Below are 555,639 nucleotides of genomic sequence, written 5' to 3' on the forward strand. Positions count from 1 at the left end.
CTGTCTGCTTTCCTTGATTCATGGGCTCCTTCCTCCCTTCTCAAAGCCAGCAATGCCACGCCAAGTCCTTCGCATGCTACAACTCTCTGATTGTCCTTCTTCCACTTTAAAGGACCCTTGTGATTATACTGGGCTCACCTGAATTATCTAGGCTGCTTCCCTATTTTAATGTCATCTGATTAGCAACCTTAATCGCATGTGTAACCTTAATTTCCTTTTGCCATTTAACCTATTCACAGGTCCTGGGGATTAGGATTTGGAGAATATTCCACCTATCACATGTTCTCTCCCGTCCTTTGCCCCCAAGATGGTGAGCAATGCTTTTTAATGCTTTTAATTTTCTATTCCATATTTCACAGTTAATCTTAGCACAACTAACTGAACATTGTTACCAAATCCTTATGTTTATATTTTAATCAAGAAGATTGATCTAAAAATTACATATGCAGGGGTTTGAATTTATATTTTTAGAAACAAACTCTATAGTGCTGCATGGCTTTATCTAAACTCAGTCTGTATTTTAAATCATATAGGTAATGGCTCTGGGGATCCTAATAAAACAAAGCATTTTAACATCCAATTGGCTTATGCTAACTCTACTAATGATAATACATACTATCAATCATATTTCACAATCTTTGAAAGAAATGTTTCAAATAAGTATTTGAAAAGACTAGTGCCAGAACCTAATGTGAATAATAAAATAATTATTTACCTATTTATTTTTGGTGCATTACAACTATATATTATAGTGGGATTGTTACGCATTTGTACATGCACACAATAGAACAATAAAATTTGGTCAATTTTGTTCCCCAGTACCTCCCTCTAAAATATTTGTACAATTTTAGAAAACCTCTAGCAGGTAAAGGGGTCTGTTTTCTATTTTCTTAAGCTCAAAGAAGGAAGGTAGGCACTGATGGAGAAAAGTAAGCTACTTTCTTGATGTGAAACCTACTGCGAACAGAAATTATAGTTTTAGGGTGTTACATCAGGGGCTGAAGCCTGTGGTGTGATAGAGTCACTCTAGGTACATGGCTAGTGTTCTTTCCAATATCATGCCCTTAACTGTTAGGACAATGAAGACAAAAGGAAAACTCAAAGTTCTCATGAGGTCACCAGAGGCGAGCTGACTTTTGGTTCTTAAATGTGTCATGCTAGTTTTATTAGAGCAAGTTCAGGTGTTCAGGTTTCACCAAAGCAGATTACAGAATCTTTTTCTCCCTTCCTCGGACCATCCCCTAGATCAGGAGAGATATCAAAGGTATCTGCTATCATGGAAGTCTTACAGTTCTCCTTGATGCCTGTGAACACATTACAGATATCTTTGTGAACGTTTAATGTGTCTTCGTTGTACCTGCCTTGCTTGGCACTGCATCCACACCCTTAGCTTCCACCACAGCCACATCAGACACTTAAAATATTTGTTGAATTGAATGAAGCACTGGGGAATTGAATGAAGCTACGGTCTTGGGTATTATATAGCCCTTCAAGCACAGGGATGGTCTCAGCACTGTGGTGACAGGACCTGAATCATCATCTTTAGGAACCGTGCACAATGTAGTAGCTGAAGTCACCTCAAAGTCTCCTTCCAGTGCTATGAACTCGGTGAGGGGAGCACCAAACAGATTTTCTTTGATGCTACTTGTGGAGGGCTTTTAGGTTAACCTTTTAAAACCGTGAAGCTAGAACCATCTCCATTTTGACTCCTCCTTAACTGTACTTGAAAGCAGTGCTTCTCAAAGGGTGGCCCCTGGACGACGTCATCATCACCACTTGGCAGCTTATTAGAAACCCAAACACTTGGATCTCATTTCTGACCCAGCGATCCGTTTTTAAAGAGGTCCCCCAGGAGATTCGGATGCACACCTAACCTTGAGGACGACTCTTAAACTAGGTCCACTTTACCCTACTCAGAACCTCTGTGCGCGCTCTGCGGGTTTGTCCAGTCCCCAAGAACTGCCTGCCCTCCTCCATCTGCATGTCCCTCCAGCAGTGTATTTTGCTATGAAAGACTCAATGACACAGGTATTTAACCTTTTAAAAATAGCCTCCTTTGTGAACAACGAACTTCCTCACACTATTAGCATAAAAACACGTAAAAGAGCAACTTGTCCATCAAATGCCCAGAGACAGAGTTATCTGATGGACAACCACAGGAGGCCGAGTCTCGCGTCCGGGCTTTGGGGTGAGAACTGAGGCCCCTGTGAACACCTAGCTGTTATTTTCTCCTCTTGGAGGTTCGCGTATTACACCTTGGTAGCGGAGCCCCGTATTCGGGTGCAGAAAAAGCACAGCCTTTTCGCTGCAAATGAGACCGGAATTGTGCAAGTGCGGCGGGGAGCGCAGAGAGAGGACCGGGTCAGCCCGCGCAGTCCTCATCCGTGCCTCGGGACACGGGGCTTCTCTCCGGGGTGCTCCTGCAGCGCTCGGAGCGCGCAAAGACCCGAGTAAGTAAGACGCGGGCGGGCTGCTGCGGCGGCGGCACAGGTTCCGGACGCGATTGGCTGGGGCAGCCGCCCTTCCGCCCCGGCCCGGCCCGCGGTCCCGCCCCCTCGGCCTTGTTCCCAGGGAGCGAAGGGCGCCCGCGCCTCAGCCAATGGGGCGTCAGAGATGAAAAGCCGTGACCAATGAGTTGCCGGGTCGGTCCGGGAGGCCGGCCAATCAGGAGGCCTCGCACTCGGAAGTGGTTGCTGGGTTCGGAGCGCTGCTGGGAGAGAGTGTGAGGGGCTCCCCACGTGGGCGGCGCGGAGGGCGCCTGGAAGGGTGGCGCGTGTTCGGTTCGGCCTCTCGTGCGTGCTTTGCCGAGTAGGCGTCATCCCTTTGGGTTTGGAGTCGGGGAAACAAGTCCGTGTGGCGGTTCGTCGGTGGAGAGAACTGCCACTGCCGGGTCCCGGGCCGGCCTGGAGGGGAGCCCCTCAGATGGTACCTCGCAGGGAGTAAGCGGCCTTCCGGACGCCGCTCGGGCAGTGGGAACATGAATCTCTTGCCTAAGAGCTCCAAGGAGTTTGGCTCTGTAGACTATTGGGAGAAGTTCTTCCAGCAGCGGGGAAAGAAAGCGTTCGAGTGGTATGGAACCTACCTGGAACTGTGCGGGGTGCTACACAAATACATCAAGCCCAGGGAAAGGGTAAGGAGCGCGGCCTGCAGCGCTGTGTGTGCACTCGGAAAGGTGGGAGCTGATGACAGCAGTCCTGCTCTGGGCGGACAGGCGTGAGGACCCTGCGTGGACCACACTTTCAGGATTCCGTGCATCATTCTAGCTAAAAGATAACTTTACAAATAGTCTCTGAAAGGTTTTCGTTGAAAAGGCCTCCCATCCCAGCGCATCCTTTAATTAACAATCCCTATTGGAATAGTGTCTTTTAGTAGTCAGACACTGAGTGTGCCCCGCTGTCTCTGCGTCCCTGTGGAATAGGCAACACGTGTGGCTTCAATGATGTCTCCTTATAGTAGTTGTCCAGTGCTCACTGAGTTCCAGGCGCTGTGCTCAGCCCTTAAACTACAAGACCTTTAGGACACAAACCTTGCACATATTCCAGCAGTGAAAAGTGATAGGTAAATAATAGGCGGTTTGGTAGAGATGGAGTTGTATTGGACGTAGGGAAGAAGACTACAAAATTTGTGGAGGAAGCTTTACATGCAGGTGCTATGTCCCTCCATGTGCAGTCTTTTAGATCTCATGAATGGTCATGCACTGATTTTATGGACTAGGATGTCAGAGATCATGTATGTGCTAAGTGGTCACAAGGAGGTTTGAACCAAGTCTGTCTGACTCCAAAGCTTGTGCATTTCTCATTGAACTGGTCTTTGCCAGAGATGATGACATTGGAGCAGAATTTGAAGGATAAATGAGAAATTGATCCACGGAGAGGGAGGCAATGATCTGTATTTAAGTTTGGCTGCAGACAAATAGCCAAGTATCATGAGGTGGAATCGCTGATGGGAGAAAGATTTGAATCTGCACAAACTATAGTTTATTGTTTGGTGAAGCCAAAGGCATGAGTGGATGGAGAAAATTTATACACTGTTGCTTCCTCCTGACAAGAGCATTTCTGTCTTCTGAAAATAAGAAAACAGCCAGGGCAAGACTTGCTTCCTTGAGGTACCCGAAGCACATTCCTTTGCCTTAATCACCTCCATCATGATTTCCCCCCAGGTGCTGGTGATTGGGTGTGGCAACTCAGAGTTAAGTGAGCAGCTGTATGACGTGGGCTATCAGGATATAGTGAACATCGACATCAGCGAGGCTGTCATCAAGCAAATGAAGGAACGCAATGCCAGCCGGCGGCCCCAGATGAGCTTCCTGAAGATGGACATGACCCAGATGGAATTTCCTGATGCCTCATTTCAGGTGGTGTTGGACAAGGGCACCCTGGATGCTGTTCTGACGGATGAGGAGGAGAAGACTCTGCAGCAGGTGGACAGGATGCTGGCTGAGGTTGGCCGGGTCCTGCAGGTGGGCGGTCGCTACCTCTGCATCTCCCTGGCTCAGGCTCACATCCTGAAGAAAGCAGTGGGTCACTTCTCTCGGGAGGGGTGGATGGTGAGGGTGCACCAAGTGGCCAGCAGCCAGGACCAGGTGTTGGAAGCAGAGTCTCGGTTCTCCCTGCCTGTCTTTGCCTTCGTCATGACCAAGTTCAGGCCAGTCCCTGGCTCGGCCCTTCAGATCTTTGAGCTGTGTGCTCAGGAGCAGGGCAAGCCTGTGCGGCTGGAAAGTGCCGAGCGGCTGGCCGAGGCGGTGCGGGAGCGGCAGCAGTATGCCTGGCTGTGCAGCCAGCTGCGCCGCAAGGCCGGGCTGGGGAGTGTGTCCCTGGACTTGTGCAGTGGGGACACGGGGGAGCCACGCTACACCCTGCACGTGGTGGACAGCCCCGCTGTGAAACCTTCGCGGGACAATCATTTTGCCATTTTCATCAGTGAGTTGGGATTGCTCCCTCTCTTCTTCTGGAGGGCTGGCTCACAGGGGCTGGGGCTGGGCTTTGGTGGATGGGTGTGTGTGTCTTGGCCCTTTTTATCTATAGAGGGTGATGTTTTCGAGGGTTAGGGTAGTGGAGGCATGATAAAGGAGGAGAGAGCGCTCTCTATCAACTGCTTCAATGTGAGGCTTATCGTTTCTCATTTTTGATTGCAGAGGCTTGATGAAGGGCAAGGATGGGGTCGGTAGGAGCAGAGAAAGTGGTGGTGAATTTAGATAGGTTACCAGAGTGTGGAGTAATGGAAGCACCACTGGCCCGATGACCCCAGCCATAGGTTTCAGGCCCAGCTTTATGGGTGTGGACTGTTGGACCTGGGAAGGTCACTGTGCCTCTCTGCAGAATCCAGGAGCAGTGCAAGGTCAGCTCTGGAACCATACTCTTTGGCTTCTAGTTGTGGCTTGGTCAATTCCTGGTGGTGTGACATTGAACAAGTTACCTTTCTTTTTGTGCTTCAGTTTCCTCATCTGTAAAATGAGATTGTAACTCTGGTGTAGTTGTGAGAAGTGTAAAAACTCTTAGAAATGGTACCTGGCATGTGATAACTACATTATCAATGGTGTCTGTAAACACTGAGAGGAGTGGTGGATCCCACATTTAATAAGACTCAAGAAATGGGATAAGGAAGTGCTTTCAGAAAGTAAAAAAATCTATACAAACAAGGCTTTATGGCCCTGCTGGATGGTTTCCGTACTACTGAGCCATTTTTCCAAGCTTTCCATAACCCTCACTGTCCACCTGTGGGAGTGAGTTGTCCAGTGGATATGAGTGTGAAGGCTGGGGCTAGACTGCCTGGGTCTGAGTCTCCTAGTTTTGTCATTTACTGGCCATGTGAACCTGAGCAAATGATGTCACTTTTGTGCCTTGATTTCCTCATTTGCAAAAATGAGAATAATAGTGCTACCTGCACCTAGGGCCGTTGAGAGGACTCATTAGTGTGTGTTTGTAACTGCTTGGCATGGCCTGCGGTCAGCGTTGGTGTTACTGCTGTTGTCTTGCGCTAGGTGCCTGCCTCCCTTCCCCTTACAGACATGCCCAACTCTTAGCCACCCTTGGTCTTGCTTCCTGACTGATGGGCTTTGCCCTGGTGTTGGGCACCAGGGAATTGACTGTGCCTCAGTGGGTCATAGGAAGGGTGCTGTTTTGGGCAGGGACTGGCGCTCTGCCATGTGGGCCATGTTGGTTGTGGGGGTTGAAATAGTCTTCCCAGGACACCTTCTAACCAAGTCCTTCTTTTCTAGTCCCCCAGGGCCGGGAGACTGAGTGGCTCTTTGGCATGGAGGAGGGCCGGAAGCAGCTGGCAGCCAGCGCAGGCTTCAGGAGGCTGGTCACAGTGGCTCTTCATCGAGGTCAGCAGTACGACGGCATGGACAGTGTTCAGGCTGAGCTGTCCTCCAGAGTCATGGAGCTGGCTCCGGCCGGGATGCCCCCCCAGCAGCAGGTACCAAAGCTTTGGCAGTGGCTTTCATTGGTCCCTAGTCAGATTAGCAGCCAAGAAGGCAGAGGGAGCCTTGGAAGGAGCTAGGACCAGAGTCTGTGACCCCATTTCTGATCTTAAGAGTTAAATGGGCAGAAAAACACTCTCCCTTGCCCCAGGCAGAGGGGAGGGTGAGCAGTTGCCCTGACTGAGAGCCACAGTGGCCTTATAGGGGCCGCACTTCACAGAGAGGCCTGAAGGGAATGCTCTTGTCTTTGCAGGCTCCAGCGTTAGAGCAGATTGCTCTGACCACATGCTTCTCTGTTCCCACTTCCGAAAAGAACTACCTTGGCCATTTGGCTTCTCATTACATCATTATCTGAGGGTGTAAGAAGGAAAGGGCCAGAACAGCTTAGTCTAATTTTCAGGATATGAGCACTGCTGCTTTGGTGTTTTGCTGGGAAGGAAACTATTATCTGTAAGATGACACCTTCTGACTTGTGCCATCCTGGTCACCATCAGCAATTGATGGGTGACTTTATTATGAGAACTTTTCCCTTCTTGATAGGTGGGAAAGCTGTGGTACTTGGATGCAACGGTAACAGATCTAAAAAAGAAAAACAAATCCCAGGTCCTGGGTGGGATCCATCCTGTGTTCCTGCCACTGGCCAACTTGGGCTGCTTTCCATCAGACTTATTTCAGGAAGGCCCAGATCCTCTGGGAGTTTCACCTGTGACTTTGTGTCACCAGTGCTGCACTCTGAGAGGTCAGGAATTCCTGTGATGATTAAACACTCTGACAGGTTTTTAAAAAAGAATAGATGAAAAGTAGTGGGAGCCGGGACTAGTTTGGGAGAAAATGTATTTTTCTCTTAAGGTTTAGAAAAGTGGAGACGAAATATGGGAATAACTTGGAGAAGGGAGAAAGATCTTCAAATTTCGAATGGTTGTTTCCTCTTGGATTTCATTGTCTTTATCCTTGTCTAGATTCCTCTTTAGAATTAAAGCTTCTTTCTGCAGCTTGGGATGTAGCTCAGTTGTAAAGCACATGACTGGCATGTGTGAAGTCCTGGGTTCAATCTCCAGCCTGCATTTAAAAAAAAATAAAATAAAATAACTACAGCTCCTTCCTAAGGGTTTCTGGTAGCTTTCATTATCCTGGACTATGGAGGGTTCTTTTAGGTTAGATGAGAAATTCTTATATTTTTCTTTGAAAAAACCAACTGCTTCTCGCTAGTGGTTTAGGAGATTTTATATGTTCAGATGATTTTTGAAAGGTGAATTAGATCTTTTGAGGTCTGTGAAAGGCTCCCCAAAGTACCTTAACTGAGTGGCACATCTTGGGAGTTGTTGCTGGCCAGAACCTTGATCTGTGGATTCCTTACATTCACACATGGGAGGGATTCTCACGTCTCGTGTTTTGACCACATCTCTGGCTGTACCTTCAGGTGCCCTTCCTGTCTGTAGGTGGGGACATCGGGGTCCGGACTGTTCAGCACCAGGACTGCAGCCCCTTGAGTGGCGACTATGTCATCGAGGATGTGCAAGGGGATGACAGGCGGTACTTTCGGCGACTGATCTTCCTCAGCAACAGGAATGTGGTGCAGTCGGAAGCCAGGTTGCTGAAGGATGTGTCTCACCACCGAGGTGAGGCATTGTGGGCACGGTGGTGGGAGGGACCTCGGGGGCATGGCATGGATTCTCACTTTGGGAGCTTGATGAGGTGTAGGACAGCTTGGGTGCCTGTGATCAGAGGCACATGGCCCTGTGGGCTGTCCTCTCCTGCCTCTTGGCTTATAAGGTGCTGCTAGGGATAAGTAGAATAGAGGTATTTATTTTGTTCTTGAGCAAAGCCTGATTCTGAAGTGATGAGCAGAGGTGGTGAAAAAAATAAATGTGAGAATTGCTTTAGTGCCTTAGTTTAAAGGACATCTGTTTTGCAAGTGGCTGCATACATATCCGTATGTTGTCTCAGTAGACCTCCTTGAGGTTAGCCAGAACTGTGGAGGTTGCAGGTGAGCCTTCCTCTATAGTGTGACCCTGAAACGTGCTCCAGAGGGTTTTAGAGTTGACTGGTGCCTTAGAAGCCATCTAGTCCAGTGCTGTTCAGAAGAACAGTATATGATGAAGGAAATGGTTCTTACCACTAAGCTTCCAGTATGGTGGCCACTAGCGGTAAATGGTTTCTGAGCATGCAGTGTGGCTGGTGTGACTAAGTACTCAAATTTAATTTTAATTAATTTGCATTTAAATTAAAGCTACCATAAATAGCGTGGCTACAGTGCTGGGCAGAATGATCTGGACTTCTTCCACTGCCTGAGTGGGCTCCCAGATACCGGGCAGACGCACTCCCTGATGGGGAGGTCATGATAGTTTGTTTGCCTGTTTTCTTCTCTGGGTGTGCATATTGGTATTATCGTGAACAACTTAGAAATCAACTGTATATAGTAGAAGGTGAATGCTCCTGTCCTCCCCGCTCTGGGACAGCTTCTCTTTGAGTCCCAGATGTTCAGGCGAGGGTCCTCAGCCGCTCCCTTTGCATGACATGCTGTCCTGGCAGCAGAGCCATTTGGAAGAGGGTGGAGTGAACGCACGGTCTTGAGGCCATGGACAGAAGAATGGCTTTTCTTTAGGGTGTGCCTTGGTCAAGTGCACATGTTTTTTGGGCTTCTGCCTCTCATTTGGTCATTGGGATCTAGTGGTGTGTGTTGAATGTTAAAATAACCATCTTTCAGTGGGAGGAGAGATGCCTGATTTGTAGTTCTCCAATTTTTGTGATTTAAATGCTCTGTCCATGGCCAATTTCAGACTATCTGTATGGAATCAGCCAGTTTGCACAGTTCTTGCATATTTGGCAATTGGCTGTCCGGTCTGTTCAAGCCAGCTGCTGCATACTGCTGCCGGGATCCCTTGCTTTCCAAGGACTAGTGGAAGAAGCTTAGAACTTCATTAATCCAAATCTCTCACTTAGCCCAGAAGAAAAGGAAAAAGGACAAGAAGAAGCAGCGGCCTGCTGATACTCCTGAGGACCTCCCTCCAGCCCCGGGGCAGTCCGTTGACAAGAGTTACCTCTGTTGTGAACACCATAAAGCCATGATCGCCGGCCTTGCCCTGCTGAGAAACCCAGAGCTGCTCCTAGGTGAGCGGTGGTACTGCTTGCCACAGGAGAGAGCATGTGAGATCACACAAGCCAGTGAGCTCCCTTGTTGCTCAGGACATGATGACAGACAAGTGCACGTGTGCTCACATCCTCCTTCTTCCCTTCCATCTTCTGAGTTAATGAGCATCCAGCTAGCTCTGCCTCAGACTCCGCCTGTACTGTGTCAGTGGCTACGTGCATTGTGGTCTACATTTTGTTTTATTTTGTTTATTTCTTTTTAAAATTAGTGAAATATGTTCAATGAGGTATGTACACAGATTTTAAGTTATTCAGCTTAGACATTTCCATATGTATATACCCATGTAACTAGATAGACATTGAAAAATCACATCTTCGATGCCCTTGGATAATGTGTGGCTTCTCAGTGCAGTGATGGCCTTATCACTAATAACAGGTTGGGATCTGGCCACCTTGGCAAACATGTTCCTGTTTCTTTCTACCTGTGTGACCGTCTTACCCCAAACCCCAAGTGTGCCAGTGCTTTTGGCTCTTCTTGGTGTTAACGTGTGTCCCTAAGATTGTAGTTCTTAGAATCAATCCCAGGGTCTGTCTCCTTTTAGCAATTCTTTCGTTTCTTGTCTTTCCTCCTCCCTCCTGTGGATTCTCTCCTTAGGGTCAGGATTTGGGCCTTTGATTGCCTGGGAACTGGAATGGGTTACCCTTGCTTGGTTGGGATGTCTGAGAAGGCAGTTATAATGGCCTCTTTTTTTTTTGGTATTGGGGATTGAACTCGGGCATTCGACCATTGAACCACTTCCCCAGCCGTAATTTGTATTTTATTTAGAGACAGGGTCTCATTGAGTTGCTTAGTGCCTCACCATTGCTGAGGCTGGCTTTGAGCTCATGATCCATCCCAAGCTGCTGGGATTGCAGGTGTACTGCACCTGGCTTATAATGGCCTTTTTGAGTCAAGAGCCAGGTGAAGGGCATGGTGCCTGTGCTGCCTTATGATTGTGAGCAAGATTGGCCATTATCCCTCCATTTCATGGGTCTCAGGGTTGTCCTCTGATGGGACTTGTGATACAGTGTCAGCTTAGCACTTAGGGATCTTTAAGGGACTATAGCATCATACTGGTTCTTCTGGATCTAGGTCAGTAAAATTAAAGGTGACTTTTTGAATGTCAGTTGGCTCCTGAATCCCTGGGATGAGATGGGGGGCCAGGTCTTTGAATCTTGTATCCCTAGGCAGAGCCAACAGTGTGACTTCCTCTTGTCTCCCCCAAGCTGGTTCAGAACTTGGCAATGAGCAGATGGCAAAGTGATGCTCTCTTCTTTGATTACAGAGACTCCACTGGCGCTACTGGTGGTAGGCCTGGGTGGGGGCAGCCTCCCCCTGTTTGTTCATGATCATTTCCCGAAATCTTGCATTGACGCTGTGGAGATTGACCCCTCCATGTTGGAAGTGGCCACCCGATGGTTTGGCTTTGCCCAGAGTGAACGGATGAAGGTGCACATCGCCGATGGCCTGGACTACATCACCAGCCTGGCGGGAGGAGAAGGTGCTGCTGGGGAGCTGTGGAGGGGGTGGGGAATGTGGCCTCGGGGGTTCATCTCTGCCAGGTAGCGACAGCCTCGCTCCAGCTTTTTTGTTACATCTGTTCCATGACTATGAAGTGCCAGCTGTGTCCTCACATGGTGTTAGGCGTTGGGTTCAGCAGCAAGACAGATGGACCATTTCTGTTTTTAGGTCGTTAACAGACCAGTTGGCCTCTCTTCTGACCCTGTGCCCTTGCCACTTCTTCACCAGTCCAAGGAAGCTGGTTGAAGAAAGAGGGAAGAAAAGATAGGGTGTGTTTTGGAGGTGTTTCATATAATCCTTCAGGAGGAGGCAGAATCAGAAAGAAAGACAAAGAGTACTAATGTAGGTCAGATCCAGGGGACATTTGGCAATGATTTCTTGGTTGTCACAAATTGGGGGGCTGTTGGTGCTACTGGCACCTCATGGGTAGGAGCCAAAGATGCTGCTAAACATCCCACTTTGCATACGACAGCCACTCATGATGAATTGTCATGGTCAAACTGTCCATAGTGTGGAGGCTCGGAAACGGATCCAGGTGTCGGTTAGCGGGAATTTTCTTGTTCTCCTGCTGCCGTGATTAAGATTCCATTTTGCTCCAATGATTTGCACCCTAAGCTTAAGGTGAAGGTCATACTAATTTTATGCAGGATACTGGAGACAGTAGCTCCTCGTCTCTGGGAGCTCAGGCTGCCTTTCCCTGGTCTGCTTGTTCAGTGGCAGAACTCTGGTTCTTCCTGGATTGGAATGTCTTCCGGGAAGGGTGTAGAATCCTGGAGGGAGTATTTGGGGACTAGGATGTACAAGTGACATCACTGATTTTAATTGCAGACTGAACCTAATCCCAACAGTTTTATGGGTTCCCTTGCAAGGTCAGTTTGTGGGCCAGCCCAGGATGGCCAACCGTGAAGCATTTACCATGGTGCCAGGCACGTGGTGATGGTGCCTCTGATATCTACAAATCAGTTTGGAACAGTCCTTTAGTTGTTTCCTTTAGTTACCCACAACCTTTCAAATTATTGGGGGGCTTGAGGTGGCATCCCTTTCCTTAGACGTTGCTAAGCCAAGATGTTCTTGGAAAGAAACCAAAATCAGGAGTGGTGGTACAGCTCAGTGGCAGAGTGCTTGCCTAGCACGCGTGAGGCCCTGGAATCAGTGTCCAGCACAAACAAAAGGCAACAAAACAAAATCGGTCTGTGCTGTAAGTAGGGATAGGCACGCAGTGGTCCTAAGCAAATAGTTGCTAATTACTGCAAGACTGATAGTGCAGTCTTAGGATTTGCTAGAAGCACATCAGAAGCATTGCAGGCCTTCCCCATGTAAAAACTACTTAGCACAGTGGGAGGCAGCAGACCGTTCATTGCCAGTTCTTCCTCCCCCATTTAGTCAGGTCATCTCTTTCTTGAGCCAGCTCATGTTCAGAAAGATAAACTCAAATTTCGGAGACTTGTTCTCCTGCCAGGACACTCGTGCTGTTTCCAGAGTTTGTCAGCTGTAGTTTGCTGGTTAGCCCTCACAGCCTGCTCAGCCGCTTCGTCTCGGTCAGTGCTTCTTGGCTCTGACTGCTGTCAGGATTACCTGGGAGGCTGGTGGGAAAGGAGAGGCTTCCTGCCTCGCAGGGTTTAGACCCAGCTGGCCTGCAGCGAAGCCCACGTTCTCCTAAGTATCAAGACACTTCCCAGGGTGTGCGGCTAACCAAGTAGTCTTCATCCTGGAGCGGGCCTGCTCTGGGTGTTTCTTTAGAAGGGCTCATCTGCACTGTGGGGTTTATACCCTCGGCACAGACATCTGCTGACAATATGGTGGCGTCAGTGCCCTCGGCAGGCAGACCCACTTAGCCACCGCTCTCACTATACTTCTAGAAGCACATCAGAAGCATTGCAGGCGTGGTGCAGGGACTACGTGATGCTTTTTCCAGCAAAGCCAAGGGTTCACTTGCTTTTCTTTCTCAGCACGGCCTCTCTACGACGTCATCATGTTTGATGTAGACAGTAAGGACCCAACACTGGGCATGAGTTGTCCACCCCCAGCGTTTGTGGACCAACCCTTTCTGCAGAAGGTCAAAAGCATCCTGACTCATGAAGGTAGGAGAATGAATTATTGCACCTAAGTGTGTAGTTTGATCAGTTTCCCTGAATTGAATAGTCCAGTTACCAGTACTAAACACATTTCTAGCACCTTGGAAGTCCACCTGTTACCTGCTTTCAGTAATTTGTCCATTCTCTAAAGGTAACCAGTGTACTGACTGTCCCCTCAGCTTGTTCTGCCAGTTTTTGTTTGGTGTGTAGCTGTAATCAGGTCATAATCTCTGTCTGCTTTCCTTCTCTCAACACATCTTTCTGAGATTCAGCCACAGTGTTGTGTCTACACTGTCCGTTTTTATTCCTCTTTGTATCGTGTGACTATGCCTCAGTTCATTTCTCCATGACCACTGCTGGTTTGGGGGGCTCCTGTTTTGGGAGTCTTTCAAATAGCGCTGCCATTAACGTTCCAGTATGTGCTGCTTGATGGACTCATTTGTAAGCCTCTTGGGTACACAGAGCTGCAGCCGCGGCGTCATGATCATGTGGTGGTTGGCTCTCGTGGGCCCCTCCACACATTCTGTTTTGTTTTGTTTTTCCACATTTTTATTGGTGCATTTTAGTTGTGTGTATTGATGGGATTTGTTGCTACATGTTCATACATGCCCACAGTATAACAATATAATTTGGCCAGTGTCACTCCCTAGCACTCCCCCTCCCTCTCCTCCCCCCTCCTGGGTCCCTTTCCTCTGCTGATCTCCCTTTGACTGAGATTCTCCCCAGCCCATCCCCATGTTTCTTTCCTTTTTCCTCTCAACCTTCTACACTTGAGAGAAAGCATATAACCCCTCACCTTCTGAATTTGGCTTATTTCACTTAACATAAGGTTCTCAAAGTTTCATCTATTTTCCTGCAAATGACGATCATTTCAGTCTTTTTTTTTATGGCCAAATAAAACTCCACTGGGTATGTACACCACATTTTCTTCATGCATTTTTCTGCTGATGGGTACCTAGACTGGTTCCTCTGTGAATGGTGCTGCTGTAAACATGGGTATGCATGCATCGCTGTAGTAAGATGACTTTAATTCTTCAGGGTAATATTGAGAAGTGGTATAGCTGGATCATATGGTGGTTCCATGCCTAGTCTTTTGAGAAACCTCATACTGATTTTCATAGTGGTTATACTAACTTACGATACCATGAACAGTATAAAAGTGTTTTTTCTCCACATCTCCCCAGCATTTATTATTATTTGTATTTTTTAATATATATTTTCATTTGTTCTAACTAGTTATTTGTATTCTTGATGACTGCCATTCTGACTGCGGTGAGATGAGATTTCAGTGTCGTTTTGATTTGCATTTCCCTAATTGGTAATGATATTGGACATTTTAAATATTTTTTGCCACTTATATTTCTTCTTTTGGGAAGTGTCTGTTTGTTTGCCCATTTATTAATTGGGCTATTTGATTTTTTTAGTGCTGAGTTCTTTATTTATTCTGGATATTCTCTGTCAGAAGAGTAGCAAAGATTTTCTCCCATTCTGTAGGTCCCCTCTTCAGTTCCTAATTGTTTCCTTTGCTGTGCAGAAGCTTTTTAATTTGGTGCTGTCCCATTTATTAACTCTTGGCATTATTTCCTCTAGGTGATCCCATTCAGAAAGATATTGCCTTTACCTAAAAGCTGGAGTGTTGACCCTGTAGTTGCATAGTTTCTAATCTGATTCTGAGGTCTTGGTCCATTTTGAATGGATTTTTGTGCAGAATTAGAGATAAGTGTCTGGTTGCATTCTTCTATATATGGATAACCAGTTGTCCCAGCACCATTTGTTAAGAGGCTGTCTTTTCTTCAGTGTTTGCCCTCTTTTCAAGACCAGATGACTGCAGATGTGCTGCCACGGGTCTTGCCTGCCTGCGGTTGTAGCCGTTTGTACTCCCCCTGGCACGGAGGTGCTTCTCTTACGCCCTGGACTTGGCATTGTGTCATTTAATCTCCAGAGCAGCCCCGGGTCAGATGAGGAAACTGAAGTTGAGAGACTTGCTTAGGTGACAGTAACAGTGGGGCACCAGCCCACGTCCTTGTCACTTGAAAGCCCCCAGGTGTTCTGCTTGGAGTAGGGTTCTCTGGCTAAGTGGGTTGATTTAGAACCTTAATTGTCAGAATCCTGGCCTTCTCGTTAATAAATATGATGGATAGATCAAGAACAAAATGTCCCTGTGGAGTTGGTTAAGTTTTTTCCTTGGGGATATCACTTCCTTATTCCTTCTTTGGGAAACTGAGGCACGGCCAATGGTGATGTGTAGCCCCCAGAAGAACCCATGGTTCACAGGCCCCTTGCTTTTCTTTGTGCCGTTGTGTGCTGCGTCTTCAGCAGGTTGACTGCTGTCCTGAGTGTGTTTGCCGAGTCCATGGGCCTCTCTGGAACAGAACGTGGCCTTCCCCTTGGAGCTGGTCCTTGTGTCCAGCGTGCCTCAGGATCTGCACCTCTCTGACCCTTTCCTTCCCCTGCAGGTGTCTTTATCCTCAACCTCGTGTGCAGAGACTTGGCTCTGAAGGACTCCGTGCTGGCTGGGCTCAAGGCAGTGTTCCCCGTGCTGTACGTCAGGCGGATCGAGGGAGAAGTGAACGAGATCCTGTTCTGTCAGCTGCACCCTGGGCAGAAACTTGCCACACCGGAGCTCCTGGAAATGGCTCAAGCCTTGGAGCGGACCCTGAGGAGGCCTGGGAGGGGTTGGGATGACACTTATGTCCTATCTGATATGCTCAAGACGGTGAAGATTGTCTGACAGCTGAGGCCAAGGAGTCCTTTCGGCTTTCTGTCCCGATGGCCTTGGATTTCTAACTTGCCAGAGGTTGAAGAAACACAGTGCACTGTACTTTAAAGCCTTGTACTTTTCTTGGTTTCATACTTAGCCTCGTGCAGCTCCAGCTTGCTGAGGTTTCCTGAGGATCTGGAAAAATAAAGTCCTTCCCATCCTGTTCTCTTAATTATCGCCAGGTACAGTCTGTTTCCACAAGGTGTCCTTGTGCAGGACTCCTTGGAGCTCCTAGCACGTGTGACACCCTGAGGGTTGTGTGTGTCCAGCTCTGGGAGTGACTGAGCATTACTGAGGGGCGTGTTACCGGCTCCGTGGTGATGATCATCACATCTGAGTGCATCCCTGCTGGAGTGGTTGTTTACTTTGCCCCCTCAGCTCTCAAGTGGGACAGCAGAGCACTCTGAGCAGTGGGAGCCCTGTGGATGTGAGACAGATGGAGAGCATCATCTCCCTGCAGATGGGGCTGTCACCACACTTGTCCCAGTATAGTAATCCGCTCAGCTACTTCACTGTCTAACAGCTTTCCTTGACTATCCAGACCTTGTAGCTGAAGCCATGTTTCTTCTGTTCTCGTTGGACCGAGTGTGTGTAGCAGGCCCCATGACCCTGTGTGCCAGAGACCCAGCATTTGGTATTTGTTCATCACAGCATTTACTGAGTGACAGCTACATGCCAGACCGTGGGTAAGGAGCTGTAGTGGAAGTGAAGATGTTTAATGGCCAAAAAACACAGTTCAGTAGTAAAGGTCAGCGTGTTCCAGGCGCTCTTCTCAGTCGTCTGCAGGTACTCATTTAATCTGAGATAAAGGACATTTCAACCAAAATTGCATCTAGACCAAATCTCATTTGAGCCAGGAGCATGGATCTTACTTAATACACTGTTATACCAACTGTTCCAATATTGGCTTGAATTTCATCTCCTAATTAAATTATCCCAGGGCTGATTTTCAACGAGCAGTATCACGTAGACGTAGTCACCACCTACCACCTGCTCTAGCCCTTCAGATGGACTCCAGTCTCTAGGTGAAGCATGTTTCAGTGCTAGCTTCCCTCACAAAACAGTGCCAATAAGGAGAGTGCAGAGCGAGCGGCTAGGCCTTCTCTGTTGGAAATTCCTGGTGCTCTTCAGGGGCCCCAAAGGCTGCAGCTCGGCTTCCTAATCGCTAGGGTCGCGTGCTGGGTTGGGCTGGGTTCTGGCCCAGGTCTGCCCTTCTGTGGTCAGATCACCCTCTGGTGCTGGGTGGATCTGGGGCAGAGACTACAGGCACAGCCACGTTAGGGAATCACCAAAAGGAAAGAATCCTCAAGCTTCTCGGGAGGCACTGCTGGCCCAAGGAATCAGGAGTGTGCACATGTGCACCTCCCACCTTTTGGGGTGGGAAGAGGCACTCGGGTGATGATGATTTAAAAAAATTTTTTAAAGACTGAAAGAAAGTAGAGTTGGTAGTCTGCCTCTGAAGTCTGAAGAAGGGGAGGGTTCCAGTTTGATAGTGCTGCACTTCAGCTTTTAAATGTCCCCCAAGGACCATGTGTTAAAGGCTTGGTTTCAGCCGGCACAGTGGTGCACACCTGTAACCCCAGAGACTGGGGCTGAGGCAGGAGGATCACAAGTTCGAGACCAGCCTGGGTAACTTGGCAAGACCTTGTCTCAATGAAAAGAGCTGGACAGCTCAGTGCTGGGGCTCCCAGGCTCAATCCCTGGTACTGCTAAAAAACAAAACAAAAACTTGGCCTCTGTGTTGCTATGGAGAAGTAGGAACTAAGAGGTGGGGAAACTCTTAAGAGGTTCAGCGAATGAGGCACTGGGGTTGTGCCCTAGAAGGGGGTGCCAGCATTCCCGCCAACCTGTCCTCTTTATCTGCTTGCTTCCCAGCTGCCCTGAGGGGAGCAGCTTGCTCCACGATGTGCTTCTGCTGTGAGTGCCGCCTCACTGTAGCCCCAGAGCAACGAGTCCACTCTCCCATGAAACCTTTGGCACCAACCAACCTTTCCCCCTTATAAACTGCTTTCTCCCAGGTGTTTGTCATAGTAACTGCTAACACAGTCGAAAGCTTAATTTCCTACTTAAGTGAAATTTACCAGTACCGGCCAGTATGTTCACCAACTGCAGGTGGTTTACTCACCCCAAGTCATTGAACTCTTCAGGGACTCCCGGTGTGAGGAAAGGTACATTGGCCTGTACCCTAGCTTTCTCCCCAGAGAATGATTCACCTTAGCACCAATGCCAGGCAAATGGGTTTTATGAGAATTTTGCCCAACTTGAGGCATGCAAACACTGCAGGAGGCGATTGTTATAAACTTAAATTCCTCCCAGGCAAGTGAGAAAGTGACCCGTGAGCCAGGTGAAAAATATGCTAGGGTGAGACCCGAGGCAGACCAGAGAATCCACACGCCATCCAAAGGCCACAGCTGAGGGCCTGTCCTGGGGAGGCGTTCCTTGTTGCTGGGGTGAAGTACCTGCAGTGATTGTTAAGATGAGCTGGAAAGCCCAGGTGTGTGTGGGCGTAAAGTACTAGCCAATTCATCCTCCACCAGAGAAGACCGCCACTACAGAGCTGCAGAGTGCTGGGCAGCTGGCAGGCACAGGCCCCAGTGAGCTTGGGCCAGGAGCCAGCACATAGCCACAGTTCATAAAAGTCTGGAAAAGTCTCTTGTTACGACTTCCATCTCCTATAACGGGTAACAGCAGGTGGGGATGGACTGTGTTCTCGGGGCGTGTTGGTTAACTTCCCAGCACTGTCAGGGAACAGAATGAGGTTGGCACCCACAAACAAGGTCCGCAGCAATGTGAAGTTGATAAGGCTGATTCTTGCCTCTTCTCCTTGCCCCAACTCCACGTGGGTTTTTCCGTGTGCTTCCCGTCTTCTGCCGAGCTGGCTGGGCCACTTCTCTAGTCTGTTGTCCGGTGCGGAGACAAGCACTTTTCATCCTTAGCTGCATGTTGGAGTCATTTAGGGTCAGCAAGGTAAGATGTCCCCCAAAGATGTCCATTTCCTAATCCCAGCCACCTGTGAATAGGTTACCTTCTGTGGCAAAGGGGAATTACTGGAGCAGATGGCTTTGATGATGCTCATCAGCTGACTTTAAAATAGATTATCCTGGGCTACTGGTTGGGCCCAATCTGAGGGAGTCTATGGAGGAGGGCAGCAGAAGCATCGGAGTGGAGCAGCGTGGGGAAGACTCCACCAGCCATTGCTGGCTTTGGCGGTCACTAGCTAAGGAACATGGTCAGCCTCTAGGAGCTGGAAAAGGTAAGAAAACTCAGCTTCTCTGGGGAAAAGGCTCTCCCTGGAGCCTCCAGCGAGGATGCAGCTCTGCCGACAATTTGATTTTAGTACAGTGAGACTCACTTTGGGCTGCAGACCTACAGCATAATACACTTGTGCTGTTTTACACCAACGTGTTTGTGCTAACATGACAGAACAACCCCAGGAAACATTTAAAATGTGGGAAACTCGAAAGCATGGTGAGGCCTGAGCCCCATTCTCAGAGAAAATGATTCATTGGTTTGGGGCGCAGCCCATGCATCAGAATCTTAAAAAAAAAAAAAAAGGTTTCCAGGTGCTGCTGCTGTGCAGCCAAAGCAGAGGACTCCTGGGGCTATGGGACTGGATTAATTTTGAGGGAATAAGGAAGGAGTAGCCATTCCCATCACTGACTACCAGCCTAACTCAGAGAGAAGCCGCAGCGTCCCGGGTAGCTGGGAGATGCGCCCTCCCCACGCACATGTCGGGCTCACCTCCATCTTCCTCCTTGAGTAGTGCTAGGAGGAACCACACAGAATGACTTCCTTGGTGGAGCACAGGTGCCCTCCTCCGCACAGTCCAGAGTGTGCGTCCTCAGGCCAACTTAAGGAAGCCCAAACACTCTGGAAACTCAGTTTTCTTTAGCTCCTTTTCCCATTTGATTCCTGTGAATTTGTTGACAGCTAGTGGTCACTAATGAATGGGGTTTTCTTTCTCCATGTGCAACTGGCGGTTTTTGGAGAGGCTGTCCTGTAAGGGGCCCTGCGCTCGGGGAGGTGAAAGCCGCGGCTCCCGCTCAGCCGCCGCGGGGTGCCGGCCCAACAGGCACCCCGCGGCCGTGCAGGAAGGAGAGGGAGCCCGGAACGCGGGCAGACACTCGCCTAGAGCCCACCCAGATCCTGGCTAGGACAGGCAGCAAGCCCTCCAGCCTCCACAGAACAAAACAAAACAAAAAACCAAGCAAAACCCGCGCCCCTGCTGGCTGCGGGCTGGATTCTGCTGCTGTTCTAGCTCGGCTCTGCGCTGGTTTCCAGCCTCCCGGTAGGTGGCGCTGGAGATCCCACTGAGGCTCCGCGGAGGCCCAGCACCCGCGGGAGAGCAGAAGGGGCCGTTTCAGCTGCTGATGGCACCTGCCCACTCTGCGCTCTCCCTCCAATCTGCTTTCCTTCCCGTGTGCGTGGAGAGAGCCCTGTTTTCCCCACCAGAGGTGGATCTCCGCGGGGGGCCACAGTGCCTTTGCTCCCCGTCCTGGATTTTGGAGATGACAGCTGGAAATGAGCAGAGGAGTGATGCTAGTTAGATACGATGGAGCTTAAAGCTAGAGCAAATAAAAGCCTGACAGCGCACACCTGGGCCAGAGCTGGCGTGCCTCCTGTTTTCTGCCAAGATATGTCAACTTTTTCTTGACTTGAGTCATAATATTTGTACATCTTTAGGGGGTACAGGGTGGCAACTCAATGCAAGTACACAACGTGGAATAATCAGGGTGACACGCACTTCCGTCTCCTCAAACGTTAGTCATGAGGATGTGCTGGGATTTCATGCTCTTGTAATCATTTTGAAATAGTTTCACCCAGTCCTTCCCTGCTGTGCCATGAAAACCAGAGCAAAGTCCTTCTGCGTTTTAGTGCCCCTTATCCAACATTTTCTGCCTCTGCTTCTCAGTCCCTAGTGACCATTGTTCCACCCAATTCTCCCATAAGGTCGACTTTCCAGTCTCAACAAAAGCGTGACAACATGTAGTTTTTGTCTTCCTCTCTCTGGCACATTTCACTTAACATAATAGTCTCCAGTCCCATCCATTTGCTGACAGAATTCCATTCATTTTTATGGCTAAATAATATTCCCTGTGTATGCATACCATAATTTCTTTATCCACTAATGACTGTTGGGCATCTAATTTGATTCTATAGCATTGTGGAATAATACTCCAATAAAAATGAATGTGCAGGTATCTCTTGGTGTAAAGCCTTCATCTTTGGGTATAGAGCCAGTTGAGGAATTGCTGGATCATGCAGTAGATTGGTTTTGTTTTTGTTTTGGTTGTAGTTGGACACAGTACCTTGATTTTTATGTGTTTGTGAGGGTCGAATCCAGGGCCTTGCACGTGCTAGCTGAATGTCTTCGGCTGAGCCACAACCCCAGACCTAGATTATGGTTTTTAAAGGGAACTCCATGCCATGTTCCATCACGGCTGCCCTAATTTACATTCCCACCAACCCTCTGTGAAATCCCCCTCTCCGCTGCCTGGCCAGCACTCATCATTGTCTCTTTCTAATGAGAGCCATTCTAGCTGGTGTGAGATGGTATCTTGGTGTAGTTCTGATTTGCATCCTCCTCAGTAAGGGAAATGAGGGAGCTTCCAAGTGAGAGTAAACATTTTTTCATACACTTGTTGGCCATTTTTATGTTTTTTCCCCACCTGTTTTTTTAAATTGAATTATCTAATGTTTTGGTGTTCAGATTTTTGAGTTCCGTATACATCTGGGTAGTGATCCTCTGTTGGTGATTGGCTTGCAAATATTTTCTCCCATTCTATAGGTTATTTCTTATATATATATATATATATATATATATATATATATATATATAAATTTTAGTTTTCGGCAGACACAACATCTTTGTTTGTATGTGGTGCTGAGGATCGAACCCGGGCCGCACGCATGCCAGGCCAGCGCCCTACTGCTTGAGCCACATCCCCAGCCCATGTAGGTTCTTTCTTAAATGTCAATTATTTTCTTTGCTCTGTGGAAGCTTAACTTGATATAATTCCATTGTCTATTTTTACTCTTGTGGCCTATTCCCTCAGGGTCCTTAAGAAAAAAAAAAAACCTAAATAATCACCGTTTTCACCAATGTCTTGAAATGCGTCTCCTGTGTTCTTGACCTAAGAGCATCAGGTTTATGTTGAGCTCTCTGGTCCACCGTGAACTGACTTTTGTGTACAAGGAGAGAAAAAGATGGGGTCTCGTCTGCATGTGTTACCCAGTTCTCCCAGCACCGCTTCCTGAAGAGACTGTCCTTCTCCACGGTACATTCTTGGCAACTCTGTCAGAAATCATTTGGCTGTACATATGTGGATTAGTTTCTGGGTTCTGTAGTCCTTTGGCCTGTGTTGGTTTTTATACTAGGGCCAACTGTTGTGGTTACTATGGATTTGTAGTGTGTTTTGAGATTGGGTATTTTGATGTTTTCAGATTTAATTTTTTTTTCTCTTGAGCGATTTGGCTGTTGTGGGTATTTTGTGCTTCCATAGGAACTTCACAATTTTTTTTTCCAATTTCTGTAAAGAAAGACATTGGTATTTTGTTGGGAATCACATTGAATCTATAGACCACTTAGTGGTCATCTTAACAAGACTAATTCTTCCAACCCAAGAACATGGGATAACTCCAATTTTTTGTGCCTTCTGTGATTTCTTTCACTAGTGTTTTATAATTTTCAATGTAGAGATCATTTGCTTCCTCAGTTTATTTTTAAATATTTTTTATAGCTGTTGTAAATAGAATTGGTTTCTTAATTTCCTTTTCAACAAATTCATTATTGATGTTTAAAAAGGCTACTGCTTTTCTTTTTTCTTTTTTTTGTATCCTGAAAGTTTACTGAATTTATCAGTTGTGACAGCTTTTTGATGGAGTGTTCAGGTTTTTCTATATAAAATAATGTCAGTTGCAATTATGGACATCTTGATGTCTTCCTTTCCCATTCCGTTCTTTCTTTAACGGCCTCATGGCTCTTGCTGGGACTTCCCATGTCACAGAAACCGTAGAAGCGCTTTCCGTTTTCCTCCACTCACTGTGAGGTTGGCACGGGCTTCTCCTGTGTAAGGCCTCTGGGGTTTTGGGTGTGTTCCTTCTGTAGGTAATTTGTTGACAGGTTTATAACAAAGGGATGCTTTATCTTAATACTTTCTCTACCCATTGAGAGGATCATGCCTTTTGTCCTTCCTTCTGTTGACGTGCTGTGGTATGTTGAGTGACTTGCATTTTTTGAACCGTACTTACCTCCCTGGGATGGTCCCCCTCAATCATGGTGTATGACTTCTTTGATATTTTGCTGTTGAATTTGGTTAGGGTTTGCTAGCATTTTATTGAGAAATTTGGCATCCATGCTCACTAGGAATATGGGTCTAGAGTTTTTTCTTTCATATCTTTGATTATTTTGGTTTTGTAAAGAGTTTGATGGGGCTCCTTCCACTTATTTTCTTGGAATAGTTTAAGAAGATTCAGAATTAGTTGTTATCTTCTGTAAAATTCAACTTTTTTTTTTGGTACTGAGGATCGAACCCAGGGGTGCACTATCACTGAGCTACACCCCTAGCCCTTTTGATTTTTTATTTTGAGACAGGGTCTGGCTGAGTTGTTGAGGTTGTTCTCAAACTTGAGATCCTCTATCTTGACCTTCCCAATTGCTGGGATCATGAGATTTTTGATGAGACTTTTCTGCTTTTTGATGTGTGCATTTGTTGCTGTACCATCGAGCCTGGCCTTGGGCTTTGTTTAGACGAGTTTTAATTACTACTTCAATCTTATTGGTCATTATTGGTCTGTTTAGATTTTCTATTTCTTGAGGTTGGGGTTGCAGCTCAGTGGTAGAGCATGTGTGGGGCCCTGGGTTCAATCCTCAGTACCACATAAAATAAATAAAAATAGTGTCCATCTACTACTAAAATATATTAAGAAAAGATTTTCTATTTCTTCCTGATTAAACTTTTATAACTTGAATAGGTTCAGGAATTTATCTATTTCTTCCAGATTTTCCAGTTTTTTTTTTAAGCCTGTAATTGTTCATAGTAATTTCTTAGGAAACTTTGTATTTCTGTGATATCAGTAATAATATCTCCTTTTTCACTTCTGATTTTATTTATTTGGGTCTTTTGTCTTTTGGCTAGTCTGGCTAAAGATTTATAGATTTGATCTTTTCAAAAAATCAATCCTTTGTTTCATCTTTATTGCTTTTTAGTTTTTTTTAATGCTCTGATCTTTACTATGTCTTCTACTAATTTAGGATTTTGTTCTTTCGAAGTCCTTGAGGTACATTGTTAGGTTATTTATTGGAGATTTTCCTACTTTTTGGTGTGCCTTTATTGATATAGATTTCCCTCAATTCTGCTTTTGTAAGATATGTAGAAAGCAATTAACAAAATGACAGAAGTTTATACCTATCAATAATAACCTTGAATGGATTAGATTCATCCATCAAAAGACAGAGGATGGATGCATGGATTGGGAAAAAAAAACCTAACTATATTCTGCTTATGAAATTCACATAAATATATAAACAGACTGAAAGTGAAGCGTTGGAAAAGGGTACCATGCCAATGGGAACCAAAAGCCAACAGGAGTACCTATATTCGTATTACAAAAAGAAGACTTTAAGTCAAAAAGTATAAAAAGAGATTTAAAAAGGCCATTATATAGTGACAAAAAGATCAATTCAGCAAGAAGATATAGCAATTATAAGTATATAAGCACACAACACTGAAAAACCCAGATATATAAGGCAAATACAATTAGAAATAAACAGATATACAGTAATAGTGGGGAACTTGAATATGCTATTTCCTCAATGACAGAACATCCAAATAGAAAACCAACATAGAAACATCTGAGTTCAGCCATTATATACATCAAATGCATCTAAAAGATATTTACAGAATATTTCATCCAACAATGGCATATACATTCTTACCATTAGCAGACAGAATATGTTAGATCACAAATCGAGTTTTAATAAATAAAAAAATTGTAACCACATTGTATATCTTCTCGGGCTACAACAGAATAAAACTACAATCAAATCAACAATAAGAATAGAAAATATACAAATACATAGAAGTTGAGCATTCCAAAATGACCAATGGGTATTAAGAGAAGTTAAAAGGGAAATATGGATTTTTTTCTAAAAACTTATCAAAATTTGTGGGCATTCCTTTAAATCTGGTTTGATGCTTTTCTATTAATATTTTTAGAATTTTATCTTCATACTTTTGGCGTTTTGATTATAATATGCCTTGGAGAAGATCTGTTTGCGTTTAATCCAGTTTGGGATACTTTGAGCTTCTTGTCCATATCTTTCTGAAGATTGGGAAGTTTTCAGCTACTTCATGAAATAAGTTTTTCATATCTTTCCACCTTTCCTCACATTTTGGAATTTCCATAATGTGAATTATTTGTTAACTTAATAGTGTCCCATAAGTCTCAAAGTCTTTATTCTTTTAAAAACTTATTGATTTTTTTTTTTTTTCCTGACTGGGTTAATTCAAAAGACCTCAAATTAGAGAATCTTTCTTGTTCTGGTTTGTTGTGGAAGCTTTCAATTTTATTTTTTATTTTATTTATTTGAATTTTTAGCTCCAAGATTTCTGATGGGTTCTTTTTCATGATTTCTGTCTCTTTTGTTAATTTCTCATTAACATCCTGGATTGTTTTTTTTTTTTTTTCATTTTTTTGTAATACATATTTGTATTCTATCTCACTGAGTTTCCTAAGGACCATTATTCTGAATTCTTTTTCAGTCAACTCATAGATCTCCTTCAAATATTTGTGGGCAGTCATCATTTTCCCTGGAGGAGTGTTTCTTTTCACATTTCCTGTGTCTGGACATGAGGGTTTGTGCGTCTGGAGTGATCATCACTACGATTTTATGGAGTAGCTTTGGTAGGAAAAGTTAATTTGGATGGGCTGCAGGGTGTCGGTGGGTGGGTGCTCTGTTAGCTCAAAGGTGTAACCTGTCTTCTCTCTTTGCTGTGGTTCTCGTCAGCCGTGTCTGTGAATGCCTCAACAGCCCACACTGTGGCCGTTCATGAAAGTGGTCATGTGACTTTAAGGTACCGTAAGCTTTCCCTGAGGTCCCCCAGGGTCAAGCACTAATAGCCCCTAGGACCTGCTGACCTCAGAGGGGACCTACAGTGTTCCGTCTCGTGGGCATAACGTAGTTACGTTGAGATTTCATCTCAGAAATAACAATTTCCAACTTTTCGTCCTCAAAATGAGGCCCGGATCTCTACCAGCCTCCTGAGGATACTAGGGGACTACCTGAAGAAACCAAGGGCAGGTCAGGGTGTTTTTATCAAGTTTGGTTTCTAGAAGTCTTTTTTTATAAAGTTGGCCTTTACTTTGGTTAAGGAAGTTTATAATTTGAATCTATAAAGCACTGCATACAAATTCGATTTCTAAGGGCCTGACTGCACAGTTCTTTTCTGTGGTAAGCATTTGAGAATCGACTGTTGTGTCGTGTTCTGTTGCACTAGAGATGCTGCCATTAATGAAAATAAAATAAAGGTCTCAATCTCACGACCCTTAAATTTGACGAAAAGGGTAAGAATGATTTCATTATTGTGTGGCAGGTGCTTTTCATAGAAAGTATGCCTGTTACATGGTATAAATTTATTGATTTAAAGGTACCTATACCAACATTTTCCATAGCGATCCAGGCTGACTCTCCATTGAATGCTTTTAGTTCACAGAATCGATGAGGTACAATTTTGAAGTCGTGTGTCAGGGGTATCACTGACAATATGTTTGGATACCCAGTGATCTCCTTACAAGAACTATTTTCCCAGCCTTGGGTCATTTAGAAACTGAACAATAGGAAAATTTCCTACAAAGGCCCCTTTGGTTACTGTGAAGGCACTGAGCCTTCTGTTATCACAAGGCAGATGCAGGTCTTGCTCCCCACCCAGTGCTGGTGACGTGCTCCCCTGGCACAGCACAGTCTAGGTGACAAAGGCTGCCCAAGGTGTGCCAAGTACACAGTGGATGGATTCCAGATCATTCACTCTCAGAAAAGGCGTTCTGGTTCCAAAGCCAGCACAGGAACATGTGTGTCTAGGTGTGTCCATCCCAGTTCTTTCCCCCTCTCGTGCCAACCCACTTCTCTGGACATAAGAGTTGGGAACCCCAGCAAAATCCATGTCCTAAGTGTAATTGCTGTTTTGCTGTCCAGGTGAGGTCAAGGCCTGGGAGTGGTGGTGGTGCTTCAGCAGAGAGCCTGGGAAGTCCAAGAAGCTGAGCAGTCACGGAGATGGGCCGGCGTGACGTTGTGGGTGTCAGCAAGACCCAGATGCCAGTCACAAGGGTCCAGCCCCGGGAGCCAAGGCCTCCACATGGCCTGTCGGGGCGTCCTTTGTTCCCATTCAAAGCCAGGCCTTCGGGGTTTTCCTGAGGACCACAGTCGGATGGTTGGGATGGACTTCTCCACTGTGCTCATGGGATCTCTTAGTCTTTGGAGCCTTTTTGTAATTCAGGGGTTAGAGAAACGCCAAGACCCCATAGATGATGTTACTTTCTGTGCGTCTGAAAGTGACGAATAGAGAGGGCGACACTCAGAAAGTCTTGTGAGGAGCCATCAGCTCCCAAGATAACTTTTGTATTTTCCTAACACAGGGTCTGAGACTCTCAGAGATAAGAATGTTTAGGGATAATTGTTCAGTTTACTTCTGGTGATGAGATTTTTTTTCTCATGGATATATTCTAGATTTCCTTTCCTACTCCTCGGTGGGTCCAGACAAATGAGGTCACATCAATGATGCATTTCCTAACTTTTGCTCCTAGTTGCTTAGTAACTCCCCCCGGCCCCACCCGTCAGTCTTGGTGTCCAGCAGCCTTCTGCCCTGGCCCCTGTCTTGTCCATGGATGATGGCCTGTGTCCCTGCTCCTGCTGTCTCCCTGAGAGAACTGGTTCCATCTCTTGATGCTCCATGAAGCTGCAAAACACTCCAGACACCAAATTAGAAATGCATTACCTCCTGTCCTCTCTGGCCCAGCCTCTGGGCTGGGTAGACCTGTGGAGGAGTCCCAGCTCCCTCCTGTCCCGAGCTGTGCCTCATCGTCTTCTATGAGAAAGCTTGGGGATGAGACCAGGACCGTCTTCTCGGGGTCTCCCGCTTCTGCCTGACCCTGCCCCAGCTCTGCCCTCGAGGATCTTCCCCCTCCCCTGACAAGCGAAGCAGTGTCTCCAGTCCTGTGCTTCATGACTTTATCAGGTGCGTTTTGGCTCAGAATCCTTTATTGAGACCGAGCTGTGCCTGCACTACTTGCAGGGGCTGGAGGTTGCCTTGCGGGCACAGAGGTACAAAGGTAGAAACTTTGATCCTTTCTTTCATGCTTACCCTCTTTCAGCCTTTATTCAGCACTAGTCACATTTATACTGACTGCACAGTATAAAAATAATTATGCCTTCTGATGAGCCAACCAGTTGGGTTGCGATGAGAAGATGAATGCTGTGGGGGACGAGAATGGAGAGGGATGACCAGGCTGGTCTTCTCACGGTGCCCTTTGGGACACTGCTGATACAGAAGGCTGCCAGGCTTGGGAACGCAGAGAAGCAGGGGAGACTAAGCACTGAATCCTTTCAATAAATGTCACCTACACTTTTCTGGCAAGAAAGAGTTCTCCAAGTTAGGAGTTGAGATCCTACAGTTTATGGTTGTGGAAAATAGCTGTTAACAGGACCTACTATGTGAGGGGACTATAGAGATACGTAATTCTTAAAAGCAACTTTATTGAGTTATAAGTGACCCATCACAAGCACATGTTTAATAATGCCATTTGAGAAGTTTTAACATGTGAGTACATCCATGAAATCATCAGCTCAGCCAAGATCACTCGCCAAAGGTTCCCTGCTAATCCTTTTGTCTCATTTATCTCACCCTCTTGTCCTTAGGCAACCAGTACCTTGCTTTCTGACACTAGAGATTAATTTACACTTTCTAGGATGTTTTAATTACAAGTATGTACTCTTTATTGTACTGTTTTCACTCCATATAATTTTGTGATTTGCCATGTTGTATATATCAATGGCTCATTGATTTTCATTGCTAGGAATATTCCATGGTTTGGATATACCACAGGTTCTTTATCCATTCACATTTTGGTGAAAATAATTCATTTTCTCGTTTTCAGATTTTAGTTATCATAAGTAGATCTGCTATGAACATTAATGGCCAAGTTTGAGTGGACATATGCTTTCATTTCTCATGGGTAGGGACCTAACCATGGCGTGAATGTGTCTATGGTAGGCATACATTTAACTTTTCAAGACGTTGCCAAACTGTTTTCCAAAGGGGTTGTATCCTGTTACCTTGCCCCAGTTGCCAATACTTGGTGTGGCCCGCCTTTTTGGGTGTCCCATAGGTTGTGTAGTCATGATAACTAATGGTCTCGAGCATCTTCTCATGTGTTTATTTGCCACATGCATTTCTCGTTTGGCAAAATGTGTGTTTAAATCTGCCGTCCATTATAAAATCAGGTTTACTTTCTTGTTGAATTTTATGAGTTCCTTGTATCAGCTAAACTTGTCTTTAGCACACATAATATTTGCATATTTTCTCTTGGCTTGTGGCCTTTTAATTTTCTTAACAGTGTATTTTTTTTCTTTTTAAATATTATTTTTTAGAAGTAGTTGGACACAATACCTTTATTTTGTTTATTTATTTTTATGTGGTGCTGAGGATCGAACCCGTGGCCTCACGCGTGCTAGATGAGCGCTCTGCCACTGAGCCACAATCCCAGCCCCATTAACAGTGTCTTATGAAGAGTAGACCTATATTTATTTTGATAAAATCCGGATTATCAGTTTTTTTTTTTTAATGGATCTTGCTTTTGATCCACATCCAGGATCCAAGGCCAACCCAAAGTCACATAGAATAAATGCAGAGAAAGTATTTGACAAGATGCAACACCCATTTTTGATATAAAAAGAAGAGAAATTCTTAGTAGGTTTGGAATAGAAGGCCCAGAAATGATATGGTCACTTATGAAAAGTCTAAGCTGCAGTCACCCTAAGATTCTAGGGCACCTCTTTAGCTTCAGCCCATTCTCAAGTGACATTGCAGCACTTCATGTGTGGTGTTGGAAGCCATCAGTGAGTTGACCGCCCCCTACCCCCAGCCTTCACGCTCCTGTGTTTTTTCTGACACTCGTTATTGACACTTTAAAAATATCAGTTTCTCTTTAAATAGCAATTTACTTTTAAATAGATTTAAATAGAAAAAGTTTATTGCCCACATAGTCACCATTTCTAATGCTCTCTACTCTTGTGTGGATTGCGTCTTCAATGTATCTGCTGTCATTTTCTGACATCATTCATCTGCTTGAAGGACTGTCACATATTTTTGTAGCATGTTTTCCTTAAATGACATCAGCTTTTTTTTTTTTTTTTTTTTGGTACCAGGAATTGAACTAGGGGGCACTCGCCCACTGAGCCCCATCCCCAGCCCTATTTTGTATTTTATTTAGAGACAAGGTCTCGCTGAGTTGCTTAGTACCTCACCATTGCAGAGGCTGGCTTTGAACTTGTGATCCTCCTGCCTCAGCCTCCTGAGCCACTAGAATTCCAGGCATGTGCCACTGTGCCTGGCAACTTCAGCTTTTTAATGTGTAAAACAATATTGATTTTGCTTTTGTTTTTTGAAGATATTTTCACTGGGTATAGAATTCTAAGTTACTTGCTTCTATTTCAATATTTTTAGAGATTTCACTCTATTGTCTTTTGGTTTATGTTGTTTCTAACCAGAATGTAATCTCTATTTTTTTTTATGGGATCTTTTTCCCTTTGCTAATTTTAAGATTTTCTTTACCACTATTCTGAGCAATGTGATTATAATGTGCTTTAGCCTAGTTTTGTTTGGGAATATTGAGCTTTTTAGATAGTCCCTGCCTTATGGAGGTTCAGCTTATAATTTTTGTACTTTACAATTAATGCAAAAGCAATATACATTCAATAGGAACCATACTTCAGAGTTTGCATTTTGACTTTTTTCCCTGGCTAGTGATAAACAGTAACATGCTCTTTAGTGCTGGTTCTTGTCAGCCACACAATGGAAGAGTCAACTACCAATACTTGCAGTTACGGTGTTTCTAAACTAGGTTGTTATTGGGTGTGGTAGGTGTGTGAGATGCATTTTCAATTCACAATAATTTTTCAAATTGTGGGATTACCAGGTTGTGACCCTATCGTAAATTGAGGAGCATCTGTCTAAGCCTTGATAATTTTCATCTGGTTTGAAATGTTTTGCTATTTTTTTCAAATATTCTCTGTTCTTTCTCCTGACCTTCTCCTTGCCACACACATCTTGGGGTTCTTGAGCTTGTCTCACCGTTCATCTCGATTGGGCTGCATTCATTTTTTTTTTTTTTACTCATTCTCTTTTTTTCCACCAAATTTAACTTCAGATACTTTCTGTTATGCTTTTAAAGTTACTCATATTTTCTTCTGCAATTTTTTTGAGAGAATTTTTTAATATTTTTTTAGTTTTTGGCGGACACAACATCTTTGTATGTGGTGCTGAGGATCGAACCCCAGCCACACGCATGCCAGGCGAGCGCACTACCGCTTGAGCCACATCCCCAGCCCCTTCTGCAATTTTTAATCCGTCATTAATTCCATCAATTGTATTTTTTATCTCGGGCATGATAGTTTTCATATTTAGAAGTTTGATTTGGGTCTTTATGTCATATAAATCTCACTTTGCCTTTAACTTCTTAAACATGTGTGAATTTAGTTCTAACAATGTCCTTTTTCTATAATTCTGTTTTGTGTTGGCTTTTGTTTTGTCATGAATGATCGTTTCGGTCTTGGCATGCTTGCTATTTGTTTGGATGTTACATATTGTGATTTTTGCATCTTTGGATAATGGATATGGGTGTGTACACAATGTTGCTCCATGAGGCATATATCACATACCTAGAATGAAGTTAACACCATAAAATATATTGATCTAAGACCTACTCCAATGTCCCCCTGAAGTTTCCAATGTAGTCAGGGACTGAGGATTCAAACAATATATAGCTCATTGTTAAATTAGACATCAGAAGTGAATAACGAAGTAATTTAGAGAAAAGGTAGATTCAGGATGTCTGATGTAAGGGAAGCTTTTATGGAGAGGAGCCTCAAGTGGAATGAGAAACGATGGGATCTGTCTGACTAGTAGTGGAAGCCCCCGTGTATTTTGTGTGCTGGGCATTTACGCACATGATTCATCTGATCTTCAAAAGAACAGCCCTGAAAGGCAGACTCTTGGGTTGTCAGGTCATGGATAAAGAAACTAGGGGTCAGAGAGGCTAAGGAGTCTGCCCAAAGTCACAGATATTGTAAGTGATCAATCCAGGATTCAAAATAAGGTTTTTATTATGACAGAATTGGAGTGTGTTCTGAACCTGTGCTGCTGACTATGGACAGGTAAAGACAAAAGCTCAGACAAATGTTACTGGCCTGTAGAGGGGAGAAGAGCACTGGAACCAGGTAAGCAGACCAAGGTTAACTGGCTAGTTTCATTAGTTTCTAAGGTATTTGGTAATTTTCTTAATTCTTTTCAGTTTCCTCATCTGAGGAAAAGGGAGAAAATGCATCTGTCTCAGGTAACTATTACAAAGATGAAATGAGTAAACGTGAATATGGTGAATGCCTACTAACAGCCCTTGCAAGTGTGAGTTTTAATAGTCCATTAGAATGCATATTAAAGCACCTACATTATTCTATCTGTTTCACTGGTCACACTGGAGCTCAGTTCTAACCACTGTGGCATCTTTGAGACTTGGATCCAGAGTGGGGGAGGGTTAGAAGGCACCCAAAAAGTTGGTGTTGTGGCCTCCAAAGTTCATGTATTGGGAACAAAATCCCAAATTCCTATGTGAGTGGCATTGGGTGGTGGGGATCAGGTGAAATCCAGACAGTGGGGCCTCCGAGGAGGAAATCCTGCTGTCTTCACCTTCCTGGGAAGCCGTTGGAATCCTGGAGGAGGAAGCCGTCACAAGATGGACCTTGTCCTGCCTCACGGGGGCTCTGGGTTTCAGCCACTAGACCCCGTACTCTGGAACCTTGTGCATTTGTGTCTCCACTTAGTTTGTGCCTCCACTCCACATCCCCTGTGCACTTTGGAGTGAAAATTAACTTGTGTCTGTGACTAAACCCGGGGCCGTAGTGACGGTGGCCCAGTTAGGGAGGTGGGGCTCTAGAGAAGTGTGGTAGAGAGGCCACAATTTCAGAGAGACGCTCGTTTGAGAACGCCCCCACTCCATTTTCTTTGATTCTCTGGGTCATGGCAGCAAACGCTTACCAAAGATAGTGATGGGAACACAGATGGGCAGACAGTGGAGGGAAAGGGGTAAGTTTTGGGCTGGAGAGGGCCCTGCAGGAGTCCTGTTTCTTCTCAGCCTGTGGGACAAGAGCACAAGCCACTCTGAAGCACACGCGCTTCTCCCTGATCAGTGCTTATTCCCAGGGCTCTGCAGGGCTCATGCATCCTGACCGTCTCCTGGGATGTGACCCTGATATTTCACTTTTCATGCTGCTTATTAATTGAACACAACAGCCCAGTTGAATGGGATGGGCCCAGGAAAGAGAGATTTTTTTAATGGCCAGAAGAATCATTTAATCTCAGTGTGTGTTTGTGTGTGAGTGTGGGGATTTTCTCCATTGATTGCTTGAACCTTTTCTTGAGTTATTCTGTTCCAGGTATAGAGATAAATGACAGTCCCAGTCCTAAACAGCTACAGTAAAAATGTCCACGATATATGTAGCAATTATTATAGAAGAGAAATTTCAACAAGGAAAGCCTCTTTCAAGTGGAGTCCAATGATGAGCATCCCCTGCGCTGTAGTTTCCATCATGTTCTGGTAAAGCTCCTGGTCATGGTGGGGTAGGCTGGGTTCCTGCCTTGCATGGGGATCCAGGCATTCTGACTTGGGGAGGTGAAGACTGTCAGTTCCAACAGCGGCCTCCACGTGTGGCTGAGGCTTGCTCGTGCTGGGGAGGCCGAAGTGCTGTGGCAGGTGTCCTTGGGCCTCCCCACACCCATCTTCTTTCTTAAGAGAAATCCCGACCCCCACTTTAAGGTACATGGCCTGCAACTACAGGAGGCCAGTGGCACAGTTTTTCAGCCAATGAGAGGCAGGATCAAGTCCCCAGGTGGCTGGAGCGGGGCCGAGTCTGGGAAGGTCCTATTGGCTTTTATGTTTGGTCTTTTGTACTTTCTCCCATTTTTATTTTCTGCCAGGAATGTGGCTGTGATGCTTGGAGGTTGGGTGGTCATTTCATGATGAAAGCCTCTTGCTAAAGATGGTGGGTCAGAAAAAGAGAAGGGATCTGTGTCCCCAGAGACACAGGGACTTTGTAAGCCTGAATTTCATACACGGGATTTTTTTTTGTTGTTGTTGTTATATGAAACAAATAAGCCACTATTTAGTTAGATCACTGTAATTGGATTTCTGTCGCTTGCAGTCAAAATCTACTCTTGTTTTCAATATAGTAAAAAACAAAGGAGCCAGATTCAAATTCCTTCTTCCTCACTCGTTGTCTGAGACATTGGGTTACGCAGCTGTAGGTTTCACGAATCTCATTTGCTAGAGCAGGAAGTGCTTGGCACAGGTTGCTGCCTGGAGTGTGGAGGAAATGGTTGCTCCGAGAACCTGCCGGGCAGCTGGAGTGATGCTGGGCTTTTGGAAACTCTTCTTATTTCAAACGTTTCTCTTTTAAAAAAGTAGGGCCAATGTACTGATGCTTCCCCTTTTTTTCCCCTAAAATATTCACACAAATGTTCTCTTATTCTCAGTTACAGCTCTTGAATAAGAAGCAGAAGCCCCTCAACCTTGATGTTGTCATTAAAGGTAAAAATTCATTTTTACAAGGCCAAAGAGAATCCAGGATCCTTGGAAGAAGTTCAGAAACTGCTCCTCTAATTAGATTGGAAACTCTTTGAAAGTGGAGACTATCTTTTCTACCTTTGTGCCCCAGGACCTTTCATTATACTTAGGGCATAGTATGTGTTCAATAAGTGAATGCTAAACTTTACTGTAAAAAAATAATAGGGCATATTTTGCTATCTTGGGAATTTTTTCCTTGGAGTTGAAGAATTCTGAATTATGAAAAGTGATTAAATATGTACAGAAGTAGGATGAAGGTTCAAAGTAGAGAGTTGGGGGACAGGTAGACTTGGCTTTTTATTACCTTTTTTATTACCTGTGTGATCATAGCTAATCACTTATCTGAGCCTGTCCTCATTTGTAAAAAGATAAACAAAAACAGACCTGCCCCGACCTACCCTGGTTATGCAGGTGTTGAATGGAGTAGCGGAGGTGAAGGCCTGGACCGGGTTGGCACCTGGAATTGCTCCAGGTTCTCACTGAACGTGTTAAAACGCTCTCAAGACCAGGTCAGCGGTACAGGCCTCAAACTTGCAAAAGCCGAAGGAGCCTCAACCAAGAAAGGAAGGAATGAGGGAGAGAGTGGCCCAACGCCAGCCAGCGGAGGGCACCGGCCTCTCAAATTCAATTTCTTGATGCAGCTAGAACTGGAAGTCGGGAGAAGCAGGGCTCTGGCATCGTGGACGCCGAGACCAGAGTGATTAAAGCGGAGTGCACTGCTGGCTGGTGGCCTGGCTGTCATGTCAGAGTGCAGCCTCATGCACCTGGGTCTACTTCATTTTCCGCAATATTTTATTTATTTTTTGGTGGGGTAGGGAGAGGGATCACAAAGGGGACTCGGAGGACTTGTGGGGAGTGATTGAGTGGAGACTAGGCCAGAATTTCAGTGCCTTTTAACTCCTCGGTGGCCAGGGTCTCGGGAGGCAAAGCATTGGTTTATTCTGTTTTTATTGAGCTCAGTGCCCTGTTGACAGCAAAGTCTGTCTGAGTCACGGGGGGTCAAGTGACTGCAGCTTCTCTGATGAGTCATTGTCTCGCTTCCACGCAAGTCCCGGCAGCTGGAGCTGACTTGTTTACCAGAGAAGGCTCCAGCTGCTGCAGGTACAGACTCCTAAGTGCCAGCCTCGCCAGCAAGGCCGAGCCGGCTGGATGGAGCCTTGGCACTCACAGGAGGGCCTCACGTGGAACGGGCGGCGGATGCCTGAGGAGGATGCTCCCTCCTCTGATGTGGACTTGGGATGAGCCAGTGTTCAGGGCTGGAGCCCAAGGGAGGAGTGAATGAGAAGGTGGCACGGGGACTGACATGTCACTGGGGATCCCAGCCGGACACCTGGTGCCTTCACCAGGGACAGTTGAGGGGCACTTAGTGGAATGACCCTTCACCAAGGTGTGGGCGGGGTTCTGGGAAAGCAAGATGGAGAGCCAGGTGTGCATTGGAGGAGCCAGGAGAGGTCCCTCCACTGGATCACTCTAACTGGAAGCCAGAGAGCGGGGCAGGCCAGGCTCCTGGGGAGGATGGAGGATGGAAGAGCGGTGCCAGGGGACCACAGAGGGTAAGGAGTACCAGTGACTGGTGGCAGGTCCGTTACCAGGGTGGGTCTCGGTGTTGCTCGCCACCGACGTGGGAAAGCCACTGTACCTGTCTGCTGTGGAGGGCTGAGGATGGAATGGGCTCACGTGCAGCTCCAGGGGGCTTTCAAGCGTGGAGGCTGAAGTGGCTGAATGGCCACTGCTTCTCAAGAAGGGACGTGTGCCGTCACCAGGAGACATCGCTTCCTTCCCATTGGGCTCATCTCCTTGAGACCTTCCCAAGTAGTCAGGCCAGGCCTGATGGTGAGTTAGCCTGGGCACAGATGGGGGCTGTGCAAAGTGAGATGGCGGGTCCAAGGCCAGGTCATGACTCCCTCAAATCCTGGCAGTACAGAGAAAGAGATGAAGCCGCGAATGTCCCTGTTGGCAGGCTCCTTTATCAATACGAGTGGAAAGTAAGAGAGGAAAACACTGGATCAATAGGACTGCAGCCACTTACGCAAAATGAGACTGTGCAGGTAGGAATGATTGGAGACGGACAGGGACCAGCGGAAAGGGTGTTCAAAAGAATGCACTTCGCCCTGGGAACTGGGCCTTGAGGTGCTCATCTACTGACCTGATTGGGTTCTTGTTCCTGGGTTTAGAAGGAGACATTTTCAGAAAGAAAGTAAGATAGTTGAGTTCTTGAATTTCTATCTTCTCTGTGTTCATTGCTGGGCATTGTGTTCTGCAGGTCCTCAGAAGTGTGTGTGAGTGAATCAGTTAAAAAGTATTTGTGTCACTGTTAAGTGAGAGAAGAGAATGTAACGCAGCCTGCCTGTGGCAGTGGTCTCTGAGGATTTTTCTAGTGGTATTTGATTGAAAAAAGGAAGTACAGTGAGTGAGCTTAGCTTGTGCTTTGATACGATTTACATGAGCTTAGTGGGTGCATGGACTGCAGCCTCAGACATTTCAAGACAGAAAATGACTGCTCTGGAGAAGATGTGCGTTTATTAGGAGCCTACGGCATGCCAGGCTTGCCGCTGTGCTTCATTTCTGGAGCTCGGCCAAAGGAGAGGATGAGTAGACAGGCTCGTCAGACGATTGTTGGGTTACTGCAAAGCGTAGAAATGGTGCTCGGCACCCAAGCACATGTTGCACGGATGTTTAGTCTAGGACTTGGGATGTGACAACGAAAGCGGGAGGAACATCATCCAAACGTCTTTGGGTGACATCAGCAGCAATGATACCCCATGGTCATGCTCAGAAACACTGCGACGACAACGCGGAAAGCTCTGGCCCTGAGCCCACAGGCGCTGCAAGAGGAGAACCGTGGAGCAACCTCCAGGCTACTTGTTCTGGAGATCAGCCTGTGGGCGGTAGAAGCTCTGAGACCAATTGAAGGAAAACATGGCCCACATCACCCTCTGCTCCCTGCGGAAGAGAGGAGGGAACATGGCCTTTCAGAAGAACGGCTCAGAGGGCGTTTCTCCCAGTCGACTCTATCCCCAGCTGCTGCAGTCCGGCTGCAGCAAAATAACGGTGTGTGTGTGTGTGTGAGACGAAGAACTTGTGTACATTGATACAGCAGGAGTGGGAGCCGTTTATTGTAGGACAGGAGGGGTATATATACATTCCACACAGCTTACCTTAATTAGCATAAACTCGATACAGCAGTCAACCAATAAGGAATCTCCACACTTAATGGCTCGATGGCGCCACCTCACAAACCACTCCCTCTGGCAAAATGCCAGGCGCCATCCTGGCTTGTTTACAGACTCTGACACCCAGCCTCAGGACTGCAGGCTCACAAGGCTGAACGCAGACTTGGGTGACCGCGGAGCATCCGTGCCCTAAGGCCACCTCCCTGCAACCCAGAGCAAAGGGCTGCCCAGCCTGGTCAGGGGCTGCGGAGGATGTGCTATGCTTGCCCAGCTGGGCCCTCTCTGTTGGACGACTTCCCCCATTTGTGTGTTTTTTGAGGTAGATTACAAAGCAGAATGGACCATTTTAAAGGGTGTGACTCAGTGGCAGGTAGTGTGTCACAGTGTGCTGCAGCTGTCACCCTCATCTAGTCTCAGGATGTTTCCATCCCCAAGACGAAATCCCCACTCACACTGAGTAGTCATTCCCCATCCCGCCCTGCTCAGTTACCTGTTTTGGATATCTCGTATGAACGGAATCGTACAGTGTCTGATACTATGTCTTTTTTATTTTTACTTAGCATAATGTTTTCAATATTTACCCATGTGGTTGCATGTGTTGGTACTTCCTTCCTTTTTTAATAGCTGAATGATATTCTATTGCACAAATATCCCATTCTGTGTATCCATTCATTGTTGATGGAAATTTGGGTGGTTTCTACCTTTTGGCTATTGTAAATAGTACTACTATGACCATTTGTGAACAAGATTTTTTGGGTCCTGGTTCACAATTCTTTTGGGGATAAACCTAATCCAACATGATGGTAATACCATGCTTGTAATCCCAGCTTCTTGGGAGCCTGAGGCAGCGAGATTGCAAGTTTGAGGCCAGTCTGGGCAACTTAGACCCTGCATCAAGGAATAAATAGAAGACCTATCTCCTTGGGTGTATGCCTAGGAGTAGAATTGCTGGGTTGTATGATGATATTTTACCTTGTTGAGAACACCAAAGCGTACCTCACAGTGAGAGTATTATAGTTCATTTCTACCAGCAATGTAGGAGGATCTCAATTTCTCCAGAGTGTCACTAACACTCATTTTGCATTTTTAGAATACTTTTAGCCCTCCTGGCCTATGTGAAAGGGTATCTCATCATAGTTTTGATTTGCATTTCCTTGGAGGCTGAACATGTGGAGTGTCTTTTCATTCCCGTTGCATTTTTACCCGACTGACATCCTCTTGCCTTTGAGTAGGTCTGTAGTAGTATTTAAATGGTGAATTCTCATAAGCAGGTTTTGTTCCCAGTCACGTGTGGCAGGCTACCATTTGCAAACAGAAAATGAAAATAAAACTGTTCCAGGTGATGGTGCGGGTATGGATACAGAGGAAGGATTTCTTTTTCAGAGGAAGTATTTATTAAAACAATGCTATTTAATGAAACTTTTTTTTTGCACTGAGATTTTATTTTAAAATCTGCCCACAGCTGGGGTTGTGGCTCAGTGGTAGAGCACTCACTTAGCACGTGTGAGGCGCTGGGTTCGATCCTCAGCACCGCATAAAAATAGATTGTGCCAACTACAACTAAAAACACATTTAAAAAAAATCTGCCCACAAACAAAAAAACAAAACAACTGGGACAAATAGTAAATCCCCCACCTGGTGGGCTTGAGTGTCTCTGGAACTCAAATGACCCAGGCCCATGAGTTTGGGTCCTGCCTTGGTTGCTGAGTGACCTCTGTCCTCTAGTTGGGACATCTGCCTGGGCTTCATTCCCATCAGCTCAAGTGTACGGTGAGGATAAGCTCTTCAAAAGAAAGCCCAGGTGGACTCTTCCCAGTGAGCTCCTGAGGATCCTACCAGGGAGCCGTCGAGGTCGGTGTCTCTGGCCTGGACGGATGGCTCTTTTGTTAGGGCCAATGATCTTTCTGATGACGACTTCTCAAGGCAAGGGGTCAGGGAAATATGTATCCTGTTGGAGGAGGACATGATGGAGCATCCCCCGAGTAGCCTCACATCACAGTTGGGTTTTTTTTTTCCTTCAAAAATATTTATATTTAAAAGGAGAAATGTGGAAAATGATGTGAAACTGAAGCCACATTATGTGCTACCTGTTAAAGTAGTTTAGCTCCTAAAATGTTATAGAAGAGTTAAGAAATTAATGCAAAATCCGGTGTTCACATGCCCTGGGTTGGCTCTGTTACCTGGGAGGGGTCGCTCTGCAATTGGGCCCTGATTAGATTTTCATGCTGGTGATTTTTTTTTTTCCCCTATTACTGGTAGAATTCAACCTCCCTTCCCTAATACTTAACCTTTCCTCTGAAGATTTGGAACATACTGAAATGTATTTGAGAGCTGAGACTAAATCTCTATACAAAAAATTTCAGTCCTGTTCTCAAAAATGATACTTTTCTCGCTCTGCCATTCATCCTCAGAGTTTAATCACCTAGTTACTGGGGCCTAGTGGGAAGCCTCTGGTAGGCTGGGAGGTACACGCATGAATGGAAACTGTCAGAGTAACTGTTCTTCCTGGAGGTAGTTTTGCTGAAACTATTCTCTAGGCAGGGGGAGAAGACAGTGAGGAAGGGTTGGCAGTTTCCGGGTGGAAGTCCTGAGAAGGTTCCTAAAATCTGCCATTGCCCTTCCACCATCTTCTATCTCCTGTTAGCAACATATAAAATCCAACGTTTTGCCGGAGAAATAAATGAAGTCAATGAGTGTTCACTTGATAAATCTGCTTCCATGATTTGTGGGTCTTTTCCAGATGTGGGCCTGGTCTTCAGCTGAACTGGAGAGTTCATCTTCCCCTTTCTCTGTAGCTTCCTGCCTTTGTGATCTCACAGGTGGACGTTACCACCCCTTGGTCCAGCCGTGCAATCCACAGTCATGCTGACTTTGAGCTGTTGCAAGCTGGTCTTGAGCTTTCTTAACCTGCGTGTCTGTAAGCAGCATATCACAGCCTGGGTGATACACAAACAATAGAAATTCATTTCTTGGTTCTGCAGGCTCGGAAGTCCAATATCAAGGTGCCGTCATCTGGCAAGGACCTTTGGGCTACATCACCCTAAGGCGGGAGGTGTGGTGACACAGGGCCCACTGGCTTTCATAACACACTCAGGATGAAAATCCCACTCCCCTGACAGTGAATTTAATCCATTCACCAGGCTCTGCCTGCAGGACAGCCACCTACTGAGTCTCACCTCTCAACATTGTTGCACTGAGGATTAACATATGAACCCTGTTTCCATCACAGGATCTCTGGGGGACACACTGAAACCAACCAGCCACCATGAAAGGACAGGAGTATAGGAAGACAATGTGTGAAATCTCATTTCTCCTCATCTGGATAGCTCTCTTCTACAGAAGCATTATCTTATTCTTTCTGGTAGGATTCCTGGATAATGCAGGGTGTCCTTCCTGTTTTATATTTTCCCTAACTTTGGCAACCCTACATCCTGGCATTTAGCTAGACGATGGCTCCCAGCGTCCCTTGCAGGTGGTTGTGGCCAAGTGACTAAGTTCTACCTGTGGAATGAGTATCAGAGTGAGGGGCTGCTTCTAGGACGCTGTGCTTCTGCATGGTCTTTCCCCTTTTGGTGAGAGTGGGGTGGACTTTCAGGGTGATGTTGGAAGCTGCATGTTGAAGACAGGAACATATCCGTTAGACATGATGGCCTGAGGAAGCCCACTCCACCAATCCAATAACTCTCCCTGTACTGGTACATGGGCAAATGTACATTTTATTGCCTTTGAGTTGTTATGCATTTGGGGATGTATACATTTGTTAAGTAACCTACTTAATAAAGATATGCAGTAAGATTAAGAGAATCTACTGGTAGCTAAACTACTAGAGGGAGAAAACTTAGTTTGGGACAGCTAACTTAAGAAGGAAATTATAGGCTTTTACTGTGTAACGACTTTAAAACCTAGTGTTTTAAAACAACATTTTATTATCTCAGGTTTTGTGGGTCAGGAATTTGGGGAGGGCTAGGTGATCAGGATGATATTTATAACACAGCAATCTAATAGGTTTTCAATATGGAAGGCCATCTTTCCAAATCATGCTGTAGAGGGGAGTTGGGAAAGTAGGCGGCATGATTCTGGTCATCAGGAAGCTGGTCTTGAGCTTTCTTAGCCTGCGTGTGACACTAGACTTATACACCTGGCACTGTAGCTTCGACCTGGAATGCTCCCCAAAGGCTCATCAGTGAAGGCTTGGCTCCCAGAGCCTCAGTGTTCAGAGGTGGGGCTCTTGGAAACTGATGGGATCATGGGGGCTCTGACCTCATCTGACCTCATCCTGGGGTCAGAGCCCCCATCCCATCTATTGGAGGTGACGGACATGTAGGAAGTGAAGGAAGAAAGTCCTTGGGATAGGCCCTTGAGGACTGCATCTAGTCCCCTGTCCCTTCCTGGGCCCTCGAGGTCTCCGTCTTGTCCCTAGCTCCTTCCCTCTCCTGTATGCTTCTCCACTGCCCTGAGGTGAGCTGCTCTGCTGCACCATGCTCTTTATGCCTACCCCGGGGGGTCTAAGACGGGCCACCACTGGAGAGCGTTAGGGGCTTATGATTACAAGGATCGCTTTAGCTGCTTCACTGGGAATAGTTACTATCAGGATATGGTAGATGTTGGAAGACCAGACAGGAGGCCACTGGGATACTCTTGACATTGTTTGCCTAGACCAGGGTATAATAGCAGAAAGGGCAAAAAGTAACCAGATTTTGCAGATGGCCCCAGCAGGATTTTTTGGTGGGCTGTACATGTGTGAGAGAAGTCAAGAATGACCATGTGTTTTGCTTGAACAACTGGAAAAATGGTTTCTATTGATGGGGACACAGAAAAAAAAATGATAGAACAAGTGCTGGGGGCTAAATAGCGTGCATGCTGATGCAGTGGTGCAATAGGGAGGAAAAATGCAGTAAAGAGTGCATCACTGCAGTTGAATAGAGAGGGCTGGGTCCTATGTGGAGCTGGGTGGTTCATCTTAGAAACGCCAGGGAAATGAGAATGTGATGAAGAAGCTGTTAAGTTAGCATCTGGATGGCGGGATAACAGAATTCCTCTCCTGATTTCTCTATTCTATTTGAGGATAAGATAAAGGAAGAGAGACTGACCTTCTGAGGAAAGAGTAGGAAATAATCATCTACAAGAACGAGAGGGAGTGGACTCTGAAAATACCAGATCCTCTGGAGGTTCAGAGGTATGTGGAACGATTCCCGATTCCCGTCAGCATGCATGGTGGTGCATTGGGGCCGAGGAGGGCTAAGCAAGTGGGGTGAACTGAGACAGAAACAGGATAGAGGAGGTTTCATGCGAGAGTTTTCGCAGTGATGGCTGGTACTGTGGAGCAGGAAGTGAGGACGTGAAGGGAAAGGACAGCGAGAAGACAACATGAATGGTTGGGGTCACTGGGGGCTGAGGGGCCTGCCGACGGCACCGTAGGGAGAAAACTGAAAGAGGATGGAAGGTTGAGGGGGAGGGGCTTGGACCGAGGTGATGACTGCTTAAGGCTTTGGTAACCACAAGGACTAGGGATTGACCCTGGACGACGAGCTGAGGCAGGAGGGGACGAGGTCACTGGAATCGGGGGGAGCAAAGAACAATGCAAGTGCCATCAACATGGCATTGGAATTTCCAGGAATTGGGCATGTCGCTAGAGGCGTGAGCCAGGAGCTAAACCTGAGGGGGAACGGCCAAGGGCTTGGTAGGTGTCTGCAGAAGGAGGAGGGGCCATGACACACTGACTACAGACTCAAAGCTGGAACGTTTTAGGGAAAGGGGGGGAGAGGATTAGAATCAGCAAGAGGAACGTGTTACACACCCACTGTTGGTCCTAGCAGCTTAGAAGGATGAGAGATGACGGCTCCACTTCAGCCTTCTCTGACAGAGCAGGGTCTTGGGAGAACCAGTTTTCACTGCTGACTTTTGGTAAGAGTTGATGACAGAGATCTTACTTTGGATGGGCTGCGGGGTGCAGAGAGCACGATGGAGAGATTTCAGTGGTAGGGATGGGGGGAGAGACAGATCCTCACGACAGACCCTCAGCAGAGCCTTAACATAAGGTCCCACCTGTGTGGTGCAGGCTGTTAATGATGGTGTGGGAGAATTCATCCTTTGCCCTCTTCTGATGCCTGTCTTCCCTAAGTCAGGCCTCTGCCTGGGGCAGGTCCTGGGTCCCAGTTCTCTCCTCTCTGAAATGGAGCTGGCTCCTGGGACAAACAGGAGGAGGAGGTAAGAAAGGATCCCTCACGATGCTGCAGGAGTAAACCTAGCCATCATCAGCTCTCTAGCTGACCGCCCAGAAACAGAATCCTGATTTTCCTCCTTCTCTTGGGGTGAAGACATGTGGCACCTTTGGAGTAGGCAAAATCCTTGAAGAGCGCTCTCAACTGGATGAGAGACTGGGAATAGGCAACTTGCCTCCCCATGCAGTGCCCGGCCCCTTGTCAGTGGATGGGGCCGACACCAACACTCCAGCTAGACCCCCCTCTAACCAGCTGCCCTGGACGCTAGTTTTAAAAGGAAAAAGAAAAAATGAATTCTTATTAGAAGACAAACTGCTCATCAGACAGGTGTGCATTAAACTCAGAAAACAGCTGTCTTCTTGCTGCTTTCATGGTCTGCATTGGGGGGCTGTCATTTTGCTGATGTCAGGGACTTGAAGGGGGACTGTCCACTGTTGTGTGCGGGAGTGTGTTACGGTGTTAGGGTTTGAGTGTGCAGTGTCCCCTGACACCTCGTGTGTTAATGCAGGAATATTCAGAGGGAAGATGACTGAAGACTCTGACCTCGACAAGGATTAATCCATTTGATGGATTAACCTGAATGGACTAGGGTGGGGACTACAGGCAGGTGGGCCCGAGGCAGTGGGTCTCTGGGTGTGCTCTTGGGGATTATATCTTGCTCCTGACTCTCCTTCCCACCTCTTTCTGTTTCCTGGCTGCCTTCCTCCGCCATGCCCTTCCACCAGGAGGTTTCTGCCCTGGGCCAGCTGACCATGGACTGAACCTCTGAAACTGTGAGCTCAAAACAAGCTCCTTCTCCTTTAAGCTGTTCACATCAGGTATTTTGGTCAGAGACGAAAAGCTGGCTCCCCCTGCCATGACACAGGTGTGGGGAATCTGGTCGCCAGGGTGGTGGCAATGGGAGGTAGTGTGGGCCTTGACGGGGTGGTTGGAGGTGTGAAGTAGTGATCAGGTGACCCCTTGGTAGTCTTGAGAGAAGATGGTTGTAAAAGAAGCAAGACAGGCCTCTCCCATCTTCTTCCTGTTGGAGATGTGACCACTTCTGCCCCCATGAGCCAACGTCCACCACCTTCACCAGGGGCAGACTCCATGGGATCCCACCCGGTCTTGGACTTTGAACCTCTAAAACTTGTGAGCCCAATAAATCACCTTTTCTCTGTAGGTAAGCGGTGCCAGGTATTTTATTATAGTGATGAGAAGCTGACTGGTGTAGTGTGTCTAGATGGCAAATACTCATCTGCCGCAGGACGCCCTCGTGAACTGGAGGTGTCCCCCCCACCCTGCCCCGGCGTTGAGAGCGGTCTTCCCAGTTGGCTTTTTGTTTTTCAGAACATATTTCTTCAGTCACAGGGTTTTCTTTCTTTTTTTCTTTCTTTGACAATTTTAACCAATAAAAAAAAATACTGTGTAAGAGGAAGATGGAGTCAAACTGGCCCGTTACCTTTTATGTGAATTTTCTTTCCGTTCTCTGGGCACATATCTGCCAACATTTATACTCCTAAAACAAAGCGATATGGAGACGGAGGGGAAAAAGAGAGAATAATTTCTTCAAGCTACTCGAGAATGAGGAGCTTTTGAGGGCCATAAAGGGAGCATGAGGCTACTGTCTGAAACACAGGGCAGGCGCACCGTGTGGGCGTGTGGTTCATGGCCTCCAGGTGGAGGGTTTCCAGGTTCAGCTCCGAGGCCTTCCCACCGTGAGCTGCTCGCTGGACCTTCTTGGACCTGCCAGGCCTCTCCTAGGTGAGGGAGGGCAGGTGAGGGGGACGGGCCTGGGAGAGCTCAAGAGGGCTCCGGGAGGAGTGGGCACCTTGGAGATCCCCGGCTCCAGGGTACTGTGCTCCTGTAACAGTTTGCCGGAGAATCTGGAAGTTACACTGTCACTGGCCACCGCTTTAAGCTTCTTGAACCTCTTTTCTGCCAGGCGCGAACAAAAACAAAAGCCATAAAGGAATCCATTTTAATTATAATTTTCCCCTCAGAGTTAGTCTTCGCCCCTTTCTGCCTCATAACTCAGCACTTCTGGACGTGACTTTGCATCATCGTATCCTGCCTGACTCCTGGAGAATTGTTACTTTCAGTAGCCCTCTGGTCTTTCTGGGGCTCTACCTCCCAGTGAAATATTGCACAATTCTAATTTACCAGGTGAAGAATTCTGAAATTTAGATACATGGACAGTAAGTTACTTGGAAATATTTTTGCTACATAGGTCTTAGCATGTAAGTCACTTAAAAATCATATTCAATCTAGAAAAAAATATTTTTGCAATTAGTAATATATGTTTCCAGTCCCTGTGTATGTCTGGATACTTTTCATCAGTCAATACCATGCAGTAAATGGAATATTTTAGTATTCACTGTTTGATTTCACAACAGCTCCTCCATGAGTTGAGACATTCATGCACCCATTTTACAGATTAAACCGAGGCCTGTGAGGGTGAAGCATACCGGTGGTGGGAACTGGAGTCTGCTGAGTCTGTCAGGGCCAATGAAACAGTTCATAAAGATAAAGCTGCTCTTGTTCATAAACATCTTCAGGACAGTCATTTCCCATTTCCCGGTCTCCATAGGACAGGCTGGCAGCGTAGGTACTGTGTGCCACCGTGGTTTTCCGGGACGTGAGCCTGGAAGGGACCACTGAAGCCCGTCAGAGGCCATCTCTGGGGTTCTCAGCTGCGTGACTCGTCCTCTAGTCGGATTAGTCAGTGGGACAGAAATGCTCGTGCCCACCTCCTGTGGGTCACTTCAGAGGTGGCCGTGGTGATCTGGTGAAATGGCTGGCCTGGAAGTGGTCTGTGGATGTCGGGAGCATCCGAAAGCTGCTCTTGGGCATCACCACCATCCCTGGCCCAAAGTGCAGGAGAAGGACAGTGGGGACCCCCCGCGTGCTCGAGGCGAGCTGCTCTTGGTTTGTGTTGCTCCTGTAAAAGGCAGTAGGGGACCTTGCGAAAGGCAAGGCTGGTCCTGGGACGCTCTCCCTTGGGGGTCACATCCTCCTGCTCAGCCCCAGGCCCTTCTTCCAAAGCTGGAAAAGCTGAAAAGTCCTTTCTGAGATGGCTGATCATGTCCTGAGGTCTTCTCCCTCGTGCTCCAAATTGTTTTCCCATCAACACGACGCTCCGAGAGCCCATTAGGAGGACTCTTCTGCAAGAATTTTGGAGTCACTGCAATCTCCTTGGAGGATAGGTGTTTTTCATTTTAGACTCTCAAAACACAGGATCATCATGGCTCCTGTGACAGTTTGTCCCTACCCTGAGACTGTAACACTCTGTATCACCATTTATATGACCTAGGAGAATCATATTTATTTTAAAGCATAATCTATACAGAACAAATGTTCCATTTAAAGTGTACAGTTCCATGAGTTTGGACAAACGCGTTCAATCATGCCACCACCATGTGATATAGCTTCCCATGTCCCTCTGCGTTCATCCCCTGTCCCTACTCTTGGCCCCAGACTGCTTTCTGTTATCATAAACCAGCTCTGCTTTTTCTAGAATGTCATAAAAGATTGTAAGTTATAGGAACCTATTTGTGCCTGGCTTATTGGTGTTCTAGGTTATGACATATGCTTAAACAAAATTCAGCTCCCGAGCCCACTCTCTGTACAAGCCGTTTGTGGCTAGTCTGCAGTTTAGCATGCTGAATGGACTCTTGGCTAACAATAGTCCATGTGACCATGGTGGCTTAGGCATGTGGCATTTCTGCTCTTTGAGTCAGAAAGAAATGTTTCTCATTTAAAAATCTTGATTATCTTTAGGCAGTTGTCAACCGCTAGTGAGTGGCTAAGGCTTGTGGGCAGGGGACCCTGTAGACCCTCTGTTCCTATCCCAAAGTTATTTGCACTTCACCCCATCGACACTTTTGTTGTTGATAAGCTGGTATGTAAACGGATCGCAGTTCAATCAAATGGCATCTATTCAGTTTTGCAAATTATAAAAGTAACACATGCTTCTTGTAGAATGTTTGAGGAATAAAAGGAAAAATGTTAAAACTCCATATTACCTCATGGGAAACATTAATTTTTTTGTACATTGACTTCCATTTTTTTTCTGAACATTTTTTTACATAAAGATACTATATGGAAAATGTATCTTTTAAAATATTCATGGCATTTCTCTGTCATTGAGAATTTCATAAACATAATTTTAAACGGGCATTTATTTACCTAATATAAAGGTATCATATGTAGAGATGTGTGTTATATATTTGTGTGCATATGTAGTTTAATAATTTAACAAATGAGATTTAGAAAGCACTAGGGAATCTTCCCTCTGAAAGGGACTATGTGCTTCCTGATTTCCTTCGGTGTGTATGGATGATGCTCAGAGCAGAACACAGCTCTACCTATTTGATGGCAGGAAGCACAAATCCGCTGCTAAACCAGACATGAGTGATGGAGGGTTCTTCCTGGCCCTCTTTTCTCAGCACCTTAAGCTTGCCTACACTGTTTTCTGCCATGCATGTGTGTCAATCTAGCTTTGCTGAGACTACCGGTGGGTTTCCATCTGTCACAGCTCAAATGGACAGAAGTGATTGGATTAGGAGACTGGAGAGGTTCTTCCAGAGTTACTTGCTGCCTTACGGCAACAGATGAAGAATGTGGGCTCACACCCTCTGTTATACACATCCTCAGAGATGAAGTTGGTCTTCCCATCAGAATTTTCCTTCGGATTGTCCTTTTCTGTTCATCTGGATCAATCAATGATCCCTGAGGACGTCAGGTGGAAGGTTTCTCTGGGTTGTGTGTTGCTGCAGGACTGATTCTGGAAATGGGAAGTCAAGAAGGAAAGCAATTGGCAGGAGTAATTCAGAATGGCTTTGAGAAACAAGTGGAGGGGATTGATCAGGTTCTGGAGACAAGAGATGGCGTGCATTGCTTCAGTGACTGTGAACTTTAATGGTTAGGTTTTCTGCCTAATGCGCAGTAGCATTGTCTTCTATATTAGGATGCAAAATACCCAGGCAAGGGCTAGTCTCTCAGCTTTTGCATCCCCCAGAGCAGGTAGCTAAGAACAGGACCCATTCATTAAGCTCCTCTTAATGTGACCCTCTCCAGACAGAATTTTTATCCTGGATATCCATGTGGTGTTCCTTATAAAAAGTCCTGCATCTTAGTTTGGGCTGCTATAACAAAATACCATTCACTGGGTGGTTTAAAGAACATTCATTTCTCATAGTTCTGGAGGCTAGGATGTTTAGGATCAAGGCTCCCCCTGATTTGGTTCCTAGTGAGGACTCTTTCTGGCTTATGACTCCATTGAACCTTACTTTCTTACTCCAAATATAGCCCCATTGGGAGTCAGCACTTCAATCTCTGAAGTGCTTTTGAGGAGACACAATTCAGTAGATTGCACCCTGGAACACATTGTGTTGTAAACAAATGTCAGTTTTCTAACTGAGGCACTGGCACTATATAACTAAGGATGGAATGAAGGAGATGGGTTCCAGGAGGTAGATCAGGCCTGAATTTGGGACCAACTTGGCATACAGGGGATGAGGGAGAAGCAGAAGCAATTAGGATAATTTCCAGATTCTGGTTTGGAATTGAGCAGTTCTTTTGCTGGGATGGGGAGTGCACTGGAAGAAGTGCTTACTAGGATTCTTTGGTGGCAAGTAAAAAATCAGAATTAGGTTAGGCAAAGGGGAATTTGTAAGTTTAGGGGGAAGTTCTGACTCATGGTACTTGGGACAGGGTTGTAGATGGGATCAGAAATGAACTTGAACAGTGATACAAGTACCATCAAGACTTCTCTCTGCTTCTCTCTTTGTGTTTCTTTATTTTTTCACTGAAGACCAGTATCTTCTGCGTCTCCTTTCTTTTGGTGAAAATATTACTAATAGTAGTTGCAGATTTTATTCCTCATCTGCAGTCCTCTCAAAGACCAATTCTCTCAATTCCACATTCCCAGGAAAGGGCTTGGATGGCTGCAGCTTGTCAGTTGCCCATCCTGGTGTACAGCTGTGGCCACAGCCCAGTTTTCATGCCCTTCTACTTTCATGACCACTTGGCTGCAGCTACATGGTGGATTGAGGGGTGACTCTTAGAAAAGGAGTGCTGGGCCGATGTCCCGTCTCAGTAAAGATGATGCTTTTGGTTTTGTTTGTCTTCATCTCATGCCTTTCAAAAACTGTATGGTGCATATAATTTATAGTGAAGTTCAGAGTTTAAATGGTTTGATGTTTTTGCACAAAAATACCCACACCCCAACCAAGATCTAGAATAGTTCTGTTATTCCAGAAAGTTTCCTCCCGACTCCTATAGTCTTCCCTCTTCAAAGGCAACCACAGTTCTGATTTTTACAGTTTCGCCTGTTGTAAAATTTCATATAGATGGAATTAAACAACAGGTACTCTGTCTGCCTTTTTCATTCTATACAATGTATCTGATTCAACCATGGTGCTGCTTTATGTAAAGTCCATTTTGTGTGTGTGTGCTGTGAACACTGTATGTATCACATTTGATTATATTTGTTCACCTGTTGATGGGCATGTGGGTTATTTGCTGTTTGAGAAATTATTGACCTCTTTTAAACAAGTCTTTTGCAGGTTAGAGAGTAATTTACAGCATTAAATGCTGAGATTAGAAAAGGCAAGTTCGGTTTTGAATAAGCTGAGCCTGAGATTCTTGTAGTGAGGTCTGGGATCCAGATGGAATACAGTCTGCAGTGCAGGAAAGGGTCATCGTCTTGCAATTTAGATTTCTTTAATCTCTAACCTTTATATTGAGTTGAAGTCATGGGAAAGTCTTCAGGCAGAACATGAAGGGCGAGGCAAGAAAACGCTAGTATACTAAATCCTGAGGGATATCCATAGTGGAAGAGGAACTTGCCATTTATCTTTGTGTCTCAGTTACTAGGGACAGGACCTAACACAGGGTAATTTCTCGGATGTGCTAAATTTAACAGAAGGGGTGCGGAGTACATGGTCATTGATAGACTCCATAATCTATCTCCTTATCCTACCCAGAAATGCATTGGGAGGACAAATCCCATAGGAATCTCCAAGGCCAGAATGAATGTGGTAGATAGCAGCGTTGGGGAAGGGAATACCCAAGGAACCCCACCTTTGCTTCCATGAGGATGGGGAGGACAAGTCGGTAAAAATGAATAGTGGGGTAAGGTCAGACTACTCAGGGCTTCAAGTGGGGTCAGACTGAAGACTCTGGCCTGCACCAGGCCAGCTATGCCCAGGAGCCATCGCGTTTCTGGAGCTGGGCGTGACCCTTGAGATTTTCCCCGGGGAACTGTATTCCCGAGGCAGCGGGCGGGGGATGGGCTGCCGCTTCTGCTGTTGCGGCTGGTGACGATGCTGGATGTTGTGCCCTTCCACTGGGCTTTGTCACAAGAGCTGCTAGAAAAGGAACTGAGCTGCCGGCTGAGGATTTCGGGCCATTCCCGACCAGTGCTGAAGGTTCGCCTCTTGGCCGTGGCTGGGGGCGGGTGGGGGCAGCGGTGGTGGCATCTGGCCGCAGCTGGGCGGCAGTGCTGGCGCGCACTGGGAGCACTGAGCGGAGCGCAGAGGGGCGGGGCGGGGCCGTCGCCGAGTCGGGCCACGCCCCTTTCGCCTGCGCAGGCGCGCTGCGGGGCCGTTAGCTGTCAGGAACCGGCCGGCGGGCAACCGGACCCCGCGTCTGCGCCAGCATCCGCCGTCCGATCCCAGCGCAGCAACATCGGCGAGGGCGCTGTGCCTCGGCTCCAGGCCAGGTCGCAGAGGCAAGCAGGGACCAGAGGGCAGCGGGGCGCGCCGGCAAGATGGGGAACCGGGAGATGGAGGAGCTGATCCCGCTGGTGAACCGACTGCAGGACGCCTTCTCGGCGCTGGGACAGAGCTGCCTGCTGGAGCTGCCGCAGATCGCCGTGGTGGGCGGCCAGAGCGCAGGCAAGAGCTCGGTGCTCGAGAACTTCGTGGGCAGGTGAGCGCGCAGGGCGCTGGGTGGGGGCACGGCCGGGGCGACCCCGCTCGAGGCGGTGGGAACACCGACGGGCAGCGGGAGCCAGAGGGTGGACCAGGGGCTGTGGCGGAAAAGGGGACTGAACCTTGCTGTCGGTGGGGCGGGTGGGGTTCCCTGGCTCCGGGCATCCTCCGTCCCCGCCCCCTGTGTGGTGGCCCGTCTGCCTTTCATCCTGCCATACAAAGCTGTTTCCTCCCCGTCCTCGCGCTGGGAGTCGGGCGGGGGTCCGCCCCTGGATCGACTCCCCCTGCGTGGCGCGCCAGCCCCGGGCGCAGCCTGGATGCAGAGTGCTCCCGGCGCTTCCCGGGCTCCGCGTCCTCCTCCTCTCCCTGCCACCCTCTCGGAAGCGCTCTGAGGCTTCAGAAGCCGCCCACCCCGAGATGCTTTGGCTCTCCCTCTGGTTCTCCTGTCCTCTCGGCTGTCCACAGTTGGAGAGAACCTCGCCTGTCCCTAGCTGGGAAGGCGGGGTGCGAGGAGAAAGAAATCCTTCCCTGGGTTGAAGCTTTATCCGGAGACAGACGCTTCCCCACCATTCCCCTCCCTGGGAGTCAAAGAATAAAAGGTGGTGTGCTTGCGTGTGCACCTATTCAGGGCTCCAGGCTGAGACTCTGCTGGGGGCGGAGGCAACAACAACTCGTGTTGTCCAGGTGCCATGTCATGCCTGCATCATCTCAGAACTGACCAGCATCTTTCTCGCACTCTCTGTGCCTCCTCCCCCAGCATCGTCGTCCTTTCCTTAAGCTCTGATTTGTCCTGCCAGTCTTCAGGATAACATTCGGAATCCTAATTGTTATGCTTTTCGTGACTCTTAATACAGAAAAAGCGAAATATTTTTTGAATCCAGAATCAATATTTCTTCCGCTGAGCCATTCATGAGGGATTGAGTTACCTTAATGGCCTGGCCTGAGGAGTGCAGACATTTGCTTAGAAAAGCCCATTGGGGTCCTTGGGAGAGCTGAAATCTGTTTTCTAGTAGTAATCAGGTAGCAATGTATGTAACACAAAAGAGTGGGCTGGAGAGGGACAACCCAGAGGTTGGACTTTATTCTGCTTATTTGGCTCATGAGTGACTTGCAACTCAGAAGGTTCCTGTTGGTGGATGTTTGTTTATTAATTTTTTGTTAGTGCTTGATGATGTGTAAAATGAAGATCTGGTTATGACCACATCTCCTTTGGGGTGTTAGTATTTATGAAGTGCACGTTCTTTTCTCTCAGGTGATGCTCCCTCTCTCAGATGATGCTCTTCATTTTTTTTTTCTTTTTATGTGAACTAGAAAGATAAGAAACCCAACAGAAAAGTAAATTTGCTGACAATTGGCTGCTATCCTTGTGTATCAACCTAATCACTTTGCCACAATTTTAGAATTTATTTTGATTAATGAGAGAAGTGGTAAAGCATATTGCCTACGTCATTTTAGATTTTTGGTGAAGCAGTGGAGTCGTTCAATTATACTTGTTTCTTGAACAAATACTTTAAAGACTAAAATTATGTCAAATTCAATTACCACATTTATATGCATCTTTCATGTATTTACTAGGATGAGCATGTATTTTATAAGTGCATTGTTTGTGGCCAGAGCTTTTGAACTTTAAATTTTATGCACATATCTCAATTCTACTGTCTAGGTTTGCAGATCCCAATGTCTTAATGCCATGATAAAATTGTGCACATTTCCCCACACTAGCTGTATTCTTTTATAACAAGAATTTAAAGATACAGAAGAGTGAAATATCTAAGTTTAAAATATTTTTCATGATAAAATGAAAAATAGGGACATCATAAATATTTAACAAATCAGAGCACTTATCAGAATGCAATAGTAATTTGTTGTATTTTTAAGTTTAACCAATAATTACTGTTAAAATGATAAAAATAAAAGGTTGAATGCAGAGGAAAAAGCTCATTTAACAAATACATAAAATCTTTTTTATATGTAGAGGTGCCAACTGCCTAACAGAGACTAAAAAGAAAACTTAATTAGAAAGGTCATTTGACTTTAATAAAGATTTCGGTCATTGAATTATTGAGGAATCTAGTTTCTAATTATAACCCAACCTTAGGGAAAAATGAAGTTCTCCATTTCAATAAGAAATTCAGCCTAGACAGAATAGTATTCAGATTCCATTGTAACCATTATTTTTTTATTATTCAGAAATTTTGCAATTAATATAAGATCCTTAACTTTAAAAATTCAACTTCTCTTTTTTAGATGTAACTTCTCATTTTAAGATCCTGACCAAATGTATAGTTATTAAATATAGTCATAATCCAGGGTCATCCCTTGTACAAATTGTTTTGCTCAAGATTTCAGCTTGTTTTCTTCAAAATAATGATGTATCTTCTCAATATCTAACAATTCACATTTAGTGGACTAACCATATCTTTTCCTCTCTGTTTATACTAATTTCTTGGATACAATGGAATGAATTTGGATGTGAATGTGTTTATTTCACTGTAGCTGTAAAAGCTGATTTTTGGGTGGCAAGTTTGAGACTGTTATGAATAAAATGAGTCATGAATGAACTGCTTGTTTGTGATTTCTTGCTGAAGTGATGAATTTACATATTAATGTGATATAGTGTGAGTAACCAGATTGTTCTTGGGGTTGTGCAGGATGAGCTATATGCTGGCAGTGAGAAGCCGCTTAAGGACTAATGAAAGAAGCTGAGCCCCATGGTTTGAATGTAGGGGTTCACTAGTTGACAGCCCATTGTCTGGTTAGTGTCTGGAAGAGCTGAGTTAATTCAACTGCTTTCTTAATACCCCTGTGTACCACACATACACACATGCATATATTTGTAGGGCCATGATGATAACGAGGACTAACCTTTATAGAGTGTTTGCTGCAGACAGGGGCTGTTCTGAATCCTTTTACATGGATGATCTCACTTAACCCTCATAAAACTACAGAGACGTAGTTACTCCTACAGTTGCATTTTACTGAAAAGAAAATGAAATTGTAGGGAGTTTGAGAACTTAGTCATGGTTAACACAGAGAACAGTGGGTTGAGAATTCACGTGAAGGGCTGAGCTCCTGGATCCACTCTTTCTTGCTGCCTGTATAAAACAGACACTGCTCTAGTAATAATTCTGTTTGTATTTATTTATGTATGTCCACCTTGCCTCATTTTGCAGAAGATTTGAGGTGGCCCTTTAGGCAGAATCACTAAAGATGAGTATTTTTCTTGACTTCTATTAGATGTTCCTGAAGAGAGTTTTATAATGTGATTGGACTGTTTATTTAGCTATCTGTTTGTAGCTCACATAACTTATTGATAGAAGGGCTAAGTGGAAACTCAACCAGTTTCTAATGTGAAAAAAGTTATAATGATATATTTGCTAGAAACATTAGTTCTTCAATGATTACATAAGTAGAAGTTTCCACATTATTCTAGCCTGATTGGTAAGTAAACTTTCAATCTGCACAAACTGATATGGCTTTAAGGTTAATGGGGACCAAATGAAAGATTTTTAAACAAGGATTATACTGATGGGAAGTTTTCAATGTGCAGATGTTCAAATGCATGTCCATTATCAAATTAAGGTTGTTTAGAGGAAGAACCTTAAAGTGAGCCATTTGATGCTGCTGCTGCTCATGCTCAGATAATTTTTGAAAATCTGCAAGTCATGTATAGTCTTAAATCCTTTGGTTTCAAGAAAATATTTAAAAATTGAGTAGGTAAGAGGCCTCTAATTGCAAATGAAATTAGGCACAGAAATATTCCTATCAGTGAAACTTCTTATTTCAGAAATAGATTTGTACTGAGAAGGATTTTGTTAAACTATAAAAACATCTAAAATTAGTGATTTTTTTCAATATATAGTTTCCAAGTGTTATTACTTTAATGGATGCTAACAATTAAAGTATGGTAATTATTGAAAATCATGCTTTGTAATTCCCAAGGGTCTATTGAATGAAGTATCAAAAACACAAACTATTCTTCACCCAACAATGAATTGGCAGAATATGAAACTAGGAAGATATTTCTGTGGAATAAACATTATGTAATTTATTTTTAGGTTATCACAAATTCACAATTGGTAGAATTTAATTAGCATAATCGGCTTAATTATTTTCTCAATGTCTGTAAAGCAGTACAACTAGGTGAACTGCATTGGATAGGATATCTCTGTTTTGGAATTTACTTCTGATTAATATCAAAAAAATTCACTTCTTTAAGAATGAACTTGAGCAAGCAGCTTTACAGAATCTCAGAAATGGAACTTGTTACCTGTTATCACGTAGGTTACTGAGTTCTCTGTTAATGGAACATACATTGTGTGTGCGTGCATGTGTGTGCATGCATGCGTGTGCATATATTCCTGTTTTCCGTTACTATAACAAAATACTGGAGGCTGAGTATTTTATTTAGCTCACAGTTTTAGAGACCACATTTTCAAGCAACATTCTATAGTTGGTGAGAGCCTCATGGCAGATAGCATCATGGTGGCAGCAAGTGAGAGAGAGATCACACGACAAGACAGGAAGCAAGAGAGAGAAGGGGCACCAGCCTTGTTCTTCTTTTCATAACACTCCAGAGAAGTAACTAAGGTCCCATGAGAACGATATCAATTCCTTTTAGGGGCAGAGCCCCAGATGACCCCAACCAGCTCCTCCTAGGTCCCACCTCTTAAAGGTCCCACGGCCTCTTAGCATTGCCACACTGAGGGCCCAGCTTCCAGGACACGAGCCTCAAGGCACAAACCACATCCAGTCTGTAGCGGTATGTTGGTGTTTGTCTTCCTTTCCTTCCTTTTGCCAGGGCTAATAGGTAGAGTTAAATTATGAGGTTTTACTTAAAACTGATTAAGATCATAATTGTAAGAGGACTACCAGCGGCTAGAAAGAGAAGATTTCCCCCCTTCTCCTGTCAAAGCTAAGAGAGCCCCAAACTAGTGTAATGGATAGAATAATCCAATTTAAGTTTCCATATACTCAAAATTTTGCCATTTCCCTAATTTCTTACACTATCAGCATTGATTTTTTTTTTTAATCATAAAAGATTATGCTCCGTCAAACACACCTCTATGTAGTGGAGGGAAGCAGGGGGCCCTCGTAGCCCACCCTTCCTGGGTGGTGGGCATAGGTTCTGTGTCCCATGGTCCCTGTCTGCCATTCCTGACTTCTGTACATTCCCGTGCCAGTAGGGTGGTAAACTCAGACGTGTCATTTGCCCAGGATCACATGGCCTGCAAGTGACTGAGCTGGGATGTCGTCTTGGACGTGACTCTTATTGGAACTCGTGAAGTAGGGGCACGTAGCCACCGTGAACACGTGTTCATGTAAGTGTGTGGGTAAGACCACAAGGAAGGATGCAGCCAGAGAAGCTGACGTCTGCGTGAAGAGAACCCACAGGACAAGGGTGTGAGGCCACAGCTTTCAGAGGGACGTGGACGTGTAAGATGAAGACTGAGTTTGCTGCAAATTAACCAGGATGAAAATCGACAGCATATCGATTTTTTTTTTTATAAAACAAAAAACCCCGAAAACTACAGTTCTGAAATTGAATAGGATATAAGAAGAGAGTAGACAATATGAGTTTCCAGTGTCATTTGGCAGCTGGCATCATTTTGGCTCAAGGCTACCCGTACTGAAGTATCAATGTCAGGGCAGGGAGGTGGTGATCTGTGTCTCAGTGTCTGCCTTGACAATGCGCCATTGAACTGAGACTGTCACTTTATCACAAAGAGATACTATATGTTGAAAAGGGCCTCAGAAAAGAGGAGCAAGAAGGAAGAGAGACTGGAGAGATGAAAAATACAATGTGGGCCTGAATGTGGCTCAGGGGTAGAGCACTTGCCTTGCAGGCTTGGGGCCCTGCGTTCGGGGCCCAGCACTGCAAAAATGGGTTTCTTTTAATTTTTCTTGTCTCTCACTAGGTGCAGTGGAGATTGAGAGTGGGGTGGATGAACTACTTTATCAGCACCTCAAGGCACTGAGATTTCAGGGCGGTGGACTCTACTTTCTTTGTGAGGAACAAGGCAGTTGGTTCAAGGGATGGAATAAATTGAAGACAAATATCTGGGAAAAATGTTCTAAAATACAAACCTGGAAACAGAATGTGTTACTTAGGAGGCAGAAGAACAAGACAGAGGGATTGACACTAACTGTAGTGCGTTTCATAAATGAAAAGCAACTTGTAACGCGTCTCGAGGGTCGGGTGGTAGCATGTTGTGATTTTTGTTGTCTGTAGTGGCTTCAGCGGCTTCTGTCAGAAGCCCCGACTGTGCGGGAAACTTCCCCCTGGCTTAATTGTTGCCAACATCCTGGAGCTGCATCAGGATACAGAGAAGCCAGAGACCCGTCCAAGGTCAGAGAGCTGGCTGGGCTGGGAACTCGCTGTTCAGGACTGGGAGCCCCCGTGGGTCCATGTCTTCCCTTCCTCCTCCGGGTGTTTCCGGGCGCCTCCCTCTGGCCTCACCTCCGCAGCCTCTTCCCATCCTCTGTGCTGTGAGACTGTCTTTTCCTGAAGACTCCCCTGCTTCCCTCCTGGTGCCAGACCAGCAGTGACACTGCCCGGCTCTTTCTATACAAAATATCGGGTGGGGACAGGGAGCAGAATTTTTCTCAGACTGGATCAGGTGATCTTCTGAGATGATGTCCCCTTGAAGTGCGAGTTGTAGGGACCAGATGGGCCCAGGAAAAGACCAAATGAGAAGGTGAATGCTTTTACACATTACTGCTGTTTATCTGCCAGGTGGCAGTCTGTGCTGGTCATGGGTGGGCTTTGCTTAGACTGGGGCCAGCAGCTGAAAAGCTGTATGCAAATAAATGACAGAAAGGGAAAGGTCACTATTTTCTGTAAAATAAAAGACATGTCTGTGTAGCAAATCCACATCCTTTCCTTGGCCTGTTTCATAGTGTTTGTTTTTCATGTTTGTGCTCTGAAACTGAGGGGCACTGAGGTCCATCCATGCCAGAGGAATTACTCTGGCATTTAACTTTCACAATCATTGTGCTAAATGCATATTGCTAACCAGAAATAAAGGTGGGAGTTGTTGGGAGGAGAAGGATGACGTATTTAATTCCTGAATCATATGAATGGTACAGTTAATTTAGATCTTGTTTTTTTTTTTTTCCTAGCATCCCTGCTGAAAGTTCATTTCCAGGGACCTTGGAGTGTGCTCGGTGCCTCTTTGTGACAGCTTGTCATTTTCACTTCCCACTGCTTCCGTTAGGATATAGCCATGAGCAGATCTGCATCCACGTTGGAGGCAGGCAGAGCTACGAGGACCCTTTGTCCATTGTCTCCTGGCTTGGGATTGAAAAGCCCAATCCATCTCAAGTCACTGGTCTTCATGATTTCTTACCCCCTCCTTTGAGAAGGTGCCACCTGGTTGTGAGGATTGAGTGCAGGCCTGGCTGTCTGGTGTTGGAGTCCCACCTCTGACTTTTGCAGTAAGGGATCTGGTGGCACTGGGCCTTGGTTTCCTCATCTGCGAAACGGGGATAAAAGACTTCATTTAAAAAAAATGCTGTGTGAGTTCTAAAGCAAGATAGCAAATGTCTGGTCCAAATTGGGCATTCAGCATAATGATCATTACTTTAAATCTTCCATTGAGACTGGATATTTTCTGAAAATTTCAAAAACAAACTTTGGAACAACAATAGATGGTCATGTGTATTTGCAAAGTATTCTTTCTATGAATGTTGGGAAATAACAGTTGCTTTAAAATATTAACTTATTTTTTATTTTTATTTTTTTTAAAGAGAGTGAGGGGGGGAGAGAGAGAGAGAGAGAGAGAGAGAGAGAGAGAGAGAGAGAGAGAGAATTTTAACATTTATTTTTTCTTAGTTCTTGGCGGACACAACATCTTCGTTGGTATGTGGTGCTGCTGAGGATCGAACCTGGGCCGCACGCATGCTAGGCGAGCGCGCTACTGCTTGAGCCACATCCCCAGCCCCCCTTAACTTATTTTTATGTAGTACTGAGGATCAAACTCTGCGCCTTGCATGTGTTAGGTGAGCGCTTTACCACTGAGCTACAACCCCAGCCCTAAAATACTAATTTTTAGATCAGGCCAACGTCTTCAAAGACTGCCCATATTTAGCATTATCACTATGTGTTTTTTTTTCTTTAAATATATACACAACATAAATCCAGTTTTCATATTCTTCCCTCCCAGGAGTTCCAAAGCAATTTTTCATTTCATTAATCCTCACAATTTCCTTGAGAGGATAGTAAAAGCATATCTGAAATTTTTCCAGTTTAACATTTTTCATTTTTAAATTAAGTGACAAGTTAGGAGTCACATGGTCAATACTAGAGAAAATGATCATAATGGAGTTGACAATATGGACAGAAAAGGATGAATGTATTTTGCTGACATTATTTTCAGAGAGTCTAGAGAATAGATCTAGAGGAGGCATTTATTTGATTCTGTGATACAAAGTAAACCATGCTCAGCATCTCTCTTCCTTTTGGATATGTAAGATGATGGGATGGAAGAGGGACTCAGCAGAGGGAGTCCGGCTGGGGCAGGGTTGCTTGGTGAGTATGGGCTCAGCCCAAGGAGCATAAGAGAGGGTTGGCCCTGGGAGCAAGAGGCAAAATATTATTATTCTGTGGAAGTACCAAAATTTTTATAGTGGATGTGGGAATGATACTCAACGATTCTATTTTCAATGGGAAGATTCCTATTTGGTCTTGATTGACATTCCTACAATGTATTAACTATCAATTTTAGCTCCAGGCTACTTAACTGGCTCCGCCTCGGCACCTTTGTGGTTACTAGGTGTGCCCCAAGAGCTTGGTAGAGCATCAGCTTTGGGTATCTCACCTGGATGAGGTTAGGCCTTCACATGCGTCTGTGTTTCCTGGTTAATAAAGTGGGGAGAAAGCCTTGCATGGGTCCTACTACCTGGGCAACAACCGCCGAGTTTTCTTGTCTAGAATGACTGATAGAACTCTCTGAGAATGGCAGTCCTTGGTTCAATTTAAGAAATGTCACCTAGTCTGTTTACTTACTCTGAAAAAAATTCCACGAGAAATCGAGGGGAGATGGCTGTATTTGAGTTATGTACTTTGAAAGTATATTTTTCTCAAGAATTTCTTCACTGAGTTGGTGAGTGGCAGAAGGATCATGATTGTCCTGTTTGAAATGCGAGATGGGAGAGCAAGGGACGGAGAGCTCCGCTCACTGGACAGCGAGGCTCTGGGGAGACGTGGCATGAGGACCAGAGCATGGAGTCTGCGCTTTGTGAGAGTCAGGCTGCTGGGGGTGAGTAGGGGGTGGTCTGTCCACTCCCGGGTATGTGCTGCCTGGGCACTGGGGAGGAAGCCTCTGGTGAACCAGGCCCTGTGGTGGGGCAGAGCTGGGGGAGTCCAGTCTCTGCCATCGCTGGTCCTCCTGGGCCCTGTGTCTTCAAGGCCCGTCCTCAGTCGCCCTTGTCCTTGCTTCGCTGCTCGGGGACCTGCTGTAGAGTTGGCCTTGCCCTTCTGCACAGCTATCAGCAGCTTCCATGAGGTTGGGAGACGTGCCACCACCTCTGTCACGTTCCGTAGCACGGAGCTGGCCTACAGCAGGAGCAAAATGAACGAATTTGCAATGTGATTCTGCCCAAGCCATTTGTCGGAGCCCATCGTACCTTCATCAGTAGGTGGTTGAGATTGGGTGTGTGTGGGACGAGATCAGTGCTCTGCGAGCTGTGTGTCGTGTCCTGACATCAGTTTTGTTGGTTGTGACAGCCTTGGCAGGGGTGGGGGGGTGTCGCACTACATTCCAGGGAGAAATGACAAGCCATGACTTGTGAAGTCTAGTTGTGGACTTGTATATGAATAGTATGCTGCAATGTAAAGTGTGTTCTTACGATGGGTTATCCTTAAATCGTTGAATATATTTCTAATCATTTATTTGATTCTACCTTTAAATGGTAGGGCATATCTTTTCATCATGGCAGGCACAGGTCATACTATCAATGGGTTAAAATAGAGATTATTTTCCTTTGTTGAATTAACTGTCTTTTAATTCAAAGTAATATGTATATGTGATAAAAATTGAGACTGTAATAGCCTATAATACTCTCCCCCGCCTGAGTTTTCCTAAGGTGTTTCCTTTACCTGCTTGCCTGCCAGATGACTTCTGGGCATGCATTTTCATTATATGCCATTTATTTGATCTCTGAGAGCAGAGAGTTTAATGAACTTGTTTGGAGATAGATGATAAAATCAATTACAAAAGATGAGGTTTGAAAATTCTTTTCGCAGTTGGGTTTATTTGTTTGCTGAGACCTTTACGAAGAATCATTCTGAGGGTCCACTGTATGCCAGGAACCGAGGCTCAGTGCGCGCAGCCACTCCTTCTGAGTCTGGTGACCCGAGGGATCTGCTGTGCCCGCCGCTGCTGCTATCAGGGTGACTTGGCCTCAGTGCTGACGAGGGACGTTTGTTAGAGAGCAGGTGGCAGGGCCGTGGTGCCGTCTCCAAGGTTAGTTGGAGAGGGCGTCTGACGGTGTCCCCAGAAGACACAGCAAGTGGGTGAATGTCACGTGAGACAGACTTGACCTTCACGTTAGGTGGCTGTGCGGGGCCCTGTGAGATGGGACGTGCTCTAGACGAACGCGGAGGGTCCCAGGTGTCTGGTGCTTGGTGTGGACCAGTGGGAAGGGGTCGAGGGGAAGCCCTTGAGGGCTCTCTGACCTGAGGGTCTGTGATGTGGCACTTCTTCCACTTGAACCTGTCCACGTGTGCGCTGCCGCTCTCCAGGGAGTCTTCCAGAACAACTCAATGTCTGCCTTCAGGAGCCTGCAGTCACACCCTCCTCCACGCCTCTGCCGTCCAGCCTCAGCTCCCCCTCTCCTGAGCTGCTTTGTGCCTCACTGTGCTCATCTTTTCTGCCCATGCGGTGGTCCTTTCTGGGGACCTAGGGACAAGCAGAGGCCAAGCAGAGCATGCTCTCTTGTGACCCGATGGAGCGCCAGCTATCAACCCATATGTGAATGCCTGCTTTGTGAAAGACCATTTGGAGATGAAACGGCCGCTAAAAGTATTTTCCCTCAACGGAGTCTGATGAAGACCCACCTAGAGTGTTCTCCAGGTCCTGAAGAGTGTTGATAAGAACAGGGACTCTGGAGCCAGAGGGCCCGAGTTCACTTCCTAGCCCTGCCTCTTCAGAGCTCCGTGGTCTTGGAAAATCACCTGACCTCTCTGTGCCTTCGCTTCCCATACTGGGGTGGCTCTGAGAATTAGCGAATACACATAATGCACTCGGGACAGTGTCACGTAGCAAGGGTTACATGTTGATCGTTCCTGAGACGGGCCTTTAGAGCTACAGTGTGTTCTGGATCATCAAAGGAAAAGAGCACATCTCTTTGGAGAGTCCAAAGTAGATTCTATGAAAATCCTGAAGTGGACTTTAAGGAGTAAGATTGTGAGAGCTCGAGGTGTCTTAGCAGAGAATCTTCCATTTGGCCGAGGACCTGGAAGAGGAGTGAAGGGGGGTAAAGCCAGGAGAGTGAATTGGGCCCACGTGGAACTGCCAAGATGAGGAACTGGGGCCTAATCCATGAAGCTGCGGGGAGTTTCACAGGTTTGTACGCTGTTTTGGCACGCTCAGAGTGAGGTGTAAGGGGGACACACACTCACTCTAACGTAGGTACGTAGACGAAGGGAGATGCCTGATACCGTTGGGAAAAGACCCAGTAGCTACAGGTCTCGATCCAGTCGTGTTGCTGATGGAAGTGGAAGAAGGGCATTGCAGAGATGCAGTCCATTTTTTACCAACGGTGGGCAAGGGAGGCAGAGAAAGAAGCCCCAAATAATTCCAAACTAAGTGGGCCCCTGGAGAAACAGCAGTGAAATTCACAGAAATAAGTAAACTTGGAGTGGCAGGGAATCCATCTTCCCTTCATGTCCACTCCACCATGGCTCCCGGTCGTCCATGAAGCCCCCACCTGGCACCCTCTCTCTGCCGACCGTGACCTTCTGCAATGTCCTTGGGATTTGTGGCCAGCTCCTCTCTGTTTAGCACTTGAATGTTTCTGGCTGATTCGTATTCGTTTTTGACCCCTAAGGTGAACTGCGATCTTTTTATTAGTATTCTCCACAGGATCTTGAGCAATATTATTTTGAGAGCAATATTACTCTTAGACTGAATGTCTCTATCTCTCCAAAGTGAATTGGTTGAAACACTAATCCCCGGTGTGACCCTGTTTGGAAATAGGGCCCATAGAAAGTAAGATCAACAGAGGCCATATGGGTGGGGCCCTCATCCAACAGGATGAGTGTCCTGGTAAGGAGAGAGACGGAGCTCCCTTTTCTGTGGACCTAAGAGGAAAAGCAGTGTTTTATGAGCCAGGAAGAAAATCCCCAGCAGAAAGACTTGGCTGGAGCTTGATCTTGGATTTCTAGATTCCAAAACTGTGAGAAATAAATTTCTGTTGTTTAAGGCTCCGGGTCTGTGGTATTTTGCTATGGGAGCCTGAGCAGACCAACACAGGCACTTAATTTTTATTGAGTTTTCACTGATTAAATTGTGGATCTGACTAGGTGGTTTGACACACTGGGGTTCTGGGTATTAAGTGACTTATTTTTTCACTTCCCAGAAAAAACGGACTGTCTGACACACTCATGCTCTTGATCAACTACTGTCCCCTCACCCCTGCGCCTTAGGTGTCTTCCTTCTCTGGCCCCTACTTCTCTGTCCAGTGTCACAATGAAGCCAATCTCCTCTGGGGTCTCCTGCCGTGGCCCCTGCCTGCTTCAGCAGTTGGCTTAGCTTTCCTTCACACCACTCTGTCAGCGTGGGAGCCAAAGAGATTTGAATTACTAGGGACAATGGTACCTGAGACTGGTCCATCCCTGTGTCTCCCAAAGCAGGTGACTGACGACCTACATTAGCCACCTGAGGAAGTCGAGGGTCCCGAGCTGTGCTCCTGGGGGCCGGTTCCTGGGCCTGGAGTCTACCCACAGGGAGCCGTTTCTCCAGAGCCCTCCTTGTCCTGCTCTGATAAGCAGCAGACACGGGAGCGACTGATCGCCACTTCCGCAATTCCCATTATTTCTGCAGCTGTGGACGTGTCTTCGTCCCCCCTGGTTCTTGGAACTGCCCTGGCCAGGGTCATTGGTCTCCAATCGGCTCCACTTGCTTTCCATGTGTGCCTGAAATTGATCACCCGTGTCCTTGGGATTTAGCTGAATTCCTAATTCCTACAACCCCCAAGTTCAAGTTACCACTCACCTTCTGGACCCCGGGGTGACTTCCCTCCATCTATAGTATGGCTGATACTTGCCACAGTTGGGATCTGTGTCCCCGAGACTCTGCATCAACAATGGCTTGGTTGCCAGCCTGGGACGATATTGGGAGGCAGTGAAGCCGTTAGGAGTGGGGCGTAGGGAAGGAGGCTGTCATTGGGGGCATCCCTTGGCGGGCACGTTGGGATCCCCTTCCTTTCTCTCTTGCTTCCTGGTCACCAGGAGGTGAAGGTTTCCTCTACCTTGTGCTTCTGCCATGACACACTGTCCTGCCACGGGCCCAAAATCAGTGGGTCCAAGGGACCATGGACTGAAGCTCTGAAACCATGAGCCAAAGTGAGCCAGCCCTCCTGAAGCCGACGTCTGGGGCATCTTGTCCGGTGATGGGAACTCGGTCACCAAATACGAAGTTCAAGTTAAACCATGTCATTGTTACAGTGAAAGTTTCTCAGCTCCTAATGCCAACGGCACAAAACCTAGGCTTCTTGTGGCCTGATGTTTCCAGGGTACCTGTTCATCCCAGCCGCCTGTCACACTCTGCATACTCGCCACAGTTTTGCTGCCCCTGTTCACGTGGACTCTGGTCTGCTGTCCTCTGGGAAGCCTCTCTGCCTCCCACAGGCTCATCTCTCCAGGATTATTTGTGTCTCTTCAGGCACCCATAATTCTCTGAGCATTCCTCTAACGTTACACTGGCTAAACTGTATTCAGTTATCTTATCTGCTTCTACAACTCGGCTGCAGCTTTAAGGGCAGAGTCTGTTGTTTACCTTCATAAACTTCTGAGCAAACATTGAATTGATCAAGTTAGTGGACAGTGTTCAGCCTTTGTCATGCCTGATGATGCTCATTGCCCAAAACCGAGTGCCAGGCACTGTCTTGGGCACCAGAAAGGAAGGAGTCTGTCCTTGTCATCAGGGAACTTGCTGTCCAGTGGAGACCTACAGTTGGCAAACAACAAGAGTGGAATTATGAATCGGCCTAGATGCACGACAGAGATGGGCAGGGGTAACAGTGGAGCACGATGAAGAGGGACGTATTTATAGGTGGACGTGGTGACATTGATCGGATGGGCGATTGCTGTTTTAGGTGATCTGTCCATGGAAAGAGCTAGGGCAAGCATTCCTCTTCCATGTGGTAGGGCTCCGGGGTGTCCTAGAGCTGTGTATTGGTGGAATTAAAGTCAGAGACTGTCACTAGAGCCTGGTGGGGAGATGTGTGGGCAGCAGAGGGGAGTTAGGCAGACTTTTGCTGTTTCCAAAAATCCAGAGTGCCATGGTCAGCAAAGGAAGGAAGGACTTCAATTGGGGTGTGACAAAATCTGATTGACATTTTAGATCTCCCTAGGTCAGTGCTATTTAAGACAGTGGTCACCCCATACAGCTATTGTGCATTATGTTTCAAGAAATGGGATTTTTTTCAACTTCGCGTGATTTTAATTACTTGAAACATATTAAAATAACGGATTCAGTTGAGGAACAAGTGTGATCTGGTACACGAAGATACTTTTTTTTTTTTGACAACATCTGATGAAAAGTTAGCTCACATCTCAATTTGGCTGCTAAGTACAAAATGTATACCATGTTTCAAAGATTTGCTTTGAAAAGAACATCAACTGTCTTAATAGTCTTTATATTGCTGACGTATTATGTTACGTTTTGGAGAAGTACGGGTCAGAGTGCACGACTTCCTCAGGTGGCTAATGTAGGTCGTCACTCACCTGCTTTGGGAGACACAGGGATGGACCAGTCTCGGGTACCGGTGGACGTGGTGACATTGATCGGATGGGCGATTGCTGTTTTAGGTGATCTGTCCATGGAAAGAGCTAGGGCAAGCATTCCTCTTCCATGTGGTAGGGCTCCGGGGTGTCCTAGAGCTGTGTATTGGTGGAATTAAAGTCAGAGACTGTCACTAGAGCCTGGTGGGGAGATGTGTGGGCAGCAGAGGGGAGTTAGGCAGACTTTTGCTGTTTCCAGATTTGTAGTTCAAATCTCTTTGGCTCCCACGCTGACAGAGTGGGGTGATGCCCATGAAGGAAGGAAAGCTAAGCCAACTGCTGAGGCAGGCAGGGTTCCATGGCAGGAGACCCCGGAGGAGACTGGTATCATTGAGAGACTGGAGAGAGAAGGACGGGCCAGAGGAGATCTGCCCCCTCAAGCTGCAATGTGTAGGTGGGTGATGGCCCTCTTCAGCCTGAGAATGGAGGGAAAGAGTCTGCACACATTTTGGAAATACGGTAATCATGACTTGCTGCGGATTAGGCAGGGAAGGGGGCAGTGAAGAATGGCTCTCGGCTTCTTAATGTGTGGTGGGTGGCATTTCCTACTGTAGGAAGGGTTGGGGAAAGTTGGGAACTGGATAGTAAGAATATGGATTTGGACATGTCAGACACACAGCTGGTTAGATATGAGAGGGCACAGAGGAGAGTTTAACTGAAGATAGGAGTTGCTAATATGTCATGGATAGTTACCACCTTAGGACTATGATTCTCAAACTACAAAATATATATATATATTTTTTGGGTGGGGGTGGTATTGATCCCTGGGACACTATATTACCAGCTATATCCCCAGTCTTTATTTCTCCTGCCTCAGCCCCCTGAGTCACTGGGATTACAGAAGTGTACAATTGTAACCAGATCAAAACATTATTGAAAGAAATGAAAGAAAACTAAATTTCATGGACAGACCTCCTGCATTCATATACTGGAAGACACAAAGATTTATAAGATGGTGATATAGCTCAAATCATCTGCAGACTCAATGCAATGACTCTCAAAATTCAGAATGCCATTTTTGCAGAAATTGATGAGCTGACTTTAAAGTTCTTACAGAATTTCCAGAGACTCAGAATAGCCAGAAATATGTTGAAATATAGCAGCAACAACAAAGTCAGGATTCACACTTCCTAGTTCTAAATTTTGGTATAAAACAGTGTCATAGGGCTAGGGGTATAACTCAGTGATAGAGCATGTTCTTGGCATGCATAAGGCTCTGGATTCCATCAACACAAAAGACCCCCAAACAACAAAAAACACTATAATACTGCCATAAGAATAGACAGATGAATGGCATAGACTTAATATGAACGGCTACATTAATAGTGAATTGATTTTTTTTTTCTTCTTCTTTTTTGACAAGAGTACCAAGACAATGCAGTGAGGGAAAGAGTAGTCTTGTCAATAAATGGTGCGGGGAGAACAGGATGTCCTCATGCAGAAGAATGCATTTGGACCAATCCCTACCTCACACCACAGTCAGAAGCTTACTCAAAATACACCAAAGACCTAAATAGACATTTTTTTGTTTTAGTTTCTCTAAGAAGAAAGCACAGGGTATAAATACTAGTGACTTTGCCTTAGGCAATGATTTTTGCTCTGGTACCAAAAGCGCAAGTGACAAAAGAAAAGTAGTTATTGGACTTCATCAAAATTAATATTAGTGTCTTATAAAGTCTTTGTGCTTTACAAGGCACTATGAAGAACTTGAAGAGACAAGGCAGCTGGAGGAGAAAAATTCTCAAATCATGTACCTAATAAGAGATGAGTATCCAGAAAATGTAAGAACTCTTATAACTCAACAGTAAAAGAGAACACAATTTAAAAATAGGCAAAGGACTTGATTAGACATTTCATCAAGGAATATATATATAAATGGCTAATGCGCACGTGAAAAGATGCATCATCGTCATGGGAAAACAAACTCAGACCACAGTGCGCTCCCACTGCACACCAACGAGGATGGCTGTAATGAAGGGTGGACAAGAAGAGGGGTTGGCAAGGACGCGAGGAAATTGGGACTGCTGTGCTTTGCTGGTGAAAATGTAAAATCGTTCAGTTACTTCAGAAAACAGTTTGGCAGTTGCTCGACAAGTTAAATGTAATTGCTATAGTATTCATTCCAACTTCCAGGTATGTACTAAGAAACAAAAACGAAAACAAATGTGTATACACAAAAGCTTGTCCAGATGTGTTCCTAGCCGCATTCTTCATTACAGCCCCAAGGTGGAAATAGAAACCCATTGACTGAATGATCATCCTGTGGAGTATCATTCAGTCATCAGAAGGATTGCAGTAGGGATTCCTGCTACAATCTAAATGAACCTGTTAAAAGATCTGAGTGAAAGAAGTCGGACACAGGGCATATAATGTATGAATCAATTTTTATGAAATGTCTGGAATATGCAAACCCATACAGAAAGTGGTATCTAGGGCTGGGAGAGGCTGGGATGGAGAAGAACTGCTAATGAGTGCTGGGTTTCTTTTAGGGATGATGGAAATGTTCGGGAATTGGATAGTGCTGATGGTTGTACAGTATCACAAATATACTAAAAACCACTGAATTGTATGTTTCTCAAGGGTAAGTTTTATGGCATTTGAATTATATCTCAATTGAAAGCAAACCTTAGGACTGGATTAAATTGCTTGAAGAGAATATGTGAAAGGAAGGGAAGAGAAGAGAAGCGGGAAAATCAGCCGAGAGGAGAGGGCAGTTTTACTGCAGTGGTGGGAGCCGAGGAATTGGGAGGGGGTTAATGGGACAGTAAGTGGGCAGCTCTTCTGAAGAGAAGTTGGAGGAGTGTCTAGGGCAAAGGGAGGGGCTGACCCCCCACCCCAGGAGATGTTAGTGTTTTTGTTGCTAGTAGGAGCGACCTAGGAGGAGATGGGATAAGAACAGGACACACTTGCTGAAGTGCGGTGGAAGGTGTCTGAGAAAGGAGGGACACTCACCCAGGCACCCGAGGGGCTCAGAGGCTGGTGCAGATGTGGGTGTGTTGACTGTGGTGGAGAGGAAAGGGGAGTTCTGGTTTGAGCGGCATAGTGTCAGCTGGTGGCAGGATAATGTGGAGAGGGAGGGCTAGAACAGAAAAGGCTGCAAAGAATATCTGGGGAAATGAGAAACATATTCAAGGTACATGAGAAGTTGCCTTTTCACACGTCAACAGCAGTCAAATGGACCTTTTGAAACAGCTTTAGTCAAACTGCTCTACAGCTAACCTGCCCTTCGCCCAGCTTCTTGGCTGCCCTGCTGTCTCCCCCTCCATCTATTCTCCGCTCCTCCTCCTCCTCCCCTCCACTGATGGTTGGCCCTGCTGAGCTCCTGTAGTTCCAAGAATGCTACAAGCCCTTTCAGGTCTCCATGGTGCAACACGGGTGTCCCTGTACCCCAAAGGCTCTTTGGGGTCTCCTTCACCCTGCTAACTCAACTTCTAAGAAGTAGCTATCGACTGATCCCCAGGTCAACAGGTGGAAGGTCTTCACTAACTGCATGTTAAAAGAGTGCAGATATTTAGAGTCCTGTGAACCAGTAAACTTTTTAGATGCAGAATTATCCAGAGGCAGCACTGTATGTGCAAAATGCCGAGGCTTTTGAACTTGTGTGGTTTTCCGAGTTTATCTCCATTCAGCAGATAAGGAAATCATGTACATTATCTTAATTCCCTTTGCAGAGTCTAAAAACTGGTGTCTAGTACATACAGTCCTAAAGTGATAATTTAAAAATTTGTGCTGGAGCAAAGATCTGCACATAGCAAAACATGCCTGAGAGATTGTCTCCATTGCAGAGTTACAGGGACACCTGCTCTGTTTGAAAGGCTGCATTTTTTTTCTCAACATATTTAAGACAAATTATGAGACGCTATGATGAAAGGCTTTTTTTCTTCTGAAAGGCAATATTTTTTCAGAATGATCTGCAGATTTCCTGGTTTGGACCTGTGGGTGCTGAAGGCAGGGACCCATTTGGTATAGAAGGAAATATGTGTCTTAGGAGCCACTTTCCATTAGGGTCTCCAGCTGCTTGAGCGTAGAGGAGCGGTGCCAGAGAAGAGGACGCGACCTGGTCCCTGGTTAAAGGGAGCCAGCAGAGCTTGGGATGAGGCCTGCCAGGCCAGAGCACAAGCTCTCAGTTGTGTGCAGAACAGACAGGACTTGTGGCGGCATGGGGCGTTGAGTGGAAGCCCCCGACTTAGAGAAGGGCTTCACTATGAGGCTGCGACCAAGAGAAGCACAAAGAAATCAGTCTATATACGTTGAACAGACACCTCTGTTTGGAAGGGGGCACAACGTTTATTGTCATTGTGTGGCTTGCTTGTTCAGTTGCTTCTCTCGGTTAAAAATCGTATATAAACCAAATATTTATAAACAGCATTTTCTTATTGATTTGTATTATATTAGAGATGCATTAATTTTCAGTTTTGCTTGCCAAGAGTTTCTAATTCTTAAATTTCTTTTTTAATCAGATAGCCTGATTTAGAGTGAGAATCTTTTTGTGAGGCTAAATTGTTTTGTGATGAAATTAATCGTTCCCTGATTTGCCTTTTAAAATACTTATTTAAAATCTAGCAGGTTTTCTTAATTGGCAAGAAACATTCTTACAATTCATAAGAAGTTAGCTGTCTTCTCTACAAAGGAATTTAATTTTAATTTTACCTCTCTTTTTTTTTTTTTGACAAGGTTTTGAGGTGGTTTCCTACAAATTCTATCCATTCATTTTTTTTTTTTTTAACAACTACTCGAGGTACTGGGTGCAAAAAAATGAAACAAAGAGGAAGAGGCAGGACCAAGACAAAGAAGTAACTAAGACAAGGCCAAGAAAAGGGGCTTACAAAATTTCCAGACCCAAAGATAACAGGGTTGGGCACACGTGAGCACCCTGGTGGGAGTGGCCAGAGTGAAATACAGTGGGTCATCAGTTTCACCAGAAAGGAGTAAGAAACACTTGTCTCCACACCCTTCCTTTCTCTGTGATCTCCCCCAGTATTGGGGCTCCATGGGGCACAGTGACTTGGAGACCTTGGGCTGGAACCCTTTCCCACAATTGCAGATGCATGTAGAGATTTCAATTTAAATACCCATAGTTTTGACTAAGAGATTCATCGTCTTCCCTGGAGAGATGGTCCCCAGCTTCCCATCGTGTGCTGGCTCTGCTGTCCCCAGCTCAGCCAGCCTTGACGTGTCACCTTGTTTTGGTGTTGCCTCTCACGTCTCCTAGATGCTGTGTGCTCGGCTTGAGCGGAGCCCTGGCACTCTGCTGGTGCCTTTCCATGATCCTTCTGTTCTAATTCAGAGCTGGCCTTCCTCATGCCTGGCAAGAGCTAATGAAACAGTGTCCAAGTAGACACATGTGCAGAGTTCTCTAAGGCACGACCCGAATCACTTCCTTTCCAACAGAACCCTAACTTCTGGGCATGGCGTCAAAAGCTGTCCTTGACTCCACCTCCAACTTCCTGCTAATGTAATCTTCCCCTCCTCTCCCTCTTGCTTTGTAGGTGCCATTCTCTGGAATGTTCCCTGTCCTTTCTCTTCCTTGTGTCATTACCAGTACTGCTTCTCTCCCATCTGGAATGCTCCGACTCTTGTCCCTCCCATTTTAATTCAATCCATCAAGTCTTACTGCTTTCCTCTTGCCTGGTTGACTGCCATGGATGGTTGGGCAGCCCCATGTGCCTCAGGATCATTCTCCCTGCTGGGCGCAAGGGCGAGAGTGCTTACCCCTTCAACCATCTCCCCAATGTATTTGGAGGAATTCGTGAGTTGAAGTTCACGTGTTGTTTCCTCTTCTAATTTCCCCGTTTACATTGCTTTTCATTTCTTTCATTTACGAAGAAAAAATCCTCACTTGCCTTTTCCAGTGGCCATAATGCACAGTCCCTTTGCTCACGCCCCCCAGGATTGTTGTTCGATGTGTCTATTATGTTGGGTTTCTAGGCCCACATCACGCGTGTTACTTTTGCAACATCTGCAGTGATTTTGCAGGGCTATCTGCATACATGGTTAATTCATGAGAAGTGGATGTTAAGATATCCACATGGACTTTTGTTTGTTGCTGTAAAAGCTGCTTTTAGGTCTTCTTTCAAAAGCTTAGGTGCATGTAAGATTCCAGGAAGGGCCTGCTGATTTCCGTGATGTATGTAACTGCAGTGGAGTGCGGCCTCTGAGGTCAGGAGAAGCTCACAGCTTGAGAGAGGGGCTGGCGTGATGTGGGAGGCACCTCTGGGGAGCCCCCACCCCGAAGGGCAGAGGAGTGGAAGGGGGCTTTGAGTGGGTTTGGAGCACTCACGTCCACATGAGAGGTCATTGTTTGTCAATGTGATGATTCTGGTTAGTCCATTCTGGAAATGGCTGTTGGTTAAGCATCGACCAATGCTCCCTCCTTGTACCTACCAAGATTGTCCTAGTTCACTAAAAGCTTGTGTTTTGATGTGCTTCACGTCTCAAAGCAGCAGGTTACATCCTTGGTTTATCCAGCCCATGAACTAAGCCAGGTGACATGCCACAGGGAAACGTGGCCCATGGTTTTCTTTCCATATATTTATCGGTAGACACTAATTCTATGCTAAGATACACCCAAACTACTTTTCATATATTCATAGTATTGCCACTCAATTTTTTTACATACTTAGATCTACTTTTATTTAAACCTAATCTTGGAATAGTGTGTAGGTCATATATATATTTTTTAATCCTCTTTGGAAATGATCAATTGACCTTGCATTTAGAGGCTTGGGTATTAGAGCATCCTTGTCATCCTGGTATTTGCCCCTGGTGAGCTTTACTTCCATGATACCTCTGGCTCTGTATATCACATCCCTGTGTTCTTCTGTCTGTACTTTCCATAACCTACCATGTTCTATCAGATGCCACAATTTTAAGGTGCAGCATTACTTTATACAGGTACAAAAGAAAATCACTGTCAATGAAACTGACTCTTGGTTTCCTTATTACTTAGAATTTTTGTTTTAAATTTTTTTGAAAAGCTCTTAGACTTTAAAAACATTTTAAAATCATATGCTACTCATATGCTTACATAAGAGCTATATGATGTAAATGAAACCCATTAGTGAATTATTCCCTGAAAATCTTCACTTTGAGTCCAACTCTTAGGAATTATCCTTCAACTCACAATTGATATGTTTTTCTACCCAGTATGATTCCCTGTGCTATTAACAATGTTGTTGGTGAATTGCTTCTTTAAAAGACCACTTCCTGCCTGAGCAAGAGTTGTGTTGTTTTCTAAAGAGCTGGGTTTTGTAGAGCTGACCAGTTTGGGCATTCCTGGTCATGCTCTGGGTCCCACCTTCCCTGGCGTGGGTGTCAAGTGGCACCCTGAGCGCGGTCCCTGGCATGCCAGGCATCCATCTTCTCTGAAGTCTGCTCAGGCAAAGGGGCAGAAACTGAACTGCCCTGAAAATATTTGGTGTCAAGCCAAATGATTTTTTTCCTGTTTTCATCTTTGAGACAGAAATGTGTGCATTGCATGAATGAATGGAAATTTTAGAGCAAGAAATAGCTTCATACCAGACCTATTCAAAATGCTCAAATCCACACCTATTTCATGGTATCTTACAGCCATGCATAACTGATTTGGAGATGTCACGACCCTGGCAAATTTTCAGGCAGAAAGAAGGAAGAATCAGTTCTCTTCTGAGTTAGTGCTTCTTGGCAACTCGGGCTTGCTTTATTGACCAAGGAATAGCTACTCTCCATTGAAGAAATTAATTTTTGATTTCCTCTCTTACACTGATGGATGAATGGCAGTGTGAGAAGGAACAAAAGATGCTTGTTGGTGTCCTCTGTAGGGCTTCTTCAACTGCAGTTGCAGGGAAATTGTACTTGCATGAGCTTCTTTCTCCGAGCTGTGCTTTCCTGAACTTGGTGTGCTTGCTTGGTCTTCTGGGGATCAGCGTCTTGTGCATGCTTTTGGGCAGAGGCCATTGTTTTTCCGTTGAATTAAGGTGTGTGCAAACACCTGGCATGTAGCCCAGCTGCCATTTCCTTTGCCTTCCCATCTGGTGCCACCCTCTGCGTTCCTGAAGAGGTGTCATCTGCTTGCTCACAGCTTGGGCACGTAGATGATTAGCAGAGTTCAAATGTGATTTCCACTCCTGTTTGTCCAGAGGCACGGGAGGCAGGCCCTCTGTCGGTTAGCTGACATGTTGAGTTGCTTTTACCCTAGAATTCCTCCTCATCTGTACTCACAGCCACTTAGAAACTTAAACTCCTGACCCGAATTTTCTGATTGTTGATTTCCTTTTTTTCCATTTATTTAACTACCAATGGATTAAGGTTATGACTGAGAATCATTAGTTCATTGAGGTAGGATGCCAGGTTATTGCTGCTAAAATATTTCACTGCCTTGCTTTATTGTTATTGATTGAAAATTAAAAGTAATGCTTGTGGGCAGTAAGTGCTCATGCTACCTCAATAGAGAAATGAGGTTATTACCAATTGCTTTCAGCTTAATTTAGCCTCCATCTGCTTAAGGTGGAGACTGATAAATCTTTTTGCGGATTCAAGTTAGTTTCTAAGTATAGGAACCTCTAACATTTCCTACCACTTTAATTACTGTGGCCCATGTGGCTCATATTTGACACTGGGTTTTCTTATTCATTTGGTTCGTAAGCCATAGTTAGACAGCATTAGTGGGAGCTACTACCAGTGCAGAATGCAATGGCTAGGGGACATGAAAACCCACTGAAGAACTAGCCATTGAAGAACGAGCCTTGCTCACCTAAGAATGGTCTTTATCTGGGTCTGATGGCTTGCTTTAAGACCTGTTGAAATGCTGGTTCATCTTCTAGTATGTTTTCCTTTCTGAAAATATTACTAAATAACCGTCTGTTTGACATGAATGACCCTTTATATTTAAAATAAAATTGGTTTAAAATAAATCTGGTTACTAGTATTATTTTTATGGAAGGTCACCATATCCTCATCAAGAAAACATTACTGAACATAAGTTTTAGGTGAGAACAGTTACGAGCTAATATGTTGATATTTTCATTGGGATCGAATTGCTAGGAAGTCTTTCTCATTTGGGACCTCTGAATTCTCTCAAGTACTATTTCATGCTCTGGAAATCGGATCCTAGTTTGCTGAAATAAAAAGTAAATAAGTAAAAAATAAAAAAGAGTCACTCTTTAGTCAAATAGCTTTATATTGAGCCCTTACATGCCTGTCACTTTGCAAAATAGATTATGCATCAAACAGAAGTGTTGAATGTTCCTTGCACTCAAAATCATTCTTTTGAGGAAAGATGGAAAACAACAAAAGATAACAAAAGTACAGTTCTACACTGAACATCATCAGGTGCCAAACTTGGTCTGTCCTTGTCACGGGAAATACCAAGGGAAATAATCCACCTTGGAAGATGGCACCCAGGGAGAGTTTGTGAAGGGAGAAGTGTCGCTTGCCGGCAGGGACGACGAAAGGTGGAAGGTGTGTCGGGGAGGAGGGGCCTGAAGAGAAGGGCGCTTGGAGCATCCGAGGAATGTGTTGGTCCAGTGGTGGGGGGAGCATTAAGGAGGTGGGATTCCAGATGGCGTCAGATGTTGAAGTCAAGAGTTCAAAAAAGACGTTGTCAGAGGTGCTGGGGCACAGGAGGACCCAGCACGTGTGGTTTAGAATGAGTAAGTTATATAAACTTTCAAACAAAATACACTACAGTTTTCTCTTGGCTTATATGATTGTTGCATTCCTAGAAAATTCATTGTATTGCCCAAATCTTGGGTGTTTATAAATAAAATAGAATCAGGTTACTACTCAGGTAACTTCTACACAAATGTGCAACCAAGGGCTGGAAAATCATGCAGGTTGTGGAATGGTTGAGTACACAGGGCTCTCCTGAGAACTGCAGGACATTCAGCATTTCTAGTCTCCAAGTCACTGTGAACATCCCATGAACTTCTAAGTTGCCCCCGGCAAACTCTCCTGTTGCTCTATCAGTGGCTGTGTAAGTTATATACCCTAACTTCCTTTTTTTATTGTTAAAACTTCTGTTTGGTTGGTTTTTTTTTTTTTTAAATCTGCCCAATAGAACATTTCAAATGTAGAAGCCGTGCATCATTTTCTCCAGGAAGATGGATTTGGTGGGCTTTAGAGTTAGTAAATTCTTTATTTCTTTTTGTTTAGCTCCAAATTGCTAACCCCCTGCCAACTGCCAGGCACCACTCGGGTGCAAACCGTGCCTCTGGGTCACATAGCTGATCAGGAAAGGCGTCTAATGAGATGTGTGACAAAGCATAGCGGAGGGCTAGGGGAAATGGCAGGGTCATATTTAAGTTAGATCTTACAGAATAATTGTAACTGGATTTGGGGAGTCCACTATTTTATAACAAAATTGAATTTAAAAGACTTAACTCAGAGCAAAGCCAATATAATTAATATGATTTATCAAATGTCTGGTATTTCTTGAGATTTTTTTGGGGGGGGAGGGAGGGCCTATTCTCTGCCCCAAAACTGTTTCTCTTTTCTCAGTTAATTTATTTTTTATCTTTACATATTTACATCTGGTCTTCCAACTAGTTTAGGAGGTAGGAATTAAGCTTGCAGGTCACTGGATCTCCTGTGGTGTGCTGAGCCTGTTGGACCTTAGATACCCTCAAATACTGTACATAGGAATGAATGTCCGTTTCACATTGTTTCTATTTCTTTCTTTCTCTGTTAACATTTCCTAGGAAAAATGAAGTCAGGGCATTGGTAATGAGGACACCCCGGGGGATGGCCTCTGCGAGTCTCTTGGAAAACTGGCCGGACCCCAGTTGTGCCATCTCAGTGCATAGGATTAATGTTGGTGTTCTCTGGTTGGTTACTTTAGGTTAGACAGTATGGGAAGTGAGTATCTTCTCTGGAAGATACAGAAATCTCCACTCTGGAGGTCCCTCTTTCTAAATGTTTCTCATTTGGGTCCAATTTGGTTAAGATATTTTTTACATTTTTGGAATCAGATGAAGAGCAAGATTATAGATGCATTTTTAAAATAGTTGCAATTCAATTTGTTAGTATTTTAAGAATGTCATTAACTATACAACATTACAGAAATTATTACTTGCTTGTTATCAAGATCTAGAGGGGAGTGTAATCACAGCAGGTGGGAGCAGGAATCGTCCTGTTACTCGTGGGATTTGTGTGCTTGACGTCGATGGCAAAGGCACCAGATCAGACTTGAGGGCTCACCTTTTACTGATGCAGTTATGAGACGGGTTTGGAACATGTAATAGTGTCAGCCCTTGGAGTCGATGCAAATCACAGAAGATGAAGAGATATCCACTTGCTGTGAAGTTACCTAACGTATCGTATCGAGACACCTTTCTCATCAGCAGAGCGGCCTGTGTTTCCAGGTGGTTATGGGTTTCTTCAGAGGGTTTGAAGGGCACAGCATGGTAGGTGCTCTAGCTCCGTATGTGTTAGCCTTCATAAAGAACTGCTGTCATTTAAGAGGTTACTTAAAACCTTGAATGCAGCAGATTTTTACTGAACACCTATTATGGGCCAGATCTATTCTCAGTGGTAGAGAACAAAATCCATAAAAGCAAACAAAGACCTACTCATGAGGGACTCCCATTCTAACTAGGAAGATGAGGAAACACTAAATGTAACGAATCAGTAAGTTCTATGGGAGGTTGCAGGGCGAATACGGCTGGGGAACAAAGGAGAGGGTCATGGGCTAAGGGAGCTCAGGATGTCCCTAGGGAAGAGGTGAGACTTGAGCAAGGACTTAAAGGAGACCCAATGTGTCTCCTCTCCTTAGTGGAGACTTGGCATTTCAGAGGGTGAGATAAATGACGTGGGTGGGGGGGGGTGTGTTGGTTGGTCTCAGATGCAGGTCATGCAGCTTTCAGAGGGCAAAGCCGCCATCTGGTAAAGAAGTGGTCAGCCTCTGTGTTCTGTGATGAGCTCTAGGAAGTGTGGAAACTGAGAAACTAATGTGACTCCATCTTTGAGAAACCAGCCCCTACCTCAGAGCAAAACCTGCCAAGGAAGGGGGCGTGACCCTTGTCCTTGGAAAAACCCACAGAGCACTCCTAGGCACATACCCACCCTGCTGAGTTGTTTGTCTGCAAATAACAGGAGAGGTCCCAGGCGCCAGGTGTCCCTGACTCAGTCAGGCGAGGTGAGGACCCATAGCAACCCCCTAGCAACCTCCAATCAGCATGAGACAGGGAAATACCTGGGATGCCAGATGACCCCCCAGTAGTTCATGGTGGTTGATAACATGTTGGGGAACCATGGAGTTCAGCACTACACCCCTCATGGCCTAAACCAATCAGTTCAAACGAATCCCCCTCTTACATTAACCAATCACCCCTACCCAACTTGTTCCCGTTAGTGAATGTGCTAATCAATGTTAAGAGTTGTTGTTTGACTTTCCCACGGTGAGTGAGGATTTGCTGTGTGATGTTGTGACACGTAGAGTATCCCCCAAAACCTATAAAATCTCACTGAACAAAGGACCAGGGCTCACTCCCTGGGACCGCTGCGTCGGGAACGGTTGTGAGTCCAGGCTCGAGCTTGCAATAGAGACTCTTGTGTGCTTGCGTCGGATTTGGCTCCTGGAGGTCTATTGGGGTCCCAGGAATCTGGCATAGCAGGAACGCCTGATGTTTTTCATTGTGAGTCTATAAACGTGAAGAGTTGCTTGTGTTTTGTTTTCTCCAGAGAAGTAAGAAACGATCATCTTTTACCTCTCCTGTCAAGGACAGTAAAATCAGCCTTCCTAATGACAGGGCCGCAAACTTTCTTAGGAGCACTTTCCTGACTTCCTGATGAACGGCTCTGACCCAAACAGAGGCTCACTCACCTGAGCCTTTCCCTGTGTGACGTCATAACTGTAACTGGTTTTGAAAGTTGGGCCGTTTCTCTTCTGAGTGACGCTGACTGCAGGGAAGGAATGTGAGAGGGCCTCTTGTCACGGCTGAGTGTCTCTCAGAGGACAGTACTTCGCAAATGGTGGATGGTTCTTCTCCTAGAAACTGACGTCATATGAACTAAGTTTTTAAAATTCCCAGTCAGAGATGGTAATTTTTCTATATTTTTAAATGGGATGTTACATCTATCTATATAGCCATTGCATATACACACACACACGTGTGTGTGCATATTTTTCAGATATTGGATGTCATTAGTATATGTATATACATCTATTTATAGAAGTATTTATGCACACATGCATATTTTAGAGATTAATGATCTTATTTGAGAAATTGAGGAAACCTAGACATGATTAGTTAAAAATTCCCTAATATTAAATTATTTGTGGCATTGAGTAAGCCAAAAATACTTCAGCGTTTAATGGTGGTTATGATAGTTCTTATGTTTAGATGTCGTAGGGGAAGGTTAACTGTGGGAGGTTGATGAAATTGGATTCCTGCTTTGTCAGAGTACGGTGTCCACGTGGTCGACTACCTGACAAACGCACATGGGTGATCAGTGAGCCTGGATGACTTGCTATTTAGCTTCTCCTTGAGTTTCTTGTTGCTTTGTCTGAACCGTCTACTCCAGCTACTTCAAAGGCCAGTTTTGTTTCCCTTGGATAAGTGCACAATTGAACCATTTTTCTTGACTGAAGGATCACTGGCATCTCTTTTGAAGACAAGTTGCAATATTCAACATAAAAATGACAGGTAAGCTATGCTTTGCCTCCGAAGGAGTGAACCAAATATTTACTTGCAGAACAGTATACAGTAGTATTCAGAAGCACTGACCTGAGCCTAAATACCCGGTTCCCATTCTGCCTTGCCACTTCCTGGCTGGGCAAACTTGGGGGCAAATAATACAGCTTCTAGGTGTTTGTCTCCTCACTTGTGAAACAATGAGAATAATAGTACCTACCTCATGGATTGTTTTGAGGATTAAATGAGCTGATATTTGTAAAGCACTTAGGGCAGTGTTTATTACCATGGAAGTCTAAAAAAGAGTTTTATGTTTCACAGATACATACTTAAATTTTTACTGATTAAATGATGGGACATCTGGGATTTGTTGGAAAATAGACTAGCAGGAGAGGGGAATGTGGGAGTGGGTGGGAGGAGAGGGATCAAGGTGCTCCTGCCTGGGCTGGCAAGGTGTGAAGCTGTACATAGGAACATGTAGATTTCTTATACCATTGTCTTTCCCTTTAGAAGCCTGAATATTTCCAGATAAAAAGCCAAAACAAAAAGACAGTTCACCCCTAATTTTCTTTCCTTCTTTTTGTTCCTCCCCCCACCCGAGTCTCTGATAGCATTTCTGTCCTTTGGTCTAGTTGGGATGTGCCTGTCAAGAAGCCCTCCTTGACAGCCCAGCTGCCTCCCATCTCCTTCCTCTGACGGGGAGCCGCTGCCCCTCTCTGGGGCTGTGTGCACACCATGTGACCTTGTGGTTTTCCCATGAGAGTCGTCCTCTGGCGTAAACTCCACATAGACTTGAGTCATTTTTATAATTCTCAGAGTAAACACCTTGCACATTGTAGGTGCTCATCAAACCTTTGTAGATCAAATAACATTTACTGACTATAATCTGGAAAAGAAAAAAACCTTCCTTTGCATCATAGTTATCACTAATGTACAGTGGTTTGGGATGAAAGATTGTTTTATAGTGGTGCTTCTAAATACAGAACTTCCTAAGCTTTATTTTGAAATATTTTTGCCATTTGAAGCATTTCTTACCTTTTCAAGGATTTCATTTAGAAAGTTAATATTGTTCCAGGTTAGTAGCTAAATTACAGAAATATACATCTAATTGGCATATTGAGGATTTGAATAGGTATAAATACTTGTTTTTTATCTTATGATTACATAAACTAAGATTTTAAAAAAAATATGTGAACCCACATTTTTTTCCCCACTAACAGTTTCATGATGCAAAGGAGCATCGTAGTACGTTGTAATGTTGTTAACCTGAATCACAGAACTTTGCTTTACCTTAGGATAGGGCCTGGACCATGGGATACATGAGAATCACTGTAATTGTAGTCATTCTACTCTCCCATAACTTAGATGAGCTTTTATTTGTACATTCTTGAAACCTCACTCGTGATCACTTTTGGGCATGTTAAGGAATGTTTTAAACCTGAGGACTTTTTGCGAGTCACACATATTTCTAAGCGGAATACTTAATAAAGCAAAGACGAGTTTGAAGCAATCTTGTCTAGCTGACTTGCAGGTCTGCATGTTTATAAACTGAACTCGCCCAAGGTGAGGATTCTAATCTTTTAGTCTTTTCTCCTTGACAAATCTGTTCTGCTGCACCTACAGCCAAGAGGGGAGATGGGGCCACCTTGAGGGAGTTTCCTTCTCCTCCCATTTCCTTCAGCTGTAGAGGTGCCAATCACAGGAAGACAGGTGAAGGATGGTGCTAGAAGCCAATAGCTGTCAGAGGAGCTGGGCGAGGTCCTCGGGAGTCGATGACGTGCCCAAGTGGAGCACAGAGCTGTGTAGCCTGAGGCCTGACAGGTAGCACAGGAGCACAGGGGAGCAGAGAAGGCCTCTGCCTTGGGTTTTCTGCACAGCCTGTCCCACTGCCCCCCAGGTCATGTCTTGATGGACCCAGCTCCTTGACCTTTAGCCACTACACTGAAGAATTCAGATTCGCAGGGAGTGAATCGCCACCTTTGCATCTGCAAGGCTGGACTCCTGGTTAAGTTCCGGGCAGGACACGTGCGTGAGCAGGCTGCAGGGGGGTGGGGTGCTTGCAGGGTGAGCGATGCCAAGCTCCATGGTGTGACCTTCCTGCAGTTTCCTTAGCACCTGGGACAGAGACTCTGAGCACAGTCATGGCGACACGTCCTGCTTAGTCTTGGGCTGACGAACATGGTTCTGAGAGAATTTAGAAATAAAGTGAATTTTTTTCATTTAAAGGTATGACACTAGATCATTCAGAAGAACGAAGGAGTTGGGAGTAAAGGTGAAATGTCCAACAACTTCCCCAAATGAAAATGGCTAAGTTTGCAAAAGCCATAATGAAATTCTCTTTTGATATACATTTAAAATAAAGGGGCGTGAGGTCTTTTCTCCTTTTACTTAATTTTTTAGTTGTAGATGGACACAATACCTTTACTTATGTATTTTTACGTGGTGCTGAGGATGGAACCCAGTGGCTTACACGTGCAAGGCGGGTGCTCTAACACTGAGTCACAAGGCCAGCCCTCATTTCTCCTTTCAAATCACAGCTCCTTAGGGGCAGGAGCCTTGTTTTGTATTCTGTTCTGTTTCTATTTGAGTCATTAATGAAGTGCTGCACACAAATAGTATAATCGAGAAACATCAACTTAAAATTCATTTCTTTTGGAAGTTGAGGGAAAACTCAAATCTGCTGGGAAATTGACCTTTTATCTCTTGGACTTTGGGAATTTATTCATACGTGAGCAGACTTTCCTCCCACACCACGTGTGTTTGTGGTAGGACCGTCTGCTGAGCTCCTCTGTCCCCCATGAGCTGGAGAGCAGGCAGTGCTGAGTGACCCAGGGAAGAGCACGCTGTGGTCTGTCCCCTGCGGTTCTGTGTGGGTCAGAACCAGACTGTTCTGTCTGTCCTACACGTTTTTACGTTTCTGAGAAGGTCCTCCTGTACTCCAGGGGGCAGAGCATCACGTTGGTCCCCAGAGCTTCGTGGGTACTATGGGACCCTGAAGAGAATCCATTGCCTCCATAGTTCAGACTCTTGAGATCAAGTTTCTTTTTCCATCTTTATCATAAAAAGCATAAATATATGAAAAAACAGAAATATGCTGAGGAAATGACCCAGGTGATCAGATCCTCTGTTCTTGTGAGAATTTGCTTCATTATTCCAACCTTTATAGAAATTTTCTAAAATTCCGACGAGTCCCCTGTCTTCTGTCAGCGTGTCTGGAGCTGTGAAATGAAGTACATTTGTGTTACCACAGTTAACATCCTCGTGATTCAACCTGCTCTTCCCTGTTTAAAACTAGCGTACTTTTGGCTTGCCTGCTGCCTTGAGCCATCTGTCATTCTGCCACAGCGCCGTCCCGCTAATGCACAGTGCAGAGGGGAAGGTGGTGTTTTGCCTGTTGCAGGAAGCAGGGGCTGGATGGAAGTAGTTAGAAGATTCTTCCTTTGCTGCCATTTTCAAATACCCAGTTATCATGAGTTTGAGTGAAAAATGACTTTCTCTGTTGAGGGCTGCTTTTGAAGTCCATGGTTCTTTCTGTTAATGCTCAGGGAAAAGAACTGAGAATTATATAATGTACTTTAGTCAGTGACGTCGGCAGAAAATCGAGGCCACTCGAGATGACTTGGAGTGTCTAAAAGCACGGAAGTGCCCAGGTCATTGAATGTTTCTAGTAATTATCTGAATGTTCTATCAGATAATGGACATTGCTATAGCAATGTCAGAAAACGGAACAATAAAACCTACAGTTTACCGTCAGGGATTAGGTGCTTATGAACCTAGTGTTTGGAAAGGTCAGAGGGTTAGGCTCTAGGCTGGGCCTCCAAAAACAGCTCCCACAAGCACACGGTGGAGCTGACTGCCAGAGGGACAGGAGCTTTGGTCACCTTGGGGCTCTGGGGGACTAGGACCTCTGCATCTAGTGCTCGCTTCAGAGTCATGCCCCTGATCCAGGGCCAGGAGTCTGGAAGCAGCTGTTGTCTTCTGGAACATTCTGCCTGAGCTGTGGCGCGTTGTGGCACCTGCTGGCTCTGCATCAGCAGCCCCTCAGTGGCTGCTTGGTGGCTCTGAACTCCAGTTCTGGGGAAGTGGCTGCGAGGGTGGACCCTCAGTCGCACCAGCAAAGCTGCTTACCAGGAGGCTGGGAAATGAGGCCTTGAGCCGCAGGAGGGCAGACCAAGAGGCTGGAGGACGCGCCGCTGGCTGGTTGGCCCTGCTGTCCTCCCTGCGATGGCTGCAAAATAAAAATAGTGAAGGAAACGATTTTCAGATACGAGACTTCCATATTCCACGTAGGTCTCCACGTAGGTTTTCAGGTAGATTTCATGTTGACATCATCTGAGCCTCCAGAGTCGCATCTCGTCATCAGTGATGACGGTCAGGTGTGCCCGCGGCAGTACTTCAGGTGTCTGTGTGTTCTTAGTGTGAATTCCATATGTCTTCTCTTTAAAACTTGGCTGTTTTGAAATCAAACTTTTCCCACTGGTGATTATGTCTGTGCGTTTAATTGAGATGGTTTCTTGGCGCGCGAGCATGAAGCAGAGCCAGCGGCGCACCAGCAACGTGAGTTGAGGAAATAGTGAATCTACCAGGTGCTGGAAGGTGGGCTCTCAGGCTTGCACATGCTCAGTGAGGCGGGTTTTCCCTTCTGCACTATGCACCGTGAGGACCAGGAGCCTGTGGTGGGACAGACACGGGCCCAGGCCTGGCTGTTGCCGGTCCCAGCTTCTGCGGCTGGGTGCTGAAGATCTCGCCCACTAGCTACATGTCCCTAGTGGGGGCCGCCAGGCCTGCCTTCCCTAAAGGTGCCTCTCCTCTCCCCCGGGACCTGTTCTGCCCACTGTACTTAACTACTCTCCGAGTGCGCATCAGAATCTTATTTCTTCCCGAGTTTTTAGAACTCTAAGAGTTTCCTACAGTCTGTTCAGAAATATGCTGAGGAAATGACCCAAATAATCATTCCATTATTTCACTCATTTTAAGGATTAAAAATTTCCTTAATTCAGGAAAGTTGGAATCAACAATATGTGTGTAATGATGGGAACCATGTGTCCATGAGCCAATGGTTTATTTTTCTCTATAAACAAAATTTGTTACTTAGCATTATATTCTCCAGTCCCATCCATTTACCTGCAAATGCCATGATTTTATTCTTTAATTGTTGAGTAAAATTCCATTGTGTAAGTGTGCCACATGTTCTTTATCCATTCACCTACTGAAGGGTATCTAGGTTGGATCCACAATTTAGCTATTATGAATTTTGCTGCTACAAACATTGAGGTGTCTCTGTCCCTGTAGTATGCTAAAACCCTGGATTCTTTTTTTAAAAATTATTTATTTATTCTAATATGTTATACATGATGGCAGAATGCAGTTCATTCCATATCACATTATAGAGCACAATTTTTCAAGTCACATACAATGCTAAGTAAAGTAAGCCAATCCCCCCAAACCAAATGTCCAAAGTCTTCTCTGATACGAGGAGGCTGGTTCATAATGGGGATGGAGTGGGGGAACATGGGAGGAATAGACGAACTCTAGATAGGGCAAAGGGCAGGGAGAGGAACGGGGGCACGGGGGTAGGAAAGACAGTGGAATGAGATGGACATCATTACCCTAAGTACATATATGAAAACATGAATGGTGTGGCTCCACTTTGTGTTCATCCAGAGACATGAAAAATTGTGCTCTATTTGTGTAGTATGAATTGAATTGCATTCGGCAGTTATATAAGAGTAAAATAAAAAAAAATTTAAAAACCCCAAATTTATTAAATTTATTAAAATTGAGCTTGTTCATCTACTTTTTTTTTGGTGCTGCTGGGGGTTGAACCCAGGGCCTGTGCGTGTGTGGCAAGCTCTCTACCCACTGAGCTGAATGCCCAGCTCTCATCTTGTACTTCCCATAAAACTTCCTAGGAAAAAGAATCACAAATCAGAGGGGAAAAGGCTTTGAAAGGCCCCGGGCTCCATGTTGTATCCTAAGAAATAAGGTCCCTGTTGCCTGTGGCCCACTGGAGCTGCTGACGATGGCTGCCTAATGATCCCAGAGTGACCGTCGGTGGGCAGCGGGGCCCGTGCTCCTGCTGTGGGGGTGCTGTGACTCTGGGAGGGCCCTTCCCCCTCGGACTGGCCCTGACAATGATCAGTGACGTCGTGTTGCGTCTGTAGGAAGGAGTGGGAACGGCTCCAGGTGGACCCTCACAGGCTGCGTCCTGAAGAGGGGGGTTTATTACCAGGAAACGGCATCACTAAGCCAAAACGTGAGTCACAGAACCAGCTGTGAAGCCTGGCAATGTCTTCCTGAAAAATGTGAGTGTCTGGAAATACCAAGATCAGACACTAACACCTACTTCCGTGCCACTAGAGTTGACTCTAGGGTTTATTAAGTTTTTGTTTTTTTTTTTAAATCTCATGAAAACACAGCACTTGTGTTATAAAGAAATGCTCACCAAACCTTTCTCCTGTGTTTTGCCCACCAGAGAAACATCCAGAACAATTTTGTTGATAATCTATTGAAATATCTTCTGGTTGTGAGTAAATATATTTCGCTGGTGTTTGCTCAAGGGCATAGGAATAATCATTTTTGTGAGGACAGTTGTGAAATCATCCCACAGCTTTTCTTAGTTGTGTAACAATAAAGTTCACATTAAATTAGTCTACGTACCTTGATGATTAATTCCATATAAAACAGTTGTTTAATCCACTGAGATGTCAAATCAACGGCAAATAACCATTCGGAGATAGGATGGAATTCTTTCTTTCTTCTTTTTCTTTCTTTCACTGGGAATTGAGCCCAGGGGTGCTTTTCCACTGATCTATACCTTAGTCCTTTTTAATTTTTTATTTCAAGACAGTTTCACTAAGTTGCTTAGGGCCTCAGAGTTGCTGACGTTGGCCTTGAATTTTCAAACCTCCTGCCTTAGCTTCGAGTCCCTGGGATTACAGGCATGTGCTGCCATGCCTAGCTAAAATGGAATTAATCCTTGGTCATGTGGCCTCTTCAGGATATAGCTGCAGTTCTTCACGTGGCCACCATATTGAATATACAGCAAGTATAATGTAGAATACACTTAAGATATTGCCTCATCTTTCAATAACTTGAACTTTAAGGAAGTGGATGGTGTATGATGCCAATTAATAGGAAAATTCTTCTGTCCAGTTTTATCTTTTCCTCTTAGACCTCTGCAGAGAGCCTGGGGGTGTCTGTTAGTTAGACTTGGGAAAATGTAAAGGACTGGGGAGATTTTCAGATGAGATAATAGAAACCGGAGGCTGAGGGCCAGGCTGAGCCACAGGTGGCACCACAGGTGGGGGTGGGGTGGGGACAGAGTGCTGGAGAGTCGGGAAGAAGGTCCTGGGTAGAATATTAATCCGGGTATTCTGCTGAAATGGCAGACTCCTCCGTCCAGTATAGATATGCAAATGCCACACGCTGAGCCGCCTCTGAGGCTGGGCCAAGCACCTTGGCCTTCACTGGGTGCTGAGTGGTGGAGATTGCAACCCAGGCCAAGAAAGACCTCTTAGCAGAGAGCAGGGTTCAGGAGGGATTTGCCCCTTCCCAACCTCCGTTTCCTCAATCGACATGAATATGTCACGTCACATTTTCAGAACAAAATCTTTAAATTTCCTTTAAAAACAGTTGATTTATAATAATTACTGAAGACTCTTCTTTTCAAAATGGAGTTTTCCCAGGTGTAGGATTACTTTTTTTTTTTAAAAAATAATTTTTTAGTTATAGTTGGGCACAATACTTAAATCTGATTTTTATGTGGTGCTGAGAATCGAACCCAGTGCCTCACACGTGCCAGGCAAGCGCTCTGCTACCGACCTACAACCCCAGCTCCTAGGATTACTAATTTTGACTTTATTTTGACATAATTTCCAATTTACAGAAGAGTTGCAAGAATATTATTTAAAAAAAAAAAAAAGAAAAAGCCTGCCTAGAAATGGTTGATGGGAGGCTGGGTTTGTTGCCTCCTGTGTCATCTGCCTCTCCTCCAGTTTTCTCTGCAAACATGTGGGCACCATGTGAGAATGGGGTCCACATCGACCCCTTTGCCACCGAACCTTTCAGCGTGTTTCCTGAGAACGAGGACCTTGCCTTACACAACCACGCAGGAACACGGTGCACGTTCAAAACGTGCCTGTTTCCCAGTACTCTTCTCCAGAGACCATTGCCCTTGGCTGAGCAACTCAAGGTAACACATTCCAGTTAGCTGCCACAGCCTCCAGTCTCCTTCCCTCTGGAGCAATCCCCCAACCTCTCGTTTTCTCTCAGGACGTTGGTATTGTTAAAGAGTACGTACGGGCCCCTTGTTTTATAGACTAACACCTGATTTTGGTTTGTCTCATTAAATCTTTTTTGTTTGTTTTAAATAAATGATAAACTTTTAAGTTGAAAAATAGGGAAATCCATCATGAAGAAAGCATTCACTTTTGATCAGGTTGCCCAAGGATACTGTGGACATTAAGACCTATTTCCATTTTTTTTCCTATAAATGTATTTTCTTACATAATTGGGATCATCCTGTATATGCAATTTTTATCTAATTTTATAAGAATTTTTTATTTCATTAAATACTCTCATTTTTTTGTAATTCCTTCATATTCTTTGTTGGAGTTCCAGTGCCCTATGTGTAAATATTCTCTTACTGTTGGACAACTATTTTCTGTTTAAAGGCATTCATTCACAGTCTTTTAAAAAAATTCTTTTTAATCCACAAATTGCACTTTGGTTCCCCTTTTTCCCCTTACAATTAAGCACATGTGGCTGGGCATAGTGGCACATGCCTGTAATACCAACAGCTCCGGAGGCTGAGGCAGGAGGATCGCAAGTTCAAAGCCAGCCTCAGCAAAAGTGAGGCACTAAGCAACTCGGTGAGACCCTGTCTCTAAATGAAATACTAAACAGGGTTGAGGATGTGGCTCAGTGGGTGAGTTCCCCTGAGTTCAATCCCAGCTACACCCCCACCCCGCAAAAAGCACATGTACATTAAACAAGTTGACCACTTTTCAGGGTACACCTGATGATAAATGAGTAATTAGGTGTGTGTGCAGCCGTGAAAGGTGCTCCCCATTTGACCTCTGGGTCTCTTGCCACATGAGTTTGATTCCCCTGGTTCCCCCCTGCTCTGTGTGCCCATCACAGCACTGTGGTGTCTCTGGGCTGACCTCAGCTTGACTGCTGGGGATCACAGGGAGCAGGGCACCTTGGGTGCATGCTCAAGTCTTGGCTGGTTCCCCTGCTGACGAAACTTCTTGGGCTCTGGGAAGGAAGCTCTGGTTGAAGGAATGTTTATTCCATAGTTTCCCAGTAGGAACAGCAGGCTGTAGGTGCAGACTTGGTTCTGCTCTTCCCTTTGGAGATGGGTAGCAGCGATGGAAGCAGCGGAGGTTGGTTGTCTGTTTCTTTTTGTTTTCTCCCAAATAAAAACTGCACCGCCCCTTCTTTGGTTTCCCTGACACGCTGGTCCATCCCCCCATCCTCGACTGAGCAGGGTGGATCACCCTCTCTGGGCAGTTCCTGTTATTATCACCCTCATGCTGGTTGCACACATTAACTGTATGTGAGTCTAGCTTCCGTGTCAGGCTTTCAGTTTTCTATCTGTTGGAGCTGTTTGCTCTGCAGCAAATTACCCCAAAATGTTGTGGCTTAGAACAGCAGCCATGCAGTTGGCTCGGGCTCTGTGGAATCAGCAGTTTGGGCTGGGCTCAGCAGGGCTCAGCTGATTCTGCTGGAACTCACTCACACGGGAGCTGCTGGGTCAGGGGGGTGGCTGATGGATGGCTGTGGCACCTCAGTTATCCCCCTGTGGTCTCCCGTCCTTCAACAGGCTGGCCCAGACGTGTTCACGGGATGTCAGCAGAGTTTTAAGAGCAACAGGAGGGCAAATCCTCAGATGTGTAAGAGCTTTTTGAATTTCTGCTTCTGTCGCACTGTCCAGAGCAGATCCCGTGGCGAGGCCCAGAGCCAGTGTGAGAGGGCACTGCCAAGGGGTGTGGGAACAAATGAGGCCCTGACGGCTATCCATCCACTTCAGGTCAGCGGGTCAGGGTCTCGGGGTCGTATCCTCCCTTCCTTTCTATGCCAGCTCCTCTGTGGTGTCTGCAACAATGTGGGGGCTTGAGCTGTACGATCACGTGGCCCCTTTAGCACCCCTAAACTTGGGCACAGAGAGGCCTTAAGAGAGTGCCCCAGGATGCTGAGCTCTAGGACACTCCGCCGCCGGCTGCTGACGGGCAAGCCCACAGAGTGTGGGTCTGACCTTAGTAAAGACCACCAGGAGGTGGCTTGAGGAAGCCCTTAGCTCCTGGCAAACACACTCACACTTCCACTTCTGTCCCTTGGCTTTTCTTTGAAGTGATGCCCTGGTATAATGTGGTTTTATTCTGTGAAGAAAAGGAGAACACAGAGGCTTGTGTGGTCTGGAACCCATATTCTTAGCATCAAAGACCTCTGAAGACTTCTTTGAAATTTCTCATGACCAGGAACAAGACTACCGTAGACCTGGGCAATGTGGGCCTCCGTCCTGGGACTCCATCCTGGGACTCCATCCTGGGCCTCCAAGTTTAGAAGGCCTCACACTATCTTTCCTCTGGCTTCACCCCTCATGTGGTGAGGTCCTGGGGTGGGGCACAGATATGCCCATCTAGAGTTCACACCCTCCCTCCCTCTAAACCGTGGGTCCCAAGTAGTTTTCCACCTGAGTGGTCTGGAGGTGGTTTCGGGACCTGTGCAGATCTCTGCTCTTCTCCTAAAGGCAGACCTTCCAAAGTGCACCATTCTAGGGGTGGCCAAGGGATAGCTCGTGCACAGCAGGGGGTGGGGAATGGATGGATCTGGGAGCTTGGGTTGGAGTGCCCATAACCTCCTGGAGGGCCCTGCGTGTGGCATGGAGCTGGAAGTGGCATGAGATGTTGAGAGACCATGACCGTAAGTCAGAGGCCACTCTGCCCCAGAATGCAAAGGTTGGGGCCCACCTGGTTAGGAAGCTCACAAGCTGGTGTTTTTCCTGGAATCTTCTAGAGGAGCAGTGGCCAATTTGTCTCAACTTGAATTCTCGGAGTTTTGCTGAATAAGAGTGACTTCTGGAATGTAATGGGCTAAAAACTAGTGAATGTGCATTTATCTTACTCCATTTTAGGGCAGCAAATCGATGTGGTGCCTTTCTTGGAGATTATAAACTGAAATATTGGTAAAATGTAAACTGAAATATTGATGAAACAGATTGTTATCTCTTAGGAAACCTGTCGAGTTGTTAAGCTCTCCAAACACAGTAGTATCTTTGATTTGTGGTCTTAGTGATTTTTCTAAAGACCCTCACAGATAGAAAATTCAGCCTTGTGAATGTGACGGTAATACCTGTCTATAAATCAGCAATTTAATTGGGTGTAGAACAAGATATGATAATAGATGTTAATAATAGGCATTTAAAATAGTTTTAAGAGTCAGATGGGAATCTCAAGGGCAAAGAAAATATAAGTAAAATTTGAGAGATCCTGGTGTTACCGAGGCTAAAACACATCATCATGATTATTTTCTGGTATCCACCCCAACTGCTGACGTTTTTTAGAAGAATCTCTCTAGACAGTCACTGCCAGACCCGGAAAATTGCCTTTGCCTTTGTTATTTCCATTATGCTTTTAGGAGTTTGAGAATGATGTGGGAGTCCTTACGAGACAGGATTAAAGTTCATTGTTTGCTGGCTAGGGCTTGAATTTGTAATAGGGAAGAGCAGAAACGCAAGCTTCGGTGTTTCTAATCAGGGATTAGGTTAAGACGTCATTAGTGATAGATGTGTCTAGCAATTCCATTTACAAGCATATGATCCCTCTGCAAACATTACTTCAGGTGCATGCAACTCTTTTAAACCCTATTTTTTTTTTCTTTTGAGAGTTGGCTGCAGAATCATCTCCATCTTTTCTAGTTTAATGTTTGAAAGAACCATTACGCATCTCCTTTCTAGAATGCTATTTCCCTTTTGTTGTAGAATTATATTTTAATGTGATATGATTAGATAATAACGTATTATCATAAAACACAAAGGCAGAAGAAGGTAGCTTTATCAGGCAATTGAATTACTATAGATGCCACTACCATGCAGGAAAACCAATTACCTGTGGGTTGTGGACAAGGAACTTCCTAGTCCCTTAGGAGATTCAGGCCAGAAGTCTTCTGCTCTTTCTTATAGACTCAAAGGATGAAAGAAATAGAAAAACTATTTAAAAAGTAACGATGTTGAGGTGAAAGTTCTCCCGTCCAGGGTCACCCTGGAGTTGTTGCTGGGACCAGAACCCAAGACATAGTCTGAATAGTGACCATCACTTATCAAAAGAGACACAGTCTCTTCTTTGTTCATAGTGTTGATGTCCCGAGGGCAGAGTTACATGGAAGGTTTTCCACAGTTTTCAGGGATGCATAAGCTGTAAAGCCAATTCTTGACCTGTTTACAGATTAGGTGACTTGCTTTTGTTATTGCCAAAGTGTTTCAGAGTAACAATATTTTTGGTACCAGGGACTGAACCCAGGGAACTTAATACTGAGCCACATCCCCAGCAAGCCCCTTTCCCTGCTTTCTTTTTCTGAGACAGGTCTCACTAAGTCACTGAGACTGGTCTTGAACTTGAAATCCTCCTGCCTCAGCCTCCCACTAGGGTTACAGGTGTGTGCCACCATGCCCAGCACAATCACCTCATTCTTCATGGATCTTTTCTGATGATTTGTGGAAACCTTAAAATAAAATCTGTTTTGTTTTGTTTACTTTAATAGGCAACTCTTTCACAAAATTAAAAAGTCTCTGCTGTGTCATAACATTTCTTTACTAATTTATAAACATATTTATGCAACCTGCCTTTGTACAAATGCGCATACACCTGTCAGCATGGGTCGAGATTAGGGACTTACTTATTCATTGCTAATTCAACAATTGGGGTAAAATACATTAATTATTTTAAGGTATTATCTGACACGTAGTTTCTTTCCCACTGAGTTTTTTTTTTTTCTTAGTACAAATGGATAGGATCTTCAGGATATATGCAAAACAATCCTTATTTGTGAAAATTTCACTAATTTTTTTTGAAAGTCAGAAAAGATTGTGATTCCATTATTCTCTCTGCAACCTGTTTTGCATCTTAATATACAGTTAGTCAAAGAAGTGTTTGGTTTTCTCCTATAGATTTCTTTTTTTCTTCATTTTTTCCTCGGCCTTTTTCTCTTTCCAACCTGTGATTGGAGATCAGCTCATCATTGCCTTTAGGCACTAAGAATCTAGGAAATGATAAGTGATTGGAATTTTTGTTTTTCTTTATCTTGTGAGGTATGAAATAGAAAGGTAATGTTATATTTATAGTAGAGTTTTGAAGACAGATCTCAGGGCCAGACAATGAAAAGATAAAAGTGGAACTGGGAATAAAACCAGAGTCAAATGGGATTCATTCTTGAGAATGGGGAACTCACATCACTTCCCTAGAGAATAAACTCAAGGCATTAGGAACACTTAAAAGAGCTCCTAATATAGATAAACATAAAACTGGCGTAGATATCAGAATGGCAATGAGAGCACATTGCATCTGATACGGCCTGGAAGTCTCATTCTGCTAGAAGAAGGCAGTATATTGGAAAGATGGCAAAATATATTCCAATTTCCATTCACTTGACTTCCTTCCCTGAGTAAGTCATTTCCCTGTTTTCAGCCTTGGGATAATACGACTTTCCAAACTTGGGAGGTTACTGTGAGAGCCAGTGGTGGTGGTTCAGTGGTGCCGTGTAGACATGGGTTAGCTCAGAGCCAGAGCACCTATCATTCCTGTGTCATGGCGCCTGCAGGGTTGTTTTTCAAGGGTGGAAGAAGCAGAGGCGAGAGCTGCAAGTCTATGTTTTCACTACCAGACACCTTGGTGATATGGTCTTCAGAGAAATTCTGGGAAAGGGTGACTGTATGGAGTCTATATTGAGAATCTGTCCGGAAAAGTCAGACCTATTTATCTAATAAGCTTAGAGTAGACATTCTAGTAGGCTGTGACTCACAAGGATGGTAGATAACGACAAATGGAGTTCTGGTTATTAACTTATGAATGGACTAAACAGGAGAGAAAGGCATATGGGCAATGTGGTTTTATCTCCAGCAAGTAGCGTTAGATATACAAAATATCAAGGAGGGGGCATGTTACTAAGGAAAAATGCAAGAGTAGCATTTATTTTAAATGGAGTGGGTGACTTTCCAGTGGAATAAATTGGCTTTAATAGATTTATTGGAACATAGTTCAAAATTAGAAGAATGACTGCTAGGTACTCTGTCTCCCTTTGACAGAAAAAATAAATCATCTGGGGGCTGGGGTTGTGGCTCAGTGGTAGAGTGCTCGCCTGGCATGCGTGAAGCCCTGGATTCCATTCCCACCTCCACATAAAAATAAAGGTATTGCATCATCTAAAACTTAAAAACAAAAAAAAGTAGATCATCTGAAGGTTTAGGAGGGTTGAAACAGAATTAGCTAAGTGTATAAAAAGGTGAAGCAAGTAAATCAAGAACAGGCTACAGTAGGCTGAAGGGGGCTTTTTTTCCTTTCCTCTTCAATTTGAAAAATTAAAGTTCTTCCTGGAAGATAGAGGAGATAGGCCATTGGTTAAGGAAGATGGAAAGGCATCCTCAAAATGATTCTTTGCTGGAAACCCATCAGTCTCTGCTAATTATAGAAGGCGAAGGACTGGGCTTCAGGTGTCTCTTTCTTGTGTTAGTATTTAAGGTATTTAATGCACCTGCTGCGTGTGCATGGAGTCCAGGTGTGGCGTAGCCATCCCGATCTTGAGTTCAAGCCTCATTTTGTGTTGCTCTGATCGGGACTTAGCAGCCAGATTTTGCAGATTTGTAGACATGGAATGCTGAGAATTAGGATACAAGGAAAAATAAGGGTATGGGCCTCCCTTCTTAATCTCCTTATTCTAGTTATCTCTAGCAGGATCAATGTATCAGAAGGAGGACTTGGGTATTGTTCAGATATCTGCTCACAAACGTGGGGGTCTACCAAGTAGAGGGCCAGGGAAAAAGGTGGTTGAACCTTAAAGGCACCTTTGAGCTTGCCTGGGACCCCTCATCAAACCTTTCTTCCAAGCAGAGGCTGTGCCTTAAAGTGAGCCGTCTCTAGCTGAACACTCTCCCTTCTGTCTCATGTTCAAATCCTTTACAGCTCACATAAAGAATTGGGCCTGGACACAGCAAGTCTTTTGTGATGACATATTTAAATCTTCATTTGTTAATTGTACTATAAGAAGGGTGCTAAGAATAATACTCATAGTGAATCTGTTTTCTGGTTTCATTTTAAGACTTGTCTTTTTAAAGCTCTCTCCATCCCTGCGTGGAAGCACTCATTCTGTGAGTTTATATAGAAGCAGCATTTCTGGCCAAGTAGAAACAAATGACTAGTTGGTTCATTTTCCTAGAAAACGACCAGATGGTTTCCTAGAGATAAAGCATAATTAAATTTATTTAAAATTGAGTCAGCGACTTCCCTGTGTAAAGTGGATTTTAAAATATGAACTTAACATATTTCAGAGGTAGGGCTACTAGCTACTCCCTCTCTGAATGAGAAAGAATTCACATGAAGTTTTAGAAGTTAATCGAACTAAGTTATAAGCAATTTCCATTGGGAAAAGATACAGACTTGTTCCTTTTAAACAATCCTTTGATACTGTTCCTACAAATGTATTTGAGAATTGTTGTAGTTCATGGCAGTGTCATGATAATGCTGAGTTCCGCGTGGCGTGGGGGCACAGGGAGCTTGTATGGTCTAGCAGAGGATATCTCTTCTTCTTCTTTTTTTTTTTTTTTTTTTTTGGATTGATTATATTAGAGACCAATCACAGCAGCAAAAAAGCAAACAGTCCCACACCCTGAACTGAAGGCAAGATGACACTGGACGTGGTTCCTTAGTGTGGCTCCACACAGTTATTGGAAAGTTTGTTCTTAAAAATAGTTGATTCCTGAGCGTCTTTCCGTGTAAGTGCCTTTGAGGATTTTGCAGCCAAATTGTTGATGGGAGTGGGTTAGTACAGCCCACCTGGGAGGGGAAGAGCACCACGTTGCAAAGGCAGCGACCACCAGCACATCTGGTCTGAGCCCTCGCCCGACCGCCATGAGGAAGCCGCAGCAGTGGGTGCCTGTGATGGTGCTGCCGATGGGGCTGGTGACAGAACTTGGCGCCATCATATGCTGGAAGCAGCTCGGCTCTTCCTCGATCAGTGTTTGAATAAACACTTTCTTTTAGAATGGCTTTAGATTTGCAAAATTGAGAAGCTCCCGCAGGTAGTCCCACGTACCCTCCTAAATAGTTTCACCTATTATTGGAATCTCATGTTGGAATGGCAGGTTGGTTGCAGTGAATGAGCCACTGTGGGTCCATTTCATCAATGGAAGGACGCGTTTTATTCGGGCTCCGTTAGTTTCAGCCTGCTGGCCCTTTCCTGTCCCAGGATCAAGTCCAGGGTGCTGGTTACATCTCGTCATCTTGTCTCTTCAGGGTACTCCCCTCTGTGACAGTTTGCCAGCCTTACCTTGTCTGGGAAGATATTTTGGAAGTTTCCAGGAGCCCTGATCAGGTGTTTTGTGGACTGCCTCTTTACTGAGATTTGTTTGATGTTTTCCTCGTGGGGTAACACACTGTCGGCATGACTTCTCCTTGTTGACGCTGACCATCCTCCATGGCTGGGGAGTGTCTGCCAGGTTTCCTGTGTACTCTATCTGTGCAAAGAAGTCACACTTCAGGAGTGGAGTTACGCTTCCTCCCTGAAGGTACATTATCTGCGTGCATTATTTGGCATCTGTACGCCAGGGAGACTTGTCTGTTCTTTTCTGTTTATTCAATAATTCACCAATCAGTGTAGACTCATGAATATTTAATTTGTACTTGGGGTTAGAAACCATGATGATTAGTGATGTTGCTTCAGCCATCCCCTGGGACTCCTTTCCATTGGCTTCTGTGACCCTATGACCTAGTGCCATAATTTTGTGCATGTCTTTTTGAGCTCTTCCCAACCTTCTGTCAGCAGAGGTGCTCCAGGATCACCTTTTCTATTTTCTGTCCTAGTTCTACAATCAGCTATGTGCATGTGTGATGTTCTGCATGTGGGATGTGGTGTGAGGGGCAGAATTCCAAGTTCACCACCTTGGATCAGCCAACTTTTGGGTGGCTGGGATGCTCTTGGCACAGGCACTCCTACACTGCTGGATTTTATGGGCCAGTTGAAAAAATGATAATGGATATCACGTTGTCACCTTTGGATTTTTGTATGGACTATAAATATGAACAGCCAAACAAAGTTTCTATCAGGTAAGATTTGTCTCGACTCCTCCAAATGTGCAGTCTAAGTTTTGTACTATGTACTTTAAGTAGTATGGTTTACCTATTTTTTCTTAATTCACTTTTATTTGAAGCTGTTTTCCTTATCCACCTTCACAGATGTCAGGGGCAGACCTTTAGCGAGTGCAAGGGGTGCTGGGGTCGGCAGTAGAGAGAGGACATGTCTTTCTCTTGTCAGTCTTCTGATTTGAGCTAAGCGACCTGCTGCGTGGAATTGCTTCTTTGGTTAATCAGTATGTGTCATGTCATGGTGAATGCTTAATGAATACCTGCTAAATTAAAAGATAAAAAAGCTTCTCGCTGTCTTATTTCTTTCCTGTGAAGATGAAGCACCATCATGTCGATTGCATTACACTTGAAACAATCCCGTGAAGGGCTCTCCCTTGTGGTTATTTCCCTTTGTCTCTAAGCCTGGATTTTTAATATTGTCTCTGTTCATATTGGTTTATGAAACCAATTACAGTAATTAGAAAAACCACAGTTAAATGTTGAAGTTTCCATCAAGTTGTTTTTGTCTGATACGGCTGTGGGAAAAGACTAATGAAGCTTCCAGGTTTGAAGCTCATTTCTTTGGATTATTGTTTGTATTTGTGCAGAAACTTTCCTCCTGAGGAGACTGTTCTGTCCATGATGTTTTCAGGATTAAGTAGCAGAGAAGTGTCCTGTCCAGCAGGGTCTAGCTCAGGGCATGAGGCTACAACTTGAGGAATATATCCTGGAATTACATTGTCTCTGGTGAGAACTGCATTTAATATTAATAATTTGGCATTATCTATGTTTTGTAGATGAAAATAATGAATATGTGAACTTTGCATTCATTGGCCAGTAGTTAAATTTAATCTTGGCCTTCTGACTTTGTCTTAAGAAATTTGTTTAAAATTGGCATAGCTCTTACTATGTTCATTTTAACCTAGTTTCCCAAGGAAGAATCTTACTGAGCAGCCCAAGATACCACTTCGCTGACCTAGTGATTCTGCAAATCTTGTTCCATCTTCTGTGAGAATCAGTAAGACTGATAAAATATTATTTTAAAATGGGTTATGAATAAAAATTGAATATATTTCTGAAGACTTAGAGATCTGTGGAGTTTAACCAAGAGGGAACCATTTCATTTTTTTTTTTTAAAAACGATTTTTCCTTTCTCTTAAAGAAACACATGTTCATTAAAGAATATTTTGAAAACATGGGTAAAACTAGCTAGAAAAAGAAAATCGCCTATTATCTAGAGAGCAGAAGCAGCCTGGGGTGTGCATAGGGCCTGGCCGCTCATCTGGGCCTCGCCCCTGGGTGCTGGGTGCTTTCCACTCTGCTGGGTGCTCGGGAGGAAGCCGCACAGGGTCGACCCAGCATAGGGTCGACTCCCTTGCACGGAGCGGTGGTGAGACGCTGCTGCGCATCAGGGCAGGGTTCGCTAGCACGTGGCTTGGGGCAGAGTCTTAGCCAAGGTTCTTGGAGGCAACTAAAGGATGGATTAAATTACCCTTTCCTTCGTGTGTCCCAGAGTAGAACAGTGGTAGCACAGAAAGGTGGTACTTGGGTTTCCTTGTCCATAGTCCATGGGGGTGGGATGGGGTGGGGTGGAGGGGGAGCCACGAGAGCCATGAGAGCTGGGCGGGGTCGCATCTGAACAATGGGATGGACGATGACATTGGACGGCAGGAAGCACAGAAACGGTCTGTTGGTTCATACATTCAAGAAGCATTAGTCAAGGTCTGTGAGGTGTCAGGAATCGTACCAGGTAGACCCCGCATCCAGGGATGAATGACTCAGTCCTGCTTTGGGGAGTTGTCAGTCTGGCTGGGAAGATGGAAGATAGACGGGCATGCATAGTGGATGTTACAGTGAAGGTTTCCACGAACAGTGTCTGAGCTCGCAGCAGACTCCTGAGCCCAGTCTTGAAGGACCAGCGGGCGGGGGAGAAGGGCCTGCGGCCGAGGAGGCGGTGCGTGCAGAGGCGCGGAGGGAGAAGGTGGCACAGCTCTGCGCGCGGTGTGCACAGCTCAGGAGGGGCTGCGCAGTGCCAGGGTCAGCAGCAGGTACTGGACGAGGGCTAGACGCAGGGCAGCAAGGGTGGGGAGACTGGTGCTTGATTGATGGGTTGGTGGTGCCATTCACAACTACAGCAAACAAGGAGGAGCAGATCCAAAGAGGACAATGGTGGGTTCAGTTTAGGACACGATGCGTTTGGGACGCCTGTGATGATGTATGACTTGGCACGTAGACGTCTGGAGCTCAGAGGAGAGACTGCGGCTGCTGCTTCACAAATGGAGCCCTACCAGGGAGTATGGGGTGGGTGGTGGGGGGTGTTGTGTGCAGGATGCCGGGAAACAGAAAAAACCCCAGAAGGAGCCGACGGCTGAAGAGAGGAGGAGGAAGAGCCCCAGGAACGGAGAGGAGGAGATAGGGTAGCAACACCAAGCTTTGTTTCAAGGAGAAATAAGATAATTCTGTGATAAGGAGAGATGAGAAGGTCACTAGCGATCTGGGTGACGGTGGCTCCAGGGTGAAGTAGGACAGTGACCTGATTCCCCTCCTCGGAAGTGTTGGGGTCGGGAAGGCGCAGGTGGAGAACCCTCCTGGAGGAGCCTGGCCTGTGGAGGAGGTGGGGAGTGTGAGAGGAAGCACGGAGCGGTGCTGAGGGCCCCCCTCTCATTCCCGAGGTGGGAAGGCGGGAGCGCTCCCATAAGAGCCTCTGGAGGGAGGAGCTGAGGATGGGTGCCCTCTGAGCGATGCTGCCTCCACACACACAGCACTCAGACTGCATCCTAAATGAGGCTTGAGCTCGTTTGGAATAGACCAGTTTAACCAGTGACCTGAGCACATGCTTCCCCTATGTCAAGGGATGGGCCTCAGTGGCAGGCTGTTGGCAGCAGTGGGGATCCCGGAGAGGGGACTTCAGGTGCAGGCGATTTCTGTGGGAGGCAGTTCTTTCTTTCCTTTGAAGAGGTAAGGACTAGAAATGAGAATGTCAGAACCTCACCTGGCCAGAGAGGAGAGGTTCCCCCAATTTAATGATCCCCTGTAATTTTGACAGTAAGAATATCACACGTTGCATTGTGGAAAGCCTTTTCACATTCTCCTGTACGACCCAAGAAGACAGCTCTGAGAGATGAGACAGGGAGGTGACAAGCTCTGAGCACTGAGGCGGTGGGGCAGAGAGTGTGTAGCTCACCCTTGGGTAAGGGACGGTTGGTCCAGGAAGGTTCTGCCAGGGACTGCTAGGTACTTGGTATACTTTGCCTGAAGAACACCAATAGGAAATATGAGCTGCCTTTCTTAGTGTTAGCTCAAGTGCCAGCTCCAGCCTTTCCCAAAGTGTCACCATTGTTTTTGTTGGTAAGATGCCCAAGAGTTAGTGCTTCTTGCATACTGGTATGGTGTGGATGTGAGGTGTCCCCCAAAAGCTCATGTGTGAGACAATGCAGGAAGGTTTATAGGAGAAATGAGAGGGTTATGAGTGCCTTAACCCAATCAGTGAATTAATCCCCTGATGGGATTAACCGAGTGGAAAGGGAGGCTGGGTAGGGAGTGGCTGGAGGAGGTGGGTCCCTGGGGGCGTGCCCGTGGGGTATACATTTTGTATCTGGCAAGTGGAATCTCTCTGTCTCCTTCCTGATCATCACTGAGCTGCATCCCTTCACCACACTCTTCCTCCATGATGTTCTACCCCACCTGGGGCCCTGAGAAATGAAGTGGCTGAGACCTCTGAGACTGTGAGCTCCCAGATAAACTTTTCTTTAAAGTTGTTCTTCTCGGGTCTTTTAGTCACAGCAGCAAAAAACAGACTAAAACTTACATTGCTGAGATATAGACCTATGATGAATAGAAAGACTAGAAAACCTCGTTATAGATGGAGCCCGAGCTTTCCATATCAGCCCAAGCTTTTGTTCCCATGGCACATTTTAAAAATAATCATTTTCAGTCTGTATTGGCCTGTGGGATCATAAAAAGGTTAATAAAGTGAGATTTTTCAATAACAAGAAAACACTATCCCAGACTACATTCTGACCCTACAGACTACAACTCAAGTTGTCAGAGTAGCAAATATTCCTCTTTTGTGTTCTAAGGAAGAGTATTATTTTCTTTCAACGTCTTTAATTGAAATAGTAGCCTAGAGTAAAAATTATTAAAAATGAAATACGAATGATTCATTTTCCAGCTAAAGGCAGTGATTATTTTAATTGTTTTTTGAGAATTGCCAATGTACAAAAGCAGAGTTCCGGAAAATGAAAGTAAAATGCTCAGGATTGAATTGAGGCAGTCCTGCTGACACTCAGAAGGGTAAGCCTTGAAACCTCATAGGACCCCAAATCCCTGACTTGAGAAGTGTTTCTGTCCCAGACAATCAAGAGTCTGATATCTAGACAATGGCTTAAAATCAAAATGGTGGCCAGAGTGGCGTTGATGGTGCAGAAGTGTGTTTGGGAGTGATAATCTTTGATAGTTTTTTTTTTTTAACTGATCAAAGGCTTAACTCTGAATTATTATTTTACTTCCAGTGGGCTCAGGGGATTCTTGCCACTGTCTTTAGTGCTGAAATTTTCTTGAAACCAAGTCCTTATGGCAGAAGCCACACAGTCTGGTGGCTGACTCACGTAGGGTGGGAACAGATTGTCAGGTGCTTGTTAGGACACACTGGAGTTCCTGATCCCTATCAAAGTATAGGCACTGGTTGAAAACCATTGTGTTATTTTGTGCTCTACAACAGCTACTCAAGGAAAAGGCTTTTAAAAGCATGAATGACGGTGTGGGGTGGGAAACGGGTGAGGGTGTGAGGAAAATTTCTGAGAAATAAGATAAAATAAAATGTGTGGGGCTGGGGTTGTGGCTCAGTGGTAGAGCGCTTGCCTAGCATGTGTGAGGCACTGGGTTCAATCAGTACCACACAAAAAATAAATAAAATAAAAGGCATTGTGTTCATCTACAACTAAAAGAAAAAAAAGTGTGTGATTTTTTTTGGAAAATATTTTATGAGTATAATCTGATGTCATAAAATGGAGAGTAGCAAATACTATAATTTTAAAAATGACTTTATTATAGACCTCTGTTTTGAATTTGGTGCTACCATTTGGATTTTATTTTCCTGAATGAAACTTTTATCTATTAATTTAGACTCCAAGCTCCAAGATGCACATGACCATTGATAGTGCCTAGATGTTTTTTCATAATGTAGTTTTTAGAGGCCTTTCCCAAGGGCTGTATGATTTATTATACAGAATACAGTACATAGGAGGGAGGTAAGTATGTTGTTGCTGTTTTACAATGAGAGAACATGTAAGAGGTTCAGTAGCAGTCACGTAAGTCCCCAAAGCTGGTGTCAGGACCGAAATTTCTTGTAATCTGTTGTCCTTTAATGACCACACATGGTTCATATGAGAACTGATTGAAAAAGATTTGCTGAAGGTCTTAACTAAGCTTGGAACTTGAAAATTTAACTTGTAGACATGTTACTCTTACAAAAGAGTGTAACAGGAAAGAGGTAATAGCTGGAAATTCTGTATAGACCTTTACATTTACATTTTGGCTTAAAAACTATTTAAAATGTTCTGTTATGGGCAAAATGAGCACATTGCTTGAATTCATTCAGTGCTAGCCATGAGCACTGCATTCTTCATAGACAACTGGTGCTGAATTGGGGAGAATATTGTTGAAGCTTTGCATGCCTGTAATCCTGTGTGTGTGTGTGTGTGTGTGTGTATGATACATAATATATGTGTGTGTATGTGTATATATATATATATATATATATATATATATGTAAAAAATACTTTTGTGGTGTGGGGATTGAACCCAGGGCCTCACACATACTAGGCACGTGCTGTACTTTATTTTGAGACAGGGTCTTGCTAAGTTACCCAGGCTGATCTTGGTCTTATGATCCTTCTACAGCAACCTCCTGAAGAGCTGAGATTATAGGTGTGTGCCACCGTGGTTCACCAAGCTATATTTGAAGGCACAGTTTGGTTTGCAGGATGTCAAGAGCATGAGTTTATATAATCAGCTAAAATACATCATGAACATATGTTAGTGCCTGCTATGACTGTTTTCCGGAGCCACCTGTGGTCTAGCTGGAGAAGGAAGACTTAAAGTTGCTTACATGTGTAATGGGGTGGCATCTTCAGAATTTGCTGTAGCAAAATAAGAAACTGCACCTTAATTAAGGGATGCATGCAGCCCATCCATGTTTCCAGGTTCTTGGTTCAGTCAAGAACCAATCCCTTTAGGGTTGGTGTACATCTAAAGCCTTTGGGAGGGCAGCTAAGCCCATCACTGTGGGAAGAGACTGGGGAAGAAAGGCCGGTTGTCTTCAGAAGATTGGCCAGTCTTTCTCAGAGAAGTTTACCAGGGAGAAGAAATTGAAGATGGTATAATTTTTTTCCACTAAAAACTGTTTTTATTATTTTTGTACTTATTTATGGGATACAGTGTGATAATATGGTATACATATACAATCTGTAGGGATTGGATCAGGATACTTGGCATTTCACTCTCTAAACATTTATCATTTCTTAGTGATAGGATCCTTTGAATTCCTTTCTTTCTTTTTTTTTTTTAAATAAAATATGTAATAGCTGGGTGTGGTGGCACATGCCTGTAATCCTAGTTGCTCGGGGGACTGAGGCAGAAGGATCACAAGTTTGAGGCCAGTCTCAGCAACTCGGGCCCTAAGTAATTTAGCAAAACCTTGTCTTAAAATAAAGAAGGGCTGGGGATGTGGCTCAGAGGTTAAGAGCCCCTGGCTGATACCAAAAATATATATTATTAATAATAAGAAGAAAAACTGCTGTAAACTATAGTTACCCTCCTGTAGTGCTGTAGGACACTAGTACTCATTCCTCCAGCTAATTGGATTCTGGTTCCTGCTATCTGCTGTCTGGTCTGCCTCTATTCTCCCTCCCTGCTCCCTTCCTACCCTCTAGCAACCATTGGTCTTCTCTCTACTTTATTGGATCAGCTTTCTTAGGCTCCACATATGAATGAGAACACACGGCACTTGTTTTTCTGTGCCTGGCTCATTCCACCTGACAGCGTGTCCTCTGGTCCCAGGATGGTCTGTTTTGGGGGTAGCTGAAGTTGGTACTCTACTGAAGCAGTGCCCTGGAGGTTCTGAAATGGGTGGGATCATGTGAGTGCTAGAGAGGATTGAGCAGATGGTGACTCTGACATCCATGATGAAGATCCTCATTGCTAACTTGGCAGAGGCTGCATAGAGGTCTCAGCAGTGGAGTTCCCAATGGAACTGTCACCTTCAGCAGGATCATGGGGTATAGACCAGGAGTCTCCAGGGAGTTGCCATGGGCCGGGAACTTTTTTTGTTGTTTTGTTTTTAATTGCACCACCTTTGGGTCTTGATGCAACTCAAGGGGTGAGAGAGAGCCTTTATTGGTGTCTGATGTTACTTATGTGGCTCAAGTTTTACCTTTGAAGTGTGAAGGGAATTGAATTTGAGAAACAAAAAGACGTGGCTTGCATGTCAGCTCTGGGGAGCTGTTCATAGCTTTATGGGCACACATTCCTCCCTGAACACACAGGGATTTAATTTCTCTTCCCTACCTCCCTGGCCGGTGTGCATCCATCCTTAAATATCTTTGTCTTCATTTGACAACCTGGAAAATGCTACTCATCATTCAAAATTCATGTCAGATATCATTTCTCCTTTTTGAATAAGCAGAGATTAGGGAGTCTAAAAATAATTCTTGGCTTCCTAATTAGCAATATAGAAAAATGCCTGCCTTGCTTAAATCACTGGCTGGTTAGGGACAGAATGAAATGACTTACATTGAGGGAGAGCTGAGCTGTAGTAGGAAAATCACGGAAGAGAGGGCTTTGGCCTGCATGGGGGAGGGCCTGGAAGTTCTGTCCCAGCTCTGAGGTATTTACGAATGTCGTGAGGAGAAAGCTGGGAAGTGAAAAGAAGCTTACCTTGTGTAAGATTGGACTTATGGAGGGTCTCAAATGGGGAAGAGGACTTTCTATGCAAAGAAGTGATTATCAGGAAACGGTTTGTTAATGGTCAAGGGAGGTATTTTGAGTGGATTTGAGCCCCGCATACAGAATTATTTTTACAGAAGGATGAACAAGCCAGACAGGAACGTCAACTTGGAGTTAGGACACTAACGGTGAAATCCAGGAGCAGGCTCAGAACCACAGCTCAAGACCGAAGCCATTTTCAGTTCTAAGAGGTGGCCCACAGCTGACGGGTGGAGACAAAGGCCTGTGGATGTGAGTTGTGCAAGGAGGGGACCGGGACTGGATTATTGGATGTCGTCTCAATCCCTGTACATTGTTGCTTTCAAAGATAAGATGAGGAAGTGAATGAAGTAGCTTGTAAGATATTAGTGTTTTTAATCGTAGTTGAATTTCACTTTGTTAAAAACATCTCAATTCCTTCCTCCCGCCAGTTTCTTTGTGGCCATTACAAAGGCCCACAGACTCTTGCACCTGAGAGCCCATCTTCATGGGCCCTGCCCCCACTAACTAGTCTTCTGACATGCAATGAACCACGTTAAGGATGTTTTGCACAGAATCTTGATAATGTACTTTAACTTGAAAAATCTGACATAATTCTCAATCTACTTTTTGGAATTAAAATATATCCATCTTTTCTATTTTATAGATACCTACTTTGTTTTGGAAACTAGGTTATTTTCATCAAAGAGTCCTAACTTCCACGGAATGTCTGTTAACTATGATTTCCTGGGCCTTTTATATTTCACTTAAGTCTCTAACAAATGATCCTAGGGGAGGAAAAGAAGGTGACGTTGATGGAAGTCTTGCTGTGTGCTTAATGCGTATTGTTGAGTGACAAGGTCAATAAACCTTAGAGTAAGTGACACTACTTTTATTTCACAGATCTGGACCATGAGATTTAGAGAGAGGATGTAAAATGTAGCCAAGGTAACATGAGAGGTGGACCCAGGCCATTCTGGAACCCCGTGTCGTGTCCTTGTCCTACTACATTGTGCTGCAAGGCAGAAATAATTCCAGGTGGGATTCATTTTTAAAGAAACCCCAGACCTGACCACCTGTGCAGCCCCTACCCTGGTCCAAGGCTCTGATGTTCTGCCTAGATTGCCCTCGCCTCTCCCACTTGTTTTACCCTCTTCTGTCTGCGACACCAAGAGCTCATTTTTAACAGCTGATGTGATCCTTTACAAATGCAAGTCAGGTCGTGTGACATCTCTGCTCAGAATCAGCCTCCCCCACGACCCCCATTTCATACAGAGAAAGCCAGAGTCCCTGTGATATCCTTTGAGACCGCCCATTGCGCTGTCTCAGTGCCTTCCTCTTGCGAATTCCTCTCTCGAGGGCTGAGCACCATCTCCCTGGCACCTGCGTGGCCAGTGCACTCACTCCTCCACGCCTGCTCAAATCACGTTTTCTCCACCAGTCTTGCCTTGACCCACTGCTTTAAACTGCAGCCCCAGGGGGAACCTACGTGCAATCATTCAGGATTTCTAAGCCTCTGATAAAATGCTTTGAATCTCTCAAATTCTCTCTATGTTCAATGATGACTTTTTTTCTTTTAATGTTGAAGTACACAATTGGAGTCCATCTAAAACATATATCTATATCTATCTATCTATCTATCTATCTATCTATCTACATATATTTTCACATGAAATAAAGACTTGGTGTTTTCCAGTCACTGACTGTACCTTACTGTAAGAACTGCACTCCACACTGGGACCCAGGGTATGTATGCAAAACAGAAGATGGAGTGTTTTGGAATACTTCTGTGTGTGATACATTCAGGTATTTTCTGTCCAGTTTCATTCCTTTCAAGTTCTTTTTTTTTTAAAGTGTAAGTCATGATCTATAAAATTGTTATCAGACTCACTTATTGGTTATAGCCCATGATTTTAAAATTATCAAACCATGACTCTTTAAATAGTCGGGAGATGAGATAAGAATCTTACATGTTAACTTCTTGAAAACAGACCATGGGAGAGATGAATGGAACTCATTTATACATCGGAGTTATTGGCGTCTGACTTAGTGAAGCGTGAACATTCACACTCGTAATAAGAGATGGTATAGATTATGTAATGATTTATTCACAGTATTTGTTGATGTTGGGATTCTTGCATTAGAAATGCCTTTTTTAATCCAATGGGCCAGGAGGTTTCTTTCCCTTTTTTCTTTCCTGCCAAATTTCAGTGTTTTGATTGTCAGTCAATTGTTCATTTTCCTGTCTACATTGAGATTAGATGCTGACGGTGAAGAAAACATTTAATTAAAAAAAAAATTCGTGGTTCATTGTTTCAAAGCATCAAAATGTTCATATTCTATGTAGACTGTTGTACACTTAAATATTTTCAGTGTCTTCATTTCCCAGCACAGAAGATACTGAGTTGCTGTCTCTGTCATAACTCTAATACGGCAGAGTCTGTGAATGTGAAATTCCCTAATGTGGTCTTCCTACCAGTGTCCGCTGTGCCCTGCTTCAGCTGTAGGACAGGATCCCGCTGGTCCGGCCTCCCTTCCTCTTGCCCCTCTTCCTTCCTCCCTGTTTCCTGCCTCCCTCTTCCTCCTCCCTGCTAAGGAATTCTGTTGGGCACCTGCCGTGGGCCTGGCCGCGGGGAGAAAGCGATGGAGGTCATCCTGCACTCGCGGGACCCAGCCTGGGCGCTGGCCTTGCGGTTGTGGAGGAGACACCAGGACGCTGCTCAGTGGCCAGCCGGAGGCGAGAGCAGGTTCTGTGCAGCGTCGGGCTGAGAGACCGTGAGGATTCACAGGGGCGTTGGAGGACATTTGTGTTGTCCTCGCCCTCTCAAGACGTGGACACGGAGTCTCTCGAGGAGGAGGCGAGTGGCAGCTGAACCTCAGCTGCCGCGTGGCCAGGGTCTCGGGCCCCTGCTCCCTCTTTACGGTCAGGCTGCGGCCCAGACCCCACGTCGTCAGGGCTTCATTACAGGGTTGTGCAGTTAAAGACCTCTTTTCAGAAAGCACACACTGGACTGAAGACTTCCACCATGACTGGTTCTGTGACTTGAAATCACAGTTGGAACAATTAGCGATGCGTCAGTGGGGAGGCCATGAAAGGGGGCCATTAAGGGCTCATAAAGGCCTCTCCTCGGGGAATGCAGACCTTTTCTTCTCTAAGTATTTGAGTTCTTCTCACTGGTGCTGTTAAGTGGCTAGAAATGACACTTGCCACACGCGTGTGGAATGCTCTGGATGCCAGGGGTTCACTCGGCTCTGGGTCTGAATGGAGCGCACTGTGGCTGGAATGTGTGTTGACTCTTGGCTGGTTGAAGAGTTTGTTCCATGATGAGCGTTAGCCTTCTGTGGGAGGCGGAAGCACAGCAGCCAGAGCTCCCGGATGGAAAGGTCAGAGCCACATGTGTCCATGTTGAGGCGTGTTCCTTGTCACACCCCCACAATCTAGACAGTGTGGCAAGACGGACATAGCTATGGGTAAGCTTGCAAAAGATTACTTCTGCTTCCTTATAGAGGCCTGTGAGTTTGAGGAACAAATTCGAGTAAATAATCTACTTAGTAATTATTTACTCAAATTCAAGATAACATACCAATACTTCTAAAAGTGATGACGATGGTACTGATCATCTTGGGGGTAGCCTTGACCCCTGCTCTGTGCTGGGCCTAACTGGAAACATTTCAGACCTTCCCTACAGTTGCAAAGCGCTTTGAAAACCAATGATAACTCATCCGGCAAAACTTAATTTCACTCAGCACTTGTTAACCAGCAAACTTGACCTCAACTGATGTGAGGCGGTTCACCGTTGGCGTTTTCTCACTCAATACTCAATTTGTTTTGATAGCGAAATGCTAGTGAGTTTGATTCCAGATGCTTCTGCGGACTCTGGTGATGGTGCGCATCATTTTACTTCTCTAAAATCAGAAAGTCTTGAGTTTCCTTGGACATCTGTCCACAGCAGAGAGACTTCTATTATTCCTCCCCCTCCTTCCAGGTTACGGCTGAGGTAGTGCACCCTGCATTCAAACCCTGGCATTTTAGTGCTAGAATCTGCTCTAAGCCACCACCACACTACACAGTCTTAAAAAGTGTTTTAAAACATTCCACAGAAATTGAAATCTTTAGCTAATAAAACTCTAGTCATGATAGAAAAATTCTGACTTGGGTAGAATCATTCCCCTGGTATCACTCTGCTCTCGATTTCCCCTGTTACACAATGTCTTGAACACAAGTGGACATGGATTTATCAGCGGATTTTGCCAGAACTGATTGTTCCATCTTTGACCCAATGGTCTGTTCTCCTTTGGATTTAAGTGTTCAAAGCTTTTGTGGTGAATTCTGAAGTGTGCTCTTGGGTCTCGGGAGAAAGAACCGACAACACTACTAAGGCTCTCAACGAAAGTGCTCCCAGCACCAGGGGAGGCCACCCGTCAGACTAGCCCTTCCATCCCGGGACTGTCACAGAACTGTCACTTTCATCACACGTCGGTGTACTGACTACCAGTGGACACGTAGTGTAAATATCATCCCTGATACATACAAGTTTGTCATATAGCCTACAGTGAACACTCGGAGAAAATAGTTCTTAGGTTGACTCATTCATATGCCTTCTTTAGTCAGCAGAACTTATTGAATGGGCAGCAAGAATTTAGTGAGTTCTGTTATTCTGTTTTTCTACCAGCAACTGTTAGTACATTTTGGGACTTAAAGCTATTAAAAATATTTTCCCTAAACTGTCACTGAGAACATAGTTTCGGGAGTAACTTAGAAGTTGAGAATTAGCTATGTACTTGTAACATGTGTGTATCTAGTTTTGTGTGTGTGTGTGTGTGTGTGTGTGTGTGAGAGAGAGAGAGAGAGAGAGAGAGAGAGAATTAAATAGAGTGCTTTTTCTTCTTTACCTCTTTGTTGTCTAAAATATGAAACTCAGCAATATAAGACCCTGAGAGAAAATCAAGTAAATATGCAAGGAAAATGGTTTTTTTAGGTAAGAAAGTAATAGATCACATACATGATACTTCTATTTTTAATTAAGAATTTACATACTTAAAGAATTATCCCATAGAATTTACCAAAAAATTGGCAATTTTAATTCTAGGGTGCCAAATTTGCTTTTTTAGTAAGTTGTCATTGAGCACCGCCTTTGTATATCCTACCAGGACGTGCCCTCCGGACCCACTTCTTGTGATTAGGTCACACCTCATAAGCCTCCATGACGTTTTAATAGTGCCATAAAATTATGACTCCATCAATGGATTAATCCACTTATGAGGTCAGAGCCCTACTGATCCACAGTTGTCACGGCCACATGGTTCCACCTTGGACATTGCTGCACTGGGGACCAAGGCTTCAACACATGGGCCTTCGGTGGGCACTTCATACCCAAACCATAACAGGAGGCCTTTCAGCCTCTGGCTACCAGGTCGTAGGGCTGTGACTTATTTTTTTTTCTTTTTTAAAATTTATTTCTTACATAGATGACAATAGTGGAGTGCATTACATTCATAAGAATAAGATTGGGGCTGGGGATGTGGCTCAGGCGGTAGCGCGCTCACCTGGCGGGGCGCTAGGTTTGATCCTCAGCACCACATAAAAATAAAAGATGTTGTGTCCACCGATAACTAAAAAATAAATATTAAAAAATTCTCTTTTTAAAAGAATATGATCACGGCATTTGCAGGGAAATGGATGGCATTAGGGCTGCGTCTTATGCAGGCCTGCCCGGGTTTCCAGGCTGGAAAGTGTGGGAGTTAACTGGGATTGAGGCGGAAGCCCTCTGACTTTGTCTTTTCCACCCGTATCTCTTTAGAAACTCCACAGGAAGGTGTGGCTGATGGGACAGAATATCTAGCCTTCTGAGTGTTCTTTCTCAGTGGGACAACTAGTGCCCCAGTGTCACACAACCTGGTTCTTGGGGACAAAAAGCATCTTTTCAGGTTTAAACCCAAACACAAAACACACACACTGGTAGGCAATGCATCTGATACTGTATTTAATAGAGGACAATTTTAATGTAGAATGTGAAATAAAGCTCATCGAGAGGACAATAAGGAGAAGGAGGTGGAGACGCACCAGCCTGGGGCAGGGTCCCTCTGCTCCCTCCCACGCCCCTGGTAGAACAGGGTCACCTGCAGTGACTCAGTGTGGGCTCCTCGGAGGCTCCTGTCTTCTCTTTTCCCTGCCGTCTCTTGCCCGTAGCTTCATTCCCACGATTGCCTTGTGGCCTAAGGTGGTCAGGCCACAGGTGACCAGCAGGGAGAAGAGGAAGGAGAAAGGTACTCACCAGATTAGACTCTTTGGAGGAACTGTGTGGACGGCACTCGGCGGCCTGTAATGACACCTTTCTGTCTAGAAGTTAGTCACGTGGACATCCCGTTTACAAGGGAGGCTGGGAAATGGGGTTGGTTTATTTATCTATGACAGGTGGGCACACTGCCATTCCTAATAACAGCTGGATTCTGTCAATAAGAAAGGGGGAAAGGATATTGGGAAGACGACTGGTGGTCCTTATGGTGGTCTCCTTTGCCATTCATCTTCATGGCAGCCAGCCAGGGTAAGGTGTAACCTGTGATTTGGAATAAAGTGAGAGCTAAGTGCCTGTGTTTTGTACCCAGACTTAGTAATCCGGTGGCTTTAGATTCCTGAACAAATTGACTTTTGTGAAAAAGCAAATAAAATGGATGAAACCTCAAGGCCCAGAGTTCTTGACAGTGTTCCCTGGCAGGGTGAGGGCATGGTGTTTGTGAACCGAGAAATGTCTTTATTTTGTTTATACATCTCTGATAGAGGAACTTTGCATTCTAAATGTCTTAGTGGGAACCATCGATTATTGATCAACTAGATTTAAGAAGAGTATATTGCTTAGGATGTTAAAGTTTTGTGAGTAAAAACTGAGTATTGAAATCTTTTAGATGGTAATAAACAAAGAGCATTCTTTCCTGCAATGGGTCCTGTAACTACGTTTTCCAAAACCTGCTGACGTCGGTATTGAGTGCTTTAAATGATGGAGTAACGGGTAGCAAAGCTGTGACCTTTTACAAGTCTCCGTGTGATAATATCTCACTGTGTGCCAGTAATTTAGGGAGGAAAAAGGGAACTGCAGTGGAAAATTTCCAATTAAATCTGTGGATTTTGGCATAATGACTTCCTTCAGCAATGACAGTGGCCTTGCGGTGGTTGGCAGGCTCTCGGTCAGGGAGCACAAGCTCAGGGCCACTGTGACAGCGCCATTGTGTTGGGGATGGAATCAAAGCAGGACCTCAGCACCTCTTGGGGAGGGGTGGCAGCATTTGGGAGTGATCTTTCTCTCTCTCTCCTCCTTCCTTTCTGTCTCCCATCTCCCCTGCTCTTTTTTTTTTTTTTGGATTATCATTTTGAAGTGTTAGGAGAAGGTCATTCCAAGGGGATTTTGGGGGTACAAAAAATTATATTTTTAAAATGAAGTTTTAAAAGCCTATTCTGTTGGTAAGGACTACTTTTTAAAAATACGTTGCTCACTACTCATTTGGTCTGTAGCTTCAACTTTCTGCTCTGTGACTGCAAGTTATCCCCACACAGGACTTTTATTCTGAGTTCCAACCCTTCAGTTTAACCCCATCTGGATCTTCCCAGGCACCAAAAGATCAACAAGTCTAGCGTGTCCCCTTCCGTTCTTCCCATACAGCTCTGAAAACATACCAGAGTCTAAAGATCACCAGCGAGTGCAATGGCTATACTCTCTAGGTTTGAGTCCCGGATATCACTTACTAGCTTTGTGACCCTGTGCAAATTATGTGACTTTTCTGTGCCTGTTTCCTCATCTGTGAAGTGATAATAGTAATAGTGATTACCTCATAGGATGGTTATGAGGTCAAATTTTCTCTCTCCCTCCCTCTCGGCCTCTTGGTGAAATAGATTGTGCTGGCGCATGGTAGGCACCACATAAAAATCAGCTAAGGTAGGGCTGGGGATGTGGCTCAAGCGGTAGCGCGCTCGCCTGGCATGCGTGCGGCCCGGGTTTGATCCCCAGCACCACATACAAAGATGGTGTGTCTGCCGAAAACTAAAAAATAAACATTAAAAAATTCTCTCCCTCTCTCACTCTCTCTTTTTAGAAAAAAAAAAATCAGCTAAGGTAGAACTTCCTTTATTTCCTGTCCTGGTAGTGGGCCACATCCATCCAGCTACTCCAACCAGGAATGTGAGCCTCACCCTAACTCTTCCATATCCAATTCCACAACAAGGCAACCATTGAGTCCTTCCTGTTTCTTTCCACCTGCATCCATTTCTGCCCTGGATTGGACCTTTGTTTTGTTCTTCTTCCTGAGCAACCTGATGGATTAGTGACTGGTTTAAGTCTTCTCCTTTTCCTGTTCTCTATTTAGCCCCCAGTAAGTTTTCTAAAATGCAAACCTCATCACTTAACCCTCCTGAGTGCCTTTCAGATCTCACAGGAGGAACATCAGCGCCAAGCGAGGGCTTCAGGGTCTGCCTGCTCCCTTTCCTCCCCGGTCTTTCTGACCGTCCTCCATATCTGCATTTCCTCTGCTGCAGATTCTCTGTCCAGTGCCTCCCACCTCGGGTTCCTTCTCTACAGTCCTGCTGGCAGGTCACCCGGACAGAAGCTCCTTGCTCTGTCCACTGCTCCTATGGGGTGCTTATTTGCGGTCCCTGTCCTGCTTGATAGTCGCCTACTGGCATTCTCCGCCCAGCCCACGCTTGTTCTCCGGTGATGAATCAGTCCCTCGAATCGGCTTCTGGAAGAGCAGCGCTGGGCTCCCATCTTGGTTGCAGGCGGTTCTTGGCTTTTGCTGCACCACGATCACTTACATTTAGAGTGAAGAAAGCCGTCTCCGAAGTTACTGGATTTGCTGCGAGAGGGCCAGGTTCCTCTTGGCTTTGTCGACACAGCCAGTGTGTTCACCCTTTCCTGGCTTCCAGAGTTTGGTCATTTCCTAGTGGAGCAAAACAATCTCTCTTCGTAACAAAGTTTCTGGAAGAGCCGATAAGAAACGTTACCGAGACTGTTCTCAGACCATAGTGTGAGAATTGCTCTCTGCCTTTTGTCCACGAGTCCAGCAGTCATGAGGGGACACGAACTTACTGCCTGAAGCAGAGCTGTTAGGACGGCAGGCTTGACCTTCATTTGGTGGGTTCAGAGACGAGGGCATTTGAGTTGCAGCTCTTGGTGGCACAGAGAGGGAGGCTCTCCCTCTGCCCTATGCAGACCTGCCACGGTGAGGTCCTGGGCAGGCCTGGAGCCAGCTCGACGCCGTCCAGTCTCCAGATGACTCAGGAAAGTGGCTCTCATGTGCACGGTTCAAACGGGACTCTGTGGCTCTCGTTGTGTGCATATTTTTTAGGCCACAAATTTAAAGAAAAGGTGCAGTCTAAAGTAACACTAAAGGTATGATCATCATTTTCCCTAAACGAACATGTGGATAAGCCATTCAGCTTTCTGGAGGAAACCAAGCACCGACTGCACAGCTAATGAACCACTCAGATTGCTTGTGCCAGTGCCTTGGCTCAGTGTGGGTGGGGGCAGCGGTGAGGAACTGAGTTCTCCAAAGCATGGCGGCTGGTCAACACCAAGAAGGAGGTTCAGGTGGAGTTGGTGGCTCCTCACATCCAAATTCCATTCGCAAAACATGAATCTACCCTGCCTGGCAATTCAAGGGTTTTTAGGCAAGAGAATTCTTCAGTGTCAGGAGAAGCACTCTGTGGCCGTATCACGCCAACCATCAGAGAACATTAACCCCTTGTTCTGTGGCTCTTGGGTTTTAAAATGCGGTCAGATGTTGGGCTTCATTTGAGCCACACAACTTGAACTATCGTTAGTAGTAAAAACCCTGAGGTTCAGGGAGGGTTTTGCCCAGTCAGGGGTTCAAAGCAAGGGTCTCCCTCTCCCCCATGAGGGTTCTTCGTGACCTTAGCTCACAGCAGGAGTGTGCTGGGCAGGGGGTTTTATTTTGCTGGGTCGATATAACGAGATGTACATTCAGGATGCCCAACTAGCTGCTCACTCTGTGTTGGGGAGAGATTCCTCTCTGTGCTTCATTGCATTTTTGAGACTCCCATGAAGGAGCAGAGACTTTCACATGGCAAGGTTTGGTCACCCGATCTTTCTGGTGAAAGTGTGTGTGTTAGGAGCAGGACTGGAGAGCCCCCCCCCCCCCCAGGCAGCCTGGAGGTGAGTTGGCAGGAGCAGGGGTGGGTGCCTGGGACCATTCATTACTCTCAATGCAAAGTTCTGCTTGCTTAATTTTTTTTAAAAAATAGGGAAAACTATTGACTGGATTTGTGGGTTTGCTTTTCATCCAAATACAGGGTAATTATTTGATAAATAAAACGACAGATGCATTCTGTTTTGCTTTTATGTAGTTAACAGGGTTGAGCTGAAATAGTCCCAGAGTAAAGGTTGAAAGGGTCTAAATCTCCTTTTTCCTCGCTGCTGCCACCTCCTCCTCTTTCTTCTTCTTTCTCTCCATCTCCTCAGAAAACATTTTATGGTTCTGTTCAACGGCGTCACTCGGGCACCTACGACCTGCACGCTTCTCTTTGGCCTCTGTAAGTTCTAAAACCTCATTCCTGGCCCTCCCAGCTCAAATCAAGGCCCTCCACTCTTTACCCTGCAGATGTGTGTTTCCTTCCTTCACCTTATTTTTCCAGTTAGCCTCTTCCTTCTGGCTCGAGGCCAGAGTAGATGCCCTGTTCCTTGGGATCCAATTATAAATGGTTATTGAAACCATCCAAACTTGCATTATCTTAGTGTACTCCCTGGAGAATATTGAAAGGAGGAGGGCTCAGTTATGTGTGTTCTAAACGTCACAAGGGGCACATTGGTCTCTCCCACCTGAGCGCCAGTGTGGCCCACTGTTCTGTGGACCTGCCTCGTCTTTCCTTTGCATTTTAAGCTCCAGCCGTTCCCACAGTATCTCCCTAGCATTGCTCAGTCTCTCAGTGATTTTTTTTAAAAAAAATTATGAATAAATCATACTGTTTATTTCAGGTGGCATTTTTTTTTTTGTTGTTGTTGTTTTATTTTTGAGTGCAAACAAATTTTGTTCTATTCCCATACAGCGACATTCTAAATGAACCCTGGCCCATGGAGTTGAGGAAGTCAAGAGCTTCGTTTGAGGCTGTGCAGTACTCCTTCTTCTCCCAACATATTCACTAACGTATTGGCCAGGGGGGATTCGCTTAATGCTCTCTGTAGCTCTCCCTTCAGAGCCTGCCCTGGATGGTGGTCACCCTGCCTGACGCCCTTGGCTCTCAACCCCCTGGAGCTTGTTAGGAGGACAGATGACACATCTTCTGCAGAATATCATGCATCAGCATGTTCAGAATGGGTCCTGGTGTCTGGGTTGCAGCACCATCCTGCAGGCTGGGAACCACTTTTCAAGACATATCGAGTCAAAAGTGTATTTTGAATGGAATTCTGTGATGGTCCTTCTAAAAGTTGTGAGGCATTGTATGTGTGTTGAAATACTATTGTAAGGGTGTGTGTGGGGGGGTATGTGTCTCTGTGTGTGTATGTATACAAACACATATACATATGATTCACGGATGTTGTAGAATCAGTAATTATGTCTGTGGCACTGTTGATATGATTTTGCATGATGCTTTGTTTGCTGCTATTTTATAGGTTTAGGGTATTTTAACATGCCCATTTTCAACATGATATTCATTTGTCATGAACTCCTATTTATCAGGAATGAATGAGAAGAAACAAAACTCAAGTTGCAATATTTTTTCTGGTGTTTTTACTTCTGTAGAAACAATATTTGCCTTCATTTGATTCCACAATTTGTATGTCCTTTTATTGTAGAAAAATTTAAGGATATTTAGAAGACGGTCTATTCTACCTTTTTAGTCATGGCCAGAGTTCAATGATGCTAATTGATTTTCAAGCCAGAGAGAGTCCTGATTTCTTTTTAATCATCAAAATGAGTTTAAGGAATAATTTTAGCTTCAAATGTTCTTATTAATGCTAATTCTCTGAAAATGAAAGTGAATTGCTAACACACTAAAATTTAATGCAAGCTTTGATTAATTTCAGGCTCAAAGTATGAATGACACTTTCCAGTGAGGTCATTATGGTAATAGATTAATATTCCTTATATTCTTATATTAATATAAGACCTTTCCCCTCTTTAACTTTTAAAATGCTTCTTTTTTCCATATTTTAATCAGTATCTTAGGGCTGTACATATGGTGGGATTTCCTGTTATATACTCATACACGCACTCAATATAACAATATAATTTGGCCAATATCACTCCCCACTATTTCCCCCTTCCCTCCCCTCCTCCCTCCCTTCTTTAGGTGATTGACACATTGAAAGGTTGGGAATTGGAAGGATTAATGTGGAACTTATCAGTGTACAGGTGATCAGAATTCCTGAATGCCTTAATCTATTTTTTTTTCTTACTTCTTTAGGGACTTTCTCCCTCGAGGGTCGGGCATTGTAACGAGACGACCTCTGGTGCTGCAGCTGGTCACTTCCAAAGCAGGTAATGAGTGGGTTGTTGGCTGCACCCACAGGGGATGCCTTGGCCCCTGCCACCTTCATTGCTGGGTTGGACAATGGAAATGTTCTTGGGACCACCCTGCTGTGGGCAGCTGCCTGCCTTTCTCTCCAGAATGCTCCCTTCCTCATTGCTCTTATTCCTCTGGTGACATTAAAGGGAAAGTCCTGTTTACATATAGATTTTGTTTGTTGTTTTGCTTTTCCAGACTGGACCTTGCTTTGTTGTTTGGGCTGACCTTGAACTTCTGGGCTCAAGCTGTCTTCCTGCTTCAGCCCCCTCCTATTTCAGGGGACTGTTGTTTCACTTGATAGTGTCCTTTGAAGCACAAAGTTTTTCATTTTGGTGAATTCCAATTATCGTCTTTTTTAAATTCATTGCTCATGCTTTTGATGTGATATCTAAGAATCGAATCCTTTGCCAAAATCAAGGTCCTGTTTTCTTCTAAGAGTTTTATGATTTTGCTTTTACATTTAGGCCTTTGATCCATTTTGAGTGATTTTTTAAAAACTGTTACATTGTTGCATTGTAGTTATAGATATTAGTGGGGTTCACTTTGACATAGCTGGGTGTGCGTGGAATGTAATGTGCTCCACTTCAGCCCCCGTCCTTCCTCGTTCCTCACCTCCCTCCTGATGTTCATTTTTAATTCACTGTGAGGTAATGGTCCACTTCATCTTCTGCTTAGGGACACACAAGCAAAATTTATTGAAAAGATACTCTTTTTACATTGCATAATCTCAGCACCCTTGTCAAAAATCTGTTGACCATAGCTACTTGGGTATGCATCTGGACTCTAAATTCTGTTCAGTTGATCTTTGTCTGTCCTGTGCCTGTCCCACACTGTCCTCATTACCCTTGCTAAGTTGAGAAGTAGGAGTCCTTCTGCCTACACCGCACCCCAACCAAGAGTGTTTTGGCTATTCTGGGTCCCCCAAAATTCTACATGAATTGTAGAAATACCTTGTTTTATCCCATAAACACAAGGCTGGTTTAGCATCTGAAAGTCAATTAACTTAAGATGTCATTGCTAGGGTTTGGATATGAGGTGTTCCCCCAAAGCTCCTGTGTTAATGAAGGAACATTCAGAGGTGAGATGATTAGGCCACGGCTCTCTTAACCCAATCAGCCCACCCTAGTTCCAATGGACTGACTGCGTGGTAACTGCAGGCAGGTGGGACATGGCTGGTCACTGGGGTGTGTCCTGGAAGGGGTCTCTTTCCCTGTAGGCCCCCAGCCCTCCTTGCTTCCTGGCGGCCACTAATGGAGTGGTTTTCCTGCCCCATGCCCTTGCTGATGAAAACTTGTAGTGCACTTGGAATGAGGGAGAAGGTCCTCAACCTGATAAAGGGCAATGTGACAAGTCGCCAGCTAAGGTGCTGGGTGGTGAGAGGCTGGATGCTTTCCCACCAAGATCAGGAGCAGAACAAGCGTCTCGGCTCTTGTCAATGTGTTCCCACCGTCCTGGAGGTGTCTGTTGCAGATAGTATGATCATGTAGACAGAAAATCTGAAGGCATTCACTAAAATACTATTAGAACTAATAAATGGTTTCAGAAAGATGGCAGGGTACAAGAAAATGTATAAAAATCAATTGTATTTCTATGCACTTGCAATGAACAATCCAAACATGGAATTAAGAAAACTATTCCATCTGTACCGCATCAAAAAGAATGCACTGGTTAGGAATAAATTTAACCAAAGAAATGCAAAATGGACTATAAAGTATTATTGAAAGAAATTAGAGGAGATCTAAATTAATTGGGAAAACACCCCTTGTTCATTTATGGGAAGACTTAACAATGTTAAGGCGGAAATATTCCCCCAATAGACTAATGAATTCAATGCAATTCTGTCAGAATCCCAAATGCTGATCTATGTAAAATCTGATGCTTTTCTGATTTCAGATTTTAAACCAGTCATCTCAGTCTACATTTGGCTATAGATGAAATATTTTTAATTGAGCCTCTTGGGTATGTTGGTTGTATAGTCATGTGATCTTCATTTTGAAATTCAGTACTTAACATGCACATCCTGGAGGGCTGAGAAGAGAGACCTGTGATCAGAATATCAAGCTTCCCTACCTCTGGGGTCTTCTGTGCGCATCGACCAGGGGGAAATAACCTCACACCTGAGCGCCTTTGAGGGTAACACGGGCCTTTCACTCCCCCTTCTGCTGCCCACACCCGTGTCCTGTCCAGGTTCTGATGCTCTCCCCTTGCTCCCTGCTGTTCAGCAAGGGCCATACCACACCACCCTCTCCGTGTCTCTGTTCATGCAAAATGGACTGGAAATTGCTCCCTTCACATACCCCGAGTGGAGCTTTAGTGCTGCAGCACCCTTTTCCGCTGGTGCCGGCTGAGAACCAGGCTCCATTTTTTATTTTGCCCTAAGTGTTCATGGGGTGATCTTGTGTGACCGTAGGCTTCCATGGATGAGGCTAATCGGAGCTGGGAAGCAGCAGCTTTTTGGTCAGCTTTCTTTTCTTTTTAAATCACTATAGCCAACAGACCTGATAGGAACAATTAGAGGAGGAAAACTTGATTTGGTGCTCAGAGGTCTGACCTTGGACGTCTGGCTCCATTGCTCCAGGCCCAAGGTGAGGCAGGTCATCATGGTGGAAGGGTGTGGAAGAGCAGCTGAGATCACAACAATCAGGAATCTGGGATGGCTCTGCTCACCAGGGCCAAAATCTATACCCCGAAGGCACACCTGCAGTGACCTGCCCCTCCAGCGTACCCTCCCTGCCTCCATCCCACCCTCCCTGCCTCCATCCCTCTCAGTTCATGCATCTAAGGATTAATGCACTGATTAGGTGAAGATGCTCATAGTCCAATCACTTCACCTCTAAACTCTTTTTGTCTCACGTGAGCTTCTGGGGGACCCTGATATTAAAGCAGAACACCTGCCCACTGCTCATGAGGTCCACTGGTGCCCTCAGGTCCTAATTGGGGCCAGTTCCAAAAATCCAGCTTTCTCTTCACTGATTGAGTCAGCAGATATTTATTAAGGAACTATTTCCTGGGTGCTAGGCAGACGGCAGTCACTGGGGAGGCTCCTCTGTAATTGCAACCACAAAAGAAGCCAAATCAGCCCAGCCATGTTAGGGGATGAGGAAGGTGGGCATGCGGCAGGCTGGTGGGCCTGTAGGAAGAGGGACGGAGAAGGCGGGACGGTGGGAGATGCTTCGGTCAGCTCTGAAGTCGGACTAGGAGGCTGCAGGGCTGGGGGAGCAGCGAGGGGAGGGGAAGGAGAGGAGATGGTAGACGGCTGGTGCTGCCCACAGCACTGGTCAGCAGGTGGTGTGGGTCGGGGAGCTCACCAGGGACCACGATAGTGGGTTGGAGCCTTAATGTAGGTCCCACTGGACGGAGAGAAAGGACTCTTTCCCCTGCCTGAGGCAGGGGAGCCTTGCCTTGGTTCAGCCAGCAGCCACAGCAGCCTAGAGAAGGTGGACTCGGGGCTCTGCTGGTCCTGGGCCCAGAGCATGGGGCGGCAGAGCACTCGAGGAGCGTCCCAAACCTCTGGCTCCCTGGTGTCCGGTCAGCAGTCTTCCCCTCCAGCTGTGGAAACCCTCGTGGAGGGAAGCCTGGGCCCAGCACAGGTGCTGTGTGGAAAACTGGAAGGACGAGCAGGGACTGTGTTTTGATCATTAATCCGCATTATCGGCATTTAATCCTTATGAGAACCTTCGTAGATACAAAGTAGGGTTCTCACTTTGGAAAAAGAGACCAAGGAAAGTGGTGCAATTTGTCCAAAGCCACCCACACTGTGGCAGGAGTGGAGATTGATCCTGGTGTGTGTATGATCCTGTCAATGTAGATTTAAAATAGGCAAGTCTTTGTGCTTGCTTTTATATTTGCAGAGCACAATGAACATTTTTATAGGATATTTTTAATGTCAAGAAGCATAAAGGTGGGAATAGTAAATCTAGAAGTTAGCGGGCTAGTTCATAATTAACCGACCAATTTCCAGCATAATGTCCATTAAGTAAAGCTTAATTGGTTGTCTTCACCTGCTGCTGTATTAGTTGCTTAACCAAGCAGCTGATCAGAGGCCCTAAGCCTTAATCTGTATGATTCATTTTTAGGACATTTGGTGCTTAACACAAAGGGACATTCCAAGAAACCATGTCGCATTGGGAGGAAGGTGAGAAAAATCACTACCTCTCTTGTCAGCAGAGGAAAACAATTAAAGTGATAGGCTTGTGGGTTCCTGCGGATGTGGCGTGGGAGGACAGGAGCTGGACAAAGCCCTGCAGAGGTGTTGGGCCAGGTCTGCAGGGCGTGGAGCAAGGGAGCAGGCAGAGGGTCATTGTGAGACATGGGACGATTTGGTGGCTTCTTTCAGTGTCCTGCTGAACTGCCTGACGCCAACTCCCGAGGTCTGACTGTGTGCTGCTTTTCTCCAGTTTGTGTTCAGCGATGCTGGGTGGCAGCTGGAAGGTGGTCTTGCTGGGAGCATTTACACTATGGAAATTGGCCAGTGCTGCATTCTGGGCTTTCCCCCAACTAGGGAACCAGTTTCTAATCTCTAACTGGTGCCCCACTAATCTCCTCCTCAACACTCGCTTTGTTTACTGGTTAAATCAAATGTCAAACAGGAAGGAAATGTATCTGGGTATAATAATTTTTTATCAACCTAGTAAAGTATCATTGCTTTAAAAAATGATTAATTTGGAAGTTGATATGCCCTCTGAAAGAGAAGGTTTTTTTAAAAAGATTTTGGAACTCAAATCATTCTGCATTAAAAATTACTTTTTTTTTTTGGTACTAGGGATTGAACCCAGGGGCGTTCAACCACTGGGCCAATCCCCAGCCCTTTTATATTTTATTTTGAGTCAGGATCTCGCTAAGTTGCTGAGGCTGGCTTGAGCTTGGGGTCCTTCTGCCTCAGCCTCCTGAACCACTGGGATTATAGGCCTGTGCCACTGTGCCTGACTAAAAGGACTTAGAAAACAAATCCGTAGGTCATGGTTGAAGATGAATGATCTTGTCTCCTGGAGAACTTTTCTATTTTAAAATGTTTCTCGAAATGCTCTTATATTGTTTACTCTGCTCTATTTCAATGACATTAATGTAAGAAAGGAAGACATTTAAAATAAGAAATTGCAAACTGGTTAAGAGCAGTGGTTCAAAGTACAGAACATTCTGTTTTGTGAAAGATTTCCTTGCTGCTTCCTGCTTTCCTCCATGCCAAGTATTATTAATCCATCAGAATTTACCAGCCTTCATGTTGCATAAAATGCATGGTGTCAAGTGTCTATATTTGAAAAAATTGTATATGACTTGTAATTTATTAGTATTTATTGTTCAGTATTTTGGATTCTTGGTGAGAATTGCTATAAATGATCATTTTAATAAAGAGAGATATCTAGCAACAGAAATCACAAAGTTGTTTTGGAGGCACTAGTTGACTAACAAGCTGATGTGGAGACAGAGTTCAGGCAGCAGGTCTGCGGTACCCTGGAAGGAGTGTCAAGGTGGAATCTGCCCTGAGAGAAGGGCGGTTGCCCAGTGAGGCCCATCTGCAGGCTGGGCCTCGGGACCACTGAGTGTCAAATGGAACAGCGCCAAAGCAAGATTGAAGAGGGCGCTTCCTACTGCAATAGTCAGGGAATAGTGAAGTCCAGAGAAAAAGCTCAGTCTTTTTTTTTTTTTTTATCTTTCCTAAGAACAAATACTCCATTGCACTGATCCTGGGTATTTTTTTTATTTTCAGTTTTATTACTTTCAGTTCTGATCTTAATCATTTCCTGTCTTCTAATTTTGGAGTTAGTTTGTCCTTTTTTGTCAAAGGCCTTGAGGTGGAGCATAAGCTTATTTATTTGGGATCTCTCTAATATTTTAATGCAGGCCTCAGTGCTATAAATTTTCCTTAGAATAATTTCATACCATCCCAGAGATTTTGACAAGTTGTATCTCTTCTCCTTCTATTCTCATTTCTCTTTTGACCCATTCTTCATTTGAGAGTATAATTCATCTCTATGTGGTTATGTGGTTTCTATTAATTTTCTTGATGTTGAATTCTAGTTTCATTACATTATGATCTTACAGGATACATGGGATTATATCATTTTTTTGTATTTGCTAAGATTTACTTTGTGACCTAGAATATGGTCTATTTTGGAAAAAGTTCCATGAAGTGCTGAGAAGAAGATAAGTGCAGCTGTTTTGGGGTGAAATATTCTGTAGTTATCTATTAGGTTCATTTGATTTATAATATTTTTAGATTGGAGTAGTCTTGATTTTATGTTTTGATGACCTGTCTATTGGTGATAAGGTTGTGTTAAAATCACCTAGTATCATTGTGTTGGGGTCTATCTGGGATTTAATGTCATGGAGTATCTTTTTTAAACATAATTGGGTATGCTAAGATTTGGAGCATAAATATTTACTTTCATTATATTTTCTCATTGTATTATTTCCTTTATAAGGATGTAGTAGCATCCTTTGTCTCTTCTGATTAATTTTTGCTTGAAATCTGCTTTGTCAGATAGGAAACATAGCTACCCATGCTTGTTTTTGGAGTCCACTTGAAATCTGCTTTGTCAGATAGGAAACATAGCTACCCATGCTTGTTTTTGGAGTCCACTTGGAGTCATTTTCACCACTCATGGAAATGTTGCAAGGGTCATTTGTGTGGAATATTTTTTCCATCCATTTGCCTTCAGCTTGCAGGTGTCTTTGCCTATAAGATGGGTCTCTTGGAAACAGCAAATGGTGAATCTTATTTTTTGACCCATTCTGCTAATCTGTCTTTTAAAACACTTTTTTTTTTAGTTGTAGATGGACAAGGTGCTTTTATTTTATTTGTTTATTCTTATGTAGTACTGAGAATTAACCCAGGTCCTCACAGGTGCTAGGCAAGTGCTCTACTGCTGAGCACAACCCCAGTCCATAATGTATGTCTTTTAATTGGAGAATTGAAATCATTAAATCTCAATGTTAGGATGGATATGTGTTTGTAGTTCCCTGCCATTTTGAATTTTTGCTAAATTTAATACCACCTTGATTCTTGTTTAGTGAATTCTTTTTCTATTTATCTTCCTCTGTTTGGGAGCTTTGGGATTTCTTAGTTCTCTGCATACAGTTTATCTTTGAGTATTCTTTGTAGTGAAGTCTTGGTGGCCAGTGAATTCTTTTAGTTTATTCTTGTCATTGAAAAATTTTCATTTCCCCCTTGAATTTCAAACTGAGCTTTTTTGGGTACAGTAAACTTGGTTGGGAGAAAGAGCTCCACATTTTACAGATGAGGTATTTTAAAGACATTTGGAGACTAGACTTGAAATCCTGACTTCTGTTCAATAAACTTGTTTTCTGGCTTCATAAACTAGACTGCTGCATGCTAGAAATAGTCAGATATTGTTTTCGATATATAATTTTCATTTTTATCTTGTAGAAGATTTTTTTTTAATTGGTACTGGGGATTTAATCCAGGGTGCTTTACTACTGAGCTACATCCTCAGTCTTATTTTTTATTTTGAGACATGGTCTCACTAAGTTGCTGAGGGCCTTTCCAAATTGCTGAGACTGGCCTTGAACTTCTTGAGTTCTATTCTCAATTGAATGAACTCCTATCTCAGCCTCCTGAGTCACTGATGCACCACTGCACCCAGCTCAGGAGATTTTTAAAATATAAATTTCAAAATATAAATTCTTTCTTTTTAAAAAATGTTTTACGAGTGCATCATAGTTATACATAATAATGGAGTCCATTTTTATGTATTCATACATGCATGAAATGTAATTTGCTGCATTTCAATCCCCAGTACTGCCTTCCCCTATTATTTTGCATAACAACACTGAAAAAATTTTAAAACTGCATTTTGTTTTACATTTAAATATCTGAAGTTAATAAAATTTGTTTTTCATTGCAGTCTGCTTTTGCAATGGATTAAATGTTTGATTTCTTTTCACTCTAATGAAGTATGCTCATGGCAAAAACAAAACATTTCTTCTTAGCTGCAGCTTTGATCTTTTCTGCTTCAGTGTGGGTTCCCTATTGTTTTCTGTGTAAAGTGCAGGTTATAGATTCATAGTTTCAAGTCCCTTGGATATAGTTACTCTTAAATCTCAATGTGAGTGGATACTCTGTTATTACTGTTCTCTTTAATGGCAGTACTAATTTATATTACCATCCATAATGAAGAAGAGTTCCTTCTTCTCCAAATCCTCATCAGCATTTTTAAAATAATAGCCATTTTTACTGGAGTAAGATAGTATTGTGATTTTGATGTGATTATCCTGATGGCTAAATTATATTGAGCATTTTTTTTTCATATATCTTTTGACCACTTGCATTCCTTCTTTTGAGAAATGTCTATTCAGGTCATTTGCCCATTTTTAATTGAATTACTTTATCATTGTTATTAATTTTTTTATTTCTTTATTTACTCTATTTTGTTTGTTATACATTGTTCTTTTGTGTATCCTGTCTTGTAGTTGTTTAGGATGAGAGGGTAAGTCCCATTTCTGATAATTCGTCATGTTGGAAGTATCAGTGATACTCAGTTAAGTAACCTTTATCACTGTTCATGATCAACGTTGAGGAACACAGTGATTTTCACCACTCATGAAAAAGTTGCCAGGATCATTTTTGGGCATTGCTTTGTGGCTGATATGATGAAGAAAATAATTTGATCATTCTTCTCAGGTAAAGAGTTTACTTTGAATTATTTGTTACTTCTCCTCTGCCTGTTTTTTTTCCCCTGCGTATGTGGGGGGTAATACATTCATTTGTAGATGCTTCCAAAGTGCCACAGAAGGCCAAATGTGTGAGGCATTTTCTCCAAGTTTAAAACATCAGATTAGCCAGCTCTCAGGGGGCCTTCTGAGCTGCACGGGGGAGTGAAGCCCAGACATCTTTAGGTGACAGAGGTACAAGGTGGATGATGAGCAGAGGCTTTGGGTTGAGAGAGGACCTGGGTTTGTAGCTGTCGAGTGTGGAGCCCCACCGTAGGTTCTACCTCACTAGTCCCGGGGTGGTTACCGGGTGGTGGGAGATGGGGTTGGAGGACTTGGTCAGGACTATCAATCGTTGTGTTGTCATTTTGGGACTGTTGAAGAGATCATTCAGATTGGTCTCCTTGGGAACAATGGCAGAGGTGGAAGAACCCCCTACCTGAGTGGACTATTCCATCTTCTGGCTGTAGGGGTGCGTATTCCTGGAGTGAGTGCCTTGCCCTCAGTTGTTCTAACGGGAGCGGGTGTTTCCTGTCCGACAGCGTCAGGGCTGAGCGTCTCACAGGAGTAGTTGTTAAAAGGTGCGAACTCTTCACATGGATCTGTGGATTAGATCTAGAATTTTTGGTTTTACATTAAATCACTTTAAATACCTTTAACCACTAGCCAAGGCGAGGGTTAGTTGGTAGCCAGGGAGTGAGTGGGTGGCCTTTGGGCCTGACGAGAGCTATTGTGAGCGTTACTGAGGCCTGAGGCTCCCGCCTTTGAATCTCCGCAAGAACGAGGGGGCCTGGGGGCTGCGCTGGCCTGGGCTGACTGTCCCTGGTGGCTGGCAACCGTCTGGGTGATGGAGATTCTGAGCTTGAGGCTAACGTGGTGTTAATCATGCCCAGCACTGTGCAGCTTGGTGGGCTGTTGACACACGTCCACTTCAGTTGGTGGCAGGGTGAGATGACACACAGCGGCAGCTGTTGAAGGGAGACCAACAGGCCTGTTGCTCTGGTGGCCGAATGGCGGTGGGCGGGGGAGTGCGGGCCCTGTGAGGGGGTCGTGTGTGGATCCAGGCTCGATTTCCCCTTTGTGCCTCTAGACTCACCTCCGGTTCCCGAGGAGTGGCCATCAGGAGGACCGTGGGGGAGCTGTCCCTTGGTGGCTTTTCTCCGCAGTTTCATGTGTCTGTATGTGGATTTTCTCTGCAGTTTCATGTGTCTGTACGTGGAGGAAGGCGAGGTGCAGTGTTCATCAAGGTTTCTCATTAGACAAGACTCGGATATATTTTAAGAACACGACTCGTAGTTTACAGTTTTAAAATTTCATCCTTAAGAGGCTGAGGGGGGAAAAGAGTCTTTCACAGCAAATACTGAAATTATTTTATTTTACTTCACTCTCAAAAGTTTATCGATCATAATTTTAGGAATATTAACGGCAGCAGCAGCCCTTAGTTACTGACGGAGAAGTTCAGGATCTCTCTGATAACAAAGTCATCAAGCAGATGAGATGCGTTTCCTGGGACCCCAGCCTGCTGTTTCTGTTCCCACTTTTCCTCTCTCTCCTCTCTGCAGCGCCCAGGGTGTCATGTTCCCTAGGCACCTCTCCTACCTGCTCCTCCCTCTTGGCGTGGCCTTCGCCAAAGCATCTGATAAGTCCCTTCACACTCGGATACAAGTAACCGATACAGTTTAAAGTGTTTCTATCCCAACGCTCTTTGCATTTTAGCAGAGGCATATGAGAAGCCTTGCACGCTGCAGAGCTTACTCTCCACCAGTGGAGTTCTCGGTTGGAATGGGGGATTCGAGGTGTCGCTCATTTGTTCTTAATTTGGGGAGTCTTTTTCATGCTCTTAAAATCACACACCTAGATGGCTGGAGTTCTGCTTCTGCCCAAGGTTGGCGCCCCTGGTAATTCCATCTTGTGTAAGCTCAGTGTGCTTTATAAATTATTTCTGATCTTTAAAGCACTCTGCTTGCATTGAACAGACAGCAACTCAATCTGTTTGACAGTCAATGAGACAAATACAACATTTAGAGAAGAAAAATAACAAATGTGAAAACACTTTGAAAAGTATCAGTGCATTACACAAATGAAAGTTTTGTTTTGTTTTTTTTTTGGTAAATTGCTTAAGATCTGATCATTTGAGTAGTTTCACTAAATTTTTCATCAAGAACCTAATTTATAATGGATAAGGAAAGCAGGAGGAGCTAGTACTGAGATGTCTGAAGAACGAGCTGGGTTAGGAATGCTGGCATTTGAGTGTCAGAGTTAAACCGTTGCTTCTAACGTCCAGGTCTGTGTGCTTGAGCAGTGAGGGGGATCTGAGAGACCGTGGCCTGACCAAGGCCAGTCTGCACATTTTTGCAGATGAGTGAGCTCCTCGTTGATCTGATCACCTTGGAGAGAGAGAGGAAGGGCAGCTCTTCACTGATAAGATGCGGTGGAAAGAAGCTCTGCCAAGGAAAACAAGTGGCACGTAGCTGGCCCCTCTGGGACCCCTGCCGACACGCTTCCTCACGCAGCAGTTTCCTGAAGGAGCCGACTCCTTAGTGCAACCTGGGCAAAGGACTCTCGCAGCTGAACAGCATCCAGATAGAGGAAGTCCCAAGGTCGAGTTCTGTAGGCTCTAATTAAATCATGAAAACCATTCTATTTCCTAGTATTCAGATATTCAAGAGTTCTGAAAAAAAAAAGTGCAGTTATGGGACTTCCTCAATTATGTAAATTGTTTAGATATATTGGCTAGGAAATGGAGATATGGCTGGCTTAGATCTCGCCCGATTTTTATGTTAAAAGAATATCCTTATCATGATTTTTTTTTCAAAAAAGCATAAACATTATTAAACTAAATTATACAGATTTTTGAATTACAGTGAAGCCTTAGAAATTTACTGATCATGGAATAAAAATCTTCCTTATTGTTAAAATAATGTTGTTAACATGGGAAAATGTGGAGCATATTTTAAATATTTTAGGTAAAATATTATTAATTAATGTACCAGAAATGGAGACATCTCATCCTACCAGTATCAGCTTCTAGTTTTAGCTACACGTATGAATGGGGATGTTAGAAATATTCTCTACGGTCGGGAGGGCACCGGGAGTACTGTGGGGAGAGCGGAGCTGGGGTACGGGATGAGGGAGGATAGCAACTGAGCACAGTAAATGATGTTCGAGGGACTGGGGCTGTGGCTCAGTGGCAGAGCGCTTGCCCTGCATGCGTGAGGCACTGGGTTTGATCCTCAGCACCACGTAAAAATGAATAAATATATTGTGTCCATTTACAACTAGAAAATATTAAAAAAAGATATTCGACATTGGTGGGCTTTAGGGAAATACAACCACAGCGTGCTCTTACTGAATCCCCGCTGGACCGTATAAGGTTAAGAAGGCTGATCACAAGTTTGGGCTAGAACACGGAGGAATTGGGGCTCAGACACAGTTGGTATGACGTGCACAATGGCACAAACACTTTGGAAAATAGCTTGGCATGACCACCTGGCCCAGCCAGTCTATTCCCAGGTATTTACCCACGAGAAATGGATGCATTTGCCCTTACAAAGCCTTATACACAAATAGCCCCAAATTGGGAACAACCCAAATGATCATTAACAGGGGGATGAGCAACAAACTGTGAAACATCCACACCATGGAACACGCCTTGGTAATAAAGAATGAGCAGGTGCCATCATGCACACCTAGAATACCCAGCCACTGGGAGGTCCAGGCAGGAGAATCACTAGTTTGACGTCAGCCTGGGCAGTTAAGTTGAGACTCTCTCAAAATAAAAACAGGGCAGGGGATGTTGGTCTAACATTCATGAGGCCTGGAGTTCAATCCTCAGTGCTGCAAAAAGAGAAAAATTAAAAACAAATAAAAAACATAAAAAAGGAATGATTGTGCAGATTAAAAGAAGCCAGGTTTTAAAAACAAAGTGCATGTGATCTGCTTGGTTTCATATAGAATTCTAGAAAATGAAATTTGCATGACGAGAGCATATTAGTGGTTTTGGGGGGAGATGGAGTGCTTCTGAGGGAGGGGCATGCTGTGTCATCCACTTGGTGATGTTTTGGGGTCTACAGTCTGGGTTTGCCAAAGATGTTAGGTCATAAACACACATAACAAGTCGCATAACTTTTTCCTAACCTTAAGTTCTCCCAAAGATATTGTCAACCACTGGCTGCTGTTTTGTAGAGTCCTTAGTTCAAATAAGGAAACCTCGTGGTTGAATGATCAGTTCTAAGCGATCCCTGTTCTCTTGTTCTTACTTACAGCATGATATCATAACTTTGATCTCAAGGCGGGAAAATACTGCAAATCTCCTATTCTACCTCTTGGTGAATGTAGGACTTGGTTCCTGCATGGTTATTCAGTAGGATGAAGGCCCCACTTGGAAATATGTTACATGTGTTGCTTTGCACAATAAAAACTTTATTTGTTGTACACTTACTTTTCTGTTCCTAACTGTGCTTTATTTGGCAAACAGATTTCCATTTTCTAAAGATTTAATTTATTTGTAAAGAAATCTATCTCTGAATAATGTTCCCAAAAAGGCAGATCTGCTCTAACTCTCAACTGAGTACAAGGATTCAGTACTGTTGGTTGATGGGGCAGCTTCCGCCAGTACCTGGCTTACTTGGTGTTTTCTCTTCTTTGAAGTCTAGGTAACAGAAGACTAAGTAAAGCACCGTGATTTGACATTTTGACCCCATAGGCAGTGGTTTTTCCCAAAGACTCCTCCAACTTGTTTCTTGCTGGACCATGCACCCAGTTGACCCTTTACCTTAGCGGCAGTGAATGTGGCACGTCTCGGGTTTGTCTTTTTGTCTGGAATTCCTTATGTCCCCTTGTCCCCCAGTGCACTTCTGTTGTGGACTGAAGGCCCCCTTCTACCCCCTTCTGTCTTCCCACTTGGTGTCCTCTTTGGTGCTCCTTGGTACTTGGTACGGGCTTCTCTGCTAACTCCTGTCACACTGCGCCATCCCGTGGTATGTAGGTGTTAGCTGATCATTTTGTCCACAAGTTGGTGAGCTGCTTGAGGGCAGAGGCCGTCCATATTTGTACTTTAGATACGTAAGTACAGCTTGGGAGAAATGGTAAGCATTTGTAGAGATATTTCTTGCTTGAATGGATGGGTCCCTCCCCAGCCCCAGTGAATGCCGAGTTTGAGATCTTTTGAAATCCTGCCCTTTTTGAGCTTTACTGAGTGCAAGTTTAGCAGAAACTTATATTCCATGCAAATTGAATGACACGAAGATTTTATGTAGAGCTTTAAGGGATGGAGTAGTAAATTTATTGGCTATTTTTAAAACTGTTATTTTACAATGTGAATCATCAAATAACTTACACAGTCGCTTCTTTGCTGCTGTAGGAATCAAAGGACTTTCTACGAGTAGAAAAAGTAGTGTTGCTCTTTTCTTAGGAAGCTGGTAATTTGTATTTCTCTATTAATAGCATTGATTTTAATGCCAAAATATGAATAAAACACTCTCCCTTTTACATTGTTTTAATATCTCAATTAAGAGAGGTAGTTATTATATCACGGCTTTTGCTAAGAGAGGACGATGATTCTAGGCATCTACATAATAACTTTTTTGGGTGTCGGGGTGGGGGAAAGGATTTCAGAGCTTTAAAGTCCTCAAATTCTAATCAACCAAAAATTTTCACATGGGGGTGGGACAGAAGGATGTTGGATAATGGGCACTAAAATCCAGTTGGATAGGAATAAGAGCTCATGTCACACAGCGCCTTAGGGTGGCTGTAGTTCACAACAACTTGTTATGTATTTTATGAAGAGCTAAAGGGGAGAGTTTGAGGTTTCTCAACACAAAGAACTGATTTAAGGAGCTGGAAATGCCAATTACCCTTTCTGGATCATTATACGTTGTACATGTACCAAACTGTGGCTCTGTATCCTAGAAATAATGTACAATTATTATATAAACTAAAAATATTATTAGATTTTTTTTCACATAAAATATGGCCTTATTCTGTATTAGATGAAGGTATCTAGAGGAATCAATATTTATGTCCTCTTGCTTAGGTCTCATCCCTGCAGATTTGTTTTCCTTCGAACGTCCTGTGCTCGCTGAATGTGGTATTTGCTGTCATCTACGGGTCACAAACTTGGCTGTTAGGCGTCCTTTGGTAATTAAATGCCACATGCACACATTCAGTTGTGATGCTCATCCGTGGTTTTAGAAAGCTGGGCAAGAACGTCTTGCCCTTTCAATGCTGCCAGGTATCGGAGCTCTGGATAGAGGAGGCTTCGGGAGGCCCCCGGATGCGCTGTGCTCAGGTCTGTATTTCTTTTGACAGCACCTTGCTGTGTCATTTTTCTCACTAGGCATTTTCAACTAGGGGATTGCCAACGGTCAGGAATGAAGAGAAAGTTTAATCCTGAAGCAAATGTCTTCAGTATAAAGCAGCATCGGGTCCCTGTTAGGCTCTTACTTTGCTTTAGCCAAGTGTGGGACGTGGACGATGACACTGTTGTCATCAGTGTCCTTTTCCACATGCTCCAGGTTTGCCAGTAAAGCCTCAAAGCCTGACCTCCAAAACTGCATGCCAGCCATGTGGGCTGCCCCCAGTACACAACTCAGAGGGACATCGTCCCTCTCATTCTGACATTAACCTGCAGTTAATGAGGTCTCAGATCCCATTACTTTGCAGTGATTAGCTGCTTATTGGTTTATAACAAACTCGAAGTCAACTGTGGCCGCCAGATCTTTTCTTCATTTGTAGTTTGCCTAGACCCTTTGCTAGTTTTATTAAGGGTGGTACTTTTATGAGCATAGTAAATGCTACATTTACCTAAATTTGTTAAATTTGAGTGATTTTCCACCCTGTTGAGATAATTGTAGGTCCTGATTCTCTTTTCCCACTTGTTTGGAATTCCTCCTTTGTAGTTAGTTATAATAAACTGGGGCTGTGTGGGCACTCCGTCAGACAGGGGCAGGGACTTCCTGGAGCAGCAAGAAGATGGTCTCCATTCCCCCCTTCTTTGTTTGCTGGGTGCGTGGTATATTGATGTCAAGATGAAAATGAAAGCTAGCATGCCTGCTCATTCCGCAAGGGGAGGATGAGTCCTTTGTGTTGAGCCCAGAGAATGCCAAACCACACCAAGAAAACACCCCCAGAGGGGGGGTACTTCCCACGGAAGCATGTTGGCCTTGTGACATTTCACGTGGGGTGACCAGAGCGAGGAAATTGGGACGAGGCTTCGTTACACAAGCTTTCCTGGGAAAGCTAAAAATATGTCCTCAGCAGAGAATCAGTGAATCACTGTGGTTGACGCTAAGCAGTTCTGTCTTAATTAGGGATATTTACTTACTAATGTCACCACAGTCTTGAAGGTAGAGAAGTGCTATCAGAGCAGCTTCAATTGATATTCCCTCTTTAAAAACCACCTGCTCAGCAAGTCAAGATGGGAATCTGAGGCCATTCCACGGGAGGCACCACAGCGTGACGGCAGCCTCAGCCCCGAGGTTCCAGATGGGGGGCTCGGACCTCTCCTGCTCTTGTGAATCGGTGTAACCGGATGACTGTCATCTCCAGCAGAGAGTGGCCACCGTAAATGCGCTGCCTGCATGGGTGCCTCGGCTGATGGACTGCGGAGAGGCACGAACGCTGTGTGCAGCTGCGCACCCCCAGGGGTGATGAGTGTCCATTTATAAACCCAAGTCTGATGGTTTCAGAAAACATGATTTCCCAAGATAAGATGCAACCTTTCATGGTCACCTAGGACAATGATGGAGTGATTTTTTTTTTTTTTCCCCGAGTACTCGTTGAGTGCATTCTGTGTCTCGGGTGCTGGACAGGGGAGGGGCAGGGGAGTTGGATGAACGTGAGCTCCTGTTGGCCCCGCAGGAGCCGACAGGCCAGAGCGGGAGTCGACACACTAAGAGTCAAACACTGGAGTTCCTACGCCATCCACACGCCCACCCAGGTCCCTTCCCATGGCCACAAACATAACAACCACAGCTGGCTGCATCTCTGATGTCTGCGGAGGGAGAGCAGGGCTGAGGGAGGGCGACGGGCAGCAGGAATGGAGAGTTTTGTGTTGAGCTCTGTAGGTCGAATCTTAATGAGTAGAGTTAGCCAGCTCAGGATGTGGTGCCTGTGTGTGCAAGTGTGGGTGTGCTTGTGTCTCTGTGTTTGGGAGAAGGAGAAAAATGGAAGGGATAGTCCTGGAAGTCAGTTGGGGTACAAACTTGCAGGTGAGGCACCTGCAGCGTGTGGTTTGTCTGGTGGGTGTGCAGTGGGGGAGGCAAACCCCAGGGCCTAGGAGCCACCCAGGTTGTTGGCACAGTCGCCTTCACATGCTGGAGGATGGCTGTGATGGCAGTGGGGAGGACAGGTGGGACAGAGCAAGACCCAGGATGTGACTGCAGGGTGAGTGGCCTCAGGAGAGCAGCACAGCCCGGGGGGAGATTCAGAGGGGAGTTGAAGTTTTTAGAAAGCAAAATCAAGATAAATAAAAAACCCATCTTATATATTGTTTTTTCATGTTTGTTTCTAGGTACTACATAGTTTCTCTTAATATCTTAGATTATATTTTTAAATAAGTGTTTTCTAATGAATTCTCAGGGTGGAATGCTATATAGCAGTGAAGCCTGTGAGCTGTAGCCACGTGCACCAACACAAGTGAATCTTACAAGGGAAATGTGAGCCGTCAGAGCAAGGCTCAGGAGAAGGAGTTCATTTTTACAAAGCTCAGAAACAAGCAAATGGGGCTGGGGTGTAACTCAGGTGGTGGAGCTTGCCTTGCATGCAAAAGGCCCTGGGTTCAATTGCCAGCACCACCCTCCAAAAAAAGAAAAAAAAAAGAGGCAACATAGATGATGTGTCGTGTGGAGATGTGTGTAATAAACCAGCGCTGGAACAGTGGACCAGGTTAGGGCTGGTGGCTGGCTACGTGGAAGGGAGGTGAGGGAGAGAACAGAAGAGGAGGTATGGGAACAGGTGGGACTCACTGGCCATCCGGTTCTTGTATTTGCAGTGTGTTCCTGGGACCTGATTTCACCATGAGTCATAGGGTATGCCGATGTATTTCTTCATATTGTTAAGTATAAAGGAAAACACATATACAAGTGGAAATGAGCCATGTTACTCCTCAGTTTCTAGCTGGGTTACTCAATTGTGGTGTTGATATTAAAAAGAGAGAACTGGAGGTTTATTTGGGGATGAGGATGAGTTGAGGTGCTTGAAGTGCATCCAAGCAGATGGTTATGCAAGTCTGCAACTTGCAGGGAAATCTAGGCTAGATATGCAGATTGGTAAGTCATGAATATACAATTGTCTTTCAAACCTAAAAGTGCATAAAGATACCCAGGAATGCACACAAATAAAGGAGCAGAGAAGGGAATCTTGGGTAGAAATGGCATTGAAGTGAAGGAGAGGAACCTGTGAGAGGAAGGATGGGTGGACAGGTCGAGGGAAAACCTGGAGCAGCAGCGTAGTGAAGAAGGAGGGTGAACTTTCTCGAAGGAGCATTGGTTATCGTGTCAGACACAGCTGGGCCATTAGCCAGGTGAGGCTTGGAGTTAGGAGGTTCGTCCTGACCTTCGTGAACTCTTGTGCTGTGCAGTGGGAAAGCAGGACCCCATCTACAGAGAGGGTAAGGGAATGTTTGTGGATTGAGTGAGCCGGGGGAATAGTGCTCCCCAATGACTGTCCTCCTGGTGCATCAGAGTATGGCCTCGTTTGGAAACGGGCTTTGAAGAGACATCAGGTTAATATGGCTGGGAACGAATGCACTGACAGGTGTCCTCACAACACAGGGAGATGGGGCACATACACTCAGGGAATGCCGTGTGACAGCGAGGCAGGAGTGGGAGTGCCGCAGTCACCAGCCACAGGACACCAGGAACGGCTGGCAACCACCCAGAGGTGAGAGGACGGCACGGAGCAGCTGGTTCCCCAAAGCCTTCAGAGAGCGTGGCCCAGCGGCACCTTGATTTTGGGCTTCTGGACGCAGAGCTGTGGGAGAACACACTTCCTGACTTAAGCCACCTAGATTGTGACATTTTGTGAGGCAGACCCAGGGAACAGTGGTGAGTGGCAGCGAGCGTGTGATCAGGTAGAGGGGAGCTCCGCTCTTGCAGGGAAGCCGAGACGGAGCACATTCCAGATGAGGGAAGGAGTTGGGAGAACCAAGGTCCTTCATCTTCCCAGGATGAAGAGGAAGGAGAAAGTTTGGAGCACGATCCTGGAGGTCCCAAGAGGACAAGGACTCAGAAGCCCAGTCAGTTACTTGGCTTGAAACAGAAATCGGGGAACCTGTGACGGGAAGAGATGAGACTGGGGTGAGACAGTAGTAGGTTTGTAGGTAAGAGAACAGAAGTTAAGAAAGAGCGTCTCATATGACTTTAATTTTCTTTAAACGGTAAGTTCTGCTGAGGATGAGAGCAGGCGGAAAGTTGAGATAGAAGCAGTAGCAAAGGTTTGGAATGGTCATTGAGAATCGGGAAGCTGGCCAGAAGCCACCCATAATTGGCATCTGGTGCCCTGGACCCAGATGGGTTGGAATGGAAACCATTAATTTGTTTGAAAATTGGCTGCACTGATGTGAGCCGTCTCTAGATGGCGCTCAGGATCCAGAGTGTCACAGCAAGAGAAGAGGCTTCTACCGTTGGGGTTTTGTTAGGAGGATGCGATGGAGAGATAATGGTGCTGAGGAGGAGAGATGAAGACGCTGGAGAGAGGATGGGTCACATGACCAGCCATGCTCTCCAGGTCAGCTAGAGAGACAGAGCGGGAGGGCAGAAGGGAGTGACTTTGAAGAATGCAGTAACCGTGGCAGTCGTGAGAAGACCCTGAAACACTCTTGATCCTTGTGTTCTTGACAGGGTATGGTACTGAATATCTGAATATCATATACTATCTCTGAATATCGTATACACTAGAGCACAGTAAGATAACAAGTGTGGCAAGGATGTGGAGAAATTGGAACCCTTGTGTATTACTAGTGAAAATCTCAAATGTGCCAACCGCCATGCAAAACCATGGGGCAGTACTTTGAGAAGAACACAGAACTGCCATATGACACGCAAATTCTTTTTCTTGGTATACACTCGAACAAATTGGAAGCAGGGACTCAAATAGATATCTGTATACCTATGTTTATATAAACATTATTTACAGTAGCTGAATGGTTGAAATAACCCAAGCATCCATCCACAGAAGAATGGATTAACAAAATGTGGAACATTCATACAATAGATTATCATTCAGTCATTAAAAGGAATTAGTCCTGACATGTGGTGCAACGTAGCTGAACCTTAAAACGTTATGCTAAATGAAAAAACATGATCTCACTTATGTGAGGTACTAATAATAGTTAGATTCATAGAATGGAAAGTAGAGTCGAGATCCCCAGACATGGGGGAGGGAGAGGATGGTAGTCTCTGTTCAGTAGGTTCAGAGTTTTGTTTGGAATGATGAGAGGGTTCTGAAGATGGGTGGGGGTGATGATTTCCATCTTGTCTTTCTCAAGAGCAGACTTGTTAGAAAAGTGAGCTTGGCCCTCTCTAACCTCCTCACGCATGCTCTCTGGCCTGGATCCATGCAGCCAGAAGGCCCTCACATCCAAACATGACACCCGGTCTGTGGGATTCCGTGTCAGCAGCGCAGCCCACCAAGGCTGCTATGAAGAAGTTCCAACACCAGGTGGCAGAGTTCTTGAGGGGCCATCTGGGTGAGTTCCTGGCTCAGACCGACGTCATCTTGCTGTGTTCTCACACGGTGGAGAGTGGTTGGGGGGTTAGGTTGGGGGAGGGAAGGGAAGAGGGATTCTTTGTTTTTACAAGATCAGTGTCCCATGATAAGGACCCCACCCTCATGTTCTTATCTAACCCTAACTATCTCCCAACAGAAACACTCATGGCAGTTACATGCCTTGTGCGTGTGCTTAATGCCACTGATGGCTTCATGCCACACTTAAAAGTGATTGAAATCTCGACTTTCAGAATGGTGATGATCCCAAATACAGTACCAAACGCTGGTAAGAATGGGGAGCAGGGAACACAGGTAGCACAGCCACTCGGGAGCTGGGGGAGTAATATTGTATTTTTAGAGCACTTGCAGGTTCATAGAGAACTGAACGTCCCCTTACCTTGTGATACAGCAGTTGTGCTCCTTGGTATTTATCCAGATGAGTTGGCAGTTACATCCACACAGAAACCTGCACAGAAACCTGCACATAAACGTTAACAGCAGCGTCGTTCATAATTGCCAGAACCAAAAATAACCAAAATGTCCTGTAGTAGGTGAGTGGGTAAGTCACCAGTGGTGCGACCAGACAGCACAGTGTGCCTTGGCACAGAGAGGAGGTGAGCTGTCGAGCCACGGGGAGACGTGGAGGAAACACTGATGCACATGACTGAGTGACAGAGGGCAAGCTGGCAGGAAAGTCACGTGCTGCATGGTTCCAATGGCCTGGCATTCTGGAAAAGGTGAGGCAGTGGAGATGGTGAAGGGACCAGCTGTCACCAGGGGCAGGGGAGAGGGAGGCTGCAGAGGCAGAACTCGGGATTTTTAGGGCAGAGAAACTATTCCGTGTGATGCCCCAAGGGTAGGTGCGGGCCGTCCACCACCCACCTGTCCAGGCACTCGGAAGGTACAACGGCAAGCGTGAACCCTGATGTGGACTGTGGACTCTGGATGACAGTGACGTGTCGCACTCTGGCCTGTGCTGAGCAGGAGTAGAGGAAATCCGGACTCCCACTGTGTCTCTGTGAACTTACAAGGTCTCTAAAAATACAATATCACTTTCCTGTGAACTTCCTTATGCTCACATGTGACTACACACCAGTGAACTCCACATCCTGTGCCACCACAGGATGGGACCCTAATTAGACTAAGTTACACTCCATGTATGTGGATGATACGTCAGAAAACACTCCTGTACATCTAAAAAGAACAAAAATAAAATATATTAAAAGTGGTTAAGGGCTGGGGTTGTGGCCAGCGGTAGTACACTCATCTGGCATGTGTGAGGCACTGGGTTCGATCCTCAGCACCCCATAAAAATAAATAAATAAATAAAGGTATTGTGTCCAGAATTTAAAAATATTTTTAAAGTGATACATTTTATTATGTATACACATACACACATATTTTTTATCACAGACAAAAATCCCTAAAATACGAAAGAGATTTTTTTTCAGTTGTCGCCTCTATCCAGAACATTGGGATTCATGGCAGTACACCAAACAACTAAGAATTGTCCTTGGCATTTTTGAGTGTTCTAGATACAATCAGTGAGTTGAATAAGTAGGCCTCAAGGGGCAGCAAGGCCTCTGTCCCCTGGGGACCCCCACCGTGGCACTGTGGGCAGGGCCAGCTTGCTGGTACTCTGAGTGGTGGAAAGCTTTCTCTCCTCACCCTACCTCCTGACACCGTCTGTCTGTGTTTCTCACCAAGCCGTCCTCCAGTTCTCTGTGGACACCAGTTCTTGTCCTGTGGTTCAATTCGGTGGTGGCACTAGCTATCTGGAATTAGCTGCCAGCCCGGGGTTATGGGCTCCTTCTCGTAGACCTGCCCCCACGTCAGAGTCTCCTGTGGTGGGTCCCAGGTGACCCTCGTGCCTGGGTGACTTGGCTACCATTGGGGGTTCACGCAGCCCCTCGGGTTCAGGAATTTGCTGTCACTGTTCCAGGAATTCAGGGAGACACTGGCATTTAATGGCTATTACGAAAGCTGTTATCAAGAATCGAGACTTACAGCCTGAAGAGGTGTGGAGTCCGACGTCCAGAGGGGTCCCCAGCACGGGCGCTTCAGTCCCTGTGGAGCCTGGTGACCCTCCCTGCATGTGGATGCATCCACCCATCTGGAAGCCCCCGGACCCCTTCTGTTGCGGTTATTATGGAAATTCCGGGACAGACGGGGTTGGTTACGTCACTGGCCATGGGTGATCAAGTTCTGAAGCATTTGGGGGTCCACCACAGGTGCCCTCAGGAGCACTGACTCGGGTATGCAAGAGGGGGGGCGTATACACACTCCTTGCTCCCAGGGCTCAGGAAATTCCAAGGATCTTAGATGCTCCATGCCGGGAGCGATGAGCAGAGACCAAGCACATCTTCTCACTGTGGCGCGCTGAGCACCTGCACTACTGGGTTACTCCCTGTGGAGGGCCTGGGTCTCCCGGGGGGCACTCCTGAACAAGGCTCAGATGTCTGTTCCCACATGGCTCGGGAACACTCGGGCACTCTGTCCTTCGCCCTGTGTTCACGTAGGCTGGACAGTCCACCCACAGGTGCACCCAGGGTCTCTCAGGGGCAGGATGTCGGGCCAAGGCCTTCTAAGCTGGAGGATGGACGAGGACGTCTCCCTCCCCTCATGTGCAGGGCGTGGGGTGCACTCTTGCCCAGGTCCCACACAGGTGATGGCTTTTGGGGTTCCCCAGCATGAGGCAGGCTGTCTGTGAGATAAAGCTAAGAGGCAGCAGAGAAAAGCACACACAGAAAGCCATTTTGGAAATCGAGGGCCTGACGGCTCTTCAGCCTTGGGGGTTGACGTCCATCCCTGAAGGAGCGCGTGAGCCCGCGTTTGCTTTATTTATATGGGGGAACTTCAGAGGCTTCTACAAAATGTTCCTCACCAAATAAGGTCGTGGATGGGCTCTTCAGTTCCCAACAGGCCACACCCCCTCTGGAGCAAGGGGATCAGTCTTCCTCGTGAAGCGACAACAGAGGTCATGTGCACTGTGCCATCCGTTAAGTGAGAGGAGCCACAAAATAGCTTGCAAAGACAAACCAAAATCTCCTTGGCTTAAGGCTGAGTGAAGACTTCTCAAATAGCTCAGGGGTGGCTCCCCAAGTGCACAGGTGCTCACGGGTGCTGAGCCTTTCACTGCCCGGCAGTGTCGAAGGGTCCAGGAGGAGAAGAGGATGGGTTTGGAGGCATTTCCTGTGCTGATTCTGTACATGGCAGTGGCAAGGCACCTCCTGACTCATGGTTCCATGAGGAGGCCGGTTGGTATGGTGCAGCGACCTGAGCTCTCATACTGCCACCGTTTGGCCTGTGCCTTTATCAAGAAATCACTTATTCTCTTTGATCATCGCTTTCCCTGAAGTGGTTTTGAAAACAGTCATGTCCTTTACAATAGGCTGGAGGTCCTGGAGCAGAACTATGACCAGCACGTACAGGGAGTGACCAGCAAACCTTTGCTGTTGTCAAAACAAGAACAGGAGCGCAGTAGTGCAAATGAAGGCGCTCTGCCCGAGCGGAGCCGAGAGCAGTGTCTTGGACGCTGCCTCTGCTGCGACAGCTCCGAGGAGTGTGATTGTGACCACAGAAGCTCAGAGCTTGTCCTGACACTACAGATGTTGGTCTCCAGGGATTTTTATAGCAGGAGCGGAAGGAAGTCTGTTCTTCTATCACGTCTGTTTCCTAAGCTGTACTGAGTTAAAAATGGGAGTAAGTTTCTTGTAGTTGACCCCCCACCCCACCCCCCAGAACAAATAAAAGATCACTACAGTGAGGCAAACTTCAAAGAGCACATGCAGGTAGGCTGCTGTCCTGTTGTCTGCACGTGAGCTCTGCTGCTCGCGCTGGTGGCAATGTCTCCAGTCTGCCTTCGTTTGAGTGCATTTGCTTCTTTGCAGCTGGAAAAGCTGTTTCTGTTGCTGTCATAGTAGTTGACTCCAGGCAGGCACTTGTTTAAGGCTCTGTGTACATTGACTCTCCAAAACCTCACAACGGTCCTATAAGGGAGATGACCTTACCCTCGTTGCTGTTAGTCTCATTTTACACAAAGAAACAGGCAAAGTGAATTACTGTTTACTTGGGATAATAAACAACATCTTTCAGGGTTTCTGTGGGTTCTGGCATGAGATAATGTGTCTGTGAATAAAAGCTTGGTGTATGACAGATTTTAAGTCATTTGAAATTTACTCTAAAGGTTAAGAGTTAGTAATTATAGAAGTCAGTATGACTTTGGAACTTATATTTGGACAAAGTCACATGCTTTGCATGGAAACAGATGAAACTATCTCTGCTAAGTGCTTATTTTTTTCCTGTATCCTCCTGTCTTCATATTGATGAACTATTGTAAAGCACAAAAGAAATCTTATCTTAAAATATTTTTTAAAACAATCCAGTAACAAACTTAGAATTATTATTAAAGAGCAATAAAGGTAAGGCTGTATCTGTTCAAAATTTTACAGATAAAGTCAAAGTTTCCTTAAAGTATTATTAGCTACTTGAGATATTATTAAGGATTCCCATTTTATGCAGAAACTGGGGCACAGAGAAGTTATAGGTTAACTAGAACAATAATAACTATTTTCTAAGGTTTTGGTGAGTATTGATAGGAGTTAATATGTGTTTATTTATATTCTGACTTATGCCACAAAATATGTCACAAAAAGAGTATGCATATAAAATGTTTTTGGATTTCAGTTCACTGGAAATGTGATAAATGAAAAGACTTTTTGGTAAGAAAAATAATTACCCTCAAAGTGATCTTTTGTTTGAGAATAAATTTTTACATACATACAGTTTTATCTTAGGTAGGCTGTATTTTAAAATCAGAGGTATAGTCACATTCCACATTGGGATCACAAGGGCAATATTGCATATATGATTTTGTGTCATTCTTCTGACTTTTCACTGGTCATGGTTTGACAGTAGCCTTCAGTTAGCTTTTCCTTTCTTCCTTTCTTAAGCTTTGAACCCAGGGCCTCCTACATGTTGGCAAGCACTATACCACTGAGCTATACCCGCAACCCCTAATTAGCTCTTTAATGCTGATAGAGAATAATCAAGTAGCTGTCATCGGAATTCAGTTTTAATTTTTGTGGAAATCTTTTTCATAACGGGTTATAAGCATGAAATGAAGTGCTTGTCCAATTTCAGCCATTTCTTTTATGTCGATAATTTTAAAACAAAAATCTACTGTTTATATTCTTCCTATGAGAAGAACACTGTGCTAATTATGTATATGCATTATCTCATATAATCTTCACCCATTTCTCATGTAATATTCAGGGTGTGTTTGCCTATATCCCTCTATTAGTGTTTTATGCATTCAGTCATTCATTCCCCAAACACATTTTTTTAAAGTTGGATATTGCTATTTACCTGGTTGATTTGTACCCAGTTCCCCTTTTGCTATTTCTTTTTGGTGCTTTTGTTAATCTCTTGTTTGTAGTTTAAATGCTCTGTCTTCTTGGCTTTCCCCCAATTCTGTGTATCCTCCTAAATCTCAGATTATTCCCTTTCCATAAATCCTTTACAGCTCACCCCAACCTGAAATGACTTTTCCCTTTGAGAAATTCACTTAGAACCCAGGTGCATGATTCAACTGTCAGTTACTCATGACAGTGTTTTCTATCCTGAAGTCTTATGTAAGAATCTTGCTTAATTTTCACAAATTTATCTTCTCCAACTTGGGTAAGTTCTTCAAGACTGAAATAAAGCATAGCCCATCTATCTCTGTGGTAGTAGTTCCTTGGTAATAGATTTGCCTCTGGCCAGAAAACTTGACTGTCTCTTAAGAGGATGCTTGAGATCACAGAATGGAGACTGGTCTGGATTCTGTGCCCTGCAATGTGTGATTGAAGGATTGGTCACCAGGGAAAGAGGAGACCTTATCACAAAAGCCAGGGCAGGTTTGGGAAGACTGACAAGGAGAGATTTTTTTGTGGCATTAAGCTTTTTACTAAAATGAGGTCCAGAGAGAGGTGATATGTGAGAGCCTTGTCCCGAGCTAGTCTCTATAGCTGATTAGACCTGGAGTTCAGATGAGGGATCAGTGCCTGGGACGTGGATTTGAGGATATTAAAAAAAAATTGAAGGTCATGAGATCACCTAGAGTGAGGATAGAGATGACAAAGAATAGAAGAAGTTCTGGGGGCATCCTGGGGTGCCTGTGCTTGGTGTGGAAGATGAGGTGTAGTGGGTGAAGGGAAGGAGGAGGAAAGACAGGAATGTGGAAAAATGAAGGTCAGTGGAGAACGTCTCAAGGAAGAGGAGGAAGATCTTGTTGGATGCGGCTGAGGCTTAGAACAACTCTCTAGTTTGTGATTTGGGGCCAACTCTTGGCACTTATTTGGTTTCTGTGTTTGGAATGTAGTTTACCTTTTTTTTTTTTTTTACATGAATACCGAGAGCCTGAAATACAGTTGATTTTTGCTGTCGGCTTTAAGCTCCTTTGGAAAATATAGAACTTAACTGAGCTAGAGGGTGTAGCCTGCCCATGACCTGAGGGATCTGATTGTCCTTTGTTCCAGCCCCACTCCGACTCCAGGACAGCCAGCCCGCAGAGCACTGAGGCCCCTTTTAGCAGAGCTGTCAAGGCAGCGTTGAGATCAATTCCTCTTGATCCTGAGCACCTTGCAGCTGGCTTTGTATCTTGGGAGAAAAGCTTCGCCTTCCCCATCTTGACTGAGTCCTGCATCTTGGTCTTCTGCCCCCCACCATCTGGGCTCTATTTCCTCCTCTGCCTCTGAGAGTGCTGAAGCTGGACCTCAAACCCGAGTCTCTGTGTCTGCTCCGTGATGGCAGCTGGCCCCTCCTTACCCACCCTAGCCCATTGCCTCCAGCATCTGCTGAGACCTCTGCCTTCCCCACCGAGGGACTCTGAGATGGTTTGCTTTTTTAAAAAATTATGTATTCATTCTAATTTGTTATCCATGATGGCAGAATGCATTTCACTTCCTATTACACATACAGAGCACAATTTCTCAAGTCACTGATTGTACACAAAGTATTTCCCCACCATTCGTGTCTTCATACACAGACTTAGGGTAGTGATGTCTCACTCATTCCACCATCATTCCTACCCCCTTGCCCCATCCTTTCCCCTCCCTCCCCTTTGCCCTATCTAAAGTTCCTCCATTTTGCTTTTTGATTTCTTTTTTCCTGTTTTGCTAGACTTTCCCTGACTGCCTTAACAATACAATTGAGTCCTGCTTCATTTCTGGGTCCTGTATAAATCCATATCTAACTAAACCACCACTCTAGGATCTTGCCTTCAATTTGGAATTACTTCAAGCCTAGATGGAAGCGATGCTTTTTAAACTGGCATTACTCAATGGTATATGCAAAGTAGATTGCTTAAAGAAGAAAGAGACCCACAGATATTCTGCACTCTAAATATCCCAGGCATTGGAGAAACACAGAGGTATGAAATGCAGCCTCTGGCTTTGAGGAAATCTGAAGACACGTGAAGATGCTCTTTACAACCAGCAGATTCAGCTGGTTGCATCGAAAACTGTTCCTTGCTTCTATGATTCTTGTGCCTATTTTCACTGGAGTCCTGTATCCACAAAATATCACTATTGAGACATTTTAGAACAAGACTCCAGCTAAACTATCGAGGGCCACAGACCTTCGGATAAAGATTGACAAACGGCTATAGGCTAGTGTTCCATAATTCTTGCTTTCTACTTGACCTCAATTACTTGAAACATATGCATCTTTTCCCCATGGAAGGAGCATATCGGAAATATTTAAATTCTTATGGTCATGCTTGCTTTTCACAGATGATTGGACGGTTGCCCAGGCATATGCCATCTCATCCTTCCCCCGAACAATTTGTCATTTGTTTAACCTAGCATAATTTGTTTTTCATGACCAGTAGAAATGACAGTGCTAAAATGTTTTACAGGGAAATGCAAATAAAGTGGCTATAAGTTCTGTCATCTTAATATTCTTTCCCCCCAATCACTGTTTAACATAAAAACGTATCTTAACCTTTGCTTCACATGTAGGTTATTTTTTAACATTGAGAAAACAGGAAAGATATTTTAAACTAGGAGTTTTTATTTTGTGAAACTGAAAACACACATGAATGTCAGCGAGACAGGTTATACTGCCAGGAAGTGGAGTTTCCTGGATTCCTTGTCGGGGTCCGACGCTTGCATCTATGCACAGGTAGCCTTGGTCCCCAATGGGAGCTCGTGGCTAGGAGCTTGAATGTGCTCTCTGTCCCGATTGATCCTAGGCTAGAGCCTGGCTTTGAGGAAGAGATGGTTTCATGGAACCGCATTTGGAATGAAAGGAACACTGAGAACATGTCAAGAGCTCCTGTCACTGGAAATTGTTTCTCAAAACCCTTAGGTGAGCTCGGTAGGGCTTCAGGTACAGTATGAAAGTCTCAGAAGATGCAGATCCTGCCTCTAGGCAGCTTGGCTTGGATGCCTGGACTCAGGCAGTGCCTCTGTCTCAGAGGTGAGTGTGGTCAGAAACCCATGGATTCGTGATGGTTCTGTCCAAGTCTCTCACCTGTACCATAACACCGGGAGGCGAAGATGGGATCTTTTGAACTTAGCCTCACTAACAAGGGCTTATTCAGGATGGTGTGATGTAAGCCAATTGATGATCCTTTTCAGCAACTGTGGTCCACTGTATGAAAACAGCATTGCCACCTGTGCCATCCACCTGTCCACATCTGTTCTCGAGGTTACAGACGTGCAGCCCACAGCAGGACCCAAGGGCTGACCTGTGGCCAGTGTAATCCTGTGGCTATGAATTGCAGTTATGGGTGCCATGTTTTTGTAAGAAGAAGGATGTCTGGCCTGACGATCATCACCATGCGGTTAGATGGGGGGGACACAGACCTGTAAGGCTCTGGGGTGGGTGCAGGATAGATCCTAGGAAGCCCCTCTCTGACAATGCAAGTCGTCTGGTCTTCCTGAGTATTCCACCCTGTAGCATCATTCCTTGGGCCCCCTAAGAAAAAGCACATTGTGGTCCCTTCCCCGTGAGTTTGCCTGATGGGCCGGGCAGTCTGTGTCCCAGCAGTGGAAACAAATTAAACCCAAGTTGACATCCCTGCTGTGGCCACTCTTGGGTCACTCACTCAGGGTCACTCTGTGTCTGGGGATTGAGCCCCGGGTGCTTTACCACTGAGCTACATTCCCAGCCCCCTTTGTAAGGCATTTTTAAGACAGGGTGTCGAGACAGGGTGCTGCCAAGCTGACCAGGCTTGCCTTGAACTTGCTCCTCCGGCCTCGGGGTCCCTGGGAGCATTTTCATGTTTTGTACAGTGGGGACGTACACAGAAGTGCTTTTGAGGTATTAAGGGACTTCAGACAAACCTGCTAAACCCCCTGTCCCTGGTGGCCCCCCTCACTCTGCCCCCCTCCGCCCTGTTTGTCACATCCCCTCTTGCTGTTCTGGCCCCTGCCACTCCTGTGGGTGCTCCAGCTCATTTTCCCTGCTCCCCAGGCCCTCCCTCTGCTCTGCGCCCCGGATCCTTCGCGTCAGCAGGTGAATCTGCCACCTCCCTGACCTGCATCCCTCCCCAGCCGCCCCCCTCCCCTTTCCCGTCCTATACCATGGGATCCCTCAGAAGGCTTGTCCACGACCAGACTGCTTCCCCTCCCCTCTCCGCCTTGGCCACCTGTCTCAGTCTGGCTCTGGCCCCACTCCAGTGCAGCTGCCGGCCCCCGAGGTCACTGGGCTCCGATCCATCCTCAGACCTCTGGGGCCACCCCCTCCTGGGTTCTGCACCTCGTCAGTCTGGTCTTCTGCCTCTGCACCCAGGGCCCTCTGCCCTGAGCCGTCCCCATCTAACTCACAATCGTGGGATTTCAGAGAACCTCTGCGGTGGTTTCTCTGGCTTGGACTCCCCCCTGGGTGAAAGGCTCCCATGAAGCCCACCCGCACTTTGGGGCCCCTTTGTGCAGGCACTTGGCTGCCACCTTCTGGGAGGTTTCCAGAGCGAACAGACAGCTTTCAGATGACACTGAACTGAGGTGTCAGCAGCAGCCTGCAGTCCTCAGTGTGAGCAGCCCAGGGTCCTCCACTGGGCATCACAAGCACTATGGTGCCCAACCAAACCCCTGTTCCCAGCCCCCATCCCATCCTGCCCCAGTTTTATTTCAGGTTTCTTCTGTTGAATGAAGTGTCAGACTCCTTAAATTTATCCTTGGCGCCTCTCTCCCACACTCCGGTTTGAATCCATCACAAACCCTGTGTTTTTTTCCTTCAAAATACATTAGAATCTGGGAGCTGGGAATATAGCGCAGGGGTAGAGCGCTTGCCTCGCCTGTGCGAGGCCCTGGGTTCCGTCCCCAGCACCGCAAGTGAACAGACACGATGAATTCACTTCTCGGTAACTCAGTGTGGCCACCAGGTACAAGTCCCCGCACCTCCTGCCTAGATGATTCCCGTGTCAGTCTTCCTCCCCTCTCCATTGCCTGTCCCCAACACAGTAGCCAGGATTACGCATTGCCTGTGGTCTGGGTCCCCTCTCCAGCCACGTTGGTGGTCTTGCTCTTCCTTAGCGTGTGCGTGGGTGCCCTGCCTGGCTGCAGTGACAGTAAGCAGAGCTCCCTCCTTCCCTTGCCCGAGTCTGCTCAGCTGTCACTTCAGTGCATCAGAGATGCCTTCAACAAACTCATAAGACCACCCTCCCCCAGCATCTGACCCCCATTCTACCGTCTCCATCACCCTGTGATGGGCATACACGGCTTTCTGTATCACCTCATTAGAGCTTAATCTTGCGAGGCTAGGGACTTCTGTCTTTCCCTCGATTACATCCCAATTTTTGAAACAGTCCTTGACAAATGGTGAGATCTCAATAAATACCAGTAGAATACCAGATGGATACAGGCATCCCTGAATCTCGTCTAGGGAACCCCGTCCTTGAAAAGACCCAAAAGTTTGAAATGGTCCTGCAGAGTTACAAGCTCTCACTTCCACCGTGGAAGCATTTCCCGGAGTCTAGGAACTAAATTAAACCTGTATGAAGATGGTGTTGATGTTTCAACCTTCAGGAAGGACATTGTCTCCTACAGGAAAAGCAGCCAGGCGCCACCTAGTGGTAGCAGAAGCCCACATTGGTGTTCCTGGAATGTACTGAGGGCTCTCGAAGACCAGCCTGTCCAGGAGCTGGGGCTTGGAGACAGTCGTGGTTACGAGAGTCAAGTCCATCAGAGGAATGAGCGCAGGAGACTTAGCTTGCTGTTTTCCAAAAAGGGGGCACAGGTCATCATGGGGACAAACTAAGATAGAAATGTCCACGTCCACGCCTGCTGGCAGGAAAGGCAGTAGTCGGTCCTAGGCCTGCTCTTCTAAACTTGGAAAAGCGTGGTCATTTCCGTACTTGAGTGAATTAAAGCGGAAACTCACAGGTCCACCTCGGGGGCCTGTGACCTTTCCAGTCCCCAGCAGCCACGTGGAGACCTGAGTGGTGACCGGGTGAGCAAGCAAAGGTGGGGAGAAGGTCCACGAGGAGATGAACTCCGGTGCCCATGTGCAGGTTGGGCAGAAGACTGTGAGCAGTACCAGAGGGCAATGGCTGGGGGTGTAAGAGGAGAAAGCAGACCTCACACCAACATGGAGTGTTTCCCAAGGAGAGTTCCCCACGGGGGGACAATGGCAGCAGACAGAGGCTGGGTGTTGAGCTGCCAGGGTTTGTGGGAGTTACTGGCACCCTCGGGTTCTCGCCGAGACCTGCCTGTCTCCCCTTGGCTCGGTACACCTCTGCACTTCTCTCCCCTTTGGCCCTGGGGGCTCCATACCACCTTCCTGTCCCCTCCGTTCCTGTCAAGTGCAGATTAGCGCTTACTTCATGCTGCCTGGGTTAACTTTTCCCCTGTGAAACATCTGCAGTGCCTCAGTTAATGCCAAGCTCCTTGAAGACAGGGCTGCATCTTGGGCCTGCCCCCTCTTGGCCTTGCCATCGAACATCTTCATGGGTGGAGACCGTCTTGGTGGGGGAGGTACAAAGGCCACTGAGAGTCACTTCAGCTGGCATCTTGGCCCAAGGGTTTGGTGTAGCAGTTGGATACGAGAGGAACCAAAATATCTGTTCCACTTTGTTCCCTTGTCAAAACTGTCATCTTTTAAACAATCTAATAGTAACTAGATTCCCCTTTTGAGTTGTGTTGTTTTTCACTTACCTGATATCTCGGGAAATTGGTCTGGAAACTGATAGTACAAGAGTTGAAATTTTTAAAAAGTAGTTTTCTATTAGTTATTTTAGGGTTTGTCCTTCTTGATATCTGATTTCTTAATTTGGTGCTGGTTTTTGTGTTGTCATTGAGACAGCCACAGATGTGCTGAATGGTTTAAGGGTTTATAATACTTGATTGCTTACCAAACATGAGCACATTCAGCAACCACAGCATGTGTACGATTTGATATTTCTAGAATCTTCTCTGTGATTTGATTGTTTGTCACGCAGTGTTCTCTCATGTATAATGACCAAGGAGACATTGAATATTTTGACTTGTAATTGAAGAGATATTTCCTTATAATTGTGGCCAAGAATGTATACTCTGAGGTTGGATTAATTGGTGGGTGTTTTTTTCTTTCTTTAGAATATGCTGAATTTCTACATTGCAAAGGAAAAAAGTTTATAGATTTTGATGAAGTCCGCCATGAAATTGAAGCAGAAACAGATCGAGTGACTGGAATGAATAAAGGCATTTCTTCCATACCTATTAATTTGCGAGTCTATTCTCCACATGGTAAGTAAAATATTAAAATTTCAAATTCTTCTCCTCAAACAATTTTTACTGTGTTCATGAACATGCATTATTTGTGTAGAAGATGCACAGGGTGCTGAGTTTCTAGAATTTCAGATGCTGGAATGGAATGGCTCAGAGAGCTCAGAAGATTCATTGAGAGGCAAGGCGAGGTGACCTTTTGCAGATCAGAATGGAGCTCAGTGTTGACACTTTTTATTTTCATGATGAAATTTCAGAATTTGAGAGAGGTATATGTGAAAACTCTCGTTTTTCTTATCTTCAATGATTTTAGAAATCTTAGGAGCAGGTGGCTGAGGCTTCCCCTGCTGATTTCCATGGGGCTCTATGAATTTCTCTTTTCCTCCTAAGGAATCAGCTGTGATCTGTATCCCTAGACTGTCAGCTTGTAAAGTGGGTAGCCAGTTCCTGGTACATGATGGGAAATAGCCTCTGAGTGGGACAGATTTTCACTTCTCCTTCTCTACCTAGCTCTGCTGCCTTTGGAGCAGAGCATGAATGACAGAAGCTCAGTTATGACTTCCCACGGGGACTTGGTGCCAGCACCCAGCTTGGGCTGGAGTCACGTGGCCACTGATGGCTCGCTTGCCCAGCCCGCTGGAGGCACGCCGGGCCCCAGAGATGGCTGACCGCTTCCCTGCAGGTGAAGAGGCCGACCTTCTGTGAAGAACCTCGGAGGCTCTTGAGGGGAAGGGCCAGCCTCACCCCGGGAGTTCCTGTACAGCGCGTAGGCCATGTGCCAGACTGGCAGACAGCACACGCATTATCGTTCAGTGTTTTAATTACAACCCCCTAGTTACACAGCTAGGCAGCGACAGCTCTCTGAGCAAACTGTTAGGCCTGCAGATCAGTGCCTTTCAAATTATGTGAAAATGATCATTTGGCAGAGCACAATCATATAAAAATAGAGAAAACTAGCAAAACCATTTTCCTTTCTGTGCTTTTCTTCCTACGCCTGGGCTGGAGTCATTCAAATGCAGAAAGCTGAGCTCAGCCCCAGCTGACTCTGCACGGTGGGTGGATGTCAGCACTGAAGGTGCACGCACGACTCTCTCCCCTTCCCCACACAGTGTTGAATCTGACCCTTATCGACCTGCCTGGAATAACCAAGGTGCCCGTGGGAGATCAGCCACCAGATATCGAGTATCAGATCAGAGAAATGATCATGCAGTTCATCACCAGGGAGAATTGCCTGGTTCTGGCCGTCACTCCAGCCAACACTGATCTGGCCAACTCAGACGCACTGAAGCTGGCTAAAGAAGTTGACCCTCAAGGTGAGCGTGGACAGGGATTATTTTAAGATGTCAGCAGTGTGGGTGTATTTAAAGGTGACAAATTCTCTTGACTTGATTTCATTGTTGATAAAATTCAACATGATTAATGTTGGTAAATCTTTTAATTTAAGCCATTAAAAGAAAAAAATCATCGAGGAATAGAGCAAAATTCCATATACATAAATGTGAGATAACTGAGATCTAAGAAAAGGCGCATTGCTAAGCCTCATAGACTACTTTTTTATAAAGTCAATGAAATAAACTTTTGCTGTAGCAGAATTCAGGTACTCTACTTAGTTATGTAAGAGTTAACTGAAGGGCTGGGAGTTGTAGCTTAGTGGTAGAGTGCTTGCCTAGCTTGTGAGAGCCAGTGGGTTTGATCTCGGCACTGCATACAATAAATAAATAAATAATATAAAAATAAAGATCCATTGACCACTAAAAAAAAAAAAAAGTGAGCCTTTCTGTGTTTTTTGTTTTATTTCTTTATATTTTTAAAACTGTCTTTTAATGCCTTGAAGATATTATTTAGCTTATAATCATTTCATATACATATGGGGGGTGGGAGAGATGAGCATGGATTTATCTGTCAGTGGCACGGCAGAAACCAGAAAAGCCTCCTCCCCCTGCAGAGACCCCAGTCATGGCCTCATGAGTCTGTCGAGGTAATTCAGGAGGGGCGCTCAGTGATTCCTTCTTTCGATATGGAAATGCATGCTCTCCAATTCACGTTTTTACTTCACGGAGTTCTTCGGACCCACTTTTCTTCTCTTTGTTTGTAATTTTTGTGTTGCATGTTGTCACTCTTAGATGAATTCTCTTTTTGTGTTGAGTTATTGATGTGTTTGCTTGCAAGGCTGGGGACTGAACCCAGGGTCTTGCTCAGGCTCGTTGGAGCTACATTCCTAGCCCTAATTTTCCATTTTTGATATAATTTTCACAAGTGCCAACAGAATTTTAAAAACTATTTGTGAATGTGAAAATTCCATTTTTTAAGATTGCATATGGCCCTCGGCTTCACAACTGCAGAGTCTTCTCTGAGATCTTAATGAGGGCTTTTGGCAGCTTCCCCTTCATAATGCACATTGTTTCTGAGCGTATTCCTTACTGGTCGGTTGTTTTGCCTGCGTCTTTGATGGTAGAGGCCTTTTTCCCAACGTTTGGTGACCTTTCACTGCTTGTTTCTAGAGGTAAGGAATGCCCTAAAAGTCCGCGTATGTTGTGTCTGGGGTTCGCTGGCGAGTGGGCTTCCCCCCGGGGCGACTGGGCTGGGACCTGGCCGTCTTGTCAGTGTTCCTCGGCTGCTGTATTCTCTGAACTTTTCTTCTTGAGCTTCTCTGGTAGAATTCTGATGTCCAGTGTTCTTGGAGCCAAGAGGAAGGATGGATTTTGTGGGGGTAGGGAGGGGCCGTTCTCAGTCTTCAGTAGATAGACTTTTAATTGATGTCATGATGGTGTCCCCCAACGTTTTCTTGAGTCTAAAGTTCCTGTAGTCTGTCTGCTTCTGAGGGCAAATCGTCGGCACTCCATCAGAGTTGAAGAAGGGTAGCTGTATGGTAATGCAAGAGGGAGAAAAGGTTTGGAGATCTGTGTCCTGTACCAGCCTTCCTCTGGTCCTCCCATTTTCTACCCTCTGCTCCCTGGCCTTGAAGCTCTAATTGTCTGGCTTTCCCAGAGTTCTGCAATGGAAATTGGTTAGTTTCTTCTTGGCTTCCTTTAGCATCCCTGCATTAGGGCTTGGGATAAACTCTCATTAAAAACTGGAGTCCATTATAAAACCGGTAGCCACTAACCCCTGTCTCCACAGCCTTCATGTCTCTCAGAGGCCAAGCCACAGTTGCCTGAGATAATCAGCAAATTCTAGTGAGCACCACAGCCTCCATCCTGAAAAGTCCATGCTGAATTCAGAGGAAGCTCCGTGGAGGGGGGCAGATGATATCACCCAGTCCTTGAGTTCTCTTTGGTTCTGCCTTGGTTCTGCCTCCTTGGAACTGGTCCTTTTCTCAGACTCTCCTCACAGGTGGCAAGACGTCTGCAGTAGCTCCTGCCTCGGATCCTCACAACTTCAAATCCTGTAGAGGAAAATATGAAAGAGAAATCTTTTATTTGCATGAACTATGAATTTTGTAAGAGATACAAGAGACAATAGAATTGGCCCACTAATATACCTTGTAAAAATACCTGCAATTAATTCTTAAGATTGATTTAACATATCCTATTGTATTCCTTTTGTATAGATAGAGAATATTAATAGCCAGTGATTATACCTCATTCCTCAGGCTCTTCAAAAGAAGATTAAGTTGTAACCTAAAATAGCAGCTCTAGTGAGATCCAGCAGATGGTTAGGTGGGAACAATTCATGTTGATGTAGGTGTCATCAGGTTGCCAGCGGAGAACTGATGTGCACCGTCTCACTGCCGGTGTTTCCAAAGTGTTTTTGTAGCTTATGTGAAACACAGCATTAGCTTTCAGTCATGGACATGTGTTCCACAAATCTGCCTCCAGAAAGAAATATTAAATTCCACCCCCCATCATTATCTGGCTCATTTACAAGATGCCACTTAGAAATTTCCATGTGAATGTTCATGAATGTACCTAAAATTTACCTCATTTCTTGTGGATCATTAGAACTGCTGCTCTATCCAAAGCAACCCTCAGCAAGAAAAGTGAAGTAGAAGGCATCACAATATCAAACTTCGATTAGAACCTTCTCTCTCACCCTATCCAAAACTCAACTCAAAGTGGATCAAGGGCCTAGGCATTAGACCAGAGACCCTGTGCTTGCTAGAAGAAAAAGTAGGCCCAGATCTCCATCATGTCAGCTTAGGAACTGAATTCCTCAACAAGACCTTAAAGCACAAGAAGTAAAATCAAGAATCAATAAACGGAATGGGCTCAAACTAAAAAGCTTCTTCATGGCAAAGGAAACAATCAAGAGCATAAAGAGAGAGCCTACAGAATGGGAGAAAATCTTTGCCACATGCACCTCAGATAGAGCATTAATCTCCAGGATACATAAAGAACTCAAAAAACTTCATACCATGAAAACAACCCAATCAATAAATGGGCAAAGGAACTGAACAGACACTTCACAGAAAAATATGAATGGTTAACAAATATATGAAAAAATGTTCAACACCACTAACTATTAGAGAAACGCAAATTAAAACCACACAGAGGTTTCATCTCGCTCCAGTCAGAATGGCAGTTATGAAGAATGCAGACAACAATAAATGTTGGTGGGGCTGTGTGGAAAAAGGCACACTCATACATTACTGGTGGGACTGCAAATTGGTGCAATCACTCTGGAGAGCACTATGGAACCACCATTTGACCCAGCTGTCCCACTCCTCGGCATATACTCAAAGGACTTCAGATCAGCATCCTATAGTGATGTGATCACATCAATGTTCAGAGCAGCTCAGTTCACCATAGCTAAACTATGGAACAACTTAGGTGCCCTTCAACAGATGAATGGATAAAGAAAATGTGTTGCATACACACAATGGAATATTCCTCGGTCTGAAATTATGGCATTTGCCAGTAAATGGTTGGAACTGGAGACTATCATACTAAGTGAAATAAGCAACTCCCCCCAATCCAAAGGCCAAATGTTCTGTCTGTTTGCGGTGCTGACTCACAGTAGGCATGGGGTGGGGGAGTGGACCTTCACTGGATTGGACAGGGAAGAATGGAGGGAGATGGGAATGGGAAAGACAGCAGGGTGAATCAGACAGCACTTTCCTATGTTCATACGTGAAACTCCACATCGTGTACAACCAGAAGAATGGGAAGTGACACTCCACATGTGATGTGTGGATGGGGGTCAGAATACATTCTAGTGTCATGCATAACTCAAAAAAAAAAAAGAACTGCAGCTGTGTCATAGACGACCCTCTTTACCTAATTTTTTCTTTTATATCACATAAATGGTAATCCTGAGAGCAGATTCTTTTTAAGTTTTGGAAGAATATTTTGGCAGAAGCACAGAAACCTCTAGTGCCACCTCCCTGTCTACCACCCCTGGAGGGAGATGGCCAAGGACAAACACCTGTTGAGGGCTCCCATCAAGCCAGATTCTCTGGTTGGTTACTGAAAGTTCCTTGCTAATCCTAAGGGTTACGATTTTTTTTCAAATCTGTTTCAATTCTAAAACCCGAGAACCCCCAAAACTACCTGAAGCATTTCCATGGAGATCTGTCCTGAGGCTTCAGCTGGTCCTGGATGTCACTGAGGATCTGAAAGAAGCACTGCTTATGCCCATGGGGCTCGCATTGTGCGCTGTCTTCAGTGGCGATAAAAAAACAAATGAGGGAAAACAAGGAGATAAGGGTATATAGAGATACCGTGTTTTGGGTGGACAAGCAAATACATTCATGTACCTTCTTGTATTTCCCTAGATATTCTGTGAATAGGTCTCTCCACGTCTGATTTGAAAATCTAGTTTTCCTTATACTTTTAGTTTTGATTATTAAAAAAAAAAAGAGTGGCATCAACTTTGATTGTTTAGGAATGTCTTGCTTAATTCTACATATTTATGAATTTCCTGAATTCCCTTCTGTTATTGATTTCTAATTTCATTCCATTGGGGTTGGAGAACATACTTTGCATTATTTCAATGCTTTTCAATTTATAATTCTTAGGGCGAGATTGTAATAAATCACCAAGTCGATCTTAAAGCAAGAGACAGAACATTTATTCACCAGCTGGCGGGCCAGGGGGCAGGCTGCAAGTGTACACCTTTCAACCTCCTCCAGGGGTTTGAGTACGTCTTTTATACCATAAGTAAAGCATGTCAGTACATTAATTATAAATGGCTGTTGCTATAATTCAAAACCATAAACAAACATCATGAGATCTAAAATCATAAGCGTCAGGGCAAGTGGGTCAAAATGACCCTAGTTGAGTACAATTAAAAGAACGGTTATTAACATCTAGATAATCAATCTCTGACAGGGTACATTGCCCAAGGAAAATGGCAGCCAAAAAGAGAACAGTTTTACGTTGTATAAGAACTGCCATTTTGCGTCGCCAAACATGCTGTGCTAAGCAACTGTCGGTGGGCACCGAGGTGGGTGCTCCCATGGGAGAAGCGTTTCTTACAGGACGTGGAGTCCCAGGGCAAAGTGGAGTCTGTTTGGTCATTGCCCGCGTAGCCTGGCCCATAACATGGAGATCTGTTCTTGGGAGTAACAAATGGTTTATTCTGGAGAATGTTCCATGTCAATTTGAGAACACGGTATTCTGCTGCAGTTGGTAGCGTGTTCTGTGGATGTTTGTCAAGCTGGTTTATAGTTGTTGTTCAGATCTTCTATATCCTTGTTCATGCTTAATATGGCTAGACTATCTCTTACTGGAAATGGGGTATTGAAATCCCCAACTATTATTGATGAATTATCTGTTTCTCCCCTTAGTTAGGCCAGTTTTTGTGTGTTTTGGGGCTCTGTTTTTAGGTGCATTTGTATTTATAGTTGTTTATTATTTCTTCTAGATGGATTGAGTTTTTTATCATTATCTTTGTCTCTAGAAGTCAATATTTTTGCTTAGAGAGTACTTTGTGTGATATTGGTATTTACTCCAGCTTTCATTTGGTTACATTATGTGTGTGTGTGGGTGTGGGGGGGTAATTGCTCTAGGATTACAGCTAACAATTTATAACAACCTAGTTTGGATCAAGGTCTAATTTCAATAGTACCCCAAAGTCTGCTCTGACTGAGCTCCGTTCCCCTTTCCTATGAGCTGTCATTGTCTTGCAAGTTGTGTGTTTATAAGGTACACAACCCTCCACACAGATTTTCATCACTGCCTTATGTGGTTGTCTTTTAAATCCATATGAGAAAAAGTGACAGGCAAACAGCAGTTTGTGCAGTTCCCGTTACCAGTGCCATTTCTTTCCTTTCGTGGATTTGAGTTTCCATCTCGGGTCCTCTCCCCTGACCCTCGTGTTTCCTGTGGCCAGTTCTGCTATTAAGGGATTCTCTGTTTTTGTTTATCTGGGAATGTCTCTATTTCTCCTTAATTTTTGAAACAGGATTCTGAGTGGCGGTGTGTTTCTTTCTCACTCTGTGCATGTGTCCCTCTGTCCTCTCTCCTCTGGGCTTGAGTGACGGCTGTCACCGCAGAGGAGCCCTTGGACACCAGGACTCTCTTCTCTTGGCCGTTGGACGGTTTGATTTTTTTGTTGAGTTTATCCTACTTGGAGTTTCCTGAGTTTGTTGAGTGTGTAGATTTAATACTTTTCATCAAATTTGGGAAAATTTAAATCATTCTCTCTTCAACTATTTTTTCCTTTTTCTTTCTGTTTGATAGACTCCCGCTGTGGGTACGTGGGATGGCCAATGGGTCTGCAGGTCTCTGAGGCTCTGTTTAATGTTCTTCATTCCATTTTCTCTCTCCTCCTCAGACTGGGAAGAACACTTTCATCTGACCTATCTTCACATCTGCTGATTCTTTCTGCCTGCTCACATCTGCCATTGAATCTTTGCAGTAATTTTTTACATTTCAATTATTTAAATTTCATATCTAGAGTTAAAGAGATTCAGGGTTTCAGTTGAGTAGCAGAGCGCTTGCCTGTCACGTGCTAGGCTCTGCGTTTGATCCCCAGGACCATACATGAACAAATTTCTATATATTCGACATTTGGCAAAATATTATTCTCATACTTTCTTTTAGTTCTTTAGATATAAATTCCCTTCATTCTTTGAACATTTTAAAAATAGCCTCGTCTACAAATTTTAATGCCTTGGCTTCTTCAGGGATAATGTCTGTGGATTGCTTATTTTCTTTGTGTTTGGGTGGTAATTTCTTCACATGTCTTGTAATTTTTTTTGTGTGGAGAATGAAACATTCAAGCAATGTAACATGTCAACACTAGAAATCAGATTCTGTTCCCCCCGACAAAGTTTGTTTTGCTACTGTTTATAGTTGCCACTACTATTGGATTAGTAGTTTTTCTGATCTAATTCTATAAAGTCTGTATTCTCTGTTGTGTCACTAAGGTGTTTGCTCAGTTTTCTTAATGGTTGATTAACAACTAGACAGATTTCCTTCAATACCAGAGTGTTTTTATCTCCCAGCAATAACTTAGTCTCCCAGTGCATCTGGGTCATGGCTTCTATGCTCAGGTCGGGCAGATGATCTGCACTTCTGCCTTAAGCTTCACTTTTTGTGTATGCTGAACCTTGGGGTTATCCAGAGGTGGAAATCTGAGGTTCTCCCTGATCTTTTCTGAGCGTATACAAAGCTCGGAATGTGGGTTTTAAGATCCCAGACTGGGACTGCAAATTGGTGCAGCCAATATGGAAAGCAGTATGGAGATTCCTTGGAAAACTAGGAATGGAGCCACCATTTGACCCAGCTATCTCTCTCCTGATCTATACCCAAAGGACTTAAAAACAGCATACTACAGGGACACAGCCACACCAATGTTTATAGCAGCACAATTCACAATAGCTAAACTGTGGAACCAACCTAGATGCCCTTCAGTAGATAAATGGATAAAAAACATGTAGCATATATACACAATGGAATGTTACTCAGCAATAAAAGAGAATAAAATGATGGCATTTCCAGGTAAATGGATGGAGTTAGAGAAGATAAAGCTAAGTGAAGTTAGCCAATCCCCAAAAACCAAATACAAATACCAAATGTTTTCTCTGATATAAGGAGGCTGATTCATAGTGCAGTAGGGAGGGGGAGCATGGGAAAATTAGACAAACTGTAGATAGGGCAGAGGGGTGGTAGGGGAAGGGAGGGGGCATGGGGTTAGCAATGATGGTGGAATGTGATGGACATCATTTTCCAAAGTACATGTATGAAGACATGAATTGTTGTGAATATACTTTGTATACAACCAGAGATATGAAAAATTGTGCTCTATATGTGTAATATGAATTATAATGCATTCTGCTATCATATATAAATAAAAAGTTAATTTAAAAGATTCTGGATTTTACATACATACAAAATTTTGAAAGGTTCTTGTGGTTAGTCCCAAGCTTTTCTTTTTAAGTTTTATTTTAGTCAACTTCTGTTTTTGTCCCAATTGTTCTCATTGCCTGAGGTAGCAGCAATGTTAAACAATTGCCACTGATTGTTTCTGACAAATGCTTTCTCCAGAATGAGGCTATTCACACCAAGTCAGTTCTGTCAGGTCAAATCAAGAAAAGCTCCGTGAATAGGGGCTTTTAGGAAACTACTTGACAGGTTAAATAATTCTCTGGAAATGGTAGTTTTGGTGTTCCCCAACCTCATCCTATCCTCTTTGAGTGTTGCTAGGTTGATGGCTTTCACCACGATTGTGGGGTTTTTAGTTTTTGAGACTACTGTGGAGCTGGGGGATGGAAATAGGGCAAATTCAAACACCATATAACTTATTGTCCCAAGTTTTTCTTGGAAAAATTCCCTTAAGATCATTGCAAGCTCTGGTTAATTCCACAGCTCTGAAAAGGTTGATTTTGACTATTTTTTTTTTGCCAGTGTTCTTTCTTAAATGCTTTATGGAGAAGAGACCCTTTTCTAGGTGCTTATTATAGCATGATCACTGATGTTTCTCATTCTGATCTCACACCGTTGAAATAACCAGGGACTTTCCATGTGGAAGTCATTTGAATCGGGATGGTGAGGACAGTCTGGCGGTGACATCTGTTACCCTGTTGGTCTTCAGGATTGATTTGGCTGGCTACGTAAGTGGCTCTTCTCACCTTGTCACGTACATTTTTCCTAAAGTATTGCCCTTGGCTAAAGAAGATGTCCTATTTAGATCACAGAGGGCTATTCTTTATTTAAGGTATCTGAATTAGAATCTTATATCCAAGGTTCATAATTATACAGTTTTCTGAGGGGTAGTCTATTTTAGGCAGTAGCTACTTTATACTAAATTAAGCCTATTTGAAATAGGCAGCCCATTTTTACCAAAGCAGGACTGGGAGGAAGTTTATGTTGATGAGTTAATTACAAACACTGTGCATAATGATTCAAACACTATTACTATTAGGTTAGGATATATTCATTTATGTTTTATATTAACATTAGTTTCATGATGCAACTACTTTTCCAGTACATGTACAATGTTTCAACCTTAAGGCTAGACAAGGCTCAAGCTTCTGTATCATTTGTGAAGATTGTTTTTACTGATAAATGAAGATTTCTAGTTAAGTGTCAATGGCTGTACCATTGAAAGTCAAACATCAAGGCATCAGAATTGTATAATGTTTTACAGATATTTTTCTCTATATCATGATTTTTTTTTCAAAATGCTCTCACACACTCTGGCTTCAGTTTCACCACAATACTGGAGGTTGTTTTGGGGTGGGAAGTTTACCCAGATGATATAAATACAGTAACATGCCTGCAAACACAGTGGGTATGGTAGTGTTATCCTTGGGGCTGGGAATGCATGTCCAGAGACTCCTCCACCAATAAGGACACAAGTTACCCTGACCTGGGTCCTATCAGGATGAAAAGGGGACCCTTGTGACCTGTATGCAGACCAAAGATTCCAAGATTTAGAAAAATGGGATAATTCATAGCAAAGGCCACCGAACATAAAATCTGTAAAAACAAGTCCCAATGAGAACCAGTCAGTAGGGGCCAGGTGACCAAGAGTTACCTTTAGATCTTAAGCATGTCATTTAACTCTCATTGTTTTTGTAAATTTTCTCCTCCCGCGGGTTGTGTTTGGGTGCCTCTGGGTAAAATCATGCTCGGCAGAGGCTTGAAATCTGGTGTGATCCTACTGTCTATCCAAAGTTAAGAGGTAGTACCTGGATGGAACTCTCTAGAAACTTCCCCCAAACCCCAATAAACCCTGGGACAAAAGGAGTGCAGGGCCAGTCTCCTCTTTGAGATGAGACACTCTCTTCCTTGAGTATTTTCCTCTCTCCTCTAACAAACTTTGCCCTACTTTTACTATATTTTGTGTCTTGCTTGAATTCTTCTCTCATAAGGACACAGGAGCTGAGAGACGTAATACAAACTCTGGTAATGGTAGCCCATCCCCTCCCCATCTGGTGCTTTTGCTGCATCAGCAGGCCCCTCCTCTGATTTAGATGAAAGAATACAGGCTTGGGAGGCACATATTTTACATCCTGGTTGTGAGTCAACTTTGTTGAGCCTTATTACCTTATCTCTAAAAGTAAGTGAAATTGTAGTAAAACTTACTAATTAACCTGTGTTCATTAAATAAGATAAATCTTTACAAATATAAGAATAAAGATAACTCTAATTATAACTGGCAAATGCTAGCAATTATTTTTCCTCTTGAAAATATTCAAAGGGAATTCTACGAGGTTATATTTTACTTATCATACATAATTCATAGTTTGCTAAACTTGTGTTTAAAATAATCAGTAACATTCTGTAATCCAAATTCCTGCCCACGCCAATTCAAATTAATAAGACTTGATAACATTTTCAAGTAGAACTGTAATGGAATTGTTTTGAATGTTTTAATAACATGTCATAAAAATTAAAATGATTTCGGATTCACCTGCAAATTGTAGATTAACTGCCTCAGGTGGGTTGGGACTGATGTACGCTGGAAGGAAGTGTCCTTATCTTGGCTTAATGGGCTTCAGGGCTTGTGCCAGTGGCTGGTCAGAGGTTGGGAGTGAGGGAGGCCTAGTTTCACCATGGTGATGGCGTGGAGGGCTTTGTCAAAGAAGAAGTCCTGCAGCCATTTAGAATTCATACTCCTATACAGGAACAATTCAGCCACTCCCTTTGTGAGCCAGTTCATTAATTTGCTGTTCATGTTGAACCAGCAAAACGTTCGTGGTCAGTAACATAAATCCCGTGTGCTGAACCACCGAGGAAGAGCCTAGATTAAGTGGGAGCTCAGTACATGTTTGATCATTTTCTTGACAATTCACGACTGAAAACATCAGCTCTTTGTTTAGATGTCATCTTTTCTTACACGGGGGTCTGTGGAAGACCCCAGAAGACCCCTTTATAAGATGAACATTTTCATTCCATTCTGCCACGAGGCGGGAGGCAGAGCCAGGTTGTGTGGAGTCTTCCAGGTCACGACAGAGGCTTGTCTTTGTTCAAAGTGGGATGCGACGCTTCAGAAGGGTTCTGCGTGCAGAGAGACGAGACCTGAGTTCGGTTTCCACAGGAGGACGCCATGAAGAGAGACATAAGTAGAAGCAAGGAGACCCACAGGTGGTTGCGCCAGAGGCCCTGTGGGGAGGGGACGTGTTCTGACTGAGAGTGAAGCTGTGAGGGAGGTGTCGGGCTCAGGGGGTTTTGAGAGTGGAGCTGACGGAGTGTGATGCCGAGGGTCTGAGCCAGAGGAGCAGGCCGCGTGGGCCGCGTGGTGATGTCGGTGACTGCGATCTGGAGTAGTGGGAGAAGCAAATGCTTAGCGGGGCTCCTGAGTTCTATTTTAAACAGGTAAAACTTGAGATGCTGGTTAAACAACAGGGTGGTGGAGTTAGGTATGAGGCTGGAGTCCAGGGAGAGTTTCAGGCTGGAGTTTTGAATCTGGGTGCTGTCAGTCTTCGTGGTTTAGCGAGAAGAATTGTATTTCCTGAAAAGCTAAGTCTAAGGCCTCCGCCCTGCCGCTGGACCTGTGAATATGTCCTTATTTGGAAAAGCGGTCTTTGCAGATGGAATTGAGGGTCTTGAGACGAGGAGATCTTGGGTTGGAGTGGGCCCTGGAATCCAATGACTCTATCTTGATGGGAGAAGGGGGAGGGCTCACGAGGCCCAGAGGGACATGGAGGAAGGCCATGTGAAGATGGGGGAGAGACTGGAGTCGGGGTGCCACAGAGCAGAGCGCCAGGAGCACCAGAGCCCTCGGGGGGAGCCGGGGGGCACTGCTGACACCATGAGTGTAGACATCTGGCTTCTGAAGCTGCTGGACGACTCATTCCCGTTGCTTTAAGCCACCAGCGTGTTACACTAGCCCTAGAGAATGGCTTCAGGTGGTATCCACAGGCGTGAGTTCAAGTTGCCTAGGAGATGGGTGTGGATAGGAAAGAGAAGGCGGCCGAGAAGGAGGCTGGGGGCCGTCCAGGGAGTAGGGGGAGAGAAACAGAAGGGATGGAGCAGCGGGGGAGAGCAGGCGAGGATGGTGTTCCGGAAGCCCAGGGGGACGCTGTGTCGGCTCTGCCAAGTGCTGCTGAGAGCCGAAGAGGGGGCGCGTGGAGGGCCGTCCAGGCTGCTGCTCAGAAACTGCCGGGGCCCACACAGTCGCGGGCCGTGGGGGCTGGTGACCGCTGGGAGGTGAAGCTGCTCTTCCTCCCGATGACGGCGCCGTCTTTCTTGGCTCCTAAGGGTTGATGACTCTCTCTCTTCTCATGGGCTCTGCTCGGTTTCAAGCTTGAGGTGTTCCTCTGTGAGGATCCAAGAAGGGAAGCCGTGTGCGTTCCGTCCCTGTCACTCCCCCGGGGGCCCTCTGGTGGGCGATCCGGTGGTGAGGAGGAGACTGACAGAGTACTGGGTTCGAGTCGCCGTCAGCCCCCATCTTTATATCCTCACCGGACTCTGAGGTCCTCATCCGGTGGGGACAAGGGTGACGAGGAGGAGGGTCTGGCAGGGAAGTCCCCTTAGAGTTCACGAGAACCCGGCTGGGAGCAGACAGGGGAGCGTCGGGTTCCCCACAGACGGGCGGAGATGGGGTCCACTAGGATCGTAAGGTTCGGAAGACCTTTTGAAAGATGGTGGCCAGCATGTTTGTGGTCTGAGGGGATGACGCAGCAGGGAGACGACGTTCCTGATGGATGGCAGAGGAGGGGTGAGGGCAGAAGGGATGAAGATGGAAGAAATAGACGAGAACCTCCTTGACTGTGGGTCAGAGGGACTACTGTGCGAGCCCAGGCCACGGACAGGATGATCTATTCTCGATTTCAACAACAGAAACCAGAGGAAATGGGCAGCGATGGGTTGGCCAGCGACGGGCTGGCAGGGAAATGCCTTTCTCCTCCTGAGTTTGCTTGTGACGGCTTCATGCCCACTTTCCCGCAGGTCCACTGTCTGCTCATGTTCAGGGTCACGGGCGCCCGCGTGCCCTGTGGACGTGCTCTCCCTTGGCGGAGCAGGCACAGGTGTGGCGGTGGCGGCCTGGGACCTGCCTGGGCCTTTCCTCTCAGGCCTGGCTGTGTTTTGCGTCACCATTGAACTCGGCTGACACAGAGGGCCCTTCAAAGGCCTCACCGGGGAGGCACATGTGTCTGGAAATTCCTTTCACGGTGATTTATTTCACAGCAAACGGATTTCATTTCCAAAGCCAGCGGGACTGGAGGCCTTCCTGGAGGACGGAATCGCCCCCAGAGGGACGCGAGACCTCTGGCTGGGAAGGGGCACCGGCCTCCTCTGGAGTCGCAGCCTGTGAGGGACAGAAGCCGGAGGGGACTTGAGTTGTTCCGTGGTGGGTGCCTCCTGCGGCCTCAAGGTTGGCCCTTTGATGTGTCCCTCTTTAATCTGGAAAAGTCGGCGTCCCGGAGTGACGCTCCCTGACCCTTGGCGGCATCCAGCCCACTTCAGGCCTCTGTCTGGCCATTGAGAGGCTGAGGGGCTGCTCAGCTGAAGGGAAGTTTCCAGCATCCATTCGGCCACCGCTCAGGAAGGGACGAATGAGCTCCAACCTGCAAACAGCAGCAGTCCCTGGAGGACACTTTCCCTGGCACTGCGTGAGCTTCCGTGCCTTCCTTCACCCCAGGGGGTTCATTCCCATGTTTCCTTGAAATCATTAGCTTAAGTATGTGACCAGATTGAGAAATGTCATAGGTGTTAAATGATTTCATTTAGTGTGCATCGTTAGTGTGCTCGATGTTCGCTGCATCAGCAGAGATGCCAACACCCTGTTTAAGAACAGCTTAGTGTGCAGCTCACGGAAGCCGTGTTGCGACTCCTTGTTACAGGTTTTTGAGCTCATTGCTGGTATGCATGAGACCCATAAAAGCAGCCGTGTTTTTTCTTTTTCAAAAGATCAGTAGCTAATGTGAAGAGAGTCGTGGTCCTTGAAAAAATTGTTTTCATGAGTTCTGTCCAGCTCCTCATTATAATTCTTACATCGAGCATTGACTCTTTACTGTGCTTGGGCAGGGAAAGAGGAAGGTGTGCACTGTAAAGAAAGGGTCACGGCTGCACTTGACCCTTCAGTCCTGTGTGACTGCAACTTGACAGGAGGCGTGTGATTTCCACCATCTGGGACTTACACACACGTTTCAGATGCACACTGTTTGTGTATTTCTGTTCTCACATTTTAAGATTTCTGTGCACATACAACTTAAGTAAGTTAGTTATCTTGTATGTTATAAATCAGCCCATCTGCCAAGAGGGTAGCTTATCCAAATGTGGATAAGCAGGTTTGCTCAAGGGTAGAGAAGAACTTCCATTTCAAGCTTTAAGAGAGAAAGTTGAGTCTTATTTAAACCTGAAAATATTAAAAGTAAAATAAAATATTCACCTGAAAAAGTCTGTACTAAAAGCATGTGCTCTTGGCTCTGCAGCTTTAACTGGAAGGTGAGGTCTTGGTTGTGACTATGAAAGAACAAAGAGAATTTTTAGAGTGTGAACGTGGATGTGTGTGTCTGCGGGCATGAGATTTGGATCATTGTTTAAGTAGAAATGGAAGAGAAGTGTAGAGGCAGTTTGACACAGTAAACGGCTGTTGGGATGGAACTTGGAAGGCCCTGGTGCTACCAAAACACATTCTTTCCTTTTGCCACTGGGGGTCACTGTGAAGACGCCGCTCGAATAAATTTAACCCTTCCTGGAGTCGCTTTTTGTGGAGTTTGGGATAAAAATTTAATGTAGAAGAGAAACACTATTCATGAAGAAATTTTATTTATTTATTATTTTTAAATTTATTTACTCTAATTTGTTATTAGAAATGCAGATTGCATTTCAATTCGTAGTACACGTATAGAGCACAGTTTTTCATTTCTCTGATTGTACATAAAGTGGAGTGACACCATTTGTGTCTTCATACATGCACCTAGGGTAATGATGTCCATCTCCTTCCACCATCTTTCCTACCCCCATGCCCTCTCCCTTCCCCTCCCTCCCCTTTGCCCTATCCAAAGTTCCTTCATTCCTCCCATGCTCCCTGCCACCCCAAAGGGAAATTTTTAAAAGAAAGCATAAAATACTTCTTGCTCTGTGAATTGCTATGAATGTTTTCTCAGGAACTAAGTGTATTCATGTGAGTAAGCATGGCTTCACTATTCAAGGTCAAAGTGGTTCTTTAAAATGACTTTATTAGAGTAATTGTGTTCTCATTTCTTTTCAAACTTCAAATCTAAAACATAATTAATAGCTATCTATGCAATTAAATCTTGCTGTTAGATTCCAACACAACATCAGCTCCCACATTTGCTATCAAAACCTCTGCAGGCCGTCTCCAGAGTATATAACCAAACTGGATCCATATAGTTATTTTGCGGGCAGTTTAAATAAAGCATGACTATTAAAAAAGCATCACAAAACTCTTCTAAATGTCTGAATTTTCCCAACTGGCCTTCAGGATCCCTTTCCTTCTCTCCCTCCTCCTGTCCTCCTCCCTCCCTCTCTCCTCTTTCCTCTCTTTCTGCCTGACCCGTCCGTCTTGAGAGCTTGCCTGGTCCTGTGGATGGAAGCGAAACGGTTTCTTCCATAGAATCAGGAGTAAAGGAAGAAAGAGAAAGCATGGGCAGAGGCCTCTTTGCAGCTACCCAACCTGGAGAGGTCTTGGAAGATTTTACTGCCTGTCGATGCACATTTTTTTCTTGGTAACTGAGCAAGGCTACCTGTTGAGAGAGAACTGGGGGTGGAAGGGAGGAGGGAGGAGGCGAGAAGGGGTCCTGTGGATGTTTGAAGAGCCAATGTGGAGGGAGGCGGGGAAGCAGTGCTGGAGGGCCGTTGGCAGAGCCCCGCTGCACGATTGTGCGACTCCCAGGAATACTGATGTGTGTGTGTGTGTGTGTGTGTGTGTGTGTGTAGGATGGGGTCAGGGAGGCCAAGAGCTGGATTGCCTTTGTGGCAGGATTTTGCATGACAGGTTGGATGGAAGACTAAGTGGGCAAAAGAGTTGAGGATATTGGCAAAATAACTAAGAAGGTGGCCTGTGAAGTCCTCAGAAGAAGGGAAGAAAGCAGAGACAGAAAGAACCTGTATGTTTTGGGGAAGTGGGATGCCTCAGGGCCGGGGTTCTAGATGAGGCTGAAGAATGGAATGTATTTGTAGAGAACAGAAGAATTGGAGAGTAGGTGTTTGTGGTAGAAAGGAGCATCTGTATTCTGCAGCTTGAACAAGCAAGTCTGCGTTCTAAATGTCCAGCATGGGGCCATGGGAGGAAGTTGCTAAAAGGGCATGCGGGTGGAAAGCCCCTGGGTGGAAGGGAGAGGAACCGAAGACAGAAAACCAGGTCCCGCGTCGTCTTTCACACCAATGCCGCCTGCTAACGGTGGAACTCGGGGAGCTGAGGGTACGGAGATGCCCCAGACCTTCAGTGAGTCGTGGTGTGTGTGGGTGGGCGTTTGGTAGAGGGCAGCATGGAAGAGGAACACAGGAGGCTTAAGCCGATGACGTCAGGCTCCAGAGCAAGTTTTTCCTGTGAAGGTAGAAGGTTTGGGTTTGGAGGAGCGCTGGGGTACAGACAGTCTGTGGGTGAAGAACATGTAGTCTCCACCCACGGGGCATAAAGAAGAGAACTGGGTTTAAATGAAGGCAAGGAAGTGAGCGTCGTTATGTAGAGCAGAGCAAGGGCCTGTTGGAGTGATGTGGTGACAACAGGGTGGTTCCAGATGGCACAGTAGAAATGACTGGCAGACGGGCAAGAGGGGAGGCAGGCAGCACGGTGGGTTGAAGTACAAGCTGTTCTGCTAAAACGACAGGGAAACATTCCCAAGTAACACTGCCTTTGTAAAAATTTGCAGTAATAAAACCCAAAACATAAATATTACATTTTAAAATAGTATGGCCTAGTGATTAATAGTGCAAACACTGGAGCCACACTGCCAGAGTTTGAAGTTTGTCTGTACCACTCACTAGCTATGTGATCTCCAGCACATTTCTAAGTCTTTCTGTACCTCAGTTTCCCCATCTATAAAATGAGGGTAGAGTAATAACCTTCCTTCTAGGATTATTTATGATATTAAATAAACTAATGTTTGCAAGGTACTTAGAAAAGTGCTCAGCACTTGAGCTATGTAAAAGTGTTACATAAAAATAATTTGCTCCCTTGGGTAGAAAGTGGGTTTGTGGCTGGTGGGTTTTATACTTGTGAAGTTATTTTTCCAATGAGGATTTCTGTTACAAAGACTTTAAAAACCTAGTAATTATAGCAGTTTCAGGAGGCACATAGCTATCAAACTTCAGTCTCGGCAAACCTTTGTTCTATGTTTCCTTCTCTCTCAGGGATGCCAGCCCCATCACTAGTCCAAAGCTCTTTGCACATTGACGGGTGTCCTCTACGTAACCCATTCTGAGGCACCAAGCCAGAGCCGCCCTTTCGGAAGGCAGTTGCATACCTGAGCAAGCGTGTGTGTGTGTGTGTGTGTGTGTGTGTGAATTTCTTAAAAGCCACAGCTTCTGGTCATGGGGCCTGTAGTGGTCTGCATGGTGCAAATCATGTCCTCTGTTTGGCAGGTTCCCCCAGAGCCAGGCTTGATGGAAACTTCTGCTGTCAGGGAAATTCCTCTTTGGGAAGTGCAGGTGACCCGGGAGCTTGGATATGGTTGGGAAGTGAAGAATGATATTGAAAGAACGATCTGGTGGCATCAGCTCGTCTCCAGTTAACCAGCTGGAACTAGTTAGACGAGTTTGCCTGCTGTTTCTGACCGAGTCCTGCCTGGTGTTCCGGGCCAGGACATTTTGTGGTCAGCAGGCAGGAGTCTGGGCTATCTGTTCCGGATTCCAAACAGATTGCAGTGTGTGGAGAGGGCTGAGTTACCGTCTGCAGGGTGAACCTCTGTGGGGGAAGAGTCGGTGTGGGAAGCCCTTGGCAGCTCCAGGTCCCAGCACTGGTGGCTCTGCACGTGGTGAAGGCTGCCCGCCCTGGAGCCAGAGGAGTTTCTCTGCTCGAGCCTAAGGGTGCTGCTCGCTGGGAGGTATGCCCCTGACCCTGTTCTTCCTGAGCCCCAGCTTCCGGAGGAGTCTCCCTTGAACACGATCTTCTACGCCACATCTGAAGGAGAGGCGGGGGACCGCGGCCTTTTGGAGAGGAACAGCTTTCAAAGCCTGCTTTCTTCTTGTAAAAACTCAGGGTCCCGAAAGTGGTTGTAAGACTCAAAGGCTTTTCCAGGCCAGGCTTTTTGTTTCTTTGCAAATTCAATTACTTTAGGAACTCCACAAGCTTCTCAGCTATCTGCTCGTTGCTTCCATGTATGAACAACTGCACCCAGAGACTTTTCCTAGACGTAGGACTAAGTCTGTTTTATTTCCTTGCTTCCTCGCCACCAGCACCTTCCTCCTTCCCTGTTCCGTTCTGACTTATGGTGGTCATGTCGAGGCCGCTGGAAACCGGAGCCTGGGACTGGGGCACACATCATCATCAGAGTTTGACGAGTTTGGACAACTGTACGTCCACGTACCATCCCCCCCACAAAACCAGAGCGTCTGCATCACCCATAAAGGGCCCCTTGTGTTATTCCCAGGCAGTCCCTACCCCCGTACCCCACTCCTGGCTCCAGGAAAACACGGACATGTTTTCTGTCATGATAAATTAGATTTGTCTTTTCTAGAGTTTCATGGAAGTGGAGTCCTACACAAGCACTCTCTGTGCCTGGATTCCTTTGCTGGGCGTGCTTTCGAGCTCTGTGGATGCTGCTGTGAACTTCACTGGCACGTTCTTTTAAATTGGTGGCCTTTGTTTCACTGTATGACTAGGCTGTTTTATGTTGATCCCTTCACCTCAGGATGGATCTTGAGTTTATTTCCAGTTTGGGTTTGTTACAAACAAAGGTGCCATGTGTAATGATGGACAGGTTTTCTATACTCATGTTGCATTCCCCTTGGGAAGGTAACCACAGAGTGAGATTGCTGGATAAACGCACATGGAAAATTTTAAAGAAATTATTAAACTATTCTCCAAAGTGGTGGCATGAGTTTATTCCCAGAAGGAACATGTGAGTGCTTCGGTTGTGTGCTTGCTCCCCAGCACTTGGCATGTTGGTTTATCTTGTCTGTGTGGTGGTGGTCATTTGCATTTCTGGTGAGTAGTGATGCCCAGTGTCATTTCATGTCCTTGCGGGCCACACACATGTCTTCCTCTTTGAAATATCTACTATAACCTTTTGCCTACTTCTTCTTTTTCTTCATCGTCATCATCGTCATTACTATTTGTGTGTGTGTGTGTGTGTGTGTGTGTGTGTGTGTGTGTGTGGTGTGCTGGGGATCAAACCTAGGGCCTTGAATGTGCTAAGCCTGCTCTCTTCCACTGAGCCACACCCAACCCCTTTGCTTCTTTTAAATTGAGTTGATGAAGGTACAAGTCTTTAAAAAATACATTCCTGTGTAAGTCTTTCATGAAATACTGCTAATATTTTCTACCAGTTTATAGCTTACTTTCTCATATTCTTTAACCATATCTTTTAAAGAACAAGTTTTGATTTCAGTGATGTCCAATTTATCAATTTTGCTTACATACTTCATCTTTTTAAAAATTCTCTCTTAGAAGTCTTTGCCTAACCAAGTTGGCAAGATATTTTGTTTTCATCCAGGAGTTTTGTGGTTTTAGCTCTACATTTAGGTCTGCGATGCTTTTTGGCATGTGCTGAAGGGGCAGAATTTACTGTTTTCCATTTGGAGATACAGTTGTTCCTAAACCATTTATTTTGGATGGATTATCCTCTCTTCATTGAATTACATGGGCGTCTTTATCTAGAACCAGCTATATAGGAATGGGCATGCATGTTTATTGTGTTTATATTATATCTATACTTATGATTTTAGACCCAGCATTTTGTTCCTTTGTTCTATACAGCTTTCCCTATGCCTATAACATATTGTCTTTCTTACTGTAGCTTTATAATAAGCCTTGAAACACATAGCATATTTATTTTTTCATTATTGCCTTGCTTATAATAGATACTTTGTCTTTTTATTTAAAAATTTTAATCAGCTTGTAAAGCTGATTAGAATTTTGTTTGGAATTAGATTAAATCTACAGCTTTCATTGCCAGCATGCAGACCTCTATCCACATGTGGCTATTAAAATTTGAATTAATTAAATTTGATTTAATTAAAAGATCTCCCAGTCATACTCACCATATTAATCTCATGCCTTCTGTATGGGAAAACTCATGTGCATCGGATTGTCATTATCGCATTAAGTTTTATTGGATAGTACTACTGTAGATCAGTTTGCAGAACTGACTTTATACTGTTAAATGAATGAGTCAATGAACATGGTATTTCTTTCCATTTCCAGTGTATTTTAAGTTTTCAGTTTATATATCTTGCATATACTTTATTAAATATATTCCTATGTATTTTACATTTTTGGATGTGATATAATATTATCGTAGGAAAAATTTTCATTTCTATTTGATTGTGCCAGTATGTGGACTTATTTTTGTATTTTGGCCTTGTATTCTGTGACCTTAATAAAATCACATATTAGTTCTGGTAGCTTTTTGTAGGTTATTTGAAATACCCTACACACAATCATGTGTTCTGTGTATAGAAAGTTTTACTATTTTCTTTATAATATCCATTTGACTTATTCTTCTTGCTTTGACAAAGATTTCCAGTATAAAGTTGAGTTAAAGAGTAAGAATAGATAATTATATCAGTCTTTTCAGAGAATTAGCACTTGGCTTAATTTTTGTAACCATTACTTATTTGTATTCTATCTTATTCGTGTCTACTCTTTGTTATTTATACAACTTTGGATCTGATTTGTTATTCTCTTTCTAGTTCTTAAGATGGAAGCTTAAATAGTTGGTTTTAACCCTTTATTATTTGGTAACAGCATAACAGCATTTTAAAGCCATACCTTTCCTCCTCCTCCTTATTTTTATTTATTTATTTATTTTTGGGGGGTGGTACTAGGTATTGAACCCAGGGACCCTTAATCACTGAGCCAAAACATCCCCAGTCCTTTTTTATGTGTTTTTGAGACAAGGTCTCACTAAGTTGCTTTAGGGCCTTGCTAAGTTGCTGAGGCTGGCCACAAACTTGTGACCCTCCTGCCGCAGCCTTCCAAGTTCCTGGGATTACGGACATGACCACCATACCCAGCCTATACCTTTCATTCCAAACTGTTGGTTTAGCTGCATACCACAAAGTTTTGATATGGTGAGCTTTTATTTTATTCAGATTAAAATGATGTATATTGGTGTTATGTCCTGATAAGCCTACTGCAAATTGAAAATATATCAAATTGGAACTGCATTTAATACACCAGCCAACCAGCATCATAGCTTAGCAGCACCCTATGCTGTGGAGTATCTGTTTACTCCTGGGATTGTGTGGCTCACCTGGGGCTGTGGCTTGCTGCTGCTGTCCAGCACCATGAGTGAGTATATTGGACCATATTTTTTCTAGTCCAAGAAAAGGTCAAATTTCAAGGGTGTGGTTTCAACTGACTGAATATTGCTTTCCCACTGTCATAAAGTTGAAAAATCATAGGTTGAACCACAGTAAGTTGAGGACTATTTATGTTTTAAAATTTTCCCCTGACTTCCTTTTGATCCATGGTTATTTAGATATATGTTCTTTGATTTCCAAATATTTTCATATTTTACAGGTAACTTTGTGATATTAATTTTTGTGTGATTTTACTCTTTTGAAATTATTGAGATTTATTTGGTGGCCCCATATATTTTCCACCTTGATGAATGACCAATAAGTATTTGGAAAGAATGAATATTCTATTGTTATTGGGAGATATCTTCTATAAGTATATTTTTAGGTCTCATTTGTTGATTTTATTATTTAAATCCTGTATATCTCTTGTTTCTTTCAATGTATTTGCCTTTTCAATAACTGATACCTCCCATGGTATTTGTGGATTTGTCAATTTCTCCCTTTAGTTCTAGTAACTTGCGTAAGCGTTTTGTTTTGTTTTGATATACATTTCTAATCTCTGCCTTTTAATTATATTATCCAGGCCATTTTTATACAATATAACTGCCAATGTTATCGAATTTAAGTCTGTCATCTTGCTATTTGTTGTCTACACAGTATAAACTATCTATACGTTATAAATGATACCCAGAGTGCATTCATCATTATTTTAGCTGATTATTTTTTCTTTCTTTTTTATTCTATTTATACATGACAGCAGAATATGTTTTGGTTTGATTATTTTTTAAAGATATAAAAATGAGAAAGAAATATTCTGTATTTAACATTTCCAGAGATTCTTATGCCTTTGTGTAGATCTGAGTTTCTAGCTTCTATTATTTTTCTTCAGTTCTTCAAGTAGAAGAACTTAAGTTCTTAAGTTTTTCAAACTGAACTTCATTTACATTTCTTGCAGTACCGTTCTCCTGATAATAAATTATCTGGGCTTTTGTTTCTTTGACAAATTTATCATTTGAAAGATTTTTACTGGGTGTAGATTTTCGGGTGACAGTTTTTATTATTTCTGTTAGCACTAAAACTTATCTCCTTATGTTCTCTTTATTTCATAGTTTTAGATGAGAAGTCTACAGTTGTTGTTTGTATCTTGTTTTTTATTGATCTCACTCTACTTGCCTGTCTTTTGTCACTGGAATCAGCAGTTTAATGTGACTTCATGTGATCTTCATGGGATTGATGATATTTGAGCTTTTAGATATGTGAGTTATAGTTTTCAACAACTACTCTTTAGTTACTTTTTATTTACTTCCTATGTTCACGTTTTCTTTTGTATATCCTTGGCCATTATGTGCATTTTTCTGGTACCTGAGTTTGAACTTGGGGTCACTCAATCACTGAGCCACATCCCCAGCCCTATTTTATTTAGAGACAGGGTCTCACTGAGTTGCTCACTTGGTGTTGCTGAGGCTGGCTTTGAAATTGTGATCCTCCTGTCTTACCTCCTGAGCTGCTGGGGCATATTTTTTTTATAATGTATTAATGCTATTTTTGAATTTTATTGATTCTAAGTGAGAGTCTATTAACAGATTTCTTCTTTTTAATCAATTGTGAATCTGATTTTATTTGTACTTCATGCTTCTGGTGGTTTTTGTTTAAACATTGGATATTTTGAATTTTACTGAGTACAGAATTTTACTATATTCTTCGAAAATGTGTCGACTTTTGTCTTTGCACCTAGTAACATTATTTGAAGGTCAGTTTGATTTTTTTTATGCACTTTTTTTTTCTTTTCCTTTTTTTTTAAAGGGTGTGTTTGCAGTAGGGTTTATTCAGATTTGAGTCTCCTGGTGTCTCTACTAATTATTCCATGTTCAGTGACATCTCTCCATTCTAGTTGGTGGGAACTTAAATGATTCCCATTACTGTCTGAGCTTTGGCAATTATTTGGCTTAAAGAAACCTTGAAGTTGTCTTTTGTCTACTTGTGTGGAGTTTTATCTTATGTGAGGATGTATTCAAAGACTCACAGGACCCCTAGGAAAATTTCTGGAGCTCGCTCTTGGCACCCTTTTATCCGGTACATTATTCTGAAAAATCTAGTGCCTTGGTTTCCTAATCTTTTTTTTTTTTTTTTTTGTACTGGAGATTGAACCCAGGGACACCTAACCTGAATATTGCTTTCCCACTGTCATAAAGTTGAAAAATTATAGGTTGAATCACAGTAAGTTGAGGACTATTTATATTTTAAATTTTTCCCCTGACTTCCTTTTTGATCCATGGTTATTTAGATATATGTTCTTTGATTTCCAAATATTTTCATATTTTACAATAAACCTTAACAATAAATAAATGAGCAACATCCCCAGACCTTTTTTATATTTTATTTTGAGCCAAGGTCTCACTGAGTTGCTTAGGGGCTTGCTAAGTTGCTGAGGCTGGCTTTGAACTCACAATCCTCCTGCCTCAACCTCCCAAGCTGCTGGGATTACAAGCATGCACCACTGCACCCGGCTCAACTCTAATTTTTTTCTCCTCAATTCAGCATGGCTGGTGTTATCTCCTTGGAATTTTCCTCCTTACGCTGTAGTTCCGAAATATGTCTCCAAACAGAAAGTGGGTAATTGTATGGCTTACTTCATTCATTCTCTTCTTTCACTTTTCACAGTCCTGTGTGACCTGGTGTTTAATGTCAGAAAACAATTGTTCCATATTTTACATCCAGTTTTTTAGTAGCTTATGGAAGAAATTTATATGCAAATTATGTTATTCTCTTATTGCCTAAAGCAGAAATTACTGAACCCTTTGCCACCGGGAGAAAATTATCAGTGGACTTTGGTTGTTTAGAGCCTTTTCAAGTCTTTTCTATAGTTTGAGTCATAGGAATGGTTGGCTATTTCAAACTTAATAGACTCAAATCTCTTCTAAAATAGTAAGTTTTTTGTATGAACTCCCATCCTTTTGAACTACTTTGCTTTAAGCAGCAAGGAACAATTATAACAAACTAAAATTGTGGCTCTTAACAGATTCTCCTTTTAGCAGGTACTTAGTTTACCTTAAAATTTTTCATACATATCAGGTTTACAAAATGAGCAACTGCTGTGTTACATGAATCCTCTTTCCAACTCACAGTATTTGTTTTCTTGCTAATTCATCTTCCTATGCCAGGTTCTCGCTCCGGCTCTCAAATCACCACTGTCTGTTAGTGTAGTAATAAGTGGACTCAGACACGCAGTGGTGCAAACAGTAGTCCTAGGAGGATGTCCCATGTCCCATGTTGCTTCTCCGTGATGTCATTCCGAAGACCTGGCTTCTTCCCCATCCCCTGAGGGACTTACTATGGTCAATCCAGCAAGTGGAAGGCCAGAGTACACAGGGGCAGACGTGGGAAGTCGCTTAGACCAACCCGGGGAGTGGCGCGTGTCCTTTGTGCTCACATTCCGCTTGCTGTCACTCAGCCACAGACACCATGTTAGTGAGACCAACTCAGTTGTCAGCAAGACCCGGAACATGATTTAGCCATGTGCCAAAAGAGAGGGAAACCGCTCAGGCAACAAGCTGTGGACTTCTTCCTTTTGTGTCCTCATACTTCAGTCTAATTTGGAGAACAATTTTTTAGTAAAGAATCACTCTGTGCCTAGATTTTTCTTATTTTTGAAGTAATTCTTAATTTTCTTACCTCCTCCTCCTTTCTTTCTCTTTTCTTCCTCCCCCTCCCTTTCACAAATATTAGTGACAGTCACTTTTACATTTTCTATTATTTACTTAATATTTTACTTAGTATCACAGGAAAGTATACTACCTGATGTTCAGGATGAAAACTGTGTTACTCAGAATAGGTGGAGGTAACAAGTTAGCAATATTCATGGGAAACCTATAGGAAAAAAAAGATGAGACTCTTTGAATTCATCACTGATTGCTTTTAGAAATAAAATATTCCATAATCTTTGCCAAGCTGAAAGAACAACATTTATTTCAAATCCCCCATCTCACCAGAACCCGAAACAACAACAACAAAAAAACGCATTAGCTGAAGGACATCTAATTTCCTCAGTCTGTTTTTAATTCCGCTGTATATATTTTCACATTAAGTCTACATTGATTTTTTTTTTTTCATTGCTGTTGTTTTAGTGTACACAGTGTTCCAGATTACTTTTCTGGCAACTGCTAATGTGGTTCGTGGCTTGGATTTGTCTCACTTCTTAATCAGATGAAAAAACACACTACTTATAATTTAGTTGCACATATAAATGGAAGAAATGGCAGTGTTCTTATGAGAAAATCACTGTGTGCTGACAGAAGACCTAGGTATCATGGAAGAGCGAGATCATGTATCTCCCCTGGAATTTGCATTCCAAAGTCTTGTGAGAGCCTAAGAAAAATACATAAGCTTATATTTTTCATTAATTTATTCACTTAATAAATAAACATTTATTGAATTCCCACTGTGTTTGGCACCTACATGAATGGCTTAGAATAAGTAGATTACAGGTAGCTCCTGTCCCTAAGACGTCATGCCTAGTGGGCAAGATAGACGTCTAAGCAAATTCCCGGTGTGGGGTAAGAACTTGGGTTTCGGTGTACGTATGGAGCTTTGGGGGTGCAGAGAAAGGGCCCTGGTCAAGTACCTGTAGGAGGGCCTGACGTGAATTCCTAAGGATGGATAGAAGTCAACCAAGAAAAGAAAAGAGGGTCAGGATACGCGAAGCTGAAGGGGTGCATGGTGAAGATGGGGAGGTGGGGATAGAGGTCCCACGGAAACTGAGAGGCGTGGGCTTGGCTGGGCTTGGAGCCGAGGGACGTTATAGGGACTGGTGAGATAACAGCCTTCACTTACTGAGCGGTTTTATGCTGTATACTTTACAGGTGCTGTTATTTAATTTTAAATTAACAAACTTGCAGTTCTAGGTACACCACAAAATTAAACAAAAGGTACAGAGAGTGTCCACACTCTCCCATCCCCCTCTCGGTACTTCTGTTACAGTTGAACTTGCACTGATGTCACTGTCACCCAAAGTCCATGGTTCACATTAGGATCCCCTCTTGGTTACACATTCCGTGGATTTGAGCAAGTGTGGCATGACATATCTACCCTTGTAGTGTGTATAGGATAGTTGTATTGCCTTAAAAATTCTCAGGTATTCTGCCTGTGCATCCCCGCTTCTCACCCCTGGTGGACACTGATCTTACTGTTGCCATGGTTGGAGTTTTCTAGAATGATGTACAGTTGAAACCAAACAGTAGCTAGCCTTTTTGAGAATGGCTTCTTTCACTTAGTAATATAAGTTTGCTCCATGTATTTTTGTGGTTTGCTAGCTCATTTCTTCTTAGAATAATAGCCCACTGTCTCCATGTACCATAGTCCATCCATTCACCTATGATGAACGTCTTGATTGCTTCCACATTTATCTGCTGTAAACAGTCCAACATTTTCAACTCACTTGGGTAAATACAAAGGATCACAACTGCCAAATCATGTGATATGACATGTTTAGTTTTGTTGGGAACCACCAAACCATCTTCCATTGTTCCATTCCCACACTGATGGATGAGGGCTCCGGTCCTGCATTTGCCAATGTTTGGTGGGGTCAGTTTTGTGGATTTCGGGCAGTCTGGTAGGTAGGTAGGGTGCCTCACTGTGCGGCTGTTTCCTAATGACACGTGATAGTGAACATCTTTCCATATGCTCATTGCTATCTGCTTATCTCCATCACCAGGGTATCTGTTCAGGTGTTTTTCCAGTTTTTTTAATTGAGTTGTTTTCCTATTGTTGAGTTTTAAGAGTTCTTCCTATATTTTGGATAACAGTCCTTTATCAGATGTGCATGTGTGAGAAATATTTTTTTTTCATTTCTCTGCTTGTCTTTCTAAAAAATATTGTTTTCTTTGAACCAATGAATATCTTGTTGTTGTTGTTGTTGTTGACCTTTATTTTATTCATATGTGGTGCTGAGAATCGAACCCAGTGCCTCATACATGTGAGGCAAGTGCTCTACCACTGAGCCACTACCCCAGTCTCTCTTAGTATTCTTTTTTGCTGAGCAGAACTTTTATACATGTGTGAAATTAATGCTAGCATGATCCATGTCTATTATTTAAATCTATGTGTGTTCTTACATTTCAAATAGAATCTTTGTAGGTAGCATATTATTGGATCATTTTTATGGGTCTTTTTATAATCCACTCTGACCATCTCTGTCTTTTAATAGTTGCATTGACCATTGACTTTCAAAGTGATTACTATTATAATTAGGTTAATATATATCATTTTTATTATTTTCTATTTCTTCTTTGTTCTTTGTTCATTTTTAAATATTTGGTGAGTTGTTGATAGATATTTATTTATTTTATGTGGTGCTGAGGATTGAGCCCAGTGCCTCGCCTGTGCTAGGCAAGTGCTCCACCACTGAGCCCCAGCCCAGCCTCTTTCTTGTATTTTTGCCTTCCACTCTTTTTCTGACATTTTTGCCTCCAGTTCAGAATTTTATGATCTGATTTTTGGTCTTCTTTTAATGTATGAATTGTACTCTTTTTTTTAAACCTTTTAAGTGCTTGCTTTAGAGTTTGCAATGTACTCTTATAACTAATTCATATCCATTTTCAAATATACAGCTGTACTGCTTTATGAGTAGTGTGAGTACCTTATAATAACGTAACAATCCTAATTCTTCTCTATCTCTCGTTTCATTGTTATTCATGTCATTACACAAGCATTTGAATAAGAATACTAATCAAATATATTGTTGCTATTATTTTGCACAAACTGTTATCTGTTAGATCATTAAGAATAAACAAGGCCAGGCATGGTGGCAATACACATGCAACTTGGGAGGCTGAGGCAGGAGGATTGCCAAGTTCAAAGCCAGCCTCAGCAACTTAGTGAGGCCTTTAGCAACTCAGCCAGACCCTGTCTCTAAATAAAACACAAAAAAGGGCTAGGGACGCATCTCAGTGGTCATGTGCCCCTGGGATCAATAGCTGGTACCAAATAATAATAATAATCAAGATAAAATGTTTCCACCTTTTTCCCCAGTGCTATTCCTTTCTTCATGTAAATGAAAGTTTCTGACTTATATCATTTTTTCCTCTCTAAAGAATTTATTTAAACATTTCTTGAATAGCAGTTTACTGGGCCACACATTCCCTCAATTCTTGTTAGTCTGAGAAAGTCTTTATTTCTCCTAACTTTCAAGGGTTGCTTTCACAGGGTACATAATTCTAGGTTGATGTCCTCTCTGTCTCTCTCATCACTTTGACTATATCACTCCACTGTTATCTTGCATGCATGGTTTTTGAGGAGAAATTGGATGTATTTCTTATCTTTAAAAATCTATAGTTTGGGTTTTTTTTTTTAACCTCTCTCTGTCCCTTTTCAAGAATTTTCTCTCTTATATATTGGACAGAATCCGTCTAGGTGTAGGTTTCTGGTGTACTTATACCACTAAGTGTCTTCCACGCTTTCTGGGTCTGTGGTTTGGTTCAGACATTCATTTTGGGACAAATCTCGGTCATTACTGCCTCGTTATCTGTTCCTTTCTCCCTTTCCTCTTCTTTTGGTATTCCTGTTATGCAGATAGTGTACCTATATAGATGTCCTAAAGCTCTGGTGTAGTCTGTATTCTGCTTTTTTAAATTTTTTTTATTTGGTGGTGCTGGGGATTGAACTCAGGGCCTTGTGCATTGAGACAAGCTCTCTACCAACTGAACTATGTCCCCAGCCCTGATTTTTTTTTTTTAAATTCAAATTTTCCTTTGTTTTACCATTTGGGGAAGTTTCTGTTGAGATAGCCTGAAGCTCAGTTATTCTCTCCTCAGCTGTGTCCAGTCTCCTAATGAATCTGTCAGAGGCATTCTTTATTTCTGTTACGGTGGTTTTGATGTTTAGCACTTCTCATGTTTTTCTTAGCATTTGTGCCTCCCTGTTGCATATATATTCATTACAGCCCTTAGGATATTAATCACAGTTGTTCTAAATTTCCAGTCTGATAATTTCAACACCCCAGTGAGATCTGGCTTTCTTCCATTTTTATTTGTTTATTTATTGCCTTTTAATATACCTTGTAAATTTTTTTGTCACTATATGATGTACCGTATGTAAGGAACTATGGAAAATGGGCCTTCACTGATGTGTGGTAATGTGTGGAGTGAGAGGCAGCGTTCTGTGATCCTATGATCAGGTCACGTATCTCGTGAGCCTGTGCCTCAGAGGCATGGACCTCCTAAGTGCTCCTTGGTCTCCACCTCACTCTGTCCCCTTCAGGCAGGACAGAGTGGCTAGAATGGGCTGGAGTGGGTATTTCTCCTCCTTGCTGTGGAAGTCCGGAGGAGACTAAAAGGTGAATATCCTCCTTCCCTCAGATACGTTTAGCCGTGGAGAGGCCTCGTAAATGAGGGCCTGGTTAAAGAGTTTCTCCGAGTGCTGACCATATTCCGAGGAACGGAGGCGTTGGCGTGTTTCCCGCTGGTTACTGTTCTCAGGGCCAGAAACATGAGGGGGTTCTTTTCTCTAGCATTCACCGAGAACCTGCTTGAGCTTCTGGATGCGAAACTCGGAACAATGTGCAGACTCCCAAAGAAACCTGGGTTCAGCTCTGACGGTTGCTCACACTGAGTCTTTGGCTGTTTTCTCAGCAACCGTGGTTTAGATCTTCCCACCCACACCCAGGCATTCGCGCTCTCATCAGGAGGAAGCCGCACCTCGGAGACCACCATCTCCTACAGGGGTTTGCTGACCTGAGGTGATGATGAGCAACTCCCTTGAATCTCAGAAGATCGCCTTTGTGTCGGACAGGTGGCCTCTAGCAATTCCTACTTACATTTTTCTACTTCAGCATTGACGCGGACGTTTCTGGGCATGGACTTCTGCTCCGGTAGATTGCGATCCTCTCTACTCACTTGCTTCTCCGGATCAGGTTTGGTAGCTGTTTACCCTCTGAGCTCATATGTCTGCTGACCTACCAAGAGTTGTGGCTTTTCAGTTTGTCTCTTTACCTGTGGTTGAGATGGAGTGGTGACATCCAAGCTCCTTCCACGCCAGACTAGAGTCCTGCTGCTCAAGTTGAAATCCAAGGGTGGTTATTCTCCTAATGAGTTGGAGTGAGCATGTGATTTGTCCTTCAGAAGGGCGTTCTTTAGAAGGTCGTTAGTCATTCTCCCAGGACAGCAAGCATGACCGTGGTGTGTGGTCACCCTGTGGAGGCCGTTTCCTACTGGGAGGAAACTAGCTTTAGAGCTTACGGTGGGGCTCAGTCTGCGCTTGACCTCTGCAGTGTGGTGTCTGCTGTTGGAAGTGGCTTGTGTGTCTTACGGAGGTCTTCGTCAGGAGTCACTGGTACTCATCATCATGGTCATTCTTCACTGAAGAGAAACACAAACCACATTATCACAATTTTAGTCAGCTTTTCATTGATGGCTTTTATTTTCTCTTTAGTAGGGAGACAAGAATCGTGTGTAATTCTTCCTTACTTAATGGGGTTCATAACCACCTTTGAATCTGGACGTTGTTCCCCTTCCCAAATTCTGGATTGGAAAGAGACGCCCAGCCCAACTTTTGGTTCTGTGGATGGACAGGCCCAGATGATAGGGCTAGCTGCCATGCAGCCCAGATGATCACCTGTAGGATCTAGGAGCGGGGGGGGGGGGGGGGGGCTGGCTGGAGAATACAGGATTGAAGATGGAGTGTCCCTGGCTGGACGCCAGCTCGGGCTGGACAGGCTGTCTCCCCTTAGGCAAGTGTATTTTTCCTCTCCAACACTCACTTTTCTCCATCTGCATAACTGAGAAAATAAAAGTACCTACCTCATATGGTTTTCGTTTTGGGTCCTTAATGAGGGCTGGCACCCAGTCAGGGCTCTGTGATGTACTGTTTTGTCCAGGTCTTTCGGTTTCCAGGGCGCTCTTAAAGCCTTTGCGATCTCTTCTGACAGTGACTTTCTGAGACCGTTAAAGCAGGTCTCGAGGGTGCCAGCAGGGAGTCATTGGTCATTATAAGCTGCCTATTTGTGCAAGGAAATGTGAAAAGAACATAGTCCTCTGCCCATTTCTGGTGTCCCACTAAGCGTGGACTCAGATGCCTTCTCAGGAGTGAGGGAGTGGTAAGGAAAACACATCCACAGTCCGCTTTCATTTGTATTAGAGCTATAAACACATACAGCCTTTAAAAGGCCCATCCCAAAGCCTTTCAATAAAGACCGCAGGCCCTTGCCCATCCCTCCTGCTCCGATGACTGATTCCAGAACCAGCTACTTTCAACCCTGTTAGCTCTTTCTTTTGGGGTCTACGGCTCGCGCTCTCTCTCTCTCTCTCTCTCTCTCTCTCTCTCTCTCTCTCTCTCTCTCTCTCTCTCTCTCTCTCCATGTAATGTGTCACTCTTTCTTGATTTTCTTTGTTTTATTTGACTTCCTGATGTGGAGGGGAATTGGCTGTCCTGCTTCCCTCTCCTGTACCTACCTACCTACACACACACACACACACACACACACACACACACGCACACACACGCACACACACGCACACACACGCACACAGGCATTTATCATCCAGCATTTTGATAAGATGACATAATCGTATTTAGAGAATGATTTTTTTTTAATTCTGAAAATGTAAGTCACGGCTGAGCCAGGGGGTGAATTATGATTAGTCCCCCTTTCTTGCGTGGTGCTGTCTTGGGTTAGGTAATTGTGTCTTCTTGTCTGTGGACTCTCTATGAATCTAGCTTTTCCAGCCTCGCCTGAAGCAGTCTGGGTCTCTGGATTTATTAGGCATCCTGTGCGTGTGCTAGTGTGCGTGTGCGTTTGGAAGAAGTCTGCCCCAGGCTCTGTGTCCTCTCCTTACCCTCTGGGCTTCGTCCTGGGGTCTGCACCATCCTGAACATTGCCTTCTTTTCTCAGTTTGGTCCCTGCTTCCTCTTTGGTCATTCTTCCTCTTGATGATTGACTCCCTTGTTTGGTGGACACATTGTTCAATCTCAACCTAAGAAAATTAGAAAGGTGGGTAAGACCTTTTGGGAGTTTGCAGATCTGAAAGTCTCTTTTTCTCTACCGTCGCATCTATCGACAATTTAGAATTCTAAGTTGGAAATTGCTTTTTCCCCTTGGAGTTCTGAAAACATTGATGGATTGATTTTGCATTTCTGGCTTGCGGCTGGGAGGACCTGGGGCAGCCCAGTGATTCTCAGTCCTTTTTTTGTGACCTTTTAAAATTTGTCGGGCAGCTCTTTAGCACCTCTCATCTGTTCCTGGTGTTGGTATTGTATCTGAGGCCTGGTGAGCTCACTCAGTTTACAAATTCATATCCTTGACTTATAGCATATTTCTAAAGAGGATCTCTCCCTCCCTCTCGCTTTTCCAATTTGATCTTTTTTTTCCCTGCTATGCCAGGGACTCAGATATTGGAGCTTCAAGATCATCTCTCTAGCTTTTAAGGATGTTTTGTTCGATTATTTACTTCTTTTTCTTTTGTTTTTCTGGAAGGTTCCTCACCTTCATCTTGCATTTCTAATCACTGGGACTTCTTGTATGCACCTTCTTTTGATGGCCTTTTCTTCTTGTTCCATGAAAGCAATGATTTCTCCTTCCTCTCTGAGGGTATTAATAAAAATGACAGAAATTCCTTCTCTCTTTTGCATTACCTATGCTTAGTTATTGGTACAATATTGCCCACAGCCCCTTGTGGGTGAGCTGACTTGCTAGGTGGTCTCCTTCATGACAGGGTAATCGATTGGCTGTTTAGTTCAGGCTCCTCTGAATGTCGCAGTTGGGTTTTTCTCTTGGGATGGTTAGTCTCCCCATGCCCAGTTCTCCCACCTCTTGCTAGGGTGGGTCGGGTGATAGTCTGCCAGCCGCCCTTTGTGGAAGTCAGACTAGAGAACTGCACTGGGGAGAGCAGATCTGGCCATTTAGTATGTAGAGACTCGATTAATCACCTTCTTTCAATACCTGACCCCCAGGAGCCGTGTGCCTCGCATGCAGAGGTTTCTCTCGGTCAGTCTTCCCAGAGGACAAACCTACACGGTCCTGCCAGCACAGACCAGGGGCAGCTTCCTGCTTCGTCAGCCACGGAAACCCGCCCACTGTCAACCGTGGCTCCTGTTCTCAGCTCCCCTGACCCCGTCGGGGCCCTCTCCACTGTCTTCAGAGTTACCACCTCTCAAGTCTTGGGCCTTTCTGATAGGCTCTAAATTAAAGGATCACCTCTGGGCTCCTACTCTTGGTTTTCTTGAATTCAGTTTTCTGCTTTTGCTGGTCTATTGAGCTAGCAGTCACACTCTGGGCTTCCATTTTTAATTTTTGTCTGCAGTCCTCTGCCATGTCTTTTACCTGTCCCAAACTGTACCCCCCAAGTCATGCCATGTACTCCCACCCCGCCCCAGTAAACTGGCTAAAAGCGGGGGCTCCTGACCTCCACCACCCGACTCACTGCCCAGTTAGTTGCTCTCTGCCTTCGTCTCCTCATCTTCAAAAGTCAGTAGAATTGGATGATTTAAGATAAATGAGCCATTTAAGTCCATAGCTGGCTTAAAACATACCAGCCATTATTATTTTGGAGTAGTTTCAAGTGAAAGATGAGTCTGTGTGTTCCAGTAACCACGTGCAACTGGAAATCCAGAGACATGAACTTCATACGAATCATGAGGCAAGCAGTGTCCACATGATGAAGAAGACCGAGGACAAACTCCACCCATCTGATGTGCTAGGAAAATCTGAGTTCTTACTCTTTGATAACTGGAAGGAACCTTAGGGATCTCGGTCTCCAAGTCTGTATTTTGCAGATGAGGGAAACCAAGACCCTGAGGGGTAGGTGACTTGCCTTCAGGCTAAACCCCAAGCTCATTCCTAGTTCAGTCTTCTTTCCATTAAATCAGATTTCCTCTTCTAAGAAATAGCGCTGTGAGACCAATGAGTGTGTTTCTGGTGGTGGCACTGTTCTGTACCCTATTCTTAGCCCTTTTAGTTTTTATTTCTTTAACTTCAAGTGCTCAGGATCGGGTCAGGGGTGACCCTGGTTTGCAGCTCACTTTCGTCATTGGTTCGTGCATAGCCTATTTGTTTATTAATAAGGTAAAAAAATTTTTAAAAATCCATATCAGGTGGGATACTTGGGCAGAAAGTTAAAATGTATGGTTTCCATTCATGTGTGGTTCAAAAATAAATTCATATATGATCATGTGCAGCGTGACAACTTTGGTCAGTGACAGACGGCATACATCTCGGCGGCCCCATAAGGTCGTAATGGAATTGGAAATTCACATTGCCTGGTGACATCACAGCTATCGTGACGCGATTGGCCGTGTGTGCTCCTGTGTTGTTGTGATGTCGGTGTAAACAAACCTCCTGTACTGTTGTGGTCAGAAAGTGAAGCAGTGCAATTATGTGATCACATAATACTTGACAATAAATGCGTTACTAGCTTATTTACCGTACTGTTTTTAGAGTATATCACACCCATAAGGGTTGGCTGTGATTCAGTCTGCCGTCTTCCACTGGTGCCTGCTGTATCTCCCATTCTCCTACATCTCACCTGGTAGCATCAGAGATCACACTCGGAGTCACCTACACGATTCAGGTTGAAGGAGATCCACTCTCTGGTGTTTGCACGGTGATGAGACCCATGAGGGTGTGTTTCTCAGGAAACAGCCCCCTGGTTAGGTGATGTGTGACTGTTTGGAGGATTTTTGTGGCGCATCCGTTTTTCTCTCTTCCATGGAAAGTCATCTAATGAATATAGATGGGTGGTTTCCAAACCTTCCTCCTGGTGTAGAAATTGGCCAGACTGGGGTGGCAGTGGATAGAGGCACAGTCAGAGAGAGGAACAGGAAAAGGACAAGCTGCACAGTTAGCCCGGAGACGCGTGGCCTCTGGAGTTCGTGAGTCCCCTCCGGATGGTGTCCTAACGGGTTGGTTTATGATGCAGGCCTGAGAACCATCGGCGTCATCACCAAACTGGATCTCATGGACGAAGGGACCGATGCCAGGGACGTGCTGGAGAACAAGCTGCTGCCTCTTCGCAGGGGTACGTCCTGGGTCTGCAGAGGGCCTTCTTGGTACTATGTCAGAGACAACTGCAAGTCATGGGGAGGCACGGGCTTAATGATCTCCCTGTCCTCAGGCTTGGATTTATTATCAGCTACACTCTTTATGGAATGGCACTGTATTCCCATATGAGGTGTTAAAAATGATCCAAAAGGAGAACTATTCCTTAAAATAACAGTGGTAAGAAAACAGGAAAAAGAAGGGGTTTGAAGGAGGGTATAGATATTCACCATAGATCACACAAATATGGATACCATTCTGTTGTAAGTGTGGTCTTGACGATCCTGCAACACAACTGCCAAGAGACATTCTCTCTTAAAATGCATACGGCTTTTAAATGTGAGGGGTATTATCCCTAGGCAAGTCTGTGGCCTTGGTTAAAATATCATTGTCTCAGTGGAGTTTTGTAAAGGGGCCCCGTCCTCAGGCCCCCAGACCCACTTGCCTACCTCACTCAGTCTGTTGCAGAGCCCTGAAATTTCCCCAGAACCCTGAAATCTCCACAGGAGAGTGCCAAGCCCCATGGGGCCGTGTGGTGGTGTGTTTGTTGTTTCAGGTTACGTGGGGGTGGTCAACAGGAGCCAGAAGGACATAGACGGAAAGAAGGACATTAAAGCAGCCATGTTGGCAGAGAGGAAATTTTTTCTTTCACATCCGGCCTACAGACACATTGCTGACCGGATGGGGACCCCACACCTTCAGAAGGTCCTGAATCAGGTAAAGAAATTCTTTAAAGCCACAAGAACAGCTACAAAATGTGTATAGGCCATTGGGATTTAAATATGTTATTTTTGAATTTCTCTTTGCTGAAGCAAGACGTCCAGCTTAAATGAAAGGGGTTAAACAGTGACTGTGGGTGCTCGGCTGGTGCTGTCCCGGGAGCTGAGTTGGCCTTAGCGGAGGGGGCCGTCAGGGGGCCATGCTCACAGCACAGACAAGTGTCTCCTTAGGAGGTGAAGCCCGTGTACATTTGAGCATGCATTCTCTTGCCACACGTCCTAGTTCTCCTCAGCATCTAAACTCGTGTAGCTCTGAAACGAGGATCACTCGGGATCTGTTTGTAATGGTTAGGTTAGACTTTCTGTTAAAATTTTTTTTTTCTGGTTTTGTTTAGGATTGATTTGTCCCTTTATTTAAATTTTTCAAAACAACAAATCCCAATGAAGTCACCATTGATTGCCACTAATCTCAACACTTTCCCAGAGAACCCATTTTCCCCCAGTAAATAGAATCAGATTGGGCCCTCTGTCTCCCTGCCCCGCCACACGCCGCACACGCTTCTGTCACAAGGCCTCAGCACACGTTCCCTGGTACACCCGTGCTTCCCCTGTTGTGGTCAAGCATCGTGACAAATGCCCTGGTTCCTGGGTCACCCTTCCTGAGTTTTGATGACAGTGACATTTATGGAGAGCAGTTTTCCCTACAGACATCCCCATTCGTTAAGCTTTCCCCCTTCCTCCGTGAGCCTGGTCAGGTGGTCACGGACGCTCTGACATCAGGTCCTGGAAGGGTGAGTAGAGGTGGTCACAGTTAAGGACATTATATCTGAACCATGGAGATAAGACAGCGGAGGTTTTAGAAAATAGGAAGGAGAGGTGACTTTGGTGACGTTCATATTCTTAATTAGGCTAAAAGAGAATTTGGAATCTCAGAGGCAGCCCTTGGTTGTATCACTTTTAAAATACGAATAACCTTGAGGAGGAGCACTGTTTTGTCGTGCAGGAACCGTGACATCCTTACCCTGTAGTCAGTAGTGGTAAAGCTTGTGTCAGACCACCGCTTTCAACCCTACATTGGCCTAAGAAAATGACAGATAACCTGAAAAAAATCCTATAGGAAAATCACTAATACCATTGGAAAGAGTTGTAAATAAGTTAGATTTTACATATTTAAAAAATAGGAGATGATTGCAATTATATCATGCAGATGATCCCCCACTTTTGACACAATCGGCTTGTGTTGATTGAAAGTTGAACGCATTTTACCCTGAACATCTCTTCTGTATAACTGCTGTTTCAAAGGTTTTCATATTGTATTCGAAACTAGAACAACTTTCTTGCTAATTCTACGTGTGCCAGTCCTTCTGATTCGGAGGCACCATTTCTGTAGACAATCTGGACAAAGGTGTGATGATTGTGAGGAACTGAAGGAAACGCCACCAGACTAGGGGGAGAAGAAGGAAGGGGCCAATTGTGAGAGGGGCACGTGGAGACGTGGACGGTGGCAGGGTCCTGGGATGTTCTTAGACCAAAGTAAAGACTGGGCTCTCACCCAGGGAGCAGTAGGGAGCTATTTAGGAGGTCTGAGGGAGGGTATGGACAGGCTCGGGTCCGACAGTTAAAAAGAACATGGTATTGCCATAAGAAGACCAAGAGTCGGCCAGTTAGGAGTAAAACCAGGAAGGGCAGGTGGCTGAAAACGGTAAAAGTTCCAGTAGCTCAGTCTCACGTAGGGCCAGTGGGAAGTGACACAGGAGATCTGAGGAATGTTTAGGAAAATTGAGAACTTGGTGACAGATGAGCTCTATTGGGTGACAGATAGAGAGTCAAGGACATTCCTAGCTTCTATGCTGATCTGCAGGCAGCACTAGGAGCCCAGTGAGGGGCAGATGAGGTACTTGTTTGGGACAAGTTGAGGCTGAGGTGTCATGGACACACCCAGGAGGAGAAGCCATGCAGGGGCCAGGCACACATGCCCGCAGCAGAGCTGAAGCCCTGTCTGGACATTGACATTTTAGCAGCAGCGGGTGTTTGTGTGTTTGCTGAAGCCCTGGGTGGAATGAGAAGAGGCCTCAGACCAGATCTGAGAAATTGGAAATTCCCAGTCTGGCGAGGAGCATGCATTGTTAAAGGAGACGGAGAAGGTGCATCCAGAATGGCTAGGAGAAGAGTCAGAGGAACCCAGGTGATGCGAGCCAAGGCAAGACGTGCTCCAGAGAGCAAGGATAGCCACAGTGTCGCTTTACTGTGGAGAAGTCTGGGGAGCAAAGCGTGGAAACCCAGTGTGTTCATCATTTCCAGCTCCAGGCCCATTTGGCAGTTGCTGGTTTTTCATGGTGGCTGCTCCTCTTAGATTTGGGTCTTTGTCTCTTTGGACACTGCTCCTGGAGATCCAGTCCTCTGTTCTGTTTTTTTCCTGATTCATACCCACAGCAGAAATCCACACTGTGGGCAGAGGAATGATAGAGAATAGTGACAGTTAATCAACTGTGGATTTATTGGCTGCATATATTCGTTTAACTTGGATGCACATAAATCATCTTTATGATGAGTTAAAATCATTCCTTCCATCAATCTGGGGATGTTTACTTTCCTTTTAAATTATTTTTGCTGCATTTCTGTGAAGTTCATCTCTTTCTCTCAATTCTTATTACTTAAGCAGATCAAGACGATCATCATCATTTTCAGAATTTTCTGTCACTACATTGCAGAAAGAAAACAATGCAGAGAACTGAACCATCTTTTTTTTCCTCCCATGTTGGCGATTGAATGCAGGGGTGGTCTACCTGTGAGCCGCATCCCTGGCCCTTTTTATTTTGAGACAGGGTGTCTCTAAGTTGCTGAGATCCCATTGAGTTGTCAGGGTGGCCTCCAGCTTGCAATTCTGCCTCGGCCTCCCGAGTCACTGGGATTTACAGGTGTGCACTACCCCACCCTTTCCCAACTTTGTTCTGAGTTGTCTTCACTGTATTGAGTTTGAGGTGGCAGCCGACCTCAGAGGAAATGCCCCCGGCCAGGTCAGGTGGCGTCATCAATAGCAGAGAGAGCTTTCTCTCCCTTAGTCACACGGCGGTTTTCTATTCAGTCTCTCGAAGGCACCAGCTGGTGACCAGCCAGGCCTGCCCTGGGGTCTAGAGGTAGAGGGGCCAGGAAGCACTGCCTGCAGAGGGCCGAGAAAGCGAGGGGCTGGCAGGTGCTGGTGGCAGCCCTGGCCACCTGAGCTCCCCTCGCACTGGTCCATTTGGCCTTAGAAACTTGGAGCAGCACCTCCAGCTCTTGACGTCCTTCATTTCCACCCGGGTCTCGGGTCAGGTTCCTTCCTGTGTATGATCAGATGTGTCGTCCACACTGCAGCGCTCCTGGGCAGCCCACCCGTGACATTGTGTGTTAACCAAAGGAGAGACTGTCAGCGGAGCATCTCCAGGGCAGTGGAGACTGTCTACCTCATGGCCTCTGATGTCCCTGTCATTTCTAAGGTTGTGAATGACCAGGAACACAGTGGAGGCTGGTTCTTGTCGCGTGAGTTCATCTTTAATCTACTGTAGACACGTGTGTGATTTTGTTTTGTTCTATTTAGCAACTTACGAACCACATTCGAGACACCCTGCCAAACTTCAGGAACAAACTGCAGGGGCAGCTGCTGTCCATCGAGCACGAAGTAGAAGCCTTCAGGAACTTCAAGCCCGAGGACCCCACCCGGAAGACCAAGGCCCTGCTGCAGTAGGTGGCTTCCTCCCCCCCTGCTCACCTGAAGCTCCTGTCCTTGTCCTTGGCTGCGGCCTATTTGTCACGTTGTTTTTTAAGCTTCACAGAAGCCACAAAGTGGACGAGGCTCAGTGATACACAGTGACCCTTGAGTTTTCGTGTCTTCTGGAAGCAATTTTTAATCTGATGCTGTTATTATGTATTTAACCAGCTGCTCCTCCCGTGTTCAATAATTGTCTTTCCAAAATTGTCTTCAGTGAGTAAAGTCAGGAGTGATAACACAGGAGGCTACTGTTTGTCCTTAGTCTTAGAAGTGAGTAATACATGAAAACATCCGTCTTTCTTTTACAACCGTTGACATTGATGTCCCTTGTCCATATGATCTTTTTATTTCCCTTATTTCATGTGATTTATCTAGGTGCGTTTTTCAATGGAACAAGACCCTGGAATTTAGCTAAAAAAATAATAATAACATACAGATAATCAGGCCATGTTTTAATTTATTTTCCTTTCTGGTAATGATTTTAATGTAGCACCATAAAAATACAAATGTGAAAATTGCCAAGCATCTTCTCCCTCCTACCCTGGGGCTGGTAGACTCACACCGGTGGCCTTGGGGCAGGATGTCAGTTGCTGGGAATCCGCAGCCACCAGGTCTCCCACATCACCCTCCCTCTGACTGCTTAGGCCTCCTTTGTTCCCCAACCCTGTGCGCAATGTGCCCAGGTCCACCTCCAAGACAGTGTTGGTCCCCTCTGTGGCACCTTCACCACTGCAGGCTCTCAGTGGAAACACCCTTAGTTTGGTGTTAGCATTCCTTTCTCAGTGGGGAGGTTCTCAACCATGTGAATGATTTAAACGCCGTCTTCAATGCATCCCATTTCCTCATTTAAGAGCTCTGTAGCTCTTCCCTGTTACTCTTTCTTGCTGTTCTTGGGTGTGGCTAAGCACTTGTGAAAACAGTTGAAGACACAGGGGAAGGAGGCGGGTTCTGCCCAGGCCCTAGTCATTATCTTATCGTCCACCTGAACCTGGGATGCAGAGACCCGTCTCGACTTCCTTCATGGGGCTCAGATGACAGAACTTGCCCCGGAACTGTCACTTGGGAAGGCTGACTCGGCTCCCCTCGGAGGCCTCTCCTCTCTGGCCTATTTCTTCCCTCCCTCCTGCCTTCCTCTCCTTTTCCCCCTCCCTCCTCTGATCTCTGTGTGTGCTGTCCTCGGGGCTGGCTCTGTGTTGTCCTCCAGGGAGTCCATGATGAATCCCTCTGTTGCTCCAGGAAGGGGTCAGGGTGGAGCAGGGGGTGCAGATAGAGAAGCTATTAATTGTTTAGACACAGAGCTGATAAATGCCGGGTTTCTGGGAAGTGTGAGATGGTAGGAGCCCAGATGACGAGGAGTTACACTGAGGAAAGGCGTTGAGTCAGAGAGAAAATAACCCTTGAGACCCTGAAGTAGGAGAGGAGTTGTCCCGGGAAGGAGGAGGCTAGGGAATATGTGACCTTCAGCACAACTTGGTCTAGGCTCAGTCGGGGGTCCAGGTGGGGAAAGAGCAGCCAAAATTGGATTTTCTAATCTTCTCCAGTGTTTGAAAGTATGTGTCCCGTTATCGCCTTTCTAGGTGTTTAAAAGTAACGGCACACGCACGAAACGGAGCTGAGCCCAGTCACACTCTAGTTTTTCTGGCCTAAGAATTTGTGATTATTTAATTGGCCCACAATCTTGATGAAAGAGAATTTTAAAAAAATATTTTAGGTGGTCTGGATTTTTTTTTTCCTCATAGATTTTGAATTTTTACCTTAAGAGAATTGATCCCTTCATTGAACAAATATTTAGTGAATATGGATAATGTGCCGAATTAGGGGAGATGGCTAAAAGGCATGGCCCTTGTCCTTGGGGACAGGCAGCGGCCATGTGGACTGCTACGTGCTGGGCTGGGGGCAGAGGAGGGGCCTGATCTGGGCGGCCCTCAGGAATGGTGGTGGGTGAGGGGGGGCCATGACAGTGTCCTCCCCAGGTGAGCTGGTGAGCCTGGAGGAGTGCTTAGAGGTGGGCTCAGGGGCCGCCAGGGTCAGACCATGAAGAACCTGGGGTGTCAGGAACCCCAGGAAGAGTTGTTGAGGGCTGAACCCAGGCAGCATCCAGGGTGAAAAAGAAGAGTCTCTTGTCTGTGGGACAAAAGGAGGCGGAGGATCAACAGGTGGTGGCTACCTGGAAATGCCAGGCAGGAGCAGCCCAGGTGCCCTGGGGTCCCTGCCTTGAGGGCGAAGCCTTCCACCCTGGGGGGAAAGTGGGGAGAGCAGGAGAAGGGGCAGGTTGGGAGTAGGAGACGTCAGCGATTCAGGTTCTAGGTGCAAGGAGTTCAGAGAAAATCACTGTCCAGCAGGCAGCTGGGTACATGGCCAACAACTCCCAGGAAGCAGGGGCTAGCACTGAAGGTCAGAAAAACTAGTTCTTGATGACCCTTAAAGCTCTGGCCACCCTCAGATCACCTGGGGCAAATTTATAGCGTGAGGAGAGATTGAGGCATTGGTACCGGAGGAACCAAGAGTGATCCCCAAGTGCAAGGAGGTTCACGTGGAGCAGCGGGGACTGTGGACCAGGGTGGGGTCACAGGAGCTGAGCTCCATTTGACAATTTTACAAGTTTTATTGTGACACTTGAATTTTTATGTCAGGTATTCTTTAAACACCATTTCATGATTGCAGCCAGGTGAACAGAATGCAATGAAAGACAAAGATATTGAAGGTATTTACTCTAGTAATTGTCTGAAATAAATCTTAACCATGTGTGTTTCTCATAATAATGTTCTGAAAGCGGAACAAAGCACAGTGTCAACTCCACCAGTAGGTGCCACTAGGAACCCCAGGAAAGGATAGCAAGGCGAGGAGGCAGAGTCAAGCCAGCCACCTCTAACTCGACCGTCTCAATTCTAGGATGGTTCAGCAATTCGCGGTGGACTTTGAGAAGAGAATCGAAGGGTCAGGGGACCAAGTGGACACTCTGGAGCTCTCCGGCGGTGCTAAAATCAATCGCATTTTCCACGAGCGCTTTCCTTTTGAGATAGTGAAGGTTCGTACTGAATGACGTCTCCCCCTGCTTCATTTCCATGTTCTGTCTTACCAGCCTCTTGCCCCGACGCTACCTGAATGGTTTGGGTCAGTGATGGTCCTTTGAACGAAATCCTCTGTACTCGGGGAATGACATTCAGGAGAGAAATTTTCTTTTCTGATTTTTACTTAGTGGAAATTTCACAACATTCCAAATCGTTTCAACAAAAACGAGTTGAGATGTTGTCCAGTTAAATATTTCCCAGGCCCTTCTATGACTCAGAGCTCCAGGGGCCACTGAGGAAGACTGGGAGGTTTTAACTGGTCTAATAAAGAAGCACAGAAAGTGAACAAATGTGAACATAAAAAAGTGGTATTTTGGAAACGGGAAGTGACCGCCACTTTTCATGGGATGTCGGGCCAGTTCTCTGTGAGCAAGGGACATTCAAGCCCCAGCCAGAAGAGCACGGAGAAGGTCTTCAGGGAGGGAGCACCTAGTGGGCAAGGCCCCAGGGCAGGTGAAGAGCCACGGGCTGGTGCAGAGCTGAGAAGGCAGAGGCGCCCGGGGATCCAGACGGGAAGGACCTGCTCGGTTCACATGGGCTTCCGAGGTCGGGGGTGAGGTGTTCACACTTAACAGTGGGGGGTTTTAAGCAGGGGTGTGACCACTTTGGCTAAATGCTAGAAAACACGGGGCCTGCTGGCCCCTAAAGAGCGAGAGAAGGGTAAGGTAAGGAAGAGAGTGAGGTCAGGCCCAAGGCACGTCCACTGTCTGCAACCTCAGAGCTCTCCAGAAGAAAGTAAAATATAAATCTAAACACACAGCGAGGCCTGGGGTCTTGAAAGGGATCTTGTGCTCAGGAGAGACCTAAAACTTAAATTTCTGTGGTGTCCCACTAAATGACCTGGCGAGAGAGAGAGAGAGAGAGAGAGAGAGAGAGGGAGGGAGGGAGGGAGGGAGAGGGAGGGGGAGGGAGGGGTGCCTTTTGGGATTTGAGAGGTGAGGTCAGCAGGGCTTGGATTGACATGGGTGGGGGTGGAAGACGAGACTAGATAGGACACCCACGGTTTGGGCTTTGAGCTGAGCGGTGGTGCCCATCAGATGAGGAGAATGAGGAGGAGCCGTGACTGTCTGGAGGTGTGAGTGGGGCTCTGTTGTGCACTCGCCAAGTGCGAAACAAAGGCAGCTGAGTCGTTCCGGGGACTGCTACTTGCTGCTCTTGCTGTGGGCAGCAGGCGGGTAAGTGGGTTGTTTTATTAAAGTGCGATGAGTGATGAGCTTCAGGGTGCTCTGAAGACAGCCCCCAGATGTGGATCCCAGCCCAAGTCCTCCAGGCAGCCAGGCTGCTGAGCTGAGCAGGCAGGACGGGAAGCCAGAAGAGCAGGAAGAAGTGGCAGAGGGGAGAAGGACAAAGTCTCCGAACTGTGTGGCCACAGGGTTTGGTAGAGACGGAGGCAAGTCAAGGTTCTGGGGCATAAAGCACGAGGGAGGAATCGACAAGAAGTGGGACTGGAGCAGCCGAGTCCCGAGTCAGGTGAACCCGCGTTCGCGGGATCGCCCTCCCAGGACTCGGCTCTGTGACACTTTGATCCTTCTTCCAAATAGATGTATGGTACCCAGGGCTTCGGGGAGACGTGTACCCAGCATTCTATCCTGTATTGGTTTGGCGAAATATTATTCATTTCCTTTTATAAAGAGCCTTGAACGCAGGTGGTAGAAGTGGCCAGGGAGAAAAGACAGCCATCGGTAACCTCAGGACGGCGTGCTGCTGCCTGGCAGGTGACACTCTCACTTACACAGGTTCATTGATATGCAGCAAAAGAATCAGCGAGTGGTCAGCTTAATGTCTAGAAGTCATCCTTTATGCCCAGCACCTCTTAAATATAATAAAGTTAAAATCTGCTGCACTATGACTCCCAGAAATCCCTCGGGTCCTACGTTGCCTTGAACTTCATATAAGCAGATGTTTTGACCATCTGGGTTTAGCTTTGGAGAGACATGAGTATCCGTTTATTAATAACCCAGTCAAGTTATTTTTATTCTGCAATATTCAACAACATTATTATTCAAAGGCATTAAGTGTCATAACCGTGGCTCATTTTGCATCTGCAGATGGAGTTCAATGAGAAAGAACTGCGAAGAGAAATCAGCTATGCCATCAAAAACATCCATGGGATCAGGCAAGTTTCTGGTGTTTTCCTGTGTTCGGTTCAAGCGACCAAAGAAAGGGAATGTTGGCTAGAGAAGTAGCCTTCTCCTCCTCCGGACAGAGGCGGGTGCAGAGGCAGGAGGAAGAAATGGGACCCGTTAGTCTGGGCTCTTTGGTAACTTACTACAGTGCTACAGTCAGGTTTTTTTTTTTTTTTTTTTTTTTTTCCCAATGAAAACAAAATAAAACCAAGCTACTTTCTGCACAGTGGGAGACACAGAGAAGGGCGAGACCCTGCTCCCCACAGCCTGGGTTTCAGGGAGGGAGGCCCCAGCTGCTCCTGAGCACATCACTCGCACAGAGGAGACACTGGTTCCTTTTAACCGAGTTGTGGAACGAGACTGGGAAAGGGAGCGACGGAGGTTACTTAGGAGTGGAACTCCGTCTGTTGATAGGACGCTGTCAGACCGCCAAGGGTGCTGTGTGCGGACATACGCTTGTGTGCTTATGAGAGCCGGATGTGTGCTTGTCTGTGTGTGTTCAGGTGAGGTGAATGTGTGCTTGTCTGTGCGTGTGTGCGAGGTGGGTATGTGCTTGTGAGTGCGTGTGTGAGGCGGGCATGTGCTTGTGAGTGCGTGTGCGAGGCTGGAGGGCGGGAAGGGCTCCCGGAAGGAGGCAGGCTGAGCCCAGGGTAGAGGTGGGAAGGTGCGGCAGGTTTTGTGGGGAGAGGAAGGTGGATGGGAGAGCAGAGGGCCAGGGTGGACGGGGTGAATGGGGCCCGGATTTCCCCTGGGTAGAGTGAGAATGTTCTAAGTTACTTTCTTTAGTCTTTTCAGGCTGATACAACAAATGATCGTAGATGAGTGACTAAAACCAGCGACATGATGTCTCACCGTTCTGTAGGGTGGAAGGCCAAGCTCAGGGTTCCAGCACAGGGCGCTCTGGGGAGGACCTTCCTCTGATTTGCTGGCTGCTGGCTTTCCTGTGTCCTCCCTGGCAGACAGAGCTGGCTGATCAATGCCTCTATAGGGCATGATCCTGCCCACTAGGGCTCCACCCTTAATGGCCTACTGCCTCCCCAAAGCCCCACCTCCCGACACCGTCACACTGGGGAGAATTTCTAGGGGACACATACGTTGTGTCCACAGCAAGTTCTTCAAAGAACTAGGATAATATTTTGAAACACGTTTCTGGAGTCTATGTACAAAGGCCAAACATAACTTAACAAGTGAAAGTTACATAGAAGCAACCTGAATGCAAGGTAACACAGCACATCCTCCCTGTACTTTAGCTTCAGATGACTTACAATATCCAGTTCTATGTAAATGCTCTGTAAATAGTTGTGTTTTTAGACTGTATTTTTCAGACAGTGACAAGAAATAAGTCTGTACGTGCTCAGTAGAGATACAGTTTTTCTCTGGATATTTTCAGTTAGTAATGGCTGAATCCACAGAGGTGTAGCCCAACAATATGAAGGGCCCCCTGCATTTCCTTCTATTGATTTGGAGTAGTGAAGTGACAGTTAAATATTAGTTAAAACTTACATCACAAGTCAAGAAAATATATTGGGCGTTTGTGTGGGAATGGTGGGCAAGGGAGGGAGGTCCTGGACGTGGAATGTAAGACCTTGCACATGCTGGGCAAGTGCTGTCCCACTGAGCTGCATCCCCAGCCCTTGAGCATCGTTTGTAACCTCCCGTAGATTGGCACTGACTGTGGAGCAGCACTGTTAAAGGTGTTATTGTAGTAGCATTGTGGGTAGAAACATGCTACATAACTTTTGGTGCTTACCTTAAGTGACAACTTAAACAATTTTCAGAGTACTGGGTGCCACTCCATGGTTTATGTCTAACACAGTCCTTTCTCTCCTACATCCAGGACGGGGCTGTTTACTCCGGACATGGCATTTGAAGCGATAGTCAAAAAGCAGATCGTAAAGCTGAAAGGGCCTTCCCTGAAGAGCGTGGACCTGGTGATGCAGGAGCTGATCAACACTGTCAAGAAGTGCACCAAGAAGGTGAGCCGCACCACTTGACCTCCCAGCAGGTGGCCTGGGGCCCAGCCACCACTCCTGTTCCATTGCATGATCTCACTCCCTGACCCCTGGCCTTGTCACAGACATTTTGTGTTTGTCCAGGGAGGGACTGTGGAAGTGTTGGGTGGGAAGGGCTGTCCTGATGGGCAGATGGATTCCTTCTCTTAGCCCATTCCAAAGGTTGGCTGGGCCAGAGGGAGGGCCTGGGCTGAGCGTCCATTAGTGGATAAATGCCCCAAGGTCATGTTTCCTATAAAATGTGTGGATGAAGGTGATTTCAATGAGAATCATTGATATTGTGTGTATTGATAAGAAAACCCTTGTATATTATCAATGATTCCACTTGAGCTGCGGCATTTTGAGAAGAGCAGTGTATAAGGGTTTGGAGCCCAGCCTTGGAGGCCCACTTACCTAGATTCTGTGTGACCTCAGGCATCATTCTTAACCCCTCTGGTCTTGCTCATTTATGTGTGGATTGGGTTTATGTGGATCATGTCACCTCAGTGAAAACTAAAGGAGATGATGCCCAAAGCCTATGGACACCCATGGCTGATTGACTGAGGCAGTGGAACTCCTAGGAGGATGAAAGGAGTACCTCCTACAAGGAGCAGAAGAAGATTGCTTAGGAAGATGGTGCCTGGGTAGGGTGGGCCTAAGCTTATGATAGCTGCCACAGGCACCAGCACCATCTCTCCGTGTCCAGATAGTTATGGTTTTGTTAGCTTTTTTATTTATTTATTTTTTTGGTAGCAGGGTTGAATCCAGGAGCATTTAGCATTTAACCACTGAGCAACATCCCCAGGCCTTTTTTGTATTTTATTTAGAGACAGGGTCTCGGTGAATTGCTTGGGTGAATTGCTGAGGCTGGCTTTGAACTCGCTATCCTCCTGCCTCAGCCTCCTGAGCCGCTGGGATTACAGGATGCACCACCTCTCCCAGCTGTTTTTGTTAGTTTGTTGTTAACTTCCCTTACACAGAGTTACTCACCTCCCTGAAAAAACAGTGGGAAGAAGAGGAAGAGAACAAATGATGGCATGAATGCGAATACTGGTCCCATGACCGGTCAGAAAGGCTCAGCTGAAGGAGAGGGGTAGGTAGTAGAGGCTGGCAGGCTACCTTCCCAGGTGGAGGCTGAAGGAGGACGGCATGGCGGGAGCCTGGGATCCAGATGTAATTCTGGAGGTTCAGATTCCTCCCGGAGAGCTCTAACTGCATTCCCCTTTCCAACCTCTCTTCCAACAAAACGGGAAAAGCCCCAGGAGATGAGGGAGGGAGGGAGGAAGAAGGCAGGAGAGAGCACACGGGGAAAAAGCTCTCTATCCAGCGCTCCTACGGAAACGTGAAGCCAGTCACGCGCATCGCTCCCTGCTGTCTTTGTCCACTCTGCAGAATGCAGCCTGTCCTGTCACCTGTGTCTTTAAAGCTCTTTCACTTGATCTCTCAACCCATTTACAGGGTTGACCGGTGCTGCTTTCCCTGTGACCACGGGGACGGTCACTGTGGCCACAGATGAGCTCGGAGGGAAGCCTCTCCTGAGATGGCCCCTGTACTCTGGCCTCCAGCAGTGAAGCTGCCTTCTTCCCGAGGGTCCATCGCCTTGAGCTTGTCTCAGACCTAGCTAGCCGACTGTCCTTATGTCAGTCGTGTGCCTTAAATGAACAGTGAATAAACTCATGAAATACAGGAAGGGCTGAGCTTTGTTTCTGTGCAAACAAAGCCAAATGCTTTGGAAAGTCTTGATAGATGTTAGCTACAAAACTTCCCTATTAACCGGGCAGAGGCAGGAGAATGGTAAAATCATGTGTGTGGTGGGGGCTTATAAGAGTCTAGGTAGTTTTGCATTCAGATTATTTCACCGGTTCGATCAGGTCCTGCTCCTGCTTTAAAGAAAGCAGAACTGGGCATCACAGATGAAGGCTGTGGCTTATGTAAGACAGAAGATGCATAACTCCAAACAGCGGCACCATGTGCAGAGAGCAGGCCCTGGCCTTACATCAAAAGATTGGCACATGTGTGTACTTTTATGTTTTAAGTTATATAAAGTGTTTATGGTATGTATGAATCTTTTTTTTTTTTATCATTTCCTATTTTATCCGACTTACTGGAAATCACCAGTCGGCCTGGTCCTGACAGCCTGTTCCTGGACCCTCACGGCTTTGTTCTTGCTCTCCAGCCTTTGAACTCCCCTTTCCATTATTCTCTCTGGATCAACATCCTGAATATTTTTACTGTCTTCTCAAAACATTCTATAGTCTGCGTTACATAAAGTAAAACCTAGCTTTCTCCCTGAGATGATTGTTGACCCTGTAGCTTCCTTCATCAAAGGCCCGACCCTAAAACATTTAAGGGCCTGAGTCGGGCAGGACATTTGCCTACTTCTCTTTTGTGGGTTCCAAACGCGATTTCATCACCTTCTTGACAAAGTCTTCCTTATGGTCCGGGTGGTACCTGTCCCTCCACCCTCAGATGCAATTTCTCCATCAATCCTGGCTGTTCCGTGTGTCCATCGGGATGTTTGGGACCTGGCTGACATTTTCCCTCTCCATCCCAAGTTCGCCTTCAGTGGGGAAGACGTCGGTGCCCATGTAGTCATCATGCCCGGCACCACTCTTCTTGAGATCTCCGACTCCTGTGTTCCCTCCTCAGTCCCTACTGGCAGGGCACTTCCGTGACCTCTGGTGGCCCTCGTCCTCATCAGCACATGTTTGACCGAGAGGTGGCAGACTCCGACTCGAGGGCTTGCAGGTTGCTCACCGCTCCTCCCTGACTTCTTTGGAGCTGAGCTAACTGGAGAATTGATGGAAGAACTCAGCAGAGGTTTGGAATTCAGTGTCCACTTGACACTGCTGGGTGTAGATGGGAAAGCCGGCCTGGGGTCTGCTGCTTCCAGCAGTGAACCTTGGAGCCCACCACGGTGGAGAGGGTTGGAGGGGACCACCTTTACTTTCCTGGCCTGGCGGTTCAACCTGCTGGAATCAACTTTGCAACCTGATGAAACTCCAAGAGGGGGGAAATTTCTCATTTCATTTTCTCGCTCCCCCAGATTGCTGAGGAATCAAAGATAATTATCCCATTTGTGTGGTTGGTGCCACAGTATGCCCACAGTCTACCTTAGTGTAGTCTTAAGGGCTCTCAGTGGTGCTTCAGGGTGTTGTTTTGGGGTGCACCGTGATCATCCTTAACAGTGGGGTCCATCATGCCGTGTTTGTACATGCACACATCCACAGATCAGTCTCGTTCCCGGGTACCTTCCCTCCCGCCCCCCGGGTCTGCCCTCTCTACTGTCCAGGGTATTCTTCATCACTGACTTCCTCTGTTCTTCAGGGTGGTGAGGCTGGACTTTCCTTTTCTCTCGAGGTCACTTCCCTTGTAACTTTCCTCCTCACGTTCACTCGTGACTTCATTGCCTGGACGTGGGGCCGTTAATGTCTTGTCCTCTGATCCCTAAGCTTCCTTATCCCTGACCAAGGCTGGACTCGCGCCCGTATCCCCACTTCCTTAGAGAACTGGCTCTTCTGGTTCTTCCGTTTCCTGCGCTGCTGCCTCCTCCATCCCGTGTGTGGCCTCGTGTGTGCCAGGCAAGCGCTGCACCAGCCCCTCCACATTTAAAAAATCAGCACTTAAGTTTTTTATGACTCCACTTATTTAAAAAAAATAGTGCCCATAAACCCATGGTCAGCCATGCCTTTCCTATTCAAGGACAAACTTCTTGGGGACCAAAGTAGTTTATGCTGTGTCAGTCAGCTGTTCTTCACTGAGACAAAATACCTGAGAAAAGCAACAGTTGAGGAAAAATCTATTTTGCCTCCCGTGTTTAGAGGTTGCAGTCCATGGTTGGCTGGCTCCAAGGCAGGAACTCCATGGTGGGTGGGTGTGGCCGAGGAAAGCTGCTCAATCCGTGGCAGCCATAGAACAGAGAGAGACAGAAAGGACTGGGGACAGGAAATACCCTTCCAGGACATGCCCCAGGGAGCTGCTTCCTCCGATCTTGCCCCAACACCTCCCAGTAGATCATTCCGCTCTCAATGGATCCATCCTGACAGGTGAGAGCCCTGGCCATCCAGCTGCTTCCCAGAGCCCCACCCTGAACGTCACTGCACTGGGAACAAGCCCACACGTGAGCCTTTGGGGGCAGTCCACAGCCAATCCATAGCGCTTGCCGCCTAATGGTCCCTTCTCAGTTAACTCCCCAGCGGTCACCTGGTTTCCAGTCCGTCTGTCAGTTCACGGAATTATTTCTGGCTGCGGCTGATCTGTTCCTGAGGTGCACCTCCATGGGGAGCGCTGTGGCCTTGGTCTGTCCTCTTTTCCCTGACCACTCCTCCACTTTCTCCGACAGGGTGTCCACACAGACCTGCCTATAAACTGGCCTCCCCCGTTTCCATGCGTTGGCCTCCCCCTTGGAGGGCCTCCCTGCCCCTCCTTTGTCACCCGCCATCCTTCTGGGTTTTAAAGATGCAAGCTCTTCCTAGAGGCCCTCTGTGTGTCCGTGCCTCTTCTCTGCTCCATGTCCTTTGTCCGTGATCCATCTGCACCTTCTCTTTCTCCCTCCCTCTCCCTCTCTTCCTCCCTCTCTCCCTCCCTCCCTCTCTCCCTCCCTCCCTCTCTCTCTCTCTCTCTCTCTCTCTCTCTCTCTCTGTGTCCGGGCATCTCTGACACTGTGGGGCCTCATTGTGTGGGCACCTCCTCCGGCTGATTCTAAGCTCTTTTTAAAGAAGAGCCGTGTCTTCTCCCTTCCTCTCCCCAGACCTGGCGCAGTGACCAGCCCAGGTGAGGAGCCTTCTGTCAATACCTAGTAACATGATGTCCTCAGCTACCCTGACGCCAAAGCAGCGCCTGCTTGATTTTAAAGAGGACTTCAGTCACTCAGTAACGATGACACTGGGGCAGATTCTCCTTTAAGCTTGTGCCATTTATTATTGCTCCTTTTGATGGTCTTGGTCTGGGCCTCCTCAGAGCCACCCTGAACCGCTGAATCTGGTCTCATGAAAATCTTCTGCAGAGCAAAATATTCCGATTCGTGCTGAGTATGGTGAGGCTTTATTATTTGACATTTTCTGAACACAATCCATAGAGAAGGAGATGATACAATTTATCGTCCAACATAACATATTTTTGAGACATAAAGAGGACGTTATTAATACTTTCACTGGCATAAGAAGAATGATTATGCCAGCCTGCCCGGGACAAAGGGAAAATGTATAACTATTCCAGCTATATTGTAATCCCCCCTCCTCCACACACACACACACACACACACACACACACACACTCTTACACTTGAAACCTTGTTTTGATTTACAACTCATGTTGAATGCCTTATGTGTAAAATCTTTAAATGTTTTTTTCCTTAAGCCACATAAATAAACATCAGGGAAAACATATGGGATTTATGTGCGTTCAAATAACAAAGCACAAAGCTAGACTTCTAACCCCGGAGAATGCATTTCTTCTCAGATATTTTCTCACTGCTGCCTCTGGGGCCCTGGAGGGCAGACATGGACGCTGGAGCTTTATGAGCTGTTTGGCTTCACTTCAGGGACATCTCAACTTGGAATTGCTCTGATGGGCATGGATTTTCAGCTGCTTTTCTTTACCTCCTCTTCTCCAGGACAGCATCACAGGGTCCTGAGGTTCCTTTAAGGAAACACAGAAAGGAACATCTTGTTATTTTTTTTTTAACCACAGTTTAGCAACTGTGCCATTTATTGGCCTTTTGGGAAACCACATTCTTGGATTGCCATAATACCAATTAATTAATCCCCCCACCCCCTAATAGGAAAAAAAAAACAGTCTTGCAAGGGGGAAAAAAATACCTTAGTTGGCTCTTAGAAATAGAGGCAAGGATTTTCTATTAAAAAGAGCTGCTAGAAGAAATGCGTTTTGCAGCATGTTGGCCCTGAAGCCACACAACCAAGCAGTGGATCCCAGGTCCCTGGCCGGCTTGTATGCCTGCAGATGGCGCCTCTTCTCATCTATAAGCGCTCTCCTTTTCTGTGCCTTACAACTGGGCTGCGTCCCCATTTCTTCAGCAGGCGAGTACACAGCAGGAGAAATGTGCCCTCCTCATTTGTAGTGGTGCAAGCTATCTGCACGGTCACACCCTGGCTTCCTTCGGGTCTCTGCCCAAAGGTGCCCTCCTCCAAGTCTGACTTCTATCCATAACCGCACGCCCTCTCCCTGAACGCACATCTGCACACCACTCTTCATCTACCTGCCAAGCTGTATTCTTCTTCTTGGCACATTGGACTCTCTGAACGACCCTACTCGGGTCTCTTGCTGCCCTTGTTGCTGGACAGGTCAGGGAGTTGGAGGCTGTCAGCTCCGTGGCAGCAGGGGTTGGCCGGACAAGCTCATGGCTCTCCCTGCAACTCCTGGAACAGCCCGGTGTTCGAGAGCAATTATCGAATGAACAGTTGAGAGTGTAAGTGGCCCTTGTCTCATTGATCTGGCAGGTGGGTGTCCGTTGGGCTGAAGCAGGAAAGAGATGGCCACATAGCACCACTCCAATAGGCTCTGTTGGGAGGTCTGGTTGACGTGCTGGCTTTCCACTATGAAGTGACTCGTGTTGTACACCCCCAGCCCGTGCCGCCCGTCCAACTGGCTGGGGCTTGCTTGCCTTGTATGTAGTCAGTGCCTCATGTACTAGCCTGCAAATCAGGCTGGTTTGAGCCTTTTATTGAGTACTGCCGGGAATTCAGGCCTGGGACTTGATTTTAAAGGGACGTTCAAGTGTCACCTTTTAATCTCACAGTTCATTAAAGGGCTGTATAATGAATCCTTAATTTATAATTTACCGTGGTCTCTGTTTTTCTTCCTACCCTCTGATTTTTCCTTTTCCATTCTAACTGCTCATTAATGTGTCTACCAGAGGTAACTTGGGAAGAGAGGAGATGGAAACCTTGCAAGACCTCCAGGTGCCGTTTTGACATGGTGTCGAGCCATCCTGACCTACTGAATGTTTTCTGGATTACCTAAGAGGAGACTATGCCTCTTCTGACTGCTGAACAGTTTTATTTCACCCAAAGTTGGACTTTCTGTTTTTCTTTCTTAGCACGTGCTAAGTAACACTGAAGTCCTCCTCACGGCCCTGTTTAAAAGTTTTTCCATCCTCGGCCTCCTCATTCCTTCAGCAGTTGTAGAAAATATTTGAGGTTTGGAGCTTGGGGATTTGCCTGCTTGGAGGAGGAGGAATAACCCTTTTTCTCTCTCCGCCTGCTTTACCCAAGCCCGTCTACCTGGGACCTGGCTCCCTTCCCCTCTCTGCCACCGGCACCCAGGTCTTCCGGACACCCCATCATGCCACCCCTGTGTGATTCAGAACGTCGCCCTGTGGCTGGCTCCTGGCCGAGCGAGCTGCTCCTTGCCTGTGGTCCCCCACCCCCCACTGTGGACATGGTGCACCCGTGTTTCCCATATCTTGGCCGACGTTCTGTGGCGGACAGTTTTCTCATCTCCTGAATAAATCCAGTGTTACACCCCGACACAGACGATTCCCGGGGGGAGCCTGGTGGGAAGGTCCAGTTCATGGAAAGAGGAATAAATTGACTCGTGTGCCTTCATGAGTATTGTAAGCGTTAGTGCTCAGTTTGCAGCAAGTGGGCGACACTTGAAGACTCACAGCTTTTTGATAAACCGAGCCCCCGTCTCCAGTTGTGCTAGGTCTGGCGAACGCGGAGGTTTGGTCCTGTTTGAGTCTCGCCTCTCAGTGACGTCTGGTGTGGACCTGAGAGCGGGGGTGACCTGTTAGCCCGAATGGCTGCTTGGGGCACTGAACTAGTTACTCTGGAAGCTGAGGAAATCTTTCCTGGGCTCAGGCCTGTTCCAGGAGCAACCTAATAGCTTGGCTCTTAAGATCCAATTAATAGTATAAGTGTGTGAATTTTGTTTTATTGGATAGAAATATCTTTGAAGTAACTGTTTTTTCTCTAAAGGAAAATGTGGTCCATGCTTAAATTTTTATATTGAAGTCCCGCAAAAATAATGATATACTACCCTAAATAACTTAAAATCTTGAACACAGTTAACGTTTGTTACAGGGCTACTTTCTTTCAGAATACACATCGTTAAATTCTTCTCCCAGAATTCCATATTTAGGGTCGTGATTCCAAAAGTCATACAGGTGACATGGCTTCGCCACTGAATCTTCCTTATTGTTTAAGAACAGTCAAGTGATTGGAACAATAAGCTTTTTAGAAGTTATTTGCCATTTAACCGACGTACGTGGCAGGTTTAGGCCTTCACGTCCTCAGTTTTCTCTTTCTGAAATTGACTTCTGGTGTAGGACTGTTGATCGGGATGATCCACCTGCTGGTCCACCCTGTAAGGTTTTAATGTCGGGTTCTATGACACACACTGAGCCTAGCTGCCCAGTGAAGGACTGGTGGGATATAAATTTAGGAATAAAAATCTTTTTAACCAACAGTAAAGTCGCACAAGCTGGGCAGGGCCTCCTGTCCATGGACGAATGAGATAGTGGCAGGTAGCCTGACGGGAGACCACTGCGGGTCAGCAGGACCCTCACCCCTCTTCCTATCTTAAGACCTGGGCTTTGCTGGACAGCCAGCTGTCCAAACCAGCGTTTCTGAATTCTACCCGTCCCCGACCCTTTCCAGACCAGCCGGCCAGGGCCCGTAGCTCGGGGGCTGCCTTTCAGCGAAGCCTGGTGTCGTCTTCAGTGTTCCTCCTCTGTGAGGGCAGTTCTTGTCATCTGTTTTCTCTTTCTTTGGTTCCTCTTAGGATTTAGGTTTGCTGACTTCAGGTGGATCACGGGAGGTACAGAGTCATGGACTTGGGCAGATTTCTCTCCTGGAAAGCCTGAACCCCTGGGTTGTAGAGAAGAGGTGTGCGTGTACACACAGTCACACATGCAGACAAGATGCACACAGGTGTACACACATGTGAGTGCACACACATGCATACACACCTACGCACGCTCACAAACCAGTCCTCTGCGGGGGCTCGTGGCTGGAGGCCTTCTTGGAGACTGTACTCTCGTCATTTTGGCCTTAATGAGGTTCATGTTCGGGCCCTGGGTCCTTCAGTTGTCAACCACTGAGTTTCTTTTATATTGCCGTATTTAGTGGTTTGATAGTGACCTCTGTAATCCATTTCCTCAATGTTGAAGGCACTGCTCTTCCTTGGTGGATGGTGATCCTTGCGTACTTACTTCTCCATGACCCTGGAACAGTGGAGCTGTTACCCAAGACCAGGTGTCCCAGGAAGACCTGGAACGCCTGAGTGCAGAGGAGCAGCCGCTGGCCGTTGGTGCCAGGTGTGCCACCCAGGTCTGCACTCAGTGAGGAGGACTAGTGTGGATCCGTTGCCTCCCTCACCAGAAGGGCTTTCCTAAGCCCCACAGAAGATCATCTGCAGGATGCTCAGAGCACCAAAAGGGGTCTGGGGTGGCAGAGCTTTTCTGGGGTGTGTTTCCAGAATGGGAATGGATTTCCATTTGCATTTTGTAATAGTTCATGAAATAAACTCCCCGATGAGCACACGTGGCAGGGTTCGGCTACCAGAGAGCTGTTCCTTCTTAAGGTGAGGAGCTGGGCCTTCTGATGAGATGCTGGACTATGACTTTGAGGTGAGAAAGACAGCTGGGTTTCTATGTGTGTGTAGTATTACTACAGAGGAACTCGATATCCACTTTAGAAAATACCAAGGACTTGAAGTATGGAGGACTAAGAGTGTGCATAGTACAAAGATAACCTTTTGTGGAACTTGTGCAGATATTTTTCTGTGCACAGACAGCAGATTTGCTGCACTAGTAGGTCAGGAGATCTTACAACTTTTCTGTGAAGTTCTGCAGTTTGTGGTCATGCCGAGAGGCCTGGTTCTAACCTTTTGAAATTTGAGGAAATAATCCGTGCTCAACACCTTTGGGACTGTCAGGTTCTTGGGCTGGATTTTTTAAGGAGATGAGGGTGCATGGTGGGGTGTGTGTGTGTAATCACGTTATATATGTGATAGCCTGATTTTTCTTAGTGTTGTAAATACTGTCATTAGAGATCATTCAAAATGTGAGTTGAAATGGCCACATCCCACTTCATACATGGATCTACCTTAGTTTATTTAAGGTCACTAGGTATGTAGGTGGTTCATAGTTTTTGTCTGTCTTATTGCTGTTCTAACTAATGCTGTAATAAACGTCATTATCAATTTAGCTCCAATCCTGTGAAAAAAATTGAAGTGTGTGTGTGTGTGTAGGATTCAAGATCTTTTTTTTTTTTTTAATTAGAAGTTTAAGTCTCTCTGCTCCTTGAAGTTAATAGAAAAATATAAAACCCCTGTGACTTGAGTGGAAACCCTGGACCCACCGTTTTGGTCTTGGCAAGTTATGTAACCTCTTGTGCTTCATTTTCCTCCTCTATAAAATGGACTTAAGAACTAGATCCACTTCTTAGGCTTGTTGTGAATATTGCACACATGCCTAGCACAGAGCCTGGTGTGTGGTGCGCAGTAGGTGGATGTTAGCCTCGATCCTTTTCCTCATCTCTTCCATCCTCTTCATCCGGAAATCCTGCTAAGCGTCACCTCTGCAGGGCATAGTGTGAGGTAGGGTCTAGGTTTCTGCTTTCCTTCCAGGAAATTGCTGCACTGGTTTTGAAGTATCCGTCTCCTCTCTGATGACAAGGTTGCCACCCATTATGGTTTGGGGGGCTTCTTCGATGACTCTGCCGCTCTTCTGCAGGAGTTCACGATATGTCACCTTTGCTTCCAGAAGCCTATTGAGCGTCCCTCTTTCAGAAGGCGTAATTGGCCTCCGCTTCTTTTCTGGTAGTACAACTTCTTGAGTTCTGTATCAACACTGAGACCTGTTTTTCTTCACAGCTGGCCAACTTCCCCAGACTTTGTGAGGAAACGGAAAGGATCGTTGCCAACCACATTCGTGAGCGAGAAGGGAAGACGAAGGACCAGGTGAGAGGGAGCCTTCTGTGGTGGGCAGGGCCCTGTGGGGTTCAGGCCCTCTGCAGAGTTGTCGGGGGTCTCCAGCAGCTGGTCTAGCCTGTCATGGAGAAGTACACAAAGCCACATAATAGTTATTTCTATTTTGAAATGCATACAAGCTTTAACTCTACTAGTATCTTAAGCACATTAAAAATATAAGCAAAAATATAAGCTAATATAATGACTGCAGAAGGAAGAAATTTACAAACAGCATCAGGAGCTGCTGTTTTTTTGTCCTCAACACTCAGTGATTATCATGTGCGCCCCCGGGACATACACATCCCACTTTGAAAACCGCTGGTCCAGAGACATACCAAGTTTTTTTCTTTTGAGACAGGGGTTCTTAATTTTGAATGGGCCCACATATGGGCTCCAGGATATTCATAAATGTCTAAAATATTATGCCAAGAAACCAAGAATAGCCATAGCTTTTCATCAACTTAGCTATGGAAACTATGATTGGAAAAAAAAAAACATTTAAGAACTGCACTTTTAAACATTTCTAACTATTTGTAAATGTCTATGTCAGGCGTGACCTTGAAATTGTCTTCTAATCTGAGCTCTGTGATTTGGAAAAGTTGTTTTTAAGCAAGGATAATAACATTAAGATAGTGAAAGACTATAGTAAAATAACAAGTTCTGTTTTTTTAAAAATAGAATTATTAACTATCTCTACTCAGGAAGTTTGTGGGGTTCTTGTGTGAATTGCCAAGATCATTGTAATGTCATATGTAGCTGATAAGAAAATTAAATTAAAAATAAGTAAAATCAAGGTATTATGTCCATCTGCAACTAAAAAATATTTTTAAAGTAAAATACAATGTAACAAGCTTTAAAAATAGTGACAACACAGTCAATAAACCTAGATGGTGGTGTTTAAAAAAATTAAATGAATTCTTGGTAATTTATAAAATGATATAAAGGGAAATCAAAGATTTCCAACGCCCGTTCCCCGCACGCGCAGTGGTGGGTGCTCAGCTGGGCCCAGTCTCCTGCCTCCCACGAAGGACGCTGGGCGCTGGTCTTCGGTCTCTGGAAACCAATGCAAGTTAGTAGTGCAAGGCTTTTCGACTCTTAGGGACTCTTGGGCGAGTTGGGAGGAGGAGGGGAGGGATGGGGAGAAGGAAGCAGGCAAAACAGGAAGGAGAGCCAGGGGGCACAGGCGCAGCCTGGGGCGCGGGAAGGAGGGGAAGGGGCTGCCCCTCCAAGGGGTGACCTTGAGACACTGTGACTTGGGACTCACTGCAGCTCCTCTTTATCCTCGTGCTTTGAAAGTTACTTGAGGAGTACTGGTAGTTTCCACTTGTTTCCCAGCTTTCCCGCTGTTAGGTAGCGCAGTAGCCCAGGGGCACAGGATGGGCAGTCCACTTACTGGAGGCGATCAAGGCACTGTTAACTCAGGAGTCGGTGACGTCAAGCACGGGACCTGGCTTCTAGCCCCAAGCTGGAGATCCTTGGCCACTGTGGGACCAAGAAAACTTGAGTTCTTCAAAAGCCACTCTCTACCTGACCTTAAGTAAATAAGCCTCTTTTCCTATCTTTAGTCCACAATATTCAAATTATAATATACCCTGCGTGAAGGCACATTATAATTTGGAGACCTTATGTCAAAGGAGTTTTGAGGAAAGACTATGCAGTTATTATTTTAACCATCTTCAGGGTCACGGCCAAGTCCATTGTTGACTTCTTCATGTGTCATGTTTCCGAGGTTTAGTTTTACTAAATCAACATCCTCAAATTTAGCATTTTTCTGGAACAGCCAGATCCCAGGGCATGAGAAGCGGTTCCCAGGCACCATGAGAAGGGAGAGAGAGGTGGCAGATCCAGGACTCCCCCCGAGAGCAGCCCAGTGGGGACTTGGTAGCGGCAGGACCCGGGAGTCCCTGTGAGTTGGGCCAGGGGAAGAGCTTATGAAGTCATAGGCGACTTCCAGTCAAGTCAGGGGCTGCCTGCGTGGTCTGAAGCTAGCATTCAAAGCCAGGCAACGGGACTTCTATTTGAATGTGGGACTCTATGTGGCTTGGGCCATGTGGTGCTTTTGAAGTATGTGGACACAGAGTGGCCTGTCTTCTCCAGCCTCTGCACCTGGACTATGCTGAGGCACTATTACAGTTTTCTTTCTTTCTTTTTTTTTTTTTTTTTTAAATAGAACTGTTAACTACCTCCATTCAGGAAACTTGGTGTGTGTTTGTGGGAAATCTTTAAAAGCAAGCAGATGGAAACCATGAGTTTGTCTATGAGGTGTTTTCTTTCTTTCTTTTTAAAAAATATTTATTTTTTTGGTTGTAGTTGGACACAATACCTCTATTTTATTTATTTGTTTTTATGTGGTGCTGAGGATCGAACCCAGGGCCTCGCACATGCTAGGTGAGCGCTCTACCACTGAGCCACAACCCCAGCCCCATAGGAGGTGTTTTCTAAGCAAAGGTTTTTGGAACATGTACTGTGCCAGCCATGCTGAGGGTTTTCATGCAAAAACTGCCCGTTGAAGTGCTGGAGTTTGTGGGTGACCGCTTCTACCAGGAGTAACTTTACGGTTCTTCAACAACTGTGGGTGGAAGCACAGTGAAAAACTTTGAGAAAGTGAAAAAATGCTGTTTTCCTTTTCATCCCCCACATGCGACCTGGCCCTCTTCCTGGGGTGAACTCAGACTCCCAATTTCCAGGAATATGAATGAGAACAGCCATGGCTTTCATGTTTTCCGTTCTTTTCCTACACTGCAGTCCAAGTGAGTGTGTGTGAAAGTCCAAGGTGCACACGGCAGCCTTTGGTTATGTTGAGAATTGTGCGGATGTTTGCTCCTTATGGTGGCAGCAACTTATTTGCACTTACTACCTCTTACAGGTACAGAATCCCTGCCAAACAGGTTTGGGAATATGATATGTCACAGACCCCGAGGCAGGACTACACTTAATGTGATAACCGCTCCTTCTCACTCTAGAGTTCTCTTTAAGAGATAAAACAAAACTGTATCCAAGGATATGAAGCTTTTTTTTTTTTTTTTTTTGCAGGTGTAATGTTATTGATCAATAGCCCATATGCCTTGACTTTGTTTTTGGTAGTGGGAGTGGATTCAGAGTGATCTTTTCATCTGTTTCTGGCAGCTCCCTTACGACTCTAGTAGGATTTGGTCAGATGGCCAGCTGAGATTCATTACAAAAGCAAAGCCTCAGAGCCCAGAGCACTGGGTACAGAGTCAGAAGCAATAATAAGTAGCCACAAACTAATTATATGGGAATAAATTGCTCCTTTCAAAACAAAGTGTTCTTCAAACTTGGTAGATAGCTATGAAACTAAAGCCACAAACATTTATTGGGCACCTATTGCATATATCATGCTAGGTCTGGGATTAAAATAGTGAACAAGACCAACATAATCCCTGTTTGTATAGAGCCTACGATCTTGTGGAGCAGATATGCACTGAACCAAAAGGTGTGTGAATAATTAATCACATTTGTGGTGCAGCCTACGTGTGTGTTATTTAACCGTGGTGTGGGATGGAGAGGCAGAGGTCTAAGGAGCAGGGAAGACTCCCAGAGCATTCATTCTGTCTGAACCTTGAGAACTGAGAGCTGTTACCTTGATGCCTGCAGGGGGCGCCCTGCAGGAAAGCAGCCAGCTTGTAAGCTCCCAGAGGCTCTTAGGTCTTTTCCCTGTTTACAGGTGCACCCTCTTGCTAACAGTTTCCAGTTCCTACATTCTCCTCTTCTTCTCTCTTGGTTCCTTGTCTGCCCTCAGAGACCTTTCACACCTCTGAGAATTTATGTGTCTCATGATCCGAGCGTGTTCACGTTCCCTGGGTCATCCTTCGGTAGGTTCCTCACACATGTTGACTGATGGCACCCGATGTTGCAGGCACTGACCTAGGCTCTGGGGATGTCGCAGCAGCCACAGCAGCTGAGGTCTGCCTGCCAAATACCGAAAGAAACGCTGTCACTGGTAGTAATGCTACGAAGGAAAATAATACGGGGCACAGCAGGGACAGGAAGAATGCAGTTCAGAGGAAGGGCAGAGGAGACTTCCATGGGGAGACAGTGTGGCAGGGGCCTGGCTGGCGTTTGGATTTGATCATGAAGCCTCTTGGCCTCCAAGAGGCTCTGTATTTATTTGGATATTAGAGTCCTTCTGATGGCCTAGGGGGAGCTCAAGAAAGAGGAAAACCCAGAGATGGTGTAGTGTCTACACCTTGCCTCTCTTTTGTACATTGTGCCTGCATCAGGGAATAGAATAGTTCCAGTCTGCTAAGGCAGCAGATGGCACGTGTCTGTAGACTCTAATGTCATTCTCCTCAAGTGCGACTCAGACTTTCCTTTCAGGTAGAGCCCACACGGTGCATGTGGCGGGATTCATGGGGCGGGCGGCACTCCTACATGCACAGAGCACAGTTTGCGAGTCTCACTCCCCAAGACTCTCTTTTCTTCCCCTCCTCCCACCTCTGACCTGCTTGTTCTCCTCTACTGATCTCCCTTCCCTTATTAGTATTTCAGATGTGCATCATGATTATATGTAAGTAGGGTTCATTGTGACGTATTCATACATTTATGCAGCAACTTTGGTCGACTTCTTTCCCCATGTCCCTCCCCCACCCAACAACCCCTTCCTCTACTCTGTTGGTCTCTCTTCTATTTCCTTAATATAGATTATTACCTTGCAAAATTATGAGTCAAGTGAAAAAAAAATTAATATTACCTTTTCTAATTGAAAGTTCCCTTTAAAAACTCAGTACAGAAAAATAATTGATAAGCGATAATTGAATTTAATATATGAGAATTTTTTGAGATGGGTTCCCGCTGAAGTGTTTCCCTTTGACTTGCAGGTACTGCTATTAATTGACATTCAAGTCTCCTACATCAACACCAACCACGAGGACTTCATCGGCTTCGCAAAGTACGTGAGTGAAACACGTGATTGTCACGTGATCTTCCTGCTGGTTTGTCCACATCACCCACTGTGAATTTCCACTGCAGCTCCCCACCTTTGAGAGCATAGTCTGTATCAAGATGACCACTGGGTCTATCTGCTTAGGAGGGCTGAGGTCTGAAACCATGGGCAGGGTGTTTACTCTTCTCCCTATCAGGTACCGCAGTTGGCTCTGTTATGCAGAATCAGAATTCATGTGTATTTTAGTTGCTTATTATTTTTGGATGACAACCTGAAGTTTTCTTTGAATTCCCATAGACAAGCAGTAACAGATGCACGTTTAAAATTTGGGAACACTTCCTCACATTAGTTTGAAATATCAACTAAAATTCACATGATGCAAACTATTAGGAGTTCCCTAAGTCAAAAACATAGAGGTCTTTTTAAAACAAAGCAAACAAATAAAAAAACCCACCCACGCAACTGTTCTTTTGGAACTTAGACATGATCTGAGTTGGATGAACATTCTCTTTTTCTTTTTATACAATGTATATAATTTACATATGTGTGTCTGCAAATTGCTGTCCTCTGGACAGTATGGTTAATTATCCAGGGCTGAATATTCATCATGCAAGACTCTGAATTCACTATTTTTCTTGCTTATTAATGGATTCAGTTTCTGTTTAATTTAAAAAAACTTTGATTCTAACTCTAAAATGTGTTCAGACATCAAGTGTTTGCAACTTCAAGTATATAAAACAGTCCATTTTGGGGCTGGGGCTGTAGCTCAGTGATAGAGCACTTGCCTAACATGGGTGAGGCACTGGGTTCAATCCTCAGCACCAAATAAATAAATAAATAAATAAATAAAATAAAGTTATAAAAAATATGTTTAAAAACACAATCCATTTTATATAAAATATAAAATAAAAGTCTCTGTCCTTTTACTTTAACTGCACGTTCAAGAACAGGGACAAATAAAAAGTAAATTAGTTTGACATTATGTTGTTTTATTTTATTACACCCAGACTCAGAAGACATAGACCATGTGACCTGGACTACACAGGGGCCTGAGAAATTTACAGGCATGTTTCAGGGAGAAAATTCTCAATTACCCAACAGGAAATTACCCCATTCTAATCCAGGCTGCAGTGAGGCTGCTCTAGCTAGCATGTAAATGTATTTTGCATCCAGCAGCTGTGACTGGAGGGTGGATGAGTTTCCCTGCCTGTGTAATGTGGGTGAACTTGCTAGCACATGGCAGCAAGTGCGTTTTCTGGTTCAGAGGGCCTTCCTGCCACACTGCCCACCCAGCTCTGAGTGGTCATTTCCTGCCCAGGCACTTCACACAGCATCCCCCCTCCCCTCCCTCCCTCCAAGCCCCTCCCCCTTACACCCCCACTGCAGTAAGCATCCCGGCCTCCAGGTCTGGAAGGTGCAGCTGAGAATTCCCCCCAGGTCTCCTCAAGGTCAGCGGACTCCAGGTGACCTGGGCTGTGCTCCACTCTAGTTTGTATGGGGAGAAAGTAAAGAAAAAAAAAAAAAGTTTTTGCTTTTCAGGAGCTAGGCTGAATGCATGTGAAATTTTCAACCGGCACATTCTCCATTTACTTTACTTGCTTCTTGGAGGAGTTTAAAAGACAAGTCCTCAAGTCGTTTGGAATAAGAGGAGTGTTACCTTTAATGTTGATTTTTATGGACGACAAATGCCAGCTAGGTTCATACAAAAACGTAGCAACGTGAATGCAAACTTGACCAGGTAACTTCAAAGTGGAAAGGATGTGGCAGCGCACCCTGGTGGTAGCCGTCTCCAAGGGGGAATATAATGCCTTAGAAAGATTCAAGTTTTGAACATATTAAGCAACCATTGGTATAATTTAAATTTCACCCCTATATTCTTCTTGAAACTCCCCACCAGATTATCTTTTCTTTTTCCTTTCTCTTTTTTTCTTTATTTCAAAAGAGATGGGTCAGAGTGTTATTTTTTCCCATTGATTTTTTTGGTATTACTACCTCAGAGACTGTTGTATTTCAATGTTATGTTGATTTCTAGGTTACCAAAGGCATATAACTTTTAAAATTTAATACTTTCAAGCACAGTCTTTTGATGCAGCCTCTCTGCATTTCAGGGGATTTTTTTTTTTTCCAGCAATGAGATGACTGTGAACCTTTATAATATTGGTGAGGGAAAAAGCTGCTTTGTTAAAACCACTCTAGAAATCCCGCGACTTTGCGTAGTTTCTTGTCTCACCTAGACCCTCTTTACAGAGTGGATCTGGGAGTCAGCAACCCTGGCTACGTTTCCAGGGTTTGCCAAGGCGCCTTGGAGCCTTTCTGTATCTGAGTTCACTGACCTGTTAGATGGAATAATAAACAATCCCTGTGTTGTATACCTTTCAGGATTGTTAGGAAGTCAAATTAATGAGTTATGTAGTGGTTCTTTAGAAAACCGTGGTAAGCTATGTGAGAGTGAGTCTGTCCCTTCACTCAGAGAGCCGTGCATGTGCACACACACCTGCACGCACCGCACACACACTCACCCCACATGAATCCCGTCACTGGATCTTCATTTCACATTGTGCTGAACTCTATGATGACTTAGGTATGGTCACTCTGAAATATTTTCCAGTTGCTAATACCATTGTCTCCAAAGACAGTGTTTTGTTTTTAATTAACATGCATCGAAAAGTTGTGTATTTTGGTGGGGTTCAGGGTGGCATTTCTGCCTTTGCATACAGCAGGTGCTGATGAAATACAGACCCACACCTCCTGGTGGTCCCTACCCACGGCAGTGTTGTGCCCTAAGACTCAGAGATGAATGTTCTTTTCATTTGTGCACTGACTTGGCGTACGTTTCAGTGTGACGTGGGATAATTACAAAGATGAAGAAATGTTCATTTCAAAATCACTTTGAGGGGTTGTGGTATTTTCTGGGCTTTTAAAAATTAAGAAAATATGGTTGTAGCTATAAATTTTAAAGTTGGCAGAGGTGCTGTTTTCACCAAGGAAGAGAAGTCAAGCCATATTTGAAGACAATTATGTAAGTATTTTTAAGTTCCAAAGATAGAAAATTAAAGTCTGGGGTTGAGAAAACTTAGCATTTGTTTCATGAGATTTTTAAGGAGTTGCCAAAGAAGAGGGGGGCCACCTCTCAGATTTATTTATAGAATGGCGGCATACAGAGTATTTCACAAATGTGATTTTTTTTCAACTGAATAACTTTGTCTTTGTACTAAATTATTTCGGAAGGAAAACAAGTTTCTAAACTTAGGTTAATAGAATATTTAGCTTCCTCGGTAGTGTTCAGAGTATCTCAAAAATTCTTCTTGCTACTGTAGAATTAATTCTGCCATGTTGAATATGTGGAACTTCTTTTTCCATCTCCCTGTAGTTTGTTAAACATGAACCGTAAAATAGGTACCATGTGTACAGTGTCCAAGCAGGGTCTGGTGTAGGCTTGCTTTGGAATTTCCTGCTTTCTAAACTTGACCTTTCACCTGTAGTATGGATGTAAATACGTTCATGATTTCAGGGGAAAAAAATGAACTTTCTGTCATTCTTATAGGGGAAAAACCCTAAATTATATTTTCTTACACAATAGAATATTTGCTATTTAAGAAAATAAGAAGTGGTCCAATCATTCCTTCATTCACTTCCCAGAATTCTCAGTAGTTTGGCAGAGCTTACTAGCTAAGTGCCTTGGGAAGTGAAATTTCGAATCCCGATGCTCTTCTTCATTTGTGCATGATCCAGTTTGCCTCCTGAATTACCAAGTGTGTGCCATCCATGGTTTAGGAGCAAGAGGGGCTTAACATAAATCTCTCCCCCGAGAGCGTGAGCAGCAGGCGGAGGTCTGCTGAGTAGGTCTCCACACCTGTTTTCTCACAGTGGAAATGATACAGGGTACATGTTTCAACTCTTGTTATGTGAGCACCATGGAAATTCCGTGGGTTACAGTGTTCATTACCTCTCGTCCCTGATCCCCTGGAAGGCTTCTGCCGCCCTTGCACCAAAGGGCATGTATTTGAACCTTGCCACCAAATTCCAGAGCAAGCTTGGTTTCCCTCTTTCCATTCTTCTTTGATGTTTCCCTGACACAAAATGATATTCGATCATAACGGCATTGCTGGTTCTTATTTGTACGTGAGGCTGTTCTCTCTTATGGAATCAGAACTTGGGCATTGGAGTCTACGGGATCCTTCTTTTGAGCCGTTCGCATTTAGGGCTTACATGCACGGTTGCTTAGCAGGATCCCCACCAGGTAGCAGTGCAGGCGCCAGCAGCCTGAGAGGACATTGCAGTGTCACTCGTTGAAATCAGTCACAAATTCCAGAGTTCCAAGCACCATTCTAAAATACAGACCCCCTTCTTCGCGTCTGTTGTTTCAACGGCATCTTCAAAAGGAGTCTGCAGAGATGAGGGATCCTTTTCACAGGCCTCGAGCTCTGTGAGAGTCTCTCCCATCGTGTTTGGCCGGAGACTTCACGAATTTCTCCCCTCTGTTTCCGTTGGATTGGGTGGGGGCCGACCTGCCTGTGGTGGGTTGTGTTCTTGGGATCCCCAAGCGTCCATCATCTTTCTTGGGGTAATAAAAGAGAATCTTCCCAAAGATTCCTGTCCTCTAATCAACTTTACCCAATAGAACACATAAGGGAAATGATTCCGAACCCGTGGCACAAACCGCATTTGGCTAGTGGTTGAGTGAAATGTGGCTGGTGAGATGGAGGAGACGAATCTACAGTTTAGGTTAATGAAAGTCTTGCCTTGGCCGCTGACCTGACTGCCCGCTGCTGTGTTGGACGGCCCAGCTCTGCAGAATGGGAGTGCAGGTGGCCGCGCTTTCATCAGGGCCCCACTTCTCTGATGGCTTGGTGGTGACCTACAACGTGGCTCCTAGAAGAGAGAAAGGAGATGAGTCTCTTGGCTTCTGCTGAAGGGGCCCCGGCACTCAGGGAGCGCAGTCAGCTTTCACCACACAGAAGAGAGGCTGGCCCTTTCCTCCCTTTGCCCTACCCCTGAGGCTGCCTGCTGCTGTTTTGCTAGTATTTTCTCCATTGTGGCTTCTCCTGAAGTTTCTTCTGTTTCCAGGTCTCCTGTCCAAGAGAAGCCTAGTGGCAGAGAGAGGCAAACACTGCGTCTCTCGGGGACTCTGTCTGTGACCCATCGGAGACCCTCAGAGTTGGCTAAAGTCTCTGCTCCTTTCTTCTTTCCACCTCCCCCACTTTTGGCCTATATAGTCCAGTGTCTCCCATGCCACTCGACCGAGATGCTTTTGTCCAGAGAAAAGAGTCGACCAACAGACAACCGAGCCCTTCGTTGGCATCGTCAGCCACACTTGTTGGAGAGACGTGGGACCTTGTGTCTGCAGCCTCCGCTCTTCCTGGGCCTCCGCTCTTCCCGAGTCTCCTCTTTGTGCTGTGGCCTCTGCTTTGCAGCCTTCTTCAGGAGCCATACACCTCTGCCCACACTAAAGGGCGGTGTTGATTGGCATCCTTCCCTGGCCCTCTTACCTCACTCACGGCCTCTGCCGGACCAGTCTCACCACTCCAGCGCTGGCGTCGCCCACTTCCTTGGGTGACTCTGGGGCTGGCTGTCCATCCCAGACCTTGCTTCTGGACTCTGCACCACCTTGAGCTGCCCATGGGCCTCTCCACTTGTGCACATGGAGAAGCCTCGACCAGCATTCCCAAACCAAACTGGCCACCTGTCTTGGTAACTCCCCCCGACCCCGTTTCCACTCCACAGCGGGTGACTCCCATCGCTCAGAGCAAGAGCCCGGTTGTCACTCTGTGTCCTTTTCTCCTTCATCGTCACTGGTCTGTTTGATTCTCCCTCCATAACCTTTCTTGAGTTTGTCTGTTTTTTTATGTCATCATGGCCACTCCCAGAGTCGGTCCTCTGTGGCTCCGGCTGCCACAGTCTTTCTTTGCTGCTGCCTCCTCTTCCACCTGTTCTTCTCTACTCCACTGTCCATTTCCTACCTCAGCCAGTTTGGGCCGCTTTGAGACCCTTAGATGTACCATACTCTTGCCCCAGCACCCGCCTGCGATGTCCCTCATCACATCCTTGACCTTTCCCATTGCACGTGAGCATTGGTAGTCTGGCTTTAAACAGCCCTGGCCAGATTCTCTGCTAATTGGCCCTAGTACACCGTTATTGTGCGATGGCTCTTGACATCAGAGGCAGCCCTGTCTACTGTTACATGGTTCTGCCTTGATAGTTTTGATCTCCAGAAATTCACTGCATGCCTCATCTTTCTACTTCCTGGCTGTGCTAATATCATCTTTTTTTTTTCTCTTAATGCAGTTGCTTGTTGTCTTCTATTAAAATTTATCTTGCGATTTTTCTGCAAAAATATCAGGTCACATCAAACTGAAATGGTATTTCTTGTCTTTGAGCATTCAGAGCAATCACTTCTGTACTATGTATAGGACTTGTTGATAAATGACCACACACCTCCTTGGCACACTTTATTATCTGTGCCTTTTCTTGCACAAGATAATAAAGGATAGAAGAGAATAGGCAGAAACAATTGAGCAGAGTTAGCGCTCTGGCTTTCTCTTAGAGTGTCTATTAGTGTACTCTTACTTTTATAAAAATTTTGAACTTCCTGTTATATACTTTTAGAATCCCAATGTCCCAAGCATAAACCTACTTTGGGTTTTATGATCTATTGTTTATCACAGTCTCTTCCATGGTGACTTATGCTTAATAGGAACTTATACACTTACACATACTACCCCGCCACACACACACACAAAGAGATAACTGTAATCCTTCATTTGAAACAAAGTACTTTTTTCTTTCTATTACATCTTCATTTTTGTTTCAATAGGTTTAACTTTTATGTGTACTTGTGTTTGGTGTCTGTCTTTACCTGTACTAGATGCATTGTGGACCTCTGATCATAAGGGCTACATCTTGTTCATGTTTCCTCCATCTTCTAAGTTGTTGCACTAAGATTTTGGGCTTACTTCAAATTAAAACATTATTGCTTGGTATTTTTTATAATGTTGCTGAGATTAACTAGTTAATTACCTACATCCAAGAATATGTCCAAGGCCTTAAATTGAAAATTTTCTCGTGAACACATTCTTAAATAAGTATTTCAAAATACTTTTAGTTCAGTCATCATAGCATACAGAAGAATCATAATAAAGGATATTTTCCAAGTAGACAGTTCATTATTAAGGGATTTATAAAATAATTCTAAAGAACCTAAATACATCATTAACAACAGTGTATTTGAATACAAGGGCCGGTTGTTGCAAAAAAGATGATTCTTTAGGTGGAAAATAATGGCAGTTTAACGTTTGCTTTAATATTTGAGATTGGCCCACGAAATAAATCAGTTTCTCTTTCTGCACGGCCTTACAAGTGGTGGGTCACGGAGTCTTGGATCCGAAAGGGACCTGAGGGGCTGGGAGCAGCTCAGGGGCAGGTCTCCCCACCCGCGAGGCCCTGGGTTTTATCCTCAGTTTTGAAGAAAACATCCAAACAACTAGTCCAGCCCCCTCCCCTTCTTTCTGTGTTTCTGTCTCTCTCACCCCTCCCCCATTTTAGCTAAGAAACGGGGTCCCTCGACTCTGCCTCTGCACACAGGGTCCTCGGCTTGCTCCGGGCCTGTGCTCAGCTTCTTTTCCCTTATGTGTCCAAGGTAAAGATGCTGAGTCCATGAAACCTTTTGGATTTACCGTCCCCAATCAGAGATTTCTTCAAGATATGTCCCCCCCAGAGGAAACCCTAAAACACAACACGGTGCTAGGAAGAGGCCAGGTGGCCCTGGAGGAGCCGGTCACATGATCAAGTCATTTTCCCAGTTATCCCTAGGAGAGAGCAGGCCTGGAGCGCTTTGGGAAGAGACCCAGGGCCAGGAGAGGGGCCGCCGCGCCTCTGGCTGTGCCTGGGCAGCCAGGGCCGTGTGGGCAAACTGGAGCCTGGCCAGGCAGAAGCTTCCCACCTACCCACCCTCACCTGCAAAACCCCAAAGCTGTAGAATTAGATGATTAGAGGAGTGGCGGGAGAGAGAGGGATTTCATAGTGTCGCAGGGAATTAAAAACTTGGAAATGTAACAAGTATCGAGGAAGGAAGAAGGTGGCATTAGTAAATCAGAATCTGAAAAACCAAATACACACAAAACATCTCTAGCAGCCACATAGAGGGAGGCTTCACGGCCACCCCGCCCACCCCTACCCGAGCGCAGCTGCGGTTTTCTGGAGGTGGAGTGAAGGCAGGCAGCGCGTCAGGGGAGAGAAGAGACGCGCTCTCCGACAGCTGAGTGTGGTGTGGCCTGCTGTCCTCGACATCCGGCCACTGCAGACATGTGCCCACGGCTGGAATCCACCTCTTCTCATTTTAGATGCTCCCTGCCCCTTGTTCTCCAAAAATGGCTACTATAAACCCCGAAGCCAGAGGGTCCGCCGAGGCCTGCTGGCGAGTCCCAATGTGTCGGGTTTTGTGACATCCTCAGGTGGATCCGTGGATCTACCAAAGAAAGCCTTCATTCTTTTGAGGGATGAAATGATGAACTTAACTGTGAGCTCAGGGGTAAACTGACCAAGTCCCGAGTCCTGTCTGGCCCGGGTGTGAGGTGTTGTCATGGCCGCAGCCTCCCTGGCTTTCCTCTCATTAGGTATTTGTAGCCTGGGGACATAGCAGTGGATCAAATGGAGCTGATGGAGGCAGGTGGACAGATAAGCCCCCAAAGAAACTGCAGAGCCGGCTTGGAGGTGACCATGTGTCATGTTTGAGAAAAACAGCAGAGAGAGGGATGAAGGTCCTGCAGGAGAGGGTGGCTGCCTGGGAAGCAGCCCTATCGTGGGAGGCCAGCCACAGGCTGGAGGCCGGAGTGTGCTGGGCAGGCTCAAGACACAGCAGAGACCAGCGGGGAGGGAGGAGATGAGTCAGCGTTGGGGCCAGGGGTTAGGCCTCCTGTCTGCACAACAAGGATAGCAGTAGTGCCTACCTGCAGGGTCGCTGTAAGACTTTAAATCACTAGTGTCTGTAAAGTACTCAGGACACGGTATGTCACTTCATGACGACTCTTCTTCGTACCTGTGGATGTCGCACATCAACTCGTGTTGTCATCAACCCGATGATGAAGGTTTTTTCAGCTGGAGTTATTAGAGTTTGGATCCATGATGGTTAATTGCTATTAGCAATCCTATTGATTTGGTTCTGCTTCCAGAATGAAACTGACCTGGATATTTTACACCAGCCCCGCCTCAGTTGCCGTGCTTATTTCGCAGTCTGTGTTTACTGTAGTATCGTTACTTGTTCAGAACAACACGAGTTTCTTCAGCGCTACTTTCCTTTGCTTTTCTCAGTGCTCAGCAGAGGAGCAGTCAGGTCCACAAGAAAACCACAATTGGGAATCAGGTAGGAATCATGCAAGATAATCAGTGCATGCATACCCCAAGGAGTTTGAACTAAATCGCTTGATTGACGATTTTTTAAATGCAAATTAATCATGTGCAAGTTTTGCTTGAAATGCAGCTTTTTTTTTTTTTATTTCTGCTTCTAAAATTTCTGGAGTGAATTGCACTTCTCTTTGGCTATTGTATGCAGTTAACCATATTGATTTATTTTAAATAACTTTTCTGCTACTTGCTCTGCGTTTCAATTTTGACTCCTCCTGTCCTCCTCTTGCTTGCTTACGTTACCCCTGAACTTAACCTTGAGTTTGTGGGTCGGTTCAAGGTTGGCACATGGTGGATAATTGCATGAGCTTTCTTGGTGCTGCCGACTAGTTCACACGTTTGCACAGCTTGGTAACAGTGAAGGGACAGCTCATAAGGAAGGCAGTTGTTGGGTTTAATCTCTGCCACCCTAAATTCCTGTTGGTAAATGAAGACGTGAATTCCTAAGGAGATCTGATCTTCTGAGTTTTTGTGTTTGGGGGCTGACCAGCTGTCTCTGACTAATGGCGCTCTGCAGAGATCGTATTAACTCCCACAGTTTGCTGTTTCTTTTATGTTTTATGTGATAATGAATATTTGCATTGTTATTTCTTTTCAAGTCAAAACAATGATGATTTTTTTTAGTAGTGTTTTTTTTAAATTCAGAGGTACAATTATTGAACAAATTGAAACCTCTGCTCTAGATTGTTTTTTTTTTCATTGTTTTGAACAGAGAAGAGGTAATAACAGACTTTATTTTAAAAACTTTTTTTCTGAACTAAAGCATATAATTCTTTGCTATTTCAGGGAACCAATCTTCCGCCTTCAAGGCAAATTGTACGAGCTAAGTTCTGTAAGCTTTACTGTTGCTTTTTCATTTAGCTTTCTAAGGGCACAGTTTGTCTTTAACTGATTAACTAAACTAGCGCTTGCTACTAATTTTTTTAAAACTCAGGTTGTCTTGTTCATAACACCCTACCACTGAGATAAAAATCCTCTTCAGAGGGTTCATCCCTTCACTGCTAATGACTTGCTGTGATTGAAAGGTATGAACTAGTAGACTCTAAAATGCCGTAATAATAAACCCTTAACACCGTGGGTGCTTTGATATTTCTCTAATTTTAATGGGCCTTAAAATGATTAAAATCATTAATGATCTTCACCTCTGTCCTTCTGTGCTTTTGTTGTTTGGGGCGCAAGCCTTGCTCCATCCCTGTGTGATCATATTTTCAATAAATATAGATGATGCTTCTAAAAGGTGGGTGAAAATTGAACATCTGATTTTTGCTGTATCGCTGATAAACCTTTCTGATGCCATATTATTTGTTTTTTTATTAATAACAAAATGAAAGCTACACTGATATTTTATATGGCTCTAGGGTTGAAAACAGTTCTCTATCTTTTTTTTTCTGGAATTACGAAGATGCTTTCAAATGATTAGCACAGGGATTTAGAATAAAATTACCTCCTATTTCTACTGACTTACCCGCCCACCGTGCACAGTTAAGAACAAGATTGGAACATGGGTCAACTATTTGCCCCTTGATGTTTTAGAAGACACAAGCTTTGGACATAGACATTCCTGGGTTCAACTTCCGTTCTGCTCCTTAGGAGCCATGTGGCTTTGGAAAAATTGAGCCTGAGTTTGTTCACTGTGTGATAGGAAGAGTAGAAAATACCTCTGCAGGGTGATTGTGAGAATCAGAAATAATACATGCAATGAAGTTGTAGTCTTTACCGGCTCTGCCCAAAAAGACTGGAAAATTTGTTCCCCGGAGGTAGGTACTCCTTCTTGAAGCTTCCAGGAGAAAAAATATTAAATATAAAAAAAAAATGAGAAAAATGGAATACTGAGAAAAATGAGAGGGTATGGCAAATTATTCTACTGCCCACAGTTCCTGGATTGTGGCTGGGTAGGTTATAGAGGGTTTGCCTGTAAAGGTCTCCTTGTGGTCAGAAGCATCTCTAGCTCATGAATGATGCACATGTGTAGGAAGAGCAGCAGTGTAACAGCCCATGTGCACTTTAAATCAGATCTGCAAGGGACCTCAGAGCAGCTTTCTGTCATGGGACTTCCGAATGCTAAACTCACATGAACTGTGTGTCTGTGATTCTGCTTTTGCTGAGTATTTCACACATTATGGAAGCTTTCTAACCCAAGATAGTAGAATTGGGAGAGTGTTAGCACAGAAAATAGATCCCTTTTCTGAAACCCTCGGGGCCAGAGAGGGCTTGAAGATCAGAATTATTTGCATTTTCTAAAAACAATGCATTTTCTATGTCGTACACTATCCAGCACCCCTGTGGGGTCAAAGACAGTGCCCTGAAGTCAAACCTGGGTCGCCCCTTTCCCAGTCTTACACTATTGCATTTTATCACTTGGAACCGTCTTACTTATTTTTTGTCTTCCTCCATGAGGATTTGGTTCCATTAAAGCTACTTTGTGTTGCTGGAGGCAGTGGAGTATCATTGTAAGATTTCAAGCTCCATCCTGTCAACATTTTAGAAGGGTCATTCTGCCTGTGAAATGGGGAGAGGCTTTGAAGGGCAGAGAAGACTGAACAGGAGACTGAAGAGGGGCACGGGGGGCATCCTGCTTCAGTCACAGACTCAGAGAGAAGCCCGTTTGCATTCCCTTGACCAGAGCCCCGTCATAGGGACTTCCCAGCTGCCAGGCCAACAGGACAGAGATGAGAGGTGACGGTGACTGGAAGCTGGAGTAGGTGAGCCAGGGCCCTGGGGTGTGGGTGAAATCCGAGGAAACGTGTGCCAGGATTCAGGGAAGGGAGCCTGGGCCGGTGAGCGGACGTGGTCTTGGAAGGTTGAAGAGGCGAGAGAAGCCACCTGGAGGCCAGCGGTGAGGCGGGAATGACGCAGGCCTTGGGCAGCAGGCGCAGGTGTCTTGTGGGTGGCCAGAGGGAAACGGGGCCCTGGGCTGGCAAGGAGAGTCCCTGTGGTGTTCTTGGCTGCAGTCTGGTAAGCGAGGAGGAGCTGGCGGGAGCCCCTGGCGGGCGCCTGGGTGGCAGGCATAAGTCTGTACCTTGCCGGCTGTGCCCCGGCTGTCCAGAGCGGGCAACCTGCTTTCCCAACCTGCAGAGTCTGGGCTGCCAGCAGGAAAGGCCCCTCCTGTGGGAGCAGCTTCTTTCCTCCTTCCTCCCTGAAAAATCACGTTAGAGGAGACGGACGCTCCCTCAGGTCTCAGAAAACCACCAGTGCCCGCCGCGTCCTGCAGACTCCTACCATGTCCCCTGCTCTTCACTGTGAGTGCGAGGCCCGGGTCCAGTGGTGAGGGTCTAATGGGTTTTTTGAAAGGGAACGAGGGGTTGGAAGCCTGCCACCTCCCACCTGGAGGCCCTGGCGCCTCCTCTCCCCTGACTTCCTGGTGACAGTATCCTTCAGACAAAAGTTTCAGAAAACCCCAACGACCTTGGGGACAGAAGGGGAACTTGTTGGATGATGTCATTGCCTGCTTGAGGGGTGGAGTGACCACTGGGAATCCACGACTCCAGCTGCCACACTGCGCCGGTCCCTCCCTCGCACACTTTTGTCCCTGCTGCTTTGCAGGACAGCGGCCGGCCGTCCCCAGGGGCTGTCCTTCCCTGTTGGAACCCAGTGGAAATAAAAGAGCCTTTGTGCCCTGGACTTTCAGGAAAGTTCCCAGGCCCTTCCCATTGGCCTGCTCGGCTCACATGCTCCTCCTGCCCCGCCCCGCCCGCTGGAGGATGAGGCACACCCACGGGCTTGGGCCAGATCTCCGTGGGCAGGGCTGGCCCCTCACCAGCTCACGTGGCCCACAAGTGGGGGTGGGCTGCCTGTCCACCTGCTAGTCAGAGTTGTGGCTAGGAGTCGGGATAGACGCTAGAAGAGAGAACCACCAAATTCGACAATAGGATTCTTTTCCATGTTGCTTTCTTAAAAGAATGTAAAACATTGTGGTTGATTTATTTCACAGCCTCCATTACGGCAAGTCACATCATTCAAACTCACTCGCTGCTGCTTCTTAAAATTTTCCTTACGCTCTCAGGTCCTGAAAAGAGTGAACTTGGGCTTATTGGTATCATTCTGCTAACAGCACAAGCTGATAATAGCTGGTTGCATCTTTCTCTTTGATCCCTTAATTCTATGACGGCATCTCCAGAGGGGCCAATGAGTAGCTTATAAAACACAAAAATCATTATTTCATAAAAATAGAGAATGGAGTCCAGAAAAGCCACACTTAGGGAAGGTATATCCTGTCGATTTGGTCTGCATCTTAGAAATCTGGGGTTTTACTTGGAATAGCACTTCATGTCTGCCACTTCTGTTTTGTTTTTTTTTTCCCAGAAATTATACAGATGTATGTGCTATTTTTGTAGCCAAGTTGCATCTTAATTGATAGGTTAGAGTTCATGAATCAGCAAGAAGGAAAATCCTGTGTCTTCAAGATTCCTTGAAAAATCTCTCTGCTAGACAGAGCCCAGCCCCACTCCTCGGCTGTGGGCTTTCGCAGAGCAGTAGAGGCCTGGTCTCCTCCCACCGGGGGAAAGAGCCACTGGTTTGGCCCAGGGTCCTGTGTCTGCCACGTCCCTTCCCGCCTCTGTTGTCCTCTTTGACAGTATCTTTATTTCCAGAAGTGTGTTTCTGTTTGACCCCAGGAAGTGAAATGCTGGCGGTTCAAAAACTCCCCGGAATTTTTATACCGTTTTTAACTGCTAACATCTCTCACTAGAAAAACTATTATTTTATTGATCTCTGTGATTTGAGACCCGAATGTGTCCCGAAATCGGTAGGCCAGTGACATTCTGATACCTGTTTGTGACTGTGGTCGGTGACTGTGGACCTTGAGACTTATCTGTCCACCTGTCCATGGTAGGTGCCTTCTCCCTCTGGGCAGGCTCCTCCAGCCTTACCCGCTCCCAACTGCTCGGTCCAGGAGAGTGCTGCTGGCCACCCAGGCTCCCCGCAGCCTCTTTGTGGGATTGCTCGCATTCCCACCCATCACCTGTCCTCCAGTTGCCGTTTTGTCTACAGAGACTTGTTATGAGGTTTGAGACCCTAGAAAAAGCAGAAGTTGTACTGCACCCTTCAGGGCAAGGTGTCGCTCCTTTCAGCACAGATTATCACTGCAACCTACAATTTTGATCCTGTAATTTTCATTTAAGTTACACAATAAATATATGAATACACTTTCTTTTGAAAAATATTTGTAGTTGTAGATGGACATGATACCTTTATTTTATTTATTTATTTTATGTGGTGCTGAGGATCGAACTCGGTGCCTCGAGTGTGCTAGGTGAGTACTCTTCCGCTGAGCCCCAGCCCCAGCCACTAGGAACACATTTTCATCGAAGAACAATAACGCAGACAAACAAAGCCTTGACCCCCCGCCCAGTCCCACTCACCCCTTGGGTACCACCACTGTTATCAGTTTGTAATGTATATGCGTGCGCGCACGCGCACACACACACACATACACACACACACACACACACAAACACACACAGACACATATACATACAGACATGCAAATATACAACCTTTTGGGATTTAAAAAAACTACAAATGGACACCTGTTGTGCATGTTTTATGCAGAGTGGGAAGCTCCACAGAAGCAAGGATTTCACGTCTTTTGTTTATTGATTTATCCCTAACACAATGTTCAGTAGGAGCTCAGTAAATATACCTGAGGACAACTCACTCTGTCCACCTAATGCTGCATCTTAGAGATCTTTCCCTGAAAAACACACAGAAGATGAACAAGCCTCTTCCGTGGCTGCAGTGTGACAGTGTCCCACGGAGTGATGTTCCTCATGCATCACATCCCTCTGCTCATTGATGTCTCCTTCCTTTCCGCATGGCTGAGCCAGTCAGTGCACAGGCCCCGGGAGCTACATGTCTAAGTACCTCAGTTCCCAGCGTGGAGAGTTGGATCTTACATAACTCGGATAATCTGATGCAGAGAATATCCATTGTTGTTGTTATTTGCATTTAACTTACTGCAAGTTATGGAGCAGCATCGCATGAATTTACAGAAGAGTATATTCCCTCTCCTGTGGACAGTCCAATGTGCCCATTTTTGGGGAACTATTGTTATCTTATGCATTTTTAGGATTTTTTAGTATCCTAAATTTTGTGGGTATTATATATAAAATGAACATTTTTCTGCTTATCTGTTACTCAACTTTTTTGTATATCATAAGACAAAAGCTTCTAATTTTGATTTAGACAATTAAAAATGATGGCATTTATGCTTTTTTCCAGTCATTTTTATGGATTTTAAAAATTACCGATATGAAAATAAAGTTGTTTTGCTGCCTTTCACATACTTCTACCCTTTTCAACTGTGGTCACTTATAATTTTCTAGTAAGGAGAAGCTTACTAAAAGTTGACAACTTTTCTGAATGAACTATTCATCTCTTTATCTATATTCTTCTGAAATTTTTCCTTTTGTTGATCCATAGCAGAATTTTGATGTAATGATGTTATTGATCTTTTGTCATATTTACCAACAAGTCTTTTCCTCACTTTCTTGTGTATAATTTTATTTACAAGGTTTTTGAGGTAAATTTTAAAGTGTTCTGTATTGGTAATTGTTAGGTAGTAATGACACCCATTTTGGGGCATGGTGTGGCATGGCAGAACAGGTCTACAGTGTATGATGATCAGACCACTGCAAGGGGGGCGTATTTATCACCTCAGACCTAGATGTTGCTTTGTCTTAGGAACACTCAAAACACTCGCCATTAGCTGTGTTGAAATAATGACTTGTTCTCAACCGAAGTTATCCTCCTCTGCTGCAGAACATTGTTCCTCTTGCCCAGCTGTGACCCTGCCCCACTGACCATTGTCCCTCCCTCCTTCCCTCACACCCTTTGTGGACTCTGGCGACTACTGTTCTGTCCTCTCCTTTGAGATGGACTTTAGTATTGTTCCTTTCCTCTAACTTCTTCTACTACATTTGCATTTTTTTAAAAAATATTTTTTTAGGGCTGGGGATGTGGCTCAAGCGGTAGCGCGCTCGCCTGGCATGCGTGCGGCCCGGGTTCGAACCTCAGCACCACATACAAACAAAGATGTTGTGTCCGCCGAAAACTAAAAAATAAATATTAAAATTCTCTCTCTGTCTCTCTCACTCTCTCTTTAAAAAAATATTTTTTCAGTTGTAGATGTACCCAATATCTTTATTTATTTATTTTTATGTGGTGCTGAGGATGGAACCCAGTGCCTCCCACTTGCAAGGCAAATGCTCTACCACTGAGCTACCGCCCCAGCCCCCTACACTTGCATTTTAAAAGGCAGTTAAATACCCACCCTTAGGTTTGGGGCATGTCTATGAAGCCATCATTGACTCCCTCTCCAGGGTCCCCCTGGGAGTGAGGCAGGATTTGGGAAGTGGAGCATGAAGGTTAGGAGCGTGGATTCTGCACCCTTCCTGCCAGCCTGCAGCATCCGGCTCTGCCACTTGCCAGCCACGGGCAAGCTGCTTGGCACCTCTCTTCTACCATTTCTTTATTTGCAGAAGGGACGTGGTGATAGTGTCTGTGTGATAGATTGTTGTGAGGATTGCACACCTTGGGTTATGAAGGTACAGAGCGCTGTGCTGCACACACACAGCAGCGCTGTTTCCATTGGCCATTCTTCTCCCCTTCACCTCTTCCTCCTCCTCCTCCTCTCCTCCTCCTCCTCCTCCTCCTCCTCCTCCTCCTCCTCCTCCTCCTCCTCCTCCTCTCCTCCTCCTCCTCCTCCTCCTTCTCCTCCTCCCCCCTTCCCCTTCTCCTCTTCCTCCTCCTCCTCTTCCTCTTCATTCCCCTCCATCATCCTCCTCCTCCAAAGGAGCAAATGTCTAAGTGCAGTCATACACATGCTTTGCAATACTTTCCCATCGTACAGTAAGTAATTCCAGCTGTGAGAGGGTAATGATCGCTGCCACTCACCTTCCTTAAAGTCTTGCACTGTGGCCTGCTGCTGCCCCAGGTTCCACACCAACCCTGTGAATCACTCCAATGTTTCTCCTGCTTTGTTAGTGATGTAACTGCAGCTTGGTGGAGCTAAGCAGTTCACCCTTGGTGGCATGGTGTGGAGGTGGCAGGGTCTGGCCCAGTCTGTCCGGCTGAGCTCTGACCTGAGCGGCTGTGCTGAGGTGGTCTGCCCTCTTGCTCTCCTGCTGGTTTCTGTACCGTGGCACACTGTTAATTATTGTGCTGTCTAATACATTTGAATGTCTGCTAGGCTGTTTTCTTTCATAACCCTTCTTTTTAAAAAATGCCTTTTGCATTTATAGATCATTCCTTCTTTTTTTGAAGATTACAATCTTGTCATTTTCCAGTGAGTTTTATTTGAATTTCAGTTGATGAGATATTTGTAAAGCCTGTACATCAACCTGGAAAGATGTCTCATTTTTTCATATTCTGCTTTCTCATTGAATCAGATAAAATTGTTCATTTCATTTATTATGATTTCCTAGATGGTCACCTTGACTTATGTAAAATTCACATTTCTTGTTTAAATATAAAACAAAAATACCCTTATAATTATAAATTGAATGTCTTTTTCAAATATGTTTTCCAATTACTTATTGCTATGTGAAAACTACTGGTTTTAGGGATTTGTTTTATGTTATTAAAATTTACTGGATTCTTTAGTAGTTTTCTGTTTATAATTTTTTTCTTAACTCTTGGTATAGTTGTATCTTCTATTTCTACTTTCACATATTGCTCCTTTTTGAATGATCTAAAAGAGAAATGGATTTCTATAGCTGCTTTTTATTTTAATGAAAATGTCTAGCCTACTCCATTAGGTTTGATGTTAGAATGTGAGTTAAAATGTATTTGATAAGCTATTCTTCACATGAGACCCCCAGCTAATTGCTTGAACACTGAATTTCACCGACTGAGCAGACTGAGTAATTGCTTGTTGTGTTTATTAACCATCCTTGCTTTTCTGGCATAAGCCCTCCTTGGCTACTGGCGGTCAATGTTTTATCATTGAATTAGTTTTCTAATTATTCAACTTCAGATTCATTTACTTTGCCTTTGAAATGAAGTTATTCTTTGTAAGTAAAAGAATAAATGTGAGATGCTATTAAAATTCTGACTAGAAGAGAAATGTCACCAACACTGGGGAGAGACGCATGCTGTGCACTCCATGCCCGATTATCTTCCTGGGCTAGCTGAGATGGGCTGGTTGGTTGGTGGAGGGAAGTGGGTATTGTGTGGGGGCCCTGGGAAGACACCTGGGGTGGCGTCCAGGGGAGTGGGAGGAAGCAGGAGGGCTTTCAGGTGCGGGCCACCAGGGCACAGGCAGATTCCCCCACGGGGGGCCAGTTTCTTTCATTATTGTCCTCCGAGGACCCCAGGCCCTTTCAATTCAGCAGTGTGTGGGGCTGATGGGACAAGTTGTAAGACCTCATTGTTCATAGAGGTGCCAAGCAGTCTCTTTCAGGGACAATGTCCATACCCTGTCAGAAAGTCCTTCCAGAAGGATGACACTAGTCCATCATCATAGTGAAAATAAATGCCATTTGGAGCTGAGAAATTCTCCTATCTATCTCCTGTAGAGCCTTTATATTGATTTTGTTTATTGCTACCCACATTGAAATCAAATCCACTGAGCGTTAGAATGTCCCAAATCCACCATGACCAAGGCCAATTGCAGTTTCTGTCCCTGGAGCACGAATGTCTTCGCACCCGGTAAAGTGACATGATAGAAATTTCTCCTGAGTGGGAACGTTTAACTCAGAACCCTCAAAACAGAGACATCTTTATATACCCTTCAGGCTTTAATGAGAGTCCTGCAAATATTAAGACTAAATACAGCCACCATCAGAACTTGAATCATTCTTAATGCTCACAGAAGAAAGCTCGCGCTGAGCGTCCAGATCTGGAGGTTAGTGCTGAGGGCTTAGCTTCGCTGGGGCCCAGCGCTCTGCACTGTCTCAGGGTCAAGGTCCCTAGATGTCAGTGCACTAATGCTGGCATTAGTGTAAGTCATCTGTGCACTTAGTCATACGTTTTAGAATGTTGTTTCTACTCTGATAATCCCATTTGAGAGCAATGTAATTTTTTACCCTCAGACAGGTATGCATATTCTAATGTGAGGGCTTCGATGCCCCAGAGAGTAGCTCTGCATGTCAGCTGAAAATCCTGTGTGCTGTAAGCTCCCACCCCTTTGCGTAGGCCCTCTTCTCTTCTTGCTTCTGATACACAAGCCCCTCATAGTTTCTAGGAAATCATTTTTACTTTTTCTTGGGAGTAGTTTGCAAGATTTTTTTTTTGGATGAATTTGCAAGATTTTTTATTTAATTGGAGTAGTCTTCATAGAGTAAAAGAGATAATGCTCTACTCAGATTTATCTGAAACGTTCTGGTAAGATCAAAGTGGCTTATTCGCCTAAAAGTATGTCTTGCCCAATTATGTAAGTACAGAAGACAAAAACCTAAAGATAACCTTCAGAACAAAATGTGAACGTGCAGAGCTGTAGCTGGACTAAGGAAAGATCCCTAAGGTTACTATGAAACTTATCCCTAAAGTTACTACAAAATTTCTTGGACTCAGCAACCAGACCCTTCCCTACCGCAGGGAATTCCATTAGGCTGAATGCTACAGGATGAATGTTTCCCATCCAGGAAATGAGTGTCCTGGTTTCATAATCGAGTCTCAGTTCCTTAAAGCTTTGTGCCGTGCTCCTTCTTACCAAATAATTGGCTGAGGTTGGTGCCCTGGCTCCCAGTGAGGTTATTTACACACAGCCTGTGATGGATGGCCCCGTGGGCAGGGTGTTAGATGTACTGCCTGAATGGATGGAGGGACACTTTGAAAACGGTGCACATAAATATGAGCTTGAAAAATGCAAATATTAAGACTAAATACAGCCACCATCAGCACTCAAATTATTTTTAATGCTCATGATTTTTCTTGTTTGCAATATAATTCTTTCACCATGGGATTCTACCATCTCCAACCACTTTTATAAATTTTCATTTGAGTCTCTAATGACACATATCTTTTATGAAAAAGCCCAAACATAAGTAAAACATTAGTTTAATAGCAAGTCATTCTCTTGCCTCCTTCCCTAGTTCACTAAAAATGATCCTCTTCATTAAGGTAAAGAATTTTTGGCGTTCGTCGGTGTCTCACTTTTTCCTCCCCCTCTTCAAAAGCCTTTTCCTTTTCCGGCGCTCTGGTCTTCTGTTGACCCGCTGGAAAGTGGAGGAGGGGGAGGGGACAGGAGGGTTTGTTTTTGAGAACCCAACTGTCTATAAATGACTTCCTCTTGTTTGGTACAGCCCCTGGCAGGGTCTTGTTTTCGAGGGTCTGGTGGCAGGCCCATGTCCTGGAGGAAGACCTGTGTCATCCTTCGGCCGTCCTGTGCACAGAGCCGTCTGAACATTATCTCCCATCACGTCTGCATTTCTTGGGCTTCTCCTCTTCCTGACGCTCATAATTCATGTCACTGATTTCCGGTGCATGCGGAGTCAGGTTTGGAAATATGAGACATTTTTAAAATGACAGATGCAAAGCCTAGCCGTTGGAGCCAACATCTGCAACTAGTTTAGGAGATTAACAAAATAGCTGCTCTGGATGATGGATATTTACCAGGGCCTCTCCATTTCCCAGAGAAATCAGAATGCCTGTTACTTATATGGTCTTCAGTCTTCGGTGGGAATCAAGACTTCATCTGTTACATACGTGGTTAAGATTCCTCACGGAGTCTCTTGAGTTACAGCCAATTTTCAATTAGCAATGATTAAGGAGGTCAGGAAGGATATGGGTGATTAAAATCCTCAAGTAATTGAAAGACTGACTTTAACCAGAAGTTCCAACACTCTCCCCTAAAAGTTTTTTGCTAAAATTACAAATGAGGGGAACATTGGATGCAGTTTGCTTTCTTTAGATACAAACAGAAATCTCAATGTGGTACTCCTCGGCTTACAATCATCCAGAAACATTTCTTTAATTTTGGGGTAAAGTCAAATTCTTAACATCCCCCACCCATTCTTTCCCGGTGGCTTCCTGTTCCTTCCCGTATCCCTGGCACTCCTGAGTTCTGCACTGCAGCGGCTGGCTGCTTCAGGGTTGCAAGCCTTTTCCGTGCTCTGTGTGTGTATGTGTGTGTGTGTGTGTGTCTGTCTGTCTGTCTGTCTCTCTCTCTCAAGTTATTTTTTTGCAGTACTGGGGATGGTTCCCAGGGTTTCACACATGCGAGACATGTGCTCTGCCACTGAGCTACACCTCTACACCCTTTATATTTTTATTTTATTTTGAGACAGAGTCTTGCTGAGTTGCTGAGGCTGGGTTGGAACTCAGGAACTTCCTGCCTCAGCCTCCCAAGTTGCTGGGGTTGCAGGTGTGGACCACTGTGCCCACCCCTGCGAGATTTTTGGGTGCTCTTTCCTAAAGCGTTCATTTCTGTTTTCCCCCCTGAATAGCATCTCAGTCACCTCAGCTGAAATAGCACATCCTCAGGAGTCCTTTCCCGACGTCTGCACTATTCTCAGCCCTCCCCCGAGTTCCCATAGAATCTTGTACCTTCTTCACTCCAGTGTTATGCAACTCCTCGCTTTGAACTTTCTGTGTGCTCTGTTAGATCAGGAGCAGCAGAGGCCACATCCACCACTATCTTCTCCATGCTCATAACCGATATCCGACAAGAAGCTGTGCAGTGAATAGATGAGGTAAGGATTTCAAAATCTGGAGCTAAGTGGCCAGATGTATAACCTGTCTGTAAGATAACGACACGATGCCAGCATCCACAGGGAAAGTCGACAGTGTGTCAAAACTGCTTGTGAGTTTTGAACATTAGGTTTTGTCATCCAGAGGAAACAAATTGACTCTTCAGATTGATGGTTACCCACAGTCGTCATTTTGGTTATAGTGACTGAGTTTCCCACCTATATAGGTCACGACAACAGTGTGGCTCTGAAATGTGGTTCTGAGTCTAGTAGATGCCAGTGTTCCAAAGAGAATGGTTTGAGCTTGGTTATCAGTTAGGATGCGTCATATCTGAACTCCAGCTGGTGCTATGTCATTTTAGATGGGAGGGTTGGTCTCCACTGGGACATGGTGACAGTGCTGCTAAGCCTGCTACACCTTCACCAGTAGCCCTTGGTGTTGCTCCTGGTTTAGAACCATCGTACCAACAAGTCCGTGGTCACCCTGAGAACTAGGGAAGATATAAGAATTCCCAAGGAGCATGAAGCACAGGACGTCTCTGCCTGACAATGATATCTCTGATTTGTTTGTATTTACCAGATGCCGGGCATTTTACTGAGTATGTCATGTACATCCATTGCACTGTGTGCTGGGAACATCTATTTGAAGACAGGATTATTAGCCCCAATTCTCAGATTAAAAAACAAAACAAAAAAAAGCTTGCCTAGGTAACCTAATTTCCCCAAGTTCACTGAGCTAGGAAATAGCAGAGCTGCTTGTCAGACACAGAACGTCCTGCTTCTAACGAGGTGAGTGGGGGCCACAACACACGGCTGCTAGTAAGTTAGAACAAGATGACCTAGGAGCAAAGAGCAGTGGGCTCGGTAAGTACCAGGGGAGAGAAGGAGCCATGCAGGCCCCGGAGCACCTTTGTAATGCCATCCCTGGCGACGGCCCCGGAAAGTGCTGGCCATGTTTACATCACTCTCTGGTGTGTTTGGCCTTCGTCATGATCATAATAACAGCCACACGAGTGTTTCATATCACACAGGGTGCTAGGTGCTTGGCCCTTCAAAACTGCCTTGCAAAGTGTACACCACTTCCCCATTTTGATGGACAGCGTTGAAAATCATTAATTCGTATCAAGAGTTTCTTTCACACACTTTACGTTTGTTATTTCTTTAATCCTCACCGTGTCCTTATGGTCTGGGAGCAACAGTTCTGGGTTGTCATTTTAGATGGGAGGGTTGGTAGGCCTGCTACACCTTCACCAGTGACCCTTGGTGTTGCTGTGCTCCTGGTTTAGAACCATCGTACCAACACGTCCGTGGTCACAACAAGTCTGAGGCACAGAGAGGTCCGGTCACCTGTGCCAGGTGACACATCTAGCCCAGGTGAACCCACAAAGGCCAGCCCTGGAGCCGGGCGCCCAGCTCTTTGCTCCCCACAAACAGGCCCAGAGGCTTTGCCGTTCTGCAAGTCTCGTGTGGACCTAGGAGTCAGCTGGGAAGTCCTGGTCCTTGCACTCGTTGGATTTCAAGTCTGAGTGGCTCCTCACAGTAACTCTGGCCCTGAAATCCTGCAAGGCTTCCTGTGTCCTAAGCAGTGTAAGAAAATGTGACAGATGCTGAAGATCCGTTTTTATCCAGCAAGAAAGCAGATTGACAGCAACCTCTGTCTTTTTGTCCCCGAATACAAAGATTAAGAGCCTCGACCTGGACCCCAAGAGGAGTTTGGGTCCCCACTTGGTAGCTGAAAGAATTATGTCGTAAAACGCAGTGTGTCTGTGTCTCATGCAAAGATGGAATAGGAAGAAGGCTGGTGGGTATCCCTTAGGGTCATTGGGAAGACTGGTGAGACGACTCCCCTAAAGTGCACTGTTCACAGTGAATATTAATGAAGGATCAGCAGTCATTTTTATTATCTTTAGTAAAGTTGTTCTTTTGAAATCCTAAAATTTTACCACAAAACCTTTTTACTCAACCAGTGGCTCTGGTGGCTCCTCTGATTTCATAACACTCGCTGGGTGAAGTGGTGCTCTGGGTATGGATTCACAGAATGTGAATTCTGTGAACAAGACACCAGTTTCTCTCAGGGACGTGGGCCTCCTTCCTCCATAGGTTGGGCCATTGGAGCCTGTGCAAATGGCGCCCAGTCGGCGCTCTTCCTGTTTCCCTCCAGCAGGCGGCGCTGCTGTTCCCACTCAGGCCTAAGGGATCTGGTGTCCTCTGGCATCTCTGACCCCACGTCCTCACTGTGGCTCAGGCAACAGGCTTCCTTAGGATTCTGGTACCTGTTCCCTCCTCCTGGAATCGTTCCCCACCTCCCTGCCTTCCCCCTCCCCAATATTATCCACAGAGTCTCCTCTGGTCTCTACTGAAATAGGACTTTATCAGAGGAAATTTCTGATTGAATGAAAAATCTCCCTCCCCCCACACACCATGGCACTCACAATCCCACTTAGATTTAATTATGTTCCGTGTCTGTTTCTGACTTCCACACCCACCCACAACCCACCCCAACACACGGATGTACGTTCTAGCATTTGGAAACATTTAATAGGTACTCAATTAACACAGTGAGCAGTATCCACCTGGCCGTCCAGTGGACAGTGAGTGGATGGCTCTGTTGCCTGTAGCTGAGTCTAGACTCAGCTAGTCTTTGGCTCTGAAAAGTTAGCACTTGTTGTGTGAATAAATTTTTAATACTGTTAATTAACGATCAGTTGTTTGAGGTTGGACTGTTTTTGTTAAATGTTATGAAACATTTACCTTAGCTTTATTTATTTATTTATTTATTTGGTACCATGGATTGAACCCAAGGGTGCTTAACCACTTAGCCACATCCCCAGACCTTTTTATATTTCACTTAGAGACAGGGTCTCACTGAATTGCTCAGGGCCTCGCTAAGTTGCTGAGGCTGGCTTTGAAGTCTCTATCCTTCTGCTTCAGCATCCTGAGCTTCTAGGGTTATAGGTCCAGCCCACCTTAGCATTTTTTTAAAAAATATTTTTTAGTTGTTAATGGATCTTTATTTATTTGTATGTGGTGCTGAGAATGGAACCCAGTGTCTCTCACATGCTACGCAAGCGCTCTACCCCTGAGCCACAACCCCAGCCCCTCACTTAGCATTTTTAAGATAAGAATGCCTTGTCCTTGAGAAGATGAGCCATTGCAGGAACCCCAGGGCCCTTCTGGTTGTACAAACCATCGTGGTGGGCGCCTGCCTGCACAGTGTTTCTGGGAACGCACTTTGGGAAGCCCTGCCGTAACCCTTGGTCCTCCGCTTCCGAGTCTTCCTGAGGCCTTCGCGCTCTCTTTTTATAGCACTGGAATGGTGACGTTTTCCTCGATCCCTCCATGACTTTTATGTTTAGTTTTTGTGCCTTGGAGTCCCACGAGTATCGTCTTGGTCTTTCTTGGAGCCCCACGAGTATCATCTTTGGTATTTCTGGGGAAGCCACAGTGTCTCTGGAGTGGAGGAGGGGGAAGAGGTTGTTCATAGGAACGTGGCCTTTAATTCTGTCCCCTCATAGTCATTAGCAGGAAAATCCTTACAAATGCTGAAGAGAGTTCTGAGAAGCAAAGCAGGGAGGCACGAGACATTCTCTGCCCTGCAGGCCAGGCAGGACATTTGGAGGTGGACAGACAGGTGGTCAGAGTAAGAGCCCGGCCCTGAAGAAGGGTGGTGAGGCCCTTGAGACCCGGGGCTGGGGGCTGGGGTGGCCGGGCTGACTGGTTCTGCACCAGCAGGAATCCCTGCTCACTGACAGCTGTTCATTTATGGTGGCTGATGTGCCCCCAGCCTGCACTGCCCAAATCCACAGACCCATCAGTCACCCCAAATGAGAAGAAGGAATCTGCCTGATCCCCTTACGTCAGAAGAGGTTCCAACCTGGATTTCCACATTGGATCCGTGAATGCATTTTTTCTCAGGAAACATTTATTTAGCAGCTGCGGTACTTTGAGCATTTCCTTAGTGACACCATTGACACTCTGCTTCAGAGGCCTTGTAGGGTAAATAGATTTTTCCAGACTCTCAAAACCTAGAAATGTGTCGGTAAGTCTTTTGGGGCATTGGTAAATTGATTGACAGGTAGAGCCTGAATGATTGGCAGCACATCTTGTCGCTTGCCTTTCGGGGCCTAAATTTCCAGAACTTCTTTAAAACAGGTCCTGTCTTATATGTCGTCTTCACTGACAGTTGGTGATTTTCTTTGGGAATTTTTTTTTTTTTTTTAAATCTAGAAGAGATTTGGGGAAAGAATTGATTCATTGTAGGAAATCGGAGCAGCAGAGAAACTTCAGCTCTGTTCCCCTCGTCGTCGGGACGCAGAAGTGACCCTGGAGGGCTGCTGAGCCAGCTGGTGGGGGCTGGACACGGGGAGGCTCTGATACTTGAGGTTTCTCGGCAGCTGCATCTGGCCGTCCACTGGCTTCTGTGCCCTCAGCATGAGGCCCACCTGCCACCTTCCCGCCAGCCCTGTCTCCCGACAGGATCGCTCCCGCCACCCAGCCGGGCCACAGGCTTCTCCTCCAGGCTCAGTGCTGGGTCCTCCTTGTGACACTCAGACCCTCAGTCACCTCCCCATCAGCAGTTCACGGGTTCGTGTGTCTGATCTAGGTTGCTGGGCAGCCACTGTCCGTTCCACAGGAGCCCATCAGTGCATCCAGAATGGACTCGGGACTCGTCCCTGCCCCAAGCGTGGCTCTGCGTGTGTCTCGGTGCCCAGGCGGCACAGTCTGTTCCGGGACCTCAGACATTGGGCGTCACCCTGCGCCTCGTCCTTTCTCGTCCTCCACCCCCGGCTTGTCACCCTCACAGTAACTTCTCTTCCTCCGCGTCCCTCGGGTTCCTCCACTGTCCACATGTGCGTTTCCACCACTGTCGTCACAGCTGTCACCATGCGGAGCTTGGGACTCCGCCATGGCCAGCTGTCTGGTCTCCCTGGATCCTCTGTCCTCTTTCTGGTCTCTTCACCAAACCGGGGCCAGCGGGGGCTTTTCCAGGTGCAGATCTTATGTTGCTGCCCAACTTGGACCGCTTCAGGGGTGGCCCGTTCCTCCCGGGGCGAAGACCAGATTTCTTGGCCGTAAGACACCCGGCCAGGCAAGGTCGCCCCCCTCCAGGCGGGTCCTGCTCCAGGCTCATCTTTGCCGTACCGTCCGGCCACACTGTGAGCCTTCCCCCACCCCAGAGCTCTCCCGACGTGAGGTGCCCGAGCTGGTCAGAGCACTCGGCATACTGGGCCATTCTGTGGCAGCACCTGGTGGCTTGACGTGACTTCACATGTCTCTGTGTGAGCCTCTGTTTCGTGTCTCTTCCCCTGTAAGCTCCGTGGAGGTGGAGGCTTGGTTTGGTTTTGGTTCTGTTTTTTTCTTGTGTTGCCAGTGTGCGGATGAATGTATACGTGTGTTTGAATATATGTTGTTGACTAATTTTCTATTAAATTAATATTTAGTAAAGTGTGTGTGTGTGTGTGTGTGTGTGTGTGTGTCTGTCAGAGAAGCTATCTGGATTCTTGTTCAGGAAAATATCCCCATTTTATTCAGGCCTTGCTAACTCTGAGGTGTATTTTCCTTTGTGTGTGTGTATTATTGTCCTTGAATGTGAGAAATAGATGACGGGCTTAGTTCTCATTCTGTTTTGTATCATTTGCAATCTCTTCCACATGGAGGGCCCTTTAACTTCAAAGGAGGCTCTGCACATGGAAAAGATACAGGGGAAAAAGTCGGGGGTGGGGGGGGAAGGCCGGCTCTGATTTTCATCATGGTTAATGGCCTGGATCTTGTTGAGGTTTAGGTGAGTAGACACTGAGAATAAACAGCTCCCTCAGTGAACTCATCAGAAATAGCCGTGCATCTGGCAGAAATAAAGCGTCGACCGGCAGTTGAGCAAATTCTGGGATACAATAAGAAAGGGAAGAAATTATTTGGCAATAATCTTGAGAAATGGGATAGTACAAAAGCCTCATGAGCCACAGAGGCATGAATCCTGCCCTCACTACACGAGCCAGGGCCAGTGTTCTGGAATAGACTCAGCAGGAAGGGCGTCGGGGCCGTGCATGGGGCGGGAAGAATGGAAGATGGGCAGTGCCCTGGAAATGGTCTTCGGAGATCCTCCGAGTCCAGAAACCTGGGTGGGGATGGCTTGGGTTCCATGGTGAGGTCGCCTCAGGAAGCAGCAAGTTGGAGCTCTGGCTCACAGGAAGCTTCAAGGTTAGCATTAAACTTGGACCAGTGTTATTAGAGGTTCAATGTTTATGGAGAAGCCAGAAAGTTATCTTTTGGCAGCAGATTGGATATGAACATTCAATACGGCTTGCTGATTTTCAGTCAGCTTTATCGCACACAGTTGGCCTGTCTTCGCCTTATTTAGAGTAGCCAGCTTCTTTCGTCACGGTGAGGGTGGACGCCTATCCAGAGGTGACCTTTAGTCCTTCACCATCTGGCGGGCAGCATCTGCCTCCGTTTTCCAACACTCTGGGTTCCCTGCACTTGGAAGGAGATCTCAGGAAACTGCCTGTTTTGAACAACTTGATGCCAACTTGAGTTTTTAATGACATCAGTATCGTAGGAAAATAGAGGAAAGGACAGGGAAGTGGGAAAAAATAAATATGACTTCGTATTTTGCCACCAGTTTTCTTTCAGTCATGTAAACATTTTCATACACAGTGCCGTTCTTTTTTTCTGTTCTTACATTAACAAGTATAATGGAAACAATATCACGCATGATAATAACAGATACTGATCTAAGTCCTTTCCATATTTCAACTCGTAACAGCTCTGTTACAGGTATTATTATTATTATCATCCTAAGTTACAAATGGAGGAATAGTGGGAAGGGGAGATTGCGTCACCCTCCACGTCGCCCAGGGGCCACTCCCAGTCTGCTGCAGTGTCCGCACACCTGGCAGAAATGCCCTGCTCGAGTTATGAGGAGCGCCATGTCCAGGTGATAATCCCACGGGATTATATCCTGACCCCTCAGCCAGGCTTCCTTTTGACCATAAGTCGTTTCCAGTTGCTTGCCATCAGAAACCACACTGTCCGGCATCTTTGTGTGCTATGGGTGGAGGCTGGAGCTACGAGGTCAACCCACCGCAGAGATTTCATGTCATTCAAATGCTCAGAGGCCGAATCCCCTCAGGGTGCTTGGCACAGAGGAGTGAAGTGGCACCTAGCATGTGGCTCCCGAGAGGAGGCCCACGCTGCTCACTCAGGGGCTGCCCCGTAAGGAAACCGTACCTCCCTCACAGGATCACCCTGTGGATTAAAAGACAGTGTGTGGCGCTCTTAGCACCACACCTGGCACAGAGTCAATGCAGCTACCGCTGTCATCCCCGAATTCCCAGAAAAGGAATCCAATCACACCCTTAACCTTGCCTCCTCAGGTACTTTTGAGACTATTTTCCTGGGAAGCTAAAGCCATGAAGGAATGTCCAAACACGCAAATGTCACATAGCCACACCATTCGTAGCAGTGACAGATTTTATAGTATCTTGAAACAAATAGTATTTCATCAAGTACTGGATTATTTAGCATCTTGATTTGACTGTTCCTTAAGCCTTTCTAGGTGATTTCACCTTATTTCCTCATTTTCACTCCATCTTCACCCCAGTCGTAAACTTAGCTGACACATGTGAATATTTATTGTTTACATTGTATCAAGTCATTGATGAGACACACCTGGACATGGCGGCCCTCACCTGGAATCACCAGGTCAGGGTATCGGGCACAGTGCGTGGTCCACTGCAGGCATTTAGGAGATACTGGCCGACTTATCAAGTGCTGTAGGTGAGAAAGACTTTCAGATACTTTCCAGAAGTGAATGCATCCCTGGCAGCCACCGGCACGCGCCCCTGTCTTCGTGGGTGGGGTGAGTCGGGGGAGACGAAGGCCCTGGGTTGCCCTTCTGGGTCCAGATCTGCGGTCTGTACAGGCAGGTTTTCCTGCTGGGGTGGGAAGCGTGAGGGAAAACGAGAGTGCCCCCGAGCCACCAGCCCTGGGCTGTTCTCTCAACCTTCTACTTTTGATTCCCCAGGACATAATTACTAGTCTGGTGGCTGGCCCCTTTAGGGGACGGTCAGTAGTCGGGACTAGTCTTGCTCCTTTCTTCTTGAAGTCACTCCTCCAGAGCTAACTGTGGCTTCTCTGGGCATCTGCCAGTGGACAGAAGGCTCTGACAAAGGTCCAGAGAGCACCCTGAGTCCTCAGTACTGAAGGTTGCGTGTCTCATTTCTTGTTTCAAACTGTGTTCAGCCAGGTTGTTTCCATAGCCCATCAAAGATCATGCGATGCTCAAATGACATCACTTATTTAAAAATCATATAAAAATCGTATTATAAAACGTCAACAAAATAGACATGTCCTGACTGTGAATATAAACCCCCTCTGGCTATGAAGTTCCCAGGAATTAAAATCCAAAGATCATCATCACAAAGGAGCTTGCAGAGTCTAAGCACTTGTAGAACATCAAAGGAGAGTGGCCCCTCCTTGGTTCCTCTTCTCCTGACAGCCTCAGCCCAGGAGGTTCTCTGGTCCACGTGGCCCTGGGCTGCCGCCAGCAGCTGCCCCTGAGCTGGCCTGCACCAGTACATGTTCCTCCTGGGCTTCTGAAGTGGAAATAGTCTCTTGTGTTCCTTGCTCTATCAGCCAGATTCCCACCACTATATGGGAATACCGAAGGCAGTTAACTTATACAACAAACAAATAAAGTTGATTTGTCTCATGGTCCTGATGGTTCCAGCCCAGGATTGATCGTCCGGTAGTTTTGGGCTCTGGTGGGTGTAGCTCATCGTGGTGAGAGTACACGGAGAGCAAGTCATTCTCTTCATGAGGCAGGAAGCAACAGAGAAGAGGAAGAGTCCCACGTTCTCCCTCAAGGGCACTCCCCCGGTGACCCAGCATCCTCCCACTAGGCCCCACCTCCTAAAGGCCCACTACCTCCCGGGGGTGCACCCCAGGGACCAAGCCTTTAACTTTGGAGGACGCTTTTCCCACCCGTAGCACTCGTTTCACAAATAGAGTGAACAGTGGGACAGGAAAGATGTCCCGGCCCTAGCTCCACAGAAGCAATCAAACAAATGGATCCGCTGGTCTTTAGAGCAATGGCCCCAGGCCCTGTGTATGCTCCTAGACCCTAGGCCCTCAGCTAGCTTATGGCAGGAAAGTAGAAGCTCTAGTTTCACCTCTGAGGTCCAGTAGCCTCAACCTGAGAGGACTCCCTGTAATCACACTCTGGCCTCAAAGCTGCTTGGGAAAACCTCTGCAGGGTCTTGGGCTTGCTTTGCTCACTGGATGCTCAAAACAAAACTCGCTGAGAGGCTGTAAGTGCCTATCACCCTCAAGCTGGTAGACTGATTTTGGTGATTTTAAAGTTCAAGGACAGGCCTTGCTTACAGTGGGAAGTCTCCCCTGGGTGCCTGGCCTGGCCTGCCTTTGGCGGGCCGCAGCTCCCCAGCAGTGGCCCAGGTAGGCTCTGTGGCATGTGAACGATCTTGGTAGAAGCAGCTGCTCATGTGTTGCGAAAACACACGAGTGAGTTTTTATAATCTCCCAAGGCCAAACTACAGAACGGCCTCTGGTTTTCAACCTCTTCTCAGGCTGCAACAATTAAAAGCCAGCTGCATGGCTGAAAAAAAAAATGTGCATGGTCTACTGTAAGTAAGGCCAAGGTCAAAACCCCTTGCTTACAAACAAAGTTCAAGGCCTCGACCACATTGGATTTTTTCCAAATGTAAGTTTTTTTCTTCAATAGTTTTATCCCTTATCTGTGTGTTAATTGTACAAAGCAGTGCTCTGGCCAGTGCTGGAGTCTGTTTGCCCTTAACATACAGGTTGCACAGACCCTGACAAGCCTACTTTCTCACAGTGCAGAGAAAAATAACTAGAACATGTGCTGGTTCATTTCCCCCATGTGCAAGGCCCTGGGTCTGGTCTTCAGCACTGAAAAGGAAAAAATATATACACAAGGATTTACATGAAGAATTAGAGTGGGTGGGTTCATGATCATCCTCAGGACCTGGTGGATCTCTTGTGATGTCTCGTTTGAGAGGAAAAGACCAGGATCACGGCTCCATGTTGAGGGTGCACTTGTCCTGTGTCCTCAAGGGCGTCCACGGAAATGTGTGCAGCACTGACCGCGGCCAGCGGTCAAGATGCTGTCATGGAATGCTGAAGAAGCTCTGATCCTTTTTCAATAGAGAAAGCCCGTTCCACAGTTTTCCCCGATGACAATTGGCTCCGAGTAGGAATTAGGCAGAACCGATTCCTAACGTACTTTTTCAGGGAGGAATTGAGACCGAGAGAAACCACGAAATTGAGGTAAAACAGTGGAATGAGAGGGAAAGACTGACCATGAGCAAGGATGGTCAGAACTAGGAGGAGATTAATAAAAAGAAAACAAAGGAAAGTAAGGGGATAGAGGGGGAAAGGCTCAATAAAATTTGAAAATAATGTAAAACAGTGGTATTGGCTCCAGGATCCCCTCACAGAGAAGGATAAAGTATGTCAAGTTTGTATTCACATTGAAAACCACCAAAATCGGTCTGTCGGCTTGCGGGCGATGGGCACTTACTCCTCCCAGGGGGTTCTGTTTGAGTACCTCGCTGCTCTCATTGCTGATGGCTTTTCAGTCTCTCAAGAGCTCTTCAGCACGCTCCTCTGCTGTTTTGCCGAGAGTCTTAATTGCCCCTGATGCCTGCATCTCCAGGCCTAACCTCCCTGTTTCCTCAAAGTACCTCAAATCCAGCGTGGCCTGAGTGAGTTCTTCACCCACACTCGTGGTTTCTAAAATGGGGTCCTCCTCCTCTGTTCCTTCTGAGCTTTAGAGTGGTTGGTTCTAGAAAAGAGTAGACTCCATAGTCTCAGAATCATTCTGAAACACCACACTGTCCGATAAAAATGAAATGTGGTCCACATATGTCATTTAAATTTTTCTGGTAGCCACATTAAAAAACGAACCAGATATTTAAAATATTTTGTATTCAATTTCAGGATTCAGTGTGCATTTTGCCGTCACACCTGTCACTTGACACTGGTCGTAGGGCTCAGTGACCAAGCGTGGCTGGTGGACAGAGGCCTCCGGGCTTGTTCTAGGTCTTCTCCTTCACGCCCCCATCGTCCCAAGTCCCGTGGACTGTGTCTGCCGTCACCTCCTTCCTTCTTAACCTCTCGCACGGAGGCTGTGGCTCACGTGCTGTGTGTGGGTGACGCTCGGTGTTCAGCCACCTGAAGTCTGGGGTGGTACTTCCCAGGGGTGAGGTCGGTGGCTTTCGGGTCTCACTCTCAGGGTCTGCCCGCCTTCTTCATCCCTCCTCCTCCTCTGCACTAGGTGGCCCCTTCATGTTTTGTCCTTGTTTGTCCCTCTCTAGGGAAAACAAATAGGCAAACTCCTGCCCTTCCTGGCCACTTGCCAGGGGGCGGGGTGCCCTCCTTGCCCTTGGCTCCTCCTGGACAACTTCAGTGAGTTACTCCCTCCTCCCCCCAGCTGTGCGGTGTTCTGAGAGCACACACGGTGACATCACATCGTCACACACTCCTCACCACGACAGGTGGCAGGCGCTGAGGGAATGTTTACTGGGCTGAGCCCCGGGCGCCTCTGGATGGAGCCCACGTGTGCTAGAGCAGGCGAAGCGGAGGTGGAGAACGCGCAAGACGCCTGGGGAGTGGTCCGTCCCCTCCGGTGGCACTGTGACGAACACCTGGCGAGGAGCCCTGGCAGCGTGGTGACGAACTGGTGTGAAATAACTGAACTCTCTCCTTCCCGCTGGAAATGCAGAGCTGGCCAGTCGCCCGAAGGGAACGGACACACACATGTGGTCGGTGGTCTTCACACCCTGGCAGGAGTCGGAGTCCCCTGGGGAGGAAGCTCAGCTGTAAATTCCTGGGTTTCGTGTGTAGGTATCCTGGTCCGTTCAGAGTGGCCGTGGCCCAGGGATCTGCACTTAGGGAAAGCAGCCCTGTGACTAGGGAGAGAGGTCACTTGAGATGTATCCCTGAGATGTACCGCTTCATGCTTCCCACAGTAGAGAGTGAGAAGGGCGATTCTCATCAACAGACGAAGCTTCCTGAGTCTGGACCTGAGAAGGATGTCCTTTGGGGTCTTGTAAAGCAGTGGAGCTCTAGAGAGGAGGACAGGCAACCAGGAGATGCTGGCCCAGTCGGTTGTGGGTGGCAGCCTGGGGACGTGGCAGATGTGGAAGGTCAGTGGGAGGGCCTTGGCCAACTCCAAGATTTCCCCCAGGATTGGCCTTCGTCCCCCACTAGGAAACCTCAGAGCATTTCATCTTCTTTAGGAACTGACTGACATTCAGTAAGTCATTCTTGGTGTTTCAGGATCTCTAGGATATTGAAGGATTTGGGCAGAGGATAGCTACTCACATTTAGAAGGACAACATCCAGTTCCATGCAGAATTGCATTTCTGGTTCTCTGGCAGTAGAATCACCTAGCAGAGGTCCGGCATACTATGCCACGTGGAAAACGATTTCATTCTCAACCACTGTGAGGGGGAAAAATGCATTTCCTTTAAACGCCACTTGTGCTTTTTGTCAAATGGGTAGTCCAGGTTGCTAATGTTTTAAAGTTGGAAATCTATTTAAAAATTACTGTGACGATGCCCCATGTTTTGTGCCTGGTGAATAACTAGAACTCAATGAATAAGCCAAGGCCTTTTTTAAAAACCCCACTTTTCATTGTAGCTTATAATTTCAGCTTTCTCCTTCACTCAGGCGATCCCGGCTGTTAACAAGGGGCTAATTGGTTGGCGTGTGTTCCTGCTTCTCACCACTCGCTGCCAGCCTCTGCTGTGAATCCTAATGAGCTGCAAACCAGGCGGCCAAATGGAGCAGTAGGCTGCAGGGGAGAGGAGCGGTGGGCACGGGAGTCAGTCACTCAGCCGGGCGGCTATGCGGTTTAGACTGCAGCAGCCATGAGCAGCCTGGCACCAGTCTGCTAGGCGGCCTCAATTCCATTCCTGTGTGTCTCAGTCACTCTGTTCCCGCCATCCATAGGAGTCTGAGATTTTTATCCATTAGTGAAAGAGATTTCCTTCTGGTCATCTGCGCATTTGGAAGATGAACTCTCTTGAAGGGTTAAATAGAAGTTGAGCTTTGGGAGAGCGGTGCTGTCTTCCTGCCCTTTCTATCTCGTTTCTAACTTCACTGAGCCCGACCTCCGTTGGCTTGTGTCTTACTGAGCGCCTGTGCTGGTGTCTGTCCTTTTGCAGGTGATCCGGAAGGGCTGGCTCACCATCAGCAACATCGGCATCATGAAAGGAGGCTCCAAGGGTTACTGGTTCGTGCTCACTGCCGAGAGCTTGTCGTGGTACAAAGATGACGAGGTAAGCCAGAGATGACCAGAGGGACAGGGTCTTCCTGCTAAAGCACTTCTAATTTTAAACTAATCGTGACTGTGATAGATGCAGTTTCCAGCCACAGTGGTTCTCTGTCGGTGAGACTTAGCTTGGAATGCTTATGTAAAGACACACGGTTTTCCCTGCATAGAGTTTTAATTCTGCAGTATTTTCCTCAGATTTCTTTTCCCGTTTATTTCTTTGGTGCTGTGATATCTTGCTCACGTGAAGAGACGTGGTCAGGCGTCGGGACTGGAAACTTCCTTCTTTAGGATACTTTCAAGGTACTGGTACATACGTGAACGCAGTTTTCATTATCATGCGTTGGAAAGACCTAAGCCAGGAAACATCTTAAGAGTAAAGCCAGCACCAACGCAGAGTTGGTGAAGGGTTTTGGAACTGGTGCTTTGACATCTGTCTCAAATGAAGAAATTTTGAACACGTTCACTTCACTAGTCTCTGAGTGAGTTCCTGATCACTGTTTATACACATTTTGTTCTCTGGGAATTCATTATCTCTGTAAAAGGATAAATTGTGGTACTTGTGTTTTGGCTTACTTTAAGATGTTAATAATTCTGACCCTGTGACTTACTAATGAAGGAGGAAAATGGTGTGTTAATATTACAGAACCACTAAAGTGATCTAAAGTGACACAGGTACATTGACGGAGGGCATGAATGAGAATTGAACTGTTTTGGAAATTTTGAAAGCTCTGCTCTGACCCAAGAAGTTTTGGTTTTGTAATGTAGCATGCAAACATTGAAGAATACTGTCTGATAGCAAAGCCACATAAAGGTGAGGTCATCTCAGTTTCATTTGGCTATAAAGGGCCTGCCTTTCCAAATTAAAGCCCTTCCCATCTTAGCTCGGGGTCTTTTGAAAATATTTGAAGGTACTTCTGTCAGTTCTTAGGGGAAAAGTCTCGCGTTTTATGGTTCTTTCCATTTCCGAAGGCTCTGTGTGCAATAGTGAATTGAGAAAATATTGTATGATTAGTCAATTTCCACTAAGTTTCTCCAGTCAAGGGACTCAAATTCTACAGAAATGTGAAAAGAAAATTCGTATTCACAACCTTAGGTTCGAATCTTTTTTTTTGTTGTTTTGTTTTGTGAGAGAGAGAGAATTTCTAATATTTATTTTTTAGTTTTTGGCGGACACAACATCTTTGTTTATACGGGTGCTGAGGATCGAACCCGGGCCGCACGCATGCCAGGCGAGCGCACTATCGCTTGAGCCACATCCCGGCCCCTTAGGTTTGAATTTTTGTGTCACTGATCTCAGAAGGTGACTGGGCCGGGTGGCGGTTGAGGACAGGCCGTGGTTTCTCCCCCTTCCTGGACACTCCACGCCCCTAGGACTCTAGTTTCACAGATCACAACTTGAGGAGCTCTGAGACATTCTCCTGGGTGTCAAAAATTGGTGACCAATTATCTTCTGTGCTCTTCAGTTGCTCTCGGGTATGTTCTTTTAGATACACTTCCCCCCGACAATGTAGGTGGCCGTCTGTGTACATCCACAGTATCGGTCTTGAGGTCCTTCTCCATCACACAGGGTCGTCTCTCCAGGACTGAGCTTCTCCATGGCAGAAGGTGTAGTGCTGCTGAGATCCTCACTGGGTGGCCAGCCGAGGCCCTCAACCCTCACTGTGGGCGAGAAGCCAGGGCTGCCTGGGATGGGCCCTGAGGACTCGCGGTAGGACCTCCAGATGTCTCAGAGTTCACTGGCCCCGGGCCTTACCACCAGGGCCTGCGAGGACTTGGGAGGCAGGACGGTAGGGAGTGCAGCTGTAGGGTTCTCTCGTCTGGCCACTTGGGTCCGGGGATGAGCCCATGGGCAGGTGCCTGGTGCTCCCCGTGGGGAAGGAGGAAGCCTGGCGGCTTGGTGAGCTCACGGGACCAGTCCTCTCCTCTGAAGACGCAGGACAACTGTCTACAAAATGGCTGCCCGGGAGTCTCCCTCACAGATTCCAGCGAATAAAAGGTAAATGTGTGCAGCTGTACTATTACCCGGGGGCCAGCAGGTAAATGTGTGCAGCTGTACTATCACCCAGGGGCCAGCAGGTAAATGTGTGCAGCTGTACTATTCCCCGGGGGCCAGCAGGTAAATGTGTGCAGCTGTACTATCACCCAGGGGCCAGCAGGCGTCTATTGAAAGTCTGTGTGTGTGGGGCTGGGGTCATGGCTCAGCGGTAGAGCGCTCGCCTGGCATGGCAGGGCCCTGGGTTCGATCCTCAGCACCACATATGAATAAATAAAGTTCTCGTGCACAACGACAATGACAAAAAATGAATATTAAAAAAAAGAAAGTCTGTGTGTGGAGGGAGGTAGGGCCACAGGAGGGGAGGGAAAGGGTGGCCCTGGGTGTGGCGCCATCTAGATGAAGACCCCCTAGGGAAGGGGAGTGTTCCCCATTTAGATGGTGTCAGGGAGGAGGACATGACGGCAAGATTGGGTTCTGTGTGGATCTACCAACCCAGAAGACTGAAAATACTGTGTCGGACGTGAAGCACTCTCAAGAAACCAAAATAGGGCCACGAGGGAGAAAGTGAGGGGAGGAGCCTTCAGGTGGGTGGCTGCCAGGGACGATACCTGTGAGAGCGCAGTGGGGAGCTGTGCAGATCCCGCTGAGGAACATTCCAGAAGCAGGAACAGAGAGGGTGAAAACCCTGGAGCTGGGAACTGACAGGGACCAGGAGCTGTGGATGAGAGGAGCAGGAAATAAAGGCAGAGGCATGGGGTGGAGGCCTTTAAGACCCGCTCCACCGTTTGGACTCCATTTGGAGGATGATCAAAGGCCTTTGGGTGTTCCAGCAGGGTGTGGCATGATCGGATTCACCAGGAGACTGCTGGGGCTCTGGGTCGTGCCTGGTGGGCAGGGTGGGCTATGCGTGTGGAGGTGGCGAGAGCAGAGGGGTGGCTGGCAGTGCGGGCGGAGAGGGTGGGGAGTAGCGCTGGGCAGCACCTAGGGGTGGGGCGCTCACCCCAGGCCAGCAAAGCTACAGCTGCTCTCGGCTCGACGGCTGCAGTTACTCATTCAGAATCTGCTCAAGGAACAAGACGGGGATTTCTGAAAACACACGCCTGACTCCAGAACGACTGGCCTTCAAGGCGTGGGCATCACTCAGTCCCCGCTGGTCCTTCCTTGGTGGCACCTCCGTCCTTCTCTACCCCGCTCTGTTTGCTTCTCCTGCTACTGCAGACGGTTCAAGGCCACCACCAGGGCCAAGGAGAGGTCAGCGCTGTCCATCCTTGGCTTGGGAGCCCAGGTTCCCCGGGTGGTGAGGATCTGCCGGAGCCCAGGCTGGGGGGACGGTCTGGGGAGAGGAGGTCTACAGGGGATCTCAGGGGCAGGCGCAGAGGAGGGACCCTTGGCTGGCCTTGAATTCTCATGACACTTATTCGTGGGCAGCAATGTCTAAAACGATGCTTAGGTTCCACGAAGGTCCTGCTGCGGTTCATGATGTATGGATTGCCTGAGGTTCGGTGCACCACCACGAAAACCGTGATTTAGGATATTCCTGTGGAAATAAGCTGGAGTTGTAGCTGAAGTGTTGGAGCCGGTTGGTTGGTGAGTCAAGGGCTCGTACTTGGTCCCGGGACGCCCAGGGCACTCACACACTTAGGAAATCCTGGTACATTTCTTAGTCAAGTAAGGGGACATGGGAAAAGTCATTAAGTTGTAGATTTGTTCACTTATTCAGTGATAAATTTATAATCAACTTTTCATAGTGTGTTTTAATATTTTCATATGTGCCAACCTTCTGCTTTCTTATGTAATTAGACGGGTAGCTTTACACTGAAATCTAAATGGCTGCTCAATAAATAGCATATCACACAAATGTCTATGGTTTTATTTAACTTATGACAGGCTCGTAATAAATGACTTAAGAAATACTTTTGTGATTAAGAAACAATAGCTCATATCGTTTTCCAGGATGACATCAGCTGAACACAAGGCCCTGTAGACCACACGCCCAGTGCCGTGGAGAGGGGAGGTGCGGGTGGATGTGGGTTTACTGTGAGGAGCTGCCAGTGCTGGGTCACTTCCCTTCACCTCAGTCTTTTCACTGTCCCTGACCATGGCTCAGCAGAGCATCTCAAAGGGGCTGTGTAGGACTCGGAGAAATCGTGTGTTAATGAGTGCTCTTGGCATCTGATTTAGTTTGCTTTTGTGCTGCTGTGACCAAAAGACCTGACCAAAAAAACAACGTAGAGGAGGAAATTTTGTATTTTGGCTCAGGGTTTCAAAGGCTCAGTTCATGGCCCATTGACTGCGTGGCTCTGGGCCCGAGGTGAGACAGACCACCACGGCAGGAGGACACGGCCAATAGGAAGCAGAGGGAGCTTCAGTAATTGGTGGACTAATCCATCGATCAGATTAAGGCTCTCATAACCTAATCATTTCACCTCTGGACATTCTTGCACATGAGCTTCTGGGGGCACCTCATACCTACACGGTCGCAGCATCACGCTGGTATGTTTATTCCTGCCGTTGAAAGCAGCACCTCACTCCTCTCCCATGTAGTGTCATTCTTGCACTCAAGTGTCTTCCAGTTTCCACGTTGTGTCATGTCATGTTGTGAGATACGATGCACGGGATCTGGACTTTCTTACTAGAGAGCCGTGAGGTTCACATAACAGGAGGGAGCTCAGTTCCCACGTTTCCATCGAGACCTTGCCCACTGCCTCCCCTCCGGCCTTCGTCTCCTGTGTCTTCGCCGTTGGTTCCTAAGCTGGCAGCTGGTGGGATAATTTTAAGTTACAGTTGGCACGACTGTATCAGTAAGACGGCTGCATTTTTCTGATCTCTTCCCATTGGAACTGGATCTATCTGCCCTATTCTTTTTTTTTTTTTTTTATTGTTGGTCGTTCAAAACATTACACAGTTCTTAATACATCATCTTCCTATTCTTGAATTTGGGATGGATGTGTCAACCCACCTCCACCCTCTGAATTCGTGGACTGGACGCTTTGAATTAGCACTCTACAGCACGATCACTTACTTGTCCTTTTAGTGATAGATGGACTTCATAGAAAGGTTGCTGCCCACATCCCAGGTGATGGTAAGTCTTCACTCTAAGTACTCTTCCCAATGCAGAGTGCTTAGAGTAGCCATCATTCATCTATCTACTTGACTGTTTTTTTGTTATCTTAACATTACTGCAAGATTGGAACTTTCCATAACACAAAGAAGTACACCATCTTTCTCAGGGTTAGACAGTTGGGTAGCAATAGCTGAGAGGATACGTCAAAGCCTTGTTGTACTCCTATCTAGTTCATGTGGCAGAACCCAGACCTGGGAAATTCCTGCCCGAATGGCCCCGAGCCCATTTCCAGGGGTTGCATGGCCTCTTTCTGGTTCATCTTCCCCAGCTCAGGGTGCCAGTGTGTGTACCCCGAGGGCCTGCAGGGTGGGGTGAGGACAGAGCTTGGACATGCAGCCTTGTGTCCATAGGTCTCCTTTATGATCTGAGGCAGGTGGTACTTACTTAGCTCTTCGATGTCTATCAAATAACGACCTGAGATCATTGGTGCTACTTTACCAAGGAGTTGGGGATGAAGTACAGCAATGCAGATGACCTCAACTAGGACAGATGTCCCTCTGCATGGCAGTTTTTAGCCAGAGGGGGATCCCAGTCAGGGTGTTACTGGCAGCTTTTAGCCTTGTTTCTGTTTCTCTCTTCACCGCCCATCTCTCCCTCAGTGCTGTCAACCTGGAATGTCCCACTCGAGGTGCTCCTCTTGTGAATACAGGTAAAATCAGCTCCCCTGTCCATATCTAGTCCAGCACTCACTGATCAGAATGTCCAACCAAGCCAAACGGCCTTCCAGGGGGCAGGAAGCCGAGGTGGCAATAGCATTTCCCCCACCCTTCCACCTGTTACAGCTGATGAAGGCCAGCTTCCAAACTGATGATCCTGATGACGATGGCTGTCACTATGACGGTTCATAAGTATTGAGTATTTATAGTTGAACAGGCACTGACCTAAGGTAGCCCTTTATTGACGCTCTCCATTCTAGAAATTCAAAGTGAATGAGCAACCTGGCCAGCTGCTGTGTGCCAGTGCTGTGCTCTTAATTGCCTGAACGTTTCCCAATAATTATTTTCTGTGTAGCAGCACTATCCTCCCCCAAGATAAAATGAGTAGTAAGGATTTCATGTACCTGCCCTTCTGAGCAATGTTTTCCACTAGGGAAAGCACAAAAGTCAGTAAAACCTACCAGAGGCTGATTACAGGCTATGGATAAAATAAAGCCAGAGAGTGTCTGGGGTGGGGGTCACGGGATGAGAATGTTTGTGCTCATGTCTCGTGACAGGAGTGAGCCTGGTGACCTGGATTCAACCCAGAGGGACTGCAGCAGAGAGGCAGGGCCTGGATAAGAAGGGCTTTAATTCTAAGAGTGACGAGGAGCTGTTCCCCTTTCCAACTGCAAGAGTCTCATGATCAGACTTGGAGTTTTACAGACTCCCTGGGTTGCCTCTTGGGGGACTGACTGAAGAGGGCAGATCTGGGTGGGAGCCGTTGCCAGGCCTACTGGTAAAAAGCCATGGTGGCCTGGGAGGGGCCAGTCCAGTGACATTGACTGAAGTGGGCGGAGCCAAGGGATTCTTCAGGACCCCCCTCCCATGCACAGTCAGCAAGCCTCAGGGGCTCAGGAGCACTTGTTCTGTGCACCTGGCCCACCAGTGGCTGCAGTGCTGGGAGGAGGTGCTGCGTGAATCCTGACTGTCGGAGGTAAGGTGGAGCAAGTGGGTGGACAGGCGCAGCATTCATCCCCTGGCGGGTTAGCAGGTGCCTGACTGAATTATCACACTGCTGGGTAGAATCACCATTAGAGTAGGTTGTCTTGGAATTGTGTTAAACAAAAAATGAATTTTTCAGTGTTATTTTCCCACATAAATATATGTTGCACAGTTCTTGGGGAGAATTTAGAAAAAGGCAAGGCATCGGAATAAAATAGAGCCTGTCATTTCAAAAGAATCTTTGGTCTAGATGATTCACATTAATATTTTAACATAAAAATTTGAACAAAGTGATGGCCTTTCTTTAAAACTAAGTCTGAAATGTAAATTTTAGGGGAATCATCTGCTTTGATTCGAGGAAAAAAGAACTTTAATTTTTTTTTTTTTAACCAAGGATTGAACCTAGGGGGTGCTTGACCAATGAGCCATATCTCCAGCCCTTTTTATGTTTTATTTTGAGACGGGATCTTGCCAAGTTGCTTAGGGCCTGGCTAAGTTGCTGAGGCTGGCTTTGAACTTGCAAACCTTCTGCCTCAGCCTCTTGAGCCAATAGGATTACAGGCATGCATCACCACACCTGGCTCTAAATTTTTAACATCAATGACAAATGAATGAAATATGTGTGTGTGTGTGTGTGTGTGTGTGTGTGTGTGTAACTTGTGCCAGTTAAAATGTCTGAAGAGAAGGGACTACTAATTTTTTCATAGTAAAGGCACTCAGTCAATGTTCTGTTTCTCAAGCCCAATGTAAAGTTTAAAATCATCCTGGACCACTCCTCAGAAAGTGGAAAGAACCAAATTCCCATGGAAATGTACTAAACCGTACATTTTTTAAGAAAATCCAAAATCTCCATCAAAATTAGACATTCTTTAGACTCATAAGAAATTACAGGCCTCGTTTTTGTGGCTTGAAATGTTTGGATGGCTTGATAAGGAGATTATATAATTCCCTTATAGGGATATTTATTTAGTATTGTTTTTATTGTGTGGCTGTAACAGATGACAAATGTTGCTTCAGTGACAGGAAACATAGTGGCAGCCATATGCCTGGAAGGTCCCGATTTTGGGGACAAGACATGTCGATGTGGTTCTGCCCTCTGCGTCTGAGGCTCTCAAGGTGGTACCTGCTGTCCACTAGGCCTGTGCCCTCTGTGAGGCAGGAGGTCAGCATCCAGCCTGTGAACACTGCTCCCATTCCTTGAGATGTTGTACTTAGCCCAAACTTGGATAGTTAAAAAAAAAAATCCAAATAAATACTGAACTTAATTCATTTATATTACTTAAAATTCTTCATCTTCATAGTTGTGTCTTTTTTCACAAACGATCTTATCTTATGCTTTTTAATGCCGGATTATTTCATGCAAACATTTCTACATTCTGGAATTATCCAAAGATTTGCAATTTTGAAAAAAAAGTATTATTTAATAAACTATAATGGCCAATGCTATTTCAGCTTTATTAAATATGCATTCAGGGGGCTGGGGGTGTATCTCAGTGGTAGATGCTTGCCTAGTATACCCCGAGGCCCTGGGTTCGATCCTCAGCACCACATAAAGATAAATAAAGGTTTTGTGTCTATCTACAACTAAAAATATTTTTAAAAATGTGTTTAGATCCAAACCCACTCCTCTATATGCATTGTTTGTTTTGTTCAAAAGTTTAGACTGGAAGGACCCTATTACCTTTTATATTACCCTTTCCCAGAAGAGTAAAAAAATTTAAATGTGCTTTAATTTAAAATGCATATGAAACATTATTTTAAGATTTTTTTTGAGATGTAAGTTTTAAAAAAAAGTTTTTCAAAAAGTTATTAACTTCATGTTTTACAAAAGGAAATGCTTGATGAGTGCTTCACTTTGGAATAAATCTCTTCCCCACCCCTCCTGGGATTGTGGTGGTCTGCAGCAGGCTTCTAAGGTTCTGCATGGGTTAATGTGTCACCCGACAGCTCTGTCCTGGGCTGCCTCTCAGGGCGCCATGGAATGACTGTGCATGTGAACTTCTGTAGGCAGTGTTTGCTGTCGGTTGAGTAAAGCATTTAAAATCAGGTGAAATTGTGTAAATAATTCTTGGGGCATTTTTACATTTCTGTTTATATCTTACATTTTGTGAAGGATTGTTTCATATTTTGTCGGCTAGTCATGAGCATTTTATTTAAGGTAAAACCCTGCCTTGCCAATGAGTCTTGGAGAAGCACAAGTGGATTTTAGCAGATGGTGTATTTCTGTAACTGCAGATTGTTTAAATGCAAGACATTATCTTTAATCCTATCTTTACATCACAGTCTTGCCCATCACTAAAAAAACCATATTGTCAGGTTTGATTTAAATATCACACGTTCAGAAATTTTGGAACCTTATGAGGCTTCTACCCTTCATACTAAATCTTTTCACTTTAAAAATAAAATATTTGAATGGAAAATAGTTTTTAAAACATACACTTAAAATGTTTGATCATTACATTTTAAAAAATAGACAATTTGGGGTAGCCTCATGACCTATTTAAGCTTAAAAGATTAAAATTAATTTTAAATACCGAAAGCTAAAACATTTTGATGAACCAAATCCAAGCTGACAAATTTCTGATTTTACCCATCTTCCCACCATTTGCCCTGAAGTGTTAGAAATATTCCTATACAAAAACCTGCCCTGCTGTTTCACTCCAGTGAACAGTGCATAAATGGAAGTTGGATATCTCCTCAAAAGATATGAGGAAACGACGATGCGCCTTCGTCCCTTGTGCTTATGAAAATATTGAATTTCCCAAAGATCTCAAGGGAGTGAGTGTTTACAGTGAACAGAAAGCTTGTGTTCCAAGTGCATGCGCTGCCCATAAATTCTACTCCGGGAATGTAGTGTGAGCCGCTTCTTACCTAAACATGACACGGTAGTAAATCTATGTGCATTTCAATACTTGCAAATATTGGAGTTTCAATTTTGACATTCCATCTATCAAGAGGAGAAGCAATTATTTTAATGAATTTGAAAATTATGTTGGAAATTTTTTTTGTCACCGACCTTTCCCAGACCAGAGTGGCAGTCTCTTAATTCAGAATACTGGATCCTCTGGGATATTCTCTTTTTTCCCTTTTTCTCCTTACTCTTCATGCCCCAGCCCCCTCCCCCCCGCCCCTTGAAGAAAAAGTCATGATATAGAAAATGAAAACGATTCTTTGTTTATGGGTTTAGCAGTATTGGAATAATTTATTCTTTGTCAAACATCAGACTGAAGTTATATGGTTCTGATATATGGATTTCTTATGCTGATTATGGGATGCTGCAAAGATACGTACAATCAGTGTCAAGGGTGGTGATTTACTGACAACAGTTAGGAAAACAGAACTATAGAAATCACAGGAACATTTTCAGAAATGGGTTTTATTATATTTCATAGGCACGACTTGCTTTACTTTTGGTGTGTTTTAATATATGAATCAAAATAAAATAATAATAATAATAATAATATAATACATACGAGTTAAGTATTAAGCCAACAGATTAAAACCCCAGGCCCGAGCCCCTCACTTTGGTTGCAGCTCTTGGTGTAGATGCTATGGTGTGAGGGCTGCTTGGTCTCAATGGCTGGTGGTCACTCAGGCTGGGTTGTCATGTGACTGCCTGTCTGTGCCTGCTGTACAGGTGAGCGGATGTTCTGCACAGCAAGTGTAGACAGGCAGACACGTGACAACTCTGTCCAGCCAGGCCCTTGGTTCCTTCAGGTGTCCTTTGCTCATGGACAGACACAATCAGCCTGTTTTCCAGATTGGGTGATTTGGGAGGGTAAGGGGAGAGGGAGAAAAACACACAATAGAATTAAACATTAAAACATTATGGAACTAAAAACAAGTTAGACTTTTGACTTTATTCAGAAAGTACACTTATATACATTTGTTCCAAATGTGCTAACATAAATAATTGGTGTAATAACAGAAAACTCACATTAAAATTTTAAGGAGGAGGAAGAAAAGATTAAACACAAGGTTTATTCTTAAATCCAATTCCTATTATAACTGGCCCAAATGCAGTCAGAGTTCAGAGTAATTGAACCAGATGTTTTTCCTCTTCACGAAAACTTTGCATATTTTAATGCTGCAGTTAAAGATAAAGGCCATGTTTATACATGTTTCTCGTAGTAGATAAGTACCATAACCTCGCCTGTGAAAAAGAAAATTGTCATCTACAGGGTAACAGCAGCCATTCTCAAAATAATTCATGAGCCTAATGTATTTGGCAGCCCAACCAATGCACTTTGGTATCTGATGCTTTGATAGTGGGCTTTTTCAAGGGAATATATTTTTTACCAATACCATAGTAAATAACAGGAATTTATTTAAATTTCTCATTTTCCTTTTAAATGCAAACTTTCTAAGTATGGTTGTGAAAGCTAAATGAAAGGCAGTTGTGGGATTAAGTTATGCACCTCTTAATTAACTCCAGGGTCATGCCACGAATCAAAGGTGCAAACTGGAGAGCTTTACCCACAGTGCAGCTCACACTGTGCAGTACAGTTACAGATAGCACCTTAAACACAGGAAAGGAAAATTCGTTTCATTTCGAAAAACTAAAACCAGACCCTTTGGAAATTTTCTTTGTAATTTGTATAAGAAAGAATTAATGGTGTTAAATGTGTAGATATAAAATATAATTCTGGCAAGTTGAAAATAATTCTAGCTTTTTTAACACAAATTATCAATTCACATAAGTAACAACTTCCATCCCCTTTGAAAAGCAAAATATCCAGACAGTGAAAATTCCAATAAGAGATTTTAAAACAACAGCAACAACAACAACAAAAGCTACATTATTGTCCAAGGAGTATATAGTTAGGATATTTTTCAAAGAATTTTAAAGAAAACAAATAGTTTGTTATTTACCTTTAATTTTAAAATTCTGAGAAAATAGCAAACAAATTTTATGGGGAGCAAAATACTTTTCAGAGACTGAAAAAAAAAAAAACGACACTTTTAACAATTCTACATTTTTACGTAGTGACTAAAGTTTTAACAAAGAACTGATGAGTGTAATTTCCTCTGCATTTGCTTAATTTTAAGAAATCAGTGTTTGATTCTGTTTCTGGCCATCACTGCTGATCAGAAGAATATTTTTTTTGTCTTGACAGAATCAAAAACATCAATAAACTTAGCTGCTATTTAAATATATAAGGTTAGAGTATGCAAAAAAATGAGTACCTTAAAGTATCATTTTGCTGTTGTTACTTTCTTTCAGTGCAACAGAAAGTAATTATAGAGTGATTCACTCACAAAGGATATCCTGGTATAAATTAAAAATTACTCTAATTCTGTATAGCTTTCCCTCTCTCCCATAAATAATTTGATCCAGTTTACTCTGCTCAATTAAAGGAATGATGCATGCAACCTGAAAAAACAAAAAGAAATATTTGTGAGTTTATACGTTATCCTTCAATGAGAAATAGTTTTATTAAACCAAGATATCTAAGTTATCTTAGTTTGAAATATCATAACTTTTTTTTTCAGGTGGAAAACATCGTGCTAAAAAATGAGAAAAATGACTTCTCGTAAGGCTTTTAGACAATTTATGTTTCCGATAGATTTTAAAACAGTCCTAGAGCAGGTGTGGCATATGCATATTTCATAATTACGTTGAACCTACCCCAAAACTTGTTAAAAATATGAAAACTAAGGGAAAAACAAGTAAGATGTTTTTTCCTGTTTCTCAAACTATAAGGGTATATATTAGATTATTATTACCTAAAATCCTAGCCAAAATATAAAAGAGTTATCACATTATTAGCAGGCCGTGTAATTATTTGTATGACCATTTCACTTTATTTCCTTTTTGTCTCTCATTTCTTAAGAAAAAGATGCAAGAAAAGAATTATCTTCTAAGTCTTATGCAATAAAGATAAGCCAAAGTAACTCCAGTAAACTGGCCATCCCAAGAAGTCAGAAAATTGAAAATGAAAATTGAACTATGTTTCTTAATTTATTTCATTATCCCTATTTATTAAAACTGATACAAATTCTAAATAAGAGACCTTTGAAAAAGAGTCAATTATTTATATCTACGTAACTTGCAGGACACCAAAGTACGAAAGTCTCCGTCTCAACTCGGGAATTTCCTGTCTCAGGTTAAAGCCTGACCTTCCAGTTATTTTAAGCTGGGATTTCTGAGTGATGGTCTTTTAGTTATTATTTGGACGTGATTATGATGGGTGGGCTGTTTTCCCCTTAGAGTAAAATGAGGTTTTTGTTTTTGTTTTTTTTTTAAAAAAAAAAAACAACACGCAGATCCCTTATGGAGTCATTGAAAATGTTGGCTTCTCTTTAGTGGGCAGGGACGTTTTTGGACGAATGACTTTTTTTTATTTTACCAAGTTGTACTTTCTTTTCATTTCCTATAACAGCTTACGATTTCAACAAAAGGTTGCGTGAGGGGGGGGGTAACTTCTTTCATTAGGATTTTTATGCCTAAACTCTTTCCCACAGAGTGAAGTGCCTGGGTGGTCTGCAGGCGAGATGTGGGGGCAGATAGTATATTTTGGTCTTTTAAAAACATAAACATGTTGTCTGGGGTGAAAGCGCCACGCCAGGCAGGAAGGATATTAAGCCTATTGACTAATTGCAGGAAAGCCATCAGTGTGAAACGTGGTCCCACTCTAAACAAACTTGCTTTGATTTTGAGATCTATGGCTTAAGAAAAGCAGGTTTAACAATTTTAGTAGACGATTTTACGTGATGGTGATCCTCTTCCAAATTAATTGCAGAGTGGTGGTGTTGAAGCTCAGGCTGGATTTCCTTTCTCTGAGATGGCTGAAAAAATTATTTCAACCCAGCACCTCGACTAGTTTGTCAATCACCCACACTCCAAAATGGAAAACAGCTATGAAATTTCTGTGAACCACAGTTTGGACAGACCCTCCCAGCATTTTCCCCTCTGTGAGCATATACCGTGTTCAGTTTTAATACTTACCAAGACAGCCCAGGGCAGATGGCGTTGAAGATGCTCACTGTTGGTTTGTTTCCTCTGGAATAGATTCCATGATCCCTAAAATATTTGTATATCTCCTTATAAAGTAATATCACAATAAAGTTAAGCATCACTCTAATTACCCTGGAATAGGAGCAGCTGCGTCGGGTGGTGTGTGTATGTAGGTGTTGGCACAGAGCCCGCAAGCAGACTGCCATCTTGTGTGAAAAGCGACCTTGGACTTTTAAATGTAACTTGTGCAATTTGAAATTAAGTTCAATTTCTTTTCATTTGTTCAAAGTTTGCCATTAAGACTCTGCTGAGCACGTGCAGGGACTCCTCTGTTGCCCTTTACAAAGCAGTCCTTACGTTTTACCCCTGGACTGAGGCCAAGGACACCACCATTATGTCCTTCCATCTCCAGGCTAAAAGTTATCCCCAGGGACAAAATAGGTGACATACTATTGGGAGTTAGTTTCTTTGATACAAAAAAGCCATTTCATATGAAGAACGACATTTAAATTAAATATACATTGAATGAAGGCAAATGATGAAATTCAATCACTTATACAGCAAAAAAAAAAAAAGTTACAAAATTTGGGAGTTCTTAAACATTGCCATTTGCAGCTTGTAGTTTTTCCCTCTTTAATGATTTTTATCAGCTAGTAAAAATAACATTTCTTAAAACGTATGATCCCATAAATCATTTTAGTTTTTCTATGTTAAAAAAAAACCTGTAGATTTTAAAAATAATTGCTATGGAAATCTTCAAGTCACAATGGAAAATGAAAGGATGAGTTCACTGTATCAACTAAGTGAAAAGTAGCTCAGTTTCTCCTTGCTATTAGTGTTTTAATGAAAAATTAGGAACAGATTGAAACATTTTAGAGGTTCCTTACACCAGTTTAGGGATGGTCAGAAGATAATTTTTAAAATAAATTGTTTTGACAAAGAGACACTTGGGGAACCTTTTGTAATAAAGTATTTTACAAAAGAGGAAACTTGTGGCAATTTTAGAATCGTTGCAAAATGTGTGAACTTAAAGAAGGATTTTTTCAGGAGCCACTGTAACTTTAAGGAAGAGATTACAGCCAGCCTAGAGACCGACAGAAGAGGAGACATTTCCATTGTACACACTGGTTTGCGGGGAGAAATAAGTGGGGGGTGAGGCAGTTAGGTTTTTCCAGAACTTTCTCTAAGGGACCCACGGCTGAAGCCAGCACAGAGTGCACTGCAACTGGGGCTTGACCATTATTTTCTCTATTAGGGTTTCATTCAGCTTGAGGGCTGTCTTCCTGCCCACCTTCCTGCCCCCCCCCCACCCTCCGTCACCTCCAGGACATCTGGAAACTGACCAAGGAAAACTTGTGCCTTCGTTTACAAATTCCTTTTTTATCAGCGGGTTTCTAGACAAAGTGCCTTATCGTTTTAAATGCTGGAAGAAGGAGAGCCTTGTAAAATACAGGCTCAGCTGAGTAGCAGCTATCAACCACTCTTGGATTTGAAAAAACGTAATGCAGAGGCATAAACTGGGCTATCTCAAGACAGAGGTTTCTAGGCCCGGAGCCACTCAAGGCTGACTCAGTGGGTTGTGGGCTGGCCCGCATCTCGGCAGAGTCCCACCCGCATTGTGTGCTGGGCAAGGACTTGGCAGGCTCTTCCTTTGTTGTTAGGTATTATTATTCCTGAGATTTTTATTATATAATTGTTCAAAAGAGCTCTCTTCATATGGAATTTTGAAAATAGCAAGTATTCTTTAGGGCAAAAAATGCGCTCACTCCTGGGGGTCTTAGAAGTCATGCCTACAGCCCTCACAAGAGTATTCAAGTCTCTGAATTTTTAATTCCAACAGTTCAAAACTAGTCTCAGTCATTTTTAAGTGTCTGGAGATTTTTCATATTCCATTTTGAAGTGGGAAACCCTTTAAATTTAAGAAAACACTTGAATTATCAAACTTTAAAAACCAGAAACATACAGTCAGTTGCTATAGACCACACAGCATTGTTCTTTTCAACACATGGCCCTCGGCCGCACATAGACCCGTGACTCTCGCGTGTCCACGCAAATCCAGGCATCCCTACCTAGGTCCCCGTGGCCACAGACCAGGTGAGCCGTCACCAAGGCCTTACCCGCCGGTCTTCCCTGGAGCGGTCCTTTCCCGGCAGAGCCCCCGAGGGATTCTTGGTCCCTAGTGTGCAAAACCTGTGAAGAAAAACACTGGATATGAGTTTCAACAAAGGAGCAAACCCAGGTCTTCGCCTTGGAAACAGCCCATTTGGTCCCCAGCCGTCGGTGGCGTTGCTGTCCCTTGCCCAGTCTAACCAATGTGCAGACTACTGTACAACGGCATTGTCCTGAACAGGTAGTCTGAACACTGGGGCGACGGAGCAGGATCTCCAGAAGCTTCCATCCGTGGACTCGGACTCCTCTCCCCGTCGTGGGGAAGAGCCTCCCTTCCTGCGCCAGGGGCTGCCTTCGGCTCCCCCTGCGTCCTGCCGCACTGACTGAGACACACTCAAGGGCTGTGTTTTCCAGTCTTGACGTGGCACATTTGCTGCAGACTAGGGAACTGGCAATGAATTTAGGACCAGGAAAAGGGGGAGGGCTGGGCTGGAGAGTCCATATATGGGATGATGTCACCCTGGGGAGGTTCGGGTATGCGCTGTGCCGCTGGAGAGACCGCTGGAATCGCCTGCTCTCAGACATGGGTCTGTGCATAAAATGGTACCAGATGTTCTCGTGTAACGTTAAGCAGTCATTTCATCTTCAGGCCAGATTTTTTTCCTCCACTAGGCAGGAAGTGGGCCCCAGTATGGAAAAGCTGTAAAAAAAAAGAGTCAAGATGTACAGTTCTGCGGTGGCCATCTGAGAGTGAGCTAAGAGCAGAAGTACAAATTCACTGTCCGGTCCGGGCTAGAGAAGTAATTTGGAGATAGAGAGTAGATAAAATAGTAAACAGAGAGCTGGGCGTTGGAAGGCAGAGCTCGTTTGGAGACCTTTTTGAGCTTTCCTGTGGCACTTTATTTTCTGGCATTTCACTCGTCAAAAAGGGCAGATAAGTTTTTTCCCCCCTCGCTCTCCCTCCTCCTCCTCCTCGTCTGTTAGATCTGTCAGCGGCTTGCAGCCTGCTCTAGACTTGAGCAGTAATTATAGCAACTTCCTGAAAGTGAAGCCCCCATGAAAAGTCTGGAGAAATGTTCTTTGTCATGGCCTCTCCGTGAGTAATGAGCTCCACATGTGGCCCTCCTCCTCCCTCAGCCATGCTGGCTGGCTCTGAGTGCTGGGCTATAGCTTTACCTGGGGAGACGTAAAAAGTCTCCATTGCAAGCTTCCACAGTGCATGGACTCTGCTCTCCTCACCAGCTGCGTCGGGGGGGCCCTCGCTGTTAGGGATAACCCTGTTTTTCACTGATAATTCCTGATTCTGTCTCCTTGCTTTTGTTTGCGTGGTATTCTGCTGCTCAGTCTTATCTCCCAGTTAAGTGAATCTGTTGAAATTTGCCAAGGACCGCTTGACCAAAGGTTACAGGATATTAGGCCGTGAGCATCTACTTTTCTCCTCCCCCACCCCGTGTTTATTTTTTTTTAAATTACATATACTGTTGAGGATTCTGAATATACACTTCTCTGACTTTCCCGCCCTAGAATTCTGATGAATGTTGGAGCTGACTCAAGAGTTGGATTCATTGGTCTTCCAGAGATCACAATGTGAGAAAATTTCTATGTAGTTTCCAAATTTAATCTAACTGACTAAACTGAGAATCATGGCATTGTGTCTAAAGAACCACAACCAAAGGAATGAATTTCTCCTGGCCTTCTATAATATTTCTTAGAGGCTGAAAAATAGCCATCTTTTATAGATTTAGGTTGAATGTTTCAAACTGCTTAAGTGAGAATTTGCCCTGAGAGTTGCCCTTCACAGGATGGCTTCTCTTTACCGCCACGCCACCGAGTATTGAAGGGATTGCACGCCCTGGTTACCTCGTGAAGGAGGTCAAAGAGGGCACGATGAATCATCTAGAAGCTTAGGATGGGACTGAGAGGTCAGCTCTAGGTGTTTCATTCATAGAGAACTGAATCATCCCGCTGCCTGTTCCCAGTGCTTGGGCAAGGCCGGTGTGACTCAACCACCTGTCGCTGCCGCATATTCCTGGAAGTGGTACTGAGTGACTAACTGAACAACAGTCCTAAGGCATGTGGATACAGCTTCATCCTCCTTAAAGGGCCTTGTGTTCACTCACACTGATGCACCACCACAGAGCCGTGAGCCAGCCAGTGGTCCGCCAGGAACCCAGAATCCCAGGTGTAGCCCCATTTCTGCTGCAAAGACTGAAAGCCAGTCTTTGGCCACATCTGTTCATGTCAATGGAACAGGCCTTGGAAATTTGTGTAAGGCAGATGAAAGGTGCTTCTGATCAGACCATAATTTCATCTTCGTTCATACACTGATACCCTCTCAGATGGTTCTACCTACACCAAATACAGATTTTTATGAAGTTTTAATCAAGCGACTTAAATTTACACCTATCTTTGAGAAACCTGGAGCACCTTAAGTTATTTTCTCTAGGAACAACTGTAGAGGCCGGCCGTGGTTCCCTTTGCATATACCGCCGTCTCCTCGGATTCTCAAGTGACCCAAGGGTTTTAGAGTTCTTTCCTACGGAGAGCTCAGGAAGTACTTGTTCTTGTCCACTCACATGCTGGTCACCACATCAAGGACTAGGCAGATGGAGTCAGGGGGCCCGAGTCCCACCCTCACTTGCCTTTCATGTTAGAAATGTGAGTTCATGACCAAGTTCAGGCTACGGAGCTTGTGGTGCCATTATGGAAAGCCCTTGGAATTAGAATTGGCCTGAGGTTATCAGTTGATGACCCTGAACTGTGTTGGGCCCTAGAAAGCTAAGTTAGACATGACAAAGACTAGACTGGAGGAACTACTGTTGCTCAGTTTGCAAATTTCAAAAGCTATTGATCAGAGTGATCCATGGAACCAATGGGTCATTTGGTGGCTACAAAATTGGCTCTGTTTTAAATGGAAAAGAAACCATTTCAGTCATTTGACGTTCCCAAACTTGGTGATTTATTGTGACTTTAGAAATCCCAAATTGAAACTAGGACTTAGACTTGTTTCTGTGGACCATCCAGGAGCAGGTACTGGGGCTTAGCATTCTGTTTTGATGTCCAGATATGCATACTTCTGCTCACCTTTACAGAGCTTCAGAATGGTTTTGTTATAGAACTGATGCACAGGCACCAGAAAAGTTCCAGCAATGGAGACGTATGTGAATAAAAGCTGATCCTGACCCTTCTGACCTTCTCGCCTTTTCTGCCTTCCCAAACGAATGGTGAAATATCTTCCACTAGACACTCCATGGTCATTTTATAGCTTCTTACAGCTTATAGAATCCTTTCACATACAAGTCCTAGTTTCTATGATAACTGTAGAGTGTTTATAGTATCATAATGATTATTATCATTTTGTTGAAATTAAGGCTCCAAGAGGTTAAGTAGATTATTTTACAATTACAGTAAATGCCAAAACTCAAAAATTTCCCCCCACTTTATTAAAAGCCTGTTGTCAGTTTACCAAGACAATCTTTCCCCTCCTGAATTCTTACAGCACTTGCATTTCCTGTTAGCAGGGTGTCGGTTACCTGCTGCTCTAGCAGAGCTTTGTACTGGACTATTTCACATATTTGGGTTCCCTGCCACCAGAGAGAATGTGAGCTAGCTGAAGGTAAGTTCGACTTGCCCACTCTTGGCTGTTCAGCCGGCTGTTGAAAGGCGAGTCTGAGCTGCTCTGGGTGCGTGCGTTTTCTTCTCATCAAACCGTTATCCTGAAAATCGCTCGAGAATTACAGCTAAATGGAAAACATAGTGCAACTTTAACATTTATACATGTGTACTCTGGCTCTGTGCCGGATTGCACTGTTCAGTTTGAGATAAATGTGAGCATCAGGGCCAACCGTGTTCCCCTGCTTATTTTTGGCCTTCTCATCTTCTGGAAGCATCCTGTGCAGCAATCGGTCACACAATCTTGTGTTAAAAGCAGGATCTAACCAAGTGGTGGAGTTTCCTTTCTTGCTGTTTTCTCCTTCCCAGTTTGTAGCTGAGATTAAAATCTAGTTGACCTCAGTTCGTTGCAAATTAGGGAAGAGAGCCCCACTCTGTCTGGCTTTGTGTTGTGCGGATCAGCGCTGTTTTTTGCCATTGGAGGCTGTGGGTGCGCTGTGCGGTGCCCCGATCCCCAGCATGGCCTGTTTTGTTGGGGCCCAGAGGGCTGTGAGATCTGACACAGGGAAGCTTTCCTTTCTCTTCCTCTGTTGTCTGCCTGCTGATCCCCGAGGTGAAATGCCTTCCCAGGTAGAGAAGCACATTTGTCGGTTAGATTGAGCAGGAATATTCCAGAGAAGGTAAGATTCGCTTTCAATAACTGAAAGAAGCCAAATTAGCCATAAATCATAAACTTAACACAAGTGATTTTACAATCTTTGAAAAGCTTGCAAAAGGAGAAGACGGTGAGAAGCACACCTTTCTGAATGCCTGCTTTGTTTCTTCTCCCTGTTTCCACAATTTCCATTGCTGAGTGTGTTTATTTAGAAATCAGCCCCTAACCAAAAGCAGTATATATTTTATGAACATTCTTTCCTCAAATCAATTGAGAAAGATGATGTTACAGCTTCCAGTTTTACTAACCACTGGCACGCACAGCAGCCGTCTCTCTCTTTCAGTAACCTAATACGTCCGGCACACAGACCTTGAAGGCTCTGGCCCCGTGGAGAACCATCACCTGAAGGTAAACCCGGGGATCTGGAGCACCGCGCTGGACTGGGAGATTGCTGCTGGCCTTTCCGGCAGATTTTAAGTGAGAGCATACTAGGAATGTGGTCTGTGCCCAGGCAGCCCTCGCAGGAAGGCTGTGAACTCCCCTTGAATCTGCCTCACACACAGACGTTAAAATGCACCCTGGCTCACTTGGACAAGAGAAACATGGTGTTCTGGGGCCACTGACAATTTTAGGATATTGACTCCTAATGTGTTTTGTTATCACCGGTATTTTCTTTTCTTACTGCAACTCATTACGGTATCCCAAAGGGGGGGGAAAAAAAAAGAATCTGTGAGTACGTCTCCTAAAAGGTCCAGAAACCACTTTTTTTGCAGCACTAGAGATTGGCCTTGTCTGAGGCTGAGCTGCAAGTCAAGCACATTGGCTCCAAGAGCTGTGTGCAAGGGGAAGCTTTCGGCTTTTCTCGGAGTAGCTGCAGGTCTGCATGGGCCATTTGAGAAGATCCAAGTCTTCCAGCATGATAGGCACACTTGTAGAAGGCATGGCATGATGTCTTTATTTTAGGATTTATGATCCTCTGGCATATGCAGAAGAGGAGCACAAGCTACATGAATTTCTAAAAGGGTTTGAACCAACACGAATCTATTTATTTGTGTACATCGTAGCCACTTTCACTGGCTTCTCAATGTTGCTCAGTACCTAGAGAATTGACTCAAGCTTCCAGGGACATGTGAGACCACATTGAAATACTTTTACTCATGCCATCACGAAAACTTGTTTTGCTTGTATATATCAAAACGCACTTGGTACACTAGTTGGTTCTTGCTGAAAGATTATTTACATGTTGCAAATGAGTATTAATCACATCTCTCTATAAGCATTTACGTTATTTGAGTATTAATCCACCAAATGGCTTCAGTGTGTCATACGGAACCAGATTAGATGGCTCCATTGCCACTCAGGAGTAAGGTACAAAAACAGTAGGAAAAAGAAAAATTTGAGGTTCCACCTTTAGAGGTTTGTTCGGGTTCTTACTTGTGTGCATTTACTGTGTGCCAGGGCCCCCGGAGTGCCCACATAGTAACGAAGTTTAGCCCAGTGTCCCTGGAAGGTAGACATCCCCATGGTCGCAGAAGTAGCAGCAGCTCACGAGGCCCTGCAGTGGGAGGTCCCAAGGCTGGACCTCATGGGATCACATTCCCGCCTGGCAGCCGATCATGCCCCCCTGGCACATTACCTCTGCTGGGCTCTGGCTTCCTCGTCTGTGCGGTGGGTTTTCAGAGGATTGATTAAGTGAGCTGGGGCCCCGCACCCACCCTCCATCACTGCCCTGGAGTCCTGCGACTCTGCAGCTCCAGCAGCCACAAAAGCAAGTTGCGCTGCTGAGGAAGAAAGTGTGGTGTTTTCCTGGGTGCCGATGGCCTCTGGGTGCCAGTGAATCATAGGTGTGTGCAAGAGGCTGATCCCGAGAGGCAGCAGGGACACCCTAAAAACCCTCTGGGAAAACTGGCTTCTCAAGATGACCCTTGAGAGAATCTTTTTCAAAAGCCAGTAACCTGCTTTCATTCTATGTTCACCGTAAAATGCCAAAAGCAAATGAGTGTTGATCACAGACACTTAAGACACACAGAGATAAGGCCTGGGTAAGCCTAGGTACGTGTGTTCACACATATAAAGTCAGCCAGATCACTCTCCAGGAGAATCAGCAACATCAAAATCAATTCTCTTTGCTTTTTAAAGTAACATTTTTTTAAGTTTAGAACTTTTGCTGTGTTTGGTAATCTTTTTTGTAATTTTCATGTACACATTTCAGTTGGTTTTTTGTTGTTCGTTTTGTTTTTTAAAGCCTGTCAGTTTTTTCTAGGGTGGGTGAAGGTCAACAGGTGACCTTCTCGGGAAAGGAGCCCCCTTGTAACTTTGCAAATGTGACGTTTTAAGGGGAATCCATTTCCACGAAGGTGAAGCTGTTGCCAACGGCGTGTCCACCCCCCCTCCCACCCACACACACTTTGTCTACCGCGCACCACGGGCTCAGCTTTCTTCGAAGAGTGTCCCCTTTCCTCCCAGTCTCTGCTCCGGAGCAAAATGTCCTTCTCTTCTTGTGTAATTGACTTCATTTCCTTTTTACCTTCGGTTTTTAAAGACAGACCAGTCCTGGATTTCATTGGCTGGAATTGATTGTGATTACTTTTAAAGTGATGGGCGTTCTGTGGATGTTGGTTTTCATTTGCTGGTTTACACTCCCTTGAAGGGTCTCTACCCCATGGTCACTGTGTAGGCCGGCTCAGGCCTACTGACCCTGGACTAGGTGCTTACAGTCCAACTTGCCCGTGCTGGTATTTTTCAGGGCCTCTTGAAGCAATTCCTGAGAAGCTTTCTGATTGCTCTTTGTTTATTTTCAGGTTTTCTGAAGGGAAATAAGAGCAAGGATAAAGTTTAACAAAGAGTAGGAAAGCTAGTGGGAGTTGATTTTGCAGTAAACCCTGCCCCGTTTTGAAAATCATCCTTAGGTTCAGTTCCATGTTGGTCTTCGCATCACGAAGTCGTTGGTACCGGCCCCTCCTCAATGGAACATTGGTGAGGTGGGATCCAGGGTGAGTTAGCGCCCAGCCTAGGTGACTGTTGTCCACGGTGACAGTATTGGGATTGTATTTGTAGATTAACTGAGATGAATACCACTTCTGCTGCATGCCTAGGGGCCATATCGGTTTCAGCCCATCTGTCCTGTGTGTGTATACGCAGGGCTTACGAGTGTATCAAGTTCTCCACTCAGCGCCACCATTCCCACGGTGCATGTTTCCTTCACGTTCAATATAGGCAAGTGTCAGTGACTTTTTGTGCAGAAAACGTCTAGAAAGGATACATTACAAGCCGTCTTAAGAATGTAGGATAATGTTCATAACACACTTCCTTTGCTTACCAGCGTATAGCATGACCGTGACCTAGAAGTTCTGAATTCACCTCCACAGTGAACACAGAAAAGCCAAGTGTGTTGGTTGTTAGAAGGTATTTGGTGATTTAGGATTTGTACAGACTTAAGAACTTACATTTGATTTTAAATTTCCATCTGCCTTGGGCAAATTCTGCTTACTTGAAGCTGAATGAAACTCCTGCTTTCTGGATTGGGCTGAGAGGTAGAGAAGGAGAGCCAGAATCAACGGGCCCAGCTCAGCTCCGCCATTTTCTCAATGGTCCAGCGGTGGAAAGACGCCTAGGCCAGATGATTGACATGCCCAAAACAAGCGAGGAAGCTTGGGAGGATTCTCGTGGCAACAGTTTGGAGAATTATCAGGGCACTGGCTCAGGGCAAGTGCCTATGATTCTGTCCCTGGTGACTCTTGGGGTGCCCCTGAACATTTACGAGAGGAGGAACAGAGGGTGTGAGTCCATCTAGTCATTTTGTCAAAAGGCAGCGATACGTAAACTTCCCATCCAGCCAGGCCTTCCGAAGGCCTGCAAGAAAATGGGTTCATGGATGCCTTTGTTCCTTTCCCTGCCCTCTTCCCCACCCTTCTGTCTCCCTTCTCCATCTTTCCTCCACCTGCCGAGAGATTGTCTGTAGCTCGATCCTCTTCTCCCAGGCCCTTTCTTCCCGTTTCTTCTTCAGAACGTGGATCTGAGTTGTCAAAGTTTGTGTTAGATTCCTTAAGAAGATTCTTTTCTTCTCCTTACATTTTTTATCAAATTCAAGGCTGCGTACCCATGGCTGAAAACCAAACAGCTCCCAGGTGACATTCAATGGCTTGTGACCTTCACAGCCATTCTCTACAAGTCTCTGGACTTTACCTTTTTTTTTTTTTTTTAAAGAAAGCATTAAATGTTTTCAGAAGGGAGGAGAGAGGAGGGTGGAGGTATATGTTGATCCCACTGTTTTATTTGAATCCGTTTTTATACTGAATGTTTCCAGATACCTCCTCCTCATTCAGTAACGTGTGGCTCGCATCCTGCGGGTTTTATGTACACTGTTGTGGGCTTGCTCTGGCGTTTACGTCCTGTCTTTCCAACGTGGATTATCAGCTCCTTGAGGGCAGGGGACATGCCTATGATTTCCGTGCAGGCTCCACGAGTTTTCCAAAATGGAATCTGGTAAACAAACGCAGGTTTATCAACCTGAGACACTCCTGAATGAAAAGGAGATTCCTTCTTTGGTAAGAATCAAAGCCACTAAAAAATGGCCCTTTTAGATGACATGATTTACCTTTATAAAGTCTGTAAAACCTCAACTGGGGTGCTCTAAAGCACAGGCCGCCTGGAATGCCTTGGTGAGTTTGTGTAGAATGTGCCACAAAATGGTACAGATGCCATCTTACTTAAAAAGCCACTCAAGGAGAAATGTAGATGAATGTGTGCTGGGAAACTACGGCCAGGAGCAGCGCGGAAACCGCACGAACTCCCTCTATAAAGAAATCTGGTTTCCATTTCTGCACCGCGTTTTTGCTGGTAGGAAGAAGATGAACACACCGTTTAACGCTGCAGCAAACGGACCAGGCACTCGACTGTTAAGTTCCTGTAGGGCAAACATTCTTTTGGAATTTGTGAAATTTAATCTCGCCACATAGGACCCTTTAAGAAGGGAGCAAATGTGTGGAGTCTCCTCGTCTCAGATAGGGCTGTGGAATGGATGAGTAATCCTGCTTCCTGTTGATGTGCAGCTCCAAGACCATAACATTTGCTTCACTTGAAATTAAAACGAAAGTCTCATTCTGGTTTTTGAAGGCAGACAGTCTTTTGAGAATAAGGAGAGGTAAGGAAGCAAGAAAAAAAAAAAAAAAACCTCTCTTTTTTTTTTCCCCCCTTAGTTTTAGATGTCATCCCTTTTAGGGATAGGCGAATTTAACCTAGTATTTTAATGTAGCTGTCTAAAACTGTGTATAAGAAAGAGTGTGTGGGTGGAGTAGATGGAAGAGAAAGGGTTGAACTGTTTTTATTTTCAGAAAAATATTCCTGAGGTTCTCTTTTAGTTTACTATTTAATGGCCCTTATGCAGTTTAAATCTGCTCTGAGGCTGACATTTGAAGTGGAGTACACCCCATTAAGATAAAATGCTAGCAACTAATAAAAAATGTGAGCATTTGAAACACAAATGCACTCTCGCACTGTGGTTTTCCCTCAGTAAACACCATCCCCTCGCACACACCCATGTTCAGGCGCGATGGATGGACGCGTGTTTCTGAATTCAGGAGGCCTCATGTTTTGAAAAGTGAGATTGTGAAGATTATAAAATTGAGCCTACCCTTAAGTAGACTGGAGCTTTTCCTCCCACTTTAGGGTGGAGAAGAGAAGCTGAGCTGCGGATGCCATCTTAAAAATCACTCGGGGAGGAATTTTCTAGATGCACATCCACTGGGACGGTGTACTCTTATTTCGTCTGTACTCTTACTTAGCATGGTGTTTTTCTGATTGATTGTTTTTTCACTATTTTAATTTCTAACATGAAAGATTTAGCTGGCTGCATTTCATAATTAATTCATATTTTGTCTAAATCTACAGCCATGATCCAGGGGCCTTAGGTCTTTGGAAAATGCCATTTTTCAGATGTAAAAATAAACCCCCAGTGGCCCCAGGCATTCATTCTTTCACCCATTCGCACCGTGGCCAAGATCAGACTCCTGCCACCACAGGGACCCTGCCTGGGAGACAGAGTGAAGGGCGCAGGACTCATGCCTTTTGGGGACCTTGGCCGGGATTACAAAGATGACGATTTTGATCTTTTGGATGAATGTGTAAACCTGGACAGTTGTGCATTTGTTTAAGTGAACAAAGCTAAGCCCGTTGTGGTGGTGGTGTTATTAGGCAGCAGGGGACAGAAGTCGGGTGGAGAGTGCATTTGGAGTGGAGAGGACCTTGGTGTGTGGCCCCTCTTGCGCTTACTTTGCTGCTTGTCACCTGTGACTTTTTCACCTGAGAAAGAGCATTCTATGCATTACCCTATGGAGGCTTGGGCACAGGGTCGGTGTCTATTAAATAGTTTAAGAAACGCTAGCTTCGGGGATGGTTTGCAAGGTGTCTGACATTCAGGACAACAGGGCGACCAGCAGTTGGCTCTAAGACTCTGATGTGACCACACTGGTGCCAGGCGGGGTGTCAGCCCAGGCCACCTCTCCTGGTCTTATCATTTCCTTTGAAAACTCCGCCACCAGCTTGGTGCCTCACCCCCTCCCCATCTCAGGGACCCTGGACTCTGGGCCAGGACTCAACTCACGGAGCCTGTGCTTTCAGATGCTTGCAACCTGCACTTTAGAAACCTCGGTTTTAAGCACCTAGACTTGGTATAGACTTATTTTCGTGTTCTAGACAACCCAGGATGTTTCTCTTGGCTAATGGCTTCCACAAAGGCACTAGAACCAAGCCTTGGTTTTTGTTTCTTTTCCCTGATGTTGGGTGTTACTTGTTATAAAGTAGGCTTTCTTTTTCTTTTTCTCTTCCCTCCTTCCACTCACACTTTCATTCATTTTTCTCTTTTTTTTTTCTAGTAAGAGGAAAAGAATATCCAAAGTTAATCATCTCAAGTTCTATTTTAAAAAGAGATTGTACACTATACATAAGTTCATTCTTTGCAGCAATTGGCCAATGATTTGGGGTAAGAATAGACTGAATAGAAGAGCATCCAGGAGTTATAGGACATGAGGCTGGAATGATACTATCTTTCTGTAGACACAAGAGTTGGTCCCCACCACTGCCACTTACCAGTCACTAAATCAGCTCACTCTGTGTTGGCTTTCTCCATCTACCACATCAGGATGACAGTGATAATCCAGCCTTCCTCCCAGAATGTTTTGACCATTGAATAGAACCTAGGAAGCACTTAAGAGATGCCTTTCCGTGAAATCATTCAATAGTTGATTCTTACCAAGCACTTAGAATGCAGTTGACCTTCAGTCAGTTTACTTAATTTATTTATCAGGTATTTAGAATGCACACTGTGTGCCAGACAGTATTCTAGGCCCTTGGAATATAGCAGTGAAGAAAATGAAAATCCCCTGCTCTTGTGGCAGGAAGAAAATTTTATGGCAAGGACAGGGAATAGGGAAATCTCTGAATGAGGTTCACTGGTGGGTAGGACAGTGAGCAAGAGCCATATCTGAGGCCATGTGTGCAAGCAGTGAGGGCGGGGGCGGGGCAGGGGCAAAGGCCCCCAGAGGAGACTCTGTCTGGAGGCCAGGGGGGATGGAAGGAGGGGAGGGAGGGGGCACAAGGGGAGGGCTGTGTCAGGGACCTGCTTATGATCTGAGTGCTGCAATGATGGGCCGGAGAGGGGGTCTAGGATGCACTAGCAGAGGCTTCTTCAAGGGGAAGGTAGACCTTCAAAATGGCCAAGAAGAGGCCTATGGAAAAGAAGGACAGTCCTGTTAATGGGAAGAAGTGATTCTAAGAGATGGGCCCCGAGAGCACCCAAGACTGCCCATCCGGAGAGAGGGTGTGCGGAGGAGGGGAACAAGGTTGGATAAACAGTGCGAGTGGATGGAGGTGGGCCTTGAAAGCTAGGCAGAGGGATTTTGATTCCTGCTGATCAAAAAGTAAATGTTTCTGGTCAGTAGAAGCAAACCAATTATAAAATCTTAAAAGTCCAACATTAAAGTCCACACATACACTCTATCCTTACGATGCAGTGAGGTTTGTTTTCGGAGAGAAATAAATTAAAATTTAGTTGAAAATTTTGAGGTCTAATGAAAAAATATTGATATTTGTTTTTATTTAAAAAGCATTTACTATGAAAGATTTCCTGACACTCTGCTTTGTGAGCTATAGTTGTACACATCATGGTTTAATAAATTAGATGTTGCTTTAAGTATTAAAATCATAATCCGCTGAAGGATATTGGCATTGATAAACGTTTGCTGGGACTCCGGTTCTAGAGGGTTCCCTTCTTTATACCTATAACCACGCCCTGCACTTAGGGATCATTTTTCCTGCTGGTGGGTACACAAAGAGGGCACAGAGTGAGGCAGGCCGGCATGGTCGTCACCTAAATCAATGGCCATACACTTCCTTAGGAAAATTGTCTTGCTACTTGAGGTTCATCAGCATTATTATTGAATTCTGCCTCTAACTTTCCATTCAATGCCAAACCATGCAAAACAGGGGCGAATGGAGAAAAGGCGTGTATGGAGAACCAGGCGGCGGTAACCCATGAGTTTTCAGGTTTCGGATGCCCTCCTGCCTGGGCTGATGCTTTTTTCTGTGTAATCTCTTCCGAAGAAAGGTTTTCACTTGAAAATAAGTCTGCATCGCAAAACAACCCGCCCCACTGTGTTTCTGCTATAGTAAGTTATCTGAGAGAGTTATTTTCAAAGACTGCCATGAGGAACCTAGCCTGCTCCAAACAGAACTGAACTTTTTTTTTTTTTCTTTTTCATAGACCGTCCTGCTTACAAATCTAGCAAGTGTCCAAATGTGTCTTAACCTTCCAAAGTGGATGAGATTCAGTGCTAAGTTGGTTTGCATGAAATCTGTTTTAAGAAACAGATGATGTGGTCATCAATGGTGATGCAGGATAGGATGTTGGGAAACTTTCGAGTCTATTCCTGGCTTCACTGTTATTCTGTAGCAGGAATTTGGCACTGTGTGCTCCCTCTGTTGCTGAGTTTCCTGAGTATCTCCATGAAATAGATGCAAAACACCAGCAAATGCCTACAGTAGATTTTCACTAACAGACGGTACAAAGTTATTAATCTGGTTTGTGTTGTACAAGGTGAGTTACTTAAAAAATCCTAACAATTGTCCTATTAACAGGCTGAGCCATACAATGTAAAACACCGTGAGCACATTAACTTTGGTTTGGAGCCTGGGTTGTTGATTCTTCAGTAATTTCTATGACAGCCCTTGGAGTAGGTAGTCTTCTCTCTGGATGGCACCAGAGTAGGCAGCGTGATTAACCAGGGACCATGTGGGGCCCGCCCTTCAGTCGGACAGTAGATCTGAACTAGAAAGCAGCTCAGAAAGTGTTCAGTGATAAAGGGAGCAAAGCAAGATCTGAACTTGTTTTATCACAGCCCATTTCTCAGCTTAACCCCATTCGGGGGCTCCTATTAAAACTTTATCACAGTGCATAATGAAATGATTGGGATGTGAGATAGATCAATAGGGCATCATTGGAGTGGGATGCGCAGAGGGTGAGCTGTGGGTCAAGCGAGCGCGAGTCCCCTTCTGCTGGATGTTGCTGATGTGCTTTTACCGAGATGAGGTCCTGTTTTAACATCCAAATGTTAAGAGGACTGTGAAAAATTAGGGAGGCAGATCACAGGTGAGTAGCCAAGAAGATTCAGAATCTGGTGATGTGTGGCGGGGGGAGAGGTGTTTTGGTTGGGGAAGAAGCTTAACATGGACTTAACTCCCTTTAAGTAAATTACATTTCAGTGTAAGAAGGATGTTCATCTCTAGTTCATCCTCCAAAGAAAAGTAAACAAAGTAAATTAGTGTAAATTGCTACCAGACTCAGATCGAGCAAAAAGAACTCTGAAATCACTTGCTGTTGAGCGCCATGAGGTACCATCTCTGTAGGCTGTCGACGTTCCCTCAGTGATTGTCTCTAAAAAATGCTGTTTATCCATTAGGCTCAGATGGCTGGTTATTTTATTCTGTACCAGCATGATTTTCTAAGGCAATAATTTGTCAAGAATCTCTTTCCATTAGAACTGAAAAATTGGTTCTTTTGTTTCATTACATTTCATGGTGTTCGAGTACTTCAAAGCATTTGTTCAACAAATATATAGGGCATGGACTTGCGTTAGTAAATGTTTTTATGGTGGTAGGAAGCATAGCAATGTATGCAGTTACTGTCATCGAAAAACAACGCATAATTTCTTGCCTGACCTCTGCTTCTGATTATTTATGTGGAGTTTTATAGAACGAAAAGCCTCCAAATCTAATGTAATATAATGGCATATCTGTTGTTTTTGCTTGATTATCAACTCTGAGATTTCCCTTAGAGAACTCATGATTTATTAAGGTCAGAAGACATCATTTTGGGTCCAATAATACACAAAGGGCTGCTTTTCAGACATTTGGCAACAAATTCTGACCCGATTCTGATTAATGTGAGGTAGCTTAGTGTCAGGTGTTGTTATGGTGACAATTACTCAAACACAAGTAAACATGCAAACCAGATTTTTTAAAATGGGAAAGATGACATTCTCATGTATTTATTCTGTTTTAAATAGACTAGTCAGGAGTTGGGAAGATAATTTTCCCTTGCACACCGTTTTATAGTTTTTGAATTCTGAACTGCATGCATGTATTGTTACATTATCACATGGAAAGGTTTTTTTTTAAAAAAATCACTTCAGATTTGTTTTTATAAGAAAAATGCCTTACAAATTCTTCTTTAGAACTGAAACAAAAACCAGATTTCCCAGAATAATTCAATTTACTTGGCCCTCCACTCCGAACATTACAGGAGAGTGTTTCACTTTACATCATCCCAGGGTTTCGCACGAGGGGACTTTGGCAATGGGTGCAGGAGGTCTTGAGAATGAGTATCTGTCAAGTCTTTTACGTATCTCATGAATACAGAGCCTACATATTTTCAAGGCTCTTACAAAAGAATTTGGTAGCAGTCTGTCTATTCATGGAAGCATTGAGACTTTATTTTTATCCAGCTTTATTGACATAGAGTTGATAAATTAAAATTGTATAAATCATGGCTTATAACATGACGTTTTGCTGTATGCCTATCCCATGAAATTATCACCACAATGAAGCTAACTAGCATATGCATCACTGTGTGTGTGGAGCTTACTTAAGGTCTGCTCTCCTGGCAGATGGCAAACTTCAGGCTTCCAAGACAGTATTAAATATCATCGCCATGCTTTGCCTTAGAATTCTCTAGAATTCACTTCATCTTATAAAGCTTGTACCTTTTTACCCACATCTCCCCATTTCTCCACTCCTTTCCCCTGACCCCAGTAACGATTCTTTCTGATCTTTTTCTGTGAGTTCAGTTCTTTTACGTCCCATAACACAGGTGAGCCCAGGCATGCAGCCTTTGTCCTAGGTCTGGCCTGTGTCTCTCAAGCCTGCTTGGTACCCACATGGTACTGAATGGCAAGATTTCCTTCTTTTTAAGACTAATATTCCACTGTGTGGAATATATGTATTCTTTATCCACTCATCTGTCAACAGACACTTGAAATGCTCCCGCAGCTTGGCCAGTGCTGCCGTGAGCGCTGGATACAGACTTTATAACTAACTAACAATTTACCGAGCTTTTCAAATAAACAAAGAGTAGTTGGTGTTCAGTGCATTTCTGCTTCTATAACAAAATGTCCCCAACTTGGGAATTTATAAACAATAGAAAAGTTTACTTGTGTAAAAATTCTAGATTCCGGGAAGCCCAAGATCGAGGGGTGGCACTAGTGGGGACTTTCCTGCCGCATCATAACATAGCAAAGGGCATCACACAGTAATGGAGAATAAGAAGGACAAAACAGACAGATGGGTGGAAGAGTTCGTCCTCACATCGGGGTCCCTCCTGTGGCAGCTGCCCAGGCCCAGAGAGCAGTGCTCGTTTGGTCCTGGTCAGCAGGTCCCTGTGGGTTTTCACAGTAATAAAGGGAAAGCAGAGAGAATTAGCACTCCCCGCCCCCCCCCCCAACTCTTTTTGTAGACTTTGATATGAATCAAGGTTGCAAAATGCAGTGTACGGCAATAGGTGGTATTAAGGGCTGTGTTCAGATTAGGGTGCCATTACTTAGTATGATGTGGCCAAAGGACCAAAACTACCTACGTCCCCTCAAGACCACAGCCAGCACTCCCCCTGTGGTTTCTGAGGAAGGAAAAATGGCAAAGAAAAGCAGAATAGCACCTCATCATTTTCTGGGTATTTGGCCCCAAACCCCAGTGCAAAGAACCCTGGAGGGCTGGGCCGGGCCACCTAGTGCAGCAGCTGCATCTTCTGAGCAGTCGGGCCTCCTCCCTGCGGTCCAGGCCTGTGCTTCTGCATCTCATCACACGTGCATGGGAGACTCAGAGAGTGCAGTGTCTGGGCCTGTGGAGGGGTCTTTTCCTGTTAACCCCTCAGCGAGGGGGGCCGTTCCACCAAGCCTCGGCACCTTCTCCTCCTCGTGGGAGGTGGGGAGAGTGGTCTTCACGGGCGCTTTCTCCCGGGACAGTGGGCTCGGCTGCTCTGAGGGCCGCCAGCAGGTCCACAGCTGCGCTGCCACTTCACTAGGCTTGTTTCAAGGTCCCTGCTCCCTTGTCCCTCATCCCTCCGGTAGCTCTGTCCTAAGGCTGAGGGCTCAGCAAAGGGGCAGCCTTGACACTTAGGCCACGTTTACAAGGTTTGCTCAGGACCCAGTTTTAGCGATTGTCCGTTTTCAGGCTGAAGAAGCAACCGTGGCAAGTCTCGTAAGAGGTAGCATGAATGTGTTAAAGACCTAACTGGTCTCTCACCTGGTCAGTCTTTCAAAAATACAGCTTTATTGGGTGAGGAGCAGACAGGAATGCTCTGTACTGTTTTTCTAATTTTCTGGTAAGTCTTAAAGTATCCTCATGAGAGTTGTTTTTTTTTTTAAGTGGATGATAAAAGACCAAGATGACAATCTCTTTCAAAAAAGTGTGAGAGTATGTGCTCTTTAAGGGAATAAAGACATCCCTAAGTGTTGAATATACACACAGTGTGTATATGTGTGTACACGTGTGTGTGTGCGTGTACACATTATACTGCCACACTGCCCCAAAACTTAGAGACTTCCTATACTTTATAAATTCACCAACCTTTAATTTAAAATTTCTTTAAGTGGAGTCCCAGTCTACCCTTCCAGTTTCAGAGGTTACCATTACCCTGCTCCAAATGTCTAGTCAAACTGGTCTCCACCAGCCTGCGACGGGGTCTCCCTGTCGGAGCCCTTCCATCCTGCGATTCAAGGGAATCTACAGCCACCCTGCAAGGAGGCCTCAGGTTCCCCTTTCTCCTCCAGGCCAAGGCACAACTCGTTTCCCTGTCTTCTTAAAGCAAGTATTGCATATAAGCCTCCAGAACTTCTATTTATTAGAACCTCCTATATTTAATATCGGTTTTACGTGTTATGCCTCTCTTTTCTAGTAGAGATTTAAGGTACTCCAAGTTAGGACCTTAGGTAGTATTTGAATTCTTCACATTGCCTAAAATACTTATTAATTCCACAAACCTTTATCAGTTCCCTTTTTTAAACAAAATAGTTTTAGTCGTAGATGAATGCAGTACTTCTTTTTATGTGGTGCTGAGGATGGAACCCAGTGCCACACATGTGCAAGGCAAGCGCTCCACCACTGAGCCCCAGCCCAGCCCTGTCACCTCCCCTTTCTGCACCAGGTGCTGGAAATATGAAGCAGGATGCAGAATTTCTTAAGAAGGCCCCTCTCTTTTTCCTCTGGCCAACTAAAAGGGGCTCTTCTGGGCTCCTATCGCCTGGTGTCTTTGCCACCTTCTCTCTCAATGCCCTGACATGAGTACATGTGTCATGGTATTGCTTCTTGTACATGCAGATACTAGACATATGTCTTCAGAAGCATTCTGAATCCAGGGAATGAATGTGTGCTGCCAACTCTGTCATCTCTGGCCACAAGTGCCATTAGCATTTGAACTGAATTCCTTGAAGACAAATAATCCAATGTGGGTTTTAATCCACTTCCAAATCTCAAGCATCTAGCACAAGTAAGGTACCTAGAATACAATATACACTTAATAAATGTTTATGGAATCAAAATATAAATGATTACAGTTCCCCTCCCCACCCAACATCTTCTTTTCTCCCTAGTCATTTAAATCTCTTGTTTTTATCAGAGCTGCTAAAAAAATAGAACTTACTGATTTGAATTTCCTGCCTCTCCCCTTTGCCTTTGTGCTCTAAAATCCTGACACGGCAAAAGTGGAACTTGAGGCTGCAGTGGAGCAACAAAGACTTATGTCATCCAGAAGTTCACTTTCAGGTCTATGTAAATGGCAAAAGGATTGTGTTCTTCCTGGACTCAAAATTGGTCATTCTTACCAACAAAGAATTTGTTTTTTTAATGTAATTGGGATCCTTATTTATTTGGAACAAAAACAGGTACATACAATTTACCTTCAAAGAATTTATCAAAACCAGTGCATTGAAAATTTAAATCCAGCTATGATTATTAGCTCACATTGCTCCAAAGTATTACATTAAGAACTTGAAGTACAGCAACTCTGTTTTTAAGCTCTGTCTTGATAACTCAGAGTACCACAGCAAGGTTGTTGTTGTTTTTTTCCCCAAGTGCAATTTCCTGCAACGTGGAGATTAATTCCTGATGCTTTGAGGATTTGTGTCCTTCAGATAAAAGACTCCAATGGGAAAATGTGGATGTACCGTCTCCGGCAGTAATTATACTTTTCACATTTCATGGATATTATGCCGTTTCCCTGGACATTAGCACAGCTCTGCTATATTTCAGAATGAAACAAGCATGCCCTTGTGTTTCTGACTTCCTATGTCATAATTCACTCTGCGACAGCTTGCAGTGGGTGCCAGGTAGACACTAGCATGATGATGGACGTCCTTTGGTTATTAGCCATTCAGTACAGCCGCCCTGCCTTTTTTTCCATCTTTTTTTTAAATGTTAACTACCCTTCAATGGAAAATTAAGGAAGTACACCTTCTATTTCTTCATTATGGTCCCTCATTTCTTCCTGTATGTGCTGATACTGATGATAAAAGGGAAGTTCATATATTTTAACAGAAGGTTTAGTGGTCATGGCAGGGTGGATGCTCTCAATAGGGCTGAGTTTGCAGTTGTTCTATGATGGAGACAATTGCCTGATTGAGAACAGCTCTCTGGATCAACTCCAAGTATGTGTCTGGATCACACAGGGTGCTGGAGTGATTAGCATTGCTCATGAGCAACCAAATGCTCTGGCTCGGCTCCACCAGGCAATTGAAGTATGCGGATCCCTGAGAGAGATGACTGGGTTGAAAGTATGCTCTTCCTGTGCTTGCTTTCTCTGCCTCAGTGCAAGTCTTAAGTGCACAGCAGTCTCTGCACAGGAAGCCCTGAGTCAGACCTTGGGTCTGCAAGGTGGCCCCGGCCAACTCCACGCGAGAGAGGCCCCTCACACAGTCTTACTGCTTATGTGAACCTGCATTGATGAGGACTTGAACATTTTTGAACCAGGTATAGTTTCAGGTCCTACCTACCAAATGCAAAAAAAATAAAGCTGGGTGAATCCACAAAGAAAGGATTTATGATGGTTCTAAGAGATGAAACTTGGCTCACTTTGGGGGATGAACATGGTTATTTTTCATTTGAATTTTCAAAGGCACGAATATTTACAAAGTAAGAAAAAGTTAAGGGTGGTGGCAGTAGTTGTCACCTTTGGATATATGCATTAGCTTTTGTCTTGGAATGATGATTCACACGGTTTAGGTTTCGTCTATCAGGGGTTCACCACAGCAGGTCTTCCTGGGTTCTCCTCAGTGTGCAACTCCTGTGGTAAGGCAGCCTCCTAGGCTCCTCCTGTTTCTGCGGTTTGTTGGGATGGAATTCCACTTTGAGTGGCATATCCTTCACTCTGGATACGTTTTATTTTGCATGGTGCTGGAGATTGAACCCAGGGCCACTTATGTGCTGGGAAAAGGCTGTATTATTAAGGCACACCCCACCCCCAGATACTTTTAAAAGAAAACTCTCCTCCAATTTTCCATTATTCCAAGCAAGCTGAGCTTGGATGCTCCAGGCAAATCCTCCCTTACCTGCCGCTTGAGCTCCTGAGTGCTTCAAGCCTGTCTTCCTAGGGCTTCCCTGTCTATATCTCCGTGACTACTCTTAGAAGGAAAATATTTATTGTATAACTGTCATAAAATCATAGTCTTTTCCTCTTGTCCCCTGGGTTTGAGTGTCAGGGGAAGCGAGTTTTTATTTACAGGTATTTCCTTTTCAAATGGTCGAGCTCTTCCCTGACTCTCTGGTGTCTGGTGGCTCCAAATGTGGCGTCTAATGCCACAGAGCCTTGATCAAAGATTCAGTTAATGTCAGTCCCTGAATTTGGAGGAGCGAGTGATTTTAGAGGAAACTTTGCAGATAAGACCCACTCAGTGGAAAGAGTGTATTTGCAGCTAGTATGACACGCGCTCATTCCTTTCGCTGAATGGGTGGTGTCAGAGAAGTTGATATCATTGAAATGAACATAAGATTCTGTAACTGTGAAAAGGTTGTGATGTTTAAGTGGATTATATGCCATTTTATTTCTCTTTCTTCTTTTGAAGAATTTTGACTTTCCGCTTTAATTCCACCAAAGACCTAGCAGAGTGTTGGGCTTGGCAGTGTGTGAGGAGTCCTTTGCCGCTCTGCTGATGCGCTGAGCTGCAGTTTTGCTGAGCGTGATCAGGAGGCAGAGTTGACAGGAACCAGGAATCTGTGCGCTAGGACCTGCACCAGCCTCTACATGAACACTGCCAGAGGGGAAGGGTCACCCATGGAAGAAGATACTGAGAAGAGAAACTCAGGGTTTTAGGTTTTGAATTCATATATGCCAAGCATTTATTATGCATTAAATGTGTTCAGAAAGAAGTCCTGCAGAGTCAAGTGAAGGTGTCCTTGGCATTCACATTCGGTGGACAAGGAAACAGGCTTGAGATATCAGGTACTCCATGTCCCTCGGCTCGCAGAGGGCGAAGCTGCTATTTGAACCCAGATGTGTGGGTCTTGGGCTCTTAACACCTAGGCAGGGGTCAGTGAAGCGGACTCGCGGCCCAGGTTACTGCCCACTGGCTGTTTTCCTTTCCCAAGGCCTCCTCAGTTTCACATCTGTAAAATGTGCATGAAAGTAGGATTCCAGTCTGTGTAAAGCTCATAGCTCCACAAATGGGATACGGTCAGGCTTCCGTGTTAATCGGTGTCATCGGCATTATTATAATTGCTCCCTAAAACAGTCGTGTTGGGGACACTTTTTTAGAGTTTATGAATGCATGTCACAATGTTGTTGTTGTTGTTGTTGTTTTCCTGGCTGGAAGAGCCAGGGAACATTCGAGTGGACGCTCTACGTGTGTGACCTCCTCTAATTGGCCGTCTGTCCCGCTGGTGCATCGCACCTTTTTGTAGCCTTTCTGAGTTTCTGAGGGTGAGATCCTGCCAGCTCTGTCTTTGTCTTATACTAAATCAAAATTAGGGGAAAAAACACGCAGATCAGGTATTTCTGTGCTTTGGGAATGGTGATGCTATTTTCCATCAGCTTGGTGGTTTTAACTTCTGCACATTCTTGACTTCATCATCTCTTTCTGTGTCCTGGTCTGCTATTTCTGTTCCTTTTCAACATAACTTCTGAAAAATAGAGATGGATTAGTTTTCTGCCTCAAAGGACATACCTCCAACTGCTCTGTTAGAGTCTAAAGGAAGCTGTGAGGAGCGCATAGAACTCCAGATAGAAGAGGGTTTACTGGTGGGAACTAACTACTGGAAAGAGCTCTGCATTACTTACATGTGTTCTCCTATTATCTTCTGTACTCAGGTTCAGCTATTTTGACTTTCTGGGAATACATAACAAGAGAATGGTTTCTTTATGACCATTAGATCAGGTTGTGGAATAATTTATTACCTTTTCTTGGGAAGTAGGATTGAATGTGACGTGATAGAGATGTGTGAGTGGAACCTGAGACTGGAGTTCCTGAGGGAAGCTGTGCCCGTGCACTTAGGGGAAGGGATTGCTGTGTGCTTACCTGAGACAGTGGTTCACTTGAGTTGAGGAGCTGTCAGCAAGTCTACTCCTGCTCTGCAGGATCTCAGGGCCGGCCTCTCCCTGGTGGCAAGTGAAGAGATGCTTCGGAACATGTGCGATGTCGACCTTAGATACGCGGGTTGGCTGCTGACGGTATCTAGCAGTGCTTGTTGAATTGACTTGACCAGTATTTGTTGGGTAGGCATTTCGTGTCGTGCTGCCTTCTCAGATGACAGATATAAATAAATAGGACAGTGCCAAAGAATCCTGCAAATAGCAATTCACTTTCCCTTCCACGGTGCTGTGGATCCAACCAGGGCCTGTGTGTTCTAGGCAAGCAGCCCCACCATCGAGCGACTCCCAGTCCTATCAGCGGTCCTTGAGTCTCTACTCTCTGTGTTCTAGAGGAAGGATGAAAATAGGGGATAAGAAATTGCATTCCAGGCACAACGGGTATACATGCGCCTGGAGCCCGGTAAATGAAGGTGCCTGTGGTTTACTGGATGAATGACTGTTGGAGGAATAAATGGGTGCTGTGAGAAGCATGGAGGGAACTGTGTTGGGGTGTAAATGCCTGGGGGAGGAGCAGGGTGGAGAGCCTGCCACAGAGCCGAAATCCACAGCTGGGTGCTGCTGCCTAGGGAGGAAGCCCAACTTCTGCACAGGCTTCACATTTGCATTTTGTTGCATCTGCAAATACAAACAGGTGTGTCCGCTTCAACAGGTGGTGGGTTGCATGACCCATAGAGAAAGGCACACCTCTCTGCAAACTAGAGGTAAGAAGAGAGATGTGATGTCAACACCAACCAACTACCAAAGGAAGAATACAGAATTCAGGGGTCGTCAGAGGAGTTGACGTCCAAGCAGCAAGGCGGCCCATTTGGGCAGGGGAAAGCATGCATTCCTTCTTCAGCAGGGGGGAGCGTGGTGCCCAGGAGCCACTGGTCCAAACATGGCACGTCAACCAATTGTAACCTCTCCTCATCGTTCTGTGTATTAATTGTGCTGTGTGCATCAAGAGATGTCAGTTCGCCATAACAGGGGGTGAAGAGCTCTCGAGGTCGAGCAAGGAGGAGGGCTGGGTCAGGTTTGCTTTCAGGACGGGGTTCCCGCAGAGTTGGGGAGGATGGCTTGGTACTTGGAGGTGGGAGGATGTTTCAGAAGAGGCTGTGCTTAGTACGAAAGATGACAGATGCTAGAATTAAAGTGCTGAGGGCGAAGGCTGAGGGGGTGGGGGAGGCTGTGCAGGTGGAGGGACCCACAGACTCCACCGGCAGTCACTGGGAGCTGGGGGGGGGAGAAGAGTCGTGGGTGGCCCCCAGGCTTTGTCCAAGTGAGTGGGCAGAATGTCCGCATCCATATCCAACCAGGGAATCCAGGAAAAGACGCCGGCCAAGGACATCAAGGGTCACAGTTATGATGCAATGGGATATCTTGAGATTCACACCATGTGAGGCTCCAGGCAGAGATGTCGAGTTGAAAACAGAACTTAGCCCCCAAAGAGAACTTTAAATCCTACAGCTAACCAGGGAGAGGTTCATTTCCAAAGGATGATTTCGGTGTGATTTTTAAAAGGAAATAAAACTGGAGTCATGTTTACTTGTGATTTAAAGTATCGAAGTTTAGCATTAACAGTTTAGATAATTTGTAGCGTTCATGTTTGCCTTTGACAGGTGTAATATTCATTCATTTTACTGGGGCTACAATTTCTATTTACAAGATGAACATAAAACTTATTCATCCTTAATCGGAGACACCTTGGGTGTAAGTCTGTCAGTCCTAGATCAGGACAAGGCTGGCACAACAATATTTGGAGGCCACACACCTAAGAGGAAATTGGCATCTTAAACGTTGAACTTGAAATCAAGATGAGGCAATGATGAAGCCGTGCACGGTGGCACACACCTGTAATCCCAGCAGCTCAGGACATTGAGGCAGGAGGATTGAGAGTTCAAAGCCAGCCTCAGCAAAAGCGGGGTGCTAAGCAACTCAGTGAGACTCTGTCTCTAAATAAATACATAATAGGGCTGGGGATGTGGCTCAGTGGTCAAAATCCCTGTTACCTACCCCTCCACACACACACACACACAAAAATAAGATGAGGCAATGATCAAATCTGTTCTATGAAAACTAGCCCTGTCGACTTCACTGTAGAAAAACTTTAAAACAATGCAATGCTTTATAAAACATGCTTTCTGCAAAATGGAGATTATATTATGCTGTCAAATATTAGAGAATATTTCTTAGAAGTATTGTAGTTGGACCTTAAACAAATTTGATGTTTGTGTATAAGAATTCTTTTCCCTTCTTTTGTCCTGAGCATGAGCCCATCAAGTCAGGACAAATGTAAATCAACGGAGTGTAAGTTTAAGTTTTAAAGACAAAGCGTCAATACCTTCCCTGTGCAACTCTGAGTCCATCTGAGTGTTCTCTGTTTTGAAATAAATGTGTCCATAAGTGATCACAGAAGGTTTCAGAACAAAGACTTCTGCCCTTGGCGGTAGCAGCTTTGGCTCTCTGCCATTGGGTCTGCAGGGACAGACAGGCTGCACCTTGGTTTGTCTTGGGCCGCAGGCAGTGTGGAACCAGGCCTTTGTGTTGCACCTGGAGTGGCTGCAGTGCCCTGTGCCTCCTCTGCTCACTGCTTAGCTTTACTTGTTGATTTACCTTGTTCCAAGGAAGAGGGATCTGGGACCAGCAGGTCTCGTGAGGCACGGCAGGGAGACCAGCCTGGGACTTTCACAGATCACAAGCAGGCCATTGCTTCTGTTCGGCGTTTTCATCAATGGTGAGGGATAGCGCTGGGTTTCAGTTTTATTCCCTGACATGAAAGTAACTTTTAGTAAGTTTGTTGTGAATGTCAGTAAACATTCTCTGAATCGGATCTCCCAAGATGGTTGGGAGATTCCTTAATAATTGTCTAGGTGTCTATATCTTTCAAGAAGAAACCCTTAAATGGTGGGATGGCCACTAACTATGTATACACTGATTTTTAAAAATTGTTTTTTTTGCTTTCCCTGGAGTCTAGTCCACGAAAGCATATATTGCATCCTAATAAGACAAGCACGGGGAATTTTGTTTTTAACATCGGTCTGTGTTTCCTTGCCGCATCCTCTCCTGACTGGTCAGGCACCTCCTAAAACACTGTCCTCTACCCAGCAGAAGTGTATCTCCCTCCGCTCCTGGAAGAATAGCAAAAGGCACACATCACAGAGAATTTTCAAATGGCAGTGCTCTTAAACTCACCGTGTGGACACCTCAAATTTCCTCTTTAATTTTTTGAAGTGATTACAAATAAACCCATGTAGGAGGGAGAACGTATATTTTAGTGCCTTGAACCCTGTTGGCGATGGTTTATTGACTAATAATGATTGAGATTGCCACAGTTACAGGTGCACTGAGGGAACGCAGAGGGGGCCAGAGGTGTGTCCTCACTTCCTGGAGCCCAGTGGTGGGGACCTAATGGAGCCCAGTGGTGGGGTGTCTAACTCCCGTTTCAGGAGGGAGCCGTGTGATGGGAAGTGAAGTGAGGGTGTGCATAATACAGACAGACAAGCGGCACGAGGGGAGACTCCTGAGGGTCCTGAGGAGGAGGAAGGGCTGGTGCAGGGGTGGGAGCGGAGGGGCTCTTTGCTCCCAACACTTCTTCTTGAAACTCTCTAAGGTCCGATGATTCCTTTGAAAGGATTGTCAGGTGAGCTCTGGAGCCCCCTCCCACACTGTCAACCCCACACTCGGCAGGATTTTGTGACTGATTGGGCTCCAAGGAAAGGGAAAATGAAAAGCCGAAAATGGTATGTTTTAAGACTGAGAGGAAAAACACAATCTGATAAATCTGAAAATGGGATGTTTACAGGAAAAATCCATATTTAAAGGCTTCTTATACTTTCTGAAACTGAGTTGGATAAGTGAAAATGCTCAGGGAGAATTTGAGGATAAAAGACTTCAGATCTGCCCTGTGGGGGCTTAAGTAAGAGACGGAATCGAGGGATGGGCAGTGAGCCGGAGTGCCGTGCTGGAGGTCTGTGATTGCACGTTATGAACTTGGTGCACTTGGACTCCAAGTGTCCTTACAGCCAACCTGCAGGAAGAGCTGACAGTTACGTGGGCCCTTCCCACAGGGCACACGCGTCCCGGCCTTGCACGTTGGTAAAGACCATAATCGTCTGCGCGGGGCTTTTCTTTCTGAGAGGGGGAAGGCTGTGCTCCCGAGTGGACTCCGTGAGTGTAAGAGTCTGATGGAAGTAAAAGCAACCCCATTCCAGGCCCTAAGTGACGGTGATAAAAAATAAACCCAGAGCTTGAGAAGGATCCAGAGGTTGCTGTTTCTGTTGGGAATCCTTTATTCACTTACTTAAAAAGTATTTATTGATCATTTTACTATGTGTCGGGGTCTATGTGAACCTCTGGGAGAATATATCCTGCTATATATCCTGCTCGGGTGAGGGTGGCGGACGGGAGGAGTGGGAGGCCACCCGCTGGCGGAGGGGAACCCCAGGAAGGAGGGTGGGATGAGAGAGGGGCCTTCAGGGGTGGTGTCGGGGAGTACGTGCTGGTGGTGAAGACGGGGAGGGACGGAGGGACAGACCCTGAGCCACCGCAGCTCCAAGCCACCCAGAGGCTCCTCGAGGTCTGAGCGAGGACCTTCACCAGCCTCTTCAGGAGTTCCTTGTCGATCCGGGAAGGACAGAAGCTGGGTGCGGAGGGTGAAGGCGCACCCTCAGGGAGGTGAAGTGGAATCAGGGTCTGAGTCATTATTCCAGCTCCAGGGAATGAGTGCATCCCTTTATATCTCAGCTGTTTTCTTCAGTGTTTTTAACATGAACTGGTGATGAAGTTTGTCAAAGTCTTGATCTGCACCTATTGGTATAATCACGTAATTTTTAAATTACATGTCGTGTCTTTAAGTCTATTTATTTGGCAAATTACATTTATTAATTGGTGAATGTTGAAACAACCCTGCATCCCTGTGACGAAACCAACTTGATCATGATTAAGAGAGAGAGAGAGACAGAGAGAGAGAGAGAATGAATTTAATATTTATTGTTTAGTTTTGGGCGGACACAACATCTTTGTGTGTGGTGCTAAGGATCGAACCCAGGCCGCTCGCGTGCCAGGCAAGCACGATACCGCTTGAGCCACATCCTCAGCCCTCCTCAATGTATTTTTGAATGCAGATTGCTGATATTTTGTTGAAATTTTTTCATGTCAATTTTCAAAAAAAAAAGGATATGATGTCTACCTGACCCCCAGGGAGCACCTGAGCCACTGGACCTGGGGGTGCGAAGGTCAGGGCAGGATGTCAGGCAGCTCTCAGTGAGGACCTGGGCACAGATTGTTGGAATAGCTGGTTTACAGCCTTACTTAATTCTGGACTTTGCCCAGCCTAATTTGGGAGATATGGATTCAAAAGCTTTTTAGGTACCACCAGTAAGTACTGGGTGGCCATTTTGTAGCTGTCTCCTCTAGATCTTCACAATGACTTTGTCAGCAGAGGTGTTATTTCCCTTTTGAATATTATGAAACTAAGGCTGTGAGGGATTAATTCCCTTTTGCCCAACACACACATAGCAGGGATTTGAATCTGTAAGGAGAGCTCCACCATTAGCAGAGAATATGCTCAGGGAATGAAAATCAATTTGCATGTTTCCAACGTCACATCTCAGGGCCCAGCCTGTGTGGACTGCAACAGCGTGGCCCTCCGCTGCTGGGCTGCTCCTGGCTCGCTTTAGCATGGGCACATGGCACCTTGCCACATAGGAATCAGTCCAGTCTGTGTGGATTTGTTACCCTTATTCCAGTTAGTCTCCATATCAGTAAATTATGTAAAGGATAATCTATTCTCTTGTACTGTGGCTTTTCAGGGTGGAAGCAGGGGTGGATTATAAAATGATTAGTAATATCTCACAAAGTCCAGCTTGGTGCTTCAAGTTGATGGGCTGCTTTGACTTTATTTGATCCTCTCCATCACCCTGCAGAGTATACGGAGCTGATGTTATTCACCTCATAGGACAGTGTGGGGTTTTCTCAGTAACCTTCAACACATCTACCTAAAATAGATTCTGACAGATAAGTAGTCCAAGAACAGGTGGATCCCAAGAGAAAACTATAGTATCTTTCATTGTTTGTGTAGCCAGAAACTCACTGCTAGGTTATAGTTTGATTTAGGTGAAACTTCCTGAATACATGAAGAAAAGCAAAAGATTCTAAAGTTTCATCCTCCTTTGTCCTTCAAGGTTAGTACCATGTACCTGAACCCTAATTATTGTGCCAAGGAATGCTCAACTCTTTCCCAATGGCTGTACGTTTTTGTGTTTGTGCAGCAGGTTCTTGGAGATGCTGCAGGTTCTTTCCCATAGTCATGTTCCCGGTCCTAGAACTTCAATCTAGAATTCTCAGCTTGTTTATGGATATGCATGGAAAAAATTTCTCCTCCCTGTTACCTTACTTTGGTATGTGGCATTTACTTGGAAAAAATGTCATAACATCTGATATTAGTTTCTTAGTGGTGGCTGTAATGCAAAGATAACCTAAAACAAGAATTGGTCTTCTGGTTATCAGCATTTAGAGAACAGTTCTGTGGGTGGTCATGTGACATTTACTGAGCATGTACCAGGGGCAACCACTCTGTGGGCCTGAGGAACGTAGCTCTTCCCTCCTTGGGCTTAGAGCTGGACAGGGAGGCCTGAACATCAGGGCAAGTGGCATGGAGTTTCCATTTTTATGTAGGAGCTTAGAAAATGTAGACCTCTCAACATAGTTTAAAACAAAGATCCTTTCCCACTACTTTTAAGAAAAAAATTGTTTTTTGGCAAAGGTGATTTAATTGTTGGCACATTTCCAGGACAAAGAATGCAGTCTGTTGAGACTTCTCAAAACTGATCAGATGAAAAAAAGGAGCACAAATTCTCCACTGTACCTCTGGATAGATCCTTTTTTACACTTTAAAGCACAACACACACACACACACACACACACACACACACACACACACACGCACACACATTTTGCTAGTAGGGTATATATAAAGATTACACTACCTTCTTTATGTACAATGTCACTGGCATGATATTAAACAGAAATGAACTATGTGACTGTGCTTTCCTTTTTAAAAAATATGAACGTATTTCTCTACAGAGCTGGTCTGTAGCAGCCTTGCCAGTGCCCGGCTCTAGGCCTGCAGACTGCTGACACACAATTAATCTCCCAAATTTATGAATGCCAAAGCATGGAGCAAAATGAAAACAACTGGGAGAATGTTTAAGGCAAATAACTGGACCGCGTCCAGATGTGCATGTGTAAAGCATCGCCCTTTAACTCCTCCCCCGTATCCTGTCTGAGGACAGGATTTCTTTCTTTCTTTCTTTCTTTCTTTTTTTCAAAAATAAACTAGGGTTATTTGAAAAAAGTTGTGGTCTCTGAAACTGAATAAGCAAAGCCAGGCTGGTCATAATTGTGTGTGTTCCTGGGGCCTTTGTTCCTTCATTGACTGGCTGGGTGCAGATGGATGGATCTGCTCATGGCCCTTCTCGGGGCTGGGGCGTGAAGTTAGTCTGTGGGAGTTTTAAGCGTGAGTGCCGACTTCCTAGAGTTTTTGGTGTCATGAGCCGTACTGTTTTACTGTTAGAAATGGGCAACATCAAGTTGTCTAGTGTAGAGAAAGCTATTAGGATGAAGAGTGAGGTCTCCAGTCAAGAGGAGAAGGAAATGGGAGAGCATTTTATGGGGTTTGTTTTGCTTTGCTTTAGTAGCCCCAGCCCAGCGCAGGGAGCTAGGGAGGGGGAAAAGAACTTCTCCTTAAGATGTTTAGCTCATTACACAAAACAAAAATGGAGGTAATGATGTTGACCTTCTGGGCAGGAAGTGGGTTTCTCATCTGGCATCACTGACCAGAGAAACTGGAGGACCTGAGCAGGAACCTTTGCAGGCTGGTGTCCAACCATCATGGGTACCTTAGAGGTGCCAGAGGGGAGTAAAGACACGTGTCAGGGCCAGGAACTATGTCCTCACAAACAGGACAACCAAGTCCAACAGTAAACCCAATGAATTTCAGGAGTTTCCTCCGTAGACGTGCTCTTCTCTTGCTCTCTATAAGAACAAAAATAAAGATAAAATGAGATTGCAGTGAACCTGCTGAAAAGCACTCCTAAGTGGAGCCTCTGGGGACGGCCTGGCTGCATGCCCCTCCCTCCACCCTGCCTGCGCTGTCCCCAGAGACTTCCTGGGAATTCCAGCTCTGAGTTTCATTAGCACAGAGTCCTAAGACTGGATTTCTGTTTTTATTTATAGAGAGAAAACAATAGTAGAAAGAACTGAATGCCCAGTCTTTCATCCTATTTAAGGAAGGTTTAAGACTTCAACATTCCTACAGTGCAGATGGATGGATCTGCAGTTGGTGGCAGATTTCTCCCATAAAACTTCAGTGTTAGAACAGTGTCACCTCTGGGTTTTGAGGATAAGCAGTAATTATTTAGTATGATTCCAGTTGTGAAGGTAATTTGATTTAAAGTTGAACTTTAATATCATAGTGTCTGAATATAATTTCCATCAAAAAAAGGAATAAGTGCATTTTCTTAGTTTCTTTACCAAGAATTAAAAGAGGGTACCATTTTAGCTAAAGGTATCCAGGTGCAAAGGGTGCAGGGAGGGACAGACCCAGAGAGGGGAAGGACGAGAAGATCACTAGATTAAATACACAAGCACACAAAGCACCGGCTCTGCCATGCCTGGTATTCTCTCCTGTCATCTCCACGTGCCACCCCAGAGAGCCACGTTTCAGTTAGCTTTAATTTCTCACTTTAATTTCTGGGAAAGTTAAATACATTGGTTTCACACACCTTACAAAGAAAAAAAATTTCTTGATGTTGCAATTGGTCTAGATTATCTAAAGTGTTTTTAATAATCCAGTTAACATAAGTCAAATTTGGGTGTCATAGGTCAAGACTTGGTAAATAAATATCAAAAGTGACTTGTTCAGCAGTTGAAAGAAAACACAGTGATTCTGCAGTTCATAACCCGAATACAGGGAAGCCTCATGGGCTTTCTAAGCCAGGGACATGCTTGGTATGGCAGATGACAAGACACATTAATCAGTTGCTTAAGATCATTGCCCGTTATCTGGAATATGCACTCAAGTGTCTTCTTGCTGGAGGGTGAGCGGCATCGCAGTGTTCGATAAACAACCACCATGGTGTGGTGACAGCAGATCCGTGCTGGGCCCAGCTGTGCCCTTGGTGGTAGTTTGCCTTTGGATGAGTTCTCTCTCTGTGGAGTAGGATCGGGGTCTCTGTCCAGCTCACCTCACAGGCTGTGTTTATCATTGCCTCTCTTTTTGGCAATGTCCCTCATCGGTCCCTTCGACTCTCTCCCCAAGTGGCTGCTGCTCAAGTCTTCCACGTCTGAAAACACAGAAGCCCACCGTAACCTGTGTTTTCATACAAGTCGGAAACATGGGGTCCACGATGGTCCTTCCCTCATTCCTCACGTTCCAGTCCCTCTCCAATCTTGCTGGTTGTATCCTAAAGTACAGCTCCGGTGTGTGTCCCACGGTCATGGCTCCCAGGTGGGCAGTCTTTGGGCAGCAGTGTCCCCTCACTGTCTCCCCTCCCCTCTTTCCCTCTGGGGGCCCTGTCCCACCTGTCAGCAGCCCTGGTGGCCCTGAGGATACCTGCCGGGTCTTTATTTGGCCCCGAGGCCTGGCCCCTTCCCACTGGGCCAGCTCTTTCCTCCTCCAGGGCCTCTTCCCTCTCGGCTGAAGATTCTACACGAACGTAGCATTTTTGAGGGAGGTTTTTCTGACGTCCCTGCTCTCCTGCCACGCTGTCTCCTGGCGCCTCCTCCTCTCCCCTCACCGCACTCGCCTCAGTCATCATCACCCATTTGTTTGGCTATCTTCCCTGCTGGGGCCCAGGAGGCCGGGGCTGTCTCCTGCCATTCACTGCTGACTCCAGGGGCACAAATGCACTGCCTGGCTCGCGGAGGCTCTGGGTGGCACTGTGCCAGAGCTGGGGAGGCCGAGCTCATGTCCCCCACTCCCCGGTCTCCGTGAGCTCACCGCCACTTAATGAGAAAGATACATGAACGAGCATTACTTGGAACCCTTCCATTGCTCAGAGAGAGTTTTAAAATGGCTCTGAAGATCAAGGAAAATAATTCATGTTTCAAGAACTCACAGAAAAGCAATGTCATGGCTAAAGAATCTCTCGTCTGCAAGGAGTCTCAACACTCCAGGACGTCATCAGTGCTCTGCGCAGACAGGAGCGCCACTATGTAGTTACAGCAGGAGCGACCATTCAGCCGGAAAGCTTCCCGATGGGCACGGGGCTTCCTGGCTGTCTCCTCTTTCACGTGTGTGTGCGTTCATCGGTGTTCAAAATTCCTACCTAGATGGCTCTGTCCTGTGAGAGAGAAGAAGTGTCCTTCTGAGCGAATATTGTTCTGGCTCCCTGAATCCTTGCCGAGCACAGAGAAGAAGGTTGAGTGCTGTGACCTAAGATGATGCCGACCTGACACAGACCGGAACGACAGAGCGGCAGTCATCTCTTCGTGAAGCACACGCGCCGTGGACGCCGCGGGTCGGGCAGCTTGCGTGGCTCTCTAAAATCTTCACGTCCGCCCGTTAAAGGACGTTCAGAACGTCTAAGAGTTCAGTCCCCAGCATGCCCGTGTGGAATTTGGACATGTCATCTAACCTTGGCATCAGACAGTCTCAATCACTAAAAATGTCAAGAAAATAGTCACAGAACAGCTTCAACCACGCCTACGGCCCGGCCTGTCTAGGACGCAGGCACCTACTCCAGAACATAAAACCCATCTGCAGAGGTGCAGCCGTTTCTTTGCAGTCGGGAAGCTGGTGATTGGAAAATAGGAATTTAGAGTTAATTTTGTTTAGAAATTGAGACCGTTTCCTTCGCCCTTCTCAACAGCCTCCCTCACCCCGGTGTTGAGCATCAAGATGGGGAGAGCGAGGCTGTACCCAGAGCATCTCCCCAGGACAGGCGAGGAGACCCAGGTGTCTCCTTTCTAGAAATGCATTGCTTCTGTTAGGTGTTGCTTTCTTCACATTTTCTACTTTAAAAGACAAATTCTTCTGGGAGGTCTGAGCTCGGAAGTGAGCATGGCGAAGTCCTCCTAGAATTTATTGATGGCTGGATCTGAGCTGTGGATGTAGGACGTGTATCCTCCTCACTGTCTTGGGTTTCTTTATTTCACAAATCAGAATTCAGTTATCGGAAGGGCTTGGTAACTTTCCTGAGTCTCTCCATTAAGTGGACGAACCCAGGAGCTGAGATTTGGACCCCCAGGTGGTCTGCCTGCAGACCTGTGACCTTTCCCTGGCACACGCTACACCTAATAGTAACTTAATTGAGGAGATGCTTTCCTCCTGACGGCTGGGCATCAGACAGCAAGAGCGCTAAGCATCTAGAAGTAGGGACCATAAAAGAGGGGACCAGGGAGCAGAAAGGGGAGGCTGAGAACCCTTGTCCGTCCACCCAGTGGGGCAGCTCCTCTGTGCCCTGTGCCTTGGACCCTGCCGAGCACAGGTTTTATCCTCTACCCCAGGGTCTTTGATGGACTGTGAGTCCCAAAACTAAAATAAAATCGCAGGAAGCTCCCACTGCCTTCTTAATTTGCATCAGCCGTGAGATTGAACGGAGCCCCCCCCCCCAGTGTGTAAATACCTGGAATTAAAAGACGACAAATATGCACTTCGAATAAACAGTCAAAGTTTCCTGTTTACACTTGTTCCCATTTTATTTTCCCACTGAAAAGTAAAATTGGAATGGAGAGGAAAAGGGGCGAGCACAAGACAAAGGGAAGCGAAACTCAATTTTGAAAGCAGAACCGTTTTGTACATTTGAGTTGAACTGTGGGTTTAAAAAGCTCACCCCTCCGCTGGCAAGCATCGTGGGTGGGGGTGTTTGCAGCCCAGCTTCACCTAATTCATTCTATATGCTTGGCAGAGCAGAGGCTGAAATAAGAGCCAAATTCCAGAGGGTCTCTGAGGGAAGCAAGGTCACACTGCATTCAGAGTTATGTAGCAACCTGGGCTGAACAAAGGGGTTTTCATGTGTTCCTGCACTTAGGACTCGTTCTTGTAGAATTCTGTAATCGTTTAGCTGTTTCAAGAGATTTTATTGTAAGTGTATCACAAACACTGCTTCGTGGCTAGATCGGAAAGACTACTACATAATTCAGTCAAGTTAACTAAGTTGATTTTATAGCCAGTTTTGAAGCTGGAAATAAAATAACGTGGAAAGGTTTATTGATTAGTTCCACGATGATAATAAGCTTGTAGAAATGTCTCGGGAGATGTATTTTGAAGCTCTTGTCTGAGGAATTTGACCCATCCTTAAGTAAAAATTGTTCTTTAGTTCCAAGTAGTCATTATAAACAGTTGTTAAGCTTTACATCATTTTATAATTTGGCTCTGCTGCTTAATAAAACTCATTTGCAAAAAGGCAAAAGAGAAAAAAAAAACATGAGAGGCAAGAAACGAAAAGTTGATGATCAGTAATTACAGTGAAAACGGGAATGAGCAGAAATTTTCTGTCACTTAAATTCACTTTCCGGGAAGACAGTTCTGGGGTTGGGGGACGACCAAATGTCTTTTTGGTACTTAGGGTCCAAAAGGGAGTAAGGACTGCAGACTTTTGAAGTTGTTTTTGCTTACAACCGACTTTACCTCAAAGTGCAGAGTGCCTAAGAGTTAATTTAAATGTCGGTTACAAATTCCAAGAAATGTGGAGATATAAACCAGAAAGACAACATGACCCAGAGAACCGAGCAGGGTTTGGGAATGCAGACTCTGTTGTTCAGCCTGGGTCTGTCTGGTTCTTTTTTTTTTTTTTTAACTTTGTTGGGGTGAAAGACGTTTTCTATTTTCCAGAGCACCTTAAGGTAATACCAATGGCAGGTAGAATAAAATGCGTTTTCTTCCATGTTTTTCCCCTAGGAAATAATATAGAAGGACAGTGCGCCCCTTTTTTGAAGATGACGTGGGGGTTGGCCTAGTTTAGCATTTCTGTGCGCCTCTTTTGATCTGAAGTTGCCAACTCTTGCTTATCCAAGAGGCTGCCTGCCCTGTCATGAGGCCAAAGTAGCTGACAAACTCAGAATCAGTTACTGATTCGAGTTTCTAGGGCATTCTTTGGACATCCCAAGACACACTGTGTTTCTGCTCGAGTTCCTGAAGCTTTCTGGAGCTATATAGGCACAACTAATATCTTCACAGATGAGGAAACCAATCCATAAAGAGGTTAAGCAATGTGCCTAAAAGTGCTCCGCTAGAAGTGATGGAGGGGCACTTAAAATTGGTGTGCTTTTCATTAGGGCTCCAGAATTTTCTTCAAAAGTAGTTTAAAATGTACTAATATTTACTCAACTGTAAAGCCCAATTTTCATTCCTTTGGCTTGAATAGCAAACACGCATCCACCCTTCAGAACCCTGCTCAGGAGCCTCTGTTACCCTACCTGTGTTCTTGAGCTCCCCACCCCAATAACACTTCTAAATCTTCTTCTGCTGAGCCAGGTGTTTACGGTTTTTAAAAAGTTAATCAACATCTGAGGAATGCTTTATATCTGTAGGAGAAGTGAGCAGACAGTCCGGAGTTTCCGCACACACATTGCCTCTTACAGTTTCCCCTAGTTTTAGCGTCTTGCATTATTGTGGATTATCTGTTATGTTCGACTGTTGTTATTAGCTAGAGCCCACACCATACAGTGTCACTCAGAAGAGTGCCGTGGCTGCAGACTCCCCTGTGCTCTGCCTGTTCATTCTCTCCTCTCTTTCCACTGCCCACTGAAGTCACCAGTCTCCTTACCATCTTGGTAAGTTTTACTCTTTCCAGACTGTCAGTAGTTGGAGTTGTATGGTGTGTGGTCAGACTGCCTGCTTTCACCTGGCAATACTGCACTTAGGTTTCCACCCTTCTTGGGGCGTAGCAGCTAATTTCTTTTTTATCATTGAAGAGCATTCCATTGTCTAGATATACTACAGTTTGTTTATCCAGTCACCTACAGAGGGACAGCTTGATTGTTTTCATTTTTTGGAAATTTCAAACAAAACTGCTGTAAACATTTGTGTGCCTTTTTTGTGTGTATGAACATAACATTTTTAACTCATTTGGGTAAATCTGTAGTAGTGCAATTGCTGGGTTATGTGGTAAGACTGTTTGTTTTGTGAGTAACTGCAAGACTGTTTTCAAAAGTAGCGGTGCCATTTTGCATTCCAAGCAGTAATGAACGTGTGATCCTGTTGCTCCACATCCTCCTCTCTATTTGGTATTGTCAGTTTTTAAGATTTTAGCCATTCTAATAAGTATGCAGTGGTATCTCATTGTTGTTTTCATTTGACATTCCTGATAACAGATGATGTGGAGCTTCAGTCGCATGATCAGTTTCTGTTTATATTGTCTTTTGGGAGGTGTCTATTCAGATCTTTGCCTCGATTTTAAATTGGGCTGTTTGATTTCTATGGTTAAGGTAAAAAGTACCAGTCATTGATTAGATTTTGCAAGTGTTTTTCTCTTAGTCTGCAATTCATTTTTTCATTCTGTTAACATTGTCTTTCACAGAGCAGAAGTTTTTAACTTAACAAAACCTAAAATCAATTTTCATAGATTATGAGTTTTTAGTGGTATATCAAAAAACTTGTTATCAAACCCAAGTTTACCTAGAGTTTTTCCTAGGTTATTTTCTAAAGTCTATTTGTAGTTTTGCATTTTTATATTTGAATTTATGATACATTTAAGTTCATTTTTTAATATATTTTTCATTTCCTTTTCTTGTCTTATTGCATTAGCTAGTGTGATAATGAATAGGAATTGTAATAGTATTGTATTTCCAGTGTAATAATGAATAGGAATTGTAAGAGGAGACATCCTTGCCTAATTTCTAACCTTAGAAGAAAACGTAGTTTTTCACCATTAAGTCTGATGCTAGCTTTAGATGTTTTGGGTGGGTGTTTGTTATTAAGTTGAAGTTTCCTTCTATTCCTAGTTCTCTGAGATGAATGTATATTGGATTTTGTTAAATGCATTTTCTTCATCTGTTGATATGATCTTATGTTTTTAAAGTTGCACATGTGAAGGACCACATTGATTTTCAAATGATGAGCCAAGCCAGCCTTGCATACCTGGAATATATCCTGCTTGGTCATGGTATATAACCCTTTTTATATGTTGGTGGATGTAACTTGATAATATTGTGTTGAGGATTTTTGTTTCTATGACCGTGAATGATATGGTCTTCAGTTTTCAAAGTTTTTTTTTTTTTTGATAATAACTTTATCTGGTTTTGATTTTAAACTAATGCTGGTTTTGATTCAGCTCTTTCTCAATTCACTTTATAGACCAAGGTAAGGAGCATTCTTTAGCTTCTGTCTTCTGGAGGATATTGTAAATAACCAGTATAACTTCTTCCTTAAATATTTGGTAGAATCCATCAATGAGTCCATGTATATCTGGTTCTTTGTGTTTTTTGAAGGTTATTAATTTTTATTGAATTTATTTAATAGACATAGGCCTATTCAAATTATTTTCTCTGTGCAAGTTTTGATAGATTTTGTCTTTCAAGAAATTGTTTAATCAGTGTTTCAAATATTCTACTTCTAAACCATATATCTACTTTTTATGTGATATATTTAACAGTATGTTACTTCTATTATATGTATTGTTATATGCATTTTCTTCTGCTACACCGTGGGATTCATGTAGGTACAGGCCTTATTTTTAAATTTTGTATCCCTAATACTTAGCACAGTGACTAGGGCATTACCATGAATGTTGAATGAAAAGAACTGAATTTCTCCAAAATATCATTGGGATATAATAAAGATATCGGAGAAAGTCACAACTGTAAGAAGAACATGAGATGATCTGCATTCCAAACTTCTTCACTTTACAAGGGACTACTCTCCCAAGTCCTTCCCTCTGGTTTGGTTCTAGAGCACAGTTTAACATTGAGGTGCCGAGAATTCTTGTGTGAGAGTAGGCTGACTGGTAGTAAATCAGGGAAACCTAATTTCACAGGGAATATTTAATCCAAAATGATGACATTTGTCATTGGAGGAAGTATTCATAAAATTATCAAAAGATAATTCATTCTCTTTCTCAATTTCTAGAAATCATCCATTGCCTAGGACAGAGCACACCTGACTAGACCCCATAACCACATGGTCCGAGCTCCACAGGGTGACCTGATCATTAAAAATTACAAAACGAGAAGCTAGACTTGTAATTTAAACTTGCGCTTAGTCTTTGGCTATGATTAAATAGCATGTTCAAGGCTGGAGGATCTCTTTAATCTCTGCTCTGATCTTCTAACTGCTATTGTGTGATTGAGGTACCTTGTGTTCCCCAAAGGATGAGCCACAAGCTGCTTTCTCCAGACCCTGTGTTTAGATTCCTGGAGTCCTCAGGCGCTACATCCGCTGAGACTCGGTGCTGCCTTTCATCGATGTGTTCAGGTTCCTTTGCTCAGAGAAACTGAAGCATAAACACGTGCTGAGAACAGTCCAGGTCAGGGAGTGGCTTTTGGTCTCTGAACTGCCCAAGCAGGTTACTGGGAACAACATCTTAGCAGCAGCAAGTTGTTTATACGATGTCTGTTCCCAGACATCCTGCATGTGTTGAACACTATAGGAATCTATTTTTGAGATTTGTGGTGATTACAGTAAACAACCCATTTCCTTGTGAAGTTGACTCTTGTGTTATTTCTCATAGAACTTATCACATTATTTATCTGAATTTCTTCTGTATAGCATATGAAGTTTGCTTTTGTATAACATCATATTTTTAAAAATATATAATACAAGAAAATTACCAGGCATCTTAAAAGATGTTTTGTCTCAGTGCTTTATTAAAGAGCAGCATTCTATATGAGTTGGTACCAGAATAAAATGCCTGGAATTCCTTACTTGCAAGTTTATAGGGTGTAATGGATAAATTCTGATATAATTTTAATGGCTAAATTGGCCTTCTGTGCAGGGTGTGATATTTGCAAGGTGGCTTAACCAATTCAATTCTTAAATTCCATCATTATAAAATAAAAAAACACAACTGTATGCCTCACTTTAATAGAAGTAACGATCATTGATATATTTCAGGTAGGATGTCTTGTACCAAGTGTTCTGTTGCCATCAAACACATATTTAGTGATGACAGGTTAAGTCTAATGTGAGACTATTTCAAAAGAAACTAATTGCATGTGGTTCACATCCTGCGTTCTGAATGCTCGGACTTAACACTCACATGTTAGGGACATTTGTGTTCTTCCTCCTTGGATCTCTGCGGACAAAGAAAGTGACTGGAACACTTCTTGCTCGTGAAGTATTTATATCCTCCTGCATGCTGAGGTTTTATTGTCATGAAAAAGATTTTCTGAGCCATATGTAACATCTCCCAGTGCTATGGTACATTTTGACAAGGACCATATGTGCTGTCGTTCTTTTGTATAATTGAGCCATGTTGAGGAAACTCCACAGTATCGTGGCCTTTGTGAATTTACTTTGAGACATAGAAGTGGTATGTGGTCTTTTGTTGTGGCTGTTATTGCTTTATTGTTTTTAGTTAGACTGTTTCTTCTAGGGCATTAGCTATTTTGCACAAACTGTATATGACTTATACAAACAGTATATTATTTGTGTTCAAAAAGAAGACACTTTATAGTGTTAACACAAGACCAAAAGGACTAATATAATGTTCCTAAAATGTCAATGACAAGAACTAAGATCGTTTATGTATTTCAGACTTGAATCCCAACCCCTCTAATAGACTCCAGTTTCTTTTCCCTTGTTGTACACAAACTCCTGGGCCAGCTTGCAGGCCTCTGAAGCCCTGACCGTCCAGAACTCGCCAAGGCTCAGCTGGCCTTTCCCCTCACCTCCCTGCCCTGCAAACCTGTCGCTGTCCTGCATGTTCTGCCTTCTCTGGTGGCCTCAGCAGCCACACAGCTGTCCCAGGTCATGCTTCCTCAGCCACTAGGCATATGTGTCTTTCTCTTCCCGAAAATGTCACATTGAGCTTCTCTCCACATCACGATTGCCATTTCTCACCTGAGTAAGGCTCCTCCTCCCACTTGTCTGCCCAGGTCACATTCTCACCATCACTCCTTGCACCCCTGGAACACTCCTGCACATGCCACCCCTCACCATGTCCCGACTCTGAAAACAAATGCAGTCACATCTCTTCTGTGGGCAAAACCTTCCCCATGACTTTGAGCAGATTGGCTACAAATTGTAGGGTAAACCACTGCTCGCAGAGAAGCTGTTACTACTTGGAGAAACCTATCCCACTTTCTACTTTAGGAACTAATGTGACTTCTCTTGTATGAACTTTGCTTTCATATAAGGTAGTTTCTCTAAATGGAACTAGCATTTTCTTTTCTTCAAACTTTTTGGTCTCGGGATCTCTTTAATTCTTACAAGGTATTGAAACCCCCCAAAAGGCCTTTATTTATGTGAATGTGACTGTAGACTAGATCCATTGATATGTAACATGCCAGAAACTAAAATGGAGATTTTTAACAAATATTTGTTGTTATTTAAGATGATAATACCCTCGTTATGTTATTCTAAGTAATATATTTTTGTGAAAAACATCTGTTTTTCCAAAGCACACAAAAAATTAAAAGAGTGACATTAGTTCATATTTTTGCAGATCTTTTTAATATCTGGCTTAATAGAAAACAGATTTTTATCCCTTCCTCTGCATCCAGTCTATTGTGATATATGTTAACTTGCTTGAGGCAAATGAAGAAAATCCAGACTATAATAGATATGGAGTCCGAAAGTGATTACTTTGATAAACTTTCAGATAATTATATAGATATTCTTCCTTAATATTATACCAAAACTCAACAATTGGTAATTTCTTAAAGGTTACTTGAAATGTAAGCCTGAAACTATCGCAGATGCCAAGTTTTACAAATTTCAGTTACGCATTGCCACTGGTAATCAATACCATCACCCTGACACGCACTAAAACTGAATCAGGTCGTAGAACAGTGGCCTGATGGCACATGATGCATATGAGTGACTGGGTTGTCAGTGAGTCTTTCAATTAAAAATGAGAGAAACGCGTCTCACGTGCACAGAGCTCTGCCTTGAGGCCATCATTGAACTTGAACACGGAGCAGAAGAGTTATGTAAGCTTCCCTTTACGTTGCACCAAATATTCAAGAGGCACGTGCTGAAAGGTCAAGACTGCTAACTACTCATTTTTGCAGCTAGACCAAGGCAACACTGATTATATTTTTCTCTTTTACTGCAAGTACAAGGCATCAAAGACCAGCTACAAATACAGTTCGATGCTACTGCTTTCTTGATTCGTGCTAAGGTGCCAGCAGTTTTACCCACCATGACTTCCGCACCATCAGTGTGAATGTTCAGCCAGTGAAAGAGGCAGTAGTGCATGAGCATCAGTAGAAAAAAGTCTTTATATGAGCCTTTCATGGGGGCTCTGGGAAAGCTCTTGCTGACTCCGGGGTGGGGGGGGGGCTGGGCCCCACACTTGGAGAACTGCTGACCTCAAAACCCACCTTTCTAAGGTCCAACCCAAACACCCCAGGCTGTTTTCTCTGCTCCTCTGAATTGCTGTGACTGTGGTCCTCATTTCCCTTCCTCTGTGAGGCCCTCCTATCAGGGGCCGAGTCTTATTCCTCTGCCACCCCCCTCAGTGCCTGCCAGACGCTCTGGATTCATTAAGCAGAGCAATGTGTCTGCTCTACTTACATATGCCGGCTTCTGTCACTCTCCCTGGGTCTGCAACCAGGTGGGAGGGGAATAATTTCCACCGCCATCTTCCCAGCAAGCCAGGGACATTCTGCTCACAAGCACTGGGAAGTACTGATGGGCGTTTAGGGTCACGGTGCTGCATTATGACACTGACCTCACAGCACTGATGGGGACAGCACCAAAATCACTTAGGTTTCAGCAGGCGTGTGGAGACGCCCTGAACTCTTCAGCCCAAATACTGGCGTTATTCCGATAACTCTGCCCTCACTGCAGAAGCCCCCGGATCTACTAGTTTCATATTAAATACTGTCAATGGGGCCGTATTTGAACACTTTGCAGTTTCCATTTCTTCTGTGTATCCAGGAAATATTTAGCATTTGCTGTGCAGCAGGTACTGAGGATAGGAAGGTCGACAGATGTGGACTTTGCCCTGAGTCGACAGAGAAGATAAGCAGGAGAAGGCATTTGGGTATGGTCTTCAGATTTCATGTCTATAATTGGACATTTGGGAGTTAAATGGGTTTTTTGTTTGTTTCTTTGTTTTTAAGAAGATATTAAATTATAATATAGATTATAAAAGTTGTCCTAGGTGTTTCCATTGAATAGGTCCCTCACCCCCAGTGTTTCAAACAGTTTTGAGGTTGTTATTTGTTCAGAGTAAGACTTCTATAATAATAATAATAATAATAATAATAATAATAATATCATCATCATCTCCATTGTTATATCATTACAAATATATAGCATAATAGCTCGGCATTAATTTTTAACTTTACATTGGATTCAGTCTTCTTAGAAGATGCAAAGAAATTAAGAACCTCTTTTACTGTGACCTACCTTCAAAAATATAAACTCTGTATTCATGTTTTTCCAGAGTTATGCCATAAAAATAGCTTTATGCAGAAAAACAAAATCCTTGCTTGTCCAAGGAGCTTACTCTTTATCTAATGAGGAGACAGACCAAGTACAAAAATGTTGATAACAATCCCAAGTCAGAATTCTGACCGAGAATGACTCTGCTATTGCAACCTGCAGTTCTGTCCCAAAGCCGAGAAGAAATGAGGCCAAAAGCAGAGGAAGCATCAAGGCAGACTCTGTGGACTCCACTCTTTCCAAAGCCAGTCCTCACTGTTATCTAAATTATGTGATGCCGTTCAATGGTTTGATTTCACCTGTCACTTGGCTCAGGCCACTGTACTCAGATATTTGGTCCAACATCAGTAAAGGATTTTTTTTGTATGAGATTAACATTTAAATCATCAGAGTGAAAGCAAATTACTCTCCAAAATAAGGGTAGACCTCGTCCAGTCAGTCAAAGGCTCGGGCTGAGCTCCCTAGGGGAGAGACCACTCCGTCTCTGACTCCAGCTCTGAATCTGCAGCATTGGCCTTTGCTGGGCCTCCCGCTCTCTGGCCTCCCATGCGGGTGCTGGACTGGTCAGCCTCTGTAATCCCATGAGCCTTTTTTTTTGGACATAAATCTCTCCCCATAAGCAAACCCTGTTGGCTGGGCCTTTTTGGAGAATGCTGAGCCGTGGAATTGCTGGACACTCTAGAGGTCACAATGCAGCAGCCTTCTAAGATCACAGCCCAGATTTCAGATCACTTGCAGATCTGTGCGTGGCCAATCGTTTCTGAAGAAGGATTCAGAATGAGGATGATACAGAACCCCAGGGCAGAGAAAGGGTGTTCATCTACAGTGGACCCAGGAAGAAAGGAAGTGACCGACGGAAGCAGCAGAGAGGGCAGGAGGCCGCCTGTGCCTCCCCCAGATTCATACGGTGTCGCCTCACCCTGGACACCTGAGAATGGGACTGTGCTTAGGGACAGGGCCTTTAAGAGACGAGTAAGTCAAAATGAGGCCCCTCGGGTGGACCTCATCCCGTGTCACTGGTGTCCTCAAACGAAGAGGAAATTTGGACAAAAGAGACTCAAGGGAAGTCCTGTGAAGATAGAGCAAGGACTTGGCCATCCTTAAACTCCAACGAGAGGCCTCAGGAGAGAGTAGACCTGCTACAACTCGCTCTTAGACTTTTAGTCACCTGGTCCGTGGCGTTTGTTGGGATAGTCCTACAGAGTAGGACTGACAAGTTATTTTGGTGGATTGGACAATTCTCTTCACCCAGAAGTCCTATCAGCAGATCTCAAGAGCTAGGTTGGATGGAATGCAAAAGCTGTCCTCCAACTAGTCTAAAAGAGGCCAGGGTGAGTATTGCTATTTGTCTTAAAGCAGTGAGGAGACCCCCCCGCCTCTCCCAAGAGTCCTACAGTAGTGTGATTCTGGCTCTGAGGGGCTGCTGCCTTGCTCCATGCCAGTCCTCCGCTGCAATTCCAGGAAGTTGTCTCGGAGCTTTCTGTTGCTGTAACGGAATGCCTGACACTGGATGATTTATAACAAATAAAGATTGATTTTGGCTTATGGCTCTGGAAACTGGGAAGTCAAAAAGCATTGGGCTGGCATCTGCTTGGCCTCTGGTGAGGGGTTCGTGCTGCTTCAACTCATGGCAGAAGCAGAAAAGGGAGTGGGTGCAGCCACTTTCCAACACTTGACCACAGCCCCTCTCAAGCGAGCTAATCCAGTCCAGGAGAAAGGGGTGATCCCTACCCAAGGCTCCACCTCCCAACCTCCACGATCCTAGTCACATTCAACGTGAGGCTCAGAAACCACTTGGGACCACAGCACACCTCACACACCAGCCAGCCAGATGGAACCGTCGGACATTTCAAACAGCACAGCAGCACAACAGCCGAAAAGCCCCAGGCCATTTCTTTTGTCATCACCTGGAACATGTGGTTACTGATCTCTGGGTTTACTGATAGCTGAATGGACTTGTGGAATCATTTTTTAAAGGGCTTCAAATTATGAGATGGTGTGATGTAACCTCAAAAATACACCAGCTGGTGATTCCTTACTTGTTTGATGTTTGCTGTTTTAACAGGAACAAATATACAATAGAAATACACAGCAGTCCCCTTATCTGCAGGGGACAGCTTCCAAGACTCCTAGTGGTTCCTGGAACTGCATGGAGTACTATGTGGGTTTTTTCCTATACGTATGTACCTATGATAACTTATGAATTAGAAGAATAAAACCGAGCAGCCAAAACAATGAGCAGTAATAAAAGTTATGTGAATGTATTTTTTCTCCCTTGAGTGTCATATTGTAGTGTGCTTGCCTATATTATGATGAATGTGAGATGAGACGACATCTGCATGACGAGAAGAAGTCAGGTGGATAATGCAGGCATTGAGACAGTGTTAGGTAATCTCATGAGGGTTCCTGAGCCATGAGTGCTGTGATTCACCTGACAACTCAGGTGACTCTGAGGCGAATAGCAGGCAGGTAGTGTATACAGCATGGATATTCTGGGCAGAGGGATGGGGCAGGGTGGAGAGGTGCTGTGTGAGATCTTACCTTGTTGTTAGAATGGCATGCCCTTTAAAACTTATGGGTCATTTACTTCTGGAATTTTCTGTCTTATATTCATGAACTGTGGTGACCGCAATTAACTGGGACCATGAAGAGTGAAGCTACCGATGAGGCAGGACAGCTGCAGTGTCCCCTTAGCCAGAGCCCTTCCTTGGAGCTCTTTCCTGATGTTCACCCAGAACTGCTTTGACACAGACTATCTCATTCGACTCTGGTTACGAAACGTGAGTTAGGCAAGGCAGGAAAGATCCCTGTTTTGCGGATGGGAAAAGAGGCTTTGAACAGTTCAGTGATTTCTCAGTCACCCACTGGTAACTGGAAGGGTGAAGCATGATTTACTTCTTTAGAGTCCTAAGCTATTCCTCTTTCTACCCCACTTCTCTTGTAAAGGACATAAAATATATTGTATATATACATTAAACACAGACAGTGAGAGAGCAAGGCTTTCTGTCCTTTTTATTTTTTTTTTTCTTTCTGTCCTCCTTTATTTTCTTTCTGTCCTTCTTTGGGTTCTAAACAAAGCAGTGACAGAATCAGTAAGCTCAGGGTAATGGCATTTGCATCCCTGGAGGGACCGCTGACTTTAGCCCTTGCAGGAAGGCTGGGAGTTGGGCATTCCCGACTCCCACAGCTGTATGGATTGGGCACCAAAAGGCAGCCTCGCTGCAGCTAAAGATGCCTGAAAAGTGGAAAGGGATAAGTCAATAAGAGAATAATAGAGTATGGAGTTACAGCTGAACAAATCAGAAAAGCTATAAAGGGGATCCAGATATCATATGAGACAAGAAGAGTAGGAGAACATTGTTTTTTCATTTGTGGGATGAATTAGACTTATACAAGGCAAAACATCTCCCCAAATATTCTTCGGGATGAAGACAGCAAAAGAAAGAATGATGGTAGAAAATCCAAGGCTCCCACATGCATGTCCCCTTAGACAGCAAGCCAGGTTGTTTCTCTACTCAGGTCTCATCTGTAACCACAGCCAAAGCCACACAGCAGGGAAGAATTCAGACCTAAACAGGACAGAGAAGGAAATGGTTAAGGAGCACGTTTAAATCTAGTGAGTTCAGCTATCCACCCTCCCCTGCTCAAGGCAGAATCTGTGAACAAATTTAAGATGCTTTTGCAACAAATGGAGTTGAGTAAACAGACACATTTTATTGTTTTCAAATGTTTAAAAAAATACTATCACAGTTCCTTTTGGCAATATCAGTATCTGAGGTAGGATAGAATCTACCCACACATAAAGATATTTAGGAAGCAAAGTAGCATTACGGCATAACCTAATTAATGAATTAAGTCTTCAAATTGAAAAAGAAAAGACCGAGGTGGGGAACTTCTCTGATTACTGGCACTCCATAATTACTAGTATTTTCCATAACTTAAGCAGCTCGGCTGTCTAAGAAACAAAATCCAGCTGAAACTGAACCTTAAAAAGTTTTCCTTCTGCAATTTTTTTTTTTTTAAGACCTAGAACAGGATCTCTGTCACACTGAAGTCCCTCCTGGATGTCTGGAAAAAGTCTTATAGTCTGGGAGACATTCCAAAATATGTGCAGCTAACGTTGCCACAGGCGTGAACTCCTTAATGCATTTTGCAGAACTCTCTACCACGGTGAAACTGAGTACTGTCTGAAAGGATTCTCCCCCTTTCGTTTCAAAATAGCAAGCAGCTCGAATAGGCTTTTCTTAGGTTTTATTACATCCTTAACTATCTCATGGAGACCGAATGTGACAGGAGAAGGCTCCCACTCTGAGTTTGAAATGCAGCGCCTCGTTTTAAACATTTTACCTAGTGGACGGTTAAGTGCGTGCAAAGGGAACACCTCTGCATCTCTGCAGGTTGCACACACACCATTGTCAACTGATTACTAAAAGCTGAGTTCACCTGCAGTTCTCCTGCTGCTGCAGAAACTGGTCAAAGATCGGAGAAGGGCTGCGGAGAAAGGGCTTTTCTCAGACAGGTGGAAGTTTGAGAGAAACGGCCCGAGGAGGGTGGTATTTTCCAGGATGGGGGAGTATCGGAGGGCTTGTTGTTTTTTCCTAATCGAGATCGAATCGCTCAGTTCTTTAATGCTGTCTGTTTATTCGTTGCCTTGAAGCGAAGGAGTGAACTTGGAGCTGATGGGCAACCATTTGGTTTTATTCACCTAATGCAAGTAGTCGTAGCACAGCTGTAGCCAGGCCTGCTCCCATGTCACATAGGAAAAGTCCAATAATCAGAAAAGGGAAAGTGGAGGGAAGACGTCAGAGTCAGAGTGAAGGAAGAACAGAGGGACGCTGATTACGAGATTTCTGATTCTGCTTTCAGAGCCCTTCTCATGTTCCTCCTGGAAGCGGGAAGTTGCTGGGTCCCTGGTATCAATCACACCTCGCTAGACAGTAAATGGAGGCCAGTCGCTGCTGCTGGAAGACTTCTTCCTGACACTGAGTCATATGCGCCAATTGTCAGAGGTTCTTAAATAGAAGCTGATGTATGTTTTTACTGTTGTGCAGGCACCGGGCATATTTCATGCCATAGAAAATCACTTTGCAGAAAACTTAACCCATTCCTGATCTTTGAACTGGGCTGGCCTCAGCAGCAGGCTGCTCCTTAGGAAGCTGCACTTTGTGTGTCATGTACATGGTGACAGGGTCCTCATTTGTAACGGTAACAAGAGGAGGTACACTGTGCCATTTAAGGAGACCAACCCTTTTACTTGTGCTGTCACCAGGGGATAAAAGGAGGCACAGTATGCCTTTAAACCCGTGGCCTCTGAAAGAGCGTGGTCCGTCTTGAGCCCAATAGCAGGGACAGCAGATCATTCTGAATCACACCGAACACGATTCCGAAACAGAAACTGGTCCAGTTCTGCACCAGTGCTGGAAGACAGGGGGTCTGCTTCCTGGTGTCTGACACACTCTCCCTCTCCTGTGCACCCACACACACTTGCTTACGAAATCATGCATTTTAGCTTTGGAACAAACCTTAGAGATCATACAGTCAACCACTGTTTTCCATAGATAAATGAAACTAAGGACTAGAAAGTTAATTAAGTTGCCCAAGGTCAACTGGAAATTGGGGATTGAACTAGAGATTGACCCCAGGATGCTTTACCACAGAGCCACATCCCTAGCCCTTTGTTTTTAAATTTTGAGATGGGTCTTGCTAAGTTGCTTAGACCCTTGCTGAGTTACTGAGGCAGGCCTCAAACTTGCCATCTTCCCGCCTCAGCCTCCCCAGTTGCTGAGATTACAGGCATGTGCCACTGCACCTGGCACATAGATTCTTTTGGTAGTAATTATTCCCAAGCTGATTGGGCAGGGACTGTGTCTGCTGCAATTTTAGTAACAGCTTGAATGCCACTGAGTTTTAGAATCTGTGAAACAGCAATGCCCTCTGGAGATGCTGGGTCTGGGAACTTCTCTTTGGGTTCAGACTTAAATTCTTGGTTGCCAGAAGTATGTGTGTTTGTCCTGGGGTTCACATGCACACATCTTTGTGAGCAGCAAATAAGGCTCACCTCCTGGGAACAGGATGATTCTGAATGTACATAAACCCAAAGAGAATGACACAAACCCAAGAAAGTTTTCAAGCATCAGTCTTCTTTAACTAAGTGTGTTGTAGATTAGGAAGCAATCCAGAAGCTGATAGTCAGGGACTCTTCATTTTACCAGAGCAAAATTCAGAAGATTAAAGAATGAATTAAATAAAGTCAAATGGGATAGCAATAAACAATATAACATTTTAAAGAAAGGCAAAACTCTAAATGTCCCCTTCCGATGGCACATGTCTGCCAGGTGGGCTCAACAATTGGTCGTCTTTTGCAGGAACTAGGAGTCGGTCCCTAGAGCTGCTTGTAAGACGAAGCCAGGTAACTGCCTTGTCAAAAGCTGGGCCTCCGGGCTTATTTCTGACTTTTAACAGCACAGGCCCTGGATGAAAAGCCTTGGGTAATTTAGTCTAAGAGATGTTAGAACTCAATTGATAATGTATAAAAAAGAAGGAGCAAGGTCAGTAGGAGCACAAAGTCACATAAATATCCTTTTCAAACCTGTCAGTGAATTTAGAGTCATAAGAGAACTTGAATGGAATCAAGAAAGTTAGCCAAAAAACTAGATGCAGAATTCCTGACCCTATCCAAATATGGCCTTTTAATCTACTGGGAAATCACATGCCAAAATGATTTCTCCATTCAAAGGTATAATTTCCTTGGACAATTCATGCATATTTTATACAATTTATTCCTAAGACTATCTGGAGAAAACTGTAAAAGTGAAGCCAAACTTGAAGTGTTGGCTTCCCCATCAGTGACTTTATCTCAGACCTGATCCACAGCAGCAGTGATTACACGGCATGATAACCATTAGGCATTGATCCACTCTGTCTAGAAAGTCCCCCTCCCCATTTAAAAAAAAAAGCAAAACCAGAAACCTAGCTTCCTCATTTGTTATGGCTGCTCAAATCATATCTGGACAAAAGGACTCAATTAATCAGGATGACACCGGAAACCAAAAACTACTTGTTGGTCTCTAAATTCAAAAGGTTAAAGTTACTCACAGACACTCGAGATCAAATTGGATAAAATGATTAATTTTTCTAATAAATGTTTCTTTCTTAATGAAATTTGCTCCTTGGAAAATGCAACATTTTTTTTAACTTCTGTGATTATCAAAGCTTCTGTAGGGCAAATGTGGAGAAGAAATGGGTAGGGAAGGAATATATATGACATATGTGTGGTTATCATATATTCATATATGTCATGTGTGGATATGAAAGTCTTTGTGAGAATCTGTTTAATATTTTGTGACCCTTGTTTATGCTGATACATCAAGGTCAAGAGGCCTGCTTCCCCACCTACATGTTTCCCCTCTGTAATTGAATACACCTTTAGATATTTACTCTAACATAAGTTTTGGAGATAACTTGAAACTTTGATTTCTGATTTTCTTCACTAGACGCTTTGCAAGCTCCGTGAGAATCTCCCTTTACTATCTGAGGCTCCACGTCTGTGGTTATCCGTCACCATGGAAATGGGAAGCTTTTTAGGGAAACCGTGAGTGAACTGGAGTTACACCCACAGGAGCCATCGCCTGAGGGCTGAAACTGGGGTGCTCTCGTTATCTCCTTGGTCCTCACACCCACTCCAACTTCACCACTTGCCCTGAGTGGGGAGGTAGAGAGTTCCTCTGGAGCCTGGGAGCATCCACTTCTCTTGCTGCAGCTGCTGCCCTTCTTGGAGCCCAGGAGGTGCTCTGTTGGAGCTCCTGAGCCAGCATGGCCCCGGGAAGGAGGCGGGGTGCTGGGTGGCTGGGCCTGCCAACCTGGTGTTCAGTGCGCTGCCTGCTGAGGTGTTTAAAAGCTCCTGTGGCTCCTTTTGTAAGAAGTGAGTGAGGGTCCAGGGCACAGGCTCTGCAGGGCCTGAGCTCTGCTCCCTGCTGGACCTTGGCGTCACACTGGATCGTCCACTCACGGCCTCTAGGTCTTTCTCTGTCTTCCAATTTAACTTCTAGAAACCCATCTCATTTTGTAGTGAACTCCATGCCAGGCAGTGTTCTGTTCTCCCCTTGCCGTTTGACCCGCAGCCCATCCACAAAACTTTATTCTGTAGTCAACTTTCCCTTGAAAAAAAAACAAAAGAAAGACTGAGAAAAATAGACAAAACTCTTTAAAGAAATGTTTGGGCTGGTGGTGGTGAGGTGGGAGGATCACAATGAGTTTATTTATTTAAAAAAAAAAAAAACAACCCACCATCTACCTGTCTTTGTATCTTTCATTACATCCTAAACCAGAGTGATCAACAACTGTCTTTCCCCAATGATTACATGAATGGTTACATGCTAGTTTTATAATGAATAAATTTTTTTTATTTGCTCAGCATATTTTAGATTAATGAGATAGGGAAAGTTTCTACAGTATTTTTATTCCTGCTGAAATAGATCATGCACTGTAATGTCTGGGTATCTGCTAATTGAAATGTTTCCCACATGTTCAAGGGCCCCCGAGGACACTTTGACTTGTAAGATTTCTTCCTGTTCTGCAGATGTGTTCTCCAGTGGCACATCATGATCAGGTGGGAAGAGTGAAAGAAGGACAATAGCGTGTCTAGCCAGACTCCTTCCACAGAGAAGCATCTGAGAAAATAGGAGCCCAGCCGTAAAGAGTGGGGCTGATAGAAACTGCATAATTGAGTGGTTTGGATTAAGTAGATGAAGAAGCGTTTCTAAAAGCAAAGGAGTTGAATATATTGTTACTCTGGTAACGTTAACATTAACCCAAGGAAGGGTAGGAAGCGGAGCAACGGATGTCACTCACAGGTGTGTTGGAACAAGCTGAAGAAAACTCCCTTTGATGAGTTTTTTGTTGCTAAAGTCTGATTTTTCACTAACGTGTGGGTATTAATCATCTCTCTGTATCCCACTGATGTGACTTTTCACACCTTCTACTAACTATGTGAGTGCTTTGCAGCACAAGACACAATATTACCTTTGTAAAGTCCAAAAATTCTGAATTTGGAAGCCAGCGTAGTTCCAGGCACTTTAGATAAGAAATTATGGAACGGTGTAACTATCACCTCTGGAAGGAAACCTCCAAGAGGTATTACAAGTGAACTGAACCTACTCTTCAGTTGGAAGAGCCAGTAGCTGTTCACTAAAGTGAAGTAAAGGTACGACTATATTACCCAGGGCTATGAACCAGAAAATCTAGAGAAATCCAAAGAAATTCCGTCTTGAAGTACAAAGGGCTGGAAGGGGAGGCTTGCTTTTCACCATATTCTTTTCAATTATTGCCACAGATTTACCTTGGTTTTATTTAGTGTGTGTCCAGAAGTGTAAAACCTGAAACCTTCAGGAGCTCTGATAGGGAAAATAGATTGGCAAACAATGGGCCATGATACGTAGGACACAGGAAGTGCTGGTCGGTGTTGTGAGCAGAGAGTAGCAACTGCTTTCCAACCAAGAAAAAGTGTGTGCGTGGCCACAGGCCCGTCAACGGTGGGTAGGCAGGTCAGTCGGGGGGTCACAGCCTGCTGGACCCTGTTAGGACCCAAAGGCCTCAGCCCAGGAGAGGAACAGGGAGATGGAGATGGAGGAAAGCCCTGGACCAACAGCAGCTTTCCATGTCCCCTGAATCGAGGGAAAAGCAACCAGAAGTGCCACTAATGTGAACCTGCCTTCCCCGGCAAACCAGAGGCGTGGGACGTGGCTTTTTGCACTGTGGAGAGGGAGTGTTAAGAGTGAAAAGAAGACAAGGTGCATGTCACCTGGGAAACACGTCTGAATTCTGCTCTCAACACGGGAGACCGTGAGAAAATGCACATCAGCAGGCAGCACTCTGCAGACATTCGGTATGAAGTTAACTTTTTCTAGACTGCAAATGCAATGCGTGAAGGGAAACACCAGCCGTCTGAAGGAGGCGAGCCGGCTCCGCCTCGCAGGCGGTCTTCGAGGGGAGCCCAGCACCCAGAGTGCACTGATCTGATCCAACCTAAATATTTGAAGGGCATGAACACATAGGATGAGGTCAGTGTTTGCTTCCGTCTTCCTCTTGGCAGCCGGAGCATCTCTTCAAACGCCCAGATTACAGGTTAAAACCTAAAGTTGAGCCCGTGTGTTCCAGGACTAGATAGAAGTTTCCTGGAATAACGACGGCATGGGCCTGTCTGTACAGTGACCGCAGTGGGGAGGGCCCAGACCCACGGTGAATGAATGCATGCAAGGTACGAAAAGTTAATAGGAAAAAACTATGGAAAATGGGAGAATCCCCCAAGAGCTCAAGTGCCCCTGCTTCCAGGCAGTGTAGAGTTAACTGTACCCATGGGAGAGGCAGTGAGGCCTCTGACAGGTGGCAGGGGAGGAAGCTGACACATGAGCTTTGTGGTTCCTCTTTATCTCTGTTCACAGAGGCAGAGGGGAAGGGAGCAGATGTCGGGAGCAGCAGCGCTTCCTGGGGAAGATTAAATGGCAGAGGAGACCAGGATCTCATTTCCAAATAAGATGGGAAGGGGCAGTGTGGGTCTAAGTTGGACTGGACGGTGACCGGGTGGGACTTGGGCCTTGAGTTGGGGGCTATCGCAGACAGGCAGGAAATGTGAAGCTGCGGCAGCCGCGCAGGTTGGGGTGACATTGAGTGATGAGTCGGTGTGACCTTTGTTAAGAGAATGAAAAAATCAAACTGTTCATTTTTTGGAGATAGATGTATTTACTGGTGGGAGGTTAGAAATGGTCTCCACGTATTGGAAAGGACTGGGGTTTAGGCGAGAGTCGGCGATCACCTTGTGTTGCTTTTCACTCAGTCTCTCCTAATCCCTTCCCTTCTCTTCCCTTGTTTCTTCGTCTTGAAGATGCAGTGTGGCAGCATGGACTATTGTGTGTCAGTAATATTCAAAGAAAAGGAACTTATTGTGATGGGGATAGAGCATGGTGTTGCGCTGTAAGTCTGAATTCACTAGGAAGCATTTATGTGAGAGCGTCCCGTTAGATTTCAACCACAAGAACGTGAAGCTGGGACTTAGAAGACCTGAGCTCTGGATCTGTCCTTCCCCAAGAGAGCAGAGGGGCTTCGTGCAAGTCGTATGTCCCTGATGGCTCAGCTGGAATTGTAAAACACCTCAGCTCCTGTCAGGAGTGGACGCTCTTGATGATTTGGACGCACCTTGAATCAAGGTGGTGATGGTGGTTAAAGCAGGTGACATTGTGGTAACGACGGAGGGAAAGGGTGACCCTAAGAGCAGAGAGTTACCTTGGCAAGGCGTTCCCACGCCTTCATCCACTCATTCTCTAATGCTACCTGGATGCCTTCCGTGGTTTCCTGGGCCTGAAAACGCTCTTCTTCCGAGATACCCAGATGACACCGCTTGCTCCTTGGAAGCCTTCACTCAGTCGGTGGTCATCTCACGAGAGCCTGTCTCTTCCCTATTTAAAATCGCGTGCACATGTGCCACACACACAAACACAGGCTCCCCAACACACACACACGCACACACACAGCCTCTTCCAGACACCCCAGGCCTCATTTCAGATTTTATTTTTCTCTAATGCTCATCACTTTCTAGAATTCTAAAAAATTCACCTGTTTATTATTTAAATCCCTCCTTAGAAAGTAAGATGAGAGCAGAGATTTTGTAGGTTTCATTCAACACGTGGAATAGACCTTGTCACATAGTAGGCCCTCAGTAGTGTTCCGTTCCTGACCATCAGGTAGCTGAGGGATTCTGGGCTGATTGTGAGCAGGTTGAAGTGGGGATGGACAAACTAGGAAAGTCAGAAAAAGTCACGGATTTGCAGCAGTGATTTTCAAATCACTCAAGAAGTAGAATCATTGTTTTAGGATGATAACTTCCATAACGCCACACAGGAAAAGAGTGTGTTGCAGACCTCTGGGAAGTGGGTGAAAGGGACATAGCTCAGCTAGCTTTTCTCCTGCCTCTATAAGGTGTCCCCAAAGAAGCCCTGAACTGATTTTCTCAAATTTACCCAATCTCAAAAAAAAAAAAAAAAAAAAAAAAAACACTTGGGACACTGGTTAAAAATACAGATGTCCTGGCTTTGCCCCGGGAAGAAGAACATAGAAGGACATTAGTGAAAGGTCAGAGGTGTGCATCCAGGAAGGGACCTGCAAACCAGGGTGTGGGAGGCTGAGCAGAGAGGTGAGGCAGGGAAAGCACAGGGTCTCCCAGCGGAGTGACTCTAACCGTGAGAGTCATTTACACTCCTCTCCCACTAAGAAGAAGTAACTGGATCTTGGTTTGGGCCGAGAATCCGATATGTTTAAAAGGAGAAAAACAAAGCTGTATTTAGGGTTTTGTTTTGTTGAATTGTATTATTGACAGTGGCGCCAAAGAACCAACACACAACCGCTTCAACTAAATAGAGTCCTAAACACTCAAACACGTGATGGAGAGAAAATTCCATCGGCCAAAAAAATCTCATTCATTGAAGCTAGCACACACACACAAAAATCTTGGAAAAGATGTTTTTATTCCTTTCGTAGTAAGTATCAGTTTCTCTTTCTGTTTAATCATCAGCTAAACCTACTGAAATGTCCTCCTTTAAATGGTACCACCTTGCCGGGTGGATAGACGAGGCTCGGTGTAGACCCACTCCACGGCGAGGAATTAACTTCTCACTCATTCTTCGTGACAGATCCCGGAGTTCTGGCCTTGCCCTGGGAATGGTACCTCCTCCACACTATTCCAAATAGAGTGTCCTCTCTCCCCATCGCTATTTCTTGAATGCTTCAAACTCAAAATAGCCAAGATGGACACACCAGACAGGTGACCGACCTCCCCTTCTGCTCCCTCTGGGTGAGCATCACCCGTACCCGTCCTCCCCTCCTTTCCTTCTGCCTGGTTTTCAAACCTGCTTCCTCTTTCCTGGTCTCTCCCTGACCGTAGCAGTTCTGCCCGCCCTCCAGGCCCCCAGAAGCCCTTTCCCCTGGGCCCTGCCGGCTGCCTGCTCTCAGTTGCCACCATCTTCCACTTACACCGTATTTTAATTCCAGTTTCATCTTCACAAAGATCATTCCGAGCCTCTTCTCTACCTCCTTCGTCACCTGTAGGATTAAATCCCAACTTCCTCCTCGTGTACTAGTTTAGGATTCTCTTCCCCAGAAATGCCCTCTCCCCACACCTATGCCTTCCAAAGTCCTGCCCAACCCACAGGACCCGGGACCTTTCCTGACCTCCCTGGGGCCCCGGGATGCCCTTGAGACTCACGGGGAACTTGCCTCCTGCTAGAGCGCAGAGTCCCTTTCCAGACCCACCTTGCTCCCTCCCTTGCACGTGGTGCGTCCTCGGTGCACTTAGTGAACCATCTTCCTACGTTTTCTCCGAGTGAGTTTTTAGACCTGGAGTCTCAGAAGAGGGCCGAGTCACGGAATCCGTCTCAGTGTTCTCGAGTTCCATGATAATCAAACGGAAACCAGCCCGCATGCGAAAGCTTACCCCTTCTCTATTTGTTTTATTTCAAAGTGAGCCAGGTCCTTTTACCACCAGAGAGGAAGAAAGGGGATTAAGCTGAAATTAATGTTTTGATGAAGATGAGGCAGATGGTGAATTAACCCGAGGGAAGCAAAAAAAAAAAAAAAAAAAAAATGGGCCTGCCACATGTTCGCAGCGGAGACTTCTCGCGGTTGCTGCTCAGGGACTCGGAAATTCTCTCCAGGGCAAGCTGCGTGCGCTCTGCTCGCTCACATACATGCTGAGGCACAGATTGATTTCAAAACAAGAACTGAAAGCCATAAGGAACCTTAGACTTCAGCTTAGTTTGCGGTTTTCAAGGTTTCCCCTCTCCGTTTTTGTTTGTGAGCATCCAAACCCTTTATTGAATCAAAATCTCCCCTGAAATCCTCTGAAAGAAATGACACTGGGGTTGTTTTGGTAGAGGCAGGGTGGTGCCCAGGGCCCAGCCCTCTTGCCCCAGGGCTCCCCAGCTTCCTGGTGGCCCCTGAAGCTCCTCAGTGCTGGTGATCTGGGTTGAAAATCGGGGGTCTGGACCCCTCTCATTCCTGATGGGAAGAAGCAGGTTCAGGGAGGTACAGGGCATCCCCAAACCCCAGCACCGACCAGTGGAGGGAGGACCAGGATCCTCCACCTCCCAGCCAGGGTCCCCCTTATTCTCTGCTGCTGTCTGGGTGGCACAGCCTCCTCCTGGTCCCCTCCCCTCTTCTCCTGGGTTAGGACAGGAACGAGGCTTTCTGAATCCCTCTGGCGTTCTGAGCCTGTCTCTGAACTCTTCAGAGCTATCGCCAGGGGCCATGTTTCCTGCACTAACTCCCAGGATGGGAGAATGCATCCACACCAGAGGTCTGAAGGCTGGTCTCGTCCTTGCCTCCAGGGGAACTAAGGACCGGACAGGCAAATAGGAGGAAAGGGCTCAGGATGGCTTCTGAGGCCAGAATAGGCAGGATGAAAGAAAAGAAAAATGGAGAGAAACAGCCCTTTTAAAATCTGAGAACCAAATTGCTCACTTGCTATAACATAAGAAAACTTATCAGCTGCACGTTTCCAAAGGAAAACTACTTCACCTTAAGGATACTTTTCATAGAAGAAAAAAAAAAAAACAAGAATAGGAAGTTAAAAAACATTCCAACATCTCATCATTCAGAGAAAACAACTGTTAACACTTCCTTTAGCCATGTCTTCTTGAATATAAATACACAAATTTATACAATATAACATAAATAGAATGTTCTTCAACTTGATTGTTTCAGTCAAGAAATTTCGATCATGGTGTTCTTCCCACCAAATAAGATACGTCACTCTGTTTCAGTTAAGTGGTGTCCTTTTGTGTGGATTCGTCATAATTTAAACAGCCCTCTATGGAGGATTATTTAGATAATTTCAGGGATTTTTTTGTGTGTGTATGTGGATACCAGGGGCACTCGACCACTGAGCCTCACCCCCCAGCCCTATTTTGTATTTTATTTAGGGACAGGGTCTCACTGAGTTGCTTAGTGCCTCGCCATTGCTAAGGCTGGCTTTGAACATGCAATCTTCCTGCCTCTGCTTCCCAAGCCACTGAGATTGCAGGCATGTGCCACGACACCCAGATAATTTCAGGTGTTTAACTATTATTTTTAAAATGCCATAGTGAACATCACTGCACACACATTCTGCATTCCATTACCTCCTGAGTATAAATTACTAGAAAAGAAATTGTTGGATCCATAGATATCTTGGTTTTACATTAAAATATTTCTAATAAATACTTCTCACAAATAAGAACAAAACATGGACAAGTCCTGAGTCTTCTCTGGTTCCCTGGCAATTATGGTGCTCTCCAAAATGCTCCCCACCTGGACTTCACACCTTCAGTGCAGTGTAAATCTACAAACATACGTACTCTTTTCAGTGACAGTAGATCACAGATGTACACACTTAGCCATGACTTTAACCAAGTTAGATCCTGAGCACACTTTCACGCCAGGCCTGCTGCCCCAGCTCATCCTTTGCACACTGCAGAGTGTTCTGTGCATAGGCGGCAGGAAGTGGAACAGGGTGGCCCAGGGCCCTGGAGCCAGCTTCCTACCACCTGTCATGTGATCTCCATGCCGTTTGGCTCCTCTGCGTCTTGGTCTCTTCGTCTTAAAACTGCAGTGATGGTACCTACTGCGCAATATTGTTGGAAGATCAAATGTCTCAATATGTGGGAAAATGCTTAGAACAATAAACACTTAAATATCAGCTGTTATTAATATGTACCATGATTTTTAAACTCATCCTCAGTGATGGACATTCATTTTCAGTTTTTAACAATAATGTGTAAATAATATTTCATATATCTAAACTCATAAAAATATTTTCTTAGGCTGCATTCCTACAAAGGGAATTACTGAATCAAAGGAGAGACACATTTTAAACTTTGATCTCTTCACCTCTTCCCTCCTCTGAGAGCCTGTACCAAGTAATATTCCAACCAAAAGTAAAGACATCCATTTCCCCACATTTGGTCCACACTGGACATCATCAGTCTCACACATCTGTAGTACTATGGAGCATTTTTTCGGTTGGAGATGTTCAGTAACTGCAATGTTCTTGGTCCTTTCTCCTTCGTTATCTGAGAACTGCTAAAACTGGGTGCTCTTTGTCTAAGCAGACTTTTAGGGGCTTTTCCCAATATGGTACCTGTTAACTTTCAGTCATGGATGTTGCCAATAGTTTTTCTCAAACTGTCATCTGTTTTTCAGTTTTGCTCATGTTTTGCCATGAAGAAGTATCTCATGCACATGACCCTTTTTAAAATGGTTTTATGTTTTGTATAGAAAATATCAAAAGCTCTTTTATTTTAAAAAATATGCAATCTTACCAAAATTGTGGCTCACATTCTACTCTGGGGGCCTTTGAATTTTCTCTCCATTTTCTTTTTTGGCATGAAAGCAACTGAGAAGATAGTTCTCCTCAAATTAAATCATCAACGTCTGACTCGTAACCCCTCCCCGCTCATAGACTAAGTTCTCGGGCTCCTTCGCCCTACCTGCACCTGGTCATTGGGTGGATCTGCCAATGGATTTTGTACCAGATTCATGATGTCTGACACCGACCGGCATGATCTTCAAGTGTCACTCTTTGAAGAGCGCATTCCCCCAGATAACTTTTGTTGTTTTTATTTGTATTTCATATTTTTCCTGGCTATTCTCACCTACTTGTGAAAGTCAGAATCATTTTGTCAAGTTACCTCTCACAAAATCATACTGTTTTTTTTTTCTCCCTCAAGTTCTATTTAGTTAATTTAAGGAGAATTGGCCACTTTTTAACATGAGAACTCCATCCGAGATCCATTCCTCTATTTCAGTATGGTTTTTATGAATTGATTCATTACAGGCACTTCCCATTTCCTGTGAGGCTATTCCCCAGTATTGTTCAGTGAATACCCTACATCATTTAATGATCCGCTTGGAGTACAACACTACAAGTTGAGTCGTCTGCAATGTGAATATAAATTTTTAGGAACCTTCCACCCACAGTTGTCACTGGAGACCTCTGCTGCTGCTGCTTCCAAGACGGAACACAACCTTCCCAAGCAGTTTGGCTCCAGCTGCGCTGCAGAATCCCGTAACCACAGTTCATTCCCGAATGACATCTTACCTACGTGTGGTCCCCACAAAAGCTGGCTTGGCCAGGATCTCGCTGTACATTCTAGAAAAGTTAGGCCTTCATTATTTTCCTAGTCTCACCTAATGAAGAAGTACAACTGGGGAATCAACAGGTGTTCAAACTCAGCGGGGTTAATACAAATCTCAATCCAGTCCACAACTATGATGCATAATTCTCATCCAACCTGTGAATACTTAAGGCCTCTCATGTTCTGAATCTCAGGACCAGAAACATCTCCCTACTTCAAGTGACTCACTGTCCTGTAGGAGAGACAGACAGGGCAACAGATGATGGAAACATGTGTTAGGAACCAATTAAATCTGACAAAGCCAGTCAGAACTCACAACCCAATGGCAATTAAACACCTGATGAGAGGAAGGCAGGGGGCTGTCCGCATGAGCAGCACCAAGCGTACCTCCTCCATGCCCACCACGGCAGGGGACACGTGCACACCCAGACACAAGCATACCCAGCAGAGTTGATTGTCAACTCTTCCCACTCCACCTGTGGAAATGTTGTCTCTTATTAGGTTAGATCTACCCTATGCATAGGTTCTGACTGTGGCAATGGCTTTTAAACTCTGAACTCCAGTGATGAATAAAAATACTGGGGGAGAATGATGGAGTCCACGGTATGGGAGTGAAAAAATATTTCCTTCCCATTACACGGCTACCATGTGTATATTACAGTAAGGTGGGTTGTAATAACACTCATGCACACACACAGGCACACAGGTTGGGGTTCCAGGACTTGTAGCTTCTCCACAGCGAGACTCGGGGAGGAGGCCCTGCTTCCCCCGATCCTTGAGCTGTGCTGACTCTGCCCTGCATGGGCCCCTGGGTTCCCTCCTCTGCAGGCGTTTGCTAGGGGCATATTCTTAGGTACGTTCATAATTTCACTGAACAGAAAACACACGGGTTTTGCTTTCGCTCTTGTTCACAGCTCCCTCTCCAGTGTTACTGAAGAGTTTTGCTTTAAATCCTTCACAAGGGGAGCTGAAGCTGCCGCTTCCTGTTGAACCTACACCTTGCCTCCCCATGTTGTGGTGTATTTGACTGGTCTCTTCTCTGTGACCTCTGCACGCCCAGTGTAAGAATGAGCCAGAACTGTCATTTGTGTGAAAAAAAAAAGCTCCTGATTTGGACACAAGCTAAAAAACTGGGTTTTCTCCACTGGGTGAAATCATGGATGTGGTAACTTATCCAGAAAGTTCCATTAAATCTTCCCCCTTTCCTCCTCATCCCAGCAGTAGTTCCTAGTCTTACTGTTTAACCAGGCGACTTTGAGAATTTGACTGACGCTGTGGCCTCCCGCCTCCTCTCCACTGTACCTACAGGCTTGCAAAAGCTGATTCGCATGAGGCTCTGTGGGCTTCAGGACAGACCCCTTTGCCCACTCCATACCCACTCTCACAGAGGACACATGCCGTTTGGAAATTGGGGAAAATAAACACATCAGCAGTGTCTTAACAAAGCTGCTCCTCTGAGTGAAGCTGTTTTCCTCCGTGCTGTGTTTTCATTACAGCCTGAGGGCTGATTGTTCCGTATCCATGGCCTTGGTCTCCCCTCAGCTTTCTCTTTCTCTCTTTACCCCAGGGAGGCAGGATTCTGAGCCTTCTCCTCCACCAAAGTGTGCTTCTGACGGTGCACATAGTGGAGACCTTTCCATGTGCATCTTACTGTGTTTCTCAGATGCAGAAAGCGTGATTGACGGCTCCTTCCATCCGAGAGCACGTTCTGCTCTTGGCTCCCGCAGCATCGTGTTTTCCTCACTCTGCTTCCTTAGTTTCCATTTTCTACTCTTCCCTGTTTTCATGTAGTTCTAAATGTCGGAACGGCCTAGTCCTTCTCCTCCTCTCACAGTCCCCAAACTCATCTGGTTCTCTGTGTTCCATATTCATATGATGCCGCAGTTGATCTTCAAACTCTAACTCGGCAGTCCAGGGGCCCAAACACACATCTGTACGAACGGCAAGTGTGTTGGAATGTCGAATGGGCATCTCACAATTAACTTTCTGGAACAGAACTCGACCTGCAAGTCCCACGCCGTCTGTGTACTCGGTCACAGTCTTGACCACGAATAGGAAAACAGGGAGATCCACTTTGGATTCCTTTATTTTTCTCGCCCTACCCAGGCCAGCTGCCCTGAGTGCCATTCTAAGACCCAGGCTTTATTTTCTCAACATCTTTACTTTTCATGATGTCTCATTTTCAAATCTCTCTTTTCATCTTGTCCTTCTTGTTCTAATCACTCTCCCAAAGGGATGGTTTCAACTTAGGACAGAAATGCCTGTAGTTTTATGTGTAAGGTTATCAACATAAAACACAAATTCTTGTGATGACAATTTATAATTGAGGCTTCTCTAATGTGAACATTTAAGGTTGTGGTAGAGAACAGACAGGTTGAAGAAAGGTTCATAAAGTCTTCAATCTTGAAAAAAAAAGTTTGCAATTTTCATTCATTAATAAGTTGATGTTCCCAGCATTACTGCCAATGAGTTCGGCATATCACCAGTCAATATATTCGATAACCTTGGGATGTGTCTTGTACAAAGCGGAGTGCTACAAACATTTTTCTTAAAATACGAAGAGGAGGAGGGTACACAGAAAAGCAGATAAAGCTGATAGTGAATCAAGTACAACAGCGGAGCTGAAGTGGAGGCACCCTAAAGGGAGCGGCTGGCTGGGACCAAGAGCAGGCAAGCCAGCCCCCCCCACCCACCCCACATAGCTCAGGCAGACTCTCGTTCCTCTCTCACCCTCCCTCCCTCCAGCTCTGTTTCCTTCCTCTGCACTTGGAACCTCCACTTTCTAGAATTTCTCCCCTCCTCTTGTTCTGTTTCACTCTCTCCTTTATGAAGGCCCGACCTTGTTGAGCCCCAGACCCATTATCTTGGGGTTTTCCAGCTCAACTCAGCATTTTCCCAGTCCAGCTTCTTAAAGGAAGCAGATAATTTGCAGCAAAAATTGAGCACAGGTTCAATTACACACGTCAGTGTGAATTAGGCCCATGTTGTTGAGATACTTTCAAGAGTTCCTCTTTTAAATGGTACCCTTTTCCCCCTAGAAAGACAAGAATGCTTTAACATCTATGGCCTCTTTGTTTCGTGAAGTTGGGTTTATTTTGTTTTCTTTTTTTCAGGTTAAGGATCAAGGTTAGGTGGTATTATCCCTGTTTTACAGATGGTGCCACTGAAGCCCGAGGCAGGAAGAGCCCCCTGGCCCCCAAGGACACCCAGTGCAAGCTCTAGCCAGGCCTGGCCTCCGGGGAGCCCAGGCTGGGTCTGCACTGCTCTCCTGGTCCTGCTGAGGGAATTAGAAGCTGAAGTAGTTCATAGGCTCTGACTCAAGTCATTTGAGTCAAGGTTGCTTGCTTACACCTATTTTCAATTCATCCACCCTTTTAAGAGAATTTCAGATACAGTGTTCCCAAACTCTCGTATTTCTCAAACTTGGGTGATATGCAAATACCCCTAAAGGAAGGGATTCTCTGTAGACAAATTCTTTTTATTCATCATATTACTTAAGTATTTTTGATTAAGCTTGATTTATTTCCCATACCTACAAACATAAAAATACTGAATGCTCATTGTTCTACGTCAAAAAAGCAGACCAGAATTCAGATCAAAGTCAAGCAAAACTGTGTTACTGAGAAACTTGAGCTGATCAACAACACTAACGTGAGAGACGGTGTTCTTTTAGGAAACAGAATCGGCTAATCAATGTGAATGCGGCCTGCCTGCCAGGTGTAGGCTCTCTGGACCTGAGCATGCCGAGGCTGCCCTGGGCCGGGTGACCCCACTGTTCTTTGGCCCCGTCTATCCTACTGGAATGAAACCTCCACCCACCAGGATGCCGCAAAGTCGTTGGAGGAAATCACAAAACCTATGTATCCGTGTCTCTCTCTGCTCATTTTTCATTTGCATACTATAAATAAGTCACTGCTGTTGAGCACAGATACAAACACAGCCACTGAAACCCAGTGACGGTGTTCAAGTATCAAGTGGTCTCTCCAGACAACTCAGAAAATCCTTTAGATTGATTTTGTTAAATCCCAGGGCAAAATGGCTTTTTGATTCTCACAAGAACTCACAGAGTCTGGGAACCAGGGGTCTCCAGTTAAACAACGCTGCCCTCAGTGTCTCTCTCTCTCTAAGACTTGGAGAAGTAGGTTTTCAGGTCCAGCCTGTGGCTGGACAGCCCCAGCCAAGGCCTCACCCCGGTGGCTGGTTGAAACACTTGAGTGACACCATCATGTTTTCATGAAAGACTTGAAGGGCCCTGATTAAATACATATATGACCTGGGAAGAGTAAGGGTGGACAACTGACCCTAGCAAGCTTCACTTGGTTGTCACTGGATGCAAGAAACAAAGCCTGGGGTGGGAGTGACACAGGAGAGTCTTGATACCATCCTAAATCAGTATGCATTTTGTCACCAGTGTCAGGGGTCTGCACACCGTCCCCATTGCCCTCGTTGCCAGTGTGGAGCCAGTGGAATGGCACAGGACACCAGAGGGCTTGGGGGCAGCAGAAGAGCGGAGCTGCCCGCCTCGGGGGGCAGGGGGGTACCTTCCACTTCAGAGTTTCCTAGTCTGTCTTGAGAGCCTTGCTTACGTATATTTTTATGTGTTAGAACATCTCTGTCACCAAAGGTAAATGATCCTCATGTGATTTTTGTCTGTCTTTCGGACCTTGTTCCCACTGCCCGTAGGACTTTCCTAGATCCCACTGCACAGGGCAGCGGGGAGCAAGTGAGAGGAGCGAGGCCCCCCTCAGCCTGCAGCGCACCCCACTCTCTCTGCCGCTGGGCACTCGGTCCCCCAGCTCCTGATTTCTTGCATACTTTCCTCCAAGGAGTCGTTGCTGTCATCTTGCTGCTTGGCACCTCCTGGCTTGAGGTCGCTGCTGCCATTTACCTGCTGGAGCGTAGCTCTCTATTGTGTCTCCTGAGCTCATGAGTATCCAGCTCCATTGTGACAATGTTGAAGGAGAAGGTTTCACCGTGTGTTAGGGTGTGGAGAGGGTGGAGCCCTGACATCTCTCAGGAGTCCCTGAATGCACAGCCTCGTCCAGGGCCTCGTGTAATCCTCAGACCTTCCAAGAAGCACAGATAGACACCTTTCAGGGACAGGAGCAGGGAGCAGCTCACGGAGACTCACAGAGTCAGAGCTCTGATGTGAACCCCTTGTATCACAAGGGGTTCACATCAGGTGGATTCCAAACCACCTCCTCTCACCATGCTGCCCCTCAGGAGGGTCCTTCCAGGGGTCCTTGTCTCTCAGAACCTGAGGATACACGGGGCCACCTGGGCATGCACGAAAAGCAGAGCACTTCTGGCCCTCGGTGCTTCTACTCCCTCCCCACCAGGGACCTGGCTCTCCTCCCACCTCCCTGCCACCCTTGCTTCCTCCTTCCCCCTCCAGCTTGTTCTTTGTGTTTCTCACCTCTCTCCAGCCAGCAGTGGGTAGGCGGTTAGAATGGATGGTGTGATGGGGATTGATGGGGAAACATTCTAGTCCCTTTGCCCCTGCTCAGAGCCCTGTTTCTTCATGGGGACATGTTTGGGTCAATAGTGGTGCACAGACCACCAGCTGTGCTTGGAGCAGTCCAAACAAACGTCACCTGAAGTCTCAGAGGCTCCTGGAGGCCCTGCCCCCACTCCTGGAATTTGGAGAGGAGGGCTGTGTGAGTACAAGGGATGTGGCTCTCAGCTTGGCTTTTTCCTCTCAGAAAGGGCCTCTGAATTAGATTAATATCAGCAGACAGAAAACGCAGAAAGCCAATGACCAGCACAGCTCACGGGTCTTTGCTTGAGTGCTGGGGACCCTTGCTTTCCCGCATTCCGCATTTCTTTCATGCTGAAATGATAGCGGGGGAGAAGGGAAAGTTCAGCTTTGATTTTTGTTTGCAGCTCGGTGACAAATGATGGGGGTAGGGATATTTTAAACCATTCATCTACCGAGGTCTGGGAATTGTCAGAGGATTTTATTTGTACAGTGCCTTCCTGACCCTCATTTTCTCAGAGAAGTAGAAATCATGCTGGATCTGTAAACAGGGTGCTTTTATTAAGTTGAACTTCTACAAACGTATGGTATACCTAGGCAAAAAAAAAAACACTTTTAAGTATAAGTACACCCAAAAAGTTGTGAGTGTAGAATTTTTTTGATTAATATGCAGTTTAAGGCTGTTACAATGTAAGCGTGATTTCAGAGCGTGTGAGGTCTTTTGAATTCACTTTGTAATTTCATGCGTAGTCACGAAAGTCAAAGGTGAAGGATATTCTTCTTTGCATTTTAATAACAGGAATCTGTATCACATCGTACGCCTTTTCAAGTAAGCCAATCACTATTCCAACTCTGAAAGATTCTCCTTTAAAAAATATAAATTACATTGATTTAGAACAAAGAAAAAATTTTGACCAATTCCCATTTGAAAAATGTTCACTTAAAGTGCTTGCAGCCAAACCATGCTGAGTAAACTTTCTTCCTTCCTCAGAACTGAAAAAGTACAAAATGCAAACTAAATCTTAGTATTTAGCTTACTACTAAAGAAAATTTAACCCCCAAAGTACACTATTACAGAAGCAGTTTGTACATAAAACATATGCCTCCAGAATTTTTTCTCTTATTCTCATTTATTGGCTGATTTCTTGCAAAGCTGCTCAATGTTCTCTCTTTCCCACACATTTAATTTTTAATTTAAAATTTCACATATTGTTTATTTTTATATTATATTTTCCTGGTTAAACCTCTTTCTTTGAATAGGCCAGGAAATTCAAGACTATGTAAACGTAACAGGAGTACTAATAATTGCTTTATGTAAGTTTTTATAGTTGTTATGAACTATTGCTGGTTAATGCTACTTTTCTACTTTTTTATCCATTGAGTTTTGATGAGACAGTAAGGTGACTTGATATTGCCACTATATTTTCCGAGGTCTTTTTTTGGTACTGGAGATTAAGCCCCCAGGGGTGCTTAGCCCTGAGCTTAATTCAGCCACATCCCCAGCCCTTTTATTTTTTTTTTATTTTGAGAGAGGGTCTCACTAAGTTGCTAAAGGGCTTCTTTAAGTTGCTGAGGCTGGGCTGGAACTTGTGGTGTCTCAGCCTTTGGAGCTGCGGGGATTACAGGTGCACACCACTACGCCTTGCTCAGAGTTCTTAATTACCAATGCTGGATTCTTCTTTACATAGAAAATAATTGATTAAGGGAGATAAATTCTTCCAAGAACCATTGAGAAGGAGAATTATTAAACTAGGTTGAGTTTCTGGGAATGATTCCTCAAAATGAATTCTAGAGCTGGGCTGCAAGGGAGCAGCCACCTCCCCCAACCCGGAGGCTACGTTTCGAGAAGCTGCCATTGTCTTGTAGCCCTAGGATCTGCAGCCACACCACCTCCACCGTGGTCCAGGCCCGTGAAACAGGTGCCGCCCACCCTGCCTGTCTCCCGCATGACTCATTTCAGGATTGAAGTCTGGCAGGAGTTTATCAGATTGGCTGAAACTCTCTCTCCTCCAGAGCCCAACTGTAAGAGCCAGAGTGGGATGGGAAAGGGAGCTTCGAATTGAACTCACACGATACAGGGTGGCTGGAGAGGGTGTAGACACAGTCCAGCTCAGAACCCACGCCAGTGTTAGCGGTCCTGACACATCTTCTCTGTTAGGAATTAGTGCCATTTAGCTACTGGGAAATTCGGGGTTGAAGCGGCTTGTGAGATATGGGACTTCCCTGGAAGGTGAACAGGCAGCAAGCTGGCTTTTCCATTAAACTCTTGTTATGTTGGGCATTTTCTCTGGGTCTGTGAATTCTCCAGAGAAGAACCGTCCACTGTCCTGTCTGGTAGTTTTAGGAGAATCCATCTGGCTGCTGGCAACGTGGGGCAGAGCTGGGAAGGGGGCTTTGGGACGACATCTCAGAATGTAGATTTTTACTGAATTCTCTTTGTTTATACTCCACCTTTTCTGTCCACCCTGCCTGGGGTCTCCAAGTCTGAAACTCCTTTGGTATGATTTCTCAGGACAGAAGTTTCCCATCTCTTGCTGGGGGAGGAATGGGTGCTATGGGTAGAAGGGATGCCCCTGTACCACCCACTACTCTGCATGCTCCTGCACACAGACTTGTACCTGGTCTCGGCTGCTTCAATCCACAGCTGCACCCACTAGTTCAGGTACCCAAGGGCCAAACCCAAAGGGGCGACTTCTCCCTGCTCCCGCCCTCCACAGATATTGAGAACAGCCCCATTCTTTATACTAGCTCAGTACACGCTCCACTATCTGCCTTCTCTCTTCCAAAGTCTTTTGAAAATTGTTGCCCACTCTAAGCTCCTCTCCCATTGTCTTTCTCCTTATAAGTTAATACCTTTTTATATTTATGTACTATTAACACCGTGTGCTTGGGGTGAGGAAATTCAATAGAAGGATGGGACCATTCTGCCATCCTTAGCAAGTGATTCTTTCACATACTTAGGATTGTCATTGTCATGTACTTATGATTAACAATGTACATGATCCATTTTGAAGTACAAATACGAATATTTCTTTAAATATAAGGATTTCAAACAAAGATTTGAGAACAAAGTCTATTATGTTCTCACATTCAATTATAAACTCCTTTTTTTCAGTAGGGACTGGTGGTCACAATTTGAGGATATTAGATGCACCTGAGAATACAGTGAAACACATGCTAAGTGGGAAAAAAAGTCACATTGCCCAAGAATGCCAAGAAAACAGAGCCCTCTCATGGTCCTGTGGCTTCCATGAGGAGGTGGACTCTGAGGTGACCATGGGAGCCCGGCCATGGGCATTCTCCCAGGTGGCAGGTGTGACCATTCTTTCTCCTGCCCCATGGAGCTGCGCCATATGCAGCCAGCTCCATTGGAGGACCTGGATCAGGACAGAGGTGACCATGAAGCTCATGACCCGGAAACCACGGGGTTTTCCTGGGCCTATTAGGAGCGCCCATCAGACACCAGCAGTTTCTTTGGTGCCCAAGAGAAAATCTGCAGAAGTACCATTTACTAAGGACCTGCTGGTCCACAGATGCTGTTTACCATCCAGATGTAGCTCTGATTAAAGCAGGGAATGAAAGTCCAAATAAAAAGATGGGCGGTTTACACTGTGAGCTTCGTACTTGCGCATCCCCCGAGTTGTGACTTCTTAATAGCAATAAACACCAGATTCCAGTTTCCAACAGCATGTGGAACTAGTATTCTGGTATTCTCAATATTTTTATAGCCTCTCCTTTTTTCTTTGATACTTTGATTATTTTGTAAGTCAGTCTTCATCGGAGTCCTTAGTCTAGGCCGCACACTATGCCAGACGGCGAGGGGACGGTCCGTGTGTTCATTCAGCAAGGGTTTGCTGCATGTCTGCTGCGCAGCCAAGACTAACAAGGAAGCCGTTTCTTCCGTCAGAGCTGAAGGTCTGGCAGCAGAGTCCCAGTATGGGGAACAAGGCACACAGACTGTCAACAGCAGTGACGGTATGGTCACAGATACGCTAGGGCCCTTGGGAGTTGGAAAGGCAGCGCACACACGTGCTTAGGCTAAACATTTGGACACTTAGAAAATAACACAAAGTACAAAGTGCCGTGGTGCAGAGCGAGTGCACTGGTGCTGTGGAGGGGCCAGACTGGTGCGAGGGGGTCCCGGGGGGCAGCAGAGGAGACGGAGCACAGCACCTGGGGCGGCGGTGGCTTCCACTGCCTCCAGAGTGCTGTGTGCTTTTGTGAGTTTTTGCTGAGCATAATTGTGCCCAATCAGGTGGCAGGCAGGGCACTGCAGGTAGTGTGACCTGGAGCACCGAGTGATCTCACCTGAGGGCCCGGGGAGCCAGACAGAAGTACTTAGTGCGCCAGAAGAGGCAAAGCGAGTCCCAGGCCGCTGTGGGTGCCGGGGAATAAGGCTGGCAGGTGAAGCGACTGAGGAAGAGGCACCTGGAGACCCAGGCTCAGGAGGCATGGGGGAAGGGGGGCGCTCCACCGTCATTTCTCAAGACTGTGTCAGAGGCAGCATCAGGGCAGGTTTTTCCTGGCCCCTGGCCCCGTCCTAGCTTCAGATGAGGAGCTCTGCTTTTAAATCTATCTAATATATTTGACTTTTGTATTAGAATATTTTTCTTTAGAGGATTCCGCTGATTTTTTTAAAAAGTTTATAATGAGATGGGCAAAGAAAAAAAGACAAATATGTGATCTATAATGTTTTTAGAAAAATGTAAATGAAGTATAAAGCAGATGGGGTAGCCTATTGCAGGAACTTTAAGGCAAAGAGAAGCTGAGTAGCATCTAGAGCAAGGTATCCTAGTGGAGGATAAAGTGGGGACAGAGACGAGACCACGGGGTGTGTTCTGTGTGAAAATACGCTGGCTTTCCGGGGAACGGTGTGCAGCTGGCACTGGGCATGTTGAAGAGTCTGAATTTATTCTGACAGGAAATATAGTGTCTTTGAAAAATTGAGGTGGCCTGGGGAACTCAAGTGGGTCTGCTGAACGTAACTCTTGTGCCAGTTCCCCAGAGGACGAGAGGCTTGGGTTAATCCGTGGCAGTCCTCGTCCCCACCCAGAAACCCAGGGCAGTGTTTCCAGTTTCTCTGCCTGCAGACATTCTGGCCCAAGTGCATCAAGGTAAAAAGAGAACTTTGTTTCTATGAAAAAATATGGATCAACATTATCTCTTGAGCAACAAGCAAGAAAAATATAACACCCATTGGTATCTCATGCGTTTTCAGAATTCTGCAAAAACATTCCTAGCCCCTGGATGAGCCATCTTTTAACTCAGAGAAAAGATGCTGCCCTGTCTTTGGACCAGCCTCTCCTCCTTTGGCTGGCACCGTGCTACTGAGCATGTAGTTGACACACACCATTCGTGTGCCTGTCTCAGGAATGTGCCGTTCACTGCCCAGCAGAGAGAAGACTAATACATATCAGTTTCAACAAATTAGAAGTATACAGTACAGCGAACGCACTAACAGAGAATGCACGTGGGACATTGTGATGTCATGAATGAGGCGTGGCCAACCTGGGACTCTTCTTTCCCATGGAGTACAGCTGTTCTCAGCAGCCTAGGTGATCCGCCATTAGTCTGTCATGGGACCTGTTTCCAATCTTATTATTTATAAGCCCAAGAAATATTGTTCTCATGTTTTAGAATATTTGAGCAAGCCAGTGGAAAAAAAATAACAAATAGCACACATTTAAAAAATAAGTTTAGCACATATAACCTATATTTTAAAAATATATTTGATGACATTACTGGCTTTTTTAGATAGCTTTGCTCTTCTAACTTAATCTTCTTTAAGCTCTACCATTTTTAAAACTTTTTTTTTAGCACATTCATCTACTGAAGAGCAGAATCTCTGCATGGTTTTGTTTTTATATTGTTTAAAGTATATGGGATTTTCATAGCCGATTTATATGTTTAAGGCATGAGGTTATATTGGTCTAGGTTAGTAAAACATTAAACAAATTACATGATACTAAGAAAATGGTATAACATTAATTTAAAATCAATCTTCGAAGCATTAAAAATAAATTTTTATGTCACACCTGGTTATATGATTTTTAACATAATGGAATAATAATAATAATGCCACGATGGAATTCTATTTGTGAGATGTTTGATATGCGATAGCTGTATATGCATCAGTGTGGTGACTATTTAGTTGTAAACATAGAAGAATTAGGACATAATCCTTAACCTCAAGGAGATTGCAGCCTTCTTGAAGAGGCAGGTGGAATGAAGATTGTCAAAGATTGTCTGACATCCTGTTTGCTTCCTGTACAAACACTGGTAGTGATCCCCTTTTACTGAGAAAAGAAGAGCTACCGTGCTTAAATACGAAAAATACAATGGGGTCCGACTATTTAATCAGTCTCTGGAGCTTTTCAAAATAAGCTGAACTTTTTGAATCACCATTAAAAAAAATAATCTTACCCTAGAATTTTACCCATGCTTCCTCCAAAATGGACATTTAAAATATCAAATTTTATATCTTGTTTATTGTAAAAAACTGTTCTCTGCTTTTTTTTTGTTTTTCTTTGCATGAGTAACCTACTTGATCAATAGAATTGACTGAGTTCCAAATGAACAACCTTCACACCAATTTTTCAATGTAATGAGATTATAAAATGAGGATATCTAGAATAGAATAAATAACACCTATTGTATAAACTGAAAGGAGAGAGATGGGGCGGTAACAGTTATAAGCTCGGAAACATTTTGGTATGGGAAATAGAACTTACTTGGGCTATAACAGCATAGTTGTGGTAGGGAAGAATTGGAGGGCAACTCAGGCTGGGTAAAGAGTGTGGGCAGAGAAGGATTTGGTCCAAATGGAGAGTCCTTATGGAGGAAAAAGGGAGATATTGATAAATCAGGGCTGGGCCAATCCACGGGGGTTCGTAAATGTCACATTATGGAGTTTAGTGGATTTTCTTTCGTAATTAAAGGAAAGCTACTGAAAGTTTTGAAGGACTATGGTGAACTTGACAGAATACCTTTAAAATATTGCCTTCCCTGGTGATATCAGAGAACTGAGAAGGCAAAAAGAGTAGGTGGGAGACCACTGATGACAACGTGCTTGGGAGGTGCCAGGACCTGCAGTAATGTGCTGGGAGAGTCAAGCAGAGAGCCAGGACACGCTTCAGACAACGGGGCGTGATCTAGATGTGATGAAGGAGGCCAGAGACGGTATGAGATTCTGGCATGCTGACCGGAGAATGAAGGATGGGTCCACTCCAGAGCAGAAGTGGGACTGTCAGAGGGGAAGTTGTTTGGGTGGATGGGAAGAAGAAAAGAGAGTGCATGCGTCCCGTGCCATCCAAAGAAATTTAACGTGAGCCATGTGGTCCAGTGGCCACCTTCAAATGGGTAAAAGTGAACAGGCGAAATTATGTTTAATACTACTTAAACCCAATGCATTCAAAATAATATCCCTTCAACATGTGATCAGTATAAAAAGCATTAGTAAGAATTTATATTCATGTTTAATACTAAATATTTGGTGTTTATTTTACCTTCCACATATCCATATTTACTGTATTTCAGGTGCTCAGTCACTGCCTGTGGCTGGCAACAACAGGATATCACTTTATTAGACAGTTTTGTAGAATTAACAAAGATTATTTAACAAATTTCTTAATTAAGCTGGTGCTAAAACTCATTGTAGTTTGGAAATTATAATTCTGTATATCCTTCCTCCTTTTCTATGCCTTTCATTTTAGCTATTTCAAATGCAAGATATTTTTCCTTTTTCCAGCAGAACATCATTCTTTCCCAGAACCACCAAGATTTTTTAGAAATATCCGTGATATACTGTTTCCTTGCTTGGAGTTGCTGCTGCTTGGTTTAATTCTCTATTTGATTTACAACTTTTAATTGAACAAATGGGTCTGAGTATTTTTTTTTCTTCCTTGGTCAGTCTGGGGATTATGAAATAATTTAGCAATGTGTCCTCAAAAACCTTGGACAAATGACATTTAGGACTTGGGAAATGACGACTGCATTTTTTGTGTCCCCCATCCACAGATGTAGGCTTTTCCTCCCCTGTTTCATATCTGATGTAAGCTTGCTGGATTTTTGGTCTTCCCTATACACTAAAAAATGCAGTACAAAAGCGAGCCTACTTCTGCAGAAACCGAGCCAAGGACATTGTGTTCCATCTTTACAATGAAATGCAGATTTCCCATTAAAAGGCAAATCCATCATTTCAAAAGGTTGAAGAGGATGGTGCTTTTAAAAAGTCCAGCTGCTTAAATTTAGGGCATTGAAAAACGTCCAATTTAAAAAAAAAAAAAAATGTTCCCTGGGTCGCAAACATTTTCATTTGATTATGTATTGGATAGGTTTTCATTCAGTCTAGAATCCTGCCTCTTTTAAATTCAGAATTCTGTTTTAAAGTAGTTGGACAAGTGTTCTAAGTAGGTTGGACTCAGCTGTGATACTTCAGTGCTTCAATTCTGAATCTTACCACTTAGAATACCTTGCCTCTGTGAATAAACCACTGCTGTGGAGGAAACCTTGGGATCCACTCGCAGTGCTTGCTCTCTCTGTTTCTCCTTGGCTCTCTCTGCTGCCACTTGGTTTCTTTTCTGTTTTTTCTTTTCTTTGAAGACCTTGTCTGTCAGCTCAGCCATTTCATTCCCCAGCCAGCTTCCTCCAATGGGAAGGAAGTCATCTGCCTCACGCGGCCTCATTTTTGTGGTCGAGTAGAGCACCCCCTTTTTGCTCATCTAGTGCACTGGCCTGACTCCTCCCAGACTGGTTTGAGAGTAGGTAATGGCAAGGCCCTGATGCTCCCCGAAACACACGTGGCACCCACCACCTGGTACTGGGACGGGGAGTTGGCTAGGTGCTGCTGAGCCTGGCCACCGACTTCCAGGGAAGTGGTCCGCGTGCTGCTGTAGGGGCAGTGTGCTGCTGTAGGGGCAGCGTGGCTCGTGTCAAACATACCTGTATGGTGGGCAAATTTCCCATAGGTGTTAATAGTTGTTCATTAAAAGTTACAGCTGAGTCTCCATGCTTAGCCCTCTGGAGTCGACTCTGGCTTCTTCTCACACAGAGGCCTACTGTCTAACAAGGGCTCCGCTCACATGCTTGTGGTGAGAGGTATCTACGAGATTTCTTAAGCTGGGTTTTGGCTCTCTCCTATTATACTGGTTGTTAGGCATTTGCACATATGATATTGCCCCTGGGCCATCCCTAAAAGGAAACGTTTCCAGTAATTCTTTGGCATTCAACATGTTTTTCTAATGTCAGTTTGGTCCCATTGGTAGACCCTGCTTCTCCAACGTCCATATTCTTCCTGAGGATTGTTCATTTTAAAAGAGAACTCGTTCTAGTTAATATCAGCCTACTTCTAATGGGTTCTTTTTTCCCCGCCCAAAGAGCTCAATGATTCTATGAAATTACGGAGCGATTCTTGTTCTGGGCTTAACTTTTATTCTAGACCCAACTAGGGGAGGTATTTTCTGTACTTGATCATGGTTGATCGGGGGTGTTTCATACCGGGGTCCCTGTGCTTCACTCCCCTGCCAACACTGGCTATCGAAACTGCTTAGGCTGCAAATAAAACATGAAATGAAATCCATCTGGCATTTCTCATTGAATTAGGACCAGAACATTTTTGCTAAATATTAACAGATGGCTAAATTCTTAATATCAAACTAACATTTAAAAACATCTAAGGGGACCCACGAGAGGGGGAAGGATGGAGGACCATGTGTTTTCTCCATCTTGGAGTCCTTCCTGTATACCTTCCCTCCCCCACTCCCACTTTTCCAGCCCATGTGCTGAGAATCACACGTGAGTCCTCCATGTCAGATAACCTTTATTCCTTTGTAGCTGGCATCAAAACAGTGTTTGATGGTATCGAGATTAGTGTCATCAACTCTGGATACGTGATGCTACTGTCATGCTTCGAGATCTTTTATTGAAGTCCCCCCCCCTCTTTCTCTGTTAAAATAGGAAAAAGAAAAGAAGTACATGCTTCCCTTGGACAACCTGAAAGTTCGGGATGTGGAAAAGAGCTTCATGTCCAGCAAGCACATCTTTGCCCTCTTTAACACAGAGCAAAGGTAAGAAGATGCAGCGCCCTCTGTCTTCAGAGTTTTTTCCCTTGGATTTCTGCATGATCAGTGGTTCCTTTGTTCACATCTTGGACTTTGCCGCTCTTCAGCTTTCCCTTCATTTATTTTGTGTGTTTTAACTTCCACCATGGGTTATGGTTTCAAAACACTGAAAAGTGGAATAGGAAAGATCTTCAGGTATTAATTAGTTTATCTCCTGGTTTTCGAACAGGCACCAGAATCTTAAAGCTATATTTTATCACCTTAAAAGCCTTCCTGATCCTGACTTATTGTGTGCAAAGTTACAGATTGCTCAATTATTATCATAATTTTAAGTCATCTCTGTCTAACACGGATGGATGGCCCTTAAGATCTTCTTAAGACCTATGTATTGTGACTAAATTCAGTGAAGGTGAGTAAAACATCCAAATATCTAATACACTACAGTTTTTTAAAGCACTGTCCACATTCATTGGCTGGTTTTTGTAACAGTTGCCCATGAGGTTAAAAAAAATGGAGGAGTATGGTTGCCATTTGGTAAATTAGAAAGTGCAGGTTCAGAGAAGTTCACCGACTTTGCCAAGATCACAAAACGAATACATGGGGGAACTGGAACTTGAATCAGGATTTCATCTAAGTTTACATTCTCTTCCACTCATATTTCTTGTACTAGTATTTTTCCCCCACATACAATATCAACACTTGAGTTGGGCTGATCTTCATGGACTGCCGTGGATGCTCACGGAAACCGATGGGTAAAGCTAAAGAAACAAATGGAGAGGTAACACAGAATAGGATAGATGCCAAATGGTCGACAGCTAGGCAAACATTATGAAGGAGGTTTTTTCCCATGTGGAAATGTTACAGGAAAGATCTAATTCATGTGAATAAGTTATTAAGAGAGTGAGTCATTAGGTAGCAAGGTCTAATTTTAACCCATGTTTCCAAGCTGTGTTTTATCTTTATTTAGCAATGAATGAAGTTACTTGATTAGGTTCAATGACTGGCCCAGGGTCAATCACACAGTTAATCAAAACAGCGAAAGAAGAAGACTTCTCCTGCATTCCCAGTCAGTTGCTCAGAGTGAGTCATAATACAGAAATACCTAGAAAAACCACAAGAGCAAGCCATTTAGAGTCAAGGAAAAGAAAATTAACTACTACTCCTCTACCAAATACTGAAATGGGATCTTTAGAATACAGTATTATTTGAGAGTAACTTGTTTAAAAAAAAAAAGGAAAACAACAAATAAAAGGGCTTCTTAGAGCAATAATGATTCTGTCATCTGTGGCCAAGCTCAGGGCAGCTCCCATGGCTCCCAGACCAGAGGGTCAGGAGATGCTGACCCTCAGCCTTCCTGCTGGATGTAGAGTGGCACGGGAAAGTACCAAACAGGAAGTCAGACTACGTTGACCCCTCAGTCCACCCAGAAAGTCCACATTATGAAAGGTTCTGGTACAATGTAGATAAGACAATAGTAGCTCATCTTTTTAGATGAAATACATTTTGTGAATTTTTTAAAAAGTGAAAGTCACCACAATGAGAAAACTCCAGATATTCTGGAATTCTAGGGTTCCATAGAGGTATGGAATTCTTCAGCTTCTTCTCAAGATCTCTGGGAGGACATGGGTGTGCCCACGGGCACATTTGCCATGGCTTCTTCCTTGGAAATCTTGATTCCTTTAAATCAGGTCTGCACCGTCTGGTTGCTCCGGCACCATGGTGAATGCCAGCCGTCATCCCTGTCTCCGCTTTTGTTTTAGGGGCAATTTTTCTTTAAGAGTTAAACCCTTTAAAACAGTTACCTGATATCAGGTCAAGAAGATTCATTGTGTTTCCAGTTACTGAGGTTTCTGTTTTCATTTCTAAATCATGGACAGGTGTTGTATTTTATCAGTACCTGTATCTAGAAGATCAATTTTAATCTGTTCACATGGTGAAATATACTGATGGACCTCCTGACAGGAAGCCCTCCCGATCCCCTGCGCTGGAAGCCAGTTAGTTGGTGGCCTATCATTATTTATTATGCGTTCCTGGCTTAAGTGTGCCAGCATTTCATTTAGGCTTTTGCATCCATGTTTGTTATGGAGATTGGCTCATAGAAATACCCTAATTTCAATATCAGGTTCTGTTAACTTCACAAACTGAGGTGGGAATAGATCCTTATTGTTCTATGGAATGTTTTATATAAAACAAAGATTAACGGTTCATTGAATGTTTGGTGGAAGTCACCAACAAGATCATCTGGCCTGGAAGTTATTTTTGATAATGTCTTAAGAAATGCTTTAATGTGTTTTGTGATTAAAGATTTATTCAGATTTTCTGTTTTGCTAGGATTCAGTTTTGATTAATTATATTTTTCCCCTAGGAAATTGTTCATTTTATTTGTTTTTAAATATATTGGTATCAAGTATTTCTCATTCTATTTTTTAAAATTCTTATTGTATCTGAAATTTGACCCTATTTCATTCCTAATATTAAGTTTTATCTTTTTTTTTTCCCCATGATTATTCTTGCCAGGGTTTTCTCTATTTACAAAGAAATAACTTTGGCTTTTTGGTCCTTCACTGTGTATTTTTATTATTTCAATAATTTCTGTTTTCATCTTTATTTTTTATTTCCTTGTATTTTCTTTGTGTTTACTTTGTTGGATTTTTTTTTTAAATCTTAATTTAGATGTGTAGCTCATCGCTTTTTTATCCTTTTGCATATATGTGCATATAAATTTATAGGTTTCCTTCTAAATAGTCTTTAGATGATTAAAAGTTTTGAAATGTTATATTTTTATTACCATCCAATCTGTCTTCTAATTTTTGCTGTGGTTTTTTCCCTCTCCTTGGAGGTACTTAGAAGTATGTTTCACATTTTATAATACATAGAGTTTATTGTTTTGTTGTTTATTTCTACTTTAATTGGATTGTGGTCAGAGAATACGGTCTAGGACACGCCGATTCTCATAAATGTCCTGCGTATGTTTGAGAAGATGCATATTTGCTAATTCAGGACCGCAGGTTTGATGAGAGTTGATTTGATTGTGCTTGTTAATTGCATTACCTGATGTCTATTGTTAGTATTTTTCCATCTTGAATGATTCAAGCATTTAACAAGGAAATATCTGGCAACTGCTGAGTGTTAAGCAATTCTCTGTGTTTAAAATGCATTTGTGAGTAAGTAACCAAAAAAGATTAAACATTATTGATTACATTGCAGATAAGGACCTTGGCATGAAGAATCTTACTTTATCAGAGAGGTATTAAAAATATCACTTATGCCAGGCATGGTGGTACATGCCCGTAATCCCAGCAGCTTGGGAGACTGAGGCAGGAGGATCTCAAATTCACAGCCAGCCTCAGCAATGGTGAGATGCTAAGCAACTTAGTGAGACCCTGTCTCTAAATAAAATACAAAATAGGGCTGGGAATGTTGAGAATGTGGCTCAGTGGTTGAGTGCCCCTGATATCAATCCCTGATACAAAAAAAATTATATAATCATATGTATATAAATTTATGATTGTGAGCTTCAATATTCTAGCAAGTCTATCAATTTTTGCTCTCCATATTTAGAAGCCAATATGTGGTTTTATATTCATAAAAATTTAGAATTAAAATGAAAATAAATTTTTAACAACCCTCTTTATTCCTAGTAATGTTCTTTGCCGTTGATTTTTTTGCCTGATATTAATATAGTTATACTGTCTTCTGCTTAATATTTTCTCAGTTTATCCTTTTATTTCCTTTTTGTCATCAACCTTTATTTTTTATTGAGGGCTTCTCTTCTACTAGCATATAGTTGGTTTTGTTTGTTTAGTTCTAAACTAATGTGATCTCTTTCTTTTAATTAGTGAGATTTGCCCATTTACATTTTTTATTACTGATTTATTTTAACTCAATTTTAACATCATATTTTAGCCTTTATCTCTATCTTGCCTTTTATTTTTTAAAAATATTTTTTAGTTGTAGATGGACACAATACCTTTATTTTGTTTATTTTATTTTTATGTGATGCTGAGGTTCAAACCCAGTGCCTCATCCATATGAGGCAAGCACTCCTTGAACTACACTAACTGCTGAACTACAACCCCAGCCCCCATCTTGCCTTTTCTATACTTGTTTCTACCCTCCCTTATTTCCTATCTTTCTTTTCGTTAATTAAGTTTATTTTTTATTAGTTCAGTAGTTATGTACTCTATTCTTATTCTTTTAGACTTCATTTTAATATGACATTCATATATGAATTAAATTTGGAAGACTGTCTCTCTACTCTTTCCCAAATGACCTAAGACACTTTAACTTCAACAACCCCTTCATGATTTCCATGTGTTATTGTTTTCAATATTTGAATCCCATTTTAATTTTTCACCACCTTATTCAATGTAACCAGCTCATATGAGCAATGATTATTTACACATACTGACATGATTACCAATTTCTTTGTTCACTTTTCTTCTTGCACCACAGTATTTAATTTTGGTTCGTTTTCTTCACACTAAAGTAGAAATCCCCTCAGTAATTTCTATTTGGTTATAATTCTCAATTTGGTGTGTTTTCCTGAAAATATTTTACTTTGCCCTAATTTCTCTACAGCCCTTTAACTGAATGTTAAATTACAGATTGATCGTTATTTTATCTCATGGTGTTGAAGTTTTATTCCTCTGTTTCCTGGCTTTGGTTCTGCCTCTGAGAAGTCAGCTGTCACTCTAACATTTGCTCCTTTTAGAGATAATCTGTATTTTCTCACTGATTTAAGATCTTTTTTGTCATTGGTATTTTGAAGCTTTGACATGAACCTTGTTTATGTGTCCTGCTTGGGATTCATTGTGCTTCTTAACCCTGAGGATTCCTGCTTTTCATAAATTTGAAAAAAATGTTGACTTTTGTTTTCTATTCTTTTTTTTTTTTGTTTTTCTTTCTAAAATTGCTGTTAGACATAGACTAGACTGTTTTATCCTGTTCTTCATAGGTTTAGTCCTCTTTTTAATGTATCCTTTTAGGCTTCATTTTGGGTTGTTTTCTTAGTAAGACCTCCCAGTACATTGATACTCCTCTTCATCTTTGACCGCTCTGGGACACACTGGCCATGTTTCTGTGTTCTGAGACACATGTTTTCAGTCTGTACTTTTTCTAAGTATATGAACTTTGGAGGGTCTTCACTCTCACGTAAAAATCAAGGTCTTGTTTCTTGTGAGTGTTAAAAATATCAGTCTTTGGTGACTGAAACTGATGTCATCCGGTGGCAAAAGTGAGGAAAGATATATCTATTGAATGAGTGACCCAGCAGGGGAGGTGTGGCATTTCTTTCATTGTGACTGAATCAGGGCCACTCCGGGTGACTTGGGCTGGCTACTAAATAATCACAGAAAATACCTTTTGGGGGGTTCAGTGACGGTTCCTCCACCTCAGTAACCACAATGGAGGCTGGCAAAAAGGGAGAGAGCTCGCCTGAAACCATCCTATGTGTCATGGGGAAGGCACTCGAGAAAGTTCCGCCCAAATAAGGCAAGGGATTGGGCTTCAGGGGTTGCTTGGTGATGTCCCGCGGTCCGCAGACTGACTGACGTCCTGGAAAGCCACACCCATCTCGGGTGTTGGGTGGGGATCACCGGCACCGTGAGCGGAAAAGGACACTGCGTCATCACACGGCCCAGGCACAGCAGCAACGTGGGTCCAGTCCCCTCTGGTGCCCAAGTGTGCACAGCTCACACACACACGGCCCCTGGCTGGCTCTCGACAAGAGCTTTTCAAATCTGTCTGTCTCGGAGGAGGGAGTTTTCCCCCTTGGCCATCTCAGTGGAAAGGACACTGCGTTTCATTTCCATCAGGTCGTAGAGACAGGAAGCTACGTTCCTGGCTTCTCCCAGGGCTCAAGGCTGTGAGACTGTGACCCTGAGGGCCGACCTGGGGCCTGTCATGTGCGCAGACTCGAGTGTCGTCCACACCGTTTACAGTGGCCGTCCTCCCAGGCTCTGATCCATTCTGTCAGTAGAGGTGTGTCCTCATGTCCAAGGCTGAGCCTGGCTCTGTTGTCAGCCCTGCCCGTCAGTGTCGGTGCTCTACAGGAGACACAAGACGTGATTTGTGTTGGTGACATTAGTGGGCACCAGTGAGCATCCTACGGATCCATTTTTCACTGATCTTCGCAGAGAATTAAACTAATGAAGAAATAAAAGAGGAAGAAAATTCGAGTCAGGTTAGGAGAGGGCCATCCACGATGCTCACGGGTGTCGCTGCGGAGCATAACACTCACCCAGATTCCATGACGGTGAAGCCCAGTCCAGAGAGCAGAGGGGTCACCCCAGCAAGAGAGCTGGCATCGTCGTCGGTGACTCTCAGTCACAGTGTGGACTGCAGGAAGCACACAGGGAGCTGGTGTCAGGCAAAGCACATCATGGGAAATGCTGCTGCTCGTGGAGCCCACCTCTCCCTGAGAAGACACCGCTGATTTCAAAGGCAAATGGAACTCGTGACAAAAATAACGACATCCCCCTTTGTTCCAAGGGGCGCATCGAACTGCACGCACACGTGTGAATTCATGTGTCATGGAAAACCAGGCGTCTCTCCAAAGCCCATATGCTTAGCATGATTCTGTCGACTATTCTTAAATCCTGTTCTTTTCACCACTTTCATCGATTCCAAGGTTATTTTCCTAATTTTTATTTCTTCGGAGACAAGATCTCACATGAGTAAGAGGGTTCTCTCTCCTGGCCACGAGGTGAATTTGCCTTGGGTTGGTTTAGAAGAAAGGTCTCTGCTGCCTGGTGATTTTCATCCCTGTCCTCAATGACGGTGTGTTGGACCAGTTTGCTTATCAGTTTGGCAGAGTGAGGTGCGTTGGCTTGGGACCAGGAGTTCCAGTGTGAACATCAGAGGTGGCCCCCAGGCAGGGGCAGGAGTCCCTGGGACCCCACACGTAACCTTGTTTGTCCTCCTCTCTGCACCGGTTAGGAGCTCATTTCTATCCCAGTCAAATGCTGTCCCCATATCACAGAGTCAGAGCTGGAACCCACATCTAACGTCTCCCAATGCAGTGCTGCGCCTGATAACGGGGTTTAAATGTCAAGCGGGAATTCCATGTACTTGGCTCCTGAAAGGCGGCCGTCAGTTGCCAAGAGCTGGTCCCTTGTGATGCCAGCTCTCCACGGCCAAGCTGGAGGCGGTCACCACGCCCCCCCCCCCCCTGAATCAGGTGTGTGGGGATTGGTGGCTTCAGCATCCTCTTTTAAAAGGCTTCAGTGTCCTGGTGACTAAGTATGGTCTTTGTGAGTCTGGTGACCAGATATTTTGTTTTTTTATAGACCTTTATTTTATTTATGTGGGGCTGAGGATCGAACCCAGGGCCTCACACATGTGGGAAGAGCGCTCCACCACTGAGCCCCAGCCCCCGTTCCTGGTGACCAGATTTTTGAGCTATTCTAAATAGCGTTTCAGAGCTCAAATTTTTATAAAAGGAAGGGTTTGTGACTAGGAACAGGGCCTTCCGCCTTGAGGAGAGTGCACTTCCCACCCTGGCTGAGTCAGCCTACCTGAGCGCCAGGTAAGGGTCTGCCTCCCGGGCTGCCTCTGGCTTTTCAAAGATGGCATCTTAGATACCTGGGGGGGACCCATCCATCTCCTGGCTGTGCTTTGTTCTTACATTTGTTCTATCCCTAGAAGTTAAAAAGTTAAAAGATTCCTGAACTTCTTCATGGCATGGTCTAAAGAGTGGAATGTTCCCCCAGGTTTTTGCTCCATTTGATTTTATTGGAAATGCCACGTCCTCTCTGGTGGAACATGTGCAGATAATGGCCTCTCTGTGCCGGTCTCTGACCTCCCCAGGCAGGCCTTCAGCTTTAAGGTCATGCTAAGGCCCATTTGGTCCCAGGTATGTCAGCCCTGGTAGCCAGCAGCGATCCGCTCTGGGCAGGGGGTTGTGGGCAGCCACATGGTATTTTCTGAGCACTCCTTGGGGTTGTCAGGCTTTGTTTTCTTTTAAAATAGAGCACTCTTTCTCTGGCACTGCTCTGTGCCTCCATTTCAGGATATGGCTTATCAACATTCCAAGTGCTCTAGGTCACCCCACCCTTTCCTATAGAAAGTGGTTTTAGGATGTTCCGCTTCTCTGCTCAGTCCCCAGCACGTTGCCGACACTCAATAAATGTCACATACTGCCGCAGTCTACTTAGTGTGTGCTCCTTAGGTGTTCTGAGAACAATGGCTCTTTCTTCTCCTTGTTGGGCAGCGCATGTTTCCACTCATTAGTTGGAAAGAAATTGGAGGCCGGCTTGGCTTCGCTTTCCATATCTTTATGGCCCTGTTCCTATATTAAGACATGCTCAGAGCTTTCGTTGTTGGGGAAAGTATTTAATTAGACAAATATGCTGGGCAGAAGGTAGTGCATGACATCTTTCTGAAAGGTCGCATCTCGGGTGGATGTGGCTGGGCGTCAAGTCTGTATTAAAAAGGAAGCACTTAGGCTTCCACAGATGGGAGGACAGAAGCTCGCGTTTATCTGGATTTCAGCAGGAAAAGGCATGTGGCGATCTGGAGGAGGGAATGAGGTGTCCTGCACCAAACAGTGCAGCCAAGCTTGGGTAGGGAGTGTGAGCGGACACCCGCGGAAACGTCTTGTTTTTAGGCCACTGTTGTTGAGACGGCGTTGAAGACGTTGTTTCTTGCTCCACAGGATTGTCCTCTCTGGTGGGGATGGTCCACTTCTGAACACTCTGATTAGGGAAGGCTTTTCTGGGTCAGATGAAGATCCAGGGGCTCATCAGCCTGTCATCAGGCTGAGCCACATTGTGTTACCTGCTTTCCCCCAGGGGAGCATGAGTGGGCCACGTCCCCGTGGGTGGGGGTGCTGGTGATGTCCTGGGACTTGGAGTACCTGGTGAGGAAGGAAGTCATTCTGCTTGAGAGCACAACTCTGGACCACCCTCCCGTACAGTTCTCTGCCCTGTCTGTAACCCCATGACCATACAAAGGCTTGGTTTTCCTCGGGCTTTATTCCTAGAATGAATTGTAAAAGTTCCTCTAGATACGAGGCCACCTCACACCTCCAAGGCCTAACTCGGTTCCTGGCGCGTCGCAGCTCAACAGCAGGAGGGAGCAGATGGAAGGACGCTCGGTTTCCCGTCCCGTGGAGAAGATGCCCAGCAGCGCAGGCCCTAGCGGAGAGTATTCTGTAGGTCAACCCTAAGAGCCCAGGTCCGAGAGGGCCAGGAATGGACATGAAGCCTAGAGTTCTCAGAAGAAAGAGTTTGAGAAGGACGAAAAGTCTTTCCTTTAAAAAGTAAGAACTTGAGAGCTTTCAGTTTTATACAGACTATATAAACGGAAGCTGTTTGAACGAAAAAGAATCGAGTCCCGTGGCTTGTCTTTGGTAGTCGTGGTATGCGGGCCTCAGCCTTGTCGCCATCATTTCTCTGCTGCCATTCAGAAGTGCACGCAGCTCCCGCTAGTAGGTGGCCTGAATCTGCACTTGTTAAGCCCAAGCAAAGAAGTCACAAATTTCAGGTTTTCTGCTATTTGTAGAACTTTTAAAAGTTAGGGAGAAGGGGAGCCAGAAGGTAGGATTTTAATTCTCCCGAGTTCTCACTTCTTCCATTTTCTTCTACCGCTATTAAGTTCACAGGGGACAGACTGGAGGACTTCTGAGAAGGGACTGGTGTGAGTTCACAGTGTGACCGTAATGTGTGTTCCCCTCTGTCAACCTGGAAAGGTGGACCCTGCATTTCCCCTTTTTGAGGAGCTGGATGGGAGAATGTGTTTAGCAAAAGACACTTCTGTCTACAGCCTTTGGAGGGGATCTTTGAACCGAGAGCGCTGTGTTGGTGTCTGCCCTGGTCCTTTGTCCCTCTCACTGCACACACACTTGCTGCCATATGGTTCTGATCCCAGTGTCTGCTCCTGCACCTCTTCCCTGTGTGAGCGTCACTCTGGTTGTGAAATAGCCTCGTTAGGAAACCCTGTGTTCACCGGGGACTGGTGGGGATGTGTTCAAAGAGGAGCCTGGGGGGAGAGGGAGTGGAGAAGCAGGATCCTCTGCCCATTTGATTCATTGGACTCACCAGCTAAGACAGAAATCAAGCATGATTTGGCGATATTTTTGTGAACTAAGTCTGTGACGATTGATTTCACAGCTAAGATTAATTCTCAGGAAAGGCCACATAGTTGCCTGGGTATGAAATGCCCATGGCCAGAAGCAATCCATTTAAATTCTGCTCTTATTGGTTTTCAAATAAAACTCTGAAATGAAATAGGAATATGGTGTTCTACTTGGAGGACTCTTTCAGCCTTTTCTGAAGGTGACAAATAGCAAGTTTGTGCTTTTCAGCTTCTTCAAATGTCATTAAAAGCTTTGGAAGAATTCTTCATGCTTAAAACACCTGTGCAAAACCCAGATCCCCATCCAGTTTTGTGGGGGGATTAGGCATTGTTCTCCTCAGGAGCCTTTTTCCAACTAACAAAGGGATTCATGGAGTTAGACTCGGTGACTGAGTTTGAGTTCCTCTCCTCCCAAGGAGGTAAGCTAGAGTCGTGTCTTTAGCCATGAGTGGTGCCAGCAGGATTTTGGTCAAGCGTTTAAGGCATTAAAGTCCAGGAGGTTTTTGTTCAAAGCCTGTGTTGAGCCCGACACAGCAGCTGTGTGAACTTCCAGACAGACAGAAGTCCTGTCCTTCGGAAAAGTTTACTTTACTTCTAGGATTTCAGAACACGTTGCCCTCTCCCCACCCATTTCCCGGAACAACCGTTTGCTGACCGGCAGCCCCTTCCACCGCTGCCCCCTCAGACAACTGCTGTGGCCTGGGGAGCCAAGGACACGGGGAGCCCTGGAACAGCTCCAGCTGCTGCTCATCATCGACAGGCGCGCCATCACCAGCCACGGACACACTACAGGAAAACACAACCGGGCCTCAGGACAGCCCTTAGATCCCAGAGGCGGTGGTGACAGGTTCAAGAGGAAGTCTGGCAGGTCGTCACTGCACCTTGGGAGAGATGTGCACATGATTCCACGGCTTAAAACGTGGTGGTTTATAAATAAGGTGGTGTTGCTAGTTTGGGTTAAAAGTGGAGCTTTTTGAAAGATAACTAGTTGTTTAAAAAAAAAAAAAAAAAAAACCTGGATTCTAATTACAACTGGCTTGTCTCAGGCTTTTATTTTGAAGAATGAGTTTACATTCTGGTTATATTGGTGGCCAGGGCAGAATTGAAGGGAGCTGTGTGGCACAGCTTCCCTTCAGTGGGTGTGACTTTGCCATGACAACCCCACACTGGAGCTGGCAGAGAGCAGCCAGGGATTCAGGTGACTGAGTGGGCAAGCTGGGAACCCAGGAAGCAGGGCTGTGAGGTCCCCCGCTGAGGCTGGCCTACGGGAAACTTCCCACCACCCGATGGCTTTGGCTGTCACGGGGCCTCCCACGCACAGAGCTAGAGCAAACCAAGGAGTCCATAGCTATTGGCAAAATCAGGGTTCTAAAACAATCTGCTTGTTGAAGAAAAAAAAATTGACAACAGATATCAGAACACACAGGGTTGTTCTTCCACTCGGTTGCTACTTACCTCTAGTTACAATTTAATACTGAGGCCCCGCGGTATCCATTATTCCCAGGGTCACCATGTACAATGCCGAAGCTACTGAAGAGTGGCACTTGCCTCAGACTTCTCCAGTTTGAAGAATTAGAAAAATCTTTGAGTCAGAGTGACACTTGGATGTGTATCATGCACTCAAGAGCATTCGTTACAAGTCTGCCTCTGAAAAATGTCCATTTGTAAATCAGGATTTTTGTGTGCATGGTTGATCATGCCAGTGTAACGTATTTTATTTTTCTTCAGTAGAGTTACGGTAGAACTCATTTATCCATAACAGCTTGTCCTTAGTGACGGTACCTGCTGAGAGGAGCTTTTAAGAAAAGTGTGAACTACACACCTTGCGAACGGTTTCTACTTCGCTCTGCTGCCTTCGGAGGGAGGCTTTTTACTGGCATGTGTAATTAATTTTAATTAACACACACAGCCTTAGCGAAGGCACAAGCTTGTAGAAAATGTTAGTCACACTCTGCAACTAACTCTGAGCAGATGCTCGGTTTCATAAAGAAAATATTTGTGAAGTCTGACTGGTGAGCTTTTCCCTTTCTTTTTCTAACGTTGGAACTCTCTCTATATATGTCCTACAATCTGGGGAAAGCACTGCACATATAAAGAGCACTGTCCACTGTTCACGCAAGTCCTGCCTCTGCCCTCTTCCAACCCACACCTCACGGAAATGTTTCATGGGCAAAAGTATGACCATGTGTGTTTTATACTATTGGATAGGAACCTGAACTCCTATAACAGTATAAAATGAGTTTACTTTAAAAAATGGACAAATGCCTGCAATTTGGTGGTTCTTTCTGCATTTTGATGACCACATTATAAAGATAAAAATGTACAACATAAGATCTATGCTAATGGCTCTCATTTGCAGGGTGTGGGGTTCTGAAGACCCCTTTCTATCCTTAGCAATTGTTGAAGACCCCAAAGGGCTTGTGTCAGTGTGGACTGTATCAGGAATTTTGTGAGCCCTTTGACTTAAAATTGACCAAAGTGAGAGCATGGCTACTATAACAATTGGCCAACGCTATAAATATCTCTTCCTTTCTAGAAGGAAAAAAGACTCCACTGATGATCTCTGTTGTTAGAAATTTAAAATGAGAAAATTTCAGAACATTCGTTTATTAAATTCACTTTAAAATAACAGTAATGGCCCCACTTCCTGTTAGAAGTAGTATATTTTTCAATGGAAAAATACTTTAGAAGTCAGAATAGTGACGTTGTGTTTACAATTTTGCAAATCTCTTTAATGTGTGGCTTCATAGCCGGGTTCTCACATCTGCTGCTGCTTTACTCTGTTGCAATATGTTGCTTTGGTTGAAATATAGAAGGAAAGCTAGCCTCACGCAGTAGATAGTTGGAAAATGGAAGACCATTGTAGTAACTTTTTAGGTAATTGTAGGATTTCCTTCCTCCCCCAAACTCAACATGTGGTAGTCTCCTAAAGGGTTAGTTGCATTGTGGAATCTCAAATCATATCAAGGAGCTTGTCACATGTGGTTGCATTAATCTACTGGTGTGTTGTGTACTTTAAATAGATATTTTACTCAAGTGATTTTGTAACACTATACATTTGTTACTTAGAAAATGCTGGTTGACTGATTTACACCTATCTTCCAAATACTTATAGATTTCATTATAATATAAATATTTTAGTTGTAGATGGACACAATACCTTTATTTATTTTTGTGTGTGTGTGGTACTGAGGATTGAACCCAGTGCTTCACATGCGCAAGTCTTGCGCTCTATCACTGAGCCACGACCCCAGCCCCTATACTATATTCTTAAAATTACCTTCAGTACCATCATCACGTCTCATCAGAATGAGGGACGCCATCAAGCCCATGGTGGTAGATGTGAGTTTTCTAAAATTGTAGAGCCAGAATTTATCACTGGCCCAAAGTAGTGTCATTTGTTATCCTTTAAGTGACAGGCTCATTTTGTTTATTTTTTAGAAAATGTCTGCCCCAAACTCAAGTTTTAGTAACCATAGATTGATTATTAGTCTTTCAAGTGAAAATGGAATCCCATGAAAAAAAACAGCTAGTCCAGCTGACAGTTACACAAGGGCCTCTGCGGAGGCAGCCCCTGGGGACGCAGCCAGAGGACTTGTGGTGGCTCCCACTCTGTGTAGTAGAATATTAAAGTTAATGTATAGAATATGCTATCAATCTATGATATGATATATATTGAATTATTGCCCAGAATATACCAATCTACATTAAAATTTAACACATGGATTTAATAGTATCAAAATTTTCATCAGAATGTTCTTAAGTGAAACTGACCCTTTGTTTTGAACAGTGAGTAGCAAGGACCATCAGTATGGTTCTGTGTCATTGCCTTGATTCATGCTGTGGCACCTGCCTTGATTTTACACCATCAGTGCAAATGTACGCTACCCTATGAAATTTTATAAATTATTCTATATTTTGAATATTTTGGCGATACTTGTTTTTTGAGAAGTATTCATATAAATGAAGATTTTCAAAGTTAACGCTGATAAAAGACACCATCAATATGAGCACAGTCATTCTTTAGATTTGTTCATTTTAAGACAAATCTACAATTCTGCAGGTGCTTTTTAACAGCTCTCATAGTGAAGGCTAAATATTTAATTAGACAATAAACAGTCGCTTATTAGAAACCTCCACGGTGGAGGTTTCTTTGCTGATCTTCTCATGCACCGGGCATGCAGCGATATCACCTGCACAGGGCTTTGTTAGCCCGTGAACTGCAGTGGGAACTCCCCAGGCAGTGCGCTGCAGGGACTTACCCAGTAGGTGCTTCCAGGGCTTTTCCATTTCCAAAAAAAGCTGTAACCAACAGTGTTCATCTTTATGTTATATTAGAAAAAATGCTCAACGATTAGTCTCAAAATGGTACTTTAACTGGCATTATGAGCTCCTCAAGACTGTTCAGTTGCATATGACAATACAGCAAATTAAAAACACCTGTAAACACAGGAGCAAGACGGCCAGCCTTCGTCCTCTGTTCGTGGTGTTTGTAGGTTAGTCCCGTTTCTGTCACTAGATCCTTCCCTCCTTGCACACGTCTGTCTTGTCGTCTTCAGTATCTTTAGGTGCAGCTCTTACAGCCCAGGGGAGAGAAGGTCCATCTTCAAATCTTCCTTTTGCAAGCTAATGAGCGGCCTTAAACATAAGAAACACAATCATAAATGCATTCTGTTTTATTTTAAAGTTACAAAATTCTTGCCAGGTGCAGTGGCACATGCCTGTAATCCCAGCATCTCTGTAGGCTGAGGCAGGAAGATCACAAGTTCAAGGCCAGCCTCAGCAACTTACTGAGACCCTGTCTCAAAATTTAAAAAGTAAAAAGAAAGGGCTAGAGATGCGACTCAGTGGTTAAGCACTCAGGGTTCAATCCTCTGTATAAAAAAGTAAACAAAATCACTAAATTCTAAAATAATATATGTTAGATAAAATGGCAACATTTAGACTTTTTCTCTTACTTGAAGTAGTGCAAAACAAGAACATACACTTGGTTTTTGTATTTCCAAATGGGTACAAGGGAAACTTTAAGATTTCAAATAATCCTTTACTGGATGATAATGAGGTTTCAAAGATTAAAACAAGTACAAACAAAAACAGCTAAGAGCCCAGCAGAAGTACTGAGAACAAAGGAGCTGATCTCTGAAGATGCACAGACCAACTTTTAAAAATCCTAGAACACACGAGAGCACGCCACGCAAGCTCCCCTCCCATGAACTTGCCCACGTGATGGCATCACCGCTGTCTTTTAGCTTTTGGAAGCAGCCCGTACATTCACAGCAGAATGAAAAGGCAGACTAGTGTGGTGAAACCAGTTTTGACCTTGGCGAGCTGCTGAAAGGGGCTTGGGAGGCTCAGAAGACTGAGTAGCAGGGCCGGGTCTCCCCAGCCCAAGCTGGTCTACACTTGGCAGCACGGGACGCCAGGACCTAGCGGTGGGACTTCAGCTCAGGGGTGATTTTCGTGCTATCCTGGAGTCTGTTTCTGCCTCTCTTAGCTTTGAAGAATTAGGAATCCGTTGATGACCAAATTGGACTGTTATATGTCCCCTAGGCACTATCTTGAAGCAGATGGTGAAGACAGCCCATCTGGGAAATCCACCCTTTCCTAAGAGGAACCGGTCCCCTTCCATTCACCCCCCAATAAAAACCCAGACAGTGGGGGGCTTTGCAGAGCACTTTGATCCCCATCTACCCTGGAGCGACGATGTGGCCCAACACAGGTGCCAGCAGTCGACGTCACCCAAGAGCTCAGGGAAAGGAGATGGAGATGCTGGGAACGTGTTGACTTCAGAGAAGTGTGTGTGGAAATGAAGATGCGACTAAAAAGGGTTGTCATGAGGCTGAGACTGGATTTGGACACATCCCCTGCGCTCGTATTCTGTCCTACGGGGAAGGGAACAGGGCTCTGGTCCCAAATGAGGGAGAGAAGATGCCACACGTGTCCTTCCCTGCCCTCCACTGTGATGTCTAGGAAGTGATGAAAACAGGAAGCACTGAGCTCCTGTTAGAAGGGTTTATAACAAATTCCTATACAAAGGCGTCTGGGCTTAACCTTCTTCATTGTGAATCAAAGCCATCAGAAATTTAAAGCGCATTATCCTAAAGCACTGCTTTTCAAGCCATCTGTAGTGAAGGGTGTTTTTTTTTCTAAGTTTTTAATCTCTTGCAGACTAGCATGTGGCCCTACTGCACGCATGCATGGTACACAGCATGCGCTGCCTGCAACTCACCTTGAGTTCAACACCACCCACGCTAGTCCCAGCCCTGCTGCACAAGACAGGTCCCCCGATGGCAGTTTGGATGTCGGGGCAGGGTCCAAGTGCTACATAAGCTTCCAAACTCTTTTTCTGACCTCTGTACTTATGTTGTTCGCTGGTTAACAGTTCTGGAACCGGAAGCCCTGCCCTGATGTTGGCCATCACAAATACAAGGTTGAGGTTGCCAGACACACAGGGGGTCAAGGTTAATTGGTCCTCAGCTATGCCTGAGATGCTCAATGGCCTAGTTACAGTCATGGAGGCTCAGCCAGTGGAATCATTTGAAGTGTGCACGATCCAGATTCTTTGTCTTTTCCTACAAAATACCAAATGATATTGTTATTGGATAGATCAAATTGCACCTAACTCCCTCTCTGTTTAACAGAGACCATCGGCTGCATGAGCACTCAGAACAAGAACATGCAGACTCATAATTGATTACTAAAATTATTTTATCCTTAGTTAGTTAATCTAATTTTCTTCCACTACCTGGAAAATATTTGAATCTTACTGCCATGATATGTGTCTCCCCTTTAGAGTGGTCTGTTTGTCCTTGAATCATTAATGAGAAAAAACTGATAATTCAGCTCTGTTTTCTAAAACTAACTTGCCCTGCTCACTCCCATCAACTCTTCCCACAGGACCACTATTTTTTCCTTCTACACAGCTTGACTGGTCTATAACTCTTTGAAACAAATATTGCTTTCCATCCCAAGGAAACCCAGAGAGCACGCTCCAGCCTCAAGACCTGAGCCAGCAAGCTGCCTGCTGCCCTTGCTCCTTTGGAGCACCTGGCTCCCACAGGGACATCTGCAACACAGTTTCTTAAAATCATCTAGTGTTGCAATTTTTATTTCCCTACATACTTCCTGGGTATTTCCTTAGTGATCCACTTTGCATTTTAATCAGGTGAATCCAGAAAGGCATGAAAGTTGTCTTACAAAGTTAAAGGATTCCCCTACTGTATTGTCTTACTTAATTAGTCATATATAAAAGGGACCCAGAAAAAGACATCAACTCCTTATCAAAAAGAGCTTTTCTGGTGGTTTAAATAGTACATTTGTTATATATTTTATATTTTTATTCTATCTTTTTAAAAGTGGAATAGGCAGCCAGACATGGTGGTGCATGCCTATAATCCCAGGGACTCAGGAGCCTGAGGCAGGAGGATGGCAAGTTCAAGGCCAGCCTCAGCAAATTAGCGAGACCTTGTATCAAAATTTTAAAAAAGGGCTGGAGTTAGGGATCAATGGTAGAGGGCCCAAGTTCCATCCCAGTACCACAATAATAAACAAACAAACAAACAAACAAATATAAAGTAGGCAACTTCAAGTTAGCCAGCCTCCTTCACTAGACCACTTTGAGTAGAAGCCGAATAACACCTTCCAGGAAGGTGATCATAATTCATCATCACCCTTGAGAAGAAACTGGAGCACTATTAATAATCGTTCTTGATAGCAGGACTGGGTGGGAAAAAGGAGATGAGCAGTCCTACTGTGACATCAGGGGAGAGCCCTTCCCCCTGGGGGAGCTTCGCTTAGCTTGCCCCTAGGATACATACGTACTCACTCAACTGTGCAAAACTTGCTTTATCTACACCTACTTCCTCACAGTTCTTACAATTTTGCTACAGTTTCCTAATCAGGGTGGAGTCCAAAATGATTTTCTAAGCATTGAATTTCAAGTTACACTTGGTAAGATTTGCATGTAAATTGTGTTTTAATTCTCTTGGATCTTGTACCATGGAAATTATCTTGCAATAATTAATCACAGAAAACATCTTGTAACACAGTTGTGTGGTGTGTATGTGTGTGTGTGTGTGTGTGTGTGTGTGTGTGTGTGTGTGTGTGTGTGTAAGCCCAGTCCCCATCTGGCCTCCGTGACTGAGAAGTCATGTTAATTATAAGTTTTCAGTCTTGAATGTGATACCACTATTTATTATTCTCACATTGCCTCTGAGATCCTTCTTGTAAACTGAATGGTCAGAGTATTTCCAGAATCAGGAAGAGAGGATCCCACTTTGCTCTTAGGTGAGCTCATGTCAGGTATAATAAAGGACGTGAGAACTAAAAATTGGACAAAAGGCTAAGTAGTTTCTCTAAAGGAAAAGTGTGCTTAATAACAAGTTGCTTGTATATGTGGGACAATAAGTGATCATCAATGGATAACTACATTGTGAAGATTTCAAATAGCCATTGGCAGAGTTTTCCTGTAAGGTTTGGTAGCATATCTGATTTGTGAAATTAAATACCCATGTATTTTCTGTTTTTAGAAAATGTAGCTAGGAAACTGCCTTGGAGAAGGTTGGTTGAAGATGGAAATTATCCAGCCTAGGAGCACCTGGGGTGGGGTAATGGGTACCCAGATGCTCCTGTTCTCTGCACTCATGACTCCTGGTGTGTGCTGGAGAGGGATTTCTGTCAGTGGGATAGGATAACACATGATTTCCTGGAGTCTCAGTGCTCAAACCAGTCTTAATATCTCTATGAATAACCAGAACTACACTGCAAAAACTCAAACCTTGCTAATCAGGCTCCTGTGGGCAGTGAAAAGACAATCTTCAGAAGAGTTCATAGGACTTCAGTAGAGATGGGGAAAATGGCAGAATACTTGCAATGTGGGAAAACATGAAGTGTCATGTAAATTTAGAAGAAAATGATCCAAACTCTATAGACTCTTGGATTCTGATCAAGTGCAGTGTGTGAAGAGGACCTTGGAGTCTCTGTAGATTAGTCCTGAAAGAATCTGTGTGATGTGTTGATGTGATCAAGTGAACATCATCAAGAACAGAAAGCATCTCCTACTTTCATATGAAATCATGGTTTCAAATCATGGTTCTAGGTTTCATAACCCAGAACCTCACATACTAAAAAGTTCTCCGTCAATTGCAAGAAAAGATCCTGTAGGTGATCATCAAAATAACTGATGGTATATGAGAATTACCTTTTGTGATCATAGCAAAAAGATTAGGATATCTCCTTCTGAAAAGACAAGAGAGACTTTTTCCATATTAATGTCATTAGATTATGAGACTATAGTCCCCACCCCCTGTAAAACTGTCAACTGCTAGAAAAGAAAGGCTTGCATGGAAATGCAGTCTGCCCTGAAGTTTTCTGAATCATAGACTTAGTGACATTAGCCCGGGGAGCTGGTACAGATAATTCCCAAGCAATGTTTGTGAAATTATGACTGTAGTACAGAGTAGCCTGTTCTGAGGAAAGCGTCTCTGATTTCAGAGAAGGATTGCAGTGAAAACTTCCTTGCTTTTCCTGGTGTTCCTGTTTTTCTCCCTTGTGTGTGGAGTACAGTCAAGGTGAGCCCTAGGTTGGACCCAGAATTATACTTTTTTTGAAGTGTGTTCAAAGTACTGAAGAATTAAAATGGCAGCCTGCTTATGGAGAAGATCTGCAGTCTACCTCCCTCAGGTGTGTAAATGCCTCCTTTCTTGCCCAAAGTCTACGTTCATAGTATTTTTTAAATTTTTTATTAATGCCAAGTACTGCTCTCTCCTCATGGTCAGCACCTGCAGAGGAGCCTGCAGCCCCGCCAGGGAAGCCTCCCTCGCATCCTCCAAGGAGCCCTGTGGCTCACCAGCCCCCTTTCCTCACGAGCACCCATCCCAGTCCTGCCTCCTGTGTCCCGGGCACCCCAGTGGCAGCTCTGCTGGTGTCCTCAACCAACCCAGCACGCGCTGACCAGCACAGAGCCAGCAGACCGCAGCTGGGGACACGACGGGAGGTGAACGTGTTCTTCCTCCTGTGGTTTCTGTCATCACTGTGCCTTTCCGGGGATGTGACATCAGACTCCCCGTGTTGAACTGGGGAGTTAGGCTGGTGTTTGTTTTTATTTTTTATTTTCCTGTTGCTGAAATTTGCTTTGCTTATTTTCACTAGCAGTCCAGCTTTATAAACTGAATCCTGCCAGACGCGGTCACTCTCCTCCTCTGGGCGTGGGAAGCGAGCGAGGGTGTGTGTTGGGAGGTGGATGATGTTTCCCACCCTCGAGGGGCAGGGCGCTGAGCCACGGTGGGAATGCTGATTATAGGTTGGATGGCAAGTCCATCGGGGGCAAGAATTCCTTTTAGTACGTAGATGTTTGTAGTAAGAGCTTATTCATTTGGCATACACAACTCGGAACATATTCATGGAGTGGATTTGGTGGGTAGACCATCCACACAGTGCAGGATCTTCTGCGTGGGCAGGTGTCCCTGCTCAGGTGTCTGCACCTGAATAATTCCCAGGTCAGCACAGGCTCATCAGCGAACACAGGTGCACGGGCTGTTTCCATTGCATTGTCCATCGGGATTTTCCGTCTTGTCTTGGCCTTGATTTTTGGTGAGACCTAAGCACTCTGGTCAGCGATATCATCGTGGAAGTCTCGAGGCCTGCCCTTCCTGCACCTCCACCCTGGCCATGGGATGTGCCCATCCAACTCTGATCTTCCCCTGAGCTGGATCTGAGTTTACTCCCCCTCCTCCTAACCCCAGTGTCAGCCTAAGTTCTCCATTTCCCCACCAGATATGATCTGCCTCCTGCTCCCCAGTCGCTACCACCAGAAACTTTGGAATCACCCTCGATTCCCACTCACACTCACTTTCCACAACTGGTTTCTGGGAAACCCACGGTTCCTCCTGGATGTGCACTTGGAATTCTGCCTCCTCTTTCTTCTCTGGCCCACCTGCAGCTTCCTCATCTTCCACCTGGCTGTTCCTCCTTGGTCTCCTCTTTCTGCTCTTATCATTCTACAGCGACTAAAAAGATATTTCTTAAGAGACTCAGATTGTATCTCACACCTCTGCTCAAATTCCTCTGTACTGGGGAGAGAGCCACGGTATTAGCACAGCCTACAGGCCTCTGCTCGCTGGCTCCTGGTGCTCCCTGGATTCCTTTCCCTCTGCCCCCTCCCATTGTTCACCCAGCCCCAGTCACAACCACCCTGTTCACTGTTTCTCCAGCCCGATGAACTTGCCCTTGTCTCAGGGCCTTTGCATATGCCTGGAATGTTCTTCATGAGTTGTGCCTCCTCTCCTCTTAGTGCGCATCTCCTTGAATGTCAGCACCTCATTTTCTGACAGTCCTGTCTAAAGAGATACCTCCATCATTCTGTCCATTTATCCTACTGTGTGTTGTTTATATACTTATTGATATTTTTATTCATTTTTTGTTTGTTTTCTCTCTTCCCCATTTGAGTGTAAGTTCAAGTTAGGCAGGAATTGAATCTCACGTGTTCACTGCTGTCTTTAGTGCCTCAAGACCGTCTGGCTTATAGTAGATATTCAGAACGGAGTGAGTGAGTGAGTGGGGGAGGTAATACATTTTGGTATTGCTTATGGCTATCCTGAACCTTGCTTCTTGCTATTTGTTTTCTTTGTTTTCATTTTTGTTTTTTTTTGTTTGTTTGTGTGTGTGTGTGTGTGTTTACCCCCTCTGTTAAGTTTCAGCCAACATTTAACAATAACTGCATGTTCTATGAGAATATAAAAAATAGTAGTGACTATTACATAGCACTTCATGCTTCACATTCTGCTTTTGCATATTTTTGCAGTGTGTTCAAGAAACCATCTGAAGGGATCTTGGACTAATTAATAGGATGGAATTAAAAAAATACTCATCAAAATTTTATAAGGAGACACTGAAACTCATAATTATGAAAATTAATAGTATCTAGGGGCTGGAGCTGTAGCTCAGTGGTAGAGCACTTGCCTAGCATGTGTGAGGCTCTGGGTTTGATCCTTAGCACCATATGAAAAAAATGAAACAAACAAAAGCATGCTGAGTGAGTGAGTGAGTGGGTGGGGGAGAGAATACATCTACCACTACAGAAATTTTTTAAAAAGATACAGTCTTGAAAAAAAATGAAAGTTAATAGTATCCAAGTTTTACACAAATGCACTTGTGGACGCGCGCACACACACACACACACACACACACACACACACACACGCCAGGCACCATTAGTTAAGCTATTATGGGATATTATGGTGGAGGCATAGGACTAGATGGAAGTGGCATCCCACTTCCAGAGATTGGAACATGGGAACTTGGGGCCAAAGAGAGAAAATTGTGTTCATGGAAGAGCAAGTTTTGCTTCGATGGGAAAAAAAAAAAAACTATTCACAACTGCACATCATGACAACTGAATGTGAGTGTGTGTGTGTGTGTGTGTGTGTGTGTGTGTGTGCATGCACAGTTATGGGACAGTGAGGCTGCAGCGTGGAGTTAGGGAGGTTTAAGGCTCAGGAGCGAGCTCCATACCTTCAGAGGGTTGCTGAGGTTCTGGAGAGGAACTGACTTTTACTGAAACACTGACAGGAGCTCAGTGGAGATGTCGGGGAGCCCGGGACTGTAGAGGGACAAGGGAAAGTGCCAGGGCTCCAGATGCACCGTCCACTTGGAAGATGACTCTTTCCTCTGCGGCCCACTAAGGAGTCACGCCACGGCCATCTCCAGAGTCTCCAGGAAGCGCCACGGCCATGGAGATGGGTGGCCTGTGAGCTAGCGCCTGGCTCCTCTGGGAGAACGTGCTGGAGGCCTGCAAGCAGAAGGCCGCTCATGTCCCGCTGTCCCTGTCCCTGCCGAGTCCTGAGAGCCCCGCACATCCCAGCACGTATCACGGAGCCCTGGAAGCACCTCATGAATACCTACTGCATTTAATATAAGGAACCATCACTTTTTAAAATACAGCAAACTTGATTTGGGGATGTTCTTTATGGCTCAACCTGCTCTACAGACCCAGATCTATAATGAATCATTCTGTCCTGAAGAGTTAGCTTCTTTGTTGGACAGTATTTTACTTGTTTCCTTGTCACTGAGACTTGGAAACATCTAATATATACTTTTCAGTAAGCTGTTGCTTGCCCTGAAGTTTCAGAATTATATAATATGTGTAGCTCAAAGGAGCTGAGAGACGTCATGTTGGCCTGTAGGCAAAACCATATCTAAATTATAGTAGCAAGATGACAGTCTGGGGTCTTTGCTTCAAGACTGGTCATCCCTGCCTTTCAGCCAGGTTCAGAGCACAAGCTGGTGTTCCGTCTTCCTGCTCCTCCTCCTGCTCCTCCTGCCACCTCCTCTAGTCGCCTTAGTCAGCTGGATCATTCGGAAATCAGGCCTGTGAGCTAAGGGCTTTCTCCAGGGACATCTGCAGTTTAATAATAGCCACTGCCAGACACCACGCTAAGCACTTTTCATATATTATTTAAAATCCTTGAAGCAATTCTCTTAGCTTTATCCCCACTATACAACAAATGGGATTCCTGAGAATTTGGCCCCATGTTACAGACTAACATCCACAGAATTAAAAAGTACCAAAGGTTGAATTTTTTGATGTCAAGGTCTATGTGCCTTCTACTACCTCATGCAGATTCCTGTAGAAACCTAAAGCTCTCAAGGTTTGGAAAGATGAAATCACCAGAAATACTAATTCTCCCCTCCACTGGTTGGGGAAATGTGGTGGTGGACAAAGGCGTCCAGGTGGGAGGTAAGGCTCACGTGTTCCATTACTGCCAAGTTGCTCCGACTCCGCCAAGAGGCCTCCTCCTTCAGAGCGCCGTGAGGCTGGGCTTTCCGAGGTCAGTCTCGGATCCCTCTCTGTCGGGTTGGTCCGTGGTTCTTTTCGGTCACACATCTTACTGTGGAAACACATCTGTGTATCCGACAAGAGGAGAGAGGGAGGATACTCTCTTCCAGCTCCGGGACCACGTCAGACCTGAGGCTTCACTTGGGTCCGCACACCTCCAGCCAGCCGTCACGGCCTCGGTCTGCACCCGCCTCCCTCCAGAGCCTCTCCCTCCCAGGTCCCAGCCCCCAGGGGTCCTTCCTTGCTCACTGCTGATGGTCTGCTTGGCCTCTGCTCTACTACCAGAGGCTCATTTGTGTTACTGGAAAGTTCTTCTTCACATCCTGGAGCCCCCTTGTCAGCGTCCCCCCGTTTTTCAGGCTTTCTTGCAGCTCTAGGTGTTGCTTGCATCTTGAAGGCCTCCTCTCCTGGCCTCTGAACCTCACCCATCCCCTCTCAGTCCCCTGGGAGGCACCTCCAGGGCCCCCATGCAGCACACCGCCTCTTGATTTGGACCCCCGACCTGGGCACATGGTGTCAGGGCTTGTCGGAGGCAGCGTACAGGCCAGCAGTTTCCTCGTGTCCTCCCCTGGTGCTTGCTGAAGCCTCCTCACTCGTTCCTTACGCATGCGCCTGCCTGTGGAAAACCAAGCAGTGTGGGTTTACTGAGATGGAGGAAGGTCGTTTTCTAAGTCGGCAGGGAAGGGGTAAGCTTCGGTGGGAAAGGGCTCTGCAGTCTCCTTCCTCAGCCGAGTTTTTACAAGAGGTTGCCTTTGTGTTCTCCTTGTGGTTAAAAATGTGCAGTTGTTTGTTTTGCAATAGGTTTTTTTGTTCTGTGTTGCATACAAATTTTCTCTTTTATATATTTTTTTTCACTTAAAATTAAATCCAGCAAAATGTGAAAGAAAGAGAAGTGAAATAATCTCACAGCTGCTAAATTTTCCTGGAAGGCAAAGACATCTCAATTTTAAAGTTAGTCTTAAAACATGAAATCATTGTTTTCCAAAACAGCTGTCCAGTCAAAAACTCCTTTGTAGTGTACATTTTTAAACAACAGTTTTTTTTAAAAAACCACTAGGACCTTTGTAAAGATTTCCTTTATCTGGGTTATGAATTATTTTCAGACTTTTGAGTAGTTGTGAAAATGATGAAACTTACTGGAATAAAACAGACGTCTGTTCTTTATTTTGTTTGGGGGGAGAGGGAAATGTCATGGGGTTGCTGGGATTTACTTGGTACCTTGGCAGTGAGGTCTAAATACATGATTGTGTCTTGGCATTCCATTCACCATCATTTTTTCTGCATAATACTGTAATGTACGCTTTATGAGAACAGCGGCCTGGCCTGTCTGACTCACCCAGATCCCTCAGGACCTAGCACAAGGCCCGGCACACAGCTTCCCAAGAAATGTTTATGAAACAAATAGAGATGAATACCATAAGGACCATCCTACAGGAAGACGTGCCACGCAGTTAGATGCATGATGCGTCCACCCTTCTGTCACCTCTTATGGAGACACTTGGCCTAGAAGCTTCTTTCAGTAGGAACTCTGAGGTGGAATATGTACCTTAAAAATCACTGCTGCTTGTTTTTTATTAGTTCATTATGGATCTTGCATCCACAGCTTAATGTAAAGCAGCTCTAACATTGCTGTTTTTCTGATTCTTGGAGTAAGAAATTCCGTGAATCAAAAGTCGTCACAGGTCATGGTTCAGCTCCGTGCTGTGTAGGGAGGCTGTGGGGAGCGCAGAGGAGAGAACTGGGAAGAGGCTGTGAGGAAGGGCAGAGGGAACAGGGAACTCAGGCCAGAAGGATTAAAGGGCTTGTCACAGGGCTCCTGGCCACAGGTCGTTGCCACCACCACCACCATCTCTGCTTGAATATCCCTGATATGCAAAGCAGAGGTTGCCATTAGGATGCCTGAGTTTTTAAAACATGGAGAATGTGACTGACTTTCTTCACAGAGTCCGTCACACCCATGGTGTGGAGATGGTGGTGCACCTAAAAGCGCGTATCCAAGTGAGTCCCTCACAGCCAGCCTCCCTGCAGACCCGGTTCTGACCAGCCGTCTAGCAGGGTTACCCGGGTGTGGGGACAGACTTTGGGCCTCGGTGGATTTTTGCATCTGGTGTGTGCAGCTCGCCCTGGCGTCTTGCCAAAGGCCAGCAGGGAGGTGCCTTGGAGCCAAGATGGAAGTGACCTGCGTGGTGGGGTCCAGGGTGCAGCGTGGGGGCAGTCCTAAAGGCCCCCGTTTCACCTGGGACATCTTGTATCGCCAGGCAGTTGGGTGTCATGGACCAATTTTCCATGTAATAAAGACTTATAAGAAAAAAAAAATCTTTCTAACATGATTCATGCAGCTGACTTTGATAGAACTAGACAAGACTTTAAATAATAGCAACATTGAGGTAAGAATCTGAAAACAATTTGAAAAGCTAATTTTGTGGGGAGCCATTGTATAAAGCCGTGGACACCACGACCCTGCCCAGCCCCTCCCCTGCGGTTAAGACGTTCCCCTGCCCTATTTCTTTAGACTGACTCTCCGTTTTGATGAACTCACCCAGACATCCTCATCGCAGGCCCAGGCCCAGACTCGGGATTCTCGTCTCACTCTCTCTAGGTGTGTGGGGGCTGACAGAAGTCCCCAACTGTCCCACCTGTCCCTGTGGTTTCAAAATCGGGCTTGTTTTGTTGGCTTGATGGGTGCTCTGCCTTGTCGGGTGGATGCTGCTTCCCCTTTTTGGTACTTTATAAATCTCAGGCTTCAGAACTTCCTAATGAATCATTATTTTGAATTTATGTAATAATATGATTGTTACTTAGTCACTAACTCCAGTGAGAGACTCAGGTAGCATGAATGTCAAGGGGAAGAGGCCAGGCGAGTGGACGGGTGGCGCTTTGTCCCCACCGTGATAAAGCCCATGGCTGCTCCATATTTACTCCTCAGATTCTGGAAATGCTGGGCCGAAGCAGGCCATCTCTACCCGCTCTTACGAAAGGTTAATGAAGGAGACCCACGGAGAAGAATTGTGGTTCTCCTCCGCCTTCTTCACAGTTGTCTTTTATTCCCTTCTAAAGTCTCTCATGGCTTTGGGCTAAATGAAGTTGGATTGCAACAACAACTTTTTTGATGACATTGTAATATTGGCTAATTTGCCTGCTATTGGTTATGCCCAAGTAGACGCATGACCTGTGGCTGTTTGGTTTGTCCTCCTCTGGGAAAATAACTTAAGGAAGCTAATAAGCTGATTAAACTAAAATAAACAAATTCACATTGCACCCAACACTGCAGCCACATGCAGCGGGACTATGATTCATTCTCCTGAGGCACCAGCCCCGCATGGCCAGTGCCTACCGGGCATTTCCACCCAAGGCCTGCGGGGCTTCCTCTTTACCCCCCTGAAACCAAAGCCCCTTGCCCACCCGCTCAAGCCAGCCTGGGAGCCTGGGGGGGGCCTCTTCCTCACACCCCTTTCTCCCCTCTAGTTAAAGTTGCTGCTGTTGCTGTTTTTAGGAAACAAACAGATAAGGGCTGAGACAGGAGGGAGACGGAGGCCAGTGCCTTGCTCAGGCTTGAGCTCCTAACCCTCACTCCCACAGCTGAGCCTCGAGGGCAGAGCTCTGCAGGACGCCTGGGGACTGCGGGCAGAGCCTGCTCTACTTCCCCTCCGTGGCTCAGCAGCCCAGCCAGTCCTTCTCCCTCCTCTCTAGGGGAGGAAGCAACACAGGCCTGGACAGGGGGCCAGAAGCTGAAGAACCTTCTGGAGGCCAGGAGATGAAGTCCCCACTCACTCGCCAGTCCCGGGCTCCTGATCTTTGTTTCCATGCCTCTCCATCCCCCCCGTGACATCAGATCACTGCGGATGTGGGGGCAAGGCGGAGCATTAGATATGAAGCTTCTGTCCCTTCTGTGAGAACCTCCCCCGTGCAGTCCTGGTCGACCTTCTTCTTGGCCTTTTCCACCATAAATGGGAGCCCACAGTTAGAAGGCAAACTCATGCTCTCCGCTTTCTCGTGGTGACCATGACGGAGGCTGACACACACCTGGCACCACGGCCCTGGCAGGCAGAGCAGGTCAGGGTGACTGGCGGCTCAGTCGCCAGCAGCTGCAGCTGCACTTAGAGTACATGTGTTTTGCAAGGCACTTTGGCTTTTAAAAACATTTGGGGGGCGGGGTGGGGGGTACCAGGGGTTGAACTCAGGGGCACTCGCCCACTGAGCCACATCCCCAGCCCTATTTTTATTTTATTTAGAGACAGGGTCTCACCGGGTTGCTTAGGGTCTTGCAGATGCTGAGGCTGGCTCTGAACTCACAATCCTCCTGCCCCTCAGCCTCCCAAGCCACTGGGATTACAGGCATGTGCCACCACGCCCAGTGCACTTTGACTTGAAAATATGTTTCTATGTTGTTTTAAATTTTTATTTTCAATTTTTATTCACTCCTTTTTTTAAAAAAAAGATCTTTCTCTATCAAGAAAAGGAAATAGCATAGGTTGAGTATCGAATCGACTCAGGCCCAAGAAATTCGCCCTTTCTCAGTGAATCATCTTCTTTGAGTCAAAGGCCGTGAGCAGGGTCCAATACAAGATTGCTGCCTTGATCTTTGAGGGCGATACTGAAATACAAGGAAGAGAGTGTCAAGAGATGGGGGAACAGGTAACTCTGTCACTTGATCGCTCAGTCTCTCCTTTAGACACTGAAGATTGTTTCCTGAGCATCGGGCTGTGCTTCAGTTCTCTGAACAAGAGAAGCCTCCCCTACTCTGGTGGAATGTGCAGGAGGCTGAGGGAGGCTGAGAGCAGAGAGTGACTGCTCAGTTAAAAGTGTTCACTGCTGCATCCATGAGAATTGGTCCCAGAGCGACCTGTTGGGGAAATTGAGGATGGTTACGGCTCACCCTGGGAGAACACGCAGAAAGAGGCCGGGTGAAGGGGAGGGGAGGTTGCTCTCCACAGAGGAGCAGCATGTCCCAAGACCCTGAGGGAGAAAGCAGCTCAGCGTGTGCATGTGGCCGACAGCTGGGGCCTGATGAGCAGGAGTCAGGGATCCCGTAAGCTGTGTGGAGCTTGCTTCGCTGGCTCCCATCGGGTTGGGTTGGGCTGCAGAATGCAGAGTAGGCTGGCCGGTGGCAAGAGCTAGGAGGTTTTCCTGGTGGTCCAAGTGAGAGGCGGTGGCACCCTGGACTAGGAAGATGGAGCAGAGCAGTGGCCAGGGGACCCTGAAGGGCCTTGTTGGCAGAAGGACGGGCTTATGGGAGGGGTCAGAAGTCTGGCCCTTTGGGTCCTCGCCTAGAGGAGCTGAAGGAAACAGACTGTGAGGGAGGGAGCCGCAGAAGCCCACGCGGCGGCTCCGCGCTGTGGAGAGTCACCACGCGTCTTCGCGGTTAGTGCTCCCGGGAGGGAGTTCCTGCATGAAGAGGCTTTCCCCGGAAATCGGGGGGGGGAAGAGACCTATAAAACGCTCCGAAACCAGAACTATTCTGAATGAACATTTTTCCTATTTGTCCTGTGGATATTGATGTCTGTGGAGATTTTATGATTTGATTTTATGTGTATTTCCTAGAAATTTTTATCCATAACTGATACTTAGAAATTCACTATCGTAAAAGTAGACTTAGCATCTCTTAGGATCATTTCATCTCCTGCCTGTTAAGTCATATGTCTCGTTTCTAATTTTGTTTGTTTTCCCACTGCTTATATTACAGTGTTGTCTCATTGTCTGATTCATCAAAGAACAAGCTCTTAAATTTAACCACGGTATATTTGGTTTTCCATAATTAATTCCTGACTTTATAAAAGCCCTGTATTCTTCTTAGTTTTTATAATTTTCCAACTTGTTAAACCCGATGCTGACAGTGTGTGCTTTAACTTTTTTATTTTTTATGATAAGGCATACAGGGCCGAGTGCCTTTTTTCTTCTTCTTTTTTTTAACCTCTGAATAGAGTTTTGGCTACACGTGCAGAATTTCAGTCCTGTGTGTAATACCATTCTGTTGTTTTGTATGTACCATGTGATTATAGTTTTGAGTTGCTATTTGACACAAGTGTTTTTGGAGTTTTATGTTATTTGAAATGGTTTGGTGGTTCTTTTCCATCTGGCTTTTTATCATAATTTCTACTTTTATTGCACTTCTGTTTTGTTACCATAGATATGTGAAATCAGGACTATAAAGGTAAAAAAATAATTCTTGGTCCTAGCTTATTAGATTCGCATGAATGACATCACGGGTTTCATTCTCAATTTAGAGCAGTGTAGGGTCTTTGTATCATTAATCATGGAGAATCTCTGGAGAAGTTTGATACCAAGAAAAATCAATGAGAGTGGTCAATCAGACACAAAATAATAATGCTAACGAGTCCCTACTATTTTGTGTGAACGTGGGGACCTATTGGTGAACACTCAAAGCCCCACCAATGGACTTAGATTGCAGTTGGCGGGTTGGCGGGAGATCTAACAGATGTGATCCTGATACAGATAAGTGCTGGAGAAAACAGAAGAATGAAATGAATGAGAGGGGGTGGCCCAAGGCTTCCCCAAGGGATGGCTGTGGATCAGGGATGCCCAGAGCAAGCAAGGGGTCAAGGGGTCGGGGAGGAAGCAGGGCCAGAAGGCAGGTTAGTTGTCCCCAGAGGCCTGAATTCTTCCCGCTCACTAGAGGATGCTGAGCGGGATGGTGGAGAGTATCAAGGAGAGGTTAGGAGCTGCAGTGGTCACCCAGGAAGAAGACAGGGGCTTGGACATGGGGTTCTGTAGCTCATCCACATTTGAATGATATTTAAGGACCACTTGAGAAAAGGTGGACAGAACTGGACCCTGGACCTAGCCCTCAGTATCCCAGAATTCAAAGGTTTAACAGCAAAGGAGGAAGAGACAGCAAAAGAGATTACGGAGAAACCTAAAGTCGGGACAGCGGTCACAGAAGTCTTGAGAGGGCGAGGTCAGCAATGGCAGTGCTGCAGTAAAGCCGCAGAGCACCCAGCAGGGAACTGAGAATAGCTCTGGCAACCTGTAGAACACACACCTGGCAGGAAGGACCACCATCCCCCCTGGAGAGCAGGAGAGGGGGAGGCTGGAGGGAGCGATCTCGGTAACTCAAGGAGTTTTCCCATAAAAGCAAAGAGAAATGGGAGTTCTTAGGAGTGGAGAGGGGTCAAGCGTGTGTGTGTGTGTGTGTGTGTGTGTGTGTGTGTGTGTGTGTTAAGATGCTGGTTTTATCATGCGGATGATCCAAAGAGAAGAAAGGAAGAAATTGTTAAGTAGAGAAAAAAAAAAAAGAATGATTATGGGAAGGAAGTTCACGAGGACTTAGAAGAAATGGGACCCAGTGTCTACACTGGGTTTGACCTTTCATTGATAAGGGAAAGGCAGAGTCTGTGGTTACAAGTACAGGTCATCTGGTGGATTTGTTGGAAACAAGATGGATTATTCTCATCTGTGTTTTCATTGTGAAGAATGGAGCATTATCAACCAAGTGAGAGTGGCCAAGGGGGTTTTGGAGATTGAAGGGAAGAAAGGTATGAACTGAGAGTCATCTGGTAGAGTGAGAGAGCAGATTAACTTTGTAATGACAGCCTGGAGGTCTGGAGACATCGAGTGCCCACTTGATATTTGCAATTATAAGTTTGGTCTGAGTGCCCTCAGCCCATTGTCTGACTTTTTGTCTCGCATTCATTAGAAACTTAGATGGAGCAGTAAGAAAACTGCTGGATTGGAGTTTTATTAGGCAAGTAAAAGAGTGGAGGGAAAGATGGGAAAGAGTTGACTGTCTCGAGGTTGTGGTTACAGTGATCTGCTGAACAGAAAATGTAAGGAGGGAGATGACTGGTGGGAATCTGTGGAATCAGGGATCAGCAGAAATCTACAGTGGGAGTAAATGTTCAAAAAAGAAAACAAAATGGAAATTGTGACTGATGACTTTATCACCAATGCCTTGGTTTATAAATTTCTAATTAGTCAAAAAAAGACATTTGTGATTACTTAACAAATCAGTGGCCAGTAGGAACTTGTTTTGAATCACGAAAAACAAGTTGAACTATACTAACTCTAGTTTTTAATAGAATTAAGCAAATATAATATCCTTAGACCTTGATGGAGTCTTTTGGAATACCCCTGAAGGAAAATAGAGAAACCCAACTAAAAGTGCCTCATGTGAAATCTTACTTCTTAAGAAGTAAGAGAGCAGGTTAAAGGAACAAGTGACCCTGCCTAGGGATCCTCTGAGGTCCGCTGTAGGTCATGGTGCGATTACCACCGACCCTGATGACAGCATAAGGATACTGTGTTATTACAAACGTGCACATAAAGCAAAACAGGAAAGCTGTGAAGGTACCATTTGCCAGAATCACGATTCAGCCATCCCAGCAAGCTGGAATGATAGACCCAAACCAACCAGATAAAATGTAACCATACTAAGTGTAAATTTTACTCTCTTGTTTACAAAGGATTATGGGCATTCAGTTCTGAGGAACCCTGGTTTTATATGCAGCCACAAGTAAAAGACCAAAAGGCAGTGGCAATAACGCATAATTAAGTTTTTAAAATTTTCTGTATTTTGCTCATATATTCTCCTTATACTGACTATTGGTTAAGCCCTTCCACAAATCCAACCTTATATTTCTCCATCGTTAGCCTGAGGCAGACATTATTATTCTTATTCTGTGGATGAGTAAACTGAGACGCAGGGAGATTGCTTTATCCGGCGTGGTGTAAGAGCAGTAGAGCACATGGGATTGCATGAGCTCTTCACGGCCTTGACATCATCCCGCTCTGCTGGGCTCCGTTCCATTCTCCTGGGCTCACGTTAGTGAGAGTTGACTGTCCAGAAAGAAGGCGAGCATCCCATCACACTGTTTCCTTGCATTTGTATAATATTATATCCATAGGTTTGTCATCAGTTGCTGGCGTTTCATTTTCAGAACATCTTTTAAAATAGAGCAAACACTTGGGAGGCCAAGAATGAACTGTAATATCTAGAAAATTCTTTATATAAGAAACATTTGAAGTTACTGGCTGAAGAGTTGGCTTAGAGACTTACACACACACACACACACACACACACACACACACACACACACACACATTCCTAACATGCATCTATAAGTTTGTGAAAAAGTTTCATCAAGACATGTTTTTTTAATTGCAAATTAATCCTATTTAAAAATCCATGAGGCAAGTTTGCAATTTAAAGAAATTCCATAGTGCATTAAAAAATGATAAAAAAAATACCTAACAAATATATACTTGACAAAACAACTCAATTTCACTAGGAACCAAGAATTGCTGATGAAAAGAGCAATTTCAGAGCTGGAAACGTGAGAAGGAATGGCCATGGGTGGTAAGGGGTACTCATGTGGCAGGCTGTGTCCAGCCTCCCTGGGGCCTGTTTGGTGATGTGTGTTCAATGTCAAGGTCGTGTGCAGACCTTGTGGCCTAGCAGTTCCTCTCCTAAAAATTTATTTTTGTCTAATGATTTGACAATTGGAACAAAAGAATTTGAAGATTATTTTGAAACATTCGTAATCATTTAGTGTCTGGTTTGAGATGTTTGAAGAGCCATCCTAGGTAGAGAAATTGAACTTCCTATTTTTAACAGCTGAAAGCATTCTTTTGACATGTGAACAAAATTTTCACACAGAATCAAAACCGGGGTTCACCACGTGGTCTTGTTCCCTTCAGTGGAAAACTTACAAGACCTCAGGGATCAAAATTCCTCCTGCGTGTTTTCTCGGGTAGCAGTGCCGTTCTTTGCTTCAAACTGTGAAACCCAGTCAGTTTGGCTTTGCAGTGCAATCATTCAGAAGCTCCTATCTGCATGATTGCAGCTGAAATAGACTAAACAAAACGATGCAGTCAGTACAAATTGCTGTGGGTTATCTGCACAGCTACAGCGTGTGGTGAGAACCTGGAAGCTCATCGACAGAATCCATGAGACTTCCAGTAAATCACTCCGTTCAGTGCCTTAAACCTGCATCCAACTCCCCTCCGATGTCTAGACACAGCCTAAGAGGAGGCTTCGAAACGGGTAGAAATGAAGCAGCCAAAGCCACGGGAGCCTTTGACCCTCTCCTAATGTTTCAACCAGATAATTATTTTCCCTCTCAAGAATTTGGCTCTCCTTTAAGAGGAAAAAAAAATTAAGATTTTCCATGTGAAGAGCCCCTGAAAGCAAACACTTTGGAGAACGGTCAGAGGGAACGGGCCAGAGCCGAATTCTTCAGAGCCGCTCAGAGAATGTGGAAAGTCTGCATCGTCTCGCTCTTCGTGCTTTCCAGCTGGCCGGGGCTGCTGGGCCTCAGTCCAGCCTTGCTGTCCCGCACCTTCACATCTTAGGGAGCTCGTTCTGTGCCATGGAGACACCTCCCCAAGATGGCCCGAGTGGTAGCTGAGAGCTCTGGGAGAGAAATAACTAGATAATTAGAAACCGATAACTGTGTCCTGTCGAGATGACCCATCAGCCCTTCCACACCACCACAGTGAACTTTCCTACTTGGAGAATATTCTTCCTTTAAATATCTACCTATTTTTTTTGAAATGGTTTATTGTGCTGTTGTGGTCTGTCGGTCAACTAAAATCTGTGACACTTGTATAACTGAGGCCTTCCGCAAGAAGCAAAGGACCTGGCATAAGTTAATGAGCACCATGCATGCCCTTGGACATTCGTTCATTCATTCATCCTTTCTTTCTCTCATTCATAGCTATTTGTTCTATGGAGGCCATATGTCAAGGACAGTGGTAGGCCTTATGGTGCCGTTTCTTGAGTATTCGATCTTGGGAAAGTCCCCTAATCTCTGATCTGTTTCCTCATCTGTGAGAGAGCTCAACTACCAACTTTGCCGGGTTGCTGTGAAGATTAAATGAGATGATTTCTCTACTAAGATGGTGAAAAGTTTCTCTTTTGCCCTTCAATATCCATTGCAATACCCCAAAATTCACATACACAGCACACATGGAAGGTCTCAGAAACATTGGAAAGTGGAGATGTCCATCCACCATTCAGTGGACTGGACTGAAAACCCACCACCTGCAGTAGGAGTAGAGCAGACAAGAAGACAACCAGAAGCTGCTTCTGCATCTCTCCACAGCATCGTCTTGAGAAAAGGAGATGCTGTGCCAACCAGAAACCCAGATGGCCAGCCCTCTACGGTGAGGCCAACTCAAAAACGAATCCAAGAGAGAATTCACAAATGGGGAAATCCAGATTAAAAAATGCCTGATGGTAAATATTTATTCAAGATAAACAGAGAGAGTTCCTTCCAAATAATTGCTTTGAATGTAACAAAATCAAACACAAACATTTAAAAAAGAAACAAGGAAATTCTTTTTTGAGATATGAAAACAATAATTCAGGAATAATCTAGGTCAGTATGTCTGCATCTATTAACAAACTCCATGCGATAAAGTGGCAGAAAGCAAGCGCTCTCAGTTCAGGCAGTGAGGAGCCACGCTTTCACTACTGAATTTCATACATACCAAAATGATTTGAGAGGCTTGAAGATAAACTGAAAGACAAACATGTCAAAAGGCAGTTCATTTCTCACCTTAAACAAATAGTAAAAAGCATTAAAAATAATAATAATAAAAGCAAGTCAGGCTCTGTGGTGCTCACCTAGGATCCTAGCAATTTGGGAAGCTGAGGCAGGAGGATCATGAGTTCAAGGCCAGACTCAACAACTTGGCGAGGATCTAAGCAACTTGGTGAGACCCTGTCTCAAAATAAAAAGAACTGGGGACATGGTTCGGTGGGTAAGCGTCCCTGGGTTCAATTCCAAATGCCAAAAGTAAATAACTGAAATAAAAGCACATCTCAGAATAACAAAACTAAGACCAAACTCATAGCTATGGCAAGGAATAAACATTATTGAAACCTCCCTACTCATAGGTGGTGATTTTTAGATGGAAAATAAAAATAAAATGCAGCCATGCTGTTGGTTTTTTATGTCTTTTCAAAAAGTAAAATAGGTAAAAGTAAAAAAGATAAGAAAAAATATATATGTCTGTTAAATACAAATAAGAAGAGAGGAACCATTGAATTAATGTACAAAAAATATGTAATGGAATCAGGATAAAGAGCATCATTTCAATAAACATATTAAAAGGTCAAAGTCATACATATATGATATATATATATACAACTAAATATATATACAACTAAATATATATACAACTAAATATATATACAACTATATATATATATATATATATATATATATATATATATATATATATATATAGTTGTATTTAGACACAACACCTCTATTTTTATTTGTTTTCATTTTTATGTGGTGCTGAGGATCGAACCCAGTGCCTCGCACTTGCTAGGTGAGCACTCCACCACTGAGCCACCACCTCAGCCCCAGAAGGTTAAAATCTTTAGTGGGCAAAAATGTCAAAGCATTGATGGAGAACCACTTTTTTTTTAATAAAATTAAAGTTTCTTTAAACACGATACTCACTATTTGAGTGTGAGAATCATTATTCAATAAGTATTAATTGTGTATCTGTTAGTGCTGGTCACTTTGTCAGTATAAGCCCACTCGTCCAAATAGGCCTTTCTATTTGTTAAGATCTTCGTGCTGTTCAAGAAGATTTTGTCATTTTCTTAGTAAAAAATATTTCTGTTTTTATAGGCTCTGCTGCTAATGTGAATGGGATCTTTTCCCATTTCGATTTCTACATTATTGGCAGTATTCAGAAAGGCAGCAGAGTGTGTGTGTCTTGCTCTTAATATCAACCCTTTAAACCCAGCATCTTATTCATTCTAGTGGTGTTTTGCCAAGCACTTGAATTTTCCAATTATTTCTGAGTTAATTTTGATAATTTGTACCTATTTTAGGATACTATTAATTTCTTTGGGATTCTTATTTTTACTATAGCATTGTGTATAATATTGGATTTTATTTTTTTCACTCTCTCCTATGTTTGTGATTATATCCCATTTGTGATCATATATACTTTGTTCTCCCATTTTCCCCCCTTAATTAAGACTGTAAGTGAATTATGTATTGGTAAGGGGAAGACACTGTGGGTGAGCTTATCTGTTGTGTGAATTTTATATCTTCTATTTCACTAATTATGGTTTTAATCTCTGTTAATTATCTCTTTTTGTTTTGTAAATAATCTTATGATTTCTCTGGACAAACGTTGACTTTTCCCCTCTTGCCTGAATGGTGAGCATACTTTAAGCCGCACGTTTTTCTACAGCCTCTGCTCTGCTCCATTGGGTATGAAGAGTTTATATTTTTATTATTTTCTAAATAATCTGCCCTTGTCTTTTTCTACGACACAGGGTTATCGAGGAGTGTGTTTCTCAAGTTTTTCTTTTACCTCTTTTGTTTAGAAATTCTTCATTTTTCTTTTTTTCCTTTTCTTTTTTTTTTTTTTTTTGGTTTGGTTTATGATCAAAGAATATGACATAGATGATCTTTCCTTTTTAAAGCTGAGTAAGGATGGTATTGTGTAAAAGTATTGGTCTGGGTGGATAACAGATGTTTGTAAACATTTTGTAAAAACTAAGCAATTTTTCTATTCAAGTGATAAAAATTCTATTAAAAGAACTTCTTTTGATTATACTACTTATTTCCATTATGAGTTTTATTTTTGTTCATTATAACCATCCAATTTGAGAAGAGTTATATTAAAATGTGTCTATACGAGTAGAGGAAGGACATAGGGGAGGGAAAGAGGAAGGACTGGGGATTGAAATGCACTTAATATGACAAAAGGAACACCACTATTATGCATAGCTATTAATACACTAAAAAGTACCTATGCTTCTATTTCAATTAATTATTTTGCGTTCGTGTTGTATTTTTAGTAGCACCTGCTTCATTTACTTAACTACTGCATTATTTGGTGCAAACAGCTTTATGAATATTTTCCAAACTCCATAAAATATACCTCATATCATTACAGAATATTTCTGTTCATCCTGTGATATCATTTATTATACTTTTAAATTCTACTTGTATGCTGTTAATATTGCCATTTATACTTTAAAAATTTATTTTTTTCTTACCTGATATTTCTTTGCACCTTTATTTTTATGAAGATTACATAACCAGGTTTTGTTTTTTTCACCTAAAATGCCTGCCTGAGTTTAGAGGATTCAGTCCCTTTGCACTAATTTAATAATTAATATACTCAAATTTTTTATGTCATTTTTTTTCTTTTTCTAATTCTACCCTTTTTCTCTTTCGGTTGATTTGCTCCAAAGATGATTAATTTCTCTCTTCCTTTTTTTTTAATTCTGGAGTTTAATTATACTCTTTACTTCCATAATAGTTAATGAAATATTATATCATCACTACATAGTCAATAAATAGTCCTATTAATCCATGAGGCGAGTTATTAATTATTTCTCTGATGACCTCCTCCTCCTCCTCCTCCTCCTCCTCCTCCTCCTCCTCCTCCTCCTCCCCCTCCCCCCCTCCAGCTCCCCGACTTCCAAGATCTCTTTAATTCTGTTACCCCCCCTCTCCACCGCTCCACTTGCCAGAGGAGACCTTGGGTACATTTCCACCGTCTCCAGCCCTTCCCAGATTAGCACTTCTGGTGAGTGGGGCTGAGTACTTCCTGTGCGTCCAGCGGCCGCGGTTGGCCCTCATGATGGACACTCCCGGTCTCTCTGCACTTGTCTCCATGTGGCTGTGGGTGCTGCAGCCCCTGTTTCCTCTCTTCCTCGTCTCTCCTCGCCTGGAGGCCCCTCTCAGGGTCTGTTGGGGTGCTTGAGCCCTGAGCCAGCTCCAGGATTCCCTGGAGTGTGTGGATCACATCTCCATGGCCATGGGTGCCAACTCTGCAGCCCTGGGGTATCACTTCACAGCCTTCTGCCATTTGAATGTTCAGCCCAGGGACAGCAGTTCATCTTCTTTTGTAATTACCTTTCTGTGTTTTAAAAGCAGTCTGTAAAATATTTTCTCGATTTCAGAACCCAGGTGCCTAAGTGGAACTGCACTTTCAATCTACATATTTGAGTGTCTCTGCAAAACCCAGAGAAAGTTTCCTTTAAAAAAAAAAATAGTTTCTTTTATGATTTTCTTTTTCCTCTCGTCTTCCTTTTTTACGACTCCAGATATTTTCAGGTTAGGTGTTCCAGGTCTGTCTTCTCCATGATCTCATTATTTTCCTTCTATATTCCCCACTTTTCCTGGTGGATCTTGAGCGTTGCTAGTTCTGCTCTCAGTAATGACCATCCTTTCCTCGTGTCTACTTGACGTTCTCATTGGACAGTCTGATGTTGGAATTCCCAGGAGCCTGCGCATGCAGCTCTTCAGGGCTCCCTCTGGTCCTTGTCCCTGGGGTTCTCCCCCATTGATGGCCTTGGTAATCCTGTCCTCCTTCCTTCTCTCTGGCGGCTAGGCCTCTGTAAGCGTCCTTTGATTCTCATTTGTTCATCGTGGCCTCGTTCCAGTTGCCGAGTGCTTTCAGCAGCTGGTCCCACCCTCCAGGTGGAAGCCACAGACAGCTCAGCAGCTGTGGGCCAGTAATGGCGAGTTGCCGCTTTCCTGTGGAGGCACCAGGAGGGATCCCTTCACCTGCATTAGAGTGGAGAAGGCTCTGCGTCTTCGTGCCTACAGAGGGCGCAGGGTCAGGCACACTGAGGGGTCCTGTGGTTGTTGAGGGACCCTTCTCACAGGGGTCTGCCACATGCGGTGGCCACAAAGCTCTTGTCCAACCCAAAGCAAGAAAGTACGACAGCTGTGTCCCTCACACCCTCACCTGGGTCCCGGGTCCCAGTCCTGAGGTCTGCCTGACTTGGGAAGGAAGGTCTGTTTGACCTGAGCGGGAAGTGCAGAGGACATGGAGTCCAGTGAAGCCACTGTCATCCCAGAATCCCCTGGGGACGTACATCTGATCCACGCACTGTCCTCGTGGTGTCTGTGGCTGATTGAAAAGGCAGACCTTCATCAGAATGGAGGAGGGGGAGGGAGGGAGGATGAGGATGAGCACGGAGGGAGGAGAGAAAGGGGAGAAAGGCAAAGGGACAGAGAGAAAAAGGAAAAGCACCAACTTGGTAGGAGGTAGGACGAAAAGGTAAACGGAAGTGGGAGTCGGGGAAGGGTTCCCAGGAAGCCGTGACCCTGGAAGAGGTAAGGGAGAGAGAAACAGAAGCACTGCCAGGCAGAGAAGGATGGGCAAGGCCCGGGGCTCCTCTGAGGACCTAAGGGAAGGCCGGAGGCTGGAGCAGAGGGCCAGGTGTGCAAAGCCGCCAGAGCACAAGGTCATGGCCACGGCCTGCAGGGGACGAGGGCCATCGTGGCGGCTCTGGTCTAGAAGCGGCTGCACTGAGGTCTTCCCCAGGGATGACCGTTCACATTCTCAGGTCATGAGGATCCTGTGCAGAGAACGAATGGAAAGGGAGGTGGGATGTTGGGGGACCACTGCGGGGCTATGGTAATGGTCCAAGAGAGAGTCAATGACAAGGTCGTGACACTCTTAAGTGGCAAACAGAAGAGGGTTGGGGACAAATGGAAAGTGTCAGAAATATCCCCAAGTACCCAGATCACACCACTGCCACAAGGCATGGGAACAGTGGAAGAAGACCAGCTGGAAATCACCAGTTCGCGGTTCGTGTCCAGGGTCACCGACAGGGAAGCAGAGAAGTCGGTGGGCAGCCTGCCTCAGGTGGTCTAGATGGACACAGCACAGGGGCGTGTGCGGCTGGGTGGGAAGCTGAGGTGGCTGGGTACCAATGAGAGTACCTGGGGATGAGTAAGGAGAGCAGACTATGATCTTGTAGCTGCTAGCATGTGCCTAAGTCGGGCTGTGTTTTCCCAAAGGTCATTGGACTGTATATCATCATCTTAAAAATGATCACAAGGTTTGATCTTGCCATTCTCTAGTAGTATTTCCTCAGAAAATAACAACAGTTAATGTGGCAAATATGCATGAATAATATTTGTTTAAATATTACTTATGATGGGAATAACAAAAAGGAAATTATTTGATTATCTAATATCAGGAGGAGGGTAAGCAAATGTTCATCCATTTCTATTAATGGCCATTCTGGCATGACAGTGTTTATAAAAATCTAAGGGTATGGTAAATGGTCATATGATAACAGTGAGTGAAAAAACAGACATAACATTAATGAGAAAGCTAGAGAGAAAAGGAGGGGCCGGAAAAAGGAGTTTCCACTGTATGAACGTGTGGAACGAAAGAATGTATGAACATAAGGTGTCACCCACTAGATTGTGTGTCACACACCTGGATGATAGCTGCCACTTTTATATATTCATTTGTTTTCCAATTTTTCAACATGGGCTTCTTACACTGTTTGCACTTTCATTATTAGGAAAACCATAGTATTGTCCCAGTTTTAGATGACACATCATAGGCATCGCACCCCGTTAAACTCTGGTTACCTTTCCTTTTCACAATTTGACGAGCGTTTCTGTTCCGAATCTAAACAGTCTTTGAGGTTGTAAGATCATTCCCCTGCATTTAAAAGCTTTATGAGCTGCTTAGTCAATTGGACTTGTAAAATGGCCTTCGAAACGGATCTTATCACTGGACAGTTGCAAATGCCTTCCCCAGAGCCCTGCAGTCGGCTGGCACCCAGGGCATCATCACAGGGAGTGTATGGCGTCCTTTGCCCTTGAATTGCTCAGTAGCACAGATAAAATGAACTCTTTACTGTGAGGGTTTGTTTGGGTTTTTTTTTTAGAAATAATTATGTGTTAAACACATATCAGAATTTGCTAATTATTTTTAAATACAATAGGTTGTTTGGTTTTTCTCTAGTGATTACCTGGGAACTTCTGCTTGGGCTGTCATCTATATCATTGTCTGTGGTGACTAGAATCCTTTTTTATTGGGCTTAAAACTAAGAGTATGGTTTGGTTTCGTTTTACCTCCAGGAACGTGTACAAAGACTACCGTTTCCTTGAGCTGGCCTGCGACTCTCAAGAGGATGTGGACAGCTGGAAGGCCTCCCTCCTAAGAGCTGGCGTCTACCCGGACAAGTCCTTAGTAAGTTGGCTATACCTCTTAGGTGACAGGTATCATGACCCGCGTTGGAGAAAATGTGCTACTTCTTTGTACCACGTGCTAGAGTAACTAGTTTTCTTACTGATCTAGCTAATCTGGCAAACTCGTGGCTGATACTTCCTTCTCTTTATATTGCTTCTTATGATGCTTTTCCCCATCAGGTTTCTGTATCAGGAACCTGATCAGTGTATTTGTTGAAGCAAAAGCCCTCCCTTGCCACAAAACATAAGCTACATGTTCTCAGATGGAGATTTCCTCTACATTATCCCACAGTATTATATGATCTCTCTGTGTTATTCCACAATATTAATAGGAGCAACATATCAGCAGCAGTAACACCAGTATTTCAGATTCTAAAAAAAAAATACTCATTTTTTTTAAATAAATGTCTCTCTTTCCTTGTGTCAGTATTACTTGTACCCTTTGTTGTATCTGTATTGAACTCTGGCTAATGTCACTGTGAGTGTGAAGGAACAAAAAACAGTATGGCTCTTTCCACTTATCTTTATTAATACACTTCAAGTGTCCTGGAGACACTTCTCTCACTGAAGTTAATAAACAGACCTTCTCCTTGTGTTCTTTAGAAACCATAATATTACACAGGCGCGTCTGAAGTCTGAGTTTAAGCTCTGGACGTCCCGCCCATCTTGTGGGTCTCTGCACCTGCTGCTCCTGGGTCTTGACGCCACCCTGGCTTCTCCCCAGTGTGGAAGCACCAAAGTAGAGCCCCAGGATCTGGTCCAGCTTGAGCCTTGTGCTGCTTCCTTGGCTCTCAGTCCCTTGACAGTGCAGATCGAGGACTGATCTAGGCTCACAGTAGGGACAGAGGCTTTTCCAGGCTCAGTCTGAGATTTGGGTACAATGTGAGAAAACTGTAGCATTTCTGGGAGACTTTAGGCCCAGCCACATCCCTGGGCTTACACTGGAAATTAACAGAGTTCCAGGAGTAAAGGGTGGAGGATTTGTACCAAAATGTTCTTCCTGCTCCTATTTTAGCTTACACGTGGACCCCTCCACCCCTTCCATCCTATGCATGTGTCTGGGTGGCACCTAAAACAGTGACCACTGGGTGGTCCCACACAGTGCCCTGAGCCCTCTCAGTAGGACTTGGACCTGATGCTTCCTTGGTGACACCAAGGTACCGACGCATCTCTGGCTTTCATAATTGCTGTCCAGTCTTTCTCCTGTGGGGACATACAGATCTGCAGAGAAGCACGCCTCTCGAGAGACTATGAAGAAATCATTTTAAAAATTGGAGGAAATCACTTCCACCTAAGTTTCAGTTCTAATTGCTTATTACTCTTCTGTATCCATTGATGGTGGTGTGTTTACTTTCACAAACATTCTATATTAAAAATACATGTATTACTTAATTTTTTATTCATCCATTCCACAAAAAAAAAAAACACTTCTGGGCACATGCTTTTTAGCATCGTAGGCATTAGTGAGACAGGTGAGCGATAAGGTCCTGCTTCACGGAGCAGACACTGGGCAAGCGCATGTGTAACAGGGATCACGAAGCATCGGGATGACGGAAAGTCCCACCTAAATAAGTTCAAGGGACAGGTGAGCTTTTTGCAGGGGCAGGTGGCCAGAGGAACCCCTTTGAAGAGCAGGCCTTGGCATGGACTTCTCAAGGAAAGGAGAGATTAAATGCTGCGACTGTCTGAAGAAGGGGATTTGGGGCAGAGGCAGAGCAAGTGCAAACCACGCACAGCACAGCGTCTCAGAGCAGCCCCAAGAAGGTCTGTGTGTCTGGAACACCGTGAGGCAGGACAGACTGGCAGGTGGTCTCCAAGATGGTGTCAGGGCAAGATGATGTTGGCCTTAAAGGACATGTGAGCATTTTGTATTTTACTGTGAGGGAGAGGGAAGCCAGGGAAGGGTGTCTCCAGCTAGTTGCCATGATGAGATTTACATTCTTGAAAGACCTCATGGCTGGGTCTGATTAGAAGCAGCAGCAGCACCTCTGGGTCCAAGCACAGGCTCTAGTGTCAAATCCCAGGAGCTCGCTTCCAAGCTGTGACCTTGGGCAGGTGCCCTAGCCATTTACATTTTGCAATTCTCATTGCTTAAATAAGACCATGCTGCCCCGAGAGGGTGATTGATGGGGTCCAGTGAGATAAGGTGCGGAAGGACCCAGCAGAGCAACCCAGTGAGGACCCTGTTTCCATGTGTAATGATAATGATCATGACTCAGCTCAAGCACTTTCTTTAACAGCTAGAAATAACTATAATGAAGCCCAGCGGGATTGAGAATCCTTCGTGCTATCTTCTATCTTCCAAATATGCTTGAGGTGTGTAGGATATCAGTGTTGGGGGCAAATGTGTATCTTCCTTACATGCAGCTATAGTTGTGTAAAAATATTTCAAATCACAGTTTTGTTAACTAAAAATCTGTTTTAAGTGCACTAGAACAATTGGCCATGTAAGAAATTTTTTAATGTAGTTTTTGTGCTTAAGAAATTTTGTAGTGTGTGTGTGTGTGTGTGTGTGTGTTTCCCTGCAAGAAAAACTATCATGGAAAAGCAAATTTTTCCAGCCCCAGTTTTCATGAATCTGGATTTTCATACACCAAAAAGATAATCTAAGAAATGTTTTATATTTTTAATCAGAATACTCACTTTTAAGCAAATCTAGTGATGTCCTCCACAATCTGTTTTGGTTCTTTTCACATTTTCATTTGTTTATAAACACACATTTGGTACAATTGCCTGGAAGAAGGAGTCTAGAAGTTTTCACTGCATACCAAAGACAAGACAGGAAATTAAACTTGGCAGTGTGCCATGAACATTGCATTGCTCAGTTTTCATCATACATAATATTTGCATTTTTATGCACAGTGTAGGCTTATGGGACATATTAAAGGCTTGATTGGTTTGCAGATATTTAATGGCAGCTAACTGTTAAAATCAATCAAATAGAATGCTTTCCTACAGCTTCCATTTTGTAAGCACTCTCACATTTGGGAGAAAGATCGTTTTTTGTTCCTGATTTGGAAAGATTTGAAGAAATTAACCTATAACAGACACTTCTAAGTCCTGACTTATTCTGGGAACATGGGTGTATGTTGGTAATTAAAGGTTACTACTGAAGAATTTTTAAAAGATTATTTTACTGACACATACATAGATTGTTCCTGTAAATAAAATTACAAACAAATACAAATTTGATTAATTATCTAAAGAACGTGATGTAACAGCTAGCTTTTTTGACACAGTACGGTTTACAATGTGACTTGTACATAAACATTAAGGAATTCCAAATTCAGATTCTTTGAAGCACTGTGTGCAGTGGAATGAGATAGACTTCAAGTCAGATCCACTCACATTTTAAATCCTGACCTTGCTATCTTTTAGCCATGTGGTGCAGGCATTTTATTTGATCTTCCAGTTATTTATTCTCTAAACTCACAGTCCTTCCTCAGGGTGATTTTATAGGATTAACCAAAGGTCCCTGTGCATCACAACTGCTCAGTGCCTTCAACTGAGTGCAAGTTCAAAGCCTTTATTATTATTATTCAGAGTCACTAGCGTGTCCGTAGCTCTGATTCCCAGTTTAGTATGCACCTTTTCTTTGGAAACCGTCAGTGGATTTGGGCATGTGAGAATTTTCTTCTCTGATGACTGAGGAAGTCGGGTTGTTTAAGGGAGCCCTATGCTGTCTGAGGGGACAGGACAGTCTTGCAGGCTGCGTTGGTCAGCTGAAGTGAGTCAAGGGGCTGTCAGGCCGTCTGAAAGAAGGAGCCTGAGGTCCACACGTGCCCTGGAAACGAACTGGTATCAATTCATTTTGGGGTGTGTGGGGCGGGGGGTACCGGGGATTGAACTACAGAGCCACGTCCCCAGCCCTGTTTTGTATTTTATTTAGAGACAGGGACTCACTGAGTTGCTTAGTGCCTCACTAAATTGCCAAGGCTGGCTTTGAACTTGTGATACGCCTGCCCCCACCTCCCGGCTGGGATTATAGGCGTGCGCCTCACCCAGCCTCAATTCAATTTTGCATGTTGTTGTTGTTTTTTTTTTCTTTTTAGAGAGAGAGAGAGAAAGAGAGAGAGAGAATTTTTTTAATATTTATTTTTTAGTTCTCGGCGGACACAGCATCTTTGTTGGTATGTGGTGCTGAGGATCGAACCCGGGCCGCACGCATGCCAGGCGAGCGCGCTACCGCTTGAGCCACGTCCCCAGCCCCTTGCATGTTTGTTAGTGAGACACTTGAGAGCTTGGGAAGAGGTATATATAGAGAGGGACTTTTTAATCTCAATTATGTAACAAGAGATTTAAATGGCAGTGTGGCTGGAGACATAGCTTAGGGGTAGAGGACTGGCTAGCACGCGTGAAGCCCTGGGTTCAAACCCCAGCACCACAAAAAAAAAAAAAAAAAAAAAATCCGTGACAGTACAAAGTGAGACGCTGTGGAGCTTGACTTTCCCTCTGAAGCTCGGACTCTCCAGCCGTAACGGAGGCTTTTATGATGCTTTGTGTGGGGGTTGAAACCATTCACTTGAGCCTCTGGTACCTTCCTCTGCGTGCGATAATAGGGAAATGGGACTCCGTCGTTCCAGAAGAGGAATGTCATGGGCTCCCGGTATTCCTGACGAGACCACTCACACAGGCTCGTCCTGAGCCCAACATGAGACCTGAAGTCCCATCGCTCAGCCCCGGCAAGGCTTGTCCTCAGCTTTCTCAGCAGTCCTCACACAGAGCTCAGAGCAGCTCCAAGGCCAGCTCCGAGGAGTCCTCCATCCCTCAATGGAAGCGCCTTCAGGGTGCCAGACAGAAATCGCTGTCACCCAGAGGAGGGGAGGCAGTCCTGAAGCCTTCCCAAGTCCCCATTCACCACTGTCGGCGCCTCTTGCAGAATAGACGGTTGGGAAAGCACTGAATGAAACAAGGAATGGCCAAGCCACACCACGTCCCGGCTGTGCGTTTCTTGTATTTGGGGATTAAGGCCTCCTCCTCTGTGACATCACTGTTGCCACTACAAACAGAACCATCTGCCATGGAGCGGGGAAGCCAGCCATTCCCTCGTGTGCAAAAATACTTGGTTGAACTCCTGAAACTTATTTGGTAGATCAAAAGCTGCACTGCTGTGGAATGCAATAAACTCCATCTGTTTGAGGTATTTCCAGCAATATTGCACTTCTTGGGAGAACCAGGGTCCCGTTATTCTCTAAAATAGACTTTTACTCATGATAAAATTCCCAGTGGGGATCTTTACTGCATCGTCTTTAGGAAGGACCCTTTTTTTCCCCTCCTCCATTCCCTCTCGGGCATTATTTCGGTCTCAGATAAGCTGGGGTGTTAACAGTCGTATTGGAGCAGCTCTGTGTCCAGAAGCCTTTCTCCACGTTGCTTTGTCAGCTTCTCTGGCTTTCTCTATTGAATATGACTGGCCCCTGGAAGAGAGAAGAGGCACATCCCCCGTCGCCAGTTGGTGTTGTCTTCCAGAGAACTCTCCCCTAGCTCCTCTCCCAGAACATCCTCAGTGGATCCTTCCCCTGCACATCCCCGTGGAAGCTCAAGGCCAGACCTCAGGCCTGGCTCCTGGGTGCTGTGCTCAGTCCCTCCCACAGAGGCACACGCTTTGCTCTGGCTCTCTGCAACCCGCATCCCTGAGAGAAATTCCTGGTGGGCCCCCGCAAGGCGAGTTCAGATCTGTTCGCAGCCCCCAGCCTCTCAGTCCTCCTCCCAGGATCTGACCTTGGGAGGACCTGGGCTGCCCCGGGAGTGATGAATCACCATTTTATTTTTTTAAGCCCTATGTGAGTTAAATTGTTAGATATAAATCATACTCTCACGGCTCCAGTTTGAATCGGGAGAGCCATTTGCCCGCCTCTCTGTGTCGCTTTTTAGAAATGACTGCATTTTGGGGACTAACCTTTCCAGACCCATTTTCGTGACCGTGGACCAGTGTTGATCTTGGCAGCAGCCCCCTGGACAGCCTTCACTTCCCATGCCAACCCAAGACCGAGCTCCTACTTGACAAAATAAAGGAAGGGTGCAAGGAGGTCGCAGCTTGGTTTGTGCGGCTGTCTCCCCTGACCGGCCTGAGCCTGCACCTTCCTCGGATCTCTTTCCCTTTTCTTTTTTTTTTTTTTTTGGGGGGGGGTGGTACCAGGGATTGAACTCAGGGGCACTCGGCCACCGAGCCACACCCCCAGCCCTATTTTGTGTTTTATTTAGAGACAGGGTCTCGCTGAGTTGCTAAGGGCCTCGCTGTTGCTGAGGCTGGCTTTGAACTCGTGATCCTCCTGCCTCAGCCTCCCAAACTGCTGAGGTTACAGGCCTGCACCACCCCACCCGGCATCTTTCCCATCATTTTTAATTCCACGTTTTTTGAAACCAAGGATGCAGTGTTGGTTTAAAAATGTTCTGCCTGGCGTTTTCCACAGGTTGGTGTGTGGAGGAGGGGCTGCAGGAGAGGGCAAGCTGCCCTCCACCGGGCCCTCACACTTGCTGCACAAGCAGCCACACTCCTCACCAATTCAAACTGGCTCTCTCTGGCCGGGGTCCCGTACCCCAAGAATTCCGAGCCGGAAGAAAGGGGAAAATCCCCAGCATAACATTCTGCAGTTACAAATGTACGATTCCACTTAACCTAAGGATTCTTTGACTTGTCCATGAGCTCTGGATGCTGATGTCAGGGAATAGAAAAATCATTTGTTTTGCTTTAGAAGAAAAACCTCATAATTTTAAAATAAATTTATGTTTAACATATTCCTTTTTTTTTTTTTCCTTGCGGCTACGTGCACAGGGGAACAACAAAGTAAGTTCTTTGTGCTGTCGCAGTTCCTGTCTCCCCAGCCCCCCGCTCTGCTCCTGCATGTGTCTTACAAGAGTGTTTCTGTGCATGTAGGGATGTCGGTTACAGAGCATGGGCTATGTGGAGTGTGCCGATGTTGGGGAATGTGTGTTTGGACGACCATAATGGCTGTTCTGTTTTGACCTTTTGGGAGGGGAATATATGATGTTCTCAGGGTTGGTTACTGGGCTGTTTGGAGAGGTTGGTATTATAAAGCAGGCAGCTGGCACTGACAGCAAAGGTTTAATAATGAGGGCTCTTCCACAGAGAGGGTCCAACAATCTGATGAAACTCGGTGCAGCTGAAGTTTTTGACCAAAAATCAAAACCTTCATGTTAGCGTGCAGTTATAAAAACCCCACACTGGAGTCTTCACTAGCAGCATGGCTGGCTTTGTTGGTGCAACGGAACAAGCTCAGAGCTTAGCTTTGAAGGTGCCTTAAAGGGGAGGAGGGTGGGGTCGACGTTTGACTTGGCTCCTGTGCCCTTGATGCGTTCCAGCTGGATGGAGCAGGGGTGGGGGTATGGGGAGGAGGGGACAAATCGTGGATGATCGATTTATGAAAACAGGCAACACCCATGAATGGTGAAAATCATCTTTACGTTGTCGTTACAATAGATGAATGAGCATTTCAGTAGTTCATAGGGTTGTTAATATGCTTAAATTTTAATCCAACTTTTCCAAAAGACGAGATCTCACTTATACTGGAAATCTAACAGTGATAAAGTTGGGGGAGATGGTCTTGAGTTTAGCAGGGTGATTTGTTTTCCTATTTTTTTCTACAGAGACATATTAGTGCTTCATCCTACCAGGTGGCCCACTCAGAATGGGCCTCAGCAAATACAATAAGAATTGAAAAGAATCTGTTTTATAAGAGTTGGCCTGCATATTTAAACCAGCTGGAATCCATCAACATTGCTATTCATGAGCCATACGTATAGAATGGAAAACAAATGTGGGAACGCTTTTGCAGTTTAATTTGATGGAATGTGCTATTATGGAATAAATTGTCAGAGATGGTTGGTACTGAAAAATGTGTCACTTTATAAATTTATATCTTGATAAAACTGCTTACTACCCAGGTAGTAACATTTAATAAAATTAAAACATTACCAGAAAAGCACAAGTAGGCATCTGTGAAGGAGTAAAAAGGTGAACTTATACCACCGTGGTGCCTTTAAAAAAAAAAAAAAAAAACAGCAGATAACTTATGAAAATGATTTAAAATTTCTTCTACAAGGGAAAAGATAATATTTCTAGCTAATAATACAACTTTTAGGTAAAGCCTTTGGGTAAACTATAAAAACTCAGTTTAGTTCTTTTATAGTGTATCTCAATTCTTGAATAGTAAATATGTCTAATACTGGTCATTTGCTTCACACTGAATCTCTGGATTTCATGTGCTATATTTCTTGTTTGCAGACACTTTTTTTTTTTTTTTAAGTGTTCTGGGCTAATTTTGAGTGCACTAAGCGGAAACCTGTTCAGATTAGAGATCCGGCAACTAGCTGCTGCTGTTTGGGGCAGGTGCTGACTCAGACCGTTCAGGAGGCATTTGGGATTTGACTTTTTCTCTAGTGATTCACTGCTGACTTAGGAGCATTTACAAAATTCCCAGAGAAAACACGTTGCCATGGCAGAAGTCGCCTGTTTATTGTGTTTTGCTCGATCGAGTTGTTCTGAGTAATAAAATGTTCAGTTCAGCGTAGTTTACTGATTTTCAAATGTTTAAACACCACGAGCAACAGAACTCAAAAGTCCTAACCTGTGGCTCACCGAGGCTGCTTCCAGGAAGCGGCAGCAGGCCCTCTGGGGTCCTGGGCCCCAGAGTCACCATCTGCATCATGAACACCTGGTGTGTGTGTGTGTGTTGATGGGATCTTGGGCTCTGGCTGGTGGAAAGGGGTCAGAGATGCAAGCAGTTAAAGTTTTGATTTTTAATTGAAGAGTGGATACTTGGGAGTTGCTGATATTTATCGTCCTGTGCCTAATTTTTAATTGTTTATGTTGTGCACAAGTGATAGTTTGTGAGAAAATATAAGGTTAATTCTTTAAAATATGATTGTTGTGCTCACCACAGACTCTGGCATGAAAAAGTCTCCCCAAGTCACAAACAGCACATCTGCATGCTATTTTCCTGTAGCTTCGAGTTTCAGCATAAATGGAAAACACTGGAATACAAGCTGTGCTGTCTCCAGAGTATAGATCTGGATTCTTCAAAAAGGAGAAAATGAGATTCCTTTTTCCCTCTCACGCTGGAATGAGCGTTCCGAGTTGTCCCCAAGACAGCATACCTGACTCGCTGCCTGCCACGTACGTGAGCCAGCTGTAAAGCGAGACTCATCTCAGACTCGAAAAGCTTAATTGTTCATATAGTGCATAGAATTTTATTATTATAATATTAACCAGTCTCCAAAGGAAGTACAGTCTGCTCACGTAACGTGTGTTTAGGTGAGCAGGATGGATTCTTCTTCCCACGTACACGAACATAGTGCACCAACATTACGTGATGCCCGTGTATACTCTGAGGTGTGTAGAATAACCCTACTCCTCTTTTACTCAGTGAGAGCCACACTGATCTACGTAAGTCACCCGTATGTCATGCTGAGGTTTTGGAGCCAATCCTCTGCACCCACAGAAAATGAATTTCCTCAACAGATAGACATTTAGATTTACCTTGTGAACATTTGGTACACAAAGGGTCAAGACTCACATTCCTCCTTGAATTATCATGTGCATTTTGTTCTTCTCCTTAAAAAAAAAAAAAAAAAAGAGAGAGAGAGTTTTCCTCTTGTAAGGAAATCACAGTGGCTCAGAGAAATTTTTCCTTTCAGGCCTATTACTTATTTTTCCTTTTGAAAATGTTTTTCTCTGTTGGCATGGTGATATTCAAACTTGCTTGGAGTAGAGTCTGTCTCTTCCTCAGATTGGTTTCCTTGGACCATGAAAGTCAAGATCTTCACTAGGAAGACCAGAATCTAGACATCCTGAGTCAGCTTGGGGAATGTAACAAATATATACGGTAACAGAGAGGTGGTTTTGGTTTTCATTTCTTGGATGCAAATGTAAATCAGAATGTTACCTTCAGACCTGAGAACTTCAGGTAAAAACTGGTCTCCGTGTTTTATTCTAGAGATAAGCCTTTTAATTCCCTTCTTGAATTTAATGGCCTGTCTGGGTGGGCCTTCCTAGAGGTGTAATAGACTTTTAATTTTATTTCTTTATTAAATAGTTGGTTAAATATCTTTGATGTTAGATTAGGCAGATTTAAATAGAGAAAAACTTTAAAACACAAGGAATAAAATTCTTCCTTCTTTTTGATTTGTTTTCTGGACATGTTGGAGATCAAACCCAGGGCCTTGCACACACTAGGCAGGCGCTCTACCATTGAGCTGCGTCCTCAGCCCAGAATCAGATTCTATAACAAAAGCTGTCAAATTTCTTAATGATGTGGATATCACAACACAAATGAAAACTAAAAAGAATCCTATTCAAAAATTAATGCTTCAAAAAGTTTAAATTGTAGAAAAAGCTACATTTCATCTCTTCCTTTATTCTTTTTTGATCTTTGAAAGAGAGATTTACAATCATTTTCCTTAACTTCTGTCTTTTTAAACTAGAGGATTCTCATATTTTCCTCAATAAAAGTATAAGATCGACTAGACTGCCTCAAGAGAAGGATCATTTGAACAGGATCATTTGAACAGAACAAATAGAACAGAAATGAGCTAAAACAGAATTGGAAAATGACTATGTCTGTATTAGGGTCTAGTCAGGTTAAATGCAGTAATTTTACAATGTTAGAGGGTCTTGATACTGTAGAAGGGAAGGAAAATGGGTTTGCACCTCTGTTCTGACGCCATTTAAAACTACTTTGGGGATTTCTCAGCAGATTCAGCGCAGCCACTGAGCCTGGTCAGCCTCCACTGGTGGGGAAGTAGAGGTGGTCTTCACCTGGAACATTTACTGGTCACCCTCTGGATTCTGTCAGTCATTGCCCAGGCAGAGTTTGCCAAATCAAATGGCCCGAGGTGTATCTCGGGGAGCACAGACGTTAAATCCGTGCTTGTGGGGCCTTGTTACGCCAAGCCCTACGTTACCGTCCTGGGTCAGGAGAGAGAGGGGGGATGCCCCTCAATGCCCATCCCCCCCCTCGGAAAAAAACGTCTGCCTGGTAGGCACTTTCCGACCTTGGTTTTTGAAAGGGCAGAGACAGGGTGATAGAGTACTTCCTCTCTAGTGTTTAAAAGTGTGACTCAACATTGGAGCGCTCCAGGTGGTTTAGGTATGGTCAGGTCAATTAGGTGGATTTTTTAGAAATCCTGTATCGGCTTTCCCTGATTTTCCTAGAGAATGTGTTTCCCTGGGACCTGAGGGGAGCCCCCATCTGGGTGACTGACTTCATGAAGGTTGAGCGGGTGGAGCCTCACCTACCTCCAGGTGTTGTTTTAGTGGCTTGTGAATTTAAGGCTGAATTGTCTCTTTCAGTCACTGAAATACCAGAAAATCTTTGGTTCTCTTTGGCAAACCAACATTAAAAGAACACAGCGAGTGCTGGATGTCGAACCCCTGACTTTTAATCACAACCAGTCGGATGAAAGGACAGTTGGGGGGGGGGAGGGGGGGAGAGAAAGCTGTGAGAAATGAGCTGGAATCTGTGTTATGTTCCCAAATTTACTGACCTTCCAGATAGGCTCTATAGGGAGGCTGGAGGGGGTGGGTGGTACAGAGGCTTCTGAAGGACAGGTAGGGCTTGTTCTGTATTTTTATTTTCTCTGTGTGTCCAACATGAAGTGACTTCTCTCTCATTATTGAGAACTGAGACTGGACACAGTGTAGCTGTCTTGACATATTGTCTTTCACAGGATTGCAGAAATCTCTTTTTGTATGCTTCATGATCTTTTTAAATGGAATTGCTCTAATACTGCTTCCAAAAGAAAAAGCAGTTCTTTATACCTGTTTTGAAAATGCGTTATCATTACATATCATTTTAGAAGTTACATTTTGATAAGCTTTATTTTGAAACTTAGGCCCTTAGAGAATATTTTTTATCAAAAAGTAGGAACTTATTTATCTAAATGTGATTAAAACAGTGTACAGTGAAATCAAATGGGATCACAGCAATAGTGATAGCTTAAAATCCTTCTCACAATCTTCAGATGATCAGGGGCGGGGGGGGGGGAGACAACAAAAAGGATGTGACTGGTGTAAAAAATAAATTTGATTCTTGTTACAAAATCATGGCCCTTTATCAACAGGTTCAACCACCTTCAGTCAACCGCAGTCCAAAAATATAAAATGGAAAATTCCAGAAATATTTCATAGCTTCTGAATTACATGCTGTTTTGTGTAGCATGATGAAATCTCCTTCACTCATTCTCCGTTCTATCTGGAACACGAATCATCCCTTTTTGCAGTGTATCCACATGGTACACCCCACCTGCCCATTAGTCACATAGTGACCATCTCATTTATCATACCAACTGGTGGGATATGGCAATGCTTCTGTTCAAGTAACCCTTATTTTACTTAGTAATGGCCCCAAAGTGTAAGAGTAGTGGTACTGGGAATTCAAATATACCAAAGAAAGGTCAAAGTGCTCCCTTTAAGGGGAAAGGTGACGATCCAATGAGACACTCAGAGAAAGACCTCACTCACATAACTTGCACTCTGTTTTTTGATATAATTTTCTTACTTTATTGTTAGTGTTGATCTCTTACTGTGCCTAATTTATAACTTAAACATTATCATAGGTATGTCTGTATGTATAGGAGAAATATCTATATAGGGTTTGATACTGTCGACTGCTTCTGGTATCCACTGGGATTCCTAGAACATACTCCCTGTGGATAAGGGGGGGACTACTGGAACAATGTAAAATACTGAATAGCTCATAAACTAGAGGAAACTAGAGATTAAAGACCTACCTCAGAGACGATGCAGGTTCAGTTCCAGACCACTGCAACACTATGCTAAAAGGAAAAATTGAACATTTTAGTTGCAATTACTTTTAGATATTTTTTTAGTTGTTGATGGATCTTTATATATTTTTTAATTCATTTATATAGTGCTGAGAATTGAACCCAGTGCCTCACACATGCTAGGCAAGTGGTCTACCACTGAGCTACAACCCAACCCTGGAATTATTTTTTTTAATATCTTTAATTAAACCCGGGGCCCTGCCCATGCGAGGTGAGCGCTCTACCGCCAAGCCACTACACCAGCCCCAGGAATTATTATTTTTAATGGAAGTAAATTAATTGGGAGATTGGAAAAAGAGCAACTAAAACTGTCTTGAAATAAAGAAAAAAAATATCATTAAAGTAAAAATGAATTAGTTGGAAAATAGTAAAAGAAAATATGAAAATTTGAATTGCATACAAATTTAAAGCTTTGAGGCCAGGTTTGGTAGCACAGGCCTATATTCTTCGTGACTCAGAAGTAGGTTGAGGCAAGAGAATTGTAAGTTCAAGGCCAGCCTCAAATTTTTTTAAAAAAAAATTTAAAAGGGTTGGGGTATGGCTCTACTTGTAGAACAATTCTGGGTTCAGTCCCCAGTATCACCAACTTAAAGCTATTATATGGGACAGATGACAGTAAACAGTTAAAAGGCAAACGACAATTTAGTAAAGTATTTGCAGCATACATGACGAGAGATTAAATATCTTTAAAATAAAATTATTTCATTGTTGAAAAAAGCACAAACAAACAAGCAAACCCTGCCTATTAGAAAAAAAGAAAGCTGAACAAATTAATAGAACATTCATTTAAGATCAATAAAATGCAAAAGAGTAATAAAATATGTGATAACATGGATCGATTTCACTGTGAACCAAGAATCATCAATGAGAAGAGGCAGCCAGACCTCGTCAGTGAGCTCCCAGACCAGGAGAAATGGGCAGGAAGGGGCCTGGGGAGGAGGAGGCTGTCCTGGGGACTCACAGGGCCAGCTGTGCTTAGCCTCCCTGGGGCCCGTGGTGATGTGTGTTCAGTGTCATGGTTATGTGCAGACCCTGTGGCCCAGCAGTTCAGTTTATCAACCAATTCAATAATTGTGCAAACTAATTTGTTTGGAAATGACTTTGAAACATTGTTCCTAATTTTAAAACAGCATTAATGTCCATCATAGATCATGAAGAAAATTTTTAAAAAAAGATTCATATATGCATATATAAGTTGAAATGGAAATTTTCATGAGAAATTAACTGGAAAAAAACTGCCCACCATGGTTAGCATAATCCCATTTTGCTTAAAATATTTTATCTGGGATATGTGCATGTATCTTTGCATATGAAAATTCTGGGAAGATAGGTGTGCCTGGTGGCACACACCTATAATCTCAACTACTTGGTAGACTGAGGCAGGAGGGTCACAAGTGCGAGTCCAACCTAAGCAAGATCCTTACTCTAAATAGATTTTTTTTTTAAGGACCAAGGATATAGCATGGTGGCAAAGTGCCCCTGGCTATTATCTTACTTCCCAGTACCAAAAGGAAAAGAAAGAAGAAATTCTGGGAAGATAGATACCAAAGTGTTAATAGTGTGGGAAGTTTTCAAATTTCCTTCCTGTTTCACTTTCTCAACTTTGGTGCAACTTTTCACAAAAAGATTTTAACATGTACCAAAAAATGAAAAAGAAGAAAACATTTAAATGGAGGATGTAAGAAAGAAGCAGAAATATAAAAAGATGAAAGCTGAATGTCCAAGAGGAAATATGTACTATAAAAAACCGATTGATATTTACAAGAAAACAGATTAACTTTATTGGAAAGTCAAAAGTAATTGTGGAAATGAAGTAGAAATTATGCATTTTAGACTACAGTTTTGACATGATCACGTAGTCATGATTATTACTATTTTTGCAGAGGTTATGCCCATTTTAACTCCTTTTATCCTGCCTCTCCAGAGTGTTATTTTCCTCACTGCCTTGTGCAGGGCGGGTTGAGTCTGCATGGTCACATTCACCCCAACACACACACCATGACCTACAGCTCTCAATAGCGTCTTGGTCTCAAATGCTCCCGGTCCATGGCAGGAAGCCCCCCACCCTCATCTTCCTGGACCAGTCACTTCCTTCATTCCAGCTTTGTACCCACCACAACTGTGTACATATTAAGCACAAAAAGTGCATATTCTCTGAGGATTATTAATAGGCCACTTCATGGCCTAATTTCTGCCATTTGACCATCCTCTAAAATTTTCACTGAGCTCTAAAGATGGTAACATATAATATTAGGCTGAATTCTGTAAAATTTAAATTTGACTCTTGAATTTCTTACTTTGAATTTCTTCAGAAATCCAGGGATTAATTTATTTGTTGCTGTGTATTATTTCTATAAACTTAGAGATCCAATAAGGTTAAATAAATGTTACCTTATTTTATATAATTGTTTATTTTTTGACGATTCTGGTGGGAGGTGGAGGAGCAGTAATATTTAAGTAGACTGAATAGGTGAGTGCCAGGCACGTTGTAATAGGCTATGAAACCACAGGGGCACATGCCTGAACTCAGGTGGAGATGGTGAATCTACCCAAAGCCACACACCTGCAGATTGGAATTATGCAGTCTGAATGAGTGGAGCAGGAGCCAGTGTCCCAGAATGAACCCTAAAGTAAGCCACTTACTTAGGGCTTTAATTTTTTAAAAGAAACTGCAAGCAAGAAGAATAGCATATTTTTATCTTAATAGTGCACTCTTTTTCTCTGAAGCATTTTTGTTTCCTTTGGCTCAACCTGATGCACAGGCTCTTAGTCCAGAATTAGGAGTGGATTTCTCTGAATTATTGGGATAAGTAGAGTCTAATAAACAAATTTGCAAAAAGAAAACAGAATAGGGGAAATAAGGGCTTAGAAAACCTATTTAGGCCAGGTGCAGTGGTGCACACCTATAATCCCAGCGGCTCTGGAGGCTGAGGCAGGAAGATTGCAAGTTCAAAGCCAGCCTCAGCAACTTAGTGAGGCCCTAAGAAACCTAGTGAGACCCTGTCTCAAAATAAAAAAATACAAAGGTCTGGGGATGTGACTTAGTGGTAAAGTGCCCCTGGGTTCAATAGCTGTACCAGGGGGAAAAAAAAGAAAAAGAAAACATATTCAGTTGCATGCCAATGAATTGAGTCAGGCCTAAAATAGAAAGGGCTAATGTAATTTAGGAGTATATCGTTCCATAACAAAATGGAATTTTGAAGACTAATTTTCATAATGACAACACACATTTTTCGGCATGAAATATTTTTACTGACCAAACTTTAGTGGAAGAAAGGTTCTGATTGGGACATTTTTATTTTTATCTTCGAAGTAATTGGCCATTAGTTGTACAAATTTTCTCATTTTTACATTACAGTGGCCTCAAATAGAATTGGTGATACTTTAAGAGATTAGGCAAGAAATGTTTTATATAAATACCAACTTGATGCAAAGAACAAAATTAAATTTAAAAAAAGATCAGCTTAAAATCCTTCTATCACTGTAATTAATCTCTGAAGAGACTAAAACATATCAGTTGTTTTTTTTTTTGTGTGTGTGTGTGTGTGTGTGTGTGAGAGAGAGAGAGAGAGAGAGAGAGAGAGAGAGAGAGAAATATCCACATGCATGCACACACTTATATCAGTGATCCTCAATTAGGGGGCAATTTTGGTCCCCAGACGACATTTGGTGATGTCTGAGAGATTTTCGATTTTTTAGACTGGGACTGGGAGTTACTACTGGCATCTGGTGGGTAAAAAGTCAGAGATACTACTGAACATCCCATGATTTACAGGACATCCTGCACAACAGAGAATTATCTGGTCAAATGCATTGATAGGGCTGAGCTGATAAACTCTGACCTAGGCCGAAGGAGTATGCAAGATCTCCCAACCAAGTCCTAGCCTCTGAGTTTTGATCTGTGGCCCTCATTAAGGATCCAAGTTCACCCCATGCAGCCCACACTCCCTACCCCACTGGAGCAGTGTCTGCTTCCCGTGAGAAACACTTCCTGCCCCTTGACTTGCTGGCTTGGGAAGTAGGACAGTAACCATAAAGATTTTCCTACTCAGGCTTCCATACTTGGGCAAGGGTCAGGGGTCAAGGACTGCGAATGTTTTAAACATTTATGAACAAATGACTTTCATTAAGTGAGAAAAATCTCAATTTTTTGTAAATTTCAGTAACTTATGTGCTTCCACTAAAAGCCTACCTCAAAATTCCGTATTCTGTGAAAATGGGGGGGGGATTAAATATTTCTGTATTTGAGCATTAGAACCAAATAGAAAAGTAGACTCATGGTTAAAATGTGAATCTTCATCAAGAAACACCTTGCCAGTTTTCCAACGCTAACATCATCCTTCTTCACTTTCCATGTAGCCCAACAGCCCAACTCGGGAATGGTCACACAGAAAACTTTCTTCAGTAAGATATGGAACATATTGTCTGCCTATCAAGATTTTTTTTAAGTCTCTTTATTATAGCCAGGACTGTTGAAGCTAGGCCCAAAGATAAAGCTACCCACACCCATTTGCTCAATCTATTTCAAGCACAGAAGGGAAAACCTTGATACTTTGATTTCTTTCAAATGAGATAGAATTACTGAAGTCAGTTACAGAAGCCAAGTCTTACGAAGGCTATTAACAATGTTCCATTTCCAATTTATGTGATGTGCTGAGAGGCTTATGATTATGATGAGTTGCAGAAGTACAAAAGTATAAAATTTATAGTATCATAGATTTATGGACTGCAAGTGGTCGACATCTCAGTTCAGCATGGGTTCTATAAAGTGGCATGGCAGTTGTGGTCCAAGAACAGATCTTGAACAAACACCATGTATTGTAACCACTCCACAAATAGGAAGGCCTCCCAGATAGTGAAAAGGCAGTATTTAAAAGTTTAGTGTCAGACAAGGAACATTAGCAGTAGATTTGGCAGAAAACAGGATCTTCTGTGTTGGTGATTTGTGTATCATTATGCTATGCGTTACATTTATTGGTTTGTAATTTGTTTACTGTCTGCTTAACTGTTCTTGAGACTCTATGAATAGATGCCCCTATAGTTAACTGACTATGTGCCTAGAACTTGGGATCGAAGGGGATTATTTGTGGGACAGTTCAAAGGACGGATATAAATGACGGAAGTCTTGAGCTGGAAACCGAGAACATAGGCCTAGCTTTGAGGGTGGACATGAGTGGCCGTGTAGGGAAGAGATCAGGGAGAGTCAGAAAAGAGAAGGAAAAGTCGGTGACAGAGGTAGCTTCCAGCATCTTTAGCCATTAGCGGGCTCAGCATGCTGGATTCACCCGAAATCACTCCAGCCGGCCCCTGACACGCGTCTGAATTCTCACCTTGGCAGGCTATTAGCTCGTCCCTCAGGTCTCGGCACAAGAAAAAGGAAACTACTAGCTGCTTGTTTTTTCACTATGAGCAGCCTACATCTGACTTACCTTTGCCCCCAGCCCAATCAATATATTTTATACCTTGGGCCAACAAACTCCTTATACCTTAAGTGTTTTTTCAAAATTGGGATAATAACATTATTCTTAAAAAGAAAACCCTTCAGGACCATTTTGTTTCTTCACCTCTCCTCTCGACACTCCCCGGGGAAGTTACACCCCCTTTTTGCTGGACCAGCTATTCAGGATGTATTCAGGAGTTTGCTCTGTTGGTTATTTCCTCCTTTCGATGCTCTGGGCTTTCCTTCTCTCTGTTTTGGATTTTTCTCTATAAGCACACATTTACAGAGGAGGAAAACACACACACACACACACACACACACACACACCTCCTTTCCCATTAAATAAATAGTTTATTTCTTTCTCTTTTCCACCAACTGTCTTTCAATGAGCTCATTTAATTCTCACCACAATGCTATAGAGCCTGGTTTTTTCAGTATGACAATATGCTACTGTCTCCGCTCAGGGTTGGGGCTGACGCTGAACATCCTAGAGAGCACAGGACAGCCCCTCACACCCCAGAATGATGCTGTCTGGAGGGGCAAGGGAGTGCTGTAAGGCAGACCTGGCTGTCTCCGTGTAGAAATGAAGACGACGAGGCCGAGCCAGGTTGGCAAACTGGCCAGAGGTCGGGTATCCCAGAGGCCAAGGTGTCAGGCTGTCATTCAAACCCAGGTTTGAGGGCCCGCGTCTTCTGGTGAACAAGAACCAGAAGGCACACACACATATACACGTGCCCACATGCACGGGCAACTTCAGCTGATGATGACCATTTACAGATCCAGAAGGAACATCTCTGTGCGTGATTCCTCATCTGCACCTCTGATTATTTCCCTGGGATAGACGTATAGGATGTATCCTCGTGAGTAAGTAACTAGAGGGTGCTCATGGTGATGTCCGTGAGTTATGTCATTGTGATTCCTAGGGCCATCGGTGCTGATTACATGGACTTTGCTTCTGACGCCTTGCTGTAACCCTCAGTGACTCTCTTTATCGCCTCTCTTCTTATTTAACCCCTCTGGTTTGCCGATGTGCCTTTCCTTTTCAAGGAAGTCCTGCAGGTGGGTCATCTTCATTAGCTACAAACCTGCAGGATTACAGGGCCAGTCTGAGCCAGATCCCGCCCCTGCCCCCCCCCACCTGGGTGACTTCCTACAAGTTCCTCTGAGCCTCTCCCCTCACTCATTAAGTGGGTCCTGAAGACGTCCCATACCTCACAAAGGCTGAATGAGTTAATATTTGTGAAATATGCAAAACAGTGCAGAAACCAAGGCGATTCTAAAATGCCACTGACTGTCTTCAACATCATGATTTTTTGGTGATCATGACATGCTCTTTTGAGCCTTGTGAAAGTGCCACCCATGATTCCAAACCCTCGCTGCTCTGGCTCTCAAGGTCATCTTCATTCTCCAAGTGGCACCTGTCCTCCACACCTCCTGTTCCCCAAGGCCTCACTGTGGCCCGGAGAAGCCAGGGCATTGCTGAGCTCCTGCGTGGCTTTTATGTTCCAAGTCTGTCCCGGCCTGGATCTTTGCTGCAGTCGTCCCTGGGTGCTGGGCTGCAGATTCTATGCTGTGAAGGCTTCCCCATCTCCGTAGTATGACTGCCCTCCTTGGTAGCTCTCTGCTTTTCTGTTAGGTAAGATTTTCCCCAAAGTATACTAGTGTGCCCAGCTCATTTAAAGAATATTTGATGATCAAAAACTTTTACTCCATGTTCTACATCTCCCCCCTGGTGAGACAGTATACTGAGCAGTTTAAGGAATTTGAGAAGTATTGGAATAAAGAAATGTGCATTTTGTAATGCTGCAGTTCTTGAACTTATGACACCCCACACACCCCCTTTTCTTTAACAACGCCTATCCCCACTTTGTAGTGTGATTTGAGGTGAGTGCTCATGCAGAGCTGGCAAGAGGGCCTCAAGCTACCTCTAATCAGGATTTCCCAAAGTTGCCACGTGCCCCGCATCAGACACACCCACGTTGCTACTTAAAAATGCAGACTCCTAGGCACTCCCAAGTCTCCCCAATTTAAACACCCGGAAATAGCACCAGAGAAAATGAATTTTAAACAAGCTGCCAGGGTAATTCTTATAATCTCTAAGGTTCTGGAAGCACCACGGTAGGTACTCACGGCAGCCAGAGTCACAGACACTATGAAGATTCCCCCTGTTCCTCCGTCAGGGAAGAATATAAACCCACTTGACTTAAACCCTTTGTTTTATTGTGCGGCAGATTGCTGTCATGGTAAAAATCACCCCCTAAGTCTCTGTTTACCAGAAATTGTTTCTGAATCACATCCACACCAAGTTGCTGTCAGCCATGAGCAATAGCAAGTGGTCTGGCAGCAGCCCGGAGCCAGCGAGGGGGCTGTTCACAGCCCCAACACGGGTGGTGGGGAGTGGCTCTGTTCCGTCACTGGACAGGGTTGTCGGCAGTCCTTGGATCGGGGAGACAATCTAGAGAGGCTCATGTGTCTTCTCGTGGCACAGGATCAGTGCAGCCACAGGCCACCGGGTATGTCCTGGGCACTCCTGCCAACTCACTCCTGTCTGTGTGTGTGTTCAGGCAGTCGTTTCCATCTCTCTTTGTACTTTGTTACTAAGGCGCTCTGAACACTTCCAGGAGCTTTTCAGATGGACCTGAGTGCTTAACCAGCACTTCGCTGTGGTTTTAAATCCAGAACGAACATGCATCTGAACTCCACATATGTAAATGAGGACAGAGTTAATTTGTGCAGATAGCTAGTCTGAGTTTTCTTTCCACCTCCTTGCCTTTTGGAATCATTCTACTGAATAATACCAACTGTGTTAAAAGCCTCCTCTCACTCTTTCCCTCTCTGGTGCTTATCCTGCTTTTTACCCTCCAGGTTTGCCCATGATGTTCATTGACATTTGTTTTTCTAAATGAAAACAAAAGTTTGATTCCTTTTGAGGGGGAGGTGAGGAAACGCTCTGGTCAGGGAGTATCTGGTCGCCTTTTGGTAGATTATGTCATTCCTTTTCAAAGTATCAGAGACTTTTCTATCCTTGGAATGATGTTAGGTCCACATCTCAGTCAGTCTCCATCCTGATTTCTGACAGTATTGACAGTATTTCCTGCCCCTGGGGGAAGAGGACAGGGTAAGGACATTATTCTTAAACATTTGACCCAAACTTCTTTATCTACTTGTTTTTCTACCAGTTTATTTCTAGGACATGCACATTAACCCATCTGGCCTGAGCAATCACATCTCTGCCAATCACCCTTGCCCCTCCACCCTTGGAATTAGCATGAGGCACCTCAAGAACCAGTGGTCTGATGGGTCTCTGTTCATCCATAGTGCTGTTTGATTTAGATTTTGTCACATTTTGCTTACAGATGAAAGCACCCAGCAATGCAGCAAACACTGAGTGCTCAGCAATATTTTATCACAACAGATTCCTGAATCTTCCCCAGCTGGGGGATGCCATGACTTGCTCGGCTCTCGAGATAGCCTCCCAGTCTCTGTCAGATGAAGGCAGCTGACAGCTCACGTCCTCTCAGACATCATCTCTGCTTATCTGTGTCTTGGATTCCGATGTCGTTTATTGCTTGTCTCACCTTATACCAGTTCAGTTCAAGTTTTTACTGAATATGTGCTAAGAACACAAAGATTACTAACTCAGTCACGATTTCTGTTCCTAAGGGAAAACCAATGGCAACTTACACTAGGAGGTGATCAAAGGTGTGTTGGCGGTTCAATAGCTCCTGAAGGAGGAGCACCTAGCGGTTCTGGGAATGGGCCAAAGGCATCCTACTGGATGACAGGTGATTTCTTGGGGACAGCTATGGTGGAACACATGCCTGGACAGTACACAGGTTCAAGTCACCAGGAGTAGCATATTTTTTCTGTGCCATTAAGAAGCCATGAGCAATTACCGTGGTATTTACAACACCAGTCTAGTAGATGTATGAAGAATGAATTATTGGGAGCCAGGAATAGTCTTGTAGTTGTCAGAGTCTGTGGGGCCTGAACCAAGGAGAGTCTTAGGACATGATGCAAGTGAAAAATGTGCCTCTTCCTTCTCTTTGGGCTGGGATCTTTCTGGGTTGGCACTTTTACATAATAGCCCCCCTGTCCTTTGCAGATTTGCTCTCTGCAATTTCAGTTAACCTGCATTCAACTGAAGTTCAAATATCATGTGGAAAATTCCAGAAATAAATAATTTGTAAGCTTTAAATAATTTTTATTATAGTATTTTGTTATAATCGTTATATTTTGTTACTGGTTTTTGTTACTTTCTTACCATGCCTGACATAAGTTAGATTTTATCATGCAAACAAGTGTGTGTTGGAAAAATACAGTATATATGGGATTCAGTACTGTCTGTGATTTCAGGCACTCTTAGAAGGCCTTAAAACATTTACCCTAGGAATAAGGAAGACTCCTATATTATAAATTGTGGGTTGACAGTATCCATTCCATAGAAGAACCACTCTATTCCGTGGCTCTTGGTTCCTGTCTCTCAGACTGGCCCCCTGCCCAGGTCCTACAGGACTCTCTGCTGCTATCACCATGGAGGTTTATGCTGACCATTCTTTGGTGCTTTCCTGGTGATGGCCACTGATAATAGTGGAGCATTGCATGAGACAGCTTTATGTTACTATAATGAGATGCCAGAGGAAATTAATTTATAAAGAGAAAAGGTGTACTTAGCTCAAAGTTTGGAGATTCAAATCCAAGATCAGGCAGCCCATTGGTTTGGCCTCTGGTGAGGGCAGCAGATTGACAATGTCAGAAGCACAAGTAGGAGTGCTCACATTTCCAGCCAGGAAGCAGAGAGAGAAAGAGAATGAGCCAAGCTCCCACAATCCCCTTTGAGGACACCCACCCCAAGTGCCCTCCCACTATGCCCCACCTCTTAAAGGTCCAGAGTACCTCTCCATTCCACCACCCTGGGGACCAAGGCTGTGTATGTGGATCTTTAGGGGACACTCATCAAAACCATAGCAAGCATTCTCTGTGAGTCATTGTCTCGTGATACAAATAAATAATAACTAGAATGTATGAGAACAAATCATATCAACCATTTTTCATTTTTTGGGGTGGGGGGATGAGATTTCCTCTCACTAAACTGTGACTGAAACATTAATGCGGTTAAAAAGGCAGGCACCTTACAGGAGTCGCGTCTCGCAGTCTTGTTTGTGCCTCATCCACTGCCTCTCAGTAATCTGTGAAGCTGTTTTATCTGACATAAGTCTGTTCCTTTGTTCCTTTCAAATTTCTTGTTCTTTTTCCTTTTTTTTAAAAAAAAAAAAAAAAAAAAAACTTCTTTTGTGAATTCTGAGAGAATATTTTAAACTGGGAAGAAACCTGCAAATATGTTTTATCCATTGAGTTTAAAAAAAAAAAAAAACAACTCCTCAGTCATAAACAGGGTTTAATGTGGTCAGTTGTATCGCAGATCAGGCCTGCCCAAGGCCAGGGAGCCCAGCCAGTCATTTGGGAAGCCTTTGAAGCCACATGCACATGTGTACATTAACCTCCGAGACTAACCATGATTCTAATTAACGTAAAATAATCGAAAGACATGCTGATTAGACCGCGTGAGGCTTGAACAAAGCATTCTGGGGTGGCGGGGATGAGGAGCCTCTGACCATTCCTATCCCCAGCAAACAGGGCTTTCTTTAATCATTCAGACTGCCTTTCTTTATGCTCAACTTTTTTTTTCCCCCTTGCATGGTGTTCTTAGAGACCAAAAAACAACAAAATTCCACAAGCTTTTGCTAATTAAAAAGAGAGGAACTGAAACTGTTATAGATTACGTCCGTTCAGCCCCACATTTAAAAACAACAACAACAAAAAAGTAGAACAACAGATCTCTCTGAAAGTATGTGATTTGCACCCTATTCCAGTAAACTGATGCAGGCCGAGGACCGTCCATTCATTTCTCTCTGTGTCCTGTGGGGCGCTTTGGGACCCGCTGGTCCTCCCAGGGACAGAGCAGGAAGACTGGACTCTGGCCAGGGTTGCTTTTTATGATATGAGGCTTTGAGTTTCAGAGGAAGGGAGTGCAGTGTGAATCATGGAGGCAGCTGACTGAAAAGCCCTCAACTCGGTTACAAAAAGCAGACTTTTTCCATATTTCTTCCAGGCTTTTATTTCACATGTGAGCCTGAGATACAAAATATTCTGTAAAACTGTAAGGAAGCCGCGGTCGCCCTTGCAGTGTGGGGATTTCCCAGAGAGAATACTCGAGTTCAGAATGTTCATTTCTTTGCCAAAAGGTTTATTATGCGGACTAAACGGCCCAACCAAACAGACAACACCATCTCCATTTTATTATACATGTTATTTACTGGGGTTTCCCTGAAGAAAGTTTAAGGATTCTTTCCCTGTGAGTCACTGACCAAGTGCTTATTTTCTTAAAATATAAACTTTCCTTCAGCTGGTCAATCTGGAACCCAGTCTCCTCCTCTTCTGCTCACTCGGAGGCAGCTTCGCCTTCATCTGTAAATGATCATGTCTATAGCTGAATCGAGCGGCTTGGCGGGAGCCAGTTTCTTTCCGTTTAATGCTGAAGTTTACGAAATCACCGGCATGGCCAGGCGAGATCCGGGAGACTCCATCCTGACCCGTGTGATCACATCTTCATTGCCTTGGCAAAGTGCGCCTCCCTGGTTTAATTTCTGCTGGAATTAATGGGGTGGGAAATTGCACCCTTTCTTTGCCAAGATTGCCCGTGGTCACCATGCCCAGGTTACGTTGCCCTTTTACCCTGGGGTAGAAGGGGCTGTCTCCTCCTCTGGTCCTCTGATTGAGCAAGAAGCTGAACTTTCTGATTAAATGCTGACACCTTAACAAATGTTTCAGTGTGAGTGTTGAAGGGTTTTTCTCTCTCTTTTTTTTTTTCCCCTCCTCCATGAGAAAGGCCTGGTCATTGCGGCCTCCGAAATGTAGTGGTGGAGGACATCTCTGAACCCCTCCCCAGGGCTCTAAGGGGCCTGCTGCTGCCCCCACAGTGCTCCCGCGTCCCCGCTAATGACCTCCCTCCCCAGCTTTGCAGTTGGAGCCCAACTGATGGCGCCAGAGGCTGAACCACGGGCAGATCTGGGGGCCCCTGACTTGCCAGAAGGACTCTGTGCAGTTTGTTCCCTTTCCCTCAGTGTTTTATGATGAGACTCGGCTCAGAGAATGAGGAATGCCTTTAAATACTGATGGCTGAAGATTTGAGTGCTCAGAAAAATGGCCGTCAGGACCCCATACACCGTGCCCATCCGTGTGCCCTGGCGCTCACGCAGGTGGGCACGGTGTGAACCTATCCCACGGCCTGTTCTCCTGAGGGTGGCAGAATTCTTTTCATGACCTTCTCCTGAGTGCACTCATACCCAAAGCGTTCAAAACATTTCCCGTTTGCAGCACTGTCTATTCTGTTGTCTGTTGGTGACGAATATGCAGGGTCGGTCTAGTATCCAAAAAAGATGTGCCCAGAATTTTGGCTGAATTCGACTTTTTAAAGGATAACTTGGAAAAGGAAACAAACTTCTATTCGTAGGGGAAATAAGAGTTGTCTTTCTAGAGGATTCAGAGGCATCAGGCTGATATTCTGAGAGCTATCTTTCTGTTCCACACAAGAGCATTAAATAGAAAACTTGAGTCTCATCACATATTTTAAAATACTTATTTCTCAAGACGTATTTTCTCAGCTGTTTCTTGCTTTCTTACTTGAAGTTCCTTCAGAAAGGGGAATTATGCTAGAGAAAATGATGTTAGACGGCAAAACATCTCTCAGACAGCTGTAGGTCATGAGTTAGCTAGCCACTTTTCTCACTATTCATTTGGCTCTGGAGGCATTTGGGGTGGGGTGATAATAAGTCAAGCATTTCAAAGTCTATAGGACACTGAATTTCTATTAGCGCCTGATTTTCTTTATAGATGGGAGGTCAGAAAACTGCATGATTTTGAAAAGCAGATCATGTGAAACACAAACACAAAAATAACACAGCTAATCATTCGAATAAACCTTCTTACTCAGAGTTACCAAAATTTTATGTGTAATTGTGCTGCTTGGTTCACTGATTAACTATGCAGACATTGGGTTCACATCTTCTTTTGTGCCTAGCACAGTGTTTGATTCTGAACAAACAATCTAAAATAGTCTCTGTTCTCAAAAATACTGAGTCTCCATCACATTGGCCAAAGGCAACCCCAAAACCAGGTAGACTGCTCAGGACACTTCCAGTTCTAGGAGACTAAGAGGACACAGTGACACAAGCCTGATTTAAAAAAAAAAAAAAATCCGGTCTACTAAGGTAGACTGGGAAGAACATCACTTAACATCACCTTGTCCGATACTTGGGATGACAGTTTGCTAGGAAATAGATATGAGAGGCACCAAGTTGTGTTTTCCTTATGAGCAAAACTGTGGATCAGAAAATGCTTTGGAGAAGAAAGGACTTCGAGATGGCTTTGGAAGGGTCTAAGAATCAGGAAGGAGCCTGAGGAGCAGGGAAGGGGTCCGGGCAGAGGAAGGGTCTGTGTAAAGGTTCGGAGACATGAGAGCTGTAGCGGAGTCTGAGGGTAGTTGGCGGCGGCTGTGTGAAGTGTGCATGAAGATGGCAGAGGAGGCTGAGAATCAGGGGAGGCGGAGGAAGAACAACCTTACTGGGTCTTGTATGCTGTGGGCAAAAGACTGTATCCTAAGAGAATTCTGGAGCCACTGAACAAATTCGAACATGTTTACATTTTAGTAAGAGTGTTACACTAAGAGTGAGCAAATACGAAAGAACCAAAACGCTGCTGGGGACAGACGGACTCATATCTTCAACAGAATGACAGATTATACCATTATAGTTAAAATTCTGAATTATATATAAAAATATTGTTTTTAAATATATTGCCAAAACGAATATGTTGAAAGATTCCACAGGGAACCAAAAATTAAGAGAAAGCAGGAGACCTGGTATGGTCCAGTGTTGGCTTTCCTCCTGAGAAACTCACCCAAACTCTAAAATCCTGAGTCTTCATCATGGTGGCCAAAGGCAGCCCAAGAAACAGGTAGATATAGCTCAGGACGCTTTCGGTTCTAAGGAGACTAAGAGGAGACTGTGACACAAGCCTGATACTAAAAAGCAAAACAAAACAAAAAATCACACCTGAGTCTAAAAATGCATTACAGTAGACTCCAGGTCCAGAAGGCGGCTGTGAGGAGATTCCTGGTCCTGACATGGCACTACCTGGAAGGGGAACGGAGGCTGCTCTGTCTGAACTGGGAGCAAATCTGCCCTCCTTTGAGTTCAAGGTCTGGATACGAGAGGCAGAATTTAATCCTCCTGGACTAGCGGTATCCCCAGAAGGACTAGCAGAACAACCTAAGCCCTCCGTGGCCCCCCGCCATTCTCTCTCCCAGACAGTTCAGAGGAAGTGAGTATCTCACAGGAAACCAAGGAAGGAAGGACATCAGGAGACAGGTCACTGCTGAGACCAGGAGAAGCAATAGGCTGCGAGACCAGACCTCTGAAGATAAGATAGAGGAAATGTAAGGTACAGAAATGAAATGTTTAATATGTACGTAAATAAAGGACCTTCAAAGAATGACCGAGAAAGGTCAAGCAGATTGAAATGAAAATGTCCCTTGAGATGCTTTGATTCAATAGAGATGAATAAAGAATTTCCAGGTATATCTACAGGTGTGTGAATGCACTGGCCAGAAGAAAGCCCGGGCCAGAAGAAAAGCGAGAAAGTAATAGATTCAGATCATGGGTTGAGTTAGATGAGGGCCAACATCTGTAATCTGAGTTCTAAAATATATATATATATATGAGAAAGAATGAGGAAAGACCATGTTCAAAAAAGAACAGAATGTTTGTGAGAGTACTGCTCATTAATAGTGAAAATCTGGCAACAGCCTTCCATCCAGGGAAGAGCAAAGGAACAAATCATTGCATATTTACATGTAGGAGTTTATGCAGCATCCTGACCAACTGCCAGTACCTACAGCAATGTGTATGAACTAGCAATAACTGAAAAAGAGTGCATATGATATTAAAATCAACTGTTTACATATTAGTGGAATAAATCAATAGTAGGAAAACAAGGGTTTGGTGGTTGCTCTCAATGTGGGTCACCTTGGGTGTGAGAGCGAGGCAGTAAGCAGGGGGGATGCCGTAGGAGTAGATGCAAGTCATTTTTAAAAGGACAGGGGCTGGGGATGTAGCTCAAGGGTAGAGTATGTGCCCAAGGCCCTGGGTTTAGCCCCCAGCCCTGAGAAAACAAACAAACAAACAAAGGTCCAAACTTTCATTTTTGGGTAATGAATTCAAAAGTCTCTATTAAAATTATGATTAAAGAAAAACATAAGGAAAATTGGTTCATACATTGACCCATGATGAAAATGTGCCATGAATCAAGGATTCTGATTAATCTAATTTTGCATGCTGGAAGTACACAAAAGAGGTAGGAGAGAGACAGACTGAGAATTTTCTAAAATTGTTGAAGTCTGTCAATTCTCAGAATCAGGAAAGACAGTAAATCCCAAATCAGATTAAATAATAACAACAACAACAATAATACAAGATCTATCTGAGCATATCAGAGTGAAAACTACAGACCACAGAGAAAAAGAGATCTTAAAAGAAGCCAGAAAAATAGATCATTGACAAAGGAGTAGAATCCGATAGACTATTGATCAGTTAAACTGTGTAAGATAATTCAGTGGAGAGAGTCAGGACTTGGTTCTGTCTTCTCATTCCTATGCCCGTGTACTTTCTAACATCCCACCAGATTGATCCCACATCCACGTACAGAGTACTTTGTGCACTAAAATGAATGCAAACCAGAAAAATAACAGAAAGAGGGAGCCAGTAATTTGGAAGGCTGGAAGAAAAGTCAGCAGCAATCTGTTTAACATGAAAAATTCAGGGAAAAAAAAAAAAAACGTATTTAGGTATAAGAGAAACAGGGGGACTAACGTTTAGTTAAGTCCTAAATATGTGCCAAACGTCACGCCGGTGCTTTTAAAATTTCAGTCAGTTCTTGCAACAAACATTTATGGGTTCAAGTTGTTATTTCTGTTTTGTGGAAGGAGAGAGCAAGGCTGAGGGAGGTTAGATAATCAACCCCACTTTATAGAGCTGGTAAATGGTAAATTCGAGTTCTGAAGAGCAAGGGTCAGTACTGCCTGACCCACCGTCTTCCCAGCAGCAGTGTCAATCAACGGGTGACGTAACTGATGCTGCCTAAGCAGCCCCCAGGTAGAACGCTTTGTGGAGAGCCTTCTGATACCAGCCCTCCCAGTGACGGGGTCCCCAGAGCCCAGACCAGGAATCGTTCCGTCCTTCACGTGTCTCCAGGCCTCTTTCCCACTTGGATACCCTCCCGATTCCTCCCTCCAGGTAGGATCATCCATTTACAGGATATTGGCCACTGGCTAATAGGCGAGGGGTTTGAATCCCGGCTTGTACACTCACTGCCCCAATCACCGGTTTCCTCGTACACAAACTGGGATAACTACACTCCCTTCAAGGACCCTTGAAATGATTAAATGGGGTAAACCAATCAAGCTTGGAGTCGAGTCCCTGGCACTTACAAGTTCTCTGTAAGTGACTGCTGCAGCCGTGACTAGACTCTCTACAGGTGCAGACAGCTTTTACAGCCGGGGGTTCTTTGGTATCTCCTAGTTTGCCTAATTTTATTTATTTATTTATTTATTTATTTTTGGTCCCCTGGTTGTGGTTTGATGTGGTCTTGGACATAGTTGTCACTGATTTTAACTCGTTCTGAAAGGAAAATAGTGAGATGTTCTGGCTTTCCTATCAGGCAATAGGAATATGGCTATTCATCACTAAATAGTCTCATTTTCTAGAATGAGATTTCTTTTTAATTCTCAAGCTTTCATCCCCTGAGTTCAGTTTGCGAGAATGGAATTCATGAAGACGAAAGTTTCTAAAAATCAACATATTGATTGGGTCAGTTTGACCAAAGAGTATTTTTGCCCTCAGGATGTAGTAATTTGAGTTAAGCGGTTATGTAAAAAGTCATTTTAAGGATACAATGATAGTCAAGAGGATTGGTATAATACCGGGGGCTTGGCAACACAAAACACCAAATCCTCCTGATCCTGCACAACTCAACCTGAGGCCTGAAGTAGGGGGAGGGGCGGCAGGAGAAACCTCCCCGACCAACACTCGCTCGCACCCTGTGGTGCGCGTCCAATAACGCACGCAGAGGCTGGGTGGGTACCGACCTCGGAAAACAGAAGAGGCCGTTCTTACTCCAGTTGTAGCAGTTGACAAACCTAGTAGGCAGGAATTTTTATAATATGCCACGTTTACCTTTCAGCTAATCGATTATTATTATTATTATTATTATTATTATTATTTTAACAAAGACAATCATGAATTGAAGCTGTCTGGGAAGCCTTCCTTCTTCCAGGTGGTTAGTGGACCCTGACCTGGAATTTCACTCCTCCAGGACTTTTTGGTTCAGTAATAACATTGTGAAGTCGCTCACATTAATATGCTGATGAACCCAGGGAGCCATATTTCTTTCTTTCTGTTGCAAACCAACGCTCTGTGCCACTTGATTATTTATGTAGCGTTCAGGCTTTTAGAAGATTGCTTAACTAACATGTGATTGCTAGAAAGGGAGTAGTTAGCTAGCGTTGGAGAAAAAGTAACATGAAACAGTTCTCGGAGGAACTCAACAATGCAGTAAACTATCAGAGACTACAGTATGCGAGAGCAGATAAAGGGCTTCAGTTCTTCCTCATGTTGTACCTATTCCGTGAAAAGGTTTTTGCTCTCGTTTAGACGAGACACAATTCATAAAAATTTTTTCCTATCAGCAGGGGAACTGGGCCATCTGTATATACGTGGAGGCTGGCAGGGTTAACAGAACCCTGAGCGGTCCAGAAGGCAGGGACAAGGAATAGCATTCTATCACTCCCAACTGAAACAACACCAGAAAACGTAGGCAGGCTAAATGGAATTACCCAGAGTGGAGCCTGTCTGAAATCGAAAGTCTCTCAGAGACAAAAGTACCATTCACCTCTTCCTCCTCCTTACGGCTGAAATTCATTTGCATCCACTGACATCCTTTAAATTATTACCCTCCTGGGAAAGTCTGCAACCCCACAGAAACGTTCAGTTGTTCCTCTCAGACCTGTGTTGTCTCCATCCCGACTCACATTTTAGCATCCCAACAGAGGAAGCTCACTGCTGGGAAGATATCAGATGTTCACCACCTGGATTCCCTTGGTCTCAGGGACTTCCTAACAACAGTTTTTTAAATGTAGCTGCTTTATCCTTTGAAAGTCATCATTCCCAGTATCTGACTCTTCTCACCTGACCTTGTAGAATGATACATCTAGTCGAATTTCTTGTGTTCCAGAGAAAAAAACAAAATGGGAAATAGTAAGCTCCAAAACTTCAGCTACAGAGTAATGGATGGCTTTCTCCAAATATCTGTTAAAATTTTAATATAATGAAGGGTAGGATTTGTTAAAAGGAAAGTCGTTTGGCAGCAAAAATTTAGCACTTTCAAAGCTGCCACATGGTGTGCCGCCCAGGGCTCCCTCACGGATTGTTTTGCTGTGGCTGTTCCGACATCTGTCAGCATTTTCAGCATAAACCATCCGCTCAGAAAAATTCTTCAGGCTGAAACTCGATATGCCAGGTCTCAGCTTAGGAGTCTTTCTGTGTTTTCAGGAAAATCAATTCTGGTGTTTTCAAGTTACTGCTCTTGGGGGAAAAAAAAAGTTCTAATATCCAGCTTCAAGACACCCTTTTACTTTATACGTGGGTAAAAAGAGAGTGGACCCCTGCCCCACCAAGAGAGATGGACAGGAAATATCTAAACAATCTGATGGTGCGGAAGTTTTCTTCACACTCTAATTCTGAAACAGGATGTCTTTGTCAGAGCTATATGACCGCATTCCTGGGAGGATGGTCTCTGGAACTCTGCCCAGCTTTAATGCTGGAGGTCAGAATGTGTCCACCTCTTGGCAGCTGAGGATGAACGGCTTAAGTGACAAATTCCAATCCTTCAGCTTCCCAGATCATCGTGGGGCCAGAAGAGACTAATACAATAAACAGCAGTTTGCCAGAAGGCCTCAGGATCCACTGGTGGATTGTGGTTTTTGCACCACCCGACATACATTACCCCCATGTCTAAAATTTCTTCTCAGAGCGCAGCTGTGTGCGCGATACTGGACTTCACTCCACGGGTCGAGTCCGTGTCGTCCGCTTAGAATGGGAATGCACTTTTGAACCTAAAGCTGTCACTGCAAATCTCATCGTGAGTGTAAGAATTCATGAGGCGTTCCAGTTTACCCTTTTTCAGGGATGTGCCTGTGAAGATAGAGAGATGGTTCCTCAAAATTGCCAATGCATTCAAGATGGAAAAATCATTTCAGCGAATGAAGCCCTGGTATTTGACTACAGAGGATCCCCGAATTACCATGGTTTGACCTACAATATTTTCAACTTCACCGTGGTACAAAAGTGAAAATGCATTCAGTAGAAACCACACTTTGAATTTTGATCTTCTCCCGGGATAGAAATCGGCAGTATAATACTGTCCTGTGATCTGTACCAGTGGCAGCGAGCTGCAGCTCCCAGGCAATCTCGGGATCAAAGAGGAGACAACCCACATTCCATAGCAAACTGTGGTACTAAACTGTGACATTTTCTAGGTTAGGCATATTGGAAGCTTTTCTGACTTACAGTATGTATTAGCAGGTAACTCCATCATAAGCTGAGGACTATCTGAATTTGCAGTGTGAGCTTTTTTTCTTTGCAGATGAGCATTACTGGAAAGAGACAAGGGATGTGCAGGACTTCAGCACACGGTCCTCTGCTCCAGTTATCTACTTAGAACTTCTCTGAACTAAAGATTTCCTCAGTCACTTCAGTGTCACCCTCAGGAAAAGCAAAACTAAAGAACATAGGCGGTTAAAGCTGAACTAAAATTGAGCTGCTGGCTACTTTAGCATACTTGCTCATCTTTTAGCTAACATAATATTTTAAGCAATAAGGGGGTGTCTTTTGAGGCTGCTGGGACTGTACCTGTGGTTGTAGAAATACCAGGGAACTCAGCTTCAGTAGTTACAGTGGTAAGGAAAAATTGCTTCCTTCATTTAGTGATTCTGGTGCACTCTCAGAAGACACAGCCAGAAACCATCAGTACCCGGCACCCCTGGCTTCTAAGGTACCTGCTCCTGCCTCCTCTTGAAGGCCTTTTTGTGCTGTCTACGCTCTAAACCTCGAGTGGCTCAGGTCTTTTGGAGGACTTAAAGGAAGGCAGACCAAATCGACTCAGAATTCCTCTCCAATAGACGCCAGCAAACACCATAGTGAGTTGTTTGTTTCTCTTCCCTGAAAATGCTCCCTGTGATCCCCCCCCCTCAGCTAAGTAGAAGAGGCCCCTGGAGTTTCTGTCCCTTTTGAATCCCCATCTCAATCCATTTCTGGGGAAAATGAAGACCAGTTTTTGTAATAAACCAGTCATAATCAATTGGTCTTCATTTCCCTCAGAATTCCCAAGGCTCATGCCAGTCTTGTCTCACTATTAGTGAAATTAAGGTCTGGGGACTAAAACTCTATGGCAAGTATTTAAAGAATTCAAGAAGCTAAGGGTTTTTCTTCTTCTGAGCTTCATTTAGTTTTTTATCCATCAGAAAAAAAAAAAAAAAGTCCAAATCTACACGGAGGAGCTGCTAGCTGCAGTGTAATGGCGCCCTGATGTGATCACGGGTTCTTGTCGACCAGCAAGACGTCTTCCAGATATAATGGCCCAGTCTTCCTGATTTACCTGTGTTCTTGATTACTGAACTTAGAATCTGGAAGCCTGAGTTTCAATTCTAGTTCTTCCACTAATTTGATCTTGGGAAAATTGTGCAATTTTTTTACTCTGAGTTTCTAAAAAATGAAATACTAAGTCTAAACCTATGTCACAAAGTTGGTCTAAACCTCAAAACAAATCATATTAATAATAGAATACAGAAACCGTATTCCTCCACATTTATACAAAGTACACATTTATATGAACAGTGCACAGTATCATTATGGGCAACAAAGGAAATCAGAAGTCTACAATATATAAAGCCCAAATAAAATTTGGCCACAAAATGGTGGTTAGGATGTAAACCATTTTCCGTTTCAACTTCTGATTCCACTTGTTCATGGTTTACAATGTGTTTTATAAGGATCAATAATCATTCTGAATTAACTTATAATGGTGCTAACGCCAAGTAGTTCTCAGTACATAAATGTGTTTGTGTTAAGAGAAATTTCTGCCTTCGTGTATTTGAAGAAAAGAAGAGGCTAAGACTAATCAAGAGTCCCCAAGTCATTGTGATTCTAGGCTTTCCCAAAGACACGTGGACTTTGGTTTCCGGCAGGGTTTTTTAGACTCTCTCTCTCTTGACTTCAAAATATCTAACAAAACTGAAGACAGTGTGACAAGTGCTCTTTCAAATCTCTGATCAAAGATGAGATCGCCCTGGGCCGGGAGATAAGAAGGAGCTGGAAAGCAGAAGGCTAAGCCACGGCTGAGCTGGGGGGATTTGGTGCCACCGTATACCAGAGCTTTGGGCTTGCACAGTCGGATAGAGAAGAGGGATCAGCCAGAACAAGTTGGGAAATTGCAACCAACACCCTTCCCGTAACCCAGGCCCCTCCCAGAGCTCCATCTTCAATGAAAGTGGCATATCCAGGAAAATTCATTTGCCGACCAAGGGACCAAGGTTATGTGTCCCAGCCCTTGAGAATCCATTTTTATAGGTCTCCCTGCATGTAACTTGGGTTTCAGCTTCATACCACTCCGATGGTCAAGCAGACCCAAAGCTGAGAAAGGAACTTCAAAGGGACAGGGTTGGACTCAGTCTGAGAACTGTAGAAACCCGAGTACTCCCTGCAAGAGCCCACCCTCAGGTCAGATCTGACAGGATCCACACAAATAAAGCCCAGCTTTACACAAGGCAGCAGTTTAAAAAAAAATTGCAAAGAAACCATAACAAGCAAGTCAAGAGAATAACAAATAGTAGAAAATATTTTGAACTGTGCTTAAAAAATGTTTAGAACTATAAAAGAGCAAATCACAAATATGAGAAAAGAATGCTATCTGTTTTAAAGACAAGTCATATGTTTTAAGTAACTAAATAGAACTTTTAGAAATGAAAAATGTAATTATTGAAATTAAAACTTTTAACAACTGAAGAAAAAAATAAGTGAAATGGGTTATGTACAGGGGTGCACAGATGGAGGTTTCATATCCAGCTCTCCAGGAGGAAGAAAAAGCCCCATTTGTAGCATATGCCAATTTCCATGGCATAAATAAAACCCACTGTGGTTGATTTTAAGTTGCCAGTTAATGTCAGTGAGCCTGGAATTGGGAAGAGATTGTTCCTGTGAGGTGGGTAAGTCATCTCCTGCACATGATTGTATGTATTATTAAATAAACAGCCCAGGGGGCTGGGGATATAGCTCAGCTGGCAGAGTGCTTGCCTTGTAAGCACAAGGCCCTGGGTTCAATCCCCAGCAATACACACACACACACACACACACACACACACACATTAAATTAAATTAAAAATTAAAAAAATAAACCGCCCAGAATGCAACGTGGAGAGACAGATGGAAATGCGTATGAGACAGGAATGGGGGGATATGAAGGTCTAGTGTGTTTAATCATCTGTCTAGAAGATAATAGGAGAATGATGAAAATTTTTCTAGAATCGATGAAAGCCCTAAATTCTAAGGTCCAGGAGCACCAGAGCATGCAGATACACATTGTAATGACATTGCAGGACACCAAAGCCAGACAGCCTTACAAGAATCCAGAGGGAAAAGATGCGGAACACCAGGGAGCAATTCTTCAGAGCAGGAGTGGAAACTGGAAATAATGGAATAATCCTCAAAGTGTAGAGAGGCACACTGCCAGTGTAGACCTGGCTGTCCAGCTCATCATGTTAAAGGGAGGGCCTCATGAAGACCTTTTCAGGAACCCAAACAGACATCTTACCACCGAAGGTCAAAGGAAGGAAAGGAGAAGGTGCACTTTGGAGAAGAGGGAAGTGGTCCAGAAGGAGTCCAGCCCAAGCAACATTAAGACAGCAGCAGCGCTGGACCGGTGGCCGTCGGCCTTAGGACAAGGCACTTAAATTTTCTCACAAACACTAAACAGCTTATCATTTATTAAATTTAATAACATCACCACTGGAAGGTTATCATCATCTTTTGTTTGATGACTCAGAGGCAATCAGGAAAAACATTAAGTTTTGCTTTGATATAAGATTTACTCATCCAGTTGCCTGTTGATAAGAAGTGGGCCAAGGGGAGGCTTAGTGGGAAGGAAATGGCTGGGTCTGAAGCTCAGGGTTCCTGCTGTGCGCCCTCTCTGTGGTGGGGGCTATTAAAAGGCCATCTTTTTCTCCTCCCCCTCCTCTCCTCCCTCTGTCTTCGCAGCCCACATCCCAGACTGCCTTTCATCCGTTGGGAGGGTACACAGGGAGTAAGAAAAGGAAAACAGGAATGAATGGCTGTGTTCCTTGGCACATGAATGGCACTCTCCCTTTCGGGACTTCAGGAATAAAAAATGAGAGGCTTTAAATCTTGCTAACTGGGGAGGCGGGTGGGGAGGAGCAGGAAGAGTGAGTGTGTGTGAGAGTGTGTGTGTGTGTGTGTGTGTGTGTGTATGTGAATGTAAACTGCCACTATATAAAGTACAATGCTGGTTTTCAAAAAATCTAAGTCAAAGGAGCCATTATTCCTGAATAAGGTGTGTTGCGGGCCAGTGGGAAAGAAGAGGGCAGGGATTTTTGTTCAGCGCTGGTGAATTAGGAAATACCCTTTTTATAGCTGACTCTCAAAAAGATGAGCTGGTGTTGCCAAGACGTGTTTATCAAATGTCTCCGCTATCTCACAGAATGCGAGGTTTGGTTTGACTCTGTGAGTAGCCCTGTATTTTTATTTTAGCCAAATGTCTGCAAGGCTCTCGATCAGTTCCCTCCCTGACCAGAGAAGAACATCAGGACCAAAGCTGCCTGAATGTGGGCAGGAAGCCTGTGGCTTTTAGCAGGAGTCTCTCTTGGTTTGATTCATTGCCTCTCACTAGTGCGCTCCAGAAGGCTTTTCTGAAGATAAAATAAGTTGAAGCAGCAAAAAGGGAACGTGGCCATCTCTAATTCCTTCTACTTAAAAAAAATACAAATTTCCATGCTCATATCCCCCTGTTCCCATCCCCTTCTCAGGCTCTGTGGAAATGGTGGAAGGACAAGCCCCAGATGGAGCCGGGGGTGTGAGCTCAGACCACATGACCCCCTCGCTCTGGCGCTGCTCCCGGAGCCCAGCCGTCCCTCTTCTACCAGCAGGCCCACTCCCGGCATCACTTGGCCGGGCACGGGGTGCTGCACCAGGTGGCCCTCCGGTGGCTCCGGGGCCTGGGGCCTCGCGGGAGTTATGTGAAGGTGGGTGGGTGCCCGGGCCCCTCACCCACACGCACTGCATTGGCATGGAGCTGTGTGCTTCCCGCTCTAGGTGACGGGAGCTGCTGGCTGTGGATGTTGGTTTTGGCTGGTGGCCGTGGGGAACAGCCAGCCGCTGTGTGAGCAGTCTGTCTGGATGCTCGGGGGCCCACCGCCTGGCTCACGTCCTCTTGCTGCTCCTTAGGTTGCCACCAGCCATTACTACTATGAGTTTCAGGTTCTTCAAGCTCCGTTTTCTGTGTGGTAAGATAGTAACGTGTACAGACTCATCACCCAGTAAATCGTCAGGGTGCTGTCGGTCTTCCTTTCTATAATTTGGAATTGGTGTCGAAACTGACATAGGACTTTTGAATGTGCTGTTTAAACTAGAATTTGGGGCCGGGGTTAATAACCAAACCATTTTTGTGCTGTTTTGAAAACTCCTGGTGTGTCTGCCTTTTAATTTTTTTTTTTTTTTTTTTTTGCTCATCATACAGTCTATTCAGATTTTTTTCTAAAGAAACATTAAGTAGCTTTTGGCAGAAGGTCAAAACCAGCATTGCAGGGAAGGCATTTAAAAGTCCTTTAAGTGTGGGCTATTTGTATAAGCAATAACTGCACGTTTCTTATGACTAGGGAGAACTATTTTCACAGTCTTTCATGGAAATGTTTCTAGACAATTTCTGTGGCTCTTTTCCCTGAGCTCATTTATTTGCTTTTGCTTCAGAACAGAGCATTTTAATGAGCAGTTTTATGAGCCTAACCTGCGTTCTGCAAGCTCCACATGACTGGATTCCTGTTGCATGTAACCTTTGCCCTATTTTCCATTAAAACACAAGACTTTCCTATAATCAACTTTATACTATGACTGTGGAGGAAAAAATGCAGCAGACACTTTAGTCCCACAACTCAGCCCACTAAAATGAATATGTTTTTAAGCTGTTTGTTGTTTCCTTATAGTTTTCAGAATTGCACGCATTAACATTTTGATCACAAAGCCATTTCTTTTGTAAGACGCTCGGGTCATTGGTTCATTCCTTCACCTTGTCCAGCCGTATCCTGCTGAGTGAGTAACTCACTCAGCCATATTTTATTCCCCTGGAGCATGGACAAAGGCAGGATGAACCCCAAATCATTTTGGAAATATGACCTCTCAAAAAAAAATAAAATAAAATGCATGCCTGTTTGTCTACACTCAGCGTGATATATAATTGTCAGGGTCAGAAAGTCTTTCTTATGCCAAAGCTTAATCACCACCTGATGCATTCAGACTCCTTTTCTTCATATGTTAATTTGGGGGTAAAACAACTCTTTTCCATCTTATAAGTAGATTCCTAGATATTTTCGTATGGAGTAAATTTGTTGAATCAAACAAAAATTCCAAATGTGTTTTAATTTTTCTCCTGGGCTCCGCTGTCGGTGTTTCGTTAGTTTTCTTGATATCGGCTCAACATTCAAGCTCTCCCTTTCATTCCAGCAGAGCCCCAAACAGGATGCGGGCCCCTGGAAGGGTCCAGCGGAGGAACAACAGAGCCATTGTGTGCAAGGCCCAGCTCCCTCCAGGTCAGGCATTCCAGCCCCGAGTCTGCCTTTTAAAACCTTGCTGTGGGCTGAAGGTAGTTTGCGGTCCTCATGACACCTGGCTCTTTTTCTGCCCTCATCTCCCAATCCTGTTTACTTTTTCTTCCCAGGACAAGGAGGGCACTCTTTAAAACAGACTGAAGTAAGTTTAGGGCAAATGAAAGGAAATCTACTTCACACAGCAGGTTGTAAACTTGTGGAACTCATTAGTCCTGAAAGGTGGTGCTGGCAGGAGATAGAAATGAATTCAGAAACCTTTGAGCCAAATTTATGAATGAGAACCATAAATGGCTACTAAGAAAACCAGCGCTATGCCTAACTTTTAAAACTGAAGTCAGAGGACTGCTCCACGCCCGCGCATGGGTCCCCTCTCCTGGTCACTTGAGCTGACTGACCTTGGGTCTGGCTCTCAGTGGGATTTCCCAAGCATTCTGCATCCCTCTTTGCTTATCCTTAGTCTTCATGGGTCTCCGAAAGACCCTCAAAGCCTGCCCTGGAATGGACAACGTTCTTTTTAAAATAAGAAAGTTTGTTAACTTTTCCTTTCCTGTCCACCCATGCCCACCGTGGTACCAATTTTGACTATCAGTGAAAGGTGACGTCTGTCCAGTGGAAATTAGCTGAGATCATATTTGGATCTTAACATGGATGCCTTCTTTTATGTGAATTCAGACCCTTCTTTTTTCCTGGGATTTTTCAGGTCTGAGACGATAAATAGCATTTTTGTTTCTTGGCCCTCTCTCTTGCAGAACCTGCAAGCACTTCCCCAGTCTGCTCTGCTCAACCTCCTGACTGCAGGGTTTCTTCAGCTGTAGCACTTAACACACTGCAGGTGCTCCAGGCCCCACCCCAGACCAGTTAAATCAGTCTCTTATAATTTAAAATCTCCCCAGGGGACAGCAGGCTGCACAGGTCTCCCCTTGACCTAAGCTCCCTGCCCCGCATCTCAGCACTGTCTGCGGCCTCTCTCTGCAATGCCCGCCTGGCCCCAGGCTGAAAGTGCATCAGTGACTCTGGTGGAGCTCCCTGTACCAGCCAGTCTTCTTTCCCTGTCCCTCCTACTGCGAGCACCCAGTAAAAGAAAACTGACTGGGAAAACTGGCTCTCTGCAGATTGACGACACCTGCCACTCCCAGGGCGTGGGCTGGTCCTACTCACCTCCTAGCTGACTGCCCAGCACCTGCTGCAGTGGGATCCCCGCCACGTCAGTCCCCTCCTTTTCCTCCCAGCAAGCTCTTCACCTCGTGGGGAGAGTATTGAAGCAGGCTGAAGAAACAGCCTGGTGCCTCACCTTCACTCCAGAGGCTCATTCCTACCCCCGCCTCAGGGCACCCTTCCTGGAGGTCTCGGTGAAGAAAAGCACACTTCATTATTAACCACAATCCATGCTGCAGCGATCTGAATGCGTCTCCCAAAAGCTTGCATATTGGAAACTTCATCCCCAACTCCTAAGCTAGTGGTATTTGAGGGTGGGGCTTGGGGGTCACTTAGGGTTAGATAAATTCTTGAGGGTGGAGCCCCCATGATGGTACTCATGGCTCCGTAAGAAGAGGCAGAGAGAACGGGGCTACCATACTCGCTCAGTCTTCTCCTGTGCCGACCTCTGTCGCAGGGTGACGCACCAAAAGGCCCCACCAGACGCCAGCACCATGCTCTTGAACTTCCCAGCCTCCAGAACCTTGAACTAAGCGAACCTCTTTCTTTATAAATGACCCCATCCATGGTATTCAGTTATAGCAATAGGAAATTCAGACAGATACCATCAATGTGTAATGCATTCGAATTCAGTAGAAAAGACCTATTAGAAAGAAATTAGCATGGAAATTTTTTTTAATTCCTAAGGATAGAAAAAATTTAATAAGCTTGGAGTACATAGGAAGGAGAGATCAATTCCAATTTGTCAGACTAGAGAAGGTGATCACAGAGATGGTGATATTTTAGTCAGGGCTTGAATAATGGAAAAATTTTGGCAGTTACTAGGTCAAAGGTCATCTGTATTCAAAGGGGCAACAGGTTGTGATGTGTAGAGTTTGATCTGGGGACAGTGAATGGCCTGGTGTGGCTGGATGCAGAATGGAAGGATACTCTTGCTGAGGTTCTTCCTAACCAGTACACTGAACCTCATCTGTCCTTTACTAGAATGTTCTGCCTTCTGTCTACTGGCTCCTTTTCAACCTCAGGTATGCAAATCTTCCCTGCAGGACAGGCCCCACACCATTTCCCTTATTTCTCTCAGAGTGTGATTTACAGAGTCTTCTACTTCCCCTTCCACATTCTCCACCTGACCCCACTCATGACGTTCATGACGTTCCCCCTGCCCCTCTCTCTGATCCCCCACTCGGTCCCACAGAAGGTTCTTCTAAGGATTCCCACATCGTTCAGAATAAACCACTGGCACCTGGCACCCTCTGACCTTGACCTGGAAAGCCTTCCATGGGGTAGCCTAGCCGCCACCTGCTCACGCTCTTCTTCCTGCCTGGTCTCCTTCCCAGCACTCCCCCCATTCCTTAACTGCGGCTCCCCACACCACTTTCCTCCCCTGTGTTTTTCATTCTTCACTCTGGAAACACTCTCTGAGCCCAGGCACTCAGCAAGGGCTTCGCTGAACCCAAAGTGACCTGGGCCCTCTGTACACGCAGTGGTTTTAGGTGAATTTCCTATGGTCATCGATCCCGCTTCTGCCTCTCTGCGAAAGATTTCTCACTCTACGCTTTGTGCTGTAACCTTTGGACCCACAGTCTGTGATTCTAGATGTCCTAAGTATCTACTCAAAGTTTGCTAAAAAAAAAAAAAAAAAAAATCATTTTTTTCATGAAAATTGATTTCCCTGCCTCCGTTTATTTGCCTGAATTAATGAAATCTCCAGCTGGTCTCCTTAATTCCAGCCTGACCCTCCTTCAACAAATCCAGCCTAAAAACAGCTGCCACACTAACTGCCTAAGTTGTCACTTGAGCACATCCTTTCTAGTGACTTTGCCAGCCCCCACGTGCCATCTCATCCCTTTAGCCTGACTCGTGCTGTCCACAGTTCAACACTCATTGCCCACTCTCCCCCGTCCCCCTGCTCCACATGCTGGCCACCATGCCCTCCCAACGTTTCCCCAGCCACACCAGCCCATTCCCGCTGCCCGGAGCCTTTGGGGTGTGTCTGCATGCCCCGGTACAGCCAGGTCAGGCTCACCCCCTTCTCCACAGAGCCTTACCAGTCACAGAACCCTCTGCCAGGCTCTCGGCTCCTGGAACGCCAGCCACACTTAACGGGCTTCCCACACCACTTAGCAGTCCCCACACACGATAACCGGGACACAGTGCTCCTGCTTGTTGACCAGCTCCTCCCACAATAGATGGTCACCTTCTCAGGAGCACAAACCATGCTGCAGTCCTCCCTCCAATCTCCAGGGAACCTGGAACCTTTCTCGTCATGGGTTAGATGTTTAATATATCACAGGGGCTGACTGTGATCGTCATCTACTATTTGCTAAACTGGTGTAGACCAACATGGACCCTGCGGCAGAACATGATGTTCATGCTCTCTGTAAGGGGATCGTTCTCTGCTGGACAACGTTGTATCTGGTCTGTCAATTTTGATATAAATTCTTTTCCTAACTCAAGAGGAGGCAGTTAAAGGGTAATCCTTGAGCCTCCAGATAAAACTCCAACTTGTAGAAGATCCAGAGGGTAGCAGAGCCCACTAGAGGGCAGCCAGGGGAGACTGGAGCAGGGAAGTGGGCGTGATCTACAGGACAAATGATTTTGTTTTTTAATAAAAAAATTATCAAAAGAGAGAGAGAGATCAGGGAGAAGTCTGCAGGTTAAAATAGACCTAAGATATCTAGAATCACAGCACATGAACTTATCTGGACTCCATTGTAAACATAAACTCAAAAATACTTTTTTTCAAAGCCAATTGGGCAAAGAAAGTGAGGACGCTAAACATGTGATAAACTTAAAAATTACTACCAGCACTTCTAGATGCATAAATGACACCTATTGACAGTAGTTTTGTGGTTGTTTTCTTAGGGCTTTTATCTTCTAAGAATTCATACTTAAATAATGTAATGTGACACTGGATATCTGGGGTTGACCTCACAAGAGTGGAGAAGGATCGGTGGCCCGAGGCTGACCCTGCGGTGGATTTTAAAAGCAGAGTCATGAGCACCTAGAGGCTAATTTATACTGTTCTCTTTCCTCTACTTTACATATATTTTAAAAGATTTTATAGGTAGTCATTGATGTTAGGCAATTCTTGTTAAATACTCTTGGCATGACAGTCATGTTATGGTTATGATTTTTGAAAAGGAGCCTTTTAAGAAATACCAACTGATATACCAAAGCATAGAATGATAAAAGTATAGTCACTGAGGTCATTACATTTAAAAGATTTAGTAAATTGAAAAACAGAATGTTTACATTATCATTGCAAATTTTCCATAGCCCTAGGAATACACCCATGGACTCCCGGTTGAGAAACAGAACTTTAGTGGGTGATGTAGAGGCTGCCCTGTGTTTCTCTTGTTCTTAAAGGTTATCCAGAGAGGTGAGTCGTGCATCCTGTAGAAGGGAGCATGAAAGAGAGTGGAAAGTTCTGCCCCTGGCTGTGAATGGTCATATGCTTCAAATGCAGGCTTGTCACAAGAGTAGTGGCTTTAAGAAATTTAAAAAAAAATTTTTTTTTTAGTTGTCAATGGACTTTATTTATTTATATGCAGTGCTGAGAATCAAACCCAGAGCCTCGCACATGCTAGGCAAGCGTTCTGCCACTGAGCCAAACCCCAGGTCCTTTAAGAACGTTTTGGTTACACTCCGTTAACATCAGCCATCAGTGGACAGGCGTAAAACAAGCTTCCACAGGAAAAGCAAAACAGAAACCAAAGAAACAAACAAAGAAAACCTGGCAGGCTTTTCCTGATATCCCTTCAGCTTGATGAGGAAGTTCATTCTTAGCTGTCTGACAGACTTTTTAACAGAACATCGATGTGTAGCAACTTCATCTGACTTGGGAGAGTTTCCTTGATGATGACCAACAGAATGTGCAGTGAGCTGAGGTCGGAACCCCAGGGAGGGTGCACAAAACCCGCAGTGAGAAGGTCACTCGTGATGGCTGAGAACTGAGTGTGATACCAACGCCATCCCCCTTTCAAGTGGATTTCTGTAAGGCGTGTTGTTCCCTCTCCTCCTCCTCAAGCTATAAATGCCCCTGGGACTTTATGTTCTCACAATATTTGAATAGAAGTTACAATTAACCGCATGACTGGTTAATTTAATGGCAGCTTTTTATATTCTCTCGGAGTCTCTTTTGACACTGCATCCAACAGGATATTAAACTTTGCACACTTACCTAAAGAACATTGGATTTATCAGGTAGCTGTGTTGAGAATAACCACCTAATGTGACTATTTTTATTGGAATAATACATCAATATGGCTTGGCGATAGATTTGAATTTAAGAATAAGATTGTTAATAAGTCATCAATTAATTCATTCCTCCTAGAGTTGCTTTTTCTTTATCGGTATCTTATACAGTTTTGTTTTTAATGATCATGTGTTTCTTTAGAACGCTAAAAATAATCTTCCTGTGGTGTGCACCTAGAGTGTCCCTCGGTAGCCTCTAGCTGTGAATGGTTACTGAGCACTTGAAATGTGGCTGCAACGGCCACGTGCTATGAGTACTATATACACACTGGGTTTTAAATCTCAGTATTAAAACAAAGATGTGAAATATCTCATCAACAATTTTATATGGATTCATTGATGGCCTATTGCATTAGTTTAAGAGGATCATCAGAACAAATTAACACGAGGCCAAGTAGCTTAAGCAAAATAAATGCATGTTTTCACAATTCCGGAAGCTAGACGTCTGGGATGTGGTGGCAGATGGGTGCCTTCTGAGGCCTCCCTGCATGGTTCCTGGATGGCCCTGTCCTCCACCATCACCTGCTCTCACCTGTGTATGTCTGTGTTCAAGTTTGCCCTTGACGTAACAAGTATCAGTCTGGGCGTGAGGCGTCACTGTATGAATTTGGGAGAGGCACAGCTCGGCCCATTAACATCTCATAATGGGAGCATTTGTAGTACATTTAAGTCGTGATGAAAATGAATATCTTTTTCGCTTTTTTAATGGGCTGCTAGAATCGTGGCTGGCATTATCTTGCATGAGAGAGTGCTAGACTTGGAATTCTGAAATACTGTGTCATCACTTGTTGAAAAGTAAGAAATAGTTCTCAATTTCCCTTTTAGTACTCAGTTTTGTTGAGGCCTCGCTAATGAGAAAAAGCATAAAGTATATGCCCAAGGAAAATTAGATCAGCCTCCAGTTTGGACCTCCATTCCCCCGTATTTAATTTCTTCTTTCTAAAAAGGCGAGGAGAACAATGGCTACTATTTATGGGCTGATTACTGTTTGCCAGGTCATCCACTCACCGACCCTTTGACGGGTAACTATGGCAGCAGGTAGCCTTCCTCAACAGAAAACTGAAGGACACAGGGCTTAACTGAACTGCTCAGCATTCCTGTTAGTGTGTGGCAGAATCCATGTCTCCCTTCCCACCACAGGCTCCATTCCCTTCCCTATATTTCTGTGTCCAAAGTCTGCTGCGAGGATCCCCAAGACACTGGATGTGAGGGCTCTTAAACTTCAACTCTTGTTTGTTGAGTTGGCCTGTGTTCCTAGAAATATTACAAATAAAGCTATTATTTTTCCCTTTTGACCAGCAAATCTAGGTTCCTTGACAGCCTGGTAATTTCAGAGCTAAAATACACAAATGTGTGTGTGTGTGTATAGACACACTGTTGAATCACAGTATCTCTAGAAGAATTGGCAGAAGCCATCAGCCCAGCCCACCCTCATGCGCTCCTGTATCCTTACAGTATGCAGAGCAGACAGCTTGCATTACCAAAGTGAGTGGGCGCGCCTTCCACACACGCCTTCTGAATAACTCTGTTTCCTCTGCACTTAAATATACCTTCCTTTTCTTATGGCCACCGAAGGTCAGAGCTAAGGGCCTCCAAAGAGTAAGTCCATGCTTTCACGCTCAAGCAGTAAAGCAGGAATATTTATTAGTAAGATCGTAGCCCAGTTTCATTGTCTGGTTTAGAAAACACCTAAAAGAAACAGTCTGCAAGGGACCCTTTGAGTTTCATTTATTGTTTTCTGGAGACACGATATTTGCACATTTTTATGGGATACATTATGGTAATTCAATACATGGACACAATGTGTCAGATCAGGGTGACAAAGACTTCCATCTCCTCAAAAATTAGCATGTTGACCTGTGAGGATTTCGTGTTGTTCTTGTTATTTTTGAAGTGGATCAATAATTGTGCTATAGGAAAACAGCTAACTCCACCTCACTCTGTTTTGGTGCCTCTTATTGGATTTCTTTCCATCCCCCGACACTGTCCTTCCCAGTCTAGTGACCACTATTTCATTCCATTCTATTCTTCTTACAATACTGACTTTTAAATTTCCAAAAATTAAAGAGAATATGTGGTATGTGTCTTTCTGTGTCTGCCTTATTTCTGTTAACATGGTGACCTGCAGTGCAGTCCATGTTGCTAAAAATGACCATACTGCATTCTTTTTTATGGCTGAAGAATGTTTCAATGAGTATAGAGCCCAGATTTTCTTGATCCATTCATCCACTGATGTCCATCTTGCTTGATTCATATTTTAGCTGATGTGAATGATGCTGCAGTAAACATGAGCATGAAAGTATCTTTGGAACTTTAATCCACTTTCATTCAAGGTTTTCACTGGGAGAGATGAACTTCTTCCTGCCCTTCAGTTGATTTCTGCTAGTTTTGAATATTCTTTGTTCCTTTCCACCTGTTATTGAGTTTTTTGATTTGGTAGTTTTCTGTCACACTAAAGTTTAAGTTTCTTTCTTTTCATGAACCTGTTCTCCTAGTGAGCTTTGCACATTTCTGTGTGGTCATGATGGTGGGTTTGTCCTTTTGAGTCTAGCATAGGACTTCCTTAAGTATTTTTTATAAGACTGCTCTGGTGGTGATGAATTCCCTGTTTCTGTTTTATCAGGAAAGACTATCTTTTCCCTTCATTTCTGAAGGATAGTTTTGCTGGGTATAGTGTTCTTTGCTGGCAGATTTTTTCTTTCAGGACTTTGACTGTAAGGTTGCTTGTTAAGAAATATACTGTGAGTCTAATGGGCATTCCTTTATATGTGAGTTGATGCTTTTCTCTTGCTGTTTTTAGAATTCTCTGCTTGGCTCATGCTTTTGACCCTGCATCTATAATGTGTCTTGGTAAAGGTCTTTTTGGAAGAATCAAGTTCTTTGAGGTTTTTATATCTGGGTGGCCACATCTATTTTAAAAATTTGAGCTGTTTTTGCTTAAAACAGGTTTTCCATGCCTTTCCTCTTTTCTTCACCCCTGGAATTCACACAATGCAAATATTCGTTCACTTAATGGTATCCTCTGTCCCATAGGCTTTCTTTACTCTTTTAAATACTTTTTTTGTTCTTGTTTTTGTATTATTTTCTGTTTTTCTGGTTTGGGGTTTTTTCTTATTGTTGTTTGTTTGTTTTTTTGGGGGTTAATTCAAAGACCTAATCCCAAGTTCAGAAATTGTTCTGTTATTGAAGCCGTCCATTTTTGTTTTGTTATTGAAATTTTTAGCTCAGAGGTTTCTGATGGGTTCTTTTTTATGATTTCTATATCTATTTTGAATTTTTCATTCATATCCTGAATTGTTTTTCTAATTTCTTTTTATTATCTGTATCCTTTTGTTTCAGCATTTCCATAGGATATTCAAGTTCTTTTTTAGTCCTTTCATAGATTTTCATTCAAATTGGACCTATTTCTGGAGCACTGTTTTTTTTGGAGATGTCTTATTGCCTTTCATGTAGTGAAATGTCTACATCCCTACATTGATTTCTGTGCACCTCTTCCGGTTTTATGGAGTAGCTTTTATAGGACAAGATTTTTTTATTTAGATGAGATACAGTGTGTCAGTTGAGTAGACACTTTGACTTTGGTCATTATATGTGAGCTCAAAAATGTAGTCTCTGTGATTTCTTTGGCTCTCGTTGATCTGAGTAGTGTGAGTGCCTCGATAGTCTAGATGACAGAGTCTGTGGCTTTGCAGTGGACTCCCAAATGTGCATGTGGTGGGACTCCGCAGACTCAAACCCACTAGTAAAACTGTGCATGTGGTGGCCGCTACCACAGTGTTAGTGATGCAGGATGTCGAGAAGGCTGTCCTAATGTCCTTTGGACTAAGCACCGGTGACACCAAAACATTGTGTCACCAGCAGCTCCTGTCCCCTGAGCCATAAGATGTGAAGAGGCCCTTCCCCAAGACCCTTAGGCTGAACTTTGGCGGTACCCAGGCCTGTGGCAGCAGCAGCCACGGTTTTGGAGTCAAGGGATGGGTCGCCACCTTCCCTAAGCACAGGTGACACTGAGGTCTGTGGCACCAGTAACCACATACTCAAAGTTTGGGATGCAAACGGGGAACTTCCCTGAGTCCCATGAGGTAATTGCAGATGGTGCTGGAGTTTGGGGGCCTTATTATTGGCAGGACCCAGGCTGGACCTTACCCAGGTCCCCAGGGACAAAGCCAAGTGATGCCTGAGCTTTTGGCACCAGGAACCGTGGTCCAAGTCTGTGGGCTGTGGGGTGGACCTTCCCTAGGCCCCTTGGGTCAGGAATAGGTGGCACTGGAGCTTATGGCTTTGATATCTGCAGTTCTGGAATGTGGGTGGGATGTTCCCCTGGTCCCCGGGGAAAAGCTCGGGTGATGCCAGAGCTTTGTGCACCAGAAATTTGAATACCAAGGCTGTGAGCCAGGGAAGGAGACTTTCCTCTTTCCTGTGGGGCAAATGCAGGTGGTGCTGGATTTGAGGCACTGGTAGCTGTGTCCTGGACCTGCAGGACATGGACAGAACCTTTCACGGGACCCCTCAAGACAGGTGCAGGGGAAGGCAGGACCTTTGGCATCAGCGGCTGGAGTCCCAAGGCTGTGGTCTGGGAGGAAACCTTTCCCAGCCAGCAGGTTTGGAGCACTGAGAGCTGTATTTCTAGAGCTGCGGGAGGCAGCTGGGACCTTCCCAAGTATCGCACAGGCAATCCTGGGACTTGGGCAACCGAGGGCACAGTCCCAAGACTGGACTGGGGAGGAGACCTTCCCTGGTTCCCATGGCCGAGTGCAGGTGGTGTGGGATCTGGGGCTGCTAGTAGCCTTTTCCCTAGAGCTGCAGGATGAGGCCAGGACCTTCCCCAGCTCCCCGAGGGTGGGAGGGAATAGATCCTCTGGAGGTTATCTATCTTTTAACCCAAGGTTATATTTATGAATTTCATAAACTCGGATGTCACTTGTATGATTTACATCAGTCATCCCAAATAACAAAAGTGGTGAATGTCTCCCGAGCACCTAGTACCTGTAGGCACGGTGGCAAGGGCCTTTGCCACAATTCATCTTGTGATCAGAAGGCACTCCTTGTGTGGGCACAAGAATTGGAGCTTAGAAAAACTGTGTCACCTCCCAACGTGAACTTCACTGACGTTCGCCAAGCTAGCCAGGACCACTGACGTTCGCCAAGCTAGCCAGGACGGAGCCAAGAGGTAAATATGGGTCGCGTGATTCCGTTGCTCTCCTCTCAGCTTTTCCCACTCCCTCAGACGGGAGTGGGTTGGGCACTTGAGGTGTTCCACCTAAGCCAGGCGGGTTTTAAACTTGTATTTTAGGGAAGCTGCAGACGGGTATTTGATTGAGAAGTTTTCTATTTTATGCATATTGCCATTGCAAGGGAGGAATACTGCTAGGAATTATATTGAGTTAGATCATGTTGTCAGATCTCCTTGATTCATTTGGCTACCAGTGGGGCATGAAATCTTGTGGGAATTTCTAAGAAAAATTATCCTCTCAAGTCTTTCATTTAACTAAAAAATTCTCTAGTTCAGAAACCATTTTATCTACTTTAAGTTGAAACCATTTATATGCCCTCTGTAAACACGAACAATAATCAGAGGAAAAACTGTGGTATTCACTAGTAAGTAACATATCTAGAACCTTTAAAGCCATAGTTAGGAAAAGGAACAATTGGGGGGGGGGTGTGAATATATGCAGTAATGTGTTTTCTTTTTTTAAATTTTTTTTCCAATTTTTTTTTTAGTTTTGATGGACATAGTATCTTTATTTTTTTAAAGAGAGAGAGAGAGAGAGAGAGAGAGAGAATTTTTTAATATTTATTTTTTTAGTTTTCAGTGGACACAACATCTTTATTTTATTTTTATGTGGTGCTGAGGATTGAACCCAGAGCCCCACACATGCCAGGCAAGCGCACTACCGCTTGAGCCACATCCCCAGCCCAATATCTTTATTTATTTATTTTTAAATGGTGCTGAGGATCAAACCCAGTGCCTCATAAGTGTGAGGCAAGTGCTCTCTGACCCACAATCCCAGCCCAGGTGTTTTCTTAACATTTGCATCTTTAAAGTTACCTTGTAAGTTTGTGAAAAAAATCTTGACACAGGTCATAAAAAAAAATCATTTAAAATTATAAACTCATCTTTAGTAGTTATAATCTGATTTTAGTAATTGCAACCTGATTTCTGCAGGTAAACTATTTTAAAAACAAACTAGAGAAAGAAAACTTTTAAGAACCCGTGTTGACTTTCTCTCCTAACTCTCAAGCCTTCTTTATAAGTCTTAATACAATCCTCAGAACAGTCTCATGTACTACAAACTCTAAAACAATACAGAATTTTTTCAAACGATAATTGCTTGTTTTTATAAAGTGTACCATAAAATAGTTTTAATTTGTATTACATACGCAGCTGGGAGTTGCTGATCTGTAAGCAATCTCACCTCTCTAAACTTTTGCCACTTTTTAGAAACAGCAGAAAAATCTGATAGCCAAAGCAAACATCAGCATTAAAGTGATATAAAGACAGTTTTGTTTTCTAGACTTCATATCTCCATCCTCTTGAGCTTGCACACACGTGCGCACGCATACACATAATTTCAGAAGAGGGGTAGGAGATGTGTCTCAGTCTGTTTCCTACTGCTGTAATAGACTACCTGAGGTTGGGTAATTTAAAAAAAAAATGTGTTTCTTTTTTTTTTAAAATTGGTTCTTAGTTATACATGACAGTAGAATCCATTTTGATAAATTTATACAAGCATTAAATATATCTTATTCTAATTAGGATCCCATTCTTATGGGTGGACACATGGTGGGATTCACTTAGGTATTTTTGTATGTGTACATAGGAAAATAATGTTATACTTACTGTACTCTTTCCTCTTCCTATACCCCCTCCCTTCCTTTCATTCTCCTTTGTCTAATCTATGAACTTCTCTTCTTCCCCTCCCCTCCCTTTATTGTGGTTTAGCTTCCCCATATTAGTGAAAACATTCAACCTTTGTTTTGGAGGAATTGCCTTTTTCACTAAACATGATATTCTCCAGATCCATCCATTTACTGGCAAATGTCATAAAGTCATTCTGCTTTATGGCTGAGTAATATTCCATTTTATTTATTTATATAAATATATATAAAATATATAAATAAATATGTATATAATATATAAATATATATAAATAAAATGGAATGAATAAAGAAATATATATATATACTTTTTCATTCATTCATCTGTTGATGGGCATCTAGGTTGGTTCCATAGCTCAGCTATTGAGAATTGAGCTGCTATGAACATTGATGTGGCTTTGTGACTACAGTATGCTGATTTTAAATTTCCAAGATATACAAAGAACTCAAAAAGCTTAACACAAAAAAAAATTATACCAATCAATAAATGGGCAAAGGAACTGAACAGATCCTTCTCAAAAGAAGAAACGTGAATGATCAACAAATATATGAAAAATGTTCAACATCTCTAGCAATTAGAGAAATACAGGTGAAAACCACACTGAGATTTCATCTTACTGCAGTCAGAATGGCAATTATCAAGGATAAAAGAATAACAAATGTTGGTGAGAATGTGAGGAAAAGGGAATACTCATATATTGTTGGTGGGACTGCAAGTTGGTGCAACCCCTCTGTAAAGCAGTATGGAGATTCCTCAAAAAACTAGAAATGGAACCGCCATTTGACCTAGTTATCCCGTATCCCTCAGCATATGTCGAAAGGATTTAAATCAGAGGCTAGGTAATTTATAATGAACACAAATTATGGGGCTTGTGGTTCTGGAGGCTGGAAAGTCCAGGGGCATGGCGCTAGCATCTGGTGAGGGCCACTGCTGCAACATCCCATGGCAGAAGGAAGAAGGGCAAGGGCAAGAAAGCAAGAAGAGACCAAATGGCTTTCCTAAAGATCCACCTTCACATACACTCTCATTCCTTTTATTAAGCACCTCACTCTACTCACCAGGAGCAGGCCCTCCTGCACTGTCCATCTCCCCTTGGGCCCACCTCCCAGGACTGTGGCACTGGGGATGAAATTTCCAACATATGAACTTCAGGGAACATAATCAAACTATAGCAGAAATAACAAGAAGGAAGTGGACTCTGGACACAACTGTTTTTCCTCTTAGGATTACAGTCTTTGTCCAGTCATTCTCAAGTACCCATTTCAGCATCCTCAGTATATTTTCTTGTGGTTGTAATATTCCATTCCTTGCATGGTGATGGTGATTTTAAAGGATTTGTAGCAGCAAAGGAATCACTCTGAGTCCAAAAGCGCTTCATCGTGATCAACATCATGAAGAGCTGCTCCACTCTCAGGGCTGTTTGTGGCTGTTCTAGTAGCGTCTGGAAACACCTGCTTCTCTTGCAGTGTTTGCAGATGCTCTTGAGTGTGGCATGAGCATCAGCCTCACCCTAAGAATGGAGGAGTGGTTGTTTTTAAAGAAACCATGTAAATTATTTTGTTTCAAGTATGTATTGTATAGATGAAAAGCTGTTATTTTATGGAAAGCAAACTCATTATATAAAGATTGAGATTTTCCCCAAATAAATATTTACAATTTTTTAAATGTAAGATTGCTTAAAAAGCAATATTTTAAATTGTGCTGAAAACATTTGAAAAATAAAATTTTCATATTCATATAAAGCCATATATAGAGGCCTTTAAGATAGATTAAAAGAGCAGGGCAGGATAGGCTACACAGGTTTTTCAGATATTTCTAAAAAAAAAAAAAAAAATCCTCCTATCCACATTTTTTTCTGTCTCAGATAAAAGCAATTGTTTCAATGTATCTTAAATGCAAATGCAATTATGTGAATTCTAGTTTATATGAGACAAGACCCCATCCCTTCTGTCTCCCACATTTCAGTTATTCACTGTTATCCTCATCCAAGTTACTTATTAGGAACTTAGATACATGCTGATACCCCACAGATAAATAGATAACACTGTCAGAAGCTTTTGGGTTGAAAGAGAGTTAAAAAGGAAAAAATACAGAGCTACATCAGATTTGAGAAAGGTCTTTCTTTTAATTCAAGTCAGCATTTTTAAAACTCTGAGGCTTAATGCCTGCTGAATTTCATATTAATCTTACATAGTTTCATAATGCTAATGATGCTATTTAGACGGGGGGGAAAAGAATGAATAAAAGGGCAAAAACAGGTGAAGGGGGAGGAACAACAAAGAACAGAAATGAAAACAACGCAGGCAGACAAGGTTCAGTCCTGCCTGAGATCCAGGGTCAGCCCTGGGTGGCCGGGATCAGATCAGGGCTTTTCCTGTATTGCAGATGCTTCTTGCACATGCATGTCCCCTTGGCCATCCAAACCTTTGACTGCAATCACAGCTCAATTCTATGGACATGCTCAGTCACAGTCATGAAGATCTTTTTATCAATTCAATTGTGGTGCTGAATGCAGTAATTATTATGCCCAGGCCAAAATAAAAGGCAACAACAACAAAGAGCGGCTCTAAATGGAGCGCTCGGTTCTTGAAATGCATCTGATCACCCACATTTCCTTACGGCAGGACCCCAGCTTTCCCGGGCTCAATCTGGGCTCCCCTCCGAAACACAGCCCAACCCTGGGGAAATGGCCTGGGCTGCTTTTGTCCGTCTTCCATTCCGCAGTATTTATTATGCCCCACCACAGGTGGCTAGTACTAGAGGAAACTCACGAAGGGTTCCCAGTCTTTCTTCTGAACTCCACCCTACTTCCAGGGTCCTGTTCAAGTGTCCCCATCCCTGGAGTGCCCACAGTGCCCGCAGTGCCCAGAGCTCCCTTAGCGCGTCTGAAACTCACCGACTCATCTGTCCCTGCGTCCTCCCTGCTGCAGACGCTCAGAGCAAGGCCCATGTTTCTGGACTTCCTTTGTGGCGTTCACCGTCGGCGGGCGTCAGACCCTACATAAATATTTGTCGAATTGATCAGGGAAATACCGGGCACAGGATGCCAGAGTGCAGCCTGGACCACCCGCAGAGGCGTCCTGGCCAGGTCCTCACGCGGTTCTTACAGGTTTGGCCGTGTACCTCTCCGGCCTCAGCAAATTAGAAACGAATGATTGGGAGCAGGGAAAGGTTTTCAGGGAAAACATCCTCCATAATATGGAGCTGGGAAACCTGAGTGCGTTTCCATGGCCACAGTGTTTTCACAATGGTGAGTGGATCCACTGAGAAAAAGCCAAACGCTCTATTGCTACACTCTGTTTTAGAATTTTGTATAATGATAATGGATGGCGACAGAAGAGTTAGTTATCTGGAAAAATCTCTTGAGTGGACCTGTAGGTTGTTGCCCAATGCCCACCATTGGTGGGAGCAGAGGCAGCAAACGCCCACTGGTCTGTACCATTTATGCGCCCATCACCACCAGGATGGCTCACTTTCCATTATCCCGCCTTTAAAGAGTTGAAGTCACCAGTCTTATTTAAAATGGTTCCCATGGTCCTCCAATAAGCTCATGACATAATTAAATAAGAGATTTTTTTCTGGCTCAGGAAAGGGAAAAGGCAAAAACCAAAAATGTGAAAAAACAGGCATTTCAGTCAAGCCCTGAGCTTGAATGTTGCTTCCCCTTTGACACTTTTATTCCCTCACCTGTTAAAGTAGTGCAGTCTTAAATAGTGTGCAAATAATTTCATAAGAAAGCCACAGCAATTCTTATAAACAATTTCACATTTACAATGTTGCTTTTATTGCTGAAATTGAATTAGGTTTCTCAAAAGCTATTTAGAAAAAAAAAATCGCAAGGCCTGTCCATTGTATTTTTCAGAAGAAATCTGGTTTCTACAACATTATTCACATTTTGTAAACAGCATCAATGAACCTGCACATAAAAGGTTAAATGTTTGCAGACCATTCTTTTTTGCCTCAAAGATCAGAGACAAATTACTATTTTTATTTTACATTCCCTTGATGAGGATAATGATAAACAGCTGTCACTTCAGTGCTTTGACTGCAAAGAATCCTATTGCAATCCTATAATTTAAACAAAGAAAAAATACATAGTCATACACAGGATACATTCAGAAAAGAGCACGATGGAGAATCTGGTTAGGGCTGGGGGTTAGAGAAAAGGGAACATTAGCTCTCTGCAATTACTCAGTTAAAAGAAAAATTTCTTCTGTATACATTTTCTCCATTCATCTTAGACATATTAGAAGGGGCAATTATTGTTTTTTTTTCTTTCTGAAATCAGAAATCAAATTTGCATTCTGAATTTGGTGACTCCCCATCGTGTCCAGTGTATTATCAGAAAAGTTAAGATTCGCATGTGACCATATGTCTGCTAATATTTCCCAAAGCAAAGGACAGTTTCAAATTGTTTTGCTGGTTATTTTGGAAACATTTTATTCTTTATGTTGAGAATCAAACCAGTGTTCTTTATTCACTCTGACACGGCTTATCAATTGCTTCTGACTTCAAAAAGCAAAAAATGCCAATAAAGCAAGGTTAAATGTTGAAGGTCATGTAAAATGGGGAAATTTCCCACTGAAAATGTGAATGGTGATTCAATTTTCCTGGTGCTTCATGTTCCTAGAGATCTATTTATTATTTTTTATTTATTCTGCTTTTCTCTTTTAGCTCAGGCATTTACTTCTTGAAAATATCAATACTTCAGGGGCAACTTCTCCAAGAAACTTTTTTTACATTTATTATTTTATCTTTACCATGTACGGATAGCTCATTATTTCAAACTTCCTGTTTTTTACACTTAAAGAAAAAAAAAGGAATTGGCTTAAAATCATATTCATTTTAAATTTGTTGAACGGTTTCAGCCTCTGAGCCTCAATGTGTTCTTCTATAGATTGACAGGAACCATAGTGCCCACCTCCTCAGATCCGGGGCAGCTTCTATATGAAGTGTTTAGCATGGTGCAGGAACACAGTAGGTACTCAATAAGTGTTCCTGGAGAGAGAGATTGATCCACCACCCCCTACTGCTGAACATAATAACAAAGTCCAAGAATGTTTCAGGCCAGAAGAATAAATTAAATTGTATAATGGTCATTCTAGAAGTTTAGATTGCTTTATATAGAACATATTTTCTTCACAAAGCTGTAGGTCATCTATTCTCATGTATAGACAGAGTTTTCTTAGTCATTTTATCATCCTAATTATTTTGAAGCCCATCAACTTGAGGTTTCTCTGGCCTCTGTTCTTCTAACAAAGTCGGCACTCCTGGACACCCTGAGCTGCAGTTGACTTTGGTAAACCTGTTTGTAGCATTAACTCTGCCCCTTCTCCTCCTCCCCCTGGATACCAGGTTCTATGCTAGGTGCTGGGAAGGGGAGATAAATGAGCTCTTAACGTCTAGGAGGGGGATTAGCATATTATTATTCAATGACTAAGCTGGACATTAAAGAATAAAGGCCAGTGGGAGGATGAAGTGCAGAAGAGGGGTGGGGGTGGGGGGTCAGGGGGAGGTGTGGTGGAGCACATTGGAAAGATGACAGGTCTTCACAGTGGGCAGAGTGGAGGGAAGACAGGGCCCCAGGAAGGGGGGTTGTTTTCAGAAAACATGGAGGTATCAAAGAGATGTCGTTTGGCCTTTTGAAATAAGATTTTAATTAGACATGTTTTATCATCTTAAAAGTTCATAATGTGTGTTGAGAGTCAAGCCGCTCTCGGCACATGAATATTCAGAAAGGAAAGGCCTCTGAGGCCCCCTGCCAGGTCATTTTGTACCCATTCAGCTGCCATAAGCTTTCAGGTAAGTTTGTCCTCACTTTAAAGATATGGAAGCTGGGTCAGTCACAATGGGAGACTTAGTGGGACCACACACCCAGTGTGACAGAGCCTGGATCTGAACCTGAAACTTCCCTTTCAAGTACAATGTCCTTAAATGATGCTGTAATTTACTGTTGATTATTAAGAGTCTTGGTGTAGTGCAGAGACCATTTGCAGACTTAGAGTGACGTTTTTGTCTTAGAAGAAATTTGGGAACACAGTGGTTTTTTTTCACTACGTGGTTGACATTTCCACTACAATTTTATCATTTTGCGGCCTTAGTTTCTGCTCACCTATCTCAGATCCTGCTGAGTCTGAATCACAAAGTAACAGTGACAAAAGACCTGATTTAACTCTTTCCTTCAGTGACCCAAGCCCATTTTTAAAGAAATGAAACAGGTGAATCACTGTCCTGTTGAATCTTCCAGTCCTCCGCCTGCTGTTGCCACAGGCCAGTGCCTCAGAAATGCTGTCCCCAAAGCCTTCGGTCAGACTCTTAGGCCTGGAAAATGGCAATTGTTTTTTAGAGTTAGCATATATTAAATGTTTTTAAAGCATTAGATATTTCTGAGTGAGAGGAGCCTTGTAAATGATTATAAATTTCTGTGTTGTTTTTGATCTTGTGGACTGTGTGTCTTTCACACATGTATATTGATTCAAAAGAAAGGCTTGTTGTTTATAGTTCCAGTTAAACCATTTAGCACAGGGCTTTGCTAGAACTGATCAGATGATGGAAAACCTGGCAGATCAAAGTGTGTACATTTCCAGGAAAAAAAAAAAAAAGTACTTCATGTCCACATTGGAAGCAATAAATTATTTTCCCCTTTTACATTCATAATTGAATCTTTCCAAATACTAGAAAGTAGCCAGACCACTCACAATATCTGTCATGTTTTGGGGCTTAGATGGTTCAACCTGACTTGAAATGGAGACCGTTTGTTCTAAATTGATTTCAATGCCAAGCCCATAGGTCAGCCCTTAATGACAAAGATGCCATTCCACCCCGGCTCTGGTGGATAAGCCAAAATTAATTAGCTCAAGTCCTATAGTATAGAAAACAGATGCTTCTCTCATGTTGCACAAATAAATTCTTTGTGGATAGATGTGTTCTGTTTTATTCAAAGAATAGCAAGTTGGAAGTGAAAATGGTACGTTTTCCACCATGGAGCCAGCCCTCAGCAGTGATGACAGAGTGTGGATTCACATAACAAAGTCCAGCAAGTGCGTGGGAGAATGAATCACCTTTTACATCTCTTATTTTGGCTCTAGGCCAGTCCTAGGAGGTAGAGTTTTGAATCTGGGTTGATCCAAATGCTGATCCAATCCAGAGCAGATCTAGAAGTGCCAGAATAGCATCAAGGTTCTTTCTAATCTATAGTGTCCCTGGAGACTCCTCTCCGAGGCCGACATCGCATGCTGTGTTGGGAGTCCATTCTTTGGCCTGCTTGCAGATGGCTTAAGATGAGACTGATTGCTAGAGGTCTGTTGTTAGGCGACTATTCATTTTAGTGATTCATCTCAACATTCATTCAGAATTACAATACTTGCTTTTACTAACTATGGCAGACTAAAAAAAAAAAACAAAACAAAAACAAAAACTGATCTCTTTTTCAGAATTACTTGATGGATGGTGAGAAAAAGTTGTTACTATGTGATGGTATGAATTCCAAACATACTAAGCAGAAGAAGTTGATCATTTGATAATGTTTGGTGTTCTTATTCTTCTGAGCCAAGGTGAGGTAATCCATGTTTTGTTTCCTTTCTGTAAGACTGAAAATGATGAGAATGGCCAAGCAGAGAACTTTTCCATGGACCCACAACTGGAGAGGCAAGTGGAGACCATTCGCAACCTTGTTGACTCCTACATGTCCATCATCAACAAATGCATCCGAGATCTGATTCCAAAGACGATAATGCACCTTATGATCAATAATGTGAGTGACTCTAAACCATCTCTTTTTAACCTCTACTCCATCCTCCCTTGGAAATGAAGCACATTTTCTTGAGTTTCTTTGTGACATTTTGTGGATAACTGAAATACCCATTACCCAGGTCAATAATTTTTCCTTTACAAATGGTGACTAATAGATGGAATAGAACTTAGGAGAGAAAATTTTAAACTTCTAACTACAGTACCAAGAAGTTCCTCACTGGTTCTCTTCTAGAAGGTTCCCTCCCTCACTGGTTCTCTTCTAGAAGGTTGTGTATTTGCTCATAATAAAGCAGGGCAAAAATACTGTTTTCATGGTCATAGTATAAATTAATTGCAAAGCCAATAAGGAAACCAAAGCCCCGGCTTCTAGACCTAGAGACTGAAGGCATAGAAAGTACTTTCCCCTGCATATACTCAATGTGCGTAGCTCTGTGGTTATTTCATCTTCCGTAAACCACAGAGTGCTGTTTTAACCTGGGAAAGGGCTTCTTTCCCTATCCCCTCGGATACCAAGTCAGTCAGCTCTGCTTTTCTAAGGACAATCCCAACCTCTCCTTTTCTGGTTATTCCTAGCAGTCTGGACGGGATACTTAAATTCTGTGGTCTGCTTTGGTTCCTTCAGTAGCCAACTTTCTAAAGTACAAACAATACAAGTTATTAGATAAATTGTCTTTTAGGAAAGGAGGTTAAAAGGAGGTATTTCGTAGCAGACTTTTCTGAACCTTGACAAGTCAGGCATCAGCAATTTTACTCCCCGTTGTCTTCTAAGGACACCGTTTCGTTTAAACCAAGAACAGGAGCATTTCTTGTGAGAAATTAAGGTCAGATGGTAAAGTCATGAAAGGAACCCAAACCAGAGCTCAGGAGGAGCCTGGCTCGTGGCCTGCTTCTGCCGCCCTTCTGTGGGACTAAGGCAAGTCACTGCTGCGGGCCCGTCTCCCCGACCTGTAAAACAGTGATCGTGGGAGCTGTTGCCTATTGGGGGATCACTCCAGAAGACAGTGTATGTGAAAACAAGTCGGTGGCTGTGGAAGATCTACAAATGCCCCTTACCTGTATTTCAAGATTTACTTCAAAATGTCTGACAGTCCACTCACTGGCCATGATCCCACATTCCTTGACTCCAGAAGCCCCAGGCACTCGTGTGCGCCACCTTGTCTTCAGCTCTGTTCTCGTACATTTTGTGTGTCCAAGCAAAGTCAGCCGGAGGCTCTGAAGTCTAAGCAGCAGGTGAGCAATAAATGGGAAATGTGGAAACTGTGAGATGCCCTGTCAAGTTTGGTCAGTGGCCCGCTGTGGGACCTGAAGCAAATCATTCAGCCCCTCCAAGTTGGAGTCAGTCGCTTTTAAACGTCAGTCAGAACACTGAGCTACAGCACAGACCTGATAAATAATTTTTAAAAAACAAAAAGTGACTGTAAGCCATTTAGAAAAACCTAAGTATTCAACAAACAGTCTGTGTATTTTTAAAATTGCCCTCTTAGCTTTGTTTAAGTGAATTAGGATGTTTTGCTGTGGTATATGCAGGCACTTGCTTATTTAAACATTGTCCTGATTAAGGATCATTTATCTTTTTGCTGTTTCATGGAGCATCATTAGCACGGCCATGGGTTCAAACGCGGCTTCGCCCTGTGGTATTAAATCTTCAGCACAGGAAATGGCACTTCCTGTCGAGAGCTGTGCCGAGCAGCTTGACACAAATTAGCTAAAAGGGGAGAGAAATCCTACTGCAGATCGATTCTCCTTTTGCCTCCTCAAGCACAACACACACCCCACATACACACACAGAGAGGCAGGGCCCCTCCTCACCGCAGGTCGCTTGCTTTAATGGACTGGCCCAAACCTCACCTGCAGAATATTAGCCCTGGAGGGAAAGTGCCGCTAGTTGTCTTGAGAGAGACCTCTGAGAAGTCATGAGAAAGGAGACTTCAATTAAGACCTGATCTTTGAGGTCAAACCTTGAAGCAGAGACTAACCAGAACGCCGCAAAGTCTAAGACATCACGTAATGCCAAATTTGTAGGAAATCATGGTGGTCTCTGTTTGAAGAGATTTTTTTTTTATAGCTACCAGAAATTAGTTTTACGTATCTAGAATGACTGTTATTTTTTTTTAACCTGCTTTTAAAACTATATTTGTAATTTCATCTATTTAATATCCTTTATGTATTTTAAATTACATCTGTAATTCTGTATTTACCTCTATCCACCTCTGTATTAGTCTTCCTGTAAATGCTCTCGTATTCTCGAGGCATCTTATGGTACAGAAGCCTTTTTGTTCATTCCAGATGTGCCCTATCGAGTCCAAGGAAACAAACCCAGCACAACCCAGCACATCTGTGCAGCCCAGTGCTGGGCGCTTGCCTTGAGATCCCCACAGGAGAGGATCAGTAACAGAATCGCCACCAGAAAGCTCGGTTTCACTGCTAATTCTGAATTTTACCCTCTGAACCCAGCGCTTCTATAAATGGCTCTGGGTGGGAAAGTTAGAGATTCCTCCAGAACCAGTAAGGGCCTGAAACGGGGTCTCCTGTTCCTTCCTGGTCTCTCTAAAGCAGAGCTCTGGCCTTTCCTCTTGGAAATGGGAATGGCTGCCCAGGCTTCTGGGAAAGAATGTGTTTCAGCCAGTTTTCATAAAGTTCAGAATTTGGTGGGCAGTTTCCTTTGAAAGTTTACATTAAGCGTTCTGCCACTCAGGTCTCCATATGGGATTGTTTAAGAAGTTTAAAGCCCAGCAATAAATGCCTGGCTTCAGACATACTGTAAGCCTTTGTCTACTGAAATGCAGCAGCTGTTTCATTACTTAAGCATACCAGGTAACAGCGGCACAAAGAAACAGCAAGTTTATGACAGGCAGTCATGCCAGATAGGCTACAGCCAGAGCAGCTACAGGACCTTAAGGCTCACACACACACAGACTCACCCCACCCCAAGCAAGCCCACCCTGATGGCCTCACCTCTAATTCTCTATCAGAATCAAGGAACTGGACCCAACTTTATTCTAAAATGTGCATGGCCAAAGGGCACAACCACCCTCTGGATACCTGTTACTTTCCCCAGCTTTTACAAGAAGAAATTGAGTCCCTGAGAGGTCAACAACCTGGAATGCAGAGTTGAGATTGAAATCCAGGTCTTCTCTCTCACATTCCAGCGCCTGTGCCATTTCACAGTAGAACAGGGTCAAGAGAACTCGGCCGTCACGGTATGGGGCGTCCACCCCCACAGGACATATACACAGGGCTGTCTTCCCAGAAGCTAAATTGCCCTGGAACATTTAATTAGAATTTGTTTGAATATGAGAAACAATGCTCCAAGATTGGAAACATTGTTTCTCACATTCAAATAAACCCAGAAAATACAAAGTAGAATGTAAAAGCTTTTATGGATTCTTTTTAAAACCCAGATACAAAACCTGGAGGCATTTCACACTTGGAATGCACGCGGCAGCCTGTGCCCTGGGACCCCTGGAGGTCCACGTCCCCTCTCCAGGGCCATGGGCACTTTGGTGGAAAATTGGTAACATGTGTCCTAGTTTAAAAACGTACTGTAACTTTAATGTGAATGAAGTGTTATTTTTAATGTTCATTATTTGAGTGGAAAACACATCTTAAATACCAGAACTTTATTCTGGTATTTATACCACTGATCTGTTTCTATAGGCCAAGCGTCCACCACCAGATCAGGCCTGAGCCCCTCTGCCCCCGACCCCCACCCTCAGGGTAACACCGTCTGGATTCTTACACCGTAGGTTCGCTTTACCTGCTTCTGAACTTCAGAGTCATGAGCTCATGCCTCTTCTGTTTGCTCCACAGAAGGTTCGTGAGTCAACAGAGGTTACTCTTTAAAGAAGGAAAACTTCCTTGGTAGTTACCCGAACTGAATCCCTGGTGGGGGAAAAGGGGGCTTAAACATGTGTAGAGGGTAGTGAGAACTCAAACGAGTTTCAAAATTCTAGCCCATCCCCTCCCCACTCCCAGGACTGAACAAAATTCAGCTTCTCAGTGAAATGTCTATGTGTGTGTTACGTGAGTGAGAGAGGTCACCAGGCTCAGAACTGCCACCCTCCCATCCAGAAACAGAGATTTGTAGGAAACAGTATCCTTGGCAGCTGATCTGTAGGCGACCCCTTGAAACGTCTCCTCTGTGAATGTGTTAAAATGGTCTCCATCATAACAAAGAAGGTTCAAGATGCAAAATACACAGGTAGCCACCAAAGGGTTAAAGCCAGAAAGTGCAAACCCCGTAGAGCATTTTTAATGGCTTCACATTCCTGTACACTCCGCAGCGGGACCCGGTGCCGCGAGGCCTGTTTACCCAGCCCGGAGACGGAGCTGGAGCAGGGTTTCGCATGTGAGAACTTTGGCAAACCATGCAAAGAGGTATAGGTTATAAGGTGTTATAATTCAAAGCATAAATATTGTTTCAGATCTCACATCCAAGGAACAATTCATTTGTTAGGTTCTGAGGCCTCTTCTATAGGCTGCCGCCTCGAAGGGTCCACTTGGCCTCTGATTGCCTTACAGAATCCTTGGTTCAGATGTTTGTACCACTGACACACAAACTATGCAGAAAGTCCCTGAAGTGTCTGGAAACTCCCCGAAGTCTCCCCACCCCTGTCTTCATTCCAAACTCCCGTTACAGCATCACAAAGCTGGGCTACCAGGAAGAGAGAAGAGTCTTTCTAAAGTTTTGCCTAAGTGCAAAATAAAATGTTCCCCTGTGCTCTGTATTCAACTATAACTTGATGTCGGCACTACTGCGGCAGCCCTCGGTCACGCTCCTGCCTGAACACACCTAATGCCCATCTAGTCTGCATAAAGAAAAGAGTAATGGCCTTTGTGTATTGAGCACTGTTTGCTGGGTGTCCTGCTAGGCGCTTCATATTCATTCTTTACCCAAACCTCACAGTTCTTAAAACAGATGCTACCAGGATCCTCTTTTATAGGTGATGAACCTGAGTTTCAAAAACCCATAAGTGTCAGAGCTGGGACGCACATCCAGACCCGTCTCCTTCCAAAGCCTGTGTTCCTCACCCACATGCTGTATTGCCATTTTCTCTCATCCTAATGACGATTCGTTCCCAGCATCGCCAAAGCTTTTGGACAGGAGGCAAATTTCGGTGTGTAACATGTCGATGTGGAAGATTCAAAGCAGATCTTTGACGAGAATGCTGAAACAGCCCCTTGTGGTTTTATTTCGTGGTTTGACAGTTGATTCTTAATTCAGATCTGCTTTAAATCTATCCTTGGAAGGATCTTCTTTTCGTTTGTATTTCATAGATCCTAAGTGATACTCCAGCAAGACGTAAAGCTTCAAAAGAGCTTAACCCAGCTGATGGCCCATGCCAGGAAAATTTTCTGGTTTGGAGTCCTAAGCCGTACCATGTTTCCAAGTGCGTCCACACACCCAACAATGGAAGGCTTGTGCAGGGCTGGGCCTCCTTGGGTACGTGTGTTCAGAAGTGAATAAGTCTTCAAGGAGGGGAATGAAATATTCCTAACCCTTTCCTCCTGCCTCTCCTCCAAACGTGCCTCTCTGGTTCCGTTTGATTTTCCGTCCTCCCAAAGCTCTCGTCTCATGAGTAAGACTCTGCAGTACCTTCTGATGGGCCAGTTTCCACCCCTGCCTTTACAGACTCCCTTTGTCATCCCCAGATTAACTTCCCAAGGACTCTCTTTCATTGCTCCACTCTCTCGCCTCTCATTACCCCGGCTGCCAGGTGGGTAAGTCACCACTCTTCCCAGGCGCTCACGGCCTTCACGGTGTACCCCAGGGTCACTGGCCAAACTGACCCACCACAACTGCATGACCCTCTCGTGGGAACCAGACTCAGGGAACCGAGTGTTGATGAGACCACTTGACCTCTGGCTCACGCCTGGTTGAAAGAATGTGTGTGAGGGACACTCTTTTATTTTGCCACAGTGGAATTATGGTTTAGCTGGATTTTTGATTAGTAGAAATATTTATATGTTTGGTGCATTTAAAAGTAATGAGGCTTTGTGTTTTAGACTCTTTGTCATCTCCGAATTGAAAATTTAACCGTCACCCAGGAGCCTTGAGCATGTACTTGACAGGTGTTCTGTTATCCGTCTGAACTTAAAAATGATTAAATATGCTTGATTTTGGCCTTTCTGGGACATATCCAGTGACCCTAGATAACATTTAGCCTTCTCATGTAACACAGAAACTGAAAACCTTGGGTGGTTTATTTTTCTAGGTTCAAGTTAATTAACAGACCTCCTGCAGCACTGTAGCTAGGGAGGCTTAGGTTGAGGGTACAGCTCAGTGGCAGAGGGTGTGCTTAGCGTGCACAAGGCCCTGGGCTCCATCCCTTTGGTGCTAGGGATGGAGCCCAGGGCCTTGTGCATGCTAAACATAAATTGTCTTTGCTAAACACTCAATCACAGTAAGAGAAGGAGGGAAGTTGGATGAACATTAAGCTTCAAGTCAGAAGATTGTAGATGAAAAGTAGTGCTACATGACCTTGTGCAGGTTACTTAAACTCTGTGAACTTGTTTCTGCATCTGTAAAATTGGAATAATCCATTTTCATCAGTATGTGGTAAGAATTAAGTGACAAAACCTGAGAAGGCCCCAGGACATACCATATTTTATTGATTCTCACATTCATTTTTTTTTTACATTTAATATTTCTGAAATGAAGATATATCTTACATTCTAAAGTACCTTGATATTCTGTCCAGAATTAATTGTGTTTTTTCTTTGTCAGTGTCACGCATAGTTGTGTCTTAAAATAGCTGATGTCTTAGATTTGATGAAATGTGAGGGTCTGGTCTTTTAGGGTTGTGCAACAGATATATCCTCTCCATTCTCATCCTACTACAAAATGCCCCTCCCCCGAGACCATGCATATTATTCATAATTTAGTTTGTTTTTGCATATCCGTTATAATTTGAAGCCTCATGCCAGTCCTCATCCTTGTTAACTAGTTTTTAACCACAAACTTCCAGAAAAAAGAGTGCTTCTCTTTTTTAAAAATGAACTTACATAGTTACATGCCTAGGTATAGTTATATTTCAGATTTAATAAGTGTCCCCGTATTTGTACTAGCTCTACTTTGAGACAACTTTAAAAGTTGAAGTCCTAATTTTCCAGTGAATTTGGTGAAATCTGGCCAAAGGATGGGGAGTGTCGAGGAATGGAAGACTCGAGCTGCGACCCAGGTCTCCACACCACACCGTCATCTTCTGCTTAGCTTGTGGTCCCCCGTCCCCGACAGGCCAAGCAGATGAGTGGCTGCTGTTCCGGCGGTGGCAGGGTTTGGCCCCCTGTCACTGTCTCTGTGTCCCTCAGTGTGGACAGCCAGAAGGCAGGGGGAAAACTGTTTCTTGGGCTAGTATGGAGGAGGAGTGAGGGTAATGACAAAGGTAAGAGTAAAGTGGGAGTGCGCAGGACAGGGCACCTCCCCTTCCCGGGACAGCTGTGGACTCGCCCACAGACTCTGGCTGCCACGCCCATGCCTTCCAGGCCCCCGTTCATTCCCGCTCTTCCTCCTCTCTGATGCCCGGGCAGGTGAAGGACTTCATCAACTCGGAGCTCCTGGCGCAGCTGTACTCTTCAGAGGACCAGAACACTCTCATGGAGGAATCCGCTGAGCAGGCTCAGCGCCGAGACGAGATGCTCCGGATGTACCAAGCCCTGAAAGAAGCCCTGGTGATCATTGGTGACATCAACACTGCCACGGTGTCCACTCCGGCCCCACCTCCCGTGGATGACTCCTGGATACAGCACTCCCGCAGGTAGGAGGTTGGCCCTGCAGCCCCCAGGGCCCCTGGGCTGGTCCAGAATCATCTCCAAGAGAGCTTCCCCAAACCAGGGTGATCCAAAGAGAAAGGAGAAACGGTTCTGCGGGGGCCAGAGGGAGGGCTCCGCCAAGAACAAGCACGAGGCAGCCGCACAACAGTCGTGAAAAGCACGGGCTCCACAAGTCCTGAAGGATGATGGAGCTAGAATTATGCTTTAGAAAAAGGAGGTTGCAGAATGTCATGTTGTGTCTGTGGAGCACAAAAGGCAACTTGTGCACAGGGAGGAAACAGACCCTTTCACGTATGTAGAATATAACCTAAAGGACACCCAGAGACTGCCACGGGTGGTCTCCATGGAGCAGAGTGACACGAAGCTTACTGTTCACCATTTATCCCATTAAGCCTTTTGACTTATATAAAACATATCTGAGTCAGAGTCAGAAAATAAATTTTAAAAAGCAGAAAGAATGAAGCTTTTTAAAAGATAGATTCAAAACAAAAGTAGCAGTGGACCCACCATGATCTGTCTCTCCTCAGGTCACCTCCACCAAGCCCCACCACCCAAAGGAGGCCAACTCTAAGCACACCCCTCACGAGGCCCACATCTGGCCGAGGACCGGCTCCTGCCATTCCCTCTCCAGGCCCCCACTCAGGGGCCCCTCCCGTCCCGTTCCGTCCAGGCCCCTTACCTCCTTTCCCCAGCAGCAGCGACACATTCGGAGCCCCTCCGCAAGTCCCATCGCGGCCCACGAGGGCCCCGCCCAGCGTCCCAAGGTAAGACGCAGAGCAGAAATCGGGAGGGATGCTCTTGGTTCTCTTCTCATAGTACAACAGACAAAATTTATTTGAAAAAGGAGAATTGCGAACATCTTACCATAAGGTGTTCTCAATTTTCACATGCTCGGGGGTTGTGGGGGCGTGGGAAATCTTCTGAGCTTAGTACACCATTTCAGAACCAGTATGTAGTCTTAAAACCTCTCACTTATCAACTGGCTCAGACTAAATGGGACCAAAGGAAACCAGGTCCCAGTGAATGGCATTTGGGCAGCCACTAGGGGACTGTGACAGGGCCTCTGGCTGGATCAGGGCAAGTGCGTGCTCCACAGTCCTGAGCACTTCAGGGTTAAGGCCTCACCTGCTCCAATACCAGAGGAATTCCAGAAAAACCTCTGCCCTGAGGAACTGGATCCATCTGCCCCTGAACTCATGATCCTTACCCTCTGTATCACTAACTTAAAACTAAGTACAATCCAGACGATTAGTTTGCAATTGGGTTTTAAAAGCTACACATGCCAATTTTTATACTACACAATGACAGCTGTGTGCACTGAGTCACCTGAGGACCAAAATGAAATGTAAGCGGCACAATCAGAGCATGAGGTGACAGCCCTCGGCAGGTAATAATGGTGATAAGAAGGGGGACCTTTAACTGGCAGACAGGGCTGTGGCAGGAAGAGCAGGTGCTTTGGAGTCAGACGAACTGGGTTGCCACAGGTCCTGGGTGACTCGTTTAACTCTGGGACATGAGCTTCTCATCTATAAGACAGCCATGTGGCCCAGACCCAGCGTGGCCAGGCCTTGAGAGTCTAATGAATTGCAAGAACCATGGTTGTGACTGGCGTGATCACCACGCGGGCCCTAATCAAAGAGTGCACTTGTGTGATCTCAATCCTATAATTTTTTTTCTTTAAATTCAATAGACTTGGTTTACAATTACTTGGAACTGAGCTGAAGTTCTAGTGAAAATGGTAGCAGCTGACATTCATGGTGCTCTCGGTATGTGTTAGGCATTGTCGTAAAGACTTCATGCATACCTTTTGTCTCAAGCTCACCACAATGAGACAGGTTATCACTATTACAGATAGGTGCTGAGGCCAGGCGGGTGGTGCACGCCTGTAATCCCAATGACTTGGAAGGCTGTGGCAGGAGGATTGCAAGTTGGAGTCCAGCCTCAGCAACTTAGCAAGACCTGGTCTCCAAATAAAAAGAACTAGGGATGTGGTTCGTGGTAAAGTACCCCTGTGTTCAATCCTCAATACAAAACAACAACAACAACAAAAAGCACATAAGCACCAAGGTTAAGCAGCTTGCCCAAGGCCACTTAGTCCTAAGGGAGTTGACACCAGAGGTCTCCACCTCAGCATTGCTAATGGCCTTGCTGTGGCTGGCCACCCTGTACATGGTGAGATGTTCAGCGTCCCTGGCCTCTGCCCACTAACTGCAGTTCCAGTCCCCTAGTTGTGACTGATGAAAAAAGCTTTACACATGGCCAACATCCCTTTGAGGGGCAAAGACCCCTCTCCACATGAGAGCCACCACACTGTAGCATTCCAAAGAAATTCCCTTCCACATATCAAACCCAGATTTCATCACTGAACCCTGCTGCAGTCAAGATCAAGTTGATTGTTTTAGAGAACCTCAAATTGGCTGGGAAATTATGCCAGGAAGGTATGGAGGCCACTGTGAGAGAAGGGAGCCTTGAACTCTGCCGTTCTGTCTATTCAGCTACGAGAAGGAACCAGAGCGACCTGGAGTACTGTCCTTGTGAATGGCTGTGCATGCCCTGTCTGCTCGCTTGACTGCTTTGCCTTCCGGTTTCAGATAAGCCAGCCTGCTGGTACCCTTTAGAAAATCAGCTTTGGGATGCTCGGCTGCTTTGTTGAGCAAGGTGGAGCTGCACTTGGTATTTAGGAGCTCACACGCGCCTGACACGCAGTCAGGCGGGAATCCGCAGCCCAAATGACGGCCAGGCCTGAGTGGCAGCGCTAGAAAGGGGGGCCATGGGTTTGAGAGAGACTGAATGGGGGAATTCGTAAGGCAACAGTGGCGCTATTCACAATTTCTAGAATACTCCCAAGCTAGAGCCAGATTTAACTTGATCTGGCCTTGCAAAAAGTCCCAAATTTAAAACAAACGAGAGTAAAGCGTCAAAGAAGAAAGTTGATGGTGGTTTTATGCTGAGCCTTCAAGTTTTGGTGCCAGTTCAGCACATCGGGAGGGAAATCCCTGGGGGGCGGGGGGGGTCACCTGAGAAAAAGCAAGAAAGACTGTGTCAGAATCTGTACGCCTATTAAAGTTTAGCTGTAGATGGAGAATTCTGACCACATAAAGTCTGTTTTTAATAAAAGCCAGATCAGGAATCCTACCAAATGCAAGCCAGAAATGTGGTTTAAGATTTCAAAAAAAAAAAAAAAAAAAAGAGAGAGAGAGAGAAAGAGAGAAGGAAAAGGGGGGAAATGAAGAAAGCTCTTATTGAAATGTCCCTTCATTCTGTTTATTTATACATTTGTTTCTTTTCATGATTTGCTCCATTTTCTCTATTAAGAACTAAAAACGTTGAGATGCCATTATCCATCATCTCCAGGAAAACAACCCTTGGCTTTCCCAACAAGGGAGTTTGATTTTTTTTTTTTCTCCAAGTTCTTTTGCTTTCTTAAGGGACCTTTCTCCTCTTTTATCTGAAACCAGAAACCCATAACATGACAAGACAGCAGGAAAGGTGTCCCGCCAGCTCCCTGTTGAGCCTTAATATTACAAAGGCAATAACCGAACTGTTAAAGGCAAGAGATTCTGCCACTTGGCCTGTGCCCAGGCTTACTTTTCTTCTGGATACTTCTCGACTTTGTTAGCAAGTTGTGATCTTGACTTTGAAGAGCCCATATACTCTCATTTTAACCCTGTTCAGAAGTAATCAACGCCCTTGCAATTGTACAGAAACCCTGTTCTGCCTTTTACCAAAGTGTTATTCTGTCTTTCCACTCCAGTGTACAGGGAGAGAAGGGGGAGAGATGGTGGAGTCACTGTTGGCTCAACTTTTCTCAGCTGCTCAGGCTGTGCTGGTCTGTGTGCATGGAGCCTTTCAGGAAGCGGGCAGGCAGTGCTGCAAACTGCATGTCTGTTTTAATTAATTCCACCTGAACCAGAGGAGCATCTCCAGCCCAAAGAGACCCACTAGTATAGCTGCTTCTGCCATTAGTAAATTGACTGTACACAGATCTGTGATTTGTGGAGCATTGCCTATTACCAGAGTATCCGGATGGTCCCCTCCCCTCTTACCTCCATTCAACTTCTCTAAAGGGGCTAAACCCTGTTTGAAAATGCACACCAGGAGTGCATTCCTTTAGCAAGATTATCTTAAGCAGACATCACTACCCTTCTTTAGGGTCCCTGTTGTATTAATTGAAGACCCTAATCTTCATCAGACATTGTTTTTTAGAGCTGATGTTTCTATTTTCAGTTACAGCTTCTTAAAATTAGTTAATTGGAAATCACAGTCTTTGACATTAACAGAACAAATTAACTGAAGCAGAGTGTGTTTTTCCTGGCAATAGCTCACTCTGGCATTATTTCACTCATTTGTCTTCTCCCCTTTCTTTGGACAAAGCTATTTTGCAACGGTCGAAGGGGAATAAGGGTGGGAGGGCAGGGTCTCTATCCAAGCGGGAATAAACTTCATTTACTTCATCCATCTTCCATCCAAACACACACACACACACACACACACATACACACACACACAAAGTTTAAAAATAGAAGCACTTTCTTTTAACCACCCTTGTTCACCAAGTCAAATGGTATCTTTCAAAAATGGCAAAACTGAATCATTCAAGAGCGTTTGACTTTTATTCCAGCTCCTCTACATGATGAAAACTGATGAAAGCCAATAAAAGGCCTATTGAAATAGTCTCTGATGAGCCCCATGAGGAAGCCCATGACCCCACAGTGTGTGAACAGCCCCCAAGTAGCCTCAGGATGATCCCAGAGGTTCCCACTTAGGTCCACTCCTCGACTTTACATGCACACATTCCAAGTCTTAGCCCAATCCCACGTTGCAATAGTTTGACTAAATCAGTCACACCCAAGGGTTTCCAAATTCTTCTTCATCAACAATCAGTGCCCTTGTTTTTTATTTACAAAGATAAAAGCCATTTAGTTCTCAGGTTCAATTTTGTTTTACGTGTTGACCTTGATGGCGTACCGTGTTATAGCTCTTTTACATATTTTATAAGCTGACGTGATTGACAGTGCAGAATCCCTTTCACTTGGGGATAAAGTCTCCTTGTTTTTCATTTTTCCAGCCAGTCCCCAGATTTTAAGTAAGGACAAACCCACAATTCTTATATGAGTATGTGTTTACATCCCTCGTATCAAGGTTTGGTTCCATGAAGGATGAAGCTGCTGAGCCTTGAGGTCGTGGGCTAAGTGTACATGAGATTAAGCTGCCGGTGGGACTGGCCTGGCTCTGCTTCCCCTGCAGTCGCACACTGGAGCCGCCCTGCCTTTCTCCCTCACAGTAGCCCTCTAAAAGCCTGACTTTTTAGCAGCTGAGTGTCATTTGAACAAATGATGAACTCACCTTGTGATGTGGGATGTCAGACGCTAGCTTTCCGTTTTCCTCACCCTCCTTCCCCTTTAAAGAACAAATAAAGTCTATAACTAGATACTCTGATTTTTCAGAGAACAGTTTTTGTTTTTAGCAACTGGATTTAAAATCAAGCAAAAATTTTTTTTTCCCCAAAAGTATAATTGCCAGGTATATAGCTCAGTTGTTGGAGTGCTTACCCAGCATCTCTCTCTCTCTCTCTCTCTCTCTCTCTCTCTCTCTCACACACACACACACACACACACACACACACACACACACACACAAAAGCATAATTGCGAAGGGAGAACTTGTTCTTTTTGATTCTTAGTATTTTAAGGCATCTCATGAGGCAATGGTGTTAGGAAATTTGTCACTGAAACCCCCAAATTAATAATTTGTTGCAGGTTTAACGTGAGCTGTCAGGATGCTTAATATGTTTTAATGGAAAATGGAATTGTGTCCACATGCTGTTCATGGAAGAAAAGGTCCCCTTTAATTTAAGCCCCTCCATTAGAAAACCCATCAAAGCCTCATTTCAACCCCACAGTGATTTGGGTTGCAAGGTAGTATTCACCGGGGTGAATCAATGGTTAAGGTCCGAGTTTTTCATTCTTCAGGTCTTTAAGTGAAAAGAAAACCTGTTTGGTGGTTTCCCTCTGGGTCTAGCACACTTGAGTCTCCTCTACACAAACATCTCCATCCTGCCTCGGCCAGAGGACTGGCATTGTGTTTGGGCAAGGCCCAGACACCAAAAGCAAGAGAGCTGAAAGTCAGAGGTGGGTAGAGGCTGCTCGGAAGGGTCAAGACAGACCCCAGTCTGCCTTTCTGCTTTCAGAGTTTCCCTCATCTTACTCTTCCAACCTTCCAATGTTGCAGGGGGATAAAAGAAGAAAATGAGAAAGGATCTACATAAGGCAAAAAGAAATGCAGACATTCAGCAGTAACTCCAACCTGGAGCCGCTGTGGCTCAGTGCTAACTGGCATTAAGTCAGCCAAACATAACTGCTTCCACTCCCATGACAAATAACAGCAAATAGCTCTGTCATTGTTCTCTTTGGAGCTCCAAATTGCTCCGCTTCAGCCCCTGCAGGGAGAGCCTTTCTGAGCTCAGGGTACCCAGCCCTGCCCCTTCTCACCTGATTGATGGAGGAAGAAAGCCAAGACAGGAGCCTGGCAGAGCAGCCACCAGCTGGTGAAAAACTGCACAGTTAATGACTATTATTCTTCCTGTGGGCAGTCAGCCGCAAATTGTCACCAGTTGGAATCTGCTGAATGTTCCTATATACAACTTGATGTCAGCTCAAAGAGAAGGAGAAAAAAAAAATATCGACCAGTATAAGTAGATTCCCAGACCAGTATAAGGACCTCTGTTTCATCACTACGATCTTTTATTTCCCTCTCTGTAAAAAAAAAAAAAAAAAAAAGAAAGAAAGAAAGAAAAGAAAAAGATTGACTTTACAAGGAAGCCTCACAGTCGGACAGTTCTGCTTCCACGCGAGCTTTCAGTGGCTTAGAGGTTCGTGGCACACGAACAGCTCTTTCACCTTTAAATTAATCCAAGCAGCAAATTCTAAGAATGGGTTGCTGGGGGCTTTCTCCTTCCCTCTGACTTCTCGGCTTCTCTGAAAGATTAAAAGTGACATTTAAATCACGCTTACTAGACTGGCCTTAGCCACCAAAAGTCAGGAAATTAAAACTGAAAATGTAAATGTTGCATCTCTCCCTGAGAATGTGCCACACAGGCCGACCTCCGGCGACATAAGAAAGGCGTTGTGCATTTGGCTGACGGTTTGATGGCTTTGGCCTGCATGTCATAATTTTATTGTGGCTTAAATGCAGTTTTAAAATGCCCAGCGTTGAAATCCTTGAGCACTCTCGTGCCAACCTACCATGAGCACTGTCTGAGGATCCGCTCATCTAAACACAGCACGTACTTACACCCTTTAGTGGCCAAATGAGCTCCATCTGGCCTACCCAAGGCTGGAGCCAAAATCACATGACACTCTTGGTCTGGCCGGTATTCTCACTGCAGAGTGGTGTTGGAAAGGCATTGGGTTTGAGGGAATGTGCGTGTTTATTGATGCCACATTTCTTGAGTATTTAGATGAAGTTTAGATCACATGGCAACTCTGACCAAAAATAGAATTCCTACACGGGGCACAGTCTGAAGCCACGCGGTACCCAGGCAGCCTCGCCACGATGTGGTCCTTTCCTTTCATTCTGGCTGCTTCTCAGGCATCAGGGCCACGTGACAGGCAAAACCCACAAACACCAAGTGCTCTGTTTTCTTATTTTTAACTGTTCCCATCAGCACTAAGAAACGTCCACTCCTGTCTTCCAGTCCGAATTATCAGTTCACGTGAGTCGTAGAACACATTCCATCCAAGGACCAGGAAAAATGTTTAATCAAAACGGCAAGCAGCAAACCCCTCAGCTGCTCGCAATCAGGGGCAAGTGGAGGCCTCCGAGCCTCAGAGACACGGGGGCTCCCAGGTCTCCACAATCACTCTCTCTCCCCACCGGGATTCACTCTCCCCACCGGAACACGGGACCAGGTAGAAAGGCTCTTCTCACTGACCCCAGAGGAAGCCCATAAATGGCAGGCGTGCACGTTCAGTGAGTTCCCTTCCGTCCCGGTGTCTGTGGGGTCTTTGTTTTCGTTTGTTTGGAAAGGCTAAAGCACCCACTAAGAGAATCAGGGGAGACCACGGGTAGCCACAGAGTAGATGCAGCAGCACAGGAGCAGGCCGAGTTTGGAGGGTCATTTTGAAAATGATGAGAAGACAGTGCGAGAAGGCCCCCGGTAGCCTTGAGTAGGATTTGGAAAAATGGTCCCATTTTACAAGGGAACGCACAGTTTGCCTCCACCATGTGAATACTCGGTGCAGCGGGTTTCGGGTTTCGGTGTGATCTCATTTGTCTTCCACCTGCTTCCTTACATAAATAAGCATTTGTGGAATTTCACGTATCTCGGAGCCTATCATGTTTCTCATCCAGAAGGAGGCCTTTGACGAGAGGGAGAGATGACAAAAAGCCTTAAAGGTGCTGTGCGGTCCAGAGGGTGGTCTTTGAAATCATCTCACTTGGAACAGATAGTTACATAAGATTTACATACGATACTTTCTGTACCATGTTTATTTTTTCAAGTTTATATTAGGATTGTACTCAGTCTTTTTTTTTTTTTAAGAAAAAAATTCCCACAAAGAAAATCTTCCTTTTCATATCATGCTCAAAGGCATACGCTGCAAAGTCCACCCACTGCCCTGCCATTAGGTCACCATTCATTGAGTGAAAGCCATAAAAACTGAGCAAACGCCTACTGATTTTTAAAAATAACTTGAGTTCCTTTTTGCTTCTCAGTAGTATTGGAAAATATTTTAATAACTAAAATAATAAAACTTCATGTGAGGTGGGTTCTATAATATCTTAATTAGTGCCTCTTGGGGTGGAAAAAAATAAGGAAACATTAGTGAATGTGTTAACTAGAGAAACCATTGCAGTAATTTCCCAACACATCTAGGTCTGAAGTCAAAATAAAATCCATGCTCTGCAAATTATTTGCATGAAAGCAGACTTACAGTTTTTGCTCTAACAATAGTAGCCCCCACAACTGAATTACTTGAACAGAAAAAAATCCCAGGAGACTTAGATTAATTTATTTAAATTTCTATAGCTTACTTTAGGAATCTGTAATGAAATATGTTGTATAATTACTTGACTTGTTTTAGTATTTCCAACACTCTAAATTACCCTGTCACCATCTTAATATTTAATACCTGAAAAACCAATAAGTATATTGAAAGTTAATTAATTTTTAAGCATGCTGCTTTTGAATAAACACACTAAAACTGTGCTTTACATTTGCTTAAAACTTGGGTGTATGTTTCATTACATCTTATAGTATTGATTCCTTTTTTTTTTCTTTTACATTTGTCTCTTCTCACACTTACTGGTCATTCCTGGTCTTCTAACTAGACAACTTGGGGACACCTGTGCCAGTAGCCACTGCATTTTCCCCAAGTACCCTTCCCTGCGGGCAAAGAGTTTGAGAAAATACATTGAAAACATTGCAATTTGTAAATGCGTTCAAAGTTTCCATAGGACTATTTGCAGTTTTCACTTAAAATGTTACGATTTTTGTCATGGAAGTTTGCATTTCTGTTTTCTTTCCTATGAACCTGTTACCACTTTTTAAAGTGCATTTTGATATAAAAATGTGTAGCTGAGTAATGAAAGTACCACTTTTATCTCCAGAGAGCAGTAAGAACCAAGGCTTTAGAATATCCCTGTGCTGCATGCACCCCTCCTGGGTACCCCCATTCTTGCGATTTCCTCCGTTGCTCGGCTGGGCCCTACACCCTATGGTATAGAACAGTCTTCTTTGGGTTACTTATGTGGGACACCTGCCTTCTAGCTGTGTTTGGCAGGCAGCAGGATGAGGTAATAATCAGAAGAAAATGTTCTGGTTCTTGGGCCTCATCCACGGACAACATTATTCAAAACGGTTCTCTGTGGGTGAGAACAGAGTTGCTCTGAGATCCCTCCATCTAACATGCTCTAGGAGTCTGGAGGAACAAAACTGGTGACTTTTTTGATGCCTTTTGGGATAACGGAAATATAAATGATGTGAGCCACAGCCTAGCCTTTCGGGGCTGTTTACGGACGGCTAGATGTGTGGGAGAGAGGTGGGAGCCTGCCATTGGCAAAGCTTCGGGCCTGGCCTCCCCAAGTCCGGCGTGGTCTGGGGCACAGCCTCCGTGGTCCTACGGCCGTGTTTTCCTAAAAGCATATTTTGTGAGCGCTTTCTCCGGGCGCCGGCAGGCTTTGTAAGACAGATGCCTGAAGGACATATGGTTTCCATAGATTTTTCGTCTAGACTAGCTTTATTTAGGGACTTTTAGTCTGAATTGGTCTAGTTAAAGCTTGGGCAGGAGCTTGTATAAAAACTTAAAATGTGGGCATACCACTGAGGTGTAAGGCAAAAAGTTTGACTGCTTATTGGCGAGAGATTAAAAGGGATTGGTCGAAAATTTCCTTCAGGTTAAGTGATTGTGATCATCTCGCGTGCCCCCTCCTCCGCTCCACCCCCACAGTCTGTCCAAAATGGAAAGAAAGGCACACCCCAAAAGCCTGATAACTGTTAGATTCATACATTCCTTACTGTTGTTCTGAGTAAATTCTTGTGTCCCAGTCGTGTGTGTGCGTGTGTGTGTGTGTGTGTGTGTGTGTGTGTCAGTGTCAGAAAGCGCTAATTCTCTTTGCAGACTCTTTACACAGCCCAGGGGACATATGATTTCTTGCCCTTTTAGCACCAATTTTTTACAAACACAGCATTTTTCTCATTTTAAAAAAGTGCCCAACAAGCCACCAAGTAAAAGAGACTTAACGGGCAGGAGTCTCGCAATGCCGTGAACCAACAATGGAAATTCCGTTTTAAGATGTGGTTTTTGAGCCAGTGTCAAAGACTCGTTCAGAAACAATATGATCCTTTCAGAGGAAAAGAATTACTTCTGGTCATGCCCAGAAACCAGCCTTGTGCTCCCTCTTGTGAGGGCTAAGGCTGCAGACCCGGTCCCAGATGAATTGCATCAGGGCGGGAGACCCAGAGGGGAGAAATGGGCCGCTGAGTCCCCACCGGGACCATCTCTTGGCTCCTTGCTAAGTGTCTGCTGGACTTAGTTGTTTATTTGTTCACAGACTTGGCAGGTTGCGAGCACAGCGCCTCTCTCTGTTTCTCTGTTTGCTTTCGAATTTTTTGTTTTTAAAATTTGAGCTCTAAGGCATGTTAGAGCTCCTCCTGCTGGATTTTTTTTTTTTTTTTTAATCACTGGAGCCTGATTAGTCCATGGCAATTCTTTGTCTCCATTTTTGCCACTCGGACTGATAGGAATGCAAAAAGAATATCATGTGGTACATTTGAAACTGGCCGTCACATCCACCAGGAATTGGGTCAGGCAGGAATGAAACAATCGGAGCAAAACACCCTCTCCAGGTGCTCAAAGTCCTCACGTTCTTTTTTGATTATTTAAAAAAAAAATTTTGTTTTTTAAAGAATTGGAAAGTTAACTTTTCTCACAGTATTTGTAGCCATAGTTACCCTCTGGGGTGAGCCCACAGTCACACACTCAGGCCTGACAGGTGCCTGCATTCTCCAAGACAAAACATCTTCCCATCTGCCTGGAACAGAAATGGGTTTTACTTTTGCTAAGATTCAGAGTGTCGTCTTTCTCCTCCCTCCGTCACCTTTTCTTCTCCCTGACTTGAATGACCGAGGGATGCACTTCTGGAAGGGGAAGGTTCTCAGGAGCAGGTTCTCAGTCCTTCTTCCTTGACTGTAGCCTCTGCCATCCCCTCCCCAGGTCCCAATGGGAGGGCTGTGCAGGGAGGAGAGAGGGCACAGAAAGTTTCACCCCCTCTGTCATCCACGGGAGTGTGTTCTGTGGCTCTTAAGTTCTCAGGGGCTTTTTTGCAGAAAAGAAGCTGAGTAGAAAGGGGGGAATACGGGAAGGAGAGAAGGGGGAGCAGGAAGGGAGGGAGGAGAGAAGCAGTTAGGAGTACTCCTAACTTAATTCACAGCCCTGTCCTTGTGAATTCCTTTAAAACCCCTCGGGTTCTCCCCGACTGCCCTCCTCTGGCCTCTGCTTCTTTGCTTCCCCTTCGTCCTCTCGGCTGACCAGTTATCAATGATGTAATGCAGAGGACAAAAGATAAAAACGTCTCAAAAGAACCCCTTGCAGGTACCACATTTTCATACAGCTGAAGATCCTCTCCATTATCTGTTCTGGAACTCTTGTAGGACTTGGGACAAGACAGTCATTTTGCTACTTAAGATAGAGAACAGACCCCACTTGAGTTTCCAATCCACCCCTGCTTTTCCTTTCTCTTCTCTCCTCCTCACATCCCTCTCTTCCTCCTGGCATGCCAGCCCTCTCGGCTTCCCCTGCTTTCAGGAAGTCCTAAGCCCAGCCTCCTCCCCCCTCCAGGCTGGGGCTCTGGGTGCTGCTCCCGAAGCACAGATGGACCTGAGCACAGCCCGTGGTGGCTACTCCCCACCTGCCTCTCCCCAGCCCCAGGGCAGGAGCTACCTCACCCTTAGCACAGTCCAGGGCTTACTGAGGGAAGGAAGGATACGAGATGAGCTGACCTGCAGTGCTAACCAAAATCTATCTCAGCATGGCCCAAAACATCTTATGAACCACTTCTCTTTCCATTGAAAACGCTGCCTGAGTGAATGTCACCGCAAAATTCCTTTTATAAACCATGAACTGAGCAGCGTTTATGTGGCAAGTCACCCCGTAAGCTGCCTTTTGCCACAGTCACCGAAAGGGGCTGTGTTGGCTCCCCTACCTTTGAGGGAAATCCAGGTCAGGTATTTAGGATGAAGGAAAGGGTGACAAGGCAAAGCATATTCTGATTTAATATTCCATGAATTGATTCATATTTTCCCAGTGACATACAATATAACATCAGAGGTACATTCTCACAAAGGAAAGAAATTTCAGCTCTAATATGCAGCAAGAATCATATTAGAGAATTCCTTAAATCCTTTAAATGGACTCCAAGTCTTACATTCTTTCCATCATCTACTGCAAAATATTCTAGGACAGTATTGGCTTAGAAGGCATTACTTAAGCCCCAAAAGGCCAAAACTCTGCTGGATGGCATCCTATGTATTTTTGATGATATATTATTTTCCATATGAAGAAAATCAGGACAGCATTTTTCTAAATTTAACCTCATGCCTCTAAATATGTAAAAGCTATTTACTTAGCTCAACAAATAATAATAGATGCTCAAAATAAGAAGCAAAGTGCAAACACAAGTGCTGAAATTTAAAACACTGTCCCCTCATCAGGTCTCCAGGAGGAGACCTTCCAAAGAGGAGGGAGTGGTGGAGGGCCACAATGACATACAATACCTTCAGTCTCACCAGAGGTGAGCTCCGGCCTGGCTGAGCCATGGTCCTTCCCTCACACACATGCACTGACCTGCAGACTGCGAGGGGTCGCAGAAGGTGCTGGGGGAGACCACAGTGTGAGGCGCAGCCTCAGTCCACCTAGGTTCAGAATCCCGCTCAGATGGTGAGATATGCATGCTTGCCCCAACTTTGAAAACAGCACAAGGACTAAATAATTCACAAGAATCAGGGAGAAATGAGGCATTTCAATTCCTGAAATTCAAGAAACTTTTACTTGTTTGTTCTCAAAGAAACTCCAGATGTAGCCAAAAGAAAGAAGTGCCTTACTCCTAGTGGTTCAGTAGACAAGTCTTCATTACCGATTGGAACAAGTTGGTAACAGATTCTAGGACCTGTATAGAAACCTGGGATGTACGACTGCCGTGATCCTAGATGGGACTGAATCTAAATTTTTGACACAGTTATATTTTAGAGCTTTGAGTATATTTGATAAGCAGAACTTATAGTATAAAAGAAACCTGTGAGTCATTTTTTACACAAATAACTATCCTCTTGGGCAGACATCTCTGGAAGTGTCAACCTTTGTGTACCTTTTTTGAATTTTTTTCCAGGGGAGTCACCTAATTAGATTGGGTTTCAAACATACCCTCCCAAATGTGAGAACGGGAATGCACAGTTAGACATGTTTGCTGTCTATACCGTTTCCATAAACCACAGTGGTTCTCAAAACAGGACCAGCAGCGTTGGCATCATGAGGAACTTGTTAGAAATGTCCCACCCCTTAGCAACTCTGGGTAGCACCTAGCAACCTGGCTCTAAGAAGTCCTCCAGGGACTCCCCAAGCCAGGTGCACTTTGAGAACCACTGCCTAGACCGTACCAGCAGAGGGGCCTGAGAGGATGAATCCTGGCCTGTGGGACATGAGATCTGGGTAGGCCGCGGTCTGCAGAAAGACGAGCCATTTTGGAAATCCAGGTTGTGCCACCTGGAATGCAGAAGCCAGGCACCAAACACACAGCAGGCCTAGCCCGGCCCCAGGCCAAGACACCACAGGCGTTGCCCTGTAGAAGTTTCCCTGGCCTGACTGGCCACACGGCATGAGCACTCCAGGCCAGCTCACCCAAAGAAGGGCAGGGGGAATTTCACTTCTTCTATTCTTAAAAGACAATAAAATGAGAGAAGAAGGCAACTGATGACTCCTTTCCTCTTATCAGTGAAGCCACTTTCTGCCCACCATGCCACCCACCCTGCGTGAGCATTTGACTTTCTTACAAAATTTGCCATTGTCCAAAGTACTGTAAAAGATTCATCCCCGCAGCTACAAATACAGCTCCCAGTATTACATCTTCCCTTTGATTTGGAAGCAGAAATATGGCTCTTCTATCGTAACCATAAACCACCCACACACACCACAGTGTTTCAATAAATGCTAAATGATACAAGATGCTCCACTTTAATATAATGGGTTTCTTAACGAAGCCATCACTAAACAAAGCAACTGAGGAAAATTGGGTACAAAACAAATAACTTTGCTTTGCCTGAAACAAACTGTCTTGTGAGGTGAATGTCTTTGGAAACTCTTTAAATGGTTAAGAGCTGGACCAATGAAATGAACTTGAACATGAACCTTAAATGTCTTTCTAGTGTTGCAGTTGGCAAGCGTCTTGGCTTATCAAGGCAATTCACCCTGAATTGCTTCTCTTGAGTTGCTTTTTTACTAGACTTTTACACATAGATCACTGTTTTTATTGTCTCAGAAATAAAATAATGCTGGTTTCTTCCAGAAGGCTGAGTTGGGGGCTTTTTAGAATTTTTAATTACTAAGTACATGTGTGGGTTCTTTAACCTGAAACTGGGCATATTTCAAAGACATCCTCATCACTTTGAGAGAACAGTATGGAAATTGTGTCTTATTCTTCCAATCTTTAGTTCACTGACAGCTATCAACCCAAAGCCTAGGGACACCCTTGAAGAACTCATAAGTGAAGAGAATTTCCTCATTTATTTTGGGAAAAAAGATACAATGATTCAAGGACCATGCTGAGTTCTGGGTGGGAACAAAACCAACAGCAGACCAGGCACAACCAGGAGTGTGTGTTCTCCTGCACCTTCTTCCTTACGCAGCTGCTGCTGCTGCTGCTGTTGGCCTTTTATCCCATCAGCATGGCCCAAGGACCTCTGGTCCAGGACTTTTGCTATGTAAACAGATTGCCTCCAACTTAAGCCACTGACCATGGCCTCAGCCACATGGTATCCCCGGCCTCATCGGCCTGCTCGCCTTGACCTGGCCTCTATCCTACCCTGGATAAACGTCTTCATTAGGCACCTCTCAGTCTTTTCTTTGTCCACTATTCAACAAATATTTATCTGCTGCCCTATAACCACATTGTACTGAATGCTGACTATACATAATAAATGCAACACAGGTGTCCCTTCTCAAGGGACTTTAACCTCTGGGGGAGCACAGGCAATGATCTATTAAATATATGACGACAGAGTTAAATGCTATGAAATTCACAAACACTATGAAGTGATGGGTGGTGGGGAGGAGGGGAATCACAGGCTAGTCTGGAAGGACAGAGGAATGACATTCAAGCCAGAAAAAGGACCAAAAGAGAACCCATGAGCATCCATTCATCTAGTTACAACCCTTGGTCTAGGCTGTCACATTCGCATAAAACAATGTCCAGTTTACCACACCATTCTGTGACCTGCCTCTTGCTAATTTCTAGCCTGAGATCTATTTTTTTCCAAATGAAATTGTCTATTAATTTCATTACTATCTGGTAGAGTTTCCCTGCTTCAAGTTCAAACTGTGGCCAACTGTCTACCCCCATGACTGCTTAATCACTACAAATGTTATCTCCAGAGGTTACCTGGTTACTTTTCAAACTCCCCAAGGGCAGGGGGACCTATCGTTTGGTATCTATGCAAACACCCACTGAAGAATTGAGCAAATACGTTATAAGTAATATTTCCAAGAGTCTCAGCCCTACACACCACTTTGCTTTTTTCTTCCACATTTATGACTTACTAATACCTTTGGGTCGTGGTGAGACCAAGGAGCATCATGAGCACTCGTAAGTTGTGCCTCACTTCCAGAAGTAACTGTCATGTGTTCTGCTGTCAAACATTCACTGAATGATAAACGGTGGGTGAGCCAAATGCTGCAGGAACTTGACAGTGAATAAGATGCAGCCCCTTTGTCCACCAGGGAGGGCAAACAGATATCAGAATTCCAGGTGATGGTGAGTGACTGAGACATGCTGAGCTCCCACCGAAGCAACTGTACCAGGACAGAGCAGGCTTCACAAGGGGAGTCTTGAGTCTCTGGTTTTCTCACACTACACAGCTTCAGATTCAGGACACAAGTTAGGGAAATATGGCCACTTTAAACAAAAGTGATCAGTATACTAGCAAAAGAGCAGGTGGTTTTGCATGGAGATAACTAAAAAGGAAGTTGTGAGACAATTTTTCCCAGTTGCCAAAACCTCTCAGGTGGTCACGGTAGCCTTTGTGCAGGAAGAGGACTTTTCTGAATACTAAATTACACAACTAGTAGTGACCAAAGTAGGTTTTACTGTGCCTATAAAGTATCCCTAAGCACTCTTTTAAAAAATTGAGCATCTGTTTAATAAAGAAAAACTGTCTATTTAAGGATATTAAATTAGAACATGCCTTTCACAGAAAAGGTTTATTTTAAAGCATCTTAGACATTCTTCAGAGATGGGAGGCAAAAGGAACCCCATTGATACCTCTGAGACTATGACCAAGCAGTCAGCGTTCTCACCACTGATCATCAATCTCTGTTCTGTTTTGACTTTTTCCCTTGGCCATCTAGTTTTATTTTATAGCTGTGTGATTTGGGGGGAGGGGGCGCCTAATCAGGATGCAAGTCAACTTGGGCCACAGCAGTGACAGCGCCAGTTCCAACCACTGGACAGCAGGGAGCGGATTCTTAAACTTTAAAATTTCATAAATATTTGCCTGAGTGTTCTAACTTCACTTCTCCATATCCGAGGAGGGACAGAAAAACAAGGACAGCACTTTAACTCCAGAAAGGGTCTTTGGAAAAATCAGGAAGAAAGGTTTCGATTTGTAGAATTTGTTGAATTGTGGGAGTGGGTAATAAAACCCACTCCCAGTGTTCTTTATTTGAGGTTCTCCATATGCACATATGATGCACTAAGCAAAGAGGTAAAGGAGTTCAGAGAACAAATAACATTACTTAGTGATGCTGAGAGTTTCAAGTATAATAATATCCAGTTACCTGGGGGGTGTCCACTCAGCTCTCAGAAACCCCGCTGCCATCACTAATAACAAAACCTCTGGGACCCCAAACAGGAACCAGAGCTCCTGCAGTTTACTCAGGCTGTCACGCTGAGCTTGTTAAAGCTTGTAGAGAACTCTAAAAGCCTCCATTTTCTGATTTTCTAGTGCCCTGCAAATTAGAAGCACAATATAGAATGGGTTAAAGAAAGCTACAGCTACAGGCCATGAGAAGGGGGAACTAACATCCTGACAGAGCTACAGAGGAAGGAAAATTCCACACAAGATTCCCAGCACATTGTCTGAGACTCAGGTCCTGGAGCAGGCACAGCCCAGCACAGTTCACGCCACACGATCTTTCTGCTCTTTGCCGAGAGACGTTTGGTGTGTTTCATACGGTTTCATGTTTTTTCATTAGTATTGGAAGGAATGACTTTGGTTTTGAGAAAGATTTGCATAATAAAAAAAAATACCTGATTGTCACTGATAGCGGCTGAATGTTCCAAAGGTGGCAATGTTGAGGTCATTACTGATTGCTGCCACTCCTGCCGGCCGGTACTGCATGAGCATGTGCATGATGGCTCTCTTTTGGTGTCCTTGGGAACAACTCTCAGCTCTTCGACTTGTTTCTTCACCTGTCTCTTTCTCTCTTTCTAGCCGGAGACCACCCCCATCGCCAACTCGCCCCACTATAATCCGTCCACTAGAATCCTCCCTGTTAGACTAAATGAAGTGTCTGGCATGGCAATTAATCACTAATGATTACGTGAAAGCAACTTATTTGATAGCTGTTGCAGCAAATCATGAGTATCGCATGTGTGGACATCAGTAGGCAAGTAACCAGTTTTACTAATGCATTCATCACTCACCTTCGTTGCTCAAGAATACGTCAGACCTTTGGGGTTTGACCCTCCATAACTGCTACCTGCAGAGGCTTTGTATGTTGTACTGACCCAGGTAGGTTTGTGTGGCAGCCCTCTACTTTGGGTATCATTTACCTTGCCTGGCATACATTTGCAATGGCTTCAGACAAGTTTTGCAGGCCATCTACCAGGTAGCACATTAAGTATAATTCTTAATGGAAATGAGATAGTGTGCTTAGAACTAAGCCATACATATTTCTTTTCCCGTATCCCATGTAGGATGGCAGAAATTCTGTTGTCTATTATCATTGCTATCACCTACCCCATAGTTAGCTCCTCTTTCTTTCTTTATTTCATAAGACTGTAGGATTCCTTAAGAAGAAAACTTTTCCAGAAGCACAAAATAGTTTGCAAAGGAAAAGTCTGCACTGTTTAGTCTAGAGAGCTTCACCTGGTGCCCACGTGTTTTGCTTCACACTTGAAGCATGTGCCACAGTGAATCAAAGCCTGTTTGGGATAATCAGTTAATAGATTTAGCTAGTTTCGGAATTCAAGGAAGAAGCAAATAATCGCATCTCAAAAAACATCTGGAACATATAATTTCTTTGTTCGATTTATTCACCTTCTCCTAGAAGGTTACAGTGAAAGCGGACATGGAAAAATGTTCAGTTTTTCCAGTAGATCTAATTTTTGGCATGGCTAACTATATTTTGACATGAATTCCAGTTTATTCTTGCTACTTTGGTTGGAGCAAAAATTTTCTTTCCATGCTAATTTGCAATTTTCCCTTACATTATTTACATATTAATGATCATGTAAGAATACCTTTAAACCAGGCTTAGTGTCCTGTCCATTCTACGCTTTCTTAATAAACCTTGAGGCTTTCTGTGAGATAGTCACGTTGGAAGAATGGTACCTGGGATGGAAAGAAAAGTTGGCGAGAGAGGCCAAGGTGTGAAACAGAGCTCACCCTTTTACAGGTGAACCTCAGGGTCCCTGCCCCAACCACTCCAGAAAAATGGAATCGAAACATGGAGATCCAAGGCAAATTTGCAATTTCTAAAATTTACAAGAACAGCTTAGCTGGGAGGTTAATAGTTCAGTCTTGAGGCTCAGTTTTGAACTACCTACAACCAGATGATTAACATGTAGGAATCAGCCAGAAGCCAGTTGGAATTTTGTCTGCTAACTGTTCCCAGACAGCAGAGCAAGTATTCACTGACTCGTGGCGTCCCATGACATTATTTCATATTCTACGGAAGTAAATCAGGTTGTACTAACTGAAATGTCTCCCTCTGAAAGCAGTGGACATGATTTGTATGTTAACTTAACTAATTTCCTGTGTAGTTTATACCCAAAGCAGATACCCATAAAGTATGAAGTAAAGATGTTTAACCATTATTAAAAAGAGGACTTGCCAAGTTGAATGGCATTATGTTGATTGTATTCTAAAGGGTTACAGCTAGCAAAAGTTAAAGAATACGAGGTTTACAAAAAGGACATTTCAACTTTTAAAATTACAAGTGAGTATAGAGAGAGCACATCAACAGCTTCATCCTCTCGTATTTTATTTTTTTCTGCGAATGGAACCAACATTCAAGATACAGAGAGTATTTTAAAAATAGTGTCCCAGATAAGTGGGAAAATGTTAAGTAAATAGACATGGTGAAATAATCCACAGTGAGATCTTTTCATAAAACACCCTCTTTTTAGGATTCCCTTTGCTTCTTCCTTTGAATTCTCTAAAATAGGCAGCTAACGAATCATATACTTCAGGGTTTGGCTTTCTGCTAAATGTGGTTTTGCATTTCGCTGTATTTCAAAAATTTCCTTCTGTTAAGAGGAAAATATTGTGGGCAACCACAACCACTGGTGTGTTCTCAGATCAGCACAAACTATGTCAAAGGAAGTGGGGGATTTTTTTTCCAGGTCTCCTTCCACTGATCGTAAACAGTCATGAACAATGGCATTTGTCATCTTTGGCTTTTGCTTTTAGATTATAGTACCACATTCGCACTGTCTCGGTTGCCTCCCTCTATGGGTGCATTTGTATCCTTTTTCACTCCTACATTATGTCTAATAGCATCCAGTCCCTCTGGAATTTCAGCAGTCACATTGGAAAATATTTTCAGTTGGCTGCGTCCTGCTAGGAGATGCCAATGAGAAGGACTCTGCAGCGTGCATGGTGATAGGTGCAGCATACGCATCAGGCCTTAAGATGGGACTGTAGTTCAAGGAGCCGAGTATCCCCGTTCCATTTCTAATCTGCTGTGTAACTTCTTACTGACGGCTCTGAGGCTGTCAACAAGATAACGTAGCTCCATCTTGTCTAGCATTATCTTAAAAATTAATGTTTTTAGGATTAAAAACATGAACTGTGTATGTTTATTTCATAAGTACATCTAGTTTTATTGTCACGTGCTAAATCTTGCATGCACATTGACCATTTGGAATAACCATTTACTCAATTGTGGACAGATTATTAAGATAGTATTGATTTAGACCAGGTATATTACATTTCCAAAAATCATCTACGAATAATACCCTTCTGAATATTGCTTTTAGCTGTGTTTCATAACATAAAAGAGCAGTAGGTTCGATTTATTAGCAAATTTGCTATTTGTTCAGATGCAAAGTCATTCTGCCCCCAAACATAAGGAAACCAGTTCCTGTGATATAATTATAAGCCTTCTGGATTTAGAATTTAAAAGTAGTCACACAGATTGACCTATGACTATTTAGTATAGACTGTAGCCATAATTCTTAAATATGAAATGGGACCTAACACCAGTTTGTGATAAATGTTAATGTTTCTGTGTACAAACACATTTTCTATGCATGTGTCTCTACATATACAATATATGCATAGTAAATTTCTGTGAGTACATGTATTTTGTGTCCCCTTGAATAAGTAGGTTTAAAAGCACTCGTCAAAATGCCACAAGCATGAAAGTGATTGTTCTGTGTGTTGTACATATGTGCATATGTACGGGTGTAAATATCTATATCCACGTGCTCAGAATGTGTGCATAGGAATATATTTTTTAAATTGTGCTAATCCAAGAGGTGTTTGGGGGATCTGCCATTACATGGGGTGACACTAGTTTGCTGTCTGCCTAATCTCCTCACTGCGGATTGCATTTATTCTGAGAGGCCCAGAGCTCACAGTAAGGCAGACAACAAGTCCAGGCAGGTATACAAAAAAACCCACAGCACTGCTGTCAGAGAAGAAATGACCTTAAACCATGTAGTTTGATAAGTAGTATCTAGAAACCTTCCTTTTAGATCTCTAGGTAAAATTACAAGTTAATTCCAGATTGCTGAGCTGAATCTTAAAAAGTTGTGCTATACAGTTGTTTTTTTTTTATACACTAAGTATTAAAAAAACAGATATTCAGCAACATAATAAAAGTTGTGGGTTTTTCTAAGTAAAATTTGCAAAAAATGGGAGGAGAAATTACTTAATTCCTTGGAAGTAGGTTCTCTACTTTTCCAGGTAAACATCTTACCTTTGGCAAATGGTATAATTATTTAAAATTGACTGGAATCTCCTTATGATTAAGAATGAAGTCTAAAAAGTAGGTCTCTCAGCTGAATTCATTGAAAGAAAATAATAGACGAGACTTGCGCCCTGAGTTTTGTATTGTTCCACCGAGAGGATTGCCAGCTGTGAGCTCAGCTTGGTGGGAATGAGGCGGGTGACTGTAGAGAAGCAACAGATAGTTCACCAGATCACCCAGTCCTTTCCAAAGAGCTCAAACATTCTCCTGGATGATCTTAGTCCTCTGTCTAGCTGGTATGCTTACAATTATGTGGTGCTCTGTGTGTGAAACTTTAAGACTATTTTTGAAGTGCGCTAGATATGCCTTGCACTGTGTGTGTGTGTATGCGCGTGCGTGTGCGTGTGGATATGTGCAAGAGTATACATGAGGCAGCAAGAGTGGAAATGCAAGGAGGAGCCCCTTGTTGTCCTCAGACCTGTCCACACTGGTGTGTTGCTGAGACTTCACTCTGGTGGAGGATTCACACATGACTCAGCTCAAGGTGTCGATTTCTTTTTCATTTTTACCTTTAAGTTCCTTCAACTTTGCTCATTATGTAATGTTTGTAAAATTAGGACCCAAATTACTCTGCCCTCTTGCATTGACTGCTGCCAGTCTGTAAGAATCATTTCTCCCAACCAGAAATCCTACCCCTGTTAACTTGGTTTGCATTTTATTTCACGTGTGCAGCCTTTATTGTGCTTGTCTGTGTTCATTCTCTCTCCCTTTTCTAATCAAATTCCTCTTTTTGCTTTTTTACGAAGTATACAAAAACAAATTGTATCTTCTCTGTTGATTCTTTAATTAACATGAGCCAGAGTACTTTCCTCTGTCGTCTTGGCACTTTCAGGATTTCTCACTGCTGATATATGGACTCTGAAGGGAATTTTTGAAGCAAATTTCTAAAGTCTGTATCATTCCTGAAGGTCACATGTACCTATTGTGAAAATGTGAAGCTGTATTTCTGAACCTGAAATAAATTATAACATTTGAAGGACCTCCTCTTTCCTAATTCTTGTATATCTTTGAATCCTGTCTGTACCTTTGAGTAACGCCTAAGACTTTTTAACAACTTATAGCTGTTTTGCTCCAATTGGTCCAGAATTATCAAAGTGGAGAATAACAACATCTTTCTTTTTGGTCATTAATTTGGGAAAAGAGGAGATTTTTAAATAGAACAGTTTGGACAAATCAAAGGCAGAAGAGTGGGAGATATTTTTCTCTAATTTGAAGAAATTGTTGGAATAGACTGAAGAAATTGTCAAAAAACTTTAGACAGCCAGAGGGTTTGATGTGACTTTTAACAAGAAGCACCATGACAGTTTGGTACTAAAAAGGAAGCATCCGTGTAAAATCCAGGAGGGTTGAAGGGGGAATGATGCTCTGGCTAAATGCTAGGTCAACACAAGGCATTTCCTGCAGCAAATAATGAGCTCCTGGACCAACAGTTGGCCTCAGTTACTGCTCAGTGGGTAGGGGTGGGGGGACACTTACCTTCTGGTTTCCCTGGTGCATGAGTGGTTCACACAGGCTGGTCCTAATCGAGTTTCCAGAGAAGAGAGAAAGACTCTCCTCTGAATTTTGAGGTTGGGTTCTGTATCAACCTACAAAGCCCCAAATGCAGAAGACAAGGGACAGGCAGAAAGAACTGTAGGTTTATCTTCTCTCCACTATCAGGATGTGCTGTCTGTGAAGAGAGGAGTTGGACTGGTCAGGTGTGAGCAACCTGACCTTGTTGTGATGTCCTCATCTATGTCCATGGTGTTTCCATGATGGAGCTCCCCTACTTGAGAGGCAGCTTCACCGGGAAGAGGGGTTCCGAGGAGAGCCAGGCTGCATCCTTGTGTTTCCACTGCATGAATCCAAAGGGTGTTAATAACGTATTCAGAATAGTTTCTAAGGAAACCTACCCAAAGCTAAGAACCTTATTTGGCAAAATTCCACTTGGTTTTTAAAAACAGTTCTGGCATCAGTATAAATCTCTGCTTGATTTGTATTCAAGATTCTGGTTTTTCTGTGGGAATCCTTACATTTCATGTTGAGAACAGTATCTGACCTCATCCCCTGCTCCCCACACTCCAGCACACCTGGAATTTTGGCTTTTTGGATCTGTTCTTTCACTAGGGAGCTTAATAATTGGAACACGTGGAAGAGATAGCAGCTGAAACTACAACCTTTATCCAAAGTTTCCCAAAGTTCATTCCCTGAGATTTTTTAAGTTTTATATTCTCACCCCCCCAACAGAGCTCTTGGTCAAATATGCTCTGGGAGACGATGACTAAAAATTAAATTGATTTTTACTGGAAGGAAAAAAAATCAGAGCCCATTGTGAATCTCCAAGAAAGGAGTAGTGTCTTCATGTTTCTCATCTAATCAGAGAAGCTTTATTCATAGCACAGCTCAGAGAAGTAGTGTTCTGAGGCACATGCACTCTGCTTCTGTGTCTTTAGGCAAGAGAAAAAGTCATTAGGTGTGACTGTCCCAGTATGGATGGTCAGCAACAAAAAGCTGAGTGACAAAATCAAGTATAAGGGCCTCAAGAGTTTCCAACTGAGGACAGTCCTCTTGGAGCTCTGGTGCCTCTTCACAGTCGTGTCTGAGTCCCCAGGAGGCAGGTCCCATGGGATCAGGAAGCTTGGAAACAGACTAGAGACACATGCAACAAGCCTTAATGAGCCTCACAAAGAATTCAGACTGTTTTCTGACTTACCCACCACGTTCTGCAAAAGAGCTACGTTAAATTAATCACGGTACCTTCATGGAATTATTGTGAAGACAGATCCAACTTGATTTAAGGTCCGAGATCATCAGAGAAGGAAGGAGAAGAATACCTGTTGCTCTGCCTTTCTTTCCTCATCTTCCCCAGCCTTCAGACTCATGCACTTTTCTGAGAGATGAAATTACCTAAATTAGGGCTGGGGATGTGGCTCAAGCGGTAGCGCGCTCGCCTGGCATGCGTGCGGCCCGGGTTCGATCCTCAGCACCACATACCAACAAAGATGTTGTGTCCGCCCAGAACTAAAAAATAAACATTAAAAATTCTCTCTCTCTCTCTCTCTCTCTCTCTCTCTCTCTCTCTCTCTCTCTCTCTCTCCTCTCTCACTCTCTCTTTAAAAAAAAAAAAAAAAAAGAAATTACCTAAATTAGGGGCCAACAGAGCAAGCAGAGAATGGTTTATGAGACTTTTGACAGAAAAGGAAAATGCTTTCTAGGAATCTTGCCAGAAGAAGTGTCACCATCAGACTAATTCACAGCATTGAGACATACCCGAGAGAATAATGGATAATTTGTTATTTTGAGTAAAAATTGACTCAAATATAAATTATGCCCATGATCCATATACAGATTCTCCTTGATGCTTTGGCCAAACAGTTCTGTGGAAGTTATTTTTCAGGATGCTGAAGAAAATATAACTTGAAATTATAATCTTGATTAGACAGATTTGCTTACATGGCAAATCCTAGTATACTGGTTAGCCCATCAGTATCGCCATCTAGTACTCCCACCTTCCTGCTGCTGAGCCGGGGCTGGTGGTGGGGGTGGCGGAACAACAACATGGAAGCATGAGGCACCTTCTTAGCTCTCCATGTAAGAAATTTCAAGTATGTTCAGCTCTTGAATTAAAATAATATGTAAGGGATTCTGGAAAAGAAACAGCAAAAACCCAAACCGCCCAGGTCCAGGATACAACTGACTCCGACCCTTCAAGTTCTGTCAGCCTTGACAACATTTGGCAGAGGGGAAAGCTAGATGCACGTGAAGGGGAAACAAGGAGCCCAGGGCCTGAGGGTCACTCTGATATTTGCAGCAAATGCTCTAGCTGTTGGTGAAATGCACTTCAAGTCCCAAAGTTTCTGATCCTGTTTCTGCACTGGAACACCAGCCTAGCTGCCCAGTGAGATCCTGGCCCTTGCTCCCAGATGCCCCTTCATCACCGTGGACTTGCTGTCAGCCTTAATGGCTCACCTCCCCACCCTGCTGAGGTCATTAACCTGTTCTGAAGCCCCTTCAGAGCTCAGAAATAGTTTCTGTTTGCTGGGCAGGTGATAAATCTCATTGAGCCTGACAGAAATTCAATTATACTTTCTTCATGAAAGAACCAGGGATACCCATTCCCTGGGTCTCACCAGCCAAAGGCTTGCAGACCCCCCACAGTTGAAAGGTTAGTGCTAATAACAAGCTCTTCATCATTTAAATGGATGGAGGCCTCGTGTAACCAGCTTAAATTGGACCAACAAAAAAGATTGGCCTTGGACTTTATCACTGCTCAGAAATAGCCTGTTCAGTTTGACTCTATTAAGGTTTAAAAAAAAAAACAGTTTTTTGTTTGTTTGTTTTGGTTTTGTTTTTTATAGACTGTATTGCTTCACTTCCTGGCTTTTTGTAAATTGAGGTGGAAGCATGTTGCACAGGGATGAGCAGCCACAGCAAAGTCCAGAGTGGGGTACAGATAGCTTACAGTCCTCTGGCTTGCTGTAATGTTGAGTTCATCACCGATTCCGTTAGAGACTTTCTAAAATGCAGACTTCCGCTGGAAGCCAGTGGGAAAGGTTACTTGGCCTGCTCTTTGTCTACAACAGAACTGTTCAATGAAAGCGTCTCTGTAGCTTCAGTCACTGCAAATCATCCTCCTGGCAAATAGGCTGAGGTTCAAGATGAAGCACAACTCTGACTTCACAACCCCTAGGCCTGATGAGATGCAGGTCAGGTTAAGAATGTGGAGAAATATCCAGAAAACCAGCTTTACCCTGACCCACTTGAGAATAAATCAGAATATGAGTTGCATCTAACTCTCAGCAGGAAATTCTACAAAATCCTGTGGTCATCAAGGACCAGCCCCGGCCTACTAGTGTCCTGAGGCCCGATTCTGAGCTATCACATGTCGGGACTCTTCACCTGCAGCAAATTCTTGTTTCTAAATCCTTTTCTGTGAGATTAACCCCTGACACCTTCTGCACTATAATTTCATAATTCACTTGACTTCCTGAAACCTTGCTATTTCCCTCACTTTAGAAAAAATTTCACCTGCCATATTTCTATATCAAGTGCCTCTGCCCCTATGGAGAGTTCACAATATCCACTTAAGTCTTTGGAAATAGAGTCACAAAATCAGGACTGGGAAACAAATGTACAACTTATACAGGTATTTAGCCCAGGTACTCTTCTTAGTTCTCCTACATATAATTGCATGCTTTGTAGTTCTCTGATGCAAAATAATAGGATTTCTGAGCAGGCGCAATGGCTGGCACCTCGCATGCTGCTGTATCTATAGGGGAGAGTTCTGGGAACTGCTAATTTGGCCACTTGGTGTTCTTACATGTCCCTGCATGTCTGCCTGGTTTTTGTCTGATTTGCATTTGGCTTTTGTGAGATATTTTTGCATGCTATTATTTTATTTCATAATTTAAACATTGCTTTCTCCCTCTGTATCTGTGTTTTCTTTTTGTTATTTGCTTTGTTTTGTTTTCACTAGGCGACCCCCTCCTGCCGTTCCTGGACGACCATCCTAACCCCCATCATTCATCTCCTTTTGTTTCCGACAACATGTCCATCCATGGTATTTAAAAACCTTTTGTTTGCACTATATGTCATATGTACATAAAAACTTTTATTTTTGATCCATGTCTATAATTAAAAAATTTTATTCTATATAAAAAATGAAAAGTGTTCTGTTTCATTTTCCTAAAGAAGACTCAAATTAGAATATGTCTCAACAAAAAACAGGTAAGGTGAAAAACTGCATAATTTGATATCTTGAAGAACATAATATTTACATTGTTGGAGCATTGTGATTTAAGATGCTCCTTGCCAAGCAATAATAATCATCTTCAACTGAAATGCCCACTCAACACAAAGAGTGAAAGAATGAAGGAAAATTCTAGGTGCCTAGAGAAACGAAGACTGAATGATTTTAGTTGCCTCCAGGAATCCCATTATTCTTACTGCACCAAAAATATTTTTTATTTGTATTATTTTTTCTAAACACTCTTAGAGGAGGAGATAAATCTGGAAGATCATGTAAGAAACTCTAGGCCTGAAACATACAACCCCACAAATTCTATCTGGCAAATTTGGGGGTAAAGAAACCACATCAGGGAGGAAGTCTGGCCACCTCGGGTGGCTTTGCCATGTCAGAAAAGATCTAGAAAATGGATCTACACAAGTGAGAGGGAAGAGAACATTTTTATGTCTCAGTCCTCAAATGATAATCCAACATTGAAATTTTAGGCTATTAAAGTGTCCCAAAGATTTGTCCAAATAAAATGTTTCTTATTAAGACAACACAGTCCAACCTGCCAATTATGTAGCAGCCATCTCAAGGGTTTTTAACTTAAATCAGAATTTTCTGTTCGAAGATTTATGTGGCCCAGATTAGAATTTAAAAGTAGCCTTTCTTGAATGAATCACTTTTGACATAAGAGAGTCAAAAAGTTGGTCATCCCTGGCATTGCGTTTATGTGTGACCTCATGAGCCCGGGCAAGACAGGCAGGAGGAGAGGTGGGCAGGACCTGCCAGCTGGAAAATGGAGACCCCTCACTAACTGGGCTCTTGCTCCGGACCATGAAAATATAATTTTATGAGAACTGAATTCTGTACTCAAAAATGCAAAACCAGTTTCTCAGGCTAAAGGTTTCCCATCACATGTTACCTCCTATCTACTGTATCCCAGGCTCAGTGGTGACCAGGTAGAGCCAGGGCCAAGGTTCAAAGGGTCCAAAGCAAGGCATTCAGCTGACCACAGGTGTACCTGGAGGCACGGCATACTGTCCCTTGCCTGCCCCCATCCCAGTCCAGGCCTTTGGTTTTCAGTCAGCATTCTCACTGGAAGGCACCCCACCAGACATGTGGCATTCACCCCGACACAAGGTGTTCCTAGGCTAGTTTCTACCACCTCCCCACTCAAAAACAGGTCCGCAGGGGGAAGGGCTTTTTTCCAATTCATCCTTTTTAAGTGTTTGGTACTTTTCCTCTTTGTCTAAAACTTGGACTTATTTTTCTACAGTGTTGCCCAGTTCAGGCATCTTGACAGTTAAGTTGACCTAATGGACAAGGAGAAAAATCCAGTCAGAGCAGAACAAAATGATGATCTTCCTCAGCCTCCCTTCCTCTCATTTTATAGGCAAGAATAGAAAGGGAGCAATCAGGGGAGGGAGCAGCCTGCGGTACAGTTAACCGTGCTAAGGATTGTCGATATGTTGCACTGTCAATAGTGTCCCCGTGTTTCATAGCAGGCCCTTCTCCAACAAGGGACTCTCTGTCCCTGTGTCCTCCTCCACCCTCTGTATTTGATAGAAAACTGGAAAGGTACTGCATTCCTCAGAGTTGATCAGAACTCTGGTCATGAAGAACCCAACTATTATATCTTTAATAAATAAATAATATTCTGTAAGTATTGTCACTCCTGAATTCTCAGAATGCCCTTAGGCATCAGGAATACCAAAGAAGTTACAAGATAAAAGTAGCTTATAAAATGGCTTAAGAAGTAATTATAGCCGAGTGCAATGATCTTTCTGGGAAGACAGCTACTGAGTTCTAGAACTATAGGACCTGCTTGCCCTAACAGGTTCATGTTCCAGAACATGGTGATTGTGACTTCTGATGAAGAAAGAAATCTGGAACTCATTTCAGCCAATCAAAGACCAAATTTCCCATCCCTCGTAGAGTATGTGATGCAAGACTAAATCCACAGGTGTTGGTTCAGAAAAAGGCATAATGGTATTGAAACTGTGAAGTGGTCTGCCAACTTACTTTGGCTCCTAACCAAGAGGCTTTGGATTCAAGAAGGTGACTCTAGAGCCATCTTCAACTGGCAACAGGGAGGGGAGCTGGTGTTCCCCATTCCACAGCTGGAGAAACCCAGAATCGAGGAGATGGAAAAGAAAAAACTGAAGGTAGGAAACCCACGATATCCAATCCTTCCCTCATGGGGCCTCCCTGGTAAGTAAACATCTACGAGCCTTGGGGACCGCTGTTCATCAAGGGGTTTTCAACATCCTAGAACCTGGAAGCCAGAGGAGGTAAGGAAGTACCTGTGCTTATTACAGGCGAGCAGACTTCAATGGGTGGGAGCACAATTATCTTTGTCCTGTGGTTTGAAGAACAGCTGTACTTGCCAACGTTTGGCCTGTAACTCAACATTGGCCTATAAATCACATAGATATAGGATTCTTTAGTCCAGTTTCCTGAGATTCTGAAGTAAACCTTCCCAACAGTGAATATATATATATATATATGAAACTCACAGAAACTTAAGATTGCTGGAAAAGAAAACAGTTTCTGTAGCTCTTTTACTACAGGAATCTGTATCTGAGTGAATCCACTGAACTATCTACGTTAACCGCTGTGTGCCCGTTGGAGGGCCCGGCCCCCTCCACATCATAGTAGAGGCCTTTTTGTCATATTACGGTCACACATTAAGCTATCAGGCCAGGTGTCAGGCGGGTTACCGGATGAGTCATGATGACAAACTGCTTCTTCCACACTCAGTTCTTAATCACATTTCAGGCTACTTTACATCAGGCCTGATTTTCAGCCCTGGTTCACGTGTTCAGTGAAACCCATGAACACATGTCACAAGACAAGGAAAGAGCACCTTCACAAACCCCAGGAGGCAGAAGAGACACAAGGGCCCTCCACAGTGACTAAGGAGGCACTGATGCAGGTTCTGCCCCTCAAAACAGCAGCTGAAGGAGTAGCATCTGGAAGCTGGTGTGACACTACCGAGCCCCCCGGTCTAGGCTCGAGGGGCTCCACTTTCTTCTCCAGCATATTTCAGAAGGCAGTGGAGAGCAAGTGGGAGCCAGGGGACAGTTGCTTTTGCCTGCGTTTTCCCTTTTAAAGACAAAAACGCTCTCGGCTACATACTCAAAAGCTTCCTCAGGCCTAAAAGATCTGTACATGTGGCAACTTAAAAACAGCAGGAGGCCTGCAGTGTTCTTACTTTCCAGAGTCCAAATGTGACTTGGGCACAGACCCATCCTGGAATGGCGAGCAGTGAGCCTGCCGAGCTCGGGAAAGAAAGCAGAGCCTCTAAGCCAGCTTTTGAAGGGGCCCGTGGGCCCATCGTTCCCTTCAACCCCAGCACTGCTGAAATCAATTTGTTCCATCATCCTACCAGCATTTTGGTCAAAGAACTGTAGGGCTAGTCTGTTCAGGGCAGAAGGCCATGGGCTGATCCTGGGGGGCCTGTGAACCTCAATGCCAGTTGGTGCCATTTGCTTTTCTAGCCCCTTCCTGCATGACCCTACAGGCATGAGGCGGCACAACCCAAGAGGGTTGTGGGCCCTTGGGCCGCAGTGCTGGCAGCTGGGTGGCTTCTGAGTTCCTCCACCAGCAGACATAGCAGTACACCTGGAAGGGAATGGCACTGGGTTTGCTGGCAGTTGTGGCTGTTTCCCAAGGTAAACAAACCAACATGCCTGGTTGCTGTGAATTGTGAGAGAAAAAACCACAAAGCCCAAGTGTTGGCTGGGTCTAAACTAGCACCCAGAGGTGCCCCTGCACTGGCCTCGCCCTGCACTGAGTGCTCTGAGCCCTCCCACTGGCTAAAGGAGTGGGCTCCGCAGGCCCCCTTCCACAGGGTCTTCGTTAAACCCTGGCTAAGTTCACATCACTTAGAACTGGGCTTTCCAGAACACCAGAGGCACTGCCTGCTGCCCCTGTGAAAACACTCACCACCCAGAGAAGAGCCCACACCCCTGTTAGTGCACCATCAAAACGTGGTCCTGATGATGCGAGGGCTGAGGGAGCCCTCACTCCCAGACCACACCTCTTTCAAGGTGAAAAGGAGGCCCCCCAAACTCACTCCCACCACTCCCACTCCCACCAGTCTGCCGTGAACTCTGGAACTTACATCAGCAGTCTTCCTCCCAGTCTGTCTGAGCTCCTCACACCTCTCTGCTCAGCCCACCTCCCCTCCTCGTCATTCTCACCTGATTCCTTGTCTCCACTTCCACTGAGATGATTGAAGCAATCAGAAAGGAACTTCGGAGTCCCATGCCTCATCTACCCTCTTATCCCACCTGCACCCACACCCTCCATCCTCCATTGCCCCATGGATGGCCATCCCTGCCCGTCCACCATCTTCCTGCGCCACTAGATCCCATCTCCCACTTGGGCCTCTCGGGCTCCACTTCTCACACACCACCATTACCCCCTCCGTGTCCCCGTTTCCATCTGCAGAAGCAGGCTGCCGGTTCTGCCCTTCACTTTCCCTTTCATTTTCTCTACTATATCCCAGCTTCCCTTGAAACAAAACTTCCAGAAAGCTGTCTGTACTTGCTGCTCCAATTCCTCTCTGTTCTCTCTCAAACACACTCCAGTAGGTCATTCCCACCACTGCACCATGACCTGCTCTTTTCAAGGACACCAGTGACCTCCTCCTTTGAAACCCAACGGTCAGTTCTCAGTTATTTCCCAAACCAAAATTCATCAAGAATTTCAATCATCTTACTGAGTATCATTCTAAAAAGGAATACCAATAATGTCCACAAGATGGTACTGTCGCAGACCTGCTTCCCTGAACTCGGTGAGCTGGAAACCTGTATAATTGTGTAACTGATGCCCTCTGCTGACTGTCTTTTCTTGTCCTGGAGACTGGCTGGTAAAGTGTGAATGATGGCTTCATGTGCATCCTTGCATGTGCTCCTTGTGAATCTCCAAATTAAGAACAGGCACTGTGTGACAGGAAAGAGCTAAAAAAGACAGCAGGCACCTTCGTGCATCCCACTGAGGAACTATTCTTGAAACTGGCTCAAATTTGGGGAACTTTCAGCTGATATGGATGCAGCTGCACAGGTCTGAGTCCCTTCTGTCCCATCACCAGTGCTGCTGGGTTTGTGAAAGCACTCTAAGTGACCTCTGGGAAACCACCCATTTTTATCCCGAAATATTCATCTATTTAAAAAAAAGTCAGAAAAAGAATTTGAGATGACACCGCTGAAGAAACTAGTTCCAAAAGGATTTCTCAATTCATTTTTGAGAAATCTTAGGTTAAGAAAAATAGAAACACTTATTCTTAGGATAACACCTTCCTGATGAAAATTCTGAAATGAAATGAATTTTTAGCCATAAGGGGCCAGTACAGGAACTACCTCAGGAAGAACCAGCTTTTCTGTGGGCACCTGATGCACTCTGCTTCTGGCCTCTGCCCAGTGCCCCTGCACATCAACTTAGTAACAATAACACAGGCAGAGCACCCCTTATACAAAATGCTTGGGACTAGAAGTGTTTGGGGTTCTGATACTTTCACATTTTAGAATATTTACATAAGATCTTGCCATGGGAGCCAAGTCTAACCATGAAATTAGTCTCACATATACCTTATGCACATAGTTAGGCAATTTCATACATTTTAAAATAATTTTGTCTGTGCAACAGTTTCATGGTATAGGATTTTCCACTAGGGCATAACATTGATACTCAAAACATTTCAGACTTTGGAGCATTTTGGATTTCTGGACTAGGGATGCTCAAGCTGCAGCTAACACTAACTAACGTAGTATTTGTGTTAGGCATAATTCAAAACACTCTGTATAGCTTCATCATTTCTAGAGATCTTTCATTCACATTTTACAACTGAAAACTGAGACACACAACAATTTCATAATGAATCCAATCTCTGATCACTCACTCCTTAGACAAGCTGTATTGATCCCCACAGCGCTCAGATTACTGACTATTCACAGACCCTGAATCACTATTCAAGCTTCCCATGCTTTTCCTCAAAGCTCCCCCCTACCATTCTCTGACCCTAAACACCCATAACTCTCCATCTCTGCACCTATGCAAATAACAGATATAGCAAAGAAGTCGTCACATTTTGCCTGCAAATGAATTTTTTGGCCCAGTTAGTTTAAATTTGAGATGGATTTTACAAATCAGACTTCATATTAAAAATCAGATTTACAGCTATTGAGGTTTCATTGAAAATTTAATCTGGAAATCTGAAGTCTCAAGAAAAGCCCAGGGCTGGGGATGTGGCTCAAGCAGTAGCGTGCTTGCCTGGCATGCGTGCGGCCCGGGTTCAATCCTCAGCACCACATACAAACAAGGATGTTGTGTCCACCGAAAACTAAAAAAAAAATAAATATTAAAAATGCTCGATCTCTCTTTAAAAAAAAAAAAGAAAAGAAAAGCCCAAACTGAGCAGAAACAATCAGTTGGAACAGAGTGGCAGCCACCCTCCTGGGACAGGGCTTGCATTCTCCAGTTTTCCACTGTCACTCACGTTACTTATCTGGCCCCAAAAGACCTTTGCCACACTGCCCTAAAACCACCCTTTGCCTACCTAAATCCCACCCACCCTCCAAGACAAAGTTTAAATGACACCACTGCTGATAAATGTCTCCAATTCCAGGTAAACTTCTCTCCAGCCTCTTCTGAATTCCCCTAACTCTTCTTGTGCCTTATGGCAATCTCACCCTCCCTTATTAGTACTGTACATGCCTCACCTAGAACTAAGTAGACACTCTGAATCAAGGGTAATGACCACTTCTGTGATCTTGGGCAACAAATCTGGACACAAGTCCTAGGATTTGAACTCTAGAAAAATAAAAGCCTACATGAGTACCCTGAAAAAGAGAAGTGTCTTTACCAAACATACATTTTATTCTCTCTTCACACCCCTTTTGCCTTCTGCTTTCAGAAAAGTCATGAGACAACTTGATGGATGTGTTGTTTTTTAATGGAGACCACATCATCTGTTATAGTGAATGATAGATGAGAGGCAATAACTCAAGAGGGCACCAGAAAGCTTTTTAATCATAAAATAACACCTTCACCACCCAAGCCTTTGTCAATTTTTTTCTTCTGTTATCTCATCCACATCAGCCTGCTGCTTCCAGAAGGGCTCTGCCTTCCAATTTTATGCTGGTTAGGATGCCAGTCTATCACTTTGCCTTAATAGTGTAATGGGGTCCCTAACTTAGCTGAGGAACCTGGATAAGTCTTCTTTGATTTCAGCTTCATCCCAAGGCCCATGAATGTTCTCTTTAAAAAGCTGCAGGCGAATGAGATAGAAAGGGCAGAGACAGGAGATGGAAACCAGCAGAAGAGCAAAGAGTATGGCTCCCACTGCACTAATGGAGAGCAGGCCTCCCAGGGCTGAGAAGGCAAAAAGCATTGTGACCCCAACATAGCTACGGGGAGTACAGGCCTTCAGTTTCTTCTGTAACATGGGCCACAGTGCAAAAATCTGGATGGCAAACGTCACCATGACGAAGGCATGCACCGACCGGGGAAGACGTGAGGCCAGGCAGACAGAAGCAAAGATGGCCATGTTCAAGGACAGTGTGCTGGATACAATGGCGGCATTGGCTCCATAGTCAAAGAAGATGAGGTGGCCCAAAAGCATGAAGACTGACATGGCATAGATGGTGTCAGTGCTAACGGACTCTGTCAGGGTCTTCAGCACTGGTGAAAAACCGTAAGTGAAAGCAACGAAGACTAGGGCACTCTTCAGGTCAGCCCATCGGGTGCGGCCGCTCTTTTTCCGCCCTTCACCACCATCAATGAGATCAAACAAAACATATCCCATCAATGAAGATGCCAGGCCAGTTCCAAAGAGCCAGTGGGGGGCCAAAAGACCCTCATCCATATACCACCAGATGACCACAAAAACACAGACGCTGCACAGCTGTTGTATCACCACACTGGACTCAAATACCACAGCCCAATATTGGTATTTTCGGGCATAGATGTTTTTCCGGAGCTCTTCCAGGAACCGCCGGTCCACATAGTTATCAGGGAAGGGCTGCCGCTCATACAAGACCTTCTGCCACTTGGCCTCCTTGGTGCTAGTTATAGATTGGGCACACATTATCTTCTCCTTTCCCTTAAACTCAGGCCAGTTCAATCTCCCTCAAGTAAGCCCATATGGTTTTCCTTTTTTTTGAAATAAGACTTCTCTGGAAATTCCATGCCGTTATCTACCCACCTTTCCTTGTTTTCAAAGGCAGCAACCCAGGCTAGGCCCACAATGGATGCAGTTGTTCTCTGAGGCAAGACAATACTGACAAACTCCTAGAAAGAGAGACCTGTGAAAATATGAAAGTTGTCAAAGGTCAGAGTAGAACTGAGACAAAAATCAAACCAACTCGGGTTACTACAAGTCTACATAAAATGAATGTGATTGCCATTTTATAATCTGGGATATTAAAACTTCACTTCCAATTTTTAAACTATAATTCCTTGAACAATACATACCTGCTAGCCATCACTTGGAGTGTCTACTGTGCTAAATGCCTAGGCACTTTTACTTAATCTTCACAAGGTAGTAAAACAGAGGAGATCCAAATTGCTTGGGCATTTCTGGCCCAGAGTGACAAGAGTGGTAACCGGTGGTGCCAGAACTGCAACCAAAGTCTGATCTGCGCCTCACCCCATCGTCTCCCTCGACACCCGTCTTCACCCAAAGGTCCCCTACCCAGGTGAGCGCCACTGCAGGCCTGCATAGGCACTTTATGCAAATTAACAGGGACAGAGCCCACAGCTCTCTCAGGGTTCGTGGGGCGCCCACTCCAGGCTGCACACGGGAAGAGGGTCGCGCTCCCAGCGTGGGAGCCAGGCCCAAGGCCGCCAAGAAGCCAGAACCTAACGGGGCGCACCTCCCTTTGGAGGGCCATCATCCCCGCTCGACAGCGGGACCCTGGGGCTCCAGGCAGACCCTCAGTGACCCCGGGACGCTCGGGCAGCACCAGTGTCCTCAGCAAACCCCAGAGGAGCGCTCGCTGCCCGACCTCCTGCCTTCCGCGCGGACCACGCAGGTATCGCCGGGCACGCCCCCCTCACCGCAGCGGGGCCGAGGGGTCCGCAGAGCCGCGCAGGGGTCGGGAAGGGGTGTCCCTGGGGGCGCTTCGCTCACCGCCGGGCCACCGCGTCTTGGGCCTGCAGGGGACCGCAGAGCCAGAGGACCGAAACACTGACGCGCGCACGGAACCCACGCGCCTTCGAGTTCCTAGGGTGCACGGCCGAAGCGGGCAGCCGCCCACCGACTTCCCCTTCCTGGGAGCCGCCTAGGGCTGCGGCGAGCACTTCCGGGTCCCGTCCGTCCACGGCAAGAGCTCCCCGCGCCGCGCCACGCCGCGGCGTGAGGCCGCTGCTGCCCCCTACTGGCTGCTGCTCTGTGGAGACCGGTCGGAGGCCGAAAGGGCGGTCCTTGGGAGGGCGAATCCCAGCCCAGGGCCAGAGAGAATGACCGGCCCTGGCACGGGGCTTCCTGCGCATCCATGCCTGCCATGACAGACGTCCAGTACCTTTGGTGCTCGGGACGCCGCAGTGATCGGCACAGATAAAAATCCCCGCTCCCATGGAGCTTTGCGGTGGAGATACGGTGCGAAAGGTTTCAACTGTCTGAAGCCTGGCTGAGGTCAGTAAGGCCCAGTTGCAGTGGTTCTCCCCTAAGCTTGGCCTTCCGAAGGGTGAGGACAGAGTCCTGCGTCCGAAAACACAGCCAGAGGCTTGGGCAGGAGATTGCTCATATTCAGCCGACTTCTTGGAAGGGCCGAGGGATTCACAAACAGCTGGGAGTAGGAAGGCAGCAAAGGCAGACAGCCGGACCCGGGACGGAGTGGACAGGGAGGTCAGAAAACACGAACCTGTCTGTAGCTGCAGTTCACACTATCTGAGCTTTGACTTAATGGAGATAACACTTATTTGCTCTTTCACTTTATGGGATGGTTGAGAGTCAAATACAAAATATAAAAAGGTCTTGCGAACTGTGGACCGCTACATGGCCACTACTAGCTTACTCTGGTCATTGTTAGGACAACAGTGGACAACTGATAAACTGCAAAATGATCTCTTTTTGTTCCTCTTTAGGTTTCTGTTCCAAAATTTGATAAGGTTCCTTGGCTTAGTGAGACCAGCCACATGAACAAGCCATTAGTTCTCAGCCTCCCCAGAAGGTAACTGCTCAACTGAGGCGAAGCTTTCCTGAAAGTTCTCGTGGGAGAAGTTTTCTTAAGGGAGAGGGTATTGGAGGGATACATCTGCTCAGTCCAGAAACCAAGTCAAGTGCTCAACAACCAGAAATGTCCTGGGTTTCTCAGGCAAAAGTGAAATCTGGGTAGAAGCCTGAGTAGAGATGAGACCCGGAACAACTTCCTCTCTACCACCACACTCTATAGTGCAAGAGGAGTGTACCCCTAGACACCACCTCTCAAAACACTCCCATGTGCCTCATTGCCCCCACCTTCTCCTCTGCATTAGTTTGAAATTCTCAGATTTTAACCCTCAGAAGTCTAGAACTACAGTTTCCCATCTTTTTAGAGTAGCAGCTGCCTGTATTTAACTGTCAGGCTCTCCTCCAACCTCCACAGCCCTACTTCTTCTAATCAAACTAATATAGAACACATGTTTGTGTTTTGCAACATTGGGGGAATTTGTGTGTAGGGAGAATTTCAGCTTCTACTCGAAATAACTGGGATTCCTCATTCTTCCCTCATTTTTGCTACCATGGTTCCTAGTCATGGCTTCCAGCCCTGCTCTGGAATGGAAGGGTGGTGTGAAATGACATAGAGTAAATGAGAGAAAGCAGCGAAAGGCAGCCCAGAGGCAATTTCATATGCACATTATAGACTGAACAGGGCTGGCTCCCTGGCATGGAAGCGGCTGGCTAGAAAGAGCATATTGTCTGAAAAGAAAACTCACTCTTGTTGGTAAATGCCACATGCCATCCTGCCCACAGATAAGCAACTCTCCACGAGGGACATCCTAACATTCTCTCCACATTCCAATTTCAATAGCATGTGCCTTTGCTTTGCTTCACTTTAAAACACCACATTCTTCGTAAGCAGTTAGGCAGTTTCATGTATTTTCAAAGTGCGTGAGTGTGTACCGTTTATGTCTGTTATTTTTACATAACTTCAAATATATAAAAATAGGCAATCAAAGGTTCAGTGAATCCAAAGGCTTGCTTAGGAAATAAAAGTGCTATGTAATATAGTTCTTATTAAGGGTCAGCATGAGTGATGGCAGTTTAGCATCTTTCAGTTGGGGATGGGGCACAAATCGTATGCTCACAGTCAGGTGGATGGCATAATGAGTAGAACTGGCCAATGAAGGTTGCGATGAATAGGGGAGCATCCCCTGACCAAAGGTGACAGCCTGCCCTCTATCCCTTCAGTGTCACCTGCAGGTATGTGAGTCCAGTGACCAAATCTACTGGATATTCTAAGTAGAAATTTAGATTTTTTAAAATGTGAAGCTGCTAGTGTTTGACATCTAATAGGCTAACCTCCCACCACCCCACGCTACCCCCATGCCTGTCAGACCTGTCCCTGCAGCCAGGAGCAAAGCACACTGATGTCTGCTTCTCCTGCCGCCAGCTCCCTTGTTTTCTGATTATACAAGCCCTCGGGAGAAGGTAGGGACAGGGCAGGGCGGGCCTTGAGAAAGGCAGGCCCAGAACACAACTGGGCCTGCTCAGCACCTGTTTATTTTCACAGCCAAGTCCTGGAGTGTCAGAGAGGACAGTTTATCAACAGCCAGCTGGGATGGGAGGGGCGGTTTTCCCTCCCCATGGCCAAACAAGCTAGCAGCAAGGAGAAGTTCCCCATGGTGGGCAGCAAAACTCTGCTCATGTCTATGCTGGGAGGACTGGGTAGCAATTTCAGCCTCTGAGAGCCTACTCGCTTCATGGGGATGCTAAGGTGATGGACAGCACCTGTGGGTTTCCCCAAGGAGACAAGACGGGAATGCAGAACCTTTGGAAGGGGAAAGGACAGGTGAGGCGTCACCAGTTCTTAAGGGTTTTAAACTCCTCATCTGTTCAAAGCTTTAGGTTCCAAACTGTTTATTTTGGGCAAAAGTCTTTTCTTAGACCTTGGGAGACAGTTCTCCATGTGCCCTGAGTACTACATAGTCTTGGGCAAGCAGTCCCAACAGAATGGTCTGAAGTGTGCTCGTGGGACACCCCCATTGAGCTCTGGAAAGACCCAGGCTTTGGGAGGAGGTAGGGCCAGGCTCTGGTGGGAAGCACCTAACCAGACCTCCTTCCTTCCAAGGACTTTCCCAGGCTGGCCTGACTCTGATGAAGCCACACTCAGCCTTCGAAGCCCCTGAGGTCACACTGAGGTGGCTTGTGAGTTTACTGCATGCCTGAGCAGTTCTAAACTGGCCTTCCTGGATAGCTTCTGGGTGACAAGTTCAAGGCAGCCTATTCCCATATCTAAGACAAAGTACAGAAAGAGCTCAAGACAGACCCACCTCCAGAGTCTCACGGGTTTCACGGAAGTGGAGAGGAGAAATGAAACAGTAGATGCTTCATGAACCTCAAACTCTTCCTACACGCCTTTGCTTTAAATGAACAATGAAATCTTTTCTCATTAGAGAGGAGAGATATTCTTGGCAAAACTACAGCATTCCAAGTTCCCATTTCTTGGGTGCCAAGGACAGGCACAGGGCTGCACAAAGGACAGTTTGTGATTGCCAGCCCCACCCCTAGGCATTGGCTCCTCATCCTGTGATAAAATGAATTTCAGTAGCAAGCAAGGTGGGTCACCCTGTGAAGAGAATTGGTGTTGCTACTAGCATCTCTGTGTAACTTGCTAACTGGAAAGAATGTTCCAGAGGAAGAGGAGTTGGAGGGAGATGTTCAGTGAGAGGAAGCAAATCAATGATCTCAGCCTAGAGACATAATCTCCAGGAAATCAGGCCAGGCACGAAAGGACCAGCACTCGTTCAATGCAGAAAACATTAACGCAGACTTTTCCAGGAGACCCGGGGAGCATTTCACTCCTTTCCTTTCTGCTTTTATGAATAACCTTTTTCCTGCCTTATTTGTACACTGTCGGACAATCTAGAACTATCACTGGTTACTTCAAAAGGGACAGAGCAGCCAAAGCGCCTTAGGGGACACAGCTGTCTTCTGGGTGCTCCTTCGTGGGCAGGATGCTCCCGAATCAGAGAGGGAAACCACTCCAGTGTCCCTGTGTCCTCTCTGAAACAACCAAGGGCCTGGCTCTCCAAACCACTGACTGCCCTTCTAACTTTGTCTTGTTTTGTTTCCTTAGGTCTGCGCATCCCTTTACTACTTTCCTGGCTTCCACCTGGAAGGATGAAGGTTTGCCCACTTTGTTTCAAGTTCCGGATGTCTCATCGAAGGTATCCATATATTTAAAATTGAAATGAAACCAGCAGCAGTTCTAGAATATCCTGGAATGTGGACATGTTTCCTATCTCCTTAGCACAGTGCTGTACCTGGGACATATCAGGGTTCAGTCAACACTTGAAGAACAAATGGGTACCACCTGTCACCCTGTCCCAAGTGCTTTTAGCACCCAGTCCACCAGAACTGAGAATAAAGAAATAGGTTGGAAACATCAACAAAAAGAAACCAGAATAAATATGGAGGGATCTGCCCAAAGGTCCTCTGGGGCTGCCTCTGGGCCTGCACCTGCATGGATCCTGAGTCTCTAACACTCACCCCAAGCGTTACTTGTCTTCCACAAACAAGTCTCTATGGAGTTTTACCTGGGAAATTCCTCCTTCTCCCTCCACCTCACAGAAATCAATAGTGGCTGCTGGGGGCACTGTACAGCACCTGGGGACAGTGGTACTGGGGTCGTGGGGGCAGCACCTCCTGAGGTGAAGAGGTGACATTTAACGCTGAAAGCAGTTCCTTCTGAAAACCCGCTGGACCCCGCAGGCCCTTGCAGGCGGTGTGCGCAGTGTTCCCTCCAGGACACCTGACCCACCCGGCGCCCGGCGCGTAGTGAGAGCGCGGTAGAGGTGGGCGGTGATCAAGAGGAGCCCCTGGCTTGGGTCAGTAGTGCTTAATACGACGGAGGTGTTGACCAGCGGTGGGCCACCTAACGCGAGGGCGAGAGGGCGGCCGGGCAGGTGCAGCCGAGAGCGGCGCCCCAGCGGGGAAGGTGGGAGGAGAAGGCACCTCCAGGTGGGGAGGCTGCACCGAGCTGCAGGGGGCGTGGCGAGGGGGCTCTGCACCTGTTTTAACCAGTGAGGGAAGAGCCAGGGCGGAGGAAGGGCAAAGAGACTCGGAGGTGAAGGGAAGGGGACCAGCTCCGAGAGCTCCGGAAATGCTTGGGGGACGCCACCGAGCCGCGCGTACAGGGAGGCCGGGGCAGGTGAGCCCAGCACGGACGGAGACCCGAAGGCCACCGCGGGCAGCGGGAGCCCACGCTGGTCCTCAGAGTCACCTTGTTAGTCAGGGAAGAGGGGCATGTGCTGGGCCAGGGGCCAAGCGAGGAGGGACGGCTGGCTGAGCACTGCTGCAGAAACTGCCAGAAGGTTTCCAGTCACCCAGCCCTAAACGTCCCAGGCTCTCCTTCGCCGCTCGTCCAGGCGTGCCCAGGTCCGGAGCAGCGAAGGAGCCCAGGCGCTCAGACCCCTGGGCACCTGCTGAGGGCGGGACGCGGGCAGCTCCCTACGCTGGCAGTACTCACAGCTGGCCACGAGGCGGCAGTCAAGAGCAGCTGCTTGGCCAGTAGGCTGCGTGGGAGGCCCCCAAGTCACCCCTGCTGAGCCAGCTAGGTGCCTCGCCCGCACCCCCTAACCTGGGGCTGGCCCACCGCGGGTTTCTGAGTGACATCACTCTTGCAGACCGGAAGAGCAAGAAGGGAACTTGGGATCCCGTTCTGTTGGGCACCGGGCAGGCGCCTAGATTAGGTCCTTACCTGTCACAGACCTCCTGGAATTTGAAGGAAGGCCCCAGAGTCTGCTGTGAGCAGAATCCCTGCCTGCATGTGCTGTGAGGTCAGCACGGGCTCAGCCTGCAGTTGGTCCTTTCTAGAAAGAAACTATGCTGTGTCTCACGAGTGAAACTCACGTGGATGCACTCTCTTCCTTCCTCCCTCCTTTGAATCAGGGACCTGGCAGAAGCCGCGGCCAGTCCTGTGTACAGGCACAAAGGTCTGGCCACCTGGCTAGCTGCCTCTTCACTGTCACCAAAGGGCAGAACTTTGAACATTCGCATTCCAAGTGGCATTCCTGCCCTGTGGCAGGGCCAGGTACAGTGTGCCCAGAGCAGCATTCCCTCAGAAACACACAGGAAACCGGCTCAGAGGCACAGCCACAGGAGGAGGGAGACAGACAGCAAGAGGGACCCCTGCAGAGAGGAGGGGAGGCAAAGACACCAAAGAGAAAAGGAGAGGCAGAGATAACAAAGAACCGTTTTGAATGAAGAGGAGAATGAAGCCTAAACATCTCCTCCTTTAAACCTTTACTGGGGAGACCTTTGTCATTAGTCACCAGGACTGATGTCACCATTAGACCTTTGCCATTAGTCACCAGGACTAATGACACCATTAGACCTTTGTCATTACCTGCCATTTTCAGGCATGACTGTTGACTCCTCAGGATGCCATGAGATGGGAAGGTGAATGGTGGTAGTTGGATGCATGTGCCAGCGGGTGACTCAGCCATGCCCAGCATGGCAAAACAGAGCCTGTGAGGGACCTGGAGGACTGTAGGGCCTAAAGCCCTGCTCCCACCTGCTGGGGTTGGATGTCAACTACCTAGAGCTCCTGGGAGTCCCAGCCCCCTCACTCCTGCCCCACCCTCTCTGCTCCCTTTGATCAGCTCTGTTGTCCCAGCCTGATGAGTCAGAGTAAAGATAGGAGCATTTCTGTTCTGCTTTATCAGACCTGTGACAAAACCCCTTGCCTGAAAACACCTGAGCAGCAGCAGAGGTCCAGCTGGAAAGCCAGAGGACAGAGACTTCCTGCTTCACCACTGACAGCTCGCTCTTATTCCTCTCTCACGGACTCCAGATTTTGAAAGCTCATGACCACCAAGGAAACTACCTCACATACTCCTGTCTTTATTAATCAAGCACATAATAATTACACATGCAATTTTAAAAGAGACGTCATAACAAACACCATTGGCCTGATGGGTGAGAGTTAGGTTTGATGAGCTCAGATGGTAGGCATATGGTTGTCCACTATTGAGGGTATGTTTAAAATGTTTCCTAGTGAACAGTAAGAGCATTGTTGAACCTGTATTCAGCTTAATTCTTAATATGACTGGTATTTTCAGATAGGATTGAAAGATTTATTATCACAGGATTTTTTGGAGGATTTAAGACAGTTCTTTGACCACTGCCTTTTGATTCACTCCAAGGGGTATTGGAATAATTGTGCTTTCATATGGCTTCTAAGAGTCCGATCCTCCTCTGGGAAAAGATAATCTCTTTGACCCTTTTATTCAAAAAATTTTCCCAGTGACAAAAACTTAATGGAGGTGTTATTGGACAAATCTCTTAACTTTTCTGAGCCATAACTTCCTTGTTGGATTCACCAAGAGGGCTGAACCAGAAGACCTGTGAAATCTCTGCTAAGTCAGGAGAAGAAAGGAGAAAAGGACTAAAAGTGCCAATGGGCAAGAAGGACAGAGGCAAACTTGTCAGTGTTCCTCACATCAAGCCTGTGATGTCTATTTTTAAAGTCACCATCTGGTGCTTACATTTTCAATTTTTGTTATGTGAACAGGTGTGTATATGAGAGAGAAGGAGAGGGAGAGGACTGTGTCTCTGTCTCTTTACCTAGGATTTAAGAAAGCCAAGGTCGTGGGCCAAGAGTCAGCTCTGGGAACCTCAGCAGATGCTGTCCCTCAGTATTGGATACTTCCAGTTGTTAAAAGTGGAGCACAGGCTTTGCCTTCTGGGGACAGGCCACAGCCCACGTCATGCCTCTGCGCTCCCATTGCATCTGCCGTCTGCTGTCCTGGGAAATGAGAGCTCCGTTAATATTTCAGTGCCTCTGGCTGAGATGTTATAGCCAGGATGTTGTGCTGTGAACCTGACCAGTTCACTCTCCATCCTGCTGCTGCTGGCCCTGAGCTGGTTGAAGGAAACTAAGAATGAGCTGGGAATGGCCAGACCTGGGCTTCAGGGATGGGAGGAAAAGGCAGAATGAGGAGCAAGGCCTACAAGACATGGGGTCCTGAGCCACTGCATCAGCTTTGGACTTGCCTATCACAGCTGCCTTCCCACTCCCCAGGCCCTCATCCCCCTCTCTAGAAAGGGAGGAAGTAGCTCCTCTTGGAGGTGAGGCTGAGCTGGAGTGAGCTGCAGGTCAGACTAGTTTTCACTCTACTTGTAAAATGTGAGCAGAATTGTGGCCTGCCTCTCTCTCTTTGGGCCACAGTGACAGTCAACTGAAGGGAAGAGGAGGCCCAGAGAATTTGCATTGTTGACAGAGGCACTCAAGTTACTCCAAAAGCCCTGTCTGGAATGTAGCCCTTAGGATCCAGCCGGTGCTCTTCCCACACCCGGACAGATTGAGTGCACCAGACCAGCGTCCTGAAATATCCCTCTGAAAACAACATAGTGATTTTTGCACACATATGCATGTTGTGTTTTAGGTACACACACACACACACACACACACACACACACACACACACATTCACACGCAATCTTGGTTGTGTCTTTGTTTATACCCGTTAATTTAAAGTGCTTGTAGTGACTCATTCATTCACCCAGTGTTTGTTAAATACTTATTGTGTGCCAGATTCCACAGCAGGTTGTAGGAATACAAAGATGTGCAAGGCATGGTTCTTGCTCTTAAATAACTCTCAGCCTGATGGAGAAAACAATTTTTTTTTCAAGAAGGAGATGAGTACAAAATGCAAATAAAGCCACCACAGCCACCTCACCACATCTATGATGGAATCGGAGAGGCGGGCATCCAGCTCAGGATAAGGGGCAATAAATGGCAGGAGGGGCAGGAGCTAGGTTTTCTGAAAGGAACGCTAGGCTGAGTGTTAAAGAATGAGGCCTCAACAAGGCCAGAGAGGGCAACCTGCAAAGTACTTCGTCCTGCACATGGCTGTGGGAATCGTCATTAAACAGCGTGGTCCTGCTGTGCACCTGGATTATCCTGCAAATATATTTGTTACTTGGTTGCAGTGAACTCTCTGGCTCTCATCCCTGTAGGTGTAGTAGTATTCTCAGAAACAGAAGTCTGGAAATGGTGAAGGAATCAATTTCAGGGAAGATGAAGGTCTACTTATAACAATAAAAACAAATGCACCCGAGGATTCTCCCATGGCCACCTCACCCTGTCCAGGTGGTCCTCGTCCTTTCAGGCCAATTGTAAATGCCATTTCTAGTAACACTTTTCCGATTCCTCCAATCCTAAGTGGTCTCCCTGCTCTCTCAGGGCCCAGAGGCAAGTTGCCACTTCTGAGATATCTAGTGCTTCCTACTTCAATGGCAGCTTCAGGGAGGTATCTTAGTGTCAGACCTCAAAACTGTGAGGGGTGGATGGAGGAGCCGAGCTGCAAGGGGTACCACCCCCAGGGGTCAGGGAAGACCTGGCAGGGGGTTGGATCAGCCCAAAGCAGAGGAGTCCATCCACACAGACTCCCCTCTGCAGTCCCCCTTCTCACCCTACTTCTTTCTCCAGATACGCTGGCCACTGCACCCTGCCCTCTGGTACCCGAAGCTGGCTGACTGGGTCATTCTGTGTTTCCTGGATGGAGGCCTCCCCCTCTCCCCTGCTCACAGCCGACAAATGCCCACCTAAGCACTGCCTGTCTCGTAACCCTTCAGACCCCTCCTCTGCCCTGCTCCTAGGTGAGCGCCCACCTGCTTTCAGCCTCACTGTGGTCCCCATGTGTTTCTGTCACAGTACCTTCAACCCCGTCACACTTCCAGGTACACAGAGGGTGACAGCATGAGGTCAGAAGCTGTGGCTTGGATCCCAGGTACTGAGTGAATTCACGTTCTTCTCTTGTCCTCTTTAGGGCCGGAAACTGTCTTATTCGACCCTCTGGCCCCTGCCACAGCCTCAATGGTGGCCTCACAGTCAGAGTTTGTTCTTGAATGAACGGATCTAGTCACCCACACACAGACCTTAACATGCCAGCCCCCAGATTGTAACACTGAGTTGATTATTTTAAAATATAAAAATGAAGCATATTTTAAATATTTATCAAAAGAATCCAACATTGGCAAGAGTGTTCGGTCCTCAGACCCCAAGTGCCATTCATTATTCACAGGATGAAGCTACTTGCAGGCCCACTCAGCCACCCCCCAGGGCAGCAGGAGTGGGTCAGGCACCATGTACTGATAGTAGACAAGGCTGTGGATGAGAAGCAGAAGGCTTCAGTTAATTGTCACCCTCTGCTTGTCACTGTGGCCTCCTCTTCCCTATGTTCTATACCTTCTAGGAACCTACCACGCAACTTTCAAGTCCGTGCACGTGAGAAGAGTTGAGAGAGAAGCTCCAAACATAGCTTTAACCTCAAGTTTCCATTTCCTCCCTAACAAACCTCTTGCCAGAGACGTAAATGAGAGCTTCATGATGCAGGTGTACATGCCCCAAAGTCCTGTCTCTCACCCTTTCACAGAGACCAAGTCAAAAAGAAAGGAGTGGGTGCCCTGACCAGACGGGTACCCACCGTCCTTCCAGTAGCAGCACCTTTGCTGGGCTGGAGTGGCCTCTCCAACCCAGAGGAGCGAGAGGGCAGGAGATGCCAGCTTCAGTTCTGTGGGTGGCTTAATGCACAGCTTTACGGAGATGGGGCAGGTGTGGCATGGCCCACACACCACTGGGCCATGGATGCTTGAGAGCTGGCATTGAGCCAGAGGTGAGGCTGAGAAAAGAGGGTGCACCAGGGAGGGGCTGGTGAAAGGAGGGTGCAGAAAAGAAGCCTCCACTTGTCCTTAGAATAGGCTGTGTGCCAGTCAGCTTTTCATTGCGGTGACCAAATATCTGGGGAGACAGAAGGGAGAAGGGTCTCCTAGGCTCACGGCTTCAGAGGCGACATTCATGCTCAGCTACATTGATCCTGGGCCTGTGGAGAGGCACGACATCAGGGCAGGGGTGGTTTGGTGGAGCAGAGCTGCTGACCTCATGGCAGCCAGGAAATGGGGAGAGAGGATGCTCCCACTCCCTCCAGCTGGGCCCACCTCCTGGCCTCCGCCACCTCCCAGAAGTCCATGCAACCATGAACTGTCCCTCAGTGGGCTAATCACTGATGAGGTTAGAGCCACTGTTTATCCAGTCACCTTCCAGAAGCCCAGCTCTGGGTATTGCTGCCCTGGGGACCTAGCCTCCAACATGGACAATCTGGGGACACTCCAGATCCAAACCATAACCAGAGTCCTCAGCTGGACGTTTGGTGGAGAACCTGTGTACGTGGGGTACCTGCGCTGCCCATGGAGATGCAGTTCCTCAGCCACGGGGGCTCGGGTTGGAAAGGAGAGACCCTGTGGACGCCAGCCCTCGTCTTTGGCCCCAGGTCCTGTCCTTAAGCCTGCACCACTGGAGCATGCCCACAGCCACCCCGCCTGGGGCCACTCCCCGCTAACCTACCGAAGGTAACAAACCTGAGTCAGCGATGGCCCTGGAGGGCTGAGACAGAGTGCCTGTCTGTCTATGGAAGGAAACGTTGTTACCTCTCTGGCCTCTCTACCCCAGGGAACTCACCATTAACTTACGGCTCTCTGGTTCTCTTCCCCCTCAGGCCAGGAAGAACCAGCGTGACCCCCTGTCACTCAGACATAAGAGGCTGTGCGCCGCATGTCAAGAAAAAAAAATGGTAAGCAAGGGTGGGGGACAGAAACGGGCATGTGTCAAGTTGGTCACGCAAAATGTTTCACCTTCCACATTTCAACAAGCCAGAGGTGAGCCAAGGTTGGGGGACCAGGGGAAAGAGACGAGATGATGAGGTAAACCAATTGGGCTTGTAAGTCACTCTTACAGAGGTTATGGGGCTTCTTTTCCCCTCTTAACATCTCCCAAGCACCACACACACACACACACAGAGTCCTCTTCAACCATTATAATCATGAAACAAGCAGCTTCGTCTTTGGGTTTATCGTGATGTAGCCAGCACCTGGGAAGAAAAGCTGGGGAGATTCCCCAGTAGTGTCTATCTAGTGGAGGTGTCACTCGGTACCGTAGCTATAGCTGGTGGTGGAGGGTGGTGGTGGGGGAGGAGTATCAGGAAAAAAGAGGACATAAAGGGGGTGTGGAGGGAGCAAGGACAAACCTCTGCCACCTGTCGGAGCTGCTAAAGAAAGAGGCCGTTTCAGACGGAGGCTCCCCATCTCAGAGTGAGGAGACCTGGGTTGATTTAAGGAGCAGGGTTAGTGTTGGGGCCAGGATGAGGCTCGAGTTGAAGGTAATTCAGCTTCCTGGCTAAGTTTAGGGTAGGGGATGGGAAGACCTCTTCAACTCTGATATCGGGACTCTCCTTGGACCTGGGAAGGAGGCCGGGAGAGCTACTTTGGGGTCCAAGGGAGAGCAAGGGATGGAAGGAAAACAGGAGATTCAAGAGAGGCTCCTTCCCCAAGTTCATGGCAAAGGTGCTTCAGGCCAGCAGGGCGGGAACAGAGCGGCAGTCCACAAGGGTTTTGTGTGGGAACTGGAAATGCACCTGATGCCGCTGGGGAGGCCGCCTGGGAGTTGCAGTCTGTGTTGGCTTTCCCTTGGCCAGCACCACAGAGTGCAGCCTGGGCACCGCCTGGTGTCTGGACTGGAATCAGTGTAGAACGTGCCAACCTAGGCCCATGCCAGCTTTGGCCACTGGCTCGCACGGGGCTTCCACAGCTGTCCTCCTTCTCAAGACCTCGTCCTTGACCTTTGCCCTTGCCAGCCTGACTGGAGTGCTGCCACACACCATGCTCCCACATTGGCTGCAGCTTCTGAAAGGAAGGTCTCCCGACACAGAGGTGCCCACGCACTCGTCCCTGCTGCTGATGGGACCTGGTGGAAGCCTCAGAGTGTCAGAAACCATGCCTGAAGCACCACCGCCCCACCAGACAGTGGCTCTTCAACAGCCTCCAGGGTTGGGACAGCCGAGGGGCTTAACCAGCAGCGCCTCCTTCCTTAGTGGTATGGGGAGGGAAAAGAAGCCAACTTCCTCAACCTAACAAGGGGGATCTTAACAGTGAAAGCCTGGATAATTTCCCCTAAGGCCAGGAACAAGGCAAGAATGTCTACACTTGCCATTTCTAGTCAATATGGTACGGTGCGTTCTACTGGGGCAATTAGGGCAAAGAAAGAGAAAAGTAAAACTATTTCTATTTCTGGTAACATGAATCCCATATCTAGAATGTCCTGGGAACACACACACTGTTAGAGCCAATAGATAAGCACAGTAGAATTGCAGGATACAAGTTTAATTCACAAACATTGATTTGCTTCTCTATACTAACAATGAACAACCAAAATGAAATTAAGAAAATAATCTCATTTACATTAGCATCAAAAATACTTAGGAATAAGGTTATACAAGATCTGTAAATTAAAAACTACAAAATATCATAGGAAGATAAGACCTAAATAAATGGAAAGAACCCATGTTCATGGATTGGAACTCTTATTAATGTTATAAAGACGGCAATACTGCCCCATCTATCTACAGATTCAGTGCCATCCCTCTTAACATCCCAGAAGCCATTTTTTTAAGAAATTGGCAAGCAGATCTTAAAATTCATAATAAAATTCAATAGATACAGAACAGTCAAAATTATCTTGAAACAGAAGAACAAAATGTGCTTTCCTACTTTCTCAAGTACAATGAAGAGAAAAAGAATAAGTCAAGCTCTGTCTTTAAGAAGCCAAAAGATAAACAAATATTGACAACAAAATATGATGAAAAGAAATAGAACAGACCTGGTGGGAGTGAAGGGAAGGTAAACCTCGGGGACAGTTTCTAGAAGAAAGAGACTATTCAGCCTTTTCCAGAATGAACAGGGGATTGCAAGACATGCAAACAGAGGTGCCCAGAACTCATGGCCTCCTCCAACAGGAAAACCAAAACAACAGGTAGAAGCTACACTCTGAGATGATGACCCTGGGAGAGCACTGAAATTCAGCAAGGAGAGACCAGGACTTGTAAGGCCCAGAACCCTGAAACAGCAGCATAGAAAGAGGAGCACGGCACACCTGCATGGACCAGGGAAGGGACGCCCCCTCAGCAGAGGTGAGGGTGAACTCAAGAGCCCGTAAGCCCCATCAGCACAGCCACCAGCAATCTAGCCACCGGAAAGTTCTACCAGCATCACGGGCTTGCAGATCAGTGAGAGGAGTGATCCAAAATCTTCCCTATAGCTTTCATTTGGACAAGGAACTGACAGTGTCTTCCCCATCAAATCCCAGGGCCAGGCTGCTAGACTAGACACCACCTTAAGAAGGGAATTATTGTCAGAATTCATACTGCCCTAAAGGTAAGGAATCTTTGCATATCCCGATCCTGGGACCCCTCAGACATGCTTCCGTAGTAGCACAAGGGACTGCAACCTCACAGATTCAGTTTGATCCAGTCAAGCAAATGTGATTCCAGCACCCAAGCCCATGCCATGTGGGGGTAGTGTTCTAGCACAGAGGGGGAAGCAAAGGCATAGGCAGCCCATGGGACTGAGAACAGGCAAGCTTCTAGAGTCTCTCGCCCACTCAACGAGGTAGTAACTGAAAAGTCCCCTAAATCTGGAAAGGTATGGACATCCAGGCACGAATTGAACCATGAGTACAAAGAGTGGACAGAACAGTAATGAGTGATGAAATTGACTCAGAAATCAAAAGAACCCCCATAAAGAAGAGTCCAGGACCAGATTCCTTCACTGCTAAAAATTATACCAGACTTAAGAGCTGATATCAATACATCTCAAACTATTCCAAAAAAATTGAAAGTGAGAGAATTCTTCCAAACTCATTCTATGAGGCCAGTATAGCCTGATACTGAAATCAAACAAGGACACACACACACACAACAACAATAACAAACAAAACTACAGGTCAATAATTCTAATGAACATAAATGCAAAAATTCTCAAATACTAGCAATTTGAATCCAGTGGCATATCAAAGAGATCATTCATCATGATCAAGTGAAATTTATCCCAGGGATGCAAGGATGATTCAACACATATAAGTTAAAAAGTGTAATACATCACATCAACAAAACGAAGGATAAAAATCACTAAAAATAGATGCAGAAAAAGCACTCAATAAACATTCAAAACATCATTTCATGACAAAACTCTTGACAAAGGTATAGAAGGAAAGCATCTCGTAATCACGGTCCTGTGTAACAAACTCAGCGCCAGCATGCTGAGGGGAGCAGCTGGAGTTCCTCTAAGGTCTGGATGAGACAAGGACACCACTCCCATTGCTCGCTCCCATCATGCTGGAATGACTAGCAGAGCAATCAGGCAATCAGAAGAAAGGAAAGACATGCAAACAGGAGGGAGGAAGTCAGATGGCCCCTGTTTGTAGATCACACGTGCACACACACACACACACATGCACACACACATACACCTAAGAATTCCATCAAAAGACTGTTAGAACTGAAAGATGAACTCAGTAAAGTTGCAGGATGCAATATCAGAAGCACATGGGCTGGAGTTGTGGCTCAATGGTAGAACACTTGCCTACCCTGTGTAAGGTAGGTTACACAGGGTAGGTTTTTTTTTTAATGTGGTGCTGGGTTGGATCCCCAGCACCACATTAAAAAAAACAACAACAACAACTAAATAAACAAAATAAAGGTATTGTGTTCATCTGCAATAAAAAAAGAAGCACACAAAAATCAGAAGCATTTTTATACACCAATTTCTAAAAAAGAAATCATGAAAGGAATTTCATTCACAATAGCTACAAAAAATGCCCAGAAATAAATTCAACCAAGAAAGTAAAAGATGTCTACAATGAAATTTAAAACTATGGTAAAAGAAAGAGAACACACACACACACACACACAAATAGAAGCTGTCGGTATCCTACTACCTTACTTCAAAATATGCCATAAAGCTACAATAAAAAACAGCATAATATTGGCATAAAAAGAGAAGCACAGACCAATAGAAAAGAATAGAGTAATCCATGTATTTACATCCAACTGATTTGCCACAAAGATACGGAAAATACCCATTGGAGAAAAGATTGTCTCTTCAGAGATGGTGCTGGGAAAACTGGATATGCACATGCTGAAGACTGAAACCTGACCCTTCTCTCACTCTACAAAAATAAACTCACAGTAGATCAGGACTAAAGGTAAGACACAAAACTGAAATTACTAAAGAAAACATAGGGGAAACACTTCAAGTCATTTATATAAGCAATGATTATTTGGATAAAACCCCAAAAGCACAGGAAACAAAACAGCCGTAGAAATGAGATTATGTCAAACTAAGAAGCTTCTGCACAGCACGGAAACAATTAGAGAGTGAAGAGAAAACTGCAGAATGGGAGGAAAGTTTGTAAGCTACTCATCTGACAAAGGGTTAATATCAAGAATACATTTAAAAACTTTTAAAAATGATGATAATCCAACTAAAAATAGGCAAAGGATATGAATAATGACTTCTCAAAAAAAGTTCAAATGACTAACAAATTTGGGAAGGAACTGTTCAAGTTCATCAGGTGTCAAAGAAAGGCTAGTCAAAACCACCATGAATATCATCTTTCTCCAGTTTGAATGGCATTTGCAAAGTCAAAAAACAATAAATGCAACAAGAATGTAGAGAAGAGGGCATGTTTATACACCATTGTTGGTAATGTAAACTAGCCATTATGGAGAACAGTATGCATGTTTCTCAGAAAACCAAAAATGGAACCACCAAACAACCCAATTATCCCTCTTCTGGGTTCATATCCAAAAGAAAGGATATCAGCACACCAAAGAGACACCTCACCCATGCTTATTGCTGCACTGTTCACAGTAGCCATGATAGGAATCCACCTTGATGTCTATAAAGGATGAAAAGATAAAGAAAGGATGGTACTTATCCATCGTGGAAAATTATTCTGCAATTTACAGCAAAATGTATGAGAGTGGAATTCTTTTTTTTCAGTGAAATGAATCAGACAGAAAGACAAGTTGTCTCTTGTATATGGGTGTTTTTAAAACATTGCTTGGAATATATAATAGAAATTACTAGAGGGCAAAAGGGTAGGGGGACAGTGAGAGGTTGGATAACAGATACCAAAACACACTTAGAAGTAATAAGCTCCAGTGTTCTCCAGCACAATCGGGTGCCTGTAACTACCACTAGAAGAGAGAAGCTGGAAGGTTCCAAAGTCAATAAAGAGAAGGGACAGTTAATTACCCTGATCTGATCAGTATCTGTTGTCTACATGTGTTGAAATATCACAGTGTACTACATAAATAAGTACAATTATTAAATGTTAAGAAGAGGGAAATGTTAACTACACTGATTTGATCATTACACACTATATACACATATTGAATTATTACACCTGACCCATAAATTTGTACAGTTAAAATGAAAGAAAATCAATATGGGTGGAAGAATAAATAGGAGTGCCCCCGCCCCCTACCCCCCACCCCTGCCAGATACTTTCTTTTCAGAAACAAACATCCTGTCCTTGGCAGCTTTGTTCTGGCATAGCCCCTACAGCCCACTTCACACATGCAATACCCAGCTGGACTTAGAGGCTTTACAACAGGGGTCATGCTCTTCAGGAGGGGGTAGAGTTGCCTGCATCTTTCCTTCAAGCAGAGACAACTATAGATGAAATTTTAGAAAATGGCCAAATCTGTCTTTGGCATATTCTCTACCCTTTTATGTAGAATTATCTAGAAACTGTCCTTCGGTTCTCACTAAAGCCTTTACTGCCCACCCCTCATCCTCCCCTCAGCTAATGAGACAGGAGAACAATCTAACTCAATACAGTAGGTGATGGCCTTTGTGTACACTGATATTCCGATTTTTGCTACTTTCAAGTACCTCTAGAGGTTCTTGACACATTGTAATTTGCAACTGTGTCGCAAGTTTGAATCTCAGGTCACTCAGTGAGGAGGCCAGCTGAACACCTGCACCCACGTCTTGTGATGATCACATACTGTCAGAGCTACAGTCCCTTTGGAGAAATATTGAAAAAGTCCTAACTAGTGTTAGTCATCAACTTGAAAAAAACTCAAGATGATTTAAACCAGTAATTCTGTAAATTCATATTGGATTTAGCCTGTATGAAGGGCACACATAAAAATTTCAAGTATGCTTCAAAGTGGGCTCATTTCTTCACTAATGGGGTCAAAAAATGTCTTGAGTGGCAGTTTGGGAGATGGAAATACAAAAATAGAGATGTGGTCTCTGTCCCCTGAAGCTGAAATTCTATCAGAGTAGCCAGACAATAAGCACAGAAATACAATAAAACTTTGATGAGCATCTGATAGAGGAAGCCCTCAGAACCAAAGGCAGAGGATTACCAAGAGTGGTCCGGGAGCCTGTGGCCTCTGTGAGAGGGGCCCCGAGACCTGAAGAATGCACCAGGGTGGTCTGAACAGGTCTTGAAGCCTTGCTCATCCTGAGGAATCTAACTTCCAAGTCTCAGAACCTGGAAAGAACAAAGACCCTATGACTTGAGGACAGGGTGAGACCCTCTGAAAGGATGCATAAAGGACTTTGATGTCAAATACAACTTGAGTTTGCTAAAGTGAGACATCATTTATTTCCACCAGAACGTAGTTCTCCAGTGTTCTAAGTGGGGCTTTCCTCCTCAGGTACAACCAGGAGCTGTGATCAATCCAGAGTATCTGAAACTATCCTTTGAGAATTTTGTGAGCCAAAGGTAAGCCAAAGATTGGCCTTGGGATATGGCTTTCGTTCTGGTTATATTTGTTCGGGATTCAGGATTGTGGACTGAGGAGCAGAGTAATCACATGTTTAGGGAATGGTTTCATTTTCTTGTTAAACCAGACTAAATAACGTTATTTCACCTTTTATTTGTTCTTGAACAATTATTGAACTATTGTGGGGAAAGTATGATCTTTCTTTATACCTTCACAAGGAAAGCATAAAGGATAGGAGAGTCCTTTGAGAACTCAGGCAGAACTCAACATAAAGCCTCCAAGTAGATGTCACATCTGATTCAGAAGATACGGGAGATGACGCACAACCTGCCCTGAGTCTGCCACTTTTTAGTAACTAAAATCCTTTATGTCTGTTTGGTTGTTATTTGGTGATTTCTTAACACCACCAAATGGAACAGAAATGACATCCAGTCAAAATTCTAGTTTGTTAGTTTTAAAAAAGGGGGGGTTGTATTTAATTATTGGACAATGAAGAAGGATTCAGTTATTTTGCTGAAAAACTTGTCTGTTGACTGCCATGAGGTAGAGGGTTGAAAGCAAAAAGAGAGCTCCCCTACGTTAAAACAAATGAAAAGCTATCTACGCTATATGGTAGTATTTAATTTCTCCCCCATACTGAGACACAGAAGGTTCTAACCAAAACTTCTCTCTTTAAGGATAAATCAGTGATCTGTAAGTGTGTTATTTTTTCTCTGGAATTAGAGGATTCTTTCCTTAGTCCTATTTTCAGATCATATGAGTTTTGACAGTGGAATAAAATATTTTTAAATGAAAGTTTTCTCAAAACCCATGAAAATATCACTAAATAAAAGACCTTGAGAATGGGTGTTCTTCCCCCAGTCATCTCACTCCTGCAAAGTGGTCTGATCACCAGGCTAACAGGTGCTGGGGTCCAGAGATCATCTGTTTTAAGATGTGCAAAGACCAGTTCCCATTCCTCAAGCTCTGGCAAAAGTGGACTCATGTGCATTCATGCTTCTTCCAATCAGAATGATGAATCTTCATCAATGCGGATCCCAGACTGAACCTAAACCTTCCCGTGAGAACATGGCAACAGGTTAGTCTCTTTTCAGAGAATTTGCAAGGTGAGATATACCATGTCCAGGGTGGTAGAGTGGAAGATTTAATTCCTAAGATAATTTCTAAATTTTCTGAACATTCTCTATCACTTTCTCTGTCACACGTTGCCTTGTGACACACTGGGAGGATTTGGCCTCCTCCCTCGTACTCCACCCATCTGTCCCTTCCTAGACACCACCCGCCCCTCTCCACATCATGCTCTTTCCCACGCTGTCTCCACACCACACGCTTTGACCAGTTTCCATAGTAAGTTCTAATAGTGAGTCCCTCCATGGCAATCCCAAAGGCACTAGCCTAAGTGTACAGGGAACTACACCTCCACACCCCTGGAATGGCCCCTCAAAGGCCCTGCAAATTTTGTCCCACAGCCTCCCTAAAACACCCACCTTCTCCCAGAGCTCCCCAGTGTTCCCCAGTGTTCACTTATTGTTAACAGAAACAAGGGTGGTGGCTCACTCTCAGGCTTCAGACCTAAGACTCATCCTTTGGAGAAACCAGCCATGGGTTGGTGAAGGTAGGAGTGGGCTGTTCTTGGGGGCAGCATATTTCAAGGGTATGGAGTAGCCCAAGCTCTCTATTCCCAAATAAGCTCCCAAATTAGTTTACTCCCAAATTAACTGAAGCCACCTGAAGCTGCGCTTCCATTCAACACAGGCAGTAAAGAGAATCACGATGACTTTATGTAGAGGAGAAAGTCTAAGCTCTACCCTGGGAGGTTCCCAGGGATTCGAGGCAGAACTGAACTGAGAATCCATTTAGAAAGAAAATCACAGGATTGACAAGATTTCTTGAGGAGATGCCAAAAAAGAGGACCAGAGACCCAAGTAAGAGCCGATGTGTGTGGAGCGCTTCACTGCCTTCTAGCACAGAGCAGGGCTGCCAAGTCCCTCTGAGCCACTCCTTAGGTATTCAGAAATGTTGGCTGAGTTCCTGGCTCTTATGTGGCCAAAGTGGAATCAAGAGCCCAGAGCTGAGAACATCCACCCAATGGAAGCTCCCCACTCGGCTGTTATCTGGACTGTGACCACCTCATAAAGAGGACACCAGGTGATAAGCGTGCACAGCTAGCTAGAGTAGCTTTCAGGGTTATCTGTGTCAGTCACACCCTCACTCAGGGGTTCCCTTGGTCCTGGATTTTTTCAGACCTGCCTTATAAAGGACTAAATCTCTCTCTCTCTCTCTCTCTCTCTCTCTCTCTCTCTCTCACACACACACACACACACACACACACACACCTGTCCTTCTGTCAGCAAGAACATTTATTTTCTGATCTTAGAGGACAGTGTAACATGATGCTTTTCACTAATTCCTTAGCCCTGAGGGTGAACTTCAATTAGCAATAGAGGAGCTAGCCGTGGAGTGGCTCTTGCCCACAGAGTGCAACATAGGACAGCAACCTGGGAGATGGAGCTGCAGGAACAGTGGTTGCAGAATTGACTAGAAGCTAAAGCTTGTGGACCTCCTGTTGGCTCTAGTTGTGTGTGGGTTTGGTTTCCATGTTTCTACTTTCAAAACCAGAGAAGCTTCTTGTCGCAGGAGAGCTAGACGACACCAGAAACCTTCACCTTTAACCAGCCCAGAAAGACTGCTGGCACTGCCCGGGCCCACAGCGTTGTTCAGCTTGGACGTCAGTATTACAGCACCACAGCCTGTTGCCGGAGCTGTCGCCCACCTGGCTGTGCTCCCTGGACACATGCTATGGACACTGAGCGGCCAGCTCGTCCAGTGCACAGTATGCCAGCGATTGTCTAGCTCGTTTTTTCTGGATCACCTAACTTTATATATTACTAGTACTTCTTAATGAGAACTAAATAAATTAAAAGAACATATCTCAAAAGTGCTGTGGGTTTTCTTCTGGGTGCATTTTTCTCTGGCTCAACTCCAGAGTCTCATGACACCACAGGCTCTTGCTCTTTATAAACATCGGCATTGATGTCAACCGCCTGATTTACACCTACCATCTGGCACAGTAGTGTGATATGATACAAAGAGCACTAAGTTAGAACTAAGATCTGGTCCTTAGCCCATCTGTGCCTGTCCCCCTGGACCACTGTTTCCTCTTCACTCGCTTCATTAGACTAAACTGGATTCTAGATTTGTGACCCTATGCTATGTCTAGCTCTCATCTGGCTTGACCAAGGAGCTTGTTCCAGAGAATTCAGGACTCCAATTCTCAGGGTCATTCAAGGATTCCCAGGGGGAAGGTGTTATTTCCCACATTGTTGTACTTTCCTTCAGGCAATGTATCTTCTGCAGAAGTTGAATGCTAACCAACTTTTCACAAAGGAAATCATATTTGGAGAGGAGGTCAGGAGGATAAGGATTTTAAAGATCTCTAAAAATAAATTAGGCCAAAAACGGAGTCTCCTTTGGAATTGCAGAATGCTTTCTTTCCGTGCTGTAGCTTTTTGTAAGATCATGGTTATTTTTTCAGAGAACAGAACTATGCTTGTGTCCCTGAAAAGCCTCCTGAGAATCAAAAGCTCTTTTCCCTTTGACTAATATCACAGCTCCAGATATGTTTTATCTTCATTTTTAATTTAATTGGCAATGATTCCTAACGGTTGGGTTTTATTTCTAGGTACTACTTTTGGCCTCTTTGACAAGATCTGTGAAAGCTTAAATGTTGTTGGGGATAAGATGGTTCCATTAAAAAACAGACTCAATTCAGAACATATGGGTTTTGAATCTGTCTCATAAGGTGGGAGAAGTGCTTGGTGGTTATTCTGAGTTTCCTTAATAGTGGAATCTAAGCAGCCCTGTTCTTCCTCCTCCTCGCTTCAACCTCCAGAGAGCGTTCCCTGCAAACTGCCCATTCTGGGCCCCAGGACAGCTGTCTTCTACGGTATGCTGTCAGATGCCTACAAAGCTCTTGAGAAGAATCAACATTCTCTCATGTCCAGAAAGGACCCTGGGGCAAGACAATGACACAGTGAGTGGGGGGAGTCCTGACCTCAACTCAGAGAATAACCTTGCCCAGCCAGTCTCCCACAGTGTTCCTCTCCCATGATTCCCTCCTACCTCTGAAAAAAGGGACTTAGCTTTTCCTTCCTAAGAGTTGCTGGTGTTCAGCTCTGGCCACATTCTCACTCATTTCTCCTAAAGACAAAACAATTTGGTGTGTATGATTATAAAGATTCATCGATTGCAATAGAACTTGGAAAGGACCTCTCTCTTTATTTGGTTTAGATCTTATCCATGCTGTGACAGATGACATTCTGGTGTTTCTAAGACATTGATTTTCTATGGAAGTTCCTTTGCCCCTTTCTTCAGGTCAGAGGCCCCTTAAGAATTTATACTATTAAGACAAAGGAGAGAGAGAGAAGCCATCCTTCTGTCCTTGCTTCTGTCGGTTAAGTCTGATAGATGACAGTGGACTCTATGAGGCAGTGCCTGGAGAATGGCAAGTGCTTGGCAGTTGTGGCCCTTGCTGGGGGACCCACGCCTCGCCTGGCCCTCCTCACATCACCTGCAGCGCTGCAGAGATCAGCTGTTCGTCTGTTCTTTGGGCCTTCAAGTCCACCCCAACGGCTGTGGTTTAGGGTGTGGTTACTTTGGGGATGTGAGTCTCTACATCCGTCCTGGTCACTGTGTCTGCAGTGTCAGAGAGCAAAAGGTCTAGGCTTACAAAATTTATGTGTTCCCTGCCCGGCTTCAGGATGTTCCTATAAAAAAGGTCTCTTCTGTTCCTTAGGAGGCAACGGCCTTTTGAAATTCCAAATCCTGACTAACTGGACCAACATGTGAGAACCAACTGGACCAACATGTGAGAACCAACCTCTGTGCCAACTGTACTTGAAGAATGGACTTCAGAAATCCCAAACAAATGACCTCACGCCTAAACTGACCTCAATTCTTGCACAAAAACAAACCAACCCAAACAGAAAACTTGTTTTATTCCCTATATTCCTTGTGTACTGATACTTGCTTTCAGTTCAGCTGGTGTTCATAACGGGGCCCACAGATTCTGGTATCATTTCAGATCACCAGATACACAGCCCAGCTAGCAGCACTTCTTTTGTTTTTTGAGAATTCTTTTCCTTTGTTTTTATAAATCAATATATCCAGTGAAAGAATTTAGAGTATCGACCCATGCATTAGGGAAAATATGTGCCTCAGATACAATTATTTAGAGCTTTTGCAGTAAGCTGAATGTTGTGTGCATAGTGAGATAAAATGCTTCCTAAATCTCACTGTGATTGTTGCACCTAGAACACCAGCAAATTTCCAACATCCCGTCAAAAAGAATAATATCCTAGAGTTCTCTAGTATGAAGACAGAGTATTATAGTTAGATATTAAATGTCTCCCAAAGCACATGTATGAAGGCTTGGTGACCAGCCTGTGGCACTATTGGGGAGACACTCCAGCCTTTAGGAGTTGGAGATGAGTAGGAAGAAGTTAGGCCATCACTCTTTACTGCTAGGAATGGACAGAAATGCTGAACTTGGGGAAAGCCATGCTGCAGCTTTCAGAGAAAGAAGACAGGAGGGAGGGAGGTTCAGGGGAAGCCTGTTGGGGGCCTGTTGGCTCCGGGGCTAGTGACATTCCATTCTGGAGCTTCCCATTATCCAGAATATGTCGAGAAACTACACAACTCCATGTATCCCAAGTGTGCTAAGTTTGACAGAACCATTTCCTCCTAAGGAATGTCCTGTTCATAATGTCTTATTGAGGTGAAGCTACTCAGGTTGAGGGAGGTCTTAGGGGTGAAAAGAGCCTTGCCCAGCAGTATATAATGTTGACAAGGGGAAGAAGCAGCTTGGGCCATGTTTCTATTAATAAACCTATAACAAATTCCTTAAGAATCAAGTTAAATTAGAAACTTTAGGAATGGATAACATTAAACTAACCCCTAGAGAAAACTGGGATGATGAATCCTGTTTCAACCATGTTCCTCTCAAAGCCATCTTAATTTGGCACTTTATTAAATATCATCCCTATTTCATGCATGTTAACTTTTGAGGAAAAAAAAAACTATAACTTAATGAGAACAAGAACCATAGCACCCTTACACCAATCCCTGTAGGAGACACGCAGCTTATACTTGAGAGACTTTTCAAATGAAGAATAGTCAATTCCTAGGCCTAGAAGCAATATGAAAAAATACAAACTGAGATCCCTAAATATGGGACCGTGAGGCTACAGAGGGTTTGTTTAGGAGGTATTAGGATTCGGCCTTTAAGGAGGGGATTTCACTGCTCGTGAGTTACGAAATGAACACCAGTAACTACAGAGATAACACTTTCTATATCACTAACTGTCCAGCTCTCTGGACAGGAACAAAAAAGCAATTGTGTAACCTTATCAGGAAAAATGATCAGAGGAGAAATAGCCATATTTATCCACACAGAATGCTTTCTCTTGTTCTTTGCAAAGCCTTCAACATGACATTTAACTACCTGGCCAAGGGAGTGCAGAAAAGCAAAATAGGCTCCAGCATGTGTCTGCTATTTCAGGGAAAACTTCTCCCTAAACCTCTTGGGGTCATCCCTGACTTAATCATGAATAGGATTATCCTGTGGGATGTCACATAGTCAGAAAGTCAGGAAACCCTTATTTCCTTGTTTCTCATCTTGAGAAAGTTTCTCATCTTGAGAAAAATGCATAAAGAGGAAGATGAACATAAAAACAAGAGATTTTTGTAACACTAGTTTGCTCTACAGAGTGACACTAAATGGCTGGAGGACAGAAATTGGCAGAGAGGATTTTGCAGAATGTTCCCTTATTTGTTCTTTGAATTCTGAACCATTTGAATGTTTTACTGACTCAAACACAGAACAGGATGAAAAAAAAAACTTTAATTTTAAAGTTGCCAGAAAGCTAATCTAGCTTTGGAAATGGAAACCCAAAAAACTATTAATGTAACTGTCTTCCTGACACTTAAACAACATGGTCCTTGACTACTACAAAGTTCAAGCAAGTTTCCAGTTCCAAGAATACATTTTATCTCTGGCCCTTTGAAGTTTTGCCACCTAAATGCTAGTATCCACTCCTAGAAACAAATATTTACTGCTTTTGTAATATTTTACACTTTCAAAGCACTTTTTCTTTCCCTCTCTCTTTCCACCAAATGTAGCATTGTTCTCCTGTCATTAAATGAAAGCAACAATGTTTTATAGGATGCTTTCCATTTGATACATGCAATCCTTCCCCGGAGCACTTCTACAAAAATTCTTCATTTGATTGATACAGGCACAGCTGTTTCCTTTTTATGGCCCTGCCTGTGTGGGACTAGCGCCTCTTGCACAAAACCCTTGATGATGGCCTCTCATATCCTTCTTGTTGTTTTTGTTCTTTGGTTCTTTGGCCATTGATTGATATAGCTCCTCTCATTCTCTTTGAACCCAACCCAGTGTGACAGCTAGAATGAAATCGGAAACTCTAGATGTAGCCTGGCCAGATGTGGCCATGGGACTCTCAACCTCCAGGTCCTGGATCCCCCACTGCCTGGAACAAGGCTGAAGTGGCACTCTTTCCCAGTAGCCGAGTCTCATCCATTGTCCCACACTGACCTGCCACCAACTAAGATTTTTTATTATTCTAGTGAGAATTTCCTTTCTGACAGCTTCCTTCCTACTGCTAAAATTTTTTTGAAAACCCTATGCATGACCCTGTATTTCTTCTAGGGTTCTCTAGCTGCATTCCAGATAGCCACCATCTTTCTGAATCTAGATCCTGACACTCACTAGTCCTTCCATGTTCAATCACCTGTCTTCTTTCTCTCTGTCTTTGATACAAGTTGTTGGAAAGAATGGGGTCAGGAGTCAGACTCCATGGCTCAACTTCAGAATCCCTTCTTTAGAGCAAGGATTCCAAAAGATCTTATCTTTAAAATATATTATGAAAAAAAAATAAAATATATTATGAAAACATTTACATACACAGGGAAGTAGGAAAAATAGCACAAAGCACCTGTGTATCGTCCCCCTGGAGTCAGACTCGTCAATACGTTGCCATAGTTCCTTCGCCTATCATGCTTGGCCAAATCACTTTTTAAATAAAGACATTCTGACATTTTATACTAAATAGCTAAATTTATAGCTCCAATAGATAGATAATGCCATTACCTTCCCTAATAATAAATAACAATTCTGTATTATCACCACTTAGTCCATATTCAAATTCGCCAACATGTTCCATAACCAGCTTGTTCACACCAAATCAAGTTAAAGTTGACATAGTGTGTTTTTGCCTCCTTTAATCTGTAATGGTACCTCAACTTTTTTGGCATTGACTTGGTAAAGAGACCAAGATAACTTCTGCAGAATGCCAAAACCTCTTTAAGTAGTACACCATTTCATGTTGTTATTTTCAAATATTGCTATCAAGTAAGGGCTGTTTATCAAATAATTAATTTTCTTCTTGAATTATAAAGTTATATAACCATTAATTAGAGCTTCTGATAAACCAGAGATAACGCATATCACATCAGTTGACACAGGGATAAAACCAAAATCATGATGCTTTACAACTGTGTAGCTTTGTTTGAGTTACTTAACTTTGAAGGGTCTTCATTTCCTATACTCTCTAGTTAACACTGTTAGTGAATTCACATGCTATCCTTATAACAAGCCTTCAAAATAGGTTTCATCCCTGTAATGTGAACCAGGACAGTGGATCTCCAAAGGTTAGATACCTTGCCCAGGTTCACACTGAGTTGGGAAGTAAACTTAGATGCTTCTGAATGTGTAGCTGGGACTCCTCCCGCTATCTGACTCTGCCTTTACTCTGTGAAGACCCACTTCTTGGGAACAATATAATATCTGAGACTTTATATTGACCAACCATAAAATCACTTCATCCCTGTTAAAGTCCAAAGTAGCAATTTCCACCTCGAGGTCCTCTGCCTTCTGAGGGATACAGCTGGCCACAAACCCAACAAAGATGAGATTCTTTGTGTTGGGTTTTCCCAGGCTGGGAAATACCACATGCTGCTGCAGGCAGAACCTCTGTTCTCACAGCCTGTCAGCTACTCGGGTTCACTGGAATGTGTCATGTCTTTGCAATGAGAATTCAAGGAGGGGCTGGAGGGAACTGGGTGCTGGCAAATTATCACCCTGAGAATAAACAAGTCTTGGGAGATAGGGTGGAGGACAGGCCAGTGATCATGCCCACATCCAGTGCAGGTGGTGGAAATGGGGTTCCCCTCCATGGAATGGGCTGGCGGAGAACTAAAAGCTAGGAAAAATAGATTGCTGAATAAAACCACAGGACACAGAAAATAGTTTCAAAAGTGGGGACAGGAAGGGCAAGCCCGTCAGACAGACCCAGCTTCTAGACTCTGGCAAAATGGAGTCCAAGTCTGCTTTATTTATATCAGGAAACATCAAAGGCCTTCCATACAATGTTCTTCACCAAAAAAGATTAAAGGTGAGCTGTTCAGTTCCCAAGGGGTTACGCCCATCTCTGTAGCTACTATGAGGTATCTTCCCCGTAGAGTGGAGATGAAGGTCACATGCTTTGGGCAATCTATTGCTAAGGGAGAGCCACAGATAGTTTGCAATGCAAAATCTAAATCTCCCTGACTACCGAGTTGAGAGAAGATCCTCAAGTGATTCATGGGTGGCTTCCCACAGTAGCCCTCAGTTCTGGAGCTCTGATAAGCACCTGGAACTCAAAGTAGAGAAGCATATGTGGAACAGGGGTACTTGGAAGCATCAAGAGCAGGAGTTCATATTGGACATCAGGTAGACCATTAGACTAGAATCAACCAGGTAATTTATTAAGGACTGACAAGTTAGAGATAAGTTTGAAATAATTTTAAAAATCAGAAATGATTTTGAGGTTCTATTTTTAGAAGGAGTTCAGGATTAGCAAGAAGCTATCTCAGCCAGACTGGACATTTGCTCTCATTCATTCAATCAATATTTGAGCTCCTCATATATATCAGTCACCATGCTTTCTGGTGGGATTAAAAAGGTGAGTTCTACATAAAACTTCTCCACAGGGGCTTGCAGTCTAATGACAGACAATGCATTACCCTGCCCTAGGATAAGTGTCATAGCAGGGGTATGTGCACATGCTTTGGGAATTCTCCCCAGTATGACAGAAACTGCACAACCAGCAGTTACTTCCTGAAGGAGTTTCCCAGGCCAGCACCAGTGGGACGGGGACTTCCAGGAAGAGGAGGCAGATCACGCTATCTCCACTTTTTATGTCAAGATCCAAAGCACTAATCTAAAATGATATATCCAGGCAGAGGGCCTAGAAACTGACTCCATTTCTATGAGTTGCTTGTTAGATAAGAAGTTTTGTAAAATATTTTTGAGGTTTAAGAATCCCATTGACAGGGCTGGGGAAGTGGCTCAAGTGGTAACGCACTCGCCTGGCATGCGCAGGGCGCTGGGTTCGATCCTCAGCACCACATACAAATAAAGATGTTGTGTCCACTGCAAACTAAAAAATAAATATTAAAAATCTCTCTCTCTCTCTCTCTCTCTCTCTCTTAAAAATAAAAAAGTCCCATTGACAGCATTTTAAACATGCATCTGTTCCCGTGACCTGGAACCTCTCTGCTCACTCCACACTGGCTCTTTCCCTGGCTTCAGCTCAGCCCCACCAGAGGCTGCAGCAACCAAGAGGCCTCAGGGAAGGCTGTCCCCTGCCCAGAGCGCTCCTGCAGGTCCCTTCCCCCTGCCTGCTCCAGGCCTCCTGCACATCGGCTCCTCGTCCTGACCCACTTGGCTTCACAACCCACAGGGCTCCTACTTCTAGTGTCTCTGGAACCTCCAACTCTTTTGTTTGGGCTTGGAAACAGGATCATCTCGGCACTCAGGCCAAAATGCCACTTGATGGCTGAGGTTCTGTCCCAGGACCTGGCACTTACGCATTCTCTGCCGTGAGTCAGGTACAGATATAGACACTGGAAGACATCGTGAGGGAGACCAAAGCCCTTAATGGAATTTACATGTAGTAAGGGAGCCCAAAAAATAGCTATTAGTTAAAACTATTAGTTAAAAGACCAAGGCCCCCAGATGCCCTCCTTTCCAGGGAAAGAACAGGAAGCCACAGGCACTGAATCTTAGTTACACTTTATAGACTCCTGGAGCCACCGTCCTGGCAGTCTTGGTTTTTGACGTGCCACCCTGAGGTACGGGTCTTGCTAGTGCCCTATCTTATCCCCATTCAGACTCTAAATCTCCCTGCAACCAATAATCATCAGAATGTTTATCAGTCATGTCAGATCCTCTTCTTTTTTGACTGATGGATTTCACCTTCTTGCTTGCTTCCTTATCCCTTCTCAGTGACTTTTCTTTTCTGCAGAGGGACCTGTTCACACCCCTCTACACGCCTGAGGTCCCATGCTTTCCAGTTGATTACCAGGTGTCCCCCAGTCTAACATGCCACGGAAAACTATGTGCCATATATTATGAACTAATAAAGAAAAATGCCCAAGATGAGGGACTTCCCAGGATATCCTTACATAAAGGTAAGGCACCAGAGACTGCAGCCCTACGGCAAAGGCAAATGGGAAATGAACTCTCCACATGGAAAGGGACAGGAAAAACCCAAATCGTAACACCCTGCTGGGCTCCTGTTAGCACTAGTGGAGAGAGAAGAGAAAATGTCCCTTCTGGCTGGCACTGACGGGCTGAGGTCTGCTGGACATCATATCTCGCATGAGCCACGGGCTCAGTCCCTGATGATACAGAAAAGAAGCACAAAATTAAAAAGGCAGCTGTCGTTCACCCAGGTGGTCTAAGTTCACACGGTCAGTGGGGTCCGGATCTCTTCAGCCTGAGAATTTCGTTTGACGTGATGTCAGGGGGACTGAGAAGCTAATGTCAATCCTCAGAACAGAGGTCCACGCTGCCCAAGTGATGTCTCCATATTCAGCAAGAATCAAGCTCAGGGGTTCCTAATAAAACCAGGAGACACTAGTTGTCTGCGGTCTCCAGTGTGGAGGGGGCTGACCACGGGCTCTTTTCTGTGGGTTTAAACTCTCAGGACGATATTGTGTATGTGATTACTCCAAAGCTTCAGGTGGAGAAAGTTGGGCTTATACTCAAGCGAATTCACCATAGAGAGCCCTCGGATGTCCACTGTGCGCTCCCAGCAACCATTTATTTTTCCTGGAAACATCAGAAGCTCTCTGTTTGGCATCTCAGGCTCATGCTTCCTGGAGGGCAGCTTCGTTGAGTACGATGTTGGCATTTGTAGATACGGGCATGAGCTGCTAGAGCCATCAGTCCTGAGTGTTGACACAACCTCCCCAGAGCTCCTAGACCGACCGTGAGTCCCCTAACTGGAAATCCTAGCTGCTGGAAAGGTCTCAAGAGAGGACATAGGAACTATTGTAAAATAAGAACTAGGTGGGGGGTAAAATTCTAGGTTTTTCTATTAGCAGTCTTAGTGGTTGTCACTATCTAAAACAGCTCGAAACCATTAGTTAATTGTTAACTAGCTTTTCCCTGTCTTCGCCCACAAGAAAACAGAGGCTCTGTTGAACTCTGTAAACCCAGCGCCAGAGCAGGACCTGACGCAAAACAGAAACTCAAAAATATTTGTTGAACAAGTGAACAGAGAATGAATCAATGAAAAAAATAAGGCTGAGAGGCTCTTTTCAACTTCAGACAAATGGAATTTCACGGTGGTGTAGACTGTGCTTCCTCTATGTGACCCACCTTCTCCGAGGCAGTCAGCTGTAACTCACAGGTGATGTGGCTCTCAGCACCGTCCACAAGGCTCTCACACACAGGCCCTCAGTAAATGCTGCTGGACACGAGAGGAACCTCATCCACACACCCTTTCACCATGCGCCAGCCTCTCGGGCTCTCCAGAGAGCGATCTGTCGTACCTCAGGGGACAATGATATACGCGATATTAAGAAAAACTCCAAAGGTTGACAAATAGAAATAGATTTCCGATGATGTGAACGGTGGAAAGAGGGGAGAGGTAAAGATTTCAAACCACGCTGTTTTTACATGAAAAATGGAAGATCATCAAGACTAGGAACAGAAGGCAGCAGGACTTTTAAGGAAGGAGAGATTCAAGATGTTAGGGTTTCCATGTTTTCCTCTTCTCCTTTGGTAACTAACCAAGGGACGTTAGGAAATCTCGCGGAGGGTGGTAAGGATAAGACCGCTCTCTCCTGGGCTGCTGGGATCTGGAACGAGTATCCACGGGGCTTCCAAGGTCTGCTAGCCCGCAAAGAGCACTCACTCGTTATTCTGTGAACGCGCTCCGTGAAGAGTCAGAGATCCTTTCCAGGGCAAGCCACAGGATCCCGAGTCGCACCTTAGGAAAACAGCGCCTGTGGAGTGGAGGGTGGGCAAGAGGTGAGGGCCGCAGCAGAGCCCAGGGAGCCCTGAGCGGGACCTGTGGGTGAGGGCTCTGTCTCCATCTTTCCCTCCATTGTCTTGTACTTCTTTTTGTTTATTGATCATCTTTTACATTTTATGGTTCTGGGGATTGAGCTCAGGGCCTTGAACATGCTCCCAGCGGGCGCTCTACCGCTGAGCCACATCTCCAGCCCTTTTCTTACTTTACTTTGGGACATGGTCTTGGCGAATTGCCCAGGCTGGCCTGGGACTTGCGATCCCCCTGCCCGGGCCCTGCCTCCTGAGTCGCTGGGATGACAGGCGTCCCCATGGCTCCCAGCATGGGTGTTGGCTTTCTCTTTCTCCTGTTGGTGACTGCCCATTTTCACCTGGTCAAAAAAAAAAAAAACTGACTACAGGCACCTTCCAAGCTTTAAGCCCTATATCCTTTGGCCACTTTGGATCCAAGTCCAAAAATCCAGAAGGCATGTGGCCTGGGATACATGGGAATGTATCCTATCAATAAGCCACCAGTTACGACCATTCGGATGGGCTAAATAGGGACTTCATAACGCAGGGGTGGTGGGAGGCAGGGAGAGTTTCCAAAGTGGGTGGGCAGGCTGAGCAGGCAAGGCCGTCCGTACTCTTCACAGACAGGCCCCTGTGGGACACTGGTGGGACACAGATGACTAAGCCTTTATCCTATAAATCAGGGTGTCCGCGTGCTGCCCTACATAAAAATGCTGTAACCAATACCCTCAGAAAGCCTGAAGGAGATGCTGCCTTTAGGAGCAGCTGAGATAGGCATCTGTCTTTGAAAAGGCTGCCCTTGTTTTCCCGGTAAAAGGCACATCCTGTCTTTCCAGTTCAAGAGGTTGACTTGTCCCTCAGGTTGGTGATGGCTGTGGAGGTAAAGGTGACATCGAACAACCGGTTTGTCGGCTCCTGGGAGCATGGAAAGGAGGTCAGTGTAACACGACTGGAGGGGGGCAGCCCGAAGTCAGGAACCGAGGAGCCGGTAGGGACAGGGAGAGAAGAAAGGGAAGAGAGAAAAGTAGAATAGAGTCGATGAAATACGTGTTAGTTTAACCCCAAGCCCCACCTCAGGAATGAGAAAGGGGCTCTCCTGACAAACGCGACGAGGACGAAGCTCTTTGGCCCAGTCCTCTCTGATCACAGTTCAGCCCTTTCTTCCGTGGCAGCGTCTGCTCACCTCTTCCTCCAGACCCACAGCTGGAAGGGTGGAAGGGCATCTGAGACCGGTGAATTCCGTGTACACCAGCTTTGTCCCCGGGACAGCTGGTCCTCAAACACTGCGTTTGGCTTCTACAACCTCCACCACCCTAAGGCAGAATTAGTCCACCCGGAGAAGGCCTTGGGTTGGCCTGGGCCAAATGGATGGGCTTTTTAGAAATTCTATTTTAAAAAGCCTGACATTTCTTTTATTTATGTTTCTGTGTTCAATTCTTAATGTAATGATTTTTTTCCTGGTTTGAAATAAAAATTCTTCACTTTTCCACTTAGAAAATGGCCACCGTTCCATAACTCCCCAGTGGGCTTCCCACAGCACAGGCCAGAGGACGCCTCGTCATCTGTCAGTCCAGTGGGAACGTAAGGGGAAGTGGTGAAATGCAGACGAGCTGGCTTCACCACGCAGCTGGTCAGGAGTCACATCTCCTTCCCCTGAATGAGCGTGGCTTTCCCAACCTGAGGATTTCAAGAGGAAAATTGTTATAGAATACCTACAAGCAGAGAGCTGGGAGGAAATAGTGGTGTCCAAAGAGATGACAATAAACACTTACTTTGAAAGAACATCAGTGATGTTGAGATCCTCCGCTAGGCTTGAAGGGAGAAGCTGAAACTTAATTTGTCTCTGTTGCTAACTAGCATGGCACCTGGCACATAGCAGGTGTTCAGTTAATTTTAATTGATTGACTGAATAAAAGTGATATTTTACATTTGTAAGCATATCTCAGGAGCTATGTACAATCTGGAGCTTCCTGAAGACATAAGATTTGCTGTCTAAGAATGAAAGAAAACTTTAATTTTTTTTTTAAATTGATGCTCAGATTTGATTTTTCTGAATTGTGCTTCCTGTTAACTGGGAATTTGATTCAAAACAACTACCTCTAAGTGAGATAAAATTATTTTACTGTCTCATAGCCCTTTAAAGAGAAATAGATCTAAAAATTAGGGATTGCTACAGACTCCAGAGGTCAGGATTGAAACAAAGGAAAATTTCTGCCAGTTTTCTTCATTGAGGGACCACACAACCGTCACAGGAAAGCAAAAGCCAAAGTCTAGTGCATAAGGAATTTTCTTTGCATTCTTTGTAGTTTATAAACCCCTAGATCTTATTTAATTGAAATCTAGAGTTTTTCACTAAGTCAGAGCTCTTGTTTGTGAAAATTGATGGAGTACACTGGCTTAAAACTGAAAAACAGCTAGGAGCAGGTGCAATAGCATACACCTGCAATCCCAGCAACTAAGGAGGCCGAGGTAGGAGGATAACAAATTCGAGGCCAGCCTCAACAAATCAGTAAGAACCTGTCTCAAAAAATATAAAGGGCTGGGGATATAGCTCAGTGGCTAAGCTCCCTGGGTTCAATTTCCAGTAACACCCACCCCACCCCACCCCCCAAAAAAAGAACAAAACAATAAGGAAAAGATAAGCAATAAGAATGAGTATTCATGTGGCCTGGGGTTTGGGCTCAGTGTGGAACATTTACCTAGCATGTGTGAGGCACTGGGCTCGATTCTTAGCATCGCACATAAACAAATAAATAAAGGTTCATTAACAACTAAAAAAATTCTTTTTAAACAATTAGTATTTATTACTGAGAAAGAACAATGTAAGAAACGTTTATAGGGGCTGGGATTGTGGCTCAGTGGTAGAGACTCGCCTAGCATGGGCCAGGGATTTGATCCTCAGCACCACATAAAAATAAATGCATTGTGTGGTGTCCATCTACACCAAAAAATAAAGTTAAAAAAGTTAAAAAAAAAAAAAAGATCCATCTATAGGTTAGTGGCTGAACACAAGGTCCCTGGTGGCAGCCTGAGGGAGATTGTACCCTGGCCCCACAACTTACTATAGCACAAGACCAAGATGTGTTATATCAGGAAAAGTGCTGAAACATGCTGAGCTTATTGTAAGTGCTCCACAAATATTAACGCCTCTCCTTTGTTAAAGCAGGACTACTCAGAGGTGAAATGACAGACCCTGAGAGCTGTGACCTCATCAGCCCGTCCCAGTCGGAATGGACTGTCCAGGTGGTAACTGCAGGCAGTGGGCGGGGGGGGGAGTGGCTGGAGGAGGTGGCTCATGGGGGCTGCCCTGGAAGGCACATCTTCCCTGTGCCCCTCCTCCCCTGCCCTGGTCTTGTGCCATGACAGACGACCTCACTTTGGCTCAGAATAACGTAGTTGACCCACCATGAACTAAATCTCTGAAACCATGAGCCAAAATAGTCTTTTTCTCCTCTCAGCTCTACTTGCCGGATATTTTGGTCATAGTGACATAAAGCTGGCTAAGGCACTATTACTATTATTTTAAAATGTAATTGAGATCACAATTCTAATAAGGCCATTGCCTGTTAAAATACCTTCCTGGCTCCTTGTTTCCCCAGGCCACCCCGGGTCCAGACCAGGGCTGGCCTCCTCCTCGTTTCCTGTCGCTCCTCTCTGATCCAGCTTTACCCACAGATCCCAGAAGTGCCTGTTCCCTTCCTTCCCCCCCCCCCCCATCCACCTGGCTGTATCTATTTGTCCTTGAACTAGATCAGATGCCACTTCTCCCTGGAAGCTCCTGCTGACGGGATCGACTTGGCTCTCATCTGTGTCCTGCTGCTGTTTGCTGTGACATGTGTTGGCCTGCTCTCCTTCTCTGTCCCCCCGTGACAATCACTCCTTTGGGGAGGAAGTCATCTTTTTCTCCAGTGTATCCCCAGTGTGTAGGACAGAGCAAGGATTTCAAAAATGCTCAGAATCCTAGAAATCACTTTAAAGACTTATGAGGAGGCTTAAGACTGAAGTACCTGCATGAATCAGCAAAAGTCCTGGACTGAAGCCCAAGATCAGGAGAAACAGAAAAGTGGGCACCCACCAGCCCACTCCGGCACCCGCATGTGAAGGACCAGAATCCACTCCCCTTCCGCTTTCTGTCCCCAGGTTCCCTAAGACAACGTCAGCAGTCATGTTCTCAGGTGGCCCAGGTCTTGGAGGCTGTTACCTCCTGTGTTTCCTGTGAGCAACCACAGCACTCACTGATCCTCAACAGGAAACTCAGCAGGCACCGTCTAGGGCCTTTAGAACTGATTATGGTTCTTAAAGGTAAGTGATCCAAGGCTCTCCCTAACCTAGACAATACAGAGCCTGTTGGACTAGCCCAGCCCGGGATTAATAATAACAATTGTCGTATCTTTTCTAAGTGTCCTAGCTGCCCGTTAATCCCCCGAGGTGCCCTGTGGGTGGAAACACCATCCTGCTCCCCATTGATTAGGAAAGCGATAGCTCAAGGTCATTGAAGCAGAACAGGAGTTGACTCTGGCTCCACCCAGCAGGGACAATGGGGCCCTATATCATCTCTCTGGCTTTTCTGTAGTTTTAATTCTGGACACAGAGCGATGGAATCACAAAACCCTCTGGGCAGACTCGGAGCCTGACACCACGAGTTCTGGCGATGGGTTACAGGACTGGGCCTGGGGCCTGGTTCCACAACAAGCACATGGACCTTCTTGGCTCTGCCCTGGCCAGGGGGAGGGGGGTGGCCAGACCAGCAGGGTTCTAAGGCCCACCCCCTACTGTACCACAAAAGAGAGCAGGTCTGGGGCTTTTCTCCCAGTTGTAGGGTTATTTGATTCATTCCCATCAATTGACTTCTTAAATGTCACTTGATCTTCCATTTGATTTCCCTGCTGTTCACTTTGCTAATTGTTCCCTCCCTTCTTTCCTAAACTCCATCTTTGGAAATTGCCCTTCCATGTTTCCCTCTCTTCCTCTAGATTGGCTTCTTATAGTTGAGCAAGAGTTAACAGCAGCACCAGAGAGGTCTTGTGGTCTGGGTCTGTGCCTTGACCCCTCACTTGCTGGCTGCGTGACCTTAAGGAAGTGGTTAACCTCTCTAAACCTCAGCTTCCTCATCTGCAAAACGAGGTTGCTGAGTTCCTACTTGGTGAGTATGGGGTGAAAATAAGAGCATACGTGCCATTAGCTCATCACAGCATTACGTTGGTTCCTGATACTTTTATGGGTAACAGTAGCAGAGAGGCTAGGATACTGGGTCTAATGTCAGGAACCTCGAGATATGCTCATAATGCCAGACATTCCCAAGGCCAAGGTCCCTAAACCGAGCATTGAGGAGTGCCTCACATGGGACAAGATACTTGAGAAACTGACACTAAGCCTTCCCTCCCCATCTTAGCACTGTGTTGTAATCTGCCCCTTGAGATGTCCCCTTGAGTTGGCCTTGGATAAGAAAACCCTTAAGGACTGTCCCATTCTGCTTGCCATATGCTTTGCTATTATTGCTGATATGAAAATATAGATTGTTTCTTCAATTCATGTTTTATAACTATTGACTTCTTGGCCTTTAAAGTGAATAATGGCCAATGACATGGTGATAATAACGAAATGGTTTTATTGTTTATCTTCCCTCTGAAACCAGCCTCTTGCACCCCTTATAACTGAAGATCAGCCCAAGGTCCTGCTCGAAAGCCTTGTTTTTCACTCCCCTCCTTTTGTGCTAGGGAAACAGTCACCTCCTGAAACAGGGCGGGTGCCACCTGGATTTGTTGGGTCTGGGTGCCTTTGAAGGCTGTGGCCAAATTCATCTGTCAGGGTCAGATTACTACCTCCAAGGTCAAAAGTGCCCTTGGTTCCATCATACAGGAATGAGGCCCCATGGATGCAGTCACACGTCACTTGCACGGCAGGGGATGAACCACGCTTTGGGCTCTTTTTTTATTATTATTATTAGTTTTTCAAACATTACAAAGCTCTTGACATGTCATATTTCATACATTTGATTCAAGTGGGTTATGAACTCCCATTCTTCCCCCGTATACAGATTGCAGAATCACATCGGTTACACATCCACGTTTTCTCTTGACAACAGACATTAGAAGCATTCCAGAAGCCCGAAGAAGGCAGGAAACAGCTGGGGATAAAGACAAGCGGAGACCTGGGGTTCCCAGTCCCCAGTTCACCATTGCATCCACTCCACTGCCACCTGCCTCCTCCCCTCCCCAAGCTCTGGTCCCGGGTCCAGGCGCCCTGCCTTCCCTTCCTGTCTTCAGCTTCCCACCAGGAGAAGGACCACGGTGGCAAAAGCTACCATCCCACTCCATGCAGGGGCTCTTCTCCGGCGCCCCCGGGTATCTACCCTGAGACTGTGGCACCCTGCCTCCGGCCCCAGGGCTGCTCAGAACAGGCCCTGGATTTCCAGTCAGGTCATCAGTCTTCAGCCCAGTCCTTGGGCAGAAAGTGTGTACTATGTGACCAAAATAGAAAGAAAATATCCCGAGAATCATGACGTGCAAATTTAAAGGAGGAGATATGAGGATGGGAGGGCCCTCCCCAGGGACTTCCTCCCCAGGGACTTCTTACAGTGTTCCATGCAGAGGTGTTTGGCCTTTGGTCAAATACGAGAAGACAAGGTCGTCTCTTCAGAAGGAAAAACAATGTCAGGGACAAAAGGAGGGAGTAGAGAAGGAGAGAAACTTTTCTTCTGTGTTCCTTTAAAATATCAACCCCATGCGTGTTATGACCTCTTTGAAAAGTGAGTCAGAGCCGGGCATGATGGTGCACACCTCTAACCCTAGCATCTTGGGAGGCTGAGGCAGGAGGATCACAAGTTTAAAGGAAACCTCAGCAACTTAGTGAAGGCCTGTCTCAAAATTAAATGAAAAAAAAATTGAAAGGGCTGGGGTTCAATTTCCAGTACCACAAATAAATAAATAGTAAAATAAAAGAAAACTAAGTTACTATTTTGAAAATGCCTGCAGTGTGCAGAACTCACTAACCTCCAAAGCAGACCATTGGCTAGAACTGGCAGAAAGTTGTTTCCAAAGTGGACAGAAACCAGCCTCTGTGGGCTCCTGCTCCTCTGCCCCTCCCCAAGAGTAACAGGACAGTGGCGGCCATCCTGTCCAGTGTAAAAAGGTAAAAAATATTTAATGACAACTCTTTTCTTCTTTTATCTTCGGTGATGAAAATGTCATCTTTTCACAATGTAGATAGAAGTATTAAAGGAAAACAAAGCTGATTTTAGTATTTGCATTAAAAAAAAGGAAATAAAAAAAAAAAGAATTGAGCCCAGGGGTGAGATTCCTTTGTGCTGTCTTGCTCACCAAAGAGTAATGCTTGGAAGGACCAAATTTCACTCCAAAATAATGAGACATTCTGACCTTGCTTAACTGCAGCCTTTGGGAAGAAGAAGGGGAGAATTCCCAGCAGCCTTCTGAAAGATTTTATGTGTTTCCAGAGCAGATTAAACTCGCTGTTGTTGATGTTGCAGCCCGTTTCTATATTATAGAGGTTTTGCACACGTTTTCACTTAGAAATTTAGTATAAAAAATAATAAGAGCAGGAGACTATATTTAAAGGTACTTCTCCTAAATTTAGGGGCAATAGACAGGCCTAGATCGTGGTGCCCAGTTTCTTTCTTGAAGAGTGTATCATTTCAGCAAGTGTTTCCTCCTATCCACTCCACCCAAGTCTCTGTGATAAAATATAGGAGGCTCCAGAACACAGAGCCTACCCTCAAGGAGCATATCTTCCCTTTAAGAAGTCCACACACCCACAAAAGCAGTGATAAAGGGAGAATGCAAAACAGACTGGATTAGGAAGCACTGATGGGTCCCCGGGAGCCCTGAGCCACGGGGTCCCCAGGACCACAGGCTCACTAGGCACCCTCGCCCTGGGCCAATGACTCTGGCTCCCCAGACCCTGAACACTCTCCTCATTGCCTGTCTGCTACAGAAAGGGACCCCACGGAACTACAGGAACACACCTGTTGAGGTGTTTGTCCAGTTGCAAGGAAATGTGCCCCTGTCCACCCAGAGTCATATCTCCTTGTTCTTAGGAATGGTGCATTTTGGGACCGATGAATGGAACTAGAAGAGGAAGTCTGCAATTATGAGGGCTAAGAAACAGGTACAGAGAGGTTTCCTGCTAGAGAGATCTAGCCCAGATCTCTACAGCTCAGGTCCAGACCAGCATCGACTTCATCTGGAGGCAGAGGCAAGTCCTTTAATGCTCAGCCTGGCCAGCCGTGACATTCCTAAAGGCCAAGGTTGTCTGGAAAGCTGGTCTTCCAGGGCACCTGCTTCTCTCTTCAGAATTGTTACTGGAGGAGGAATGAGGTGTCCCGTGTGGGGGGAATCGGGAAATGACACCCGAAGCATGCCACTTCGGCATGCCAAGTACTTCCAATGAAGGACGCGGCAAGGACCTCAGAAGCACAGTTTCTTTCTGCCCCTTTCCTGCCCTTCTCCCTATTACTCTCCATTCTCCCCCAACGCACGGCATTGCAATAAGAATTTCCTTTTCCCCAAAAATTTCTTTATTATTTCTATATTATTATGATCCCAAAGATCATAAAAACCAGAAATTCTCTACCCCAAAGCTATCCATAAAATGTATAAATATTACTGGGATTTTTTCCCTATATTTCTGTATGAACTGACCAAAAAAAATTAATCAACTCTCATTGACCTGATCTGATAAGATTTAAGATCTTAATTTCAGAAAAGTGGAGTATGCCTGGAAAAATGGAGGGCCACATTACACACACACACACACACACACACACACACACACACACACACACACACAAAGGCAGGAAGACTCAGAACAGACAGGCTGGGCAGGGTTTCTCCCTGGTCTGTGACTTTCAGGTGACACCACTTTTATCTGATCCCATTTCCACACACCGGTCTGTCCTTTATCAAACCTAAGCATAAAAATGGGTAATTTTCTCTGGGCCTTTGGGTCCTTATTTTTGCAGGCTCCCACTTCACTTAAAACTTTTGTTAAACAAATTTGCTACACCTTTCTCTTGTTGACCTGCTTTTATTATGGGAGCATCAGCTGGGATCCCCGGGGTGGGTGAAGAAAGGCACCCTCCCTTCCTGAAGTCCCTCTGGGTAAGTGCTTTGGCTCTGGTGAGGCCCACCTCTCATTCACCCATCCACTCTGGACCAGTTCACGGTGTGCACACATCTTTTGTTTGTTCGCTTAATTCACCAGTGGCTTAAGTTGGAGCACGTCAAATATGCTTTCATCCCAGGGTTTACCACAGCTAAGCCCAAGGACGCGGTGAGTGTCTCCTGCCTCCCCCTGTTCTCTTTGGATGTAGAAATAGGTCTTGCCTGTGTGGAGGCCCAGAGCAGTCAACAGGAGGGAGAAGGTAGTGCGGGCACACACAATATATCCACCAGGAAAGGTGTAGCGATGGCCTCTTGGCAGCCTGCCACCATGCTTGGCATTGAAAATCAAAGATGAATGAGAAGCTTGTAACTCCTTGCTGGAGGGAGGAGGCAGACAGCTAAACAAGTCATCCTGAAACGTGTGGGAAATGGGCCACGAGGCTGGTTTTAGGACACCTAATCCAGGCTTAATGAGGGGTGGAGGTGGGAGAGAGAATCCAGGAACCATCCAGGGGAGGTAGGTAGCAAGGCCTGAGTAGTATTTGCTGTTCAAAGCTAGGGCTGGTGTGGGGACAGAGGCTCAGAGCCAGCTGAGACGGGAGGTGAAAGAAAGCCCAGGTTGGAATTGGATGAAGATTCTGCTTCTCAGAATATCTTGCTGATAGCCAGAAAGTTCTGAAGGTTTAGTCATCAGCTTTGATGATGGTGATTAAATAATAATTAGTGGGGCTGGGGCTGTGGCTCACCTCTCACATGTGAGGCGCGGGGTTCAATCCTCAGCACCACATAAAAATAAATAAATAAAATGAAGGTATTGTGTAAAAAAAAATAATTAGTATTCACATTCAGCCTAGGTTTACCAGCCCTCTGCCCTCATCTGTGAAAAGAAAGCTCAAACTATGTGAAGGTCGGAAAAAGCTGTGGCCTGGGCCCCATCCCTTACTGCCAGCTCTGGGAGAAAAACAAAGGCATCACTAAGTGTCAATCAAGCTGGAATGTGCTGGCGCAGCTCGGGGGTTGGGGGGTATTCTCTCTCTCCCTTTCCTCTTTTGGTCTGGTGAGCTTGCAAACTGCCTGCATTCTCTGGAGCTGCCCGTCAGGTCTCATACAGGATGCCCTGCTTAACCAAGCGCATGCACACCGTGGCGATTAGACAGTCTGCCTCCCCACACCTCCCCCATTCTCACCTCTAGAACTTGCAGCAACTCTTTGGAGACAGAAAGTCTGCAAGAGAGGAGACCATCTCTTGTAGGAGGACTTTTTTTTTTTTAATACTGGGATTGAACCCAGTGGTGCTCTACCACTGAGCTATAGCCCCTGTTTTTATTTTCTATTTTAAGTCAAGGTCTCATTAAGGTGCCAAGGCTGGCCTTGAACTTGTGATCCTCCTACCTCAGCCTACCCAGTAGCTGAGATCATAGACATGGACCATCACCCTTCCTGCCTTGTAGGGTTTAAATAAGTGACATGATCCCCCCACCTTCTCCCCCCCTCCAAAGGACTCAGAAGTAAGCATGGTTCGTCCTTTTAGGCAAAGCCTTAAAAGTCTCAATGGAAAGGAGAAGGTCTTCTACAGGTTCTTGTTCTCTTAGAAAGAGCAAATGACACTTAGATGCTCAAACTAATGTTTAGTGTCCATTATCTCATTTAATCCCCACAGTGAGCTTATAAAGTATTTCCCATTATTGTTTCTCTCTGTGCCTCAATTTCCTCATCTGTAAATTGGGGATAATAATACCTACCCCATAATCTTGTAGGAACCAACAAATAAATAGTAACTACTACAGAGTGAACTCTCAGAAAATGTTAGCATTTGTTATGGTGGAAACTCTGGGCAGAGAGGTCAAGTAATTCGGCCAAGACCACATAGCCATAAAATGAGTGAAGGGTCCAGTCCAGGGACTGACTCCAGGTACGCCCCGTAGTGCCTCAGCTGCCCAGCTGCCCTACTCCAAAAAGAACTGCAGAGGAACAGGGAGCAGTGGCCGGGTGCTGGAGAGAGGGCAGGGGTCCCCTGGTTTGTGTGGACGGGTGGCTCTCACAGTGTGCTCCTGGCACAACATCCGTGGCGTTTCCTAGGAACTTGTTGGACATACACGTCTCTGGACCCCATCCTGGAGTGGCAACTCTGGAGTGGAATCAGGTGACTCTGGGGCACACTGGTCACTGGAAGCTGTGGTGTGGACTTTTGGCTCTCCTTTCCTCTGGTCCCCTGAGGCTCCACGTGAACACGGCCCCCACGTTCTTCCCCCATGACATTTTCCATCCACCCCTCACTCACGTTGGTGACGGATGTTTCAAAGGGCTTAGCTCAAGACCGACTGCAGAGGTGGAGAGGCAGCCAGGGCCTAGCCAACCCTCTGAGGCCAGGGAAGCTGTGCAGGAAGCCGGCGCCCTCTGAGCTGTGGTCTCGGTCAGGGTTGGCGTAACACCCTGCTGGAGGCCTGGACTTTGGTGCCTGTGTCGGGATGCTGGCTGGCAAAGGCCTGAGCGTATCACTGTCACCTGATCAGTGAGCAAGCAGGAGGTGCCAGACTCCAGTCCAGAAGACTGAGGTGGCAGTGCCTGGCTGAGGCAGTGCTGGGGAGTCAGTGCAGCCCCGGGGTCAACTGAAGCCCTTGTGTTTCTCATCATTTTCTTTTTCTTTTCCTGGGACACAGACTGCTAAAGAGGCAGAAAGGCATCATGCAGACCGCTCCCTAGAAACAATGTCTGGGTTCCGACCAGCTCCACCCCTTGGTGGTATTTTGTCCTTTAGCAAATGACTTAACTTCTTTGCTTCAATTTCCTTCAATCATCTGTAATAGGAGGATGGAAATAAGATGGCTACCCTGAGACCTGTGAGAATTAAAAGAACCCATACAGGCAAATGAGTGATGCCTGGTCGGGGAGTGTGCTGGATAAATGGTGGTACTGCTTACAATCCTGCTCCTCACAGCTCTCCGAAGTTGCAGGCTGAGCCGGGTAGAAACATCACGGAATGTTAAGTTGCTAAAGAAAGTTGTTTAGCCGTTTCCGTTAACATCCATGGGCCACAGCTTCCCCTTCCTTTTTCTTGAGGAAATTCTATTATTTTTTAACTGTCTTTATGAAACCACAGGGTTGTTTGCTGACACTGTTGCTACCTCCCCCTCCCCCTGTTTCTAGAGCTAGAGTGGCCTTGGCCCACCTCAGCCCACCCACCCCCATGGGTGTCCTCCCAAAGGGCAGATCCACCTGGTTACTTTCCCCTTATTCTCTCTGGCCCTTAAACTCCACTTTTGGCAGAGAAGGGAGGAGGAGGAGGAGAGGCAGTGACCACCCCCAAAATCCAGGAGCCAAACCTATGCTTTCCATCCCAGAAAACCATGGCCCAAACTTGGTTCACATGTCCTGATGTCTGTCTGTTCGAGGACTGCCTCCTAGGAGGGAATGTCCTGAAGACAGGCCCAGAAGGACCCACTGACCTCCTGATGCTCCCCAAGGCCACAGCACTTGTATCTTTCCTTGATACAAAGTGGGCTCAAGTGCTCTCTTCCCGGCACTTCTGGGGAACGGCTCGAGGTTTCCTCTGAACGGGACAGACACGTGTGAGGCACCTTTCAGGACAATGTTTGGACACCGACGTAAAAGCTCACCTTCTTCTCGAAGGTGAGGGAAACAGCCATACCGCCTACCTCCAAATACAATCTGAGACCAGATCACCAGCCATGTTGGTCCCCCAAGGCTGGGGAAGAAGGGCGAAGGCAGGGGGACGGGCTGCAGAAGCTTCACTGACAGGTGGGCAAAGCCAAAGAGAGTTCCCCATCCGGAGCCTGAACCAAGGAACAAATCCCCAGAGGACAGTGTGACGACAGGGAGCGTAGGCTCAGGGGCCCTGGGGTGTGCTGCTGGGAAGCAGAGAAGGGTCTCCTAGAAATCTGGGGATTTTTTTTTTTAGGAAGTTAATGACTATTAACTGGAAAGCTAACTTTAAGGAAAGAACAAATAGAGACTTTTATCCCAGAAATGTTGAATCCTTTTATTTCCCGTACATCCAAGTTGATGTTTAGTCATGTTGAACTAAAACAGGTCCTTGCCGACTTTTTGAGTTACTGTGAACCAGAGTATTGGCCAAAAAGAAGGTGTTTCAGGCAACCTCTCCACTGAAGCAGTTTTTACCCGTATCCAAAAGATTAGCCATTCTTCTGATGTCCCCAAAGCCACCCATTATGACTAAAATGATGTACATGTTATATGTAATTTCAATTCTGACTCATGTACAGAGATAGCAAGACAGAGGAAGTAATCCTTTATCAAAAGCAAGTTTGAAGGGTATGTGGGTTATATTTCAGTTTGATGATCTTGGAAAATACCCAAGGCAAAGTCTAGCAGTTGCCAGCCAGACTGAGCCGGAGTGGATGCACACCAAGCCCTTACCTCTGCTTTCTCAGGTTCTACATGAAACTAGCTATGAATCACCATGTGATGGAGTGATTGGGTCTTGTTTGCAGAACTCATCTTTCTCCAAACTAGCCAGACGAGGAGAGTTTGTGTCCAAACATATGTCAACTCTTTTCAAGCACTGTAGTGAGAGTTACTGGTAGTATGCTTGTTCAGGGCTCAAAAGTTTCCACTAAGTGGAATATGGAACACTGAGTGTCATTATTATGTAACCTGACAGCTCAACGCTATTCATGACGAGCAATGTCATGAGAACCAGGCCCGAATGGGGAAGAGCTGCGAGCCAACCAGTCACAGAAGGCAAAGGTCTCCTTTGCCCTACAGGAGCAGTCATAGGTGGAGATCCTGCCAGGCTGCTTTGACCTTCAGGAATCAGCTATGCCTGTGCCCTCTTGCAATTTTTGTTGGTGCCTCTTAATTATGCAGAAGAGTGGGTTTCACTGTGGCCTAGTCACACATGCGTAGGACACCATTGGATTCATTTTACTTCCCACTACTTCCCTTGCCTTCCCATGCTCCCTCCCACTGGTCCCCTTCCTTTAGTGGCCTCTCTTTGACTTTTAAGGCATACCCCCTTTTTTCTTTTTTTGTTGAGATTCCACACATGAGGGAAAACACACAGTGCTTCCCTTTCTGAGTCTGGCTTATCAGCCTCACACCATGCTCTTCAGTTCCATCCATTTTCCTACAAAAGACAGATTTCATTGTTTACGACTGAATAAGACTCCACTGTATGTGTGCCACATTTTCTTTATCCATTCACCTGTTGACAGGTACCAGGGCTGGTTCAGAACTTGGCTGTTGTGAAGGATGCTGTGATAAACATGGGTATGCATATATCTCCAAAGTATGCTGGCTTTAATTCTTTTGGATACATACTGAGGAGGAGTATATAAATTATGCCATACTTAAGTTCAGATCATTAAGAGGTCTTATTACTGGTGGGCTGGGACTTCAGTAGACGTCAAAGAGGGGGAAGGGAGGAGAAGGAAGAAAACTGAGTCACTAATAGAAAAATAATTCATTTTACATTTCTGGGTAGGGGGTTGTCTAACTTCTTGGCGTTAGTCAGCTCTCTATTACTATAATAAATACTTAAGACAATCAATTTAAAAAGAGAAAGGTTTGTTTGGGCTCACAGAGGTTCCAGTTCCCGATTGATTGGTCCCACAGCACATCAGGGTGGGAGAACATGCTAGAGCCAAACTGCTCATCTAATTGCCAAGAAGCAAAAGATAGAGAGTAGGAGTGGGGAGCTGGGGTCCCACTCTCTCCTTCAAAAGTACAACCCCCAGTAACTTAAAGATCTCTCACTAATCCTTGCCTCTTAAAATTTCCACCACTTCCCAATACCTCACTTTCTGGGGGATGTCAAATGAGAGCACTTTGTGTAGGACTCCCTGGTCCTACACAGAGGGTCGTTCTTCACCTATTTTCTTGAGCATGAACCTCTTCCCCTGGAATAATGATACCAAAAGAACTCCCAAAGCTCCTCCCATGGCAGGACAGCTAGAGAGAGGACCTGATGTCTACAGCCTCAGAGGCCACCAGGGAAGAACCCACCATGGTACAACAGGAAGATGACTTACACATCTAGAATTTTATTGTATTTTAATACTTGTTTCTAGTTGAAAGGAAAACCGAGCCTACAACAGCACTATTACTTGGTTTGGGTGGTGGCCTTGAACGTGAACCACCAGACCTCTTCAGGGAGCTGTTTTGATGGACAATCCAGCTGCTGCCCTTCTGAATCCCCATCATGTTTGTGCTGAGGCCACACTTCCTGCAGGCGGCTCCCAGCTGCTGATGAACTGTGGAGGGATGATTAAGGCAGGGACATTCCTGTAAGACAGGGACACTTCCAATAGGTGACTTTGGTTTGAGGACATCCTATCAGTTTGGCAACGGTGCTGCAGCCCAAGGTTCTTCCTAACCTCTCTCTCCTCCCCTGGCTCCTCAGGCCTGCATCATGGTCTGGAGTCCTCCCCACCTCCTAGTGTTCCAGCCCCTTTGTCCTTCACAGGCACTGACCCCAGTCAATCTCTCACACATCTAATCCTTCCACAGATCTTGGAGCACCTGACGTGGCACAATCATTGACAGTTACACGTTGCTCTCATCAACAATATCGTATTTATTTAATTCTCTGTGGAGGGTCCTGTATCAAGGATGAGGGTCAGAGAAAGGTTCAAAGACATAGAGGTCAGGGAGCCTTTCACTGGCTGGGTACCCGAGTCCCACAGATACAGTGGGGACAATGGAGGGAAGAACAGTCTCTGCTTCTGTCCCAATAGTGCAAACTGTTCCCTGTCTATCTCAGCAAGATCAGTATTTTAAGTTGTAAGTCAAGACTCAGCGTGGACTGTGAAATCATAGCAATGAGTCACATCGGCATAGTTTACAATGAAAAGGAAGATACCATGAAACTTTTACACATATGTAATTTTAAACATGTACACACAAATGTATGTGTGTAGTGGATGGTGACATAGAGTGCATTTCTTACTTTATCACCACCAAGGAATTACGAAAGCTGCTGAACTAGACCATTCTTCTCAAAACTGGCACAGTGTCCTTTCCCAGGGCTGTATCCACAGTGCCTGCCTATACGTAGGGTCTCGACAGACATTGTTGATGTGGGTGGGTGCCAGGTAGGAAAGACAGCCGGTCACCTCACAGGTGAGGGGAAGCCTGAGTTGGGCCTTACAAAAGGGTCAGATTTGGAGAAGTAGGGAAGAAGGGAAAGAGCCAAGGCCCTCAGGGGCGTAATATGAGCAGCATCAAATGTCAGGATGCTCAGGCCGCTGGAGGGAGAGCAAGCGCATGGCCAGATGGGCTTAACACCTGTCCACATGGGAAGAAACGAAGGAGCGAGAGCCTGACCAGAGGTGAATGTCAAAACGACCAGAAAACTTCTCTCAGCACAATTTTCCTGTAAAGACAAGGTGGTAAGCCAATAATAATGATAAAACCGTACCCTGCACTTGCAGGCCTCCTTCAAAGGTCTTGCAGCATGTTAAAAGGCTGTAGTTTGCATCGTCTCAGAAATTCTGTGAGGCAGGTACAGGGAAACAGCAGCATCTCCATTTCATGGCAGGGGTGCTTAACCCAAGTCCATTTTGGCTTCCTCTTCTGGGTGAACGCTCCTTGTTTATGTATACGGAGCGTCCATCTCAGGCTGTGGAATTCTGTAGATGCCTGTCTCTTCCAGGCAGCTGACGTGACTGGTTTAAACCACTTTTCTACCTCATGTCTTGGTAAGGTGGACTGGTAATGTCTTCTTTTAGTGTTATAGATTTCTCTCACTGGTGTCTAAAATGAAATCTTTGTCTAAAGGAAACAGAGCCAAATGAGACATGGATCTTAAAGTGAATTTTTAGGTATCAATCTACTGAAATCTGGCTTGGAATTCCACTGATTTTTCTCTGTGCCGTGTTCACCCTGTTCTTAACACCAATATGACATGACACATAATCGCAGACGCTGACTGGTAAATCTCACGAAAGAAAAACAGAGGACCTGCAAACACCCCTAATCCTAGCTATTGCCTTTGGCTCTTCACAGTCTGTGTGGCAGACAGTGTCTCTTCCCAAGAGCTTCGAGAAGACCATTAGCTACTCAGAGGGAAGATCAGGGTTTTCCTGATATGTCCAGAGCTAAGTTGAATGGCTGCCTAAACTTTGACCCCTTCAGCATTAGCTGAGGTTGCCACGCCATACCTGGTCATACTGTACCTCTCTAAGCTTTCAAGGCCAATCAATATTCCTCCCATTGATAAGACTCATGCGAATTAAGCTCACAAGTGGAATGACATCATGCTCACCCGTGACATGGACTTTTCTGACCCACATGGGCCAGGCCTAATACCAAAAGGATAGGTACCAGAAAAAGATGCGCCCTGTGGTCCATGGTTTTTAGTTGTTAACACAAATATATGTTCAAAAAGTACCTAACAACTTTAATTTTTTTTTTTTTTGGTACTGGGGATTGAACCCAGGAACACTCTACCACTATGCCCAGCCCCTTTTATTTTTTATTAATTTTGAGACAGATTCTTGCTAAGTTTCTGAGGTTGGCTTCAGCCTCCCATGTCACTGGAATTCCAGGTGTGTGCCACTGTACCTGGCAGCATTTACCAACTTTGATTTAATTGAAACTGCCTATAGGACACAACGGCAAGCTTAAAGCTTCTCCTTCCAAAATAGGTCAAAGCCATTACAGAGAGAGACAGACAGACAGACAGAAGACACTGGCCTACAGGGATGGTCCTGCAGTAGTTGAACACTAAAGGCTGCTTCCTTTCCTCTTCTAGCTCACCCTTGGCTGTGGACCTCCTTCTACCCATAGTAACACTCTCTGGAATTGAATCAGCTTACACACTAGCCTTCTGGTGGAGGTGGGTCACATTTCTCAGGGAGACTCCTGGAGATGACCTCAGAGTCACGCTCCTCTCTGTGCACATCTACAGTGGCCGGCAGGAGAAGAAGCAGAAAAACCAGCTAATATCTCTAAAACCTAAGGCTGATCTTAGAGATGGTCCCTAAGGACCATGGGATCCTCGGATACTTAGATGGGGAGGGCAGTGCTCAGGTGCAGCAGGACAGGGCCTGTGGCCACTGCATAGATAGCACAGTCCCTCCCTTCCTCTAGCTCTCTCATTGCTTCCCCACAAGTGTCCCAAGACCCAGACATACTGAACAACCTGCATCTTCTTCAGTGTCTGTCGGTTCTCACCCTTGACTTTTGCACCTGCGATTTTTCTCTTTCTACAGTGCTCATCCCAATTCTGACTTCTGGCTGCTTTTCTTGGGCCAACTTGGTATCCATCCTTCCTCCTGTAAATCCTTGTCCTCCTCGCCACCCCAGACTGTGTGCTCTTATAATTCCTCCTCTACCCTCACATGTCACATCTAGTACTGTCACACTGACTCACTTGGCTGTCCCCAGGACAATGATGACAACAGAAACAGATGCCCTCTATTAAGCACTCACCACATCCCAGGTACTATACCTTATTAATTCTCACGCCATCATTAGGAAGTAGGACTCTCATTTCCATTTGTAGATATGGAAAATGAAACTTGGCGTTTGCACATGTTTTGCAGAGCAGGGGCAGAGTGAAAGTATAGTTTGTGGTTCTTACCACTGCCTCCTGCAGTCTCCCACAAGCTGTACACCCCAAAGGCGGTAGCCACACCTTCAACTCTGAATCCCTTGTCTACTATAGTGCCTAGCATGTGGGGGCTGCTAGTAGGTACACAGCAATGTGTTTGATAAATCAATAAGTGGATGGCCATGAAGCCATCCCAACCAGATTTAACCTAGTCACAATAATCTCTGTATCTCTTTCTTGGTTCTAAATGTCCATCTGAGAAGATTAGTTCAGCCTGAAGTTAAAAAGACAATTCAAGGCAACTGCGAGAGAATATTCCATACCTTGGCTCTAACTATAGTAGGCATGATTAGACTAGACTGAATTACTGGGTGAAATAGCTACACAAACAGGTCAAACATCCATTGAAAAAATGGACGTAGATAAATTACATTTTTCCCAAGTAACAACCCCCCACCCAAGGGCTTAACAGAGTTGCCCATTCCACTAGGCTTGTTTAGACAAACAGCTTGGCCTTGTTTGTACCCAAAACAAGTGGTCCCAATCTGAGCTAAGCTTCCCAGACAGGCAGGGATCGCAGCAAAGCAGGTCTGGACTCAGGACAAGTAGGAAGCAGTCTCTGCTGAGGTCTGGACTCAGGACAAGTAGGAAGCAGTCTCTGCTGAGGTAAGAGGAAAGAACAGGATGCTTTTGATGAAAATGTTAAACCTGAGAAGAGGCTATTATTAACCCGTCCCTGGCCACAAGCCTTTGGGGTAGAATCTGGACTACATGCTGCCAATTCAGGGTTCTCCTTGCCTCCCAAGCAGTGGTTCTCACGTTAGAGGACAGACTCCAAGGAACCAGAATCTTCTCTAAGCTTCCTATTTCCTTTTGGGAAGAAAAATACATAGCAATCTCAGAGGCTGCCAGTTGCCATAGGCCTGTCTTTTCTTTCATACTTCCCTATCAGCAGGCACTTCCCTAGATTATTGTGGCGTTAGATGTATTTCATGTTGTCTAGTCCAAGTTGGGCCTCAGGTATCTGTGGCCATGATCTTTGCTAGACATTAAACTTTTCTTGATGTTCTACTCTAATGCCCCCCAATTTGCCACTGAATCTCTCTTGGGTTCTTCTGTGTTAAATTATGATTATCTTATATTTGGGCTCCAGGATTATAGGCAACAATAAAACTCCAAGCTTCGAGTTGCTTAGGTAGTTGGCAGATGGGTCTCTAGAGAACAGATCTCAGCAAAAGACTGAAATCATCATTAAAATATAGCATGTGCCAGGCAGAGTGCAAGGGAGCTAAGGATATAGACTCAGAAGACATTTCTCTACCCACAAAGGGCTATGTGTAGTCTACTAGAGAGGTCTATGTTTTTCAGATAGGAATTCCAAACCAGAATACATCCAACCATGAAGTTACCTATTGGGGGGATTGAATTGCTGCTGTGGGGTTTGGATGCACAAACTTTATTAAAAGAGGTTAACCTAAAATTTTTAGGAAAATCATAAGGCAATTATTATTTTTTGTGGCTCATAAGGCAATTATTGAGATGTAGAATAAATACACCAGGTAAGCCCGTCTACTTACTAGAAAGTTTTCTCCTTAGCAGTAGAGTTGGTGGCCTGGAATCTATGGATACACCTAATGTAGAGTAACACCCTAAAAATCTATGATAGTGGCAATTTCACATGATTGGATATGAATCTTGAGACCCAGTTTTCAACTTGTACCAAAAAATAATCTTGCGGAATTTTGGTGACATGTTTACATTTTTAATATTTTTTTGTTTTGAAATGGGGTTATATCTAATTTAGCTGTCTCACTTGGTGGTATAAATGTTCAAATGAGGTAATGAGAATTGAAAATGTAGACACTGTCTCTTTCTCGTATTCAACGCACAGAGCACCTGGGCCGGGAGAGGGAAGTGATGAGAAGGAGATGCTTTGCTCTGCTGAACTGCTGTAAAGAAGAGGAAGAAGAGATTACCCAGGGGTTTTTTACTCACAATCCCCCTACGTCTGACTTTCAGTAGACCACTAGTCTTGGTTACAATAGGAGCAGGCTTTTGTTTTATTTTTTCCCTTCCAGAATCCCATAGCATGTTTCCCTGCTTCTGCCTGGAACATCCAACCCTTATTAAGTATCTACCTCAAGAAAGACATTGGGCTTCAAAGATGAAAAAGGCATATCTCAAGGGAGATTGCAGAAAGCAGACCACCAACCCCTTAGAAGATGTTTCAGGAAGAAAAAGTTCACACCAAAGACCAAGGAGGCAAGGGGATCTTTATTAGTTAACTGTATCAGGATGGACATTAATTCAGAAACACGAGAAAGCAAGTTTGAACAAAGGCTGAAAAATTATTCTAATCACCTGACAAGATGCTTCAGGCCTCATTCCTCAGAGTCAAACAACAGACCACCCACAAGAATGGAGATCCTTGCCTGCTCTGGATATGCTCTCGAAGATGTGGGGTTTTATATGTTCTGATTTTCAAGGGATTTTAGGGAGATAATAATCAAGATTGTGATAAAATATACAGGAAAATGAAATTACAGAGAGAACTCTGGAAAATAACAGAAGCAATGGGCAACAGAAGGGCAATTTGTAATGCAAGAAGGATGGCAGATCATGGCACAGACTCAAGAAATAAGGTGTGCATTCACTTTGCAGCAATTATGTTACTAAATACTATGGTGTCAAAGTAACCTAAAGAAAAGATTATACAAGTCTAACGCTTAGGTGCATCTGAGATTTTAGTGGACAGATGATGAAATTCAAATCTTTATAACATTTCATTGTAATTTGACCCAGGAGTAAGTCTGACAATATTGGCTATTGAATGGGGGAAGACGTAACCTTGTCCTTCTTCTGCAACCTCTTTTATCCCTTGACTCCATGGCATCCTCGAGCACCAAGCAGAAGCTGGCTTCTTTGGGGAGAACTGTGGCCCAAACCTAACCCTGCCCAATACACACCATCCACACTTGGGTTATGGATTCCACTGCTTCATGCCCCTGCTTTCCACTGAGGAAGAAAATTGAGTCAACTGCACTAAAGCCTCCCATGGAAGAAGAAAAAGAGCTAGTCACCAGGCAAGGAAAGATGCAGAGAGCTGGAAAGAGACCCAGGAAAGCCAAAGGAAGAGGGAGATTCAAAATGGAGATGGTGAACCACTAAGCCAAATGCTGAAGGCAGGCCTCGGCGAACTAAGAAGGATGAGGTTTACTGTTAGAATTGGTGACTTGCACAGCGAGATGAGAAGAGACAGAGCCCAGTATATGGAGGAAAAAGATAGACAAGAAGTGGAGAGGGTGGTAATAAGGTCAGCTGGGTATCTGAAGTTCTGCTAAACACGGGCGCATATGATCCCCTCACAAGGGTCATTTTAAGTAGGAGTGTTATTTTCCCATTTTACAGAGGAGCAAGTTACAACACAAACTGGACAATAAATCACTTCACAACATTGTATCACTGGAACTGATAAAGCTCTATCAGCTCTGTTCTTGACGGCTGTTATTGAGCCTCTCTTTCTTTTCCGAGGTTCATTTCAGAAGATGGATATAGTTTATCTTTGTTTCATGAGGAGAACAGAGGTGTGAGGGAGCTTTCCGCCCACTCTTTTTCCTATTATACAAGGAAGAAAAAGGGATATTGTGTGAGCAGATGGAAGACAGCTGTGGGGATGGAGGTTGAAGATATAAAAGATGAGTTCTAATTGATGGGATAGAATCTCCCAAGGAACAGAAAGGGCTCTCATTACAAACAGGGCAGGGGAAATTAAATTGCAACCCAAGAAAAGGAAGAAAATGGTCACTGGGTTTGATGACTAGGAAATAATTATGTCTGTAATAACTTTAAAACTTAGATTTCACACGGGAAGTCAGTTGCTAACAAAGAGTCAGTTATTCCTTTTATGAGCTTATGCAGCCTGTCAAGTTGAGTCAACAACTGCATTGCTGTCATTTCTAATTTTCTAGAAGCTGATTAAATAAATAAAACAATTTATCCAACTCTATTATGTAAAATATCCATGGTGTGCCATTCACAAGAGGGATTAGTCGTCTGTTATAAACCCAGGTTCTTTAATTTCAAGGGTCAGAATCTTAACTTGAACCAGTTTAGGTAAAAACTAAAAACACAGACACAGCCCAGGAAGGATGCAGGGTCACTAGTCCTGGGAGAACTGGTGATGGACAGAAACAAATAATAAAAGCCTGCTTCATCAGCATTGCCACTCTTTTGCCTATGGGGAAGTGAAGTACACAAGTATTAGAAAACTGACTCATGCATCTGGAATCAGAGCTGATAATAGACATAGACCCTTTCCCCAGTTTCAGTGCTAAATTGTTATGGCTTCTGTGTTAAAAATTGGATTTGACTTTAGGTGTCATTATTGCTGTTCTCCAGTTTCCTTCTTTGTAGACAGAAAGAACTATGTCACAAGAAGCTCATACTTCTGAGCACATCCTCCAGAGAACCTGTGGGTATGTCTTCAAAATTCAGCTTCCCCCTTCTTCACATTCAGCAGGAGGAAGATACTCAGGCCAGGAAGACTCTGCTCGCCGCGGGTGTATCTTCATCTGAGTGATTCATGGTGAGCTCAGGGAGAACCCCACCTGCAGAGTCATCGTGAGTGGGCTGAGCAGGAGGAAACGTCAGCTCCATCTGAGCCCTCACCTGCCTCTGCACTTTCAGCTCATCTTTCATGCTTAACATGAAGTGAGTGCTTGCTTCCTCTAATGCCCCAAGGAGAATTTAGACACTTAGACATTCTAAAACATAAGCATCATCGGTTCAACTGTTCTCTCTCATCTTGAAGTACTTTAAAGGTAGGGCCGTAGTTCATACAACTGAAGCACCTTTCTCTCCTCATTAATGAAATTTGAAAAAGTGATCACTGAATGTTTAGGAGTAAATCAGAAGGTATATTATAGGAAAAGGTCTTGGAAATGTGTCCATGAAAGGAAGAAATGTGGACTTAAACAATAATATTCATATCTAATGTTGTGTGCAGATTTCAGTCAGGAATATCGAAAATGTTCATTGTTGAGAAAAATGGGAACTTACTATTAATCTTTAGACTAACAGGTACAACACCAAACATGTTCTTCAATGAGCAGAACTGCTTTAAGGACTAAAAATAGTCCTCGTGGATATTTTTCAAGTGTTCTCTTGCTCTCTTCTTGCCCACTGGTTTAACTCCGGCTCACTAGAAGCCTACTTTGTGTCCAGGCCTCTGCTAGATGCTGCTTTTACCTCATTTGGGCCTCACTTCATCTCCAGAGAACTGTCACCATTCTCATTTTGCAGACTTGAGGGATTAAGAGCCTTACTAAGATCACATCAGAGGAGACTGGAGCTGGCTTCTGGCATTCCAGCCTGGCTCTTTCCTGACACCATGGGCCGTGTTCCTTCCACTGCATCCATCAATGAGCAGCATCGACATTTAGAGATGGGGTTGAGTGTGGGAAGAAAAATGTTATTTCTTTGTTAATTCGAATTTCGTGAACAAAAATTAAGTACTTTGCATAGAAGGAATAGAGAATAAAGCAAACCTCCTGCTCCTTCCATATTGGTGTGTCTATGCACGTGTGTATGTTTGACTTTTGCAGTGTAAGCAAGATCACTGCATTTCTGAAAGGTAAGACGCAGCAGGTTTCAATTGCAGGGTCTGTAGCTGTGGGTTGGCTCCCTGCCCTAGGAATTTTATTTGCTCACTGAAAGCCCTAAATAGCATGTTTGAAGGCAGCTGTGTTTTGGAGAAGCTCTGTGTGCTGGTGATACCAGAGGGTCATGTAGCCATGTGCAACCTAAAGATAAAGGTCTCTTCTGCACAGCCTGTCCTGATCAGCAGGCTACTTGCCAGCTCCCTCTGAAATATCCTTTTCCCCAGTGGACAGTTCTTTCAAGGTTTATTATGGTAGGATGGAAACCCATTGGCATTTTTAATCAAGTAGAAGTATCAAGTAAATTATTAAAGAGCAAAATAAAAATCGACCATCTCTAAACACATTGCCCAAATAATAGAGCTAAGTTCATTTTTGTGTGTTCCCTTCCTGGGGACATCAGTGTATTTAGAGTCCATCACTCAGGTCTCTTCTGGCCAGTGAGGTTTCTAAGAGTTGGAGTGCAGACCTGGCCCTTTCTCTTGCTCTCCATGGTATCATTGCTTGGTGCATTTGTCCTTTTATGCTCTCCTGAATGCTGTTGGGATGTTGAGAGAAACACGTGAAGAACAAAGCACTTGTGCTAAGGAAGAAGCATTTCTCTCTAGCCTCAGCTCTCCCCAGTCATTTCTGGTGCAAAAGGAAGAGCCCAGGGTCTGCTTCCTGAGGGTGCATTTTCCGTTTCATCCCTTGTTCATATTCTCCCTCCTTCCCTCTCCACCCGGATCCTTTCACCTGGACAGGATTCCTAATGTCCTGAGGATATTAGGATGGAAAGCATGACCTCTGAGTGCTCTGACCACCTCAGAGGAAGGCTCCTGGGGGTTTTCTGGTTCCCTGAGTCGACTGTTGGTCTGTCAGGCAAATCAGCACCTCTGCAGCGCACTCACCACCCATTAGTCTTCGGGAGGTGGGAGATGAATTAGGTGTTTTTCTCAAGATTCAAGCTGAGAATTTGGACTGATTCCTTGTTGGAACCAGTCCAGGGAGTGTTGTCCCAGCACAAGGAGGAGAGGGGTACTGGTGGGGGTGGGGACGGGGCAGAGCAGGGGAGCCTAGCAGGGCTTTCAAGGCCTTCTGTAAACCTGCCCCAATTATGTTCTTCAGCCTTGCCCCTACACCCCCCTGACACATGTGTCACCTCTTCTCAAGGTAAATTGATTTTCTTTCTATTCCCAGTCAACGGGGCTCACTTCACAATGGTTTGGGAGCCTGCCACGAGCACCGTGTGTCCCCTCTGGTAGGGAGAACATGCTGTCCTTTAAGATCCAGCCCTAGGCCCACCTTTAAGCAGCTCAGCTTTTCCCATTCCTCCCCTCGTCCTCTGAACACCCGTAGCACTTGCCTCTCGTCAGGCAAGAGTTCATTTCCACCATGAAAACGCATCAGCACTGAAATCAGAGATGATGCTCTTGATGAAATTTAGCAGACTTTGAAAAAGTATCGTGTGCGCGTGCATGTCTCGGTGAAGAGGCCGAGCAGAGTCGGCATGTCTGAGCGGGCTGGAGAAGAGGTGGCATATCAGAGAGAGGAACTGGAGAGAAGAGGTGAAAATGAAATGTCACCTTCCAGTCCTGATCACATGTCTTAGAGAAGCCCATTTTCACTGATTTTCTTAAATGCTGATTGGCTCTCACTCTATTTGGCATTTATCCTGCAGCTGTTAGTGTTGTTGAAACTTGCCAAGACCTCACAAGCTCTAATTCAATATTTTAAAGATATTTTTTTTCTTTTCAATTTAGAGAAACTTACACCCAAAATGCTGGAATGGCCACTGCTGTCAGTCAGCTTTCCATTACTATAACAAACTGCCTCAGATACTCAACTTAAAAATTAAAGGGTTTCTTTTGGCTCATGGTTTCCAACATCTCCATCCACAGTTTGTAGGCCTTGTATCTTTGGGGCCTGTGGAGAGGCAGAATGTCATGGCAAGGAGTGCATGATGGAGGCAAGCTGCTCACCTCCTGACAGCTGCGAAGCAAAGAGAAAGGCAGAAGAGGGCCCAGGGTTCCAATATCCACTGGAAGGGCACCCCCCCACACCATGACCTAAGATCTCTCACAAGACTCCACCTCTTCAAGATTTCCACTGCCTTCCAATAGTGCTAAGCTGAGGACCAAGCCCTGTAATATAAATGGAGCTATGGAAGAGTGTTGTAGAATAGTTTCCAAATGTATCCAATAATAAAAGCCACTGCTAGGGCTGGGGTTGTAGCTCAGTGGTAGAGCACTCACCTAGCGCATGTGAGGCACTGGGTTTGATCTGTAGCACCACATAAAAATGAAAATAAATAAAACAAGGCACTGTGTCCATCTACAGCTAAAAAAATGTGTTTTTTTAAAAAGCTACTGTTAATTAAATACAGATTTCAGAGTCATTCTCCTGAAGATACTGATTCTGTGGTTCTAGGGGGTCTTAGAAAACTGTTTTATAGGGGATTCTATTTTAAGGCAAATTTGGGGAAATTTAGGAAAATTTGCAATTAACAAAGGAGAAATGAAAATACTCAAGATTACTTGTACCATAAAAGGAAAAAAAAACCAGCACAGCTGATTAGATAAATCAACACATTAAATCTACTTTGGCAACATTGCAGATAAATACAATAAAAATAAATTAATTCAAAATATTCTGCCCATTTATCAAGATGTTTCCAGCAAATGGGAGCCTATGAGTGAAAAGTGGACATAGTTAATTGCAATTATACAGACAAATGCATTGTATTACATTTTCAGCCCATAATTAGGCTCTGGAAAAAGGTAAAATTAAAAACATGCAATGTTTAAAATTAATCAAAATTATTTTAAAGATAATCTGGAATTCAAATATTAAATTCTGCCTAGAGATATTACAAATTACTTTCTTTCCCTTCCCTATTCTTGAAAAATAAGTATTTTATTTTTCTTCCAAACTAGAGTGCAATTTTGCTTTTCAATTTTATCTTGGAAAATGGAACTATAATTATTGATGGTCTTAATGAAGGCCAAAATGTTTCAAAACTTGCATTTTAATGCTCTATCTCACAAATAACGTCATGAAGATTGTATTGCTTACTTGTGGTATCTTTTTTTTTTTTTTAAGTTTAAACTGAAAGAATGCACATAAAAGCCCTAACTCCACCTACAGAAGATGCTCAAGAAATTGAAACATGCCGCTTCATTAATCACCATCATCATTATCAATATAGGCTTGACTGAATGCCCCCTTCCCACCAGGAACAATGCTAAGTGCTGTGTGGGATGTGGAGATGAAGTAAGGCACATTTCCCATCCTATCAGGACACACTAACTATCATGCTAGAATGTGATAAACCATATTATAGAAGTTCACAAAGTGAAGGGCTTCTTGGGGTGGCTCTGCTAGGAGAAAAGACTCAGTGGAGGAAGTGCCTTTTGAGCTGGCCTGCAAAAACTTTCTATAAAATTGCTTTATTTTCCACAGCTACTGACCCACCTCCCAGGGGCATCGTTGTTACTCCTTTTAATTATTTGGTGATGTGAGATAATTAATGCTTGATGTTTTCCTGTGGAACAGCTTTCCCGATGAATTCAATTCCACTGCCTGAGTCATTTAAGTGTAACTAAATGAAAGTTGTATAATGGAAGAAAACTGCAATGGCCCGTCATACCAGTTGACCTTGAATATCCATCCACTCACACGGATTCTTTAAAAATTTATAGATTGACAGCCTTTAATATCACATTATCTCCCATGCGAAATGAAGAGAAGAAATTACTTGATCCATATAGTAATCTTCACAGCTCAGGCGTCAAGCCAGGATAATGACTGAATAACTAAGGCAAAGTAAATTTCCTCAATTATCCAGGTAAATGCTTAACTTTGTAGAACCATTATATGGTTATGACATAGACATATAAATAACAGAGGGAAGGAGAAATTTTTAGGCAATTTTACATTTTAAATGTTAAATAAATGGTTCTGAATGTAGGTACTGCAGGGAGTATCCTAATAACACTTTGATATTCTAAAATAGAAAATAATCTTTAGCAAAATGTTCTCCATTTCCTTCACATCTCTACTTCTTTTTCAAAAGGCTATATATTATTACATTCTCTTCAGATTTTGAAGTCTAGGGACTGAATGGAAGAATTGCAAAATCCATACATCATAGCAGATAGTTTCCTTGTTCCACATATTCTCTATCAAAGTACAGAATGAATTGGGAAAAATTATGAAAAGTATGAATTATTATGCCATGGATCAAAAGCATCTTGATAAATGTACCATTTTAAATGAAAAGTTCAAGTTCAAAGTTCTATGCACATGTAAGAACCAAATGATTCTAACAAGGTTATGAAAAAGCTCCCTACCATTGTCCTTTCATTGCTCTTTGTTTAAAAAATGACTGCTTTCACCTCTTAGTCAATTATTTTGATATTTACTTCTGTTCTAAAAGCATGCATTATTGTTCCTTGTTTTAACTTTTCACATTTTAGGCATTACTGACTTCCTGCAACAGAAGCTAAGGAATTGTTCTTTTTGCTTTCTCCTGACCTATGACCTCCAATAGACACCTAAAATCCTTTCTATATTATATGAGGATTTATAAGATTATGTAAATGCTTTTCACAGATGAGCCTTTCCTGCAGTGCTGTTTCCAAATTTTTTTTTTCTCTAAGTGTTTCTATTATGGAATTTGTGTCTTTCCCAAATTTACAGTTAAATTTAATATAAATTATATATTAAACTCCTACTCTTCAAGAGGATAATATTTGGAGTTGGGTCATTGGGAGGTAATTAGGTCAAGAGGCAGAGCCCCCACACCTGGGATTTGTGCACTTATAAGAGGCCCAAGAGAGACCATTTCTTCTGCCATGTGAGGACACAGCAAGAAGATGCCGAAGAATTTTCACTATTCATAAGCCACCAGGCTTATGGTATTTTGTTTTAGCAGCCCAACTAAGACAGTGCTTTTCATTGTTCTACTAACTCTTCCCAATTCTCTAAATGACTCCTCAAGCTGGCTGGGACTCCACTGAACACTAGGTACTTCCTTTACCTCTTTCCTGTGTTGGACTTCCTATTTCCTGTATCACATAGCTTCCTCTTTTTTGGTTTTCTTCCTTGCTTTGATAGAGCAAAATGTCCTTTCATGAGGGATGGTCCACATCAGGTAAAATTCTTGAGGTCTTACCTGTTTGACAATGTCACTGTCCCTGACATTTGATGATAGTTTTGTTGAACACAGAGTTCTTGGTTAGACATAATCTTCCTTCAGAGTTTGGGAGAGGTTGCTCCACTGTCTTTCAATTTCCTGTGTGAATGTTGAGAAGTCTGAAACTGTTCTGATTCCTGATATTTGGGTATGTTTTAATATTTTTCCTGACTCCAAAATTAGTCTGTGATCTTGTCTTTGATTCCAGTGTTCTCAAATTTTACAGTCATGTACCTACCACAGGGTCAGTCATTCTTTATCCACTGTGCTGGCATTTAGGCAAGGACACTTTTAATTTAGGAACTTATGTCCAACTCTAGAAAGATGTTTTGAAAGACATCCATTCTCTTACCCGTTTTCTCTTTCTAGTTTAAGTACAGTGGGCCTCCTGGATTGGTCCTTTATGGATAATTTCTTCTACTTTGTCTTCTAATTCTTCTATTGAGATTTTAAATTTCTGCTTTCATAGCTCAAGAAATCTTTTTTTGTCATTGTTATTGTTCTTGACAGATTCCTTTATTATAGTTCCACATCTGATCTTCCATCCTTAAAAAAAATTTAAAAAATACCCACAACACTTTCCTGTTGTTTTATGGGTTTGTGAGTAAAAGCAATTGCACATGTCAAATGAATGTATTATCATCATCCAAGTTTAATTATTTTTAACTTGCTGTGATTGCTTTGTGCTTGTACATATGTTATTTGAAGGTCCTTGAGTGCCTTGCTTCATAGAAGATGGAATCTCTAAGACTTTCAAATCTTCCCATGACCTAAGGTAAAGTATTTTATGTAACTATTCAAAAATACATGTCTATTTGATTAGAGTACAACATCATTGTTTATTTCAAACACAAAATACCAGAGAAGTATCAGGTAAACTAAAATTAGAAGTCATGTGGTATGGATTGTTAAAACAAGTCTGAATTAGACCTAGAGTGTATGTTCCCTGTACCTAAGGAAGCTTTTCCTCCTATCTCTGAAAATCATGTTCATCTTTGAAAGTCCACCTGAAATATATTTCCACCTTTAGAAATCTTTCCTGATAATTTTCTAAAACAAAAATAATTTCCTTTTCCTTTAAAATTAATTTCCTTTAAAATTTTGACATCTTTGATACATTTATTTCATATGTCTGATGTATCTCATTTCTCCTAGTGTAATGGCTTTCAAATTACTTTGAGTCCAAATCCCATTGTGACAGATATTATACACTGCAACCCAGTTGCTTGTACATATATAATATTCTCCCCGCAATACCCTCTCCTTTTCTCTCTGAAATAAGAGTACCAGGAAAAAAATACTTCCCCTTATTGACACATAATTTAATGTTTTTAAAATGATGGTTTTTACCTTTTATTAATTTTTGGTATTGGGGATTTAACCCCAGGATCACTTTACCACTGAACTACACCCCCAGCCCTTTTTATGTTTTGAGAGAGGGCCTCACTAAGTTGTTGAAGTTGCCCTGGAACTTGGGATCCTCCTGCCTCAATCTCCTGAGTGGCTATATGACAGGCATGTGCCACTGTGTCCAGAGTCCTTTTCATTTTAAAAAGTGCTACTAGACTCCCTTAAAACTAATCTCTTGACCCTCAGGTTAAAAACAATTGCTCTAGTGCAGAGCTTCTTAATCTGGGATCAATGGAGATAATTTACTGGCCCATGAACTTGGCTGAAAAAACAGTTACATCTTTATCTTCATTAACCTCTACTGAAATTTAGGGTTTCACTTTATTCTGAATGTAGGTAACAAACTGTGGTAGTACTAGCAGTACTACTATAACTTTGTATCTAATAGAAATAGCAGATATTTTCATTTCACTTTAAGCATATTGTAGATATCCTGAAATATATTTTACATGCATCACTACTTTGAAATAATTGAAGTTATCAGACTTGATACTGGACTCTTTTATTTATGCATTCATAAAAAAAGCACAATTACTATATTACAGATTTGCTTTGAAAAATTTTAATAACTGTATTTCAATATAATTGGTTTTCTACTTTTACAAACATTCTGGGAAGAAATCCTCAGGCTTTGCTAAACCACTAAAAGGGTTCAGTCTGAAAATTTCTTGGAGGGAAATATTTGACTTAGTACCTCACATACAAGAAAGTCTCAATAAATATCTGTTGAACACTTTTATTTCTCCAAGTTATATAAGAGCAACTGGAACCCAGAAAAATCCAGTCAGACACAAATCAAACAGTGTTGTGCTAAAAAGTGAAATGGGCAATTTGTGAGGAAGTGACACCTGACTAGTGGGTTGAAACTAGTCAGTGGCATATACTTGCCCCAACTTAAGGGCTTGCTGTTTCTAGGAATTTAAGTTATAAAGCAGATTCTAGTTCAGTATGATTAGACAATTGAAACGAATAGTTAAGTTAAAAAATAATTTCTTGGGGGCCCTGCTCGGGGAAACAGAACATAGACAAATTAACATTAAGTGAAAATAGTCTCAGAAGGGCATAGAAATTTCAGGACATGGCAAGCAATGTGTTCTGATGAGAAGGTTGAGTCGTGAAAGGAAAAAATGGTGGCTAATGCTTGAACCATCAGCTGGGTTGGAGGATGGAAGGCTTTGGGTGCCAGGCCAAGGGGGCAGGACTTTATTCCACCGATGTTTAAGATGCACAGGAGATTTCTGCATCAAAGCAAGGACAAGATAAAGGTAATATGTGAGGAAGCTTTATCTGAAACCACTGTACAGAGGGCCCAAGGTTAAAAGGATATAACAATTAGAGCCCCCACATGTTATCTTCAATTGCTACCTTTATCTCCCTATTTGGAATCTTATATTTGTAAATTCTTGAGAGGAATGTCCACCAGAAACTTAATACTGTGTTTCTAAAATCAAACTAATCTTCTCTCCTGCAAACCAAGTGCTATATGGTTTACGGTTCATGTGTTGGAAACTAATCCCTGGTGAAACAATATTGAAGTATGGGACCTTTGAAAGGTAATTGCAAAAGTGGGTTCCTGTTAAGAGTATGAGTTTGGCCTCCCTCTTTTTCCCTCCCTCCCTCCATGTAATTTCTTCTACCATGTTATGACACAGCAAGGGAATGTACCCCTCAACCTCAGGCTTCGGAGCCTCTAGAACCATAAAAAATAAATTAATTTATAAAAATACCCAGTCTTAGGTATTGTCACAGTAGCACAAAATGAACCAAGATACCTGGAACTCTGGACTCTGTTATTCATGTAAGGATATATGTATCAAAATTGGACCATCTTTGATTTTTCCTTCACCATCACTCATAGGCGATCATTCCTTTCGTCTAGTTGATTCCAACTAAATTTGGGCATCTTCAAAACACTTGCATGCTAACCCCATGAGAGAAGATTAGATTTTGGATTACTAAATACATTGCTAGGCAGAAATCCTACCTTTTGTTATTTGCAGTGTAAATAGAAATGTACAAGCCAGCATGGTACTCTGTGAAGTCTCTGTCCCTAAGGGACTATGTTACAGCCTGGCAAGGTAATTTAGACTGCTGTAAGAAAGGGAGTATCTATTCTATACACATACTTACGTAGCATAGAGAAAAAAATGAGGTGGGGAAAAATAGAAAAGTTCTATTTATACTATATTTATTTGTAGTCAAAATTTTTAGTGCTGTCACATTTCCCCTTTTTGTCTATTAATCTATTCTCAATTCCATGGCATTCCCACCACCCCTACTGATTTCCAGGATATTTCTGTTCTAACTGGCTTTTGCTTTGGAAACATCTCGTGTCACTGGGCAACAGCTATTTCTAAGATCCTTCTTATATTCATACTATCTCAGTATTTTGTAATTTTGAACAGAACAGATAATTTTTCTTTTTTTTTTCTTTTTTTTTAAAGAGAGAGGAGAGAGAGAGAGAGAGAGAGAGAGAGAGAGAGAGAGAGAGAGAGAGAGAGAGAGAATTTTTTTAATATTTATTTTTTAGTCTCGGCGGACACAACATCTTTGTTGGTATGTGGTGCTGAGGATCGAACCCGGGCCGCACGCATGCCAGGCGAGCGCGCTACCGCTTGAGCCACATCCCCAGCCCAGAACAGATAATTTTTCAACTAAATCAAAATATACCAAACCTTGCTTAATAAATACCACCACCTTACCCATGAAAGAGCTCTTTTTGGGGGGTTTCTTAACTGTGATTTGTATATGAGATGAAGGATAAAGGAGATGGCCAGAAGGTATTGGCTCCTTCTGTGAGATCTGCTTGTTCTTTCTCACCATCAGAAAACGAGTTTCTGATCTTTATCAGGAAGAGACTTGAGCTGCCCAGAGTTTCTGTGTAGTTAACCTTTTAAGGAATGGGAGGACTCATGTTCACTATGCAGGTGAGTTCTTTGTGAAAACCAGAATAGTCCAAGGATCTGCAGGAACATGAATTATCATGTGTGTGGTCAGTGGTTGTAGATTTTATTGATTTGAGAGATTCCATTATGGCAGAGTCTCTCTACCTTGGCACTTTTGGCTTTTGGGATCAAATGGTTTTTTTGTCATTGTGGATAATTGCCTAATTGTCTCCACCCACTAGGTGCCAGAGACACTGCCCAGGTGAGACAATCAAACTTTTCAGACACTACTAGTGTCTGAAGCCTGGAGGACACACTGCCCCAAGTTGAGGATCATTGTAGAACAGTTAAGAGGTGTTAGATTGTGGTTACTTAGCCTCAGTCTGGAAGATTATGCACGTTTTGATTTTTCTACATTCTTTCTTGCCATTCTTTGGCATGTGTTTTACTTTTAAGTATGGTGGTATTTCTCTATATCTATTGAATTATAACACAATTTTCTCTTTATTTTTTTCCTACACATTTATCAGCCATGTAGAAAAAATATATTTTTCTACCAGTTTTGAAATGGAACTTCTCTTATTCTCACGATGTGAGGTCTTAGAACAAGGAAGAATGAAAACAATAGAAAGCTAGGTGAAGAAACTAATTTACAGGGGAGTTTTATTTTATGCAGGTAAAGTTGCAAGTGATAGTAGAATAAGTGATATGTTCAGGAATTACTTGAAAAGAAGTGGAATATAGACCTGGGAATCAACAGCAGAGTTGAGAACTGACATTATAAAGTACCAAAGAGAAAAATGAAAAAGTTTATAGGACTGAAGGATTAAGCCTTAACATGAAACCATGAACATGAAACTAGCAAAAAGGAAAAAAAAGGATATTTACTGATTGAAATAGAGCTAAAATTGAATGGCAATCTTAACACAAGGGTGTTAATAAAGCTCCATTTGCAAACAGCAACAAAATCCTCTAATTACAGAAAAAAATGAAGAAAGGAGGAAATAAATAAATGAAAATTTATCTATTAGTTGTATGATTCAAAAGATCATTGCAGGAAGAGAATGGAGTAGGCTATTCAAAACGGGTCAAACACCTGAAAGTACTGGGAAAAATATAGGGTAAATGCTTCAGGTCATTGGTCTGGGCAAAGATTTTTTTTTTTCTTTAAAGATACAACCCTAAAAGCACTAGCAACAAAAGCAAAAATTGACAAATAGAATTATATCAAGCTAAATAGCTTCTGTACAGCAAAAGAAACAATCAACAGAGTTGATTAAGAGACAACCTACAGAATGGGAAAAAATATTTGCAAACTATTTATCTGTCAAGGGATTAATTTCTAGAACATACAAAGAGCTCAAACAATGCAACAGCAAAAACAAAATCCCCAAGTAATCCAAT

General features: G+C 44.7%; 4 protein-coding genes and 3 long non-coding RNA genes across 21 annotated transcripts; 3 read left to right on the top strand and 4 right to left on the bottom strand.

Annotated features, from left to right (window-relative positions):
* The first annotated feature begins 2,674 nt into the window (after nucleotides 1–2,674).
* On the top strand, nucleotides 2,675–16,080 carry Mettl13 (methyltransferase 13, eEF1A N-terminus and K55). 2 transcript variants are annotated; one of them, XM_005319808.5, is made up of 8 exons: nucleotides 2,675–3,130; nucleotides 4,160–4,919; nucleotides 6,218–6,417; nucleotides 7,842–8,040; nucleotides 9,365–9,532; nucleotides 10,837–11,052; nucleotides 13,022–13,153; nucleotides 15,604–16,080. In XM_005319808.5, exons 1-8 carry the CDS (start codon nucleotides 2,978–2,980, stop codon nucleotides 15,876–15,878), a joined length of 2,103 nt encoding a protein of 700 aa, XP_005319865.2. In that variant the 5' UTR covers nucleotides 2,675–2,977; the 3' UTR covers nucleotides 15,879–16,080. The 2 variants fall into 2 exon arrangements, with proteins under 2 accessions (XP_005319865.2, XP_077878435.1); XM_078022309.1 differs by lacking the exon at nucleotides 2,675–3,130 and having other exon boundaries at nucleotides 4,323–4,459.
* A 2,957-nt stretch (nucleotides 16,081–19,037) lies between these two features.
* Nucleotides 19,038–479,207, top strand: Dnm3 (dynamin 3). 6 transcript variants are annotated; one of them, XM_078022311.1, is made up of 21 exons: nucleotides 19,038–19,161; nucleotides 118,434–118,507; nucleotides 151,475–151,624; nucleotides 152,713–152,916; nucleotides 188,277–188,375; nucleotides 188,952–189,112; nucleotides 192,692–192,834; nucleotides 195,755–195,890; nucleotides 197,982–198,049; nucleotides 199,897–200,035; nucleotides 210,887–210,973; nucleotides 215,821–215,891; nucleotides 225,192–225,243; nucleotides 226,071–226,100; nucleotides 251,122–251,235; nucleotides 342,572–342,681; nucleotides 384,424–384,535; nucleotides 443,660–443,824; nucleotides 451,354–451,580; nucleotides 452,124–452,360; nucleotides 469,796–474,540. In XM_078022311.1, the coding sequence occupies exons 3-21, from the start codon at nucleotides 151,570–151,572 to the stop codon at nucleotides 469,863–469,865; spliced, it is 2,280 nt and encodes a 759-aa protein (XP_077878437.1). In that variant the 5' UTR covers nucleotides 19,038–19,161; nucleotides 118,434–118,507; nucleotides 151,475–151,569; the 3' UTR covers nucleotides 469,866–474,540. The 6 variants fall into 6 exon arrangements, with proteins under 6 accessions (XP_077878437.1, XP_040133988.1, XP_077878436.1 ...); XM_040278054.2 differs by lacking the exons at nucleotides 19,038–19,161; nucleotides 469,796–474,540 and adding exons at nucleotides 51,766–52,107; nucleotides 479,017–479,207; XM_078022310.1 differs by lacking the exons at nucleotides 19,038–19,161; nucleotides 469,796–474,540 and adding exons at nucleotides 51,766–52,107; nucleotides 457,828–462,055.
* LOC120887507 (uncharacterized) lies at nucleotides 261,348–267,478 on the bottom strand. Of its 2 annotated transcripts, none has more exons than XR_013426351.1 (2): nucleotides 267,067–267,478; nucleotides 261,348–265,015 (listed from the first exon to the last, which is right to left on the bottom strand). It is a non-coding gene; the product is annotated as an uncharacterized LOC120887507 (long non-coding RNA). The 2 variants fall into 2 exon arrangements; XR_005730784.2 differs by having other exon boundaries at nucleotides 267,019–267,478.
* LOC120887506 (uncharacterized) lies at nucleotides 437,083–439,366 on the bottom strand. Its single transcript, XR_013426352.1, has 2 exons — nucleotides 438,968–439,366; nucleotides 437,083–437,581 (listed from the first exon to the last, which is right to left on the bottom strand). It is a non-coding gene; the product is annotated as an uncharacterized LOC120887506 (long non-coding RNA).
* Nucleotides 479,208–486,279: 7,072 nt separating the features above from the next.
* Nucleotides 486,280–494,361, bottom strand: Pigc (phosphatidylinositol glycan anchor biosynthesis class C). Of its 4 annotated transcripts, none has more exons than XM_078022312.1 (2): nucleotides 494,181–494,361; nucleotides 486,280–487,580 (listed from the first exon to the last, which is right to left on the bottom strand). In XM_078022312.1, the coding sequence occupies exon 2, from the start codon at nucleotides 487,361–487,363 to the stop codon at nucleotides 486,470–486,472; it is 894 nt and encodes a 297-aa protein (XP_077878438.1). In that variant the 5' UTR covers nucleotides 487,364–487,580; nucleotides 494,181–494,361; the 3' UTR covers nucleotides 486,280–486,469. The 4 variants fall into 4 exon arrangements, with proteins under 4 accessions (XP_077878438.1, XP_005319859.1, XP_005319860.1 ...); XM_005319802.5 differs by lacking the exon at nucleotides 494,181–494,361 and adding an exon at nucleotides 488,408–488,553; XM_005319803.5 differs by lacking the exon at nucleotides 494,181–494,361 and adding an exon at nucleotides 488,335–488,526.
* On the top strand, nucleotides 488,585–512,065 carry C10H1orf105 (chromosome 10 C1orf105 homolog). Of its 5 annotated transcripts, XM_078022313.1 has the most exons (8): nucleotides 488,585–488,911; nucleotides 489,364–489,449; nucleotides 492,558–492,648; nucleotides 499,981–500,055; nucleotides 506,992–507,059; nucleotides 508,071–508,138; nucleotides 510,953–511,093; nucleotides 511,856–512,065. In XM_078022313.1, exons 2-7 carry the CDS (start codon nucleotides 489,415–489,417, stop codon nucleotides 511,087–511,089), a joined length of 474 nt encoding a protein of 157 aa, XP_077878439.1. In that variant the 5' UTR covers nucleotides 488,585–488,911; nucleotides 489,364–489,414; the 3' UTR covers nucleotides 511,090–511,093; nucleotides 511,856–512,065. The 5 variants fall into 5 exon arrangements, with proteins under 5 accessions (XP_077878439.1, XP_013211616.1, XP_077878440.1 ...); XM_013356162.4 differs by lacking the exons at nucleotides 510,953–511,093; nucleotides 511,856–512,065 and adding an exon at nucleotides 509,685–509,990; XM_078022314.1 differs by lacking the exons at nucleotides 510,953–511,093; nucleotides 511,856–512,065 and adding an exon at nucleotides 509,680–509,871.
* Nucleotides 512,066–526,345: 14,280 nt separating this feature from the next.
* On the bottom strand, nucleotides 526,346–532,033 carry LOC144367110 (uncharacterized). Its single transcript, XR_013426353.1, has 2 exons — nucleotides 526,806–532,033; nucleotides 526,346–526,580 (listed from the first exon to the last, which is right to left on the bottom strand). It is a non-coding gene; the product is annotated as an uncharacterized LOC144367110 (long non-coding RNA).
* Between the last annotated feature and the right edge of the window lie 23,606 nt (nucleotides 532,034–555,639).

Source organism: Ictidomys tridecemlineatus, chromosome 10, assembly GCF_052094955.1.
Source record: "Ictidomys tridecemlineatus isolate mIctTri1 chromosome 10, mIctTri1.hap1, whole genome shotgun sequence".
Taxonomy (NCBI): domain Eukaryota; kingdom Metazoa; phylum Chordata; class Mammalia; order Rodentia; family Sciuridae; genus Ictidomys; species Ictidomys tridecemlineatus.

Coding starts and splice junctions, on each gene's coding strand:
- Mettl13 (XM_005319808.5), top strand. CDS start 2,978: ATGAATCTCTTGCCTAAGAGCTCCAAGGAGTTTGGCTCTGTAGACTAT. Junction 6,418..7,841: donor GGATGCCCCCCCAGCAGCAG/GTACCAAAGCTT, acceptor CTGTACCTTCAG/GTGCCCTTCCTGTCTGTAGG. Junction 13,154..15,603: donor AAGCATCCTGACTCATGAAG/GTAGGAGAATGA, acceptor CTTCCCCTGCAG/GTGTCTTTATCCTCAACCTC.
- Dnm3 (XM_040278050.2), top strand. CDS start 51,947: ATGGGGAACCGGGAGATGGAGGAGCTGATCCCGCTGGTGAACCGACTG. Junction 200,036..210,886: donor TCAAGAAGTGCACCAAGAAG/GTGAGCCGCACC, acceptor TTTTCTTCACAG/CTGGCCAACTTCCCCAGACT. Junction 210,974..215,820: donor AAGGGAAGACGAAGGACCAG/GTGAGAGGGAGC, acceptor TTTGACTTGCAG/GTACTGCTATTAATTGACAT.
- Pigc (XM_078022312.1), bottom strand. CDS start 487,363: ATGTGTGCCCAATCTATAACTAGCACCAAGGAGGCCAAGTGGCAGAAG.
- C10H1orf105 (XM_013356162.4), top strand. CDS start 489,415: ATGAACAAGCCATTAGTTCTCAGCCTCCCCAGAAG. Junction 492,649..499,980: donor TTCCGGATGTCTCATCGAAG/GTATCCATATAT, acceptor CTTCCCCCTCAG/GCCAGGAAGAACCAGCGTGA. Junction 508,139..509,684: donor CCGTGAGAACATGGCAACAG/GTTAGTCTCTTT, acceptor AAACCAGAGAAG/CTTCTTGTCGCAGGAGAGCT.